Here is a 576716-nt window from a genome sequence, read left to right as displayed (position 1 = left end):
AACTCAACATGAAATAATCTCTCAGTTGTCAAAACCACATTTCTGTGGACTTTTTAAGCCACCCAAGTCTTTAATCCATGAACTTTTTTTGCCTCAGAACCCTGGAAAAACTGAACCGGTGACACAGTTTAGATCAAGCTAAAAAGAATATGAGCTTATTTTCTGCTAAAATGGAACAATTTTCCCTTGATTTTCTCAGCACTTCTGTAGAAACATTAATTCTCTAGTCTTCTAAAATTTGCTCATTCCTTCATTTAACATTTGCTGAGTAGTGAGTGTCCACTATGGGCCAGTTATTGGGCATACAAAGAAAGTGGTCAACACATCTCTGTTTTTTAAACAATTCAAAATTTTCAACTTTACTTTTCAATACAGTAACCACTAACCATGTGTCACTATTTAAATTAAATTAACTAAAATTAAAAACTTACTTCTTCAGTCACACAAAACCTATTTTAAATCTTCAATAACCACATGTAGCTAGTGGCTATTATATTGGACATTGCAGATGTAAAAAATTTCCATCATCACACAAAGTTCTAACGAACAGTGCAGATATAAAACATTAACATCATCACAGAAGGTTTTACTAGGTAGTACAAGAACTAGATAATAAAACTGACATGTTTCTAAACAATAATATAGTGATGGCAGTCTTAAGTTAGGAGCACATAGTGTCAGTAATATATAACTTTGTTTGGGGAAATTAGAGGAATGCAAAGAAGGTTAAGTAGAAGATGGCCAAGAGGACAAAAGGTCATTCTAGAAAGAAATGTCAACATGTGTCAAGGCTCAGGTGCTTGACATGATGTATATTTTGGAACTAGGAGGAAGCTTAGTGTAGCTAGAATGGAGAATGGCTACAAGGAGACGGTAGGAGTTGAGGCTGTGAGCTTCATCAGGGGTCAGATCTTGGAGGGTTTTGAGTGCTGTAATAAAAGTTATCAACATGAATCTCAAGGAAAGCCAAAAAATATATTTTAAGCAGAGGTGTAGCTTGGTCATATACTTTCTAGAAATATAATTCAAAATCTGCTAAAGATAGATCAGTAAGCTGAGGCAAACTTCTGATTCAAATGTGTGGGAATGATACAAAAGAGAAGACCAAACAAAACCAAACCAAAATGCTAGATTTTAAAAGAATATATGCAATTTTGTGGACTAAAATAGAAAAATAAAAAGGAAAAAATGGAGAGCTTGGCTGAAGCCGTTGGTTTGTGGGGCTTCCTACTAAAAGTGCTCCAAGTCAGATGAAGACAAGACCTAGACTGACTACTTGAAGCCAGGGCCAGTAAAAAAACTCAAGCCATTTCCTTCATGCATGAGTAGGTTTGAAATACCCCTAATATCATGCAGAAAAGAAATAGCCAGAACTAATGGAGTAAGACCTTTGAATTTCTGCAGGAAAATAACTGTCAACCTAGAATTATAAGCCCAGTTATACTGTTATTTAAAAATCAAGTCAACCTGACTCAGCAGTTGGTCACTTGGCTCATGGGCAGAGGAAGAATGCCGCTAGCTGTGAGAATTAATGTGAAGTACAGGACACACTGATCGTCAACACTTTGGACACACCTGAAGCCCTGGGTTCTTCTTACAGCTATGCCAAAAAAAATTCAAGGAAAATAAAGATATTTTTAGATATTAAAATAAATCAATAGATTTTACCACCTGGAGGCCCTTATTAAAAAATTAATTAAGGGATGTACTTAAGCAAAAAGAAAAGTTGAACCCAGAGGGAAATCATGAAATACAAGAAAGAATGCTGTGCATGGAAATTTAAAAATAGGTTAGTAAGCTTAATTAACTATTAACTGCAAAAAGCAAATGGAAAGAAAGCTGTAAAACCTATTTTATTAACTATAAAAATGTAAATCCAATAATTTGTGTTAAAAATAAAATTAAGGACTTCCAGTTTGCAGTCCAGCATGTAAAGAGCTTGGAAGACAACATACCATCCTAACAAGTAAAAAGCTGAACAAACTGAAAACCTACAACTCTTCTTAGATTCATCAGAAAATTGAGGTCATGGGGCAAACCATTGACCCCAAAATTGGAGAAACAGACAGGCATACACAGAGAATCACAACTTATTGTTACAGAAAGCCACAAACATCAACTCCCACCAGAACCACTGCTGTAGTAGAAAAACTTAAACTATAATTTGGGGAATTATACCAAACATTTAAGGAAGAAATTATACCAAGACTCTATAATCTCTTCCAGAACATAGAAGCAAAGATAATGTCTCCTAACTCGTTCTATGAGGCCAGCGTTACCCTAATACCAAAAGCAGACAAAGATATCCCAAGAAAAGATAACTACAGATCAATATCTCTCATGAACATAGATGCAAAAATCCTCAACAAAGTATTATCAAATTGAATCCAGCAATGCATAAAAAGAATTATACACAACGATCAAATGGAACTTATTACAAGGTATGCAACATTGGGAATATGGTTCAACAATTGAAAATCAATTAATCCACCACATTGACAGGCTAAAGAAGAAAAATCCCATGATCATTTCAATAGATGCATAAAAAGCATTTGACAAAATCCAACACCAAATCATGATAGAAAAAAAATCTCAGCAAACTAAAAGTAGAGGGGAACTTCCTCAAATTGAAGAGGAAAATCTAAAAAATACTCCGTAGTTAACCTCACACTTAATATTGAGAAACTAGAAGCTTTCTCACTAAGGTCAAGTACAGGGCAGGAGCGTCCCGTCTCTCACCACTCCTTTTCAACATCGTGTTGGAAGTCCTAGCTAATGCAAAAGGCAAGGAAAGGCAATTAGAAGTATATAGATCAGGAAGTTATAGCAAGGTTGCAGGGTATAAGGTTAACATACAAAAATTAATTGCTTTCCCATATGCCAGCCATTGGAAATTAAAAACACAATCGCACTTAACATTAGTACTCAAAGAAATGAAATACTTAGATATAAATCTAATGAAATATGTGCAAGATCTATATGAGGAAAATTACAAATCTCTGATAAAAGAAGTCAAAGAAGAACTAAACAAATGGAAAGCTATTCCAGGTTCATGAATAGAAAGAATAGTGTAAAGATGTCAGTTCTTCCCAACTTAATCTATTGATACAACACAATTCCAATCAAAATCCCAGCAAATTATTTTATGGATATTGACAGACTGATCCTAAAGTTTCCATGGAGAGGCAAAATACCCAGAATAACCAGGAAAATATTAAAAGAGAAGAACAAAGTTGGAGGACTAACACTACCTGACTTCAAGACTTACTATAAAGTCACAGCAATCAAGACAGTGTGGTATTGGAGAAAGAACAAACATGGTCAACTGATCATTGACAAAGAAGCAAAGGTAATAAAATGGAGAAAAGATAGCCTTTCAACAAATGCTGGTGAAACAACTGGGCATCCACATGTTAAAAAAGAAATATAGAGACAGACTTTACATCTTTCACAAAAATTAACTCAAAATAAATCATAGATCTAAAAGTAAAATGCAAAACTATACAACTCCTAAAAGATAACATAGTAAAATTTCTAGATGACATTAGGTTTGGCAATGACTTTTTAGATACAATACTGAAAGCACAGTCCCTGAAAGAAATAATTGATAAGTTGGACTTTATTAAAATTAAAAATTTCTATGAAAGACCCTGTCAAGACATTGGAAAGACAAGGCACAAACTGGGAGGAAATATTTGCAAAAGACATATCTAGTAAGGAATTTGTATCCAAAACATAAAAAGGATTCTTAAATCTCAACAATAAGAAAACAAACATCCTGGAGCTGGCCCAGTGGCATAGTGGTTAAGTTCGTATGCTCCTTTCAGCAGCCCAGGGTTTGCGGGGTTTGGATCCCAGGCACAAACCTACACACTGCTCATGAAGCCATGCTGTGGCAGCATCCCACATACAAAATAGAGGAAGACTGGCAAGATGTTAGCTCAGGGACACTCTTCCTCATCAAAACAAAAAAAAAAGAAAACAAACATCCTGACTGATGAATGGGTCAAGACCTTAACAGACACCAAAGAAGATATACAGATTGCAAATAAACACATGAAAAGATGCTCCACCTCATATGTCATGAGGGAATTGCAAATTAAAATAATAATAAGACACCACTACACACCTATTAGAATGGCCAAAATCCAAAACACTGACAACATCAAATGCTGACAAGAATGTAGAATGATAGGAACTCTCATTCATTGCTGGTGTGAATGTAGGCACTAAACAAGACTGTCGTACTTAAGACAGTGTGATCTGGGCATGGTGATGGATAAAGAAAGCTCACGAAATACTATGGAAAACCCAGAAATAAACCCATGAGACTAAGGAAATGTGTATACGTAAAAGACAACATTAAACTAATAAGGAATGGATAGGCTATTTAATAAATGGTGCTAAGACAACTGATTGTCCATATGAAATAAATAAATAAAATTGGAAAATTAAACTATATACTAACATTAGTTCTAGTTGTTGTGAATTTACGGTAAGACAGAACTGCTTAATCAAACACAGAAGATCAGATCCAAGAATGAAAGATTAATAAAGTTAACCACATTAAAACGATAAACACCTGTTAAGCAGATGCTTTCATAAGCAAAGTTAAAAGGCAAACCACAGACTGAGAAAAAATACTTGTAATGCATGGATCTGGCAAAAGATGAGGATTCTCATAAATCCTATAAAGAAAAGAATTCCTACAAATCAATAATCTGATAAGAAAAACAGGAAAAGATATAAATAGCCTCTTCACAGAAGATAAACCCCTAATGTCCAATAAATATGTACAATGATTCTCAATTTAACCTCAATAGTAATCAAACAGATGCAAATATGATAACTGGCAAAAATTTTACAGCAAGACCATGCTGAGATATTGGTGAATGTGTGAAGAAATAAATTTGTACAACTATGTCAGAGAACAAATTTTCACTAAATTTGTTGCAAACACGCACGTCTATAGTCCAGCAATCATACTTCCAAGTGCGTATTCTTAAGAAACTCTTACACGTGTGCACAAGGAGATATGCACAACAATGTCCATTACGGGATTATCCATAATAGTGAATGTCTTCAAACAATTTAAATGTCCATCGTGGTGGATAAATATGTTATAGTATATACATAGAATGATATCGAAATGAATTCTAGATAAATATGTTGTAGTATATACATAGAATGATATCGAAGTGAATTCTATATGCCTGCTGTGCAGAGTAAATGTTAAGAGTAATAAAGAATAAGTAAATCTGTCTCTTAGCAGCTAAAACCGAGATAGCAAATAACAAGATATCAATAGTAAGTCAAAAAAACCCTCAAACTTGTTGATCACATCTGCACTCGTGGTATTTGAAATGTGCTCTTTCAAGGCGTCTGTCAACAGAACACAAAGAATAAAGTAAATGTGTGATCAGCACTTCTGGATCTCTGCTATAATTGTTCCAGCTTAAGGCAAGATCGCTAACTGAAAAGTTTAGTTCTTGCGTTGCCTTCTTTAAACCTTGACTTCGTCGTTTTTTAAAGTTCCAACTCATTACGTCCCTTATGACACCAAAAGTCCTCTTTCTTAATACAACTAAGCACAGACAATACATCTCTTGTTTACCACATTATTGCCCTATAAGACGCTGTTAACCCTATTGTTAATTCTAAAATTGAAATAGGGAAACGCAGTCACGAAGGACTATAAAAGACTGTTCCACTTATAGCCATTTCTTTGCCCGGGAGAAGACTTACATCACACAACTGACTTGCATTCATTCCTAAATTTAGACATAGATAACCTTTTATCCTTTGTGACTAAATGAAAATAGCTTGTTTCCTTTTTATGGGGAATAAATCATTTTAAAAACATACCAAAAAATTCAGGGCCGGCCCAGTGGCACGGTGGTTAAGTTTGCACATTCCTCTTCTCGGCGGCCCAGGGATGGCCACTTCGGATCCCAGGTGCGGACATGGCACGGCTTAGCAAAAAGCCATGCTGTGGTAGGCGTCCCACATATGAAGTAGAAGAAGACGGGCTCCGATGCTAGCTCAGGGCCAGTCTTCCTCAGCACAAAGAGGAGGGTTGGCAGTAGTTAGCTCAGGGCTAATCTTCCTCAAAAAGAAAAAACAGAAAACAAAAAACAAAGAAACAGTAACTAGAAATTTTTTTACAGGGCACTTCTTGGTTATTCCCTGTCTCTCTCTCTCTCTGTCTCTCTCTCTGTCTCTCTCTGTCTCTCTCTGTCTCTCTCATCTTAGAACTGCTGAGCTTCTGTTATGACTTTGTTAAATTAACATTTGTTAAGTGGAGCACGGGGTGCCAGATGTGAACCAGAGTTTTAACAACAGACCAACAAGAGAAACTGAAAAAGTAGAAGAGAGAAGTTTATTAGTCATAGGTCCTGGAGGAAGTAACTGAACACCACACAGGCAGGTCAAGGACCTGGGGCACAAGCCTCTATTAGGGTCTATGGGTGGAGTGCCTTGAGGTCCCCAGGCTAGGGCTAGATTGCTCGATTTAAGTCAAAAGACTGGGGTTTGGGTAAGCCTCATGGGAGTGTTATCTAAGGGGCCTATGAGGCATGCGTGTGCTGGGAAGCGGGGGACGCTGTTGATCACAAGGGCTGTTGGGGAGTCATCTCGGGAACTTACATTTTCTTGTGACTCTAGGGGCTATCTAGGGCATGCACTTGCATGAGGGACTAGTGTCAGTTTAAGGCCCCTGAGGGCCGCTTGACCAAACAAAGAGGACATCGAGACACCTTCAGATGTGAAGAAAATCTAGGCGTGACCCTTGCAGCACTGTGAGGACCTGAGGATAGATTTGCTTCTTCAGTCTGGAGAGATGGTTTTCCTCTTTTTTCCTTAAGAGTTCTGTGTTCATCCCACCTAATTGCTGAACTTCCAGCAGCACATTATCTGCCAGGGTAATTCAACAGATATAAGAGAAGACGTTATCAGTGCCCCTGGTCTCAGACCCAGAGTTCACCTCTCCATACATAGGCCATTGTGACCTGGCACTGGTCACTGAGAGTTTGTTTGTTTGTTTATTGAAGTATAATTGAGATACAACATTAGAGTTTTATCATTAATGCACAGAATGCCTTACAGTGTAAAGTGCTTGCCTACCAGTGTCCTTCCTCAGCTCTTCTGCCATCCTGGATCAACTGGGTCTTCAAGCCTGATCAATAAGAACAATGAGCCATATAACCGAGATGCAGAGAGGAAAGCGGGTTGTGATCCAAGATCAGGGCATGCCATAGCTTTGTATGCACTAAGAGGAGATGCTGGGTCATACAATAGACTGAGCAAGGTCATTTTCATAACTCTAGTCAGAAATAAGGCAGAACAGAGTAGGAGCCCGGTCCAATTCCTGGGAAACGGATCTGGTGGGAACTAAACAGAAAGTGGGTTCTCTGCTTAATGGTCTGGGTTTTAATGCAGTGGCCTTCCTGTCCTTCCAGTGCCTCTCAAATATTTAAGCACCAGTGAACCCAAGACCCAAGTAGAAAGTGACCAGATGGAGACTGATTTCTCTGAGGAATTATACTGCTCTTTCACATCGAAGTGCCTGTCGTGTTCTCCGTATTAGTTAGGGCAAAGTAACATTAGCTATCGTAGTGAATAACCCCAATCTCAGTGGCTTAACATGTGCAAAAACAAGAAAGTTTATTTCTTGTTCTTGACACAGTTCCATGTAGGTCCAGCCCTCTCCTTGAAAGAATGACTCGGGGAACCAGCCTTGTTCCATTGTGTCCCTTGGTAGTCTCGGGGTTCTTCTCTTCCAGTCACATAAAAAACAAGACTGAGCAGGAGTCGAGATCATGCAAGCTGTTTGTGAGGCCAGACCTTTGGGTAGCATACATCACTTTCGTTCACATTTTATTGTCCAGAACCCAGTCATATAGCCCCAACCTATTGGAGGCTGTGAAATGTGGCCTTTCTGTGTGTCCAAGAAGAGGAAGTAGGATTGGTGAGTATCTGGCAAGCCTCTGACACACTATCTTCTGATTAGACCAAGAAGGATTTTTCCACTCACTGGCACATGCAGTAAAAGCTGCTGGTAAATTGACCAGAAGCATTCTCATTGTTTCTAGTCAGCAAAAATATGGAGGCTGAGCTGGGTTAGGTGTAAGGCTAACTATATTTAGCTGTTGCTTGAAGGCTCAGCACACCCAGAATTCTGAGACCAGTCCTGATTCCATTCAAGTTAATTTTGGAAATCTAGGTCACTAAGTAAGTTATCAGCAAGAAGCGAAGTGTTCTCTTACTACAGCTGTGATCTTTGCCTCTTAAAATGGTGGATCCCGGGGACAGACGGCCTGGTTTGCTTTCTGGATTGCTACCTATGTAACTTTGGGCAAGTTACTTCATTTCCCTTCTCTATAAAATTGGAATAATATACATAACACCCTGGGAGTTCGGGAGAAATAAATTTGAAAATCCGTGAAAAGAATTTAACACAGTGCCTAGTTCCTGAGCCATTATTATTACCATTATCATCAATATTTACCAATGTAAATAACTGGGTCCTTGTCCTATTTCCCCAGAATCTGAATGACTGTCAATATTAATCTTTGGGTATGTCCAGGGAAATGCACTCTTTGGGAGGGCTTGGGGAAAGGGGACAGTGGTGGGGAGACAGTTCAGAGAGTGAGACAATGAGAGCAATTGTGAGTGAGCAGAGCTCCTGTATGACAGCTCTTGAAGCGCCTACAGCAAAAGCCAGCAAACAAGAGTGGGTCAAGAGAAGATGATCCAGCACCAACTCCAGGATTCAGTTAGCCTCCAGGATCCAAAGAATCACCACTGAGCCTGGAGGGCAGGAGGGTTCAGGATTGAACAGAGTCAAGAGAAACGCAATCTGTGGCCAAGTTGGATCAGATACCCAAAGAGGTACAGGAGCCATGAGCCTGTTGCAGCAGCGTGAGTGGGTAGAACAAAAAAAGCGAGAAAAGTGGCTAGTAGGAGGGACAACAATAACAGAAATAAAATATTGTATAGAATTAGAAACAATTTTGCTGAAGCTGCCCTTTATTCATATTTGACGTGCTGCCCTGTCCTTCTGAAAGCCTCTGCCTCAGCCTGTCGTTCCATCTCTCCATGAATGAGGTCCTGCCTTGTCTGATCGGTAATCGTGCTTCTCCGCCTCAGTCCCTGAAACTATTCCCTCTAAGGCTGCCGCGTCCCTGGTGTCGGTCAGCTCTCTGGACCTTGGCTTGTAGCGTTCTAGATCCAGCACCTGTGGTTCTAATCATCCACTGACTCACCTATCTGATGATGCACCAACATTTATTTTTAACATCTACTTTTTGATGCTGGAAAAGTCTAATAGTTTGCAGATCTTGGACTTTCTGGTCCTGGCTAGTCCTGCCCCTGCCTCTGCTCTTGTTCAGGAAGCCCTCTCTCTAAGGAAGACACGTCATATTAAATTAAAGTTACCTCAAGAACTCAATCAATCGATTGGAGGACATTTCCTTTATTGAAGCTTACTAGATTTTTTTTTAAATTTGAGTTAAGCTTTCTCTTAAATTCTCTGGCATCTCCAAAAATAAATATTGGCATTTCTTTATTAAACAAGGTTTCACACTGAGCATTTGTTTTCACAGTTTGAATCAGTAGGTTTCAGACTAGGTCGGGGTTCTCTGGGTAACCCTTCCCCATGTTCATTCCTTGTGTCCCAAGCAAAACCTGCTTCCCTCCTCAGGCGGCCTGGAGATATGCCACACGAAAGGAAATTCTGTGATCTGAAGCATTATCAGCAACTGTGCTTGGTTTTTAAAGGGCTCCTTATACACACTTTCAACATGACTCATAAAGAGAATAGAATCTTTTCTCCCTGTCTCTAGGTTAAATACAAGGTTTATTTGGGCTGGCCTGGTGGCACAGCAGTTAAGTTCACATGCTCTGCTTTGGTGGCCTGGGGTTCGCTGGTTCAGATCGCAGGCGCAGACCTACACACCACTTGGCAAGCCATGCTGTGGCAGGTGCCCCACATATAAAGTAGAGGAACGTGGGCACGGATGTTAGCTCAGGGCCAATCTTCCTCAGCAAAAAGAGGAGGATTGGCGGCAGATGTTAGCTCAGGGCTAATCTTCCTCAAAAAGAAATAATAATCAGGTTTATTTCCTTTGAGGGTGTGGAGACAAAGACGGAGACTGCTGAGCAAGTTCCTTCTTTGAGTAATGATTTCTTAATCAAGACTTCTAATCCTATTTCCTCTTTGAAATAGTTTATTAAATATTTTAATCTACCTAATTACAAACTAGACAAACTGCTTTGGTAAAAGGTAGCAATGTCTTCGCACACAAAGTATTTTGTGTCTTCCCTTCACATCACCACTCACAAGCTTCGAATCTCCCTTCTTGTTAGTGGTTTAACAACCTCTAACATTAAACTGCATTTTTAGGATAATAAATAGAGACGAGGCCAAAGATATATTCCCAGTTGAATTTAGATTACACTGAAATGTAAAATTTTCCATAAAGAACAGTAAAATGCAGAAGCAAGTTTGAGTTTTCAGATTTCTTTATTAATGAATATAATTGATAACCAAAGCAATGAATTTTCCTTGGCTCAGATTTTTTATGATATGATTTTACGTTGGAGCACAGTGCATTTGTTTATAAATTATAATTTTTAATTTAGGCATTGAAGATGTGGAATTCCTAGACTTAACAATGAATTAACATTTATTTTAGACTTGAGTAATTAGTATTCAATAAAATCAAAGAAAAAATATATTAATCTCAGACAGTAGGTCTCCAACGTACTCTCCTAATGGAGAAAAGCACCATGCGTTCATTTCCATTGCAATTAATATGTTTTCTTTTAAATAAACTAAATATAATTTTACTTATGCATACATATATTGGTGATAGAAATATAAGCTAGCATTACCTCGAAAGAAAGCAATTTGGCATTATCTATCAAAATTAAAAATTCTCACATCCTTTGAGCCTGCAACTTTACTTTTAGGAATTTTCCCTAAAGATACACTGTCTCATGGGTTAATCGGTGTGTGTACCAGGATGTTCTTGGCAGCAGAGCTTGTAACAGCAGAAGACCATACACAACTTTAATGCCTATCTATAGGAGACTGGCTAAATAAATTTTGTCAAATGCGTGCAATAGAATAAAATGTAGCTATAAAATCTAATCTGTTCATTCAGTAAACAAATTCAAATATTTACTGTGTGTCTACTATGTGCCAAACACTGTACGAGGCACTGTAGATGTGTGCAGTAAATGAAACAGTAAAAAATATTTACTCCCTTGTAGTTAACATTCTAGTTGGATGTCAGAAGCAATAAGCAAATAAATGATGGTGATTAGTTCTGTTTCTAAAAAGAAAGTAAGAGAGAGAGTGCAGGGTGTTGAACTGTATTTAAAATGAAGAGAGATCGTCAATACTCATATGAAATAACTTCTAATTTATGTCGTTAAGTGAAGAAAGGAATATACATAACAGTATATAAAACATATGCATACACACAACCAGCGAGTGTTTGCTTATATAAAACATCTCTGAAAGATACCAAGAAACTGGTAACATTAGTTAATGCTGCAGAGAAATATCGGGTGAACAGAGGCAGGAGGGAAACTTTCAGTTTACTTTTTCAATTTTGTAGCATTTAAATGCATTTATTTTAAAAATTAAATAAACAGTTGGTACAAAAAGTACGTTTGAATTTTCCTGTACTCCTAAAGCCCTAATATCAGAAGAGTCATTTTACACCTACGGGAAATATGAACAACTGCCAGTTTGGGTAAAGGATTTCTGATAGTAAATATTTGAATGATATAAAGAGAATCTCTCACACTTTTTCTGGAAGCCTGCTCTCCGGAATGCCTTTACCTGGCTAGACCCATGTTCCAACAGGAAAAAAATGAGATAAAAGAGGAATGATGAGGACGTTTTACATACTTCTTTTATCCCATGAACACTTTGCTTAACACTCAGAATGACGTGAGTCTGCACTGTCATTGGCACTTTGAAGATATATTCAATATTTTAATGGCTCCAGCCCAACTGCATGTCACATTTGAGAATTTGTGGGATTGGTGAGTAATGCGCAAGCGACTCTTTAAGAGCAGCAACAGGGCACGTGCCTCTCATGAACTAGAGCTCAGGGAACTGACTCCCCGGACACTCCCACAGTGCTCACAGGCTGGGAACGTAAGACCCCTCAGGTTCAAGAATGCTTTTCCTCTAAAATTAAACATATCTGCCTTTGGTTCCTTTTGTTTCTTTCTCTTTTCTCCTGAGAGCAATTTTCTCCCCTCCTCTGTCTCTGCCATTCTTAACTTTGCAACTTCCAAGGGGCTTGAATCTGTGGTAGATTCCTGGTGAGAATGAGAATAAGACTCAAAATTTTGCTTTGCTTCCCCAGTGAGATATCCGGTGCCCTTTTTGTAAGTCCTTTCGTACTCCACTGCTCTCCGCAATCCTTAGCAAGCTCTTGTGCTGCTGTTCCAGCAAGTACCCCTCAATGCTCTCAGATGTAGGGAAATAGAGCGCCCTGATATTGGTGTAAACTTTCCAGCTTATAAAGCTTCACATATGGCTATTCCTTTGGCTGTTTATGATTGTAAGCAAGGAGATAGAAATCCTAAGACAGAGCCAAAAATAAATGCTAGAGATGAAAAACTATAACAGAAATAAAGAATTCTTAGAAGCATTTATTCATACACTAGATACAACTGGAGACAGAATTTCTGAGTTAGAGGATATATCAACAGAATCCTTGAGAACCACAAAGCAAAGAGAATAAAGACTCAAAAAAACAGAACAGAATATCCAGTAACAGTGGGGCAGCTACAAAAGCTGCAAATCTTCATAATGAGAATACCAGAAGGTGAAGAAAGAGAAGGAGGAACAGAGGAGACATTTGAAACAATAATGACTGAGAATTTCCCCAAGTTAATGTCAGACACCAAACCACAGATCTGGGAAACTCAGAGAACACCAAGCAGAAAAGCCCCCAAAATTATACCTAAGCATATCATTTTCAAACTACAGAAAATCAAAGACGAAGAAAAAATCGTGAAAGAAGACAGAGGAAATAAACATTTTACTTAGAGAGGAACAAAGGTAAGAATTACATCCAACTTTTCCTCCGAAACCACGCAAGCAAGAAGAGAGTGGAGTGAAATATTAAAGTGCTGAGAAAAAAACACCAACCAGAATTCTGTACTCTGTGAACTTATCCTTCAAAAGTGACAGTGACAACCAGGATTTCTCAGACAACCAAAATTGAGGGAATTTGTTGTGAGTAGACCTGCCTTGCAAGAAATGTTAAGGGAAATTCTTTAGAGAGAAGGAAAATAATATAGGTCAGGAACTCAGATCTATATAAAGTAAGGAAGAGCATCAGTGAAGGAATAAATGAAAGTAAAATAAGAACTTTTATTTTTCTTACTCTTAATTGATCTAACAGATAACCATTTGTTCAAAATAATAGTACTAACAATGTACTTGATTATGTATGCTTATCTATATATCTTATGTGTCTATATATAGATATATGTTTAGATAAAAGTGAAACAAATGACAGCAATGATACAAGGGATGGGAGGGAGGAATTAGGATTATTTGGTTATTATTAGGTACTCACACTACCCGTTAAGTAGCATCGTGTTATTCGAAAGCGGCTTGGGTTAGCTGTAAAAGTATAGTGCAATCTCAAGGGCAACCACTAAAAAAAGTAAAAAAGAAAAGAACTAAAAGTGAAACGCTAGGGAAGGAGAGAAAATGGAATCATATAAAATGCTCAGTTAAAAAGGCCGTGCAAGGTGAGTAAACTGAGGGCCAGAGAAGGAGCGCCATGGAATTCATAGCCAGACACTCAGTCAAGACTAGCATCGACTGTCTCCTCGGGTTCAGAGGCTTTCAGACATCAATAACCCCAGCCTCGCCGTGCATCTACCAGCTCTATTGCATTCTTCAACATAAGGTCCCTGACTGTTTCTTTTGCTCTTGTACTTCTGTGAATTACCTAATTTCACAATTTTGGTCATTAATGCCTCTATGGATTAATATGTCCTCCAATATATTAAGAAGTCTATAATCAAAAACAACTACCACCATTTCCTGTGATTCTACTTAGAACAAAGTTGGCTTGATTTATGCTTCACCAGACATCAGCCATGATTCTGAGTCCAGGCTGGAGGGTGGGGAGGGAGCACCATCATTGTTTTATCTGGAAATTAGCATGGCATCCACATCTAATAAAACTTCACATGCATGTGAACAACTTTTACTGCAGTGATGTTTGAATATTGTCTTAGGTCGGCTTCCCAAGAAGAAGACAATGAGATAAAGATTTTTGTGCCAGTGATTCAGTACAGAAGGGCTCCAGGAGAAACCTGTGGAGGCATGAGGGATGTGGGGCAAGACAGAAGAGGACAAGCAAAGACACAACTTCAGGCAAAGCCTCAACCTCAGGCTCATCCTCTGGGGAGCTCTGGAATCTAGATTCTACTCCAGATCTTATCCCAACTTGAGGCAAGTTTGCTGAGCTTTCTGTGCCAGTCCGTCCTTGGTAAGAGCTATCGTGAGGACACGTGAACACCCATGGACCTGGCTGGCTAGGACTGCAGGAACCAGAGCACCAGTAGCTCAAGAGCCATCTTCCAAAAAGAGTCACAGGTGCCAGCCTCTAGGTGCTAAGCACACTGAAGCCAGGGGATGGGCACGCAGAAACAGTCAGAGGGAAGTGAGGGGAGCTGCTGGAGTACTGACAGCATCTCTTCACACGCTGTTACATTATCTATCCCAGATAGAAAAGATGAGGGTGCGATTAATCACTGGCATCTATTATCAAAAGCCAAGTCTTTCCCTGGGAAAACAAACAAATACTAATGATATTTGCTTTCCATTTAAGCCAAAGGCTCAATACCACTATATACATATATTTTTTTCTATAATGCTAACCTATTTTTTAGAATACCTCTGTATATAGATATAGAGAGATAGTCTAGAATTATACAAGCATTTTTAAAGGTGTTTGCATAAGTAAAACATTGCTCTTGTTCAGTCATATTATTTCATGCCCCCCCAAATTTTCCCTAAGGATTCATTTCTCTGTCTTTAAATCCAATCAACTCATTCACAGTCCTGATGATTTTACTAGAACATGTGGGAGCTTTTATTTTAAATACTTTCCAGTTTATAAAAAAATAAATGGGTAAGATGACCAGTTTTCTCCTCTATTGGGCAAGAAGTAGTCACGGCTTTTGTACGTTTGTCTACTCTTTGGCATGTTGTTAAAATGCTTTCCTCCAAAAAATTAAAGTAAAATGAAAAGTTTGAGCAGAATCCTACCAAATCTTTAGCCACTGGAAAATCAGTCAAAGAACTGGAGAGATCCTCACTTCTTAACTGTACTATCCTCGTAGCTTTGAAGTTTTCCTACGTTATAGCTCAGGATTATCAACAATGAGAAGAGAGTAAGTTTAAGGGGAACAGTTCACTCATGACACAGTTTAGTTATTCCTAATTTAAGGTTTCAGAACCTCAGGGTATATAAATAAATATCAAAAGCAAAAAGCCTTGTGAAAATCATACATTTACTTGAGGCATAGATACATGGATTAAATAAGAGAGTAAGTTTTTCTGAACTAAAGATCACATAAACCCAACATGACAATACTCATCATATGCTCATCAGAAGCTCTGTTGGCAGTTACATCTGCTTGACTAAAAGATCAAAATATGCAAATAAATAGTTGCTTAAGGAATTCAATTATTTTGTTGGACCAATTATCTCCAAACATAAACCGTATGAGTGAAAAACAACCGAGGGAATTCTTCCTTGGTGAAAAAGATTGAGAACACCTTCCCCTATCCTACCCATCTCTAGGGTGGGTCAAGTATCTGAGGCTGATTATTAATTTATCAATAATACTGGTCTCTAGATAAAGTTGTACATAAAACCTTCTGTAGACTTATTTTAGTGCTAGCCATTTAACATCTTAATGATCAGAGCACCCACATGCTGCTGCAAAGCTTGTGTGCTATATAATAGCACCAGGCTGCAGGGGGCATGGGGCTCAGTTCCCCCCACACCCGGAGCCCAGCTGTGCTCGCAGTGCTGCACCTACACTGAGGACAGCCTTTTCTTAATTAGCAAATGGCGCCACAGAGGCTCATGCCAGGCCTGTTCATCTTACTAAAGTAAACATATCTCACCAGATATGTTTCTCTTTGGATCTGAAAGGTTAGCCTTCAGCCTAGAAACACTCTCAACAACCTAGATCCAATTATGAACAAGTAGTTATGTAATTTACGGAATGCTCCAAACTTGGTTTCAAGCTGCTGAGGGAAAGTTGTGCAGCTTCACACACACACACACACACACACACACACACACACATACAGATATGTTTATATATAGATAAAGATATACTCGGCTAGAAAACTGATTCCTACGGGAAAGAATATATTCTTCTTGTATGGGTCAGGTAATTGATCTGAACAGCCACACTCCGTAAGAAGACATTTTGTCATATACAATGAGGAGATTCTCAGGGTCAGAGAAAGACAGCCTTTATAGGTTCTGTGATTTCCTTAAATACTCTCCTGGCAACACGAATAGGATCTAACATTTGGATTTTATGACCCAAACAAAACTATCCCTTTAGGTTCTAAAATTAACCTAACTCTTTCATCAGATATTTATGACTAGTGTTTTGTATTCATTAAATCCAGATGCCACAATGTATTTTTAACAAATAAATATAAATAACCTAACCCTAAAAATATCCAAGCTATCTTCTGTGTCCTCAGGGAGCTTATACAGCTTCTGCCATTATAAATTGCGGACAGGACAAAACTGTCAAGTATTTACCTTTCCATTTTCCATTTTCTAATTTCTTTCCATTGCTTCATTTACTAGATCTGTTCCAAAACTCAAAAATATCATACTTAGTAAAAAGGCCCCATTTTGTTATCCAAAACTTGACTTTTCTTCCTTGACAGAAAAAAGTGGTTTTATTTCATTGACTTTTTACTCTATCTCCTATTGGAAGATTCTTAAAGGTTTAACTCTTTCCTTTCTGACCGCTACCCAGACCCTTATCCAAATAACAGTCAGTTGTTCAGTCTCTCAATTTCTCTCTCTCCCCATACCCCTACAAACACACACGCACGCACGCACACTTGCACTCATGCACACACACAGGGGCTAGAGAAGACGTCTGCTACTCTGTTTACTCTTGCAAAGACAGGACTCAGGTAAATCGAAGGGTTCATTTTTAGGGGGAGACAGGTAGAGAATAGAATGATGCTATGAAGAAATAATCTGGAACTATATAGGAATTTTGAAAAAAGATTATAAGAAAATAAATAAAAAGTAATTAACATCACCTAGTATGTGCCTTGAACTGGGCTGTCTCCCATAGTAGCTAAAAAATAATATAGTCACGTACTTAGATATCCCATAGCTTGCTATCTACTAATTGATATAACGTAATAACACCTGAAACTATCAGAGGACATTTTAGCGCTAACTAAAAGTTGAAACAGAATTCATAGATTCAATGGTGTGCAGAGGTTAGGAAAGCTTTTATGAATGTGAAGTGGCTTGAACTGAGTCTTCAAAGGAGTAAGATTCAGGTGGGTAACAAAGTGGAGAAAGCCATTCCTGGCAAAGGGTATGGCACAAAGTCCAGGGCAGAGGAGGCGAAGAAAACATTTGGGCAGGGAGAGGGAGACGGAAGGAGGAGACTAAACCAGTAGAAACAAAGGGAACATTCCAGAATAGAAGGCTGCACGCTTCAGGCAGGTACCACACTCCATGCTTGCCTGCTTATCCATCTTACAGCTGAAATTAGAGTATCCTTATTTAAAACTACAGATTTACATTTTTTCCCAATTGTTCTTTGATTGAATGGCCCGCCTCCAGCCCGGTTTGCTATTGGCGATTGCTCAGAGATGGAGATGGAGAAAAAAATATCTAAATAATTCAGTCCTCATTTCAAAATAGGATTTTTCAAAATGCACAAGCTGTTTTAAAAATACGGACACGAAGCAATCATTATTCTACTTTATTCAATGGACAATGGCCATCCTGTGGCAGAAAAGGGGCGCATGTGTCTAGGCTACCAACTATGGAGGCCACAAACGCCACTCCTCCTCCAGAGAGTTAGAAGCCCCGGCCTGTGCTGAACTGTGTTCCATAGATCACGAGTCCAGTCATGAGACTCCTGTACAGTCAGCTGGAGGCCTCTCATCCCTGGGGGAAGCAGAGATAGGCTCAAAGGCCAACCTCGATGAGCCTATTAAAAGTGGAGCCCCATTCTTTGCCCTCTCAGACTGCAAATTCAATTTCTGTCTCCACCTCTCAGTAACAGTCCCTCTGCCCTTCAAAAAATGTGCAGCAAATAAGTCATCCCCACTATGCACAACTTTCTGGAGCTGATCCGGGGACAAGGTAACATTTGCTCTGTATTAGTCCTTGTGTTATTGACAACGATGTCTCCATCTTGTGTGAACTTGAATAAAACCAGGGCATCTGAAATATTGATGCTAATGATAACTGTGGAGGCACCTGGCATTTGCCCCCTGGTCTTCTGACATTTGTGTTTCCACTTTGATTGCTTTGGCTCACGCTCAGAGCTGGATTTTCTTCGTGGCACCCTGCTTGGCAGGAGGACCTTGTCTGATCCAGTAAGAGTGACACTGTGTTCTGGAGAAACCTTTGCAGGCTGTTGGATCAAAGGCAGCGATAAATGCAATTCTTCCCTCTGTTGGAGCCAGCGTTGCTCCCTGCTGAGACTTTCAGTAGGAGGGACCCCACACGGCTGGGGGCATGCTGCTCAGTGGTGATGTGCACCACCCATTGTCAAAGCTGAGACTGGACACGACATCATCCCAGTCCCAGAATACATGTGAAACCTGCAAAACTCGTCATCAGATCAGAATAAACAGCACCACCTTTGCTGTTTTTACAACTATTTAAATTTCAAGGATGTCTTTTATTTCTTTCCTCTAGAAGGGTGTGATTTTTTAAATGTGTTGGTTCTATAGAGGTTTTTAGGAATGGTTCCTGGATTAAAAGCAGAGTGGAATTAAAAAGGTAAAGAACTTGGTTTTGTGAACCAGACCAGAAGAAGAAACGACTTCACTAGTAAGCTCTATAACAGAAGGAACTAAAAGTAGTAATGATAGCAAAGAAGAAATAAAAGGAATATAGCAGAATTAGGACTTCATGAGTACTTACTGTTTGTTCTTATTGATGTGTTTTCAAGAAATGCAATGGTCAACAATAGAAGATTTGAAAAAACATTTCATTGAAATTTATTTGAATTGCAAGTGAAGAGAAGAAAGAGTTAACCAAAACTTGTCTCATGTCAGCATTTGTGCAGTTTAGTGGGACCCCTTTGCCACTAGAGGCTGCCTTCTCCCCGCTCTCTGCCCTGGTCTTCCTGGGGGGCCGACCTCTGGAGACTGCATCGGCAGGCTTCTTGCTTCTGGTTGGGTTCAGCCCTTGCAGGGCAGGGCATTAGAAGGCTGGAAGAGAGGAAGGGCAGGACATTTCCTCCCTGACTCCTCCCTGTTTTGAAGCTGTACCTCTGGCTCTGGTTGCCTTCTCCACACGCATCAACTATAGCCCTTACCTGATAGCCCCGCATCCAGAATCCCAGCACTTCTTGGGCTCTAGTAAGTATTTCTTCACCTCCTCCCTTTACACGTAGGGTTGGTAAAAGTCTTCTGTATTGCTCGTGCCTCAGCAACTCGTCATCATTTGTTTGCTCAAGATCTGAAAGTTGTCTTCCCAATGCAGTCTCTTTATTTGGGCCATTTATGGCAAATTCTGTCCCCTGACAGAAGCTTGACTGATACACCATGAGAGAGTGCTAGAGCTTGAAGGCATCCTGGGGAATGGACTCCAATATCTTCATTTTAAAAACAAGGGAACCAAGGATCTGAGAAGTAAAGTGACTGGCCCAAGTGCTCACAACCAGCAGCTAAGCAGGCTAAACTGACTACACTTCAGGTCTCTTGACATATCGTCTGGCTCTCAGTTCCTTCCACAGAACCACGTCAGTTCCAGCGTTGTTGGCTTGTAGAAGGGAGAGTAAACTTTAACTGAACTTTAACTAAACTTTAACTTTAAACCAAAGTAGTAAACTGAAGCAAATCAGATTGCAATGCAAACTTCATGTATAAATTAGTTTTGTATTTATTGATATGTACAAAGAGGACTTTGACCTGTGCATTAAATCAGATGGACAGCCACTCACTACACAGAGCAGAGGGCTTGTTCTCACTGTGGTGAATTCGTTGTGCTAATGTTACATTTCAGCATTCCAACTTTTCTACTCTGAGTATAACACTTTTCTAAATGACTCAAATACCTAAATTTTCACAAATTGTAATTTACTGATATATCCAGTAAGATTTTTTGAGATGCAGTGATATGGCATTTGAATCAAAATTGAAGGGAAAAGGAGGAAGCATTTTTCGTCAAATGGACCCTGGAGTGACTGGAGGGGATCTGAAGCCTGAGTTCCAGCCCCAGCCCCATCACGGACTCAACAGCTTCCTTCTCTGGCTGTCACTTTGTACATCTCTAAACAAAGGGAGCACTCAGATGACTTCTCACATTCTCTTCCACCTCCACTGCTCCATAAGTCTATGAAAGAGAAAACGAACAGTAACCCCTCCTCCAGATCTGTACTTAGTAAAAGGAAGAAAAGAAATTTCAAATAACTTTTGGCTTGCCTTTTATATTTTTATCTTTTTATTTTAAAAATACAAAAATATGCATAATTACTGTTTCCCCACTAATGCTGGAGTTCATGGGAAATAAAGCATTGAAAATGGAGTGCTCTTGTCTCTTAGCTGGGCTGGTAAGAATATGACTGTAGAGCAGTTTTTCTTATTGTTTTTAGGTCATCAATACTTTCCGGATCTTCTGGTGTTGTCTACATTTCAGGGGTTTCACAACTAAGACATCCATGGACTCAGGAAGAAATTCCCTTTTTTCAGCACACAAATTATTTGATACATTTTATAATTAAATTTCCATTTTCAACCTTTCCCCAATAGTCCTTTCTTATAATTGCTGAATATTTAACGTGGACTTTGTGTGAAAATAGGGGGTAATCCCAGTTCTGTTTCTGCCTACTTGGTGAGCTTGATCAAATTACTTGATTCCTTATGTCTCCATTTCCTCATCTTTAAAACAGAGTGAGCATTTTGTGTTTGTGAGATAGAAGGAGATAACATGAGGAGAACTGCTCTGAACGCAGTAACGGGTTTATAGAAAGCGGTCACTGTTCTCCTGGCACCTAGCACAGTGCCTGGCCAAGTAGGTGCTCAGAAAATGTCTGATCGATGGATAGAAGGCTTGAATGAGTAAACAATAACCATTTCCCTTCGAACCCTGCTGAGATTTAGATTGTTGTCATGGGAGTCTGTGTTTATCAATCTGGATCCTCCACTTGGAAGCTGTTCATTACCTTAGTTGCCTATGTAGTAAAGACCATTGTGTTAAAAGATGCTCATGGACGTGTGCTACTACAAGTCAGTTTTTTAAATACTGGAGTAGCCATAGTTCGAATTCTTTGGGCCAATAATTAATAATAAGTTAATGTGCTGTTATGAAGCACCTGGCAGAGACATACAATAACCTCTAAATAAAAGCAGTGTCCTTTCTTCATTCCTTTTTTTCTTTTCCCTAGAGAAGTTCACAGTTTAGAGTCAGCATAGTTTAATTAACACTGTGGTAAAAACGACTGTAAGATCTCAGTGTCTTAAAACAACTAAGGTTTATTTCTGACTCATGATGTGTGTCCATCATGGTTCTCTTAGGAGACCTGCTCCTTGTAATCTTTTATGGGCCCAGGTTGATAAAGCAGGTGTCGTCTCAAACATTTCTGGTTGCCGTACCAGAGGGATACAGTTCTGGAAGGTCTCACGTCAGCAACTAGACACACCAGCCCGGAAGGGACATATACCTCGTCTGCTCACAACTCATTGGCCGGGACTAGTCATGTGGCCCCACCCAATCACAAGCAGCCTAGGAAGTAGAATCCTACCATACCCCAGAATGCAGAGAACCGGAAACCCTTGTTCAGCCATACTAAGGACTAGCATAGTAGAGGCATAATTTGTGCTTGTTTGGGGCATCTCAACCTATAGTTAACTCACTCAGTCACTGAGAAATCTTGCTTCAAGCCAAGCAAAGTCTTCTTCACGTTTATTCTGAGGATAAAGAGAAGCAAGAGATGAGGGAGCGAGATGGTTAGGAAAAATGGGGAAAGGGAGGGAGAAGAGAGATGAGAAAGATATAAATAAGAAATGTCAGGAAGGAAAGCAGGAAGGTAGGAAAGAAGCCAGTCAAAGAAAATATAATTATTGCAGAACATTCATCATCAATGAAAGGGTACATTTAGCTATAGCATTGAGACTCTAACTTCTGTTAGAAATTTCCAGAATTACTAGAGTTCTTAGAAGGGATTTCCTGTTTCCTGTTTCACAATCAGAGAATAATTGCAGCAAAAATTGACATTTGAATGTTTAACCATTTCCAAATTGATGTCACTGACGTCCTCCTGCAGGATGGTTACTATTAGCCCCATTTTATAAACCCCGCCTCTGAAGCCCGAGAGGTCTAATGAGAAGCTGCTCCACTGGAGAGTGATTTAGCGGGGAGGCGGGCCATGGGGCAGAGGCGTGCAGGTGGAAGAAGGGGAAGGAAGGAGGGTGAATAGAAACACAGGGGAGAGGACACGGTCCCAAGAAACTGGCCCACGAATGAGGAAGCCCTGACTCCCAGGATGGGAGGGTACAGTGGCAGAGGGGTTTCCATTTGCGAGGCCTCTGGTCTTTTTCAGGAATGGCTTCTTGCACTTTGGATGATGCCCCAGATCGTTTCAAAGTCATAACAATAATCAGAGCAAGTGGTCAAAGATGGTGAAGTATGAATCAAATTTTCCCAGGACTTGTTCAGAATGCGGGGTACAGGAAAGCAAGCTGTGACAGAGCCACCTGTGCCAGCACCCTGCTAGGCGAGCCTCAAGAACCAGGTGTGGAAGAGGGACCTCAACCTGCGGCCTTGGTCGCTGCCAGGAGCAGCAGATGGCACCTGCCGGACATAGATGCCCAATAGCCTGGGGTGACTGCTCATAAAGGACAGCCCAGCAGCGTTCGTTATTTCTCCCTGGGTTCAGCTCCTCTGGGCAGGCCCAGGAGGCCCAGAAATCAGGAAAAAAATATTATATTAGGTTCAGCACTCTTTGCCCAATGCAAAGAAGATTCTTAATTCCATGATGTATGTTTTTCTAAATCTGTATTTTATTTTTGCGTCTCCACTTTTCCTAAAAAATTTCCTTATAATCCTCAAATATTTAAGTATTTGAAGTAAACTATTATTTTGAAGGTGAGATTTCCAACTTTTCCTGGACAAAATCTTTTCCTGGGAAGAAGTTTTTGGCAGCTAGTCCCTTGACAAACAGCCCAAGAGCCAATTGCTGCATGTAATTTTAAAAGTTGAAAAACTAATGATGATTTTATGGGTTCTTTACCCTTGTAGCAGTGTTGATGTGTTCTCCCCAAACTCGGGGAGTGGGTGGAGAGGCTGGAAAGAGAGTTCCTGGGAGGCTCCCAGAGGGAAAGTCTCTGCGAACATTTCCCCAAGAGCTGCATTACAATTCAGCCTGGGGCGGAGCCCCAGAATGCTGGCACAGCTCAGGGGAGGGGGGTTCTGCCCCATCCCTCCTCCCCGTCCCATCCCCACCCCTGCAGCTCCTGCTGAGGGCCCTGCCTCAGGTGGCTGTCAGAAAATCACACCTTTCCCACCCACCTAGGGTACCACCCACCTAGGGTAGAGCCAAGGCCTGCCAGATGCTGTGGGGTCCAGGAAAGCTTCTCTATCTAGGACTATGAAACACAAATTCTCTGAAAACTCCATTGTCAACATTTCATGGAGCAAATCAACTTGGGGGGTTAGGTCTTCAAAATTCTCTGCTCATTTCTCGGCACAGTATATCAGAAAAGGACAGATGGGTGGGCATTTAAAATGTCATTGTTGTATTCTGGCCAGTTTTCTCATAACCTTGAGATACTACAGAGCAGAAGAGAATGTTCTCTCAGCCGCGACACTGTGTGGTAAATGTCTATGGGCCTGTGACCTGAAGTAGAAACACCTATTTAAATTGTTGCTAGATAATTTTTTAGATGGTAAAATTCACTTGGAGGTTGCCACACAAAGTGTGATCCTGGAACCAGCAGCAAGGACAACACCTGCAGTGTGTTCAAAATTCGGAATCGGAAGCCCCAGCCCAGGTTTTCTGAACCACAACCTCTATTTTGACAACATCCCTAGGTGATTTCTATACACATAAACATTTGAGAAGCGATGCTCAGAGACACATTTCCACCCTTTGGAACGTAAGGGACAACTGAAAGAACAAAGGATTTGTGATCAAAACATGGGCTCAAGTGTTCAGTGAGGGTGGCAGGACAAATGTAGTCCCAGAGAAGTCCCAGGTGAGGGAAAGAAAGAAAGCACCACAGAGGCCACAGAAACGGGGGCTCAGCAGACTGCCCGGTCATGCGCAGAGCCGGTCCTCCCCGTGGTGAGAGCAAGTAAATGTTCTCAAAACTTGCTACTGTGGTACCAGCTTAAGTTACTTTAGTGTATTTGACACCATACAGCACTTCCTGTGTGCCAGGGACAGTTCCAAGCACTTGGCAAATGTTAACTCACGTAATCCTTACAACGGGCCTGTGAGGCAGGTCCAGGAATTACCCTCACTTTACAGAGAAAGGGCCTGAGACCCAGGACCTTCAGTAATTTGCCCGTGGCCACAGTCAGGATTCAGCAAAACCAGGATTCCAACTATGCAGTCGGGTTGAGTCTGCTCTTGAACAATAAGCTGAGTTACTTCTCAAATGGTGGAGAGAATGGAAACTCGAGGCCAGGCATTCTAAACTGACGTGTTTTGAAGTCCTTTGTGATATATTTAAAAATGTGTGCCACTTTTGCTTTTTATTTCATCAGACATCCATATTTGTTTTAACATAAAAGTTATTCTTTCAGTTGCCTTCTACTGGATAAAACTAACGTTTCTGTCACGTAGCATCACGTACAGTGTGGGGGACCTGAGGTGCCTGAGAAGCACAGACCAGTGCCAGCTCCCTGCAGCCGCGGGGCCGAGTCCTAGTCCCATAATGTGACGCCCTGAGGGGGTTCCCAGGCTGAAGGAAGGTGGGCAGACCACAGCTTTCAGTTGAAATCCCGGGGATTTAAGGGAGAATCCAGCTGAGAGCGACCGAAGCCGGGCAGACCTCGTTCCAACTCGGAGAAGCTCGTCAAAGAAATCCTTGCTTGACATTGTTTATATTGTTCATAAAATAAAGTATGAATTTATGCCTCCAGTATTCACGCAAATACAGCTTCATGCTTACAGTTTTCAAAGACAAAAGTTTTTATCAAATATTCAAATCTTTGATTTAATCCTCAAAGATAGGCAAAAACCAAATAATAACTATTATGAAAGATTTCAGAAGACCTCTTAATGGATAATTTATCTTCTTCAATAGAAAAGTGTACACAGATTTTCCATGTAGTTTCTTATAAATGCAGGCGTAACGGAACGGTCTTCTTTGCTGAAAGTGTCCTCTACTTGCAAGTACTGAGCATAGCTAAGTATATAAAAATTTCTTAGTCAGCATCAGAACCAAAAGTGAAGATTAGAAAGGTACTAAAGAAAGGGCAAGACTGCTGCTAAATTCATTTCTACAGGTTTGAATCCTTTGGCCTTACAAACGTTAGAGAAAAATCAAAGTCCCCCTGTGTGCGTAGTGTAGCCTGGATCAGGGAGCACGCGCTCGATGCGTAAGTAAGCTTGTAAAAAGTACAGGGACATCACCTTCTTCCACCTGGACAGCCTGGGGCAACTTTAGCCTGCTAATTGAGAGCGTGGAATCAGGCTCAGCCAACCTGGCTACATGACTGATTTTCCCACATACTAGTTGGGACTCTAGAGGGTCGTTTGAAGATTAAACAAGAAATGCTTATAAAACATTAAACATTGCCCTGTGGTAGGGGCTCAATAAGTATTCCTTATATGGCTGTGTAATTTCTCCTGGATTCATGAAATGGTACTCCCCATTTCCCAGCCACTCAAACAAAAGCCCTTAACAAAAGACTTATCGCTGCACAGTCTTTAGTTTCACTGAGCAACCACCTGGACAAGGAGAGTCTCAGTTAACCATTTGTGTCACATAACGTAGCTTTAGAACTTCTAGGTGAGAGCATAGTGAGGAACCACGGGCACTGGTGGAGAATACTTAATAATTGTCCCCTTTATTGAGCCAACAAATATTTACCGTGCACCCACCATGTTCACGCTAGCTCGCTACTGTCTGTAGAGGATACAAAGATTCATAGCTCCCGACTCCTAAGACCTAACATCCTTGGGAATATAAAACATGTAAAACAAATCTGTGATTCAGGGTTTACATGCCAATTGCTGGAGGTGTACGTCTGTGAACGTTCTAAAGAAGGTGAGATTCCATTCATGGAAGCCAACGGGAACAGCTTCAAAGGGAGGCAGAACAGAGCTGGGCTGGGCTTCCCAATAAGGGGATCCAAACCTCTCACCATGGCTCGCCAGCCCCGACTCAGCTTGGCTGCTCCCTCTGCTGTCACCTGGCATCACCCTCCCTGAGCTCACTCCCCATCTTTCCCTGCCTCCTCCCTACAAGTGTGTTCAGCCTCGGGGCCTCGATAGTTGCTGTCATCCCTCCTGGAATGTTTTGCCCCAAGTTCTTGATATTGATAAGACCTTTTAGTCAGATCTCAGGCCAAGCAACTGCTTGATTCAGTTCTCTCTCCTCGTCACCAGCTGGCTTTCTCTGCTTCCTCAGAGTTTCTACTCATCATGACAATGTCCGGCTTGTGGTTGGACCCGGTTTGATATGGCTCCAGTTTCGGCTTGTTGCGATCCTTGTTCCAGCCACAAATTCACCTAACAAGTCTTCTTGTCTCTTGGCTTAAATTCTCAAAACTGGCCTTCCTCTCTGGCCTTAGACTATGTACTTCCCTGGCCCGGTTGCTCAGAGTCATGAGGTGGGGGCTACAGTTGAATATATTATAAAAGAGCCTATAATGAGGGGAAGTGATAAATCTTATCCGATACTTTTGTCTAATGAAGTATTTTTCTGACTCCGTTACTAAACTGTTTTATTAATTCTATCAGTTTTAAAGTTTGCTCCTTTGGGTTTCTAAATATTCAAATGTATCATCTAAAAATAATAATAATTGCGTTCTCTTTGTGCCTTTCTTAATTAACCAACTGGAGACAAATAATGATACCGTGCTCCTGGTTTGTTGTGATGCTTAACTGAGTTCACAGGTGCCGAGCCCTGAGGACGGTGCTCAGCACAGAGCAAACGCCCGACAATTACTGGCCATGGCTGTTATTATTATCATTAATTTTCACATCATGATCTTTTGTAGGACTTTAAAATTTGGACTAAGACATGGGGGTTGGTAGAGAAAGGATACCAGGTAGAAGAAGTCATCAGAAACGTGAAAATATAAGACGTGATAAAATTTTTAAATGTCAAGTTATATGCAGGTGATCTTGTTAGACACGCTAAAAGAAATATTAAATTTAAAATCCAGCTTTACATGTTTCCCTGGAGCAATATTTCTCAGGAAAATGTCTGCATCTTCCCTGGGCTTCTTCTGACCATGATGATCAACACTCTGTAAGCGTCGATTGCTTGCCAGGCCTTAATCCACATGGTAGACGTCTTAGATGGGGTTCCCCCAGAAGCAGACCCTGAGATAAGGATATGAGTGTAAAGGGTTCAGGTGTATTTGATTGATTCCAGAAAGCATCAGCAGGGACGTGGTAAAGCAAGACGGGGAAGAAGGGAGGCCAAGAACAGGGGTTGTTGGTGCAGGTTCCTGCTCTGGGCAGCGGGCTCACTGCCACAGGAACCCTGGGAGGCAGTGTGGAATGTGTCTCAGAGCAACTTCAATCCAGGGGCGAGCCTGTTCCTCCCAGGAGGTGCCACCTCCTGGGCACTTCCAGCCTGTCTGGCATGTGGGCCAGGAGACTCTGGTCACCAGAGAAAGCCACAGACCAAGAGGCAACCATGCTAGTGGTTGGACATGCTCAGGTGGGCACGCACAAAAGTTAGGGCCAGGAAAATGATGGCTTCGGCTACAATAAGGATTCAAAGATGGTTCCTCTCTTCAAGACGCTCCTGGCTCTGCAGAGAAATTAAAAAGAGAAAGAATTCTATGAGGTACCTAATTGCATGTGACTTTTTTTCTGCAGAGTATTTAATAAATTACCTAGACACTTTTATAAGTTACAATTAAAAAGTGAACGATGGAGGCCGGCCCAGTGGCATAGTGGATAAGCTTGTGTGCTCTGCTTCAGTGGCCCAGGGTTCACCAGTTTGGATCCCAGGCACAGGCCTACATACCAATCATCAAGCCATGCTGTGGTGGCACCCCACATAAAACAGAGGAAGACTGGCATAGATGTTAGCTCAGGGCCAGTCTTCCTCAAGCAACAAGGGGGAAGATTGTCAACAGATGCTAGTTCAGGACCAATCTTCCTCACCAAAAAAAAAAAAAAAAAAAAGTGAACCATGAAAAATAGCTAATTGAACAGGTTACTGAGTCTGTGGGCCAGGATTATATAAAATTTAAGATGGAACTGATTTTATTTCAAATTCTTTACCATTGCAAATATTAGCTATCACTTATGCTTGTTTTGATGGTTAAGTTAAAAAAGATATGAAATACTTAAGATAGTGCTTAACACATGTAATCACTTAACATGTGTTGTAAAATCTAAACTTTCTATATATCCATAGTTAAAACAATAAAACAGGGAAAGTGAAATAATACTTACAAGCTATATAAGGTAAATTGTATCATTTTAAAAAAAATATTTGCTGACCCTTCCTAATAGGAGGGTTATACTTCAGGCTGACTACGTGGCTGTTTTGGTCAATGAAATGAGAGTGGAACTGACGTGAAGCCCTTTCAGAAAAAGGTTTAAGAGGTGACGTGGTCTGCCATTGCTCTTTTCTCTCTGCTGCAGGCTCGACGTATTCCAGACCAACGCTGCTCTTTCCTCCCAGGGCTCAGCAGGAAGACACAAGAGGGCCCCACGCCGACCCGTGATGGTCACGTAACAGCAGGAACTTGCCTGCTACTGAAAGCCTCTACAGCTGGGGCTCCATGTCACTGCAGCTGACTGATGGAACGGGAATGAAGACAACACAGCCGTGTTTACAGGCAAACATTCTAAACTCTCTGACTACGAAGGGAAGTTAGAGATCATCAAGTCAAACTAGAGGGTTGTGCCGTCCTGGAGAAGAAAAAAACCAAAAAGTAGTTATAGACATAAGGTTTAAATCAGTGGTTCTCAAAAGTGTCTTAATGTCCCATTTTAGAAAAATCACTTCTTTAATATGTTGAAATGAAATTCATATTCTATGACCCAATAACACACATAACTTTTTAAAATTCTAAATATATCTTAACTATTATAAAAAGGAGAAATACAAAAATCGTAACTTATAAGGTAACATATATTTCAATGTTTTTATAGTAAGATAACATGCATTTTGACATGTAAATGCACAGACATGACTATACTAGATGCACCTACATCCTACACAGAAGTGTAAGAAAACGATAGTGCAGAGACCCAGGAGGCTGCTGGAACACAGCAGTGAGAGGACACACCAGCCAGTATGACAGAGAGAAAGATAACCTGGACTGAGGTAGTGATAACAAGACAAGATAAATTACAGACTGTCCAAAGGAGAAAATGCAGAAGTATGATATTTTTCACAAATAAGCTGGGCCTTTCTTAAAACTCTTACAGAAAAATAATTCACCTTTTATAACATATAGTAAGAAAAAGTATCACGGAAAACATATCTCATTTTAAAATCTCAATACATATCAATGCATAAATTTCTTATATATAAAAAGACTTGATCATATAATGGGATACTACTTAGCAATAAGCAGGCACAGACTATTGACAGATGCAACAATTAGTTCAATCTCAAAGGCATCGTCCTGAGTAAAAGAAGCCAGTATCCAGAATTCGTCCAGGCAAGTCAATGCGCATGTGGAATTCTTAAAAAGACACAACTACACAGACCTTGACAGAGGACAGATGGCTCCTTATCAGAGGTTCAGAGTAGGGGAACAGTGGGGCTGCAGATGAGCCTAAGGGAGTTTTCATAGTAATGAAACTATTCTGCATCCTGATCGTGGTGGTGGCTATGTGGAATTCATGCATGTGCTAAAAACTCATACTGCTAACACCGAAAAAAAGGGATCAACTTTATTGCATGTTAATTAAAAAGAAAGACCATTGTATTAGTCATAGTTCTACAGAGAAACAGAACCAATAGGGTGTGTGTATATATACACACATATACATACAGAAAAAGGTTTCTTATAAGGATTGGCTCATGGTGTTATGGAGGCTGGCAAGTCCAAAGCTGCAGTGCAAGCCGGCAAGCAGGCACACATGAGAGTCAACGGCATAGGTGAAGTATGAAGACAGTCTGCTGAAGAAGTCCCTCTTGCTCAAGGAGGCTGGTCTTTTTGTTCCATTCAGGCCTTCAACTGATTAGGTGAGGCCCACCCACGTTACAGAGGGCAATTTGCTTTACCTAAAGTTCACCAATGTAAAAAAATTTTTTTTTTGAGGAAGATTAGCCCTGAGTTAACTGCTGCAAATCCTCCTCTTTTTGCTAAAGAAGACTGGTCTTGAGCTAACATCCATGCCCATCTTCCTCTACTTTATATATGGAATGCCTACCACAGTACGGCTTTTGCCAAGCGGTGCCATGTCCGCACCTGGGATCTGAACCAGCTAACCCTGAGCCGCAGAGAAGCAGAACGTGCAAACTTAACCTGCTGCGCCACCGGGCTGGCCCCCCAATGTTAATCTCATTCAAAATCACCCTCCAAGTTGACAAATAAAATTAACCATCATGCCCATGGAAGCCACATCTTTCAATAAGCAATGGGAATTGATGGTAGAACAAAAACAAGAAAAATAATCTGAGGTAGTGGTTAAGTCAAGAAGCATCCCAATCATTAATAAATAAATTATTTTGATGTAACTTCAGATTTCTTATCATTTAACTTCAACATTTAAAGAGTATGTGATGGAAAAGAAAAGAATTTTAAAAACAGACTTTATTAATGAAATTTAGTAATATTTTTGTATTTTGTCTGTCCATGCATTTAATAATACTAATTCTAAACCAGACTGTGAAGGAAATTTCAAACTTTCAAATCTTTTTCATTCCAGGTAGTCCTTGCTTTACACAGTACTGTGTTAACCGAAATGATGCATTTCAGAATTGCGCAAAGTGAGGACACGGCTCCGATATGCACAGGTTTCAATACACACGGGGCCGCGCGAAGCAAGGAGTGCCTGTGCGTAGCCGACTGTGCCAGCCACCGCTTCAAACTGAAACAGGCGGACAGGCTGGCAGCTCCAACACCACAAATAGCACTGTTGTCAGTGAAGTGCACTTCTAAAATTGTAAATTACTCTTGGTGAATTTCCAAACAAAACAGAGAACAATCTTTTCTTGGTTTTCATGGTGTTTGCATTCCTGGAAAATTTAGTATGTGTTAAAATTTACAAAAAATCCTTTATGCATATCCCTAGATTTCTGTCTGCTAGATGTCTGTAGTGAACCCCTCCCTTTGTGCTGTGATAAAATTCCCACAAACTTCCAAAGTTTTTCTAAAGAAGCTGGATATATGGAATCATCACCTACAGCCTTAAGAACTTACTGAAAAACTACCCACTAAAAGCTCTACTACAACTAAATTTCAGGAGACATTTTTTTTAATATGATGATTGGACAAAGTAAGCATGCTAAAGCTTAGGAAACTCTGACATTTACCCCTCAGGTTAACATTGCCCGTAAGATCGTGTTCAATGAGCAGTTCAGATGGGGAGACAGACCTCCTCGGTTCCTCGTGGATAGCAGGTGCTCAATAAACTTGATGCAACAGTAGGGCAGGTCAACTTGGTTTTGGTTAAAAAATATTATTGGGATTATTAGTTATATAATTCCTAAAGGTGTCTTTAGTAAGATGGGAAATAATTCACTCAAAAACAGTAAATTTTCCTTAGTTTCTTTGGTTACTATTAGTTTTCTCATTGTTGCTTTAGATCAAAAGCAGTAACCCCTGTAAACCCCATTCTCGAGGTAAGAGGAAAAGGAAAATCATCACGAGAGGCTGTCAGACGAACCGGCCCAGGAACTGGCAGAGGCTGAAAACCACGTCCTTGGAGTCACGTGGTGGGAGCCCACGTGATTCAGCTCAGGGCAATCGACATGCTGTCGGGGTGTTGTTTTGTTTCTTTTAATATTTTGCTTGTAACCTAAACTTCCATAATACATTGCCAAGACGGTATAGTTGTGACCCATGTGAATGTTCTGGTAACTCACTAAAATGACTATTTACTACTTCAGTCATGCTTCTGATAACATGATTCACTTTGGATCATTCAGTTAGTAAAGACATCGAATTGGGGTCTTGATTATAAGATACTGTCACTATTTCTGAAAAAAAAAATAAAGCAATGTGCTTCTCAATGATTGTTTATCACTTGATAATTAAAGAGCCTTTCAGCTATTCTCTATATTTCAAGAACTCCTATTTTTTTCTCAGGATCCAGCAGTTCTTTGTTTTAATTTATTCTTCTTAAATGCCTCCTGCTATTTAAGCAATAATTCCTTCTAAGTCAATTGTTAGCAGCAGTTAATGACCAGTTGGTTAATTAATAGCTCAAAGCAAGGCTAATTGTGTTCCCTGTTCTAGGAAACCACTAGATTGACGAGGGTGTTGTCATTCCCACACCCTGGAATCATCTGCTCCTCGCAGCCTTTCTGCCGCATGTTATTTCATTGTAACTGAAAAGGATGAGTCGAATGGGAAATAGGCGACAGCGCTGTAAGATCGATCATAATAACACGCATATCTTTAAATTACTTGCATGTCCAGATTAATCCTTATTTCCATAGGACGTGCCGGTAGGCACGGCATGAAATACAGCTGTACGGTGAGGAGTCTCATTTAACCAGAGCATTTCCTCTCTCCAGCCTCCAGGGCTCGGAGCCCGTGTGGCTGCAGCAGCCTCATGGCATTCTGCCTCATCTCTGACCAAACCTGCACTTAGGCGCTGCGCTCCCTGACGGCGAAAGGAGAGAGACTGTGCAGCACGTTTTCTGCCTGCTGAACCTACGGTTGGCTTAGCGACGGCAGAGATGCCTTTTGCACAGCTGATGGAGAGGATGCGTGCTTAATAACTAGTGCAAGAAACTAAACATCAAGAGTCCTCGGGTCTATTCCTACCAGCTTCTGCCTTGATCTCTGTGATCACAGGGAACTAATTTGGCAAGGTTGTCCTTCTTGTGCTAATAATTCTAACAATCAGCTAAAATTAAAGAGAAGATGAATATTCATCAAGGTCAGAAAAGAGTCTCGAGGTGCTGCAATGCCCTGGAGTTTTTCCTTTTCTGGAAATATATTTATGAACATGTTGCATGAAAATAAAAGTAAGACAGATATTTTGTGATTTACTAAAGTAATGCTTTCATTTTCCCATGCCCTCCTTTTAACCAGGAACTCCTTGACACGGTATTGGCAAGACAGCTTTGGTTATATCATCCAATCCTCTCTGTGTATTTACAAGACATTGAGATACCAAGGGTAAATAACACTGTGGACGGTTAGGGTATGAATATTAGTCAATGTTTTTCTTCTATATTTCAATGTGATGCCTATTGCTGGATGAAATGGGATATTCCCATGGAATCATAAATCTCAAACCCCAACTTCAAGAATTTGCTGCCAACATGGTCACTTGAGCTTTCATAGATGATAATGGAGGAGACGAGTTGATGGATCTAGAAGCAGGAAGGAAAAGTATAGGCTATTAATGGATAGGGAAGACTCTGAAGGGAAAAACACATAAGCACTAGACTGTCTCTAGTAAAAGAAAGGTATTGGCAAATGCACGGCCAGTAAAGGTCACGTTGTGCACTTAGTCCTGTGAGAACCACAAATAGTGCTTTCGGCTGAGTCACAAAGGAAATAAGAGCCGGAGCCCAGGTCCCTGATCTCCGACAGGATCTCAAGCTTGGTTTGCAGGCTGTTGCCCAGATTGTTATTAAAGGTTACTCACTGGAGCTCCATTCTCTCTCTGTTTTATTATTTTCATGATTTCTAAAATTTCATTGTTCACTGAAACTGCCTCAGATTGCCAGGAAATGCAAAAACATATCCATTAAGATAATAAATTTCCAACAAGCTCCCAGTCTACAGAGATGATTAACAACATAAAAGATCAAAATATCCACAGAAATGACTTTTTGGCTAAACTGTTCTCCGGAGCGCATGGTCTTCCATGAGACTACCTACAATGGTCTAAACTTTGAAATACGAGTTTCCTCAGAGATATAATAGATAAACTCTTTTCTCTGCATCAATTTAAACAGCCTTCTCAGATTAGGGAGAACATATTCAAATTTTGGTAGGGGATTATTTTCTTAACTTTATCGCTACTATTAATATTAATGAAAAAAATATCTTCTGCTTGCTGAGTTTCTAGTCTATTCTAGGTGCTGGACCTTATTTCATTTAATCCTGACAATAAATATGCCTGGTTAGTGTTATTATATACATTTTATTGTGCATACTGAAGACACGAAGGTGCAGGAATGTTAAGTAACTTGCCCAAGTTCAGCCAATTAGCAATTAGCAGAGCCAGGGTTCAAGCAACAGGTCTCCCCGGCTCCACCACTGCCATTTCCAATGCATAGCACTCATTTCAGAACCCACATCATCTCTGAATCACAGTGTGTGGCTTATGATCAGAACACAATCATCTTTTTCATCCTTCAAGTTTCATTTTTGTACCACATTTGCGTTATGTTTTCCTAAAATTTATTTCCAACCATAGAATTATCTAGAGGAAAAAAACAAGAATGTGAGGTCATTCTTGCCTTCTGAAGTCTCTTGATTAAAATTATATGGCTGACCCTGAAACAGAATTCCTCACCTCAAAGTTCATTTTCACGGCTGAATGGAAACCCATGGGCAAGCAAACCAAGTCTGTGTTCCCAGGACATAGACCCAAGGGCCGTGGGAGCGCTGGGGATGTTTTACTCTGGTCAATAGGCTTTTGGGAGAATCAGCCACGGGCAAGTGTGCTTTCTGGGGTCCTCCAAGGGTGCTCGGTCTGGTAGTTCAACTGAAGGCAGCCTGACCGGCTCAGGAATGAGCATAATGCAATAATGGGAGAGTCAAAAGCAACCTTTGTACTTCTAAATGATTTGCAATAATTATAGCTGTGGGTCTAGAATCAACAACATTACTTCCACATTTGTCAAAGCAAGAGGAAAAAAATCCCTGTGCAACCCCACTCACGTCAAATGCAGAATTTCTTTGTTAAATTGGCTTTTGTTTCAGGTCCACCGCCTAGACTTCTCTGCCTTAAGGCAGGCTGCTGTGTAAGCCTATCACAGCTATTACTTAGTGATGGATTGAAAAGCTAAGCATGATCGATCATCCTATGGGTCTGGGACAACCTTGCCGTAGATTACATAGCAATATTTCAGTCGACTGGGCTATGTTTGCTTTATGTAAGAAGCAATAAGCCATGCATAAGAAATTGATTTCTCACACACAACCGAATGAACATATTTGTCTTTTAAGCCACACTAATTATTCACATAGTTTGGCAAATATTCAAAATACTGCAGCAGTGGAAACTAATGCAGGAAAAATAATTTTCACACATTTTCATTTTCTGTGAAAATTGTTCTTCCAATTCCCTAAGTGTTTTCCTTACAGTTCATTAGAAAATGTTTAATCTCCACCAAACTGTCTTCAAAGCAGTATATTTTCTATTCCTTTATATTACATCACTGGTGAACAATAATCCGAGAAGGTGGGGTTGAAAAGTAAAGGCAGCAGCCTGGGGTCAGCATTTGGTTCTTCAAGCTTCGGCCTACGACCAGCTTCAGAAAAGGAAGTGAGGAGTGAGACCTCCATCTCAGGGATGCAGGCGCTGGTTTGAGTCTCAAGGACAGTTTAAAGGGTAGCCAGCACTAAGACGAGCCATCGAGTGGGAGAAATGCTGCTTGGTGAAGCCTGCCTCTGTCTGACTACCAGTGAGCGCCCCAGCGAGTGTGGGAAGAAAAGAGAGGAGGCAGACCTCAGGGAAAGTCATGTCCTAAACTCCACCAGAGGCATTCGGATCCAACCACCGCAGCAGCTGAGAAAGTCAGAGCTCCCTCTCCATCGTGATGTGTAAGCAGAGGAAGAATCTATTCACTTTATCCTGTCATTAAGTGAATAGCTGCTATAGACATCCAAATTATCCCTCAAAAAAAACCAAAACTGGCAAATATTCTCAGGGAAGTCTTCATGATTTACAGCAATATGAATTTCACCCTGACAAATTGTTTTTTCCAAGGCTTGCCTTTCCTAATGATTATTGTCCAAAGGTTATGCAGTGATAGCCAACAGAATACTCTCTACAGAATTAGAGAAAGGATAGCATTCAAGAGCTCCATTTAAGTTCAGATGCATCTAGGCTAAAGCGGCTTTGTGCTAGATTGATCTCCAGACTTTTTCAGTCGCTTTTGATTCATTAGAATGTGTGGAGAGAAAGGAGGTTACTTGTAATGACGGATGGTTAATCACACTTTTTTCTCTCTCATTTTGAGGATGACCCATGTGGACAACCTTGGCATAGGCCTATCTTTTGCAGACCCTGAGGCAAAAATATGAACAGAGCTCAAATTATTTAAAACGTACAAATCAAGCTTATTTTAAAAAAACACTTATTAAATAAAATATATTCTATCTTCTTATCTAGACAAACATCCTCTGAAACCACCTGGAACACCAGATTGAAATTTGGAGTTCTCGGATGTCTCAGAGTTGCACGCTGGGAAGGCAACAGGCTCAGGATCTGTGTCCTGGGCTGTGAAGCTGGTGGAAACATTTTCTAAATCTGCTCCAATTTTCCAACATTACTCCCAGAATGTGCAGATCAAAACTGAACAGAATATGCTCTGCTTCAGAAAGAAAGGCAATGTGTACATATTTTGGAAAGATATCTATCCGAAATAGTTTGAGGACATAAGAGAGAAGTTTGATTTGCCTGAAAAAGCACTTACCAGAGTCAGCTCCCAGCGGAAAGTCACCAGACAGATGCGAGCGAGCTGCTCTGGAGCAGGCGCGGGCAGACGGCGACAGGGAAAGGCACTTTCTTGGCTCTCACAGGTCCTACCACTGCCACATCCATGTATCGGTTACATTTTATGGCACTGTCGCGGCTTGGTATGGCTGACTGAAAGGCTTTTTTTCCTAAATAGCTTTTTATATGAAAAATTCACAACCCAATTTTTTTTTTTAGTTTATTTAAATATCTTTTATTATTTTTATCTTCTATTCCTTAACTCTTTCTCTCGGCACCTATCATTTACTGGGTGTTCTGCCAGGTGTAAGATCTACAGAGATGACAAAGACAGATCTCTGCCCAGTCAAGGGGCTTCAGGTGGCCTCTGGCCTACCTGGGGTGAAATGTTGATCTCTGATAACATGATTTGAGCACTTTGAAAGATACTTCAACATTTTCTCAAGGCAAACTAAAACAGGATTTTGCAGGGACCCCATAAAGTAAGGCACAGTGAGAAGAGTCTGGCTCCACACAGGGGAAAGCAGCCTTCCCAGGTGGGCTGGCAGCCCCTCCGGATGCCCCTCGCTGCTGTGACCGCTGCGGCCTGCCTCCCCTCCTAGAACTAATCTGTATTGAGTGCTTACTATAAGCAATTCTCATGTTTGAGTTCATTATCTCATTTATTTCCCATATAAAGGCTCCAAGATCCACACAGCATCAGAAGCCTCCGGCCCTCCTCATAGGAGAGCAGCATCTGAGGCCAGCAGCTTTGGAAAACTCTCACGGCTCCTTAAACATTACTTCCTGGCTAGAGAAGGGTCTAATTCTATGTTCTGTACAGTGTGTAACTCCATGTTGGTGCTCAATAAATTAAATACCAATAATAACTATGGTGGTAATCAGAATTCCTTTTGATATAAACTAGTTTGTCTCAACTTTGTTTTTACCCTGTGTTTCCTAGTAATTGCCTGGCATTTTCCCTGCTGTTCTTGTCTTTTTTAATTACATCCTACTGACATGACTCTTAAAGCATCTTAAAGCAGATGGAAGACAGGCTTAATTCTTTCTACACAAGAGGAGCAGCAGGCAGCAGGTGCCTGGCAGTCGAAATAATAAACTCAGAAGATACGGGCAGGGTCTTGCACTCTTTCCTCATAAATACAAAAGGGGAGGATGGGCGAGAGTGAGTGCATGGCAGGAAGGAGAGAGGAATTAGCTGGCACGAGTGCGCTGATGAGGGCAAGCGTCTTTGCTTACACTTTAGTTGTATTGGGGAGAGTTGGTGCATTACAGCAATTCACAACACAAGGCATTTGCTCAGGGTTGGAGAAGGAAGATGTGTGTATAAAGTTACTTATTGACAGTAATTAAGCATCTATGTCACATAAACCACAAGTTTGTGGCCCAGTGGAGAAATACAAAGTTGACTTCATCTCTATACTTAGTGTTCATGCTGCTGATTGAAAAATCAGGTGTTTTCAGAGACCTAAGGCTGTGGTTGTGGGGCCCCAGCACCCTGGGTTTCGGAGGTCCAGTTGACCCAGGATTACTGAGGTTTATGTTAACTGCTAAAGGATCACTGAGGTTGTCTTCATCTAGTTGGCAGTAGCAATAGCTTTCGGATAGGGAAGCTTATCATATGGATTGCTGAGATGACCAAGGAGCTGCCATAACTGTCCAGGGAAACACAAAATAAGAACATGTATCGACTGCCTGCTATGTGCCCCCTTGTTTATGATGCTTCCTGTAATCGCGATGCCAACTCTACAAGGAAACACTCCCATCTTCATTTTTCAGTTGAGGAAATCATGTAAGAGAGGATAAATAACATTCCTAATGTCTTAAGTAGCCAAGCCAGGATTGCTTCCTAGTTCGATCTGACTCCACATTCAGCATGTTTCCTGTGGACAAGTGCTGGTGACTGATTTGAGAAGAAAAGGAGACAAGAGTGAAACGCAAGTCCATCTTGTTCTGGCTCTCATAGGAGTAAGAGGCACAATGTGAGCCCTGAAGAGGCTCGGGCGGGCGGGATCTTGCTAAGAAGGGGGCAACTTGTATTTGATGACTGCAGATGGCGTCTTCTCCTTGGCCAACCGTGTTACAATTTCTGTAGACTATCATAAAGGGAGTGGGGCCAGCAGGAATGGACAGAGAAGTACAAAGCTATCAATATCGATGGAAAAAGTGACCTAAAGCACAGGACCAACTGTGGGTAGATGAGGACAGTCTCTGTAGGACAGCACTTCAATACAGTGTGACCAAGCCATTCTCGCTCATCTGGCCTGAGGAATATCTAGTCTTTTTCCTAATTGCTGGCCATTGACTAGGAGACAGCACCATCTTCCCTCACTGGGGCACTCACACTGATACTCCGTCTATTTTCCTTGTCTGAAACAGCTTTCTTTCACATTTTCCCTGTTTATGATTATCCTTCCAGCTGACCTGTGCCTGGTCTTCATTGTGCCAGCAAAATTAATCATCCTATTATCAAATTTTTTATTTACTCTCCATTATATGTGGACTGCTTATTAGATAATTTCATAAAGAGGTTGTTAAATCTATTTCTCCCACTAGATTGTGAGCAATTTGAGATGTCCAAATCATCTTTGCATCCCTAGCTTTGGGCGCACAGCCTACCTGGCACATAGTAGATACTCAGTATGTAAAAGAAAAAAAGAATAAAATTCTCATTGTAGTTAACTCTGGTTTAAGTAGGCAAGTCATGGAGGCCCATTCACCAACGACAGCTCTGTGCTGGTCTGGCTGGAATGAATACGTTTTTTTTCCTGGTTACTTTCTTGAGGATAGATGTTTATATTAAAAATAGTGTCATTTTGGGGCCAGCCCAGTGGCATAGTTGTTAAGTGCAGTTCACTCTTCTTCAGTGGCCTGGGTTCACGGGTACAGATCCCAGGCATGGACCTACACCACTCATCACGCCATGCTGTGGCTACATCCCACATAAAAAAAAGAGAGAGATGGGCACAGGTATTAGCTCAGGGCCACTCTTACTCAAGCAAAAAGAAAAAGATTGGCAATAGTTGTTAGCTCAGGACCAATCTTCCTTACCAAAAAAAAAACAAACAAAGTACTTTCATTTCCTCAAAAATCAAGCATTAGGCAAGATTCTTCAGGACCTTCCAAGTTATGGATAGAAGCCCTAGCAAATTTATGTAATCTTCCAAAGTCAGTATATAATGTTAACCCCTTTGGTACATTTTTTTCAAACCATATTTATTAAGTGTCTATGTTATATCTAAAGAACTCATCGATGAATATTGACAGTCCCTGCTTTCAGGAAGCCTACAGTGCAGTGGGGAAGACAGAAATTTTATAACCTGCAAAAATATTTATTAAATTACATGTGTAGAATATAATTGGAAAAGTTCTTTATGGAAAAGTACAGGTGGCATGTAAGCATGTAACAGGAGGAACTCATTTCTTTGGTGAAGGTAATCTGAACAAATAACATGAGCGAAAGAAAAGAACTAGTCCGTGAAAGAGGTCATGTTGACTTAAGCTAGGGTTGCGACAGCACATATGGACAGAGTGAACAAATTTGATGCATATTTCAAAATTTAAATCAGTAAGACTTTGTGGTTGGATGGGAAAGAGTTATGAAAAGAAAGAGATAGCAAGGGTGACCCGAGTGAATAATGATGGCATCCACTGAGATCAGCAATAATGATTAGGGATGGTGGATAGATGCGGAGCAGGTATGAATGAGAAATTCAATTTTGGAATGTTTACATAAAGAGAGTTTATATGAATCCTAAAAATGGAAATGAAACTATATAAATAAGAATTTTTTCAGCCTTCAAATAAACTTTTAAAGCAACACTGTCCCTTATTCTTGAGAAGACCACATAGACCGCGGTGAACTCCCACATCTACGACGATCTCGCCACATTTTCATAGCTTCCTATATTTTGAATCCTATTCTAAGTTAAAATTTAAAAAGAAAAAATATTTTCCACACTCCTTTACAGTTGGGTTCAAACGTGAACCTTAAATTCCATCAAGCGGATATACCTGCTGAAACTTTGATTTGAAAGTGGGCTGCTAAAAGCAAGAAGCTAAGCATCCATTTTTTGGGTGTGCTGGCATTGTTTTGAAGCTGGTGGTGGCAGCAGCGACCATATCAGGCCTGTTAGAAACAAGGTTCTATTGTTGTTCCCAAAAGCTTAAAGCCTGTTTCTCCAGATCTTACAGTCATTCTCTGAGCTGGGTAAAATTCCCTAGTGACTTGCATTCTGTTTAAAGTAGCAAGAGTTGGAATCTTCAACTCAAACAACTCAGTCTGATAGATGCACAGAGCGATAATATATTAATATATTGACATATGTATTGAATAACAATACATATTGTTATTAACAACTTATTGTTATTAACAATACGTATTGTGTTGTTATTCACTATGTATATTATACATATAATATATACTGTTGTGCAATATATAACAACATATATTATATGTTATATATTGAACAACACATCTACTTAAAGTGTGGACATATCAGAGATGCTTCTAAAAAGTAACCTAATAATTTTAAACTTAATGATTAAGTTCATAAAATGTAAAAGAATGCCACAAAAAAGAAAGTAAACTTCAAAAACTGCAGGAAATTAACATAAAAGCCAATTCTCAAGGTATATTTATAATCAGCCTCTAGAAGACAGAAAAGAAAAATAGAAAGGAAATCTTTGTATATAATTCTAAGTCAGCAGATGAAAAGTTATTACATAAGAGGAATACCCACCCTAGGCTTTCAAATTTTCAGTTTACATTGAATCCAGAAAATGCTGCCGTAGACAAGTCAGTGTAGAAAAATCTAAGAAACTTTCACGAAAGCAGAAAGTTGGCTGGAGCTACTCTTTTGCTATCTCAAGTCGAGATGCAGACTGCCTTAAGGAGAACGAATATTTATCTAATGCACTCTACATGCCGGGACCTGAGTTAGGCACTTGCCTCACAATGTCCTACAGATGAAGAGTATGAGGTTTAGGGAAAATTGACATTATGTAGCTGGTAAGGGGACAAGTCTGAGGTTCAAACAAATTGCCTGGCTCCAGAGCTGTGCTGTCTCCATTCTACCACATCATCTCTATCAAACGGGAAGCATCTAGTGGCAGCCTCTACCCCTGCCAGTCAACACGCTTCTAACCAGGTCTTTCCCTCCCAAGATTGCCCTCTTCCCCTGAAAACTGGATGTGCCAGAAAAGCCTAGTTCCGTGATTCATTTTTCCAGTTGTGGCTTGCCCCACATCCTTTATTTCTGCCAGAGTTGAGCCCTGTTTTCAATCTTTTGGATTGTTGTCAGAACTATTCTGCTCTCTACCTAACTATTCAAGTTCTCTACCTAACTTTCCAAGAGTGTCCTTTCTGTATTTCTGTGCTGTTTCCCACCTAGTCCATCCAATCCAGACCCCCCTAGGGACTGTCACTCTTTCTTAATCTATTTATATCTTGAGGGACAGGGAAGGAGTTCTTGATTTGACTCTGATTTTTTAAAATTTACCTCTAACAAATTCCTTTCACTTCAGCTCTGAATCAAGTGTTACCAGAATGCCAAACCAATAGGGCCAGTACTCGTCTTAACTACTCCAGAACCAGTTGTTTAAAAAAAATACATTGAAGGAAGGGATCCTGAAAGCAATTATATTATCATGAACAACAGCAAGTGACATTTCCATTATTTTACCCATTACAAAGCACTTGCACATTCCTTATCCATTTCAAGGTTGTAAGTACGTGAATTAACCCGTCATTACAAAAAATTAAAATAAGGATCCTAAATATTAAATGATTTACCCAATGTCGCAGAGTTAATTGATGGAGCTAGGTCTCAAATCTAAACCTTTTATTCCAAATTCCATCTTTCTGAGAAATAACAGCATTTATGACAAATAAGCCATCCAGTGAAATCCATTAAACCTTATTAGTAAAACTGATAATTTAACTTTAAGGAGTTTTTAAAATCAGGTATGAAGAGCAGAAAAAAATGCCACTGTAGGTAAAAAGTTATTAATTCTTCTCTGAAGTGCAAATCACCAATTTCAGTGTTTTTGAAGAGCTCTAAATGTTTCTTGACAATTTGGGGATTGATTTGTCTAAGTTGGCAATTACGTGTAACTGAGGCTGAGTTATTGACAGACATGGGGGCCTAGAGATATTTACACAAACATATGTAGGTCTAACAACATTCTATCTCACTGACATGCAACAATTTATTCCTTTCTTTCTTCAACATTATGGGCCACACTATCAAATTCATCCCTGAAGAAGCTTATAGTAGAAAATATAACTAATAGCATACGGCCGTAAACTAGAACTAAATAGGTGGTTATGAAAATAGCTGTTAGTAGTGTTCAGAGAAAGGAAGCGATTGCTGTGATGTGGAGCAGGGGTCAGCAAACTATCCCCAGAGGCCAAATGTGGTCCACCACCTGTTCTGTAAATAAAATTTCGTTGGCACACAGCCACACTCATCCATTTACACATTTTCTATGGATGCTTTTGTTAGAGTTGAATACTTGTAACAGAGACTTGTTTAGGCCCACAGAGGTTAAAATATTTATCATCTGGTCCTTTCCAGATTAAGTTTGCTGACTACTGGTCTATAGTCATTGCAGGAGCATTTACGGGAGTAGAAGAGCCAGGCCTAGGTCATTGGGAAGAATGTGGAGAACATTGAAAGGAGGCAATTCAGGCAGAGACTCTAGAAAGAGCAGAGGCATATCCACAGGATGCGCCTGGGAATGGTCACGTGATAGCAAAAAGTATGACTTGGCTCAAATAGAGGACTGATGCTGGGAACTGAGGGGATGTAAATATAGGAGGCTGACACAATTTGGGGTCTTTTATGCCAGGCTAATTAATTTGAATTTCTCCTGAAGGTCTTTAGTAGCAGTCTACTGAAGATGGAGCCCAAATAAATCCCAGTTCCCTCATAGCCCAGTTCTGAATAGAGTCAGATTCAAAGAGGAGCAGTTCAGAAGCAAAAAGCATAAAAAATAAAATGTAAAGGAATTCTATTTATTTGTATTTTTCTAAGAACACCAGAGGAGATCCCATTTGCAATGAAACCAACACTTCTAAAAATCCTCATTCCTTGCCTCTCCTGTTTTCTTATCTCCCCCTCCCTAGGCTTTTATCTTCTATTTCCTCACCCCAGCTCACACCACTCTTGACATTTTCCTCTCCCCACTCTCCTGCTTTCTTTCCTCCCTACTCCCTCTCTCCCATTGTCTTTGCTGCCCCCTTCTCCATCAATCCATCAGCTCTGCTTTGTGTACTCTTGAGGAGCCTGGAGAAGACTGGACTCTCCTTATAGCAGGCGCTTGTGACCTTTTTTGTGCCACTGAACTTGTTGGCAGTCTGATGAAGCCTATGGACCTTATCTCAGCACAATGTTTCTAAATGCCTAAAATAAAATACATTAGACTACCAAGGACACTCAATATTTTGAAATCGTGGACTAAATGTTTTCTTTAAATTATGTCCAAGTAATATGTGTCTTTTATCTACACATTAATAGCAAGATCTAGTGAAAAGATTAATAACTGCTATAATTACAAAGTAGTGATTAGTGTAAATGATAGTTTGAGATATCCATAACAACTAAAATATGATATATAAATACCTATGATTCCTATTACTAAAAAGCCTCAAGTAGTATTAATATTACCGTGGTTTGTTGCCCCTTAAATTCATAATTGAAAATGTTTAGTTTTAATTAGAAATTAGTGAAAAAATGATGGAGGTATTTGCCATCCTAGTTAGATGATCTCCTGAAACTTAGTTGCAAACTGATTCTTAAGAGGATGAAGGAGGAGGAATTAAACAACAAAGACCACAGGCATTTCAGTGGGTGGGGAAGGGGGGAAGGCTAGGACGTCTCCTGTGGGAATAATTGTTATGCCACTGGGATATTTGCGGAAGGAGGAAGAGTATAACCACAGGACTTTAGAAAGATTAACTTGATGGTAGCCAAAATCTTTCAGGAAAAACGCAAATGTAAATAAACCAGTCAGAAAGTTCTTGTAACCGTCAATGCATGCGGTAAACTACATTGATTATATTATATTCGGAAATAAAAGGAGAGATCTCACTTGAATTTAGAAAATTGTTCACTTATTTAGCTGCCACACTTAAATCAGGGGTAGATGAGAATTAAGCAAATGTTTTCAAAGAGTATTGAATATTTTGTTTCAGAAAATAGTTCATTCTCCAAACTGTAACACTCACAAACACACACATGCACACACTCAGAAGCATGCACAACTAGGGAAATTAGTAAAGTTGTTAGAAATATGATACACCGAAATTATTCAACAGAAAATTGATAGAAAATTTCCCCAAATACAGGCATTTTAAACAATGGTGTATCTGTATGGCACAGAATAAACGTTAGAGCTGGAGTTTAAATTCCCACTCTGCCACTTGTTAACTGTGTAATCTCAAGCAAATTACTCTAAGCATCTGTGTTTTGCATCTTTAAAATCAGAACAATACTAATGACATCCACTCCAGAGGGCTATGGAGAGAATAATTGCTCCGAATATGCAGAAGCACTAATCATAGTATTGGATACATCGATATATGTTGATTGTATTTCAAAATAAGAGTCTACTCGATCCACAAACTGAGATGCTATCATATAAAATCATCTCCAGATGAAAGATCTCCTTTGCTCCCTCTTTCTTCTCGGCTAAATCACACGTTTGTTGTCCTAGAAGGAAAACTGTGATTTGACTTCCCATAAAATGTCCTTGATCCTGAGGTAATACTGGGGCTATACCACTTTAGCGTTCAGGGTATTAGAAAGTTGATTATCTAAACAGAGTACTTTGAAAGAATTCTGATTACATTGTATACTCCCATCTTATTGCCTTGGTACAAAATAATTATACTCTTTTCAACGCAAAGTTTCCGTGCACCAACCCAGATTTCTGAAGCTGTGCAGTCTCTGGGCAGATAGAGCTGGATGTTTTGAAATGTGGTTTCTCCTTGTTCTCTTGATCACAAAAGCAATGGCTAAAATAAGGAATTCAAATCCCGGGTCATAGCTGGTAATTACATGGGTGGGGGAGGGTTGTTTAAACTCTACAAAATCCACTTGAAGATGTGCTGGGTTTTCTCGGAAAACAAAACAAAACAAACAGTAGCTTTCATACTTGCTGTCTCGGAAGGAAGGTGAGGCGTTCTTCTGCTGGAGTGGAAAGAAAGGACGCACACATCAGCCATTCGAGATTCTGTCCAGGGAAGACAGATTTTAACAAATTAATCCTTTTTAAAACTGTATCTGCATTTTGTCCCAAGAGAAAATGTTGGCTGTGCCCCCTTGATTGGCCTGAAACATTTTTTGAGTCAAGCTTGCATTTGGATTAGTTTTTCTGTTTCCTCAGTCTGGCTAACTGTCTTTTATACCTTCCACATTTTATAAAGTCATCATTAGCTTCCTGTCCGTCACTTCAAGTGAGCAAGACAGGACTATAGAATCGAAAATTTAAGCTAAGATGAAAGAAAAGTGTGATTTGTCTTGGTCCACTCCTGGACGTCAGCTTTCTCCCCCGGCCCTTCACTAAGTTTTCCTGAGAGGCCTCCAAGCCACAGCTGGTCATTTATGTGACCCCTTTCTCTCTAAAACCACGTCAAATCCTGTTCTCTGATCTTACATATTTCACGCCCCTCTGCTTACTGGAGTAGATTTTCTTTAAAGATCTCTCTTGACTAAGACCCATGCTCAAAGATTTATTACTTTCTGCATCTTCCTTTCCAGCTTGCATTTCGAGAGTATCCTCATGTTCTGTCTGTAGCCCACACACTGATAGAGAAGCATTTTTTTTTCTGCTCCCCAAAGTTTGCATAATTGCCAGATCTGTGTGGGAGCTGTGTCACCATGCTGCCACAGGAAGAAAGGGAAAGGCAGTTTTTATAATTCCGCTGCCACTTAGAAGCACAGCATTGTAAAAATGCAGAAACAGGACCTCAAAGAATGTGTAAGACAGAGGCCACCAATTCAAAGGCACTTTGAGTCCAGGTAGGTAAAATTATGATGTTGTGTGGCTAAATGTAAGACGATAGAGTAGTGTGACCTCTGATGAATTGACTTCGTCATTGGAACTAATTAAACAATTTGCTATGCAAACAAAACCCATAAATGAGCCAGATTCCACCTTTAGCATGTACCAGTTTATGATCCACAAGTGGTCAAACAGCTCTCCTACTGCTTTCATCTTCACAGAAGAATATATTGTCTCCGTCGCTTCTTAAATGACAAAGTAGAAAGAGTACATGATAGCTAGGAACACCTTTCCTGCTTTTCACACCAAATAGTCAATCTAAAGAAGGTTCTGCATTTCTTTCTAAAACACATCTCAGACATAATCATTTCAGTTTTAAAGACACAATTACAGTGAAGACCGTGATCCTCTTGTATTTTGGTCTACCACAAAACCCTTCTTACTGATATCTCTACCTTCATCAATCTATGCTGCACGCAACCGCAGAAACCATCTTCCTTAAAGATGTAATGGCAATATTGTTTCTCTGCGTAAAACCCTGCAGCAGCCTTCGATAGTTTCTTATGCTCATTCTAAACTCTTGATAATAAAACAGTTCTTGTTAATCCATCCGTCCATTTTCAATTAAGCTTCCTCATATTTTATTCCCATTTAAATCCATCTTTTATGTCAAACAAACTTGCTCATTACCTCCAACACTCAGTCCAGTTTCTGAATTTTGCGTTCATCTGCCTCTCTCCCTTCTCCCGGGATTGTCTTTGCCACTCCTTTTTCATCCAGCTATGCTCCCTTCCTCTTTCAAAACATCCCTCAAAACACAAGATCTCAAGGAAGAAATAGCAGACAAACCTCAAAGATTTTGGTCACATAATCATATAAGCATCATCTCAGCACCCTGGGACACATAGAGAGTTTTGTATTTCATAGTTAGTTGTGCACAGAATTACAGGGACCATACAACTACAGTATGGAAAGGTAGTTACACAGGCAGGAACTGGAGTCAGATTAGGTTCATACCTTTACTCCTTACTAGCATGTGGTTTTAGGCTAATTAACTCATCTGATCTTTTATTTTTGCCATTTGTAAAATACAAAAAGCATCATGAGATTCATTCACTCAACAAATGTTTACCAAGTATGTATTCCCTGAAAGGACCTGTTCTCCGTGCTAACGATACAACACTGAAAACAAGAGACAAAAACATTGAGCCTCCTGGAGCTTAGAGTCCAGTGGATGGTGGGAAGAATAAAGAATATTTAGCATAGAGTTTCTCTCCTGGTAAGCACTAAAGAAATGTAAGCTACTAATAATGTTTAAGCTAAAATTGGTAGTAACTTAAGGGAATTAGGAAATGTTTCATGGAGAAAATGTAATAGGGATTTAGGACAACCTCTGCAAGACTTTTGTTAGGAATTGAACTAGATGTTGCACTTTAAGAACTTAGACAAGTGCTTGTGTCATGATTAACACAGCGAATAGTAACTGTTGATATCGCTGCTGCTGTTGTCACAAATGAAAATGGTCAAAGCGCTCCTGTCCCTAGCGTGGTGTGAGAAAGTTTGATTTGCCCGGTCACTCATTTTGTTGTAGCAAATACCTTATGCTCCCTTAGAAAAGGAGATGTTCCACAGAAATCCTAGGTCACTGGTCTCCCCGCTGCAGCCATCTTTGTTGCTGCCCCCATCTTATAGCCACCTTTTAAATCTAATCATATAATGAGAAAATTCTAAATCCTTTCTTTAAAATGCCAGTGATTACGTATCTACGGCAGAATTCACCTTCCCTGAAACACATGGCAGAATCTCCAGAAACAGCGAAGGAGCAGGATGGAGGAAATTCGTTCCAGAGAGGCTGGAAACACTATTTATTGGCAATTCTGTCTAAATCTGATTTGTTTGAATCAAAAGAGAGTCTTGATATCAAGTAATTACTTCCTTTGAGATAAGGTAACTGAGAGAAATAGCCTCGGCTTTGAACTGCAGAGTAGAATGAAAAGTGAGCTGCTTTTCCATGAGTGGCCTACAGGCGGAGGTAGATAAGTGACGAGTGGTCCAGGAGAAGGAGGGGCACAGTCGGCCCCTGAGGCTTTTATGCCAAATGCCCCTGGGCACCACCAGGCCAGAGGGGAGCTCTGTGTCTCAGGAACTAAACTGCCTGAACACAATCTGAACAGAGATTAAACACTGTTTTCAAAACACCCTCTTCCAAATTGTTCTAAGAGGACCTCAGAGATCACCCAACTCTTTCCCTCTCTCACTCAATTCACTTGGTTTTCACTCACATCTTTAGAAAGAACCTAATAATATTCTCTCATTTACTTCCCACAAAAAGTCTCATTTTAGCGATGAAGAAAATGAAGTTCAGGAAAAAGATGTTTCTTAACTAGCAAGTTGGTAAAGTCATAATGCAAACGTTGGTGGGTTGAGTTCCAGAGTCAACGCTTTATTCTGTCTTTTTTTGCTGAAGAAGATTTGCCCTGAGCTAACTTCCTCTTTTTTTGCTTGAGGAAGATTAGCCCTGAGCTAACATCTGTGCCAATCCTCCTCCACTTTGTATTTGGGCTGCCACAACAGCATGGTTTGATGAGTGGTGTAGGTCCCTACCTGGGATCCAAACCTGAGCACCCCGGGCTGCCGAAGTGGAGCATGCAAACCTAACCACGATGCCACAGGGCTGGCCAGCCCCTGCTAACACTTTATTCTTGTTGCTTATTATGAACATGTTAACTACTGCGGTTTGAGGATTGGTTCACAAGTATGAGTATGGGGGACCTTGCTGAGCTTCCGAGGATCTGTGCTCCTTTGCTAGAGTTTAAGTGTGTCATAGGAGGATGTCTCAATGGTGTCCATATGGGGTAAGTCACACGGAGATAGAGCAAAGGCTCAGGATTCTAATGGCCTTGACCTCTGTTGAATGTCACCGGTCAAGGTACTGGTTGCTGACAAGGGGAAGAGTGGACCAGAGGGGAAGGTAATTTGCCCTGGACTCTTGGATGAGTTGAGGGTTGGTATTCTGTCAGTCTGAAGACATTTGAACAGTCTGCAGAAGACGATTCAGCTCACACACAACTCCTAGGTACTCCCTCTGTCCAGGTGGCCCATTCAAGTCCAGCAACACTCTATGCCATTGTTATTCTAAGCTTGCAGTTTGGTATCACCTGGGAGCTTAGTGGAAATGCAGAATCTCTCAGGATCCACCTCAGACTTACTGAATCAGAGTCTACATTTTAACCAGATCTCCAGGTGATCCTTACATTAGAGTTTGAGAAGTATTCCAGTATGTTATTTCTATACCAAGCTGGAGACAGAAGAAATCTTTGTCAGGCTGTCTATGGTCTTACCTGCCTGGGCCTCCCCATAATCGGTCATTCTAGCTGCCTCCCTAGGAATCTGCTTAAACAGACCCAGGGTTCCTCTCTGTGGGACCCATCAACCTCTCTATTCTCATCACCTGTCCTCCTGTCTCCTCTGCCCTGGCCTCAGGAATTTTTTTCTAGCTGGGTGGACCCTATCCTCTTTCTACTGTCTGTCCCCATCATTTTATCTATCTTCATTTAGGTCCACAAAGGGCTTAAGAGCTTTTGGAACAGAAGAGCCTAAGAAGCTAGGAATCTATTTCTGACTTCTACCTTGCCTCAACCCTGAGCTGAGACAATTAAATAGAACCAACTCTCTGCTGGAATTAGGAAAAAAGAACAGAGTAAGTGGAAGGGTGGTTGACATTGGTTAATTATCAAAAAATTATTCTACCACACTTACGTACGATACATTTGTTTGAAGTGTATTCTCAATAGTGTGTTTCCGTCCACGTCATTGCTGTTTGTAGATTCCCAGAAACTAAGGCCTGTTCCTGTTTTCTACCTTGACTCTACATAGATTTTAGAAATATTTCTGGATAATTACGGTTGATTTAAAACATCTCTGGCTTTGAAATTACTGAGCTAGAAAATGAGCCCATTTCCTTACAGTCTGAGCACATGGGAGGTCATGAACAGTGTGAGCACTGATATCCAACTCTGTCACTTACCAGCTGAGTGGCTCTGGATAAGTCTCTTAATACCTCTAACCTTCTTCTTCTTATGCATGAGTATAATAATATTATATCTACCTCAGAGAGTTTTTATAAGATGAAGTGATAAATTACATGTAGATGTTAACGCATTATCTGGGATATGGTATGCCTCATAAAGTTGAGCTTCCCTTATTATTTCAGAATTACCCTCCATAAAAAGTTAATATTTACCCATGGCAACTGTAAAGTTATGAGAGATTTGAATCTAGACTCCTAGCATTGAAAATTATTTTTTAAAAATTTTCATCAGAACCAATATTATGATAATACTAATAACATATTTATTGAGCATTAAGTATGTGCCAGATTCTCATACATTATCATGTGTAATCCTCACAACTCTTGTGAGACAGTTTCCATTTTCATCTTTCTTTTTTGGGGGTGAGGGGTGGCAGAAGATTAGCCCTGAGCTAACTACTGCCAATCCTCCTCTTTTTGCTGAGGAAGACTGGCCCTGCACAGAAAGGCTTTTGCCAAGCGGTGCCATGTCTGCACCTGGGATCCGAACCTGCGAACCCTGGGCCACCGAGAAGTGGAATGTGCGAACTTAACTGCTGCACCACCAGGCCGGCCCCCTATTTTCATCTTTCTCTTTGACCTAATCACCAAACCTATCTCCTCTTTCCCTGGGCTCATAGCTGGGGATTAGATGGGCAGCTGCCCTCACACCTAGGTGTTGCCATGTAACTGAGTGGAACGGAGTGTGGGGGGCAAAGATTATGCTGCTTCTAGGCTTGGCCTATTAAAACCCACCATATACCATCCCCCGTAGTCTTTCCTCTGCCATGGCAACCTTGAAAACTATATGCTGAAGATGGAGGATCTGCAAGACGGAGGAGGCCTGGGTTCTTCACTGCCTCTTAGAGGAAGTCACCAGCAGATCAAGAAGAACCATTTTGGATTCTATATAAGTGAGAAATAAAACTCACCACTGTGCTACATTTCTGGCATGTGTTTGTTACAGCAGCTAATCTGACCTTAACTAATTCACTTAAGAGACTAGTTCACTTAAGGACACACGGCTTATGATTACGACCAGGAATTCTAGATCAGTTGAACCCTGAAGCCCTGGCTCCCATCCATTGAACTATACGAGCATTAAGCTTTCTTTGAAAGCCAAGGAGTGGCTTGGTTTAGCCACCTATCAAATTATGCCAAAGAGGAAACACTAGAAGGGGGGAGTCTGAAATCTAGAAACACCTGAACTGGGTTGTTTTCGGAATCCAGTGCCTGAATCAGCCAATTCGTGAGCCCTGGGAATTTCCCACACCTGTCGTCAAATGTTCTCAGGCAATACCAATTTATTAGAAAAGCAATTTTGCCTCAAGAACTTGTCATTGATTTTCTGAAATCTGTTGTCAGTTGTACCTCTCCCTCTGTGGGATATTAAACTAGTGACTTACACATTTGGAGCCTCTGATGAGGTTAGTAACGGTCTTACAAACTCTCCATGGAGCTCTCTCACCTCTAATTGAGAACCAGACTTGGGATTGGCCAGAGCCCAGAGAATATTCTCAAAGTGTATGCTCACGGTGGCAACTGTTTGCCCAGAGGTCTCGCGGGGACTTCTCCCAACCACAGCCTTAAGGAATCGGGAAGGGCATAACTCCGCCTGGTGGAACAGAAGGTCTATAGTGACGCAGAAAAACAAGACCTATAATAACAACAATAAACGCTTGCATGAGACATACAGATAACAAAGTGTTTGCAAGTGTAGAGTCTCCGTGTCAATAGACATTGAGACGATCTCCATTTTATCAATGAGATTCCTAAAATCAGTGAAGTGGCTTGCCAAGAGCATAGTAAATAAGGTATAAACATTGGCCTTCTAATTCTAAATCCATCACAAAACTATTCCAGCTCTCTGTATCTAAATTCTCCAAGATCCTGGTAAGCTCGCCAAGATAAAAATCAATGGGGCTGACTCACACTCTTTCAGAGGCTGGAAGCTGACCTATCATGAGACAATGGGTCTGTGAATGCGAGTCTGTTCAGGCATCACGCCTGCCTACCCCCTTCCACTCAGGCCCTGACTGGTGGTCACCTCCGCTGGGCTTAGGGCCCCTCAGGCCTCCCAGGCACTGCTGCTTGGTCTTTACAATTCTGTGGCTTCTGTGGCAGTCGATACGGCTTGAATAATTAATTTTTCTAGCTCCAAAGTCAGGAAGCAGAATTCTCCCAGGGTCTGAGCTTTTCCCTTCTACTCAGGCCATAGCCTAGCAGAAGCCAAGTGAAAGATCCCTGGTAAGATGGTTTTCTGCTCAGCAACCCTCCCCAAGGCATATCCCAAGAATATTTACAACAGCAAAAGGGGGCATCGGTTTTACGTTCAAAACGCTCGTTATCACCAGTTCTGTCTCCTCAGTGCTGAGCTGTGAGTCTGTCTCCTCTCCTTACCAGAGTATATGGTTAAAAAAACACCCGAAGATGGGTTAAGAATACCTGAGCCAAATTCAGCACTGCTGTGAGAGGGCTGAGTGCCTGGAGACACCCACGGTAAAGAAAGCACCACCTTAGCTACCAGTCACGTCCTGATGGGTTAACTGCCCCAATGGAACATAAGTTCAGTGGAGGAAAAGGGTATGTTAATACATGAGACTTGACGTTTTCACGCAGATAATCAAACCCCAAATGGAGATTTAACATCTTATGAAAACTTGTGCAAAGATAACTTTTAAGGAGAAAAAGAGCTGCTCAGATTTGTAGATGAGAATATCTCATGAATAAAAGATAATCATAGCTCATGAGTTTTAAAAGAGAAAAAAAAGACTCTTTAGCACAGTTCTGTGTCCTTCCCGCTCAGCGTGGATTAGTGGAAAGAGTAAGTGCTCTAGTCAGGAAGGCCTGAATTTCAAATCCCTCTGACCTCCTCTAACTGGTTATGTGGTGATGACCAAGTTTATTAACTTCTCAGTCTTGGTTTCCATCTGTGTGACGTTGGCGATAAAGCCTATTTTTGAAAATCGAATGAGGTCACACACACGCGCGCACACACACACAAACACACGCGCAGTGCCTGGAGTAGTACCTAGTACACTGTAGGTGTTTAACGAATATTGGCCCCTCATCCCCACTTCACTGAAGGGGCAGAATCAAGAAATGAGTCAAAGAAAAAAATATAGAGACACCCGAAGGTAAGATAGAAAGGCATTATGAAATCTGGCCAAATGTAGGTCAAAATATTGAAGAGGAAAACAAATAAAGTTCCTGCTCCTCAAAGCTTCTTCAAATGAAAAATGAAAACATTGTGGAATTCATTGTATTTCTCACTGGTTGAATTCTACGGACCCACTGTATGTGACCTCAAGTTACGACTAAAGGCAAGAACAGGCGGCTATAAAACAGGTGATATTAATTACTTTGACCAAATACGTGTTGATGTTGCTTTGGAAAATCAGTAGATATATAATACCAATATTTAAATCATAAAAACTGAACATAGAAACATTCAAAATCAGTGTGGTGGCAGAAATAAATTCTTACTTCTACTGTTGTCACTTAGGAAAACCCACCTTGGTTGGCTATTTTTTTTTCCTGTGAGGAAGATTGGCCCTGAGCTAACGTGTACCAATCTCCCTCTGTTTTGTATGTGGGACGCCTGCCATAGCTTGGCTTGACCACTGGTGCTAGGGCCATGCTGGGGATCCCAACCTGTGAACCTCGGGCCACCGAAGCAGAGCGCACGAACTTAACCACTATGCCACCAGGCTGGCCCCTTGGTTGGCTATTTTGATCGTGCACCAGTGTGTGGCCAAGGCAGGGTCTGCAGGGGCTAATCAACACAGAGGAACCTCAGGTGCTCAGCACACTTAATCAGGAAGCTGGAGCTGCTTGGGCATTGCTGAAGGATAACGAGGGACAGGTGGTCAAACTACAAAGACGAGGAAGGGGGAGATACAAGGTAATGTCTGTGAAGATGGCCAGGGTCAGAGAAAAGTCTCTAGTGGTGATGTTGGCTGAGGGATTCTTAAGATCTGGGATGTCTAATAGCACATGTGAAATTGGGCGCTGGGGTACCAGGTAATCCTTCACTGCCTCCAGCCTTTAGAAAAAGTCTGTTCCAACAACTGCCTTCTGATAGTGGATGCTATGTAGTAATAATTAAAAGAGCACAGAGCTCCATTTTACAACTGGGTTTCCTTTGGATACAAAAAAAAAAGGCAATCCAAGCAGAAAGATGAAGAAATGCAGGAAGGAACAAGAACATCTCTAGAAGTAGACACTGGAAACTGGAGCAAGAGGTGACTAGAAGCAAAAAGAACCCCCTGAAAATTGGATTCTTGCTAACTGTGGGCCAGGAGCTGGTGTCGGGGTGCCCAAAACCACCCCTAGGTTCAATATTTTGCTAGAAGGGCTCACAGGACTCAGCATTATCCAAGTTCCCGGAGACCAGTCAAGTGCCAGCCTTATAAGCAGGTTTTCCTAAGGACAGCTGTCTCAGGCCTGCTATGCCAGCTCTTCCACTCAGAGCTCAAGAGGGTTTTTAAAATGTTTTCAGAGAAGCATGACCCTCAAATCCTGGAAGACTAGAGATGCCAAGTGTCTTATATTTGGGTTACACCTGCATTTTTATAGCACATTTTACTGTAATAGACACTTTCATAGGTATATCAGTTTATTTTATGTTTACAACAATGCATTGTCGTCTCATAGACGGTGTACCCGAGGTTCACGGAGTTTTAGTAACTTCATTATGGGCTCACATTCAGTGTGTTGTGGAACTCTGCTTCAAACTCACGTCTTCAGACACTCTCCTCTCTTTTTACATGATTTTAACAATCAAACAACCAACATTTAAACATATTTAAACACTCCCAATTTTACTGGACTCATTTAATGTTGTATCTTAGAAGAGATTTTTCAAAAAACCTACAAAACAAAAATGTTTTATTAGTAACTATTAATATTTTGTTAGGTACTATTAAAATATGCTGAAATAGCCTATGTTAAGTAGATTAAGCTACTTATTATTTGCCGTTTTTTTGTATCACTGTCAGGTAAATCAGTTTTCATTTTCCTGACTGGAGAACTCAACATCATCTTACGTACCAGTAAGACTTGTGGATTCTTTCTTCATAACACTTTTCACATATATTCTTTTTTCCCCATTTCTACCATATTGTTATTGTCTAGGTTTTTAATACCTCAAACCATGCCTTTTTCATAATCTCCCATTTGATCTCCATCATTCTGGTCCTTTTTCTAATCTATCTTCTAAAATTATGTCTGGTCAAGTACATCTTCCTGAAAGACTGCATACAATGCAATACCCCTGGCAAACAAAAGAAAACCATCACCAGATCCCTTCAATGACTTCTCATGCCTGGAGGATAAAGTTCCGACTTTTAAAATCCATTCACCCACCTAAAGCATTTGCCAAATGGGCAGGAAACTGCTGAAACTCTCTCCCAGGTCAGAGGCACCAGCAAGTGCCATTTTTTGCATTTCCCTGCCACCTTGACAGCGCAGATGGGAACATGGTCGAGGTGATTAGCGGACCTGTCAAGGCTGCCCCAGTGCATCCAGGGCCCCCGGTCCACATCACTGCAAAATATGCCCAAATGGATTTTCTTAACTTATCTCTTGGGGCATGGACTTTCTAATCGATCGAGATTTGCTCTCTGATCCCCAAATTTGTCTAGCACATCAAAACTTGTACATCTTTTGCTCATCATCACTAATCATCAGGGAAATGCAAATCAAAACTACACTAAGACATCACCTTACACCTGTTAGAATGGCAAAAATATCCAAAACAAAAAGTGACAAATGTTGGAGAGGTTGTAGAGAAAAAGGAAACATCATACACTGTTGGTGGGAATGCAAACTGGTGTAGCCACTATGGAAAACAGTATGGAGATTTCTCAAAAAGTTAAAAATAGAAATACCTTATGACCCAGCCATCCCACTACTGGGTATCTATCCTAAGAACTTGAAATCAGCAATTCCAAAAGTCCCATGCACCCCTATGTTCATTGCAGCATTATTTACAATAGCCAAGACGTGCAAGCAACCTAAGTGACCATCAACTGATGATTGGATAAAGAAGATATGGTATATATATACAATGGAATACTACTCAGCCATAAAAAAGGACAAAATTGTCCCATTCACAACAACATGGATGGACCTTGAGGGTATTTATGTTAAGTGAAATAAGCCAGATAGAGAAAGATGAACTCTGTATGACTCCACACATAGGTGGAAGTTAACATATAGACAAAGAGAACAGATTGGTGGTTACCAGGGGAAATGGGGGGGTGGGGGGAGAGCACAAAGAGTGAAGTGGTGTACCCACAACATGACTAACAATAACGTACAAGTGAAATTTCACAAGGTTGTAAACTATCATAATCTTAATTAAAAAAAAAACTTGTACATCTTTATCTGTTGCTTTTCATCTAGTTTGATCAAATGGGGATTAGGATGTTCTGCAGTGCTTGTTCCCAGAAGAGGTCCAGTGATAGGGCTATGAAACCCTTACTGACAATATAGGGAGTAAATGAGCTTTAAGGAAAAAGAGCATAAAGAGAAAAGGAATGAAATTTCCTGTACATGGACCGCTCAAATTGTGGTCTACTTGGGGAAGAAACGGAGACCAAGACCGAGCGCTAACCCGCAGAGTGAATACGACTTATCAGACAAAGAATATGCAGAGCCAAGATTGGGGGCTGTATTAGTTTGCTGGGGCTGCTCTAACAAAGTGCCACAGACTGAATGGCTTATCAACAAAAGTTCGTATTCTCACAGTTCTGGAAGCTAGAAGTGCAATATTGAAGTGTCAGCAAGGTTGGTTCCCTCGGGGCTGTGAGGGAAGAATCTGTTCCAGAACTCTCTCTTTGCTTTATAAATGGCTGTCTTCTCTCTACATCTCTTTACATTGCCTTCTCCCTATACACCTGTCTCTCTGTCCAAATTTTCCCTTTTTAAGGACACCAGTCATGTTAGATTAGAGCCCGCGCTAATGATGTCATTTGTACTTGATCACCTCTGTAAAGACCCTAGCTCCAAATTAGGTAACATTCTGTGGTACTCTGGGAAAATATGTTATAAATGAAAAGAGACAGACAGATAGATAGATAAAGAGTTGCATTACTTGCACTAAATAATTTCTATTATTCAGTCATTTTAACTTCTTGTCTCACATGCTAATTTATGATGTCAGCCATTGTTGCAAATGACAGTAATCTTAGATGTTTCCTGCTCCTGGAAATTTAACCAACAGCTGACTTCATCACCACTTTGTTTTCTGCCTTCAACTGAAGTAGCACAGGTTCTGAAGAGAAGACATGGAGGGGGAGACAGAGGGGCTCCTCCCAGCAGAAATTCTAGGGCCAGGATGAGTCATATTCTTGGCCCTTCTTGCAGCCACAAATAGCTGTGAAGTAAGAAAGGGATATGAGTATGTGTAGTGGAGGATTGTGGAGCACAGGAAATGGGTCAGATACGGTGTTCACCTTTGGTCAGCACGAATATTGCTTCTCACTGCCCTGAGTAAAGTAAATATCAATCTTGTTCTTGATTTTCCTTTCATGGGCACACAAAGTAGAAACAGGGAGGAGCTGAAAACATATTGAATCAGGTTATAGGACTGTAGCACAGAGTGGAAAAAAAGCAACACAGGATGAAATATTCAAAGACTGTGCCAAACCTCTAGAAATTCTATAGTTTTGAAAATAGTAATAATAAAATATATGCACACTGTGGTAACAGCTATGTGATAGCGTCTTGAAAACAAGACTCAGTAGGGGTAGGAGTGAGAGTGGTATGGGAATTTTACTGCTATATAAAAAATAAACACAAATTCAGAGGCTTAAAATAATGCCTATTTATTATATCTCATTTTCTGTAGGTCAGAAATTGGGTTACTATGTGGATAGTTGAAATCAAGGTGTCTGCTGGGCTGTGTTCACATCTGGAGAACAGGGTCCATTCTGAGCTCATGCAGGTTGTTGGTAGAATTCAGTTCCTTGTTGTTGTAGGACTGAAGCTCCTGTTTTCTTGCTGGTTGTTGGCCAGAATTGCTCTCACTTTCTAAGAGTTGCCCTCAGGTCCTAGCCTGTGTTTGTTTGCAGGACCAGACAATTTCACAGGTGAATTCTACCAAACATTTAAAGAAGAGTTAATACCTATCCTCAAATTATTCCAAAAAATTCAAGACAAAGGATTGCTTCCAAACTCATTTTATGAGGCCAGTATTACTCTGATACCAAAACCAGACAAGGACACTACAGATACACACACACAAAATTACAGGTCAATATTCCTGATGAACATACATGCAAAAATCCCCAACAAAATATTATCAAACCAAATTCAACAGTATGTTAAAAGGACCATACACCACGATCGATGGGGACTTATTCCAGGGATGCAAGGATAACACAACACTCACAAATGAATCTGCATGATACACCATATTAGCAAAACAAAGGATAAAAATTGTATGATTATCTCAATAGATGTTGAAAAAGCATTTAATAAAATTCAACACCAACTTATGATAAAAACTCTCAACAAAGTGGGAATAGAAGGAATGTACCTCAACATAGTAAAGGCCATATGTAATAAACCCACAGCTAGTATCATACTCAAGAGTGAAAAGCTAAAAGCATTTTCTCTAGGATCAGGAACAAGGCAGAGATCCCCACTTTCACCACTTTTAGTCAACATAGTTTTGGAAATCCTAGCCATAACAATTAGGCAAGAAAAAAGGAATAAAAGGCATCCAAATTAGAAAGAAAAAGGTAAAACTGTCACTATTTATAGATGACATGATACTATGCATAGAAAATTCTAAAGACTCCACCAAAAACTATTGGAACTAATAAATGAATTCAGTAAGGTTGCAGGATACAAAATTAATATACAGAAATCAGTTGTGTTTCTATACACTCAAACAACCTATCAGAAAGAGAAATTAAGAAAACAATCTCAATTGCAATTACTTCAAAACTAATAAAATACCTAGGAATAAATTTAACCAAGGAGATAAAAGATGTCTACTCTGGAAACTATGAAAAACTGATGAATGAAGTTGAAGATTACACAAATAAATGAAAAGATATACTGTTCTCATAGACTGGAAGAATTAATATTCTTCAAATGTCCATACAGTCCAAAACAATCTACAGATCCAATTCAATCTCTATTAAAATATCAATGGCATTTTTCACAGAACTGAAAGAAAGAACCCTAAAATTTTTATGGAAGACAAAAGATCCAGAATAGCCAAAGCAGTCTTGAGAAACAAGAACAACACTGGAGGTATCATGCTCCTTGATTTCAAAGTATGCTATAAAGCTATAGCAATCAAAACAGTGTGCTATTAGCACAGAAACAGATACAAAAAATCAATGGAATAGAATAGAGAACCCAGAAATAAACCCATGCTTCTATGGCTAATTAATCTATGACTAAGAAGGCAAGAATATACAATGAGGAAAAGACAGTCTCTTCAATAAGAGGTGTTGGGAAAACTAGCCAGCTACATGCAAAAGAATGAAATTAGACACATTTTGTGTCTTACAGACACAAAAGACATTTTGTCTGTCTTACATCAGACACAAAAATAAATTCAAAAGGATTAAAGACTTGAATGTAACATCTGAAAACATAAAACTCCTAGAGGAAACCATAGGCAGTCAGCTCTGTGATATTGGTCTTAGCAATATGTCTTGGGGCAACAAAAGCAAAAATAAACAAATGGGCCTACATCAAACTAAAAACCTTCTGCACAGTGAAGGAAACCATCCACAAAATGAAAACACAACCTACTGAATGGGAGAAAATATTTGTAAATCACACATCAGATAAGGGGTTAATATCCTAAATATATAATGAATTTATGCATATTAATATCGAAAAGGCAAACAATCTGATTAAAAAAATGGGCAGAGGACTTGAATAGACATTTTTCCAAAGAAGACCTACAGATGGTCAACAGACACATGAAAAGATGCTCAACACCACTAATCAGCAGGGAAATGCAAATAAAACCACAATGATATATCACCTCACACCTCTCAGAATGCTATTATCAAAATATAAAAAGTAACAAGTATCAGGGAGGACATGGAGAAAAGGGAACTCTCATATACTGTTGGCGGGAATGTAAATTGCCGCAGCCACTATGGAAAACAGTATGGAGGTTCCTCAAAAAATTAAAAATAGAACTACCATGTGATCCAGTAATTCTACTTCTGGGTATTTATTAAAAGAAAATGAAAACTCTAAGTCAAAGAGATATATGTACCCCTATGTTCATTGCAGCATTATTTACAATAGCCAAGATATGAAATCAACCTAAGTGTCCATCGATAGATGAATGGATAAAGAGAAGACATGGTATGTATAGACAATGGAATGTTACTCACCATAAAAAAGAATTAAATCTTGCCATTTGTGACAACACAGCTGAACCTCGAGAGTATTATACTAAGTGAAGTAAGTCAGACAGATAGACAAATACTATATGATTTCACTTATATGTGGAATCTAAAAAGCAAAACAAAACAGAACAGACTTATAGGTACAGGAAACAAACTGATGGTTAACCGAGGGGGAAAGGGTTGGGGAGGTCAGCAAAGTAGATGAAGAAGATTAAGAGGCACAAATTTCCAATTATAAAGTAAATAAGTCATGGAGATGTAATGTACAGCATAGGAAATATAGTCACTATTACTGTAATAACTTTGTATGGTGATAGATAGTAACTAGGTTTATTATGGTGATCATTTCATAATGTATATATATTGAATCACTATGATGGACACCTGAAATTGATGAGGTATTGTATATCAATTATATTTCAATAAAAAAAATCATATGCACAGAATTTAACCTTTTTTTGAGGGGAGAGATGTTCACTGTTTCCTTCAGAAAATAATGGAGAACGTCATTGTTCTTTATATCAAGAAAAGAACTTAATTATGCTTACTTTGTGTTAACTGAATAAGTCCTCCTCTGGGAAATTCTGCCAAGTGAATGTGTGCTCACATGCATATACACACTCACAGTCACACATTTATACAAGTTTTCCTAGAACTGTATTTTAAATGACTCCCTTCTTCAGTCCTCTTCAGGAGTACCTTGAGGCATAGTAAATGTTCAATTATAATCTAAACAGTAGCCATGAATCCATTCACCCCCCTTATTTCTAAAGAACCAAATTTAACAATAGCTAGACTGCCTTAAGGTAGAAGCCACAGGGTGGGCTTTACCATGAGAAGACAGTCTTGGCTGACCCTCTCAGATTGAAATCAATAACCTAACATCATTAAGGATTTGCTTAATCATGCAAGTCCTTGCTTAACATCATGTAAGTCCTTATTCATTTTTTCTCTATCACTTTCTTCCCTTGGATTCATTTGGTGCAAATAAAATGCAGAAGATGACAACTAAAGAAAGCAAGAAAATGCTACACAAATATCAAGGGGAATTGAGGATTTTGAAAAAAAGGCGTAGACTTTATACCTGGCAAACATTTACTCAGGGAAGCGTAAACATCAAGATTCTGGACATATTTTGAAAGGTGTCACTACTGGAAGCGTGACAAAGCAATGTAAACCCCAAAAGTCATAAAATAATCATTTGTTATTACATGACATCCCGAAGCGTCAGATCATTTGGATGTTAATTCCCCAGGCACAAAGTTCCAAGGTTTTTGCAAACTTTTTGACTCAACTCCATATCTCAATGTAGGCCAGGCCAGCACAGGGCTTACTGCACTCTAGAAATGAAATTCTTTTCACTTTAGAAGAAAAAATATGAAAAGAAACAGCCTTTGAAAAATGCTGATGAAATGTAACTTTTCCCCCAAAATAATTTTCTGGCATTTATGACAAAGATCCTCTGTTACTTACAACTTCCAGTGAATTTCATTCTTGGCTTAGTAACAACCTGAAAAACTGACAGGGCAGGGATATTAATAAACCTCTGAGCAGTGAGGGAGCCGTTTTTCAAGTAAGACTGAAGCAACAAATGTTTGGAGCCCCTCATACTTCAATGAAATCTAATTTTCTCTTATAGATTTCATTCAGTAGCAAGAAGGCACTCTTATTGCAAAGCATAAATTCCAACAGCGTCTCTAAAAGAGAAGAGAAAGACACTCGCAATGATGTTTAAGAGTTTTTTGTTACTTGCAAATGTCCTTTCATCTTGTCCTGCTCCAGTGAATTCTAACCAATGAGGCAAGACCTCAGACTTCAAATGATTAGTAGAGAATTATGTTACCAGTAGTTTTACATATTCCTCATGTCTGAATCCTCCAGGTTTTGTGGAAGCACACCACCAGGGATTTGCTGGCACACTGGGAAAATATTTTACAGCAAATGATTAGATGGTAGAGAAGGAGAATTTCAAAAGGGTGATATGGCAGGTAAGATTGGAAATATGGACATTTTCTGGTAGGGAGACATGAAAAGGTTCAATACAATTCATGGATTCAACAAGTACTTAATATGTACCTATCGTATGTCAGGCCTTCAGACAGCTCCCTGCCTAATCATGAGGTCACTCCAGTCTATTTGCAGAAATGGGAGTTGGAAAACCTGTAAAAGTTTTAAACTTTCTGTTAAATCTTTGAGATACTGGGGAGAAAATCAAACATGAAGAAAGTTGTTCACAGTCATTGAGTTATTTCAGCGGTCCGTTCTGAAACCTGCCACCATATGCCAGAAGTATGGTCAGGGGCTTTCAAATCTAAGAGAGCTCCCAAACACCTCTTTGATTCCCTTGCACATGGATGAGAGTTACTGTTGTTGATATAGTTTTATCAATTGACAGAAAGCCAACCACACTTTAAATATGGGAAGAACTTGGGAGAACATGAATCTCCCTAGTAAAATGAGATTCTCTGTTCAGAGGTTAGTGCACCCTGTTTTAGACCCCAGGTTTAAGGAAAGATTTGAAGAAAGGTCTTAGAAGCAAAGTCTTGGTCCGCTTTCTGAAGCCTCCACAGTTAATTACCCACAAGTATGTGCTACGTTCATTAAGGTTTTACTGCAGGTTTTAACATGGCTGAAAGTTAATAAAATCTGAATTTCCTTAAGCCCAAAGTGGGGTCTCAACTATTCTCTGTATTATTTCTAAAGCTCAGCTCACCCCGATTGAGGGGTGAACCTCAGTTCATTTATTTGGCTATTAGTCTACGTTAGACACAATTTAACCACTTTATATAACCTTAGTAAATTCCCACAATAACTCTAGGAGGCACAGATTATTCATGTCCCTGTTTTAAAACTATGTAAATTAAAGCCGTGGTCAGGCAGCTAGTTTGTGGTCAAGCTCGGATTTGAACCCAGCAATGACCTGTTGACAGCCGATTTTCCTGCACCTGACGCTAGAAAGCTTGCTGCTCTACTAGCAGTAGAGACTGTGGGACAAATCATCTCTATTAGAAAGGGAAATTATACAAAGACAGTGAAGGTAAGATCACCAGTGGCATCTTATCGTGGAAAGTAAAGGCCACTGAGTCACAGTGAGTCTAAAGAAACTTTTCCCAGAATTTGTGAATAATCACACATCAATAGTTCAATCAAAAATTGACCAAAATGCACCATCTTCCACTAGCAGTAATCCTGCCACACAGCACATGATGGTGTAACTGTCTCTTCACCCGGACCGTTGAGCATCAGCAACAGAGATGAATATCAAGGTGATGGTTTAGTCTGTAAGTCTCTTCAAAGCAACAATAACTATTATTTAATTTTGCAAAAAGATTTAGGTGTTCTTTGAGAGAATGGAGCACTTGTCATTCTGACTATTTTGTTTGTTGTCTTTTTTGTTTTGATTGTGGTCAAGAGAAATGTTGATAATGGCAGATAAAAATAGCAAAAGTCTGCGGTTTAATCAATAGAAAGATGTGCGGCTCTGTGTTTGATGTGGTTTTTCCTTTTTGGCATATGAGCATTTTTTAAGGGTAAACTAAACAACACTTTCCTCTCCCTACAACTCATTGCAATTCCTTCTCTTCACTTCTTCCTCTCCCCAGCACCACCAAACTGCTGGAGGGATGACTAGGCCACTAGATCTAAATATACTCAGCTCTAATCGTATTACATCAGAAATTGAGCTAGTAAAACTGAGCTGTAACATATTAAAAACATCCAGAGATTTGGCTCTCAAGGAAACCGTGTTTTCCGTCTTCTGAATCTCAAGGAGGCTGCAGGAAAGCAAAAGAAAACCTGCTGATGCAGAGACTAAAGTACAAGTAGAAATGATAACGCTTTTTCTCCCTGGGGAAGAGAACTTGTGAGTTTTCCTCCTACAGAACAGAATGGCGTGGGATTCGGGCTGCTCAGTCCCTCCTTTTCCTTAACTTCTTCAGGAACTTTGTATTCCTACTAAAGTGTGTGTTACATAAAACAGGGTCAATTGACCTGCCTATAATGGTTGCAGGAGTTTGTAACTTTGCTTTACTAATCAGTGTGTGCACTCAGCCGAGGATTAGCGGAAGCTGCTAGCTTTATTAGCATTGAAACTGACCTTCCTCTATCACTAGGAAACATAGCAAATTGATGCTCACGAAGATGCCTTGATCTTCCCTTCCACCTCCACCTCCACTCATTCACAACTCCCTCTACAGTTACCAGCCAACTGTGAAATGGGAACAGGTGCTCTGGAAGTTTCTTTCTATACACACACACAATTTTCTGCAATAGTATCCCACTCTGGAGATCAACAAGAGCTATCACACCATTGAACAGAGCCCCTTCAAGATGGGAGATGGTGGAAGATAGAATTGCTCTACAGTTTCTGAAAGAATCACTCTCTAAGACATGAGCTGTGCTCTAAGTCAAGGGTGGTTCCATGTTCTTTGTGCCATGACTCATTTTCCAAATGGAATGTCATTTGTGCTTGACCACAGTAAAGCCATGTATAGCATTATTCACCTTGCTGGAAAATCATTACATCTTCAAACTCTGGGTGCCAAGGAGGACTTCCTCTTGCTGAAAACTGCAGCAACATGGGTTCACCAAAACTGGCTCTGCGCAGAAAAATAGAGTCCACATAAGAATCTTGGAATGAGGAAAGAGATATATTAAGGTTGCTAAGACTTTGATGAGAGTTGAGTAGTTTTTCAGCCTTTGCATGATCTGACAGATGGCTAGAAACCCTTATGGGAGCTTCAGATGCAGAGATTTCATCAGCAAAGATCTAGTTCTGGCAACCATTTTCCAATCCCACACTCACTTACATGGACCTCTTGTGTTTTAATTGTAAATTATCAATTTTGATTTCTTGGATTGTTTTGCATTCTCATTTGTTACAACCAAATATTTGCATTTCAAATACTAAAATAATAATAATAATAATAACAACACAGAGGTTCTTAGCTCATTCTAAATGAAATTTCTAGGTTTTTATAATGCAAATTTCTTTTGTGGTCCAGCATGCTAATCAGGAATGTCAGTGTTTCAAAATGATTCCAATTTTTGTGTGTGTGGAGAGAAGTTTATCATATTCTATTCTCTCTGGACTTGCTCCTGGCTTTCTTTTCCCCAAGGTTGAATTACATTCAGCTAAAGTTGAGAAAATTTCAATACTGAGCCCATTTGTAAATTGGGAATTGCCTGCCAGTGAAACCCACATATAATCTCAAATCCTGACTTTAATCAGTAGTTTCAACTTTTTCACTAAGTAAACTTTTATGCCAGAATGCTCCTGAGAAAATCCTGAAGTGTCATTAGCATAACTGTGCAGCCCTAGGGATTCAGAGGAGGACCGATCTGGGCGCAAGTCCAGCTCTGCCACTAACTAGCTGTGTGACCTTGAGCCGGTGGCTTCATTTGTATGAACCTCAGGTAGCAGCCCTCTCATTTAACTTTTGTGAGGACTAAATAAGCCAAGGCATGAAGAATGCATTGTGTAATGCCAATATCGTGATGAGCACTCAATAAATCTTACCTAACGTTATCCTTCCCCCTAAGGATTCCCTAGAAATTGAATATACACCTCTTACAAAGGGATTAAGCTAGACTGGCACCAGACATCTCACCAGAAAGACTGAGGCTAATAGACAGTTAAAGCAATACTTTTGAAGTACTGAGACAATGAGATTTTTAACCTAAAAGTCTACATGCAGCCAAATTTTAAGCAAGCTGTGTCAATGTCTACAAGTCGAAAACCACTGGAACATACCTGTAGTTGAACAAGATCGGGTTTATTGATTTTTGCTGCAGGAAGGCAGGCCTCCCCCTGGGGAAGCATGAGTGTCTCCGTAGGAGGGTGGCATGACAGTGCTTGCTGTAGGATGTAGGCTTGTGTGGGATGATTTTGGAAAGAGTGCAAAGAAGTAAGGTTTGCTTTCATCTGAGTGCTGTAAGGAGGGAGGAATGAAGCAATGATTAGGAATCTTAATAATTTTCATCTAGAAGTCAGCAGATATGGGACAGGTAGGGTGAAGCTTCATTGGTACAGAAGCAACAGTCACTCATGTTAGCTAGGAGAGAGAATGCTGGGCATTTTTAGGGTTTGCTCTGTGTTCTTGCTGTTTTCCATAATCAGACACCATTACAGAGTCCTCCTGTTTTTTATTTGCTCCATCATGGTTGAAGACTTACCTTGTCCGATGTTGGTGTTCTTTGAAACTGTTTACATTAACAGGGAGCATCACTTTGAGTACCAGGCCTGCCAGCAGCTCACAGCACTTGTTCCTTCTCACTGAAGGGAAGAATCAGGACGTGTTCAGACATGCAAGGAGTCAGATACTATACCTTACATATACTCTTTCATAAGAAGTTACTTTAGGATTTGCTAAAGCAAAAACATTGGAATGAACCAAGAAAAAGGAAGATTAAGGGGCTGGCCCAGTGGCACAGCAGTTAAGTTTGCACATTCCACTCTGGCAGCGGGAGGTTCACCAGTTCAGATCCCAGGTGCAGACCTACACACTGTTTGTCAAGCCATGCAGGCGTCCCACATATAAAGTAGAGGAAGATGGGCATGCATGTTAGCTCAGGGCCAGTCTTCCTCAGCAAAAAGAGGAGGATTGGCAGCAGATATTAGCTCAGGGCTAATCTTCCTCAAAGAAAAACGAAAAAATTCTACCAATCCTACAAGCCCTTGTCCAAATGCTGTTTTCTCCATGAAAAATATTACAATCTCTACAAGAGGAAATTCTCTGTCTCTCTTTCTGTCTGTCTGTGTCTTTCTCTCTCATCATCATGACTGTCATCATCATTGTTATCATCACTGCGACCATCACCATCATCATAATTATCATTATTTTTGGAATATTTTAGTAGTTCCAGATTCATGCTGGCACCATAATTATTATGTCTGTATCCAACACCCTCTCCTACATTCTAGAATATATGCATCATCAATGTTAAGCTAGCAAATGATAATCTTTCTCCTTTCCTCTTCTCTCATTCAATTCTGCAAGTGATAAAATGAGATGGAAGGATAAAGGGAGTACGGATTAAGAAAAGCAGAGCATACCAAAGAGCCAAAGTCTACTTTCTTTTTTTCTCCTCATTTGTAAATTCATTCTCTCTCTCTATGAATACTCCTTTGTAGGAAGAAAATAGTAATCTCAAGGTGGCATTTCTTGAAGAGAAAATTAAGGTATAGTATGTAAGATTGCAAGAAAAAGGAAAGCCACCATTTTCCAGGTTTTTCTTGTTCCATAATTCATTATATTCTCCATTTTCTACAGGAAGTACTAGAACAAGGCAAAACTATTCATATTTTAAAAGACAGATTGAATTCTGTCTTCTGTTTCCAAGATGAAACGAGTAGAAGATCAGTCAACCAGCCAGCAGGCAAGGAGGGAGATTCCCCCCACCTCCTAGCATATGCCCCTTTCCCTGAAGTGGCTCCTGGTCGAATGGGACGATGGTCCTTCCGGGATCTATCAGAACACACGCACCTCACCACATACGTGTGTTAGTACAGTGGGATAGTCAAGTCAGTCAGTTCATTACAAATATTCCTCCACTGCCTACAATGCTTCTGGAAGATTGCAAGCCCCTGGGGATTCAGAGGAGAACCAAACAAGTGGCTGCTGCCCTCACGAAACTTTCACTCTTAATATTGCCAGCAGACTTCGCTCAAATAGTTAACCGGAAATGTACAAAGTGTTATCTGAGAAAAGCACTACCCACAGGTGTTGCAGTCAGTCTCTGCCGCCCATGTGTGAGTGACCGTGTGCAAAGACACCCCCCACCGAGCACATGTTTATTAAGCACTCACTGCTGATGCTGCATTAGAGCCCCTTACTGCAGCATGGGGCACATCCTAAGTGACAAGGAACATATGAATAGCCCCTTGTTAAGAAATTATGTGCAACTACTTTTAAATTCCACTTCTCAATTCACTCACATTAGAGTAGGAATATTATAAAAGGTACTCCACTTTACAGTGTTGGTGTACCATCCCCCAAAATTGGTGTACAAAGTCCTTAGTAGTGATGAGAATGTCTCCTCTTTTTTTCCCACTACCCACCCTATACAAGGTCTCTGTTGGCTCAATGCCCGGCTTATGACAGATGATAAAGCAGCAAGCATATGGGTTGAGAGTGAACGAGACTTGGCTATAAGCTGTGCTCCACCAGTGATTGGGCATGTACACATAAATTATCTGTGAAATGGAAATAACAATATTTGCTGCAAACAACTTCTAGGGGCCTGAGATAAGGGTGCATGTAAAAGGACCCGTGAAGACCACCGACAGGGAGGGTTGGGATATTTGAGCTGTTCTTGGAGGACAAACAAGATTCAATTTTTAGAGGCCATAGATGCCAAACCAGCCATGCACTGATAACTTCCAAAGGTATCAGTATGGGGGAAGGTATTTCTCCATTTGTCCTAAGCACATTCCAAGCACAGATGCAAAACAGTGACTAACTTTCTACTAGCAAAGTGGCTCACGGAGGAAGACTGGAGCCGTCTGCTATGGCACATGTTAAAATACCCAGATGGAGCTGACCTTCCTCCTTGGAGCGCAAGTCAAACACAAAGTCATTTCAAGAGTGGACCTACTATCCCTGTTTCATCAATAGTTAAATGGCAGACCCTGTTGCTGCCTTACATACTGTCTCATACCAAACCCTCAGCTTCGGTGTCCTTTATCATAGGGCGGTCTCTGAATTGCTGTGCAGGATTTTCTGAGGACTCATCTGCGAGAACATCGTGGGCTGCTGGATATGTGCATACATTTACACGAATAAGTACTGAGAGCTGGCTCAGGCAGAGGACTTATACAGTTTTTCTCAAAGGACATATTTGAGCATTAAAAACAACATATTCCGTTCTCCTGCTAGCAGAATAATGAAGCCGCAGTGTTGCCTTCCCAGCAGCTCTCACCTTTGAATCATGCAAAGCAGATACAATCCTCCATTTGCAGGCAGCAACAGCCTCCAGAAGCTGTGGGAACATGGCCAAGAGCCCTGAAAAACCTCCACAGCTAATTGGGAACCAACTCATTAGTGACACTTTTGAGAGTCAAGTTGTCATTGAAGAGAAACGAAGGAGAGCACGGTGGGTGCTGCAGCCTGGAACTAGGCCGTGGGAGGGAGGCTGATTCCCGCTCCTGCGGGAACATTGCTCTCTCAATTTCTCAAACGCTGCGCTCAACTGGCTTGCAAAAGCCCTGGATGTCGGGCGGCTGCAGGCAACACCTTAGCCCCCACACTCCTTGAGCGCTGCCCCCCACCACGTACATTCAGAGAGCTCTGTGGCCATTTCAAAGGTACCCTGATGGAGTTAACACAACTGAGATACACTCTCATGCCCTCCCAGCAGCCTCTTGAACACAAGTCTACATTTTTTGTGTAGCTCACTGAAAGTGTTTTATTTCACAATCGTTGGACAAGTCCAGTAGCAAATAGTTCCTAAGTTTTTGTGTAAATATTAAAAACTCACTAAAGAGAGAAATGAGTTGAAGAATTTTTAAAAATTTTTTAATTAACTTGTCAAAATACCAGTGAGAGCGTATTCAGGAAGCACCACAAGAAATGAATACAACTCGTGCTTTCAACTAAAATCCCTAATTTATGTTTTAAGAAGGTGATTGTCATGTCAGGCCAGCCCCAGTCAAGTAGAATGCCATGTCTGGAGTGCCGCCTCTGACAAAATGTTGCTCCGATAACAAACTGGGTTTCTCAGCTCCCTCTCCACTGGGAGGATGCTGCCTGATCTGGATAACGTTTCCTAACTTCTATACTAATATTCTAGCCCTCACCCAAAAGAAGAAAAATGAAGGAGAGGAATCTGTGCCATGGTGCGTTCTCAAGGAGAGCATGCGCGGTAGAAGAATTTATGCCACTCAGTGACATGCTCCCTGCTGGGCGAATCCATGGGATCTGGCTGCTGCCCTGGCAGAAAGAAGGAAGCCTAGACCCTCGAGTCAACCCCTGAGTCTACACTGCCTGGAGTCTACAGCCCCAGGGAGCTTTCCTGATAGTGTAGAAGTCTGTCTGAGCAGAGAGACAGGCAAGTGGAAGTGCAGCCAATGGGCACCCATTTGTGGCCTCACTCCACTCACCTCCTCACTCCTCCCTGCCAGCAGATTCACTCTTCTCTCTTCATAATAATGACGGAGCCTCTGCACATCCCCTTACTAACCCCACCTGAGACACAATGGGTCCCTAAACCTTAAGGTAACTCCATTTCCCTCTCTAGCTCCTATCCTTAATATCACACATACATACATGCATACCCACATCCACACACACACACACACATCTACACACACATATGCACACACACACACCCATGTAGTGGTACACAAAATTGGATTAATTGCCTACCCAATAGTTGCACATTTTCTCCTCCTTTCTTCTTTGCTAGGACAGTTTGCCTCCCACAAGAGAACCTAAAATATCAATTATCAGAATTCCCAGTTACCTTGACGGTAACTTCCCGCCTGGGAAGAGGTGGTGATATGATATAGTTTTAGGGTGGCCATTGACAGAGTCTTGTAGTGGCAATGTGACACAGTTGTGGCATGAAATGTGATAGAGTCCTGCAGTGGCAATTTGATGACGTGACACATTTCTGGGGTGTCTGTGACAAAGTTCTTGGGTGGCAAAGTGACACAGTTCTGTGAAGGCCATGAGGCACTGTTCTGGGTTGGCCATGTGACATAGTACTTGGGTGGCAGTGTGACACCATTCTGGAATGGCCACGGAAAAATTCCTGGGATGGCCGTGTAACACAAGTGTTGGCTATAGCTATGTGACACAGTTCTGGGGTGGCTATGTGACACAGGAGATGATCATGTGAAACAGCCTCAAGGATGTCTGCTAGGAAAGGTTCCTCTCTATATAAAGAGGGAGATGGAAAAAGACGTTTCTCACCACTGGGACTTCCCCTTTCTCTTCTCATCTTTGAACAGATTTACGTAAGCATACAACGCTTGGGGCTGCTGCAACAACCCTCATGCTGCAACCATGGAAGACATTTCCTCCACTAAGGATGGAAGACAAGTGAAAAGTTCCTGGAACTTTGATAGCATTTTGAGCAAGTGAAACAATGTTTGGCCTGCCTGCCAGTAGGTGTCTTCTTAAGTGACATAATAAACAAACTCCTGATATTTATATCACATGCACATGTGCACACACATGCACTGTTTATTTTTATTGCATATACCTATTTTATTGCATATACACAATTCTGCTAGCATAGGAAACTATAAGTATTTCCCTGTAGAAATCAAAATTATTTTTGTAAGCAATGATACAAGTTACTTTGATAAAAGTTCAGAACAAAAAATCCATTTGAGACTTCATACAGAATAGCATGAGTAGTTTCCTTTAGTTACATCGATATGAGGCAACCAAGCTCGCGGACCCAGAGTAAAGACACAGAACACTTTGACTGACCAAGTTTTGCGCTAAATACTTTGTGGTAAGTAGCTTTAGGGAGTGAGCGGCCAATTTGCAGGAGAAGCTCAAGGTCTTCTGGGAGATTAAAAGTCTCCCAATTCCTGCTCCCCAAAGTTCAAAATAAGGGAAATAACCAATTTGCGCTAAGGTGGCCATAGCCACCTGCAGTAAAATGACCTTGGTTAGGGAGATACTAGGCTCACCATCCGGGGTCAGTGTACATCTAGCTGGAAGTTCCATGGTTTTCATATCAACAACTGCGATCTAGGAAACAACAGCTGAACGTGAAATCTAGAAACCACAGTGTCTATGTGAGGGGACCACAATGAGCAGAGGCATGCCAGAACCAACCGACAAAAGATAGCGCATGTCAATCTGTGCAGGACGTGGAAGGAGTGGCAGCGGTGGGATTACTAGATGACAACTCCCAGTTTGATTTTTGTGCATGCAAGTAGGCCGAATCCCCTTCCGCAGCTCACTTCAACAGTATGGGCAAATAGACGGGTTCTTGGACAAATCGGGCCTGCGGAGGCCTGAAGGAGGAATTAGTGAAATTCCCACTGATAGAAGTTGTGAACGTCAAAGCATTAACTAAAAAGGAATGAATGAGGGAATGAAAGCGTCAGTACTCTCACGTTATTGAGGTAGTGTATATAAACATTTGAGTCCCACGTATACCTACTTCAATATCGAAGTCAAGAAGTAAATGACAACTTTTGATTGTCCCAAGATAAAAAGAATAATTAAGCACAGTTTTTATTTCCTGATAATAGTCTTTCTGGGTTTTGCCAAAATGTTTTATTCAGATAGGATTTCCTAACATGTTAAGAAATGTTTTTCAAGCAAGTTTTCTAAGGTCAAATAAGTGTGGAAAACAGTCTTTACACAAATTAAACCTGTAGTTTTGATGCGGATCTTCCGAAGCCTTTATAATATGCAGTGCAAATATCCAAGAGGTGATAGAGAAAATATCTCCTCTAAAAATTATGTAACCACTGACGCCTTCTTTGCAAAACATCTCCTGAGATGAGTTTTTTGCAGAACATAATTTGAGAAACACTGATTTATGGTTTTAAACCCAACCCACAGATAATAAATGTTTAATTTTTCCATGTATTTCCTTTAAATTAAAAGTATTCAAATTTACTATAATTATTTACAATTTGACCTTATGTTCAATTGCATCTTCACTCATCAGCACTCTCTTCCTGACTTCACCACCCTGAAGCTGCTAATGTTAATGCATAGCTTGGCCTACGGCAGTAGTTTTTTAAACAAGTTTTCCAGAGTGGTTCATGAATAGTACATTTTCTGGTTTCCCCACCCTCCCCCGAATATGTGGAAGCATTTTTTCTGTTGGCCATTTGTGTCACTTGATCTTGCCTATGTACTAAATTACTGGGTCCTGAAAGCACGCCCTCAAAAGACAAGGCACAACTTGGTATCATTAAGGAGAAGTCAGGAGCAGCCTGAAATTGCTCTTTTGGACCTGACTTTGTTTGGGGGAGAAACATGGGGCTAAACCTGGATACTCATAGGCTGTTTGTTTGTTTTGATTCATATTATTTAAAATGTTTGGAAGGATGTGTCTGGTGCGAATATACAAAATAATTTTTAATGAAATTTGCAAAACACTTTTATGACTATTTTACTATGCAATCTCAAATTGTTGGGGTATAAACATCAGAAGCATTCTTTTGATCCAATGCTTGGTACCTTCCGTGTTCAATAGTACCTCGTTTCCTACTGGGTACCCAGCTTCCTGCCTGGCATCTCAGTTTGACTTGATAAAATTTCATTTATTCTAGAAAGTCTCATTTCAGTTATTAAAAGACAAAACAAACATGTTCTTTTTAACTTGTAATCTATTAAATTCAAAGTTTACCCCTACTCACCCCATCTCCTTTCCTCAGGCTAGACTTGTGGCTCTAGGGTCTGAGGTGAAGAGGTTTGGAGTGAAGCAGTCGGAAAAACAGGAGGAGACAGATCTTTGTGTTGCTAACACTTGATGGTAACTCCTTTTGCTATGTGCTTCCTAAACTTGTTCATATCACACACTCACGCACATGTATGATTGTTTTATTTGCACAGAACACTGAGGAAAATGGGAGTGAGGTTGGGGCCTCTATATGACTTGGAGAAAAATATGAAAAGCAAAATACAAAATATTGAGATTATATTAAATATTGAATTTTCTTAACCCTTCCAATAAAAATTTGTCAGTGCTTTTAATCAGCCACTTGATCTTATTTCCAGGAAGAAAATTTTCCTTTAATCAGGTTTATTTTACAGCTTTTATTGAGGTATAATGGACGTAAAATAAACTACATGTATTTGATAAGTTCTGACGTGTGTACACAACTGTGAAGCCATCACCAAAGCAAGATAATAAACACAGTCATTCCCCAAAGGCTTCCTGGGGCACTCTGTAGTCCTTTCTTCCAGCCTCTCCCCCGCCATTGACAGGCAATTACTGATCCGTTTTCCGTCATTTTATACGCTTGCACTTTCTGGAATTTTACGTAAATGGGATCATACAGCGTATACTTTGGTCCAGTCTTTCACTCAGCTTAGTTGTTTTGAGACGCATCTGTGTTGTTGCATTTATCAATACTTGATTCTTTTCCATTGCTATGTAGCATTCCATTGTGTGGGTATACCACAGTTTATTTCAGCATTCACTTATTGATGGTCAATTGGGTCGTTTCCACTTTTTGGCTATTATGAATACAGCTGTTACAAACGTTCACGTACACATCTTCTTTAGAACACAGACTTTCATTTCTCTTGAGTACATAGCCAGCATCAGAATGGCTGGATCCTATTAGAAGGGTATGTTTACATTTTTAGAAACTGCCAAACTCTTTCCCAAAGTCATTGTTTCATTTTGCTTTACTACAAGGAGCGTTTGAAAGTTCCACTTGCTTCACAATCCTCACAAGACTTAGTGTGGTCTTTTCATTTTTAGCCGTTCTAATGGGTGTATGGTGACAGATATTTCATTGTGGTTTTAACTTGCATTTCCCTAACAACTAATGATGATGAGCGTCTCTTCATGTACTTATTTGACATCTGTATTTCCTCTGTGGCGAAGTGTCTGTTCAAATCTTTTGCCCGTTTTATTGTTTTCTAATCTTATTACTGAGTTGTAAGTTTTTAATATTTGAGATGCAAGTCTTTGTTAGCTACATATTTTGTAAATATTTTCCCTCAATCTGGGTCTTGCCTTTTCATTTTCTTCAGAGTTTCTTTTGAAGGGCAAAGTTTCTTAATTTTGATAAAGTCCAGTTTTCTAATTCTTTCTTTTTATACTTCTTGTTTTGTTGTTGTACTTAAGAAATCTTTGCCAAACCAAAGAGCACAAATATTTTCTCCTAGTAGTTTTATAGTTTTAGCTCTTACATTAAAGACTATGATCCATTTCAAGTTAATCTTTATATATCACATGAAGAAAAGAACAAACTTCATTTTTCCAAATGCCTATCCAATTGTTCCAACACTATTTGTAGAAAAAGATGATTTTTCTCCTCATAGCGGTTTGGTAAAAGTCAATTGATGACATATATGTGGGTCTAATTCTGGGCTCTCTGTTCTATTCCATTGATCTATTTTTCCTGTCTTGATGCTGACACTACACTATCTTGATTACTGTAGCTTTATAAGAAGTCTTGAAATATGGTAGTGTTAGAGCTCCAATTTGTTTCTACTTTGTTAAAGTTGTTTCAGCTATTCTTCATCCTTTTGCATTTTCATATAAATATTAGAATCAGTTTGTTAGGAAACAAGGCTACTGGGATTTTCATTAGTCTTACATTGAATCTATAGATAAAATGGGGAAAATTGTCATCTTAATATTAAGCATTCTGAAACATCAATAGATCTATCTTTCCAATTATTTAGGTTTTTAAATTTCTCTCAACAGTGTTTGTAGTTATAGTGTAGATATATGCCTTTTGTCAAACTTCTCCCTAAGATTTTCATATTTTTTATACTGCTGTAAACAGTACTAGTTTTTAAATTTATTGAGGACATATCAGTTTATAACGTGTAATTTCAGGTGTATATTATTATATATCAGTTTCTGTATAGATTACATTGTACTCACCACCAATAGTCTAGTTTTTATCGGTCACCATACCTATTTGCCCCTTTTCTCCTTTCGCCCCCAACTCCACCCCCTTCCACTCAGGTAACCACAAGCTGTTCTCTTTATCCATGTGTTTACCTTCCACATACAAGTGAAATCATGCAGTGTTTGTCATTCTCTGTCTGACTTATTTCGGTTAGGATAATACCCTCAAGGTCCATCCATGTTGTTGCAAATGGGATTATTTTGTCTTTTTTCATGGCTAAGTAGGATTCCATTGCATATATATGTATATATATATATACACACCACAACTTCTTTACCTACTCATTAGTCGAAAGGCCCTTGGCTTTCTTCCAAGTCTTGGCTATTGTGAATAAAGCCGCAATGAAGATAGGAGTGCATAAATCTCTTTGTATTATTGATTTCATGTTCTTTGGATAAATACCCAGTAGTGGAATAACTGGATCACATGATATTTCTATTTTTAATTTTTTGAGAAATCTCCATCCTGCACTCCATAGTGGCTGCACCAGTTTGCACTCCCACCAGCAGTGTATAAGGGTTCCTTTTCCTCCACGTCCTCTCCAACACTTGCTTCTTGTCTTGTTAATTACAGCCTTTCTGGCAGGTGTAAGGTGATATCTCATTGTAGTTTTGATTTGCATTTCGCTAATAATTAGTGATATTGAACATCTTTTCATGTGCCTGTTGGCCATCTGTATATTTTCCCTGGAAAAATGTCTGTTCATATCCTCTGCCCATTTTTTGACCAGGCTGTTTGTTTTTTTGTTGTTGAGTTGTATGACTTCTTCATAGATTTTGGAAATTAACCCCTTGTCAGATGTATGATTTGGAAATATTTTCTCCAAAGTGGTGGGTTGTCTTTTTGTTTTGTTCATGGTTTCCTTTCTCTTGCAAAAGATTTTTTGTCTGATGGAGTCCCATTTGTTTATTTTTCCTTTGTTTCCCTTGCCCGAGTGGACATGGTATTCAAAAAGATGTTGCTAAGGCCAATGTCAAAGAGTGTACTGCCCTCTCTTTGACATCGGTCTTAGCAGCATATTTTCAAGTACCATGTCTGACAGGGCCTGGGAAACAAAAGAAAAAACGAACAAATGGGACTATATCAAACTAAAAAGCTTCTGCACAGCAAAGGAAACCAGCAACAAAACAAAAAGACAACCTAACAATTGGGAGAAGATATTTGCAAACCATGTATCAGATAAGGGGTTAATTTCCAAAATATACAAAGAACTCATACATCTCAACAACAAAAAAGCCAACAACCCAATTAAAAAGTGGGCAAAAGATCTGAATAGAGATTTCTCCAAAGAAGATATATGGATGTCCAACAGGCACATGAAAAGATGCTCAACATCATTAGCTATCAGGGAAATGCAAATCAAAACTACAATGAGATATCACCTCACTCTGGTCAGAATGGCTATAATTAACAAGACAGGAAACAACAAGTGTTGGAGAGGATGTGGAGAGAAAGGAACTCTCGTACACTGCTGGTGGGAGTGCAAACTGGTGCAGCCACTATGGAAAGCAGTATGGAGTATCCTCAGAAAAATAAGAATAGGTCTACCATATGATCCAGCTATTCTACTGCTGGGTATTTATGCAAAGAGCTTGAAAACACAAATGCATAAAGATACCTGCACGCCTATGTTCATTGCAGCATTATTCACAATAGCCAAGACTTGGAAGCAACCTAGGTGCCCATCAAGGGACGAATGGATAAAGACGATGTAGTATATATACATAATAGAATACTACTGAGCCATAAGAAATTATGAAATCCAGCCATTCGTAACAACATAGATGGGCATTGAGGGTATTATGCTAAATAAAATAAGTCAGAGGGAAAAAGTCAAATACTGTATGATCTCACTCATAAGTAGAAGATAAAAACAATGACAAACAAACACATAGCAACAGAGATTGGATTGGTGTTACCATAGGGGAAGGGGGTAGCGGGAGGGAAAAATAGGTGATTAGGCTTATGTGTGTGGTGATGGACTATAATCGGTTTTTGGGTGGTGAACATAATGTAATCTACACAGAATTCGAAATACATTTCAATGTACATCTGAAAGCTATATAATGTTATAATCCAATGTTACTGCAATAAAAACATAAATAAATAGAATTAATTAATTAATTAATTATGTCCTGGGAATGTAATGTACAGCATAGTGACTACAGTTAATAATACTGTATTGCATATTTGAAAGTTGCTAAGAAAGTACATCTTAAAAGTTCTCATTACAAGAAAAAATTCTGTAACTATGTATGGTGATGGATGTCACCTAGACTTACTGTGATCATTTCACAATATATACAAATATTGAATCTTTATGTTGTACATCTGAAACTAAGGTCATATGCCAATTATCCTCAGTAAAAAAAAAGACATCTCTGATGATAATAAATTTGATTTTTTAAATATTGTAAAATAAGAAAAAATTTAAAAATTTGTTTAAAAAGAGTATACTGCCTATATTTTCTTCTAGAAGTTTTATGATTACAGGTCTTACATTCAAGTTTTTAATCCATTCTGAGTTAATTTTTATGTATGGTGTGAGATAGTGGTCTACTTTCATTCTTTTGCATGTGGCTGTCCCATTTTCCTAACACCATTTATTGAAGAGACTTTCTTTTCTCCACTGTATGTTCTTGCCTCCTTTCTTGAAGATTAGCTGACCATAGATGTGCAGTTTTATTTCTGGGCTTTCAATTCTGTTCCGTTGATCTCTGCATCTGCTTTTCTGCTACTACCATGCTGTTTTGACTACTACAGCTTTGTAGTATATTTTGAAGTCAAGGATTGTGATGCCTCCAGCTTTGTTCTTTTTTCTCAAGATTGCTATAGTTAGGGTCTTTTGTTGCTCCATATAAATTTTAGGATTCATTGTTCTATTTCTGTGAAGAATGTCATTGGGATTCTGATTGGGATTGCATTGAATTTATAGATTGCTTTAGGTAATTGGACATTTTAACTACGTTTATTCTTCCAATCCAAGAGCATGAGGTATCTTTCCATTTCTTTATATCTTGTTCAGTTTCTTTCAATATTGTTTTACAGTTTTGAGTATGTAGGTCTTTCACCTCCTTGGTTAAGTTTATTCCTAGATATTTTATTCTTTTTGTTGCAATTATAAACAGGATTGTATTCTTGCCTTCTCTTTCTGCTAGTTTGTTATTAGTGTCTAGAAATGCAACTGGTTTTTGTATGTTGATTTTGAACCCTGCAACTTTGCTGTAGTTGTTGATTATTTACAATAGTTTTCTGGTGGATTCTTTAGGGTTTTCCATATTAGAATCATATCACAAACAGTAGGAGTTTTACTTCTTTCCCTCCAATTGGATACATTTCATTTTTTTTTCTTGCCTAATTGCTCTGGCCAAAATCTCCAGTATTATGTTGAATAGGAGTGGTGGTAAGAGTGGGCACCCTTGTCTTGTTCTTCTTCTCAGAAGGATGACTTTCAATTTTTCACCATTAAGTATGATGTTGGCTGTGGGTTTGTCGTATATGACCTTTATTATGTTGAGGTACTTTCCTTCTATGTCCATTTTGTTGAGGGTTTTTATCATAAATGAAGGCTTTGTCTTGTCAAATGCTTCTCTTGAGATGTGATTTTTAATCCACATTTGGTTAATGTGGTATACCGCATTGATTGATTTGCAGATGCTGAATCATCCCTGCATCCCTGGAATAAATCCCACTTGATCATGGTGTATGATCCTTTTAATGTATTGCTGTATTATATCTGCCAATATTTAGTTGAGGATTTTTGCATCTATCTTTATCAATGATATTGGCCTGTAATTTTCATTCTTTGTGTTGGTCTTATCTGGTTTTTGTATCAGGGTAATTTTGACCTCATAGAATGAGTTAGGAAGTATTCTGTCTTCTTCAATTTTTTGCAATACTTTGAGAAGGATAGGTATTAAATCTTCTTTGAACACTTGGTAGAATCCTCCAGAGAAGCCATCTGGTCCTGGAATTTTATTTTTGGGGAGGTTTTTGGTTACTGTTTCAATCTCCTTACTAGTGATTGGTCTATTCAAATTCTCTATTTCTTCTTTATTTGGTTTTGAAAGGTTTATGATTCTAAGAATTATCCATTTCTTCTAGATTATCCAATTCATTGTCATATAGCTTTTCATAGTATTCTCTTATAATCTTTGTATTTCTGAGATGTCCATTGTAATTTCTCTTCTTTCATTTCTGATTTTATTTATTTGAGCCTTCTCTATTTTTCTCTTGGTGAGTCCAGCTAAAGTTTTGTCAATTTGTTTATCTTTTCAAAGAACCAACTCTTGGTTTCATTGATTTTTTATATTGATTTTTTTATTCTCTATTTCATATATTCTCTGTTTTATTATTTCCTCCCTCTACTGATTTTGGGCTTTGTTCCTCTTTTTCCAGTTCCTTTAGGTGCACTGTTAGATTGTTTATTTGGGATTTTTCTTGTTTATTTGGGTAGGCCAATATTGCTATAAACCTCCCTCTTAGAACCACTTTTGCTGTATCCCATAGATTTTAGCATGTTGTATTTTCATTTTCATTTGTCTCTAGGTATTTTCTGATTTCTCCTTTGATTTCTTCGTTGACCCAATCACTGTTCGGTTGCATTTTTTTTAATCTCCACAAATTCGTGGCTTTTCTGATTTTCTTCCTGTAGTTAATTTCTAGTTTCATACCATTGTGGTCAGAAAAGATGCTTGGTATTGTTTCAGTCTTCCTAAATTTATTGAGACTTGTTTTGTGGCCTAATATGTCATTCCTGAAGAATGTTCCATGTGCATTTGAAAAGAATGTGTATTCTGCAGTTTTGGGATGGAATGTTCTGTATACATCTACTAAGTCCATCTTGTTTAGTGTTTCACTTAAGGCCAATGTTTCCTCATTGATCTTTTGTTTAGATGATCTATCCATTGGTGTAAGTGCAGTGTTAGTCCCCTGCTATTATTGTATTACTGTCTGTTTCTCCTTTTATGTCTGTTAATAATTGCTTTATATATTTAGGTACTCCTATGTTGGGTGCATAGATATTTACGAGGGTTATATACTCTTGTTGGATTGTTCTCTTTATCATTATGTAGTGCCCTTCTTTGTTTCTTGTTACAGTTTTTGTTTTAAAGTCTATTTTGTCTGACATAAGTATTACTACCCCAGCTTTTCATTGCCATTTGCTTGGAGTATCTTTTTCCATTCCTTCACTTTCAGTCTGTGAGTGTCTTTAGGTCAAAGTGTGTCTCTTGTATGCAGCATATACATGGGTCTTGTTATTTTATCCAATCAGCCACCCTACGTCTTTCAATTCAAGCATTTAGTCCATTGACGTTTAAAGTAGCTATTGATAAGTATATATTTATTGCCATTTTGTTACTTTTTGGGGGGTGTTTTAGTAGTTCTTCTCAGTTCATTTCTTCTTCTCTTGTTCTCTTCCCTTGTGGTTTGATGGCTTCTTTTAGCATTATGTTTAGGTTTGTTTCTCTTAACTTTTTGTGAATTTATTATATGCTTATGGTTTGTGATTACCATGAGGTTCATATATAATAACCTACGTATATAGCAATCTATATTAAGTTGATAGTCTGTTTAGTCTGACCTCTTTCTAAAAGCTCCACTCTTTTACTCTCCTCCTCCCACATTTTATGTTTTTGGTATCATATCTAATCTCTTTGTGTGTGTGTGTCTATCCCTTACTCTCTTTATCATGGAAATAGGTAATTTTAGTACTTTTGTTTTTTGACCTTCATATTATCTTTGTAGGTGGTTGATGTGCTACCTTTACTGTATTTTTTACTTTACCAGTGATTTTATTGGCTTTTTTAAAAGTAATTTTCTTATTCCTAATTGTGGTCTTCTCTTTCCCACTTAAATAAGTTCCTTTAGCATTTCTAGTAAGACTGGTTTCTTGGTGATAAACTCCTTTAATTTTTGCTTGTTTGGGAAACTCTTTATCTTACCTTCCATTCTGAATGATAACCTTTCCGGGTACAGTATTCTTGGTTGTAGGTTTTTTCCTTTCAGCACTTTAAATATATCATGCCACTCCCTTCTAGCCTGTAAGGTTTTCTGCTGAGAAGTTGGATGATAGCCTTATGGGATTTCCTTTGTATGTAACTTGTCGCCCTTCTCTTGTGGCTTCTAGGATTCTCTCTTTATCTTTAATTCTTGACATTTTAATTATAATATGTTTTGGTGTGGGCCTCTGGGTTTATCTTGTTTGGGGCTCTCTGTACTTCCTATATCTGGATGTCTGTTTCCTTCTTTAGGTTAGGAAAGTTTTCAGTTATTATGTCTTCAAATAGATTCTCTGCCCCTTTGTCTCTCTCTTCTCCTGCTGGGACCTATAATACGAATGTTAGTGTGCTTGATGTTGTCCCGGAGGTCCCTTAGACTGTTCTTGCTCTTTGTAATTCTTTTTTTCCTTTATCTGTTCAGCCTGGGTGATGTCCTCTGATCTTTTCTCCAGCTTGCTAATCTGTTCTTCTGTATCATCTACTCTGCTATTGAGTCCCTCTTGTGAATTTTTTATCTCCAGTATTGTATTCTTCATTTCTGATTGGTTCTTTTTTATATTTTCCAATTCTTTGTTGCAGTTCTCACTGAGTTCATCCTATCTTCTCCCCAGGTCAGCGAGCATCCTTATGACTTTTGTTTGCACTCTTTGTCACGTAGATTGTTTACTTCTTTTTCTGCGGTTTTGTCCTGTTCCTTTAGCTGGAACATATTCCTTTGCATCCTCATTTTGCTTCTTTCTCTGTGCTTAGATCCATGTATTAGGTGGGTCTTCTGATCTTGGAGAGGTGGCGTTATGTAAGAGATGTTTTATGAGGCCCAGCAGTGTGCTTCTCTCCTGTCACCAGTTCCAAATGTTCCAGGAGTAACCCCTTTGTGGGCCACATATGTCCATCTGTTGTGGCAGGGTTGCCCTTGATGCAGGTGCCCAGGGATTCTAGGCTGTCCCCTTGACTGGCTTGATGTAATGCTCAGTTGCGTGTGGCTGCTATCCACACTTCAGTCACTTTATTGGGCATGGGGAGCCCCAGCACAGTTGGCTGCAAGGTCTAATAGCACATTCCTCTTGCAGCTTTTCTGTTAAGTGAGAAAGACCCCAGCATGGCTGGTTGCTAGGCTCAGGGCCTTACAATTGCTGTAGGCCTCAGACCTGCAAGCCTCTTGTCCGCTCTCTCAGTATTGCAGCTGAGTGGGGCTGGCCCCAGGCATGGGAGCACCCAATTGTTTCAGGCTTTGGAAGGTGGAGCTGACCTCATATGTGGCTGTTTGAGAAGCACAAGTCTTCTTCAGCTGACAAGTCCCACCACCAACAGGGCCACATACACCATCAACACAGTCCTGCCCCACACACACGTCCTGACCCCCTGAAGGGGACCTAGTTGGCCCACTGCAGAGCCCCACACACTCCACCAGTGCCCCACACACTCCACCCACTTCTTGCCCAGACCCTGTCCCACAGAGGTGGACCCACTCGCCTGGCTGCAGAGAATCCAGGCACCCAACATATGCAGGCCCACAAGTTGCTTGAGGGCTTGCTGTTGGGTGGGCCAGTCCCTAGGGCAGGCTGCCTGCCCTGACTGAGCTGGATTAAATCAGGGCTATAGTGGGTGGGACAGATCCTGGGCTAACAGGCCAGGGGAAGAACTCTAATGTCATCTGCCAGTGTCTATGTTAGCATGTCTCAACTAGATCACAATAATGACTGCCACCAACATCTCAGTCCCTGCAGAGGTCACACCTCTCACTGAGATGCACCTAGAGCCTATCAGGGGAGTCTGTCTTCACCAAAGGACTGTGCACCTTTCTTTCTGGTGATTTTAGATTGCTTTCCAAAACAGGTGAATTTGTGCATGGGCCCTTTAAGATCTTGCTTTTTTCTTATGTCTGATAGCTTTTGTAGGGGTGTTCCCCAAGGTTGTTAATAGCCAGTAAAGCCAGATTTTATGAGACTCATCTCAGTTGTGCTGAGTCTAAAGGATGCTTATAGCCCCAATGCTCCCATGCTCAGCTCCCCCAATCCTCCAGGGAAGGCTGCATACCTTAGGATTGCTCTTGGCCAGCCATGACGTGCCATGACTTGTGAAGGTAGCTTTTTTTCTCTCCAGAAAGGAGTTTCTGCCTCTTCCACCTCAGTCAGGACTGACCCTTGTTGCCGGGGTTCTTTTTATCCAGCTTTCAATTCTCTCTCAGGGGTAATTGTTCCCAGAGTAGTTGTAAATCAGTTGTGTCCATGGAAAGAGATGAGTTCAGAGTCCTCCTATGCTGCAGTCTTGACACCTATTCAATAAATTTCTGATCTGATCTTCATTATTTCCTTTTTTCTGCTTACTTTGGATTTAATTTGCTTTTGTTTTTCTTAAAGTGGAAGTTGAGATCATTTATTTAAAAATCTTTTTTCATTTCCAATTAAACATTTTAAGGCTATACATTTTCCTCTTAATATTGCTTTAGATTATCCTACAAATTTTTGTGTGTTATGGTTTCATACTCATTCAGTTCAAAACAATTAATTTTTATTTTGATTTCTTCTTAAACCTAGGAGATTTTTTAAATTGTGTTGTTTAATTTTCAATGTTTGGATATTTTCCAGATATCTTTCTGCTGTTGATTAATTCCAGTGTGATTAGAGAACATACTTTTTATCATTTGAATTATTTTAAATTTATCAAGATTTATTTAATGCATCATAATTTAATCTATCTTGATAAATTGTCCATGTGTATTTGGAAAGAACATATTCTAATGTTAGTGTTCTATAAATATCATTTAGATTAGTTATTTCATGGTTGCTGCTTAAGTCTTTTCTATCATTACTAATTTTCTGCCTCCTTGTTCTATCAATTATTGAGAAAAGACTGTTAAAATCCCTAATTAAAATTGTGGATTTGTCCATATTTTCTTGCAGTCCTATAAGTTTTTGCTTTCTTTGTTTTGGAGCTCTGTTATTAGATGCATAAATGTTTAGGACTGTTGTTTTATTTTGATGAATTAATCCCTTTTTCATTATGAAGTAAACACTTTACTCTTGAGAATATTCTTTACTCTGGACACTACTTTGTGTAATACTATTATAGCTACTACAACTTGCTCAATACTAGCATGGTATATCCTTTTCCATCCTTTGACTTTTCATCTATTTGTGGCTTTGTATTTTTAGAGTTACTTTCTGGTAAGTATCACATAGGTGAGTTTTCAATAGGTTGTATGCTTGAAATGGCTATGCATAGTCTTGACCTAACTTTTTAATGAGAAACTTTTCAAATTTCATCCACGATCTTTTGTTTTAAAAGTAGATAATAAAAGATTGGCATCATTATAATTGTTTTCAAAAGTTTAAGTACTATTTATAGTATTTAACAGTATTTATTTTATTGACAAATATAATATGCATTATTTAGAGAAGATACTTTGCACCTAGCTTGAATGCAACTGAAAGATGGATCAGCCTGAAATGGACAGAAAAATCCAATATATATACAGACAGAGATTCAAGCTGCCACCATTCATTTGAGTGTACCAAATCTTACTTGAATGTATGAAATATCAACGCTTCCAGACAATCCACAATTTTGTAGTTTATGACAGGTAAGGCCACTCTCTGCAACTGGCTGCTCAAGTAGATGTCCAGTTGACAGTACACCTCTTTGATCACACTCAGCACATAGTAGTTGAGCATTAATTGCCAGCCTCAAATCACTTATACTTGCTGGGCTAAGCTATCAGGCCCTGTTCCATTTGAGCCACCCTCCAAGAATCCCATGACTTGACCCATGTGCTACAACTATCTCAGCTGTTCTGTTGTTCCAATTGAGATTCAGCCACTCCCAGGTGGAAAATGCTCCCATACTCAGTTTCATAGTGATGAAGATTCAGTTCGTGTTTGACCTCTTCTGGTGGATCGCAACTCAATACCAAAGACATTCCTCCAGTTCTTGTTTTAGGACCCCCTTACCCCGAAGATGGTCTTCTCTGAAAATTATCAGAAATCTAAAGAATCTATGTTGTCTACCAGACTCACAGACTTACATATTAAAGAGTGGGAATGTAGGCTGCTCCCCTCCCCTGCATTAATTCCTCAACTTTGTCATTTCTTTTCTGTCCCTTTTTCAAGGTGCCTGCAACATTAGCCCAATTTAGTGACTTGGCCCTTGCAGATAAGTGTTAAAGCAGGGTACTCCCAAAGTTTTATTGAGTGGCTGTTGAATATGTAAAATGATCCCCTAATTAAGCCTTGTTGGTCAGTGGCTAGCACTCAAGATCTGGTTTTACTCTGGAATTAGCATCCCTTGTTCTTAGCTGAAGGATTCAATAGCCAATTTCCAGACAACAGGAAAGATGCTATTTGATACTTCATATCTTGTTATATCATCGTGCACTGATTTTCTTTCCTTTATCACATGAAATTCTGTGATTTTCTACTACCATAGGAAATAGAACCAGTGTTCTATTCTAATTATTTTTTTCTCTCATGAGGAATAACTAACTTCCCTAAGGTAAGGCTCTATCCTCTCTCATTTATTCATTCATTCATTCAAGTATATACTCAGCAAATATATACTAAGTAATACCAGGAACCATACTAAGCATAGAGAATATAGTGGCTAGAAAAATATACATGCTCTACTTTCTCACTTTAAAAAGCAGAAGAGAGACTGGCCCCATGGCCCAGTGATTAAGTTCGGATGCTCCACTTTGGCAGCCCAGGGTTTCATGGGTTTGGATCCTGGGCATGGACCTATCACCACTCATCAAGTCATGTTGAGGCAGCGTCCCACACAGCAGAACTAAAAGGACCTACAACTAGAATATACAATTATGTACTGAGGGGCTTTGGGGAGAAGAAGAAGAAGGGGGAAAAAAAGATTGGCAACAGATGTTAGCTCAAGGCCAATCTTAAAAAAAAATCGGAAGAAATTACCGATAATTAAAGATACAATTCTATTAAAATATGATATCTTAGGATGTATAGAGGGCACTAGGGAACAATAAGTCAAGAGGGCTCAAATTAGGCCTTCAAGTCAAAAAGAGTATTAGGTATTAGTCAGGCAAGGAGGTAAGGAAAGTGTTCTGGGCAGAGGAAGCAGAATGTTGAGAGGCCTGGAGGTAAAAGAAATTAAGTGTAACATATTTGAGGAATTACAGAAATTCATGTTGAGTCTACTAGTGAAGATAAGGGCAGGACAGTGGCCCGGTCACTGTGGGTCAACTCACGCAGGTTATGCACTATAAATACTTGAGACAATGGGAGGTCAGCAAAGCATGTGAGCATGGAAATGACACAGTGAGATTTTAGGGAAAGCACCTGGCTGCATTGTGGAGCTCAGGCTGGAAGGTAGAAAGCTTTGCATCAGCACATCTCTCAGGAGATGTTTGTAGTGACCCAGACTGGAGCAGATAAAGGGCTGGACTGGTGAAGTTAGTGGCAGTGAACATAAACAAAAATGCACGAACTTCAGACATGGTTAGCAGGCACTTTCAAAAGAGCGTAGATTGCTTCATTGTTGATGCCTAGGGTGGGATATTGGATGAGAATGGAGATGTCAAAGATAACTTGGTTTCTGGTTCTAGACAATTTTAGACCGGAAGTCTGTGTCCGCCTAAACTCCAATGTTGAAGCCTTAACAAGAAAAAAGATCATGTGAGCACACGGCAAGATGGCGGCCTGCTACAAGCTAAGAGAAGAGGCCACAGAACGAAAACGACCTTGCCAGTCTCTTAATTTTAGACTTCCAAATTCTTCCAGCACTGTGAGAAATAAATTTCTGTTGTTTAAGCCACTCAGCCTGTGGTATTTTTCATGGCAGCCCAAGTAGACGAATGCACCTCCATAAGACTGCTCTTGCTTTGGACGCCAGCCGCACTCTAGAAATCCCTTCTGACTGACTGGCTGTAAATTCAAGGGTTTCTACAGCCCCCTAAGGCTCAATAATTCACTTGAATGACGTATGGAGCTCAGGCAAGCACTACCTATGAGGGCAGTGTTGCTATAAAACAGGCACACAGGATGACACCTGGGAGGGAGCACAGAGCTTCCATACCCTCTCCTTGTGCAGTCAGAGCATGTCACCCTCCTGGCATCAGTGTCTACAGTTTTATCAGGACTTCATGATGTAGGCTTGATTGATTGAATCATTGGCTATCATCTCTAGTCCCCCTCCCCTCCTTGGAGGTCAGAAGGTCAGCTAATATCCTGTGGCTCAACACTCCAACCCTATAATCACATGATTGGTCTTTCTGGCATGGCTTACCAAGCCATCATGAGTCATCTCATTAACATAAGCTATCTAGGGGCCCACCACAAGTCACTCATTAGCATAAACTATCAGGACATACTATGAATAAAAAAGATCCCCTATCACTCAGGAAATTCCAAGGACTTAGTGAGTCCCTTCCAGGAACCAAGGACAAAAGCCAGACAAATATATACATATATATTTTTTTATCGAAGTATAAGTGACATACAATATCCTATTAGTTCCAGGTGTACATCACAGTGATCCAATATTAAAATGTATTATGAAATGATTACCACAATAAATCTACTTACCATCTGGCATCCTATAAGTTATTACAATTTTATTGACTGTATTCCCTATGCTGTATATTACTTCCCTATGTTGTATATTACATCCCTGTGACTTATTTATTTTATAACTAGAAGTTTTTACCTCTTAATCCTCTTCACTTATTATCCCCCCCAACCTCTCCCCACTCTGATAATCACCAGTTTGTTTCTTTTATCTATGAGTCTGTTTCTGTTTTGTCTTGTTTGTTTGTTTGTTTTGCTTTTTAGACTCCACATATAGATGAAATAATATGGTATTTGACTTTCTCTGTTTGACTTATTTAGCTTACCATAATAACTTCTAAGTCCATCCATGTCATCACAAATGGCAAGATTTCATTCTTTTTTACGACTAATATTCCATTGTATATATATATACCACATCTTCTTTATCCACGTATCTATCAATGACATTTAGTTTGTTCCCATATCTTGGCTATTGTAAATAATGCTGCAATGAAAATAGGATGCATATACCTCTTCAAATTAGTGTTTTCACTTTCTTTGCATAAATACCCAGAAGTAGAATAGCTGGATCATATGGTAGTTCTATTTTTAATTTTTTAAGGAACCTCCACAGTATTTTCCATAGTGGCTGCACCAATTTACATGCCCATCAACAGTGCACAAGGTTCCTTTTTCTCCATATCCTCCATGATGTTTGTTAATTTTTGTCATTTTGATAATAGCAATTCTGACAGGTGTGAGGTGATATATCATTGCCGTTTTGATTTGCATTTCCCTCATGATTAGTGATGTTGAGCATCTTTTCATGTGCCTGTTGGCCATTTGTAAGTCTTCTTTGGAAAAAAAAAGTCTGTTCAAGACCTCTGCCCATTTTTTAATTCGATTGTTTGGTTTTTTTTTATACTAATATGTGTAAATTGATTATATATTTTGGATATTAGCCCCTTATCAGATGTTTGGCTTACAAATATCTTCTCCAATTTAGTAGGTTGCCTTTTTGTTTTGTTGATGGTTTCCTTTGTCAACAGAAGCTTTCTAGTTTGATGTAATCCCATTTGTTCATTTTCGCTTTTGTTGGCCTCGCCTGAGGAGATTGTTCCAAAAAAATATTGCTGAGACTGATATCAAAGAGTTGACTATTTTCTTCTAGGAGTTTTATGTTTTCAAGTGTTATATTCCAGTCTTTAATGCATTTTGAATTTATTTTTGTATATGGTATAAAATTGTGGTCCAGTTTCATTCTTTTCCATGAGTAACTGTCCAGTTTTCCCAATATCATTTATTGAAGTGACTGTTTTTTCCTCATTGTATATTCTTACCTCCTTTGTCATAGATTAATTGACCATTGGCTTATTTCTGGTCTTTCTATTCTATTCCACTGATTTATGTGTCTGTTTTTGTGTCAGGCCCATACCCTATTGATTACTATAGCTTTGCAGTATAGTTTGAAATCGGGGAGCATGACACCTCCAGCTTTGGTCTTTCTCAAGTTTGCTTTGGCTATTCAGGGTCTTCTGTGGTACTACAAAATTGTAGAATTCTTCTAGTTCTGTGAAAAATGCTGTTGGGATTTTGATGGGGATTCAGTTGAATCTGTAGATTGCTTTGGATAGCATTGACATTTTAACAATATTAATTCTTCCAACCTATGAGCATGGTATATCTTTCCATTTATTTGTGTCATCTTCATCAACATCTTGTAGTTGTCAGAGTACACATCTTTCACCTCCTTGGTTGAATTTATTGGTAGGTATTTTATTCTTTTTGATGCAATTGGAAATGGGATTGTTTTCTTAACTTCTCTTTCCGATACCTCATTATTAGTGTATAGAAACACAATTGATTTCTGTATATTAATTTTGTATCCTGAAACTTTACTGAATTCATTTATTAGTTCTTATAGTTTTTGATGGAGTCTTTAGGTATATACAATATCTTTTCACTGGTAAATAGTGACAGTTTTAATTCTTCTTTCCAGTTTGAATGTCTTTTATTCTTTTCTTTCCTAATTGCTGTGTCTAGGACTTCACATACTATGCTGAATGCAAAAGGTAAGAGTGGGCATCCTTATCTTGTTCTTGATCTTAGAGGAGAAGCTTTCAGCTTTTCACTGTTGCATATGATATTAGCTGTGGGTTTGTCATATATGGCCTTTACTATGTTAAGGTATTTTCCTTCTATACTCACTTTGTTGAGAGTTTTAATAAATTGATGTTGAATTTTGTCAAATGCTTTTACTGCATCTCTTAAGATGATCATATGATTTTTACTTTTGTTTTGTTAATGTGGTGTATAACATTGACTCATTTGCAGAGGCTGAACCATCTTAGCATCCCTGGAATAAATCCCACTTGATCATGGTTTATGATCCTTTAAATGTATTGGTGAATTCAGTTTGTTAATATTTTGTTGAAGATTTTTGAAACTATGTTCATCAGGGATATTGACCTGTGATTTTCTATTTTTGTGTGATATCTTTGTCTGGTTTTGGTATCAGGCTAGTGCTTGCTGTGTAGATGAATTTGGAAGCATTACTTCTTCTTTAATTTTTTGGAATAATTTGAGAAGGATAGGTATTGACTCTTCTTTAAATGTTTGATAGAATTCACCTGTGAAGCCATCTAGCCCTGGACTGTTGGTTTTTGGGAGTTTTAAATTACTGATTCAATTTCATTACTTGTAATTGGTCGATTCAGATTTTTCTACTTCTTCATAATTCAGTCTTGGAAGGTGATGTGTTTCTAGAAAGTTATCCATTTCTTCTTGGTTTATCAATTTGTTGGCATATAATTCTTCACAGTAGTCTCTTATGATCCTTTTTATTTCTGTGGTGTCAGTTGTAACTTCTCTTTCAATTCTGATTTTATTTGTTTGGACCTTACCTCCTTTTGTTTGATGAGTCTGGATAAAGTTTTATCAATTTTGTTTATTTTTTCAAAGAAATAGCTTTTAGTTTCATTGATCTTTTCTATCAGTTTTTTTTAATAGTTTCTCTTTCATTTATTTCCACTCCTATTTTATTATTTTCTTCCTTCTACTAACTCTAGACTTTTTCATTCTTCTTTTTCTAGCTCCCTTAGGTGTAAAGTTAAATTTTTTCTTTGAGATTTTCTTCTTTCCTGAGGTAGGCCTGTATCACTTTGAATTTCTCTCAAAATTGCTTTTGCTGCATCCCATAGATTTTGGAAATTTGTGTTTCCATTTTCATTTGTCTCAAGGTATTTTTCTTTTAAACTAGCTTCTTTCATTTTTTCTTTTTAGTGAGTAAGATTGGCCCTGAGCTAACATCTGTTGCTAATCTCTTTTTTTTTCCTCCCCAAGGCCCTAGTACATAATTGTGTATCCTAGTTGTAAGTCATTCTAGTTCTTATATGTGGGATGCCACCATAGCATGGCTTGGTGAGCAGTGTGTAGGTCTGTACCCAGGATCTAACTCAGCAAACCCTGGGCCACTGAAGCAGAATGTGCAAATTTAATCACTTGGCCACAGGGCCAGCCTCCTCTCAAGGTATTTTTTAATTTCCTCTTTGAATTCTTCATTGACTCATTTGTTATTTAGTAGAATGTTGTTAAGTCTCTTAAGTGTTTGTGTTCTTTCTGGTTTTCTTCTTGTAATTGATTTCTAGTTTCATAACATTGTGGTCAGAGAAGAAGCTTGATATAATTTCAAACTTCTTGAATTTATGGAGATTTGTTTCTAGCCTAATATGTGATCTACCCTGGAGAATGTTCCATGTGCACTTGAACAGAATGTCTGTTCTGCAGTTTGGGGTTGGAATATTCTGTAAATATCTATTAAATCCATTTGGTCTAATATTTCATTTAAGGCAAATGTTTTCTTATTGGTTTTGTGTCTGATTTATCCACTGATGCAAGTGGGGTATGAAAACTTCCTACTATTATTGTGTTACTGTGAATTCCTCTCTTTATGTCTGTTAATATTTGCTTTATATGCTTATGTGCTCCTATGGGGGGTGTATAAATATTTATGCATGTTATATCCTGTTTTGGGATTGACCTCTTTATCAAAATGTAATTCCCTTCTTCGTCTTTTGTTATAGTCTTTGTTTTAAAGTCTGTTTCATCTGATATGAGTATTGCTACCCTACGTTTCATTTTTCCTGATTTGCATGTAATATCTTTTTTCATCCTTTCACTTTCAGTTTGCGAGTGTCTTTAGGTCCGAAGTGAGTCTCTTGTAGACAGGGTCTTGTTTGGTGTTTTTTCAAATCTATTCAGCCACCCTAAGTCTTTTGATTGGAGCATTTAGTCTATTTACATTTAAAGTAACTATTCGTAGATATACACTTATTGCCATTTTGTTAATTATTTTCTGGTTGTTTTTGCAGTTCTTCTCTGTCCCTTTCTTCTTCTCTTGGTCTCTTCCTTTGTGGTTGGGTGGTTTTATTCAGTGTTACATTTGAGGACATTTCTCTGTATTTTTTGTGCAGGTTTTTGATTTGTGATTACCATGAGGTTCATATATACTGACATATATATATATATAGCAATCTACTTTAAGGTGATAGCTGCTTAAGCTTAAGTCATTTAAGATTTTTGGTTTGTGCTTCCAATGAGGTTCATATATATCGACCTACCTGTATAGCAATCTATCTAAAGGTGATAGTCATTTAAGTTCAAATGCATTCTAAAACTCTACATTTTTACTACCTGCACATTTTATGTTTTTGATGTCATATTTTACATCTTTTTATTTTGTGTATCCCTTAACTACTTATTGTAGTTACAATTGACTTACTACTTTTGTCTTTTGACCTTTATACTAGCTTTAGCTTTTTATGTGGCTGATCTCTGGTCTTTACTAAATATTTGTCTTTACCAGTGAGATATTTTCCTTTGCGTATTTTCTTATTTCTAGTTATGGCCTTTTCCACCTAAGAAAGACCCTTTAACATTTCTTGTAAGGCTGATTTAGTGGCAATGAACTCCTTTAGTTTTTGCTTGTCTAGGGAGCTTTATCTCTCCTTCAATTCTGAATGATAACCATGCCAGGTAGAGTATTCTTCTTTATAAGTCTTTTCCCTTTCAGAACCTTAAATATGCCATGCCATTCCCTTCTGGCCTGCAAAGTTTCTGCTAAAAAGTCAGGTGATAGTCTTATGGCGATTACCTTGAATGTGACCTGTTGTTTTTCTGTTGCTACCTTTAAGATTTTCTCCTTAACTTTTGCTATTTTAATTATAATATGTGGATCTCTGAGTTCATCTTGTTTGGAACTCTCTGTGCTTCCTTAACCTAGATGTCTGTTTCCTTCCCCAGGTTAGGGAAGTTTTCAGGCATTATTTCTTCAAGTAAGTTTTCTGCCTCTTTCTCTCTTGGACCCCTTTAATGTGAAAGTTAGTACACTTGATATTGTCCCAGAGATCTCTTAAACTATTTCATATAAAAGTTTTTTCTTTTTGTTGTTCTGATTGGGTGATTTCCACTATACTGTCTTCCAGATTGCTAATCCTTCCTTCTGCATCATCTAATGTGCTATTGATTTCCTCTAGTGTATTTTTCATTTAATTATTGCATTCTTCAGCTCTGATTGATTCCTATATTTTTTAACTCTTTGTTGAAGTTCTGACTGTGTTCCTCCACTCTTTCTCCCAAGTTTGGTGAGCATCTTTATGACCATTTGAACTCTTTATCAGCTAAATTACTTTCTCCATTTCATTAGGGTTTTTTCCCCTGAGGTTTTATCTTGTTCTTTCATTTGGAACATATTCCTTTGTCTCCTCATTTTGTTTGACTTTTTTGTGTTTGTTTCTGTGAATTAGGTTAAACAGTTACCTCTCCTTGTCTCAAAGGATTGGTCTTATGTAGCAGAGTCGCCTGTGAAGACTGCATGTGCCATATGGCTTTAGCAGGCCAGTTGGAGCATAGTAGGCACAGGCTGGGGGGTCCCAGGGAATTCTGCACTGAGGCTGCCTTGGTAGGATGGCTGGAGTGGGCTCAGGTTGAGGTGAGGTCCTGGGGCATTCCAAGCTGAGGCCGCCTTGGCAGGAGGTCTGGGGCTTGGGCAGGCATGAGTTGGGGAATGCAGGATATGCTGCACTGGGGCCACCTTGTGGGAACAGCTGGAGTTGGTGTGGGCCTAGGGACCAGGGCATACCGGACCAGCCTTAGAAGGTTGGCTACAGCATTTAGACCATGCTTCCTCCTACACTAGCAAGGTGGAGGGGAGAACACAAAAAATAGTGCCCACTGGTGCCTTTGACCCCACAGAGAGTTCCACAGTTGCTCATCTGTTTGGCAGAGGTTCTATGGTTAGTAAATGGATTTCATTCCAATATAGTCTAGGTCCTGTACAGAGTTCATTGACCCCCTCACCTTTCAAGGACACTGGGCCTGGGTCCCACACAAAGGAATGTGTCTGGGCTCGAGGCCAAAGATGGCCACTTCGTCCTTGACTCTAAGGCACAAGTTACAAAAAATATGTCCTGCATCATGTTCCTTGTCTGAGCTGGCCGCCATGATGAGCACCTGACAGGACTTTAGAAACATCACATCCATGGGAACAAAAAAGATAAAAGCACCCCATCTGTGGGAACAAGAAGAAATAACTCAAAATATCCAAATGTCTAAAACCCTGAGTCAAAACCCAGAGAAACCTTAGGATAAAAGGGAGTCAGAGGCATAGAACAATTGGGAGTCTCAGGGAGGAAAGGACACTTTGCCTCAGACCTGGACCATCGGCACTCCCACCTGCCATACAAACTATTGGGACTTCCCCAGCTGATTGTGGTGTGGATGTTGTAAGTACCAATTTGTTGTTTCCCTTTATCCTTGCTCCTTGTTCTGTTTCCCTTTATCATTAAACTTTGATTGCTTAAACAACCAAGTAGCCTTGGTGGTACCTGTCATTCCTTGCCCTTTACAGCTGTGGGCAACAGGTGCCCTTTAAACCTCTGTTTCTTTTCTGTGCCTCACAGTGGGTGATCCTGTGTGTGGGTCCCTCAGTGATATCTCTCTCTGCTGCAGGTCACCACTCCAGGGGTGAGGTTCCCTTCAATACTGTGTCTCCATCTCTCCTACCTGTCTTTATGTGACCCCTCTATTGTTTGTTGTCCAGAAGCTGTTCAATAAGCTTTCAATTCTTCTTCGGGAGGAATTGCTCTATATGTAAGTATAGATTCTATGTGTGTGGGGGGAGGTGAGTTCAGGCTCTTCCTATACTGCCATCTTGGACCCTTCTTGACAAATTCTGTGACATAGCACCTCTTCATGTGGAAACAGTTGAATCTCCTTTGATCTAGCTCTAGAAGGAGACTTGTTGAGTACTAGTAATTTCTAATTTATAGTGAGCATCCATTTAGTGTAGTTTTCACACTAAGAATCTTTCTGTTCCCATTCTCTGATCCTCTGAAAAAAATAGAATACATTGAAAATATATCCTGTTCTCAAAAGACACTGCCAAGAGAATAAAACAAGCCACAGACTGGGAAAAAATATTTTCAAAAGGCATATCTGATAAAAGACTTGCATTCAAAATATACAAAGAACTCTTAAATCTTAACAATGATAAAACAAACAATTTGATTTAAAAATGGTCCAAAGACCTGAACAGATACCTCACTGAAGAAGATACACAGATGACAAATAAGAATATAAAAAGATGTTCCATATCATATGTCATCAGAGAAACGAAAATAAAACAATGAGATACCATTACACACCTAGTAGAATAGCCCAAATCCAAAACACTGACCTGACAACACCAAATGACGGTGAGGATGTAGAGCTATAGCAACTCTCATTTATTGCTGATGGGAGTGCAAAATAGTATAATCACTTTGCAAGGCAGTTTGTTACCTTCTTATAAAACTAAACACACTCTCACCATATGATCCAGCAATTGCGCTCCTTGATATTTATCCAAAAAAGCTGAAAACTTACATCCACACAAAAGCCTTCACACAGATGTTTATAGCAGCTTCATTCATAATTGCCAAAACTTGGAAGTAACCAAGATGTTCTTCAATAGATGAGTGGATAAATAAACTGTGGTACATCCAGACAATGGAATATTACTTAGCGCTAAAATAAAATGAGCTATCAAGCCATGAAAAGATATTGAAGAAGCTTAAATACATTTTACAAAGTGAAAGAAGCCAATCTGAAAAGGCTACATACTGTATGATTCCAACTATATGACATTATGGAAACAGTAAAAAAATAAATCACTGGGTTCCAGGGGTTAAGAGGGAGGGAGGAATGAACAGGTGAAGCACAGAGAATGTTTGGTGGAGTGAAAATACTGTGTATGATACTATAATGGTGAATATTTATCATTATACTTTTGTCCAAACCCATAGAATGTACAAAACCAAGAGTGAACGCCAATGTAAACTGCGGACTTGGGTGACAATGATGTGTGAATGTAGGTTCATCGATTGTAACAAATGTACGACTCTGTCGGGGGTGTTGACAATGGGAAAGGCTATGCACATGTGGAAACAAGTGGGAAATCTCTGTACCTTCCACTCAGTTTTTCTGTGAACCTAAAACTGCCTTTAAAAATAAATTCTACAGAAAAAAAAAATGTATCATCAGCATACGTTACTTTCTTCCAGAATTCTTTACAGTTTTTCTGAAATCTGCAAAGTCTAAATAAATGTAGAAACATGAAGGAGGAATAGTGCCTTGCAGGAGAAGACAGATATCCTTGTTTTCTGGGTAGACACAGACCCTGAGTGCCTGAATGGAAGATGAGGCATGGGAGAAGCACACATGTCATGTTATCTTCCTTCAATGAAGTGGAATATTTTATTTCATGATTTTTCTCCATCCTGATGAATTGGCTCTATTTTTAATAGAAATTTCCTCCAAGATTCTGGCAACAGGTTGTTAGTCAGTCTTAGTTCTCAGGGTTGGTATGAATTTTTCTGTTTTAGTAAAAGTTGGGGGACTCTGAATAAGAGGAGGGGAACTAAGCACCATTTCAAACTATAAATCCAACCATTTCCTTTTAAATCACTCCTTTAAAAAATTTCACACTTAAGGGCTGGCCCCGTGGCCGAGTGGTTAAGTTCGCGCGCTCCGCTGCAGGCGGCCCAGTATTTCGTTGGTTCGAATCCTGGGCGCGGACATGGCACTGCTCATCAGACCACGCTGAGGCAGCGTCCCACATGCCACAACTAGAAGAACCCACAACGAAGAATACACAACTATGTACCGGGGGGCTTTGGGGAGAAAAAGGAAAAAATAAAATCTTTAAAAAAAAAAAAAAAAATTTCACACTTAATCATATATCATTCCAGGCTTTTGTATCCTTTAATTATTAACAACTTTTGGCTTGTCTTTTACTAGAAAAATCCATATGGCAAAGTTGGCTGATATAGCTTCGTCACGTAGACACTCTCCACACATACAATTTGCTGTGGAACTCAGATAGACCAAATCTACACGCATGTGAGTTGCAGGCCTCCTCTCCACAAGACATCAAAGTTGTACTGAACAAGAGGCTGTTCCCTTATATTCTTTTCCTGTTTTTGTTTTGTTTTTAATTAGAAATCTCAATTCAATACTCTACCTATACATCAATATCTGAGTGCATGCGAAAAAGATAACCACATACCAACCCTACATCAATCTAACATTCTCCTTCCAGAATCTAATTCTCCCCTGAACTATCCTTGGAATTAGCTAACAACTGGTGTCATATTCTGTTCAGATTAACCCACTGAATGTCACCAATTTTGCATCCTAGGAGGATGAGTTTGCAGTTATGCATTAAGTATTTCATCAGGTTATGTAAAGCACAACCCATTGGGTTTAAAGGTGAACTGTCATCTCAAGCTATCACCATGAACTGTCTGTACTTTATTTTCAGGAGACCATCAGGGGAAAACATTATGCACAAAAATGATTTAAACAACATCTGCTCCAGTCACTGTTATAATCCTCTCAGAGACAAGTGAAAAAATAATCATTTTTGTCGTGTGAGAATACAGTGTTCTATTCTAAATGGATTAAGTACCCATGGTAGCAGAACACAGACGAAAGTCAGAATGGGAAAATATGAATAGAAGATGATTTAGCTTTGTGCCACACCGACTTATTTCACAAAAATAACAAATTAGTCCACATAGAAACTTTCTCTGACAAGTTGTGAGTAGGTGAACCAAGCATGAGTCTTTGAGTCAGTTCCCTGGGCTGCGAGACATTAAAGACCCTCTGCTTTCACTTTCTAAATCCAAAATAATGCTCATCCCAAGAATGTGAGCTCCATGAAGGTAGGTACGTGTCATTCCTAATCTCTGTTTTATACCTGATTTTTAGCACAGTAGCCAACACTTACTCGGCCCTTAATCAATAGTTATTAAATCATTCACTCATTCATTTAGCAAACATTGACTCCCTTCTAGGCACAAAGAGATACAGGTAAGCTACATACCATCAGGGCTATCACCAATTTAGTGAGAGAGAGCAGGGAAAAGAAGGAAACATAGACATAAGCAATTAGGATAACCTTCCATAATGCGATATGTACTGAGTACCACAGGAGCACTGAGAAAGGAACCACTCATTCTTCCTACAAGAGCTGTAACACATGCCCAAAGAAGCTGGTAAGAACTGAAGAATAACTGACATTGACCAGTTGGGGAAGAATGAGTCTATTACAGACTGAGGAAACACCACATTCAATGACCCTGAGTAATGAAGAGTTCATGCTCATGCACCACCTGATGTTCCTTGTGCAGCACAGTGTGTGGGCAAAGAATAAGAGGAGAATGTTTTGGTAAGGTAACCCTGGGCCAAATTGTGAAGGGCTTTGTGTCTCACACCAAGGAGTCTGGCTCTTATCCAGTAGGTCATTAGCAGCCATACGCTTTTAACAAGATCAGTATCGTGGTATTGAAAGATAATCTTTGCATTGAATGGTTTAGCTTAGAAAGTAGCTTAAAAAAAAAAGAGAAAATTCTGGCATTAAATCACTCAATAAGTGATGGGGATATATACTAAGGCAATACTAGAAATAGAAAATATATACAAATTTGAAAGATATTTAAAGGGAAGAGTAGTTAGGATTTGATGATTGAAAGATTATCTTTGATTATATGCCACACACTGTTCCAGGCCTTGGGGATAAAACAGAACAACATTGACAAAGTTCCCTGCTCTTGTGGAACTCATAAAAAAATGAAGTAGAGAGATGTGGTGGGTGCCATGGTGATGCTATCAGCTCCTCTTCAGGTCTTACCCATCCAAATCCAAGCTGCACAGAATATGACTGCTGATGCCCTACAGCTGTGGCCCTCACTGTGCATTGCCCTCACCCAAGGTTAAGGCCCCTCCCAAGGGGAGATCTATAACCTAAGACTATTTGGTAAAGGGATATAAGGGTCCAGCCCTTCCCCCTACTTCCCTCAGTTTGGAACAATGCCAAAGCTCCAGAGCTCCTGTAGGAGTAGCTAAAGCCTCCAATGCAGCCCCATTACAGATGAGTTTCCCTCTGCGCAATCCTGCCATCCTAATTCCCTCGTATGTGTATCTCTCAACCACCAGTAAACAATCTGCACCCAATCTTCCAAGTTAAAGTTATTTCCAGGGAACACAATTGAAGATAGTGCCAAGAGTTGTCTCAGGAAACCAACTTTAAAATAGAATTTGGGAAGTGTGTAACTAGCCAGAACCTGCCAATAAGAATCTCATTACTAGTGGCATGGACAGGAGTATGGATAGGCTCTGGCATGCTGTAACAGTGCAGTTATTAAAACAATCACCAGTGGTGATCGGGCATGAGACACAGAAGGAAGGGGGCACAGCAGCTGGTGAAATAGCTCTGGCACTTTAGAAGAATGAGAGAAATACTCATGTACAGACAATGGAATTAGATGGCTGTTGTTGAGCACCATTGACTCATTGGAGAGAGACAATGACAAGCTCAGGATGATTAATCATCAATCAAGACAAAATGTGAAAGCCATGGTGCCTTCTTGGTCGCATTTCAAGTTCCTGACTTCCTGAAGTTAGAAGTCAAACAGAACTGAAGTCCAAGTTCTAGACTCAACCAAAGTACAGCAGAGTTTCAGCGAAGGAAGGAATCTCGGTTCTGAAAGTTCTCTTATTCCAAGGCCAGAATCCTATTATGGAAAGAGTAAGACATTAAAATTTGGAATGAGAATATCTATGAGAATGCCGAAGAATCGTGAACAGCCACAATCCCCTGAAAGCATTCAGCCTGGAGTAGGGGCCCACTCACCCTTGTTGGAAGATAGTGGTCCTCTCTTGCTTGAAGATCATGCAAAGGCTTCAGATGATGCAGGTGACTTACAAAACAATGCTTCTTCCCCTCAGGAGCTAGCCTCCCTGCTGACAGTTAAACTAATAAGGGTCAAATCCTGGGCTCAGGCATGCTGTGCCTGCTAAGGAATGAAAAGAGCTGCAGGAATCTGCCTAATAAGAACTGCCAAGAGACCTTGGCCCTGAGGATGCGAGATACTGTACATGAACTGGACCCTGAGAGTGCTGGGCAAAAAAGAAAACTGAGGAAGGGAGAGTTTATCTGATGGGGCCATTCTATAATGTTACAGAATTTAACACCCTGGCAAGGAGCTCAAGTGGAGGTGTGAATGTGCTGCAAATATGACTCTTGGAAGCTTGAAAGTGATGGTTGCTATAAATGAAGCAGAAATGCCAGAATCGCTATGGGAGTTCAGGGAGCAAGGGGTTCAAAGGCTCAGAGCAATGGGCATGCTGGATTGGAAAGCCCACCAGGTACCTGTATTCTTTAGCAGGTCATGGGGGAACACTCCATCTACCAACTCCTATAAGACACGTGCTGGTGAGAGAAACAGCAGCGTCACTGAGAAGCTCACTGTGGCTGTTATGTATAGCCCAGGACTTACAGAAGATGCTGTTATAGGACTGAGTTACCTGATAGTGAGGAGCGTGATAGGACCAGGAACAACAGGTGGTGGCACTTAACAGTCAGAAGCAAGGTGAGTGCAATTATCACAACTAACAGCAAGGTCAGAGTGGCTGCCAGGAGCCCTGACACACACAGAACTGTTATGGTGGGATCCCAGAGGCAAGATGTATGGGCAGCCAACAAGGGACTGCTTAATTTACGCTACCAAAAAAATCCAGGTGGATGAGCATGAAACTGAAAGCAATTGCCTCATGAAGAGTCATGATCCTGTGGCCAGTTTTTAGATATGGCCAGGTATCAGATCCAGAACCCTGAATGAAAGAGAGGCTAGGTCCCTAGGATAAAGGAACCCCACAGTGACACTTCAACAAGCATTCACAATAATAATTCTCCTATTTTTACCACCAAAGGGACCCACCTCTATTTATTCAAAAGACCATGCACTAAGAAAAAAAGCATACCTGGACCTTCCATGGATTGCTGAACACAGGGTCTAAACTAACATTAATACCTAGAGATGCAAGATGCTGTCATGGCCCCCTTTTAGAGGAGACAAATAGAGACCTGAGGTAAATGGAGCCCGGCCAGTAGAAAATGATCTCATAGTGGCTCATAGTGGGTCCACAGGATCCATAGGTAATCCCTGACGGTCATATCCCTGGTCCCTGATGTGTAAGTGGAGTGCTTGGTTGTTAGCAGAACTATTACATTGGTTTGTGGGCCTGTGGAGTGAGAGCTATTATAATAGGGAAAACCAAGTCAAGGGCTCTGTACCCATCCCCCAGGCAAGAGTCAGTCAAAAGTTCTACTATGTACGTGGGGAAGGAGAGCTTAGTGGCACCCTCCAAACCGGAACTTCAGGAGTGCTGGTCGAAATGGAGGCACTTTCAAAGGAACCATGGGAGTAACAGCCGACCGATGTGGGTTCAAGAGAGAATGAGTATAGGCAACTTGTTTTAGGAGATTTGTGTAACAGCAAGCAGAAAAAATGACTTTAAATGTGGATTATAAAGGAAAGGAAAGAAAAAAATCAAAGTCTCTAACTTGGCGGATTAAGTATGTGTTAACACCATTAACCAAAATTAAAAATAGACATGGGAAGGGCCAGACAAGTGGCCAAGTGGTTAAGTTTGTGTGCTCTGCTTCGGCAGCCTGGGGTTCGAGGGTTCGGACCCCCAGGCGCAGATGTATGCACCACTCATCAAGCCATGCTGTGGTGGCATCCACATAGAAGAACTAGAATGACCCACAACTAGGATATACAACTATGCACTAGGGTTTTGGGGAAAAAAAGAAAAGGAGGATTGGCAACAGATGTTAGCTCAGGGCCAATCTTCCTCACCAAATAGTATACTTAAGAAAATAAAAGTATGGGGGCCAGCCCTGTGGCATAGTAGTTAAGTTCATGCTCTCTTCTTTGGTGGCCCAGGGTTCACAGATTCAGATCCCGGATGCAGACCTATACACCACTCATCACGCCATGCCATGGCAGTGTTCCACATACAAAATAGAGGAAAACCAGCATGAATGTTAGCTCAGGGACAATCTTCCTCAAGCAAACAGATGAAGATTGGCAACACATGCTAGCTCAAGGCCACTCTTCCTCACCAAAAAAAAAGAAAGAAAGAAAGAAAAAGTTATGGCATAATGACTTTGAAGATTTGGAAGAGGAAATTGATGGGTTTGCTTTGGAGACTATTAGGTTTGAATATAGAATTGCCTAATCTAGCCCAGAATCAGGAGCTATGGATCTCAGAACAGAGCCACCATCTGAAGGGCTAAGACAGGTGTAAGAGAGACTGGGGCTTTCCCATAGTAGCCAGAAGGGTGCAAGGGATTTGAGCACTGGGAAGAGTAATACTGGTATCTTGAGCAGAACATATTTGGTGGGAGAATTCCAAAAGGCTCAACATAAAGGAGAAAACATAGGGCAAATTGCATTCAGAAACAAGGTAAGAGTCTCAAGTCGATTTGGGAAGCAAAGCTCTGATTGTCGCTTATAGAGTGGTCCCCAGGAATGCCAACGGCTGGATCATGGGGAGGATGGAATTCTGGGAAGGGCAGAGACATGGGAAAATACAATCATTTCATGGTACACAAATAAACTATAATTATCTTCACCTCCTATCAGCTTTTCATTCTTCTATTCTTATTAATTTTGGTCTATTAAAAGTCCAGCCTAAACAGCCCTTGGGTTTTTCCAGCAGTCGGTAAACCTCTATCTTTGTCTTGGGTGCAGAGATGAGACTAGGGTACGGGCTAGGAGCAGAGAGCAGACACCTTGGAATCCAGAGACATAGCTGGAGTAGGGTCTGCCTCCCACCTGTCTTGTCTGAGGTGCAAAGGGAATTTAGAATCTGCTCAATCAATGGACATACGATGAGTTCCATATTGGACATGAGTTTGAATACCTGGCCAAATGCAGATGCAGGTTTCAAACTCAAGAGCTATGTGGTCAATAGAAATAAAAATTATTGGTGCTGCTTTGCCCCTTCCCACTTCCCTCCTTCTGTGCTTGCTCAGATTCTCACTCACGTTCAGGAGCTGGGTGATGAGCGAGCTCCAGGAAAGGGAACATAAGACCAAGAAGTCAGGTCAATCTACACCTTAATGAGCTCGGAGAGCAGGGTAGGAAAATCGGGCGGGCTGGACGCTGAAGAGATGTTAGGCGTTGGAGCTGAGAGTGGAAAATGGAGTTTCAGGGAGCAAGGGCTGTCTGCTGCAGGATCCCCAAAACTAAAAGACCAAGGCAACCTCTAACCTGCGTTGTGCCCAGAGAGCACTCTCAGCTTAGGCCTTTCCCTGAGAGGCTATTTCAAAGATGGAATAATTTTAGTTATCTTAGAGTTAATTGACTAATTTTTTTAATTCAATACCTTTGCTAAACAGGTCTACAAAGGGTCTTTATTTTAATGAATATATATTAGGTGTTTGCATAAGCATATCCTAGACAGTTTGCATGACCACCTTATGCTAGGTGTTATTTGTGTGAGTTTAATGTCAAGTTTATTCTCCTGTTACCACCAAAAAGTGCTCCTTTAATTGTGAGCTAATGGAGGGAGGACAAAACAAAGCAGAACTGGACATAACACACAAAGTTGGATTTGTGCCAGGTGAAGTATAAATGTGACTACAATAGCCTCAACAAATAGAAGTTTCGCAGTGGTTTGAAAAGAGAAAAGTGGGTGAGAAAATGAGTTATCATACCTTCTATAATAGACCAACGTCCAGTTTAAAGGGCTCATGTCTCAGCATCCTCACCACATTTCTCTTTCAAGCAAGGATATAGCAGTGTCATCAAAACAATATAATCTACTACATTAAATTAATAATGCTAATTTTAAATATATTATTTTAAAAGTTTGTTTATAAGTTAAAATTTTGTACTTTTTTAAGGTGTCAATTTGTGTCTGAGTATGTTTAAGATTTTCACTAAAATAATCTATGTTAATAGGGGAAAACAAAAAGAATTTTGCCTCTACAAGTGGTCCACTTTTACTAACTTTGACAAACACTCGGAATACAATGAGCCATTTGCCAGGCTGGATGAAAAGTGCTCTGAGACAGGAAGCACCACGGAGGGCAGCTGGTGAGAAGAGAGGAGATGCCAGAGCAGTTCCAGAGAGGGCTAGAGTGCTGGGGAATGTCTTGTCAGATCCACTGAAATTCTCCTCACAGCTAGCTTTGTGAACTTCCGATAATAATATCTCAGAGTTTTAACTCAATAATACCCATTTATGTTTATGACATTTTTCACCATATCACAAATTTACTTAGCTGCCTCAAATCATAATTTTGTGTTTTCTATGAGTGAATACTGCATTCGTCAAATGTGAGAAGCATCCTGGTCGCCCTGGTGACCATAGCCTAAAATAACGGAATCCCATTCTAAACAACGTGCTGACAAGTGACGTAATAAAGGCATTATAATGTTGTTATGGCAATGGGAACATTTCAGTTAAAACACACATGGATCCATACTTCTGAATCACACCTAAGGAACAAAGATTGTATTGATACGTAATCTTATTCTATCATTTCTCTTCATTTTTGAACACTTCTTGCCTCTCTTTAACACTTAATTAATTTGTCACTTACCCCATGTGAAATTTTGAGCAGTTACAGCATTTAAATCTTTAGTCTGGACAGAATTACAATGGATTTTGTCCCTTCCCTTCCTGACATTTCCTGTCACTGTGCTTCCTCTTATTCAAACTAAGCTCCAGTCAAATTGAAATTCTTCCATTTTCTGAACAATGAGATCTTTCTAATCTTAAAAATGCCTCTCAAATGACCACATGGAGTTCATCTCATCCAGCAGGTATTTCCCGCGCCTTATATAGGGTGCCAGATTCAGCAAATAAAAATACAAGGCGCCCTAGTAAATTTGAATTTCAGATAAATAATCAATTGTTTTTTACTAGAAGTATAGTCTCTATATTGCATAGGACATACTTATACTAAAAATGATTTGTTGTTTCTCTGAAATTCAAACTTGCCGGGTGTCCATTTTATCTGGCGACCCGGCGACTAAGAGGACTCAGTGCTGCAGCGTGGCGTCCAAACTGTGGCTCTAGCCAGTCAAATAGGAAAAACGGGGGAGAAAAGTCCTGGTCAAAGCGACTTCCGCTTCTTGAAACGCCTGACTGAGAATAACCAGAAAACTTGGAAAAAATATAAAACTCATTGGCTTAAAAACATTAGGAAACTAGCAAAGTATGAGAAATTTTCTGGAGCAAGATGTGGGAGAAAATGAACTCCAGAGAAGAGCACTAACATCTGGGCTACTTTTGCACTTGTGGCACGTGCCATTTCCGGAGAGAGAGCTGAGAAGCTGTGTAGTGCCTTTGACAACTTAAATGGTGAGGGAGGTAAAAGTTGAAGGCAAGGACCCACCAAGGTAGGGGACCTGGAAAACACCCCATATATTGGTTTGGGAAACCAAAGAGTCACATCTGAGGATTAAGGGTGAGCTGGGATGAATTAAACAACCTTCAAAAAGACTGCGACCTTACTATTTTTATTACCTTATCTGGGTGGCCCAGAAAAATCTCAGTTTCAGAAACTAGATTAAAATGGCCCAAGATTCCTTGCACCCTTGTAAACTGTGGATGTGAATAAAAATTCTCTCTAATAAAGGATGACATCACCTGTGGTAGAATATTAGTGCTTGTCACTCATATTCTCAGTTCTCGTCTAGATACAAGGAAAAGATTGCACATCCCACCCATCTGAATTTGGGAATAGCCATGCCACTTGTCTGGGCTGTGAAGTATTAAAAACCCAGTGAAAAATTCTACAGTATTTCTTTCTGGCCTTCTATATATGGCCAAGAAGGATAAAATAAAGGAAAGAGCCTCTCAGAGGGCATGGCCAAGGATGACAAAGAACGGCCGACTTGGGGAAGCCTTCCCAGGGAGCAGAATTGTCTGAGTCCTCAGAACATGGGGCTGTTGAAATGTATTCTCAGGATGATCAGTATTACCATGGCCCAGTGACATCTAGATCCCCCACTCTTTCTCTTTCAGAGTGAAAATGCTCGCTGTAATTACCCTGTCCCCGTTCCACCACTATGTGTTGGTATAAAGACTGTCTCACACCACACCCTAATGGAGAGACTACCATGCACACCAAAAGACCTTGGATTTTCAGCTCAATGATATTATTGGAGGGGACTTGAATTAGTCACTTTCGGGGAGAGGGTAGGTGTATTTGACATGCAGGAAAGACAGAGAGCCTAACATTTGGTGATGAGAAGAGCAGTCTGTGCTGCTTGTCACTCTTTCCAGTCATCCTCTCTTTCCAGGCCAGTGAAGACTGTGTTTTCCTGTCCCCGTGCTTTAGCCAATGAAAAGTTAGTAGAAGTGATATGTGCACTTGCAGGTGGAATTATTTATAATACAGTTCTCCAATTTTTCCCCTATCTTGGCAATTGTAGAAGCAGTTGGTAATATGAAGATACTGTAAGATTAAGCAAGCTGAAATGCTAAATTGCTAAGTCAAACACGTGAATAATAGTGACACCAGAGAGTTACCTAGTCCCCCACGCATGAGAACAGAACAGCTTCTTTTTGTTAAGCCTCTGAGATTTTGATGTTGTTACCACAGCCTAACAAAGATTGTCTGACCGAGGAGCCAGCCCCATGGCCGAGTGGTAAAGTTCACACACTGCACTTCTGCAACCCATGGTTCACCAGTTCGGATCCTGGACGCGGACCCACACACCACTCATGAGGCCACGTTGAGGCAGCATCCCACATAGCAGAACTAGAATGACCTACGACTAGGGTTCACAACTATGTACTGGGGCTTTGGGAGAGAAAAGGAAAAAGAGGAAGCTTGGCAACAGATGTTAGCTCAGGGCCAACCTTCCTCAACAAAAAGCATACTTAAAAAAACAAAAACCCAAAAAGATTATCTGACTGACAATTTCACCTAGACCCTAAACTATTTCTCAATTCCCTTGCAAAGTAATATTTTTATAGCATCTATTTTTGTTCTAGTTATAATGATAGTATTTGTCCACTGAAGAGAATTGGAGAAATCCAGATAGGATAAAAGGGAAAATCCAGATTTCCCACAGCCATCACTATGAAGTATTTTATCAACATGTTGACTTCTTTTATTTTCTGTAGCCTAGAGTGGGACAGGTGAGTGTTTACAGATGAATGGAAAGTTATAGACGAAAGACTTCCAGTGGTCAATGAAGCATTATTACTAATTAATGGCCACAGATACAAAATACAACAAATTATAATAATTAACCATTCCTCCACAGATTTAAAGTATTTGTGAAGCTCAAGAACTACCCTTCAGCCTGCGTGTTTTTCTTTGAAGAGTGTCTGGTCAAAGTTTACTTTCCACTTTCCAGTAAAGCACTTGGCTTCAAGTGAGTTCTTCTTTACATTCATGACTTATTAATATTTTCTCTCTCCAAGGGTATTTTCCACATTAAATAATCAATCTTGACAATGTAGTAGAGTAGACCGAATGTGTGGTGAGTTGGCAGGAGCAAATTCGCTTGGTTTTGAGTCTTCCTAACCCTGTAGTAACAGCATCAGGAGCAGATTAGGAGTTTAGAACGCGATTGCACTAGTCAATTCTTCTAGAGCCTCTTCTCTGACGTGCTATTAGAAATTAATCTTTGAGGGTTAAATATTTTGCCCATGACTTAGTACAATGCCTTTAAGTTATATATTCTAAATGTATATCTTTTGCTGCTAAACCTATATCAGGGGGCTTTACTTAACCTGAAGATGCACTTAGCAAACCAGGGGACGCTTACTGAGTAACTGTTCTGTGTCTAACACTATGCAGTAAGAACACGGGGACAAAGGGTGAGTTGCTATGTGGTGCTGGAGTTGTTCTTAAAGAAAGATGACTCCTCTGGCCACATGTTCTTTCAGCCACATCTTACAAGCTGCTGCTTGTATACAGCTTTTCCAGAGAAGAATGAACAATTTATGCATCCCAATTTTCTTTCAGCCAGACTGACAGCTCATATGCCATGCACAGACTGAGAAATATAGATGTGTATGAATGTTCCAAGGATATTCTTGAAAACTGCCCTGGAATGTATGTTCTGACCTGTCCTTAATCTCACCACAGCCCCATTTGACCCTAAACTCTTGGCTCCATGGGCTCTTTCTGACCCCACCTCTGGCAATTTAGACTTGGTGTCTGTAATTGGTCTCACCGGGGTTAGCTTCTCACCTCTGCCTAAGAGATTTTGGTCTAAATTCTGATTCTCTCCTTGGTGTGTTGCCTCAGAGAGTATTGCCCATCCCAATCCTAGCCTCTGATGACTTGGCAGATGCCCAGCCAGACTCACCCTGGGACTGAAATGACACACTATGCCCCCTTTCAGAAGTCATGATTACTGCACAATATTCACTTCTCCTTCTGCTCTTCTTTGTGCCCCATACAGGCATACAAAAGCCACACATGGCTTAGGAAAATACAGTGAAAATAGTGTGTAATAGCTTTAATGAGAAGCTACTTGGAAAAGTAAACTTTGGAGTTTATTTCGCTATTGAAAACACAGAGCTCATAAGCAGCGGCTGAGATGACAGCATTCCTGCCACACGTTGCCTTGCATTTGTTTCGTGGTGCTGAGCCTGGTCTCACTTCTTCCAAACGAAGAAAATCACCAGGCCTCCCCGCACTTGGTGCCAATTTAACTGAGCACATTCAGTTCCATTATTACATAAAGAAACGTGAGCCTACTGTTTTCGACAGGGAGCTAGCCTTATTTGGAGGCTACATGAGCACGTTTTGCAGCCACCTGTCTTAAGAGCCAGCAATTATTAACCTGCCTTTTTCTATCAAAATGCTTAGAGTGAGATGGCAATTATGAACAGAAGAGTTAAATAACACATTTCTCAGAGCTGTTAATAATCACATGCAATGTCACCAAATATATAGAATGGACATTCAAAAATCGTTTCTCGTCCTTCTTTGCATAAATAGGTTTTAGGTTCAAGAGCTTCCACCATCTTTCCTATAAGAGAATTCCACCTATCCTGACTTTCACCAGAGCCTGTAAAGCTGGTGGAGATGGTCCTTTATGTTCACTTAAAAATGAGGACACAGAGGCACAAGAGTATTCAATATCTTATCACCATCAGAAAGAAATAGGCCAAGGGCCGGCCTGGTGGCGCAGCAGTTAAGTTCGCATGTTCTGCTTCTCAGTGGCCTGGGGTTCCCCGGTTCGGATCCCAGGTGCGACATGACACCGCTTGGCAAGCCATGCTGTGGTAGGCATCCCACATATAAAGTAGAGGAAGATGGGCCTGGATGTTAGCTCAGGGCCAGTCTTCCTCAGCAAAAAGGGGAGGATTGGCAGCAGTTAGCTCAGGGCTAATCTTCCTCATTAAAAAACAAAAACAAAAAAAAGAGGCCAAAAAAGAGAAGAAACAGACCAGCCCATTGTGAACTGCAGTGGCTTGGTATTGGCAGAATCTAGGTTTGACACCTGGTTTTGATCTGAACATGTTGTGGGACTTTGGGCACCTATCTCAAACTCACTATACTACAGTTTTATCATTAAAATAGGATTTAAAAAACTATATCACAAGATTGTTGAAAAATATTGAATAAAACCATGTGGTTAACACTTAGTAAGTTATGAATAAATGGTAAGTGTTTCTATTGAACTCTATTTTACCAAGCCTGCTTCAAGTCAATCCTAGAAACATCCGTCAGTAGACCTGAGTACTGAAGCGGAAAGAGGGTCCTTCCATCATGAAGGAAGTGAGCAATTACAGCACTGGAGTTATAACACCGTTCAGGCTGGGTTTAAGGATTAGAATTTGGGAGTGAAGGCTGGATGAATTGTGAAGGATATATATGTGTGTGTGTGTGTGTGTGTATACAATGATGAGCAGTAGAGAAAAATCCCTGAAAAATGATTTTCTGGCTGTCAATGGAACCAAAAATATTTCCCTGCAAGAATGGCTCTTTCTACAAATGCTGCCATTGACTCAAAATCATCTGGCTCCGTGGAATTTAAAGATGATTCTATATTCACATGGGTTATCTACTTTGTGCTAAGTGTTCACATCCACAAACTCACTTAATTTCACCATGACTCTGTGAGGTATTGCTTCTTTCATACAGATGAGGAAAGAGAGGCTGTAGCGACAGAGGCAAGGAAACCCTGGGTCTGTCCTGCTAGAAAATTCAAGTTCTCACCATGCTGCCACGTTTCCTCCCCAAGAACCAGGAGCTCGCCACCAACACCACCAACAAAAAAAATATATACATTCTATTTAAGAAGGAAATAAGATATTAAGAAAGTGAATGTGTTTGTTCGCGGTCTCATTGTCCCCCCGACACACACACACACACACAAAATCGGATATCATAAGATACCAGAGTATTTACTCAGAACAGGTTATCTGAGCAAGAGGAAAGAGAGAAGGAAAATTAGCTTGTAATCTATGAGAAAACAAGAAACTGTGGGGCTAAGCTTGCAGACTCTTTTATTGCCATATCTTTGTTGTCATCTTAGGATGATGAAGAGGGTCACTAATGTGTTTCCTATCTAGATGCTTCTAACTGCTATGGAGTTAGGTTTCTGGAATATTTTTCTCCTAACACATTTTCTAATAGCATCATTTATCACCCAATTATGGACTATGTGAACTATTCATAACATGTATTCATGTTTTCTTTCACAGAACAAGTTCAAGGATTTAGATTCTCTCTGAGGAAAAAAAAAAAAAGAAAAAGAGAGAGAGAGAGTGATGGATTATGCAGGTTTCTGCGTCTCTCTCTGAAATTCTTTGAGCTATGTAGAAAGAAATGTAATCGATCACATAAGAAGCATCTATTGAGCAGCTACTGTTTTCAAGTGACTTTACTAAACAGTAAACAGAAGGGGAGAAGATAAGTTCCTGGCCTTTAATAAGTAAATAATCTTTATTATAAGTGCCAATGCAAAGGAATCATCTAACTACAAAGGCACGGAGGAAGCATGGCGCCTTTTCATCCACCAGTGTTCCTGATCCTCTGCCAGCCGGTCCTTCCTTCCCCAAGCCTAGGAACACCATTTACCGTAAAACGCGACAGAGCGTCTCCATAGGACAGTACAGACCCTCTGAGAAACCTCCTCCTTTCCTGATGTTTGCCCCACATACCGAGGCCCAATTTTCAGAAAACGTTCATGCCTTCTGTACAATTTCATCCAACTTTTTGTGAGCACTTACTCTTTACCAGGTATTTCTCTAGGAAATTTCACATCCATTATCATATTTACTTTTATAGTAGCTTATGTTAATACAGTCACCTCCATTTTTACAAATGAGGAAGTCAGAAATGTGAAGCAAATTGCCCACGAGCATGCCACCAGTGCCTGGCAAAACTGAGATGTAGACTGAGGGTTTTTAGAAAATCTGGGTTCAGCGCTCTTTTCACTGCACTACTTGGTACTTAAGGATAAGTGCCCACAGGCGGGGTCTCCCTGGAAGCAGATTCCAAGATGGAGATTTATGCACAGGAAGGTTACTGGGGAGTGAGCTCAGGACCAACGCGACCAGTAGAAGGGAAGGAAGCTGAGGAGAGTTGGGCGGTGATGCAGTCACAAGATGCAGACAATAAGACCTTGAACTTGCATGTTGATGAGGTGTTGGATGTGCACTCTCTCAGAAAGAGGGTTTAAACCTGGGTAAAGTGGCTCTCTGCGGTGAGGCAGTTCCCAGAGAGGGCTAACAAACAGCTGGAGCTGTCAGTCACATTCCCGGCAGCGGGGGGGGGGGGGGGGGGGGGACACCCTTCAGTCTCCAACAGGGGCTGTGAGTGGCACAGAACAGCATTCACACCTTAGAGCTTTGTGGGTCACACTCCCAAACTAGTTTTTGGGGGTCTTTCAACTATTTTAATCCAACCATTCGCCACTGCAATAGATTAACTTTACAGGAAAATATTTTATTTGCATGTTTTTCCAGAAAACACAACGCCCAACTAAATAAACAAGAATAAAATGAAAATGAGAAAACGTGGTCCATCTTCAGTCAGAGCCACAGAGTGCCTGAGGCTCCTCTTCAGGTGATTCCATATTCGAAACCCTTTCACTCTCCTCAGTGACAGAAACACTGAAGAAAGGAGTTGCATCCGGTTACCAAAGATTCCCTCTAGATTTCACTCCACACACAAGATTCCCACTAATTTTCAGAGTTCCCTCCTCCAACAAATTTTACAATACAAACACAAAATAATACGATAAAAAGACATCCAAACTTACAATCTATATAATAGATTGAGCTAACATAGGAGTTTTTTACTCAAATTATAAAAAATGCTAGATAAATTATAATAAAACATTTTAAATACAGTCATGTTCAAAGTTGAGTAAACTTCCCAATGCCAGAAATAAACAACTCAAAACCAGAACAACAAGTCAGCCTTCCTTTTCCCCTTTTCTCCACGTGGGTGTCAGAACTAGATCTCACCTAAAAGGGCTGAATGTCGCGCTTTGTGGACACAGGAATCATAGCCACAGATCCAATGTCAAATGCTGTTCCCGAGCTCTTTACATAAAATCATGAATCAGGAAGGGCCGACCCATCCTTGAAAAAGACATTACAAACCCTACCACTGCAACAGAGAAGGGCATGGAGGCCACTCCTACAGACAGAGGGTGAGACACAAGAGCCAAGAGATCCGGAACCCCGTCCTTTAACATGCAGAGCTAGGAAATTCCAATTTGAGAAATTAAGGCAAAACTAATTCAGTACTGGCAAAACTCTTAGAGCTCAGGCAGAGGCGACCAAAGAACCATCCCACAGAGATGCCTTCACGTGAGGCACGAGGACTTCCATGGGAACAAGTTCTTCAAAAAATGAGTTCACAGTCAAACCGACAAAAAAGAAGTGAAGGAACAAACTGCCACAAAGCATAGTCACAAAGGCAATGCAATGGGGAATTCATACTACAGAAACAACAAATAACAGGAAAATGCGAAAGAGATCTTAAAATAAGTATGTTTACAGCGGTCAAACAGATAATAGTAACAGAAATCGAAGGCAAGAATAAGATAGTACGGAAATGAACAGACAGGCTTTATTTAAGCGGAACTAAAAGGAAATTCAGAAATGAAAGTATGGAAATCAAAATTAAGAAAAATAAATTTAGGTTAAACGGCTTACTAGTTGCAGCAGAATTAGTGAATTGGAAGCCAGATTTGTAGAAATCATTCTGAATGCAGCACAGAATGATAAAGAGATAGAAAATATTAAAGAGAAGTTAATAGATAAGGAGAAGAGAAAGAGAACATACATCTGACTGACATTCGAGAGGAGGTAGTAAAGAATCTGGGGGATAAGCAATACCCAAGAAGAGAAACTCTTTAGATTGGAAGATTGAAGCACTCATTAAGTCCCAAACAGAATTCAAAAGAAAAAAAAACAAAATCCATATTAGAGATTCACTGTAGTGAAACTGTAAAACCAGCGAAGAGCGGCGTGGATAATGACGTGCAGGGGAAACGGCCTTGCGAGCATGGACGCTGGGGTGAGAAGGCTCTGCCGCAGGAAGAGAAAATGAATTCATCAGGTCACAATGAGTACGTCAGACAAAGTTGTCTCCTCTTTTTACAAGAAGCAAACCCTCTTTTGAAAGCATGCTTAATTAGAGTTAGGGAATGCAATGATACTAGATTAGGAATTTTTGGTCTCTATCCATATGTATTCACCACACCATCCTACTCTGTATATTACCCTCCTAATGGAAGAGGATGCCCTGGGACTGCCTTGGGTTCTTTGACCCCTGTGTTTATCACATGGAAGCTAAAGAAGCCACCCTACTGGCTTTCTCACTTTTTACTTGAAGGCTCTCTTCCTTTTTTACAGAAATCACGGAGTATCACCCAAGTGAAACTGTAATTCTGTGACAAGCCGTTGAAGCACATGAGGTGTATCTTTGTATGCAGATTCTTGCATCTCATGAAATATTTGTATATGTCCATCATTTTTAAATTGCATTGACCTTCTGATATACAAACTTCAATCAGCGAGGAGCGGAATATTGTATTTGATGAAATTCCTAAAGATCTCAACCTTTCAGCAAACATAAAACAGGAGATTGCCTCGCCTCTCAATCCATTTCATTATTATTTTACTCTTATTAGACCCTTATCAAAGCAGTGTTAATATTCCTTTTGGGGAAGTAGTTTGACATTTTAAAGAACTACTGCTTTTTAATTATTGGTGTGCAAATAAAGATTCATTTAATTAAATGACTTTTTCCCAGTACAGATAATACATAAACAGCTCAGCAATTCTCTCAACTTTTCCTAAATTCTCTAAATATGCAAAGTTTCAACTCAATTATCTCAGAAGTAAATGAATGAAGCTGAGTGAAAAGCAGGTAGCTTCTAGAAATCTTTATAATCCATTGTCTACTACAGATGAACAAGTTGCCCTTCATTATCTCAACATTTTTCTTGCTTGTCAGTGTGCAATATTTCTCCATACTTTAACATTGAAGGTGCCTTCATTCATTGCAAAGCCCAGAAATCCTGCATTTTTACTCTGGTCTTAGTTGCACAAAGATTGCTCTGTAAGGATAGTCTCAAAAGTGATGGATACACAACCAATGTGGTACACAAAATGACGCTTGGCGTACAAAAAGCAAACACGAGGACCTTTGTTTCTGTTTAGCTTTCTTTCTGAAAGACTGTGTAGTGCATCCAGCAGAAGTGGCAGAGGCCCCTCACTCGGGCAGAGGACAGCACGCAGAGGGTCGGTGCCTCAGTGTCCAGGAGGACCGCCAGCTCCCTCGGGCCAGCAGCGAGGGCTCAGACAGGTGCGTTTACAGATCATATCTGGTTTAAACTAAACTAACCCTCACACAATAGATGAGTGCTTTAAAAAGATTCTCGAAAAGAAACAGTTGATTAAAGGAAATGCTAATATTACAAACTTCCCTAACATGCAATACATCTTTACAGTTTTTTCAGCAATATTTAAAAATCATGCGATACTCAATTGAGTAATTTATAAATATTCACTAATCATAATGATAAATCTTTAAATACATCTTTTGGGGTTTCTTGCTTATTATCAAAACACAAAAATCTTCATACCTTTGAGGAACATCTTTCTGCTGTGGCAAAAATGACCAAACAATATAAATAAATCAACACGATAAATCAACATTTATTCCCCTGTTAGCAAATACTCTTTGAAGATACACAGAAACATAATTAAAGGTTTAAAGAAACAGGTACTAGAACCAATTAAGTATTGTGGGAAGTTTGCTATTCAGTCAGATCAAACCACTGATGTTTCCACTATGCTGACTTTATGGTATTTACTAGATTCTCTTTCAGTGACAAAATCCACGTAAAACTACAATTTGTAAGCCATTAAAGGACACAGATACTGTGGAAGAAGTTTTCTCAGCACTAAATGACTTATTTACCTAAGTAAATAATCACCTTATCACCATAATTTATGAGACAAAAAATACTATTTAAATTAACCCCTGTTATAGTAATCACTTTGGGATACTAAAAAGGTTCTAGGAGAAGGTTGCAGAAATAGCCAAACATCTGCAATGCAATCACTAAGTCACTCGTGGACAAGCCACTGCAACGAGGAAATGAAGCCAAAATGCGTGGAGCACTGCCGTCTCCGCCATCAGCTGACACTTGCCTTTTTTTTTCGATGAGACCTTTACATAAAATGCTATCTTTACAATAGATGTAATGAGATGGGGAATGACTATGAAAATTCTTTGTTCCACAGAGAGATTTACTTGTTTTCATGTGACAAAGCACACAGAGTTGCAGAACTTCAAGACAACTTCCATATTTTTTGCCTTTAAAAAGGAGAACAGTGTTCCAGGTTTCTTCCCTTCTGTGCTGCAGAGAGGCTGCTGAATGATAGCAGATAATTAAACAGATAATTAAACAAGCCTGTGTCACCTGTCCTGTATAGGTAAAGGTGGCATTTTTAGAATGAATGAGAAAGTAACCTTTTATGAAAGAAAATGGAGCTAAGGAGAGAACATTTGCAATGGAGAGTTGAAAGTATTCCCCTCATTTCTTTTGCAGGAAATGACGAGTGTCATGTTGAAAACCCCATCTACGCTCTTTAAAAATGTGTTAGAACTTTCCAAATGAAGTTTTAACAGGTTTTGAATCCGTTTGTTAAAAAAAATTTTAATGCAACACCTTTCCCAATTAACCTGCAAGAACCACCGATTTACATCTGGGAGATGGGATGCTAAAGAATTTTTTTAAAACAACAACATTTTGCAAAAACAAAACAAAGTAAAATTTTGAGTGGAAGCTACTGATTTGGTGGCCACACAGAATGTGCCTCACTTCCATTTTCATTTATGGTTTTTTGCTGCAGTAACATTTTTAGCTATGAAAGCCATTGGAATGTTTATGTTTATTTAAATAAATTTTAAATAAATGAAACCAAATAATCACTTTCATATATCACAATGGGTTAAACCAAGATTTTTCTTTAAAATAGTGAAGGATTTTCCTTCGCCTTTCTCTCAAAATATTGCTTTTGGCACCATTAATAAAATGTTATTTTTAAATTAATATTTATTCCATCTTTATATTTGAAATGCGTTTTGATATGCTTTATAGTATATAAACTAGTACTTGTACATAATATATAAATACACATATATTGTGGCTAAAGGCTTAAAAATTTTTACTGATGAAAGTCTGAAATCCAAAAGAGATCGGCGATAACTTCTTTCCACTGGAGGCCTCTGCTTCATGCTCCTTTTGGGATGTTCGTCTTCTCGACCAGCACGTGTCAATATCTGGAATTGCGGCTGCCTTTTTCCTGCCGGCAGAATGGAAATCTTACCTCACACAACAGGAAAACTCCTCTGCTCGTTTAAGAAATGTCAGTAGCTTGAGTCTGTTCCCTGGTCAAAAACAGGGTAGGGTCTATTTCCATTGAGCAAAGATGGCAACCTGGCAGCGCATCTTTGCGTTCACATCTACTAAATGGGTTTTAAGAAGAAGAGAAGTCTTATTGGAGTGCAGAAGGTACTGAGGGACAGAGGGCACCGGAATGCCTGGCCAGGAACCCTATGGTTCTGTGGCGGGCTGGGTGCGGTGGCATGAGCACGTGCCGTGGCACAGGAGATGCCAGTCCTCTTAGTAGTGACCTTGTGTTCAGTGCCTCCGGCAACCCATCTGTAAAATATGCATAATTATTCCCAAATCACAGGTTCGTCGTCAGGATTGCAGAGAGTGGCACGAAGGAAGTATTCACGGTTCTGAGGCCCTTTACACACTGACGTTTCGAAACTAAAAGCACCATCAAAATAAAGACTTATTAACAGAGTTATTTGCCTTTCTTGTTTTGAAGAAGGAGCACTCAGGAATGAAAATTAAGTACTTCAGTAAGCATGCATTTCCAGCATCCACGGATCTCTCTCTCTTTCTCATTCACCAATCTATGTACACACGCAACTTTTCTAAGGTACAACTAACAAGCAATAAATGGCACCTAGTTTAAGTGTACAATCTTATGACTTTTGAACTATGTATACACTCATGAAACCATCACCACAATGAAGTTAATGAGCATATCCATCACCTCCCAAAGTTTCCTCATGCCTATTCATAATACCTCCTTCCTGTCCTTCCCACTCCCTCCCATCACCAGACAATCATTGATTTGCTTTCTGTCACTATAGATTTTTTCGTATTTTTAGAATTATATGTAAATAGGATATACAATATGTACCCTTTTTTTCTGGCAGTTTTTATTCAGAGTAATTGTTTTGGAATTCATGCATGCTGTTGTTCATCCATTTTTATTGCTGAATAATATTCAGTGGCACAAATGTACCAAAATTTGTCTGTCTGTTCACCCGTTGATGCTCATTCAGATTCTTTCCAGATTTGGCTATTACAGTAAAGCTATTCTGAATAGCTTTAAGTCCTTGTGTGGATATGCGCTTTCATGTTGCTTGGGATGAAATGACAGTGTCAGATGGTAGGCATATGTTTTCCAAAGGGGTTGCGCCATTTTACATTTCCACAAGCAGTGGATGGATGATGAGAGCTGACATCCTTAGAAAGAAGTCTGTCTCTTTTAATTAGGAAGTGAGATAGATGAAGATTTTTCTTAAAATATCCCTTTTCAGATTGAGAAATTTCTCTTCTATTCTTAATTTGATGAGATTTTGAATTTTAGCAACTGTTTTTCCTACGTCTAATTGAGATAACTGTGTGGTGTGTGTGTGTGTATCTGCTATTATGGTTCATTACATTGATTTTCAAATATTAAATTAACCTTGCATTTCTGGGTAAACTTCACTGATTATAATGTATTATCCTTTTTCTATATTGTTGGATTTGATTTGCCAACATTTTGTTAAGAATTTTTGCATCTTTTGAAATATATTGTTCGTTACCTTTCTTGCAATGCATTTTTCTGGTTTTGATACCAAGATAATTCTGGCTCCATGGAATGAATTAGGAAATATTACTTCCTCTTCACTTTTCTAAAGGAAGGTTTGTATAACTGGTATTACTTCTTCCTTAAATGTTTGGTAGAATTCAACACTGAAGACATCTTGGTCTGAGATTTTCTTTATGTGAAGGTTTTTAACTTAAATTTTAAATTATTAAATAGACATAAGATATTTGTATCACATATTTATTTTTCAATAAACCTTGATAGTTTGTGTCTTTCAAGGAATTTATCTGTTTCATCTAGGTTGTAGAATATATTGACATAATGTTGTTCATTTGATTCCTTATTATCTGCCGAATATCTGTAAAACCTGTATGACATCACCTCTCTCATTTATGATATCGGTGACTTATGTATTCTTCTTTTTTCTTTTTGCCTGATTAGTTTAGCTAGAGGTTTATCAACTTTATGGATCCTCTCAAAGAGCCAGATTTTGGTTTCATTGATTTTCTCTGTTGTCTTTCTGTTTCATTTGTTTCTCCTCTGACTTTTATTATTTCCTTTCTTCTGCTTACTTTGGCTTCCATTTGCTCTTCTCTTACTACTTTCTTAAGATGGAAACCAAAGTTCGAGAACTTTTTTCTTTTTTAATATAGGCATTTTGTTCTAAAAATTTCCCGCTAAGTAGTGCTACATTGCAAATATATTGATACACTCTGTTTTAATTTTCACACCATTCAAAATGTGCCAATTACCATTTTGATTTTTTGTTAACCCATAGTTTATTTAGAATTGTTTTATTTTGTTGTCAGAGTTTGGGGGGTTTTCAAATGTGTTTCTATTATTTCTTTTAAAATAATTCCATTGTGGTCAAAGAAGATACTTTGTACGACTTGAATTCTTCTAACTTTATTGAGACTTGTTTTATGGCCCAAATATGATCTATTTTGGTAAATATTCCCTGTTCACTTGACAAAACTGTATATTCTGTCATTATTGAGTGGAGTGTTGTATAAATGTCAATCAGGTCAAGTAGGTTGACAACGTTGTTCAAGTCTCCTATATCCTTACTGATTTGATGTCTACTTACTCTGTCAATTATTGAGAGAGGACTATAGAAATATCTGATTATCATTGTGGATGTGTCTGTTATTTCTGTTTGCAATTCCACCAGATTTTGCTGAATGGATTTTAAAAGTCTTTTACTAGATTTATAAATACTTAAGATTGCCAGGTCTTCTTGATGAATTGACCCCTTTATCATTACGAAATGAGCTTCTTAATCACACTGGTCATGTCATTTTCTCTGAAATCTACTATGATAATAATGCTTGCCTGCTGGTGGTAAATTCTTTCAGCATTTATATATCTAAAATATCTTTATTTTGCCTTCATTTTTGAGATTTTCTCTGGGCACAGAATTCTAGGTTAATAGTTTTTTCTTTCATTACTTTAAAGATCTTGCTCTACTGTCTTCTGATTTGAATTGTTTCTAATGAGAAATCTCCTGTCACGCTTGTTTTCTTCTTCTGTATGTGATTTAATCCAACTCTCCACCCCTCTGGCTGCTTTTAAGATTTTGTCTTTATCTTAGGTTTGAGGAATTGATTATGATGTACCTTGGTGACTTTTATCCATATTTCTTGCTTTAGGATTTGGGGGGATACTTTTTGAGATTTTTTTTCTCTTTTAGCTTCATGTACTTATGTACCTGGGCTTATTGTTTTCATCAAATATGTTTCTGTCTGTGTTTCCCAGTGGCCAAACCCAACAGAAACCCCATGGCAAGGAGTCCATGGAGGCCAGCCTTCCAGGGCACAGAGTAGAGAAAATAAATTTAGACAGTGGATCTGAAGGAGCAAAGAGAAGAAATATTACGCCAAAGTTTTTTTTTTTTTTTTTCACATCAGCAGTTGAGAAGAATTTGTGGTCACAGAAATGTCAAGGAGATTGAAAATACCAATCAATCACTTGGAAACAGTCCAAACTAGTTTGCAAACCATCTTTACTTTGAATATTTTCATGAGCCCTTTACCTTAACTCTCCTTTTTAATTTTTTTTACCACAAAAGAAATGTCTATGTTAGTAACTTTTCATTAAGAAGATATTGCTAATGCAGTAAAGTAACAACAGGATCCAATACATGCTTGTATTCACTAGAGACCTGACATTTTTTCACATTCACCAGAAAGGACCTTTTAATTTATTAAAGACTGTCTTTCTGGATGGAATAAAAAAAATCGATTCTGAGTGTCATGATTGAGCACTCAGAGCAATTTACCTAAGTTTTGTCACTCAGATCTAAAAATGCCACTGTCCTATTTGCAGTCTCAGGCTGAGGAATATAATCTGCACAGATGACAGAGCAGACCTTTATGCTGTCTTATGGAACCCAGGGGACTCACTTCATATCTCACAAGCTAAGCGTTTTATTCAACCTTTGACTTGGTTTACTCTGATCAAAACAATTTGTAGCATCAAGAAGGTGGTAGGGTGGGACCACTCACTTTTCCTCCCTGTTTTCAGGAATGCTTAAAACTTCATGCTAATCCTTTACAGTTTCAGATTGCAGAGTAGTACACTCAGATTTTTCAAAATAAAATTGTTGCAGAAATACCATGCAAGCATCTCTTGTGTTAATTGCTTATCCCTTGAAGGCTTTTTAAATGGCTGTATCATGGTGAATTATGCTGGCAGTAGAAATATGGTTCATTTATAAAGTTCATATAAATGATGCATTGGGAAAAGGTTTTTTTGTTCTGGTTGATAAAAGTTAATCAAATGCAAGATGGCATAGAGCAATTCAGCATAAATCTTCCACAGAGCGCTGCTTACGCCTCCTATCTCCCAGGTGGGGAGACCATTTATCTGACTATTTTGAAACTGTCCTAATAAATCCTTGATTAAGAGAACCATATCCAGGTAGCCAACTAATGACTTGTTTTTCAGAACTCTTCTAGTAAATATATTATAAATGGCACCTCAACTCTTCAGTAGCCTGAAAGCAGAGACATTTAAAACTTAGGTGAGAACCACAAATGATTCAGAAGGGGAAAGGATTTGCCTCAGATGCAATTTTCTCTTGATACCAGAGAACCCTGCTGTTCAGGTTCTGTGACGCTATCAAACCACTGGGTTTCAGCTCCTTTAAGGCCTGGGTTGAATATCAGATTCATTAGTGGTAGTGTTTATAAGCTCAATGGCAAAAAATCTATTACTGTTCATTTCAGATACCGTCCGAAGTCTGAGACGAAGCATTGATTTCAAAAGGAACGTTCTCTTCCTCTATTTGTAACCCTCAAAAGGAAAATTACATTCTCTGAGTTGAGCAGGCTTAACTAAACGGGAGCAAATGGCTGCTGTTTGAGACAGTAATACCTACCTCTACAAACTAGTTTCTGCCTCAGACAAGAAGCCTTGGCCATGCTTTTCTGCCTAACCACATGATGCAAAATTATCCATGTTTTAAAAACTTCTCAGTGGGCATTTTGACATCGTGTGTGCCCTTTCACACACAACCATATGAATTGAACTATGCTCATGATGTTTAGAGAAAAATTAAGATTTCTACTTCTAAGCTTTTTATTTTTCAGGATTAGAAACTTATATGGCTACTGCTTATCACAATGCCTGGCAATCAGGACCCGTTTGTCCACTTTCCTCTTCCTCTCCTCCACTATTCAGATGCTCAGTCCAAATATTCCGAATGTGTTTATTACAGCACCTAGCACTTACTGAGAGCTTTCTGTGTGCTTAGGATTTCTCATCTGTGATTGTATGTAAGCCACACAACAAGTCTTCGGGCTCAGTACCACTCATCTATTGGTGAGTAAACCAAGATTTAGAGAGCTTAGGTCACGTAATTGAGGTCATAATATCTGTAAGTGACTGATCCAGAAACTGAACTGAGTTTTGTCTAAATTTGAAACCCCTGTTCTTTCCATTGCTTCTTTCTTATTAAACTGCTAAAGCTACTAGGTTTTAAGATTTTGGATTCCACATGTAACGAAGCGCAGCAATTAAAGAGCCTCAGCCAGGAGACTGGAATTTAGGGAGACCGATCAAACGTCTATTTTAAAAACATGAAAATTTCAGAAAGATTGTAAAATCCCCTCAGATCATCTGGTTTTTTCCCTTCAGTCTGATGAAATAGACTACATGAAATTACAAATCCTAATCTGTGGATTCAGACAAGATAGCCCCAGTATGTGACTCTTAAGATGTTCTTCCCCAGGGCACAGCCCCGCCCACCGTGGCAATTGTTTGTTTGTTTTTCAATGTGGAAGAGAGAAGTTAACAAAACATTAAATCTTCTTGGCACTTGTATTTCATTTTTTTTAAGCCATCCTTCTTTCTATGTGATTTACTCAATTTTAAAAATGTTGCTTACATTTTGAGGACTAACTACAAAGGAAAGGGGCTAAAGACACTAAAGGGTCATGATAATAAAAACAAATACCCTTATGCTTGCATTGCATGGTATGACTGCACAATAAGAAATCAAGTAACGTTCCTTGCTTGTCACATTTACAGTGGTTCTACGAATCTTTGAAAAGCAGGACAACACTTCCCCACTTTTCTCTCTCCCATTGCATTTAATTAAAATGTGATCTTTTCTAAATTGACTGAGTCACTTGGCTCTGCTGTGTGTATTTCAAGCTCCACTCATAAATTCTTTACCAGATTTCCATTTGGGGAAGATTAACCATTTTGCAATCTAATTTCCTTCCAGCAGAATGCCTCTGGTTCTTTGTCATTATTCAGGGGGAAAAACTGAGATCTCCAAGAGTTTAGCTCTCTCCACACAAATGAACTCTCAGGTTAAGCTTCTTGATTACATTCTCCTCCCTCCACCCCCACCGGGAGAGTTTACATATGGATGAGTTCTTCTCAGATGGATAAGGATTGCACACTCTCATTCCCCACGAGTTGGCCTTTGCCACCCATGGCTTATGCCAAATTTCATCAGACAAATTCAGCTCTCTAGGCCAGAGTTGCAGTCCAAGGGATTTTTCTCTTGGACAAGAATCTGGGCTAATGATTTCAAACTTCAATCTCATTGCTTTCAGGCGCCTTAACTATTTGTATTGGAAAACTTTAGTGATCGTGTAGGCCAATGTTCTCATTCTTCAAACAATGACACTGAAATCCAAATAGGTGAAATAAAAATGTCACAAATGACTTAATGGAAAAACCCGGACCACACCCCTTATAATGCATCACCAATGATTTTTCTATATAACAGTGCTGCCTCATACACAATTTTTCTCATTTTAAAAAATTTTTGATATTCACATTTAATCCACTGAGGTCTGCTAACTGAACAGATATTTTGATAGCTCATTAGCACTAAGACATATTTTTCCACCTTTTAGCACTTCCAAGAGACGGACGAGTCTTAGAAGCAATGGAATCTTACTGAGGCTGTTAGCCGGGTGTCAGTGATGATGTAAGTGTCACTGCAAATTCATGCACAATCCTGGTTGATATTCTGGTGGCATTAGTGGACAACTGCAACCCCTTGACATTTGGCTAAAAAAGCTCTTTAAGAACTTTTTTGAGGAATTAATGTAAGACTTGGCTGTTGAGTTTCATTGACTTTTTATGGTAAGATCAAGAAAGACCCATCATCATAACTTGAAAAATGGGTATCTATGGCTTGAAAGAAAATCCCCAAAACAATAGAGAAGCACTCTTGAAAGAAATGCTATGCCCCCATTGTTCTCAATAGCACAGAGAACCATGTTGTGGGAAAGCACAGGCTTCCACAACAGTCAAAAATGATTCAGAATAGTCAGAATCTGTGAAGTTTTAGGACTACCGTAACTAATACACTCAGCTTATGTATTCCATTTCACATGTACATAAGAGTGTTGTATAATCCAGAAACTTTTGAACAAGTCTAAAAGTTATTTTCAGGGGCCAGCCTGGTGGCATAGTGGTTAAGTTCACATGCTCCACTTTGGTAGCCCAGGGTTCGTGGGTTCGGATCCTGAGTGCAGACCTAGCACTCTCATCGGGCTGTGTTGTGGCGGCATCACACATATAAAATGGAGGAAGATTGGCATGGATGTTAGCTCAGGGCCAATCTTCCTCACCAAGAAAAGAAAAAAAACTATTTTCAATAAATTTAAAATAGAAATTCTAAATTAGAGTTCAATTTTCAGTGTTTTTTTTTCTTTTTGAGTGGTAAATAAAACAATGGTATACCTTACAATGAATGGCAACTTGAATTTAATAAAATAAGGTATGCATTTAGTTTTGTGTTGAGTACTTTATTGACTGAAGAAAAGATCTAAGTCATATTCTTAATCTTAAAAAAATCTCCTAATGAGGAAAGATAAATCCAACCTAAGAAACACTCAGAAAGCAAGACAGAATATAACCAAAAATTAAATTTTATGGTAAGAATTGTATACACGCTGTTCAGCAAATAGTACATTTTGAGGGCTGGTGTCCTCTTACAGGAAGCAAGTTGTCAGCAGGGCCATGAAACTTGGTTTGGATTTCAATGGGCTGAGGGTAGATTGGAGGAGAAAAATAAATTCTCCTCAGCAGGGGCCACCCGGTGGCATAGTAGTTAAATCTGCACGCTCTGCTTTGGTGGCCTGGGCTTGCCAGTTCAGATCATGGGCTTGGACCTACGCACCGCTTGTCAAGCCATGCCATGGCGGGCGTCCCACATATAAAATAGGGGAAGATGAGCACGGATGTTAGCTCAGGACCAGTCTTCCCCAGCAAAAAGAGGAGGATTGGTGGCGGATGTTAGCTCAGGGTTAATCTTCCTCAAAGAAAAAATTAAAAATTCTCCTCACCAGTCAGGTCAACAAAATTGCCCTGGGATAATGGATTGGATAGGCCTGCCGTATGCCATTGTGCAATTTATATGCTGCACAAAGGCCCCCGGCAGAGGGAGGGAGGGAGTGGGGGCCAAAATCCAATTCTCACTTGTTTATCAAGCCAAGCATCCTAGCAGGGAGATGCAATAGTTTGAGGAAAGATGTGCTTTTATATAATCGATCCATCCAGCAAAGGCACATTTTTGCAGTTCCCACAAAGGTGCAAGATATGCTGGTGGAGGCCAAAGATGACAGATATTACAGCCAATCACCTTTCCATTCATCAGGGAAAAGGGGCGAGTGTTACAGAGTGGGTAGAATCTGATCAAAGTTTTGACAGCAGAAAAATGCATGGCATATTTATAGGACCGTGAGAAGGTTTTCCGGGGGAGTCAAGGGGCCTGAGATTGGAGAGTAGAATGGGGTTAGAGTATGAAGAGTCCTGAAAAGCAACCCTCTGAGGGAACAAGACTGAAGTTTTAAGTCAGGGGCTCTGAGTCATTCCCAGAAATAATTATTTGAACTGCAAATGAAGCCCAGAAATTAGAATTCGTCTGATGAAATCTGGCACACCCATGGTAGCACAGGCCGGACCCAGGGGAGAAAAGAGAAGGCAGTTCTCATGCAATTCAGCCAGCTCTAGAGACAGAAGAGAGCATTTTAGGCTTTGAGTATGGGAATGATATCATGAAACAAACCATGCTTACACCGGCCAGCCCCAGGGGCCTGGTGGTGAGGTTCAGCGCGCTCTGCTTCAGCAGTCCAGGTTTGGTTCCTGGGCGTGGACCTACGCTGCTCTGTTAGTGGCCATCCTGTGATTTGCTGGCAGCCCACATACTAAAAAATACAGGAATGTTTGCCTGGATGTTAGCTCAGGGCAAATCTTCCACAGCGAAAAAAGAAACCAATACTTACAAGAAAAGCCCATCAGAGCATGGAGTGGAGGGTGGTGAAGGAAAGGGAAAGCTGGAGTCTGGAGAGCAACAGGGCTGTATTTCTGAGTGTCTGCTCAGGGCGCAGGCAGCAGTAATCGAGGATGAAGGAGAGGGATTCGTCAACGATGATTCCCATCCTTTCCATTCTGGGGGACTAAAAAGTCATAGCATCACTGATGAGAAACTGAAGGACACAAGACAGGCTGCTGAGAAAGGAAGAAAGACTAAGTATTTACTAAAATAGAAAAGCCTCATATAAATAAGTCTTTCAAAGGTCTATGAAAAAGAAATCCCTCAATCTCTAGATGAGGCTATTTCTAAAAACAAAAAGAAGAATTATTCCTTATAAGGGAAACCATCAAGCTCAGGATGGGTGAAGAAAATGTTGATGGTTAACCTAAACAGATTAACTATTCCATAAATGTTAAAGAAGTGAGAAATAAAAATGTGAACCACGGGTTTTCTCTGTGTGTTCTATATTATGCCACAGCCGTGACTGTAGGATCTGCTTTTCTCTCAATGGGACAGACTGCAATCTCCTCTGAGGTTGAGGAGGGACCTAGTATTCTCCTAAAGCAATGGCAAGGTGCACTTCACCTCAAGGACGTGAGTGGGATCAAGCCCGCTGCAGGAGACCTGAAGCAGGATCCATCCTGTGAAGCAGGGCAGACGGAGGGGCCTGGGAGGGACCTGAGGAAAGGAGATTCTGCTGCAGGTACCAGGAGAAAGCCCAGCCCAACTAGCACAGCACAGTCGATAGAAGGGAAGACAACGCACAGGTAGTACCCGGAAGTCTAGTGTGGCATCAGCAAATTCAGGAGGAAGGAAAATGCCGCAAGCAGGCAGGAAGCCAAAGAAGCCTGTCAGCAGACAGAAGGGGCGCCGATTCCTCCAGCTAAAGGATGCACTACCCAGAGGAGGCACAGCAAAATTAAAGCAAGACCCAGATTACAGGTGCCAGGTAGGCTAAGGAGACTCAGGCATGCAGAAGGAAAAAAGGATCCAGCTTCAAGAACGGAAACAGAAGCACCAAGCTTCTGGAAGAAGGCAGCTGTAACAACTGGAGTATAAGGCACTGGAACTGAATGTAGAAGAGAAAGATTGCACAGCCTTCAGGGAAGCTTCTGTGATGGAAGCTGCTCCCTGATAGGATGAAGCTGTTTCATCTCTCTGCTCTTCTGCGTCCTCACCTATAACATGGTAACAGGCTTTCTTCCCTCACGCTGGTTCCAGGATCTTTTGTTAAGTGAAAAGGAAAATCATAAAATTGTATTTATGATCCCATCTACATTAAAAGTCTGCATTCCAGTTTCTGTGTGCAGATAAGCACACGCACATGCAGTCTCACACACAGGACGTGGAAGGAAACACGTTCCACTGTAGTCAATGGGAACCCTGGGGCGAGAATGGGAGGGGCACTTTCAGTTTTATTATAAACAATCCTGTTTCTGTAAATATTTTACAACATGCAAGCATTAATATATTACTTTTCGAAGAAAACAAATTTTTAAATCTCTAATTCAGAGGGTTATCATGAGGTTTTAACAAAATAATACTTGTTTCTGAAGTGTGTGACACAGGGACAGTCACACAGTTAGACCTAGACAAATGCCAGTGCTGTTGTCATTGTCACTTTTCTTGTTAGAGGGGAAAGGCAAACACCCGCAAAATTCATAACCACACAGCAAAAGGAAAACGAAAGCAAAAGCACAGATCGGAACATAAACAAGCTACGTTTAAACACAGTGCTGAGAACATGAAGTGACTGACGCATGTTGAGCAGTATGGAGGCCGCCTGGGAAGGTTCCGCGGAGATGAAACAGATTGAACTGAAAGCCGAGGGTGGGAAGAGATGTGGTTGCCAGTGAGGCATGGCATGAAGATTATAAAAGTGGGTTGAAATTGCTAAAGATCTAATGATGCCAACATATCTAAGGCCACTTTTAGTTTCAGACCCATCAGAGCCTTTCTTTTCTGAGAGGAAAAGATCCAGCAGGCAGCAAGAAAGGTATATATGGGACTTCCAGGGGAAAGGCACACCCTGGATGTGTTCCTAGAGACTGCCATCCTTTCCCAGGTGGCCCGGGAAGAACCAGCATTGTGGGAGGTGAGCCAACAGGAAGTGAGTCCTTCACTTGCTGCAGTGCCTTATACGACATACCCCAGTCACTGGGGCTTGATTCGTGTAGAGTTCAAAATAATTCATCCAGCTACTCCTCACTTCTATCCTCCTCATGGGTAGCAACCTTGGGCCATGCTGCCCCTAGCCACTGGCTCATCGCAGAACTCCATGCATGCACTATGTGGCCTCAATGCCAGTTCCCTCTGCTTCCCAGAGTGGCTCTTCTGGGCAGGCCTAATGTGGTACCACATGTTTGTGTCCAGCCAAAATTCACATGTTGAAACCCTAACCCCCAATGGGATGGTAATAGGAGATGTGGCTTTTGGGAGATAGTTGGTCATGTATTAGAGTTCTCCAGAGAAAAAGAATATGTTTGTATATATATATGAAGAGAGAGGGAGGGAGAGAGAAAGAGACAGAGAGATATTGATTTATTGTAGAAATTGGCTCACACAATTGTAGAGGCCAAGAAGTCTCACAATCTACTGTCTGGTGACCACAGGAGCTGGTGGTATAATTCAGTCTGAGTCTGAAGCCCGGAGATCCAGGAGTGCCAATGTCTGAGGACAGAAGATGGATGTCCCAGCTCAGGCAGAGAGTGAATTTGCCCTTTCTCTGCCTTTCTGTTCTACTCAGGCCCTCAACGGATTGGATAATGCCCACTCACATGGGTGAAGCCATCTTCTTTACTCAGCCTACCCATTCACATGCTAATCTTTTCCAGAAACATCCTCACAGACATCCCCAGAAATAATGTTTGCCAGCTATCTAGGCATCCCTTAACCCAATCAAGCTGACACATAAAATTAACCATCACAGGTCCCGAGGGTGGAGCCCTCACAACAGAATTAGTGCCCTCATAAGAAGAGACACCAGAGAGTTTACTTCCTCTCTCTTTCTCTGCCAGGTGAGGACACAGCAAGAGAGCCATTGACAAATCACAAAGCTGTCCTCACTAGACACCAGATTTGCCTGCAACTTGATCTGGGAATTCCAGCCTCCAGAACTGTGAGAAATGAGTGTTTGTTGTTGAAGCCACCAAGTCTATGATAGTTTGTCACAGTAGCCCCAGCAGACTAAGACGTGGTGAGTATGGGTTTCCGCTCCTGACTATCCACGGAGGTCTTCAGGTTCTGGTCTTCATCGTTCTCAGGGTCATACACGGGCTTTTGGGGCCTACCACCTATGCCTCCAGCAGAGTCACTAACAAAGTGGCAGCCAAGGCTCTCTGGTTCTCCAAAGCCAGCTCCAGTGTGTTGTTCCCTTTACTGATCGTGAGTGTGTCCTGTGAGCAGCGAGCTTGTACAGCTTCTTATTCACACTCTCTTCCATGGAGCGCAGTCTGAACCATGGCTCCTCTTCCCCAGACTATCTGAACTTCGTAACTTCCCACCTCCCAGTTTCCAGGTCACTGGCAGCTTTTCCTGTGTCGGCATATTGAGGTCCTCATGCTGCCTGCATCGCAGGGATGCCCATTCAGCCAAGAGATCCGCGTGGGTGTCTGTCTCCCACTGCCTGGTGCTGGGTGGATTCCTCAATACACTGAGCTCCTCTTGGCCAACAGCAGCCTAGAGTTTGGGAACCCATCCCAGCAGACTGACCAGTGCTCTTTGAATCCACAGACTGGCTTTTTCTACTTCACCATACCGACTCCCTTCAAGCCCTTGTTGATGGCTTGGAAGAAGACGAGAAGAAAGGTGGCAAAATGCCTGTGGGACCGGGGACTATGCGGTCCCAGTCTCATATTACGCAGGCCAAAACTCTCAGCACAACCTTGTGAGGCAGGAAAACGTGAATATCAGAACACTCCACCAAAGCTGGTCAGAGACTGCTACAGAATAATAACACAGGAGAGAGCGTGTATGCACCAAGCCCTGATTTCCGGAGAAACTTGCAGTGTGAAGTTGAATCCCCACAAGCAGGGCTTTGGTGCGAAGGAAAGGTGCTTTAGGCTTTGCTAACACTGTCCAGCTCTGTGATATTCCATCCTAGCTAGCAGAAGTTAGTTCAGAACTTGGCTAGTCAGCTTTCACAAGCCTAATGCTGAGGAACAAACCATGGGCCTTAGAGTAGTTTGCTCAGGTTGCCATAAGACGCTACCACAGGCTGAAGGCTTAAACAACAGAAATGTACTTTCTCAGAATTCTGGAGGCTGGAAGTTCAAGATCAGGGAGCCAGCCAAGTAGGTTTCATTCTAAGGCCTCTTCTCTTGGCTTGTAGGCAGCCATCATTTTGCTACACACTCCTGTAGGCTTTCCTTGGTATAAGCACACAGAGAAAAGGAGAGAGCAGGGTCTCTGGTGTCACTGCTGAAAATGCCAACCCTGTTGGATCAGGGCCCCACCTTTATGGCATCATTTAACTCTGATCACTTCCTTAAAGCCCATGTCTCCAAATACAGCCACACTGCGGGTTAGGGCTTCAGCATGGGAATTTGGGAGGATACAAACATCCAGCCCGTAACAGGCTCCTCAATAGAAGGAGCTCTCTCAGGAACTTGTAAGCAATACTTGAGAATACGTGGAGGAAATTTAGAACTATGATTTGATTATTAGCATAATATGCAATATTTGCTTTAACCAACAGAATACCAGGGAGAAGAGGCAGACCATCCAGGTAGGTCCACCTTCCCTAAGAAAAGGAATCAGGGAAACAGAAGAAAACATAAAAAATGGGACTACATTAAACTAAAAAGCTTCTCCAAGGCAAAAGAAGCCATTAACAAAACGAAAAGACAACCTACCCACTGGGAGACGATATATGCAAATCCAATAAGGGGTTAATATCCAAAATATATAAAGAACTCATACAACTCAACAACAACAAGAAAACAAACCAATTAAAAACTTGGAAGAGGATCTGAACAGACACTTTCCAAAGATATACAGATGGCCAACAGACACACAAAAAGACATTCAACATCACTAATTATTAGGGAAATGCAAATCAAAACTTCAATGAGCTATCACCTCATGCCCACCAGAACGGCTATTATTAAAAAGGCAGGAAATAACAAATGTTGGAGAGGACATGGAGAAAAGGGAACCCTCGTACACTGCTGGTGGGAGTGCAAAGTAGTCCAGCCACTGTGGAAAACAGTATGGAGACTCCTCAAAAAATTAAAAATAGAACTACCGTATGATCTAGTTATTCTACTTCCAGTATTTATCCAAAGAACATGAAAATACTAATTCAAAAAGATATTTGCACCCCTATGTTCGTTGCAGCATTCTTCACAATAGCCAAGACTTGGAAAAAACCTAGGTCCCACCAAGGGACGAATGAATGAAGAAGTGGTATACATGAACAATGGAATACTACTCAGCCATACAAAGGATGAAATCTGCCCACAACATGCATGGACCTTGAGGGTGTCATGCTGAGCAAAATAAGTCAGTCAGAGAAAGTCAAGGACCGTTTGATTTCACTCACAAGTAGAGGACAAAAACAACAACACACACACACGGCAGCAGAGGTTAGATTGGCGGTTACCAGAGGGGACAGGGAGAGGGAGGAGGGTGATGCACATGTGGACAGGGATGGATGGTAATTAGTGTCTGGGTGGTGAACATGCTGTAGTCTACACAGGAATCAAAACACAATGACGTACACCTGAAATTTATATAATGTTACAGAGCAATGTTACTGCAATAAAAATTTTTAAAAAGCAGCACTGCTCTGGAGCAGGAATTGACGAGCTATGGTAGGTCAGATGCAACCAGCTGCCTGTTTTTGTATACAAAAATTTATTGGAACATAAAAAAATTGTAAAAGTAAATAAATCACATAGAAAGTGAAAACTTTAACTGTACTGTTAAAGATGAATAAAACTAAACTGAGTATATTGATTTTAACACTAGTCACCTTTATAATGAATGTGCCTTTGGTCAATTTAGAATTTAGAAGATCCGGAATGTGAACAAAGTGGAAGGCGAGGGAGGATTTAGATTGCTTACTTTATTTTAAATATGTGTTCAGAGAGTTTGCAGTCTCTCTCCCCTCCCCTCTCTCGGCTCTCTCTCTCTGTTAACCTGTCCACACCAAACAGAGGCAATCAATCTCCTGCACCGACTTCTTTTCTTGGGGGTGGAGTGAGGGTTGAAATTTAGTGATCGTTCAACACTAAAGATGAGGGAGAAAATCTTATTTTTGTTAATGTTTCAATAATATTTTTATTTTTTCAGCTTTATGGAGGTATATTTGACAAATAAAATCGTAAGATATTTAAAGTATACCTCACAGTGATTTGATTTGCATATCCATTGTGAAAGCGTTCCCCACATCTAGTTAATTAACACATCCATCACCTCACATATTTATCCTTTGTGTGTGTGTGAGAACATTTAAGTTCTACTCTCTTAGCAAATTTCAATTACACAGTGCAGTGTTATCAACCATAGCCACCATATTTTACATCGGATCCTCAGACTTTGTTCATCTTCTAGCTGAGTTTGTACCAGCTTCCCCCTATTTCCCTCAGTCCCCAGCCCTGGCAACCACTTTTGTAATCTCTGTTTCTATGAGTTTGACTTTTATTATTATTTTTTTAGATTCCGCATATGAGTGATACCATGCGGTATTTGTCGTTCTGTGTCTGGCTTACCTCACTTAGAATAATGCCCTCAAGGTCCATCCATGCTGTTGCAAGTGGCAGAATGTCTTTCTCTCTCATGACTGGACAATATTCCACGGGACATATATACCACATCTTCTTTATCCATTCATCTCTTGACAGACACTTAGGTTGTTTCTAGGAGAAAATCTTTATATCTGATTTTGTGTTTTGAAATTTCCTACCTCACCATCCAAGGACAAAAGAAAATAAAAATGCAAACTTTATTAGTCAGTGGAATGCACTTCTCATTATAATTTTTTTTAATTTTACACATTTTTTCATACAAAACAGTCTATAGGAATCAAACTGCTGTTCAAATATTTCATATGTCTTACACAATTATAGAATCATAATATTTAAACAGAAGAATATTTGAAAACTGCTAGATTCCTACTGAAATTTTGATGTGTTATTTTTGTATTGACTCATTATTTTATATTGAGAAAGCTAAAACCTGTGGAGATTGATAACTAACCCAAAGCCATAGATTTCTAGGCAGTAATAAATGATATTAAAATCTTATACACAAAGATGTTGCATGTTAAGAGTTCCCTACTGTAAACATATTCCATATTAATTATTTCTTCTTAGACAATTCTTAATTGAGATGTAATTCACATACCACACAATTCACCCTTTTAAAGTGTACATTTCAGTGGACTTTCATATATTCACAAAGTTATGCAGCCATCACCACTATTTAATTCCAGGACACTTTCATCACCCCCAAAAGAAATCCTGTATCCATTAGGAATCACATGCCATTCTCCTCTGGCAACCACTATCTACTTTCTGTCCCTGTAGATTTGCCCACTGTGGACATTTCATATAAGCAAAATCTTATAATACATGGGCTTTGTGTCTGGTTTCTTTCACCTAGCATGTTGTTTTCAAATTTTATCCATGTTGTAGCATAGACCAGTACTTTTTTCCTTTTTATGTCTGAATAATATTCCATTGTATAGATGATATGTACCACTTTTGTTTACCCATTCTTCAATTGATGTACATTTGGTTGTTTGTTTACACTTTCTAGCTGTTATAAAGAATCCTGCTATGAGCATCACGTGTAAGTTTTTGTGTGAATATATGCTCAATTTTCATGGGTATATACCTGGGAAATTGCTCAGTCATATGAAAACTCTTTGTGTAACTTTTTGACAAGCTGCCAAACTGCTTTCCAAAGTGGCTGCACCATTTTGCATTCCCATCAGCAATGTGTGAGAGGGTCCCCATTTCTCCACATCCTCTCCGACACTGGCTGTTATCCGACTTTTTGATTCTAGCCATTCTAGTGGATGTGAAGTAGTATCTCATTGTGGTTTTGATTCGTATTTCTCTAATGACTAATGATGTTGGTCATCTTTTCATATGCTTTTTGGATACTCGTATATCTTCTTTGGAAAAAATGCCCATTCAAATCCTTTGCCTAGTTTTTAAATTAGGTTATTTGTATTTTTGTTGTTGAGTTGTGACGGTTCTCCATATATTCTGCATACTGGTTCCTTATTAGATATTTATGTTTGCAAATATTTTCTCCCATTCTGTGGGCTGTTTTTCACTTTGTTGATGGTCCTTTGAAATACAAAAAGTTTTAATTTTGATGAAATCGAATTGATCTTATTTTGGTTGCATGTGATTTTTGTGTCAAATCTAAGAAATTGCCTAAGTCAAAGTCACAAAGATTTACAGCCAGGTTTTCTTCTAAGAGCTTTATAATTTTAGCTGTTATATTTAGGTCTTTGACTCATTTTGAGTTAATTTTTTAATACGTCGTGAATTAGGGGTCCAACTTCATTCTTTTGCATGTGGATACCCAGTTACCCACATTTCCTGAAAAGATTGAATTGTCTTGGTACTTGTTAATTACATTACACTGCGTATTGGACCTCAGCCGAATCGCCTACTGCTGGGGCAGTTTCCTCTTCTGCGTCTGTGGTCCCTTTATTCTCTGGCCTCAGCATTTGAGTCCAACCACAGATAGCAATCATTCTGGCAATTGCTAAGGATGCTTTAAAAGCCACTTTAAAGCATTGGATTTCTCTTTTATTCTTTGCCTTATTTCTCTGCCCTGCTCAGTATTTGTTGGTGAAAGGTAGCTGTCAGGAGACTGGAACAAGGAAACTGCAGAGTGCCTGCACTGAGCTATGGTCGCCTTTCTTCCCCTCTTCCATTTGCCTCTAATCCTGCACAGACCACCCTTTAAAGAATGAGGTTGTCACGTCTCTGGACAGGTCATCCTGCACTCTAACACCCAGAAAAGAGGTCAGCAGGAGAAGGCCCAAAGATCCACTGAAGCCACACAATTGTCCTTTCCCAAAAGCAATTAAAACAGAAAAAAAAAAATTGTGTTTTAACTTTCCCATTTTGGTGCAAAGACAAATTTTTCTAAATGAAATTACTTGAAAAATGTTAATGACCCAAGAGTATAAATTAGTGTAATCATTTTGGATACTAACATTATAAATTAGAGCTAATCATATGGCTATTCCATGACTCAATAATAATTAGCTCATGTGATCACCAAAAAAATGCACACAAATGTTGATAGCAGCTTTAGTCATAACAGTGCAAACTGGAAACAACCCACATGTCCAAAAACAAGAAAACAGCAAATAAACTGTGTGTGCTCATAAAATGGAATACTACACAGCAATAAAGAACAGGTTACAACCACAGACATGCAACTACACAGTCTCCCAGACATTATGGTGACAAAGAAATCAGACAAAAAAGAATGCACATTGTCTGACAGTATTTATATGAAATTCAAGAGCATACAGAACTAATCCAAGATGTCAGAAATCAGAGTAGCGATTACTTTGTTGGGGTGGTCCTGACTGGAAAATGAGGAAACTTCTGTGGTGTGGGAATATTCCATGTCTTGAGCTGGGTGCGATTATACAGGTGTACACATAGGAAAAGTAAATCCATCTGTGCATTTACGATGAGTGCCCTTTCTCTACTTTACTCATACGTGTGATAAACTTCAATAAAAATAATTTTAACAAGGTGAGGAAAGGGTCCCAGGAAAATGGAGAACTTTTCAAACTTTTTTCAACATGAAACAAAGAGCTACACTTCATCCACCCATAACACAAAGACAGAACGAAGACTAACGCTGGGGCACAGTCACATGGTTGGGCAGAAAAAAGAGGTGTTAAGACACCAGATATCAATCCGTTTCTCTACCGCTAATTTGAGTCCATTGATCCTACGACTTCAACCAAGAAATAAAAAGATAAACAAGGATAGTCTTCTACAGAGGCAACTGAGTTCTTAGATGAAATTATGGGATGTTTCAAAAAGACAGATGCTAAAATTTCTAGAGTTCATTTCTTTTGTTCTCCCACAAACTCACTTCATATCCAAAGAATCAATCAATATTCAACTTCAGCCACACTAAAGTAAGCCATATGTTAGTTCAATTAGACTAGAATGGCTTTTACATAATCCCTAGACAGGGATGTTGTCAAAATCTTTGCTCAGTACAATTCCTAGGACACTGATGACATTCAGTTAATAGTGTATATTATAATTAATATCATAATAACAATAATACATGAGGAAAATACATACTTCCTGCAGTTTGCAAAAATATTGGACTACAGCTAGCACAGAATTTTAATTCAGAATCAACAAAGGAAACATAGATCAGAGGGCAGCAAGAGCAACCGGACCAATGAATTTGCAAACTCATCCTAAACTGCAGGAAAAACAATACTTATTAAGCAAACTCTCCTAGGGAGACAGTTAAATTAAGCAAGATAATTCACGTTCTTAAAGCATTTACTTGACCATGATGAAGGTTAATGTCTTAGCACCTAGCCCCAAGCCTTCTTCTGAAGGTGAAAGGTATTGGAAGTACGGGCATGTGTGTGAGCATGTGTGAGTGTGTGCATCTATGTATGTACATCTTTGTGTACTATATATTTGAAAATGTTTGAAAGTGTTGATGGATAAGGTGAGAAAGGGAGAAACAGTAATAAAATCCTTTTGTGACTGAAAAAGTTTATTTATCTAATTAATGAAATGAGTTACACCTTTAGCACTTGAGTCCCCCATGAGGAACTGATTGTATAAGGAGGATTAATAAACCTTCCCTAAAGGTGTAAAGTTGCTGATTTTTTTTCCTTTGGAGAGCAGCCAGCATCTGCTCTCCAATCCTCAAATCAGGAGAACACATCTAACTTTGCCAGAAAAAAAAAAATTCTGTCCTACATTTACAGAAACACCTCTCAAGAAAGCCCCAGGGCACAGAGGACTTCCCCCCAAATCCAGGTTTCATCTGAAAGGCTCCTTTTACAATCTCTAACCAGTGATATTCCAGATGTGGTCCCCAAAGAGCACCATCAGCATCCCCTGAGCACTCGTGAGAAATGCAAATGCTCCTGCCCCACCTCAGACGTACCCAATCAGAAACTCCGGGCAGGGCCAGGTAATCTGTGTTCCAACGAGCCCCCTAGATAAGGCTGACACATGCTCAGGTTCAAGTTGTTTCTCCTCAGTTCCACATCTTGTTCCACCCCCTCCAAAAGGACTGACCCAGATCTCATGTAGCTGCTTCAAGTTTCTCTTTCTGCTCCATTATTTTTGTAGTTAACTATCCTTCATGGTGGAGTCATATTTTTCACTTGCCACTTTACACAACATTATTCAAACAGAATATGCTCTCCCCACTAGACATCACTAAAATACCAGGAAAGCATTGTCTACCCCAAACTCTTGCCAGTATCTATTAAATTGTATTAGGGCCCCCACAAAGCACAAGAGAACTCTGCGACCCAATCCTAAGCATCATGGTCCAGAGCATCCCACCACAGCAACACCTCACCCCCAAAACACAGTTATCCTACATAGTATGTGAATTTACATGTAAGATTTCTGTGGCCATTTTACTGATTTCCAGATAATAAAATGTGAAGGAAGTAATTAAAGTGCACCATTTCCGGGTCAAGACTTTGAAGAAGCAGGTGTTCCTTTTTCCTATCCACTCACCTGATGCAAACAACATGGGGCTGGAGCTGTGGTTCTCAAACTTCACCTTGCCTTAGGATCACCTGGAGGCCTTTAAAAACTGCTAATTGCTGGACTCCACCCCTAGAGTTTCCAATTAAGTAGGACGAGGGTGGAGTCTGATTTGTATTTCTAATAAGGTTCTAGGTGGTGCTGATGCCACTGGTCCCGGGACAACCCTTGGAGAACCACTGGCCTACACGATTGGCCTAGAGGATGGCAGAGCCAGAAGAAGGACTTTGCTTCCCTGAGTGACTGTGTAGAGAAGTGCTAGCTGATCAAGAACATCAGCCTCATTCTGTACATGAGCAAGAAATAAACACCTGTTGGTTTTGAGCCAATGTGCAAGGGCCTATTTTTTACCATATTTTATTCTATTCCTAACTAATAAAATTACCTAGAGAAATAGATTTCAATATCTTTGAGATCGTATATAAAAATTTATTTATAATATTCAATCATATGAAACAATAAAGACACTCAGCAGAAACAAAAAAAGACAAAAATGAAATTTTAAACATCTTAAGTGAGAAATAACTGATTTCTAATTTTTATCTTTTGTTTGTTACACATCTTTTAAATTATTTGATGGAGGTCACATTGGCTTATAACATTGTGTAATTTCATACGGACATTATTATATATAGGTTTTTGTGTAGCCTGCATCATGCTCACCACCAATAGTCTTCTAGTTTTTATCTGTCACCATACATGTGTTCCCCTTTACCCATTTTGCCCTCCCCCAACCACCTTCCACTCTAGTAACCACTAACCTGTTCTGCTTATCAGTGTGTTTGTTTGTGTTCTACATATGAGTGAAATCATACAGTGTTTATCTCTGTCTGGTTAATTTTTCTTAGCATAATACCCTCAAAGTTCATCCATGTTGTCACAAATGGCATGATTTCACCTTTTTTATGACTAAGTAGTATTCCATGCTGTATATATACATATATATAAAATCTCAATCTCACATCTTCTTTATCCATTCATCCATTGATGGACACTTGGGCTGCTTCCATGTCCTTACTGTTGTGAATAAAGCTGAAATGAACATAGGGACACATAAATCTCTTTAAATTGTTAATCTCATGTTCTTTGGATAAATACTTAGTAGTGGGATAGCTCAATTGCATGGTGTTTCTATTTTCAATTTTTTGAGAAATCTCCATACTGTTTTCCATAGTGGCTATACCAGTTTGCATTTCCATCAGCAGTGTACAAAGGTTCTGTTTTCTCCATATCTCTCCAGCATTTGATATTTTTGTTTTGTTAATTATAGCCATTCTGACAGGTATAAGGTGATATCTCATTGTGGTTTTGATTTGCATTTCCCTAATAATTCATGATGTTGAACATCTTTTCACGTGCCTGTTGGCACTCTGTATATCTTCTTTGGAAAAATGCCGCTTCACATCCTCTGCCCATTTTTTTATCAGAATAAATAGTCTTCTCAAGCACACATAGAATATTCTCAATGGTAGACCATATGTTGGGAAACAAGGACAGACTTGATAAATTTAAGAAGATTGAAATCATATCAAGCATCTTTTCTGACCACAGTGATATGAAACTAGGAATTGACTACAAGGAAAAAGCTGGGAAAATCACAAATATGTGGAGACTAAACAACATACTACTGGACAACCATTAGATCAAGGAAGAAATCAAGGGAGAAATAAAAATACCTGGAGACAAATGAAAATGAAAACACAACATACCAACTCTTATGGGATGCAGCAAAAGTGGTACTAAGAGGAAAATTTATAGTAATACAGACCTACCTCAACAAATAAGAAAAATCTCAAATAAGTAATTTTAAATTACACCTAACAGAACTAGAAAAAGAAGAACAAACAAAGCCAAAAGTCAGCAGCAGGAAGGAAATAATAAAAATTAGAGCAGAAGTAAATGAAATAAAGTCTAGAAAAACAACAGAAAGGATCAATGAAACTAAGAGCTGATTATTTGGGAAGATAAATAAAATTGACACACCCTTAGCTAGACTCACTAAGAAGAAAATAGACAGCGCTCAAATAAAATTAGAAATGAAAGACGAGAAATTCCAACAGATACCACAAAAATACAAAGGATTATAAGCTAATACTATGAAAAACTATATGGCAACAAATTGGATAACCTAGAAGAAAGGGACAAATTAGACTCATACAACCTCCCAATACTGAATCAAGAAGAAATAAAGACTCTGAATAGACCAATCACAAGTAAAGAGATTGAAACAGTAATCAAAAACCTCCCAAAAAACAAAAGTCCAGGACCATTTGGCTTTTCTGGAGAATTCCACCAAACATTCAAAGAAGATTTAATACCTATCCTTCTCAAACTATTCTGAAAAATTGAAGAAGACAGGATACTTCCTAACTCATTCTATGAGGCCAACATTATACTGATACCAAAACCAGACAAGGACAACACAAAAAAGGAAAACTACAGGGCAATATCACTGATGAGCATAGATGCAAAAATCCTCAACAAAATATTAGCAAATCAAATAGAGTAATACATGAAAAGGATCATATACCAAGATCAAGTAGGATTTATGCAAGGATGGTTCAATATCTGCAAATCAATCAATGTGATACACCACACAACCAAAATGAGGAATAAAAGTCACATGATCATCTCAGTAGATGTAGAGAAAGCATATGACAATATCCGACATCCATTTATGACAAAAACTGTCAATAAAATGGGTATAGAACGAAAGTACCTCAGCATAATAAAGGCCATATATGACAAACCCACAGCCAATATCATACTTAGTGGTAAAAAACTGAAAGCCATTCCTCTGAGAACAGGAACAAGACAAAGGTGCCCATTCTCTTATTCATCATAGTACTGGAAGTTTGGGCCAGAGCAATTAGGCAAGAAAAAGAAATAAAAGATATCCCAATTGGAAAGGAAAAAGTAAAACTCGCACTGTTTCTGGACAACGTGATTCTAATATAGAAAACCCTAAAGAATCCACCAGAAAACTATTAGAAATAATCAACAACTACAGCAAAGTTACAGGATACAAAATCAACATACAAAAATTAGTTGCATTTCCATACACTAATAACAAACAGAAAGGTAAGACAAGAATACACTCCCATTTATGATAGCAACAAAAAGAATGAAATATCTAGGAATAAATTTAACAAAGGTGGTGAAAGACCTATACAGTGAAAACTATAAGACATCATTGAAAGAAATTGAAGAAGACATAGAGAAATGGAAAGATATTCCATGCTCTTGGATTGGAAGAATAAACATAGTTAAAATGACCGTATTACCTAAAGCAATCTACAGATTCAACGAAATCCCAATCAGAATCCCAAAGAATTCTTCTTGGAAATAGAACAAAGAATCCTAAAATTTATATGGAACAACAAAAGACCCCAAATACCCAAAGCACTTCTGAGACAAAAGAACAAAGCTGGAGGCATCACACTCCCTGACTCCAAAATAGACTACAAAGCTATCGTAACCAAAACAGCATGGTACAAACACACAGATCAACGGAACAGAATTGAGAGCCCAGAGATAAAACCATATAACTATGAACGGCTATTCTTCAACAGAAGAACTAAGAACACACAATTCAGAAAGGAAAGTCTCTTCCTTAAATGGTGCTGGGAAAACTGGGCAGCCACATGCAACAGAATGAAAGTAGACCATTGTCTCACACCACACAGAAAAATCAACTCAAAATGGATTAAAGACTTGAATGTAAGACCTGAAACCATGAAACTCCTAGAAGAAACATAGGCAGTACACTCTTTGACATTGGTCTTAGCAGTATCTTTTTGAATACCATGTCTACTCAGGCAAGGAGAACAAAGAAAATAAACAAATGGGACTACATCAGACTAAAAAGCTTCTGCAAGTCAAAGGAAACCATAAACAAAACTAAAACCCACCAAGTGGGAGAAAATATTTGCAAATAATATATCTGAGAAGGAGTTAATTTCCAAAATATGTGTTACAGACTTTTTCAGTGTTTTTCTCCCCAAGCGTTTCAACAAGATACTTAAGAACTAATTTTCCTTAGTACATTAAGACATTTTGTACTGTCTGGTTTTCCATCAGTCAATACCTTTTTATGAGACCACCAGGACAATATTGGGTCTGATTTATCTGAACTTTCCTCATGCCTACCACAGTGCCTGGCACAAGGTCGAAATTCAAAAACTACTCTTGTGAGATCAATAAAAAAATAAAGTAAGAAAAACAGACAAATGAATGATGTTTTTAAAACTTAGTTTTGTTGGCTACCAGGTCTTAGGTTTCCTTAAGTTCCACAGATGCATTCATTAAACGTTTCTTAAACATATTCCAGGCACTGTTCAGATGCTAGGTAAAAAACAGTGGACAGAGAGTCAAGGTCCCTGCTCTCAAAGAGTTTAACTTCTGTGAAAAAGACATAAACATGTAAACATTTTTTAAATGGAAGACAATCAAATAAAAACAAAGCAAGTAATGGTGAGTGTTAGATTCACTTGGAAAATTAAAATAGGATGCTATTCTCTAAGATGCTTGACATAGACAAAAGTACTGGGCAAACTTTATTTGGCACAGTAAAGGGAAAAATCTCTGTTGTACCAGTAGGTAATACTTACTAATAGATTCCTGTACCAATAGCTTTCACTTCACACATGGTTAGTTTGACAAAGCACGTAGGATGTAGCAGAAACGCTGACTTGACTGTCAGCCTTCAGTACAAGTTCTCCCTTCCGTGAACTCCCAGAGTTGGAGGAAGATGGTTTCAAGCCCAGTTAACATTGTCAGAGGTTTGTTAAATCTCAGAAGGCTACACTGTGAAAATATTGTCCCTATTTTGTGATCTGGTGTACCTTCCGTTTCCCCAGCATCAGTTTATTTTATAAATACCTTGACTGGAACGATGCTTGATTAAGAAAATCATATGGGCTATAAGCCCCAGTTTTGGGATCAAATAGACCTATTTGAAGCCACTCAATTAACTACATAGCAATGGGTAAGTCTACACTGTCTAATATTTCTTTACTCATTGAATGAGATAATAGTAGTGACTATTTCATATGATTTGGGGGAAGATTACATGAGACAACTGCATGTAAAACATTTATACGGCAAATAATCACTAAAGTTGTGCGAGTCCAATGAGAACAAAGCGTGTATTCGGTAGGAGGAGAAAATAAGGCAGTCACAGCAAAAGAGCATCAGAATTTAAGACCATAGTGGTAAAACCATTCTGGATTTCAGAGTTTTACGATGAGGCTATTGTGATGAGTTGTTGAAATTAACTTAGACGGAATAGAGGAGTATAGAAGTCAAGAAACTGAGAGTCAGGGTGTTGGATGTTAAAGAGAACAAGGATGATGCCAGAGGGTAGGAGTCAAGTGCTAAAGTTATTAAGAAAGTGGAAATGCAAATCAGTAGATGACTCTCAAAGAAGTGTTCTTCAATTAGATTCCTCTATTATATGCCGTTATAGCACCTAGTATTTTTCCTTTGTGACTCTCATCTAAATTATAATTAATTTATCTGTTTGTTAATCTCCATTTTTTGAGGTAATAAGCTTCGTGAATTTTAGGACCAAGCATATCTTGTTCCCAAGCGATTATATTCACTTGTAAAATACGAAGCCCAGCAGAAAGTTTAATTAATCTTGGATGGATTGATAGATAAACAAGTAAGAGATGTTAATACAAATAAATGGCATCAAGATCAACAGAGGAGAGTTTTATAAAACAAAATTACACCTAAGAATCCAGGTTTTCTTAGTGATGGTTTACTTATTTCCTGTCTCTCTATTTAATCTCCACTTCCTCTTTCCCAGATTAATAAAGCACATCTTTAGAAACTTATTTGATAACTAGTAACTAGAGTAATTATCCTTATAGCCCCACCAAGGATACTCCTAAAATCTCTCAGCATCATTTATCGCCTTGGCAATATATGTAACAATTTAGAATGTGCATGCCTTTGAACCAACAATTCTATTTCTAGAAATTTATCCTACAGATATACTCATTCAAATATGTATGATATGCATACAAAGATTTTTCTTTGCAAAATTATTTATAATACGTAAAACAGGGGGCCGGCTCCGTGGCCGAGTGGTTAAGTTCGCGCGCTCTGCTGCGGCGGCCCAGGGTTCGGATCCTGGGCGCGGACATGGCACCGCTCATCAGGCCATGTTGAGGCGACGTCCTGCATCCCACAACTAGATGGACCTGCAGCTAAGATATGCAACTATGTACCGGGGGGGGGGGGGGGCGGGTTTGGGGAGATAAAGCAGATAAAAAAAAAAAAAGAAAAACAGGAATGATACTAAATGTCCAAAAATAGGAGACTTGTTAAATAAATAAATACATTCATGCAATTGAATTTTACGCACCATTAAAATTGTCCTGACTTGTAAATATGTCCATGATGTGCTGTTAAATAAAAAATATGTATAAAATATGGAATAATCCTTATAGGATGACCCCAACTTTGAAGTATATAAATGTGTTGGGTGTGCCAACAGTTCTGGATGACACTTATGAGGCACTCCAGGTTCCTCCAGTTCTCCAGACCCTGTCCTCTTTCTCTCCATGACACCCAGATACTCAAACATCAGGGTTTTAGTGAGAGTGACAGGGATGACCAGGGTTTCATGGAAGAGGAGAAGGAGAGTACCAGAGAAGGTACTCTCTGAGAGGGAAGGGATCTCTGTGATATCCCAAGTGTGGTCTGTGCGAATGGATAGGTGACAAGAAGAAAAAGTAAAGCAATGCTTTGCCCCACACTCTGGACTCCCGAGGTAAGTGTGTCACTACTGGTCCAGGTGCTCCCGGCATAGTGAAGGGGTAGAATGTGTACATTTACATATATAATTGCATATGCCAAAAAAATCTTAAAAGATACAAACCAAGCTGTTAGCAGCATTTGTTTTTGTGGAGTGGATAGTTTCGCTTCGGTGAGGGAGGGGGAAGCATCGGTGGGATGCAGATCATGAGGGAATGATAAGAGGGAACGTCGTAAACTTCCGCACTGTTTGCATGGTTTATGGCAACCATGTTCCATAAAAATGAAAAGGGCATTATTAAAAGAGCTCAATCGAACCTCAGCTTGCTTGTGTGTTAATTAGGTCTGAGCAGGAGAAAGAGGCCCTGTTATCAGTTTGACTTGCCTGAGGATGGTCCATCTGCCATTAGAGATGCCCCAAAAGTTGGAGTGAAATGGTACAGAAATCTGAAATTTCTGAAACTAGAAAGCAATTGTTCAATCTTCTTGGAAATGACTATTTGGCTGCTCAAACAAATGAGATAAATATATCATGAGATTTATGATCACTTCCACCAAGAGAAAAAGAAAATCACATACACGACACCTGCCACATCCAGCACTCTACAGATTAGCCCTGTTCACTGACAGAGCGCAAAAATTTGGACTTTCCATTACTATCTAATTTAAATAGCTGGAGTTCTTTCAAAATAAGAAATTCTGTGATTATGATTTTCAAAGACTCCCAGCTATGTAGTGAACAAATTGCTCCTTTTACATAAATTGACTCACAAGGCTTTAGACATTAAAGTCACAAAGATTACCACTTTAGCTATAAAACTGTATATTCCTATTTCCACACTAGAACACAAGTGATTAGAAGGCCAGATGGAGTCTTTTTTTTTTCAATTTCCTATAGCACCAAGTAGAGCACATTACCAAAAGCAGACACTTGCTTCAACCAGGTAAGACTAAGTTCGTCACGCAGAAGTAACAGCCAACCGCTCTTCCTTGGGCTCTCCGGCCATAACTTTTTAGTTTGTCCACTGACGAAGAGTAATGTTTCAATTCTTCTGTTCATACGGCACCTGCTTTTTGGAAGCCTAATTTATTAGGACACCCACTACACTGTGGAAAGAGGAAAAGAGTTAAAAACTCAACTAACAGATTTTGCTCTTATAAATCACTTTATAGGAAGGTTGGCTGGAGATTACGTGTTTAGTTCGTGGCCCCCGAGATTGCTGCCCATTAGACTGTGGTTAACCAAGCCTCGGCTATTGTCAGGAACTTCTAGCCCTCTGCAGTCTCCTTTCATGCTTCACCTGGAAATGACCCTGATGTTGATCCAACCAATAAGCTGGCGCCTAACCACAAAGTCACGGAAAATGGGTCTCATTTGCTCTCATGAATATTGAAAGAGCTCTTATCAGATTGGAGTTTTAAAAAATATTTTTTAAAAAGACTGGAATTTATTATGCATTCCTGTTCACTTCAATATGTATTTGTGTTCCATTTTTTCTATAAAACAGCTTCCCCATACTTCAGCCACAGAGCATGACTCTAAAACGAAAAACTCGTGACTGGGTGTGGGAGAGAAAAGACTAAAATTAGAGAGACCAACAAGTTCTAATATTAGGGATTTATTTTGAAAATGCCACTTCTATTGAGAACTAACAAGGAAATTATCTAAAAATGAGTTTACTTCTTTAGCATTTGAACTTTCTTCCTATCCTAATGGGAGAAATAGATGGGCTTTCTGCATTATTTTTGAAGATATGTAGTCAGATTCAGAAAAAAAACTTCATCCACTTAATCATGTAGAGAAGAAAAATTAATATTTGGTCTAAAGAGAGAAGAGACTGACCAGGACAGAGATAGGGCAAAAAGAAAGAAACCTTGACAGAGACCCTTGATGGGTCTGTCTCTGGCTTCTAAGATCCTCCCCATTTTTTAACTAAATTGTTAACACAAAAAATTAGGTATGGCATACCGCATTTAGTAAGGGTACTGTGTCACCATGGTAACGGTTCTGCTTAAACATAGCTCTGCATGCACATACAGTCTAAATTAGCTACAGAAGACATATCACATAAATATTCCTGGAGTCTATATAAAATCTGCCTATCTGTTATATTTTCCTGAAATAGGGTATCCGACTTTATCTTTGTAAATACTTTTTCTTTAAAATTTTCCTTTCTAGGTAGAAAGTCTCTGATCACTCAGCTGTTATGATCCTGGAAGCCATATCATGGATAAAATTTCAGGTGATAATGCACACGAGAAAAGAGAAATTTATCCGAGCTGGCTTCTGTCAGTAAGTTCTTAGTACGGGGAATGTGAATTGTATAACCCACCACTTTAGCTTCCTACCTTTCAAATGCTATTTCTCTTGGCTCTTCCTTGTGGAGCATTTCGGATCACTTTTCTTGAAAGATTATCCCCAAATAGCATTCTCACCCCCACTGACTCCTCCTTATGATAAAATTGCTAAGAAAACAAATTGAAAGCTAATTGAAAGAACTCTTAAAAAGAAAAGAAATTACCACAACATGGTATGCAAGCAAAGAAGCATCCATAGCATTCCTCTGACAATTTGTACTTGAACATCTACCAAAAAGAAAAGAAAAGTAATTTGTGGATTGGACTCCAGTACTTGACACTGTAAAAAGTATGGGATTCTTTGTGCTTTTCAAGCCTCTCTTTCTTTCTTTCTTTTTTCTTTCATTGTCTGAGAAGAGAATTAAATATGACACAATTTGGGAGAAATTATATCATTGGCTGGTTTACAGTTTTCAGGGCCACATTGATTTTTGTACTAAAATGGCATAATGTCTGTGGTGTTAGTGAATATTTGTCTGAAAAGAGAGAAAATTAATCATGGTATTTCCCCTGCTGAACACCAGTGAAATTATCCTTCTGCTTTTGGCTACAAGATGTATTCACAAAGTTGGTCCAGTGTCTGTAGCTGTGTCCTCAATTTTCTAAGGAAAATAGCTACCATTTAACTGAGCCCTAATTACATACCAGTCATTTGGTGGGAAATTTAACACGCCCTGTCATTTAATTCTCACAAAACCTTGTGAGGTAGGTGTCATTATCTCCACTGCAGATAAGGAAACCACTGCTTAGAGGGGTTAAGTTATTTTGCCTGTCTTACACAGCTTCTAATTTGGCAAAACTGAGATACACATGCAGATTCCAGAGCACATTTGCTCAGAAGATACTGAGCCCATTTCTAACGGTGCTACTACTAAGCGTAGCAGATAAGGGCTCATCTGCCCTTGATTACTTTGGATCAGCTGTGATATATCATTAGCACTCATCCCTCTGTCGGAGGGTCATTACTAGAATCTGCGTGGAGGACCACTGAGAGGCAGAAGTAGTGTGAACCCAACACCAGACCTGCAAGTAGTCATCACTGGCTTGTACGAGTTGGGGTCTCCATCTCTACAAGGAAGTGAGTATGTAACACTTTCTTTTTTTCTTTTATTATATTTATTTTTATTATTGCAGTAACACTGGATTATAACATTATATAACTTTCAGGTGTACATCATAATATATTTCGAATTCTGTGTAGATTACATCATGTTCACCACCCAAAAACTAATCGTAGTCCATCACCACACATGTGAGCCTAATCGCCCCTTTTGCCCTCCTCCCTCCCCCATTCCCCCCTGGCAACACCAATCCAATCTCTGTTGCTATGTGTTTGTTTGTTGTTGTTTTTATCTTCTACTTATTAGTGAGATCATATGGTATTTGACTTTCTCCCTCTCACATATTTCCCTTAGCATAATACCCTCAAGGACTATCCATGTTGTCACAAATGACCAGATTTCATCATTTCTTATGACTGAGTAGTAATCCATTATGTATATACACCACGTCTTCTTTATCCATTCGTCCCTTGATGGGCACCTATGTTGCTTTCAAGTCTTGGCTATTGTGAATAATGCTGCAATGAACATAGGGGTGCAAGTATCTTTATGCATTTGTGTTTTCAAGTTCTTTGCATAAATACCCAGCAGTGGAATAGCTGGATCATATGGTAGACCTATTCTTACTTTTCTGAGGATACTTCATACTGCTTTCCATAGTGGCTGCACCAGTTTGCACTCCCACCAGCAGTGTATGAGAGTTCCCTTCTCTCTACATCCTCCCTGACACTTGTTGTTTCCTGTCTTGTTAATTATAGCCATTCTGACTGGAGTGAGGTGATATCTCATTCTAGTTTTGATTTGCATTCCACTGATAGCTGCTGATGTTAACATCTTTTCACATGCCTGTTGGCCATCCGTATATCTTCTTTGGAGAAATCTCTATTCAGATCTTTTGCTCATTTTTCAATTGGGTTGTTGGTTTTCTTGTTGTTGAGATGTATGAGTTCTTTGTATATTTTGAAAACTAACCAATTATCTGATATATGGTTTGCAAATATCTTCTCCCAATTGTTAGGTGGTCTTTTTGTTTTGTTGCTGGTTTCCTTTGCTGTGTAGAAGATTTTAGTTTGATGTAGTCCCATTTGTTCATTTTTTCTTTTGTTTCCCAGGCCCTGTCAGACGTGGTACTTGAAAATATGCTGCTAGACCGATGTCAAAGAGCGTACTGCCTATGTTTTCTTCTAGAAGTTTCATGGTTTTGGGTCTTACATTCAAGTCTTTAATCCATTTTGAGTGATTTTTGTTGGCTAACGGTGGTAAGGTAATGGTCTACTTTCATTCTTTTGCGTGTGGCTGTCCAGTTTTCCCAGTACCATTTATTGAAGAGACTCTCCTTTCCCCATCATGTGCTCTTGGCTCCCTTGTCGAACATTAGCTGTCCATAAATGTGTGGGTTTATTTCTGGGTTCTCTATTCTGCTCCATTGATCTGTGTGTCTGTTTTTGTGCCAGTGCCATGCTGTTTTGGTTACTATGGCTTTGTAGTATATTTTGAAACCAGGTAGTGTGATACCTCCAGCTTTGTTCTTCTTTCTCAGGAATCCTTTGTCTACTCAGGGTCTTCTGTTGTTCCACATAAATTTTAGGATTCTTTTTTTCTATTTCTGTGAAAAATGTTGTTGGAACTTTGATGGGAATTGTGTTGAATCCATAGACTGCTTTAGGAAGTATGGACATTTTAACTATGTTAATTCTTCCAATCCAAGAGCATGGAATATCTTTCCATTTCTTTGTGTCTTCTTCAATTTCTTTCAACAATGTTTTATAGTTTTCAGTGTACAGAACTTTGACATTTTTGGTTAAGTTTATTCCCAGGTATTTTATGCTTTTTGTTGCAACTGTAAATGAGATTGTATTCTTAATTTCTCTTTCTGCTACTTCATTGTTAGTGTATAGAAATGCAACCCATCTTTCTATGTTGATTTTGTATCCTGCGACTTAACTGTATTCATTTATTATTTCTAAAAGCTTTTTAGTGGATTCCTTGGGGTTTTCTAGATATAAAATCATGTCGTCTGCACAGAGTGATAGTGTCACTTCTTCTTTTCCAATATGGATCCCTTTTATTTCTTTTTCTTGTCTGATTGCTCTGGCTAGGACTTCCAATACTATGTTAAATAAGAGTGGCGACAGTGGGCATCCTTGTCTGGTTCCTGTTCTTAGAGGGATAGCTTTCAGTTTTTCTCCATTGAGAATGGTAGTTGCTGTGGTTTGGTCATATATGGCCTTTATTATGTGGAGGTATTTTCCTTGTATACTCATTTTATTTAGAGTTTTTATCATAAATAGATGCCGTATCTTGTCAGATGCTTTCTATGCATCTATTGAGATGATCATGTGATTTTTATTCATTTTGTTAGTGTGGTTTATTACGTTGATGGATTTGCAGATGTTGCACTATCCCTGCATCCCTGGAATGAAACCCACTTGATCATGATGTATGGTCTCTGTAATGTATTGTTATATTCGATTTTCTAGTATGTTGTTGAGGATTTTTGTATCGATGTTCATCAGTGATATTGGCCTGTAATTTTCTTTTTCTGTGTTGTCCTTGTCTGGTTTTGGTATCAGGATAACGTTGGCCTTGTAGAATGAGTTAGGAGGCTTCTCCCAGTCTTCAATTTTTTGGAAGAGTTTGAGAAGGATAGGTATTAAGTCTTCTTTGAGTGTTTGGTAGAATTCACCAGGGAAGCCATCTGGTCCTGGACTTTTATTTTTTGGGAGGTTTTTGATTGCTGTTTTGATCTCCTTACTGGTGATTGGTCTATTCAAATTCTCTACTACTTCTTGGTCCAGTTTTGGAAGGTGGTATGTTTCTAAGAATGTATCCATTTCTTCTAGATTATCCAATTTGTTGGCGTATAGCTTTTCATAGTATTCTTTTATTATGTTTTGTATTTCTGAGGTATCCATTGTAATCTCTCCTCTTTCATTTTTGATTTTATTTATTTGAACCTTCTCTCTTTTTTACTTGGTGAGTCGAGGTAAGGGTTTGTCAATTTTGTTTATCTTTTCAAAGAACCAGATCTTGGTTTCAGTAATTTTTTCTATTCTTTTTTTAGTCTCTATTTCGTCTATTTCTGCTTTGATTTTTTATTATTTCCTTCCTTGTGCTGATTTTGAGCTTTGTCTCTTCATCTGTTTCCAGTACCTTTAGATGCACTGTTAGATTACTTATTTGGGATTTTTCTTGTTTGTTGAGGTAGGCCTGAATTGCTATAAACTTCCCTGTTAGAACTGCTTTTGCTGTATCCCATAGATTTTGGCACATCGTGTTTTCATTTTCATTTGCCTCCAGGAATTTTTTGATTTCTCCTTTGATTTCTTCATTGACCCAATCGTTGTTCTGTAGCATTTTGATTAGTCTCCACATTTTGGTGGCTTTTCTGGTTTTCTTCCTATAGTTGATTTCTAGTTTCGTACCATTGTGGTCAGAAAAGATGCATGGTGTTATTTCAATTTTCTAAAATTTATTGAGACTTGTTTTGTGGCCTAATATGTGATCAAGCCTAGAGAATGTTCCATGTGCATTTGAAAAGAATGTGTACTCTGTGGTTTTTGGATGGAATGTTCTATATATATCTACTAAGTCCATCTGGTCAAATGTGTCATCTAAGGCCTATGTTTCCTTATTGATCTTCTGTTTGCATGATCTATCCATTGGTGTAAGATGAGTATTAAAGTCCCCTAGTAATATTGTGTTACTGTCTATTTCTCCTTTTATATTTGTTAATAATTGTTTTATATGTTTAGGTGCTCCTATGTTGGGTGCATAGATATTTACAAGTGTTACATCTTCTTGTTGGATTGTTCCCTTTATCATTATGTAGTGGCCTTCTTTGTCTCTTGTTACAGATTTTGTTTTAAAGTTTATTTTGTCTGATATCAGTATTGCTACCCCTGCTTTCTTTTCTTTGCCATTTGCATGGAATATCTTTTTCCACCCTTTCTCGTTCAGTTTGTGAGTGTCTTTAGGTCTGAAGTGTGTCTCTTGTAAGCAGCATATAGATGGGTCTTGTTTTTTTGTCCAATTGGCCACCCTATGCCTTTTGATTGGAGCATTTAGTCCATAGCTATTTAAAGTAGCTATTGATAAATATGTATTCATTGCCGTTTTGTTACTTTTTTTTTCTGTGTCTTTTAGTAGTTCTTCTCTGTTCCTTTCTTTTTCTCTTGCTCTCTTCCCTTGTGGTTTGATGGCTTTCTTTAGTAATATGTTTGATTTCTTTTGTCTTACTTATTTGCTTACTTATTATAGGTTTCCAATTTGTGCTTATCATGAAGATCCTATATAATAATCTATGTACATAACAATCTATATTGAGTTGATAGATTCTTTAGCTTGACCTCTTTCTAAAAGCTCTTTTGTCACTCCCCTCCTCCCACATTTTATGTTTTTGAAATCATAGCTAATCTCTTGTTTGGTGTGTGTCTATGCATTACCCTCTTATCATTGAAATAGGTAATTTTAGTACTTTTGTCTTTTAACCTTCATATTATCTTCACAGCTGGTTGATCTGCTACCTTTACTATATTTTTACCTTTACCAGTGATTTTATTGCCTGGTTTTTGCAGGGTTTTTGATAATTTTCTTTAAGTCAAAAGTATTTTTTTTATTGAGTTGTTGATAGGTTACAATCTTGTGAAATTTCAGTTGTACATTAATGTTTGTCAGTCATGTTATAGGTGCACCACTTCACCCTTTGTGCCCACCCCCCACCCCACCTTTCCCCTGGTATCCACTAAACTGTTCTTAGTCCATAATTTTAAATTCCTCATATGACTGGAGTCATACACAGTTTATCCTTCTCTCGCTGGCTTATTTCACTTAACATAATTCTCTCAAGGTCCATCCATGTTATTGCAAATGGAATGATTTTGTTCTGTTTTGCAGCTGAGTAGTATTCCATTGTATATATGTACCACATCTTCTTTATCCATTCGGCTGTTGCTGGACACGTAGGTTGCTTCCACGTCTTGGCTATTGTAAACAGTGCTGCAATAAACATTGGGGTGCATAGGACTTTTGGGATTGCTGACTTCAAGCTCTTTGGATAAATACCCAGTAGTGGGATGGCTGGATCGTAAGGTAGTTCTATTTTTAATTTTTTGAGGAATCTCCATACTGTTTTCCATAGTGGCTGCACCAGTTTGCATTCCCACCAGCAGTGTATGAGGGTTCCTTTTTCTCCGCAACCTCTCCAACATTTGTTGCTATTAGTTTTAGATATTTTTGTCATTCTAACGGGTGTAAGGTGATATCTTAGTGTAATTTTGATTTGCATTTCCCTGATGATCAGTGATGATGAGCATCTTTTCATGTGCCTATTGGCCATCAGTATATCTTCTTTGGAGAAATGTCTGTTCATGTCTCCAGCCCATTTTTTGATTGGGTTGTTTGATGTTTTGTTGTTGAGTTGCGAGAGTTCTTTATATATTATGGATATTAAGCCTTTGTCAGATATATGACTTGCAAATATTTTTTCCCAGTTAGTGGGTTGTTTTTTTGTTTCAATCCTGTTTTCATTTGCCTTGAAGAAGCTCTTTAATCTGATGAAGTCCCATTTGTTTATTCTTTCTATTGTTTCCCTTCTCTGAGAAGGCATGGTGTCCGAAAAGATCCTTTTAATACTGATGTCAAAGAGTGTACTGCCTACGTTTTCTTCCAGAAGCCTTATGGTTTCAGGTCTCACCTTTAGGTCTTTGATCCATTTTGAGTTTATTTTGGTGAATGGTGAAAAAGAATGGTAAATTTTCATTCTTTTACATGTGGCTTTCCAGTTTTCCCAGCACCATTTGTTGAAAAGACTTTCTTTTCTCCATTGTATGCCCTCAGCTCCTTTGTCAAAGATAAGCTGTCCATAGATGTGTGGTTTTATTTCTGGGCTTTCAATTCTGTTCCATTGATCTGTGCACCTGTTTTTGTACCAGTACCATGCTGTTTTGATTACTGTAGCTTTGTAGTATGTTTTGAAGTCAGGGATTGTGATGCCTCCCGTTTTGTTCTTTTGTCTCAGGATTGCTTTAGAAATTCGGGGTCTTTTGTTGCCCCATATGAATTTTAGGGTTCCTTGTTCTAATTCTGTAAAGAATGTCATTGGGATTCTGATTGGGATTGCATTGAATCTGTAGATTGCTTTAGGTAGAATGGACATTTTAACTATGTTTATTCTTCTAATCCATGTACATGGAATGTCTTTCCATCTCCTTATGTCGTCATCCAATTCTCTCAGAAAGGCCTTGTAATTTTCATTATATAGGTCCTTCACTTCCTTAGTTAAATTTACCCCAAGGTATTTTATTCTTTTTGTTGCGATTGTGAATGGTATTGTATTCTTGAGTTCTTTTTCTGTTGGTTCATTACTGGAGTATAGAAATGCTACTGATTTATGCAAATTGATTTTATACCCTGCAACTTTGCTGTAGTTGTTGATTACTTCTAACAGTTTTCCAATGGATTCTTTGGGGTTTTCTATATATAAGATCATGTCGTCTGCAAACAGCAAGAGTTTCACTTCTTCCCTCCCTATTTGGATTCCTTTTATTCCTTTTTCTTGCCTGATTGCTCTGGCCAGGACCTCCAGTACTATGTTAAATAAGAGTGGTGATAGAGGGCATCCTTGTCTCGTTCCCATTTTCAGGGGGATGGCATTCAGTTTTTGCCCATTGAGTATGATGTTGGCTATGGGTTTGTCGTATATGGCCTTTATTATGTTGAGGTAGTTTCCTTCTATGCCCATTTTGTTCAGAGTTTTTATCATAAATGGCTGTTGGATCTTGTCAAATGCCTTCTCTGCATCTATTGAGATGATCGTGAGGTTTTTATTCCTCAGTTTGTTGATGTGGTGTATCACGTTGATTGATTTGCGGATGTTGAACCATCCCTGTGTCCCTGGTATGATCCCCACCTGATCATGATGTATGATTCTTTTGATGAATTGCTGGATTCTGGTTGCCAAAATTTTGTTTAGAATTTTTGCATCTATGTTCATCAGTGATATTGGCCTGTAGTTCTCTTTTTTCGTGGTGTCCTTGTCAGGTTTTGGTATCAGCGTGATGTTGGCCTCATAGAATGTGTTAGGAAGTGTTCCATCTTCCCTAATTTTTTGGAATAGCTTGAAAAGGATAGGTATTAAATCCTCTCTGAAAGTTTGGTAGAATTCCCCAGGAAAGCCATCTGGTCCTGGGGTTTTATTCTTTGGGATGTTTTTGATTGCTGTTTCAATCTCTTTCCTTGTGATTGGTCTGTTCAAATTGTCTGCCTCTTCTTGAGTGAGCTTTGGGAGATTGTAGGAGTCCAAGAATTTATCCATTTCCTCTAGGTTATCCATTCTGTTGGCATATAGTTTTTTGTAGTATTCTCTTATAATCTGTTGTATTTCTACAGAGTCTGTTGTTACTTCTCCTTGCTCATTTCTGATTTTGTTTATTTGAGCTTTCTCCCTTCTTTTCTTTGTAAGTCTGGCTAGTGGTTTGTCAATTTTATTTATCTTCTCAAAAAAGCAGCTCTTTGTCTCATTGATCCTTTCTACTGCCTTTTTCGTTTCAATAGCATTTATTTCTGCTCTGATTTTTATTATTTCTCTCCTTCTGCTGACTTTGGGCTTCATTTGTTCTTTTTTCTCTAGTTCAGTTAGGTGTGCTTTAAGGTTGCTTATTTGGGATTTTTCTTGTTTGTTAAGATGTGCCTGTATTGCGATGAATTTTCCTCTTAATACAGCTTTTTCTGTATCCCATATGAGTTGGTATGGCATGCTATCATTTTCATTTGTTTCCAGGTATTTTTTATTTCTTCTTTAATTTCTTCAATCATCCATTGCTTGTTCAGTAGTGTGTTGTTTAGTCTCCACATCTTTGTGCCTTTCTCAGCTTTTTCTTGTAATTAATTTCTAGCCTTATAGCACTATGATCTGAGAAGATGCTTGTTATTATTTCAATTTTTTTAAATTTGTAGAGGCTTGCCTTGTTTCCCAACATATGGTCTATCCTGGAGAAGGTTCCATGTGCACTTGAGAAGAATGTGTATTCAGCTCTTTCAGGGTGAAGTGATCTATATATGTCTATTAAGTCCGATTGTTTTAGTTTTTCATTTAGCTCCACTATTTCCTTGTTGATTTTCTGTCTGGATGATCTGTCCATTGATGTGAGTGGGGTGTTGAGGTCCCCTACTATTATTGTGTTGTTTTCAACATCTTCCTGTAGGTCTGTTAATAGTTTCTTGATAATTTTTTTATCCCTATTTGTGGTCATCACTTTCCCACTGAAATAAGTCCCTTCCCATTTCTGGTGGTACTGGTTTCTTGGTGTAGTTTTTCGTAGAACTCCTTTAATTTTTGCTTGTTTGGGAAGCTCTTTATGTCTCCTTCCTTTCTGAATGACAAGCTTGATGGATAGAGTGTTCTTGGCTGTAGGTTTTTCCTTTTAGCACTTTACATATTTCATGCCATTCTCTTCTCGCCTAAGGCTTTTGGCTGAGAAGTCTGCTGATAGCCTTATGGGCTTTCCTTTGTATGTCACTTGCTGCCTTTCTCTTGCCGCTTTTAGGATTCTCTTCAATCTTTAATTTTGGACATTTTAATTGTAATGTGTCTTGGTGTGGGCCTCTTTGGGCTGATCTTGTTTGGAGCTCTCTGTGCTTCCTGTTCTTGGATGTCTTTTTCCTCCCTTAAGTTAGGAAAATTTTCACCTATTATTTCTTCAAATAAATTTTTTGCCCCTTTGTCTCTCTCTCTTCTCCTTCTGGGACACTTACAATAGGAATGTTAGTGTGCTTGATATTGTCCCAGAGTTCCCTTAGACTGTTCTCATTCTAATTCTTTTTTCTTTTTTCTGTCCGACTTGCATGATTTCCTCTAGTTTTTCATCTAGCTTGCTGATCTGTTCTCCTGTATCCCCTTCTCTGCTATGGAGTCCCTCTGGTGAATTTTTCATTTCCAGTATTGTATTCTTCATTTCTGATTGGTTCTTTTTTATATTTTCCAGTTCTTTGTTGATGAGCTCACTGTGTTCATCCAGTCTTCTCCCCACATCTGTGTGCATCCTTATGAGTTTTTGTTTGAACTCTTTGTTGGGTGGGTTGCTTAGTTTTGTTTCATTTAGTCCTTTTTCTGTGGTTTTGTCCAGACCCCTTTGTGGGGTCCTTGTATCCTTCTGCTGTGGCAGGGTTGCTCTTAATGCAGGTATCCAGGGAGTCTAGTCTTTTCTTCCCTGGCCAGCTGTTTGTAAATCCAGTTTGGGGAGCCTCAGCACCATTGGCTACAAGGTCTAAGAGCACACTGCTGTTGCAGTTTTCCTGTTAATTGGGTTGGTGCCCAGTATAGCTTGTTGCTGGGCTCAGGGGCTTACAGTTGCTAGAGACCTCAAGCCCACAAGGCTGTTGCCAGTTCTCTCAGGAGTGTAGCTGGCCCTAGGGTCCCGAGCACTCAGTTGTTTCAGGTTTTGGAAGGTGGGGCTGATCCTTTTTATGGCTACTTGTGAAGCACACGTCTTCTGCCACTGATAAGCCTCACCTCCCCCACACAACCACACACCCATCAAAACAGTCCTAGTCCGTACACACTACCCAACCCCTGGAGCTTACCCCAATGCCTCACTGCCGAGGCCCCCATCTCTCCACCCTTCTCCCCCACAGTTCACCTGGTCCTCACACAAGCCCTGCCCCACAAAGGCGGACACACTCTCCTGCCTGTAGAACATCAAGGCACACAGTCAATGCAGGCTGACAAGTAGCCTGAGGGCTTGCTGTTGGGTGGGACCAGTCCCTAGGGTGGGCTGCCTGCCCTGGCTGAACTGGATTAAATCTGTGCTCAAGTGGGTGTGGCAGACCCCTGGGCTAACAGGCCAAGGGGAGAACCTCAATGGTGTCTGCCATGGTCTGTGTCAGCATGCCTGGACTAGGTTGCACAATGGCCACCCCCATTGTCTAGTGTCCAGAGAGGTCTCCCCTCTCACTGAGATGCTCTCAGACTCTACCAGGTGAGTCTATTTTCACCAAAGAACTGTCAGCCTTCTCTCTGGTGATTTTATGTTGCTGAAATGAAAAGTTTGTGTGTGGGCCGTTTAAGGCCTGGGTCTTTTCGGCTTTCATCCGATAGCTTTTCTGGGGGTATCCCCAGTGCAGTTAATAACTGGGGAAGCCAGATAGTTAGACCATCGTCTCAACTGCATTGAGTCTGAAGGATTCTCATAGCAGTATTGGGCCCCCACTCCGAACCTCACTCCTCCAGGGAGGGCTGTGTACCTTAGGGTGGATCCTGCCTGGCTGACTTGGAAACTCTGCTGCTCCTGAAGGTGGCTTTTATCCTCTCCAAAAGGAATTTCTGCCTCTTCCACCTTAGTCAGGACTGTCCCTTGTTATGGGGGTTCTTTTTATCTAGTTTTCAGTTTTCTATCCAAGGTAATTTTTCCAAAAATAGTTGTAACCTGGTTGTGTTCATGGGAGGAGATGAGTTCAGAGTCTGCCTATGCTGCCATCTTGATGAGATGATCTATAACTCTTGACAATATCCTTTATTTATGACTTTATGAAAACATTTTTCCTTACCTATGGAACTCATCTACATCTGTTACTATACACTTAATTGTATATATGATTATTTCACCATTGCCCTCACTAGTTTTTTGCTCAACATCATAGTATCCTCCTTGTCTAGCTCATAACCAGCATATTCAAGAACTAAAAATATTTGACAAATAATAAATAATCCCATTGACCATTGTAACAGTCTCTCTCTCTCTCTTTTTTTTTTTTTTTTTTTTTTTGCAGTGGAAAATTAGCCTTGAGTTAACATCTGCTATACTGTGTATGTGGGATGCCATCACAGCATGGCTGAGAAGCGGTGTAGGTCTGCACTTGGGATCTGAACTCGTGAACCCAGGCAGCTGAAGTGGAGCATGCAGAACTGAACCATTAGGCCATGGGGCCAGCCTCAACAGTCTCTCATTTTGTTTATTGGTTTTCCATCCCACCAATAGGTCATTTTTCAATAATTAACTGCCTACAATTTCTCTTCCTTCAGATTCCCTTACACACTGTTTCCAAATAAACCTTTCTAACATATATCTCAAATCACATTCCATCAGTGGCTTCCATTGCTTTGAAAAGAAAATTAAAACCTCCCAACTTCAAGCCCCCCTTCCCTTCATTTTCAGCCTTTCCTTCTCTGTATGGATAGTTTAAGATCAAGTGTAAATTTTATTAGTAAAGAATTTGTTTCATTATACTGGTGACTAACACTTACTTAAAACAAACAAAACTTGGGTTCTGTGGTGTGATATGGTTTGTATAATCTTGAGAGAGACTCAGGATTTGCCTTGTTTATATCGTGTCATTTCTTAAAGCACATCATTGCTGTTGAGATGGACAGCGTACATAGCACTTGCATAGAGCGAGACCATTAGGCATGTGTCCTTGCTTTGCTAGAATGTGATTCTTTTTGGGAACCTCTCTCCTCTTTCAGTGTTTACCTCCCTTGTAGCCATGACTGAGGAGAAAATTCTTTACTTACTCTATGACTTGAACATATTTTCCTTTATTCTGTGGTTTATGTTTTGTTTTTCTATGTTTTAAACCTAGTAGCTCTCACTTGGTGTGACTTGATATTGCACAGAGTCTGACAATAGGGTCATACCAAGAAATGCAAAGCAAGCTGTGTTGTTTGCTGATGGGGTCAGAGTGAGACAATGTCTCTCCCACAGTGTCATCTGATGATTAAAACTTTGAAAACAGTCTGCACTATTTAAAGGTCGTCACTTTTCTTATTTGAAATAAAACAAACGTTATTTAGAAATTTTAATGCACTATATAAATTTAGAGTGTGATCATCATAGTCCTTCATATTTTTGTAAAACTTTACAATGTACAAAACATTAACATGCAAAAGTTATTTTTAGATGTCTCTTAAAGTATGACAGGCTGTATTTTAATGTTTTACAAGTAAAAACCCTGAAGCTCAGCCAGGCTGTAAGTGGCGGAGTGGAACACTGGCCCAGGTGTTCTGTCCTGAGAATTCATACTGCACCACAACTGTTCTCAACACAGTATAACCCTGTAAGTTCTTTTAATTCTGACTCCTTTGTCACTCTGCAGGTCGCTGTTAGGAGCATAGGGGGAATAAAAATGTAGAAATACAGGATTTTTCAAATATATGTACCTAATTTTCCATGTTATCTCCCTTTGATTTTTGAAGTGGTGAAACAGTTCTGCTCAAAAGCTAGGGTTGTTGATCTGGCATAGGGTCCACTCAAAAGATACTTATTTACCCAGAGGATTCACAGAAAGTATGAGTTAACCTGAACTGCTCCTAGCCCACATGGCAACTTTCTTCTCCTTCTGGGTCAATGCAGACTTGGACTGAGTACATGACTTGGTGAGTGAGGTCTGGAATGCAACTGAGCCCCGACTCACCCTCTCTCCCAATGCCATTGTGCAGGGTACCCCCAACTCGACTAGAAATACTGGTTCTGCCTTTAGGCAACATTAAAGGAGAGAAAGGCGTGCTTAGAATCAAGCTGGGTCGTTCCCTTAATATTTAATATTAACTTAATATTCTCTTCATCATACACAGCATTGCAGAAGTGCTGGAACTATCTTATCCATGGAGTCATATGAAGTGGAAATTACCCAGGCCCATTTCTAGGAATCTTCATAGATGTTAAAGAAATCGCTTGGAAGTTACCTGGCTAATATAATTGTACTGCAGTTTTCTGGATGCCTAAGGGAGTCACAGATAACCAACTGATTATCCTGAGCCTCACCCAACTGATTATGGAAATTATGCCGAGGGATCCCAGCGTGGCTCTACACAAAGCTAACACCTGTCTGGCTATGTCTGAACAACTCACAAGAAGCCTGTTTGCACAAGGGCAGAAGAGCTTCTCAGGAAAATTCATCCTGGGGAAACAATGACCCAGGCTGGAGCTTGGGTCCTTCTTTAATCAGAAAGAAGTTGTCACTTGGATGGCAGTGGTGATCCGAGTTTGATTTGCTGGCTGTCAGTTGAATCTATCCTGGGAAGCTCCTGGAAAAAGATCTGATTCCTTGGCAGAAATAGAGTGGTAAATAAAATCAAAAGAGTATTCTACTAAGAACTTTGTAAATTTGGGGTGATGGTTAAAGCAGCTTAAAGATGGGACACTTTTAATATAATATGACATGGAGGGGGAAAGGCATTAAGTCTTACACATGCTTTAATATCCTATCATAACATTTCTCCAAGCTAAGATTGTATGCGGCTGGAAGAGGAGGTCTCTGTGCTTCTTTGCACGACTGTGAGCAAGCACATGCACAGTGAAGTGCTTCCTAGCCCTGCGGGATGAAGAGGTAAGGTATCAAGGAGGGCAGCAGTGCTTCTCTGCTTAGTGAGCATCCCGGCCAATTAGTCTGAGGAAGAGATGAAGCTGCCTTAGCTAGTTACAAACGCTGCTCTCTCATTCCAGGAATCTTAAGCTAATTTCCAGTCTCATGTGGTTAATTTATGCTTCTAGTACAAGCATATTAAATACAAGGCATGTGTGCCCTTCTCTCCAAACATGCAGCCGTGGGAAACGTGGCTGATCCATCATGAAACTGTTTCCAGAGCCTGGACGTGCACTGAGTAATCTCCTTAACACAGTGCTCCAGGAAGTGACTAGAAACTAATTTGCACCCCGGTTCTAATATATTTTGGAACAAAAATATGGTAAGCTCCTGCCATCCAGGAACATAAGATCCTTTATTGGAAAGGAAAGTTGAGTCCCAGGTCACGCGTTATTTACACAGGTGACATGTTTAAGGCAGTTGCTCTCTACAAATAGGGAATCCTTGCAGGAGGAAGAGTCCTTCCCGAGCCCAAGACCCCATCTAAGTACAGCTGAAAGTTGAAAGGCACTAGCCTGCCCGTTCAGATTACATTTTGAAGCACTCAAGACACTGAAAGCTTCTTTTAGCCTGTAGTTGCTAAAGAGATATGTTTTGTAATAACACAAGTCAACACACTTTTGGTTTTCAAAAACACACTGAATAAAAGGGATTCAGTATACTAAAGACTGTGTCAAATATAGCAGAGATACAAATAAGGGGCTTCCCTGCCGCAGCCTCATTAGATCCTTCTTAGAGGAGGTTCCAACCCCAAGCCCAACAAATGTGTGTCTTGGAATGCAGCCAGCTGGAAGGAAGTGAGTGCCTGTTCACTGAGGGGCATAGAAACCACTCTCCCTAGGTGAATGGTTTTAAAGTAGTGAGATGATTTTAACACTTTCTTTAGTCTGGAGCATAGTTTCTATTAGTTCATTCAAAAAACGCCATAGCCAATGGCTGTTCAGGACAGATACTGGACTCATCTGTCTATTAGTTATTGAAAAAAAAGGTAAAAAATTCTGTTATTAGCAGCAGAACCATCCTTGGATGGCATTACAAGTGGGCAAAAGAGCAGGAAGGTGGAAGGTAGGTGGCACTAGCAGGTGGGGTGCTTCGCTGGCTGGGCAGTTCCCAGCCGGGTGGGACAGTCTGGCGGGTGTGGAATTAGAGCTACAGGGACGAGTGGCACATTGATCAAAGGGGTGAGGGAGAGAAGTTCCAAAACAGATGCGTATTTTTGAAGACTATTAAGGCCTTATCACATTTTTGATACTCAGGTAAGTGAGTTCCCTGGCGGCTAGAGCCCTCCTGATTTAGGTGTGCAGTCTGCAGCAAACAGAGACGACTTTCAGACTGACACTCCAAAGTTTTGTCATTGTTAACTCAAAATCGCACTCATCTAAGTCTTGTCCTTTTAATATTCTCCCTTGTGACAACATGGATGATCTCTGATGGCAGAGATAATGATATAGGCAGCTTTATGGGAGAGAGATTGAGCAACATAGAGTGTTGACGTGCAAACACTGAAATCAGGTACCCCGCACTTACCAGTGGAGTGACACTATACTGATGACAAACCTTGCTAAGCTTCAGTTTCCTCGTCGGTAAAAGGAGGCCAATAAGAAGAATAAAAATGACCTTATGATATTTCTGTGAGGATGAAGCACACATTTTATATGTATCTTCAATAGGGCTGCCAGAGAAAATACAGACCATCCAGTTAAATCTGAATTTCAGATAAACAATAACTTATTTTTCTTGTATAAGTATATCACATACAATATTTAGGACATACTTACATGAAACATTTATTTGTTGCTTATCTATCATTTTTATCTGCTAAATCTGAAAACTCTAGTCTTAGAGGATGAGTGGGCACAAGAGCTGAGCTCCCGGCAGTGTCGCTTCACACGACTTTGGTGCGCCACAGCTGCAGGCAGTGCCCCAGGCCGGCGGTGGCCATAGTGAGTTGTCTCTATGGGGCCTTCAAGATTTTAGTAGCCTTGGCAGCAAATATGCAGAGAGGAATCTAAAAGTAGAGTGAAAGAGCGGAAAAATGGTGGAATCTGCCTGGTAGCAAAAAATGCTCTGTTTATGACACATCGATTAGACACGCACTGGAGGCTCACAAGATTGAGAGACTGGAAAGAGAATGGAGATGCCACAACTAGCTTGGGAGTCCCAAATAAGAGAAAATATTGTTTATAGATTAAAAAAAAAATCCCCAGGTAATGAGGCCACCTAGGGAAACACAGGGACGCAGGAAACAGTTTTCCTCTGTGTGGCTTTGTGGACAAACCCTAACTCTGTAACAAGCATGGCAAAATCAGAATGCTGGGTGAGTATTTCTAACAGAAATGCAAAGCAACCCTGAGCTTCCAATGAAATTTAAAGTGGTTAACTCATTGTTCCCCTCTGAGGAAGAGGTAAGATTTAATAATTAGTCTACAGGCTGCCGTTTTCCCTGGTTCTGTCCTTGTGGAAGGCAGTCAGCAACAGGACTCCATCCTGGGTAATGTTTGAATTTAATTACATTCAGGGACTACACAGAACACATCAATTCATTAACCTTGTTTGCTTCAAGATACTAAATTAATGCACTTATTCAAACAAGGTGGTTTCATATACTCATCCTAGGCCACTCACTTGCATAAGAAAAACATCATCTTTAGCAAGTAATTATAGCTCAAAAGGCTACAATAGGAAATGAGGCTTTAGAGAAGTAATAAAGATGCCATTAGCAATCTGTCCTGGGAGAACCTGGGGGCTCAGCTGGCACATTTTGAGCAGGGTGACCAACTGTGGCCCTCAGTCGACATGGCCCACATTGGCAGCCCACACTCTCAGTATGGCCCACGTGTGTTAGAGTTTCAAAACTGTAATTTCTACCTCTGAGAGATGAACGATCAGCCTGATAGACTTCTAACAAGGGGGGGCCGGGGGACGAAGGAATTGTTTTCCAACAATCTCAAGAGAAAAAATTGCATCCACACAAAGTACTATTTTTCTATATTATTTTGCCTGTTTCTCTAGAAAAACCTCAAAGTGCACAACATCTCTGATTCCAGTCACTTTAGGGGAGCTTTTCCAAGTCATGACCCCTTCTCATCCTTTCTTCTGTAAGAGCCCATCTTGTAAGCGGCTTCCTTGACCCAGCTATATTTCTAGAGCGTCTAAATCTTAGTGCCAGACATGTGGACTCCTGGTGAGTCTAAATCGGCTGACTCCAGACCTCTGGATTTTCTTGAGAAAATTGGCCTAGATCATGTTTTTCTGTGTAGCTTAATTTAAAATTGACTTTTGTCTCAAGACTAAGGTTATTCCAGGAGATCACAACAGCACTAAGAAGGCTACACCCTGTGAAAACAAAGCCTAATGGTTGAATGAATGCTAAAGACGGCAGGGGACACCTGTTAGGATACACACAACATGTTCCACCTAGATTGTTCCTTTTCCAACTTCTCCCTGAACTTTCCTCTGCTTTTTCTTCCTTCAAACTGATAACTTCCCCAGTCCATCGCACCAGTCACTGAGGCTCTGCAAACAGCCAGTTCTGTACTAAGTAAAATCTTTGCAGTGAAAGAAGGGGACAGTATTTTTCTCCACTCTCCCCAATCAGTGACGGCTAAAACATGTGCACAAAGCTGGGGCTCAGTACTTGTGTCCCCTTCTCCTAACACCTACATGGCCCAGGGCAGCGAGGAGCCATACTTGACATCCATGCGGTCACTCTAACCACATCTCCATTCCTACACTCGTGATATTTTTCCCTGCTGAGAAGCTTCAGAATTCTTCTTCCCACAGCACTCAAGACGTCCACGACCTAGTAGAATTTCCCTGCTAGATGAAATCGCCTCTAAAACCAGAATAATATCCATACTGTGGGAAAATCACACAAGCCACCTCACTCCAATGCTGCATCCTTCTTTTCAAGTCCGATCGCACTGTGAACAATAATAAAAAAGTCTGGCACGAGCCACACATTGTCTCTAATCCTCACAATAGTCCCTCAGGCATTTACAGAGAAAAATGTGAGGCCCACAAAGACTGAAGAACGTGGTCAATGGCAGACAGCTAGGAATTGGCCATGCTGGATTCACACTCAGGAATGTCTGGGTCCGAAGCTGCTGCTTTCTCTTCTAAACCACTCTGGTGCCCCAAATTATGGAAATTGTTTTCTTAGGAACACTTTGCACATTAATTTGCAAAAGAGAGATTATTTTGTCTTTTTCCTGCCCATATAAAGAGCCAGAGGGCTAGTTCAAGTATCTTTTCAATCCCTGGCTGAATTAAGGCTTCCTGCCTTGAGTTAATAGTACACAAAGTTACTCTCCTTAATTTTGTTTCCTTAGCCCTCAGCCCTTGCCCCTTTCTTGATGGCGCGCTCAGCCAACTCTGCCTTTGAATCTGCTTCTAATAAAGGAAGCCGATATTGCAGTTTCTGTCTTAAAGAGAAAGCAAAGTCAGGCTTTCTATCATTGGTTTGTCTCAGGGCATGTAATGGCAAGACGTTTTGGTAGAACCAAGATGCAGATCTTAGGCTACTGCGTCGATAGACATGTCCTCTGACATCCGCTCCTCGTAGCAGGTTTCCGAAGCTGGGTTGTGATATTGCAGAAGACCATGGGAATAAATATTTGTACTATCGAAAGGAGCATGCTCCAAAAATTTCCTCATGGTCCAAGACAGAAATATAAGAGATTGTCTCTAAGTCTCAATTTTTTCATTTATAAAGCAGTTTTCAAACTTTTTAAAACTATTGGTCTCTTTTATAAAATAAAACCTAAGGCAGAAACTCCAAAATATAAAGCTGCTAAAAATAGAAACATAGTGTTTGGAAAACAGAGTTGGCCTGTGCAACCAGAAGCCTCACCAGGAGTCTCCCCTGCACCCCTGAGTTGCCCTTGTGGCACCTGCATAAGGAGTTCTCCAAGACATTGTGTGACAGCCACTAGATGAGATTTCCTTGAAGGTCGTCTCCAGCTCTGGCATTCGAGGACCTATGGATTCCCTCCCTCCCACATGTAGGTCTTGTCAGCGGCACAGAAGGCTGTTCTGACCTCCTCCTCAAGACAGACAGACTGGAGCTCTGTATCCCTCTCAGCTCACTCTTGCAATGCTGCTACCATTTTGGAATGGCCCATGACAGCGTCTCTCCAGCTCCCATGCCACTGAACAGTGTGAGCTCAGGGCGTGGGGCTTATCCACCACCTCCATTTCCCCAGGCACTGCTATCACTGACTGAGAAACTTCTGCTGAACCACTATTTTCCTTCTTTTCATTGCATATGGAAGCTGGGATATTGCACATCCTTAAATAGTTTTCAAGAAATTTTTCAGCACAACTGAGTCTTGATGGTTTGGGGAAAGAAGAAAGTGTCACAGCGATCTCATCAAGACGGCAGCGTAGGCAGACTCTGAACTCATCTCTGCCCACGGACACAACCAGGTTACAACTATTTTTGGAAAAATTACCCTGGATAGAAAACTGAAAACTGGATTTAAAAGCCCCCGCAATAAGGGACAGTGCTGACTGAGGCAGGAGAGGCAGAAATTCCTTCTAGAGAGAAAAAAAAGCCACCTTCAGGAGCAGCAGAGCTTCTCAGCCAGCCAAGCAGGAGCCACTCTAAGATACACAGCCCTCCCAGGAGGAGTGAGGTCCAGAGTGGGAGCCCAATTCTGCTATAAACATCCTTCAGACTCAGCACAACTGAGACGAGCATTCTTACTATTGGGCTTTGCTGGCTATTAACTGCACTGGGGATACCCCCAGAAAAGCTATCGGATGAAAGCCAAAAAGACCCAGGCATTAAAGGCCCCATGCACAAACTCACTGATCTCAGCAACCTAAAATCATCAGAGAGAAGGCTGACAGTCATTTGGTGAAAAGAGACTCATGTGGTAGGCTCTGGGTGCATCACAGTGAGAGGAGACACCACTCTGGAGATTGAGACACTGCGGGTGGCCATTGTTGTGATCTAGTCCAGGCGTGCTAACACAGACCCCAGCATAACCCATTGAGATTCTTCTGCTGGCATTAGCCCAGGGGTCTGCCACACCCTCTTGAGCACAGATATAATCCAGTTCAGCCAGGGCAGGCAACACGCCCTAGGGACTGGCCCAACACAACAGCAAGCCCTCAGGCTACTTGTCAGCCTGCACTCACTGGGTGCCTTGATGCTCTACAGGCAGGTGAGTGTGCCTGCCTTTGTGGGGCAGGGCTTGTGTGGGGACCAGGTGAACTGTGGGGGGCACTGATGAGGAGGCGAGGGCCTGTGCAGTGGGGCATCAGGGGCTCCAGGGGGATGGGAAGTGTCCACAGACCAGGACTGTGTTGATGGTGTGTGTGGGCCTGTGGGGGGGGGGGAGGTGAGGCTTATCGGTGATAGAAGACCTGTGCTTCACAAATAGCCATACAAAGGATCAGCCCCACCTCCCAAGGCCTGAAACAATGGAATGCTCCTGTGCCTAGGGCCAGCCCAACTCAGCTACACTCCTAAGACAATTGACAACAGCCTTGTAGGTGTGAAGCCTATCACTATAAGACCCTGAGCATAGCAACCAGCTACAGTGGGAACCTACCCAATTAACAGGAAAACTGCAACACGAGTGTGCTCCTAGACCTTGTAGCCAATGGTGCTGAGGCTCCCCAAACTGGATTTACAAACAGCTGGCCAGGGAAGGAAAGACTAGACTCCCTGGATACCTGCATTAAGAGCAACCCTGCCACAGCAGAGGAATACAAGGACCCCACAAAAGGGTCTGGATAAAACCACAGAAAAAGGACTAAATGAGGCAAAACTAAGCAACCCACCCAACAAAGAGTTCAAACAAAAACTCATAAGGATGCACACAGATATGGGGAGAAGACTGGATGAACACAGTGAGCTCATCAACAAAGAACTGGAAAATATAAAAAAGAACCAATCAGAAATGAAGAATACAATACTGGAAATGAAAAATTCACCAAAGGGACTCAATAGCAGAGTAGGGGATACAGAAGAACAGATAAATGAGCTAGATGAAAAACTAAAGGAAATCACACAAGTTGAACAGAAAAAAGAATTAGACAGAATGAGAACAGTCTAAGGGAACTCTGGGACAATATCAAGTACACTAACATTCCTATTGTAGGTGTCCCAGAAGGAGAAGAGAGAGAGACAAAGGTGGCAAAAAAATTATTTGAAGAAATAATAGGTGGAAATTTTCCTAACTTAAAGGAGGAAACAGATATCCAAGTACAGGAAGCACAGAGAGCTCCAAACAAGATCAGCCCAAAGAGGCCCACACCAAGACACATTACAATTAAAATGTCCAAAATTAAAGATTGAAGAGAATCCTAAAAGCGGCAAGAGAAAGGCAGCAAGTGACATACAAAGGAAAGCCCATAAGGCTATCAGCAGACTTCTCAGCCAAAAGCCTTAGGCGAGAAGAGAATGGCATGAAATATGTAAAGTGCTAAAAGGAAAAACCTACAGCCAACAATACTCTATCCATCAAGCTTGTCATTCAGAATGGAGGAGACATAAAGAGCTTCCCAGACAAGCAAAAATTAAAGGAGTTCTACCAAGAACTCCACCAAGAAACCAGTACCACCAGAAATGGGAAGGGACTTATTTCAGTGGGAAAGTGATGACCACAAATAGGGATAAAAAAATTATCAAACCCCCCCCCCCAAAGAAAGCCAGGCAATAAAAGCACTGGTAAAGGTAAAAGTATAGTACAGGTAGCAGATCAACCAGCTGTGAAGATAATATGAAGGTTAAAAGACAAAAGTACTAAAATTATCTATTTCAATGCTAAGAGGGTAATGGATAGACACACACCAAACAAGAGATTAGCTATGATTTCAAAAACATAAAATGTGGGAAGAGGGGAGTGAAAAAGTAGAGCTTTTAGGAAGAGGTCAAGCTAAAGAGTCTATCAATTTGATATAGACTGTTATGTACATAGATTATTATATAGGATCCTCATGATAATCACAAATCAGAAACATATAATAAGTAAACAAATAAGTAAGACAAAAGAAATCAAACATAATACTAAAGAAAGCTATCAAACCACTAGGGAAGAGACCAAGAGAAAAAGAAAGGAACAGAGAAGAACTACTAAAAGACCCAGAAAAAAAAAAGCAACAAAACGGCAATAAATACATATTTATCAATAGCTACTTTAAATGTCAATGGACTAAATGCTCCAATCAAAAGGCATAGGGGGGCCAATTGGATGAAAAAACAAGACCCATATATATGCTACTTACAAAAGACACACTTTAGACCTAAAGACACTCACAAACTGAAAGTGAAAGGGTGGAAAAAGATGTTCCATGCAAATGGCAAAGAAAAGAAAGCAGGGATAGCAAGACTGGTATCAGACAAAATAGACTGTAAAACAAAAACTGTAACAAGAGACAAAGAAGGCCACTACATAATGATAAAGGGAACAATCCAACAAGAATATATAACACTTGTAAATATCTATGCACCCAACATAGGAGCACCTAAATATATAAAGCAATTATTAACAAATATAAAAGGAGAAATAGACAGTAACACAATATTACTAGGGGACTTTAATACTCATCTTACCCCAATGGATAGATCATGCAAACAGAAGATCAATAAGGAAACACTGGCCTTAGATGACACATTTGACCAGATGGACTTAGTAGATATATATAGAACATTCCATCCAAAAACCACAGAGTACACATTCTTTTCAAATGCACATGGAACATTCTCTAGGCTTGATCACATATTAGGCCACAAAACAAGTCTCAATAAATTTTAGAAAATTGAAATAACACCATGCATCTTTTCTGACCACAATGGTACGAAACTAGAAATCAACTATAGGAAGAAAACCAGAAAAGCCACCAAAATGTGGAGACTAATCAAAATGCTACAGAACAACGATTGGGTCAATGAAGAAATCAAAGGAGAAATCAAAAAATTCCTGGAGGCAAATGAAAATGAAAACACGATGTGCCAAAATCTATGGGATACAGCAAAAGCAGTTCTAACAGGGAAGTTTATAGCAATTCAGGCCTACCTCAACAAACAAGAAAAGTCCCAAATAAGTAATCTAACAGTGCATCTAAAGGTACTGGTAACAGAAGAAGAGACAAAGCTCAAAATCAGCACAAGGAAGGAAATAATAAAAATCAAAGCAGAAATAGATGAAATAGAGACTAAAAAAAGAATAGAAAAAATTAATGAAACCAAGATCTGGTTCTTTGAAAAGATAAACAAAATTGACAAACCCTTACCTCGACTCACCAAGTAAAAAAGAGAGAAGGCTCATATAAATAATATCAGAAATGAAAGAGGAGAACTTGCAATGGACACCTCAGAAATACAACAGATAGCAAGAGAATACTATGAAAAGCTATACGCCAACAAATTGGATAATCCTGGAGAAATGGATACATTCTTAGAAACATGCAACCTTCCAAAACTGGACCAAGAAGAAGTAGAGAATTTGAGTAGACTGATCACCAGTAAGGAGATTGAAACAGCAATCAAAAACCTCCCAAAAAATAAAAGTCCAGGACCAGATGGGTTTCCTGGTGGATTCTACCAAACATTCAAAGAAGACTTAATACCTATCCTTCTCAAACTCTTCCGAAAAATTGAAGATTTGGAGAAGCTTCCTAACTCATTCTACAAGGTCAACATTATCCTGATACCAAAACCAGATGAGGACAACAGAAAAAAAGAAAATTACAGGCCAATAACACCGATGAACATCGATGCAAAAATCCTCAACAAAATATTAGCAAATCGAATACAACAATACATTAAAAAGATCATACATCATGATCAAGTGGGTTTCATTCCAGGGATGCAGGGATGGTTCAACATCTGCAAATCCATCAACGTAATAAACCACACTAACAAAATGAAGAATAAAAATCACTTGATCATCTCAATAGATGCATAGAAAGCATCTGACAAGATACGGCATCTATTTATGATAAAAACTCTAAATAAAATGAGTATACAAGGAAAATACCTCCATATAGTAAAGGCCATATATGACCAAACCACAGCAACTACCATTCTCAATGGAGAAAAACTGAAAGCTATCCCTCTAAGAACAGGAACCAGACAAGGATGCCCACTGTTGCCATTCTTATTTAATATAGTATTGGAAGTCCTAGCCGGAGCAATCAGGCAAGAAAAAGAAATAAAAGGGATCCATATTGGAAAAGAAGAAGTGAAACTGTCACTCTTTGCAGACGACATGATTTTATATACAGAAAACCCTAAGGAATCCACTAAAAAGCTTTTAGAAATAATAAATGAATACCGTCAAGTCACAGGATACAATATCAACCTACAAAAATCGGTTGCATTTCTATACACTAACAACGAAGTAGCAGAAAGAGAAATTAAGAATACAATCTCATTTACAGTTGCAACAAAAAGAATAAAATACCTGGGAATAAACTTAACCAAAAAGGTCAAAGTTCTGTACACCGAAAACTATAAAACATTGTTGAAAGAAATCGAAGACGACACAAAGAAATGGAAAGATATTCCGTGCTCTTGGATTGGAAGAATTAACATCGTTCAAATGTCCACACTTCCTAAAGCAATCTATGAATTCAACACAATTCCTATCAAAGTTCCAACAACATTTTTCACAGAAATAGAACAAAAATCCTAAAATTTATGCGGAACAACAAAAGACCCCGAATAGCCAAAGGATTCCTGAGAAAAAAGAACAAAGCTGGAGGTATCACACTCCCTGATTTCAAAATATACTACAAAGCCGTAGTAACCAAAACAGCATGGCACTGGCACAAAAACAGACACATAGATCGATGGAACAGAATAGAGAGCCCAGAAATAAACCGACACATTTACAGACAGCTAATATTTGACAAGGGAGCCAAAAGCATATGATGGAGAAAGGAGAGTCTCTTCAATAAATGGTGTTGGGAAAACTGGACAGCCACATGCAATGAAAGTAGACCATTATCTTACACCAGGCACAAAAATCAACTCAAAACGGATTAAAGACTTGAATGTAAGACCCAAAACCATGAAACTTCTAGAAGAAAACATAGGCAGTACACTCTTTGACATCAGTCTTAGCAGCATATTTTCAAGTACCATGTCTGACCGGGCAAGGGAAACAAAAGAAAAAACAAACAAATGGGACTACATCAAACTAAAAAGCTTCTGCACAGCAAAGGAAACCATGAACAAAACAAAGAGACAACTTAACAATTAGGAGAAGATATTTGCAAACCATATATCAGATAAGGGGTTAATATCCAAAATATACAAAGAACTCATACATCTCAACAACAAGAAAACCAACAACCCAATTGAAAAATGGGCAAAAGATCTGAATAGAGATTTCTCCAAAGAAGATATACGGATGGCTAACAGGCATAGGAAAAGATGTTAACATCATCAGCTATCAGGGAAATGTAAATCAAAACTACAATGAGATAGCACCTCACTCCAGTCAGAATGGCTATAGCTAACAAGACAGGAAACAACAAGTGTTGGAGAGGATGTGGAGAGAAGGGAACCCTCGTACACTGCTTGTGGGAGTGCAAACTGGTGCAGCCACAATGGAAAGCAGTATGGAGTATCTTTAGAAAAGTAAGAATAGATCAACCATATGATCCAGCTATTCCCCTGCTGGGTATTTATGCAAAGAACTTGAAAACACAAACGTGTAAAGGCACATGCACCCCTATGTTCATTGCAGCATTATTCACAATAGCCAAAACTTGGAAGCAACCTAGGTACCCATCAAGGGACGAATGGATAAAGAAGATGTGGTATATATATATAATGGAATACTACTCAGTCATAGGAAATGATGAAATACGGCCATTTGTGACAACATGGATGGTCCTTGAGGGTATTATGCTAAGTGAAATAAGTCAGAGGGAGAAAGTCAAATACCATACGATCTCACTCATAAGTAGAAGATAAAAACAATGACAAACAAACACATAGCAACAGAGATTGGATTGGTGGTTACCATAGGGGAATCGGGGAGAGGGGAGGGCAAAAGGGGTGATTAGGCTCACCTGTGTGGTGATGGACTATGATTAGTTTTTGGGTGGTGAACATGATGTAATCTATACAGAATTCGAAATCTATTACAATGTGCATCTGAAAGCTACATAATGTTATAATCCAATGTTAATGCAATAAAAAAAAGAGTTATAGATCAGGCAAGTTATTCCTGAAGTGGCATCCAAGCTAAAATAAAAATAGTCGAAGGAACTAATTTCGATAAAATGGCAGGGAATGAGCACAGGAAGAGATTGAAATAAATATTCCAAGTAGAGCAAACATCATGTTTAAAGGTTCTGGGGCAAGAGCAAGTGACTGAAATAAGAAAGTATGACTGGATTTAGAGGGCTAGAGAGAGAACAGAGGACAAACAAATAGACAACCCACATAAAGTAAGTCAGGTGGTGGTGAGGTATTTGGAAGGATAATAAAGAATGAGAGGGACAGAGAGAGATCAGGCAATAAGGTGACATTTGGGGCAGAGACCTAGATGGAGGCACAAGGATAGCTGTGGACAGAGCTTTCCAAGCAGAGGAATTAGCCAGCCACCTGACGTGAAAGTCGGCTTGGTGTGTTTGAGGAAAAGAAAAGATACCACTCTAGCTGCTGTGGAGTGAGTAAGGTAGAGAACAATGAAAATGAGGCCAGAGAAATAGTCGGGGGCCCAGACCACTACTCTGTGAAACTGAAAGGTACTGAGAGATTTTTTGCAGAAGAATTTCATATCTGGCTTGTATTTTGAAGCGTCCTCTGGCCGTTGTGTAAGGAACATACTGTGGGGGCAGCAGTGGATGCAGTCACTGGCTTAGGTGAAAGGAGAGGTCACGGATCACTCTTAAGCATCTGACTCAGGCACCAGGGAGCAAGGGCACCATTCCTAACGTGGGCAATCCTGGAAGAGGACTGAGTTTTCTAGACAGACGGCAGAGGAATCACTGAAGGAAAGGAGAGTACGAAATATATCTTGGATGTTTGGGTTTGAGGTGCTTTGTAACGTCCAAATAGAGATGTAACTGTCACCATTGGAGTCACCAATGAGCAGCGGACAACTGAAATTGTGGGTGTAGACTAGATTGCCTAAGGGGTAAGAATCCACTGACAGGCAGAGGGCCTAAGACCCAGTCTTGAACAACACCCACATTTAATGGTGGAATAGAGGAGAATAATAGCCATGGTAACAACAGGAATGATGCATCAACTAGGAGGAAAAGGAGAAACCACAAGAGGTGCAGCAGCATCTATTGGGTGCTTATTATATTTTAGACACAAATTTTCATGCCTCACATGTATTAATTAATCTTCACAACTATCCTATCAGGGTTCCTTCACTATCCTCATTCAATAATTTCAGTAATCTGGTGCAGATATAAATTTCTGCTGTCAGCTCTGTACCAATTTCCCTCAGTCATCTGCAGAGTCAAGTTGTTCTTTGTTTCAGGAAGTGGTTTCATTATTCATATCTGTAGACATTTTTGTTGCTGATCTTCCACATCTGCTGAGCTCTTTTCCTCTGTCTCTTCTGTCCCTGGCTGTCATCCACATCTATTTCTCTTTCTGTAGTTGTGGCTGTATTCCTGTGGGTGTTTCTCCTTCCTTTTGAGTGATCTGCTCCAGCCCACCCACCGTCTCCCACTTGCCTTTATTCTAATTGTTTAAATATGGCTTTCATCTCTGTCATGATTGTTTTTCCTCTTCCATTTCCTTCTAGAAATTCCTCCTCCTTGACACACTCTTGACCTTCGTGCCATCTCACACTGTCGCTTATGTTTTCTCCTGGCGTCATCATTACTTCTCAGGGTTCTTCTCTAGCTCCTTCTCTTCTCCTTGAGCTCTAAACCTGAGCCCATTCAGTGCTCAGTCTTCTGGCTTCTTATTTTCTCTCCGTTACTCTTTCCTTCAGTTCTGTAGACTTAGAGAGCATCTGTACTCCTGTGACTTCCAAACTTAAACTTCTCGCCCAGCCCTCTCCACAGAGAATTCTGTTCAGCCCTCTAACAAATCCATTTCCATGTCCGCTGGCCCCTCAACTCTAGGAAGTTTAAAACATAGCTTGAGACTTTCTCTCTGAAATCGGCTTTTCTTTCTTTCTTATTTCTACATATGGTGTCACTCTCTGCCCAGCTGCTCACACCGAAAACTTCATATTTATTGTCGGTGCTCATCCCCAAGTCCGGCCACAGTTTGGAAGGCTTTGACTTGTCTCTCACGAGCATGAGAAAAATCGCTCTGCATGTGTGGTCTCCGCTGCTGCACGTCTCATTTCCTAACCACAGTTTGTCCTTTGAAAGGTAATGCCAGTTTGCTTGGATGAATAATAAATTGCATGGGGAAGGCAAAAATCTCTTAATTAGTGAGTGAAAATATCTTTAACCCTAGGAAGTTTGAGAATTAAGTTTAGAAATGAAGAAGTAAATTAAATCCATAATATTAATACTTTCTCCTTATCCTAAGGAATAATCCTTATACATTTTTATTTCAGAGATTTGTAATGTTTAAGAGAATTTGGCATATTAGAGTTGTGAATACAATTTAAAATGTCTAATTACTAATTTATACTTGTGATTTCAAGTTGAAAATGTAAAAATATTTTGTCGCCTACTTAAGACACACTGTATATATGTCTACATTATTAGAATTGTAATAAAGAACTTCTTAAGCACTTTGTAAGTCATTTTTGTTAGTCATTTAATTGAGATAGTTAAAAGAATTAAATATCCTAAATGCATACATGAAATTTAAATATTAAAGCCAGTTAGAAGCAGCTGTTTCAATTTCTCAGACAGAATAGAAAATTAGATTTTAGTATAAGAAACTAGTATTTTCAACCCTGTTAACTTAAAGGAGGGAGCCAGATGGCACAAAGTCTCCCTTAGGCAACACTGATCTGCGCCCACCATGAAGCAATTTTTCAACAAATATCTATCGACTGAAAGAATGAGACCAGAGCTATGCTAAACTTATAGTCCACTGGAGATCGAGGCACACAACGTGACAATTTATTTAAAGGAGTTAGGAACAAGGCTTTTGGGGAATAAGTATGGAGGATCTGACGTATTTTGTTCACCTTAACACCAACCATATACTCAATTACTTCCTGCTATTGCTGGAGCCAAAACATCCACCAGACCCTACTCACCTTCCCATGTAGTTGCTAGACTTCCCTCCTCTCAGGAGGCAAAGGGATCAGAATTTTACAGCAGTCGTATGCCTCATCTAAGAAAGCTGCTCATCCACTGGAGACCTCACTCCATGGGCCAACACTGAGATCTCATTTCTGTAGCTGCACCATCGAGAGAATCTGTGACCTGCATAATAAATGCTGGACTCCAGAAACCTTTTCAAAAAGGTTCATTTCCATTTTAACAGCCAATTCAGATTACCATATTGTTGACTTGACCAACTGCCAGAAAAATTTAACTTTTAAGTTTGGTGTAATTTCAGACTACACCATGCTACTGTTGTTAAAAATCTTGCAGAAACAACCTTTGACTTCTCTCCACGTTGATTTAAAAATAACCGTGGCTATGCCTAAGATTGTAGACCTAAAGCTGAAATGTTCTTTAGTCAAAGGCTCGTCTTATGTCACTTTACAAGAATCTCCTCAAAACCCAACGATTGCATCCACGTCGCTAGTACCAATTTTGTACGTTGGAAGCATTTATAGGGTAAAAATACCAAAATCTTCTCTAAGCCAGAACAGACTATCTTCCTTCAGTAATCTGTGTTTCTATGTGTAAACTTTGTAGATGCATCTGTTTTGAGTTTCGTAAATACATCAAAAAAGTATTTTATTACCGGAAAATTTATGCATTCTATATTCTGACAGCTTGAAAATGGCCAAATTTATTCTCGTGAATAAATGCTCTTGGGATAAAGTCAAAATAACAACTCTAAAGCAATATTTAGAGAGATTTTGCCAGCGTCACGAAAAAGAAGATTCATAAAAACAGACACATGTACATAACACATACATCCCAATATCTGCCAGTTATGCTAAGACAGGGGGTATGTTACAGATAATTTCAAGTGATTTGGCCATTCAAAATTTCTTTATTTTTGGCTAGAAATATGTTTCCATGTGAACATTTATATTTGAATATGGGTGTGTTAATATTCTTGCATTCAGTTCAAAGCAAATAGGGGAATCAAGAGGGTACGAGGTGGACATAGAAGGAAGGATATTGTGCAGCACTTGTGTGACTCCTAGAAGATTTTTGCCATCAAAATGGCATGAGCATTGAGACTGCCTCCCACCTCAGCTGCTGGGAGGCTGGGAGAAATGGATCTCTGTGACAGTACTGTCCCTTACCTCCTTCTATAGGAAAATTTGTGTCTGGGTGGAACCCCGTCATCCACACTCTCTTTCTCCACCCTAGCCCAGACAACTAGAGCAGAAAAAGAATTCCAATCAAGATTCAAGACCAGGGACAGGCAGACGGCAGGTATGGGGGATGGGGTTCTTGGAAGGGGCAGTACAATGGTTGGACAGTTCTTGACGTAAAGCTACTGTGTACTTCAGGGACAAGAGATCCCTGACAATTTCCAAACCCAAACCCAGGATCCCAGCCATTAACTAGTTTTCACTGCTTCTTTACAAGGCTTGGCGCTCTCTCTTCGCTCCAGCCCATGACCACATATACTATATACTCCTACCCACAGCATGGGGTCAACACTGCCCATCCCAACTCCTGTCTCTATGGATATGCCCCACCAGCGTCAGTTGATATACTTTGGGAAGAGCATCTGGAGAAGCTGGAAAGCTGTTTAGTTTCTTGATTTTGTTTTTTTACAGGGTAACCTAATTCAAGCTAAAAATTAGCTTCCTTAGAGCTATTAAGATTTTGTGTCTTTAATTTAAAAAACAGTCCTGAAAAGGGGAAGTAGTTTCAAAGATTTTCTCTGTGTAACAAGTACACAGAAAATCTTGAAATGTCAATGAAGGGGAAACAAAAGGTACAGGCAACAGCAGTAGAGACATTTATCACCAAGCACCTGGGCAGACCAGTAAGGGCAATACATATGGAGTTGGCCACAACATAGATCGTCTCTTTGAGAATACGAAAGAGAACATTCTCCTGATGGCCATGTCCTTTCTGGATTATAAGCCTGTTATGTGGACGAGAACATCTCTCCTTATGCTGCCTCCTCTACTGGGAAGATTTTGCGTACTCTGGGCTCCTGGCCCTCTCTAGCCATCCTATCTTTCACTAACCCTTCACTAATCTCTTTCTGAAATGTATACTCATTTTCTGTGCTGTCTACTTCTGAAAAATTTACTTTTCCTCTTTCTTTCTCATCAGGGAGCCAAACATCAATCCACCCTGGCTGCAAAATCTGAGGCAGAGGTGGGTCTCTATCAAGAAAAAACAGCTAGAATTGTCCCATAAAATGGGAAACGAGGAAGAATTGACAGTCTCAAAATATAAATTCCTTTAACAATCCCAGAAGGTCTGTAACAAATTCCCACAAAGATTTGCATTTGTTACTGTTTTTTATTTTTCTCAAGAATCTATTTTTAATAACAATGAATTAAATTTTAGTATTGCTTTAAATTTAATTCCTAGCATAGTAATTGTATTTTGTGTACTATCTTTCATTATAAAAGTGTAATTTTTCAGTCATATTATGAATTAGATAAGTTTGTGAAAGCTGATTTGGTCAAGCAACAGTTGTTTATAATAACATACATGAAAAAAGACTATTTAAAATAATGTCAAAAAGACTTTTCAAACAGTCTTTTTTAAATTCAGTTGCACTTGACTAGATATTTGCAGAACATACAACCATCTATATGTCAAAGTTTCTCCATATAATTGAGTTTGGTAAGTTTTCCCTTTTATTATGTCAGCTGTGGGATCAACAAAAAAATGCTGTGAACTCGGCAATTACCTTCACAGAAAGTCACGCTGAGAGCGTGGGGTGGTCCACTCAAGCTAACACACGTAGCCCAGCTTTCTGGGACGCACAGAGATCGAAGAGGATGCAAAACAGCCAACTGCCTGATTTCAGCACCTGAAAACAAGCCACCGCGAGCTTCATTAGCAGCGAAAGCAATCGTTTTCATTTGCCTGGATTTGAAAACTTCTCACAGCATCTTCTGGTAAAATGCAATTTGACCTACAGACTCTACAAGGAAAATCCACAATCGTTTATCTCTGACAGGAATTTTTATGTTCGTAAAAGTATGTGCCAGAAGTTCTGCCAACAATTTTTTATTGACTGAGCAGAACGTGCTTCCCTCAGTCCCGAGGGATCCAGCATCCGTGGGCAGCCCAGGGCTGGCGAGCCTTGCCTGCTCAGAGTTCAGGAGCGGCCTGGAGTAGACGTGGTGCTCTTTAATTTTTAAACATTTGCAGAATATGGTTTTCATGGCTCGCCAGTCAGAAATTTAAGATAAATTATGTATTTGGATATTTGACATGGTTTTCTTATGGCCTTTTAGGTAACTGATGTTTCTCAAGTTAATTATGTCCCAATGATTTCATCTTTGATTAATCTTGGTTTTGTGAAGAATAATTTAGGTTTAATTTCCAGAGAAATGATTCCAAAATTATTTTCTCCACCTATAAACCTCTGGTTTCAAACCTCTCTTCCAAATTTGAGTTTATTCTTTAGAAGTTCTGTTTACATATTTTTAAAAAAATACATCATTAGAATGAAGCAAATTTTTTCTCAATAGTTAATATGAGTCACCAACTGAACAAATTTTAACTGAGAACCTGAGATAAAGGAATTAACTGGTTGCCGAGCCATCTGACTTGCTAATATTGAAAACCTCATTTATTAAGCTAATATTGATTGAGTTCCTCTTATGTTCTAGCTACTGTGCAGGTCATGGGTTTATAAAGAAATGATCTGAAAACCCTGCTCTTGAAAAGCTCACATTCATGCCAGGAAGACAGAAATAAACAAATAATCACAAAAAGATAAGGACCCCAATAGAGGTACTGTGTAAAGTATTATGCAAACAGAGAAGGGAGGGTCTAATTTTAATGTGAGGCAAAGATGGCTCAGGACCTCTTCCTAGAAGGGACAGCGCTTGTGCTGACTCATGAATGGTAATTAGAGATTTTCCAGAGAGAAAAGTGGAGAAAGGTACTCTAGACAGAAGTCACAATATATGTGAGTGCATGAAAAAATGAGAAAGAAAGGCAAGTATTTTGATGAAGCAGAGTGTAGAGTGTATATTGGGGAACAATAAGACGTGAAGATAGGTGGCTCTGAAGTCTGGACCTGCTAAGGGATGCTATCCTTGGAAAATTGTCATTTGATTCACATGGCTTCAGAGTAAACACTGAGAATTGATTGACAGTGTGTTTTGTGTCCATTACTTGCAACTGATGAGTGGGCAGGCCCAAGCTGTGAGTAGGTCTACACATGATATTGAGAACGACTAAGGAGAGGTTTCACCCTGACTGAGTCTTCACTCGCTGAAAGTATCAGCATTAGCTGTACATTTCCACAGGGCACCTCTGCAGACCTGAGAGCCTGAACCAACCTCTGAGAGCCTACTGGCTTATCTCCTCCTTTGTGCAATCCTCCCATTCAGTTTTTTATTTTTTGTCCTTCAACAAAATTTTATAACTTGTAATTTTGTACTAGCATCTATCTACTGCAATGTGCCTCCTATAGAACTTGGATTTTTATTTTATAGGTGATATAAATCCCAAGATAGGTTTAAGTAGGGGAGTTATGGCTGAGCTGGAAGTGATGTTTAAGGTAAATGCAAAGAGATTGAGGCAGAGATATTTATAGCCGGCCCTTAGTAATAATTCAGGTAGCAGAAGATTAGGGCCTGCACTAAAGGGTGTGGCACTCCACGTGGAAAGGAAGAGGCAGGTTTCAGAGATATGTAGAATTTCAGACCTTGGTAACTGGATGGATGTAAGCGAGGAGAGAGAAAATGATGAGCTCGCAGTGAGCTCGCGGGACTTTACTTTCAATTTTCAAGATTAGCGAGCATCAAACCAAATTCACACCAAAAAAAAAGAAGCAAAGCTACATGAAAAGAATCATTTGAAAGCATGAGAGAGCTTCCAAGAAGCCAGGACGTGAAGTGATCAAGGTCCCAAAGAAGAAGAAAACACATTGGAGTATGTCAAGTATTGTCATTAGTTTCCCTTAGATGCGTTTGCCACTCATAAGTGAACTGAAGCCAAGTGCCACAGAGGCCAAACAGAAAGAGGTGGAGAAGCCAGACAGAGTGATTGGCACTCTCATAAATACTGGAGAGACATAGAGTTCAAGGCCTACCAGAAGGAAGCAGAAGGAGTAAACATCATAAACTTCCTATTGGGACTCCTGAGAGATGATTCCACAGAAGTAAAGGTGAAGTGGAAATAGATCAAACCTCATAGAATGAAACCCATACTTGATCAGCTTAATCCTAGGCTGGATTACATTATATGCCTCTTATCAAACTACTTGTCAAAAGCAAAATTATACTATATGAGGGAAAAATATCATTCGGAATCTTTCCAATTATTTATACACAACATCCATAAAACATTACGATGCATCTCAGAACACAGGACCAATTGACTGAAAACCAAAAGGAAACAGATAACTAAAACAGATTCATAAGCCATAGGGATATTCGCTTTGTCAAACATAACCTTCAAAATAACTGCAATTGATATGTTAGAGCTTTTCAGCAAAAAACTGAGCATATAAAAATCAAATAAAAATTTAAGAACTGGAAAACAAAATGACTGAAATAAAAATTTCAATAGATGGTTTTACTAGCATATTAAATAAAACTGAAGAGAAGATCAGTAAATTGGAAGTTACATCAATAAAAAATTTGCAACGAAACAGAGAAAAATTGATAACAAATACAGGTATGAGTCATATAGGACATGGTGAAAAGATCTAACATTTGTGTAACTGGGATCTCAGAATGAGAGGAATGAGAGAACAGGGCAGGAGTAACACTTGAAGAATTAATCCAGTCTCGCGTTAAGATGATTAAGTATGAATTACACAGACTGACTAATTATATGGAATAGACTAAGCATTCAAATTAGAAGTCAAAAGTTGTCAGACTGGATAAAAAAATAAAATCAAAGTATACATCTTTCATAAAAGAAATGTTTATGTTTTAGGTCACAGAAGTACTGAAAGCTAAAGGATGAAAAAAGATACCATGAAGACAGAACAAAAAGTAAATGGTTGTCGCTGTACTAATATCAGAAGTACCCTTTATGGCAAAAATCTATAGTAAAGGTAGAGAAGGATATTTCTTAATGACAAAAGGTTCAATTCACCAGGAAGATAAAGCAATTCTAAATTAAAATATATAAAGCAAATTTAAAACTAAAAGGAGAAAACTATCAAAACTAAAAGAAGACAGCGGTTGGGTTTGCATACTCCTCTTCACCCACCTGGGGTTCACCAGTTCGGATCCTGGGCACGGACATGTGCACTGCTCATCAAGCCATGCTGTGGAAGGTGTCCCACATATAAAATGGAGGAAGATGGGCACAGATGTTAGCGCAGGGCTAATCTTCCTTGGGCAGAAAAAAAAAGAAGAAATGTACAAATCCATAACTCCATGGAAATTTTTCACACACATATCTTACTAACTGAGAGTGTCATCAGACAAAAAGGACTGGCATTTTTTTATATTTTTGCAAACCTCTTTAAAGCTTGGAGAAAGAGGAAACAGCTAGATTCTCACATCCACTTCTGCATTCAATGTGATCACACATCAGGTGTCTCTGGAAAACTTCCCTGTGCACTCAGTAAAGAATGAGAGGGAAAGGAACCATCTGAACGAACTTGAGGAACCCCAGGGCTCCTCGGACCACCTTGAAACTGCTCTTTTAGATATTTGATGTTTTATGCTATTATAAATAGTATTATTTGCTAACATTTCATTTTCTAATTGTTTTCTGCTTGTATATGGAAATACAATTGATTTGTGCATATTGACTTTGCATTCTGTGACCTTGCTAACTTTACTTAATAATTTTAATACTTTATTCATACATAATTTTGGGTTTTCTACATATACAGTAGGATCCATATGAAAAATGAGTTTTATTTCCTTCTTTCAAAATCTATTCACCTTTTATTTACTTTTCTTCTTCCTTTTTTGCAAGGTTGAGACCTCCAGCTCAACAATCTGAGGTTATGGAAATGTTCTCTTTCTTTATCTGGTGACACACACAGTTATCCTCATTTTGTGGTAACTCACCAAGCAGTAAACTTCGTGCAGAGTCTCTGATTAAATTTTTTCTACTGGCCAAAGAAAATTCAGTGTCGTGAAAAAATTCAGCATAACATTTCCATGGTTCCATGGTTTTCATACTCCACTCAATTTTCCTTTAAGATTTTCCTAGCCAATCTACCTCTTGAGGTGCATGTTAAATGGTTAAAATTTGGATAATAAAATCATCATAGCTTCCAGAGAAAGCATTAGGCATGCTCATGAATTATTTAGTTTCATAATTTAGCTTACTTTGCCTGTACATGTGTGCCAGAAAAAACACCCCTTTAAGTTGATGCCAACTAGATTTCTTTTTTTAATTCCCACTTGAGAGTGCTGACTACTTCAGCAGAATTTAGATCGATTTACTTTGCCAAGTAATGCCAGTGGCCCTGCTGCTGACCGTCCTCTAATCTGCTCCGGGCAAGGTTAAGGTTAGAGGAGAGTGGAGGTGACTGACAGGTGTCCTGCGGCAGTGTCCTGGGGCCCATCCATTCTCTTTGCCCGATGCCCAGAACTGCTTCCACTGTCTCCGGAGGCGCACCTGGACCCGCCCCATGAAAATGGAGATGAGCAGGCCACGACCTAATTGAAAAACTTGTGGTGATGTCATCAGAATAGTAAGAATCCATTCAAAAAGGAGGTGTTCTGGAGATTGGCAGATCTGCTGCTTATTGTTATCTGGGAAAGGAAAAACGTTCAGACATATTCCTTCAAAATTTATCCTCGATGCTATGAAGTCTGTTCTGTTTGTGTGGCCCGAATTACCAGAAATAATATAAATAAATAGATAGATAGATAGATCTTTATATATATATATTTTCCCCAAACATTCCTCTAAGCAGTAAAGCTCCTTAGCGAGATCTTTGTTGTACAGGAAAATTTAGAAGTGAGTTCCTGGGCCTCTGAACACCTGGGGGCTGGAGGGAGGGCCCAAGCCGCTCGGCCTACCTTTCCTGGGAGTTTCTCTTTTCATGCTACTCTTTTCTCCATGTTCTTTGTCTCAATTTCTCAGAGAAATTAAAATGAAAGAAGTCTTAACTTCCTTTCTGGGGAGAACAGTATTTGTGGTTTTTTAAAGTGTATTTCTTAGGTAACACACCTAGTTTTTCCCTTCTGTATAAAGTCCATCTTAAAGAAAACTCCTAGGTCTGGTAAAGGTAAATAAGGCAGCTCTTTATCTGTCCTTCATCCACAGTCAGCACCGACAACTCCAGAACAAACCCTGCCAGGAGTGACAAAAGTAAAGAGGAGACATGGAATTCTGGAAAATGGAATCTCCTTTCTCCTTTCCACACTCTTATCAGGAAACCTTACCCCTCCTTACAGCAGCTGACTACAACCAGGTGCTGACGGCGTGAGGGACGCAAGGCAGCGCCTGATGAAGCCACCACACTGGAGCCCCAGGCTGCTCTCCTCGCTGATGACAACGCTCAAATCCTCTTTCCCAATTGTAAGGTGCCATTAAAATCTGGAACATCTAGCCCCCTCTCTACAGGTCTACCTGACACCTGGGATTAAGGTCAGGCACGTCGTGGGTCCTCTTTGTGTAAAGGTAAAATAACGTTTTGAACTGAAATAGTGGATTTAAGGCAGTGAGGCGGAACACAGCTCCGTCCAAACCTCCAGTGACATATTTACAGAACCAGGTCTGGCTGGAAACAAGGTGAGAGAAACAGTAACTCTAATTGCAGCTAGCAGAACGAACACGCTGATTTGCTGAACCCTGGCCAAGCTCTTGCCATTAAAAATACCACAGCATTGCTGCCAGAAGGGTGTTGGGACAAACTGCCAGAGGTAACCGTTACATAAGCCAGAGCTCACTCTGCCAATTAGCCAGAAACCATCGCTGCATCTCTTCTGGCCACAATGATTCTGATAGGGCACTTGCAGACTCTTTAGCTCTATAAGAACTGTACCAGAAGAAGTCACTTCCTCTGTGGAACAAGAGAAATCACTGCTAGGCCAAGGTAGTTGGTGGGGCTGTCTCCTCGGGACTGGTGAATCTGCCCCACGGGTTGGTGGTAGTTTCAGCAAGAAAGTAAGAGAATCTCAGAGAACTCAGGCAAACGATCTTCGTAAAATTGCTGCAGCTTTTTTAGAGGAGCAAGGGTAGTAAAAGCAAAGAAATGTGCCTTGGCTTGTAAACATAAAGGAAGGAAATAAAACTGCATCGAATTGCCTTATTTTCTTTGTTAAAAGATGCTCACCACTCTGATTAGCTTGAGCTCAGCAGCAGTTCCCTGAAGCTGTTCTCCACAAGCAAGATGACGGGAAGCACAGAGGGCAGCTATGCAGGTAAATCGGACGAAGCCTTCCCCTTATCTCAAAGCCCTGGAGAATGTGGGTGTCTGGATGGAATTACAGGTGATAACTCCCAGGCTCGTCTCCTTTCCAGGCTCCATGAGGCCGCCCTAGTTAGGGAGCCCTGCCACCACCTTTGTGCTATACTGTCCTCATTCCTTCCTGACTCTCAGCCATAGGCTCCCTCCACAAGGTCTCTCTATCTCCCCTTTTCCGGGATCACCCCCTTCTCCACCTCACTCACACACATCCACTCACAATGTCCCGTCCACAATCCATTCAACCGCCACCTATCTAAGTTCTCATTCTAATGTGTATACAAATTTGGTCTTGCCATTCTCCTGTACAAAATCCTTGAGGACTGCTTTGTTGCCTTTGGCATTAAGTCTGAGTTTGACTCAGTGAACCCCACCTACGTTACAAGCCTCATCTCTACAAATCGCTCACAAGATGTGGTCCAGATAGAGGATAGCTTATAACAGTAGTTCACAAGAGGAGCGGCACATGTGTTGAAGTCCTAACCCCCAGTATGATGATATAGGACACGGGGTCTTTGGGAGGTGATTAGGTCATGAAGACAGAGCTCTCATGGATGGGATTAGTGCCCTTATAACAGAGACCCCAGAGAGCTCTCCAGCTCTCTTTCCACCATGTGAGGACACAACGAGAAGTCGGCAATCTACAACCAGGAAAAGGGCTCAACCCAACCATGCTGGTACTCTGACCTCAGACTTCCAGCCTCCAGAATTGTGAGAAATAGCTTTCTGTTGTTTATAAGCCACCCTGTTTGGGATTTTGTTATAGCAGCTCAAAAGGACTAAGACAGCCAACTCTTATGCTTTTGCACATGATTTTCCCAGACTGGAAGTGCTCTATTTTACATCTTTGTTGTTTTTTCCTGCTGTTTTTGTAGGATAAATGCAAAGTATCTTCTCCTGCGACCCTTCAGTAACCTCTCCTAGTTTTCTCATGGTGACCCCTGCCCGCCTGCCTCCTGACCCTTGAGTGCTCTCTTCTCGTCTTAGACTGGGTGAGAAAATCCTTCCAGGCAGGAACTGTGTGTCACTCATCTTTGTAGCAGCAGCGCCTGTTGAGGAGGGAGAGCAGACGCACACCAATACCAAGTGTGGACTTAATTCTCCAAGCTTTTCTTCCAACTTCTGGAAAGCAAACTGTCTTCTGCTTGCAAAACCTCACAGGCTTCCTAATTTTAGGAGGTTACAAAGTGAGTGGAGAAGAAAGACATCTGGAAGATACGGGCGTCACAGCCCTTCAAGACTTCGGTGACACTGAGTGTTGCTACTCTGCTGTTTGCAACTGGGTCAGAGTCTCTTGATAGCTTCCATTTCTAGAGACTTAAAAACAGAATTCTCAAACATCCAATCAAGAACGTGAAGGCTCATCAACAGTTTGATTTCCTGGCCCTCATTCAAGTGGATTTCGCTTTTCAGTGCATTTTGGCAAGGCATTCTCCACAACGTATGAGGCGGGAAGGACACTTTAGATCAGTGCAAACGGGGTGTTGGTTTCCATTAAAAGGAAACTCAGAACTCTTCCAAAAAAAATAAAAGGCTCCTGGACATGATGCAAGAAGGACATTGTGAGAAGTGAGCCAGATTTAGCAATAAGCGTACAAACATGAAAGCAATTCTTTGCTGGAAAGACATTTAAAAGTCCTGAGGTCTGCAGGCCAGGGCCTGCCACTGGAATTGGCAAAGGAGGAAGAAAGAACTGATTTTCATTTTGGCTTTTGCCACAAGTACGACTGCTTGGTGATTCTTGCCCAAATTCTCTAAATGAGATGCTTGGTGTGTGTTCCAAACTCCCTGCCTTCTGACGCTAGTAGGGAAGACACAGCACACTCTTTTTCCTTTCTCTCCAACGGAAAGAGTTTTAGAAAATAAGCTGCTTTGAACAAGATGTTGAAAATAAAGCTTATTTTCCAACACAGGTGGTGACCTGATCAGTCCTGCTGAGGAAAACCACCGGACCTCTAGCAGCAGCCGAGCACGAGGGACAACGTAGGAAGTAAAGAGCAAGTAAAGTGGAAAGAAAGAGCATTTTTTCTTCCATTTTTGTTTGTCCTTTTTTGAATTCTCCTAAGAATTCTCCTGAGAGAGTATTTACACTTTTTTTTATGATATTGAGCTTTTTATGTTAAGGAGGCCCTATTTTCAGGAGCAAACATAGCCAGACACAGGAGCTGTCTTGTGAAGAACGTATATTCTAGTGCAGACCTAGCGTCTGGTGATCGCTTCTTTCTTGGGGCAGGTAGAGAAGGACTTGAGCGACATGAGTGAGTGCGTGCTAAACCGTTGCACAGATTCGACATCCTGCAAAACTCCTAATCATCAGGTTCATCCCTTGTCTTTACTTCTCCTTTGGACACAATGACATGGGACTGAGCCACATAAAACTCCCATTTCTAAAGGTCAAAACCTGTCAGATATCAGCATTACATGTAGTTCACTCTAATATTACACTGATTTCAAAGTAGCAGAGACATGGGGTGTCTGAGATAAATGAGGCCCCTTTGAATTTCACTTTTAAATTTCAGCCCCTTCTTGGCATTGTAAAATATAGACAGTGAGTGAGTGTTGGTGGAGCACTCTGATGTGCTCATGCTGTGTGGAATGACCTGCACAGGAAGTCTCATTTAATGCTTACAATTCTATTGGGTAGGTCTTATGAGTACTCCAACTTACGGATAAGAGAGCTGAGACGTATACAACTTAAGTAAAGTGTCCCAGGGCACGTAACTTGTAAGTGGCAGAGAGCTGGGACTCAAAACTGAGTTCTAACTGCTTCTGACCTCCTTCCAGATGCTGCTTCAAACCCCACGCAGGAGCCACTTGGGCTATTTCCAAGGGCCTATTTATAAGCTGTACTAAAACATGACGGCAAATGTAAGGACATGAAATAAAATTGTCGTCATTCTTCTCAGGATGAGCGCTGCGTGTTGGTTGGGAGAAATTCTTTGATAGGCTGCATGGTTTGGGAGGCGTGGTGGTGAACGGTGACAGCCCCCAAGAGATGTTGTGCTCACGTGGCAGCAGTCACTGGGTCGCTCGCTCAGTGCAACCATACCAGGACAGGAGAGGCTTGCCACCACGGCTGCTGGTTCATAGGTTTTGAAGTGAATGAGGTATCACTGGGTTATCATCCTCCATTCTCAAGTTTCCACAAGTTTCTCCAAACGGATCCCTCAATTCCATGACTCACCAAAGGCTTTTGAATGGATCGGAAACCTTGGGGTACGACAAACGGGTGTGTCAATCCCTTGCTCCTTCTTGCTCTGTGTGGATACACCTTGCTACTTCGTGTTCTTTTTATACTACAGGCTCTCCAAGCAGCCATCCCGTCAAATAGATACTTTATACAAATCCTTCAACGGAAAAAGCAAAGGCACATTTTGGAAGGTGCACATTTAGTGATCAAATAACTGAAAGCACGTTGTGGCAAAAGATCCAGAAGCATTAGAAGCATCCCCAAATATTTCTCAGCCAGTTTTATTTTTCCACTGCTTATATGCTGCTAAGTTTGCTTCTCAGCTGCGTGAGGACTTAAGCAAATTTCCAACTCAGAAGCTACCATTGCTGCACCGAGCACAAACGCCCAGACTTTGAATAGGAAGTTGCATGCGTGAAGACAGGCTTGTCTCCAAAATCGCCCATTGTGGACAATCTTCGGAACCTGTTACCTTAATTAGCTAACTGGGTTCCTGGGCTTCATTGGCAGAGCCAGCTCAACTAATTTGACTTCGTCACATTTTTCCTTGTTGGTATACAGTTTGGGTCACAGTAACTTACGAAGATGACTGAGATATGCAAAGACACTTCATCAGAGGAAAAATAATGCTATGATATTTAAACACCATTTCCTGTGACCTGTAACTTGAAGTACCCAATATGTTGTATATGGTAAGCTGCAACTCCTGCATCTCGTTTGATTCCTACAACCATATATTTAACAAATATAATAACCATACCCAAGCACCAATGAATCAGAACAGCCTTGGTAAAAACTGGTCTCTCCTCACCTCTCCGTACCACCTAAATATGAGCCCTGATAGTTAAGGTTGACTCAACGATGAGTCAGAAAGGCCGAAACCCTGAAGCAGGAGGACTTTAGAATTTTCTTTGCATCCATTATTGACTCCTAGGAATTTGATAGATAACTTCAAAACAAATGGATTGACTGCCCAGATGTCTGTACACAGCTCTTCCTTCTGTTCTTTCCTTTGTTCAAATTGCGGATTTGCAAAGAAATCACTGCATAGGCTTGTGTGCATAGATTCATGCACACTTTATAGCTTGATTTAAGAGACTTACAATGGTAACTATTTCCATACTTTGTTTTCACTTTCTGCATTGATTTTAGAGATTAATGCTCATGATTCCTTTGCAGAAATGAGCTTACGGGTCTTCAAAGAATTAAAAAGCATTCAGACTGAACCACGGTGCTAAGCCATAAAAAAGTTTTTTTCATAATTAGTCTTTGTTTAGAACGTGGTGTTCTATCTTCAGCTATTTATGTGACAGCCATTTAGACTATTTATTCCTCTTGACCATGGTGAGAAAAATAGCTTTTTTAATAGAAACCCCTACCCAGACCAACTCCCCCTCATTCTGTGATGGCCTTTACTGGTAGACAGCAGGGAAGGCTCTGTGACTTCTCAGCCTGTCTTCAGAAAGGAAACTGGGGTGTGCCACCTTTTATCTGTCACCTAATTGTGGATCTAAATGTGGTCAAAGGATCTCTGGGGACAGGATAAGCCAACAGCTTCCTCGTTTTCTTTCTCTTCCTCATTCCTGGCCCAATTCACGTAGGTGGAAATGATCCCCTTCAACTTCAATGAAAAAGCAGCACAGTGATGGGCACTGGTCCTCAAACTTCTCCATCAAGTGCTCTCAGCAGAGGACAATGAACTCGTACCCTGGAGGTCCAGGAGTGTCACAAGCTACATGATGTATAAGTTCCAAGAAGATATACAATGTTTTTCCTGTGGAATCATGTGTCCTCTGGCATACCAGTTTGAGAATCCCAGATGCAGATGAAAGAGCATTGAACCTGGATTCTAATCCTGCCTCTGTCAGTAATATACTCTTTAATCTTGATTATTTTGTTTAACATGTATGTTCCCCCTTTTTCAATGAAGGAAAATATTTTCAATACATTCCAACTCTAAAACTCTATAAAGTCTTTATTTTTGTATTATAATTTTATGCATATTATCTTTAGAATAAATTAGGTCATATTAAAAATTCTTGAAAACATTTGATTCTCCTAGAAAAGAGAATGGAGTAGTCACAAAAAAGAAACAAAGGGAAGATTTCTTAGAGAGCAGCACCAAGAGTTTATTGAAGTCAGGGAGACTGACCTGAGACTCAGAAATCAACACCAGTGATTGGCGAACTTGAGCTTCAAGATTTCTACTATTCTCTGCCTCTTGCATTTAAAGGTGGTCAATAATCAAGAAAAAAATATTTAGCAAAATTGTGTATGTATTTATTCTTTCACCTAGCAAAGCCACTTCAAGGAATCTATTCCCAAGATATGTTGGCAAAAACACAGGCATAGCATGCATGCAGTAGCAAAAGACTAGAAACAATCTAAAAGTTCATCACCAAGGTGCTGATTGAATAAATGATGGTTTGTCCATATGATGGAGTATTATAAAGCTGTAAAGAACGAATGAGAAGTATCTTTATATAGTGCAATGAATTGATCTCCACAATATATGAAGTAAAAGAAAAATGGAGAAAAATGAGTATGGTAAGAAAGGGATGAATATAAATGTGTATACATATTAATTTTTTTAATGAAAAGATAAATTTTAAAAAGTTTTATTAAAAATATCATCTGTAGGGAGATGGAGGAAGTAGAGTGAAGGAACAGGTACAGACATATACTTCTTTGAATGTACTTTGCTTTGTAAATTTGACTTTGGAATTTTTGAATAATTGCAAAATTAAATTTTGAAAAAGCAATACCTAAAAGTCAAAAGCAACATTGGAAAAAACAAACATAAGCATTTATCAAATTGGTAGCATAATTGCATGGAAGAAATCATTTCAATCAATTTTACAAGAGTAAATTGATTGTATGTTCCTAACAGGATATGTCATAAAACAAAAAGAATTATAGGAAACAAAATAATAAATCTTAAAATATTTTCAATAGCCACATTGTTGGAGATAGTATTTGGTATTGTTCTAAGATTGTTGCACATGAATTGTGGGATAAATCAAATGACTAATTATGTTGGTTCATTGGAAACTGGGATATTCTGTGTGGGAGAAAAGAGAAACAGATGAAAGATAAAGTTAAGTAAAAACATTATAGTCCTGAATTAAATGGAAATTATCTGTAGAAACTCCTAAATAAGTTATCATTTGAAAAGAAATACATTTCCTAGTCATATTTACTGAATAAGTGTAGAAACAAGAGCTTATTCCACAGCAATGTGCACCCATATTGACCAAATTCTCTAAATCCCACTAAAGGGAAAAAGGGCTGCTTGGAGAAAAGGCCTAGTCCAGGCCTGGGCCAGGAAATGTACAAGACAAGCCTGGAATATCCTGTTTTACAAAGCAGCAAGGAAGGACTAAAGGCTTCAGCGGTCGTACCAACAGGTCTCAGGGGCAGTGGTGGGCCGGAGCAGGACATATAGGCTCATCAGAGCTGACTGTTGAACATCCAGAAATTTCTGACCCTGTTGTTGATATATCGTTAGCTTGAAATCAGCCATGTCAGGAGAATTTACACCAAAGAAACTAACAAATGCTCCATATGACATTTCTTTTTTTCTCGAAAGCCTTTTGGCCAGCACAGCACTATAAGGAGTTGGCTTGAGGAGGCTACTGTGGACAAAGAGAGGACATTTTGAGCATTGTTAAGAATAATAACCCTAATGGAGTGAAATGCATCAAACATAATTAAATCTACGTGTTCACAATGGTACTGCATTCCCCCTACACACATTGGTTACCTTCAAAGCTCATGAGGTAATCAAACTTCTCTTCTGAAAATTGATAAAGAAGGGGAAAGGACCAGGTGCTTATTTTGTCTTTTCTATGCAAAATATACAGGATAAACACAGAGTTGATAAGGAAAGCTGCTTTTTATAAATCTATGCCAGATAACAAATGATAAAAGAATGACAAACTGTCACCATTTCCGATCCCTAATGAATGAATGAGTCTTGGCAATGAACAATAATAGCTGCTAACATGACCGAATGGGAGAGAGTCAGCCGTTTGCTTACCCAGCAAACACCACCCGTGCAGTAGGCTGGCCCCTCTCAGTGCACCCCCAACTCCAAAAGAAGCCTTTGTAGCTAGCTACCACTTTACAGGAATCACAAGGGAAAAAAATATGCTAACGAAAATGATGCAATCATCAAAATTTAGACTGTTGGAAACTCTACAGGACAAATTATACAATTTCTTAAAAAAAGTAAATTGCAAAGAAATATAAAGAGATGAGATAACAGGGAGAGAGAAAGCGAGAACATCTATAGACTAAAAGAGACTTAAGAAACAGTCAATGACAATGTAGGAGCTGTATTTCAATCGTGACCCAAACAAACTGAAGAAAAAGATTAAACAACTATAAGACAATCCGGAAAATTTGAACAATGACTGACATTTAATGTTATTGAAGAATTATTAATTTTTAAAGTAGAGCAAAGGCACCGTGGCCATGTTTTTAAAATGAGCACACATTTTAGGGATCCATGCTGAAATATTCATGGATGAAGTGAGATGATATCTGGAGTTTGTTTCAAAACAATGAGTGAGCGTGGGTGAAAGCCGGGAAAGATTAGAGCTCTGCCGCTCCCAGTGTAATCCACTGGCCAGCAGGATCCATGTCACTTAGGAGCTCATTAGAAATGGAATATCTCAGCCCCAAGTATAAACTACAAAAAACTGCATTTTAACATTCAAGTTGATTCTTATGTTCACTGAATTTTGAGAGGCTCTGGTTTAATAAAACACAAAGTTGGCCATTGTTTAAGCTGGGTGAGAGTTACACTGGAACATCATCCTCTCTACATGTATATGTATCTGAAATGTTCTATCATCAAACGTTCTCTAAAAAAGAAAGCCGGATTAGAGAGAAGAGTGGCTAGAGTGTGAATAACCCAAAAGGAGGCCTTTGCCTTCTCTCTTTCCATCACTTTCCCTAACTTAACCCCTGGGTCTGGTACTTTACCAACAGCATGTTCCCTGACCCTGGGGTGTCCTCACAGGGGGACTCGGAACCTCTTGAACCCTAGGGCCATTTCTGTTGTGTTCCCAGTCCTAAAGCCCGAGACTGCAAGTCGCCTTCATAGACGGAACGATTTCTCTGCTCCTGGAGCCCTAACAACTTCTCTGTGAAAGGCCCTGGGGACTTTCCAGAGGAGCGGAGCAGACGGTGACGCCTCCCGCCGGGACTGACTGGCAAAACTCATGAGGAAATCACGTCTCCCAGCCGGCTCCGTGCCACGGCCCAGCTGCACTTGCTACGAAGGTCATTACTATCTTTTTGGTGATTTTCAAAAATATTTTAGCAGCGCGATGAAAAGAACAAAGAGGAGGTAAAGAGGATCTCTGTACATGTAGATGGAGCGCTGTATTTTCTGCTGCCCAACATGGAATAGGAGTGAGGAGAAAGAAGAAAGCCAGGGTCATCTTGTTTGTGCTTTCTCTCTTCTGTTCAGCAAGGTTCTTTCAGTCCACAAATGCATTTTCACAATGATTCAAAAACCATCTACTCTACTTGCTGTCTTTATACATTGTTCCATCTCATTGTCAGTCTTCTCTCCTTTTGTCCAACTGATACAAATAATTGCCAAGTAATTCAGAATCCAAGGTCTTTTGGTAATCACCTTGCCCAGAAATTGAATAACCAAAGCTGATTAGCTAGACAAATTCCATCCTGCATTTGAAAACAGCAATAACATCCTTTTAAATATTTGAAAAAAGTAAATTTTACTAGTAAATCAAATAAACGCAAAGGAAAATAATGAGGTGTCCCCATCACCTCTCAGACTGGCAAGTGCTGTTCTCCAGGGCTGAGGAGAAGCCAGCACTGTCCTAGTGCTCATAGGAGTGTGATGGTGGGGCCTGCCGAGACAAAAGTATAGCATTATGTATCAGTAGGTTCTGTTTTTTTTTTTTTTTAAAAAAAGGCTTTATTGAAGTATAACCAACAAACAATAAACTGCCCTTATTTAAAGTAAACAATTTGATAAATTTTAACACGTTTATACCAGTGAAACCATCACCATTATAAAAATAACGAACATATTCATCACCCTCCAAAATTTCCTCATGCGCTTTAGTAATCTCACTCTCATGACCATCCTTGACACTCCCTCATGTCCACAAACATCACCTAGACTATGATTGAAATGAAATTATACAGAATGTATTCTTTTGTCTGGCCTCTTTCACTCAGCATAATGACTTGGAGATTTATCCATGGTGTAGCATGTACCAATGGTTTATTCTGTTTTAATGATAACTAGCTGCTGTGGAGTAAATATTTGTGTGTCCCCCAATTCGTATGTTGAAGTCCTAACATGATGGAATTGGGAGGAGGGGTATTTGAGACGTAATTGGTTCACAAAGGTGGAGCCCGCATGATGGAGTTAACGTCCTTGTAAGAGGAGGGGGAGAGCTAGCTAGCCCTCTCTCTCTCTGCCATGTGAGGATACAGGAAGATTGCCATCTGTAAGCCAGGAAGAAGACTTTCGCCAAGAACGCAACTATGCTGGCACGCTGGCAGCCTCCAGAACTGTGAAAAATAAGTGTTTGTTTTTAATCCAGCCAGTCAGTGGCATCCTGTTAGAGCAGCTTGATCTGAGACACTAGCATTCCGTTGTGTGGACACGCACAGTTTGTTTATCTATTTAGCTGTAGATAGAAATTTGAGTGGTTTCAGGTGTTTGGCTATTACAAATGCCGCTCTAGGAAGATGCATGTACAAGTCTTTGTGCGCACATGTGATTTTTCTTCTTTTGGGTAAATGTCTAGGAGTAGAATGGCTAAACCGTATGGTAGGAATGACTTTTTAAGAAGTTGCCACAGTTTTCCAAAGTAATCGTACAATTTACATTCCCACCAATCGTGTATGAGAGTTCTCATTCCTCAACATCATGGCCATAACTTGGTATTATCAGTCTTTTCACTTTTCTTCATTCTAGTGGGTGTGTAGTGGTATCCCGTGGTTTTAGTTTGCCTTTCTCTAATGACTAATGATGTTGAGCATCTTTCCTTCCATGTGTATATTTGCCATCTTTATATCTTCTCTGGTAAAATGACAATTAAAATCTTTTGCCCTCTTTTTCTAAAGTTTGGTTTTCTTTTCTTATTATTGAGTTCTGAGAGTTCTGTATATATTCTTGATACAAGTCCTTCCATAGTTGTATGATTTACAAATATTTTCTTTCAGTCTGCAGCATATCTTTTTATATCTAATAGTGTCTTACAAAGAGTAGAAGTTTTTAGTTTTGATCAAGTTCAATTTGTTCCTTTATGTAACATGCTTTTGGCATGGTATCTAAGAAAGAGACACCTAACACAGATTACAAAAGACTTCCCCTATGTTTGTGCCTAGAAGTTTTAGAGTTTTAGATTTACATCTAAGTCTACAGTTCACTTTGAATGTGTGTGTGTGTGTGTGTGTGTGTTTAGTGCAAGGTATGGCTCAAGTTCATTTATTTATATGTGGATATCCATTGTCCTAGGATCATTTGTTGAAAAGACTATCTTTTACCACTGAACTGCCATTGCTCCTTTGAGAAAATCAGTTGTCCATATATCCATATACGTGTGGGTTTATTTGCCTACTCTATTCTGTTCCATTGATCTGTTTGTCTTTACACCAGTCCCACATTGTCTTGATTACCATAGCCTTAGATTAAGTCTTGAAATCAGGCAACGTTAGTCTTCCACTTTGTTCTTCTTTTTCAAAGTTATTTTTGCTTTCTAAGTGCTTTGCATTTCCATTTGATTTTAATGTGAATCAATTTTTTTTCTTTTGAGATTAGCCCTGAGCTAACATCTGCTGCCAATCCTCCTCTTTTTGCTGAGGAAGACTGGCCCTGAGCTAACATTCATGCCCATCTTCCTCTACTTTATACGTGGGATGCCTACCACAGCATGGCTTACCAAGCAGCACCATGTCTGCACCCAGGATCCCAACCGGCGAACCCCGGGCCGCTGAATGGAAGGTGTGCACTTAACCGTGGCCCCACTGGGCTGGCCTGTGAATCAATTTTTTTAATATCTATAGAAAAGTCTGCTTGCATTTTGATTGGGATTGCATTGAATTTATAGAGCAATTTGGGGATAATTGACATCTTATCAATATTGAGTCTTCCACCCACGAACATGGTATATCTATTAATTTATGTAAGTCTTCTTTAATTTATCTCAACAGTGTTTTCTAATTTCCAATATACAATACTTTCACAAGTTTTGTAGTATTTATCCCTAAGTATTTCATATTTTTATGTTATTATAAATAGCACTATTTTAACTTTCAATATTTGATCATTTGTGGCTAGCATATAGAATTGTAATTGACATTTATGTATTGATCTTGTACCCTGAAATATTCCTAAACCTACTTATTACATCCAGGAGCTTTCTGATAAATTCCATTGCATTTTCTACAAAAACAATCATGTCATCCGCAAATAAAAACAGTTCCACTTCATTTCCAACCTAGATAACTTTGATATCTTCTTGCCCTATTCCACTGTCTAGAACTCTCAGTGCGACATTGAACAGAAGTGTTGAGGGTGGATATCTTGCTTTTCGTTCTGATCTTGGTTAGAAAATTTTCAATCTTTCACCATTAATCATGATGTCAGCTATAGGTATTGAGCATATGATCTTCATTAGGTTCCTTTCTATTTCCAAGTTGTTACATTTTTTAAAAATTAGTACTAGGTGTTAAATTTGCCAAATACTTTTCCTGTAGAAATTAATATAATCTCACATTTCTTCCACAGCCCATTAATCTTGGTAGTTTACATTAATGGATTTTCCAATATTGTACCAGCTTTGTATGCCTGGAAAAACTGCCTGGTTTTGGTGTATAATTCTTTTTATATTTTCTTGGACTCAAACTGCCAGATTTTGATTAGAATTTGTGCATCTATGTTCATAAGGGATATTGATCTGTAGTTTTTTATAATGTCTTTGTCTGGTTTGGGCATCGGGGTAATCTCAAAGAATCAGCTTTTAATTTCATTTTTTTTTTTCTGTTTTCTCTTTTACCTCACTCTCTGTTTGATTATATCCCTTATTCTACTTACTTTGAGTTTATTTGCTCTTCTGTTTTTGATTTCTTAAGGTGGAAGCTGAGGTCATTCATTTGAGAGCTTTTTTTCTTTTCTGATATAGATGTTTCATACCCTATATTTCTCGCTGAGTACCACAAATTTTGATATGTTGGGCTTTTGTTTTCATTCAGTTAGAAATACGTTCTAATCCCCCTTTTGCTTTCTTTGACCCATGGGTTATTTAGAAGTATGTTATTTAGTTTCTAAACATTTGGTGGCTTTCCAGAGATCTTTTTAAAATTGATTTCTAATTTGATTCCACTGTGACCAGAAATTATATTCTGTATAATTTGAATCCTTTTCATTTCATTGACTTTTGTTTTATGTACCGGAATACGATCTTAGTAAATGTTCCATATGCACTTGAAAATAACGTGTATTCTGCTGTTAAGCGTAATGTTCCATAAATGTCAATTAGGTCAAGTTGGTTGATAGTGCTGTTCAACTTTTCTATATCCTTACTGATTTTCTGTCTTAGTTGTTCCATCAGTATTGAAATCTTTGACTCTTGTTGTCAATTTGTTTTATTCACCTTGCAGTTTTTTCTGGTTTTGCTTCATCTATTTTTAAGCTTTGTTATCAGGTGTATAAACATTTAAGATTGTTATGGCCTTTGAAGAATTGACTCCTTTGTTATCATGAAATGATCTCCTCCCTGGAAATATTCTTTCTTCTGAAATATACTTCATCTGATATTAATACAGTCACTCCAGGTTTCATTTGGTGAGTGTTAGCATGGAATGTTTATTTCTAGTCTTTTACTTTTAATTCATTTGTGTCTTTATACTTGGAGTGCTACTTATACACAGCTTATAATTGGGTCTTGCTTTTTAAAATCTAATCTCTGACTTCTAGAGTATTTAGACAATTCAAATTTATGGTGATTAAATTATTAGGCTTTAATCTATCATCTTATTATGCATTTTCTATTTTTCCAATCCATTTTTGTTCTTCTTTTCCTCTTTTTTTGCCTCATTTTTAATTGAAATTTTTTATAATTTCATTTGATCTCATTTGTTGTATTATTAGCTACAACTCTTTGTTTTGTTATTTTAGTGGTTGCTTTAGGATTTACAGTATGCATCTTTACCTTATCATAGTCTGTCTTCAAGTGACATTAAAACATGCCATATATAGTATAAGCATCTTACCATATATATATATATTTTTTGTGTGTGTGTGTGAGGAAGATTGTCTCTGAGCTAACATCTGTGCCAATCTTCCTCTATTTTATGTGGGATGCTGCCACAGTGTGGCTTGATCAGTGGTTCTAGGTCCATGCCCAGGATCCGACCCTGTGAACCCTGGGCTGCTGAAGCAGAGTGTGTGAACTTAACCACTACGCCACTGGGCCGACTCCTAACCATCTATTTTCAGATCTTTCCTCCTGAGCTTGGTGCTATTTTTATCTTACATTTTACGTATATTTTAAATTCTCACTACTGTTTTTATTTAAATAGTCCATGATCTTATAAAGATATTTAAATAATTAGAAAAAACTTGTGCATTTGCTCGTGGAGTTACTACTGTGAGGCAATTCTTAATAGATTTCCGTATTTCTGAACATCTTTAGAGCAAAGGCATTGAATGCTTTTGTGCCAGACTATCTTTTCAATGATGTTTATGTAATGAACAGCCTTCAATGAGGCTAAAATAGTGTCTCCCTCTAGGACAGAGGGCATGAGTTTCTACTGTCTTTTATACTAAAGATAATGTCTTCCTCCTGGGCAAAATGTGGACAGATTTGCTTGCAGCCCATTATAAAAAATTGTATTTTACTAAATTCAGGGTTTCTGAGCTGTGACACATGAAACCATGTGCATCACACGTCTAGGCCAACCTGCTTCACCACACGTGACTGGAGTGGCATTGAGAACTCGTACAAACATGCAGTTTGTGCTGTTTGCTGGGCTATGAGTTATAAAGTTCTTTGTCTCTGATCCAGGCATCTTGTATCTTCTGCAGCACGCATGAAACTGTGGAAGGGAAGAAGGCTAACTTATTAACTAGCAAATAGAGTAAAAGCTCAGACCATTCACAGTTCTTGATAATTGCTATTTCTGGGGCTCTTTGTTCCTTTATGTAGATTCATATTTTCATCTGGTGTCATTTTCCTTCTGCCTGAAGGACTTCCTTTAATATTTCTTGGAGTGAGGGACTGCATGTCATGAATTCTTTCAGCTTTTGTATGTTTGGAAACGTTTTTATTCTGCCTTCCTTTCTGAAAGATATATTTGCTGAGTATAGGATTCTAGAGAGGCAGTGTTCTTTTTAAAAATTTCAGTATTTTAAAAACATTCTTCCACTATCATCCTGCTTGTATTGTTTCCTAGGAGACATTGGTTAATACCTTTTTTCTCTGTATAATGTGATTTTTTTTTCTCCTCTGGGTGCTTTTAAGATTTTCTCTCATTGCTTATGAGAATTTGATTATGATATGTCTTGATGTAGTTTTATTTATGATTTTTGAATTTGGGATTAAGCTTCTTGCATATATATGTTTATAATTTCCATCAAATTTGGATTTTTAACCATTATTCTTCATCTATTTTCACTGTCCTCCAATCCTCTCTCCTTTATTTGTGGACTATAACTGCATGTGTGCTGAGGCTCTTGACTTATCCCATAGTTCATAGATTCTCTTCGTCAAATTATTTCATTTTGGGTGGTTTCTATTATTATGACTTCAGTGTGGTGAATCTTTTCTTCTGCAATATGTAATCTGCCATTAATCCCATTACGTATATTTTTTTATCTCACACACTGCAGTTTCCATTTATAGAACTTTGATTTGAGTCTTTTTTTCCTCTTCTATGTCTCGACAACTTTTGGACATCTGAAATCAGAACCAGGATTAGGATGAGGCATGAGACATGTCTGGGCACAGATTTGAAGAAGACACTTGCTCTCAGGGTTGTGTGTATTCTAAACTCACTCTGTTGGGGATATAGTTATAATTACTATTTTAATGTCCTTCTCTGCTAATTCTAATACCTACGTCAGTTCTGTCTTTTTCAATTGATTCATTGCTTGATTTCCACTTTGTGAGTCATGAAAAATCTAGAAGGTTATATGGCAAAAACTACTTTCCTCTTTTGGATACTGATATTTCTTAATTGAATTTTTTATCTCATTTGTTTACACTTTCTATCTTATTTCATCAATAGTGTTTTTCTTACGTAGTTATATATAGTGCCATGTTTGCTAACATTTAATTTTAAAAAAAAATCTTAAACTTACAGAGAAGTTATAAAAAATATATAATAGACTCCCAATAGCCTTCACCTTAATTTACAAATTCTTAACCTTTTCCGCAGAAAGTAAGCTGTAAACATTATTGTGAGCTATTTTAATCATACTGGCACTTATACAGAATATGATATTAAATATTTGTGAACTTGATCCCAGAAGCATGGACTACGGCCCTCATCTACACTACTTCCTTACAAACACTGGCTGCTAGCCAAAAAAGCATCCAGGGTGAAGGGTGGAATGATGCAAGTAAATCCATCACTATCATTCAGAGAAAAACAGCGTTACACTGTGCTGGTGGTGCGTTAGAGCACACCGTTCAGATACGAACGAGAGTCTGTCTCTTCCAGATGACAACAGTCCTGGCTGTTCCTTTGGTGACCCTCTCTGACCAGTCTGTTTGCTTCCATTGTAGTTTCATGCCTATGCGTTTCCTTTAGCATAGTGTCAATTCCTCTTCAAACAACATAAGGCCATGGGACCGTGCAGTTAAGGCAGGGAGAAGAGAAAGCTACAAGCACCAAAATATTCAATTTTGATGTCCCTAGGGTATTTCCTAAGTTGGAAACAGCTAACGAAGAGAAATTATTTGGGGGCTGGATCTCATCCACAGACCAGTTTTCTAAGATCTGTTGAGGAGATTTACGTTCTTTTGAGTTTTTCTCTCTTGGAGACTTTTCTTCAGCATCAGGAAAGGCAGTCTTAGAATGCCATTTGTGGTTGGTGCCTGGGGCCTCTGTCGCATCTCCTCAACCCTGCACTTCTGTTTCAATGCAGCTGCCGTGGACAGTTCTCTTTGCTCATAGGCTCACCTTATTGTGGGTCCCCAAGCAAACAGATGTCTTTCTGCATTCTGCCCTGTGTCCTTCTTAGACACGGCAGGAACTTGTGTGGCCCGCATGCAAACACAGAGCAAGAATCTGGAGAGTTTGTGCCCCCAGGGAGCAGCCCTCAAACAACGAGAGTGGGTGGAGAAACACTCCCATCTCTCATCTTTCAAGGGGGCGGTTCTTGGACACACTGTGCACTTTTCAACACGGATCCCTGTGGCCTCCACCACCCAGACTTCAGCCTCACCGTCTCTGTTCCCTAACTCTTGCTTCCTGGGATAAACTATCAGTGTCCTAAGCTTGCTCTCAAGCTCTGCTTTTGGGAAACTCAAACTAAACACCATTCACTCCTTGATATATTTAATGCCTGGTTTGCTGAAGGCAACTGGATTTAACTCTGCTTGTTTTACCAAATACCCAAAGAGCAAGGACAAGGCCTATTTTATTCACCATCTTATCCCCCGGTCCAGTATAATCATTTGAGAAAGGAAATCCCTGGTTAAAAAATAAATTAGCTAAAATGAGGCAAAAGAAAATTTACTTCTTAGTCATAATTTAAAAAAATAACATGCACCCCTCTTGGAATTGCATAAATACCACTCAAGAATCTTTTATTTGCTTTGTTTAGTTTTATAACGAGTAACCATAAGGCTAAAAAATCCAATAGCTGGGAGAAATTTGTCAAATTATAGTGCAGAATCCATTAAAACCTAACAGTTCCCTTATATTCAGGATCCTTGAAGAAATTTCGTGAGATCACGTTCCCATACGTCTGCATAGAAATAGAATGGAGGTACAGTGGCCTAGGTGACGTCCTCGCATTCTGGGATTCCTTATCAGCTTGTCCTGTCAGCATACCAACACTTACATGCATCACACCTTTCACATCACTCACTAGGTGGTCTGCCTTCCCTGCTAAACTACATGCACTCGGAGGACGAGAACCCTGTTTATCTCTTTCACTCCACAGCCAACAGTTCTTAACTCGAATTCTGCAGCTTCGTGGATCCCAAGAGTTATTCACTAAATGAATAAAAGCATCATTTTCTCTTGCTTTGACATTTTTTTTGCTCTGCTCCCAATTAAGGACAGGATAAAATAGAAGAGAGGAAGATGGAAGAAGAGAAAAGAGAGAGGAAGAGAGAGGATGAAAGGGAAAGGGAGGGTAGACAAAAGGATGGGAGCGGAGAGGAACGGAGGAGAGAGGCGGGGCCTGGAGGGCAGGGAGAGGAGAGAAGGGGAGAAGAAGGGAGTGAGGGGAAGACAAGGGGAGAGGCATCTCTCATTAGGCAGCCTCTGCAATCGCTGTTGAACATGAAAGTAGAATATAAAGATTTTTCTCAGCTAAAGAAATTGTTCTCCAAAATGAACAAAGTAACGCAAACTCTCTGAGTTTTGAATTTATCTATTTTTGTGCCTTCTTTTTGATCAGATTGCATATTTCCTCCCACATTCTTTCCTTCCATATTTCTTCCCAGCCTGCTGTTAGTCTTGTCTGCACTTCTCTCTCATTTTATTCTTTCTTATAATGCTTCACAGGTAGGGCACAAGACCACCAGCACTGACTTCTTTCAAAGAGGGTTCTCGTCATCTAGAAAAATGCCTTGCATTTATTGCAGGATGGGTCTCGTCATTCACTCCAGGCTGTATCTAAGCTCAGATTTCTAAAGGACAAATTACAAACTGTTTTTAGTAGGTCATACATCTCCATGTGGTAAGAGGGGTTACACGTGACTCATTCATTCACTCCACCAGCACGTACTAAGCACCTCTCTCCGGGAACAGCCAGAGCATTCTTTAAATAGCTTGGAAGTTAATGTGCATATTAAACTCTTGCAACCACCTCAATTTTGTATGACATCAGGTCAATTAAAGTAAAATTTGATTTTGAAGCACAGAAGTTTGATATGAGACCTCTCACATAGTGGTTCAATTAAAAATCGCTTTTTAAATACACTGGACCAGTTGGAGAAGGGTGCATTGAGGGAACACTATCAAGAAACCATGAGAAGGCAACAAGAAGACCTAGGATATAGGTGAAAGGTATGGGTGAGAGAAGGGGTGGCAGGCTTTGGTAGTGATGGCCAAAGGCCATATTTGGATAGGATGAAACCGCAAGGCCATTGATAAATGTTGACAAGGAAGCAAGATACATGTTCCAAACTAATTGTTTGGAAACCATGATTCGTTCTTCCAAGGTTCAGATTAAACAACATTTATCTAAGAGAAGGAGCTGTGGCTTCTGAGTGTAGATTTTTGCTAGAAATTTGCTTGGATTTCTCCACTCTTTCAAGTCAACTTCCAAGAAAGTATCCTACTTCGCTGCCGGAACCTGCTGGCTTCATCTCTCCCTCAGAGCAGTGAGATGAGAAGGCAGTCTCAGCCCTGGTCTCCTACTGTCATGATTGCTCTGAGCATCTTTCAGATCACCAAACTTTTCTCCGGGTAACCAAACTTTTCTCAGAATCAGAATGGGGCTGAGTTATACTTGGTCATGTGAGCAATTCTGCCTTCTAATTTATTTGTGTTTGTAATTGTACCAAAAATTGCTGTAGCCAAAAATGTTGCGCTATGCTTCATAACAAAAATGTGGGTATGAACATATAAATATTATAAAGAAGCAAAAAAAATGGAATGACAGGAGACCACAATATTACGTCCGCAAACAGGTTACATATAGAAGTACACGTCTACAGTGTACATGATCTGTAAAGACTGGATGTGGCAGAGTCGTGGGAGAGAAGGGCTGGAAGCAGCCAGAGGAAGCTGACCTCAACAGAGAACCTAGAGCAAAATAAAAATGCTAGATTTGGGAAGAAGCGTCTCAGAGCAAGAACAATTAACTCAGTGTTTTCAGGTGACTTCCGAAGAGCAGTGGGAGAGTAGTCATTTTTTTTCTACTCCTTCTTTCAAGAACCAACAAACTTGAGGAAATTGTTTTAATCACTGTGGTTGTAAACAAGGCAGAAATGAGAAATTAGACCTAAGTACTAAATTAAACACAGCAGCATTCCATCATTTTTCTCAGCTACTCTATCTATTGACCTAAGTGGCTTAATTTACACACAATATCTACTCCTCGTGAAAAGCCTTGGTAATAGGAGGTCAAAAACATTTGTTATGAAATTAATTAACCATCTTCTCCATTCCCCCAAACATCAGCTCTGCCTTAGAGACAGTCTGGGAGCCTTTAAAGCAGTAATGTTTCTTACAAGAGAAAAAGAATTTTGGAAAAGAAATTAAAACTGAGGGGGGAAAGAGTTTCAGCACAGATGGCCTGGTTTGTGATGGGAAAAGAGGTCAGGTGCAATATAGCATTCCATTTCATTTCTAAAATGAAAAATGCCTACATATTGGCAGGAAAAGTCTGGTCTTCTGATTCAGCCAAGGAGGTCAGGTCAGAACTTTATCTTTTAAAGAAACAGATCATGTAATTGGTTGCTGGAAAGTAATTGAAAGTTGGCACAATTGGAGAACCGTTTCCGCTGAAGACTCATTCCTCTTAAATTGAGCAAATGTCAGAACCAGCTAATGTTTGTCTTCTAATTCTCAAAGACTTTATTGTGTGGATTTCCTGTGGACTTGTGTACACGAGCTTTCCTAGACTTGTGTAAATGGTTCATACCAGGCTGCCTCTGACCACTGATCCCTTAAATGGAAGCAACATTTCAGAAACTATTAGTGGACTCGAAATAGAAGGAATGGGTTAGAGCAGGGAATTGTGACTCTCTCAGACCCAGTGTGCTCTTTCTATAACAAGCATTCTTTGTGTATTAGTATTTGATTTTTGTTAATTTTTTAAAAACAGGAACAAAAAATATAACACAAATAAGGACCTTAACCTCTTCAAGCCTCACTTTTTTCTTATGTAAGAAAATTATGTCTGTCTATAGGTGATTCAATGTGTCTATCACACTATTTTTTTAAAGAATTTTGCATCAATACCATTTTGAGCTTTCTAGAAAAATATCACTAATTATGACATTACCAATGTCTTCGGGGGAATAAGGAGATGTTTTGTTATTTTTGGCTTTCCATCTTTTTTTCAAATATCTAATTAAAATATACGCAGCACTTGAAAAATTTAAGTACTGCTAAAAGGCTTTCAACATAGGCAACATTGTCACACGAAGTATCTTCCGGACCTCAACTCCTCCTCCTTAGAGATAGCTATTTTCAACTCTTAGCTGTTTATTCTGGTATATATCTCCATATTTATAAATAATGTGCTTGTATTCTTCTTTTAGTTTTATTGAGGTATAATCAATAAATACAACTGTAATATATTTAAAGCGTACATCGTGATTAGTTGATATATACTTACATTGTGAAAGGATTCCTCCCCATCTAGTTAATTAACACATCCATCACCTCACATATTTATTTTATATTTTTAATTCTTTTTGGTAAGAATATTTAAGTTCTACTCTCAGCAAATTTCACTTGTACAATACAGTGTTATCAGCTATAGTCACCATGTTATACACCAGATCCTCAGACCTTTTTCATCTTAAAAGCTTACTCTTCTTATTTATCAAAAAAATTTGTAACTGTGTGGTGATGGATGTTAACTAAGCTTATTGTGGTAATCATTTTGCAATATACATGTGGCAAATCATTATGTTGTATACCTAAAACTAATATAATGTTATATGTCAATTATACCTTCATAAAAAGATGAATAAAGTTTTATTAATTTTTTAATATTTTAATTTACATACAGTAAAATTAGCTTTTGTTTTGATGTACAATTCTGAGTTTTAATACCGTGTATAGATTCACATAAGGACCACCATATTCAGATCAAAGAAAGTTCCATCACACCAAAAAACTCCCTCAGCCTGACCCAACCTTTGCCCCCACCCTGACCCCTGAGAACCATTGTTCTGCCTGTAACCTGTCAAATGATCTTTGCCTTTTCCAGAATGTCATAAGAATGGAGTTGAATGGCATGTAATCTTTTGAGATGGCTTCTGTTGGGGGTGAATTCTCTATTATGTTTCTACATGCCTTGTGACAGCATTTGTTCCAGACCATATATATATATTTTTAAAGATTTTATTTTTTCCTTTTTCTCCCCAAAGCCCCCCAGTACATAGTTGTATATTCTTCGTTGTGGGTCCTTCCAGTTGTGGCATGTGGGACGCTGCCTCAGCGTGGTTTGATGAGCAGTGCCATGTGCGCGCCCAGGATTCGAACCAACGAAACACTGGGCCACCAGCAGCAGAGCGCGGGAACTTAACCAGTCGGCCACGGGGCAAGCCCCGCGGACTATCTTTTTGAGGCTCTCTGCTGTGATAGTTTCAAGGCTGTTTGCTATGATGGAGGTAGCAGCCCCGTAGAGGCGGAGGGCAGCCTGATTCCCTGAGCAGGACCGTGAGGACTCGTTCTCCTGTAAGGAGCAGGTCGGGCAGGGTCGCTTAGACTCCCTTGTAAGACTGGGCTTTTCTGAGGTGGAGTTTCCCAGCTGTGACAAAATCCACTGTATTTGTTTACCTGATCTGCCTTGTGCCCACAGGTGGGGAGCTAAGGGAACAGATTCCAATATGAAGCTCATGCTGGCTGCTGTGCTGTGAATAATAAAGTCCTCTGTCTCTGACCCAGGAGTCGCCCGTCTTCCGTCCCCGTCTATGAAACTGTGGCGGGCTAAACTGTTCGTTTGCGAGCAGAGTGAGAGCTCAGATCCTTCACATTCTTGCTGCTTCCTCCAGTTAGCACGCTGCATTTGGGTTCATTAGGTCATTATGTGTAATCAGCAGTGTATGAGTTTCCTAGGGCTGCTGCAACAAAGTAGCACAAACTGGGTGGCTTGAAACAATGGGAGTTTATCCTCTCCTAGCTGTCCAGGTTTGCAGTCTGAAATCCAGGTGGGGGCAGGGCCACGCTCCGTCTGAACCTGGTAGGGGAATCCTTCCTCGCTTCTTCTCAGCATCTGGGGGTTTGCCAGCAATCTTGAGTGTTCCTTGGCTTGCACCAGCTGCCTCACTTCAATCTCTGCCTTTGTCATCATCTGGCCTTCTCCCCGTGTGTCTGTCTTCACATGCTGTTTTCTCACATGGGCACGAGTCATATTGGATTAGCCGGTCCGCCCTATCCAATATGACCGCATCTCAATTAATTACATCTGCAATGACCCTATTTCCAAATGGGGTCACGTTCTTAGGTACTGGGGGTGAGGACTTCAACATATCTTTTTTTAGGGGGACACAATTCAACCCATAACAAATATTTGTTTCTTTTTATTGCTAATCAGCAGTCCATCGGATTGGATGTTTGATAGTTTGTTTATCCATTTGCCTATTGAAGGACATCTGGGTTTCCAGTTTTCGGTAATTACAAGTGATGCTGCTATAAACATTTGTGTACAGATTTTGTGCGAACAGAGGTGTTCATTTCTCTAAGATAAATACCCAGGAATGGGATTGACGTGTCATATGGTGGTTTTATCTAAAACAGTTAACTTTATAAGGAACTATTTTCTAGAGTGGCTGTATCATTCTGGACTTCCACCAGCAATGTATCAGAGTTCTGGTTGCTCTGCATCCTCACAAGCACTTGATACTGCCATTTAAAAAAATTTTGCTGTGTGTGCCATATAGTGCCCCTTGAGACTTTCATTTATATTGCCCAGTGACAAATGATGTTGAGCACCTTTTCTTGTGTTTATTTGCAACCTGTATGTCTTATCTATTCAAATCTTTTGCTCATTTTTAATTGGTTGGTTTGTTGTTGTGTTTGGAAATATTTATATTTATTCTGTACACAAGTCATTTGATAGAGATGTGATTTGAACACATTTTCTCCCAGACTATTATTTGTCCTTTCAGTTTCTTAACAATGCCTTTTGTAAATCAAAAACATTGCAATTTTGATAAAGTCCAATTTATCATTTTTTTCTTATATAGCTTGTGCTTTTGGTGTCATACATGTGAATTCTTTGCCTAACCCAAGGTCATAAAAATATTCTCCTATGTTTTCATCTAAAGATTTTATACTTTGTGTTTAAATTTGAATCTATGTTCCATTGTGAGTTAACCTTTGATAAGGTGTGAGGTTGAATTAACTTTCCTTGCCAACGGATCTCCAATTGTTCCAGCATCATTTGCTGAAAAAGTTATCCTGCCTTCGTTAACTTGTCTTTGCACATTTCCCAGCTGGCCATTTGTGTGGGTCTATTTCTGGACTCTATTCTGTTTACATAAAAATTAATATTTTTATCCTTTCATCAATACTATACTATTTTGATTGCTGTAGATCTAGAGTAAATTTTAAAATTGGGTAGTGTGAGCTCTCCAACTTTGACTTTCCCAAAACTGTTTTGGCTATTCTAGTTTTCTCCTTCAAATATAGATTTTAGAATCAACATGTCTATATCTACAAGAAAATCCTGCTATGGTTTTGATTGGGATTGCACTACATCTGTATTCCTTTGAGAAGAATGGACATCTTAAGTATATTGAGTCTTCCAATTTATGAACTCAGCGTCTTTCCATTTATTTAGGTATTCTTTGATTTACTTCATTAGCATCCTGTAATTTTATAATTTTTGCTTTCAATTGCCATTCATATCTTAAAGAGCTTACAAGACCAAAAAAGTCTATTTTTTAACCCAGATATTTACTGATAACTCCCCAAAATCTACCTGGTAATTGTTCTTGCTGTTTCTACCAATCTTAAACTATTATGTCATAAACTTTGTCCAATCTTATCAAGATCCTGCATGGAAAGATCCACTTTAGCCAGAAAATGAAAAAGAAACCCTTGTAAATATTATGCTTTTGCCTTGCCTCTTCTAGTTTTACTATGAACTCTGCCAGGTGGTGGTTACAGGACTACGGTAAGGAATAAATTCAGATTTGCTTTACTTACAGGTTATTTGGTGATATCTTCTGGTAGTGTTACAGTGTTCTGTAAGGAAGTACCAGGAGCTGTGACAGTCCTTTGAGATCATGAGGACAGAAGCCAACAGAAGAAGAATATGAGAAAAAGCAAAGAGCGAGCCTAGGTCCTTGATGATAATGTTGAGCCATCAAATGTATCCTGGGACCAGATAGTCCCAGATGTCCTTGTTGGTGACTGCAGATGTCTGCATGGGGTGAAAACTGTTAATCAGATTTGGTTACTTGCAGCTGAAAGACCTCCTGATACAAACAACCGATTGGCTCCACACGTGTCTATTGTTCTTTTGTGCCCCACTCCTCTGATGCTTGAACTACAGTGGTCTACATATCACTATGTTTCCGGATCTTCTCTTTTGCTCTTACTTTTTCTGCCAGGCTGGAGGGACGGTGGGAGGGGTGACGTGAGAGAAGGACTCTTTTCAATATGAAAGCATTTAATTCTCTTCAAGACACATGAGGCTTTGTCATGCTTCTGCACAGAGGAATATCTAGACACTTTACCAGCCTCATCTCCTTTACCGGATGAAGTCGTAAACTCAAAAAGGCCACTGCCTCCTCCCCATAACCCATCTAGTAGCAAATATTAAGGTTTACAGAAATACTTAATTGCCATATTTTCTTCTAAATTCATTAAGGTCTGGAACAAGCAACTGTAAACGAAAATTAAATTCACTACGCAGAATTCTGTGTAGCAGCAATGGTAAGCTGGAAAATATCTGTCCATGCTAGATAATCTGTTGAATTGGAAATATAGGACTGAATTTTAAATTTGCTACAGAAACAAACTAGGGCATGGTTTTTCAAACTTGTTTGATCATAAGAATTTTGGTGGATGCTCATTAAAACGTGGGTTCCATTCCAGACCTTCAGGCCCTGGAGAAACTTAGGAGAAAAAATGGGAAACACTGCACTGCGTGAGGGTTCCAGTGGTTCGTCAGCAAGCATTTGCCGCTTGGACTCTGGGGTAACCCATATCAGGAGGCCACGCTGAAAAGCATTTTTGTTCTTTCCCTACCTGCCCTTCTTCCAAGAAACATTGTGCCACACACTGTTATATGCTGAGAAAACAAAGGTAAGCAATAATTCTCACTGAAGTCCCAAAGAGGATAAACAATTAAACACGGTATATTAAGTGCTAAAATAGAGGTAGTACAGGATACTATGCACTCAGAGGGGAGGAAACACCTTGTTCGAGTATTTAAGGCAAATTTGACATCTGCAACGGAGAGGTTATTCCGCATAGAAGTAGGAATAAAGACCCAGGGGTTTAAGGAAACCTGGTGTTTTCTGAGGATTGTTAAATGTCTGGCATGGCTGAAGCTCAGGGTCAAGTTGGAGAAAGCAGGGTAGATGAGACTGGAGAGTCAGATTATGAACGGCCTTACAGGCTATGGTGAAGAAGCTGGACTTAGTCCTTAGGCAACGGGGAGCTATTGGGAAGGAACCTGGATGTCCCCAGCTCTTCGTATAAAATGATTTTATACTACAACTTGACAAGAATGCCATCAGACCCGAGTTTGACTTTGTTCTGAGCTAATATTCTATGTGGTCAGTTTCGAGCTGTGTTAATCGAGTGGAGACTGTTGTCAGCTGGGATCTTAGCCAGACGTGCAGTGCAGAGCACAGGGCTGCTGTGGTGGATGCAGACAGCTCAGCCCACGACAGCATTCCTGTAAACTCAGATTCTCGGGAACTATTTGCAAATCAAAGTTCTACACTCTCAGAAGACTGAATAATTGACGGATAACTTCAACAGTATCTTTGGAGAGAGCCCCTCCTACTGCGTCTAGTACAGCTCCTGCCACCCAGCACTGCTCAGGAGATGCTTGTGACACTGAGTCGAGTCTGCCTGGTTTCACCGCTTCCAGAGAAGCGGGGGCAACCACTTTCTCCTGCAGTTTACTCTCTGGTTAAATAGCCTCAGTCACTAGCAACTTCTACTTTATGATAAGCAGGCGTCTTTCTGATTTAAGCAAGGTCTTTGGGATTAGCCAACACAATATTATACTATCATGTCTCCTCCTGTTCACCTTGTAGGTTTCTTCAGTCTTTCCTTAAAACAGACCCTCTCTTCTGCTGGGTCTCCATTCTCCTACATGCATTCCAATTTGTCCATGTTACCTCTTAAAAAAATGTCATTACCAGAAACAGGTATGACATTTCTTTTACTACTCCTTGCCTCCTGCTACTCTGGATGCAATTCTTAAAAGATGAACTTATCATGAAAGGGCCTCGTCAGGAGCTTTTCTGGTTAACATTATCTTAAAATACACACGAAAGGAACATCCATAAAACAGAGAGTAAAAATGGCCTTAAAAAGCAGCTAGTGTTAAGCCAGACACGGACTCACTGTTTGACGGAATGCTGACATTTAACATCATAATGAAAACTGATATGCTGTCAAGATTCCCAGACATCTTTTTTTGTGGAAAACATAAGAACCTAGAACAGTGAGAGGAACAGAGCAGAGGCTCAATTTTTGTGGAATGAATAAAGTAGAAGGCCACATACCATGAGCAAAAGGAATTATCTTTAGTTTGGGGATCTCAAATTTGTCCCACTCAAAGGGCTTCTAGTCTTGATGAAATGTAGGCACTTAGGCAGGGTAAGCTGACAAGTCTCTGTTCCTTAATGGAGTGTGACAGGAGGGGAGACAGGAAGTAGTCAAAGAAAAGCATGAGACCTGTAAGTAAGGCCATTGCCATTGTCCCTCACATGACGCTGACTTCATATAGGGGCTCTGGTTTCTCGGCAGAAAGATGGATGTACACTAAGATATATTATTCTACATGGATGTGGTGGGGGTGGGAAGGAAAGAAATGTTTCAGGACAAGATCACCCTGGGGCTTCAGCATCAACAGGACACTTTCTGGGCCGATGTCACAAGTTGCTTCCCCTCTGACAATCTACTCTAGGGCTTGCCACTGTGGATGAACCCAGATGTTCCTCCCCCCTCCACTTTGTTCCCCTCATCACACAAGTTTAGTCTCTGAAGATTCTTCTTTCCTCAAAAAATATTTTAAACAAATGTAAGTAGAAGATGTTTTAGATGAGAACAATTGCTGACGTACGGTCAGTCAAATCTAGCTATTAATCCTTGAACAGCTGGATGAAAATTCAGCCCTGAGTTTGAATCCCATGAGAGGTAAGTCACCTTGGGAGTGGGTGGAGGAGAGCAAAGGACACTGTTTCTATGTGTGTGTGTCTGCACGCACGTGTGCCTGTGCGTGTGTGCATACAGCCAAAGGTTCACTGGCATAAGCAACTCAAGAATTCAACAGTTTCTCCCAAAGGGAAGGAGATAGATTCAGTAACTCATGATCTGGCATGCTATCCCATTTGGAGAAATAATTTCAATTCTACATTGATTTCTTTGATAGACTGACTTATTATGCAAAAATATACAGTATTACTTTTCTAACTACTGATCAGAAAGACCAAGCAATACTCACACCCACTGCTTATTTTAATGTCAAATGTTTATTTCTATGCCATAGTTGCCTCAGCACAATTTGCAAAAGAAAGGAATCCAAAAAAAAGAAATTTTTTTTGTCAGGATATTTTCTCTGCAGTTATAAGAAAGAAAATAAATACACCTTAGTACCAGAATTACCATTTCTTTCCCATCATTCCAATACGTTGCACCTAAATATTTTCCTTGGATGTCATTGTTTTTAGGATGGAAAAATATCCACAGGAAAAAAAATGCTTGTATTGATTAAATTTGGGATAGGCTTTGTCAGAGAATATATCTAGAACATCTTTGTTTTGGTACACTATATCACTAATTGTCATACCCTTATTATTTAATATAACAGGCATACTTTATTACATAAACAAAGTGCACTAGAAATGAACAATGTTAGGAACAGACTGAAATGGGGTGTATCTTACACCTTCGGTGACTGGGTATTAGCTGAAGCGCAGGGATACAAATTCCCTATTGGTACAAATGCAACTCTCTCCGGGAGGAAAATGCAGGCAGTAGCTTAGAGTTTTTGCGTTAGCAGATAGGGCATCGCATGTAACTGAAACAACCTGATAACCAATCGGTGGGTTTTCAAGAAAAAGGAATGCTCTGGTTTCTGAACTGGCTCCCACATTCAAGGGAGCTGGAAGAGGGCATTTGCTCTTTAAATAGATTTCTCTTGTGTGATTTGAGACACAAATCCACCGAGATTCTTACAGCAGAAGTAGGCACCACACCTTGGATCACAGGCCCTCAGAGAAGCCTGTGACAGCGAGCCTGATGCGCGGCGGTGGGCCCAGCACCTCGAAGACGCCAGGGCGGTGGTGCCCATAAATCCCTTCAGCAGACTCAGTGAAAGGATGAGAGCTCTGTAAGTTCATGCACATTTATTGAGTAGTAATATAAAATGCTTTTTCTCTGTCATTGTTACAAGTGCATGCTTTGATTGCCAACATTTCAGAAGTCAAATTACAAAGGCAAGGCTTTAGGCTGTAGTGAATTACCTGGGCACTTATACAGTTGTTAAAAAATATGAAGGGACTTCCGCTGTTGTTTTCAGAATGAACCAGTTGTAACCCGTAACTGAGATACAAAGGGAAAAAAGTGAAAGAAAAGTACATGTTTTGTGGCACATGACAGAACAGAACAAAATAACTAAACTGTTATGACATTAACAGTTACCATGCATTTAGAGTTCCACATGTAACTACAAACTTATTTAAATTTCACAAGGTCTGCTAACATGCTAACCATCTATATGTGCACTGACAAGCTTATGTTAAAAACTTTTAAGAATACTCTCCCCTTCAGATTTTTTCAAAGCTTTTTTGATTACAAAATTTCAAAGGCATTAAGCATTTTAGAGAATATAAAGTACGCCAGTATACATACATTTCCTGTATATGTCAGACCACTAAGCGCGTTACAGTCCCATAGAGGCCGATACAGCCATTTTTTTTCCTTAAAAAACATGCATAGGCAGATTTTTTTTTTTTACAGAATATAGATGCTTTATCACTGTACTTAATATGGTGTTTTGTTCACTATACTTAAAAATGCACCACTCATAAATATTTAATTCAGCAAGCCACAACCAAGACTTGATTTATCAACAAAAACCTCTAAATATAAACAGCAAAAAAAGATAGATGTAATTAATTCCAGTTTTTTTTTTTAAACTTAAAGAAAAGAAAAGATACTCACTGCCAAATTAATAAGAGAATGTTATATGGAAAGAAGGGCATTCAAGCACACTAAAGTAACCTGAGGTAAGCATAATCTGTACAAAATTAAACTGTCCTTTTTGGCATTTTAACAAATTTGCAACATTCTTTTTTTTTCTTTTTCTGTTTTTTTTTTTAAGACTGCCTAATTCATTTTATAGCCATTGTCTGACAAGAGTAGCAAAACATTATCAATAAATAGTCCTTATGTAGTTTGTACATCGTTTTGTTAAAAATGTTTGCTGTCATCCATTTTTAGTGCTGCGACTGTAAACGTACAATAGAGTAAGAAATTAGACAAAGTTTTCGTGTCCAGTAACATAATAAAAGACCTTTCATTAACCTATCTAGAAGTCCCCAATGCAGTAGGAAAACATGTTCATTCCCCTAACATTGCAGTATATACTAGCATTAGCTTTCTTTTTAAAATTTTTTTCCTATAAGCATTTTTAAAAGGCATACCCCAAAGAGGTGTTTAATCACCACTCCCACCAAAATATAGTTTATTCTCTCTCTCCCTCTTTTTTAATGATAGTGTAAACTGAATCCGATTCCTGGCCCCAGAGCAAACAAGCTACCGTCAGAGGCAAGAACATCCAACTGCTGATATGCAGCAATCCCCAGCACGCCCTGCAGCTCAAAAAAAAAAAATGAAGAGGATGTGGTCACTGGATATTGCTGCTATTGCTGCCATTGCTGTCCGTGCCGTTAGTCTCTGAGGTGAGCGCCTTGTTGATGGAGTTAAGGTTGGCATCCGAGGGCATGGCGTCTCTGCGAGGTGGCATCCTCTCGTTAATTCGGTCCAAACCCTTGGCCTCCTCGAAGCTAGTGATCTTATGTTGTGGTGAAAATCCTTTGATAGCTAAACAGAAAATCATTAAAAAAGAAAACTCGGGTTAGCCAGAGGAAGACGAAGGGCACAGCTGTGGCATCAGGTGAGGTTAGAGACTTCGCAGTGAGAAAGGGAGTCCTTTAGTAGAGAACAAAGTGACGGGACCTGAACACAACACAACAGACTCCTTACCATACCCGAAGATAACCAAAAGGTTCAAAAACAGCCAATGTCTCTTGCCAACCAAAATGTCCTCTTCAAGCTAGTAAGATATAAACATTTCTCCTGTCTTCATGAAAGTTTAGATCAACGAAATGCGAAGTGGATATGTAAGCAGGAAAATTACTATCAGGGACAGGTCTCCAGACCCAGTATCAACTGGCACATCATCAGCATGATTACTGCATCGAACGCCCTCACTTAGACTGGAACGTACCCCGCTTTCTCTACTCCACTGTGCCAGTAACAGCAAATCCAGTGGCGTCACTGAGGCAGGTAGACTTAAAGACCCAGCCAAGAGCTTAGAGCAGAAGCTGAAAGGAGCTACAAAAGGAGTTCATTTGGGCCATTTCCATGGCACCTCAGAAACCCAGAAAAACTGTCTTGGCAAACAACTCAATGGTGATGAAAAAAATTATAAACTCCTGCTCCTCCACTCAACTTTAGAAGCATGTGGAGTGGGTGACAAGGTAAGAGAAACTCGGAAAAATGAAGACCAGATCACTAAGGAGAAAAAGTCTGTCTGCTCTTCAGCAGCGAACAGGTCAAACTGATGTTCGCCTGGTAGCCAGTGCTGCCTACACCAAAGAAAAACTCTTTCTCCACAGGTCAATGCAGATGTAAGTGATGGGTCAAGAATAACAAGGGGACAACACCTTCCTCAACTTTGAGTAAAAATGAATAGGACTGGTTCGGGCCGTATTCGATGAGAATATGGAATTCTCAAAGAGGGAGCATTGATATTTGAGTTTTTTTGGTAATCCTTAGTGTTTTCCAGAGATAGATAAGGCAGTTGTGCAAGAAACCTAGTAACTTCTTCAATGAGGACCAACCAGTGAGCTGAAAGTCAAGTACATGAATGGGAAATCAATGACACCAGTTTGCTTTACTCCCTGTGGATTGCAAGCGAGATATTGAAGCACCAATCATCAGCGCTGATTTGGGCTGCATCTCCATGGCTGATTAAGGACAATTTCATGGTACCTTTATCCTCCTCACCTTATTTGGGAAAAAAAGGAAAGCAGTTTTGAGCTGAAACTTTGCCAGCCACTCCTACACAATGTGCAGTGCCTTTCATTAGTATGGATGAGATTCTTAAAAGATATACACAGTTGCTTCCAAACACATTAAACGAAGAGAAGTAGTTTGTTCCACCTCTGCATTTTAAAGGTGAGCATCACGGTGATTAGTCAACTGTGAGAGGAAGAAGATGGGGAAAGACCAAGGCCCAAAGCAAAGCTTCTTAATTCTTCTCTAATTTAGTAATACATTGCAAAATAATAGAGCTGTCGAATGAGCACCCACCCTGAAAACTAAATTATTTTGAGGGGCAAAATAATGGCACGAAGTGGTACCATATTCTTTTTCTACACTACTGTGAATATCATTTCATCATAATTAATGAACATAAAAAGTTTGTCATCACAATAATTGATGAAGCAATTTTATCAATTTAAATGGTAAAAGTGGAATCTCTAGGTTGTAAAAGCCAATAGGGTGGGAGCATGGAAATTCAAAATCTAGCTAGAACAATGGATGTCTGGAATGGGGCTCCATTTCTAATCATTTTTGTCTATACTGGTATAGAAGAATGTGCTCTGCTGTAGTTGCTGGTCAGACAATGGGTATTAGCAATTTACATTGGTGGTATACTTAACACAACACAGAGTCACAGAAACCACAGAAAACAGCCAAACTATCAACAAGAATGCACACTGCAGATTAGAATTTGCCAAGAGGAATAGAGAATTCCCACATAAATAGCAGTTTACTCACTGCTATTTAGGAAGCAGTTGTATTTTCTCTTACAGTTCTATCATTCCCTACTATATCCAAATCACGACAAAGTAGAGAGTCTAAAGTGGCACTTTTTACATCATATCAAAGGACCGTAGGCACACAATTTTGGGAAAAATAAAGTTATCTTGCAAGAACAAAATACAACTGAAGAATTTTGTTTTAAAGGGGAACTTCAAATTATTCTTTTTAAAATTTCCAGAGGGTATGGTATGTATAATGCTAAAAACTATTTGGATAAGCAATTCTCTTATAACTATACATTTAAAAAGCACTCAATTCAAAAGTACTTGCTAAAGGGTCCACTCTCTCATCCTGGAGCAGTGCTAGGCCAGGGTGGGTGACAACACTTCTCAGCTTCCCCTGCAGCGCCCAGCACAGAGCCTGGCGCAAAGCAGGCCTTCAGCAAACGTTAATCAATTGAGTGATGCCTCGGCATCCACTCGGCATGTCACTGGCCACTTCCATGGCCACATCGCGGTGCTAACTGTCCTACAGATGCCAGTGGGTTCAAATTTGATAAGACTCGCAGAACTGTTTATCTCATCCACAGCTGTCTCCTGTTGGAATATTTTTTAGAGACATAAATTAATGTCGAACTACAACAAAGCACTATTCAAATGAACTTTTTTTTTCTTGCTAGAAACTTCTGAAGACTAGAATTAATACAGCTATTTTTATTCTCTCCTTTTCAGTGCTGACAGAAAGTGATTTGAGGGAGGGACATGGTTCAGCTCAAAGAATATTGTTTTATGTGTTATTTGTCAAAACAGCTGCCATAACCCCCACCCCACATCATTCAAGATATAGAATCCTTTTGTTTTCTGTGATTATACTAGGTTCACTGTATACAAAGTCAAACATAGCTTTAAGGGAAAAAAACAAACAAACAAACCATAAAAGGACATTTTCCCCTTTAAAGCAAGAACATTTCGGTTAATACTGAGCCACAACTGTTAGCCCAACACCCACACACTCTGTACAAGCTACAGCAAAAAAAAAAAAAAAAAAAAAAAATACACCCAGCAGAGCCCTTGTCTGTTGCAGGTACAACAGAAAGGGGACTGGCCAAATTACCTTCATCAGCCTCAATAGCCTCAACAGTAGCTGAAGAGAAGAAAGGGGGTGCAAAATGAATGAGAAAAATGAGCAGAGGATTTTAACTCTAAGAACAAATCAGTGACGATCAGGGAGCTAGGAGATTAATGTTCCTGTAAGTGCTGGATTCTGGCACAGACAACAAAACAGAAATGCTAAAAAGAAAGAAAAGACACAACGAAAATGATAAGTTTATTTTATGTATGAGCTGGATGCACCTGAATGAACTGCTTTGGTTTTTGCTCCCTAAATAGGTGATAAAATGATTAACCCTTTAGGAAAGGCTTTAGGAACGTTTTGTGTTTTACTTGGATTGAATTGATAAGGGACTAGGTCCATCTAAAACGTGCATCTGACTCCCACAAAGTACGATAAAACCACTACTCTGCTTGCTGCTCTATAGTTTTAAAATGCCAGACAAAATGGCAGAACTTGTCAGTGGGATAATTCACACTAACGATTTCCTAATGCCATGGAAAAGCAAGGGGGTGCAGATTTAGAGAAGGAATAAAATCAGTGTGTCAGCTGATACTGCACGTGACTCTTTAAAGACAAACTCCATGTTAGAGAGGAGAGGGAGAGAGGAAAAAGGCAAGGAAGGGAGAGAGATGATTGGGACTTCTTTTGCGAGGCAACCCTATTTAGAATTAGTTTTCCTTACTGCAATACCATTTTTGGAAACAAAATTCTTGAAATGTTACAATCAAGTGGGAACATGCCAGTAGCAGCAATAATTCTATCAGCAGTTTAAAGAAAAAAAAGTCTGAATACTGAAATCTCAGCAGATTTCAGGGGCAAAACCTAAAAATCCCATTGCTTTATCAGCAATTTTAAAAATAAGGCTAGGGTCTATATTTTCACTATACAGGTGTATGAGTCTTTCTATATTATGGCTGGTGGATATTTCCCTAATTAAGTGCTAAAATGAGAAACTTCTCTGTAATGCCAAAATCTTTAATATTAAAATTCTACTCCTTGGCTTTAATTTGCGTATTTCTTATAATTTAAGGTTTTAAAACTAGAGCAACTGCCATATGTGCACTATAATTCACTTACAGTGCATTCTAGATTCCTATGATAAAAATATAGAACGGTTATCACCACTGAGAAGAGCTAAACAGTAAGTAGTTTCCCCTTTTTCACAAATTGAAGGGTATCAGACAAGGAATTTTGAAAATGTTTTAATGTATACGGTTTAAAATATACACTAAGTTTTCCAATTCTCAGGACTAATGAGATTCCAATCGTATTTTGTTATGTGTGCATGTTTGTGTGAGTTCAACACAGAATAACAGAAACCAATGAACTTAAAGGAACAGAAAAGGAAACTGAATAACCTAAGTTAAAACACGGGTGAAATCCTGAAAACCAAATAAAGAACTGTAAGAACTGAAATAACAAGTTTAAAAGTAAAGAACAAACCTGGACCCACACCAGCACCGACACAAGTAGAAACACGTGCTACCCGTCACCGAGCGCGTCCCAGGCTGCAGGCGCCTGGGGCTGCCAGACCCGCGCGGCTGCAGTCAGCGGGGGCCCTTTGTGCGCACGCGCACTCCACTTACGTCAGGGTTTTGAGAGCGTATTTACTTTGGTGGGAAAAATTTCGTTTTTTTTTTTAAAGTTACTAAATTAATTTTTAGCTATAAATTAAAGGGGGAATTTACCTCAATACTATATATTTTCCTACCGTCATTTAGAAATTTTTGTCTTATTGTGGAAATTCAAAGACTGATTTTGGAGTAAATTCTCACGAAAATAAAGAAAATTATAGTGATGCTGCTAGGATGTGACCACTCAGCAGTACCATATTCATGAAGTCGGACATTACTTTCTATAGAGAGAGAGGTGTGTCTAAATAGTGTAACCATAATAATAGTGGAATCTTTTAAATTGAGAAACAGAAAAAAGAAAACACAAAAAAATCCAGGAAAATAAACGAGAGGCTGAGATTGTTTTGAAATATTATAGCATATTTTTGTTTTCATTTTTTTCTGTCAAGGTCTAATCTAAAAGCAAAATTTCCAAAATGTATTGTTAAAATTGGACTCTAATGATAATATTAGTTGGAATAAATAACAAAACAAAAGTAACAAAAGTAAATGAGTCTAGAGTCCTGTGCTGTCCAGTATGGTAGCCACTAGCTACATGTGGCTATTTAAATCAAATTAATGAAAATTAGATAAAATAAAACATTCAGTTTCTCAGGTGAACTCTATTTCAAGTCCTCGACAGCCAGAGGTTGCCAGTGGCTTCTGTGAGGATATAGAAATTTCCATCATTAGAAGAAGTTCTACGGGACAGCACGTAGCCAGAAAGCTACAAATTTTAATACAAAACCTTGATCTCAAAGGAAATATTTTCATTCTTTCTAAAAAATAAAATATGGTTCTTCTCAAGTCTCATGTTTTAGATGCATAAATCAGAGAAAAGATGCATATGACTCAATTTCTATTCAAGTGGATAATGAAATCACCCTTTTTATATTCTCCACTAAATTCTAGGCTTAGGGATGTATATTTACGTGTGTGACTTTATTTCACCAATCAAGTAGAAGACTAGTACATTTAGTAAACATGTAATTAAAAAGTTGTTTTTAGCACCTGATTGGCTCAAAGCCGTCAAACCTGTTGTGCACGTCGGTTGGCACCTAAGCGAGCTGTCCTATGGGAGGCCTGCACCTGCGGGTCCACAGACACGAGGGGACAGGCCACAGTCCCAGGGGAGGGGCTGCCACGGCGGCTCTGGGCTGCGGCCCTCCCTGCTCCGAGGGGGCTCTGGGCTGCGGCCCTCCCTGCTCCGAGGGGGCTCTGGGCTGCGGCCCTCCCTGCTCCGAGGGGGCTCTGGGCTGCGGCCCTCCCTGCTCCGAGGGGGCTCTGGGTGATGGCCCTCCCTGCTCCGAGGGGGCTCTGGGTGACGGCCCTCCCTGCTCCGAGGGGGCTCTGGGTGACGGCCCTCCCTGCTCCGAGGGGGCTCTGAGTGACGGCCCTCCCTGCTCCGAGGGGGCTGAGGGGGCTGTGGGTGACGGCCCTCCCTGCTCCGAGGGGGCTCTGGGCTGCGGCCCTCCCTGCTCCAAGGGGGCTGAGGGGGCTGTGGGCGACGGCCCTCCCTGCTCCGAGGGGGCTGTGGGCGACGGCCCTCCCTGCTCCGAGGGGGCTGTGGGCGACGGCCCTCCCTGCTCCGAGGGCGCTGTGGGTGACTGCCCTCCCTGCTCCGAGGGGGCAGAGGGGGTTGTGGGCTGCGGCCCTCCCTGCTCCGAGGGATCTCTGGGCTGTGGCCCTCCCTGCTCCAAGGGGGCTGAGGGGGCTGTGGGCGACGGCCCTCCCTGCTCCGAGGGGGCTCTGGGCTGCGGCCCTCCCTGCTCCGAGGGGGCTGAGGGGGCTGTGGGTGGCGGCCCTCCCTGCTCCGAGGGGGCTTAGCGGGCTGTGGGTGGCGGCCCTCCCCGCCCGCGGGGTTGGGCAGCAGTGGCCCGCGCTTACCGCTCTGCAGCGTCTGCTTGCCTCCGGAGAGCACGCCGCTGGGCAGCATGCCGGTGGGCGTGAGGCCCTTCAGCGTCAGCACGCTCTCGCTCTCCTCCCTGCGAAGGCAAAGCAGTGGCCGTTAGCGGGCATTCTCTCGAAGGAAAGAAGAGAGGAGCACGAGGCAGTGCACACGACACCTCACGCTGGCCTCTGTCTTGGCTCCCGGAATTTTGTTCCCACTTAAAACATACTACATTTTATTGAGTAGCAGTTTGCATAAATGACAGGACTTCTACGATAAAGTTTCAGCTCCCCAGCTGCGGGGCTCGGCCCCTTCTGGGCACTGAGGGCGCAGCGTCTGCGCGGCCCCCGCGGCCCGTGCCCGCGGCCCAAGGAGCACGGGGAGCGCGGGTGTGAGTCCTCCAGCCGAGCCTCAGCACCAGCGAGGGGGCCCGTCTGACTGCGGGGAGAGCCGCGGCCGATTACAAACCCGGGCGGCCTGCAGGACCTGGCAGTGACTTTGGGCATGGTTAAGAATTTCCGACAATTCATGGCAAACACGCAAAACAATGGCAACTAGCCAATAAAGCAAAGGGTAAGATTTCCCAGCTTTTCGTTTTCAGCTTCTTTCCCCACTGATTTGCTAATATAAAAATTATTGTATTACTCATTGTGACAATCGTTTCACAATCAGTTTTATGTACCTCATTATTTCAATTATATTCATTAATCACAGCACCACATTAGTCATAATGATGAACTAACCATGAAATAGGAATAACTTATCTTTCCACAGAGCAGACACTGTAGTCCTACATAACTAGAAAACAACATTTACAATACATTTTTATACATAGCTCATGTTTATAATATGTACAAGTGCCTACTCCATATTTTCATGAAGTTCTAACATGACCCAGGCAGAATCCTAACCCCAGGCCTGCTACTTCCACAGCCCTTCTCCCCGCCATCTTCTAGCGAAGCTCTGAGCAGCACCCTCTGACGCTTTGTCCCCTCTCATCCCACACCTACCTACCGGCAAATCTACCCTCAAAATATGTCCAGTATCTTACCACTTCCCGAAATACTACACCTCAACTCCTAAAACAACATTACTGAAATATAATTAACATACAATTCAGCCACTTAAAGTATATGATTCAACGGTTTTTAGCAATATTGACAAGAGTTGTGAAATCATCAGCACAATCTGTTTTAGAACATATTCATTACACGAAAAGAAATCCTGCGACCATGAGAGGTCACTCGGTTTTGGGGGTTCCACTGCCCACTACATTGCCCCCTGGCTAGAGACGCTCCACGGGAGCAGGGGTTCTGCCGGCTTTGCTCACTGCATCCACAGCAGCCAGGCCAGAACAGCATCTGGTTCAGAGTCGACATCCAAAAAACATTTGCTAAACAAATGAGCCAAAGGAAAACAGAACGGAGAACGGGAGTGTTAATCCACATTTTAGACTTCTGTATCCTCTACTGCAGAGTTTTACTCAAAAATATTAGGTTGGAGATGGCCAATTAAGCACTGTTCACTTCCGTGCGGGTATTTCAACCTTTTCAGGCTTTTGCTGTCAAACCCGTAGAGATCACATAAAGAAGAGATGTCTTAAATGCCAATATATAGATCTGAAAAAACTGGGAGTATCTCCAAAGAAATGAATATATCTTTCCTTTGCATTCATATTCACTATGAGGCTTTAACCTCAAGAACGACTATAATTCCCTGTACAGGATCCTGGTATCACATCCCCTATTAACCACGAGATTGCTTACATGGAACAATGAAAACCAATGATGCTCACATAAGATCAATTAAATTATTAGTTTTTTACCTACAAAAATTTTCTAGCAACCTGGAGTTTTTTTTTTTGTTAATCTTCAAAATTTTAATTTTCTACCAACTGTAGAAAGATCTTTTTGGGGAAATCACAGCTTTGGGGTCAGACTCACCTGGGCTAAAATCCTAGTCATATGACTGAGGTTGGGATGTTGTTTAACTTTTCTGGCCTTTAGTTTCCTCGTCTATAAAATCACATTCATAATTAGAAAGTTTCTGTGAGGATTAAATGATGTACTGTAGGAAAAAGGCCTTACCCAGAAAATGGCCACTTTCTCTCCTTCCTTCCTTGCCCCCTTTTCCCTTGTCACTCAGCTATTTTCCTCATCTCCATATATTCTGATTGCCACTCCTGCCTCACACAGAAGCCAGGCTCTCAAAAGCTCTGACAGCTTCTCCATCCCTGACTTCCAGCCACGCTGCTGAGTTCTCGCTCAATGGTCCCCTCTGCCCTATTGCCCACTGATGATCTTGCCCCACTTCTGGAAAGACTCCTTGCCCCCGTCTGTAACGCTTTCTTCCCTGGTTCTCCTTCACCTTCCTGGTGTATCCTCAGCCCCTTGGCTGATCTCTTCCTGTCTGCGGATCGGTGCTTTTTCTGGCACAGCGGCCCCCAGCTGTGTGTGGCCTAACCCCTGAAACATGACTTGGGATGCGCGCTACGTCTAAGACACACATCAGATTTCAAAGACTCAGTACAAACATTCGAATGTAAAATGCCTCTTTAATAAATTTTATACCAACTCTATGTTGAAGTGATAAAATTCTGAATAGATGTGTTAATAGAATATATTGTTAAAATTAATTCCACCTATTTCTTTCCACTTCTTTTACTGTGGCTTCTAGAAAATTTAAAACTATAGATGCAGGTCACATTACATTTCTCTTGGAAAGCACTATTCTAGAGGATCTTGTCTTTTTCTCCTCCCTCCACTCTCCCTAGCAAGAACATCCACTTATGCGGCTTCAGCTTTGTGTTCACTTCCGTGTCTGATGTCTAACCCTCACCTCTCTCTGAAGCTCCAGGGCAGAATTTCAAAAGTGCGTCTACATGAATATTCCACCAGCATCCCAGAGGAAAATGCGCCAAATTCAACTTATCATAGTCCTCCCAATAAATACCTGCTAGATATTTAAATGGAGCAATCCTTCCTCTCTCTTAGATAACAGCACTATTATCTTATCAATTGCATAGGCTAGTACCTCTGTGGAATATTCTTAAAAAATTTCTTCCCCTCATCACCCCTTGCATAGGTTGGGGTTCTTTTAGCAACCATCAGAACCTACTCTGGCTAATTTTAACAGTAAAGAAATGTATTAAAGGATATTAGAGAGCTCGCAGATCCAGAGAGCCAGACCTGAATGCTCTGTAGCCAGCAAGAGCACCAGTGCCTGTCCACACTGTGGGATGGGCTGTGCGAAATGCTGTGACTGCGATGGAGAGCCGACAGCTAAGCTCATGCCAACTCTGTGGAGTTAGCCCCGACCACAAAAGCAGCTCTTCTACTGCTGGCCCCTGGGATTCCACACCTGGCCGGAGTCGCCTTCCCCACTTGCAGCTTCCCCATGATGCTCAGTTTGAAACAGAAGTCTTCCATGCATTCATTTGATCCGTGGATGCTAGGCAACATACCTGCACCTCTCCCGCAAGGGCTGAGGAAAAGACAGTTTTCTGGCTCCTTTATAATGTCACAAATTACCAAAATGTAAGGAATGTGTTAGACAGATATACCTGACAAATTTGGGCCACCATCCACATTCATTCGTTATATTTTAAAACTTCTAAGCTTCACAAGTTCCTTATATTTGTTTCTTCCTTTGTATCTTTCCTCCTATAGCCTAGTTTTGCTTGCATTATTTCAAGTTTCCTAAATGCTCTTCCTAACACCAGTAAATCATGCTTTCCAGTCTTCATGCTGCCATTAACATATGACATAGAAACATGCGTTAGAGCGTGCCTCTTATCCCCGGAAAATCATTCTGTGACTCCCATTGCCTACACACAAAAAATTAAACAGCATTCAAGGCTTTCAAGGATCTGGACTTAAATACATTTTCAGCCTTTCTTACTAGATTCCTCACTCTCCTTCACATCTTACTGCTTGCCTCTTTCAAATACTTAAGACTCCTTGACCACCTGAGTTCGCTCTCAAGTAAACTCTCCTTGGTGCTGCTCACTAGCTGAGTTTGGACACATTGCTTAGCCTTTCTCAGTTTCAGTTTCCTCACCGCAAAATGAGGCCAAACTGACCTTGCAAGTTTGCTGTGTGGATTACTGCCAAATGCGTTCACATGGCACCTGGAATTTAACAAGCATCGCAGAAAATGTTGCTCTTAGGACCATGTGACTGTGTTCTTGACGATTTCTCAGCTTTCAGGAATGCCTTCACCACAATTCTCCGCCTAACAGAATCCAGTCTCTCCTTCACAGCACTGCTCATGTCAACCTCTTCATGAACACTCCTGTCAGGAAATATAAGGGCTCTTTCCCGTCTTCTTCCAGAGCCAAGCATCTCTTCAGGTATTTAGCACACATTCCACTGCCTTGTAATGAGTTTATTGTCTAAATGTCTGTGATTCCAATTTGGTGTCCAGATTGCCTAACTTGGTATGTGGCACACATTTAATGGTTAATCATTACTTACTAAACTCAACTGACTTTTCTCTGGATCTGACCCCCTGTATTCTGCAGATTTACTACAGACGCTTTATTATAGGAGAGCAATAAAATATACCTCATTTTTACTTCCCATCAATATGTGCAATCTTAGTCAAGTCATTGACCATTGCTGGGTTCAAATGGACTATTTCTCAGCTGGGAATAATTACATCTTATGCACCAACAGGCAGGGGCCTAGAGGGGTCTTCCAACTGAATACTCACCGATGATTCTATAGCACTGCTCTTACTCCTTCACATGGTCTGAAGACTAACATAGATGGAAACAATTTCTTTTTTAATTAAGAAAAGCTCTTCCTTTTTCCCTAAATGTACTTTCACATGGAAATTCTGGAGCTATTTTTACTTCTCCTTGTAGAAACTTTAGGAAGAAAAAGAAGTAAGAGTGTTTATGGGTAAATCGGAGGTACGATAAGTAAGCCAATGTCTGTGCAGCGGGACAAGCTGAGCTTATCAACTTCACATAGTCCTTTGCCACTCTTCTAGCCACAGGCCTTCTTGCTGGTCCTACAGCGGTTGACCTTGTTTCTCAGATCTTGGCACTTGCTTTGCCTTAGATGCTTACTCTGTATCTCCCCAAAGGTCATCCACACACTCGCTCAAATGCCAGTAACTCAGAAAGTCCTTTGCCGATCATACATTAGAATAAGTGGCTCTTATCATGATGGTTTTGGATATAGAACCTTTTTCCTATGGTAGCTTATAAGTAGTGAAAATATTTAAATCTTGATTTCCAATATACTGTCACGAAACACTTTCATTTAATCAAATTATTATTTTTCTGTGGCTCTTTGGTGATGAACTAATTCAACTTTATTGTTGGGATTACACAGTCTCTTAGGTAACTAACTGATTATCAGGATTTTAAAACTTGATGATTTGTTATTCTAAATTTGTTGATTGCAGTCAAGTGAATTAAAAAAATGAAAAAGCTCTATTTTTAACTGTATTTTACTATTTCTTACATATGTGCTAATGCTCACAGAGATTGGTAATCTAAATGGACTTTCCCAGGTAAACATAAATACATAAAAAATAAAATAAGTGCCTCCCCTCCCACTTGCTATCTCCTACATCGCTTTACTTTTTTTTTCTTCATGGTAACATAATCAATGCTTTAAGTTTTACTATCTTTATTATTGAACGAATGAATGAATGAGCCCAGAAGGTCCCGTTAGGATGTAAACACCAGAGCAAAGGCTGCTTCGCTCGTTGGGCTGTAGGGAGCGACAGTGCTCCAGGGTCAGCTTTCACGTGGCTTCTTGAGATTTGGCCGGCTACCGCAGAGCTCTCGCCGACTTGGATTTGGTGCCTTTGACAAAGGGTGGTAATGCTTTTCATCCCTCTCATGGCTCCCTGCTTTCAGCATCATCATTTAGCTACTCTTTAGTGACTCTACCGGGAATAGGATACAAATAGAAAGAGGAGAAATAAAAAAAGCCAAGGTAGCTACTTTAACAGAAAGAGTTGAGGTAAAAATTTGGCAAACACTAGGTTATGAAATTATGCAATATGTAGATGGACTATTTCCCAAGGTATTCCTAATTTATCCTTGTTAATGCGTGATTATGAATTGACTATATACTCCTCACATATAAACATGCTGTATTTTAAAATAACTTTTCTGAAGAGAGATATAGTTACTTTGTATTACCTAGGAAAAGATAATTGAATTTAAGTTAAAAAAGTATAGTTAATTCTCTTCAAGAAATGACTTATTTTCTAAATCTAGACTTAATAATAACATGATTCATGGTCTATTTAAAAAATAACTACTACATGGGAATTGAAATATTAAGTAATTATTATTATTATTATTTTTTAATGATCTCAATGGCGGGACAAAGAGCGGGTTGTATGTGGCAAGGTCCCTTTCTCTCAGGGCACGGCAGGGGTCCATCAGGCGGGTCACCTTACTAGCGCTGACCAGGTACCTCCAGATCGGCTGGTTCAGGACTCTGTTCCTGGGAGAGGCTAGAACTGTAATTAAGTCAGGTACCGAGTCTTGGTTTGGTGACGTGGGGCTTAGCATGTGTGACTCCATTTTGGGCCTGCTGTCTCTTTTTTTACAGTCCTGAGTGAAATTTTCAAACATTTGAATTCATTTTCCGCTTGCTGGACTTCTGTTTGTTTTCCTCCACTCTCTGAGGTCAGGGGTTAAGTCTTTTTTTTTTTTTTTTTAAAGATTTTGGTTTTTTTTCCTTTTTCTCCCCAACCCCCGGTACATAGTTGTATATTCATTGTGGGTCCTTCTAGTTGTGGCATGTGGGACGCTGCCTCAGCGTGGTTTGATGAGCAGTGCCATGTCCGCGCCCAGGATTCGAACCAACGAAGCACTGGGCCGCCTGCAGCGGAGCACGCGAACTTAACCACTCGGCCACGGGGCCAGCCCCTTAAGTAATTATTTTTTTTCCTTTCAATGATTTTTTAGAATGATATAGATTCACATAAACAAGCTGTACAGTTGGTGTTCATTTCCTAGAAATCTAGTGAAATGTACCTGATAAATTCAACTTTCGCCACAAAGCCAAAATGAGAAATCAAAGAGTTAAACAGCCTTCCCCCTTCACAACATGTTCCACCTATTTGGGAATACATGTTTTAAAGTCTGGCAGCAAACAGAGGGATAGAATGCGAAGCAGTCCACTTAGAGGCTTTCTCTGCAGAAATAATTTAGTATATTCCAATTTGACCAAAATAGTGAGGAACTGATAATTCCATTTAAAAGAAAAAAGTAATAAAGGAAAAGCAAATATTTTCTAGTACAATATTTAAATTACCAGATTAAAGTATTAAAATGTTTATTAAGTGACACATAATCAAATTCAAAACAGAAATAGAGGAAAAATGATCCCACCTGAGAACTGAGAACACTCTGGCCATTTTGCCTATTGCTCGGATTTTGTTCCTTATCACCTCCTTCCGGGCGGCAGCTGTTGCTCCTATATTTTAAAACAGAGAGTTGAGCAGTCAGTGACTTTTCATCTAACAATTATTTTACAAATTTACACATATAATAGACCAGTTATTTTTTCCCCTCCTCTAAAAGGATTTATGTGTAAATCAAGTTTAAAAACCTAATGCTTCTGGCCATTAACACTTGGATGTGATTCTTGAGAGGTCCCCAAAGTGCCAGAGTGGGTTCTGAGATTTCCAGGGGGCAGTGGTAAAGAGCTAACTGAACCATCACTGAGCAGACAGGTGAGTTCCAGCCCGTCTCCTAACGGAGCTCCCTTCCCATCTGATTCTGCACAGAGAGTGCGCATGGCAGGCAGCGGGACGGGAGCCACCAGGGCCTTCTCCTCATCTCCCGTCTCCACGCTGGGTAGACGGGTGCAGGAAACCAGTTTGTCAAAAGTGCTCCTTGCAAGTGATCAGCCAGGGAGTCTCAGCTCCCTATGTTCCCTGCATCATCATTTAGATTATTTAATGGCCATAAAACATTTCTTTCAGTCCTTGATACTTTTTCATCTTCTGATTGGCTCATAAATTCTAGAGGAAAAAGCAGAAAACTACTGAATTGGATTTAGTGAGAGACAGTGGCACATGGTTTACATTCTAGTACTTATGTAATAAAGTTACACATAGATCTGTCTGGATACATTTTACCACTTATTACATTTTCCAAATGGAAAAAAAATCAATCTACATAGGTTTTGTTACTATAGATGAAGTTTCTTTCTTTCTTTTTTTTTAATGAGGAAGATTCCCCCTGAGCTAACATCCGTTGCTAATACTCCTCCTTTTTTTTTTGCTTGAGCAAGATTAGGCCTGAGCTAACATCTGAGCCAATCTTCCTCTACTTTGTACATGGGATGCCACCACAGCACGGCTGATGAGTGGTGTAGGTCTGCACCTGGGATCCAAACCCACAACCCAGGACCACTGAAATGGAGCATGCGGAACGTAACCACTCAGCCACAGGGCTGGCTCTTGAAGTTTGTTTTTTATAATATTTTAAAAATAACACTACATGATCTTTTTTTTTTAAAGATTTTTTAATTTTTCCTTTTTATCTCCAAATTCCCCCAGTACATAGTTGTATATTTTAGTTGTGGGTCCTTCTAGTCGTGGCACGTGGGGCGCCACCTCAGCATGGCTTAATGAGTGGTGCCATGTCCATGCCCAGGATTCAAACTGGTGAAACCCTGGGTCACCAAAGCAGAGCGTGAGCACTTAACCACTCGGCCACAGGGCCGGCCCCAATACTACATGATCTTTAATGGATCCATTCTGTTTCTTTCTTAAATTCCCAAGGTATGTTTGGAGAAGAGCAAAACACAGAAAAACACCTCTCTTGTTAAGACTTTTAGAACCCAAGGTAAAAGGAACGAGATGTCCTTTCTATACATCACACGGGGCTTTGTAGGAAGTGTGACCACAAGCAGATTGTCTTTCTAATTCTACTGCCGCTAACAGAAATACTACAAAGATTCTGTTCAGATGCTATCAGAAATGCTCTAATTCCAGTCAACAGTGTAAGCCACATAATTTGCTCCGAGACTGCACTCTCTAGATGATAAGTGGTGTAAATGTTGGTCTTTTAATTTGTGATAAGAACAAGCTTTCTGACCTTTTTGGAAGGAAAGATTTCTGCTGTTTCCTTTACAGGGAATGTTTCCCTTTTAAGAATGTGACTTGGAATCTTTTTCATTGTTCCATAGGGTCAAACAGTTAATCACCACCCTAACATTCCTCTAAGGAAGAAAATTCATACCAACACTCACATGATTTTGAAGTGTTGGAGAAGGCCTCCGCTTTTTGCTACATCCTAAAAAAGTGAAAATACAATGGGCTCCTTTCTTCTCCTGGTGGGGTTAATCTGTCAGAGGGGATCCTAATGCACACCCATGGATGCACCCATGGGTGTCCCCAGAAAGTGCCCCAGGGAGCTGGCTTCCCCCATCTCCCCTCTGACTTGACAGCCTCAAACGGCTCATATTCGTGTCCACTTCCTTCCCTGTGTGGCAATCACACCATGGCAGGTATCTCCCAACACACCTGAAAGGCAGGACTTACTAGTGCCAGCCATTCTGCCCAAAAACAGTGGAGTCAGTTTAAATGCATATGGCAGAAAGTCGTTCTCCAATCCAGTCTTTCTGATAATCAAGTGGAATTGGCTCCTTCAATTATACTCTATTGGCCAGAACATTGGAGGGGAAAACGGAGTGTGTGTAGACCCTGCGTCAAACTTTATTCTGACCTTCTAACAATATTTATTATCTATGATTTGTGATTAAAATTTTTTTACACAATAAATTCTGTCCTAGAGACCATCTAAAAGACTGAAGTTTCTGTGCTTGGATTTTCAATGATTTATGATCAAGAAACTAATAAAGGACATTTGTTAAGGAAAAATAAGCTGGTCACTTAAGGTGGTTTTCCTATATATTTTTTTTTTCAGTTATTCAGTTAAATGCTGCTTTTGGTCTAACTATGGAGTCCGCTATTTCTACTCTCAGTTTAATATTCCCCAGTCTGATGGACCCAATCACTCAGAGGTCACCTTGTCGTAAGTGTGGGAAAAGACACTAACCCTCTCCCAGATTATAAAATCAATCTGATAGACACAAAGAGTGGAAAGTATGGGAGAGCTCCAAAAATGGTGACTACGTTTAGAAGCACAACAAGAAAAGCAGCAAGAAGGAGTAGTTAAATGTCTAGAAATAAAATTGTATATATTTAAGAGAAATGAGAAGGGGAAAACGTAAAATCAAATAAGTGAAAAATATCTAAGAAGGATAATCTCCCAGCAAGTTCTCAATAAAAGACTTGTAAAAACCATAACCAGAGCAAAGAGAAGCAGGAAACTACACTGGAAAGGGAGGGAAAGCAATGATGTAGAGTCGTTCTTCTCAGCTCAGTGTGAGCTGATGCTCACAAAAACACCCAAACAAATGCTGAATTTTCGGTGTAAAACGAACACTCTGACAGCCAAAGCCAATTTACCATTCCTTCTTTTTCAGATCTAATGCCTCCCTGGAGAGTTGCTGCTGGCGCCATTGAGTCGATTTCGACCCCCAGCACCCCTGTGGATGCCCAGTGGAGCCCCGCCCACTCTGTCTGTGCCATCCCTCTCCCCATGGAGAGCGTAACAGCCATCGGCTTGCCATAGTCAGAGTCGTGCTCCCAACACAGGGACGCACAGCACATCACAGCATTTCTCTAAGTGAAGAATGTGGTCCCTTTTCAAATTCCTCAATAACCCCGGTAAGTAAGAGGTTTGACTACTCCTTTCATAAAACTGGGATATATTTACTCAAAAAGTCAAATAAGCTGATCATAAACAGTTATCAGAGAGATTAAAAACTGATGTCTCTTAAAGTTTTACCCTGGGGATTACCTTCAATATTTTCCAAAAAATCAAAATAAAAAATTAATACCACACATTTATAACCTCACAAAAATTTAAAATATCCAAATAAAATATCTGATTTAAAATGTAATTGAACTTAAAGGAGCTGAACAATAACAGGATAGAATTAAGTTTGGATACAAAGGTCCCTGCTTATTTAGCATTTCTATTCTTGGTTTTCGGTATTTTACAGAAATCATTAAAACTCTTTAAAAAACTTATGTTCCATGACAAGTCCACAGTTCGTATTCAACAGACAGATCAAGGAAAAGGCATGTTTTTCAGAACTTTACCAGCTGCCACATGCATATACAACGTCATAGTCAACATCCTGGAATGCGCTCTGTTGAAGCTGTGGAAATGACCACGGCGGCTCAAATGGAAATTCACTATGTTGGATAAGGAAGGCATGTGAAATACCTTTTACATTAAAAACGTCATAACTACTTTTCACTGAAAACAATGTAATCACTCATTTTAACCTGAAAGTCCCAACTTCTGAAAAGCAACATTTCATATATTTGAAAAAATAATTTTAAGTAAAATTTCACTTTGTGTTTCCATCAAATAATTATTACTGTTTTCTTGGACTTCTCTCTCTCTTCATCCCTTAAGTTCTAATCTTTTACGCCTGTGGTATTAGGCTACCATGTCGAGAATCTAGGCAACCCTGCACGCTCAATCTTCCTCAGAGTGGAGGAGGCTGACGTACAGACCGAGGGGACCTTAAAGGATGTGCTCTCCCCGTGTCCTTCCTGACCTTAACTCAGCACCTTGCTGCTTCTCACAAGTCATAGCTGTCTGTGCCGAGCGGCCTGGTGGGTGAGGGCTGCACCCACAGGGGCATGCGGCCTCTGACGGGAAGAGGAAATGCAGCGGCGTCCTGAGACGCGGGCCACGCGGGGTGTCCGCACGCACTGCAGATGCTGGTTCTGTCACCTGCGTACAGTCCCACCCTGTAAGCTTCTACGATAAATTCCTCAGTTTCCACTGAATTCAGGGCGTGGAGACAGTGCTCTAGAGAACAGAATTTATTGCCCCTATCATTTTCTTTAAGTGTTCTTGTGAATTCTATCCTACATAGCCTGCCCTGTGCTAAGTGCTAGCAACAGAGATAGAATACAGCAAGGTCCCTGCTTCAGGAGAGCACGGAAAGACGACAGAGGGCTGTGACGGGCGTTCCAGTGGAAGCTGCAGCGGTGTGCACAGCGGGCTGCTGACAGCTTCTCAGAGTGCACGAGGGCATCTCTTCTCAACGCACGTTCAGTAACTTCAGGCTGCGAGCCTGAAATCAGCTGCAGGTGAGAGAATTGATGCCATGGAAGTCTGCGAACGCTACAAACCAGGGCCATCCTCCCCCAGGTGAACGGGTTGTTAAAATATAGCAGCCCATCACTGGAAGTAGATGCTAACTGCCTGGGGGCATGAAGAAAACGTTTACCAAAACAGTGATACTTGAAAGATTAAAGTATAAGCGAGTCAAAGAGTAGGGAGAATGGATATTCTCTGCAGTAGGAAGAGAATTTTCAAACATGTGGAGGCAGCAACATTCATGTTTCCTTGACACAATGGGTGAGAAGTCTGGTGTGTATGGACTTTGGATACATCGGGTGAGAGGAGAAGCAGGAGGTGCCTGGGGCTAAGCTGTAAAAGCTTTAGAGCAGCAGTACGCCCAAACACGAAGTCCAGACGTTAGCATACTGTAACAGCGGTAAACAGAATCCACTTGTCACTTGCTCCCCGAAAAAAGGAAGAAAAAATTGTATTGATGGATGGGCGGAGAGAGAGATATGTGACAAAGCGAATATAGCCAAATGTTAATTGTAGAAAGTAAGTGAGGGTATCAACTACACAATTCTTTCAACATTCCTGTATGTTTGAAGCGTATTGTGATGAAATGTCAAAAAATACTTGGAAGAGGCTGGGTTTTCAGGGAAAAAGAGAGAGCAGCTTTGAGAAGAGAGGTCTCCCTTTCTTTGTGGCACGTGAGGGATGCAGAGCTCGCCAAAGGAGGCACTGAAGGAGAAGTCTCCATTTGGGGACACTCGGCCTCCCCTCCCTCCCTCTCCAGCCAGCTCCAGGAGAAACCCGACTGGTAAGATTTTGTTTTATAAGCCAAATCCAACAGAATTGAATTGCTTTCAGTATCTTTTTGCAAGTGTAAGAAATGAAGATGATCAGGTACATAAAAACTTTACACACAAATATCTTAGAAAATAGGAATATTTTCATATTATTAGAGTGAAAAAGGAGCTTTTAAAAAATTGAGTTGTTTACTCTTTAATGAAAATAGTAGCAGAAATTTTCTACTTTACTATACTGGTCTCAAATGTTTTGCTATTATTTAGGCTTCTTTCTTTAAAGAACTTTTAACTAATACAAGTATATCATAGCAAATTTTTAAAATGAAATATACTATATAAAAAGGTGTGCACATACACTAACATACACATACATCTTTTTCAAAGGAAAGATGTATTTTAAGAACTATATTTTGCTGGGAGGCTTTAAATCTCTTTAACCTTTTAATTCAAATTCTAAGAAAATAATACAGAAAATTCACCACTTTTCCAAACATGTTAAAAGTTAAAGTTAATCTCTGCAGGAAACCTATTCTACTTGAAAGTAAAATTTTATCATGGTTTATTATTATTGACTCCAGATTTTATTTTTCATCAGAGTATAATTACTGAATTTAAATAAAGGCTATTGATGGAACAAAGCATAAGGCGTTGAGATAAGAAATATCTTTTGTTGTGTTATACCGAAGACAAAAATGTGTTTGGTTTCCATCCAAACTCAACAGTTTTGAAATACAAGATAGAGTGCAAAAACATATGTTTTCAGATGCCTCTAAAAGCCTTGCATAATTGGTCTCCATAGCCTTTTACAGATGATGATCAATTTATAAGGATACAGACTGTCTTATTTGGGAGAAGAAATGCCCCAAATTGGCCCCCATAAGGCTGCAAGGCCATACCACGTGCTATAATCCCTAAATCTTATCTTTCTTGTCTTTTCTCTCCCTGACCTAGTTTAACAAAAACAAATGTTGGGCTTCTATATCCCAACAAAGTGATGCTCTCCAGAAATTACTCAGACATCTGCCCAGGTATGCTCTTGGCTATGTGTATAACAAGTGCTTCACTGCACTTCCCTCCACCAGGCGCTGGTCCTTGGATTTAGGGACAGCACCATAAGCACTGAGTAACTGTGTTCACTCTGATGGACTAGTTTTAAAACTGCAGCCTTTAACTTTTTCTTTTTTTTTTTTGAGGAAGATTAGCCCTGAGCTAACATCCGCTGACAATCCTTCTGTTTTTACTGAGGAAGAGTGGCCCTGAGCTAACATCTGTTGCCAATCCTCCTCTTTTGGCTGAGGAAGATTGGCCCTGGGCTAACATCTGTGCCCATCTTCCTCTATTCTATATGTGGGTCACTGCCACAGCATAGCTTGATAAGCAGTGCATAGGTCCACACCCAGGATCCAAACCAGTGAACCCTGGGCTGCAGAAGTGGAGTGTGTGAACTTAACTGCTACACCACCAGGCCGGCCCCTAAATTTTTTACTCATTCATCTACAAAAGAATATCCTCCAAATACTACTACTCCCACCTCCAAGTTTAAATAGTTGTAAAGAATATAATATTGTATAAAATTGTAAACATTGCTATTTTAAAATTAAATGACTACATTACTTTTATTAGCCAATGGCATATAAAGTACCACAGCAATTTCATCCCACCATCATCCATTGAGAGAAAAAAAAAAATCTACGAACAAGATATTCATTGATATTTAGAAACCTTATGTTAGTCCTTTTTCTCTTAGAAATTGTATTTCCATTTCAATTTCCCTGATTTTACTCTAGTGAATTATATATGTATACTTAAAAGTATTTTTATCACATTATACTTTGCTATCAAAAATATGTTTAGAAATTTAAATTAAATGTACTTTAAAAATTTTCTGAGACAATAAGGCCATAAGTATTCAAAAATTCCTTTGTAATCAAGATCACAATTAATAGTAGTACATAATTGAGCTAGATAACATAAACGTATGATAAATGTTTACAAATATTTAAAAAGCATAGAAATAAAATTTTATTGGCATGCATTCCTTAATGATAGGGATGGGAAGAAGGTTACACTGCCTTGATTAAGGAGATTTCCTAGACACTAAGTTTGTCCGACATCTCCCTGTTTAGTATTCCAGTGCCAAACATCTCAAGGCAATGTTCATAGTGATTACACCCGGGGAGAACTTTGTCTTTCTGTTAAGATGGGAGAAGGGCAGTTGAGAAAGAGAAGGTGGTAAAGAAAAAGCTGCAAGGAGGCCTGCAGCCTCCACAGGCTGATCACTTTCAGGGAAGAGGACATATGGAAGCTGAGGATGTGAAAATGCATTCCCTCAAAACTCCTCTTGAAACGTCTTTGCATAACCCCAGGAGTGCAAATATTCTGGCCCAAAGGCTGCTGCTCTACCAAGAACTGAATTCCTTAGTTTCTAGAGTTGATAGCTGTTGGAAGATCTCCCTGACTAGCCATAACTTGGGAATCCTGTGTCATGCATTTAGGGTCAGTGCTGGTTAAATCTAGTCCAAAGAGATTGCTAGGAGCTGCTGATAACAAGATAGCAGTATGTATGCTTACGGAGGTTACGATACCAGGCAGAGGAAAAACCTTCTGGATAGCAAATTTTATGAATCGCTGTAAAAATTCACCTTTTTGAGGATTATAACCTAAAATGTTTGGAATACCTTTCTAATTTTGATTCTAGCTCTACCATATTACAATCGATGACAAAATTGGGACATAATGGCTACACACTTCAAATCATTCCAAACCACATATTCTGAATTTCTTCCATATGTGTTTTAGCTCAACTAAAATCTCAGCAAGTAACAGAATCTACCATAGTGTGATATTTGGCATAAGGCTATTCTGTCTTCTATCCCATTTTGAAAGCAACAGAAGATCCTTTAAAATATATTTTTTAAATAAAAATTCTCTCCTGTGTAATGGATTTTAAGAAATGCCAGTATAGCCTAGACTGTTTTTTCCTCACTTCCCTCGTCATAAAACATAACTGAATTCTTTGGACAGGAAGTCTTAGAAACGCACAGACTACTCCCAAATGTCAAATAACTGTCATTATTTGGTTATCTTCCTATGTAGTCAAACGTTACTTTCATTTACAAGTTCTAATTTGATTCCATGGACTTTTGTTCTCTGAGACACTGTGTTCCATCTGTTCAATGACTCCTCAGTAGAGTCACAGAAATTGGCTATAAACATAATTCCAACTTGTGTAAAAATGAAAGTCTTTAACACAGATTAGGAAGCTTCTATTGATTTTTCAAGAAACTATCACATATTTGGCCTAGGCCTTACAAAGGACATCTCAGTTTATTTATATTTACCAAAGAAGAAACTAATAGCACATGATATCCTACTTGGATTACTTCTTTATCCTGACAGAAACACATCAATTTTATAAACTGACAAGTGAAAATAAAAGTAAAATGAAATAAAATAACAAATGTCAAGTAAATAAAGTAGATTTATTGTCTAAATGAGAAACAATCATAATGCTCAGATTTTTAATCTATCAAGGATTATTCTGGATATAGATGAGGATACAGCAGTTAAAAAAGGTATTTATTAAGGACCTAATTGTACATACCTGCTAAATGATGGAAGAATGCATTCAGACTAGAACTTAATTCTGGACTCTTATAGATTTATAAATTTATCAAATACTAGACTGATATTTAAATGTCATCTCTGAAATTATACAAATTGAAGGGAAGAAATCGACAAATATGATAAAATATTATGTTTGATTGTCCCACGTGTTACACTCTAGATAGAAAGTTAGCTGAGTACCATGTGACAGAACAATAAAAAGCAGACTGAAAGAAGTAATGCAGCCCCTTCATGTGACAGAAGAGGAGGGCTGGGGCACCGGCATGCACTGAGATCATCTGAAACAAAGTCACTCAAAGGTGTCCTGATGCTATTCAAGACCTAGGCAGAGTGTTCTGTCAGCACAGGGGGGATGCAGTGAGGTTTTGCCCAGGAAGGAGACAGGCAAACGAGCATCAGGTTCTGGCCAATGATCGGTGCACAGGCATGCCCAGGCATCTGACAGAGGCAGGAAGCTGCCCATGTCACGAGACTTCAACATCACCTAAATATATACAATCCTATCAGGGGAAAGGGATACGCCAATCCAAAATGTACTGGTCGGCCACTGAGGCAGAGTAAAGAAGAGAAGCTGAGGCAAACATCTGAAACATCTAGGGAAGAACTGTCCCGAGGCCAAGGACCTTCAAGTGTTCTGGCTCTACTGCAAGGCTTCAGATCACAAAAACCTGGCTCATCCCCTCTTTTAAGACATATGAAGAAGCTGGCATCTGAGAGGCAGAACAGAACACTGATGAGGAATGTGTGCTCTGGAGTCAACGACCGAGGTTTGAGTCCAGCTCCTCCACTGACTAGATATGCTATCTTGGGCACATCACTGAGCTTCTTTAAGTCTCGCCTTCCTAACTATAAAGTGAGGAATGTTCTAAGTGCCTTATTTGCACTATTTCACAGAATCCACTTGACAACCACATGAGGAGGTACTGTCAGTCTCCACTGTCCTTTGTTTGCCTAAGTCAACAGCTGGAAAGTGGTGACCCAGAGCCAGGGTTCGTTCCAGTAGCAGGCTAACTCGTCTTCGTGGGCAGGCGGAAGAATTAAATAAGGAATGTGTTCATTCATTCTCAGCATTCAACAAATGCACGTGCCAGGCACTGTGCTCCCTGCTAAAGCATGTAGCACAGACCTCTGGTACCTGATAAGCACATACTCAAAAATGTTTGCTATTACTATTAAGAAGGAGGAAATGTTTGTGCAGAAGTGAACATTCCAGTTCCCCTATCAGTTACATTTCTCACTGTAAACTAGAAGATTGATTGTGTGGTCTTCATTAACATCAAACTGCTAAGTTGGGACCTCAGCTGTGTTTTGCGACAACCAGGCTAAAGGCTGGACCCCAGATGATGGTAAATTCACCAGGGGAGAATGCTAGCAGCCAGGATGCTGCTGGCTTTGCTTTGAGAAAAGAATGGACCACTCGAAAAAGAGGCTGACCAAAGAGAATCAAGACTTCTATTTCTAGAGTTCTGAGAAACACTGGGAGAAAAGTTTTATAGCTTCTTACAAGCTACAAGTAAAGATGAATGAGTAAAACAGATTTTTAGCAAAGTGAAAATAAACCTCTTTATAGAAAACACTTTAAAATTTAAATTTTCTGAGCCTTTATTAAACTTTTTCATAGCCTTTGAACCTGCCATCAGAGATCAAACCATTAATCTAAAGAGAATGTTTTCCAAACTCTGGACTCACAACAACTCTGTCTGCAGTTGTTGACTGATTATTGTCACGTAAGGACAATCTTCAGGCTGAGAACTTGGACCCAGAAAATGCTTTAGCATAAAGAGAATCGTGAAAGCTCTGCCAAAAATTCCAGACAAATATGTCTTATTGTCTTATGGCATCAATTTGCCACAAGCTGACATTACTCACCATAATTCCCTCTGTGAAGAAGGCTTTGTTCATGCTAATTACCTCAACCTGTTTGTGAGAAGTGAAGGTTTTCTAAAATATAGAGACATGCATATACACAAAATCTTTGTCTTCATTGAGGAAAGAGAGTTCTCTACTTTAACGCTTTTCAAAGAAAGAATACATTAAGGTTTATAGAATACACGCTTATTTCCCTTCTTATTATGCAACATGGATTTCCTTCTAAAACAAATTTTATAATACATTTAATTGAAGTGTATGCTTAGATATAATAGCTAATGCTTAGCCAACGTCATCATTATTTAAAGGAAGGCTCTGATGCTAAAAAAGCAATGATTTTAAAAACTGTGTAAAAATATTATATATGTGTATAATACATGTATCTATGGAAATATAGTATAAAATCTGGAGTATTTTCTAGAGCCTTATTTTACTGTGAGTATAATATTACGGCCATTAGAAGATGGTATCCAACTAATTAGCTATAATAGGGATATGGCTGTTTTTTTAACATTTAATTTTTTCTGCAAAGTCTGCACTTTCATGCAGTGTGAAAATTACACCAGGTAATAAAGAAACACATTTGTGCAAAATCATGGTAGTATAATAAGAAGAGAAAGCAGTACTTTTGACGCCTCTATTACTGTATCATTTTAATGAGTTACTTAAAAGGATTTTAATTATTGTAATCAAATATGATGAGCAAGACTTGATGATACTGATTAAAATATGATGGCGAACCAGGCACCTTGTGTAATCGTTGGGGCCCCAAAACGTCAGCAGCCATAAATAGGATGGGAATTTATACCCCACTACCTAGAGATGCCCCTGCATGTTTTAGACATGTTTTAATTTTAATGATATACTGGATATAACGATTTGTTTCCTTTTTATGGCATAACCACAGTGAAAAAAAGCAGTTACCTGTACTATAAAGTGCACAAAGCACAGAGGATACATTTATCGTGACAAAAATGACTTAGCTTCAAATTACACACTATTACAGGTAATTGAAAAAAGTATAAACCAAGAAGATATTAACAAAAGTCTCAAAAGAAATTACAAAGCTTTTTACAAATCACTGAATAATCTTTCTTTTTTATATCTTCCTTTTCACTTCCCCAATTACATCATGAAAACTCAGTTATTAGAAAAAGATAAGAGAACTTAAAACTGGTACACTGATATTCATCTTTGCATATAACTTCCTGAAAAATTACATGGATTTCTCATATGGCCATACTTTCTAAAGCAGCAGAATACATAAAGTGTTTTTCGTTTCCTTATTAGGAGTAGAAGAGGACAAGAAAGATGTCCTCTTTGTTTCCTCCTTCAGTTATCAAATATTTTCTCTCAATTCATGCTCCCTCCCCAGCCCTCTGAATCCTCTGTAAGACCAGCAGGTGCAAGATTAGGCTCTTGTGAGAGACGCTCAGCCTGATGAAGGCAAACACCATGTGTGTGTTTGCTGTTGAACACACAGAAAAGGTATTTCATGAATAAATATTTTTACATAGAAAGAAAAATATATGAAATAAAATAGAAATATAATATTAAACTTGAGGTACTCTGAATTTTATTTTCTTTTTTGGCCTTTTTTTAATGATGTCAATTTTCTTTTTATGCTATTATAAAAATAAAATTTTGCTGTTCGCCTCTTTTCAATAATTTGATATCCGACAACCAGAGTTATGGCCCTAATATTTCATTTTCTGGCCAGACTTACATCTCACAGTAATTTTTCTGCACTGGGTGCAAATATTTTTCAACAGCTGCTGCCTGAACCGCTGCACAGCCCTGGTTCTGGCGCGCTCCCTGCTCGCGCCTTCTTTCTCTGCTACTTGGTTGTCTCTCTTCCTCAGCTTCATGGAGAAGGGTCAACTTTAAGGATCAGTCCTCAATTTTCTTATATTTCCTTCCACATCAGCAATTTCAGAGGCGTGTTTCACTCTTAATAGGTTCAATTGTGACTTTTAACTCCAAGCCTCTGTCACCAGCCCAGATTTAGTTCCCAATTTCCAGGACCCATTCCCAAATCTGCCTGGACACCTCCAGAGTCACGTGTATCACTTTTACTCAAACTCTTGTCTGTAACTGAAATTGCCTTTCTCCTGAAACTGAGTTTCCCCATAAATGTTATCATCTTCCCACGCACTGAGGTAAGAACCACCCAAATCAACCTTTGTTTCCTTTGCCCCTTCTCCAGGCCCCACTGATTCTGCAGTTTAAGTATCTGGACAGCCCTTTGGAGCAGCTCCCTTTTTACTTTATTCTTCACACTATCATTGTTCAGACCTAGTTACCTCAATTTTGAGACACTTTATTAAGCTCCTAAATTATACCTGTACTCATGTTTTACTCAGTTTCCTGGCACTTTTCCAACCTTGGAAAAAGTTATTTGCTTTTTCTCAAATATTGCTTCTATTATGTGATTCCTCTGCTTACCAACTACAGGTTATACCTGAGTGCTGACAGAACAAGAATCAGACTGTCACTGTGCTCCTCAGAGCTCTGTTTTGTATGTCTACACATTTCTTTCTATTTCTTATATTGAAATGTAATATTTTCACTCTATACTGTCAATTATTACAGGACATACAAGTTTTTTTCAGGTTGGGTACCTGAAATATAGGATGCTAAAATGAGTTGCTCAGAAACGACAATAATTACAGAACCAGGAAGAGGTCGAAATTAATGGCTCTTAGTACACATGCTGCCAGATGGATAAAGCAGAGGGGCGGGGTTTAAGATGAAATTTATCTTGAACATTCATCATAACAATAAATACAGTTTTGATAGAAAAAAATATGACCAAACCTTTATAGAGGTATTCCTCAAGGACCGATGAGATGCCAGGCTAGTCCCACTAATTCCCAACTTTGCACTTTTAAAAGTTGGGAATGACTTTTAAAAGCTAGACAGAAAGAAGTAGGGAGATACTCTGGAACCTGTGATATTAGATATCAAGAATTATCTAATAATTCAAAGCAGATGACGGCAGATAATTTTCCTGTATACAATTTAGATGGTTTTGTAGAGGCATGCAAGAAACTGCTCTGATCCCATATTCAGTGACTAGCCTGTGGTTAACATTAGAATAAGGCAAAAATGTGGATAAAGGATAAGAGTTCTACCATGTGGTTTGCTCTTTAGATGAAAGCAGAGACATAAATTCCAATTTAATATTACGTCTTTCCAGTGCAGCCTGAAACTGTATTTGGCTTGAAATGTAGTTTTATTATTTTTTCTTTCCCTTCTTATTCTACAGGATTTCGGTTTCACCTCCACAATTCTTTCTTTTTTAGCCAGACTTATCACATATTATAGTCTCAAACAAAATTTGTGTGTGTGTGTGTGTGTGTTTGTGTGTTTATATGTGATCTCAGAGTCTAAGATTTTAGGACCTAAAAGAAAGTTCCAAATAAATAAATATTTCTAAGACATGAAATTGCCGTTAGGTTTCTAATGCTTACCGCTATTGCAGACTTCCTTATTATGATAATTAACAATAAGGAAACCTTTGTGGTGCAGATTGCTTGATTTCTGTCAGCTTTTTCCCCTACTTTGGGATCACTTAGTAATCCTTGGTCTGAAATGAGTCTTCTTCATTAAGGAGAATTAACTATCAAATGAGGTACATCTACTTGGATTTCCTCCTTCTCTAAAATGTTCTGGTAAATAACAACCCCAAATTGAAACCAGACTATCATTTTGTCATCCAAAATCAGAAGAGGAAACAGGAAACAAAGACCCCAATACATAAGAATTAGATCCTCAAAAGACATTCATCGGCATCAGACTGCTTTAAAACTTTTACAAGGTAACAGAAGTTTTGTATTTTATTTTCAACATAAAAGAACCACAAACCAATTCAGAATAGCAACCTTCCTCTAGCTAGGCTATCAGATTCCTTGATTTGTAAGGCACAAGCTAAGGAGGAGAGATTCATGACGTGCTGTGCAGCCAGCAGAAGCCCAGGGGAGCCAGAGGACTTCTGTCTCTCAGATACTCCTACATTTTTAACACAATGAAACACTTACAATGTCTTGGAGTAAACTAAGGTTAAAGAAATTGAATTAAACTGTTTTATTTGCATTTATTTGACTTTTATGGCCCCTATTTCTTTATTTTATAGTATATTTAATAGAACAAACTAAAGTATATTATGTTTAGTTATTAGTGTTGTCTTGTAAAAAAAAAAAAAAGCATCATGCTGTTTCAAAGAAAAAGATTTCCAGCACTGTAATCACTGGTTGTGGAAAGTTCAACAGGCTGACAAGCAGCCGGGCGTTAGTGTGAATCCAGGCTCTGTGGCTTCCCCAGCTGCGAGGCTGCACGTTCTAACCTCACCTCAGCAAGTCTCAGTCGCTTCCTGTGTCAAACAGGGATGATCACAGCACCTGGATCAACAGGCTGTTCTGACGTCAGAGATGATGTAAGGCATCTGGTAAATTTATATATATATACACACACTTAAAATGAATGACAGTTAATAATTAGAAATTCTTGTTGGTTGAAAGGTAAAATTAGTGAAGAGTTAATACATATAAATGACTGAGAATGATGCCTAACACCCAAGTGTTAGCTGCTGTCATCATCATCACCATTAAATGGTAAAGGGGAGCTGACAGAACCCGAAGGAAAAGAAGCAAAATTAATCCCATACCTCTCCTTCTTCAAGGAAATGAGAAGAATCCCTATTTGCTAGAGACTTTATACACACTAAGAAGTCAGCCTGATATGACGAAAAGATAGTCATGGATTATAAAGGCCCTATTACTCTCTCTGACTTTTCAGTTGACACTGGATTTGGAACAAAATATTGAGAGGGGCTTGATAAATGACTCATGAAGAGATGCCCTCCCCCCTTGGAATAACCAGCAGTTTGAGGAAGAGCTTTGATTAAGTCCTCTGACGTCTTCTCTTCCTGCTTTCTTTCACCCCTGTGGCCCACCAGCCCAGGAGCCTGGCAGGCAGAGCAGAGGGCCTGCCCCCAGAGCACGTGCCTGCAGGAGGGGAGGGTGGGAGGACCGGGAACTTCATCTGAAGGTTGAAATAATTTTACCAAAAAACGAAGAAACTATGTTCTCAATAAACTCTAGTCCCAAAGAGAGTCAAAGAATTCTGGGAAGTTTTACAAGTTGCTCTTTGAGCACCTTTGAAGAAATCCACAGTTTTTGTGTCGTGTTAAATAAAGCACTAAAGAACACTTCTGATTGTTTACTCTGAAATGTATAATATCCTAAGTTAAACATACTTTTAATTAATACTTTTATTTCTGACATTTTCTTTTTTTTCCTTAGAGGTCATATTTATGAGATTTGAGCTAAAACCATTTAAGCATCATAGAGTGAGATTTCAGAGGTCTGCTTAGAAAGAAAAATTCTTCCAAATGCTTTGAAAAGGACATGCACTCCTATAGTTGGAATTAACAGGCTTAAAAGCAACTGCTGATGGGCAGAGCACATGAATTGGAACTAATTATTTTAAAGCAGAGTAAATCACAAAATACATCCTTTCATGTAAGTGACTGAGAGGATGGGTACAGAAAACTCACTCTACGTGAGTCAGTCTTGGTAACGTTCAGCCGTGCAGGAGCACCGTCTGTTGAAGTGTGCAGGCATTTCTGGCTACAGCAGCTGGCACATAGTAGGCACTCAGTATGTGTTTGCTGAGCAAACGGATAAATGTATCATTACAAACCTCCGCAGGTCTGCTTATGCTATACAACATGCTACATTTTTATTATCTGGTCTAAATTATAATTATTGGCTCATGAACTTGACTATGATAGAGATTTGTTAACATAGGAGTATCGCTTTATTAATGCTAATTAACTTTCTTTTGAGGAATAAAAGGATCATAGTGAAAGACAGCTATTGAAAATGTTTGTTGACTTTTAAGATGTAGATTCCATCAGATTAGTATTCTTCCTTTAGAAAAAAAGTCTCTGCCAAGGGAAATACTCTCTCTTAAATGATATCACTATCCTCAGAAAAGAATCTGGATAAAGCACAAAATATCCACTGATCTCCTGATATTTCAAAATAGATCAATATATTTACTTAAGTAAATCCTTACAACTATTCTTGAGCTAACTGTAACCTAGTAAAAGTTTATATATATATAGACATATACACACATATATATTTTTTTTTCTTTCTTCCCTAGATTGAACATCCCCTTGCTGTGTGATATATGACTAAAGAATAGTATATGGAGACAAGTAACGAAGACAACAGAAGTTGTGGAAAGGAGAAAAACGAGATGGTGGCAGTAACTGTACACTTTAAATTTACCCTAAGCACATAGACTCCATTTACATGAGTGTATAGATGCCTTTATTTTACTTTTGCCCGCAGCATTGGGTATTTTGCATTTATAAATGTGACCTGTATTAAACCCAAGTAAGCACTAAATCATGCTGTTCAGATACTAACTTTCAGAAAGGGCCACATTCTCTTTTCCTTTTACTGAAGCGCAATTTTTAAAGGTAAAAATCTTATCATTTTAAATTTGCCACAATATCTAGTTTCCCCTGCCACCTTCCCCGTTTATTTTATCATTTGTCTTCTTCTCTTGATACTATCTGTTCACACAGCAGTCTCTCCAGCCAGACTGCAGCTTCATCAAGTCGCAGGTGTACTGCAGCTGAGAATCCTGAGCGCCCCCCGAGGACTCATTATTTAGGAGAGTGACGGTTTAGGGGAGTGAAGGTTGCTCATGCACTTTCCTCCTCTAACTCTATTTTTGTTAGTTTCCATTCATTTTGGGGTGCTTTTTTTAAGACCCAGAGTAATTTTTTTCTCTCCATCTTTACCCTCATGGATCTTTGTCTCTTATAGATAATGTGTCTTCTTCGAGGATAACGAATACCAAATAGTATCTTAAAAAACAACAATCACAGCATATTCACTACTTCTCATTACAGGTATGAAGAAATATTAGGATTGATAGAAATACCAACATATCAATGTGTAAATATCTTCTGTTATCACAGACATCAAAATTTGAATAACCGACAGGAATAACCTCACTAAAGGGCACTTTTAAAAGTTACTCAGTAAATGGTAACATCTGCTAGAAAAGAAAGGATGACGTTTTTTTTTAACAAGGAGAAAAAAAGTTACTTAGCAATGTGAGCTATCGAAAGATGGTTATTAACATTGTTCACTATTTCAACGATGTTTTCAGGGTAATGGAAAAATTCTCTCACGGTTTTTCTTTCTTATATTTCTTCAAAGTAAATAGAAAATATAATAATATCTTTCATCCTCAATAGGATGTTATGATTTAAACATAATGCAAATCTTAGAATTTATTCTTAGGGTTACCTAGGAGATGCCAAGTAATTACCTGGCAAATAGCAATCAGCGCAAAGACTAAGCCTCTTACCATCAAATCCGTCCTCTTCTGACCCTAGTTCATCATCTGAGCAGATGTTGAGGACATTTACCAGCATCTCAGTCACTGAAAAGAAAAAGGAAAGAAAGAAAAAAAAGTCCAGATTTTCTGTTATAACCTTAATTATCACTCTGGCATTGTGAATGAGCAAGCTCAGCAAATACATTTCTTACCTATATTGTATAGAGAATCTCCTGCAAAGTAGTTTCTATTAAATCCAGACTATAAAAAAGATAACAGGCTTTGTGATTCTATGCACACTTCATGTTTATAGAATTATTAGCTCATGCCTGTGAAATCTAATGGTAACAGTTACTAGTTGTAGGTCAACAGATAATGGACAAATCAAATATGTGAATGAAGTATAAATCTATGAAGGAGAAAATGGTCACTTTAGAATTTTAATTTATTTGCACACTGATGCTGCTAGATCTAGCCCAGATTGCCCATTTCTGTTCACAGGGACTAAGTGAACGCTGGGTCTCTTTTTTATTTTTTCAACCCCTGGAGAACCTAGCACAGTGACAGGCATGTGGTTTTGTGCTTAATAAAAACTGCTGATTGATGAACTAATATATTTGTAGTAGTTTTGAGAATACTGATTTAAAAAATGAATGTGTTGATAGATATATCATTAAATTGTAAATAAAGCACAGGTACGTTTACAAGAAATTCATTTGAGCAAAGAGATTACAATAGGACTACATAAATGTGTTGTAAGGAGAAAATTCGTACTGCATCACTTTTACACTAAGGGGCATGCTATTCACATCTGACATCTATCACGAATGTGCAAAGAAGCTTGTCCACTATTTCTTCAAGAGCTATTTTTTAAAATCAATGTTTTTCTAGAATGGAAGGTATAGGATAAAGAGTAAAACCACAGCAGAGCCAATGTTCATCTAGAGCTTCAGTTTAATTACAACAGTGATTTATGCATATATGCAAATACATTAATATGTTCTTTTAGAATAGATGTTCAAATCTGAGTAATGACTGCGAACAACCCAACTGAAGGGTGTTCAGAGTGGCCAGGAGTTGTCAGCATTTGCACTGCTTCTGTTTCCAAAGAAGAAACAGGTGACATGAACACATGCCACGACCCGCCAGGAGCAAGACAGCACAAACACTTATCAGACTGCCAAAATGTGCTTTTGACTTGTTTTAGAATCCAAAGGGAAGATTTCTTCATCGAAATTCATAACTTCCTGGTTTAATCATGTGGGGGCATTTAAAGGAAAAAAAAAGAAATATTGTAGGAAAATAAATATTACATATATTAATATGTTACATACATTTATTAATATAAATAAAAATATTTCAGAAAAATGTGTACCTTTTCTCTAACCACCCCCTCAGGACATCATTTCCTGAAAGACGCGCAAACTCTCATCTGTGTAACAGTGTCCGTTCACTTCCCAAGCGACATGAGAGGTGACGCGTGAGGAATGGCCCAGTCTGTCACAGTAGGCCTCCTAACTAAAAGCTCAAGCTCAGTGGGTGAAGGCCTTTCCTTGAAAGTTTGGCTGAGGTTTAGGTCAAAATATAAAAACAAAACAAAGAAAGAAAGAAGGAAGGAAAGAAACGCCCAATTCTTCTGGAAAACTGGGGCAAGTTAATAGGCATCTTTAAAATGTAAATTTGTCTCACCTTGTAATACACTAATTGCCACTATATTTGTCATGAACTGTTCTTTGCTGGACACATTGTCTTTCAAAATGCTGTAGCCATTAATCACTATCATACAATGATCATTTTTAACATCAGAGAGGTGATTTCAGAAAGCATGGCCATCTTAACCTTTGAATTTGGCAGTCAGTTTGTAAAATAAAACAGCACTTTTGAATTATAATACAAAGGGGTAAGAAAAAAGGTAGCCATTACAGCTTGAAGCCAGTTAAAACTTTATATCTGTTATTTTTAAAAGAGTTCTATTACTCTAACGAGATTATATAAATTCTTCTAATATACCTCATTTCTTTGGTTCCCTCTTAACTCACTCTTTGCATTTTGTTAATACAACAGACAGTGACACACTTTCAAATCCCTTCTCTCCTGGTGCAGCCTGTGAGTTTCACTGGTAAGGCCAAGCGCTTCTCCTTCCGAGTGTTTCATGGGGAAAACGGCCGCATCTCCTCTCCCTCCCGCCTGAATCATTTTATTAGGAACTTCTCAGGACTCCACCACACACCTTTCTCCCCAACAAATGGCAGGGACCAAGTGAAAACATCCATGAAGTTTGGAAGCCAGTATGGGTGAGGAGAACAGTTGAACTGCCGGATATTCATGACGTTGTTCTCATACTTCAAGACTGCAGCTGAAAACGACAAAAAGAAGGATGTTAGATTCACAAGCACGCATTTCTGCTTCTACACATGGCTTCAGTTGATCAAGAATATTCAACTCTCTGACTTAAGTTCCAAAACATCAAGGCAAATAGCTTAATCAGTCATGAATGTTTATACTACTTATGGCCTTAAACTTCATTTGGTGGAATATGTAACTGCACAACATATGACTACTAAACGTGAATGGCATTATAATTTGGCAAATATTTATACAAAATAGTTAATTAAATGTCTGTCAGAAATTAGATCAAGCTCCTCTTGCAGCCAACAACATTCTAGTCTTAATATATGATGATACTAATAAAAGTGACATAACTAAGTTAGTCTGAAATAATTTAATAATCTCCTCAAATATTTGAATAGAATTTCTATTTCTTTTAAAAAGCACTTTTTTCCAGTAGACTTGATAATAGTTGTAGAAAACAGTTTAAAATTAGATTGTGTTCTTGACTTAATAAAGTAACATGTTTGAGTTGAATCTGCATAAAATAATATACTGGTATCTGACTATGCACTTGTCTCTTGAAAAGGATGCACCATCCAGGACTTAGAAGAATGAATCTGCCGGCTTCACTCTGCTTTGTATGGTGTCTGTGGGTTAGACACACACGCACATGGAACGCTATGGTTCCAGAGATCCTAAGAGTCTCACTTCCACCCGGATTCAGAAATTCATTCTTTAGCAATCCTGGGACAGGGTGAGCAGGTCTCCGTGCGCACTTTCAATGAGGGAAAAGCCATCTGTTTTAACGGGGTCACCTGTTCCACGGATACACAATTTTAAGTTGTGGGAAATTCTCAGGTTGAGCTTAAACCTTCTTTACCACTCACTGATTCTAGTTCTGCCTTCTTGGAGAATACAGAACAGTATACTGCTGTTTGTGAATGACAGTCTTTTAAATATTAAGAACAATACTGTCCTATCATACTTCCTGAGCTTCGGCAAGATTTCACTTTTACTATCCTGTCATAGCATCACTAGCATTACAGTAGTGGAGATTATCAAACAGATCCTAGATGATGTCAAATGAGTCTTCCTTGTTTTTGTTTAGGGGTTTAAAATATAGAATAAATTAATCATTTCATTACTTTTTGATTTTTAGACTGACTTTTAGATAAGGATATACTGTACCATATGGTTACAGATAACAGAACAAAGCCCTTAAAAATCTATGTTTTGAAAAGTTACTGAAAGTTTACTGGGTTTGAGGTTTTACATTAATGTCTGAATTAACATCTTACTTAACTTCCTACTTAACGATGTCTTTAACAAAGCATTGCTTTCAGAACTCTCTATTTGCTCTTCCACCTGGAACATTTTCTCAGAAATCTCTGAATATTCAAATTCTTCCTATCCTTTGGTGGCCAGCCCAAACACTATCCCCAGTGAAATCTCTTCTGATTTCTTCTGGTGGATATAATCTCTCCTTCCTCTAAATTCCAAAGCCCTTGACTTACATCTCCATATGGATTGCATGTATTATTCACTTTTGCGCATAGCTGTTCTATGTTTACCTGTATGTCCCTAACTTCTCTCCATGTCTTTAAGGACAAGTACTACACAACAGGCTTTATATCCCTTTGTGCTTCACGGGTATAGATGCTCAGAAGCTAATGATACATCTTGATATTTCCCCTACAATCTTTTTAAGAAAATTCTTCCTCATCCCTTCAACCCCTCCGCATAGGGAGACTTCCAGAGCCTATTCCCTTTCTTGCTTATCTGTCTTCTGGATGCACGCCACACTGGCAATGTCACTGCTCACGTGCGGCCCAGAACGAGTACATTCTTCTTGGTGGTTCTGGTCAGTGCAGAGTATGGGGAGGACACCACATACATCGTATTGCAACCTGAGAGTGTGCTGACGTTTTCAACAGCCTGCAGTTAACTAAAATCATCCTTGAGAACAATCTTTGCTTTGAATCATATTTCTGGCTAACCACTCAGTTCCAGGGAAAGGAATCACAGCCACTTTGGAGACAAGAAATGGAGACAGAGCAGTCAACATTGATAAGAAGGGATTATTCTCTTCTTCCATGGAATTCTGAATCCCACACAGAGTTCTGTAAACTCATTCTTCTTTACATTATCCTATCATTTATGCTATATGTCATTTGGCCTAAGGGTACATTTGTGCCTGAACGTATTAAATACCTGCAAGTATTAAAAACATGTCAAATGAAAAACACATGGCAAATTACCATGCCAATACTTCTGATCTGCCAGATGGGAAAGGTACAGTATTTCTCACCTTTGCTAAGTGCTACCTGAGTACTGGCTCCACGTAAAAGGTCTTTACTATTTTTGAATAATGCATATTCATAGCAGAAATGGATCCTCATATCTTCAAAAGAATCTTTTAAGGTTTTAAGTTGTCTCTTTGAAGAGTAATTTCTCCTCTAAGTTTCCTCCACTTGTTATTAGCATTAGGTTAGTGCAGCAGGAGGAAGGAAAATAAGTGTTCTAACTAACAGTGCCCTGGAGGAAAGGGAGAGGCTTTATCTAAGACGTTATTTCATCCTTACTGCAAATCCGAGAAGAGGGGTGATGGCCCGTATGTTACAGACTAAGGAACTGAGGTTGAGAACTGAAGCGACTTGCTCAAGATCGTGCAACCAGTAACTGGAAGATCTCACTCATATTTGAACTCAGCTGTTACTGACACCAAATCCATGCTTCCCTTCCGTCTCTCATAAATTATAAACGTACACATGCTAGTCCTAGCTGTTAGGCTAAGTTAACTTTGAATATGGTATTCACAACTAAAGAGCTTTAAGCTTTTTCCAGAATACATGTTTGAGAAACATGAAATAGGATGCAAATTTGCAAGTCGGGTAAGACTTGTCCAATAGATACAACAGAAATTCTGTTTTGTGGCTGGTGAGATAAAGCATTTATTCATTCAACGCTGGCTCAACACAATTTATCTGACTGCCTACTGAGAAAGCACATACTGTTTTTCATATTCTATTTTTGTTTCTTAACAGCAGAAATAATACATTTTAACAGTAGCTACATCTACGAAGCACCTGCTATGCACCAGGCACTATGTTTGGTCCTTTACAAGCATAATCACAAATCTTCACAATATCCCTACCAAAGAGGTTCTTATCATTTGCATTTTGAAAATAAGCAAACAGGGAGAGGTTAACTTATTTGCCCAAGGTCAAATATGAGAAGCAGCAAATCTCAGTTTTGGCATGAATCTAAAGTCCCTGATTTTTCTAGTATTCCAGAATATTCTCAGTCTAACTGTTTAAATTGTTCAATGTCTACCAAGTTTTGGACACAGATTCTCCTTCCACATTTATTCTTTCTAAAAAGAACCACTGGTCTGGAAGGCGAGGAGTCCAGACCCCTAGATGGATTCTGTGGTTAATTACTCAGGAAACCGCAGGTCACGTGCATCTCTAAGTCTCAATCGCCTCACCTAACTATCTGGGTTCATCTAGATAATTTAGAAGACCTCTTCCAGATCTGAAGGATGTCAACAAACGCCTCATCATTAATGCAATGACTGGTTAATATTCTCAGTAATTCTAAAGGCTATTAACAGAATTTTTTCTTATTTTTCTATAGATTAAAAGGAGGAGTAACAAAGGAGTAACTTCAAAACGCAAATATACCAATATGTATTCTTTTTTCTTCAGTAACATAAAATATTCAGGAAAAAATACTTCTTGAGTAACCTTACATTAATAAATTACTCATGAATTTTTATGTTTTTGTATAATAAATATACCACAAAAATACAAGAAAAAAATTAAGTCAAAACAGTACCAAATATCTACAGTCATGACATTCACAGTTAACGTTTCATCTTCCACCTCCCACATCCTCCGCCCCTGTGGCTGCCTCTGACTGTCACTGGGATTACAAAACTCAACTGGAACCCTAAGAGTGTGCTCTTCTCTGAAGTACTGGAAAGAAGTTTATCTCCCGTGCAGTATAAATAATACAAATGGTTGTACTTCAAGAATCACTCGAGACCACCTCCTGAGACCTTGTCTGAGAAACTGAGAGAGGGAAAAAGAACAAAGTCTACCATCAAGAAACTCCTCTATTCTGCCGGCAATTACACATGACTGCACACCATATAACAATGACATCAGAGGCTTGGAGAAGGATTATGACACATATACGGGCCTTAGATGATTAATCATAGTTTAGAGCAGACCAGACAGCACAGAAACAAATGCTCTTCTGTTGCACATGCAGTTGTGATGAATAGCTGGAAGAAAATTTGGTATAATAGAAAGAATACTAATCCCCATGAATCTAGAGGCTGACTGACTGCCAGTTCTTTCTCTGATGTCAAAATTATGGTCTTATGCAATTACTCAGTCCAGTCATTTTTATTGTACCTGTAGAATCCTATATAAGCATGTAAGAATGCTTATGTAAAAGGTATAAAATGAGTAATCAAAGGATCTTCCTACTTGGGAATGGGGAAGAGGCCCTGGACCTCCAGTATTTCTAATTAGGGACAACTAAGTCCCCTGAATACAGCGAAACTCAAGAAACAGAATCTAGATCTTAATCCATGCCTCTGCCTACCAAACCCTGCACTAAATTGCTAAGCCACATCCAAATCTGTAAATTAAAGAGGCCTCTCCTACTTTGAAATTTTGATGAGACCACAACAACCAATATTTCATAAGAACTTGATAACATTTTTCAACATCTTTTTTACAACTGCCATCACCAGGGAAGCTGATCACAGGACAAAAAGTGACAAAAATAGAAAGATTAAAAGACAGCTTTTAATTTAAGAGAGGTTATCAAAATATTGCTAGCAAGATTCGTTGACTAGCTCCACCAACCATGGGCTCAATACATTCCAAGTAGATTCCAAAAGGAATGCAGAGCTCGTTTACTGAAAAGGACATTACAGTAGTAACTGTCAGATCCCAACATACCTCAGGCGTCCTCAACACTAGTAAGGCTGTTTTAAGAGAGGCCAAAAGAACAGAAAGGACACATTTTACTCCCTTTCTCACCCTTCTACTAACAGTTTTTCATCTCCTTAACTCTAATTGACCATCCATTCCCATCTTCAAAAGAAGGGACAGAAAAGAAACGAAGATGAGAGGGAAACAAATGGGGGCACTCCAGAATCATTATAATCCATCCAGGAAAAAAGTGCCTAATAGATCCAGGATGTTTTTTCCTTTCAATTCTTCCACCTGCAGACACCCTAGCAGAAAAACTAGCATCAGTGTGTTCTTTTGGCAAAGTTCTACCATCAGAGGAGGAGGCATGTTGGCTTAACAGATAAAATTTTTGAGGGAGGATCTATGTACGTATAATGTCCTTTGGCAGTATGTTAAGATTATGTTGGTACGCTGCCAGAAAGGGTTTTTTTTTCTGATTCTGGGAGAAATGCTATACAATTTTTAAAATTTGCATTTTCCCATAAAGATTACTTATTTGGGGTACAATTTTCATTTAATATTTTGGGAAGATATACATGCATATTCCTATATATGCATACTTTTTGTAGTACATATTATATCATCTATCAACACAATCTCTACTGTTCCTCCCGATTGGAAATCTGATTCTAACTCTCATCTCCTTTTTTTGTTTGCTCAATATCCTGGACTTGCCAGATGGGTTCTGTTTTAAAAAAGATTCCCTTTTTATTATTATTAGTTACCTAGGTGAAGGGAAAGTTACCAATTCATGAGGGTTACTGAATTTGGTGAGCAGGGACTACACTTGTAACTCACTTTCACTCCATAATGCAGAAGGTCAGGCCCAAAGTAAGTGTTCAAGGCATTATGAAGACTGATTTCAAGTTTCAATTTTTAGGTAATTTTGTCGTAATCTTCACTACGAGTTTCTTGAAAAATTTAATGTTTAAACTGTTTGATTCAGTACTTAACATAGGGTCTTCCACAGGCAAATTCTCAGTAACTTCTATGTAATGACCTAATTTCAACTATCCTGAAAAATTTTATTATTAATGAATACAAGCAGTATCTATACATAATTTCCTTGAAGCTATGAGCTCATGCTTTTGTATTTATCAAGATACACACACATGTTACTAGATATAATCCGTTATGCCCACATCTAGCCCCTGGCCCGCTCCCCTTACCTTGTCCATGCACCCTTCATGGCACCTGTAACTTTTTTTAATTTTGCTACAAGTCCCCTACATAAAATTTGGATGATGTTATCTTCCTTATGTGAAGGAAGGAGACTGTACCAGATATAATCATGAAATAATATGAGACAATCTTATGAATATGTGTGTGTGTTACGTGTTTCCCTTCTCAATATTCTGTCAGAAAATTCTGAATGAGGTCATTATTCAAATAGAGACATTTTGGTAGAGTGAGTGGAAGGAAGATGATGGAAGGGATGGAGGAGGCATAGATCTCGTATATTCTTTTATAGAGCTTTGTACCGTACCTGGCACATGATTAATAGTGAATAGTACTACATGAAGAAAACATCTAAGGAAAGGAAATACAGAAAGGAAGGACAAGATGGAGAAAGAGAAGAAAGAAAGAAAGAAGGCAGGCAGGCAGGCAAAGAAAAAGTAAAGAAAATTTTCAAAACCATAAAACATTTAACTTGTCAAGACACTGACAATGTAACTAACCACATACGAACAGAAGTCTGAAGCGAGCATGAAGGAATTTAGGAAAAAGGTAACGTGTCACTTCTAAGGCTCAACTCTGTTTTAAAATCGTAAAAGAGTCTCTAAGATAGATAAGAGTGGAAATAATATTGGCTCTGTGACATAGTCACTGTGTGAACTTAGGCAAACATTTCTCCTTCTTTGAGCTTTACCTTCCAAACTTGTAAGATAAGAAAATACCTGTTTTGTCACTGTCAAAGTATGAAGATCAAGTAAAATATGTGATCAATGTACATGATAATATATAAAATAAAATATTTGGCACCTGAAAAATGCAAAGTATCCTGGCTCAGTTTCAAACTCCTCAAGGAGGGGAAGCCTGTCAATTTTTAATATTTTGCCATTTTATAATTCCCATCTAATGTGTCACATCTAAATACTAGGATCCAGAGAATTTGGGCCAGAAACCAATCCCTGGAATTAGCTCAAGTCCAGTGAAACACTATGAATCATTTCTATCATTACAATTTCACATAGAAAATTTGAATTTCTTCCATTAAATATTTTTTGCTAAGTCAACATGAAAGAATTAGTTTTAAATTTCTTACCAGTCTTAGCTTGTATATTCCTTTTAAGTTCTAATCCACATCATTATAATGCTAAAATAAGGCTTAAGCAACCCTAGACTAAGTGAGATAGAGAGATTCAGGTGAAGTTTTAACCTGCCAGAGGAAACAGCATGGACATAGGAAACACTGTGCCCATGACATGCTCTCACTCAGAGCAGCTGACACTCACCAGTTCCGAATGCATAACAAGGGTGACTATACCCTGGTGGGAGGTACCTTGAAAACTGTTGGTATCTGTGTGCAATCACAGAACACCCTTTTCATCTTCAAGCTTGTAGTGGTATGAAGTGAGGTTGCTATCTCCAATATATCCTTGGCACTGAGTTAATATTAAGCTTGTACACTTGATAGCTACATTATTTTCTGTGGAAGTAATGTCACTGCAGACTTTGTGACATTGTCAGGGGAAAGTTAGGATCTAGAATTTCTAGATAATGAATAGCAAGTGATAACGCACTGATTCATGTCTTTACCATTATATATATTGTCCCTGCTTTCCCCATGTTAAATGCTTTTACAGAGAATTAGATTTCTAGAGAAGTAGGTTTCAGTCCAGTGTAAGAACCTTCTAACCATCTGTCAGAAGGCGGAATGCAACACCTCAAGATATATCCCCCAGCTGATCCTGTCCAACTGGCAGCAGAAAAGCACTGACATGAATCTTGGAGGATTCAACATTGCCCGGGGATCCTGTCTTCAACCCCATTTGAGGTCCTGTACAGCTTGAGATCCAAAATCCTGCAATTCTATGGGCAAAGCTTTGTGAAAAGCAAGGATTATTTTACCCACTGTATTGTCACTTTGTTAAAGTTCCTCACTAACTTAAGTGCCAAAATTTACAATTATGCAGTGGTGATGGTTAAGAAACCAAGAAGGTCGTTTGTTTAGAGCAAAGACACACAGATCATGTGTAGATTAGTTTAATTAAGATATATAGTGAGAGTAATTCTCATATAAAAAATCTTGAGAGATTTTTCTCTTTTCTATTTTATCCTCTATCTCATTAATTAAATGTTCAAACGTAAACAACTTGACCACTGGACTGAAACTAATCTATTAATAAAGTGGCCTCCAGCAATGACACTCTCACGGTGGCGCTGAATAAACAAAAGCAAAAGTATCAGCACTTCAGGAGACACTTTTCAAAGGAGAAATTAATTATTTATTTTAGAATAATATACAAAATACTCTGACTTTATTCTTTTAGTAACGTATACATCTGAATGTATAACGCTCATGTAATTTTAATGTGATAACAGCTGACTCTTCATTTCAAAACCTTAGTCAGTCGCCTAAACCTAATGGAGCCCTGAGTTGAATAGCGATGAGCGCAAACCTGGCCCTGAGAGCTTTCACAGCACAAAGCTGACACAGAAAAGCACAGACAGAGGTGAGCCTGTGGGCTCTGGAGTCTGTGCTGAGTTTCAGCCTCAGTGCTAGTCCCTGACCAGCTCGTCTGAACCTTGAGGAACGTATGTGAACCCTCCGTGCCCCAGCTTTTCATCTACAAAACCAAGATGTTAATGTAACTCAGAGTTGTTGCAAGGTTAAATGCATTTATACACGGAAACGCAGAGCAGTGTCTGCCAGTGGCAAGTGCTCAATATATGTTCGTTGTTATTATTGTAATACACTACTTGCAGAAATAGAGCCAATAGCATTTGTACAGCATGCTATCCCAACTGAAGGGAAATATTCACATTTACTAAATATATTATCACCAACCGAGAAAATATACCAAGCTATATCCCAAAGTGACAATGATACTGACAATGGTACCGAAATTATAATCACAGACTACGGCCACATGTTGCAGAGTCCTGTATGTAACAGGCAGCAAGAGGGGACATTCTGCTGGAAGCTCTCTGAAGTTAATCTCATCCATCCATCTCAGAGCAGCAACTCCCCTGAGAACCAAGCATGACCTCCCAGCCTCCACTTCTCCTCAGCCTTCAACCTCGACACATGTTTCCGTGCTACCATCTCATATCGAAAATAAAAGCACTTCACACTAGGAGTTTTGTTCATGCTTTCTGCTTTCTGCCTTCCTAAGTTCTTATATTCCATACATTTCTCAGTAACAGTCCTAGGATTAATAATCATTATGAAGAAATTATCTTCCTAGTGTGTGTAATTCTAGCAATACTCATCAGGATAAAGAATGTTTATCAAATAAATGAAGGGGAATGAATTTTTTTTGGTGTGGGGGTATCTTACTTATTGATTTGCTTAAGTAACAAAAAAAATACTTGGCCTACAATTTGTTAGCAAATATCAAATGACAAAATGATACCATGAGTATATCCTTACATTTTCTATACTGAAATAAGTGATCTGGGCAAATAGCTGCTCAAGATCAATTAAGAGGATCTTTAGATGTGAGATGATGGCAGGAAAAAGTAAGGGCTGGGAAAATTTGCCACTGGACAAAATCTCTGGATGAATTTTATCTGGCCTGTAAAGCAGCCAGGGACCATATACAAGCCTGTGGTTGTAAAGATACCAAATGCTTTAAAAATGCTGACGTCAATGCTAAAGGTTATGCTCCCGCCTACTCAGGCCTCAGATGCCACAGAAATGGCCCCTTGCTACAAAATGGGTGCCATGTTGGAGGGAAGGAAGCTTCTGACCCGCTGTAGAGAAACAGACAGATGCTACTCAGGGTTGCCTGGGCACCGACTCTACTCCCTTCCAGAGACCACCCATCTCCCTCTCCCACCCGGGATGAGGATGCGATCTAGTTCGTTCTGCATTTGGCTCCTGAACCAGGCAGGTACCAGGTATCTCTAAGTTTGTGAAAATTATTCTGAATGGTGAAATAAGTCCTGGGGTGAGAGAACTGCGGTGCAGCACGGGAAGAGATTCTTGCGCTGGAAACATCACACTGTTGATGGTGTCACTCAGGGCTCAGTGCTCTTGCTAGAAGTCAGGGACCAAGGCAAGCTGGCTTCAGATACATTGCATTCGCTCCTATATGTTCACTTCATGACTGTCAATAAGATTCTTACCTTGGAGTTCATTATATTAGCAATTCAGTCCTCCCTTACAATGTTATGCCAAGCCATAAATTATCTTTTTATTTATGAATGCTATCTTCCGGAAGTCCGTGACTACTTGTTTTTTCCCTTGGTGAGGAAGACTGGCCATGAGCTAACATCTGTGCCAATCTTCCTCTATTTTGTATGTGGGACACTGCCACGGCCTGGCTGGATAACCAGTGTGTAGGTCTGCCCCTGGGATCCGAACCTGTGGACCCTGGGCTGCTGAAGCGGAGCGTGTGAATTTAACCACTATGGCACTGGGCTGGCCCCCATGACTACTTTTTGATGGAAAATATTTGAGGATGTTGAAAACATCAAGTTCCGGTTTAAGACTGAAATGCTTTTTATAAGAAATTCTCCCAAGTTGCCTAGTTTAAAAGTCCAAAACATCATAATACATTTTTTTCCTTTCTAAAAGGGTATCTCAGAACTTTAGTAAATGATGCTTTGCTTGTCCATCCTCAAAACCTGATTCTCCGCCCCATTTTTTGTTAATCTACTTTAATATTGAATTGATTTTTTTGCTGGTTGTCATTTTAATCTCTTGTCTTGGTTGCCAAACTAGTTTGGCTGCCATTTAGATTGTCCTCTCAAATCCAAAATATATTTTATTTAATAAATTTTATTTAATTACTTAATTCTACTGTCAGTAGCTTTTCCTGAAACTGAGTTATAGACCCCTGGTACGTATATTTATATTTCTCTACATCTATGTCATACATTCTTCCACCCACCACCCACGTGACAGCTTACCTAAACTACAGAGGAGTGGCACCACATGGAAACCCGCTGTAACCTAGCTCAGGTTTCTGAAGCACAGGTGTATCACCAGAGAGATAAAGGATCTACCTGTTCACACCAAGGTTTACAACACATTTTCTCAAGATTCATCATAGTTTTTGGCCAAACTGAATTGTTTAAAACAGAGATCACATCTGCCATTGTATTTCTCAATACTGAGAGATTTTATTCCAAGACTGCTTAAATGCCACTTTCTCAGTTAAGCTTTTTTTGTCCCCACAGACTACTTTCCATTCTCATTCCATACCATTCTTTTCTTTGTAGTATTTTCCAAGTATATTTAAATAATTATTAGCGGAATAATTTATTTACTGTCTGTCACACTATCAGATGATAACCCCACTAGGGCAAAGATCACATCATTTTGTTTATTCTATGTCCCCAATACCAGCATGGCGCTTGCTACATACTAAGTCCTCAATGAAGGTTTGGAGCATTGGTGAGTGGATGAGGTTGAAGACAGTGTTTTAATTTTTGAGGAAGATTAGCCCTGAGGTAATATCTGCCACCAATCTTCTTTTTGCTGAGGAAGACTGGCCCTGAGCTAACATCTGCCGCCAATCTTCTTTTTGCTGAGGAAGACTGGCCCTGAGCTAATATCTGCCGCCAATCCTCCTCTTTTTGCTGAGGAAGACTGGCCCTGAGCTAACATCTGTGCTGAAATTCTCAGTTTTATATGTGGGATGCAGCCACAGCCTGGCTTGATAAGCAGTGCGTAGGTCCATGCCTAGGATCCGAACCAGTGAACCCTGGGCCACTGAAGCAGAGTGCACAAACTTAACCACTACACCACTGGGCAGGCCCTGGAGACACTTTTATAGGTTGCAAATTTAAAACAAAAAGAAGAAGAAGGTTATGTTTTATCGCTGCATTTTTCTTCTGTTTGGTGAATTTGGGTAATCATGAAATGACTTTTCCTTTAGGGCTACAGATTTATAGAAGAAAAACAACTCAAATATGCAAAGTGCTCAGCAAATGTTTAACTCCCATTTGGAAAGGGTGTTGGCACTGGTTACGGCAGGGTTTTAAAGTGAGAGAAAGCTCTGTGTTCGATACTGACAGGGTACTTTGGGCACTGTTTTGCTATTAACTCCCAGAGAGAAAATGCTGCCATCAATGCATGCAGTGACTGCCTACCAAGTTTATAAGGCAGGCAACTTGGCTTCACAATGTGTATCAAAAAGCCCCTGCTTCAAACTAATTATAATCTGGGAAGTTACAGGAATGCTAACTATAGGAAAAGCTAACCAGAAAAAAGAAGTAAATGATAAGCATAACGGCAAATGATTGGTATTGCAGGCATTCCGAGAAGGACTACCAACAGAAGCCTTCACGGAACAGACGGGGGAGGGTCCAGTCCATTTGGATGGGCAGAGAAAAGGGAGACAAGTATTCCAGGTGGAAAGAAGTGTGTGGGCAATCATGTGCAGAAAGGGAAAGCCAAAAGGTGTTCGTGGCAAGGAGCAGAACAGTTTGGCTAAAGTGAAGGGCTCCACCAGAAAGAGGTGGAGAGACAGGTCTTAATGGTAGATCAACCCAGGAAGCGACATCAAAAGGAAGGAGCTGGGGAGTAGGGGCGTTCTCCTGCAGCTTCTGTGAAGCCCCGCACTGACACGTGGCGTAATCAGAGCAACATCAAATATTCAATGATGATAATATCTTAATACTGCATAGCATTTTGTTTCAAAGCAATTTCATCTACTATTCACAAAAGAAAACTTTTTTCTCATCTTACAGAGATGTCACCTCATGTCAGTGAATTTAGATGAGTTAGTTGTTTAATGGTAGAGCTGTGATTCAAATCTGCATCTTTTCTCCGGCAGCTGGCAGGAGTCAGCAGGAGTTGTCAGAGTGAGGGAAGAGAAGCAAAGGGATGGGTGAGTTGTTCGCCTATGCCCATGCAGACGAGAAAGGATAAGAATCGAAGGAATTAATGTGGGCCACACCAAGGGATGGGACACTGACAGTCCTCACCACTTTCTGGAAGCTGCTTCAGGTTGCAGGCAAGGATGAACTCCTAACCAGAGCTCTTGGACATTTAGCCGATCCCACAACTATCACCTGTTTTAAGATGGTGGAATAAAACAATTTTTCTCCTCCTTTCATTTGCTAGAGAGCTATTATGCTGCTTTAATTCTCAGGAGATTTAAAAATCAAACCATACTGTAACTGTTAGCTTATAATTCCAGAGGCCTCTATGATCATCTGTTTCTAAGAATCAAAAGGTTAGCTCACAGATTCTTCACTGCAGTCTTTCTACTGATTGTGTTTTGAAGGTCCTTGCAACCCAGTTTTACTGCACTGCCTTCTGAAATTCTAGTTAACATTTATTTTATTCAAATACAGTAACCCTCACTTCAGCAGTGAATAACTGACTCCCACCCCCACATAGTGTACACAGTGTTAGCACAATAGCTTTAAAGTGCTGCAGAGAATTACACAAAAGTCTTTTGAAATTATGCTCAAGCCGAAGAATATATCTTTCTTCTTCCTATCAGTTTATCTTTTTCTCTCGGGAGAAGTTTTTCTTTTATGAAAAGCTTCCCAAAATGAAACACTTCTATCCCCTTCCTGAGAGATTATGATCTACTCTAAAGGCAAGAGAAGCCAGTGAAAGCACTGAAAATTCAAAGACAGCATGCACTGACGTCTACTGTGCTGTTTACGATTGTACCTTGTTAAATCAGAACCATAGACAAAGAAGCAATGCACGAGAAAGAGCTATTGGTCTCAACGAGTCTGTTTTTACAGAGTGAAATCTCAGTTTTCTTCTTTTTTTTTTTACTGTGTAGACTTTTTAATACTTATTCAAAAACTTGCAAGTATAGTACAGGCTACTTAGTAATCAGTCTCTGTCAAGAAAATTACTTGTTGGGCACTCCCTTCAATTAAGTGTAATAGAAAAGAAAATTTTAATGCCATAAAAGGATAAAAACATAAGTTCATATTTTACATACTTTTGGTAAATGAGAGGATCACAATGGACATGCAAGATGCCCTGCTGAGTCCTTGTGTCTCTTACAGGTGCCCCAGAGGAACTTACTCACGGATCCAAGACGGAGAGCCCTCAGCCAATCAAAGGGAATTAGCTCTTTTTGGTTTTATACAAAAAGCTTCAAGATTCACTTTTTTTGGGGGAAAAAGTGTTTGTTGCTTAAAAATAAAAAAAAATCAAAACCACTGGCCTTGATTTTATTCTTCCCTCTTTCTAATGAAACGTTAACCATCCTTTAATGTCCAGATCATATTTACCTTAAACAAGGCTGGAGAATGACCATTCTAGAAAATCACCCCTTGTTGAATGAATACAGTGTTTGCCTCTCTTAGTTTTACTTATTGACTTTGTGTCTTATATTTTTATTAAATCACCCAAAAGTCTCACTTTGTCAACCGGCTTCTCAGCACTTGGCACACTGAGAACATGTTTTATTTTACTCTGCATGCTTCTTGCCACAGAGTACTAAAGGCAGCACCTCTTTTCTAGGAATGAGGCAACTAGAAAAGTGGGGACAACTGTCCCTTGCCCCCTGCCATCCAGTGACCAATACCGACTAGGGTTAATGACTTTTTCACATTTTATCACTGACTCTGCAACACTGCACATCATTTCCAAATAAAGAGATGACCCTGACGGAAGAAGGCAAGCTGGCCCTCCCTCCTGCTCTCTTCCTTGGGGTCAGTAATCACGCCCTCTCCCAGTGCAGTCACTGTCAACCCTGTGTACACCAGAAGCTCCCGGAAGAACAGTTAAAAGGAATAGTGCCTGGGTCCCACCTCAGACGAGCTGACACTGCAGCTCTGAAGACAGTCACGAAATTTGACTCAAACAACAAACACAAAAGAAAGTTGAAAAAGAATGGGTAAAAATGCTTAATTAAAACCAGACCAAAATAAAACAGCTTAAGAATTATTGTACCTACTATACAAGACTGCCCGAGGGATTGGAAACCACTCACCTTTGTTATTGTATACATCTAAGTAATTTGGTGCTGAAAAAATTGTAATGAGAGAAGGGAAGCCTGTTGTTTGGCTTTTCCTGTACATGCGATACCTAAAAAGAACACACACAAGTTAAAACAAGGCTAGCATGATATCATGGATGATATCAAATTATAGATTTAGAAATAGAAATTTAAATGAGTTAAGCTTTATCATTCGAAGAGGATCCAATTACATAACACTAAAATTTTTTTCTCTCTGAAGTCTGTCATACACAGACATTCATTCATTTGCAGGGCTCCAACACTCCAACATATGTACAGTTTCCCAATAGAAGTCTCCAACGGTTAGGAGTGCTAGGGTGGGCTTCAGTGAAATCGCATCTCAGTTCCACATGTTCCACAGCGAGGACACAGGCTACTTTTTGTACAAAGATACCCTGTACCCACCTTGTTTTTCAAAAGTTTACCAATATTTTTGACATTAAAAAGACTGAATTAGCAGAATAATACATAACCCTTTCCCTGATTATTCAATACACCCACGATGTTATCTCAGTTATATGCATCCACAAGTAGCTCTGCCTAGACTGAGTGATGTACTTTTCAAAGAATGTCTGGTTAAATGTACGGGTTTTATGAATTGAAATTGCTTCTATTTTAGAATTTTATTTATTACCATTCTCTGCTGATGTCTGCAGGTCAAAGATTATTGTCTCGGCAGGGTAATATTTAATCAATCAGTAATGAAATAGAACATCTGTAGGATCTTTGGAAAGAAACCAATAATCTAGTTACTTTTCTCCTACTAAGACAAAAATAAGACTCTAGTCCTCAAATAATCAAAAAATACGGGAGACTTTGGGCTCTTTTCCATCAGGGGGAAAACGAATCTCATGACTTTTGTGTAATAGATTTCAGGAGTATCAGTTTAGAAACATTCTTATAAAATGCAAAACAGAATGGCATCATTTCTTGGGGATTCTCTGTCAGCTACTTCTGGCAAACTAACCATTCTAATTTAGCTGAGTTCTAAATGTGCGCAAATAGTACCTTTAGATGGATAAATAGACATTTTAAAATTTATAATTTTACAAATATTTTGATACCACTTTTCTCAGAAGAAAATATCCCTTCGAAAATCTTTCGAAATGTTCTAGAAGTATTTATTCTGCTTATGGGACTGAGCTTTCTTGGGGGGAAAACAATCAGAACGTGAAAGACATTAATACTCTTAATCCGAGTGCCTTGATTTTACAAACCTGGCTATGCCTACTTTACAACAAGTAGAAAGAGAGAAATCGGATGATGTATATAATCTCAATCTTCCCCAATGAATCAATCAACGACTCATTTTAAATAAAAATATTTGTTGATTTTAATTGATGCACTTAACATACTTTCAAATAAGCAGACGGTTTCAGGTCTGTAGTGGATTTAAGATAAAGCTGCCTAAAATGTTCAGCTGGGACAGTCAGTAAAAAAAACATGGTGAGACCACTGCCCTGAAAAGTGCAAACATTATTTGAGGACCTGGGTGGTGGGTAGATCAAGAGGTTACTTCAAACATCAGCGAGGGCAGCAGTGAGCACACACCGCTGGGTCACTTCAGACCTGTGGATCGCTTGCTTGAAAAAATCTAATTCTGAAAGGCACTTGGGGGGTGCCTTGATTCAGGGGCCCGCCTCAGAAGGCAGGCATCCACGTTCCCAATTTCAGCACCCAGGCTAGAAAAGTGAGTGCGCCTCCTTTTCGGAGAATCCAAAATATAAGGAACTGAGTTTAAACATTTGGAGGCAAACAGCGCCTTTCAGGGCAGCCTGCTGGGCAAGGCAGTGGACTTCCAATCTTAAAATTACTTCCATCTATTTCTCCCGAATGCAGACTCAATGCTCCATTAAAGAGGATATCGGATGTTTCTCAGTTTTCTAAACCCTTAAATTGGTCTATATTTTAAAAATTTACCAGATATTAAAAAATCATGTTATGCATTTGTTAGTTAGAACAGAGGATTTTCCCCATCATTTTACTGTCTGTTTTTGTCCTTTCAAACTTTACAGGGATTAGCAATAATATTCTTTAAACAAGAGCACAACCTGCTATAGCTGTTAAATATTGATGTGTAATGCTCATTCACGTTGCCAACCAAGACTGAAAAGTAGCTGGTAATTACCCACTTATGGACACTGGGAAGAGCAAGAATGGAAAGAAATAAGAGAAGCTGCCCTTACGGTGTGTCAGGAAGCCAGCTGAACATCTACCTGTTCAAGCTGAAAATGGAAGAACTTACGGGGATTTTCCAGCACATCTGCAGCCACTCATTCCCCGGGACCCTGCCAGATCTGTGTTGTCAGGAGACAACTTCAAGATCTATTCCTTCTGGGAGAGAGCCTGGCAAAAGGGAACCTTGACAGCTGGAGCAGAGTGAAGGGGTTGTAACAACGGGGCCATGTGTGGTTGTCAGAAACCCACAAAACTGCTCACCCGGCATCCTGGGCTTCATGCGCTCGGAGAATAGACAACAAGTTATTGTGCTGTAAGAATTCACAAACAGCCGGGTAACTGCCGGAGACAAAAAGAAAAGAGAGGCACCTGTTAGGAAATCATCAAGAGTAGCACATTTATCTCTAACTTCCAGCCCTATGTGATTTGATCAAGCATAATCAAACATACATCATTCACAAAACAAGCCTCTTGGCTCTAAGGGCAGGTTTGTCTCTGTGGCAGAAAAAGCACCTACAGCTATACTTTCTACATAAGCAGAAAGGAACGGAGGTGTGTGAACTGGAAAAAGAACCCAGGCGACTGCACCGCAACACTGGAAGAGGGTTCACTCTGAGAAAATCAGTATCACCAGGTCTACATTTAAGCATAAAGTGAACAGACGCATAAATAGAACATGAGAATGGAATTTAAAACATAAACCTCAATTTTCTCAAATACAGCACTATTTGTGTGGGAGAAAGCAGGACTTCTGGGAAATCAAGTTATCAACTTACTTATGGATACATTAACGGATTATGTCATGCAAAATCTGAACAGAATTCTGGAATTCACAAGGTTTTAAAACGCGTACTTGAAATAAGATCAACAGAACTTTATCTTAAGGCTTGTCGTTTATCTTAATAAAAATATCAAATACACAATCAAGATGATTTTGTCTGTTAAGAAAGAGTCAAAGCCAAAGATAAGAATTTCATTAAAAATGAAATTCAATTTCAAACTAAACTTGAAAAACCCTTTGCAATCTCTTTGTCTCTGCTCTAAGAATTTGTAATGAGATAAATGTGTGTCATAAAAATGAATAAATTTTAAGTAGTTCAAATCAAGGGACAGCAAACCAATGCTCGTTATCATGTGAACACACTACAGATGTCTGCCAGCACCTAAATTACACACACCATAGGAAACAATCCAGCAATTACAAAAACGGCACTTTGGGGAAATAATAGTATATGTCACTCAAATAATTTATTATAAAAGAGAAGATGAAAATAGTTTCTATGCTGTAGATTTTGGAAGAATTTCTTGATCAACAGAACAAACATCATTAAGATGGCATACAGGTGATTGTAAAAAGGACTCAGTTTCAGTTCTTTGGCAAAAATAGGATCTGAAACCAAAAATAGTCTTTGTGCATGTGTGTACATTTGTGTGCTTGTGTGTACATTTGTGTGCATGTGTGTGAGTGTTCTGAAACATCCTAGCAGTTTGCTGGGCAGAGAGAAAGAGGAGACATACCTGAGGCCTCCACTTACAGGTGTCCAAGGTCTGCCCAGTAAGTAAACCAGCTAACTGATGAACATTAGTGTATCTTACAAACCAGAGAAGATGCCCAGAGTGCCCACATGGTAATGCAGCCATATGCTCCCTAGATCAAGAGCTGACCAACATGTGTCTTCAAAGGCTTCTGCTCTATTTTAGGAGAAGATGAGTATATGACCTTTGCAGATCACTGTGTGTCAGCAAAAGAAGTCTTAACTTCAGAGACACTGGCTGGTCTTTAAAAAATGGCACCTTTATTTGATACATATTTAGCTATAAGGAGTGACATGGAGTAGGGGTGCACTCAATAAATGCTCCTTCCCTATCTCTTTAGGCCATTTACTTATATTTCTCAGTCCTTGCAATGCCTCTTTACAAAAGACAGTTTACTGTCTTCTTGTGCCTCTGTAAGATGGAGGCTGTTTGTCTATGGTTGTCATGGTTTTGCCTTTGGGCAAATGGCTTGGCTGCTCTTTTTCATTTCTTCCTTCCTTTTGGAAGAACTTACACTAGTCTTACGAAGGCATAATTTTAATATATTGTCTTCACACTAAGTTTGAAACCCTTATATGTTTAAGCTAAGTTTTCCCCCATGGACATACACATCTGATTTTTAATGGGAATCTGAAGAAAATAAAATTAAACTGGCAGCAATCTGCTAGGTTTACAGCATTAAGTGAGGCACACTTGTATTATTACTTGGAGGAAACTCATTTTGAAGAAAATCTTTAGAAATTTAAAAGTATGCATAACCAAATATTCAAACTTTCTAAGAACTGCAAACATTTTTCTAAAGAAATTTAGAAAATGCTTGAATATCATCTAGATTTCCGTTACTGGTGAACGACTTACCAAGGATACATTAAAATCTCCAATAATGTTAGGAAAAAACCCTCTACAACATTTTTAAACTTTTTAATGGAAATGATGGTAAACCACAGTGTTTAAGCTGAAAAGCATTAAAAAAGATCTATGTAGGGGCCGGCCCGGTGGTGCAGCGGTTAAGTCCGCACGTTCCGCTTTGGCAGCCTGGGGTTCGCCAGTTCGGATCCCGGGTGAGGACATGGCACTGCTTGGCATGCCATGCTGTGGTAGGCATCCCACATATAAAGTAGAGGAAGATGGGCATGGGTGTTAGCTCAGGGCCAGTCTTCCTCAGCAAAAAGAGGAGGATTGGCAGCAGATGTTTGCTCAGGGCTGATGTTCCTCAAAAAAAAAAAAAAAAAAGATGTAGAATGGTAGGAAAAGCAGAGTTCACGACAAACTTAACACTATAGAGAGAGCTGGAAAATCACTTATTTACCAACAGTTTATCAAAGACTAGTTGGCGACGGTGCCATGTGTTAGAAGATTGTGTGGGACACAGGGCGGGGTGGGAGGAAGAGGGCAAGGCGTGGTTTCCGTCCTGAGGGTATTTATAATCTAGGTAGGAAGGTAAAACATTTAAAAAAAATAATTTTAAAAACCTTACACTAAAGATAAAATAGTAAATTTTTATAGACATTATAAAGCCAGAAAGAAAGCACATGGGTCTGAGGAAATCTTTTTGAAAAACATCTGTCTTGTGTTAGATCTTTTTTTTTTTTTTCCTGTTTTCAATAATCAGGTGAAGCTTCTGTGCCCACCGAGGAGAAAGAGCCCTTTTCCTTCAGGCGGGGGAGCCCAAGCCTGGGCGGCGGCTCCTGAGCAAATCTCAGCCCCACTCACACACTCCGGGGCACCCTCATTGGGCACAGTCTCTCCAGGGTGAGGCAACCCTGAAAGGGTTGTTTAACCCAGTGTCTTGAACACGGAACAAGACTTGCTCCCAGGACTGGGGAGGCGGCGCTGCTCCAAGCTTTGTGACGTTCAACTCCCTGCAAGCACTGCCGTCTCAAGAAGTTCTCTTCTTCTCTGAAAGTGTGTCTTTCTATTGCAACAGGATTATTCCCTAAGCGCAAGAGATGCATCTCCTCTGAGTAGAAAGAGAGGTGGAAGTTTCCAGGGAATAATGGGACTCCTTAGATCTGGATTCTTATTCCAATTGCCTGGGCAAACTTTGGCAAACTGTTTAACCTCATTTGTAAAAATGCAGACAGTGTTATTTATTTCATGGACTTGAGATCAAGATGAAATGAGTTAGCAATACATGTCAACTTCCTAGGCTCAGCGCCCAGCCCACAGCAGAGGACAGTTAACAACTCTCCATTTTCTCCCACCACCACGGTGTGCAAGAACGAAGGCAGCCCGGCCTGGTGAGTCAGAAGCCCCAGACCCCATAGTAGCTGTGAAGTTCATTAGCTGTGACTTGTGTTAGACCTTAAAGCCAATGACACACAGGGGTTATCAGATAGGAAAGGAGTTAGGACAAGAAGCACACTGATCATGAACTAAAGGAAAGAGGGTAGTAAAGACAAAAATGTGCGAAATGGTAGAAGATTGGCTTGGCACTACAGAAAATAGCTATTATTAGACTCATTCTGTTTATTTTCTTATTTTTGTTTCTTGCTACACTAAACTGTATTTGAGACCTTGAATTACATCTCCTAGATTCCGGGCTCTTCAACCATGATATAGCCCGTGAGCATTATTAAAATGCTTCGTTATGCTTTTATGCCTTCACATATACTTTCCCTGAGTATTCTTCCTTCTAGAAAGGTCTACTCTTTGCCGAGCCTAAGCTAAACCATCAGTTGTGAACCTTCCCCTTCAAACCTAGCTCACCCTGGGTGTAGAAAACTGCAGTATCCACCATGTTCCCATGTGTATCTACCATATCACTCGTCATGCTGTACTGTAAATTAGGTTGATACATCTGGTCTCCAGCAATAGAGAATGCCGTAAGGCATGGACACTGTTTTATTTGTCTTCACATCCTGAATGCGACCTGTCAGCTTAGTGGAGCTCACACTCAATTGCTCGAGGAGCGTCGACACGGGCAGTTAAGCAGGTGAGAGATGGAAAGGGTTTCTGTCCCTCATCAGCTCCAGCAAGGCAGAGGCAGGCAGGCTGCAGGCCTGTGCCAGGGGCCCAGGAGGAAGCCTCTGCCCACCTCCTTGGTGTCCTTACCCTCTCCAAGCCCAGTGACAGGGAGTACTCTGCCCAAATGTCCAGCTCCTCCTCTGCTCCTTGGGGCCTGGCAATGGGTACTTAGCTCTGGGGTGTCTGGTGTTGCTCAGATGCCGTCAGGCCTATCTTTTCCTAGGACTTGCTGTGTTTTCTCTTTGCCCCAGGGTTCTCCAACTAATTTCATTTTACCCACTAGGGATCAGGCCTGGAAGGGCTCCAACTCTTCCTGCCAGCACCTCCCCAGAGCTGAAGTTCTCACCTGCACCTGGCTGCCCGCCACCTCAGGAGCACTGAGCTATTTTTATTAAAGGCAAACTTTTTATTGAAGTCTAACGTCTATACAGAAAACTGCACAAACCAGAATATTACAAATCAATGACCTTTCACAAAGTGAACATCCTTGTAACCAGCTCTCACACCAGGACAGAGCACATTACCTGAAGCCCAGCAAGTCTCCGTGTCTCCTCCCAGCCACCCATCACCTCCTACCAAGGGCACCCACGATCCTGGCTTTAACACGACACGTCAGCTTTCTCTAACGCTGAACTCTTATTTCAACGGAATCATCCAGGATGCACTTTTTAGTATCTGGCTGCTTCTGCTCATCATTACATTTGTGACATTCATCCATGTTGTTATGTGCAGTTTTGGTTAACAAATTCTCATTTGCTGTATTTAGTTGTATAAATATACCACAATTTATTATTCATTCTACTAAATGGACATCTGGGTTGTTTCCATTTCTGGGCTAATATGAATACTGTGGTGTGAACAAGCTTCTATATGTCTTTTGGTACGTTATGTACACATTTCTGGAGTACATTAAGAATAAGAGTAGAATAGCTTAGCGAGATGCATGCTCAGCTTTGGCGTATACTGAAACAGCTGACTGTAATTTGGGATTAGAGGTAAGGCGAGACCATTCAGGTGGTCGTCCTTCTAGAATTCCCAGTGTTATCTCCCCTCATATTTTCATGAACACCAGGTTCCCTGCCTGCAACAGCCTTTCCCGATGACTCTAGTCGGATATGCTCTACTCCCCCTCTAAAATTCAGGCCTAGTAACACTTCCACCACGAGTAGTCCCTCAACCCCAGTCCATCCCTGTTTGGGTTAGGGCCCCCAATTCTGTGCGCGTGTGTGGACCTCCACATTTATCACAGCACTACTCACCTGGCATTTTATTTGTGAGTCTCTGCTCATCGGTTTCTGCCACTAGACTGTCATTCCCTCGAAGGCAGGGACTCCGAGCATCTATAAGGCCTCGCAAAGGCATATAACGTAGGTGCTCAGCTAACATTTGTTAAATAATTGAATGAGTGGATGAATCCTCAAAAGGATGCCCATGAATGAAACAGTGTGAACAGTGGGGAAGGGGCGGGAAGGGTGTTGTGAAATCAGCTGTGATTTCAACAGGATAAAGATGAAGGTCTTGAACTCAGGGTGGGAGGGAGCGGGGCAGGATGGTCTAAGGCTGGTGACATTATAAAGAAAGGGTTGCTAAGATGCCATGACTGACGGGTGGTGACTTCAATGCCAGAAGAAAAAGCAAAGCTGTCTGCTGGTCTGCATGACTGAGAAAGAAGTGCTAAGGGACACAGAAAAGCCAGGAGGGATGCCCAGTAGGGGTTATGCAGGGGGCGAAGTAACACGGCTCTTCAGGCACCATGAGCTCAGGTTAAGGCGACAATGGAACATCTGAGATCAAAAATTCCAGCAGAAGGGGCCGGCCCAGTGGCACAGCGGTTAAGTGCACACGTTCCGCTTCAGTGGCCTGGGGTTCACCAGTTTGGATCCCGGGTGCAGACATGGCACCACTTGACAAGCCATGCTGTGGTAGGTGTCCCACATATAAAGTAGAGGAAGATGGACACGGATGTTAGCTCAGGGTTAGCCTTCCTCAAAAAAAAAAAAAAAATTCCAGCAGACAACTAGAAATAGAGAATTTGAGCTCAGGAAAGAGAGAGAAATGAGGAGACTAGACAGAGATCTGGTGACGAACCACAGAGTTTCCAGTCTCCAGTGAAGCCAAGGGAAGGGACGAGGCTCCTGGGACAATCACGTAGAGAAAACATCAGAAGCAAAGAAAGCTGTGGCAGGAGAGGCGGGGAGCTGTGGGCGAGCTGAGGAGAGTTGGGGGATGGGACGGGGCAGAGGGCTGTGAGGTGGCGCGGCAAGGGGAGCCAGCGCCAAAGGAGCGCCCAGCCCAGCTCCCAGGCATGGCCGGGATGGGCTCGACTCCCGACTCCCAGTGCAGCGGAGCTCCAGGAGGTCCGGCCCAGCGCATCCTCTCGAAGCACTTTAAACTGGAACGCAGGCCGCCATGACTCATCAGAGGCAGACAGACACACTGACAACCCAGTCCCGAATCCTGCCCACAGCTTTGTTTGGTCTACATGGAAATGCAAGTTTTACCTCCAATTTGTTGTGATCCTCACTAATCTTTACAATCTAACACTTGGCCTGCTTCAAGTACCTCAATTACCCACCTAGAGGTTTCACGCATTTGAGCATGCAAACTCTGGTGTAGGGTTGTAAAGATAATAGAGGGGTTTTTTGTTTTGTTTTGTTTTTTTGGTGAGGAAGAGTGGCCCTGAGGTAACATCTGTTGCCAACATTCCTCTTTTCTGTTTCTCCTCAAAGCCCCAGTATATAGTTGTATATCCTATTTGTACATCAATCTAGTTCTTCTATGTGGGACGCATGCTTCAGCGTGGCCTGATGAGCAGTGCATAGGTCCGTGCCCAGGATCTGAACTGGTGACCCCTGGGCTGCTGACGTGGAGCATGCGAACCAGACCAGTCAGCCACGGGGACGGTCCCTGGAGTTCTTAGGGACTCCTTCCTCTCTGTCACATTGCCTAGCTTCCGTAATTCATGAACAGCAGTGATAAATTCTTACTGATGCATAACTTCGCTGTATTTAAATCATGGCCCAGATAATGTTACTCCGTGGATAGGGTGGCACAGCAAATTAAATATGCAAACTCTATATAAACATGTAAAATAAAACAGGGGGTTGTGGATCAAATAACTGTCAATAACTCAAACAGGTAACTGTCACCAAGTCTCTACCAATTTTATCGTTCCTTGCAGCCTTCTGGATCAGCTTTATAGGCCACAACCACAGAGGATCCTTGACACTTTCAGGATGGCACCAAAACAAAAGGAGCAAAAGCCCTAGCAGAACAAGAGGCATTGTTCTCTTCTCAGATAAAACAATCTAGATGGCTTTGAATTAGCCAGAGTCTGTGGGTTGTGGATTGAGATATTCAGCATTTGTCATGGACAAAGATCATTATCTATTAAGAGCCCCTAATGAGAGGAGTTAAATAATCATGTTGTTGAGCACAAAAGTGTGAAAACATGCATAATCCCCTAATTATCTAGCTGATGGATTTTATCTCTGATGTAAACACAACTGTGTCTATAGTCACAAAACACAAATACCATAACTCTATGTACGTTCCCTATAGGTCTTTATTTAGAATATCATTTATTTCAATAGCTGATGCAGAAAACTAATAGAAGAATGTGACAGTATGAATTAAAGAAAGATCAATGCAATATGGCTTGATATCAGAATCAAGGTTGGGATTTTGTTTGCCTTTGTACTATTGAAGCACAACTCAGTGTTATCAATAGGTAATTTAAACACTCATGGTAGAATAAGGGATTTAACACCAGATTCGAAAAATTGAGCACTTGGCTTTGATACATTTTAAGAATACTTAGCTTTTCATTAAAAGTTTGAATATCTTTAATAAAAGATTACTCCGAAATTAATTAATTTCTGAAAAGAAACCTTAGGCTTTTTAGAAACATATGCTTCTTCCTTTCAGCCAAAATAGATTCATTAGTCTTGGTGCCCAAATATCCAAAACATAGAAACAAAGTGTAAACTTTGTGCTAAATAAGCTTGAAACAAACCTCTTTATTAATATTTATAACAAAAACTATTCTTTGAATGATGCTTTACAGTATACAAGACTTTCCACTCACAAACTTCAATTTCTCAAACACATCAACACATGAATAAAGGAAATCTTTTTTCCCCATAAGGAAAACTTAACTTATGGCACAAAGTGTTGGCCCGCTGAAGAACCTGATGGACGTCATGCAGAGGGCGCCGGCTGCCCCTCCATTCAGAAGACAGTGGCTGCGCCCACACCAGCCCCACCAGCCGGCCGCCAGCGCGGGAACTGAGCGTACACTTCAGGGAACATCAGGTTTGGTTTTTACGTTAAAAAAACCCCCCTCTATATAGTCCAGAATTTACAATCCTCAACTTCTCCATCACGTCTTTCTTCCTTTCACTCCACCTGCTTTCACATAAATTGTGTGTGTGATGAGAAGAGAAATTAGAGAAACTGAGGGTAGTCAAACGCAAGAGGCTACAGTTAAGGTGAGGTGTCAGGTACATTGTGGGGACAGGCAAAAACCCTACTGTGTTGTTGATTTCTTTCTGAAGTGCTCTAAAATGATCTGGAATGAGCAAATTCCCATACACTGGCAAATATAAAAATTACCATGAAAATGTTTTCAATGAGTCTTGTCAAAGTGCTAAAAATAAATTTACGGTGGTATCTATATACTGGGTTGCTGCTAATTTTAATTTATCCAGGAAGTCTGATAAACTTAAGAAAATTTAAGAATAACTTGAATATAACTTAACCAATTTAAAATTGTTCTTCTTATTTAAGTTATGAAAACTGGTAAAAAGACTTTTAAGTGATTACATAGTCGAATGAAAAATCGAGGCTGGCACTGGATTTTTTTTTCTATAGCTCTTTTTTCTTTTTGAGGAAGATCAGCCCTGAGCTAACATCCTGCTGCCAATCCTCCTCTTCTTGCTGAGGAAGACTGGCCCTGAGCTAACATCCGCGCCCATCTTCCTCTACTTTATACGTGGGACACCTACCACAGCATGGCGTGCCAAGTGGTGCCATGTCTGCACACAGGATCTGAACCGGAGAACTCCAGGCCACCGAGAAGCAGAACGTGCGCAGTTAACCGCTGCACCACCGGCCGGCCCCCTTTCTGCAGCTCTTAAAACCCAACACATTTCCACTAAATCCTGCTGTCTTCCCCAGCTGCCTCGATGCCCTGATACCACAGACCTCTTTTCTGCCTGTTCCATCCTTCAGATTTTATATCCACATTTGTATAGATGTATTTCTTATCTATTCATATTTTCATTTTATAGTTAAGTGCTAAGAACCCATGTGAACCAGGGTTTCAAAGTGAAACTTTCATTTATACTTGTTTCCTAGAGAAGTTATACAAACATCATAAATACATCAAACACACGGAGTGACAAATTACAACACTGATGAAGCACCTGTGCTCCCGACGGCGAGGGGCGCTGTCTGCACCCCGCCTCCTTCCCGTGCTCACCTGTAGAAGTACGAACACCCTCTGACTGTGTTGTGAGTGAAATGTTCCTGAGTCTTCTCATTGCCAAAATCCTCCAGGGGGTCTGACCACAGGATATCACACATAGGTCCATAAGCAGGTGGTTCTTTGAATCGGTCTAACTAAGAAAAATAGAACACAGAGAGCGAAATACTAATCTTTGGAAACTTGGAATTCAGAAAATAGAAGAAAGCAGCACTTGGCAGTAGCCAACCCCCTCTCTCCAGCACGGTGCTGCTTGAGCTGCCCTCTGCCTCTCTTCCCCTGCTCTCCCTCCCCCGCCTGTCTTCCCCATTCCTCCACTCTGTCTCCCTCTCTAATTCTCCTTCCTTCTTCCTCCTGACGAGCTCATTTATGATCTGCCTTCCCTTCATCTCACCCTTTACCTCTCTCTTGCTTCTTTAATTCTTACTCTTCACTCCTTTTTTCCTTTCTCCTAATTCGCTTTTCTCTTTCTCTCCTTCTTATTTTATCCGTCCAAGTGTTTTGGTCATTGCCCTTTGATGTGGCTCTATCTGTGTTTCATTTCCTGAGGAGGACCTTTTATTTTCTTTTATCTTTGGGTAAATTTCTCTTACTGCTCCCATTAAACTGTGACTTAGAACTCTGGATGGGGAGCAACTTATGGCAACACCACTAGCTATATGACATTTTGAATATTCACTTGTGAGGGGCTATCTAGATTTCTAATTAAAGTACAAGCCTATGTAGCTATCTTACTGGGTACAAACCAAAAGTAACGGTAAGCAGTAAAATAAACCCAAACTTAGCTGGTCATTCTTCAGCTCACAGTTCTATGCTTTACAGTTTTACCTGAAGCCCTCATATGAAATCCATTTTCCAGCTATAAATGTTTAGCAAAGTCATATTTCAATTTTAAAAGATGCATTAAGAAGGTATGAGCAATGTAACAACTGGAAATGGCATTTCACCAACAATTTTACCAGTCACTTTCCTTAGTTTATCCTGATTTTACTGTAATTAAAGGATCTTTGGTGAAGTTAGCAGATAATATAGAGTCTCTTGAAAAAAGGCATAAAATAGGCATGAAAATCCATTAAGAGTGGATACTCTTCCCATTCAACAGTTTAGTATTTTAAAAACCTCATAGGGGCAGATATATAAGGATATATATGGATATATAAGGCTGACAGCTGATCAAATTCTCTTTTTTTCCTGAGACATAAAAGGTGATGTAAATAATGGTTTTGCTACATACCATTTTTTACTAATATCTAAAAAGAATGAAGCAATATTTCATGTTTTCAACACCCAATGAAAAACTTCAATAAGACAAGACCCTCTATACTTCAACCATTAGGTTATCTATAAAATATTCATTGCAATCTTGGACTTGCTTAAGAGATTTAAATAATTTATGCTTTTGGAACAATTCATTCAAGAAAAATAATGCTTGTTCATAAAAATACAGATTTCTTTCTGAGAAACAAAAGCTTATTATTAAGGGTAGAACTGCAGAGGAGGAAAGATTTTCTGATTAATGTGAATTACCAGCTAAAGGTTTGCTAAGGCAACTAGAATACAGAATTTATTCCGGAAAAGTTAAAAAGTGCATTCTAAAGTTAATACCATCTATATAAGAATAAACAACTACAAAATTAATTAAATAGAGTAAGTGTGGTGGAAACACTAATAGACATATGGCAAAATGCAAACCTAAAAATCATTTTATGACTAAGTCTAGAGCTTAACGACATTTATGAAAATTGAACATAATATTTGAAACATGCCAGAAAGTAAGTCTTGGGGATAGCAGATGATATTTTAAAAATCTACTTAATTTATGATAAAAATTTTAGTTATTGATTTCAAGGGTCCCTCAGGTAGTAGGAAAAAATCGGTTCCATTCATGCAGGAAGCGAACTGCTCTGGACTTCAGCTCCACCGCTGCAAGGCAGCGTTACGCCTCTACCGCATTTAAACTGGGAGAAGCTGCCAGTGCTCCGCGTGCTGCAGGACACCAGAAGCAGACGTGCAACGGTGTCTTACAAAAACGACACAAACAGAGCAGAAAACGAAGTTTTATTTAATGTGCTTTTTGTTTGACTTTAAAAATAAAAATCATGCATTTCCTTTCTAATAGGAAAGTAAACACAATATTACTTTTACCCTTGAAGACTTGAACCTTAATGAGTATTAAGGTAGAATTTGATGGTTTCACTTCCCTAAATATAGTTTTTCTTTAAAAACCAATGAACTTTTAAAAGAACACTGAGTATAACCAAAGAAATAAAAAACCTGTCTCTTCCACTACATAAAGCTATCTCATACTATTGCAGTTTCTCAGGAAAAAGATACTCCACATTCAAACTAACAGTTTTTTGCTGGCTAAAATAACAGTACTAGCCGAAGTTAAATTAAGTGGGAAAAACTTCTTAAAAAAATCAACTTTTTTTCACCTAGCTCAGTACAATGAAGAGAATATCATCATGGCCTTTGTTAGATTGTTAAAGTTTTAAGATGTAAAAATAGTAAATTTTAAAAAATAACATGGACACATTTTAAAAGTCAAGTTGTGATACTTTCCCAAGAGCAAAGCAACATTTTCTAACTATAATAAGTATGAATACGCAATGGACTGTTTGAAACGAGCCAAAGGGGAACGAAAAGGCATACATGTTTTAGTGATCAGATATTTTACATTTCCAAAGACATATGTCACATGCTAAGATGAATCCTGAAGTTTTAGAGATGAAAACTCTTCCGAGTATAAACATATCTTTCTTTCTAGATAAAAAAGAAATTAATGACCACTTTAAATCATTTTTATTCAAAAGGATAAAGTTAGTGACAAAGGCAGGGAAATTAATGTCTTCTATTTATTACTAAAGCGCACAGAACGATCAGACTTGGAAAGTAACAGAACTTACTTTTCTGATGTCATCCAAAGTGTTAATCTCTGGAGACAAACCACCGTGGACGCACAGGAACTGCTGGTTCATGAGTGCGGCCAGGGGCAGGCAGTCGAAGGCGTCCATGCAGGCGTCGTAGACGCGTTCCGAGTACTTTATCTTACCTTTTAAAACAGGATCAAAAACAAATATTTCCTCTCATGATTTGATGGCTACCATCATTTTAGTGAAATAGGTTATTTTCTTCTCAATGTTCTCTTTCTAGAATCATATTATTATAACTATACACTGCGAAGTTCCAAATATGATTAAATAAGACTTGAAGAGTTAGATATTAACCTTTACATTGACTGTTTTTTATTTTTGTTGTCCATCCAAATTTTACGGTTTTTAGGAACTTTCTATATAGCAGAGGAGAGAACTTTTGTACACATCCTTGCTATTTTTCTGCAGATGTGTCTCAAAAAACACACACAAACAACGAGGAGACCAACAGGAAGGTGGCCTCCACGCTGGCTGGTTTTCCTGAATGATCACATAGAAAAACAGAGAGCGAGAAATTTTCTAAGATTGTTTCTTATGACTGCACGTTGCCTTTCCCTCATTGACTTGTATCTAATATTTTGAGAGAAGCTTCTACGCTCCACTGAATATAGGACTCAATGAAAGAGAGAAATTTAAGTTTCACTGGACAATGGGAGAAACTGAGAGAGGAGGAAAATGACATTTATATGAAGTACTCCTCATTCCTGGTCTAAAGGAAGAAGTCATCTTTAATTTTGGAAAATCCACGAGAGGCTGATTACTCTACTGGGTCTAAAACGAGAGTCACAAGGTTGAGCTTGCCCTCCGTTTGTTTTTCTTGAGTGATTTGACATTAAAGGGTAGGATTATTTTCCCAAACAGTAGTATTCTGACTCTGTTTAAAAGGTAGTTTAACAACTTGTTTCTTAGGATAAATTATATTAGCTCAAATTTTGAGATCACTTTATAGAGGATGTATAATTTAAAAAGAAATTCTGAATTCTCTTAATTGTCCATGCGTAGAAAGAAACATGGAACAACATAAAATAGTGCTGTGTTTTGTTTTTGACTTTTAAGAAGTGGATCATACTGTAAAGTGCTCTTGGAATTGATTAAACGACTGTTTAGCACATAGGACGTTAAGGGAAGAAGCATGAGGTATACTTACATTCTTGTTTAAATGTGAAATACTCTGTTAGATGTCTACATTCATGATTTCCACGAAGTAAAAACAGTGTTTTGGGGTAAAGAATTTTCAAGGCCCACAAATACAGCACACACTGAGAAAAAAAAATAAGAACAATATAAAAATAAATATTTTTGCATTATACTTAAGCACCCCTTGCTCACATAAAAGGAAGACATGAACCAAACCCGCTTCTGTGTCCCAAAATCCCCAAAGGGGTAGGCCTTTTCAAAAGGAGGACATTGAAAGGCAAACAGAAAACACCACTTTGGTATGAGGCCGGGGTTCATCTACACCTAAGACAAACCCTCGCACCGAGGACCCACACACCACAAGAAAACAGTGGGCTGCACAGAGGCCACTGAAAGAAGCCTGAATGAAAATACACTAAAATAAAAACATACTGAAATGAAAGTATGAGAAGAAATGTGATTGGCAATTAATAAAGACACTTCTCTTGAAAAAGCTAATTATTTTTTTAAAATCAGGTAAGAAAAATGGAAGAACTGGAAAGGAAAGGCAAGACAGAAGTTGGAAGTGAACACTGACAGGCTCAGGCTGACTCGGACTGTGTCCATCTCCCGTGACGTCCTCTCCTTCACCAGCTGCCTTCTCCCTGTTACCTCATCTTTTCTTTCAGTGCCTTTAGCATACAAGGCCTTCAGCTCTTTTGTTTTATATATTAGTATAATTAAACTGAAGGCCAGGGAATCTCACTACACGTATGCTAATATTAGGGGAAACATGTCGTATACCTTAAAAATCTGAAATTGGGCATTGAAGTTTAAGTAAACATGAGGGCCAACTATGAATTCACCAGGTTTGGAATAAACCTGCATGGACAGAGTCCTCCTGGAGTGTGCATTAAGATAACTGGGATACTCAAGTATTAACGTCAATGTCACTAACCTCGACAGGCATTCATTAAGAAACCACAGGGAACAGAAAACCACTCTGAAAACAAGTATGCTTTTTTATCTCACTAAGTTTATGTTCTAAAAGGGAAGTGAAGAAGATACAGAACTACAAAAATACTGAAACAAGTCTGATTTTGGTTACTAAAATCTGAAACTAAAAAACACACAATATTTACATTTTAAGAAAGAGCTTTCCAACATATAGTAAATATGCCGGATCATGTCCAAAGGGAAAAGCTCCTAGCAATTCATTTGTTGTGCCACTTGTGAAGCATAATCGTCTCCATCAGCTTATATGGTAATTTATTAAATGAGTGGAAACAGTTATGTTTGAATACACAGCCCAAGTTTAGAAGAAAATACTAATTGTCAGAACAAGTATGTATTATTGTGTTTTTCAAGGAAGATATTGTCTCCAACTATGTAATTATGATTGAAGTAAATAAAAATAATGGGTTGATATCAAATTATATATATATGTTACTTAATTTTCTAACTATCATTTTCTGATTATAGTTATTAACTAAAGTTCATGTGACAAATAATATTAATTTTTCTGAAAAGTTGACCAAATGCCCTATACAAGCGATCCTTGAAGCATCATGATCTGCTGATACGCATAAAAGTTCCCTGTTAGCTCAGTGGCTGGGATGGCGGCTCAGTGAGTCTCTGATTGCCGTGTATCCAGTTTTATAGTTTTACAGGTACACTTACATGTTTTCATAAAAGGAGTCTGTTAAACTTGTCTCGCATTTCAGAGAAGATATTTAGAAACCATTATTAATGTCAATGAGAGGACTATTCTCAATTTAAAATTATAAGGTTGTACCTGAACATGTAATACACACACACTCCAAATTGGTTAACTTTGGATGTCTAACGTGGACTAGGAATGGATACGTAGAGTCTTTTAAAAATTATGTTTACCTGTTGAAATTGCTCTAATGTATTCTATTTATATACTGGGGAAGAATATATGTTTTGGCTATACTGTAGCTAGTTTTTAAAAAGGTTTTCTTTTTCTTCTCTTTTCACTAAAGTATAACTTATATACAGTGAAGAGCACATATCATAAATGTACAGGTCAATGAACTTTTCTAAGTGGATACTCCCATGAAACTACGACCCAAATCCAGCTACATTTCCGCTCAGCAGCCTCCCTGTGCCCCTTCCCAATCAATATCCTTTTGGAAACATAACCACAATTCCGAACACTTTAGATTAGTTTTACCTGTAACAACTTATCTTAAGGCAAAGCTATTTTCTCTCCACCGAAAACCTAAAATGCAATTTTTTAACCCCACTTAAATACTACTAGAGGGATCACATTCTAGGACCCATATGTCTTTTCTGCCATCTATTGATCCACTTTTGACACTAGCACAAGGCTTTTTCACCTTTAGTCTTAATTACTATGGGTCTTTCATAACTGAAACCTCAAAGAGTGATATAGAAACAGTCTGTGATATTCTTATCATCCTTATTTACCTTGTATACGATTTAATACACAGCTAATGTCCCTTACTATTTAGTGGATGAAAAACATCTAGTATATAGCAGGAGTTTAGGAAACATTAGCTCCTCTCCTGTAAATGAGAAGGAAGGAAGGAACACAGAAAGGAGGGAGAGGGGGAGGAGAGGAAGGAAGGAAAGAAAAAAGGAAGAAAGGAGCAAAGGAAGGAAGGAGGAAAGGAGGGAGGGAAAGAAAGAAAGAAAAGGGGGGAGAGAGAGAAGGAAAGAAAGACAGAAAGAAGGAGAGAAGGAAAGAAAGAAAGAAAAACATAACTCATTTTCCAAATTCTTGGCTCAAAATACTCCAAAAATAAAGAGTCCTGTTTTCACATTTTATTTCCTTTTCCCCTGTGGCAAGAATAAAATATCTTCCCAAACACTGAATAAAACCACAAATGTAGCCAATGTGGAAGGAGTGGCATGGTAAATGAAAGGGCAAGGGTGGACTGGAGAGTGGAGCCCTGCCAGCTGTCACCCTCGACATCTGGTGGGAGAGAGCCGCCAAGCACAACACTGCCTTGCTGGCATCTATTTTGCCATCTAAAGTTCTAACATTCTGGAGAGCTGAAGATCTTAAACAAAATCATAACCCGATATTATTCTTAAAAAAGAAAGTCTCTTGTAAAAAAATGGTCATAATAAGGAATGAAATACAAATTAGTTAAATGGTTATTTTCATCTATGTCGTATCAGAAGGTTAATTTGAATAAGATTTTCACTGAATTAATTGGTTACGGTGGAAACAGAGAGGCAAGGTACACTGGGCTTTTTACATGGTGAGACGTAAATTAGTTGCACTAATCATTTTCAACCGGACCTCGACTGTCCTTCCATCACTCTAAATAATTAAACAAATATTTACAATTTAAAATTAACTTGGATTACTCAATATGAGAGATTGAGCATCCTCTCCCTCTTTATTAAATAATTTTCATCATAGACACAGTTTTCTCCTATTTAATTTATCTATTTTCCGCAATGAAGCAGCACTACGGATATCATTTTCTTCATTAGTTTAACTCGTTTGTTGATAATAGTAGTACGATGATTTACTTTGTAATTTTTGCCTTTTAATGATGAGTATCCTTGAAAATTTGCATAGGGGAGTAAAAGAAGGAGGTAAAAGAGGAAGCGAGGAAGTAAAAAAGAAAACATACAACTTCAGATGTATATCGATCAGCTCTCTAAAATAACTCTCCGTGCTGTGACACGTCCCAATCAAAGGTGCTGTCTGAACCATGGGATGGATGATAAAGTGAAGGATGTGCACTGGTTGGGAAAAGATCAAAACTCCTGAAATGTCAAGTGCAGCTCCTCATTCGCCTGGTCTGACAAGCACGCAGAGAAGCAGCAGTGCCTGACAAAGACGACGGGCTGCACGGAGACAGGCAGGCGATTTCTTCCTTGCGTCTGCAGCATCACTCTGTCACCTAACATCGCTCGATGCACCGTTTGCTTTTTCGTCTCAGGCAGAAGCAGGGAACATTGCCTGACTTGCTGTGGCTCGCTGCAGTCTGAGTTCATAGCGAATAAACACAACTCCTCATGCTTCAACGCGTCTGAGGCCTGGGCTGAGATCTGCGTGGAGGTACAGCAGGAGGGCCTGCTGGCTGCTAAGCTTAAGGCAATGCAGGGCGGCGTGGCTGGAAAGGGAGTGTGAAGAGTGGAAAAGGAGACAGCTGTGCAAGCCTGTCTGCAGTTCTGAGATTTTCCCTGTGTTCTTAGAGAAACACACTCACACATGGACCTACAGATACACAGAGGCTTGATCAAAGAGATGAGGTAGCATAAGGCAATCATCAGACTGAGGATGCTATTCGGTGCGAGACAAATTACTACCCAAAACAGAATGACCTCTTTCATCACTCCTCAAAAGCTTGCTTGTTTTATTTGCGCTAACTTTGTGGGGAATGATTTCTAATCTTGCCTGAAATGGAAGATGTGGGGGAGAGGCGGGGAGGGAGAGCATAAAACGCGTTCTATCCGCTTCCCAGAGCTCATGGCCTAGTGCCTGTAAATACCACCCAGCGGAGACTGTAGGAAATCCGAACCCACTTTTCAAAGCTGATTTGGTAAAATTAAACTTAAGTGCCCCTCTTTGCCCAGAAGATAGCCAAAGGGCCCTGAATCATTGAGATGAAGCAAGAGCATCTGAAGCCTGTTAGGATAGTACATGCTGGAAAACTGAGCTCTTATGTTAGGGTTTCCCTTAAACCAACAGAACCATATTCAAAAAGAATATTTTATATTTAATGCTGTGACCTTCAGAGTACACAGGTGCAGGAGAGGGCAGTGTGCGAGTGAGTGCCCATGCACGAGGGGATGTAAGAGTGTGTATCAGTTTCTGCATTACTGACTTGTGCACTTTTTGTGGTCCGTTTAGTGAAAGTACGGTAGGGCATGGGGTGCAGCAGAAAGAGGGCAGACTGAATCTCAGCAGCGCCACTTCCTACATGTGTGACTCGCTCTGAGCCAAGCTCTCCACAGGCACGGAAGCAAGACATTTACGTGTTCTTTGCAGAGCTGTGAGGAATAAATGAGACCATTCATACCAGGCAAACAATATCAGTTTCCTTAATCCATAACAGAAAGCCCTGAAGTATTCTCGGTAAGCGTATTTCATACAAATGTTTGTTCTACTTTAAATATGATATCACTGAGCCATCGCAAAGCCCCTCAAAGCTCACAGTTTATTCAAAGTGGCTAACTTTTACATATGAGACCACTGCATTTCTGTCATTTCTATATGCATGTGGAGAGTCCCTGGGGCTGCATCCTCAGACTCTCGGAGTTTAATGAAAGAGCTGTTTTCAAGATGAGGACTCTGATAGGTGCATCTCGGAACTTTTAATGTCCTCTGACACCTACATTTGATATGTCACAACATTTGGTTTCATTCTTTGATCCTTTGCTTGAATTACAAAAGGTGCATATTACACAAAATGTCTCAACTTTCATGGTTCAAATACATAGATTAATTGTGAACTAAAAAAAATCTGCTGAGGAACAAGTGAGTGATTACTGCATCTCACCTCTTCAATTTGAAAAGACTGATTCTAAAAAGTTCTAATTAGGGAGAGTTTAGGAAATTTCAAATGGTTTGAGGACAGATATTCAGAAGTCTGAACTATCTGAGTAAAAAAGTCACAGGTAAATAAAGACTGATAAGACTAAGAAATATTATCCAAAGATGGACCTGGTGAGATAAAGAAGTCCAGTTGTGCCAATTGTCACTCAAGCAACTCATGAGTTAGTGCTTTATCTTTATTACTAAATTAATAAGAAAGTGTTATTGTCTTTGATTAGATTTAAAAAGATGACAAATTAAGTTGTTAAAAATGACAAATATTATGACACTACATAAAAAATTTCCAACATAGCACTCCATCATTCGGCTGATAAAAATAGTCACTCCCAACAGACAGTCTTGGGCTCTGCTTGCTTGGAAGGTCAGCTTCAAGGAAAGTAGAATACCGATTCCATTCATCCTCAGAAACTTTCACAGGAGCACTATGCGTGTTACGTGAATATGCTGAATTTAGTAGTTACTAAAATAATTTTAAAAGATATTTACTTAGACTCCACACAACCCCAATTTAAGGGAAGTAGCAGAAACGTTTTACCTCCCATTGCTGTTTTCTGCCTCCTGCAGTCTTTCTCAAATCTGGCTACACACTGAAATCACATATGGCCAGATCAACAAATTCTGCCCCATGGGATGCTAGTTGAAGTCATTGTGTCACTTCTGGGAAACATCCTTAAATGAGAGGACATGCCCTTCTCTTTCTCGGTCTCCTTCTAGCTGAATGTAGTGTAGGGACATGATGGCTGAAGCTGGTGCAGCCATCTTGGGTCATGAGGTTGACTTTGGAAGGAGGCTATGCACATCAGGGCAGTGAGGCAGAAAGAGCGTAGGCCCTGGCTCCAGCCGGGTCGCACCACCCTGGTCTGCCCAGCTGTGGGCTTTCACTGGAGAGGGACACAAACTTCTATCTTGTTCAGCCACCATCATGGGTGGGTTTGTGTCTTCTCTGACTCTCAGCACATCCTAGCCCTAGTGTGATACAAAGGTCTTACAAAATGTGCACTTGCTCACCCTTCCCTGCGAAGCTGGTCGGGTCAGCCCGTGCAAGAGGCTTGCTGATCTTTCCCTCTGTACGTCTCTCGCTTCAATTTCTCTCCTAGCTAAATCTTACTCTTGTTTGATTCAGTCTCCCCCAACCATGTGCGCTCAAAACTTTGTTTGAAAAGTGTTCTCCCACTTTTCCATATTCCAGTTGCAAGTATTTTCTGTACTTCCTTTATCACAAGATTTTAATAATCAATTCAAATATTTGAACCCTGAATGACCACCTATTCTAGGCTTCTGACAGTATACAGCTTTTTCTAGTTATATTTCCTACACAGATTTAGGTTTCTGGAGAGCAAGGATGTAGACTTCTTCAAATCCTCCACAGTCCCAATCACAGTGCATAGACGTTTTACGTGCTCGGTAATACTTTCTTCCAAATGGAAGAAATACTAAAAATTTACTTTCTCCTTTTGGATTTATATACCAACATCACCCCCTCTCCCTCATCATCATGAATAATTAAGAAATGTGTGATCCTTAAATGCAAAAAGGATTAATATATTGTTGGAAATATTATGTATATAGAGTCAACAACGGGAGGTGAAGAGAATAACCAAAAGTTAGCGTTGGTACGGTAGTTTTAAAAACAAAAGCTATTTAAGAATGACATGTTTTCAACATTAAGTATTCCTATAGTAAATAAAATATTATGATGAAAATTTAAAAACCTAGAATCTCTTTTATATGACTGTTATGAATATGTGATATTGGTGTGAGACTTCTGTAAATTTGATTTCTCTCTTTAATTAAGAATAATTGGGGGCTGGCCCGGTGGTGCAGTGGTTAAGTTCGCACGTTCTGCTTTTCGGCGGCCCAGGGTTCAGCAGTTCGGATCCTGGGTGTGGACATGGCACCACTTGGTACGCAATGCTGTGGTAGGCGTCCCACGTATAAAATAGAGGAAGATGGGCACAAATGTTAGCTCAGGGCCAGGCTTCCTCAGCAAAAAGAGGAGGACTGGCAGTAGTTAGCTCAGGGCTAATTGTCCTCAAAAAATAAAAAAAAATAAAGAAAACTTCCTTAAAAAAAAAAAAGAATAATTGTTTTTCTTTTCTAATGCTTTTTTCCCAGGAGCACATATAATGTCAGCTATTACAGCATGAGCTCTGATTCTTTAAAACTTATTCTTATTTGAAAGCATTGCTTTTCATAAATATACAATGAACCCTTTCTATGTATGAGACACCATGTTAAGTGCCAGGAAGAACAAACACGTGAACAAAACAAGGTCCTTGCCTTCACTCTGAATGTAATGTGTACTAACCTGAGGCAGACGCAGCTGGGAGGCTGAGGGAGAACCTCTATTCAAAGGTTATCTACTTTGTTTGAATTAATGAGTTTGACAAATTACCCTAGTTAGATGACAGGTATCAAAAAAAGACAAAACAGAGCATCTGTAAGGGTGCTCACACATACTCACACACACAAATGCAGACAGATACGCATGCACTTGACTGTCAGTTTACAAAGATAACTTACTGTCTCATAATTATAAGGTATAACCATGCAAACGCATTCCTGCTTATTTAATCACCTTTGCTTAGTTTTCTCAACAGGAAACAGAATTATCTAATGTAAAATATGATGTAATTTTTGCAAAGTCGCAAATACATAAAAGGTACAAAAGGCAAAATCTTCCTATGAGCCACTTCCTTGGCATCTCTACGCAGTAAAAAGCATATGGGAACCAACTGAAAACAGGATAAGTAATGTCCCAAGAATTAAGTGTATTAAAGTTCACTGTCACAGACTAGGGATTTCCTTAAGGCAATAACATTGACCACTTTTATTTTACTAAGATATTGTTGATCCATTATTGAGCAGCTAAGAAGAAACGATGCGGACTTACTTCGATACTGAAGTACCCTCTGTCAACATAGTCCCCTAAGAAGAGGTAGCGAGTGTTGGCAGGAGATCCCCCCACTTCAAAGAGCTTCATCAAGTCAAAGAATTGTCCATGGATGTCGCCACAAACTGAAAGAAACCAAGAAAAGTCATTTTATGGTTATACCATGTTAAGACTCAGAACTCATAATAAAATCATAAAACTTTAGAGCCATAAGGAATTTTAGAGTCATCTTAGCCAAAACATTCTTTTGCAAAACAGGGAAGTGAAACAGAGATTCCAAAGTTAATTAGTGGCAGAGCTGGCTCTAGCATTCAGGTCTACTAATTCACAGATTAACCAGAAAAATAAAGATAATAATAACAATAATGTCTCCTATTGTTGAGCATTTAACCATTCTCCACGAGACACTGTGTGAGGAAATTCATACACATTTTCTAATTTAAAAGCAACAGTGCTGTGGAACAGATGTTTCCTTCTGCAGATAAGAGATGAAGCAAAGAGAAGGGCAGGAATTTGGCATAATCTATATACAACTGAGGTCTGAATGTACAATTACTACATGTTATTGTTCCTAAAGAAAAAGACATGTATATATGTATCATAAAAACTGTATTTCAAGCCAGCTCTGACAGCCTAGTGGTTAAAGTTTGGCGCATTCCGCTTCAGTGGCCTGGGTTTGGTTCCCAGGTACAGAATCATACCGCTAGTCTGTCAGCAGCCACACTATGGTGGCAGCTCACAGAGAAGAACTAGAAGGACTTACAACTAGAATATACACCTATGTACTGGTGCTTTGGGGAGGGAAAAAAAAAGGAAGATCGGCAACAGATATTAGCTCAGGGCGAGTCTTTCCAAGCAAATACCAAAAAGCAACTTTATTTCATTGAGTCTAAAATGCCATCAATTATAAAACACGTCATTATTTTATGTACCACTAACAAAGAAAAAATCTTCAATTAAATTTAAATTATAAAAAAGCATTTTTATAAGATGTACTCTAATCTCAGATGTTACAATGAAAAAAATGTGAAATAAAAAAAAATCCTGCACAACATAATACAAAAAAAAATCACTGGGAATTGATGTTTTTTAACTTTCTCACCTTCTCTTATAAACCAAATTTCTTGAAAGAGCTATGTACTCTGTTTTTAAAAACCACAGTACTTATTCTTAATTTATTAAGAATTCTTAATTTATAAGTACTTTATTTAGTATTTATTACAATTTACTACTGTCAACACCCTAAAAACATAAATACCATCTACATTATCCAGATGAGGAAATAATGCAGCTAGGAGAGGTTATGTGGCTAGGCAAGGTGACTGTTAAAATGGATGATCCAAGATTTAAATTCAGATTTGCCTAAGTCAAAGCTTTTGCGGTCAACCACCATGTTATAATATCTTTGAAATTTTATGTTTTATATACATATATATTTTAAATATTTTAAAATAATTTTACACTTGAATGATGAACCTGCCGTTTCTTGAACACTAAGCAGTTCACAGAATGACCGTGTCAGTGAAGCGGAAATCAGGAGGCTGAAGCATGTTATCTCACGTTCGATGCTGCGATCACAAGCAAGTTACAGAAATGTTTTAAACTGCATTCCTTTATCTGATGAAATTCAACAGATACAAGAATGAGTCGAAGGAGCTCATTGATAAGACAACTGTGAAACAATGGACGAATAAAAATGGCATAGAAATTTCCATTTTTCCAGGAAGAGCTGATAGGGACTCACAGCACGAAAGGCCTGAAACAGGCACGCGTAGACTCTGTTTTAGAACGTCTGCACTAGAAAATCTGAGTCTAGCAGAACAGACGCACATTACAGGGAGCTGTAATTGCTAATGCTTCCCTCTCGGGGGTTCCAATCACATAGCTTCTTATCTGTCATGAGAACAGAGACACTGTAGAAATATCTGAAACATATTCTTCCATTTTTGAAATAATATCACATTAGAAGGCTATTTATAAATAATTTTTTATTATTCTTAGAGTTGAGTATTTTGCAAATGGATTCTTATCCTGAACTACAGTGAGGAATTTGGTTTGTGAGAGACATATCGTGTACTTTCTTGTAATAACATGCCATATTTAACCAAAGGGAGGGAAAGAAAGAGCATCGAGTGTGCCAGTCAAATGCTGTGGGCTCAGATCCAGAACCCACTTTAGAGGGACACGCACGATACATGTAGAGCTACGAAAACTGACGCAAATCATAAAGCAATTTTTAAAGCTTAAATGAGCTAATAACAACAATTATCCATTTAAAAGGCTGAATTATCAGATTTTGTACTACCAAAGTTTTTAAAAGGCAAGGATAAAGCTTATTAGTTAACAAGTAATAAGATCATTCATCTTTCACTGATTTATCCTTTGAAATTATTGTTGGTATGGATTACTTATCACAAGCACCAGGTGGTGTCAAGTTGTAGGATTTTTTATACCTATCATCTGTATGTTTCAAACAAGAAATTACAAACAGAGAAGATGTGGCTGGAGACCATGCCTTTACACGACGTCCACTGACTCAGAAGTGAAAGAAGGAGCTTCAAGGACAGAAAGTATGAAGCAGGGTGTTTGTTACAACTGATTTGATGCAGCCCTGTCAACTGTGAGTGCCTGTGACTATGACACTTTCTACAGCCTAGGTCATACCACTGGCCTTCTTTCTATCATGGGTCCTCTCAGAGGGATGAGGGTCAGATACGGCGCAAGCCTCAGGTAAAACGTGAAGCCAAGTGCTGGGGTAGGATGTAGGCTTCAAACACTACTTGGGAATTTTATATTATAGTGACAAGTGTAATAATCATATTTTAAGCTATTATTAAAAGGTCCCCAAGTCAAAATGGTTGTAGCAAAGCCATTAGAGGCAGTATGGTGTAGCATGCAATGGCCTGGGCTCTGGAGCCAGACATTCAGGCTCCAGTCCCTGCTGCACTACTTACTATCTGAGTGACTTTGAGTAAGTTACTCAACTTCTCTGAGCCTCAATGTATTCATCAATAAATGGTGTGATTTTGGTACCTTACCTTATTGGGCTATTGTGAGAATTAAATGTGTTAACAGCATAACAGACGTAGAAGAGTTCCTAGAACCTAATATGAACTCAAGAAATGTTATATCGAAGTGGCATTTCAAAGCAGTTCTATCTGAAATATCAAGGTCCCACAGAGAACGGGATTCTGGCGCTTGGGGCAGGGGGAACAAGACGAGTGAGGCATTCTGGAGCATCTTCTTCACCCCTCCCTCCCACCCTCCCCTGTCTTCTCTTTCCTTTTTGATCCCTCCTTTTCAATTTCTGGCCATGGCTGAAAATTCAAGGAAAATTATTTTTTATTTCTTCATGTCAACGATATAAATACCAAGACATTAATTCCAGTTGTGGATTGCGGATTAGGAATTAACTGATTTTGCAACTGACATACAACTGTAGCATAGTCTACGAGCCAGAACTACAAAATTTTTTAAATAAATGGGCTCCAGCTAATGCAAGCATTAAGGATATCTTTTCTTGTGTTGGAGTACAGAAGTACATTATCATGAATGCAATTTTATAAAAACTGAAAAATAAGCTCTTCTTTCTAGCCCGTAATAACTTTGTGATAAGAGATAGTCTCAGTGATTTACCAGATCAGTACAATTATTGGATGTTGGCTTGATAACGTAAAATAGCAGAAAGCAACTGCTGTAAACTTGGCATGGAAAACAAAATACCCTGAAATCCCGCTACTCGTGTGATGGCCACCGTATCACTGACTCGACTTTAGAACGGCCATCTAATACAAACCATGCTTCCACAGTAAGGATCACTTCTGATAACGTTCAGCAAAGGAAAACAACTTGCACACACAATTAGAAAAAACCCTCAAAGCCCAAAGAAAGAAAGCAGTAACTCAAATAAAACATAGCTGACAAACGGAGATATTTTATTAGGAGATTTAAGGAGATCAGTTAAAATAAAGCCATTTTCGTTAGTCACCCTCCCATCCCCCTCTTGTTCACTAGATGCCAGTCTTCTCTGTCTCAAGCCCAGTTTCTCTCTTCCCTGGATTTTCGCAGGCTGACTCCTTTTCATCCATTAGGTCTCAGCTACATGTCCCATGTGCAAGGTCTTTCATGACCACACTATAGAAACGAGCCACCTCTCTCCAAAATCATTCTTCATCCCATTACCTTGTTTTACTTTCCAAACTGTACTTATTGGATCAGGAATTCTCTAGTTGATTCATTTGCATGTTTTTCCTCCTTGATTCCTCCCACTGGAATACAACTCCGTGAGAGTGAGTAACTTGCCAGTCTTCTGCACTGCATCCCCAGTATCGAGGACAGTGCCTACCACCCAGTAGGGACACAAGGAACATGTGCTGCCCTAGCATTCTTCCCCTGGGGCTGTGCTGTGCTTAATTTGGAAGTCCACTAACTAAGACATCAGAGATTTTGAGGTGCGCTTGTGACCGAGAGAGACGGAGGACAGGTCTGTGGAGTTTGCTTTGGTCTGAAGCTCAAGGTCCTCAACTTGTCTGAGATGGTGCCTGTTTTCAAAACGGTGTGCAAGATTAGGGTAGAATGCGGGGCCTCCACGCATCTTATGGTGGTTTCCTTATGGAGTTCTATATCAAAAACTCTTGGGGAGGTTTTGAAACGATAGATCCCTGGGCCCTGAATCCACCCTGTGCTGCATGCTGTGTAGCTCCCCGAACAGGGATACACCCTTGAAAGGCCACTTCTTTCAATGCCAATTCCCGGTGGGTGTGCACTTAGGATTTCCTATTATGTGAAAGGCTAACACTGAAGTGACTCTCTGATGGAGTCTAGGAGAGGGATGAACCTAAGAAAAGTGATCACAAAGAGCAAATTTCTTTGGGCATCTGTGGCCTGAAGAATGTGGCTATTGCTCTGGCCTTGTGCATTCCACCTTTAAGATAAAGGATTTATCCCAAAGTTCTGATATCTGGAAACATTTACTATTTTGATATCAAACTCAGGACGAAAGTGGTCACCAAACTGAGGTACCTGAGAGGATGGAGGTGGAGGCCATGGCATCACAGAGAAATGGCCTTCCTTCTACTTCTTTGCGTTGCCAGGGTCCCCATGCTACATCCTCTTGGGTACCTAAGACATTGATGTCCACAAAGAACAACAGTACAGGGAATGCCAGCTAATGAGGTGAACCATCTGCTTGATTGCTCACAGCCTCCAATTCCCCACGAGGCTAGGTCTTTTCATCTTCAATGTCACTTGGTTTTAACAGTACTTCTAGAACAACCAGGCTTTGACCAGTTCTATTGTCCTTTCAAGGCAAGCTCATTCTTCACCAACAGACCTCTGCTTCCTGCATTCCGACACTTCCCATTATTAGTTTCTCATTCCCAATGGAACACTGCTGGTGGGCAGGGTACCTAGCCCTGATAGAACCACAGTGCTGAAAAAGCACAAAATATAGAAACACAATACAGACAATAAAAGCACACCTAGTCTCTAGGAAAACAGCCATTTATCTGGCTGAACATTCTAAAAAATACACATATTATGTCTTCAATAGATTATTAACAGAACCGTACATATTTCCATCAGAAATGTATCGAGTTACGGCACTTAATGATATTAACACATCAAAGATAATGAATTTAAACAACAGGGGTTTTTTTCTGGTCCACTGCTACCCCTATCCATTAGCAATCTAATGTGCCACAACACGATGGCTATCTTCCCTGTGAGAAGTAGTGTCCACTTGTTTTTACACCAAGGAAGTAAGAACTACCAGGGACACTGAGCAGCTGAATTTATTTGCTGAGATGCTGGCAATGTTGTCTTTGTCTTGTTGGTTTTTTCCCTAAATGAGGTGACAAAGTGCTTTTGAACGTGGCTATTCCAGCATCCTCAGGACAGCCCAACGGTGCACAAGGGACCAACACCCTGTGATGCTCACGCATTTCACTACCTTTCTCTCTTCTACCAGCAGGAGACATACAAATTACACCTGAGTAATCAACCGCTAAGTAATACCTAAGCAAACAATTACTTTTGAGTAATTGCCTTTCAAAACTGCTTCCCTCCCCGATGGCTCTTCGCCCACTTTAAATAAAACTTTATTGGAAGTGATTCTCCCCCAAGAGTGGTGCCAACAACTTCTCATCTAAGTCTTCTGAAGAGGAGTACAGAATTTTGAAGTAGCAAACAGAAAATAACATCCAGAAAGGATTTGTCTATATTTTCTAGAGAAGGGAATAGCCTTTATTTTTAATATCATCGCTGGAGAGCTACTTATTAAGCTTTGAAATCACAGGCTTAGGGGTTCAGGTGTATATTAGGATAGAAACAAATATAAATGTGTGTGTGTGTGCATGTGCACCTGTGTGTGTATGTGTGTAAAGCCACTCACCACAAAGCAAGAATTATTTGGAGCTTTGTGGCCAGTGTAGCAATTTGGGAGTCACTAAACGAGTTCAAGACGTTGCTCCTGCAGATCACAGCTGCTAAGTAGTGCTACAGAGAAGCAGCGACAAACAGCTGAGGCAAGAACAATGGGCTCTTTGTAGGTAGCTGAATAGGCTCTTCCGGTCTACAAACTGGACAATGAACCAGTCACAGCGCAAGTCTAAGGCTCCCTAAAGCCAGCACGTGCTACGAAGGTAATGGCCAGCACATGGAGGACAAAGAGACTCTGCAGAAAATACTCTCAGGCAGGGTAAGGAGGACAAGTTCAAAAGATAATCGCGATCAGGACCAACCTTTGCCTCCATCTCCTGACTAGAGAGAAAGGCTGGTAACTCTCCACTGAGAAGGGACAGGTGTTTGAAACAACCACCATGCATATATTACATGTATAATTAGGTATGCATGTCTAAATTAACGTAGCGAACCTGAAAATAAGTGTATCCATATTATAACTGTCATTTTTTTCATAGACTTCCATTGTTTCTTACTTCACACTGGCAATTAAATCCCTACATTAGAAAATGTAAATAGCAGACAGTACTGAACCTGGGAGGACATGGTCCCAGTATGACTGCTACACAACTGATAGCTTGACAAGAACTCTGATAAAGCTGCTAGCCTGAGTAGAAGAGACAATAACAAATGTAATAGAAAATAGAGACTTTCACGTATAACTACTGAAAATACCTTTGAGTTAATGCTCAGACTTACACAACTGCTCCTGTTTCCTTGCCTGTATAAAAGGTAATCCATCAAAGAACATCATTGGGTCAACTTCTTACTCACACTAGGCAAAAATTTTATTATGTCACAGAATTCCAGGTTAAAGGAAGCTCATACAAACTAGGATGCCCAGGGACAGAGGAGTACGTTGTGAAAAACATACAAACAAAAACTGTCAAACATTAAGTTGAAAAGTAGATTTTTAATGGACCAACATTTCAAAATTGCATCACTATTATGATTTAGAAGTCAAGTGCTTTTAATTCTTGACTCCTTATTTTCTATAAAGATCTTTTAGTTCCTCCAAAATACTGGCTTTGATCATCTTGGAAGACTTGCATGAAGTAGAATAACTTCTTCTGCAACTTTTTCCAGTTCATACCAAACTAACAGATTGTAATTTTTCTTTTAGAAAAGACATTACTGAATCGCCGGGCAATTTTCACTGAGTTCCACTCTACTTTCAGCTGCATTTACTTCAACCCAACAGCATTTTTTCTGTTATAGCCACATTTTCTCAAGAAAATACAATTTCTAACATTAAGGAACTAACTTTATGTCTATTCCAGGATGAAGGGACTAACCTATTGAATTTATTGGTTTGTTTTTGAATCCTCTATCTGCTATGACCTTTTCTCTTCCAAAATCTGCAATTTTGCAGAGGAAGATCTTGCATTTAGAAGTTTTGTTAGAGGTTAAACACAGTGGGTACCATAATTACATATCTGTTTCCCCTTGTTGATGATAATCCAGGCTTATGTAACCTTCAGTGCATGATAAGTTCAAGGACAATCCAGCCAGCCCTAATATATGTAGTTCCTTAGCAGAATGTGTAAACTTCTGAAGTCAGGCAATTACTGAGATAAAAGTGAGTTTTATTACAGCATTCACTTATATCTAGAAATCTTCAACTGTAAAATAAACTAACCAAGAAAAAATAACAGGGGGCCAATTCACTTCAAAATAATTAATGTTTTCCCCATGATGAATATTATTTCTCCAATGTTAAACACATATTAGGGTCTTTATTAAACACAAAATATGAATTATTAACCAGAGCACTCTGGTTTGATAGCATAAAACAATAATGAAAACTCTCCAAGTCAATTTAAAATTTGCTAAACACTGAAATTTCAAGAATTTTAAAAGGAAAAATAAAGCTATGAAATTAAATACAAAACAATAATAGCACCAGTACAGATTAATAGCAATAATTTCAGACATTTTCTTTATATTTATGATGCTGTTTTATAAAGATAAATAAGCTATCTGTTAGTCAGCATTAATGAGAAGTGTAATAGGACAACTCAAAAAACAAGAGCAGAAAATATTGTAGATGAAAATAGCTAATAACAACCACAACAATTCAGTACTCAATACTTAATGAATCCCCTATATCTTGGTTTATAACTATAATCAGATACAAAGAAACTAGAATAGTCTGCATTTTTAAACTATTTTATAGAAGGACCAAGCATACACAACACCATAGTATGTCCACAGTATATTCCAATCAAGAGAAAAATATTGAAACTTATGTTTATTTTTTTTACCCTAAAGATGAGTGTTCTCATTGAGATTATTTTTTTCCTTCATAGGTTGAATGCTTTACAAGGTTTTCTTTACTAGAAAAACTTAATTTATTGAATAAGAATGCATTGGCTCCATCTGTAACCACTGTTTTTCCATTCCAGCACCAATCTAGATTTTAACAAAACGTCTACCTATTGAGGATTCATAATAATATTGTGGAATTTATCTAAGTCATGGTCGTGGATGTGACACAAATCCTAACAGTAAGTAAGCATGTATAATACTTACAGAGCTATTCAATTAAATTTGGTCATCACTCTGTTCATGTGTTCAAGTCTGCTCAGTCCTGGAAACTACTGATTATTTGATACGTGGATTCATTTACATTATGTAGTTCCCTAAACTTGCTTTTCATCACCAGTCAATCAAGAGTATTGAATGAACTCTATGAGTTGATGTAATTTCAGCCAAATGTAAATAAATTTGATAACTTAGGTACTTATATACATTTATGAATAAATGAATAATTATTCTCTTCACTTTTTGAAATACTCATCTCAGGTTTCAGATCTCCATTAACCCCCTCCAGGACCCTGAAAGATGAGCTCTCATTACTGTAACCAGATAGCCACACCAGGGGGTTACAGATCTATGCCTTAGCCTTCCCATCTTGGGCCTTCCAAACCTCTATTTCCTGAAGGTTTTTTCCCCTCACTGTTTGGTAGCTGTGGCCACGGTATTATTTCAGTTCTGGCTTTTTGCTTTTTCCGTTTTCCTGGATGTGTTATTTCTTCCTTGGGGAGAGGCAGCATAGTGTAATGGTTAAGAATGCACACTGTGAAGCTAGATTGCGTGGTTTCATAATTACAGTTTGTTAGTTTTCAGTTTGTATGAGTATTCCTCCTGATTGACCTTAGTCAGTAAGCTGTGGCTTCTTCGGTAATCATTTTCTTGTTCACTCTCTCTGAGTCAGCTTTACTATCTACAGGATGCATGTACTCTTCCAATTTGCTTTTCCTAATCTCTTCCTTTACACAGTCACACACAGTTCTTTCTTACTATGTTTCTTTAGACTTTGACCATCTTACTCTGCAAATTGCCACATGTGTAATTAGACAAGATACTTAATCTTTGTAGGAGAACTCAGATGCCCCATCTATAAGGGGCTTCCTAACAGATCTTTAAAAAAAATTTCTTTTGAGGAAGATTAGCCCTGAGCTAACATCCTCCACCAATCCTCCTGTTTTTGCTGAAGAAGATTGTCGCTGAGCTAACATCTGTGTCCATCTTACTCTATTTTGTATGTGGGAAGCCTGCCACAGCATGGTTTGATGAGCGGTGCATAGGTCCACACCCAGCATCCAAACTGGCAAACCCTGGGCTGCCGAAGCAGAGTGAGCGAACTTAACCTCTACGCCACCGGGCCGGCCCCTAAATATTTTTTTTAATTAAATGAAATAATATATGGGAGAAAAAGGTCAGGATGCTGTGGCACATGAATGTACTAACAAAACATGAAATGGTAGACGTGGCATCTATCCCAGAGGTTGTCTACCTAAGACACATCTTGATTGTTTTGCCAGATTGAGAGAGATGATCTAAATACCCATAATCAATGTAGCCATAAATAAAACACATAAAAAGTTTGTTCTATTTTTTTTCCACTTTTTATCCAAACGTATGGTAAAGCTGTTAAAGCTGAAATCAAATAGATTAGGTCTCATGCTCCACAATTTCCATTTTCTAAGAGTGGAAATATCTCCAAATGGCTTTAGAAATACTACCAATCATGCAGCCGGTAGCAGCACCATGATGAGTTTCCAGTTAGTCTCATTCTCTCTGGAGCAAAGCTCATTTACAAGACCACTCTGTTCCACGGCTGTGTAATGGCAGTAAGGTTTCAAAAGCTGAAAGTGATACAGTAAATAGAAGAAATGTAAGGTATTTCACCAAATGGATTTAAAAAAAATTTTTTTTCTTAGATTTCTGGAAAACTCAGTAAAGAAAAATCTAAGTAGGAAAAAAGTGAGTCACTTCTTATTCCTGTCATGATACACCTCAAATTTTGACAATTTAAAAGATTATTTTGTTTTTAATATTTTAAAAACTCAAGGAAAGCAAGTTAATGAGATTTAATTCTGAAGTCTATATATTCATCAGTAATTTGGCAATTATAGGCAGTAGGGATATTAGCAAAAGGGTTTTTATCTTTTATTGACTTTCAGGTAGTCAGCTCTATTTATGCCTACTAATAAGTGAAGAAAGCTAAAAAGTGCAGTGCCTGAAAAACACTATGAAAAGACTTATCAGAAAGCAGGATTAAATGGATCATATGCTACCATCTCCTCAGTTAAAATGTATAAGCTTACTTGCCACCTGAGGAAGACTGGGAAATGGAACTTTCAATTCTTAATTGAGTAGTTATAAAAACACATGACTAACTCAGACATGTTAGAACACATTCATTTAAAAATTAGTTAAGAAAAAGTATTTTCTGGAAAATAATTCTGACAAAGCAATAAGCCTACTTCTTAATTCTGCCTAGCTTTCCCTAATCTATCTTTCAATAAGTAGGTATTCCAGAATTATTTATTCAGTTAAATACCCGAAGAAAAAAAAAAGAAAACATTACAACATGAAACAATTACTAAACGTACTATATTAAAAGGATGCATAAATAACATCGAAGATTGATTATTTTTTTTCTTGTGTTGGATTATACTGGGAGAATGACAAAATGGAAGGCGCGAACTTTGGTCTCAAGAACTTTAGAGCATACTTGAGAAGACATACATATATAAAATGGGATGACATATTGGCTTCTGGACATCAGAGTATTTCCCTTTCCATCCTGAAACTTCTGAGCGCCAGCGAACGGTCAAGACATAGGAGTTTGGACTTACTTCTCCCATTAACATCTTATATGGGTAAATCATCTCATTGCCTGTTTACCATTTGTCAAAGTTCTTAACAGAGCAGGAACATATACAGTTCTTCCAAAAATAAATTATAAATTTCGAACTATAAATATTTCACATTCACTTTTAGTAATGATGTTTTTATTTTGAAATTGCAAATTACATTGAGAGAAAGTATGAGATTGTTTTGTTTATCCAAACGGAATGTCAATTTAAAAATCTGAAAACTTGTATTGGGTTACATCAAATTTCTATGTTAGAACTAATATTCACTCAATTGAAGACTCCTCTTATGGGGTTGATATATATAGTGATACAAACCATCAATTTTGATATCTCCATGCATACAAAGAGGGGTTGCAGTTACCTATATTAATTTAAATCATAGCATCCATAAAGTCCTTGTAGATTTTGTATATTTACACATGTGCTTGTCTCCTATATGAGCATGAAGTATGCCTTATGCTTCTTGTTTCTTCAGCATTTGACAAATATCTAATTAAATTATGCAAAATCCATGTTTACCTAACATGTTACATATGGCATATAAACTGAGTGATCATGGCAAATTAATGCAGGTGTTTGGAAAACAGAAAGTAGCTGCTGATAACTCATCCTAACTTGTGATTCATTAGTAATCATAATTTCAAATTTAGTTTAATTTTCATCAATTAAAAATGATGAATGTTTCTTATATATTTGTATTGCTATTTAGACCAATCAGGATTGTCAATCAACTCCTTCCTTTCCCTTGACAAAATATAAAAAATTGAAAAACATGTTCATAATGTGTTTGGTTAGTTATTAAACTGATTTTTATTAGTGACAAATGTGCTTTATAAAATCACAGAATTTCAAGTATATTTCCTTATAAACCTACTTCTTTAGATTTTCAGAACTCTTTCCATCTTCTATAATCCTTGTTTAATGTATTTTAAGCAAAATTTTTAAAAATATTCTTAATACATATAAGGCTGTCTCTTCAAATACGATATCTCTTTGTTACTAGTTACATCACAAATTGAACCACATTTTACAAAAGAACACTTGATTTCTCCTAGGGTGATTTGATACTTTATACAGAAAGCTCACATGTGAGAGTAGACAAATTGTCTGTAATCCTAAACAATAGCTAACTTCACAGATCACAGTATTGTATTCAGTCTTGATTAGCAGGTAGTGTTTAAGTACCTCCTATGTGATAAACGTTAGGGAGAATTAAAAAATAGTCATTATTCTTTCAAATTGGTGGGAAGACAATCTTATATAAATATGAAATAATTTAAAATAATATATAATTTTGTAGTAAAGGAATATAAATACAATTAGTCCCTTTAAAAAACACAAAGTATACTTGGGATATAAGACCGACACACATGAATAAGGACCAGATAGGGCTTCCAGCTGCTTAACTGCTACTTGACTTGACCTTTCATCAATAAGGAGACACTGACCTTTGACTGTGGACTTCGCTCTGCTGCCCCTGGACACGTAAAGTGTGGATAGCTAAAAACATCTCAGACGGGTCTAGTGTAGAGGCTCCCCAACATTCCATGTCTCAGAAGTTGAGAAAGCAGTAAAACCAGACTCTACTCTCTGTGCCCTACAGATGTTTCCTGGGAAGTGGTGAGAAGCCAGAAACACCGGGCTTGAAATGTTTGCTGTGGCAGGCATGGCAAGTAAGGTCCTTTCCTTCTGTTTCGTGACTAAGTCATTTTCCTCTCAGCAGTGCTAGGTCATCCCCACTGTGTGTGACCTTTCCCTGCCTAACAGCACGACCAAGCACAGAGCAGGGCGGCTGCGGTCGCACGTGAGCGTCAGGCATGTTCTGCAGAGCTAGAAGGTAAACGAGACTGGAGGGGTCACTACTACCATAAGCTCTACTTTATCCTGTTTTACTCCATGGAGCTCCACATAAGAGTCTGTCTGCGTGTGTGTGTGTAGGGGGGTGTTGGAGTGGGAGTGCTGCTGCCACAACTTGTTTATGGGTACCACTGATACAGACGGAAGTCTGAACAGGAAATCACAAGTGATGGAAACGCAGGCTGGCTGACATTATCTAAGAAGACTTAACCAAAGGAAAGTGACTTGCAGTCTTGATAAAATTAATAAACTAAGAATAAGAGGAAGGGTCTTTAGGTAGGAAGGTGCAAATTAACTAGAATAAGTGGATTGAAAAAAAAAAGGATTGATTAGAAGGTGTATGTGAAACAGCAGGAGATAAATTAGAGTAGGGAGGTGACATCAGATCATGGACTTGGGTTTCAGTACGAGATGTTCTGAGGAGAAGGAGAACAATCCCAGGAATGCAAGCAGCTAACTCTGGCAGCTCCATGGGGAATGCAATGGAGTGGAGAAGTTCAGAGCAAGGCTGTCGATGCGAGGCTCGCTGCAATAATGCAGTCACCAGACAAGGAGGTCTGGCGTTAGGATGGGGCAGTGCGAAAAGACAGAAGGGGCCACGTGGTACATTCTTATACTTCTATATGACCACTGTAAATTAAATAGTAACTGAAGTCCTTCATTTTTGCCCTGATTCACTAAATATGAAATGCCTGCAACATTCCCACAAATCCATTGTGTTAAACCCTAAGAAGGAAACAGAACAAGTGAGACCTCATCAATGCTCTCAGGAAGTAAGCCTCTAACGAGCGACACTGAACTAAAACAGTAGTAATACTAGAGTACAAGCTATGAAGGCAGAGATTTTTCCCTTCTTCGTTCACTGTTATATTCCTAGTGCCTAGCATAGTGCCTGGCACAAAGGGGTCCTCAATAAATAGTTGCTGAAGGAAGGAATGAACAGCGCAGCTGGCACGATGGTCTTGGTGTGGTTCCTGGAGGTGTGGTACTTGAGCTGAAACCTGAAGAATGAAGATCAGTTAGTACAGAAAGGTGGGACAGGAACAGGGAACAGTGCTCACAGCAGAAGAAACAACCTGTGGTAAATTTTAGAAGGCAAAAGATCTGCAAACATGGAGTCTAGGTAACGAATGAAGAGAAATGGAGTTGAAAAGATTAACGAGGGCCAGAGAATAAGGGTTTTGTCATCCAAGGTAGGAAGTGTGAACTTCATCCAAAAAGGAGGCATTGCAAGGATGTGCGCAAGAGAAAGATATGCTATCCCGTGTCTGGTAAGTCACTCTACGTCTCCCAGCCTCAAGTTCCTAATGTGTAGAATAAGGACAATAGCAGCTCCAGGCACAGTGGTCGTGAAGATCAAATCTGACAATGCTGTAGTAACTGGCACAGGTTAGTCACTCAGCTAAGTTTCCCATCTCTGGGACAGCACAGCTCTCTTCTGCTCCACTCGATTGGAGCTGTCCCTCTAAGGAATGATTACAACAATATTTCGAAGTTAAAATATCACTAGCATCAGTCTGGATAAAGAGTTTTGTATATCTTATATTAACATTTTCCCTTCTTTCATTTAATGCTAGGTAATGGGGGGGGCTGATGGTCCCAATTTTACACCTGCAGATGCAAAGTACAAGCAAGGGGACACTGCTTTCTCACTCAACCTCTTTTCACACAACACGACTGAATCAGAAAAAAATAACTGCAGAAGTATTTAAAATAGAAATTACATATGAATAAATTATATGGAAATTACTTTGGAGTTCAGCAGCACATTTTTATTACCATAGTTTGAAATTTCCATCATTTATAAAGCCTCAACTGATATTCATTATTAAAGTACCTAAACATTCACAGATTTCTGAATTACTAATTGATGCACACAATGTTTTCCACTGTTTGTAAATATAATGTATTTAAAATGAAGCAAAGAATTTCAATGTGTCTTAAAACACAGAGTTAGAACTGATCAAAGCCTCAAGGACAGCAATGAAGTCTAAATGCTTGTTTGCATATGGGTGGGAATGTATAAGCTACCATAGAACCTGATGCCACAGGAAGGACATATTCAACAGACCTTTGAAAATCCTGTAATTTACAAATCTTACTAAGCATATTATTTCCCCAGAAAATGCAGTATACCGCCTGGCTTCAGGCATGAGTGGATCTGGGCTTAGACGAAGCCTCCCTAATCCCTCTTCTATCAGCTTCTCTCTGCACGTGGGTCTGATTCCCTCCCACTGCGGTTAGACAAACCCCGAGTGTCCTCAAGTCACATCCCGCCAGGACACAGACTTGAGAGGTGGATCCACCAACTCCAGCCACACTGAGCCATGGAATAACGGTGACTGGTCCCCTGCAGGCACCCTCAGGAACCTCATTCCGGAATCAATCCTTGTGTCCAGGGAACAGTGTGCACTGACTGGCTGCTCCTGGGTCATGTGCCCTCTCCCACTTGTTAGTGGGAAGGGGGCAAAGTCTATTGTCAAAAGGAATGGGGATGGGAAGAATATTCCAGACAACACAAACAGGGGTTTGTGCATTTAAGAAAAAAAAGGTTGAAATTCTTGTGCTTCTATTTACCCTAAAGATCATTTCAGTAATGCTTCCAGTGCCTTGCTAGTTTTAAGGTTTCATTTGAGCAATGTTGGCAGACCTGGAAAACTCACTGAAACAGTTTACTGTTCACTTTATCTAGTATCTGCACAGAACTTATGATGGATTCATTCATATCAGAGACCCAAATCCCTGAAGAAGACGCCATTCCACTCCTTAGTTTACCTAAAGCCTTTCTTTCTGGCAGTAAGTCATCACGTCATCACTTCTCCCGTTAAGGAATTGGCTGCCTTTTCATGGACATCTTTTTTCGCAGAAAATAAACACATACTACACATACACACGCATATATACAGGGAAACATATGCACACAATACTTAAAATGGAAAAAAGCGAACATGAAATGCAGGCGCTGAGGGGTCTGCTAGCCCAGTGCGTGACCTTAATTAATACATGTAAGGAACCACTGGGAAAGATCAAGTCTCAGAATGAAAAAGTTGTGAATGCCAAGACTTTACTCTTCTCCTACTGTATCCCATGATGCCTAAAATATGGTGAAAACATTTTAAGTACCATGACTCATGTCTCTGAAGACGGCAGCCTATTTCATACAAAGATCAAGTGTTAGAAAGGCATGGAAAGCTGGAAACGAAACGACGACATAAAAACCCACTTAGGGGATGATCTAACCTTCGTTGATTCAAATTCCTGTAAGGATTAGAAAATTCTACATTAAGCACACTTTCCATATTTCTTTTTCCACAGTTGTCATTAATATGATATTTACAAAAGACTTTTTGACTAAGATACAAAAGAGATGAGTTCCTTAATATTTCAGTCATATTGCTTCTTACTTGCAGTCAGAATCCTCTATTGGGAAAATCAAAACTGGTTACTCTGGAAATACTGATGGTACAGACACGCTGATGATCATAATAGACCTATGTTTCTGATGCACCTTTCATCGACAGTGTCCTTAAACCCTTATAAACCCAACACACCCCTGCAGTCACGTCCTCAAGAGCAGATGATGCCTGAGGCTACACGGAGCAAATTCTCAGTTAAGTGTTTCAACCAGAAAATGAACGCATTCCCATCCCTGGGAGACTTCAAATGCATGTTACACAAGCAAAATCTAACTATGTGCGTTGGAAATTGGCCAGGCAATCAAAATCTACAATGCTGCTTTTACGAAGTCTGTTAAAACTATATTAACATCTCAAAGTTGTCAACAAGTTAATTATTCCATGTTTGAGGAAAGGCACTTCCAAAAGTGAACAGGATTCTCATGCCAACTTTGAGCTTACAGTTTCTATCTTGGTAACCTCTTCAGTATGCAGGTACTCGAGATGTGGGTCCAAATTTGCCCCTATAGGGGACTGAAATCTTGTCTCCCTTTATCTTAGCCCAGGGATTTGGTTTGGGCTGTATTACTTATTCACAGAAACCCCTCGTGCCTATTCACTGGTTAAATCGCAAAGCACCACCTGTTCTTAGATCTCCCACGTCCCCACTGATGCCTCTGGGACATCCAGATCCTCTGCTTTGAAGTTCCTTGTTACTAGAAATTAGGAGTTGAACTGTGTCCACCAAAAGATATGTTGAAGTCTTAACCCCTGGCACCTATGAATGTAACTTTATTTGGAAATAGGGTCTTTGCAGATGTAATCAGGTTAACATGAGGTCACATTAGGTCATACTCCATCAGAGTGGGCCCTGATCCAATGAGACTGGTGTCCTGAGGAGAAGAGGAAATGTGCACAGAGAGAGAGGCCACGTAAAGACGGGGGCAGAGACTGAAGTCATGCTGCCACAAGCCAAGGAAGGCCTGGGGCTACCAGAAGCAGGAAGAGGAAGGGAGCAATTCCCCCTAGAGGATTCAAGGGAGCACCGCCCTGCCCACACCCTGCTCTCAGACTTCTGGCCTCCAGAACTGTGAGACAATAAATTTCTGTTGTTTTAAGCAATTCAGTTAGTGGAACTTTGTTATGGCAGCCCCAGGAAACGGATACACTAGATTTATTGTTCAGTTATTTGAGTTCTACGCACACACACACACATACACAACACTCTGAGTTCTTAAAATATGTCAAGCAGTGTTTGTAAGCATTTTAAATGCTTAAGTTCAATTAATCCTCAAATAACCATGAGCGGTGGGACTATTATTTGTCATCCTTTTCCAGATAGGGAATTGAAAAGGGTTAAGTAACTCGCCCAGGCTAACAAGCGGCAGAGGTGAAAGTCAAGTGCAAGCCCCTCTGCTGCCCACGATGCCTGTTCAAGTCAGGCACCACCATGTCTCTGCCCGTAGACAGGGCTTCCCGCCTCCACAAGCGCCTGCGTCCTTATGGTGAACCATTCTCCACGTGCAGATGTCCAGGCCACAAACTTTCCCAGTCTGCCTATGTGCCCTGAGAGATGACATCAAAATCCTTCTTAAACATCAGGATGAGGGGAGCATGGCTTGATACACATCACCTGGATAGGGTCTTGGAAGTTTCTGATGACCAGAGACTCAATACATCAAGACTGTGCTGAAATTCCTAATGCAATAGTTGATTCTGAACTCTGCAGTTTTAAACACACATCAACAAGATACGATACCCTTGGGGGATATGATCAACATAATTTTTGGCCTTGAAAATACATTTTATAAGAAAAACAGGGACTACTTGGTCCAGAAAAAAATAGATGGCAACATGATAAGTATTCTCAAGTATCTGAGAGGCTTTTCTGGATGAGACATCAGGCTTATTTTCTGTTTGTTTATTGTTTTGGGGGGGGCAGGGGTGCAGAATAAAGGCAAATGAGTGAAAGTTAAAAGGAGGCCTATTTGTCCAATATTTTTAAAAAAGATTCATTTCTAACAAGAAAACCATTCAGAACAGAATGGCTGGAGTTGTGGTATCATGAGCTCACCCAGACTAGAAATATTTAAGTCAAGTGAGAAGCACCAAGTCGCTATTATTATTTCACCATATCCCTGTGTCCTCCTTTCTTTTGCTTCTTTTTGATTAATGGTTCTCATCACTTGGGGCAACTTACTGTGGGTAAACAGCTTGAACTCTGGTTCAAACAGCAGCCACCACTAATCAGCTATTACTTTCCTAACCACTATTAGTTTTCCAAAATGTTGAGCTAGTCACTTCAATGTTTTCATTTGTAAAACTGAATAATAATATCTCACCTTGCAGGGCTGCCTGAGGATTCAAAAGCATATTGCATTGTGATTGTCTCTATCACAATGAATGATCTTAAGACATCATTGACTATATGATACTCAAGCATTGTCTGTATTACTAAATTAAACAATGAAATGTTTTCTTATTGCTTAAAATCTTTATTTTATAATTTATAAGAGAAATATTGATTAATATATTTCTAAATGTTCTTTCCATTGAGTTTGACTCATCAGAATCCTTTTTTTATATCAGATTCATTGTTGTTTTTTGACCAAATTTCATTATCTGCATGATTAAAAGTATTCATAACGCAGTGTTTTTTAAAGGAGTGCTCCAGCATTATAATCAGGGTTTTGTTGCTGGATTTTCTTGTTTGGTGCATGAGAGGCAATCCTCTGCTTGTAGGTTGATAAGAAAATATAATGGGCTTCATCAGATTATGGTAATCTTTATTTCTCAGGTCCTGTAAAGCACACAGTTTTTGCTTCTCATGAAAATAGAAAATTACAGACAGTCCTCCAATAGTGAATGTTTTCTTCTCTAATATTGAATGTGTATGTATCTCACTGTCCTGTTTTTGTGCCTTTCTACAATCAACATTTCGTTTCAATGCCAAATAGTATTTGTTTCCTTTTTCCTTTTTTTTTCTGCTGAGGCAAATCTCTTTTCCTGAGCTAACATCACTGTCACAGCATGGCCACTGACAAGTGGTGTAGGTCCACGCCTGGGAACCAAATTTGGGCACCCTGAACTTAACCACTAGGCCACGGGGCTGGCCCCCAAATAGTATTTTTGAAGACATTTTAAACAGCAGTTAAACTCAACACATGGGGTTCCAAGAACGTACACCACTCAAGGAGATAACAATATGACCAAACTTGTGCATGCGTAGGCAACGACAACTACATCATGACTATTGTTTGACCAGTGATTGTGAGACCCAGGCAAATTTCAGAGAAGAGTATTTTAGAATATGCAAAGTGCATTTTAGAACTGGTGAAATACAGTATTGTTTGATTACTGTATTACAGTTTTCCTCAACTGTAAGGAAGCGTTTGTCTTAATATGCACCCCTGTAGTCACAGAAAGAGGACTCAATCAATATGTGCTTAATGGAGGGAGGCTAGCAGGCATATTAGAGGGGGTTTTCTGGTATTGTCTAGAGTAGGAGACTGCTAAATTACTTTCCGAACCTATGATTCTTTCTTCCCAAAGCAATTTAAAAGGCAAGATGGGGGGAGCGATGGGGGGGGTCTGACAGATCAAGCCTTGAAATGCACTGAAAGACTCATTAAATAAGGAAGCACAAAGCTGGTTGTCTCTGGGGCTGAGGACCTTTGCGCTCCCAGGCATCGTGCTGGCTGGTGTGAGAATACATAAATATGCTTGCAAGTCTGCCTTTGGGACTCGTGCCATTTCCACAGTTCCCTATGCGCCATCTCAACGCCACCTCCCTTCCCCACCCAACCAAACCAAAGGCTAGGTCTTCTCAGGGCAGGGGTAGGCTGAGCCCTCTGGAGGAGCTGAGTCACCACTGTCCCTGGCTTCGGTGCCTGTCTGTGTGCTATTTTCTCCTTTGGGGGCTCATCACCCCACGCCAGTTTTAATTAGCCCATGCAGTGCTGCCCCTTCTCCCGACTTCTGATCTAAATGTGTCATGAGAACGAGCACAAGTGACTACTCTCCATGGACTGAGGGGAGCATGTAAGAATTTGGGAAGCTCATTATAACCCACAGCTGTCAGTCCTCAAAGAAAACACATAACCACTGACAGAACGAAACAAATAAAAACCTCAAACCAGCAAGGACTCTGTCTTCATTATCCTGTGCTACATCAGACAGGTCATTAATAAACGAGTAATTGTACTTCCACTTCTGTAAACTTAGATCTTACTAATTTTCTTAGACACTGCTTTTCCCATGTCATGTCTCTGGGCAGAAACAATCAATGGCTGGCTTTTGACTAACTGACAAAACCCCAATTTCCTGTCATGGCACTGCCACACTCTTTCCTCTCAGTCCTGTCTCATCTCTCCAGCCTCGTTTCCAGTCAATCCCTTTGAGAAGAAGTTGGTGTTCTGGTTAAGTGTGTGAGGTTGAGGGTTTATTAGTCTTGATTCGCATCTTGGCTTGACGGCCATTAAATGCATAATTTTTGGACAAGAACTAAACCCCAATGGACTTCAGAGTTCTCACCTCTGAAACGGGGATAAGATATCTACTCATAGGCTTATTGTGCAGTACGATATTTAATCACCATGCATTCCATCTGACATATAGTAAGTGTCTGTAAATGGCAGCTATTACTGTAACTCTCACTTGTCTGAAATCTCATTTGGCTTGCTCTTTCCACTACTCATTCCACACTTGTAATAAATACATATGTATTGATATATAGTTATGTATAAGGTTACATATGTAACTTTAAACATCATTATAGAGTTACATATATATATGGTTACATATATAACTTTATATGGCTAGTAATTTCATATAATATGATATGAAACTGAAATGAGATTATATATGAATAATATGAAATGCTATGAAAGTCTGACATATGAAAAACATTTTCTGTGTTTTTTTAAGAAAGCTTTCACAGTAAGCAATCTAAGTATTTTACAAAACTCGAAAGTCAGTCTTGAACTTGGATGATCTGTTCAAGGTGGTCTGGCGGGTTAGAGATGGGGTCTGGCCAGGACTCTTCCAATCCCTCGGACAGCAGTGTTAACACATCCCCAATTTGATTAGGTGACTAGAGAACAAAGACAGCTTTTGTGTGTTCTCCATAGCATGCACGATTATGCCTTGCATTTGCCCATTGTGGGAGCTCAATAACACTTTGCTTGCTCCCCACAAAGAATATGGCAAATGTACACCCAGAGCTTTAGGTACAAACCAAGAGAGAGTGAGCCTGAAGAGAGTCCTGATGTTTGTATAAAGCAGAATGGATTGTCTACCCAAAGCAGATTTTTCACTTTTTGTTTGTTTGTTCTCGTCCTATAACAACTGAAGAAATAAAAAAAAGCGCTTTGAGAAGCTTCATTCTGTTTTTTACTGGCTTTGAGTTTTCATCTGTTTCAACAACTCCTACTACTTGAAAAGATATGCTAATGTACATAGGACAATACCATTAATTCTCTAAAGTATTTAACATTTCATTTTCTCTTGTGGTATTTTTAAGCCTTTCGACAAGATGACATTACTACATAATTCTAGGTTTTTGTCACAAATTATGTCTTTTGCACTGCTTTTCCATGAATTTTGCGTAGTACTTTCATGTGTTTTACTAACATAGTTTGCTGACTAGAAGTGAATGATTAGAGTAAGAATTCCCCATTCCAAGGTATTTATTTATTTACATAGTAAATTTTAAAAAGGTAATTGATAATTATGCAAACCTCATTGTGTCTCAATTTGCTAAAGGAGATTACTTATTAAAATGCTTGTCTTCAGTAAAGTGCAACACATGCTGTATTTCTCTTTGCAGTTTCCTTTTCGAATTAACTTTGATTTTAGCGTATATTACACCATGTTGAGTTCTGGGTGCAGAATTCAGCACTAAGGACTTAATACTTTTCTCATTTGCAAAATACTACCCTTTCAAGACGTAGACCTCAGCAGACAAACACATGCCCCATGCACACACCCCATCACGTCAGTGAGAGGTGCGGGCTGGTGGCCTGGAGCCGTTCTCCTCAGTGACACTTACAACAGCAGCCCTGCACTATTGGGCACGAGGACACCTTCCTTTCCCTCTTCTTCCCTTTTCCAGCACTATCTTCTCTGGATAAGAGGCACTGACTATGTGATTCAAAATAACGTGAAAAAATTGTGCTCTCACATGTGCCTTTATTTGGGAAGAAAAAAACTCAAGTTACCCTTTCCTTTTAAACTCACTTTCAGTAAAAGTCAAATGTGTCTGTGACCTGTGTGTAAACACTGTATTATGGACAAAGAGAAGCGATGCCAGCCATTATCATGCAGGTAGTTTGCAGCTCCCAAAGTATTCCAGGACAGGAACACAGCTCTGGAGCTACGGGCCCACCTCTCTCTCTACCCAGAGACACACCCTTCTTTAAAACATGCGATTAGCTTTAACACAAACAATATTACCTGTTTCTAGCATTCTACTCACATGAAGTAAATAAAAGTGGGTTGACAAGGATTTGAACTTAAACCATCTACAAGACACCATTCCCTAGTAGAACATCTCCATGGGATATTCAAAGACTTGGAGCAGTTGCTCATGATTCAGAGAAGAGGCTACCACAAAATGGAGACAGAAATAATACAATCTTGTCATAAGACCAAAATTTTACTCCTCTGTTCAAAACCCTGTGGCATCCTATTTGAATTCAGTAAAAGCCAAGGTCCTGCATGTTCTGGTCCCCCAGCTCCTCGTCTATCCTTAGCTTCCCTTTCTCCTGGGCACTAATGTTGCTCCGGCCACACTGCCCTTGCTTTCCTCAGGACACCAGGCCAACTCCTACCTCAGGGCCCCTGCACTTGCTACTCCTCTGCCAGGAGGATTTTTTTCCTAGACTTGTGCTCCTCTCTCTTTATTCAGTACCCTGCTGATGCTTTATCTTCTCTGAGAGACCTTTCCTGATATTCCATCTCACGTTCCCTATGGGATATGTTATTTTTCACATTTCTGGAGGCTAGGAAGTCTACGATCAAGGCACTGGCAGACCTAGTGTCTGGTGAGGGCACATTTCCTGGCTCCTTTGGACAAATCAAATGGGCTCCTCCCATCTTCTCCCTGTGCCCTCACAAGGCAGGAGGGGCAAGAGAGGTCTCTGATGCTCTGTCATAAGGGCACTAATCCCATTCAGGAGGCCTCCACCCTCATGACCTAATCACTTCCCACAGGCCCCACTTCCAAATACCTTCACACTGGGGATCAGATTTCAACATACGAATTTGGGGGAGACACAAACACTCAGTCAGTCTGCAGTTTTCCACTTGTTTTTCTAGCTCTAACTTCTCAGTCTTCTCCGTGGCCCCTCTTCCTTCGATTGTTCCTTAAATGTAGGCATTATCCCCAGCTTTGTGACTACCCTTCTACCTTTCCCTTAGTAATCCCACCCATTTTCATGATTTTACCACTGCCTATATAATGATAACTCCAGAGCAGCACCTCTAATCCAAACCTCTCAGCTGAACTCTAGAGAAACATAAACACAGCAGCACAGGGTAACAGCATGGATGTCACACAGATGCCACATTCCACCTGTTTAAAATTAATCCTTGTCTTCTCACAGAAAGTTGTCCCTATAGACACATCCTATCTCGGATGGTGGCATCAGTCTCATAAACCAGAAAGCTGAAAATCCTCCTAGATTTCTCTTTCTACCAATCCCTTCCTTCTTCAGATACCAAGTCTTAAATATTTAATCGAATTCCATCCTCTCTACCACCTCTGCTGCTGCTGCCTCTGCCTTGATTCGGACCCTTGTCTGGACCAGTATGATGACATTTCAGTTGGTCTTTCTGCCTTCAGCCTTTCTCCCTCCAATGCTACTTTCCAAGTGGTGTCCAAATGATTAAAACATAACAGCAACACACACTACATATGAGCACGTCTTTTCCTTAGTAAACACCCTTTGGACTGTCTGTACATAATGAAGTTTGAACTATTTATTCCTAGTGTATGAGACTTCTCCCTCCAAACTCTTCAATCTTTCTCCTGGCACTAAGGGTTTTCTAAACATACCAAGCTAAGACATCACTCTGCTCCTGGGACCACATTACTCCTTTGTCTAGAATGCCCTCTCCACTTACCCCTACGTGCCTCGAAGGCTCCTATTTGTCTTTCAAAACCTAGATCAGAAGTTACTGCCTCTTGACCTGTACCCATAGAGCTACTCACTTTGTGTCCTCTCTCCTTTGCAAATAGTTCTTGTTTTACACTTGCCATGTGTTTTATAACAGGTTTATTTCACTATCTGTCTCCTCTAGCAGACTATTATATCCGCCCTTAGTGGGCAGAGAGCATACGTTCATCAACACTGTGCCTACAGATGCTACAAATGTAAATGATCAATAAATATTTCTGAACTAAATAGAAAAATGAATATTCTATTTAGTCCACTTTAATTGACTTCTAGCTAGACATTCCCTGAGGTTGACTATTCATGTTCAAGGAAACCCCTTTCGTGGTATTTCCTATCCCATCTCTCTCTGAAAAACAGGAATTCTGTGCTGTGAGCAGTGTTTTCTAAAATTATTTATCACAAACCAAGGTTAGAAATAATATTTTACATCATAAACCATTATAAACATACACATATACAAATAAACAAAAATTTTATGAATACTTCCCCTTATTTTATATGATAAACTCTGATATTTTCTTTCTTACTTTACTCTTTTGCATTAAATTAAAAAAATACTGGATTGAAAACAATAAATTGCTTTTATGCCGCATGGATTGTGACACACACATTTTGAGAAACACTGCTGTATATATAGTGTTTTAGGAAAAACTTACCTTAAGGAATTTAAACTTCTGAATTAGGTAAGCATTTCTCTTACTTAACATTTCACTATAAATGTTACTGGAAAACATTTATCCTTTGTCCAAACTGTAGGAACATCCATGTAAATAAGTGGAAAAAATTATAGAATATTTTAAAAGACATAACATGTTCCTTCTTTGAAGTTCACACATTGCTGCAAACTATAAAAACATGTGAAGGACCTGGCATTAATGAATATATCTCCAAGCACTCGGTTTCCAAGCTATGAACTTACATTGATAAAAAATATCATGTTAAATGCTAATCATCTCCCTTTGAACTATGCTTCACATTTTATTTAGTTTAATAAGCCCTTTAATTCACAGACATTTTCAAAATAAACTTCAGTCTAGTCCAGATCTATGAGGAATCTAAATCTAGGAGAGTTCAAATTTCTGAAGTTTTCCTTCATTCACACTTAAAGCTGGACTATTCTCGCCTACATGTTGTATTTTCTGTGTCTTAGTTTCTGCTACTGTACCAAGTTGCTAAGGACACAAAATCCACCTCCTCCGATTTAGCCCCAGGCCATCGCTGAGCATGGGGACTGGGAGGAGCTCCGCCGAGGGGCTGCCACTCACGAAGTGTCTCTGCAGGGCAGGCGTACGCTGGGCCATTTCGGTCACTCACAATTCTCATGACAACACTGAAAGTCAGTCCTACCCTCTGTTTATAAAGGATGAACTAAGTACTGTGATTCAGAACATACAGTTAGGAAGCACAGAAATCAGTACTAAAACCAGAGAAAGTACCACATTTTATTATGCATTTACTAACTGTCAGGCATTGTGTTTCACATCTAGTATCTCACTTAATTGCACATCCCTCTGAGACAGTACTACTTTTATGCCCATTTTCCAGATTAGGAGACTAAAGGAGAGAAAGGCTAAACGACTGGTGCAGGGCACACAGCTACTCAGTGGAGAACTAAGGCTTGAACTCAGATTTCTCCGAAAGTCTAGGCTATTCCCATCGGACTCTTTGCTGTTAAGTAAATATATAGTCACAAACGGATAAGGTGCTGGATTTAGAGTTCAGAGTTTTTCTTTTGAGGCTGAAAATTTCCCCTTTCTTCTCTTCTTCTTTAAAGCATGCAATTAAATTCTAGTTAATTTCCTTGACACTCTGTAAAAAAGTGTATTATTAAATAATTTAAAATGAAGCTGAAGAATACGAATATTTCTCAAAGATTCCATGAATGAGAGTTTCTGCCTTGCTGTCGTGTATGATCAAAGAATTCAGAAGGATGCCTTTTATCTGAGAGTATCAAAGGCCACGAACTATAAAAAGACACCAAGTTCCTATTACACTGAGGAGAAAAAGCTGAGTCCATTGAAATATAATACAAGAATGTTGGCATACAGGTAATTCACAGATATTATTACCTTTGCTACTTGAAATTGGACCAATCTGTATTTTTTCCAACAGCTCTTCTTTTAAAAGTGTAATACACTCGATTCATTTGTTAGAATTGCTACTTTTTTCCCATGGTGCTCTTCCACACTTCATCCACACCCTACAAATACACACACACACACAGAAATTTACACATTCAAATCACACATCCATATATTATGCTCCTTTTCCTCTGTGGCTAATAACAACCTGCACCATAAAATAGCTAGTATCTATCATTTTTAAAACTAGAAAATTAAAATTAACTTAATTATCTTTCCAAGTTGTCACAGTTCTTTAGTCACCGTGAGGGCAGATGGACATTTCCAAAATCTAGTCAATTAAGTAACTTGATGTTTTCTACTAAGGTCCATGTTTCTGCATGAAATAGACACAATCAGGTAATTTCACTGGTTTGGGGTATATTGCAGGCAATAATAATCCCTTCTTAAAAAGTTTATTTCAACTCTCTTATCCAAAACATAAATGAAAGAACAATCTTTTTTCCCTAGGATACACCAAAAGCAGAATTATTATTGAAATACACTAAGAGTTAAATCTCATCATGATATCAAAAAATCAGTTCTTACATAATTTTTAAAACACAGCTGGGAAAAAATGTTCCCTTTGAGCTAGATACGAAATAAAATTAAGGGCCAGAAAAGGTGAATATGATTTATGAATTATCTGACTCCTTAAATTAAACGCACAGTTTTCATAACTATATCAACGTAAGTATTCCCATTTACAATTTGTCTTAGTCTGCTTGAGTTGCAATAAGAAAATACCATGGACTGGGGGGCTTAAACAACAGGTTTAGTTTTCACCCTTCTGGAGGTTGGAGTCCAAGATGAAGCTGCTGGCTAATTCAGTACCTCTCCTCTCCTCCTCTTAAGAAGCCACTAATCCTACCACGAGGGCCCCACTTTGTGACCTCATCTAACCCTGATTCTTCCCAGAGGCCCCACCTCCAAATACTATCACACCGGGCATTAGGGCTCCAACATATGAATTTCGGGGGGTGACATTTATTTATTCCATAACATAATTTGTGACATTTTATAGTTACTCAATATGATTTTTTTCATGTAGAATTATTTCTAAAGATTTAACTCAGTTACCCTCATTATGCTATTTATAAATTTATTAAATGTCTGGATTGTGATAGCTAATTTATGTTTCTAAACACAGGAATTTCAGATGTCACAGAAAGAAACATTACCAAAATTTATTTTTTATACTTAGAAATAGTGGATTTCTTAGAGACATTAACTCTTGATAGCCTATTCAAATGCAGAATCAGTAATTTAGTTTTGTTGACGGAATCAAATTCGCACAGACATTTTAAAGGTAACACAAAGGCAGCTGGACTGCCACTGTTAGGAGTTTGATGGTGCTTCCTATGATCCCAGGGTCCCAGGGAGCCGGGAGCTGGGGCACCTGTCTTCCACCTGAGTGGGGAAGCGCACCATCAGCCCCATGAAGGGAGAGGAGAACAAGGCTGTATGTGTAAGGGTGGCAGGTTTCCAGGAAGGGGTCACTATGACTGTGCCAACTTGTATATTTAATTGCTAAAAGGGGTAAAGCCAGAGACTCTCTCGGGATATCCTGTTACCAAACTCCAAATTAGAAAAAATATTTTTAAGCATAATATATTCAGACAGCCTATCATAGCAACTGTTCTGATGTTCTTTACTAATATAGCATGTTACTGAACAAAGACAAATTTTAAAAATGTGTCTCTTGTCAAGGTTTCCTATCATATTTTAAAAAAGTGATGAAAAAGTTGATTTTCAGAAATTAGCAACCTGGAAAATGTTGCTATTGAAAATGCTGTAATTTACTATCTTTGAACCATGAGCACATATAAAATAAATTGTTAAATTCTAAAAAAAGTTATTAAAGGCAAAAAAAATAGATACGATCAGGAATAACGGTGACATTTTTGAGCACTTAGTATATGTAAGGCACTGCCTTTCCTTACACACACTGCATCACACCCTTACACCAGCAACTAGACAGAGCCACGTGCCATGCGGGCTGAGCCACGTGCCTCTGGCTTCACACACTTTCTTACATTAACCACTTGCCTTAGAAAACACTGCTTTTCAAAACATCACCAATGTACCTAGGTTATAGGACAACTAGGCATGCATTAATCAGAAAATAAGGAAAGAAACTGGTTTCATTCTCTTGCTTGTATAACTAAAAGATTAGCATTTGAAATCGTGTGTTAATTCAACGCCAGGGAAAAGAGAAAGTCAAACATTAACCAAAATGAAAGATTTTCGCTAGAAGTTATAAGTTCCGTATCAGAAGCAAAACAATAGGAATGTTTGCTTGTTTTGCCTTTACTTGTGTTTTTCACACCAAGTATTAGGCATTAACAATCTCAACAATTGTGTCTTTCTCTGCACCTCAACTGACATGCTCTTCTCCAACCAACAGTTAAGAATTGAGCAGAGCAAATTCAGTCCTAATCTTTTCGTTCCTCAAACATTTCTCGCACACTGACAAACCATCAGGCACAGCTGCCGGGTTACCATTTAGACCTTTTGTGGCTGAAGATGGTGGATCAGCAGACTCCTGAGATCTCAGCTCTCTCACGAGATCCTTACCTACCAGTGGCCAGGTTATTGTTTGCGAAGGGCAAAACCCTGCAGATGGTCTTCATGTAGATTACCTCGCTTAAATTTCACAAGAACCCTATTACCCACATACAACTCTTACTCCACAAAGAGGTAAGTAAAGTAAGGCTGGGAGAGACAGCATAAGGGTCCCAAAGTCACAGGGCTGCTCCTGGTGGAGCCAGGACTTGATATCAGGCCATGTGACTCCAGAGGCTGTGTTCTTGACCTTTAGCCCATCTACCCACATCCATTATTTTGGATAGAGTGTTAGTGCACATACTTTCACTTAACTCCACTATACAAAGACTGGAACAGAAGGAATAAGATGATCAGAACTTCACAGGAGGTAAAAAGATTCAGAACAGGCCCATAGTTATTAAAAATCCAAAGCTCAAAATATTACTGACCTTTTCTAGAGCAGCCTATTCTAGAGGTTAATGAGTCCTTCCTCAGGTCTGACTACCTGGAGATAGGTCCAAATTCTGTGCTCCTACCCTGATAATGCCTGAGCTTTCCCTGTGCTTTGAAATTTGGGGAGTTCCAGGCAGCACTGTGTAGTGTGAAGAGAGCTCAACACAGTGACAGAAGTTTAAGACTGGTTTTGCTCTTTACTAACGTAGTACCTCTAACTTCCATGTGTCTCATTCACTAAATGAAGTGAACTCCTACCTTGCTTGCTTCATATATTAAATTGCTTTGAGAATACAGCACTTTATGTGACTATTATTATCACTATTAGAATATAATGCTAGACCCATAGAGTAGTTGAGATCTGTCATTTTTTCTATTACTAGAATCAATGTATTTTTTACTGAAGTTAAAATATTGCTAAGTACAGCATCATATATGATATACAGTATACAATAATAAAGCAGTAAAGAAGCAGAACACAGAAAGTCTAAGCAGTGATCACAAACTGTGAGTAAATACAGTCAAACAAAGAAAATAAATCAATTTAATTTCACCAAAGCTCTGGAAAAAATTTAAAAGAGTTTGCTTAAAGATAAAAACACAAAAACATAAAGGAAACATACGTGTAAAATCTCTTCAGTGGCAAAAGTTTCAGAAGGTAAGTGAATTTAAAGGAATTTCAGAATTTACTCTCTGCTGGAAGTCAACTTGAGTTCTCCTCTTACACCTGCCCCTCATCAATCTGTTAAGATGTCCTGGTGATCCTTTCTCTACCACACCACTCACCCTTTTCCTTCCTTTCCACGTCCACTGCCATTGCCTGACCTTCAGTAATCATCAGGATTAATCCAACAGCTCTTAAGCGGTCTCTTAACTCCAGCTTTCCCTTCTTTTCATGTATCTACTTAATGCCAGTTACAGGCTCTTAGTTAGTATCAGCCCTGACATTGGTTCCCCTACCATGAACCCAGCATATGTGGGTTAAAACTAAAAGCACACATTCCCAGGTCCCTGGTTCATAGGCTACACTCATACATAAATGTTTGTTTCTTTAATCTGGGTCTCCCTGAGCGATAGAGCCAAGCAGAAGTTACAAATTGTTGAAGTCCAGATGACCTCACGCTGGGCTCCCACTAAAGTTGTGGCTAATCCCAGGACCTTGAAGTTCTTTTACAGAGAAACTAACGTCCAGAGAATATCAAGGAACTGAAGCTCCCCAGGCCCAACTCCTCGGCTTCCTGTCATCAGAGTCTACCTTCCACCACGGAGATGAACAGCCAAGGACACACATCTGAGAAATCCTTTGTCTCCTCCACTGGAAGCAGCCCCAGACACAGGCCGACGGGAAAATGCTGGCAAGAAGTCCATGGTCCCCCTCCCCTACTGAAAACCCCAAATAAAAACCCCTACCCATTTCTTAATAGGGAACAAGCAATCTCTGGGGCACTGGTCCTTGCTTTGGTCCCTCTGCCTGGCAAAGTAAAGCCTTTACTTATTCACCCAATACTCTGTTCTCGTTATTGGGATTGGCATCGGGGTCAGAGACTGAACTTTTGGTAACACTACCAGGATTGTCATGATAAAGCAAGGACTTGACTCCAGCCCTGCATCAGTCAGGACAGTATAACCTGTGGTGCAGTAAGAAACCTCTCTCAAATCCCTGTGTGTAGCTCACAATAACAGAGGTTTAGACACCTTACTCAAACTATACATCCATCTCTGGTAGCAGGACATTCTACTCATGGGGTAACCACCATCTCAAACATACCAAAGAAGAGAGAGAGGGCTCAAAAAAGTCTTTTATAGGTCACTAAATGCTTCTTCAATTCTAGTACCAACATCATTCTCAGAAGAAGCTACACGACCACAACAAACCAGAAAGAGGAGGGGAAGTGGGGTGCAAAAAAGTGCAATTCTAGTAAGTGCCTGGAAGGGAAGAAGTATTCGGTCATCATTATCAATGAGTATTATGTAGAGTCTCTTCTTTTCAGTTAAAAAAAAAATCCTTAGTGGTACCTCCCTATTACCTACCAAATAAAGCCCAGTTCATTTAAGGTTCTCCCAATCCAGACCTAAGCAGACGTGCCAGTACCACGTCCAAGACCCAGCTCCAAATAGTCTGTCGAGTCCCAGCGTGTGGTCCCATTCCCCGAAAACAAAGGATACGCTGACCTGCTCCAGCGGCTCTCTTCTACCTGGAACGTTCTGTCTCCCATGATCTGTCTGTGGAAATGGTGTGCTCTATGGAGCATTCTCTGATTCTACAAATTCATACTGATCACTTCCTCCTTGGCGTTTTCATATTATTTTCTTTTCCTTTTAATTTTTGGAATCTTTCATGGCACACAACATCTTCTTTGGGGAAACATTATTTAGGTTCCCCAGAATCCCCGTCCTTAGGGGGAGTTACCACGTCTCTTTCATTTGTGTATCTTCCAGGCCTAGCCTACTGTGCTATAATGAAAGTTGACTGTCTATGTACTAAATATATGTAGTCGAAGTATACAGTATACAGTGTGTGTATATATATATATAAAGCATATGTAGTCAACACAAGTTTGCTTAAAAAAGGGTTCTACAATTAAAGTTTAAAATGACTATAACTAACTACAATGCCACAAAATTAAATTCATTAAGATTTTAGAATAAGGTGATTTTATTTTTAGCATCAGACAAACATTGCTTTTAATTAGCAGCTCTCCACAGAGTGCTACTTCACCCCGTAGAGACCTACTGCCCTGCTGGCCCATGTACCATGACCATGGACCTTTGGGAAGGATTTGAATATAAAGGTTGAAATATACTGTTCTGACCAAATCTTCATCTATTTAATTTATCTTGATGAGGCTCAACAGATTTATTTCTACATAAATGTTTATTCTCATTTTTCTACACCACGGAAGAAGAAATACAGATTATTCTCAAACTTTAGCTAAGCCAAAATTTCATATTTTTCTACATATATTCAAATATTCTAGTGTTCAGGAAATACAACGTACAAAACCTCATTATTTCAGCCAAACGAGAAGAATGGAGTATATTTGAACTGTTAAAAATTCAAATCTTAAAAATATTTTCCAAATATTTTTAGAAAGTAGAAGCAGTATTTTATATTTCCTTTCAAATATCCACCCATAACTTAAACCTAGTATTAAAGTTTTTTTAATTAATTAATTCATTTATTCATTGTTCCATTCAACAAGCAATGACTGGGCAGATTAACGATTAAAATAGATATAAAAAATGCAATTAAATACTTGGAAAACACATATACTACTTTAATCTAGGAGGAGATATATCAGTAGAGGTCATTACAGGGCCTTATAAGGAATAGATAAGAATAATTGAGAATTATTGGCGCAATTGTTTAAAAGTAAAATAACATGTCTATAACGCTGTTGAGTGCTTGAAAAAGATTTTTCTTTCCATGAGGTATCTTTAAAAAGTTGTTAATTCAGACTAACTCATCAGTTCTAACGTAGTAGGTGCTTAATGAAGATATTTCACTTAATAAATCACAAAATGTTATAATACTATTATACTCTTATAAATACTATTTATAATTTAAAGTAAGAAAGAAGTCAATTGTGAATCCAGATTATGCAATGGAAAATAAAATGCATAAATGTAACTTGAGTTAATTTCTACTACAAACAGTTTTCCTCATCATGTAGTAAGCAAGTAAGCACTTGCATAATTTTTTCTCCTTATCAATCAATCGGCAAATATTTCAGATAACCGACCACGGGGCAGGTACAGTATTACACACTGGGGAAAGAGACAAAAAGAGATGGATACAGTCTTTTCCTTGCAAGAAATAAACATAAAGTCTAGAAAGGGAACACAGATAATCCAGCCCTGAATGCCTGATTAAAAGTAAACTTAGGTACACTAGCCTTAACAAAAGGAAGAGTGTGAAGGCAGAAGATTGGCTGCTTCTGTGGATAAGGAAAAATTGCCTACAGGCGTGACATTTCAGGTGAGACCCAAAGGGTGACTAAGACTCATCTGGGTTAAAGGGGAGCTTAACAAACTCCAGAAGATATAAAGTAAGACTAGGGCATGCAGAGGAAGGGGAAAGGCTCAGAGGGGGCTGGAGAAGAAAGCAGACCTCTGGGCATTCAGAGCTGTAAGGAGTTTGAACTCTCTCCAAAGAGTGAAGAGAGCTATTGAAGGGTTTGCGCAGGAACAAAACTGACTGCCGTGTATGTAAGAACCCTCTGTGCATGAGTCTGAGTGAGGCAGGCATTATGTGAACAAAAGAATTCAGGCTTCTTCTCAATATGGAACCTAAACAAAGCACAATACTACACCAAATAAACGAGTATCTTCTGTTAAGTCCACCCATTAGCAAGAAGTAAAATACTGTTTCTTTCTTTTTTAAATAACATTCATTTCAACAGCACACATACAGCCAAAGATTTCTGAAGATATCATTTATTAGTCGCAAAAGAGAACTGTACGTTGGGCACATGGAATACAAAATTCTAGTCATCACCCCACATTTGTTTGTTTAGCTGCTAAAAGATCTCTGAACAAAGAGTCAGGTCAAGAGAGAGAGAATCAAAACATCAACGGAGAGAGATCTTGTCAGAGCTTAATTAGGGCTTCCAATTAGGAAACCAAATCAAGGATCCTATTAGCACTCAACTAGGCATTCTCCTTGATGGGAAGAACCAAATAGCACCCACATCTAATCCAGCTAACAAAAGGGAACTTTCTACCTGTAAGACGACCTCCTCCTTTGGGCTTTAGTCAACAATGACAAGCAAATCATCCTCTCAAACCACAAAAAGAGACCCCCTGTGCGCTCAGGCACACCTCCGACAGTGTCTCCCAGCTTCCAGCAAAGCCGATGCTTTAACACTAGGACAGTCTGAACAAGGCATGGCCTTGTCTGTTGCGCTTTGATAGAAATTATTAAATAAAGCCCATGGCCACTTTTAACAGAAAAACAATATTTCAAGTCACAAAGAGGAAATTTTCTACCTAACAGTGGAGCTAACTTAATTTTATGAAGTACCATATTTACTTGTATAGTTCATCTGCATGATGAATGTTGCTGGCCTGTCTCCCAGTTTTGAAGAAGCTATAGTTCTTTCCTCCTCTCCAAATTATTTCACGGTCAGAGTGCTGTAAGAACTGTAAATGGTCCTACTATTTAATAAGAAAAAGTTAACATTGTTGAAATAGTGTTTGCTATTCTGTACAAACTGCAGAGACTTTACCGATGAGTAAACAAAAGAAAGTTCTCAAACCCAAAGTAACATAGCCAGTAACATAATTCTGACTAGGAAACTTAGAAAATGGATCAAAACTTAAATTAATCCCAACAATCAAGCAGCGAGTGGCTTATAATGCACAGGAATTTGGAAATGGTTCTTTTCCCCAGCTGGTGGAATGGCTGGGACAAATGCTTTAAAGCTACGCTATGGGGCAATAAAAATATTTTTTACACATCTAAAAATTATATGGCTTAGAGGTAACATTTAAACTCTACCATCTCATCACAGAGCTCTGCAGAGGGACTGGGTTTTAGAAATCGCTAGTTAGGGCCTATGATTCCATCTCTGACAGGGTTTTTTCACCTCAAGAAGAGATTCTCCAACTGCTCGAGTGCTTGCATTTTATGAATTTTAAATATGCATTACATTTGTTCCACTCGGCACCGAGTTTAGCAAATGTAAATCTGTTTCATAAAGTATTCATTCTCAGAAGAAATATTTTAAGATTTAATTTGACTTGCTATGTTAAAACACACGCAAACAAAAGAAATCTCCCTAACCTCAAGGCAGAAAATGAAATCTCGTTCTTTTCCTCTAAATGTCCACTACCTGGCACAGTGCTTGTCACCAGGTATGTGCTCAATAAATGGCTGAGGAATCAACCTAAGAATAACAGAGCGGACAAACGTATGAAGGAAGGAGCAGATGCACACGTTTAAGCACCCTCATTGGCCCTTTTTCTCTTAAAGAGCTCAGGCAGGCATTTCTTTCTGCATCTTAGGCCTCAGATAGGCTTCGAGCAAGAGGAAGGTCCTTCCAGCTCTTGCTGCCTCACGTCTTCTTTCTCAAGGGAGAGGCAGGCATGCCCCGTTCAGGGAGGCAGCCCCGCTGGAGGGGGACAGCCTTTGTACTCCCAGCTTTCCCCAGCCAGGAGGGAGAGTTCCTTTCTCCTGGGAACAGATCCACTTGGCCCCAGGCTTCTAAGAGAAGGGATAATTACATGACTAATATAAGGAATTGTTAAGCTTAAATGACTCCTTTGTTCTAAGTTCCCACTTTGGGAAGCACATAACTACTTCAGTGCACTAAAGGCCTCATTATTTCTTAAGGGTACATTAGATGAATTTATATTTTAACTGGAAATGGATTTCATCCTCAAAGCAGGAAACATCTTTTAACTCAAAATTAAACACGGTGAAGTAAATGGTGAAAGAATAAATATCAAATTCATCAGAAAATAGCTATACTACTACTACTACTACTACTACTACACTAATAGCAGTAGCTAATACTTACTGAACTCTCACCATGAGCTGGGCTCTAACCCTCCCAACCACCCTGTGACGGACGGGGGTACCATTATTAAACCCACTTGGTGATGGAAACTATGCCCAAGATCGAACAGCTGGGAGTCGGAGTGAGGTTTCACACCAGACAGGCTGATTCTAGTATCTGCTCCATGATCCAACCATGGCTTTTCATATGAAAACATGAAGCCTGCTATACTAAAGCAAGAAGGACTACCAAAGATAAGCAATTATGGAATGGTTTCAATTACGGAATTATTGACTGGTTCTTTTCAGTGTGTGGTCAATCCCTCAATCCTAAGTCAATTAACTTTCCATATCAATAAACATTAATAACTGAAGTAATGACATTCGTTTATGTCATGGAATTCTCCCACATTTCAACTACTGTGGCCTTTACAACCACCCTGGTCCCTGGCCAAGCCCGGAGGGCCTAACACAGACACAGGAGAGATGAAAGAAAGAGAATCAGATTTGAAACCTATTCTAAAGAAAACTCAGAAAAAGGCAGAGATAGGAAAATATATACTACAGGGACAAAGACCAAATCCATTTGGCTAGATTTGAAAGGTTTACAAAGGAGAACAGAAGATAGTGGGTATGGCCAAATTGTGGGAAGTCTGAAACCAGCTTCACTAAGGCCTCTGAATTGATTTCTAAAACTAATGGTGAGTCACTGCATCTTTTTTAAATAGCAGATGAGGAACACAAAGCGGTATTTTTGCAAAATTAATCTAGCAGATTTTATAAAATGAATTAGAAGAGAAAGAGACAAGCTACAGGCAAAACAGGCAGGAAATACCACAGCCCCTTAGCAATCACAGATTTAATGTCCAGAGTTTCTGCTTTTCCCAGGCGATCTCCCATGTTCCCGTCTCTCACTTTTCCAGGGCAGAGACTGAGGAGGCCAACCATGAAAGGCAAGTTGTTAGCTTAGCACCAGGCTTCTCTTTCCCAGGGAGACTGTGTTTTCTTCCCCTAAACCAGGGTCCTGGACTCAGTCTACCTCACTGAGTGATGGACTCCTCATGCAAAGTGCCTCCCAGTAAAGGACAATGACAGGCGTGGAGATGAACAGTGAGTCAGTGATGAGACCAGTGCTCCAACCGTGAGGGCTCCACACAGTTCATCCCTGGGACGTCAAGGCCCTGTGGACTTATCACATTCCAGGTGTACTGTGTCAGGAAGAAGGCAAGAGGAAGAGTCAAGGAGAGGAGGGAGATGAGAAGACAGGAGAAAGAAATGGGAGGACGCAGTGGCTGACCAGAGCAGGGGCATGAGGGAAAAGAGGAAATCAAGACAGGCCGCAAGTTTCAAGCGTCAGAGTAAAGGAGCATGTTAGTCCTTGAGCACAAATCAGAACTCCCCAGGGGAACCTAGCGCCTAGAAAAACCAGACAGGCGTCTGCGCACTGGATAAAGACTTTACACGCTGATGGAAGTGAGCTCGTGTGGAAGAAGAGAGGGACTTGGCCAATTGGAGGTTCTTCGAAATGCATCCTGGAGGATGGGGAGTTTATTCAACACTCTTTTCTTCTGCTCTTTTAATGTTGCAGATTTGGGGCCGTCTAATTTCTTGATTTTTCAAATCAAAATTTTATACTAGTTCTGCCTCATTTCAGAACACACTTTATAAATCCCAAACAGTTCCCTGACAGGCACAAGAACTCCCAGTCTTGATGGGCAGTTTCTAGATAGTTTATTTTCAATCCGTATCTAAGAGCTACAACTGCTTGAACTTTTGTGCATTTAAATATGTCATACTGACAAACATAAACTGAGAGAGAGAGGCCATTGGTGAAATAACTTCACTATGTTAATTTCTTGTCTTTGTTTTGCAAGAAAAGCTTCAGGGTGACAAACATTCCATGAAATAACTAAACCTAGATATATCCCAAGAAGGTAAAAAAAGAAGAAAAAACTCCCGCCAGAAACCTGGTTAATTGCTGAGAATTCCAACTCAGAGAACTGTCGACAATGGTGAAGAGTCAGGACCTCTGTGCACCCTGGTGGGTTCTGGTGGAGCTCCAGCCTCCTGGGTGTTCCCGTGGGAAGAGCCATAGTACCAAGGGAGAGGTCAGCGAGCAGGGAGGGTGTGAGGGGGATGCTTATTTCAGAGGGATCACAAATGGGAGCCAGGTGAGAAGAGGAGAGCTGGTGCAGTGTGGGACAAGGATGTTTTCAAAAGCAGTCCTTAAGAGGAGAGGGATTGTTTCATTTTTAAAAAATTTTTGGAGGTTCAAATGAAAACCGTGCATTAAGTGAGCTCTCCTTTCAGTTTCAATACTCAGGACTTTGGGCCTATGTACAATATCACAATTAAATAAGATGTCTGAGAAAAAGTGAGAGTCGTTAGCACCAGGGGTCACGTGACGGATCGAAATTCTCTGGGGCTTGGTGACCTCACCTGCAGCCTCCACTGCGAGTTCCCATGGCAAGTGCTCAGTAAATGACGTTGGAACAAACCAGTCAACTGTAATACTCAAGAACCAAATACCCAAACCTGCATGTGCTATGAGTAAATTGCAGTTTACTAAACATAGTAAAAGCTTGCTTATTCAAATTGTGATACAATGGAGAATGCAAATTAGTTAAAGCATTTTAATGAGCTAAAAGTTAACTCACATCTCAGTAATATCTGCTAAGTCCTTTAGCTAATATCATCCATTTTATTTAATCTTCACACTACCCATTTTATGAACAGAGAAACTAAGGCTCAAAGTGGTTAAGACATTTAAACCATGACAGAAATAGCTGATTTGGCTTACTCTGGGGTTTGGCTCATTTAATCCTCACAATTCCCTGAGGAACGTACTATTATTATCTCCTTTATGCAGACGAGGAAACTGAGGCTCACAGAGTTTTAGGTAACTGGCCCAATTCTTCAGGCCAGCCAGGCACGCGGTCAGCCAAAATGGAACCAACCCCTGCAGTCCAGCCCAGGGAGAGCTTGTAATGAGGGGGCAGCTGAAACCAGAAACAGGTATCCTGACTCCAAGCCAGTGTGCTTCCCACTCCTGCCGATCTAAGGAGGAACCGGGCAGTGTCCTCACACTACACTCTCCCACCCAGGATAAGAAGCCTGCAGCCCTGATTTCAGAAGCATTTACACCCTCTCAGGGGACGAGACCAGGGATTTGACAGTAAGCCAGCCCTTCAGCTCAGGAGACAGGTTTAGTCTTATGCGAGATGTTTTACCACAAGTTTTTTTTTTTTCAATTCAGTGACTAGGACTGGCCTTCTTTCTAATGTCAATAGAAAGACAGCTTTGTTTATTAATGGTCACTAATGCTCTAAATGGACAGCTGTATTTTCATTAAGTAAAAGAGAAAACCTCACAATGCCTCTAGTCTTAAAATTATTCCTATACTGTATGCTGTATTATTACTTAAAAAACTGACACAAGAGAAGGTAATCTTATTACAGGACTGCATAATTCCACAAATAAATCCTTCAAAAATATACATTTATGGATGTAAGGCTAATTCTAAAATAGGTATCAACCAGGACTGCCTTTTCTGCATTGCTCCAGATACCTGAAATACACACATCAAGACCATCTGTACACAGAAATGGGGCCACGGCTAGGGGCGGTGTTATTCTTGGAGCTACAAAAAGTGGAACTATCTATAAAATGTGCTGTCTCGTTCTTATCGAAAATAGCCTAATAGAAAAAAATACTCATGTATGCATCGTTATAATAATCAAGATAGGGTATGGCAACAACTACCTTTGGAAAGTAGAAAAGGAAAAGGTAAAAGAGAAAGGAGAACAGAAAAGGATGGTTGGTGCAGGCCCGCTCCCCTCTCTTTCTGAACTGCTACCTGCCATGGAATTTAACAGTGTGGTAAGCATAAGTCCACACAGCAACTGCAATCATGAAGCAGCTAACAAAATTCTGAAATACCTGTATCCATTTCTCCATAAACCACCCATTGGCATGGACCATTAACCGTAAATACTCCTACTCCTTACAAACAAGGCTTGGCTCACTTTAGGCAATAACTTATTCCTTTTCCCAAGTTCTTTGTTCTTTAAAGGTTTTTGTCCAGCTTTATTGAAGCATAATTGCCAAAATAAAATTATATTATTTAAGATGTACAACATGATGCTACCCCAAGTTTTTCATCTCAAGAAGCAGTGGAATGGCCAACCTAATTTCTTTAGTCTCTTCAAACTTTAATATTCATCAACCTGGTCAAAAAATAATATCCCCAAGTTTATGTATAAATAAAATACGTGGGAGTCAATCACATTAAATGCAAAAAGAAAGCTCACTGAAGGATGACCGTGGTGAATTTTTTAGCAAAACATGTCTTACAAGAGGCTTCAGGATCCCCCCTTGTCGGTTTCCGTGACGGCCGGTTTCATCCGGCTGCATGCAGCCCGCCCGGCAGCAGACACCGAGCCAGGACTGTGCTGCCGACAGACGTGGAGCGCTTCTCAGCTTCAAATTCCACTAACAACGAAGTAGCAGAAAGAGAAATTAAGAATTCAATCCCATTTACAATTGCAACAAAAAGAATAAAATACCTAGGAATAAACTTAACGAAAGAGGTGAAAGATCTGTACACCGAAAACTATAAAACATTGTTGAAAGAAATTGAAGAAGACACAAAGAAATGGAAAGATATTCTGTGCTCTTGGATTGGAAGAATTAACATTGTCAAAATGTCCATACTTCCTAAAGCAATCTATAGATTCAAGGCAATGCCTATCAAAGTTCCAACATTTTTTACAGAAATAGAACAAAGAATCCTAAAATTTATATGGAACAACAAAAGACCCCGAATAGCCAAAGGATTCCTGAGAAAAAAGAACAAAGCTGGAGGTATTACACTCCCGGATTTCAAATTATACTACAAAGCCATAGCAACCAAAACAGCATGGTACTGGCACAAAAACAGACACACAGATCAATGGAACAAAACTGAGAGCCCAGAAGTAAACCCACACATTTATGGACAGCTAATATTCGACAAGGGAGCCAAGAGCATACGATGGAGAAAGGAGAGTCTCTTCAACAAATGCTGTTGGGAAAACCGGACAGCCACATGCAAAAGAATGAAAGTAGACCATTCCCTTACACCATGCACAAAAATCAACTCAAAATGGATTAAAGACTTGGATGTAAGACCCCAAACCATGAAACTTCTGGAAGAAAACATAGGCAGTACACTCATTGACATCGGTCTGAGCAGCATATTTTCAAGTCCCATGTCTGACCAGGCAAGGGAAACAAAAGAAAAAATGAACAAATGGGACTACATCAAACTAAAAAGTTTCTGCACAGCAAAGGAAACCATCAACAAAACGAAAATACAACCTAACAATTGGGAGAAGATATTTGCAAACCACATATCAGAGAAGGGGTTAATAGCCAAAATATACAAAGAACTCATACAGCTCAACAAGAAAAAAACCAACAATCCAATTAGAAAATGGGCAAAAGATCTGAACAGAGATTTCTCCAAAGAAGAAATACAGATGGCCAACAGGCACATGAAAAGATGCTCAACATCATTAGCTATCAGGGAAATGCAAATCAAAACTGCAATGAGGTATCACCTCACTCTGGTCAGAATGGCTATAATTAACAAGACAGGAAACAACAAATGTTGGAGAGGGTGTGGAGAGAAGGGAAGCCCTGTCCACTGCTGGTGGCAGTGCAAACTGGTGCAGCCACTATGGAAAGCAGTTTGGAGTATCCTCAGAAAATTAAGGATCGATCTACCATATGATCCAGCTATCCCACTGCTGGGTATTTATCCAAAGAACTTAAAAACACAAAGGCATAAAGATACTTGCACCCCTATGTTCACTGCAGCATTATACACAATAGCCAAGACTTGGAAGCAACCTAGGTGCCCATCAAGGGACGAATGGATAAAGAAGATGTGGTATTTATACACGATGGACTACTACTCAGCCATAAGAAATGACGAAATCCAGCCATTTGTGACAACATGGATGGACCTAGAGGGTATTATGCTGAGTGAAATAAGTCAGAGGGAGAAAGTCAAATACCATATGATCTCACTCATAAGTAGAAGATAAAAACGACAAAAAAAAAAAAAAAAACACATAGCATTGGAGATTGGACTGGTGGTTACCATTGGGGAAGGGGGCAGGGGGGAGGGCAAAAGGGGTGATTAGGGTCACATGTGAGGGGATGCATTATAATTAATGTTAGGGTGGTGAACATGATGTAACGTATCCAGAATTCGAAATATGAAGTACATCCGAAAAAATTAAAAATTAAAAGAAAAAACTTCCACAGACTTTCCCGCTTTCTGAACATCCAGAGTGTACCTGTTCTTTACAAATAGCTTTAAAATCAGAGAAATGAGCGTGTTCTTAGACTATGTGTAAGAGGGAAAGTATCCAAATAGATAATAAGGGACAGGTTTTCAGAACATAGAGAAAATGGGCTAGGAAATTTACAAATGCCAACATCAAGAGTAAATCTGGATCCTTGCTGAAGTTTGAAATAACAACTCTGATTCCAAAGGTTTCTTTTTCTCCCTTATAAAAAGAACTACTAATATTTTTCTTGATTATTTGAACAAGCTCCCCCACCTGACCTCACCATCACAGTGAATGCAGCCCCCCACGAGTGCTATTACATGGCATATACATTACCCATTTCTCAGGCTATAATTTTGGTATCTAATGAAACTAAACAAATCGTCTGGTGTTGCTATGGGAACATTTCTCAGATGGGCAGGGGCTGGCAGGCAGCAATCTGCTGCCGAATGGGAAGGATCCATCAGCTGTGGAAGACTGGCAGCCCCAAGAATCACTTAAATACAGAGATTAAGAAAAAAATGCTCAATTGACAATTTGGTTACATAATCCTAACATAGCTTTTAACACATAAAGGTGAAAGCTGTGTAGATCCTGCAATACTTGCTAAAGCATTCTGAACAAATTCAACCACAGTTGCAAATTTCTGAAGAATCCAGGAAAAGGAACAGATGGAGGTGGTAGGAGAGAACTCATTTGCTCCCAGAGAAGGGGGAAGTCTGTGTCTTCACCAGCACATCATAACAGGGGTTGCTCTGAACAAGGCACGCTGACATGTTTTTCACAGGCAGAAGTCTGTAAATGACTCAGCTATCCATGCATCCTGTAGGAAAATTCTATCTTTACAGTTCACATTTCTTTAAAAAAAAAAAATGTGAATTCTATCATTCCTAGTCTCCCTCCCTCTCCCCAGCCACTCCCTGCACTGGTGAAAGGCCTAGACTGGGTTATGGAAGCAGAGCTCGAGGCCATGGGAAACATTCTGTGCCTCATTCTCTCCCCTCCTCCGGCTGGTCTCTGGGTAGGTGTACTATAGGGTTGATGCAGGGTGGAAATAGGTGAGGTGAACCCACACTGCTCTCAAGTCTGCTGCAGGGAGGCAGAATGCAATTCTCCACGCGGCTCTGCCCAGCTCTTCAGGTTTAGGGCCAAAGGCTCTGCTCCCACCTACCGATCACAGAGAATCAATTTCTCTGAAGACCTCAGGTGAAAGCTGGCAGACGACAGAATTTCAGTATTTGTGATTCAACATCCAGGCCATCATTCTCTCTACCTAGAAATGTCCACTGAAACTTAAAAACTTATGTTTGGGGAGAAAATATTGATGAAAATGTCATTCTTTTTATATGTAGCATAGTACATAATTTAACCCAAACTCAGGATTAATAAATATTCAAGTTTCCATTTTTACCAAAACAAATAAATTAAATAGAAGCAAGACACAATGTAGCAGGCTCTCAAATGTATCAATACACCCTAAGGAAATGTAAAATGTAAGTAGCAAGAAGTCCAATAAGAGGAGGACTAAACATTGGCTGATGGCAAAAAAATGTCCAGGTACTATAAAACTGAATCTTCTCCATGAAGATAACAGATGCCATTCTTTGGAAATTGTTTTTAGGAGCTGTGCCATCCTATGCACTTGTCTAGCAAGGAAAATCTCTTAGTATTAAATTAGATATTTCCCAAGGCATTTGTATTTGCTACATCTGCTTACATAGATACAATGATACATCTGCGAAATCCACCACCTTAGCCTGATAAAGCAATAGTCAACCCCAGGAACTAATTCTCAATGATTCTATCATCTCCTTTACACTTATTTGCTGGATGATCAATAATATGCATTAAATGAAACAATGATAAATCTATCTCATAGACTTTAATAACGACAGCAAATAGGAAACTGAGACACTTAACTTTTCTACAAGGGCAACTAATTACAATAAGGAACCACAGATAAGCGGCTAAGCAATTACATCTAGACATGAGAGTCGACAACCAGGCTCCCTGCTCACTGAAGATCAAACTGAGTGTCTGGTATGGTAATCATGTGTAGGCAACCCAGTTACACTGAACATTCTACCTAAATCCTAATAAAACTGCTAGGTGAAATTCATCACTCATACTTTCTACACGGATTTAGCAGAGCGCCTAGAGAAGGAGCTCAACAGGCAGTGAACACACAAACAAAGAGTGGGCCCGCCCAGAGCTACTACAAAAACCAATGCAGAGGGCACTGTTCACTAGCTTGCCGCCTTGTGACGTGTGTGGTGCATACCTGCCCAACCACACGTGGCAGCCCCGGGGAGCATCAGCCAGCCTCTGACTTCTATACCCACATTGAAAAGCAATCACAGTGATGGCGCACCTGTGCTTGATTTCCACTGAGAGCAGTATGAAATGAAAACAGGCCTACAAAGATCCATGATGCAGGAAGAGACGCTCACCACATACCTACGTATGGGTTTGAGGATGTTTACCTTGCTACCTGTGACTGTAACATGTTTTCAGCATTCGATTATAAACAGCTAGAAGGCAGGGACCCGTCATGCCGATGCCATACCCCAGAAGCAGTAAACACCTTTTCAATGCTGACTCTCGTAAGTGATGACTTTGCAGCCTTAAAGCAATCCATAACAAGTGCCCTTAAGAAATGCTGATTCAGAACCCACATAAAAGCCCTGTTTTCAAGACCTGCTGGTGATTTTTCTCCTCTTAACTTTGGGGAGTCAGTGTTGATTCTGAAGAGAAAAGACTGTTCATTTTACCGTGAGTGCCATGCAGCATATTTTGAATAGAGGCAGTAAATTATCAGGCAGGCCTAAGTCATTGGCTTACTTCCCCTATTTCTATAATTTTCCGTGGAAAATTCAGTACTGATTTTCTAGCATCTTCTAACCTGCATCATCCCCATCACAGCCCAATTAAGAACTGTAACACGGGATACAACAGTGACTTTAAATTACCTGCAGACAATAACTTAAGATTTCTGGATTAGCAATTGAAATCACAAAAGAATAGTGGCCTTAAATCACATAAAACCTCAGCTATCTAAAGCCTAAAGATATTATTTTTCTCATAATTATATAAAGCTACCTAGACAAGTGGAAAAAATATCCTCTTGCTTCTTACTGAAACTCACCCACTGAGATCAAAAGCCAGAACAGACTGTGAAGAACCTAGCTGTGCGGCTCTAGCACCCTGACCCAAGGCCCGCAGTCCTGACAGCTCTCAGGCCACCGTTAACCAGGCAACTGGAAAACAAAGGCAATGAACAGTTTATATGCTAGTTCAAGAAATTAAACACTATTCGGCTAATTGGAAAGGAGCTAAGAGCTGGGAAGGAGCACCGTGGGGTAAGGTGAGAGGTGGTATATTTGTATTTGCCAAGAATGTCCCCTGCCCCATCTAGCATCTCTTCTCTGTCTCTGCACCCTTCTCAGTTAAATCCAGGATTTTACTCAGAAAAATAATAGAATAATCAATATTTGTTTCATCTACCCTCACCAGAAAATTTCCACACAGGCAATTATAGCCTTACCCCTTCCAAAATATCTTAAGGTTTTCAAAATTCACTCAATTCATTTCAACTCTTATTTCCCAAGCATCTACTATATACCAATACAGCAGTGACATGGACAAAAATCCCCATCCTCCAGGAGCTCACATTCCAGACTAAACAAACTTATTTGGGCAATTAATAAATCATTTCGGTATTTTGAAAAAGTATTAAAAATTAAATCTCATTTGGAAAAACAACTAGAGTCTACAGGAATTCTTAAACATTTTGCTTAGTGATGACACTTTTCCAAGTGGCTATCAATACTCACTCAAAAGCAGGCACACAGAACAAAGTCCTTAGGTGGCTGTCAGTTTGATGTTCATGCTTTGCCATGCGTGTAAACTCCTTTCTGTGTCATTTCAAGACCACCAGGTTTCCCCTTGGGGTGTGAATCAGGGTCACCTGTGAAGCCTTGGAAATTTAGAGCTCCCTCCAGACTTACTGAATAAGAATCTCCCACAGAGGGGCCTGGACATGTGTATTCTTTAAAGCCTTATATTTGGTTCTGACGCACACTCCAGTTTAAGAACAACCCTTTTAACAAACTCTTAAAAGAAGGTGAACAACATAGGTGGTGCACTATACTTAAAAGAGAGTTTCCTTAGGGTACGTTTCCTGATGTTCCTTCATTCAGCCCGATGTTCAATTTCATGTTGTAAAACAACCATTATTATCCCTATTCTGCAGGAAACCTAACACGGGGAGGCTGAGTGACTTGCATAAGGTCCCCGTGCTCAGTCAGAGCAGGGCTGGGCTCTGAACCCCGGCACGACGAGGCTCAGGTCCCTGTGCTCAGTCGCCACTTTGTACAGGAATTCATTCCAAGTATTCATTCATTTACTAATTCATTTGGCAAACAGGTGCAGCTTTAAGAGAGATGGATGTGTATCTGTTTTCTTCTGTAATACTTATCACAAGTATAAACAATTGTGTGATACCCATCTCTGCTAGAAGGTAAGGATCATACGAAAATAAACAAGTTTCTCATTTACTATGGTACCCCCATATTTAGCACAGCGTCTAATGCCTGGAAGCATTCAATAAATATTTGTTGAGCAACCAACTGATGGAATGAAGGAACAACAGTTTGTAGAATGCAGGTGTGTTTTCTACTGGAGGAGTCACACCCATAAACAGAGTTACCCCAGAGTGTTAATGCTCTATCAGACAGTCACAGAGAGCAGTGGGAGACAGGAAGAGAGAAACTAAACCCACCACATCCAAAGTACCGCTTGATTCTCACAATAAACCCAAGAGAGAGGCATAGACGTATTATCGACTGCATTTTGTAGGCAAAAACACTCAACAGGAGTGTGCCTAGCAATTCACGCTATATTCCCCAAACCTGGACTGTGCAATCAGAGACCTGTGCTCAAATCCCATTTGTGCCACTACTATCTGTGGCTTTAGGTGAGCTGCCTAGCATCTTTGACCTTCAGCTACCTCATTTATAAAGGGAGGTATGTGCTCATCTTGCCTTTTCTTCACCGATACAGTCCAACACTTAGTACAGCACCTAGCACATAGTTAGCACTAAATTTATTACTGAATTGCTGTGCTGTTGAGGCCTTAAATAGGAAAACGAGCAGAAAAGTGCCTAGCATTGCGACCAAGACATACTGTTAGTCACAGTACACTTGTGACTGAATGTTCCTAACACGTTATTCCCACTTCCCTTGCCTTTAAAATCTTGAAAGAGACTCTCTGTCCCCCTTTCCTACTTCATATTCCCTCTAAGCCATGTGGCCCCTTCTACAGGAGTTTTAGGAGGTTTACACCTAATTCCATGAAATCAGGAACAAACAGGGCTTTTGTCTGGTTGGTTGTTATTATTGGGGGGGGGGGGGCGGGGGGGATGTGAAAATGTCCTGTAGGCCCAGCTACATTGCTATGAGTAATACGTGGAAGTGCAGTGGGCAGGGTGTTTATTCAGCCTGTGGTAGGAAGGAGAAGGCAGTGCCCGGATGTACAAGACTTTGCAAACCTGGTGCACCAAGGAAAAAAATCCAAATTTTAGTGGGCTTATTTTTGCAAGAGTAAAATGAAACACTAGATGATTTCCATAGTTACATCCAGCTTTAGTAATCTACATTTTTATTAACAGCTAAAAAATAGCATTGTTCTATTTATACCACACACTTATTCTTACGCATCAGGAAAGGCAGTGATGTCAGGATTTATGTAAAGATACAGCTATAGATACCAAGATGATAACCCTCTGTGAGTTTAAGTTTTAAATAACAGTTTGACGAAGAGGTTTTTTATCCAATTGAATTTATAGTAATTCAGCTTAATTTTTCAATCAAAATAATTCCTGATTTAATAATTAGTGAACTGAATATAATAATATTACCAATGACTACATCAATGCTAATAACAAATAACATTCATTGCTGTGCCAGCATTACAAAAATCCATTGAGGTATATGCCACTAGCATCCTGCCTACTTAACAGATAAGAAAATCCTATTCATAAGATAAGGTGCAAAGACTAAGTTGCTTAAGTGACAAAACAAGCAGACCCGGAATTTGAACCCGGATCAATCTAACCACAAAGTCCCAGCTTTTATAATCTTCCAAATAATTATAGTTAACTGTAACATTAATGTCATAGGGCAAGAGGAAGGAAGGATGGAAGTCATGCTTACATAGGAGTTCAGGCGGCTGATTTCTACGCCCAGTTCAGCTGTTACCTAGCTGAGTCCTTGTAATGAAGCAGACCTCTCTGAGCCTCAGTTTCCCCAGAGGTGGGGAGTTTAGCCGAGCTGATACTCCTCAGTTCCGTTCTGTGCGGTCTCTGGCCGCGGAGAAGGCAGCCATCATCTGTCGGTTCCCTAGGGCCTCTCTCTTCTAGATTTGGAGTTTTGCATAATATTTCATTAAAGAAAGACTTGTGTTGTTAACAAACAGTTTGGAAATCACTGAATTCGATGAGCTCTAAGTTTTCAAACTCTTCATATTCTACAGTTTTATTAAATACTACGTGTTTATGAATAAGATTGGCTTTTTCTGTATTACTTCTTTAATACTAGCTCTTTTAAAACATGAACCTAAAAGATTTCTTTTCAAAGAAGCAAAACAACCAAACTATTTGGTGGATTAATTTTTCCAACAAGATATCACAAAATTCACTGAAGTTGGGGAATAAGTCACCAAAGAGTACAGTCTTTAGGTGCCTTTTATTTTTAAAAAAAGAACGTAGTAAGTCCTTTCATATTTACATATTCTTGTGGTCTGGCTTAAATCTTTTCTAAAACATTTTCTTGAATTAACACTTACATATACGTTCTATGTATAACATTCCCTCCCAACACTGTGAAAGCCGTAAGTGCTGTGAGGATGACTTTTAGGACCAGAGGAACATGAGGTACACAGGCTCAACCCTAAGCAGGAGATTATGCATAATTTGAAGTATGTAAGGGAAGCCTGAGAGCTCCAGTTGATGTGTCCTTCCTGACCTACGATAACACGAAAGGACATGCAGTCAGAGTCTGTGGAAAAGGAGACCCCCCCGCCAGCCAGAAAGAACAGGGAGGTGGGCAAGGGAGCAACGCCTGCAGAAATGACAATAGCCAGCAATCACACAGCACTTACTCTGTGCCAGACAGAGCCTTATGAGCTTTGCAGATACTAATTCACTTAACCCCCACAGCAATTCTGTGAGCTGGACCCTGAAGCACAGGGAGTGTAAGTCAACTTGAACAGTCACAGAGCCGGCAAGTGACAGGCCTGGGAACTGACTGGGCACCATATAGCTGTGAAGGGGTGTGCTTTATGAAATGGGGGTGAAGGGGAGAGCCAGAGGATTAGGGTCAGATTTAAAGGCCTGACAAATCTTGGGAGACATGAAAAAGATCTAAGAACTCTAAAATGATGGAAGAAAAGGAGATGAGAATGCCCTGGAAGCAAAGATCAAAAGAAAGGAAATAAAGAATTCCTAGAAGAAGCAACTGGAATGATACTCTTTGTTTTTGAAGCTATAGAAATCAGCAGGGGCTTACCGAAAAGTCTTACTTCTGAGAAACGAAAGGGAGTGTTCAAGGTGATAGCTTAAATTAGGACTTAGGAGCAGACCCATGGCAGACTCCTGGGAAACAGTAACAGTCAATTTAAGTGAGTAAAACCAAAGAAAAGTGATGACGGAGTAATTCTTGCACCTTGCGGTCTGGCTCATTTTATCAATGAGAAAATTAAGGTATAACGAGTCGAAGTGACTTGCTCCGAGGTTATTCCAGCTGATTCGTGACAAGTCCACTATTTTTTCACTGTACTACTTGAGTGGTTTTTATACTGAATGTTTCTTCCAGATTTAGTACGTTTTTATGATTCTCTGTGAGTGTCTCCTAAAGGAGTATCCAAGGAGACCAAAGAGAGCTAGAGCCGTTTGTAATACAAACACACTGTTTTGTAATTCCGCAGCTGCACACAATATTAAAAGATGATATACCTGAATCTGCTCTAAAGGCTGGAGGAGAAAGAAGGAACCGGGAAGTAATGGTCTTTGGTGTACTTTCAGTCGAGAGGGCTGGCCAGGAAGAAGGCTCAGCAAAGAGCGGGGCAGAATATTGTTTGCTCTTTAGGCATAAAAATAACAAATAAGCTTGATTCCTCCACACAGAGGAGTAAGTTTGGGAAACTAAAAACATTCTATTTTATTCCATTTTCCACAGGAAACAGAGAACGGAGATCTGTGGTAGGCTCCCATTAGTATTACGTGTTCTCCACAAAACCCAACTTTCTCAAGTCTAAAGACATTTAAAGGTAATTATGTGGGAAGATGAGAAAAACTTTCCCAGCAGTTAAACAGGGATAATCATGGGATGGACAAACATCATGCCTTGCAGGTCGCCACCTCTGCCCTGCTGCCAGCTACGGCGTGAGAAGCAGAAGCAAGCTCCAGGCCAAGGACAGAGGCAGGAGGACAAGAAGGCCCTACTCTAGTTAACGGGCAGCGAGGAAACGAGAGTTCATATGGGATCTGCAGGGCACGTAAGAGTAGAAAAACTCAACTCTATTGCTAAAGAATAACTTTAAAAATGTACTTTATGTTTATAAATATACATTAAATTCCAACAAAGGCAATAGAAATTAAATTGCAAAAGTAACAGTGGCATGCTGCAGAAGTGAAATCACCGATGTTCTCCATTGTCGTTCAGAAGGAAATAGAAGCCAGAACAAAGAAGGGCAGTGTGATGTGACGGAGGAGACCAGAACTCTGGGCCTAACTCAGTGCTAAGCAGCTGCGAGTGACGCTGCCAGACCACGCCGAGCCCCTGCTCCTCAGTTTCCTGATCTGTGAGGATGGTGGCTGGATGGTCGCTAAGTCTCTTCCAAAATAAAATTAGATGACTATTCATAGCAGGAAAATAATCACAGGAAAAAGTCAAATATTCTGTAAAAGTCAAGAATTTAACAATAGGGACTGATTAATAACAAGGATTGATATGATCGGTTATCAGATATATGAGCAAATCATTAACCCTTAGAGGAATAATGAAAGTGTTCATTAAATTATTACTATTACTAAACATACAACTACTATGAACCCCTCACACACAAAAAAAGTAAGAGAGGCCAACATCCAATAAAATATCAGTAGCTATGGGATTAAAAGAAAACTCTCCTCACACACTTCTGATACCACATGTATGGGACGCTGACCAATTTCCCAACCCTCCACACATCAACTGGGTGTCCTGTAATTTAACTCAATTGTGATACTAACTACTCAAAGCTAGTGGAGTGCTCCAGATGCCAGTTCCAAATAACGGGTTCCTAGGGTACCCACCTTTTGTCAGACTTGGTTACAAAGCCGGGCGTTCCCACAACCTGCCATTCCCACTCCAAGTTCAACCATTTGCTGAAATGGCGCACAAAACTCAGGGAAACATTTACGTATGTTCGCTGGCTTATTATAATGGATATTATAAAGGATACAGACAAACAGCCAGATGAAGAAGTACATATGGCGGGGTCTGCAAGGCTCCTGAGCACAGGAGCTTCTGTTCCCGCGGAGTCGGGTGTGCTGCCCTAGTAGCATGCGGATGTGTTCACCAATCCAGAAGCCCTCCGAACACCGCAGTTTAGGAATTTCTGTGGAGGCTTCATCACATAAGCATGATAATTATCAACTCAATCTCAGGTCCCTCTCCCCTCCCTAGAGGATGGGGACAAGGCTGAAACTTCCAAGCTTCTAATCATGGCTTGGTCCTTCTGGTGACCAGCCCCCAGCCTGAAGGTATCCAGGAGCCCACCAAGAGTCACCTCATTAGAACAAAAGATGCTCCTATCACTCAGAAAATTCCAAAGGATTTAGGAGTGCTGTTTAAGACACTCCTATCCCCTCATCGTTCAGGAAGTTATAAGGGTTTTAGGAGCTCTGTGCAAGGAACCATGGGCAGAGACCAAAAATATATTTCTTATTCTGTCATAGTGATATATCAGAATATTTTACTTAAAACTCACAAATCCATTCCCTTTTCCCTATGCTTTTTTCTATAGCCACAATAAAATTACTCAAACAAAAAAGAAGACTCACTTACTATTTATATTAGAGAAGTGTAAAGAGCATATACTTAAAAGAAGACAAAATATTTTGGTGAAATAGTCTTTCTCCATTTTAAAGAATAAAGAAACCTGTGTGGGGATGGGTGGGGAAGCTTCAGCTACAACAATATAGATTACATTGCTAATGACAGAAGTCATCTGGATACTGAAGAACTCACAAAAATAAAACGAGTGGTTCTGAAACATTCAGGAAACCATGACACAATGGGAAGTGAAATCACACAGTAACATAAGTTAGGGTTATCTGTGACTTTGACACAGAGATGTTTTTAAAGGGTGGCAGGAGGAAACCCTGATAAGGTTAATGAAGTATCTAATCAAGATATTCACTTTGAAGTCATGAAATATGTACTCTGAGTAAGAAATATATTCATAGAATCAGAACTGAACAGGGCTTTGGGACCACCTAGAATAATCTGCTCAGGAATTGCAGGAAGAAATTGTCATCAGGACTGGCACCACCTCTCCGGTTCCTGACTCACCGTCCTACACCCTTTCTCAGTGCTTCTAGACAATAGTTTTCAACAATATTATTCTTTTCATCTTCCTTTTCATGTCAGGCGCAGAAAAAGGTACTCTTCTGGTATAATAATGACAAGTAGATTCTAAACAAGACAACTATACTACTCGGAACCAAAACAAATGTCAAGTAACTCATATGAGTCACATGGAAAGTAGAATTCAGATGATAAAGCACACCAAACAAGAAAAGAGTTTATGTACATTCTCTGACTTGAATTCTTGACCTTAAATTATTTTAATGATTTCTGATTTGCACCAAAACAGCAAATACGAATTAAGTGCTGAATAAATCACCAAATGTCTGAAGTTTCTTACCAAAAACGCTTGTTAAGTTTAGCAGACAAAATAACAACCCCTACAACCACAACCATCACTGTCCAGTGTAGGCCACTACAAAAGGAGAAATACAAGTTTTCTCTTCTTACTAAATATAAACATAGTTATCCAACTATGAACAGAGGGCTTGTGGCTATGAGTGTATATGCATCAAAGTTAATGGCAATAAATGCTCGTTTTTCTTCACTAAGTTCCTACTGCACGTCAGTACTGGGTGAAGCACTTTTCAAACATTGTCCTACCACAATGTAAGGTAGAAATTATTTCAACCATTTGAACATGAGTGAATGGAAAGGGATGTTAGGTAACCTGTCATCAGCAGGAATAACACTTACGTGTTTGATTCTAGAACCAATGATCCTTTCACTGGGCGACGACACTCCCATTACATACAGAATGCAGATGTTACTTGAAAAAATCCAGAACACAAGACAGAACACATAGACAAATGTTCGAATTTTATTATTTGCCAGTAGTATAGTGAACACTTAATATCTCCAGCATTAGGCCTTACTTAAACAGAAAATCAAAATCTGCTCAAAAAGAAACCTGTCTTCAAATTTAAAAAATTTAAAATCATGATCATTACTGATCCTTAGAATAATTTATTCTGACAAATACAGTCACACTGTCTCCTATTGACCTCTGCCGGACAGACTCTGGGTACTGCGCTCCCTTTCCTGAGTGGACATCTGACATTTCCAATTTCTTTGATTAATCAAGAATGCTTATTTTGCTATCACCCTTCTTCTCTTTCCCTCCACCATTCTAAATCAGACAATTACTCATTGTGAGTCAACCCCCAAACCTATTCCAGTCTATCCTCACAAGGGTCATGACTGTTTCCATCGAAATTTTACCACTAGCCTCTTTCTTGAAATGAGCATTTGTCATTATACTTATTTGGCTATCACTAAATTCAACATAAAATCCCTAAGCCACTCTGTGAATCCCAGGCATCCCTCATATCAATGGACATGTCCCCATTAGCCCTCCTGGCCTAATTCCTCAGACTCAACCCAACCACACATAAACCACCTCTGACAAATCCTTTCCCCACCCTCAAAATTTGCATTCTTTGGTCACCTTCAGCCAACAGATAATTATTCCTATGACCTCTGGCTAGCTCCTGATGATTCTTACTTTGTCTGTGGAACCCAAGCCTATTGGCTGTTACTAGCCGGAATCTTGCTAGCTCGCCAATCTTACTAATGCCCTCATCACACTCAATCCTCTACAATTTCCTTCCTTTCTTGAACTCTCTCTAAAATAAACACCCACTCTCTCCAGTTCACCTCATTCTCACTGCAGAAATGAAAAAGGTGTCAGGACTTCATAGCTTCCCTTGTAGAGAGGTGATTTAGAAAAAACAGCTACAGAGTTGAGCCTAAATTCCACTCATGACCTCACTACTTTCTGGGAAAAGTTTGCCAACTTTTGGATACCATCCCAAAGCATCTATCCACTGGCTGAAGAAGTCTGACTCAACAACAGATTCATCTATTCACTGCTGAAGCAACTCGCCTTGTCCCTGGACAACATCTCCACTGGCCTCGAATATGTGACTTGCCAATTACAAAAAGCCCAGTGTACTGTCCTCCACAACCACATCTCCCTGGACATGGAGGGAAGTGACGGCAGCACCTGTGTGCCAGTAATTTAACTGATGTCTTTGTCGCAACCAGAACGGGTTGAGAGGCAAATGCAGAAATTCCTTTCATTACTGCCATAGCCCTGATACCACTGAGGAAAGATAATGGGTTCTGGGACTTCTTCTGGAGAATCCCTAAAGGCCCATGAAGGTGGACATATAGACTAATGAGGCCCCGAATCTCTGTCTTCCTATTTACAGGTATCCCTCTCCCTAAATGTCTCTAGGTTGCACAGTGCAGCACATGGCACCTGTCACCAGGTCCCAACAGATCGTTCAGCTGATCCTTAATGAACAAAAGGTGACCAGAAAAAAAATGGACTTCTATCGTTCAGAGAGAAAAGGAATGCTTCTCCTTTCCTTGAACAAGAGGAGGGCGTCACAAAGACTCTCTCCTTGGCCTAACTTTATATAGGCTCCTCTGAGCCCTCTTTGCATCCAGGCCTCACCCTTTGGGCCATGTCTTCAGCCTGCCCAGTCCAGTTACGGTAAGAATCACCCCATCCTTAGTATCTGATCATCCTGGCCTGCTTTCAGCAAGAATCCCCCATCTCTGATATCTTCTCTTAGTAATTTTCCGTCCACTGACCCCTTGCCCTGCTCTTTGGCTACAAATTCCAACTTGTCTTTTTGTGTTTTTATCACTTTAACTGGTGCCGGCCTCTGGTTCTCTTTGACACATGGTATGTGTGGTCATAAGGAATATTAATAAGCGTTATAAACTGAGATAATACATATATCACTCCATTGGACAAATATTAATGAATATTCACCAAGAGGAAAACACTATGCTACATGTGAGGATAAAATAGTGGGCACAGCAGGTCTGCCTTCATGAAACTGATAGTCTAATGAGGAAGAGAGACTTTAGTGCAGCGATCGCACAAATAACATAATACTATTACTATGATAAATATTTTGAAGAAAAGGTACACGGTGCTATATTGGGGTAGTCAGGGAAGGCTTTCCCAAAGAACTAATGAAGTGACATTTAAGCTGAAATCTGACTATTCAAGACTATTGGATGTGTGTTTGGGGGTTCAGCATATTCTAGAAAGAAGGAACAGCATGTACCAAGCCTCCTATTGAACAGGAAGGTGGCAGGGGCAGGCCAGTAGCATAGCAGTTAAGTTTGCACACTCTGCTTCAGCAGCCGGGGGTTTACTGGTTGGGATCCCGGGTGTGGACCTAGCACTGCTTATCAAGCTATGCTGTGGCAGGCGTCCCAGATATAAAGTAGAGGAAGATGGGCACGGATGTTAGCTCAGGGCCAGTGTTCTTCAGACACACACACACACACACACACAAAAGCAAGCACTAACTTTGAAAAAAAAAGAAAAGAAAAGGAAAGTGGTACATTCAAGGAACTGAAAGAATGCCAGTGTAGACGGGTCATAGAAAATAAAGAAATAAGGGAAATTGGTATTGGATAAGACTGAAACATATACAGAGAATGGAACATGCAAGACTTTCTAAACCATCTTAGGATTTGTAACTTGCTGCTAAGAGCAAGCAAACGCGGCTTTATGTATATGCTCAGACAGTGCCCGCATCAGGTGAATGCCCAGCAAAGGAAGCTTTAAAAATATTTGAATCAGCTTAATTGATGTCAATGCATGTTATTTGTCTTATGGATAAGACAAATTTCCATTTATCAGTGATTTTTTGGCCCTACAGTGGCCAGTGGGAGGAAAAAAAAAAAACCACTGGAAATCCCTGTTGCATTTTTCTGACTGAAATAGCAGAGAGCAATCTACAGTTGCACATTACTTGGGAAATGTAAAATCGAGATAATGTACACTTCGCTGATGGTTCCTTGAACTGTTCTTTAAAAAGTCAGCTATCCAATTTGAAATGAAAGTCTATCTGCGTCAGAATGATTCTCAGCCGTCAAATATGAAGAATTATTACTTAATGTGGGAAGCCTGAGGGAGGCCCACCCTCCCATATTTGGTTAATTACTTCTAATTTTAAAAGACATCTTAATAGCTCATGTTTCAGGTTATTTTTTCATTTTCTTCTTTCTAATTGATGCACTGACAGCAGAAAAATGTTCACGAAAACAAAATTTACTTTTCTTTAATTAAAATTAAACCTCGTTTGCAATTTAGAAAGGAAGAGCAGTGGAGAGCTGTGGACATGAGGACCTGTCTGCTTCCTCCTTCATCCCACAGCCCTCTCAGTATTTACTTGCATCCATAAAAAGGGAAATGCCACGTCTGCTACATCATCCAAATTAACACGGTTAAAAGCTCTCTACGCTTCTCCACCAAACAATGGAGCAGAACTGAGACCTGGAATATTAGCTACATAACAACAACAGCCACAACAAAAACGGCTGCAGCAATGACGACAGACCGGCTACGACGTCTTGGGCACTCACTCTAAGGGCCGTGAGCACATTTCACTTCATCTGAGTGGCAGGCAAAGGCTAACACCATCTCTTCAACGACAAGGCAGCTGAGCTTTACAGAGATGAAAAAGCTTGCCCAGTGGTAAACAGCTAGAGAACCGCAGATCCAGAATGCTAATCTAGAGATCTGTTATTTTTGCGTGATACCACACTGCAAAGGGTGGAAATAAAGTCACAGTCATTATTTAGGAGGGGCAGCTCAGGCGACTTACACAGCAGGGACATAGTCACACTGCCTTTCTCGCCTCTTCTCACTCCATTCTTTTTCTTTTTTTCTTCTCAGACAAACTGGCTGGATCAGAAGTTTGAGTATAATCTGAGAATGCTAAACAGACAACAGGGGAAAAGAATCTATAAATTGGCTCACTGACACCACGCCCTTAAGCGAACCAGCCACAAATAATTCTGAAAGGGTTTAAAAAAAAAAATCTAATGTATTTTTAACACTTCCTCAATTCAGATTCTCAAGTGGAATGGATATTTAAATCAATAATGCAGACAATTAACTTCCTAATTTTCGCCGGGCTTTGATATATATTTAATAAGTATTACCTGCTTATCTCTTGAAGAAGGCAAAGACAGCAGTAGTGAGGATTAAGCAAAGGTCCACCTTTGAAGGAGCTGGCCTTTAATGTTTAAAACATGAGGAAGAGAATCTCAAATGAATAATTTGTTTCATGTTTATGATTATCTGATAATCTCCTATTCATCACATGATATGCAAATAGCCAATCAAATTTTACCATTTAAAAACTAAATGGAAAACATATGCAGTTAGGGTTTTAAAGTGGATGCTGAATATCTATAAATTTCTGTGAACTAAATTGAGTTCTTAAAATTGGAGCCTGATTTTCAAAGTCAATGTTTTTTCAAGAAAGAATCAGATTATGTTAATAAAGACCAAAGCTAACATGCATATTACTTTAAGAAAACAGAAAGTAAGGTACAAAGGATCCTTTGTTTGAAATGGAAACAAATGTCTTTGCAAGTAAATTCAAAAACATTCTCCTTCATAAGCAATAAAGGATATAAGACTGCTGGCAGACAGAAGTACAACAGGACGTATCAAATGCATACCAGCAGATGGCACCTGAAATCAGACAGCACATTCACAGACCAGGAGAGACTTCATAATACTGCGCTTCTGAAATGGAATCAAATTCACGAATTCCAAATAGATTTTTTAATATTAAAATGTCTGACACCAATCATAAAATCCAAAAAGCTCAACAATACTGTCTTGAATATAAGAAAAAAGTATGAATCTAAAATAAAAGGCACTGTGAATAAAATGTCAATTTTTATTAAAAAGAAATCATTACAAATGGAGCCATAAAGAAAAAAAAAGTTCAGTTAATAATTTTATGTTTCTTCCACTTTTACCTACAATTTTCCTTCCCACTGATGCCAATTTTACTCTTTCACAGGACTTTGTCTATTGTAAACATAAAGAAAGACAGTGCAGAGGAGAGAGTATTTAAGAAAAAAGTTAAGAAAAGCTTATAGAAAGAATAAAATAGGTCAAGTTTCCTTTTACCTACCCATAGGAAACTCATGAAGTTGAAGTTCAAACTTTAAAACTTTGAAGTGTCCAAACTTTAAATATCTTAAGGAAAACAATGAAACAATGCTGCTATGTCTAAAACTGGCTGTTACATGGACCACAAGGTCAAATATGAACAGAAATTAATTACAGACAAGCATATTATACACCAAACTGGAGTCAAAAAGTAACCATATGAAAGCGGAAATTGAAATCTTGTTCAGCATATCAAAATATAATGTTGTTTCATAAAAATGAAACAGGGCAGAGGAAATGCCTCAGGGCAGAGGACCTGAATAGAGATTTTTCCAAATAAGACACACAGATGGCCAACAGACACATGAAAAGAGGCTCAACACCACTAATCATCAGGGAAATGCAAATCAAAACCACCTAACACCTATTGGAATGGTTATCATCAAAAGAACAAGAGATAACAAGTGTTGTCATTGTTGAGGATGTGTGAAAAAGGGAACCCTCATACACTGTTGGTTGGAAAGTAAACTGGGGCAGCTGCTATGGAAAACAGTATGGAGCTTTCTCAAAAAGTTAAAAATATAACTTTCATATGATCCAGCAATTCCACTTCTGGGTAGTTACCAAAGAAAACAAAAACAGTAATTAAAAAAGACGTATGCACTTCTATCTTCACTGTACCATTATTTTCAATAGCCAAGATATGGAAGCAACCTAAATGTCCATCGACAGATGAATGGATAAAGATGTGGCATATACACACACAATGGAATATTATTCAGTCATAAGAAAGAATGAAATCTTGCCATTTGCGACAATATAAATGGACCTAGAGGATATTATGCTAAGTGAAATAAGTCAGACAAAGACAAATACCATACGATTTCACTTATATGTGGAATCTAAAAAACAAATGAACAAACACAACAAAACAGAAACAGATTCATAGATACAGAGAACAAACTGGTAGTTGCCAGATGGGAGGGAGGCAGGGGGATGGGTGAAATAGGTGAAAGAGATTAAGAAGTACAAACTTCCAGTCGTGAAATAAATAAGTCATGGGGTATAACATACAGCAAGGGGACTACAGTCAATAATACTGTAATAACTTTGTGTGGTGACAGATGGTAACTAGACTTGTTGTGGTGAGCATTTTGCGACATATAAATGTCGAGTCGCCATGCTGTACACCTGAAACTAACATCATATTGTATCTCAACTTCAACAACAACAAAAATTTCTGAGAAAGACTTGACTATTCCCTGGATGTGGGGTTTGTTGGTTTATTCGACCATCATAAAACCAGTAAAATCCTATTTTTACAAAATATATTTAACTAGAAATGTTATTTTCATCTGATGAAAGCAACTTAAAGGAGGCTTTCTTGGATATGGATTTATGTATATCTACAGTATCCTGCACATACCTTTTAGGGTTTAACGTGAGGAAAAGAACATTGGACCTTTCTGAGAGATTTTCTTTGCCCTCCCCAGCACTGACGTAGGTTCTAACCGTTCCGTGGACTTTCGCGTTACTTCCTGAGGCAGGGCTCCCTCAGTGACGTGCTGGGGAGAGCTGGACAGAACAGCAGGAGAGGGGCAAGCCTTCTGACGCCCGAGAAAAGCAAAGCCAGGACTGAACTGCCTAAAGGCTTCTCTCACGGAATCTATTTTAATATTAGCAAGACGTGTGCATAAGGTCTTTAATGTTTTAAATAACATGTTTTATATACCAGGATACTCATTTCAAATAGTGATAAAGCAGCTGCCTTGAAATTTAATATTATTTTACCTTACTAACCCACTGATTAAATTACAAATTCTTCTATAAGAAACTACTACTGACAAATACACATATTTTATTGATCCAGGATCTCACATGTCCAAAATCCTCCACTTCAGATGGAAATCAACAAAAAGCTATTCAGGAGAAAAGAAGAGAATAGAAAGAGAACTGCTTTTTAAATGATTGCACTGACACACAGCAACACACACATAAATAAATACGTATTCTGCACTAGGGGTCCCTATATATTTCCGTTACATTCTTACTATAATTTACTAGGTTTAAATCAGCAGTGCATTGAAACTATTTTGAAACAGAGGAACATCCACAAAACCATGATATAAAATCCATGTCCCCAGATGTTAACATTTAAGAGTACAATAGCATGAAACAATAAAAACTCATCAGTACAATATCATTAAATGCCACACTATATGATTACTACCAGATTTAATGATTTCATGGACCTGTAAAATTTTACTCCCAAATAAAATGGGAACAGACATAGTTGAAACACCCAGGTTTTAATACCAGTCCTGGCACGTCTAGTGGGGTAACCTTAGATACCATACTCAATTTCCCCGAGCTTCAGTTTCCTCATTTGTACAATGGACCTGATAACAGAACTTCCTTCACAGGACTGTGTGAAAGCCAAGAGTTAAAAAATAGTGTTTATAACTTTAACAAAACAAAAACTTAAACGTTAGGCTTACAATAACAACTCATTAATTTGTCCCCCAAAAAGCTATAAAAACAATTACCATCTACTATTATCATGGTTTCATAAACTGAAAGAAAGAATCCTCACTAAACAGAAAAGATAATTTCCCTCTGGACCAGTGCAAACTTCACCATAAGACCAGTGCCAGTCTGTGGCCAGTATTTGGGAACATGCGTTAAAGCCTATGGACATTACTGGATCTCAAGAGAAGGAAATCAATGGAGTCTGAATTATTAGGGACACTTCAGTGAGGAAATGGAGCATAAGAGGATATGAGAAACATGGATAGAATCTGGGTAGACGAAGGGAAGTACACCTACATCTTTCCTTTGAGGTACCTCAGAGGAACGTTCTTTCTTCAGCTGGAAGCATTTCAGCATTATTTGAAACATTACTTCTCTTAAAGCCACAGCAGCATTGGTTATAATATATTTCAACCTTCTCTAAAACCATCAAAATATTATTGTTGCAAGTGATAACTTTCAGATTTTAAGATTAATAGTTTGGGGGGATTTTTATCTTCCTATGGAAACTACAGGCACTGCTTTACCAATGGTGCTTAAACACTTATTTGTAAAAAGTACCGACTCATGGCAAACTGAAAAGGACAGGGTACACTGTGTCTTAAAGCAAAATACTGTTCATGCAATTATGATGTAATTGTAACAATTGTCAAACGTTTCCTTTGGATGGTGGCTTACGCTTATTGACGTTAAAAGATTAGTACTGACTTGTATGTTACACACAAGTGCTGAATTACTATGGCTCAACTATTCTTAATATAATACTGTATTCATTTCCACACAATTCACTTAAAGATGCTTTTGATTCTGGTCTTTCTTTTTTCCTTTATAAACTGTCCCAGCAGTAGCTTTCTATAGTCAACTTGCAAAGAGCTTGTAAAGAAAAGCACTAACGGGGCTGGCCTGGCGGTGCAGTGCTTAAGTTCACGTGCTCTGCTTTGGTGGCCTGGGGTTCACGGGTTTGGATCCCAGAAGTGGACCTACACACTGCTCGTCAAGCCATGCTGTGGTGGCATCCCACATACAAAATAAGAAGACTGGCATGGACGTTAGCTCAGTGACAATCTTCCTCAAGCAAAAAGAGGAAGACTGGCAACAGAGGTTAGCTCAGGACCAATCTTTGTCACCAAAGAAAAAACAAAAGCACTAAGAAGGTTTTTCCCTGGAACAAACTATATAGATAAATTCTGTGCCCCAAGGACGCTAAGCACTATTGTTTTGTCTTTCTCCCTTGTATTATAGCAACATATTTTTATTTAAAATATAAATTATAATAAACAGTCAAAATAATTTGTTCCTTCTATTTCTTGAGAACCTTTAACAGCATTCTTGGTATGTCTTCTTCAGTAATAAGCAAGCACAAATTCTAGTCAAATGAACTGAAAATGTCTCATTTTTTAACCTTCATACAGAGGGAGCAGTGTGTACAGTACCAGTGTAACAGCTAAGCCTGAGTTATGTAGATGGATGTCCGTCAAAGTGTTCAGCTTACTAGCTGTGAGGCCTCAGAGCAGTTACTTCAACCGGTGGTTCCTGCAGTGTGGTCCCCATCGAGGGTGTCCTCACCTCTGGGGAACTGCCAGACGCTCAAATTCACAGGCCCAACTCCAGACCTACTCGATCAGAACCCTGGAGGTGGGACTCAGCAATCTGTACTTCGTGAAGCCTTCCAGCTGATTCTGATCCAGGCGCAAGTTTGAGAAACTCAGAGTGAAACTCTGAGACTCCCTTTTCTCCTTGATAAAATGGGTTTCCTAAGACCATCCTTGCAAAACCAGAGACGCAAACAATTCAGGGAAAAGGACTTGGGCTCTCATGCAGTGACCTTGTATCAGCACTATCTATTTTTTTTAATCAAGGGCCCAAATTAAGGAGAATAAGAACACCAAAACGATGTGCGGCTGCCACAGGCTGGGACTGAATGTGCTGACTGCCAGCAGCAGGCCGGGTACCAAAACAGGCCTCTGGCTGTGGGGCAGGCCCTAAAGATTTGGACACTGAAATCACAAGTGGGCAAAATGCCCCAGAAGTAATATGTTATTCCCTTATCAACTAAGGCCACGTTGCTTTGATAGTGACAAATGATAGTATGAGGAGAACAAACACTGGTCTTTAGCTTTCAAAAGACACTGGATTCTCATCCCCACTTAACTCTCCCCAGAGGAAAGGCATGGGGAATTCTCCTAATTGACGTCAGCTGCTGTAAGGGAAGGAATGCCATGACCTTAAACTTGGCCACGGGTCCACTCTCACATCCAGGAACAAAGCCAGAGGGTTCTCCTGGCAACTGCCTGACTTGCTAAATGGCAGGAGCAGCCACTGAGGGAATCCTTTGCTGCCCCAGGGACAAATCCCCCACTGCAGGAAACAGACAAACCGGAGAGATTAGCAGTCTGCCCAGCTGATGCTGGCCTATCCCCTCGGCCCGGAGAGCAGAAAGTGAGTTCTAAATCACTCTGTTCAAAGGCCTAAGCTCCTGGTTTGCTTTTGCTTTACAAATGAGGGAAATGTTCTCTGCTAGTCAAAGGGAAAACAGGAAAATATGAGAACTTCAAGGAAAAATGTAGTAAATTGGATCTGTGCACAAAGTATCCTAGCGTATTCCAGAGGTCTTCACTAGACGTTAAGTACAAACCAATCAAGAGTTTTAAGATCAACGGTAACTATTATTTTTAAAACGTCATGTAATCAAAATCGAATCCAATCGTCTTACCCTGCTGAAGTCCTCATCATGGCTCCCTGGACAAGCAGGACGGATTCCTAACCATCTCCTCTCCACTCCACTCATCTCGCCCAGGAGGCTATTCTAGCCACAAACCCCTGCTCAAAGACCCTCTGGGCTCCCCAGTACCTACAGAACAGTGTCTGAATGTTTAAGCACTGCTATGAGAGGCCAGTATCTGACTCTGACCATCCAACCCCAGGCTCACCCCCGCCCCCAAACCCCTTCCCACAGCAAACCTCCAAGAACACACCTCACCACTTTACCAGGAAAGCCAGTGCCTTTAATACGCTGCTGTCTCTGCCAGAATATCCTTCCCTAGACTTTTCACACAAAAAAATTTTACTTATCACACACGATCCAGTTCAAATATGAGGTAATCTGTCAAGACCTTCTTGGCTTTCCTGCATTCCTTTTTCTGAGTTCCCACACTAGTTCATGGACACCTCCATTACAGCTCTGAACAAATTATTCAGTAATTATCTGTTTATGTATCTCACTCCCCAGTTAGACCTGGAGTAGTCCAGTCAAAGACAATGTCTCACGTGTTTCATCATCCACAGCTGCTAACCTTCTAATAGTTCTCAGTCCACATTCGGGACAGGTAGAACCCCAGCTTTGTAACAGTTTCTTTAACTCAAAGATGGAATAGAATAATCAATGGGCACTCTCTGGAGAACCTTAGCCATTTAGAAGACAAGAAAGCGTTTTGGTTTTAAATTAGTTATATCCAGTTGGACACTTCTTCATTTGCTTGAATAAATCTAGGTCATGTCCTCAATTTAATCAATAATTTGATGCACATATCTTCTGGCAAAGACCAGTGTTCTTGTTATATTCCAAGGCCCTGGAGAGCAGACGCCAGGTCTTACTCACCTGCATATAACCCCTACCACCCACGCCAGGTAAATGTTCAACAAATGATTGTTAAATTGAATTCCCAAAACGAGCTGTGTCTTATTTGGGGCTGCTGTAACAAAATAGCGTAGATGGAGTGGCTTAAACAACAAACATTTATTCCTCACAGTGCTGGAGGCTCGGAAGGCCCAGATCAAGGGGCCAGCACACTCAGCGTCTGCTGAGGGCCTCTTCCTGGTTTGGAGACAGCCGTCTTTTTGCTGTGCTCTCACATGGCGGAGAGAGAGGACTCTCATCTCTTCCTCTTCTTCTGAGAGCACAATCCCATCGTGGGGGCCCCACCCTCAGGAACTCACCTAAACCTACTACCTCCCAAAGGCCCCACCTCCAAATACGATCATGGTGGGGATAAGGACTTCAACATAGGAACATTGGGGCACACAAGGATTCAGTCCATAGCAAGCTGCCACACTGGTATTTGGCCACACGTTTTAATGTTCCATCTGTATATGTGCAAGGAAACAAAGGTAAATTCAACCTGATTTTCAGAAAAGAATCAAAAAGGGAAAATACCTTCTTTGACAAAATGCCTCTAACACAGAAACACACTCTCCAAATTAAATATCTGAAACAGCTATCATTCTAATCAGGTGCCTTAGTTTAGAGAAAAGAGCAGAACGTGCCCCATACCTCCCTTGCTTTGACTGAGGACCCATAACTAATCCTCATCGCACTCCCAGGGAGATGGTTCCTGGCTTATCTAAATCCACCACCAGGAGGGCCTGTACCATTGCACATGTTGCTGTGTCCCCTTCTCCAGAGGGACGCACGCAGGGAGCAGGGACCTGTCCATTGCTCACGAGGCTGTGTCCCCTTCTCCAGAGGGACGCATGCAGGGAGCGGGGACCAGGCAGCTTCCTGGTCCTTCTGTCTGCTTCAAAATAAAATGTACAGTACTTTAAGGGAAAAAAATCCTAAATGAACACAAATCTTTCACTACTTTATAAAGACTTGCTGTGGGGGAGAGGAGTGGAGCAGCTTTGTACATTTAAACATTAAAGAAATGCTGAAAGAACGAATCAATGTCCAGATTTCAAATAACCAGAATACTAATTTCTCGGTTTTTCTTAAAATGGAGGCAAACCACGGCATGGATGTAAGCATAACTTCTCTCTAAACATTTGACAGTGAAACATTTTTCTTAATGAAGAGGAGAGGAGTGGAGGAGAAGCTGGCGAGTGGGTTTGTGTAACATTAGAAAATATTAGCCATTGGAGAGTTTACATATCTAGTACACTTCAAGGTGAATTCCACATAAGGATTTACTGGCCAGCTTCTACTGGGACCCAGTCACCTTGTCGGTTTTAGGAATCCATCATCTGCAGCAGAAAGACTATTTCTGATGCGCGTGGAACCACCTTGTGGCCTGGCTTTGGGCTCCATGAAAAGTCCTGCTCCCTTCCTCTTCTTTTCCTCAGGTTTTCACTTGCAATTGTTTCATCTTCCTTCTTCGCCCCCTCCCATGCTCCCTCCTTCTTCTTCCTCTTCTTTCCTCTCCTCTGAACTGTTTCTTAAGTTTTCCATCTTTCTTCAGTGTGGAATTCTGAACTACATAAAGAATACCCTACTCTGAATATTTTTCAGTGTAAACTATGCCTTTTACTGCACAGCCTAGTATCAGTAACGCAAACAACAAATTTAAAAATATATATTATCCTGCTGGTTCAGCTGTCCAGACAAAATAAAATCTCAGATCACAATCACATTATCATAAAATTTCACCAATAAATTTTAAGAAATTTTGAAATACAAAGAGATTGCAATTTTCTCTGATCAACGCACTCTGCTTTTATTCTGCAGTCTTCCAAGTTTCAGCTTTTGCTCAGAAACTCATAGGCTGAATATGAAACTATGAATTTACCTATCTGGTGAATTATATGCAAAAGGGGTGTTTTTTCTCCTTTTATCCAAATGTCAATTTTTTTCCATTCCTCTGCCACTATTATTCCACGTCCTTACATTCCCAGGACAGGGGGTAGGAGACCCTGCAATGGAAGCTCCTGGAGGCTCCTTAGGACCCTGCCTTCATCATGAGATATAAATCTCCTCTAGAGAAAGGTTTCTGCTAGTGCTACACATTCGGTGATGTCTGCATAGCTGCTTCGGTCACTATCTAAAAATCTTTAGTTTTTTTCTCCCCCAGGGAAAGTTACACATAATTGAGTCCTGATTTCCAAAGTCTCTTTTTATCTATATCCCAAAATTTGCCAAAATGTCAGCTGGGATCTTACTAGAAAGAACAGTTATGACCTGTACTGAATATGAGGGCAATTACTCTGGACTCCAGAAAGGTTCTGGGTCAGAACGCCACAATCTGACTCCTCTAGAAACCCCCAACGTGTCCTTTCAGGACAGAGCCTAGTTGAACAGAGCTGACTGCATCCCAGAAAACACATTGCCCTACATACCTATTTCACATGTTTCTTTTAAGTTATAATTATCACTTCCATTAACATCAGCTGGCCTCATTAGTGAATTTAACATGAATTCTTCATTGGAAGTCACATGATATCAAGTGGAATGAGAAAAAATAAACATAATAAAACACCAAGCCATGCTTTCTTACTAAAAACAAATAAGTTTAATGAGAAAGATTTCATTTACAGCTAATATTTTACCATTAATTTATATAGTGGAATTTATAGTCTCGTTTTTTGGTGAGGAAGATTGGCCCTGAGCTAACATCTGTTGCCAATCTTCCTCTTTTTGTTTGAGGAAGATTGTAGCTGAAGTACATCTGTGCCAATCATCCTCTATTTTGTAAGCTGGATGCCACCACAGCATGGCTTTATGAGCCGTGTGTAGGTCCATGCCAAGGATCTGAACCTGTGAACCCTGGGCTGTCAAGGCAGAGCGCACGAACTTAACCACTATGCTACTGGGCTGGCCACTGTAGTCAATTTTTTAGAGTAGTTTTTTTGGCTGGGGGATGCCAAACTACTATTTAGACACTAAAAAATTTCAGTATTTTGGTATCTAAGAAAGTAAAGCACGTTCACATTTGTTTTGTCCGATTTTCACAGTGTCTATGAGTTGGAGACACCAATGCATAATTCCCTTCTAACACACGGAAAATGGGGTTCATAGTGACAGACACACAGAGAAGTCTGCGGCTTAACTCATTCACCACTGGCCAAAACTGAGTTAACACAACTGGAGCAATTTCTCCTGCTGCCTGGCCCCAAGCACATTCGGAGTTACAAACACAAGAAGAGCACTGCCAAACAAAAACAAAGTGTAAATAACATCGATTTCTTCACAAGAGGAGTCACTAGGGCCATTTTGGCTAAGGAAGGCCTAGTCTGATACTCAAGAGAGCTTATCTTTCTCTTAACAGCAACACTCAAATACACATTTGAAGGCCAATAATATAAGTAATGAAGATTTGGAAGAAAGAAGCAACCAGTAATATATGAAATATGTCTAAATGTCCCATTTGTTTTGAAAAGGACAATATTCTGTGTCTAAATTTTTTCCTTTTGCCAGAATGCTAATAATTAAACAGAAAATTAAATGTGTTTTAGCTTCTCTGAAAACGAAAACTAGCAAGTTTAGCAAACTCCACAAAGGGTAGATTAAAAATCTCTAATATTTGACACTCTACACCACATAAAATTTTTTGACAAGATTTAATTTTTATGGCTTAAGAGAAGTTACACTTATACAAAACATTTACCTGCCTGTAAGAAGTAAGAGAACAAAAATACTCAAAAAGTAAAGACACGGGGCCAGCCCTGTGGTGTAGTGGTTAAGTTTGGCACGCTCTGCTTCAGCAGCCTGGGTTCACGGGTTTGGATCCTGGGCATGGACCTACACCACTTGTCAGCCATGCTGTGGCGGCACCCCACATACAAAGTGGAGGAGGATTGGCACAGGTGTTAGCTCAGGGCTAATCTTCCTCAAGCAAAAAAAGAGGAGGACTGGCAACGGACGTTAGCTCAGGGCTAATCTTCCTTAACAACAACAAAAAAGTAAAGAGCAAAGACACATTTTTAGACACAAAATACTCTGGAAGAAGAGAAATTTGCACTTCTTCCTAAAATTCAGTGGTTCTCAAACGTTAATGTGCATCAGAATCACCTAGAGGACTTGATAAAACAGATTGCTGGGCCTCACCCCAGAGAATCTGATTCAGCAGGTCTGGGGTGAGGCCTGAGGATTTACATTTTAACAAGTTTCCAAGTGATGATGACAATGATGATGCCAGTCTGGGGATGACACTTTGAGAACCAATGCTTTAACTTAGCCACTTACTCAAACACTGTGGAAGTCTTAGGACACTTTGTCTACTCTCTCCCAATGAATATCTTGTGTTCCTTGCACCAGTTAGTGTTTCTACTGACAAACAACATCACTCCTTAATTAAAGTATTACTTCGTGATATCCTCATCATCTCTGAGTTGCACCAATTTTTTGAGCATCACAATCTTATAGATATTTAATACATATATAAAAATAGTTACATATGTGTAATGTCTTTAGTTCTTAATGTATAAATTGACAGTAAAGGAGTGAGGTGAATAAGGTATCTGAATTCAATGTGAGGTGAGAAACAACAAAGAGGAGCGGAAGTGGGCAATCTCTATCCTTCGGACTCACCTGTGACGGGTGCATCAATGTCCAGCAAATTTTTCTCCTGTCGAAGGATTGAAGCCCCTTCTGTTATTATTCTTAATGCAACACTCTCTTCCAGTCTGCCTTCCTTCATGAGATGTGCCTTTAAGACATCCACTCGAGGTTTCCCATCATTATCAAACACTTCTTTTGCTGTAAGCCGGTGACTTGGAGGAAATGGGACAGCTGAAAGAGAAAAAGCCAAATTATTACATTAGCCAACTCAACAACAAAAGATTAATTAATACCCACCAAATATCTATTCCTACCACTAACCACCTTTTGGAGTATTTAAAAAGTTCCCACATTAAAATATGATCAAGGGCTATCAAGAATTAAAGACTGCCTTCTTCCTTTGATTCTAGATGTAATGTGATTGCTGAAAGGAGACTCATAGTTCTTATTCATCCAGTACCTATCTCTTGAATCTAGAAGATCCCGATTGAGTTAATAAAGAAAAAGGAGGGAGATAAGTTTCTGTTAGGTAATAATCAATTCAGCAAAAAGAAAACAATTCTGCACATTCAACCATAACTGACTCAGGAGACTATGTTTCTTCACTAGAAAGCGGGCTCGTTCTGGGATGAGCGGGGCAGGAAATGGTCTGCCAGACCAGGTCTGTCCCTTCAGCTGGAGTCATGTCTCTGAGTAAAGTGACTGACTCACTGTTTAAGGAGAGGGTAGGAATCTTAGAGCAAAAGGCAAAAACGCACTGAATCCTGAACAGGACATCAGGATTTGTGCATGCACGTACTGAAGGCACATCTTGAACAGTGAGCGGGCAGTATGACGCCAGCAAGGAGACCCAGGTATTTAAGAATACGATACAATGACAAACTCCATTTATTGCTCAGACTTAGAACCAGCCATACTCCCTTCCAGCCCATGCCTCCTTCACCGTAAGGAGCTCTCTTGTAACTACTATCATTCTTCACATCTGTGAATACATTCATTCATTCACTCAGCCAGGGAATAGTCACCAAATTCCTACAATGTGCCAGAACATCCAAAGGGCCATCGTCAGAGATGGTAATCATGAAGGTTACATTTCTGATAAATAGCCAAAAAGCCCCTTCAGTGAGGGAAATTCATTAATTCTCTATTTCACCTGAGGGGTCATTTCCTGGACAACTCAGATCTATTAGAAACATCTGAAAGGAGCATCAACACAGGTTCATGTAACTTTCATCTGCCAGGTGCACTCTGCCATATGCATGAGAACATCTCCATATGCTGGTTCCTCTCTTAAAAATAACACCTGATGTTAAGTAATAAACCTAGCCCTCTTACTTCCTAGAAGTGTCTCTCAAAGAAGCAAAATTTATGGTAGACCTATGCCAAGAGATTTGCAACCTAATAGCACAGATTTGTCACCCAAGAGAAATTGTAACTACTTAGGGAAAAAGAAAAATCAGGAAGTGAACCCGTACTGATGGACGCAAGCTTGACTGTACTAACAATCCAAGCATATCTAGTTAACTCTGCTGCCAAAGGAGGTGGCAGAGGCAGATGCAGCGGATGAGGGTGAGGCTCGCGTGCTGAGATGAACCCGGGTGCAAACCTGGCTCTGCACACTCACCAGCTGGACCACCCTGGGCAAGTTAAATAACCTCCTCTGGTTTCAGGTACATCACCTGCAACGGAGGAATTAGATCTATCTGAGGAGCGTCACAATAACTAAAGTAAATAGCAATAGTAGTAGCTAACATTTATAGCATGTTTATTTTATGCCAGGCATTGCTTGGGTGATAAAGTCAAACACGACAGAGCAGCTGTAAGATGAGTAAGGCGTATGCACATGTGTTTATATATACACATATTCAGTCCTCATAACATTACCATGGGGGAGAAACTTGAGGCTCAAAAATATTACAAGCCTTGCCCAAGATAATCACCTAGTGATTTATATGCAGACCGAATGAGCAAAAACCCCCGCAGTCTGGTGCCAGACACCTGTGTTAATGACCACACTACACTGCTTCCAGAAAGGACTTCAGACATGGCCTAATAATTAAAAAGTGATGAACAAATCATTTTTTAGAATTGAAATTCTAATGAATACAGAGAGGTGTTTCTTATAAATACCACTTTTATTTTCAAAAATTATCTTGGGCAGCTTGTGGTAGAATAAATATTATAACACAAAAGCATGATGTAAAATAAAAGACAAAATGTGTAATGCCAAAGCATACTATGAAATAAGAAAAGGAAAATTTAAGAATTAAACAAAGAGAAGAAAAAAGAGGAAATGAGCTCATTATACTTCAGGTGTTGGGTGACTATTTTGTTTGTTTTGTTTCTCTGCCCTCCCCCGTTTCTTGTGCCTGACTAACATACATGCTTGTTAAGAAATCATGGAAACACTTCGATGGCCACAGCTCTTTACCTAGGTCTTTATGTATGGTTTGAAATTACAAAATATCCTACCTGGCAACTCCTCAAAATTCCCCAGATATAGGATGGGGGATGGAATGCGGGAAATGTCAAAAGGACACTAGGGGTAAGGCCAAGAGCTGACTGTATTAGAATGAGGTCTTAAGGTGTGAGTGAGACAACGCTGAAGCTGTAAGTGACTGCAAAACTGCCGGGCAAGAGTCCCGAGAGCCACGAGGGACGGTGGCTGACATAGGGTCAGGCAGATCAAAGCAGTGGGTCTCTGCCACCCGCCACAGCTGGCCATATTAAACTGAAGACAGACCAAAGGTTACAGCCGAAAGAGCCAAAGTGCTGACAAAGGGGAAAGGCAAAAGGAGAGCCCCGGGGAGGGCATCACCTTCACGGCTCGACTTTCTCCAAGTCCCCAGACCCCTGTAAGCCCAGAGCACTGCAAGAACAGATGCCCCACTCTTCGCTGCAGCTCTTCCACCTGCCAGTAACTGCTCACCCTCAGGAACGGCTCAGGCACAGCTACCCGCTCAGAAACACTGGAGCTCGTTCCAAATAAACAGAGGCCAGAAAACAGAGGAAAACTGCCAGTCAGAGGGCTCTATTTCCAACTGGAGGATGGGGACACTGATGCAACGGGGCCCTTTACCGGCTGAACAGATGGCAAGGCCTGCAGGGAACCAAGATGGGCAGCAACAATGCCAAAGACGGAACACAGAGATGATGTCGCCAGAGGGATGTTTTCTGGGACAAAAATATGAGTGGGCTAATATTTGTCTATTTGTGCACCTTTTGGCTTCATAAAGAAAATACCAGCCTTACAAAGGTCACATTTATTTACTTTCTCTATTCATCTGGAGTCTTATACACAGACCTATGTCAAATATTGAGCGAAATCTACTTGGATTAAAGAATTCAACATGCTCAGAAAACATTCTTTTCATTAACTTGTTGTAAAAGTGGCTGTGCTTGATATGATAAAGTTGGATTTCCCTCCCTCCTTTGCCTGATTACAGGTTGCTTTCATGAGCATGAGCAGGCCAGGACTGGAGGAATTAAGTGTGTGCATGCTAGGAAAAATTCAGAAATGATTGTTGATATTTGGGCTGACTCTTTCCAAAACAATTTTCTTATAATTGCCTATTAAGTACAGAATATGGTGTTATAACAGACTTCTTAGAAGAACCCTAAAACTAGATAGAAACCCTCTCAGCTTTCCCCACTTCACAATTCCCACTCAATGTCACTTTTTTTCCTCAAATGCAACAGCAAAGTAGCTAAAATTTGGGACACATAAGTCCTTGGCTGACTCCTAACAAAAACCAACACAGAAGGCTTTAAAGGCAAACGACATAGTGGATTAGGATCGCGTCCCCACGTCCCAGACTGTGGAAACCTGGCAGAGACTGATTTCCAATGAACGAGATATGATATTGTTTCTTTTCTATTTGTTGTTGCCACCAGAGTTCACCTATCTGATATGGAGAAACATTACTAGTCTGGGAACCAAAATCATGTGCATCTAATATTGGCATCTATATAACAACTACTGTAGTTCTCAATTACACATTCACTAGTAGAGAAACACATTCCATGTCAGCAAAGTCTTGCAGCCAGAGGAATCCCAGCCCTCGGGGCTGGCTGACTACAGGGAGCACACCTCAGACAGAGTCAGGGGTGTCCTCCTGACATTCAGGCTAGGTCAGTTTGAGACAACCGCTTTGTGTCTCGGCTGCCCTAAGTGATCTGTCACCACTCTGGGGTGGATCTAGGCATCTGAGATTTCTGTTCCTCAAATCTGAGACATTTGGGTCACTACTGAAGGGCTATCACCATTTGACAGGAAACATCCAAGGGTCCTTGTCCTGGTGACACCTTCAGTGGAAGGAAGGACAGGAGTTCTGCTGCCTGACCTCCTCCTGGAGTCCCCTTATGAATGCTGACAGGAGAGAATCACAGACTTAAGAAAACACTTAGCCTAGTGATTTTTTTCAAACCTTTGTTTTGCTTTAAAAAACGCTTTTTTTTTTAATTTTTGTCCTCAAACAAAATGACAACTGGAAAGTCAAGTATATCCAAAGAAAAAAGAGCCCAAGCAGCTTGCCTGCCTCTCCGCTCCCTGGTGCTGGCCGCTAAGGCATGCTCACAGAGGCCTGGGGCTCTGTGCAGCAAAATTAAGAAAGTCCCAATTTAGACTGACTCCTGACCCCTCATGCTAAACCAAGGACACTGAAATCCAGAGAGAGGACCAGTGAGTTGTTCAAAGTCAAAGGCTTAGTCAGTGGCAAAACCAATAGCAACAGTCAGGTCTCCTGGTTTCTGCTCCCGCACTTTGCCCTCTGGATCTGCTCTGTCCAATACGGAATGGACAGCCACATGTGGCAGCTGAACACTTGAGAAGTGGCTAGACTAAAGCAAGTCTACAACATGCCCTAGATTTAGAACGGCTGACACAAGAAAAAAAAAGTATAAAATATCTCATTAATATTTTTATACTGATTACAGGTTGAAATAAGATTTAGGATGTATTGGGCTAAATAACATTTATTATTAAAATTATTTTGACCTATTCCTCTTTACTTTTTTAATACACCTACTAGAACATTTAAGATCATATAAATGGGGGCCAGCCTGGTGATGGAGTGATTAAGTTTGCGTTGCTCTACTTCGGGGGCCCAGGGTTCGCAGATTTGGATTCCAGGCATGGACCTACACGTCATTCATCAAGCCATGTTGTCGTGGTGTCCCACATACAAAACAGAGGAAGATGGGCAACAGATGTTAGCTCAGGGCCAATCTTCTTCACCAAAAAATATTTGCATAAATGGCTTATATTAGATTATTCCTGGACAGTGATACATCCTTCTCAACAAGTAAATGAGAACAGAGGGCATGGAAATCATACTGTTTAATCTTTCTTCTCTTCCAAATTTGGTTCCTACAAAATTTCCAAGTATCTCAAAACCAGCTGTACACTGGAATCGTTTTCAAAAATGAACGATGCTCAGGCCCAACCTGCAGAGATTCTGATTTCACTGGTCTAGGGTAGGGCCAGGGAAGTGGCATGTTCTTAAAGAAATTCAGGGTAGACTAAAGTGCAGTCCAGATTGAGACTCACTGATCTGCAGTGTAAGGAAAGGCACACCAAACACCAGGCAGTTCACTTTTCCGCAAACATGCTCCACAAGATCAATCAACCACAGTAGACGCAAGTCTTTGCAAGTCCTGACACGTCTGTTCCCTCCCTCTCTGTCATCAGAACGTGTATACAGGAACAGCTCTTGTCCTGTATTTCATGTGGCTACTGTCTGCACAAAGGCTGTCTAAGATGCTTCTGTCAGCACATGTCAAGAGAAGAGCTTATGGAGATCACATGTCAGACACAACTTAAGACACACTCTGGCCTGACCTCCCCAGACGGGCACCCCTCCATTCCCTCCCGGACATCTGGCTGTGCCACCAACTACTGTTCTAATCAAACCATAACAGCCAATCAATCAGTATCAGGCACCTATTAACCACTGACTGTGCACTGTGTTCTATGCCAGGCAGTGAGAAGGGCCGGGGAGACACGAGCAACTGAAAACCAACACCAGCAGATGGAGACTCTGAAGAGATTACTATGAGGTACAATGATTAGTTTTTGCTTTAGATGCAAAAGTGCTAAACTACGAAACTAAAGAACAAAATTTGAAGAACGTGAGAGATAATATAAGCAGCAAGAAAAAAAAGTGTCTTTATCTACCTTAAGGTTACGCCTGGGTTCCTAGAAACTCTTAGATGCGGTGGCACATTTCTTTTATCTACAGTATATAAAAAATAGCTAAGCTTTTAGATGACGCCAGAAGATGAGCTTCTGTTTTTAAGGTAAGTAACAAAAAATAAGGTATGTAAGATACAATATGTTAGCTAAAATATACACAAGTAGCTCCACATCCGTTATTAAAGTATGTGAAATCTGATCCGACTTCTGAATAAAGAGTGAAGGGATACATAAAAGGACGGTGACTTTTCACTCAGTTTTACTTGGGTTCTAACACTGAACAACTAGGTTTGACTCACAGTCTTCTGGGTTTAAAAACATTCTATCAATGTGGGGATACAGGTTTACCCATATACATAATGTCTATATGCAAAGACACACAAAACACGTTGTGTGGGAGAGAGCGCTTAGAAATTAGCCTCAGCTAGCCTCTGAGAAAAACTCTATTTATTCAGGTCCGACGTCTGCTATTCCTATGGACATTCATCTCTTGTTTGGCTTTCATCATAGATATGAATGTCAAATTAAAACATGCTTGCCCATCTCAAGTGTGGCTGAATATTAATCTTGTAAACAGAAACATCCGGTCCCAGCTAAGAAAATTCTTCACAGTAGGTCTATAAATAAAACTCCAATTTATTAATTTACTGGTGTTTTTTTCCTGCTGGTGTGATGACCTCATGCAACACCTCCTTACCCACCCCCCACCCCCGAATAAAGCCACACAGATCCTGAGCCTTAAAATGCATTCAGTTACTACACACAGTATGTGTACCGATTATTTCACTAGCAAACTGAAATGCCGCATGTGGTTTTCCTGAATGCTTACACGTAATATAGCACAAGTGTATTTTATGGAACCTCCCAAAAGTGTTAATAAAAGGGCACTAAGGTACTTGAAGCATTTATCAAAATAAGCAGGTTTTCTCCTCTGGCTTGCAGGATATACATTATACACAGTACTTTTTGAACCTAAATCTGAAATGTGCTACAAGCAATTCTTTAATAAAGATCAGACACTAACTAACTAAAAGAATTACTGTTTCAACTACAAGGGATTAATAATTAATTAGTGAAAATAAGTACCTTGACAGTATAATCAGAGCTTCATTTATCTGAATTTCAAAATAATTTTCATTTAAATATGTTTATTGATATGTAGTTACACCTATCATATCCATGGACAGTTTTTCTTATTCTCTGGCCACTATGCATTCTCAAGTCCAGGACTCATGGACATAGGAATGGTGACAGTTCACAACCCCTCCGCGGGTAGTCTTGAGTAGTTCTATCACAAAAGTCCTTTGAAGTTTTGATATTTTGGTTAGTTCATTTATTTAGTAGAAAAATTGCAAATGACTTACATAATGAATTATGTAATAATGATTCAACATGAAAGATGATTTGGCAAAAATTTTATTTTTAGTTTAAAAATATTTCAGCATTCCTGAAAAGCTTAAATAAAATCCAATTTTTTTGTTGTTAAAATAAAGCTATATGCACGAGTCCAGCAATTAACATGGGGCCACGCCAATAACAGATAATTTTATACAGTACATGATAAAAGCAAACTTATATTTACTGGCTTTGATACATGATATTGAACGTTCAGATTAAACTAAGAATTTTAATAAATACTAACTGTTTTAATTTAAATGTTTAAGATAAATACTTAAAAACTTTTAAATATATCATTGAAGATGTGCTGTTTCATAAGGATCTATTCTATAGTGTCTTTTTAATTAAAAACATATAGTCAGCCACATTCAGTTACACCGGGAGGAAGCCCCACTACACTGGACCTCAGCACCTGATGGAGCAACTGCAGCAAAACTTTCAGCAAATGGTACCCAGAGTAATCTCTAGAATAACAAACTTACAGTAATGCATAAAATTCTACTCACTGGGATGAATTTAAGCAGAAGGCTATTTATTTTTTTTGCCTTGAACATTTTCCTTTTCTCTGGAGAAATATGTCACAGGGGGAGATTAAAATCAAGAGACAAACAAGATACTTTAGAACAAGTTGAATTTACTTCCCAAGTGAGCAGGTCCCTTTGAACATGATAATTATCCCTCAGAAATGAAGAGTACCCAGGGATTCTAAAACTTTATTTAACCCAAGACACACTCTACCATTCAGAAATCCTCAATTCGATGGCTTAAGACCTCAAATATCAGTAAGGATTTTACCTCCATTGGAGGTGAACTATTCGATTAGAAAGTCTTTAATAAACATAAACCTTAGAAATCTCTGTATGAAAAATAGCAAACCTGTAAAATATAATATGTACCTTCTTAGTCTTCAATCCTAAACTTGTAAGTTGACAAGACAAAAATCAATCTACACCCACACACAACTCCTGCCTTTCAAGTTCATCATTCAGCTCTAAATGCCCACACATTTTCTATGCCCACGTGCTTGCCCATGGTCCCCATCTCCGTGATTAAAACACCTACAGACATCAGAATAATTTGCTTTAATTGAATAGACTTTCTCTTCTTTGAAAGATCTTCATGAAACAGCAAATCTATGTCCCAAATGACACTGAATAATGTAAATCCTGGGTGGCAATTTAAGGATGTTACCACTTTTGCATATAAGGAGTGATTGTTTAAAAAAATAATAAATTTGGCATACAGCCTTAGATCTACGGACCACAGTGAAGCAAGATCGAAATATTTTGCCTAAGAGTCACCCCTCCAGAGAGCCAAGGGCAGGAGCTAAATTCCCAGGCTTGCAGTGAACTCCCCCTTGCCCTGGCTCTGTGCTCCCTGCTCCCCATGGGCTGAATAGTGAAACATCAGGTCCTGTGGGCCTCCCCACGTTCAGTAGCGCTTACGCTGTTTGCTTCACTCTGACGACCAGACATGCTCTCATCCACTCTCTCTGGTCCGCCATTTCTAAGAGCCCCCCAGTCACAGGAGTAACACAGAAGCACACAGGAAGTCCCAGTTCTCAGCACCTGAGATGTGCACTCCCCAAACCACAATCTTCACACATCTATTCAAATATTACAACCCTTTAGTGAATACCACCTACAATTGTAACCTCTTAAACTCCATTTTCATTTGTTACCTTTATCTTTAAAATGTACTTGTCAATTTTGATTTTAAGTCAAACATATATTTCTTAATCTATCAAGTGGAAAATGGCTAATTTCATAATAAAGGTGCAGCAGACTGCACTCCCTTCATCAATGAAGAGCCACTCTTAAGAGAGATCTTCCACTCTTACATGGCATCTTTTGTGCATAAAAGAAATTCTCAAATAACCAAGGAAGCAGATTGCTGGGATTATAATGCCAACTGCAAATTTACAGGTAACAGCAAATCTTACTCTTTAAATGAGTCAAGCAATCATCACTACTCAGAAACATCAGAAAAATTAAGTAGAAAGATTAATAATCAAGTTCCATTGAGAGTACAGTCCAATGCCCTGGTGTTTGATAGATATTCCACCAATGTTTTCAAATGAATGAACTTTTTTTTCCTTCTTGCTCACCTAGCATTTGAGTAAAATTTCTGTGCTACTAGAAGTAGTTTAAGAGGAGAGAATAGGCCTTGTTCAGAACTAAAAGTATGTAAACATAAAGAGAATAGTCAATAGCCAAAATAACTCAGAAACTGAAACCTTCATTTAGTAAATGTCCCTTATAAAGTACTCATCACAGGAAAGAGGCCACAGATGCCAGGTGGAGGGGTGGGAGCTGGGTGAGACAGACAGGTGGGAGGTAGATGAACCACCCAAGATGGAACAGACAGGCGTGGTCAGAGTGAGCAACAGAGAAAACTGAAGAGGGAAGGGGGGAAATTACCCTAAGAAGGTTCAAGTACTAAATGTTTTTAATCCCATATGTGAATATAGGATCATAGATCAAATTTGTTGTTATCTGTGATAGAAAACTGACCCAATAACAATAAAAATAATATCATATTGTTACAATAGAGCTTTGGTACTTTTAAGCTCATAAAGTGCTATCCCATGGAATTTCAGAGAGCAGTTCAAATAATTCCTTTAAAAAGAACATTTTTCTAGTTTGTAAGAATGCTATTAATATAAATTTATTGAAGTATGCTTCAGTAAAAAAGACGTTTTTTTAATTGTACAACTTGAGGTAACTGAGACGACTTAGACTAACCCTTTCTCAGCATCCCTAAGTGTCAGAAGTAGTTCAGAAGGAGAAAGCCCTCCTCTCCCCTCTTTGTAGTCCCTGCTTGACAAACTAGCACTCCCAGGCGGAGCCAATCCAAATCTCACTAGTAGACACAAATAAAGAATTTATTGTGAAATGCAGTTGTCAAGAGCTGAAAACTAGGTTATCTAACTCATTCTAAACACATATAGAATGACAAACAGAACAATTCCCATGATACGTGACTTTGGTTTTGATTCCCCGAAACATCTAAAAAGCCTCACTTCCATAAATTTTTCACTGTCCAAGTTACAGACAGTCATCTAAGCATGATGGTGAGTCATTGAGGAGGCATGTGAGTGCCTTTCTTAAAGTTACATGTGCAGAGTTCACAACTGGCAGACTTAAAATACAGTATTTTTTATTGTTGTTGCTGTTGTTAGCGCTGTTGAGTTGATTCCAACTCCAGTGACCCCGTGGACAGCAGAGCGGTCCCTGCTCGGTCTTTCTGCATCATCCTCTCACCTGCTGGTGCTCTATCAGAAGATGCTCTGCTGCTATTCACCGGGTTTTCATGGCCAACTTTTTCAGAAGTGGGTGGCCGGGTCCTTCTTCCTAGTCTTAGTCTGGAAGCTTTGCTGAAACCTGTCTACCATGGGTCTCCCTGCTGGCATTTTAAATCCTGGTGGCAGAGCTTTCAGCATCATAGCAACATGCAGTCGCCATGAGATGACAACCCACAGGTAGGCGGTGTCGTTTCCTGACTGGGAAACGACCCCGGGCCACGGCAGTGAGAGCACTGAATCTTAACTACTACATTACCCCCCCAGGGTTGGCTTCAATTATTTTATTACCACATCATTTAAAGTCACTCCTTGCCTTAAATTCCCACTCAAGAAACAATCATGATCAAATGTAGAACTAACAGGTTAATACAAATGTAAGACATAGGATATGTCCAGTAAAAGTAATCACATGCACACAAATCAAATGGTGTAATAATGTATATTAATTTAACAATGGACTTGTGTGTGTGTTTTCTAAGTCCCCTCATACGTGGTAATTCTCCACTTATTCAGAGCTCTGGTTCCCATCATCCTCCCCAACCACAGTGCAATCACACTCCCAGAGGCAATCGGAAATTCAGCAGGGTTGAGAACACTCACCACAAAATCTATGCCCCATACTGCACAGGAAAGGAATGGAGCCATTCTCAGTATACGAGAGAGAAAGAGAAAACGAGGGTGGCCTCCATGTGTACAGCTCGATATTTCACAACCACCTAGGGGATATCAGGGCATATCCATGGTGTTCATGATGGTATATATCCCACATTTCATAAATATCGGATTCCAGATTGTCAGACAATACACTCTATTACAAAGAGGGAAAGGCGTAATACAATTTTGATACACTTTCATTAAATAGAATTTTAAATGATTTAATGTTTAAAAAAGACATGTCTCAGTTATACGATAATTTCACTTGCAGTGAAATGTCTCCTTCCCTGATCACAGCACATAAACGAAGGTTTATATATATTGTCAATTCTTTTTTTGGAACAAAATTCAAGTTATGAAAAGGTCCTCATTCCCCAAAGAGTGCATTCAATCATTCACAACGAAACGCAAAAGTGTCTTTGATTTGCTAATACTCTATGTATCAGGTGTGTTTTTAAAACAATATGTAGAGTACACACATTCATTAGGTACTGGAGAAAGAAAAATGTCATAAAGCTATCCATTACACAAATGTAAACAAACTAAAAGCCACTTTCCTTTATAAGCCTAAAATCTGAGAAAATATAGAAACCTTTCAAGTTGTTTTTCTGATAATATTCTTCTTCAAAACTAACTCATCAATAACATGATTTTTGAGGATATTTTCATTTACACAAAGAAATAATTTATACTTTTACAATGGAGACTTTAACAGTCCAAAGTGCAGTAAAAGTTCAGGGAAAATTAAAAGAAAAGAAGAGAGAAAACAATTGGTTTTCATCACTTGAAGAAGATAAATTTGAGTTCATCCCACCAAATTGCCAAGTTAGATTGTATTAAAAAAAAAAAATGCTAAATAGCATGTGAATTTTACTAGAGCAATTTCCCATAGGTATTGGCAATGCTTACTCCCCACGTAGCCAAGGGGGACCCAATTATTACTCTCATACCAAATGATAAACAAACCAAGCGATAATCAGTCACCCAACCTCTTGGAAGTCCCTAATCTCCAAAGTGTAATTACTCTAAGGGTTTCCAAGCTCAAGAAACAAAAACTGTGCCCTAGAAGCAAAGACAGAATTTTGGATCTCATTCTCCACAAGAGGCCATTTCAGTGCATTTTCGAAATAAGATTGATCTCTTTTTTTTTTTTAATGCAAATTTTTTCCCATCCCAGATACAGCCATTCACATAACAAGTTGTTCATGAAATGAACGCAGAACGATGCAGCTCACTGTAGAGAACAGCTACTGGCCACCAGGCCCATCACCACTTTTGTACTCACATAATAAAGGAAGCAAATTCTAGGTAATTTCACTGCAATCATTTATTTATATATACTCATACAGTGGGGACACAAAGTTGATTAAGTCATCAAGAACTCTCCAAAATTATATTTTGTAAAAGTTAGTAACCAAAGGACAGTTATCTGAAGAAAGTGAAATGTTAAAAAATATGATTACGGAAAGAAAAAGAACACAAAACAAACACAAAAGAAAGAAAACTGTGGACTTTTATGAAAATATACAATTATGACAAAGGAGGAAAACCAAGCTGTGTAAAGCATCAAATAAATTAAAGAGTTTGTGAAACTCTGTGGCAATACTGTATGTTGCACAAATTTGGGATTCTCCCAAGGGTCCTTGACCCAAAAAGGCTACGATCCCCTTTATCAAGGCTTGTTCGCCACTCCTATGGCTAACCATTCTCGTCTACCGTCAGTTACCCTCTTCTCTAGATTACTAAGATAATGGTCAAACTATTTCTTCAAGTCCCCAGTTATCTCCCCTTAAGCCACCTTATCCCAAACCCTGTGGTCTGGTCACGCCCAATCACTTGCTACTCTAGGTATCCCATACCTGTCTTCAAGCCTTTCAGAGACAGTGAGGGCAAGGGGCCAAAAACACCAACTCAGAAGCCCACTTCATCAACTGTATGATCTTGGGCAAGTTATTTAACTTCTCCATGTACAGTTTCTGGGTCTGTAAACTGAGGATTAAACAAACTATTTGTAAAGTGCTTGGAACGTTACGGCACAGTAAATACTTCGTAAGTATTCGTTACGATTAACAAATTCCTTGCTCGCCCCCTTTAAGCACACAAGCTCCTAATCATCACTATTCAAACATCACAACTTCTGAAAAGACCGGGAGCCTTCCTACTTAAGCCTCCACGTCCTTGAGGACCACAAACTTAATAAAATGTCCTCTGATTGCCAAAACACAAAGGTCTTTTTTTTACTTTGTGTTTGTTTTGTGTTTATCTCTTTGCCCTTAAAACACAAAGCACTTGCTGCCTGTATTAATTTTCAAATGTTTGTACTTATAAGATACCCCATAAATGATTAGAAAAGTTCTCGGCTAAATTCAATAAATGTGTACAAATCTGAAATTTTCTTAAGTATCATTTAATTTCACCTCCTAATTTTCTAGTTGAAGGAACTGAGGCTCAAAGAGAATAAGAGTAGTAGTGATAATAATAAGTAAAATAATAATAAAACAATCACGAACACACAGCACTTCCTACATCCCAGATACCATTCTAAACGCTCTGTATGTGTTAACTCATTGAATCTTCATAACAATTCTGTGATGTGGACACTACTATTCTATTTTTCACATGCAAGAATTCAGGCACAAAGAAATTAAATGACTTCATGGAGTTCACATAGTGAATAAGCAGGGGACACCAGGGCTCACCCCAGGCCCTCCGGTTCTAGAGTTGTACTTTTAATCCTTGCTACAGCGTCCCTGTAGGTAAGAAGTGACTCACCCAATACTCCAGAGGGAATTACTGGCAAAGCCTGAAGGACACACCTAGTTCTCTGGACTCCCTGAAGAGTGCTCTTTCCTTCTGAGTTCGCTACTCCCTATGCAGAGTGATGGACAGAGCAAGCATTCAGAAACATTTATCCAATGATTCACTGATAGACGATTCACGTCTCATCACATAATTCTCTAAATGCAGTAATATTTAGCCCAAATGCACAGTTGCCTCCTTGAACAACTTATTCGGCTTTTCTGTCTTCTTATTTAACTGCTCCCAGCTTGAAAGAGACAAAAATATTACAAAGAACAATTGGTTCAGTATTTAGCTTGTAAAAGGTACAAGGTCTTTGTTGCAATTTGGTTTCTGATGGGTTGGTCCAAAGGGAAGAGAAGCCTCCGAAGTATTTCCACGTATGAGCGCTGAGCTTGGGTTCTATCCAAAGCCCAAAAGTTTTCCATCAATGACTATTGGCCGCCTCTCAGACTAGCCTGTGATTCTGTGTAAAGGGTGCCTCCCCAACCTTTACTCCTTAAAAAGCCTGGTTAGTCTACCTGCTTTTGATAATTTTCAGCAATATGGAGCAGAATCTGAGCTCTAAATACCACAAAGTATAACAGTTATGAGTTCTGAAGTACCTAATCACCTATCTTCACATTCTAGGTTTAACAGCTACGTTTCCTTAAGAGATCTGTGAGAAACCAGTTTCCTCCACCTGTAAAATGGAGATATTTGCCTCAAGAGGCTGTTGAAAAAATTAAATGAGACCATACCTGCAAAAGTGCTTAGTGCAATATTTGGTGAGAAGTACAAACTCAAATTTGTTAAGTATATAGATTTTTTTACTATTCTTTATTATTGCATTCAGTGAATTCCCACAGGATTCATTTTGTTCCATATGCCAGCATTTTGTTGTATCACCTGAAAACTCTCATTTACACTTGGCTTATTTATGCCTCAAAAACCCTGAGTTTGTACCATACATGCAGTCTAACAGGAAGGATCTTATCTTGCCAGCTGACATTAAGCGTGACCCCAAGATGGTCATCTAATCAAGAACCGCTTTCATCATCAAGGGCAAACATGAAATTCTTACTAAGAGGATAATGTGACCCTCATCGAAAGTTCAGAGGAGCAATTCACAGAGAAGCCCAGAGACGACAAGGCCTTCCAAGAACATCAGATGTGACGAAGACAGCAGCATTTTCCAACACTAGTTCTCGGCTAACAGATGTTTTATAATAAAGCATTTCTGGGGGAGAAAAAAAGCTCTGCAATGTCTATGTTAAACATGGTTAAATGGGCTTATTTCTGGCAAACTTTCTTAGAGATTTGAACATGGTATTGTGTCTTGTGACTCATCTAGGAGAGAGATTAATTATGCCTCAACTCCCAATTATTTTCCTATAAAACTCAGTCATCCTGACACATTACATTTTGTAAAAGCCTACTGTAAACAAATAACCAGTTCAACTATTTTGACAAAGCGAGTCAGTTCATACAAACACGAATATTCAACACTAGAGGATAAAGTCAAATTGGCCAGAAATCTTAATCAAAATCACAAACACGTTAGTTTAAGCTGAAGATATACTATATTTGTCTAACAATTTCCAAAAAAAAAAAAATAGTGGAAGCCTACTTATTTCTGATTTCTGTTTACTCATATATGCATCATATTGAACAGCATACTACCACGCAGTCAAAGTTAACATCTTTTAGTCTGTAATGCACATAGTGTCTACTTTCATGGTACATGACTACAGCCATATAATATGGGTTTAAGTCAAATATGATTTGAAAATACTAAATGCTATTAGGTAATTCAAATCAATAATGGATAAAGAAATTCCCAATATTTTATCTCAATTCAAAACCACTCTAGCCGTCTTAATTTGATTGCTCTACTAGGCAGAGAGAAACGTCATCATTTGGAATAAAGAACTATGTTATGTAAGATTTTCAACTGCAAAAAATTAAAATTATCAAACATTAAAACAAAATCTGTACATGCTTTATATTTTTGAAACATTTTCATATATGTCATGGATCACTTAACAACGGGGATAACATTCTGAGAAATGCCTCGTTAGGTGATTTCATCATTGTGTGAATATCATAGAGTGCACTTACACAAACCTAGATGGGATAGCCTACTACACACCTAAGCTATATGGTGCTGATCTTCAGGGACCACCGTTGCATGTGCAGTCCATCAGTGACCAAGACATCATCCTTCTGTTGCACATGACTAGATATGACTTCATTCAATTTTCATAATAACCCTATGTGATAGGTGTTGAAATGTTTATCATTTTATAAGAAAGGAAAATAAGAAAAATGAGTTTCTACTCCATGCTAAAAATAACACAGCTAGTGTGTGGGACCAAGACATAATCCTAGAGTCTTGACTTCAAATCCCATGCCTTCTCCATTTAAGCTCAGGACATTAATCTGAACATGTGTACAAATTGTAGGTTGTCAAAGGTAGTTGCTATTTCTCTTTAAAAAGCTAATTAAGGAAGAAGGAAACCAAAGAATTCCAACCAAAGGAAGGAAAACCTTTGGCTTTTGACATGGACAGGATTGCCACAGTCACAGGCATCTCCCCTGTCTTCCTTCTACTTTCAAACCCAGTGTTTGCCATGCTACATCTGTGATCTGGGGGCCAGACCACCTTTAACATACCAGTTGGATACAACAAAGACTATAAATCATTTATGTGTTTACTCAAATTAATTACAATGGATTTTTGCTCTCAAATAAAAGATTTGTTCCTTCTTATTTCAGGTGCTTATGTTAAAGAAGTGTGAGTAGCACAGCTGTGCTTGTCCCAGGGCTCTGGACCCCCACTACCCAGGCTCAGGTCATCTTCTGCTACCTCGGGTCTGGGTCTTCGGTGATTTATTTAATCTCACTGCCTGAGTGGCTTCATCTGTAAAATGCAGACAATAGTACCTATCACTCGGGCTATCCTGAACATTCTATAAAAACGTAGAGCAATGTCTGACACGTACGTACTAAGGGTTCAATAAACGCTTACCATTAACATTATGAGACTTGTCAAAATGAGAGCAAATGCAGAAAAACACAGTAACTCCCTGAGTTGTGATTTACCAAGAAAGAAACAGGAATCATTACAAGGCTTCAATCAGAGATGACTCCCACACCACAAGACAGGCTGGCTTTCAGCACTGATAAATGTCTCCGTGGAGGAAGTTCTATTTCTACCTGTTAGATGAACAAGATCTAAAACCCGAGAAGGCCACTCCTCCAATCGCAGGATACTCTGTAATAGCTCCCCAGATGAGCTGATGTGCTACGGGGAGTCATTCACGTAAGCGTATGGATATAACTAGCCAGTAAGATCACCTGGGAGAGCTCACTGAAACAACCAGTGATCAAAAGCACAGGACCCAACTGTGCGATGACAGTCTCACCTTGATAAACTCTGACTGCACAGAAATCTAAAGTCACTGGCACGCTGATTAGGCACATGCCTGTAACTAGCCAGAGAAATTTCCTTCCAATCAGTTCCTTTATTTTCACTCAAATTTATATAATTCCTTAGCTAAAATGCAAGAGAAAAATGTTACAGGAACACAATTTATTCACCCTAGTAGCAATAATCAAGAGTTTTTATCCATACAGTGTAACAGTATAACTACGTGCTTCTTTGTGAAGGAAATTCTCATGTCCTTTCATTAGATTTAATCCTGTATAGAGCCACAAAATTGAGTTTGCGTTGAAGAAGGTCATTTTACTCAATATAATCTTTACATTTCTAATGTTTACAATAATAATATTTACAACTAATAATGTACAAATATAATATTACATTTACTAAATCTAATATATGCCTCTAAGCGAAGAAAGAAAAAATTGTCTTGAAAATTTAAAAAATAAATGTAAATTACTATGAAAGTAAAGAAAAAAACTATTCGGCTATTCAAGACATATTAATCAAAATATAAGAGAATACAGATAGACTCCTCTTTATAAGGAATCCTTGTATGTAACTGAGCAAGGTTATTACCAAAACACCTAAATACATAATGCTTTCATTAACACACATTGTATTGATTTCCTCTAATCCTTCAATTCGTTTTTTTTTTAAAGATTGCCACCTGAGCTAACAACTGTTGCCAATCTTGTTTTTTTCCTGCTTTTTCTCCCCAACTCCCCCCAGTACAGAGTTGTATATTTTAGTTGTGGGTTCTTCTAGTTGTGGCATGTGGGACGCCGCCTCAGCGTGGCCTGATGAGTGGTGCCATGACTGAGTCCAGGATCGGAACCAGCGACACCCTGGGCCGCTGCAGCGGAGCGTACGAACTTAACCACTTGGCCACGGGGCCGGCCCCTAAATCCCTCATTTCTAATATTAGAAAAGGAATCAAAAGTTTTCTCTATTTATTTTCCCTTGAACCTAAGTACCTATTAACCATCCAGTCACCTATTAAGCTAAATATACTTTCTCCCCAGTTTGTTGCAATGCAAGCATTTCCTTTCCTTTGGTGAAGACAGATAAACAACAGTGAAGCGAAAGAAAGTTCAGTTGTATTTTTCAGAAACAAGGACTTGTTTGCCATTCTAATCCTAATGTCCCTTTAAACTAGATAAAACTAACCTCTAGTTATTTTCATTTAAGCATTTTTAAAATTCCCCATTTAATAAAGCTACTGCAATTTGCTCCAGAACAAACCCCATTTGCTGATATACTGAATTTATTCTAAAACACTGCCGATCTACTTAAAATGTGCGATTTACTTCACTGTATAGTATAAGAAATGTTTGTCATTTAGCAAACATAACAGATTTAGAAACATAACATGATCAGTTGAAGATTTAAGTTGTGTCACCAAAGGTCAAAAAAGCAGCACTAAGTAGCGCAGAAATATAAGACATATTCAGCAGATGACAGACTGCATCATCACCAAATTTAGAGGATCTTTTATTTAACAAGCATCTGGCTTAATTAAAAGAAAAAAGTCCCTAGGTCAGGAACTTTTGTGCCAACAATGGCTATCTAATAGAAGAATCTAAGAATGAAGGTGCTTTTTGAGGTGAATTTTTTGGCTGACCTACATATGAAGGAAAGTAAAGACATTTCACTATCATTAAATTGCACAGCATTATAATGATTTCTGATTTGGAAACATTTAGCCATTGTACCATGTAAGGGAAAATAGTAAGATGGTCCCCAAATGAACTTCAATTACATACAGTATTTTCCTCTCATCTGCAGAATGAATGGCACTGTCCCAAATTAAGGAACTAGTGGTGATAACAAATTAGTAGAATTACACCGTCTTGAATCCTGAATTTTCTTTACTCTTCTCAGTCATGGTGCCATGAATTATATTTCACCAGCTGATCACTAGATCAGGGGCCCTGTGTCCAAAAACCTGTGAGTCCTTCAAAACTACTTTCTAGAACTGCTCACTTGCTATAAAATGTCCTGGTGATCATAACAGCCTACTTAGCATCACATAAAATCGCCACATACATCTACGGCAAATTATATCAGAAAACATTTTGAAAGAGAAGCAACTGGAAAATCCCTTTCCCAAAGTGTTTTCCAAATATTAATAATATACCTTCAAAGGTCAGGGAAAATAAAAATGTTTCAAAATTATGTAAGGATGCTATTTTGGAGCACAAATCCATTAAATGGTACTAGCTCTCAAAAACACTTCTAAACTTTGTTGAAGAAATGAGCTGCACTAATGGGTAAACTGAGGCTAGACATTCTACACAGATTTCATTTATCCCGTGGTCTGGTGTCAAGAGTTTTGAATACTTGGATTTGAGACCTGATTTTACCATAACCATATAAAATGGGTGTTTATTGTCCCCATTTGACAGACTAAGAAAAAGAGGTTAAATACACTGTCCAAGTTCACCTAATATGAAGTGGCAGAGTGTGGATACACACCGGCACATCTGGTTTCAATTCTGTACACTAGATCATGCTAAAGGACCTACTTTATTAAATAAAATCAGTATTCCAAATAACTTTCAGAAATATACTCAATTTTTAGGCTATCAAATCGAATTTTGTGTACACTCTAAGTGAGTGACACAGTGTGGTCTAACGATTAGTGGTCCTTGAAGCAGCAGACGGAGACCGGCAGGGCTCTGCCACTCAACGGCCGCATGACCTCACTTTTCAGTTGCTCAGTTTCCTTCTCTGTAAAATAAGGGAATACCAGTAGGCTCCAGATCCCTTTCCATTTCGAAAATGCAAGCCTCATGGGGGTTCCAAGTATTCAACTCTGATATATAGTCATTTCATCTCTTTACAAATCCCAGGGGCATTGCCCAGGCTACGGTTTTGGAATGAACATTGTTAAAAACAGAAATCAGCATAACGCGAGCAAGTATGCTCTGTTGCACAGTGTGGGTATTCCACAAGTGTCTACATGAGTCAGAAACTGACGGCTGAAATCCTATCCCCACTGAACGAGTAGAACACTGTGCCTTTTCTACTTCCTGCATGGGGTGGGCACAGGCCAGCTAAAGATCCCGAGTGATGCTAAAGAGATCTGCATCTTAATAAAGGATTTGTTTGTCCAGGTGGGCCCAGAAAAGAAATACAACATTTCTATCAGTCCTCTTCACCTTCTGGAGCTTGAGGACAAAGCACCTGTAGTGAAGAAGAGCCCAGCAAGGAGCAAGTCCTTAATAAATGCTGAGGGGAGGAAAAGGGGAGAAAAGAGAGGGAGAAAATGACAAAGAAAGAGTGTTATGGGGAAGGGGAAAGGAAAAGAAAAGGGAGGAGGAGGAAGAGAAAGAATTATTAAGTGGAGCTATGAAGAATATACAGTACTTGCTCAGGGTTTGCAGGTTCAGATCCGGGGCGTGGACCTACAAACCGCTCATCAAGCCATGCTGTGGAGACACCCCACAAACAAAATAGAGGAAGACTGGCATGGATGTTAGCTCAGGGACAATCTTCCTCAAGCAAAAAAAGAGGACGATTGGCAACAGAAGTTAGTTCAGAGTGACTCTTACTCACCAAAAAAAAATAAAGAATATACAGTACTCAAGTTTTCCTTCTCAAAGTTAATGGAAGAGAAACTAATGCCCTCCACCAAAGAATAAGATTTACCCTCAGCAAATCTTGAGTTGAATCAAAGGTGTTTGATCGTTACTAACAAACATTATTTAGATAATAGCAACTACTCTAAGAAAAATCCCTTAAAAACTGCATTATTTTATTGAATAACTCTTTAATTTTTTTGGAGTTAAAATGTGGAAAAACTAAAGCAAACTCTCCTGCCTTCATTGCTGAATGTTTTTTCCCTTCACTTCTAAAAAAATCTGTTTTCCACCCAAGTTTTCCCATAGCTCCTAACTGTATAAGGTCAACTTTTGTTTTCACAAACACTAGGAAGGGTGAATAATAATTACCCGCAGTTTAGATTCCTTTCTAGAAACAATTCATTTAGAGACAACAAAGGAAAAATCACGGGTAACAGTGGAAAATACAGTTCTTCCATCATCCAGATGAGATAGGACACAAATAATAAGACCATTTCAGCAGTGGGATAAACTGTAGAACAAATCGCCCTATGGATGAAGCAGAGAACTGACGGTGGAAATGGATGCGAAGGAGAAAAAACAGCTTCTGAGGGCTGAAATAGGCAGAAACACACATTTTTTAAAATGTATACATATTTTTTAAATGTATACTTCTTTTAAAAAGTCTCAAATCAGACACAAGCAATCAGCAACCAATGAAGAATGTTTTCTTCCACTACTTGTCCTCCATAGTTTTTACTAGACATCCATATGCTCCTTCATATCACAAACACACACATGGTCCTTTTGAGAACATCTGCTGAAGATCTCAGTTTATCTGGTCATTTTAAAACCTTTTGTTAAGTGCCTATTATGTATCAGACACTGAGCTAGGTGTTACAGAATCAATGTTAAAATCTCTACTTTGCTGAAAGCATAAGAATGGGGAATAATGGAAGGGTGGGATTGGGGTGCTCAGATTCACTGCCAAAGGGGATCAGGCTAGAATTTTATCATCTTGTGCTCAAAATTTCCCTGCATACTTCATCAATGCATCTGGAAAGTATAATATTTAAAGAATAACTTGAAAATCCATTAATAATGTGGGCTCACAGAATAAGGAGGAGAAAATAAATTAGGAAAAAGGTCACACTAAGAAATATTTCAAATACACCTGATTTAATGACAAATATCCACATACACAGCAGGCACAATCTAGCTCTTAACAGAAAGGTACAGAAATGCCTAAAATCAAAATAAGATATTTAAAGAAAATCTAAAGGTAAAATTGGTGTTTAAAAATTCGTAGAATATTAATCATACGATTTCCATAAAAAGACTATTGTCTCAATGATGGTCATTAGATATATATATGATATTTCCAACATATACTTCCTTAAAGACTTCATCAATATTTTATACCCAGATTCTTCTACTTAGAGAGGAGACCACGCAACAATGAACAATATAGGCAGAAATTTTAATAAATCTTTTCTCTCCTTGAAAAGCATTCTACAGTATTATGGACACTGCAGATAAGTAAAAAATACAATTAAAAGTAAAGCTCTAGTAATATTATTTTTGAGAGACAGCTTCTGAAGCAAATCTTAAGAATAATATTAAAAACCAGCATGGAGGCAAAGACAGAAGAGAATTAATCTCATCTTAAAAATAATTAGATCGTGATAAAAATCTCGTCATTGAGTTAAACACATATTCTCTCTTTCATTTAGCTTTCAGTAGACCAGCCTATAAGGAAATGTCATTTACAAGTTATTCAAAAGGGAAATTAAATCATAATATTTTGAACCACCCAGTATGAACAATAAAACTTTTATTCCCAGGAGCTCTGTTTTCTTTAAATTAAAGCAGTCTTAAAAAGTAGTCCACACCTAGAAGGAAATGAATATTCAACACATCCATATGCCCCTTCATATCACAAACACACAGATGGTCCTTTTGAGAACTGCTGAAGATCTCAGTTTATCTGGTCATTTTAAAACCATTTTAAAGACTTTTACAGACTTCAGTACTGTCATCTTGGGAGAGGCCAGTCAACAAACTGCATTCCGTATAACAATGCAGACTGATTTTCCAAATGTATTATTTAAGTTGCAAAACGAAATGAGAGAATTCAAACTCAAAATCAGAAGATTTCCAAATTTCCTTCATTAACGAGATACACAAATGCATAACTTTATAGCATTAAGAATGGAACTAACTTTACATGAAATGTAGCCAAATGAATGTTATTAAACATCCATAATGATCATTTTCCATGAAGTTAAATACTTATAATCATGAGGTTTGATTAACATGCTCTGGTTTCTTGCATGCCATGTTATCATTATAATCAGAAAACTGGAAGAAATTTTCTCCAATTAAATATAAAACAGATGATCACACTTAGGAAGAAAGCATTTCACTGCCACTTACAGAGTTAAGATTATAAATATATATGAATACTTTCATCATAAAGGGAGTCAGATTAGTTAGTATCTTAATTTTTAAAACAAAGTTTCAAGTCTTCTGAGACAAGTTTGAAGAATACATTCTTAATACTATGTGTACCAAAGGCTTTGTTTTTCACAATTTCTTGACAGCATGTTTTGGGGTTTTTTTTCTTTTTGTTTTGTTTCTTATATTTGCTAAAATAATAGTCCAATGAGAAAGAGAAAATTAACCTTTTTCACCAGAAACATTCATACTCCTATTTTAATCCCCCTTTTTTATAATCAAACTAAAATATAATCTCTTAAATAGACAGTCTTAATACTAAATTACATTTAATAGAATTACTGATGCTTTCTCAGCTGGAGATTAATAGGTTTTAATAAAAAGATCCAGCTTTTCTGATACTCAAAGAAAAATATATTTGTCTGGGTACAACTTGCACTATGCAAACAGCTTTTCTTTCCCCCCGGTGTAATTATTCTTCCTTCCTGCTACACGCAAATGAAACAACTTGGTTATTTTCCTCTCTAGTTTCCCAGTTTGCATGAGGATAGTATCTATTATCTAATGGCTCTCTTGTACATTCTCTCCATAACTCACATACACATGTACACACCCCAAGGGTCAACTCTCCATCCATATTAAATTAGAGCATGTCCATCAGTCACTTCAGTAAGTTTGATAAACTTACAGTTTTAACTTAAGGTCTGCATTAGAAAATGTTGGCTAATCCCAAAGACCCCCTTTGCCTTAAATTCCTCTGGCGGTTTTATTGAGACAGACTGTCCTGTTTGAATTAAACCATGAGAAAGTCCAAGTATTCTATTTCAAATCATTCCACACCCATTGTGTACTAGAAATTTTGGGTGAACAGGGAATTTTATTATAAAAAATGCTACCAAATAGAATTCAACAACTCTAAGCTAAAATCATTCATAAGATAAGAGAAAGTCTTCCAAATTCCTCCTTGTTTTATAGATTCAAGGTATCACATGTATTTTCCACTAGTTGCTAAGCGGTAGAAAGCACTAATTCCAACTGTGCATTGTATAAAGTGTTGTGACAGAAAGGCTAAGGACCATAAAAAAAAAGTCACACTATAATGCCTCTTATAAGGGACTCATGTGGAATTACATAAAGTACACAGCTGCCTCTCTAGTTGCCATGTTTAATAGAACTAACTAAACCTGTTCATATTACCATGCAATGTAAAAGATTTCTAATTTTGTCAGATCTGATATATTCTAAGTCACATTACTTAAGAGTTTGTTTCAAAGAGAAATCACATTTTGAGAATTAAAAAGCATTCTATCAGCATCCCTTCACAGATGCAAAAAATAAAACCCAAACAAACCAAAAAACCCCACAACAATCTCAAGTTGGAATTCTAAGTCTTATGCTCACTTTGCTAAAAAACAGGAATGTCTAAGAAATTACTTCAAGCAGGCTACTTTTTGAAAAACCACATACAAAATCAAGTGCAACATCAGCATCAGGCCCATGGAACAGCGAGGCAAACTCAGGTTCCGGGTGTCACGCTTTATGGATGACTGCAGACTGGACACACGTGTAGCATGTAAAAATGTTCATAACTCCAAATGTACTTACTGTACAAAAACAGCATGTAACAGCATCAGCTGGTAACTTTTTAAACTGCTTCAAGGAACAAAACACACCTCCCTCTGAAAGCAAATCTCCGTCTTAGTTACTACCCCGTAGCCAAGATTAAATTAAAGTTCACACAGGCCCTCTCTTCTAGGTGGTGCTCTTAACATTACCAAAACGCCGTTTAGAATAGGACACCCAACCAAGAGGACAGAGCCAACTAATCTTTCACTTGTTTTCGTTTTCTTTAGAGATCTCCCCTCCTGAATTTTTCTCACTGCTTTTCACAGATATAAAATAACCTGTATTTAAATTTAGGAGCCCAGATTACACGTGAATTCTGAAAATACTTTAAATCATCATAAACACTTATCAGACTTCATAGGCCACTTGAAAAACCACCGTTCGGTTAGCGTGTATTACTTTAGGAGTCACCTGAACTAACAGTGCTACCCTCGTGGCCAGCACGTTGTTACACAAACCCAGAACTTCTCCTCGGTACCCACGACTAGGAGGACCCAGCATTACCGGGCTCACCCGCTGGGTGCCGTGCTGGTGCTTCAACATGCATTATCTGATTCGACCCTCAGGGCAACCTGATCATGTAAAGCTGAAAAACACATAGTAGGTCAGACAAATCTGCTTTCTAAACAACAGGAAAGCAGATACTTGAAATCCATCTTCTACATCCAACATAACAGAGATCAAGTTTTAGAGCATTTTCTAGATAACACTGGGCAAAAAAATAAACATCCTTGTACTATTTTCCATAAAAATGAAGATCAGTTGAGAGAATAATATTGTAAAGGAAATTACTGAAATCTCTATATTTTAAAATATACAAAATGATTAACACTTTTTATTTTTATCAATTCAATATGCTTTTCAGACAATGCTCTCTTGCAATGATGCATATGACTTCCTGTCTGCTTGGTTCAATGACATGTGCTATTAAGGACGAACTGTTGAGAATTACAAAATCTTTACCGTTTGAAATCTTCACCGTTAAAATCTGTATTTACTTATTCTGACACATCGTATTCAAAGGTAAATCTATTCCTTCCTATAACCACTGCCAGCACCACCACCACCACAAAAACTAGATCTGGAACAAGCCACACCGAAAACCCATCCCAGGGCTTATTCAGGAACTTTTGTTCATTTGTTCTCCCTCCTTGTTTTTCCCTTTGTTTCTCTTAGTGTAGGAGAGAGAGCCATTTACTTTCAATAAATATATATGGGAAGCACAATATAATATAAATGGCCAGAACTCATTTCCACACTGAATCAGAGCCCCAGCTTGTAAAACTTTCCACCCTCAGCCCCACCCCACACACACATTAAAAGTAACTCAATAACAATGGTACACCATAATCGCTCTTTTTAGTTGTTTTTCCAGTCCTTAAAAATAATATCACACAAAAGGGTAACTTCATTTTTCCTTCATTTCTGCAGGTTTGAGTACATGTGCACTGGAGAAGGGACATACCTTATACTCTTTATCCTACCCAACATCACATATGGAAATCTGATTATTTTTCCCAACTGTTATTTTATCCCAAGGTCAGGACTATCTACTGGCAGGTATCCAGGAACAGATGATTCATTGCGCTGATGAAAATGTGGTTCATAAAAATATCATTTATATCAACGATGGGCCAATTGCAGGGGGACAGAATGAGGATCTACTCTTAATCAAATAATAAAAATATGAATGAACATTATTAAAAAGGAATATGCTTAAGCCTATTTAAATATAGTCATTCTTGCTCCAGTCTCTCTGATGAGAGCTATGTCCTACATTGAAACAGATATCAAACTGGATTAGCTGCAAAGATACAGCTAAAATTTAATTATCTATGCCATTCATGCAGGTCTTTGGTGCACATAATCCAAAACGTATTTGGTGTGAAAGACAGACATTTGGGTATTTCTGACAGCCTATTACTGCAAATTATTTTCAATAAAATAATGAAGTCATTCTGAAAGGTCTACTCCGTCTGTTTGCTCAGGCTCCCAAACTCCTCTCACTGTTCACATCGGCTCCTCATTCCCTCCATGCGAGGGATGAACCAAGTCGTCTCCTAGACTAATGGAAAGATTGGCTTCAATTTGACCTTGGCTCTCTCTTTATAATTAGCTGATTCATTCCCTAGGGGAAAGAGGTTATTAACTTACTGGTTCAGAACTTCCTCAGGAAAGAAATGTAACTGTCTCACTTAAAAGGGCTTTCCTTTTTGCTGCAAATCTAACGCAATCTCAGATTTAAATAGAAATGCTAACTTATAAAATTCTTTCAAACATCTTAGCTCCGTAGCTCCACACAAGAGCCCATGACTTAGTTTAGGCCAGAGAGCCTTAAGGCACAGACAGAATAAATGATATTGGCAAAATCATAACACCACTCATTAGATAAAACAAAACTAGAATTCAAGTTTCCTGACTCTCAGTTTAGCTCTCTTCCACTGACTCCACAACACCACGTCCATGAGAATGTTATAGCAATATCTACGTTGCAGTGATGTTGCCAGTTGAGACAAGTATTAACAAAGCAAATCTGGACACACATCTAAAAGTATCCATTCCAGAAAATCCCCTTTAAAATGAAACCTTTATTTTTCTCCTTGATCTCCTTCCACAAACCAAAACTCTAGTGCTTTTTAAAAATACATAAATATCAATTTTAATATATAATCATTTAACGTTAACAGCAACACATCAGAAACTACATATAACTTTGAATCTAAAATAGTACCTCATTCAATAGATAAAAATGTTAAGTAAAAGAAATGAATATTAAGCATTTTCTAAAATAAGAAGTGTGTATTTTCCTGAATTGCCTAGAAAGTGGACAGTCTTCAATCTCTTTAAACACAAATCTATAAACTATTCCCACAGAGGAAAAGAACTTTTTAAAGAGAAAACAAAATATTGAACTAAAGAACACTACACCAAACTAAAATTCTGAAAATATCAAAAACTGAAATGACTTAGAATGATATAAAAGTTATTACGCACAAATATTACCGACTTACAAGCTGGGTGACCACATAATTCATCATCTAAATCAAGACACAGTGGGGAACGAAAGGGGTGCTATTAATAATTACACTGGGACAAGAGGCAGAAATGGGGATTGTCCTGGGAAATAAACAGGACATGTGGTCACTCTAATTTTATGTCTTCACCAGCTGGATTTTTTCAAGGATTCCCAAGCATCTTAATTTTTTTCTAAGGTCAGAATTATTGTTTTCCTTCCTTCCCTCCTATCCCTACTTCTGTTTTACAATCCAGGAAAAAGTCAAGCCACTTAACTCTTTCTTCTCTGCATGTCCTATTTTGTCTATTAACCGGGGCAAAAAATGTTTCTTAGTCTGAAAAATATCCTTTAAAAGAGATTACTTCTACAGTTTCAGCTTTATGACCTCTGCGTTTCCATTTCAAAATGTCATGGCCAGGGCACTGAGGAGAAATCAGCAGTCTGGTTTCTGCCTGCAATGGCACACGGCTTTGCATCTGAAGTCCCCTGAAACCGGACTTTGGGCAATCTGCTACAGCTGATTTGAGGTATGTATATACAAGCGTAAAGTCTTCTGAAATCCAGTGTTTGGAATAAACAAGGAAATGTGAAGGGGAGAGGCTGAAGAACTAGTCAATACTACAAACAAGAGGTTTCACTGCACAAAGTACCGTCAGGGTTTCTGAAGACTTTTTCGTAACTCCTTACGCTTAAAGCCTCCCAGTGTTTTCTCATCTTCTGAAAAAAAGCCAAAGCCCTCACACAGCGTTATAGGATGTCCCCCATTCCCCACCCCTCCTCTGCTCCTGCTCTCCCACTTCATTCACTAGCACCAACCAAACCAACTCTGCAAGAGGCCCCGAAAAACCAGACACGCGGCTGCCCCAGGGGTTTAGAATGGGCCCTGGTTGGAACACTTCCCCCATGCAGCACTTGGTTACTTTCTCACCTTCTGCAGGTCTTCCTCCCAATGCCACCTCCCACAGACCTTGCCTGGCCATCCTAGACTACACTGAACACCCCTAGCACTCCCCATCAACCTGTCTTGATTTATTTTTCTGCATAAAATCACTATATATCATATATTTTACTTATTTTTTTCTGTCATGTTCCCACTAGAATGCAAACTTCATGAAGATAAGATGTTTCTGTTGAATGTGCTCACTACTGTGTCTCCAGTGCCCAGAAAGACGAAGGCTAGATAAAGGCTCAATAAAAATTTGTTGAATAAATAAACAAACTAATAATACAAGAAACGTAACACAATTTGTATAAACCGACAAAACTGGCTGGCAATCTGGCACATTTATTACAAATCCTTCTACAAGCCTTGGTTGCCAAAAGATGATTTAAAATTTACAAGTAAAATGTTGGTCATTTTGTAAACACCTCCTTGGGTGTCTCTGAAATACAGAATTCTTTGGATTTCAAAGAATTTATTGGTTCTAGAACGTTTCATCAGTAACAGGCACAGCAAATTAGCATTTTATTATGTGTTTAAGTATATTTCTAAAAGCAATACTAAACACATTTTTGACAGGTAAGAGGCATTTAAAACAGAAAAAATAAAGATTCCTTTATATGTCTAATATATAAAAATATTCAAAGGAAATTATATATAAAATACTAATAGGAAGACAAAGACCTTCCTTTTTGGTCTCTACAACATCTGCGGTAGATATAGATTTAATAGTGATCACTTTGTGTCAAACTACATTAAAATGCAAATATCAACATCAGAAACACTGGCAATCAAGAATTAAGTTTTTGGGGCTGGCTCCGTGGCTGAGTGGTTCAGTTTTCGTGCTCTGCTTCGGCGGCACAGGGTTTCTTTCGCCAGTTCGGATCCTGGGCCCAGACATGGCATCGCTCATCACACCATGTTGAGGTGGCATCCCACACAGCACAGCCAGAAGGACCTACAACTTACAAGTGCAACTATGTACTTGGGGGCTTTGAGGAGAAGGAGGAACAAAAAAAAAGATTGGCAACAGATATTAGCTCAGGGCCAATCTTTAAGAAAAAAGAAAAAAAAGATTCCAGTTTTTTCCATCAAGATTTGTGTATGAGTGTGAGGAATAAGGGAAAATGGTGCTGAGTGTCACAAATTTGTATTTGCTTTGAACAGAAAATACTTATGGAAAATAAACTGTGCTATATAATATAGTCATAATATTGATGTTGAAATGCCTGAAATTTTGAAATTCAAACATTAAAGTAACATTACTCTTCTTTCTATATAAAGAAAACCTTATTGATATAGAACCTGAGCTTAGAAGGATTTTAATATAGGTGGTGAACAGATTTGTGCTGAGACAGCTCTGCCAAGACCTGAGTTGTAAAATTTCTGAGAATCCAGGCTCCTTGCAATCACTCACACACACACACACACACACACTCTCTCCTCCTTTTCTCTATCCTAGCTGTTATCACATCCAGTACCTAGGCAAAATTTCCCAAAAGAAGTGACAAAATTATAAACCTAGGACCTCCTGCCATCCCCAGGGAGCAGCTGGGAAACAATCCTGTGCTCCGACTTGCCCAGGCCTCCTTGTGATAGTGCGCATTCACACTATAATGACGGAAGTCAGTGGCAGTGGATTGTTATGTGGGGAAGAGTTTTGCTCAATGAAGGCGTCTCTATAAGGACCCTTTCAACAACTGTCAGAAGCAAAGCAAGTTCTAACGCATGAACACAGCAGTTGAGAACATCACTGAGTTAACGTTCCAAGCCACACAGCTGCATTTCTTGCACTAGGGTTATTAGGAAGTAATTATAAGTTAGAACATCTTTCTTAAGCATCAATTTTACTCAAAGATTTAACAGGAAAAGATTTCCTTTTTCTGTATTAAAACAACAACATATATTTGGAGGAGAGTGAAATGCTTACATGATTTTTTCATATAAAGCCCAAGATTTCAAAATATGTTCCCACTTACAAGGGCCTCTCAGAGCTGTATCACTCGTGCAACCCAGAAGAACGTGGTCATTCACAGCACCCATCCCCGCAGGCGTGCTGTCTTCTGACAGAGGTGTTTGAGATATACTGATCTCATGAAACATTATCACTTCAAGTAGAGAAAAGTAAGGAGAGATACAACCACAAGCCTGTCCATGGTTCAACAGCGTTATTTTTGTATGTGATAGATGGCAGTAGCATTGAAAAGACAAATGTTTACAGTTCCTTTATAATTAAACCGACTCTACTATATACAAGCATTCCAAAGATAAATAAATGTGGACCTACTGCTAAGTTCAGTGGTGACAATACAGATCTCTAGGGTAATGGTATATAGGTTTGTACATTCACATATCCACTCACAGACCACATTTACCTATAATATATATATTATACACACACATAAGTTATGTAATTTAAGAGAGACAATACACTTGTGCAGGAAAAGAAACACATCATACTAAAATTCCTCTTAGGGAAACAAATGTTCATCAATTTCTTAAGAGGTTCGTTGGGTTATGTACAACTTAAAATTTAACTAAATCTTTCTTTCCTTTATGTCTGACCCCTGCTCATAATCTGTAAACTCTCCCCTCTTGTTTCATATGCAAGATTGTGTGGTCTTATGATATACAATGGTACAATTATTCATTAACTGTCTTTCTCTCACTTTACAGTGCAATTGTTGAAAAGGCAAGGAATACTTTCGGTAATTGCTGACTATTTAGCATAGTACCCAGCACAAAGAAGGTCACTCAATAACTGTTTGTTGGATTAACTGAGTGAATAATGAAAGAATAAAGAAACACTCAATTGTAACTTCTCTTCCTCCTGTTTCCATCCTATAGGGCTTCCAGGATAGTGAATGGAATTCCTCTCTTCACCCAACAGGCATTTTCAAGAGGATTCTCTCTTCAATGATTCAAGCTGTACTTGACTAAATAAAGTTAAGTTTTACAGCACATAAAATTTAATACGATAAATAATTTTAAATAAATGTAACCTCCTTTTCCTGAATACAGAACAAATACCTAAAATACTTGTGTTTCAGTGGAGCCAGAACACACAGTTTCTTGTCCATGATATGAATTCTCTAGTCATCTAAACAAGGAATTCTCTTTGAAATCACTATGAGGCTGCTCTTTCAGAGCACACCCCAGAGACTCAGCCGCAGAACCATAAAAATCTCAAAATCTAAGTGAAAATTGTTGAAATGCTGATATGTGGAAAGTCTTAAGAGAATTAAATCACAATTCAAAACTATGAACAGACAGCATCCACAGTGACTGTAGAAATCCTTACAAAATAATGAAATTTAATTTAAATAAAAACTTAGACGTGGAAACTTAAAAAACAAACACAATATAAAACAGCCTTGATTAAAGACACTATGCAATAGGGAATCTTACATTTTATCTTTTCAAATTGTTTTAATTTAGGACTCTTTCATTTGGTTCATGAGAAATCAAAACAAAATTTCTCCAAGTATATCTAAAAACAAATCTTCACGCCAAACTGCTATTTTTCAAAAGATGCTTTTGTGAATTAGAAGTACCTGCTGAAATTCACAAAGAGCCAACTATCACAGATTTAAAGTTTGGAGCAAGGATAGGGCCCAGCAACCCTGATAGAGGTGAAATTTATCCCTGGTAAAATATTTTTACTTTATTAATTGCCAGCGAACAATGGCAATGGCAAACAGACTTCTGTAAAAGAGAGCTATGTGATTAGAAAGATCTGGAAATGGATATAAACTCTACAGAAATAACCCCTCCCGGAAAGTCCAGTCTGTGCTGTCCCATTAGATGCTGGTTTTGCTTTTCCAATTAACACAGTAGAAGGGACTCGGGGGGGGGTAAGTGACTTCTGATTGGACACACAGCAGGGAAACCGCCCCTCCACTTACCAGCACTGAAACAACAAGCCCGCTTCTACAGTAATATTCTATTGGCTTGCAAACGACTGAAGTATAAAATAGAACAATAGACTGACTCTAACAAATAACTCTCTCCCCCCAAATATGTGCACAGAGTGGTACAAAACACAGGACTTTTTTTAGGGACCAACCAAAAAATAATTCAAGACAAACTAAGAAATAAAAAAAGAGAAGCAACACCTTCAAATATTAAAAATATAATAAAATTTTCAGACAAGACTTTTATTCAGTATTTTATGTACATTATTGACATGGGCACAAAAACAATACATTTGGGAGACGGTGCCTGGAGGCTGTGGCTGAAACTGCAAAGGTTCAGACCCAGGGAGAAGAGAGCTTGAGTTTCTAGGCCAGTTCTCTCTAGGAAGCCAGCTGTCTATTCAGGGGTCTTGCTGTTGCAGATTCCTCTGCAGAGAAAGACTGTTCAGGATTCATTTACAAGCATATGAGAAGAGATAAGCCTCCTAGCAAAACCATATGAATCGGTGATGGCCTCTTCTCTCTAAATGGCACTTTCCAAGTACCATATTTGTTTCCTATTTTGATCTATTCATTCTTCACAAAAGTAAACCTTGACTCAAGTAAACAACTAGGGAGTTTGGCAGCACGCTAGCAGGTGGAGAAAGTGAATCTAAAGGCAGCACTAACACAAATTGAGCCCTTAGGAGCTGGGCGCAAGCTAGTCAGTCTCCACTAGAATCCCTAGGCCAAATGTTGAGCTAATTGCTCCCTGGAGTATTACAGATTATTCCCAGGGACGTCCACAAGGCAGCGGGTAAAAAGGGCAGCAGGAAAAGGGAGAGGGAGAAAAGGAGGGAATTAAAGGGTAGGTAGACAGTCCTTTCGGAGTTAGTAGTTGTTTTTTCAGGCAAAGAGGACAAGAAAAGAAACTGAGAAGATGACAAATTGGGAAAGGATAGAAGAAAAAGCCCAAAGAACAGACGTTCAAGGATATTCAAATGTGGGGGGGAAAGCGTATATGTGAAACCATTTATCACTGGTCTCGAGTATATATATTCTTTCTTCATTAAAAAAATTTTCAGCTACAAAACTCATTTAAAAAGAAAAATCCAACTCCCATGAAAACAAATTGACCTGAGTTATGAGATCCTAATCAAAGAAACTTCACAAATCTTAAACATTAAGTTCTAACAACCTCTAGAAACCTTCTATCATAAGTCAAAAAACAAATTTACTATAGCAGTCAGATTTTTCTTCTCCAGAAATTTATCCCCACTTGCAGGTCCCACTTTTTTCATTATTATTAAAATAAAATTTAAAATGAGATTTCTTTTTTTTTTTTTTGCCCATCAGACCGGCAACAAATAAATAGCATCCAGTGCTGCTAAGGGTGTAAGGAAATAGCTAATTCTGCACACAGCATTTAATGCAAAATTTTAAATATGCTCAGCCAGTGGCCTAGCAATATCAATCCTAGAAATTAAGTGGAGGTCCTACTTTTACCAACATTGCCTCTACCTGAATTACAGTTTTCACTGACTTTAAAATATATCATCATTTTACGTCTAAGAAAGAAAAAAGAATACAATTTATTACTTCCATCAATTATAAGATGCACCCCAATTTGAGAGACATGTGGGGGGAAAAAACGTTCATTTTAGAATGGATGGCACCTCCCAACTGGCTGGCTGCTTCCCGCCTCCTCTCCTAACCCCTGCCCCATCCTCCTACGTGTAATAGCACTGTCCAGCTCAAAGGCCCCTGCGTCCCTCTGCCCACATCCAGAAAAGCTAAATCAGACATTAACAGCACGCAAAGCTTGCCACAGTGGAACCCAGCAGCTCTCCAGCCTCACCTTCCACCACTCCCACAACATAACTCTACCCTGAAGTCACGATGAGGATCTCGACTTTCCATAAGCACTGCATGCACTTTTATGCACTATATAAACTATTCCTTTCTATGAACTGTCTCCCTTCCCACCTTGCTCAGCTAGGAAAGTCCTACTCACACTTCATAATCTGTCTGAAGCATTTTCAAAACATAAAGTCATTCCAGGGTACACATGGGGATGGACAATTTTATGAGAATCAATTTCCAGATCTTTAATTCCAAAATCTCCTCCATCTTAAAACTATCTCCTTAAGAACACTCCGGTTCTTCTTTCCCCCCCACACACCTTTTCTTTCACAAATGTTCTTCTCCACTTTACAAAGCTTACAATGACGCATTGCCCAGGGCTAAAAACCTCCAGAGCACCCAGCAACTGGAGACCACTTGGAGCTCTAGTCTGGACGACCAGTCCCATAAGACTAGAAGGCAGAATCTCAGTTCATCCAGCCATCAACTCATGGCCAGACTCCACGCCTTTCTCCACCTGTAGGTTGGACTGTTTATCTGTCAGTCCGTCTAACTCAGAATTAGAAATCGAAATGAGATGCTTGGGGAAGGAGGCACAGTTCATTTAAACTGAAAAATGGAGTCATACTTTTTCTTACCAGAAGTTAAGTGTGATTTGGCTTATTGGTTTGACACATAAAGATTAGTTTTAGTATTAGATGATGTGGTGAACATTTCCCAATTTGAACTAAATCTGGTGTTTGAGACTGACCAAAAAGAAATAAAGATATTTAAAGCACATATATAACCTGCCATAAGCAAGAAATTATATCCTTTACAGGATAATATTCATCATATTTTGCCATAAATATTTGTTATACATCTATTTCGTTCCATTGGACCATGACTTAATTAAAAATCTAAACTGTGTTAGTCATCTCTTTATTCTCTTAAATATCTCATTTATTCTAGTGTTCAACAAATTTTTGATGGATTATTGGATCAATCAGAGCTAAAATTAAATCTCCTTGTTAAAAATTCCTACAAGAACATAGTAGTAATTACACTGTTGAATAAATAAAAGCAGCCCTCCCAACCAGGAGTACTCATTCCCTCCTCTGAACAGCCTTTTCACGCTACCTGTAACTCACTCAGCATTCCATGCTAAAAACATTACTTCAGTATATTCATATTTTCTGCAAGATGAAAAGCTCCCCAAGGTTAGGAGCCATATCAGACTGGCTTCTGTCATCACCTCAGCACGTAAGGTAAACCTTACTCAACATTTTCCAGTAAACTACTAATTTCAGACAAACATATCAGCCTTTGCTCTATGGAACACTGATACCTAATTTAATCTTACTGCCACGTGCTTTGGCTCAGTGTAGAGAGGGTAATTCCTAAAAAGAAAAAAGTGCTGTCAGTCTATGAACATGATGCCACTGACTCGCCACGAGCAGGGCAGGCATGCTGAGTTATTTTTTCCAGTAGTATGATGAATTGTGCTCACTGAGCCACTTGGTTCCTCCAGGGACCAATGGCACACATTTTCATATAGCCTGCCAGGATTTCAAATATAATTTTTGGCCACTGAGTAGGACTGGCATTTTCTTTTTCTTAAAAAAAAATTGTAGCTATTTCAAAGTGACAATATTAAGAGTAAAATAAAATAACCAAGTGCACATGCAGTAGCCATAAATGCTTGATCTCTCGTTGGGAGCCTGTAAGACCTTCGGATCAGCTCTAATTGCTTCATACATGAGTCAGTTTTGGGTCTCAATATCTTATGACTGACCACATGTAGATCAAATATTTATAAGGTGAATTTTACATGCTTTCCTTTCAATTGCTTACTGGTCATACCAGAGATCTGCTTCATAGAAAAAGGAACATCCCACTGCCTTCCAACTTCTCTATAAAACCTTCTTCCTAACATTCTTGAGTTTTAAATTATTTCATGACCTCAAATAAAAAATGCTAGTATTTGTTATTCATTTATTCTGAAAATGCCAATTTTAAAAACTGACGTAATTCCGTTTTTAACAGCATACATTCTGGTATTCCAACAGAAAAGAAATTCTCAGTAATAAATGAAGAATACATACACATCTACAGCTTATTAAAATACTGTTTAAGTAACTAAACCTACCAATGAAATAAAATCAGGCTGTTCTCTTCATATTCATTTAAATGACTTTAATACACTAAATTGATATCCCACTTTCACGCAACGTCACCAGCACAGAACACCACAATACAATTTTTCAGTTCATTACTGCCTCTCTCTCTCATTTTCTTGTTTCTTATTTATTTATTTGTCATTTTCACACATTAGACTTCCCTCTCCCAACATAAATTATCTAAATGTGAACTATAAAAATTTTGCTTTGTTTTTTTTTTAAAATCTGTGCCTACTTTCAAAGGAGAGGCCACCTTCCAAATAAACTTGAAGAAGACACTACATTTAAAGTATAAATGAATCTGTAAAAATTTATGTTAGAAAGAATTTTAAAATATACAGACATAAAGAATGGCTATCTAGAAACATGAACGGAACAGTGTGCAGGTAGAAAGATTTTCAACTTTGTATCTGGGTAGCCAACCACCCTGGTTTGCCCGGAACCAAGGAGGAAGTTCGCTCGAGTCAGGTCTTCCAGGGCTAAAACCAGAGAAGTCTTGGGTGCACTGGCACCAGCTGGTCTCTGACACACAAGCCGAAACAGATCTTCAGTTTCTCTTTATACAGCAGTGAACTAAAAGCAAATCATAAACATTTTAAAGAGATGCTTTTAGCAATTTGACTTTTTTCCTTCTCCCCAAAGCCCCCCAGTACATAGTTGTATATTTTAGTTGTGGGTCCTTCTAGTTGTGGCATGTGTGATGCTGCCTCAGTATGGCCTGATGAGTGGTGCCATGTCCGTGCCTAGGATCCAAACTGGCAAAACCCCGGGCCGCCGAAGCGGAGCTGGTGAACTTAACCACTTGGCCACAGGGCTGGCCCCAGCCATTTGATTGTTTATAACAGTTCACAATAACGCTTGTTTTGTTTGTACAGTTTAAGGAAAATGTAAATAAACCCTACAAGGCTTTTGAATATCTACTCTGTAAATTAGGGAATTTAGCCTACAATATTTACTTTTTACTTTCTGTTATATCAAATTAATTGGCCTTTATGTGTGAGTTTAAAAGTCAAGAAAAATAAATAAAATGAACTAAACTATTAAGTATTTAACTTAAATGAAAACTCTGTGAAGCCTAATCTAGGAATTTTCCTTTTTTATTAAATGCTTTAGATTATGTAAAGATTTAGATTATGTAAAGTACCCATTAACGAATTCTTATTTTTTGTATCACAAAGTGGTACTAAAATGCTTGGTAAATGATTAAAAGTAATAGAAAGCCTGTCCATTTTACATGAGTTAAGGCAGTGAGAAATTGACATGTTCAAAGTGAAAAATGTACAGAGAGAAATACTAGAGTGGCATGATCACCTGTTACTAGTCATAAATTTTTGCCTGAAAAACAAATTCTCCTCTGGCTTGTTTTCTAGTCACAAACTCACAGAGTTTGAATATTATTCTGAAATTATTAAAGAAGCAAAGAAATGTAAAGCCTTCAAAAGAGTTACTCAGGAATCATTCCGGCAAACAGGCTTTCTGATAGCAAACTTTTCAATCACTCGTATATTACCAGTGAATTAAATATAGGGATAGTGGGCTTTTTAATATATAAACTATTAAAGCATGAAAGATATTGCCTGAGATATTACTTCAAAATAATAAAACTTTTTTTAAAAAAATGATATACCTGAATTTTAACTGCCTAAATTATACATAATTTATACAATTTAAGAAACTAAACCCTTTTTACAACAAGCTAAGTCTAATTCACTTGTGTGGAGCTGAATTGCCTTAGAAGAAAATTTAAATGAAAATGGCTTTTAAAGGCATCTCATTTAGGGCTCAAAGAACCTTACTGAGGTTGATCATTCTCAATCAGCTTCAATCTGTCACTTCAGAGTTTTGAAAGGGTTACCAGATTCCTAAGTACGTAAACAATATCAGAATGTGCCACACACATAACAAGGATACTGATGTGTGCTCTTGCGTCAGGGCCAGCACTACATGAAGGTAAACTCCTGTGCAATGGTAAATGACTGCCAGCTGAAACATTCTCCCCTCACCAGACTACAAGCTTCAGGAGGGCAGGGGTTGCTCGAGTTTCTCTGCCACTTCCCTAAAGCCTACAGAAGTGCCTAGGCACACAGAAGGTGCTCAGGAAATATGCTGAATTAATATATACCATATTACGGCCACTGAGATCTTGCCTTTTAGAATAATCGTAAATGGCAAACACTTTAGAACTTGAACAACTAGTTGAAGGAATCATTTTCTTGGGTAGTAATTTCTCATATATCTAATACTTACCCCAAAACAACACAGTATAATAATTTTACAGCCATCTTGTCTAAAATTGTTTTACCTCATCTTTAGACAGACGCTTTCTCCACTGACATTACAGAAGGTAATACATAAATCCTTAACTAAAACAAATATTAACTCTTTTAACAGTAACTCACCCTTTGCATTGTGCAGGGCCCACATGACTTTCCAATAAAATCAACAATTTTTTCTGTATTTCCATTTAAATTTATGTTCTCCCTTCAAAGGATCTAAAAAAGGAGAGCGAGTGAAAAGTCAAATTCACTGTGGCTTGACTAGCAAGACCATTGCAGTACCACAGCTGATGGTTCATTCACATGACACACAACCTCACTCTGCCAGGCACTGGGCCAGCTCTGAAAAAACAAAGGGAGTAAGAGAGACATCAGCCCTTATCCTCACGGAGTTAGTGGTATTGTGGAGGACCCAGACAACAGTAACCAAAGGAACAAATAAAATAATCACAAATTATGGCAAATGCTATGAGGAAAATGGGGACAAAGAGGTCAAAGCAGAAACCTATTTTCACTAGTAGGGTCTGGACAGGCTCCACTGAGGAAGTGACATTTCACTCAAGATTGGAAGGACAAGAAAAATTTAGTCTGTGAAAAGCAGAAGGAAGCACATTTGAGGCACAGAACACAGCAAGTACAAAAGCCTGAGTGGGAAAGAGCTGAGCACTGGGAGAACTGAAAGCAACCTTGTTGACCTGAGCCAAGCTGAACTGTGCAGCAGCTGCAGCAGAGGTGTGAGCCAATCCTGTGGTGAGCTCTGGGGCTTGGATGGCCCTTCAGGGTTGTCCCAAATGGAGGAGGCAAGGGGACTGGGCCTTTGCAGTCTGCATTGACCAGGGAAGTGGTACAGCCCTGAGTGGTGCAGTCATGAGCAGTCAGCAGCCTGCCCTCCTGGAAACGGGCAGGGGAGGGCCTTGACTGTGAAGGGGAGCCCTGGCCGGGGCTCTGGGCAGGGCACCACGGCGTCTACTACAGCTGCCCACTAAGAACCCGACTTTGATCCAGGCCCTGGGGACACCATGCTGAACAAAAGCAGACAACGCTCTGTTCTTTCAAGAAGCCGATGTCTGATAGGGAAGAGACATTATTCAAAAACTACACAAACGAAAACAAACTTGTGATTGTTACAGATGCTAACACATGGTATTAGGAAAGCCTAGATTAAGAATATATATTGATGGTGGTCAATGTAATACATATTTTGACCTAAAATGTTTTGAATGTCTTACACAATTATTGCTTTACTGGCACTTTGATGACTCATAATTATCTTCAGGATGAAAACTCTAATGTAACCATCCTCCTGTTTGCCAGGACTCTTTAGTATAACTGAAACATACACACCTATCGCCTTCACTTAAATTAACGTCCTCTATCTACAAACACGGTTAATCAAAGAAAGTTTAACGAAGGTCAGAAAACAGATTGTGAGCAGTTACTGAATCTCATAAGCAAACTTCAAACAAAAGTTTATTTCTGCCAATAACAACAAGAGGTGGCATACATAACTTAGATTGTTCTGTCCTCCTTTGTACCTTATATGCAAATTAAATATCTCACTCTTGTCAGAAGAAAATAATTTTCTTAAAAAGTCATGGTCTCACTGAATTTTACTTTCCAACAAGATTGAAGCATCTTGTTTAATCTTACTCCTTGAAGCACTGAAGCATTTTTGTCGTCACTGTTATTACTCCCTTTCTCTTTCTCAGCAATGTCAAAATCTCAATAGTCTAATTTTTAAAGCAAACAAACCAACAAGCAAATAAATGAATTTGAAACTCTGTCTCTACAAACGGAGGAAAACAGTTGTACCCAGCTCCAGGAGAGGATGCGTCCTCTCAACTACCCTTGACATCACAAGTGGAAGCAAGCAGCAGCAAGCAAAAACAAGTACACAGTAAACACGAGGGTGATGGTTAAACACCAAGTCACAAGTGGGTAGGAAAAACGCTAAAAAGGATGGCCATTTTAATGATTCATCTCTGCTTTCTCAACTCTTCTCCAATCACACTATAAGAACAAAATATGAAGGCATACTAAGGCTGCCATGGGCCTTGTACACAGAATACACACTCAGTCCAAGAAGCTGGGAGCCCAACGCTGGCTAAAACGGACTCCTCAAAGTCATTACTTCTTTAGGTAATCAGTTACAGCAGGGACTCCACACACATGTCAAGCCAGGCCGAAATGCCATTCTCTAGACTTATAACAACAGTTGAAATGTAGCTCCACTGTGGTGGTGGTCGTGGGCTCCAACTGGACACTGACATCAGCTGGATCTTAAGCAAAAGGAATCTTCTAGAAGAGTTTGATTAGGAAGGTGCAGGGTAAAAGGAGGCCACAGCAACTGCATTTTGGGTAGCTGCTGGAACCCAGGAACGACAGGTTTGCACATCACTTCACTCTACAGTTCCACACATACTTGTGTTCAGAAAGACAGCAGAGGAAAGCATTTCCAGAGTGAGAGCAGAAGCAGAATGAGAGCAACAGTGAAGACGGTGAATGCTCTGAAAATCTTTTGGCCCTTTAAGGTGTATGTACACAGTAGAGCTCGCCTCTCTCCAGAGAACATCACTGCACACAACCAAGGGGGACCACAAGCTTCAGCAGCAGCTACTGGCTCTTACCAAACCACACGAAATTAATGCGATGTGGCTCTTCACAATGAACACATTTATAAGTGAATGACGAGTGCCTCATACGCTTTATTGCACTAGGTGAACCACTAGAATAATCAATTCAACCAGGTCTACTGGAGAGGCCCATTACATGTCTGATGGGCAGCTTTACTTTCTTCCCCTCCTTATTCAGATTTCTTTCTGTGAAGGGAAAATAACCACGTTGGTGTTTGAATTTAAATCTGGAATGCTGGGAAGCCAGCTACGCAAACAAAAAAAAAATGAAAAGGAAACTAGGATTTGGATAAGTCAAAGACACAAACAGATAAAAAGAAACATCAGGAGTATTAAAATGCTTTATGAATAAATCAGATATTTTCAATTTATTAAAAACTGCAAAATTCGGTAATATTTAGAAAATCTTTCTAAAAGTTAAAAAAAAAACTCAAAAACTTAAGGGTTTTAAGGGAATTATTTAAGGGAACTTAAGGGAATTACTGGGCCCCAACCTTAGAAGAATACAAACCAATATGGACACCTGCAGGAGGTCTGAGCGATCCACAGATAAATTTGCAGAGGCCACAGTAAGCTCCGCGGGGTGTAAGCAAGGCTCTTGCAGTGAGGCGATGGTGGTGGGATGGAGCGAAAAGAGAACAGCTCAGGCTTTACTTCCTGTAACGGGGCAAATCTTTGCACCCCTATGTAAAAGTTCTTCATCTATAAACTGGCAGTATCATTTTCTTAGCTACCTCACAGTTTGGATGGGAAAGCCACATAAGGTAAGACGTGGAAGGGCCCTGTAATGCTAGAGCACAACACACATAAAGGGCGGCACTGCCATTGCGGCCAGAATCAGCGCCACTGTCCCAACACAAAGCTGCTGCTCAACAAACATTTGTTGAACGAAAGAATGAACATTTTAAAATAATTGTTAAAACCTAAGACCAAATGACCAAATGAATCCAATATGTAACATTATATTAACAGACATATTCTGTAATGTTCTAGTTTTCTATAATAATTGCCAATGCTGATCCAGTGCTTACTATTTGACAGGCCCTTTTGGAAAGACTTTAGAAATATTAACCTGACAACTCCATGAGGTAGAATCGACTAAGAGAATCTATCTATTAATCTTTGTCTATAGATGAAGAAAATTACCCAACCCAAAATACAGTAGTAAATAATTTATCAAAATCTCAGAGTTTTTAAAGCGAAGATTCAATTCAAACCTAAAAAATCTAGCTCTAGCAACGATGCTTTTAATCTAAAACGAATGCATTAACACAAACACTCAGTGGCAAACTGGTAAGTGCACCTTGCGAATGTTACAGCAAATGACCAAAGCAGCATCTGCAGATAAAGTCGGTTCAGGATCATCGTTATCTGTGCTACGCAGTCATAATCTTTTCATATTCTGGAGCCAACTCGACAGCATCATATCAATTATATGGCCTCCTGCTTCACTTCTCTCTGCCTTCAAAATACTCCTTCCCCAAGCCCCACATATACTCATAACTGCGTATCTTAAGGAGCTTTGTATAGATGTGAAAATGCTTAAACAGGCGGAATTCTTAAAGAAGCATACTAGAAACACCTAGATTACATAAACGTTTACAGTCATTAGTTCACTAACAATTTACTACTGACTGCAATAAGTATTATATTAGATACCGAATGAGGATAGACTAGCAATTAAAGACAGAATCTCAATCAATTATCTTTAAAATCTAAGACACAAAACATACTTACGTGAGATAGCCTGGAAACAGTTTTTAAAAACCACTTATCTCCACTTGAAAACTGGTATGTGACTAGTTGAATAAAAAAGTTCTAAAGAGAAACAGGAAGGGTCAAATTCTGGGGAGACAAGTGCCAGAGAATAGAAATGAAGTTTAGGGCCAGCCCCAGTGGCCTAGTGGTTAAGTTCAGCGTGCTCTGCTTCAGCAGCCCAGGTTCAGTTCTCAGGTGCTGATCTACACCAATCTGTTAGCAACCATGCTGTGCTGGCGGCCCATATACTAACAGAGGAAGCTTGGCTCAGATGTTAGCTCAGGGCAAATCTTCCACAGCAGAAAAAAAAAGGTAAGAAAGAAAGAAATGAAATGAAATGAAATTTAATTATTCCATGTGCTTGAGATGCTTCAGTGAGAAAAACATAAATTTAATAAAAAATATAAAACTGGATTCTCTACCCATTTCTCACATCACGGATTCACACAACTTCCAGGCTATCTGTATGTGTCATTATCAGAATTAAACTTACTTAATTATCTGTATTCCGTCACCCACTAACATGGCACCAGCTCGTACAGTGGATCATTACAGGGTTAAAGTGAGCAGAAAGGCTGATGGTGACCATGGCAGTGACTCTAAATAAAGAGTGGTTCAAAAATGAGGAAAACATTTCAAACAAAACCATGTTCTCTTATCTCCTAGCCCTCACAACTACAAACTAGAAGAATCTTCTTCTGTTTTTTCCTTCTGGTCATCTTCCTAAAACTGCCCAACTCTCACCCTATCAATCTGTTTCAGGCAGCTACTTGACTCCCTGACACCACACATATGCACATACACACCAATGTGCACACACATTTCACAGACCAGATATGCTCTATTCACACACCTAAGGATATGGGCAATATCACCCGTTCTCAACCACCTATATAAGCTCTAGGCTGAGGAATAGCACACTGAGCTACAGGATGGAACTATGAAAATCAGTATATGCTTAACCATCCTCGGCCAGGAATCAGACATCCTGAATCAAACCCCAGATCTTTCCTTGTGTCTGTGTGGTCTTGGGTAGTTATTTAATCTTTCCGACCCTCACTTTTCTCATTTACTGAATCTTGGATGAAGAAATAGCTAATATACTTTCCAGTTCAAAACTCTTAATTCCTGAAAACATAACAGTGAATTCAAAAGGAGACAGAATAGTTTTGATCTATAGAAGGTTTTAGTATCACATTTTTCTATAGGATCACAACTGTTCTATGTCATGATGGTTGGCTCCTACTCTCTTACTGAGTAACATGTTGGCTTCCCTATGCCAAAGGCAAGATAACAACATTTTCCAATACTGCTAACATTTGAAACCTTAGAGGAATACATCGGTCACTCTGCTTTTAAATTATCTGATTTTTAGTTACAATGTGCTGTTTTAAAACATGCTTCCTATACAGAAGTTTCTTTCTTAAATGCCTTCTGTAGAAAAGTCATCCCAGGACCAACCTCCGATAATATGAATATCTTTATTCTCCACGAGACAATGTCTACTCTCCATGACACAAAAGTAAGTTAGAGGCTACACACTTCTACAGGATCTCCTACTTTTGTACTTAATCATTTTTGTAATGTTAATGAGAGAAGAGTGAAACAGGGAGGCTGCATAATTAACCTCTCCAATGTGTGAGTTGAACAACCCAGAAACAGCATACAAAGAAGTCAGCATACGCAGTATTCTGCTGAGAGCACCTAACACACAGCACGCTCACTTCAGTAAGTCATGGAGTGAGAGGAAGTGAGAGATCATTTCCTCACCACAGCGCTAATGAGGACTGACTAGGAGCACAATTGAAGAGTATGCTGCCCTCAGGCAGACAAGAGAGAGGCCACCAGCCCACAGACACAGGGACACACGAAGACTACCCAGGAAAACAAAACTGAATAGCTCCCGTTATTTGATGGGACACACACCTCCTATATTTTAAAAGGGTTTAAAATACTTTAGTAGCAGTTCCTTGAAGATGTACCAGACATGATCCAGTTTAGTTAAGCATGGAATGAGCTAACATAGAATTCCAAGTCCAACTAGAGGAAAGTCAGAGCTCTCTATTCTGCACCACAGCACCTGCCTGTAAAAGGTCAGATGCCAAACACGTGGCTCTGTAACAAACAACTTTAAAGGAAACTATTTAAAATCATTGCCAAGCTATGTCATAATTTTACACACGTCACTGACAAAAAAGAAAAGGTTGAAAAATTGACTCTACTTATGAAATTGGACTATTGTAACTGTCAGCCTGCACGTATTTCAAAGAAATCTCCTGAGATTTAATGAGATTGGTGAGTAGTTTCTCCTCTACCTGTTGGAGTGGATTTTTGAAAAATGGTTTCCCATAAAGTCTTTCACAAAGATAAAAAGAGATGCACTCCGATTACACAAGAGAGAAGACTCCCAGACTGCATGGGGCCACCTCCGCCCTGAGCGCACCTGCCCCGTCTCACCAGCCAACCGCACTGCTCACCTCGTGGTGGACTCACCTCTCCTGCCACTTAGCACCAGCTCCTCTTCACCACTAGCTCAGTCTTACCAGTGCTGCCACCAGGCCTGCAATCTTGATAGATCACCTTGGACTGGTTTCTGATTTTCACCTTTTTATCACTAATAGTGACAAGAACTGCATTCAATCACTATATACCATACACTTTCACCGTCATTTTATTTAATTCAATTCATTACCATATCCTGTAGGCTGTTTGTTTGCTTGAAAAAGTCTTAAATTTACCTCTTACCCTCCAAAGTCACTGCTACACCCCAGACAGGCTGTCTTCAACCCTCTCATGCAGTGTCTCAAGAGCATCCACCCTTTACTCCTCTATTCACCTAGTTGATCTGCAGAAAACTGAGCTTCCTAAAACACGATTCAACACGTCCTCTAAAGTCTATAGTGGCTGCATCTACTTTCTATTACAATATTTCCCAGTGTATTTGTCACAAGAAAAATAAAAAAGCACCCACAGCCGACTAGGTTTGAGATATTCTGCTTGCTCTAGCATCCTCCAGGAATCTCACCATGTACAATAACCTATTAAAATCTCTTTGGTCTTGAGTTGCAAAAATTAGTTTACTTTAACTTATTCCATACTTGTTTAATCAAGGTGCCCTTCTTTCCCCCAGAACATGCATTAATAGAGCAATCTGGGAAATGCTATTATCATGTATCAATTCCAAACACCTCCCTGGCTTTCAATTCCCTCCTCTGTCCTTGTGAACCAATGGCACCCATTTCCCATCACCTTCTTTTGCCTCTGATGTAGCAGCCCACTTTCTCTAAGTGCGTTATACTCATCTCTTTCCCAACCCAGCTGCTCACGTTCTCTCTCTATCTCTGCCTCCTCTTTTCTATGCACTTAAATCCCGCTTAGTCTTCAAAGCCTGGTACAATTCATGTCTCATCCATGAACTCTTCCCCAAACCCTTCATCCTACGTCTGGCCTCTTTCCCAATTAGAGCATAACCTCCTGAGAGGAAATAGTATGTTTTATGTGTCAGGTTTTCTTTATTTGTAGCAAATGTGCATGTAGCGGGGGCTGAATGAGTTTGTACTGATGCCATTATTATTGACTATCTGACACAAAGAAATGCCCAATGAGAGTGAAGTATCAACCACAATCCACTCACTAGAATACTTGTATGTTTTTAAGAGAGGAAGAAGCCAGCGAGATGCTCCTTTTTATTTTGATCCTCTTCAGCCAGTGAAGTCATAAGAAGTATGGCAATTCAAAGTGATGTGAAAAGAAAGCTTTAGGCTACTTGTGCAAAGGAGAATAAAAAGCACGCCCAAGACCACTGGAAGGATTTTCAAAGAGAAGCAGCAAGACATCTGTTTTGACCCTCAGTCAAAGGACAATCAAATCTAAACTAGTGAGTAGTAAATTACAAGTTATTTAGAGTTAAAACATTTCTTTTAGTGTTAGTTTCTTTATAGAAACAAAATAAACATCTCTATATATTGCTGAGTATAAAACAACAGCCAGTTGAATCAGTGTAGACACAGGAATTGTGTGTGTATGTGTGGACATACACATACAAATAAATATATATATATATACATATAGCCATTTTGAGGTTTCCTACTCTATGTATAGAGTTCAAGGGCTTTGTCACTAGGGATTCATAAATACATTTAGTTAAACTGTGGTGCTAAAGAGGAAAAAGTGAAAAGGGTAACTCCTCCTAAGACAACTGGTTTAACCGTGGATTTGCAGCCTTCTCCTGTAACCCTCACCTGAGTCTTCCAGGGCCCCCATAAAATAACAGAATGAGAAAAATTCACCACTCTTACCAGAAAAACAAAACATACATAATAAGCACAACGTGCTTCCTTTAGAGCAAAAATCAGTTTGCACTCAAATGTGAACCACACATAAACTCATTAGCTAGAAGGGAGTACTCCCTATCATAAGGCCAATTTGTGGAAAACTGGATATTAAGTATCTTTTTAAAGCCTAGATGCAAGGAGATGTGGTAATCTCCTCCTTAGATGCTGGAAGAGATGTATGGTTTTAATAGATGTCTGACTCCTTGCCACCAATGAAGCTCTTTCCACACTAGCCCTTTCCATGTCACATCACAGTATTCTGCCTTTTCTAGTAAGCACAGTATGAGCATCATCTCTGCAATTATCACGAGCAAAGAATTCAAAAGGTTTAAGTAAGCCAGCATAATATGTTTTCCCCATATTTAATATTTTCTACTCAGTTTGTGATTTATCTTATATTAGGATATAGTCAGGAAACCAGAAACCATAGTAGATATTTCAACAAAAGAAATTTATATAAGAAATTGAGTGCAGCTGTTGGACAGCTGAAAGAGCAAAACAGCAACACTGCAGTAACAAAGAAATAAAACAGGAGTAATAAACCAATCAATATTTATAGAGTGCTACTATCTATCTGCCACTTGACTGGGCAGTGCCCAAAGAAGGACAAGAAACCCTTCCTTGCCTTATAGAAGCTTACAATAAAATGAGAGTGAAAAAAATAAATAACATATATATATATATATACACACACACACACAGAGACACACACATAAAAAGTTGAATAATATAAGCAATGTCGCAAAAAATTATGTAATTAAGTGCTCCTGAATGGTAGTGGAAAGGAGCTTTGAAAGAGCAAATATTAGGAATCAGAAAACTAAATTTCTTATCTAGCCACTATCTGTTTGCTATTGGCAAGTCCATGAACCTCTTTTGGCCCTCCCAAAGATGTAAAACTGAAGATTTTGACTAGATGACCAATAACATCCTATGATACTTTACCATTCAGACTACAGGGGAAGACACAGGAAGGTACTACAATGTGAAGGGAACTTGAATTTAGAGCCAGACAGACGTAAGTGTCGATTCAGTTTCCACATTAGAATTCCTTCCTTGTATTATTCTAGTTAGAATTAGAGATGATGCATTTAAGGCATGCAAAGCAAAACATAATTAGTACTACAGAAATGGTAGTTAGTGAATTAAAAGGAAACCACTGTTCTTCAGAGAAAGGCTGCTATATCACAAAATCTAAGAAGAATTCTCATCACTCAAACATTTAAATGTATATATTTATCCTTGCTCTTAGCAAATAGTAAACATCCTATCAAATTCCACTGAACATCCAACTACTCTGAGAAAAGCTTTTGTCATCAGCACTTACACTGACTGACTGACATCTAAGATCAACTCAGTCAATGCTGATTTAACACAGATGTGTGGTAGACAACCTTTGCTATTTCTAGGATTATCTGTCCTTTTTCCAAAGGAACTAATGATGCAGATCTGGATGCCCAATGGCTACAGACTGACAAAACTGTCAAACTTCTAATTAGTGAAATTCCCCCATTTTCTTCTGTCGGTCCCTCATTAGTAGCTACTCTTTGTAATTAAAACCTGAATTGAAATATTCTGAAGACATCTGTCAGAGATTCTTAAGTATTGAGTAACACTTAGGACAAAAATTTAAAAATAAATTATTGCTTTTTTGAGTTTTAATACATTTTAGATGAATGCAGGCATTACTACAAAGTTAGATGATTTCAATATCTTCTTTTATAGACATTTTATCTATCTTTGACGTAACTTTAATACTGTTAGCAAAAATAAGACAAATATATTTATTCCTGCTTTTTTTTTTTCTCCCCAAATCCCCCCAGTACATAGTTGTGTATTTTAGTTGTGGGTCCTTCTAGTTGTGGCATGTGGTATGCCGCCTCAGCATGGCCTAATGAGCAGTGCCATGTCTGTGCCCAGGATCCGAACCCTGGGCCACCAAAGCAGAGCACGCGAACTTAACCACTCGGCTATGGGGCCGCCCCAAGACAAATAAATTTAGCTTTACATTTTTATTTTATGTTATATAATATAAAATATTATTAAAATAATGCCTTTGCTATCATTTAGGAGAAATCAGTGTTCCTTTTTTTTTTTTTTTTTTACTGCATTCACTCCTCATTGAAATACCAAAGTTAAATAGAAAAAAAGAGCCAGCACAGAAGTTAAGGATCTATTATCTTGTGAGAGGGCAATATGTTAACATTCCAAGTTCTTGATATACTCACTTCAGTTATCAGACCCAACTGAGTTTTAAGAACACGATAGAGAACTTGTAGCAGATATTAGCTTTTAATTTCATTTTATACAGACAGACTTCTAAATATTTAGTTATCTGCTTTATTTTTAGTGTAGGACAAAAGTGACATTATGTTATTAACTTCCTGTTTAGTTGTATGGTGCATTAGCAAACACAGCTTTAATATGACAAAGCTAAATCATCACAGTGGAAATAAGTTTAATATTTTTATATTATATCACATTTTGAAGAGTGTCCCCTCAATATGTTTATAACATAATACAAAACATAAACAAATTTCCTACTTAATTTTTCATCAGTTGAATAACAAATCACCGTTTCTCTAATTTTCTCGGTGCTAAAGTGCAAGTGAATAGCCTTTTACCACTTGAGTCTGGGCAACTGTGGACGGGGACTCTGAAATGCTGCAGAGGGTATCGAGGTAACAGCTACTGAATACATTATTTCACATGTAACCTCTGCAATGTTTTATAGTCACAATTTTAAACACAAAGAAAAAATGTGAGAATTTGAGAGGCGATGAGAATTCTGATATGAAGAGTCTAAATCCTCTCGTTATAGATTAAGAAATTGTCCTCTAAATAAATCATGCCCCTTGGCCAAGGTGACACAGTTAGTGTGCTGTGGTGAAAAGGCCTGGAATTAAGAGTCAGACAGACCTGGATACGAAGCCAGGCTCCAACCCTAACTGTGTATGTCACACACATTACCGTATCATGGCCTCAATTTCTTCGTCTGTATAAAGGGCCTATTAATGAGCATTTCATCTGTTGCTGTGACAATTAAACTGAATAGAGTATTATGATGGTACACAAAGGATGGGAAGCACACAGGAAGTCCTATCCTTGTCAGAGAAACAGCTGCCACAGTCCAGGTTTCTTGTCCCTTTGTGTACAACTCACCAAGATGATATTCTGTTTAACTTGCTAGTGGCTTAAAATTTAAAATACATATAGTTTTGAAACTCATCCTAATTATGTGAATCATGAATTCAAAACTGTACCCTCTGAGGGGCCTGCCCCACGGCCAAGTGGTTAAAATTCCACGCACTCTGCTTCAGTGGCCTGTGGTTCACAGGTTCAGATCCTGGGTGTAGACCTACTCCACTTATCAGCCATGCTGTGGAGGCATCCCATGTGCAAAGTGGAGTGGGACTGGCACAGATGTTAGCTCAGGCCTAATCTTCCTCAAGCAAAAAAAGAGGAAGATTGGTAACGGATGTGAGGTCAGGGTGAATCTTCCTCACACACACACACAAAAAACCCTGTATCCTCTGCCACCTACATATTAAGTTAGCATAATTCACTAATCTGAAATGACTTTAACAAAGCTTTTTCATTCTATTCATTAGCCTCTGCTTTTTTTTCTGTAAGTGAGGTTAATTTTTTTTCCCAACTGCAACATTTTTAATAGGGTTACTGAGTAAGTGTAATTCTCTCTGTAAATACAATGGACTGCTAACCTCTGTATTAAGAGGAAATAAAATTTTTAACAGTCAGGTAAAATGTCTCAGTTGTGATTACCAAGTGTCCTTTTCCCTGAACAATTAAGTTAATACAATGATTAAAAAGAAAAAAAAAGGTTGTTCCTTCTTTCAAATAAGGTATCTTTATAGCCTATAAGAATGCTTTCAATTTTATGAGAAACTGTACTTCCACTTAATCCAAAGAAAATTTTCATATTACTTATCTTTAACTTCTGTACTACACATTAATATTAACTTATGAGAAAGAACTAGCAGCGATTTTTTTAGTTCTCAAAGTATCATAAAATTACATCTATATGCAGACAAATGTGGAACAGTGAGAAGAAAATGACAGGAAATCCTTCAGAGTTTCACTTCTCAGAGAAAAAGAAATGCATAACAATATATACACATACATATATATTTTTTTCTCTATGTTCTCCCAAAGATAGATAGATAAATTTCTTTCATTACATATGGTACCTATAAAGGAAGGCCTTAGACATTTTTACTTATGTTTTGCTAACCACAAAATTCAATCACAGAGATTTTTCTACTGTGTGAAAATGTGAGTGACACAGTATTCCCAGCTGCTGAAAGTAAATGGAAAGATCTACATAAGTTACACAGGACAGAAATTAAGTTGGCTCCAACAATGGCTATTGCTTTGGAATATAGAACACTTGACATTTCACTCTCCAGAACCACAGACCATTTGTTAAATGGCCTATAATTGCCAACCATGGGGATTTTCTAATGCTCTTCCTGAATAAGAGAAAACAAAAACGTTGTAGAGATTAAAAGCAACGTGCAAGTCCCAGATGAACTAAGGGTGTACACTAACAATTGCCAATTCAATAAAAGTACATTCTAACCCCCTTCCTTCTTCTTTTCCCAAGAAGTTCAAAGATAAAGTGGACATAGATTTTAGCCAGCTGGAAGAAACTTTTGCCATTCTCAAAAGCAGAGCAGGATCTTAATCTCTCCTATGAGCCAGCCTGCACGCAGATACCAAGGGTAGTGTCTGTGGAGGCGATGAGAGTCACAGGACAGTGACTCTCAATACTCCACCTCCTTGGCCAAAGGAGTAAACAGTGTGCCTGCAGAAACCGAGAACCAGATTCTCCTGCAAGAAAGGAACATACCCATAGTGCCTAACCATAGTCCTCATTTCTCATTCCTGAAACCATGTTTTTAACACAAAATGGGTTCCGAGGAGTAAATATGATCATCCCCAGTTCTGAGATAAGGAGACTGCCTACACGTCCAATTTTGAAGAGTCAGCTTACACGTCCAAATCAGACAATCAGCGACGTGCAGCCGCCTCCAACCCCAAACTCCAGACGTCTGACTGCAAACGTCACGTCCTTAGCCAGTCTCCCTATTACCAGGCCACGGCCAGTTTAACCTGTTCTTGTTTTTCTACCTTGCTCTCAAAAGAATTAAAGTAAACACAATCTTTTTCTTGGTTTGTCTGTCGTATGACTGAATATAGACTTTGGTACGGTTATAAATACAGTAAAGTATTACTAAAGGAATACAAACATCCACTCAACTAAAACATAATTATTCCTTACCTTTATCTTTTGATTTACATGTAATTTTTTTTCCTCAGTTGTCAATAACTATCCAATGAAAACTAAGACACACCACTACGGAACTGATGAAAGAAAGAGTCTGGGGAAAATCTCTCTATTCACATGGGTAACAAACACCATGGTAATGGTTTTTAGCTGTGTGCATCTATACAAAAAATGCTGCAGAGAATTTCAGAGTTCCAAGACCCTCTGAAGACCATATATTGGCTCCATATAGGTCCAAGTATAACCCTGTTTGATGGATACCTGAAATCTCAAAGCAAGTTATTGTTATTATTAACTTATTCTTTATACATGTGCACCCTGGCTCAGAGGCTCAACTCCTTCTGTCACTTTTTCCCTCCTTTGAAGCACTTCTTAACGATCTCTCTCTCTCATTTGTCAGACAGTTGCTCTGACATTAGCCTCTCTCTACCGTCAAGCCCACACTTAACGTCTGGGTGAAGTGACACAGTGGATGGGGAGGCTGTTACTGTGGCGGCTCCAGGGGTTTGCCTCTTGCTAAGGCATCTGATGGAGGGGGACCCCCTGCAGGCCTGGGAAACCAGCCCTGACTGAGCTGGTAGGGACTAAGAGTGCCTCCACCCCCTCCCCACCATCGCCGCCTCAGGATGACCTGGGTTTGTTCATGACCAATTCGGAGAGAAATTTGTTTAGAAACCTCTATTGTTGTATTACATATTATATGTAAGAATGAAGCATTGTTTAACAACGTCCATCTTTCCTCTCATTTCAGCTTACATTAAGCCTGAAAAAAACATGCTTGCTACCAGTTAGGGCAAAGACACTTTGTAATCTGTCAAGCACTTGGTCAAACTCAATCAAGTGTCAAATATTCTAAGAGTCCTGGTCTCATATAAAGTTTCCATCAAAAACAATAAAGTTTCATATAGAAAGATAAAAGACAAAAACCACATACTGAGACTGCTCATCAGGAAAAGTTTTCTTGCGGGGCCGGCCCGGTGGCGCAGTGGTTGTGCGCACATTGTGCTTCAGTGGCCTGAGGTTGCCTGGTTCGGAGCCCAGCTGCGGACATGGCATGGCTTGGCACGCCATGCTGTGGTAGGCATCCCACATATAAAGTAGAGGAAGATGGGCATGCATGCTAGCTCAGGGCCAGTCTTCCTCAGCAAAAAGAGGAGGATTGGTGGCGGATGTTAGCTCAGGGCTAATCTTCCTCAAAAAAAAAAAAAGTTTTCTGCTTATGTTTATTTAATGAAGTTACTCATGCTGGAATATGATTATCCCAAATGGCACAGCTTCTCTAACCAACACCACTAAACATAAGATTCCTGCTACACTATCTGTTAGCCTACAGTATTACATGTGAGACGCAGATGGTGACTGCTAACGTGGCACCATTCCACCATGTGCTCTTTGTACACCTAGTCAGGCTCAGAGCATCACTTAAAGACTAAAGAAAGACAACGACATTGTTGAAGCCAAGAATAGCCATCTTCCTTGAGCTCTCCTAAAATGTGAAATACATATACCCAAGCATCTTCAAGGGTAACAACTTATCTATGACATAGAAATCTGTTTTAATTTCATTTTATTAAATAAAACCTGAATAAAAACATTCATTTCTATAGTGCCCCAGACATATTTTCTGGACAAGAAAAAAAGGTATTTCTAAAAACCTACACTAAAAAAAAGATACAGAAAACAGATTATATATACCAGGGGAAGACACTTAAGGAAAACAACAAAGCATAAGAACTATTCATACTGAATTTGTTTCGTTTGCTACTAGAATGCATCAAGCGCATTAATGAAGAAAAGTCTCGGTAGCGAGCTGGCTTCGCATCCAGTTGCAGTACAAAGTGCGGAATTTTGCGCCATCACATAACCTCTATCTTGTAAATATTTTTACAGTAATTGAACTAAAAAATCCAAAATTGAAATCAGTAATACTTACTAGACCTCATATATTTAAGACCAATTAAAGGTTACCCTGTATTTAAAAATGATCTATTTCCATCTGAATGCAGTAAATATTCAGGACAACATGTACAAGGAAATGATACTGATGACCTCTTTTCATAAAGCGATTACGTTATATAAAGGTATTATAATACATACAATTAGCCTTGTAAATTAACTAGCTAACAGGCTAGATTGCTGGTAAGTCAACCTTTCTACAGCGCTGCCGGGCGCCGGGCGTGGTTCTAGTGCTTTGCATCTATTAGTTCTTCAGGCCTCACAACACCCTATCCAGAGTGGGCTATGTAATTTGCAGGGCCCAGTGCAAAATGGAAATGCAGGGTCCCTTGTTAAAATTGCATGATAAAAGCTTTTTCCTCTTTTCTATGGGGTCTCTCTCAACTGCTCATAAGATATCCGCAGGGCGAAGGCAGTCTTCACAGGCGCCCAGACCCTCTCCTGTCCCTGACACTCATCACATGCACCCTAGCTGCTCCAACTCCCGTCCCCCGCTCCCCCAAACCCAGGCCCCACTGTAGGCAAAGACAGGAAGAGGAGGCAAGAGAAAAGGCAGCCCAGAACCCCTCCAGAGAAGTGGAGAGGCAGAAGCAGGCAGGACTACATGGGAGCCAAGGCTCCAAGCCCCCAGTGCACGCTTCAGTGTCCCATCTGACTTCATTACAAGACATAAACCCACAGTTAAAGTCATGAGCAACGTCAAGATGGTGACTACAGAGCATTAAACACCAAGCAGGGGACCACATTCTTAGCGCCAGGCCATGTGCAATGTCACTGGCTGCATGCCCATGAAGCTGCTCCTGACCTGAACGAGAAACACTATTATCATCTCCATTTTACAGATGTGGAAACTGAAGCACAGAGGAGATAATTAATTTCCGCCAGAGTCACCCAGCATATAAGTGGCAGAGCCAGGATTCAAACGAAATACTGACTCTAGGATCTATGTTCTTCATACTACACTAAAAGGAAATTTAAAGAAGTACATTTCCAGTTCCTATAATCTAGCTGATTTACTATTTCTAAATGACTATTTCTAGTCTATCCATGTCTAGAAGGCACATATACAATTATTAGTTATAAAACCATATACAAAAATACCAGAAAAAACTCTGTACCTTATTCATTTATTCAAATAAGACCCAGATATAAAAAGGTGACTATTTGCTAATTTTAATTTCCAGCAAGGAAGGGAGAGGGCTATATTGTATGCATTAGCAGTATAACCCATGCCTTATAAAGTGATGCTAGCATTTCAAAGATCTGCTAAATCATATTTCATGTCATACTTAGATGAATACCTGAGTCCTAAAACAGGATTCTAAGTACAACTTTAAGGTTTTCAGAAACACGAGAATAACTGCCAGTACTTGAACCTCAAGCAATCATAGGACATCTCCCTGGCACTTTCTCATCTCTTTTGTGTACACATTTCCTCCTTCCTGGCATTATCTCCTACGACCCCAAACACCTGTGGTCATCATCCTATCTAATTATAAAAAGAGCTGTCTCTTAAATTTCCCCATCACTTTTTCCAATAAAAAATTCCAATGTCCTGGGGCTGGCCTGGTGGCACAGTGGTTAAGCACGCACGTTCCGCTTCAGTGGCCCGGGGTTCGCCAGTTCAGATCCCAGGTGCAGACATGGCACCGCTTGACAGGCCATGCTGTGGCAGGCATCCCACATATAAAGGAGAGGAAAATGGGCATGGATGTTAGCTCAGGGCCAGTCTTCCTCAGCAAAAAGAGGAGGATTGGCGGCGGATATTAGCTCAGGGCTAATCTTGCTCAAAAAAAAAAAAAAAATTCCAATGTCCCAATCTGTTCATCTGTTCAATTAATATTTATTGAACAAAAACCTGATTTGCTCTGTAGACTTTAAACTGCATGTTTGCAGATTGTCTGATTAAGTTAACACATTACTTGATGGATTATGATAATGGTATGATTTCAATAAGAGCTCCAGCACTTCCTCAGTCCCTGAGCCCACACTCACACTATTCTGGGCTTTCCAATGATCGGATCAGTCTTCTATCATATCAGCATGTCCATGTGAACGGAAGAGGGAAAAAGACAGCTCCTCTGTCTCAGGAGTCACCTTAGAAAAAGAGCAATCAATTCCAGTCTTCTTGGTGGGATATGGCAAAGAACATATCCTAGAAAATTTTAAAGTACAGGCAGTCACTTTATCTCTGTAGTCACTCGGCCCCTCCCACCTCCAATTTGTAACCATTAGACTTAATTTCTACAGTAACAAGGCATTCTAGAATTGTATCATACCCATGGCAGATAAGATCAAAAATCATTCTTTAAAGGTACGTATCCAAACAGACCTACTCAGTATGACTCAACCTCTTCCAGCCCCCAGGAGAGCTTGCTCTTCCAGTTACAATTTTGCAAACTATCCTCCAGGTTTACAGATCTGCCTGAAGCACTGACACCGCGAGGCCAGGGGCTGGGTCTCTCTTGTCTCTGCATGCAGCAAGAGAGCCTAGCACGTATTAACTCCTTCACGAATAAGGAGAGAAAGAATTATCAGATATAAATGCTAAGTTCACTATTGCAATTTGTATACTGGGTCTATACTTGTGATCAGCAAATAAACTGGGGGAAAATAATTTTAATCTCTATTAAAAAAAACTGTCTTGCATTTTAAATCTTTAAAAAGCAAGACTCAGTGCTTTGATGATTGTACTATAACTTCAAACTCCTAAATGTTAATTATTATAAGAGTTAGTGCTGATAGTTCTTGGTAAAGTCTCTACAAATAAAGATTGAATAATATAATTTGTATTTGAAAGGAAAGGTACACCCTCACCACTAGAAAACAGGAACAGTGTTCACCGGACACTCACACAAAAATGATCAGACAGAACCCTGTCCAAATGGACTTTGAACATGAACTTCACTTCATAAATTTAATGTGATAAATCAATACGCATTGACTGTTTCCTCGTTAGGCTAAATGTTAAATACTCAGTCTTGCCCTTTGCAAGTTTTGCTCCTATTGCCACTATGATCGTCTATAAATTTTGTCACTCAGTCACTCAAACATTTAATGACCTCAGCTTGTTTCTCTCTCTAAACTATACCTTGAAGACAAACCCTGTGTCCCACTACTCTTTGTAATTTCCATCATGCAAAACATAGAGCCTCATATTTAACAGAAAATGAGCAACATGGGCATGAACAAACTCTTCCACTCCACAATTCCATAAAAATGAAAAACGCGAGTCCCAGGATCAAAACATAAAGTTCTATGGAAAAATGTTTCTTTCATTTTTTGAGGAGCCAGAAACCTTCAACTTTTACAAATCTGAAATCACTGAAATGGAAAAGGCTATCGCTGGGACTTGGGATCTTGTCTCTCCCGGCCCCTCAAGCGCCCTGCCCTCACCCACCGCACAGCCATGTCCAGAGCACTACCCTGTAAGGTGTCTCCCACGGCAAACCTAAGACACCCCCCTTTTCACGTCTGGTCAAACATCCATTTCTTCAACAGAGTCCATGGCACTTCCAGAAAATAAGAACTAACTCACACCATACTGCAATATTTAATAACCAATAACTCCAGCTATTTGTGTTTATTAACGCTTGTAAAACATGAGGCAGAACATCTTGCTCTGTAAAAAATAAAAATAAAAAAAGGTGGAGGAAGGATGTCAACAATTTAAAGATATGGCACTTTGGGGAAGGAAAATCATCATTTACATGTAATTTCCAACCTGACACCGCTACAGTTCCTTCCATCTCTTCTCGCCAACTCAGTAAATAGTCCTGATTCCTATTTCATCAGAAAGCAGAGGTTCTCTATCGTCACTGTTATTTTTAAAGAGGCAAAAATACAAGGTCTCCATATTATATCAGCTGTTTTTAAGTGAAAATTATATTTCTTATTTTTTAGTTATTACCTTTTTCAGTGTGACAAAACAGGTCACCTGGCACTTACGAAATACAAAGCCTGCCCTAGAAAAGCAACGATGGGGACAGAAAGCAAGTCCAGACACAGACCCTCTTCTCCAGGATCTTATCACACTTATCATTTTTATAATTATCAATTTCATTTTTAAATCAATAAAACAACAACTCTGACAACTTCCTATCAACTAAAAGTGACAATTCTGCAATGAGAAAAGCAGTCTATTATTTAAATGTTAACCCTATGAAGGTAAAAAGCAAAATTTTAAAAATTTAAACTGAAGGTTGATTCATTTCCTCTCTTCTTTTACAATTTACACCTCTGTGTGGTGCCACCTGTACTGAAATGCTCTGTTCAAAGTGTCCTGACACATTAGAAGCACGTCTTGTTACTGTAATCACTGCTGGTATTGTGTTAATATTACTTTTTTATAAGGAAATCATAAAATAATCCTCAAATCTACCTTCTCGTTTAACTTTCTCTTCCCCTGCCCATTTTTTAAAAATGAATCCTTTTAAACATTTTCCTCTCTCTTTTGTCTACACTATGGTCATTGAATGGTTAAAGTAATTGGTGAATTACCAATACTAGAGTCTAACAAGGTATATTCTTTTCTGACCTGGGGACTGCTACTGATTTTCTACTCACCACTGTTGCTATATCAAGACTTTTGTTGAAAATATGTATTACAAATTGTAACAAAGAATACGTATGGCTCCTTTTTTTTTTTTTAAAGATTGGCACCTGAGCTAATGGCTGTTGCCAATCTTCTTTTTTTGTTTTTCCTGCTTTTCCTCCAAATCTCCCCAGTACATACATTATTTTAGTTATATTTAGTATATTTTAGCTGTGAGTCCTTCTAGCTATGCCACATGGGACGCCGCCTCAGCATGGCCTGATAAGCAGCACCATGTCCGCACCCAGGATCCGAACCAGCGAAACCCTGGGCCGCCGAAGCGGACTGCAGGGACTTAACCACTGGCCACGGGGCCCACCCCCACATGCGGCTTCTTAATAGAGATTTGATACTAGCCCAATATGGATACTGTATTATTTTGGTATCAAACCAGAGTCAGAATCGATAGAGTCAACTTTTTCTAAATCATATAATGTCAGAAGAATTTCACACCAAGCAGGAAAAAGGATGTTATCTTTCAGATTATAATACTAAAGTCAGCAATGCACAATCTCAGCTATTGTTCATTCTGGCAAATCACCACTGGCTAGCTGATTTACAACAGGCTGCTAATTATACAATAGCACTTAAACATGGCTAGAAAATTGAAATGTCCACCTGCTAGAAGTGTAACTAAATGTGCTGTAAAAGTGGAGCGCTTGTGATCACTGGCCAACTCCAAAGGCAAAGATTTGGCCAGCAAGGCTGCCCATTCGCTACTGTTAGTATTCACTGATATCAAATAAACCATAGCCACAACAGAAATTTCCATTTAAATGACTGGTAGGAACTCTGATGAAGTTAAACTGAGATAACGATGACTGCAGAATTTTAATGATGGAAGGAGTCAACAGACCTGTTATCAAACAGCTGTGTGTGTTGAGAACGTACACCAGCAGGATTGTCTGGTCCCATGAGGAGCATGGTAATCGTAGGGTTGTGCCCTAGGGTAGCAGATTAAGTCATAGAAAGGACAAGAGACAGTGAGGGCAAACAAAAACTGGCATTTATCGTGTGCCTCCTACGAAAGAAAGCACTGATACCAGATAAAGAACCAGATACTTTCCAGTATATTGATTTGTTTAGTGCTCTCGTTAATGTTGTAAAGCAAATTTTGCCATTGCCATGTTTTTCACACTTAAAGAAAGAGAAGCTGTGAAAGATTAATTTCGCAGGGTCACTCAAGTGGGGAAGGGGTGAGAATGGAATCTACATACTTCTGACTACAGACCCATGCTAGCCCTGCTGTGTGCCCTTCCACAGGTCGCTCAACCTTTCTGAGATTCAGCTTCCACATTTGTGCAATGAGCACTAAAGATACTTCTACGTTATTATTTACTTCTGATTCTTTTATTTTTGTTGTCTTTCTTATTCTTTCATAAATGCACAGTGGAGAACTGCTTAATAGAGATAAGCATATTAATGTTCCAAAGGGAAAAATCATTAAATAAACGGGTTGGTTAGTTGCCTTCACCCCAGGTTAGAGAGTTAGAAACATACAGAATGTTACATAACTCCTGACAGACAATACTAACGGCTGTGTAAAAAGATTCATAATTAGCCATAAACATACCTTTAATTTATTTGTTTATTTTTGGTCTGAGAACTTTACTGATTATGCATTATTTGTATTTAGAATGTATCCCGGAACATTTACAACCTTTTTCTCTATTTTCTAACTAGAAAATTCAGCATGTATTATCATTGTTTCCCACAAGTGACCAGAAATAATTCTTCTCAAAACTATGTAAACAAATCAATGTTCAAAACAAATTTATTAATATTATGTCCTCCTTGCCCAGAAGCAAGAAAGAATACCAAACGGCCTGCAGGCCATCGGTATTCAATAAATATTTACCGTAAAAACAAAGGAAAATCTAAATGAACACATAATTCTTTAAAAAGAAGGCATGATCCCAGTAGTAGAGAAGCATTCAAAACAATACACCATCAACTGGAAAAACAAGATCCCAGCTTCAAACAAGAACAGTAAATCGGACGTACAAACACTAAATTCTCATAAACTGATTGGTGGAAAAAACACTGCAGACCATAGTAGCTAATGAAACCTCCACAGTCAAGTTGCCCAAATTTTCTGAAGAACCGCGAACCACCAGCGAGCAAAGGAAAGAGCAGGGCCCAGGGGGGCGGGGGCCCTGCCCACGGGGACCAGCCAGGTGCCCTCCAATCTCTCATTGTTTCAGATACTAACTTCCCACGTGGAAGCAGTAGACACCATCTAAATCCCTCTGCTTTGACGGGAAAAGTGTGATTCTGACACAAAATCATTCATCTCCCTCTCCCCGGGGAAGTGTTGCTTCCTCTGCACTTCCCCTTTTTCTTCTCTACCTACTACTGAGCTAAGGCAGCTCTCCACCGCCTCTGTTTCCAGGCCTCCTCCTCCACCCTTGCCCCCAGAATCAGGGCGAGCTCTCCTTTGATAAAACTCAGACAGGAGAAAACTTGGCTCTTCTCTCAAGCTTGGCAATGAAGTCTTCAGTTTCCTTTCTTGAAAGAAATTAAACCTCTGGGAAATTAAGTCTCTCTGAGAAGAAAGCAGACAAGCATACCATTGATTCTAGAAACCCAACACACCACTCCAAATGAGGATTTTCACCCAGGTCTTCATAGTGCTGATGGGAGCACCTAGTACGTGCCCAGAGTCGGAAGATCCGGTTTCTGTTTTTGAGACTTCAGCTGATCCATCTGGAGAGCAGATTATACCTTTTAATCTCTGCTCTGGGTTTCCCCATCTACCAAAAAAGGGAACCAGAGGTTTTCTTCAGTTTATATTTAAATATTTTTATTACTCTGAGCACTTCCTTCTCTTTACTCTGAGGAAAACAACACTACAAGTACTGTCCTCCTCTTCTGCCACCACTCTCCACCACCCTACATGCCAACTCTTTCCTCTCACGTGTCCTTGAGATAAATTCAACTTTGAAACTAGTCAGAACTTGGGTCATGAACCCACGCTGTCATGAATCTTACTGCTGAGCATTTTTGTTTCCATTTCATGGTTTCCTTCTTACTCTCCCAGTTGACCCGTAGGCAATCATTCGTTCAGCAAACCTCTACAATGAGCCTGGATGCATCCTGACCAGGATCACCAGGGAGATCAAAAAATCCCAGCAACTTCGATCCCTCTTCACTCCCATAGACCAGTCCCCACACTGCGGACCACGTCCTCACAGCTACAGGCTTTGTTATACTAGGTAAGAATTTTCTTTCATGAGAGCTCAAAATGAGGTATGTGAGTACTAGCTTAATAACTGTACTCATTTGAGTGTATTTGGCATGATATAAAAGTAAGCTGGTTAGGATTATAAAGCACATTATTATAACACCAGAGTTATTTCACAGTGCTATACTGAAAGCATTATATTCATAACAACTTATAAACTCTGAAAGGTGTTTTAGACTCCTTGGATAAAAACAACTACCCTATCCTAACAGACGCTGACATTTTACCAGGGCAGTAGATCTAGCCTGGCAAAGTGAAATAAGCACGTGAATCTCCTGGCACGTGCTCCCCTCTCTGAGACTGTGCACTCTGTGCATGCTACCACCCCACCAGCCTCGCATGCCCGAGCTCTGTGACTTGATGCACACAACACGTCTCCAGAGTGTGTGCTAATAAAAAGCTAAGAGCAATCAAGGCACAGAACATAAGAAATTTCCTGACCAATTTTAATACTAATTACTCTTTCCTTTCAAGGCAGAAACGGCTGTTTTCAGCCTTAGCCAGTTTTAGCTAGATGACCAGTTTAGAAAGCATTATTGTAAAAATGTGTTTGGTGCCAGTTTCTCGTAATGACTCACCCTCAGCTGCACAGGCTTCTGAAGCCAGGGCAAATCTTACCGACAAGAAAAGTGCCAAACTGCTCTTCTGATAAAGACCTTGGCATCATGGGATCTCATACTGTCTCTAATTTAAAATTTCACTTAGAGAATTTTGAATGACAAAGAAATTGTGGTGTGTGTGTCGGTGTGTGTGTTGTATTAGAAATGTAGTAACTTAAAACTTCCTTAGCAAGCTGGCTTCCTTTCTGGTTTTACAGAGCACTTTCTAATCCAAAAAAGAGAATTCAAAGTCTAATACAAAATTCAACTGACCTAATAAACTCTTTCCTCAAAACAGCATCTCTGGCTTCCCAGGAAATCTTTTACTTTCCTACTACTATTCTGGTCCATAGAGGACTAGCAGAAGATCCTTCTAGAATGAAAGGTATGTCATCTAAATAAACTTTTAGCCAAGAACTTTCAAATAGACTTTCACCAGTAGAGGCAAATTCTGTTTCAACCATCAGAGGTGACCTCAATGAGCCCAATTATTAACTAAAGAATGAATGCCAGCAACACACCATGGCTTCCCCTCTCTCTAACTGCAAGTGCCCGCTCTCTGCCTCTTCCTCGGGAGCAACCACTTCCGTTCATCTAAAGAAATTACTCCATAAGCAGTCCTCTGGTGATCCTACAGTCACTCCTTAATTATTATCATCAGGTAAATTATCCTCATAAAAGACGTTAATTTCTGTTTCTAATTAGCACTGTCACCTACTTTCTGATTAGTCCTATCTAGAATAAGCTAGAAGGGAAGGCCCATTAAGTAAACCACTTAATTACTTTCACTGTCCCAGGAATACTGAGATCTTAAAAGAAGAAAATTTTTACAAGGTTGGAGGCATCATTTTCGCAGAGAGAGCACCAGCCAAGAGCAAAAGAACAAAGGATTTTTAGCACACACAGGCAAGATAGCAATGACGTTATCACCAACTTTTACTGATTATTTACTATACAGCAGTCTCTAGCTTAACACTTTATACATATTGTTTTACTTAATTTTCATAAAACTATATGAAGTAGGTACTATTAATATCTCCAACTTAGAGACAAGGAAGTTGAGGTCTGGCAACCTAAGTTACTTACCCAAGATCAAAACAGGTCAAAGTAGCAGACTCAAGGCTCTCTTACAGTGTGTCGAGGGCAACTCCTCCAAGACCAAAAAAAAAAGTCTCATGTGATCAATGTTCAGTCACAGTGAAAGAAAATTGTGAAAACTCCATAAAAGGAGGCAACAATGCACATATGCAGCGTCGAGCGCTGCAGAAAGAAATTCTTAAATTTGAAGCCATATTATGACTTTCTTTACTCTTGAGTATTTGTAGCAAGATATTCTGTCTATCTTAATGTAACATTATACCTCCACAACTTTTATAACTGTTCTAGACTTCTTAAAGGCATGTCCCAAAAAACGGCCTTTCTTCCAAAGAATTTGCAAACATCACATAGTAATTGCTTTTAGTACATCAGTCTGAAAAAAAGCATGCACTATCCTTTATAAATTCCTGATGTAGTACAATTCTTCTCACTTAAAAAAAATCCAAATTTCATTTTCTGCAAGCCTATCAATGATCCCACTGCAATGCATTAGCCAGAGATTTATACGTTAGTTTAGAAATACATAATTAACTATGGGCTCTGCAAATTCCAAAATTAATTATACAATCACCATGAGTTTTCTCATATATTCTTCTAAAGATCTCATTTTAAAAATAATTAGGGACCGGCCGAGTGGCACAGCGGTTAAGTGTGCACGTTCTGCTTCAGCGGCCTGGGGTTCGCTGGTTCGGATCCCGGGTGGGGACATGCACCGCTTGGCAAGCCATGCTGTGGCAGGCATCCCACATATAAAGTAGAGGAAGATGGGCACGGATGTTAGCTCAGGGCCAGCCTTCCTCAGCAAAGAGAGGAGGACTGGCAGCAGTTAGCTCAGGGCTAATCTTTCACGAAAAAAATAAATAAATAAAAAATAAAAGTAATTAAACTTGTCACATGTGTTGTTAACCTTCCCAAAAACCCATTAAAAGACAGAATCAAGCATTAATATTTACTCTCCCTAGAATTACTCAAACCAATCTACTCTAACTTCTTATATCTTTCTATTGAATTAAAGTATGAAATATGCAAGGAAGTTATTAACCTTGTTATATAATAACAAAAAATTATTTCAAAGATTTTTCTAAGAATTATTCATTGAGTTAAATATTGACCATGATCTAAAGCAGAATAAAAAGACTGACTTTTTAACAAAAGTTTTTATATTAAATTTTCTTTTTCCTTTAGTAGGAAATGAGGCATCCTCCAATCCCTTCCCCATTTCAGTAATAATTACCCTGCAAATGGGCAATCAAAGGCAATATTATCTATATTTTGTAGAAATACTTCAAGTCAAGTCAATAACAAGAGTACACACATACACCCACAGCCTTCACCCTCACCCAGATTATAAAAATATTTCTAGATTGGTGCAGTCTTAATTCATAACACTAAGACACATTCAAATTAAAATTCCTCCAAATCAAGGGTATGTATGAAATTACATCAAGTGTTGAAGTCATTAATTTTTATTTAATTTTTCCTTCAATTTTTCTAAGATTTTATTTTTTAGAACAATTTTAGTTTCACAGCAAAACTGAGAAGGTCCAGAGCTTTCCCACATACCCCAGGCCCCCACACACACACAGTCTCCCACACTGTCAATGTCACTCACTGCCTGGTATATTTACCTGGATTTGTTTCTTTTTTTTTTTTTTTTTTTAAAGATTTTATTTTTTCCTTTTTCTCCCCAAAGCCCCCCGGTACATAGTTGTGTATTCTTCGTTGTGGGTTCTTCTAGTTGTGGCATGTGGGACGCTGCCTCAGTGTGGTCTGATGAGCAGTGCCATGTCCGCGCCCAGGATTCGAACTAACGAAACATGGGCCGCCTGCAGCGGAGTGCGCGAACTTAACCACTCGGCCACGGGGCCAGCCCTGGATTTGTTTCTTATGTTGGGAAATAGTGTTTAGCTGCAAGTGGATGCTTATTCTTTAAACTAATAACAAAAGTAGCAGTTTATATTTTAAGAGCTAGAAGGAAGCTTAGTGATTACTAATTTGAGCTTCTCATTTTACAGAAAAGAAAACGAGGCAAAGGCAGGTAAACTCTGTGCTGAAAGTCACCAGGTCAGGTGGCCCCCAACATCTGGGACTATCAGGCAAGTCTCCTGACTGTCACAGCTTTAATTTCCTGGGACTACAGCATACTGCTTTCAACTATACATAATGCTTTCTAAGAATAATTAGAAAAATGCAAATCAGGCTGATGTTAGCTAGAACTATCCACCTGACCACCTCACTCCCTTAGTTAGTGGGCCAGCTACTTTGCTTAGAAGAAAATCTGCATTAAGCTCTAGGCCCCCAGTTGGCCCAGCGGTCCTGGGATGCTCTCAGCCGGTGGGGCTCAGAGGAGCCTGAAGGGATTAGGGATGCTGGGGAGCAAGCAGCTGGAGAGAAACCAGGCTGAGAAGGCACCTCCATCATCTACAGCACACATGAAGTTAACACACTTATGACGCACAATGTGCACCCCCAGGTGTGTTGTGCGTGTGTCCTCGGGAATATACATTTAAGCTGGAGACTTATGCCACACATTCCTAGGGATATTTTCATTTTCATCATCTTATCAAGAAAAAACTTGGGACACATAGATATCACTAAGCAGTAGTCATTGCGCAGGATGTGGGAATATGTAATCTTCCTTCCATGTCAGAAAATCTTAGACTTGCACAAGACATAACTAGTCCAGTGGCCCTTAACCCTAGTTGAACATTCAAATTATCTGAAGAGCTTACACAAAACACTAAAGCCAGGATCCACCCAGATCAATTACATCTGAATTTCTAAGACTTGGGCCGAGGCATCAGTGTCATTATTGCCCCAGTTACTCCAAAATACACATTACATCTCATTCAATGGTTCAATCAACAAACAAATGTTTCTGACTGCTTCCTTCAGAGAGGGCAATATGAAAGGCATCAAAGATATTTTTAAAATAAAAATAATAAGACAGATAAGATGTGTTTCTTACCTTCAAGGAGGGGAGCTTTCTAAAATCCTGGGTTCTTATTTTCCACTGTCAACTTTACACTTCTACTTTGATGTCATCTTGAGGATTTTTTGTTTTTGCCATGACTAATGGCAAAATACCAACCCTTCCAAATGCACACAAAGGTCAGAGCCCTCTGCTCACCACTAGAAGCATTTCTCCAGACTAACACTGATCCATTAATTAAATTGTCAGCTCCTTTGTTCAAACAAGAAAAAATCCATTTAACTACATTATCATCTGACATTGGCTTCACTGTATATTGTGCCCATTAAGGTACCATTCAAGGGTTTTATAAAAGTGGAAGAGAAATCTAGATAAGCTCTACAAACCATCTTCTTCTGACCACTCTTCTCACTTTACCAAATTATTAGATGAGGGCAGTGAGCTGACAGAAGACGGTGAAGACACGCTTTAATCGGGATGACACGACAGCCACTGTGAAGAGCCTCCATCCAAGGCTGTCTTCCCACGAGATTATCTGAATGTCTGGACTCTCAGACTCATGAGCAATTTTGCCCTAAGAGACTTTGAAACAGGCAGGAAAAAAATCAATATACCTTCACATAAAGTATTTACTTTACAGCAAATAAATCAAATATAGTATAAATTTCTTTTCACATCATTTCTCCATATAATGAGTTCCTGTAACGGAGGTACTGTTTCTGTCTGGTTTTTTTTGTTTTTAATGACCCAGCACTTGCTTGGTAAGTGAGAAGTTACTCTAGTTCACAATTACATTGGAATTTTTGGAGTTTTCAATTTCAAGAGGAATTGAGTTTTTTAATCTTTTAAAACAAAAACTGAAATGACTTCTGAAGCTATGAAGATAAAAAAAGAATTTCCTTTTGAATTTTCTTTAGGAACTACTTTTTGGAAACCAGCAAGCAATTACTATTTAGGATTTGGAAAAACGCAAAATGCATGGAAAATTCAGTGTATTGTGTGACCGTTGTCATTCGGTCTCAGAGTTAATCTAGATTCTCAATGCCCTGTTGCACAGGCCGGCAGACCAGTGACCCTCAGCGTCTCACAATGGTTTGTCAAATTCAAATAATCATTAAACAAATGTCTTACTGAATCATCCAACAAAGGGCCGCAGACTCCAATAGATATACAGCCAGGGAGGCAGAGTAACTGAAGGTGTATAAGGAGGGAGGAGGGGACGGAGGAGGCAAGGTGAGGTTCCGGTAGGACATGCCCTGATTAAAGGAGGCAGCTAAGAAAACTCAGATTTTATGTGAAAACAACTGAATCCTGCATGTTGGAAACTAAGGCAAACTATTTAGATCTCTTTGAAGGCCAAATAATTCTCTCTCAGCTGAGAGGTAGCCTTCACCTCTGATCTCGATGATAAAAAGAAAGACAACTCAGGAGAGGAACAAAAAATTTACATTCCTACTGTTTTCCGCAAGCATTCTGCTGAACCTTCTTTTCTTGTGTCTCCAATTTGTCCACCATAACGTATCAGAGTCTGCTTCCTTCACGGGATTCAAAACATTTCATCGAGAGCTTTTCTAACTAATTTGGCCTGAACCCCTAAGAATGTTCTAACAAATACAGATACAGGCAAAAAGAAGACTGAAGTGTTTTTTTAACGAATGGTGATTGAGGGACTGGATAACTGAACATGAATCACGGAAACACACATAAATATAAAGAGTAAGTTTTTGCTCACTCACGCTCTGTCTCTGTTTTTGTCAACATTTGGGGAGAGGAGCTTAATGAAAGGTAAGGAGTGGTTAAATTCCAAAGTAAAATGATAAGCCAAATAAAAATCACCCAAGATTAACAACAGATATACAAACACTGCCTCAGACCAAACGCGACCCATTTAACCTGATTCTAAAAGCAGGGAACTGAACTAGCTGACAAACTTGCTTGGTCATCTGCTCATAGGACAGAGAAGGACTTAAACATTAACATAGGTGAAGAAAGCAACAAAAGTGACATAGATAAATGTGTCTACAGTAACACAGTTTGCATGTTCTACCTGGAAAAAAAACACCACTGTATTTTTGCAAAAGTCTTTGTGACAGCACACTAAAGGGAAGGAGGACCTGACGGCGACTTCTGCCTGGGATAGATCACCTCTATACGTGCAACGAGAAAGGAGAATACTTTTATACTTCTACTATCAAAAGTCTACTTTCTTACCAAAGTGCCTTAGATAGAATAACAACTGATAATTGCATACTGTTTTTAAAGCTTCTTACCTCCTCTCATGTACCCTACTTTTAACAAAACTCTGTACTTTCTTTCATCAGCCCCCATACTCTCATTCCTTTCCTTGAACTCTGTCAAAATATGTAAAGCCACTCATAACTAAAAGGAAGAAAATAAAAATAATGGTCACATACCTTCCTATATTTTTATTATCTATAGATAGCATCAAAAGTATAAAAAATTAGAATTATAAAGTTAATACACTTTTTCAATGAAGTTATTAAATTCAGATTTGGCCCTGGCTATGTGATGGTTACTAAGAAATTATAAAAATTAGTTTCACTAATATAATTGATTGACTATCTATTGTGTCTCATTTAAAATCATGGTGTTATTAACTCAGTCTACACCAGCCACAGGTTAAGGACAAAATTAAAAACCTATAACTAAGAATTACCTAATAAAATCTCAAGGAAAAGTCATAGTTGCAACTAACAAGAAGACAATGGCTAAGACCGACAGGCTCAGAGATGACAGGATGAGATCCAGAGCACAGTCCACTGAAGTCTCCCAAGTGAACCTGAGTTCAACTAGGGAAAAAATTTTAAATCAGGGGTTATTTGTATCAAACACAAACACGGTCCACAGAAGAAAGGTAGGAGGACAGGCCTTCGGAAAGGAGAGCAGACATAAACGCTCAGTAACTGCTCATTACTCCTGTTTTCCTCCCCCTCTATGGAATCTGACCAGCTAACTCTTGTCTTCCAACAAGCTCGAGGAGCACAAGGTGCCCCGCACCGGAGTGCCACCCTGGTTGTCCTTTCAGACCACACACAGGGCTGCGGTGCAGGTCAGACAGAAGCCGCACGGCCTGCCCCTGCCCTGGGCTTCGTGGGTTACCCAGGAAGGAAGGAGCGTGTACATGGACGTGCAGACTCCCACATCCTCAGACTGAGGGCGGGGCTTGGAGAAACATAGCTCAGTTGCCTGGCTGTTAGAAAAAGAAGTATTAGTAGGTAATTCATGCGCTGCACAGAATATACATTAGATATAGGATGGGTTAATGGTTCATTTAAAAGTTGAATAAAATTCTACTTCAATTAAATCAAAAGTCTTTCATATGTCAGCGTAATATATAATATGTATGAATTATCCATAAATGTGAATAAAGATTTTCTTCCAACCAATATTTATTCAGGGTCTAGGTACTGTGTTAATACTTGGGATTACAATGCTCCTGTACTCCAAGTGTCTATAACCGAGAAAGACAATCAAGTAATCAAATAATGATAGTACAGAAACTGTGCTATGATGTCTGCTTCCGGTTTAATGATGGAAGTGCCTGAAGCCCACACTACTCTGAGCATGGAGGAGAAAAGTAGGAGGGGATTTAAGGACAGGTTTCTTTCTTTTCTTTTCTTTCTTTTGTTTTTTTTCGTGAGGAAGATTGTCCCTGAGCTAACATCTGCACCAATCTTCCTCTATTCAGTATGTGGGGCCCTGCCACAGAGTGGCTTCATGAGGAGTGTGTAGGTCCACGCCCAGGATCCGAATCAGCAAACCCGGAAACCCAGGACACCAAAGCAGAGAATGTGAAGTTATCCACTACACCACCAGGCCAGCCCCTCAGGGAAAATTTCTCAAGCAGGTGACACCTAATCTGGCAAAGAAGTGGGGGGGAAGTGTGTTCCAGGCAGACGTAAGACCATGTGTCAAGACTCTGAAGCAACAGTGGGCCTGGTGGAGAAGCAAGCAGGGACCCAGCACAGGGGGAGCACGGACTTTGTCCTCTAAATAAGGGAAACCACCAAAAGATTTTAAGCAAAGGAATATCATGCAAGACTACTTCCAAATGGCACACTTCAGCCACTGAACTGTCTGAAAATTGCCTTCACATGAAATACTGGCCCAACAGATGTATCCACACAACATCTAAAATCAGATTCCAAGTAATCTTTTAAAATCATACCCTCATCTCTTATTAAATAATTGACTAATAAATACTTTCTGAAAGTAGAAGTATGCTGTGAAGAAAAAAAAAAAGAAGAATTTTGAGAACCCAGGTGGGAGTGGGCAGTCAAGACGAACAAAGGCCCCAACACAGGGACAGGGAAGGCACAGGGCAGCTCCCAGCTCCGGGGCCAGCGGCTGAGGCTCCTCCCACATGCGGGAAGATTCAGTCTCCAAGAGAGTCAGCACCATGAGTGGGAAAGTGGAGAGGCAGATTAAATGCTTTTAATTTCACTTAGAAGCTAATGGAGAACAACAAAAGTACGGTAAACTGAAGATAAGTTGAACGAGAAATCCGACTACGTCTGCAGACAGTGTGCAGGGAAAACCAGAATTGTATAAGGAAACGTTTAAGGTTTTTTAAACATTTTTGGTTTAAATAATTTCCCCTTTTTCAAGGACACACTAAATGGCCTGGATTAAAATCAATATCGAGAAGAAAAAAATGTATAAATTCTCGTTAGTCTGTTTTCAACTAAGGCAAATGGGAAAGAGATATTACTGATTTTCTGCAAAAATATCTGCACACAGTTACACATCAGTGGAAGAAATCTGAGAAAAGACAGCAAAACTCGCACATTTTAGTGATTACATTCTTCAGGTGGTACACACTGATCAGTGGGCCTTCAGCAATGCAAGGAGAACTCTGATCTCTCGGCTCTCGATCTGACCCCACTGTGCTACGGGACCCCAAGGCTGGAACCAAGTCAAACACATTAAAGCTATGTTCATCTGGAACAGCAGCCTAGCCAGGTCAGCACCACTACAAAGACCTGCAAGTTAGACAGTCGACCACACAGACAACATTGCAATCACGTCATTCGTCATGAACTAAAGACAGTAACCTTTCAACTTCATCTCACCCACATCTAGACAAACCTAAAGAAGATTCAAATCCCGTAATATCCCAACAGCATATCCCTTGTATTAATGAGCTGAGACACATGAGGATTAGCATATTAGTCACACATGTAAGGAACATACCTATAAACCAAATGTCCAAGACTTGAGGGTATTCAAGATGTCTTCCTTAAGCAGCTACGGGAAAAACGCCAAGGACATTATCATGCTGTGGCTCCTATGTCATACGCATGAACCCCATCTTGGCATTTGATTCTTTTAACTGAGTTGGCTCATGGGACTTCCTGCTCTTTATTAGCTGCCCAAAGTTCATAAACATTATCCATTCAGCCCGGGAGAAAACTGCTATAAAAATTAAAGAAGGGTAATCACCAAATTCATTCATTATGTCTACCACTACCAAATTAGTCAGCATTTTTCATCTTGTTACTTTTTAGCAATGCTGGATGCCGCCTTCCAAACCTTTGCTGAGAAGACCGAGCCCTGCTGCCGTGAGACAGCACAGCGCCATCCCCACCACCACATCCCTCTGCTTCCTCCAGGCCCTCTCCCTTCACCCCGTTCTCTGAGCTTAAGCATCCCTCCTCTTTGCCAAGGCGAACCTTCCACCCACTGTCGTGACAGTGCCTCTTTGTCTACTCCAGTCCATTGTTTCATCAACTATGCAGACCAGTTCTCTTACATCTTCAGATTCTCCCTGTGGACTGGCTGTTTTCTGTCTTCCTGCAAAAACTCTCAAGTCTCCTCTATGCTAAAAAAAGAAAAATCCTTTTCCCTGCTCCTGCTCCCTCTCGACACAATCTCTTTGTGACTGCTTCCCGTCCCCTGAGAGTGTCTTGAAAATGAAGACGGCCCCAGCCTGCTCCAATCCTCACTTCCCACTCACCCACTCAGCCCCCGGTTTACTTTGCTTAAATCCTTCCCCCAACTCCTCACATCTCCGTTTTTCCACACACCCACTACTCTATCTGCCGGCAAGTCAGCAACGTTGGGTCATCCAAGACCTGTCCAGTGCTGTCACTTTATGCATGTAGTTACTAAGTTCTCATACACGTAGGTGATATTTCCACTACTTGTCTCAAATATCTCTCTCAGTGCCAGTATGTTGCTTCGGGTGCTTTTTACTTCCACCTAAAATATGGTGATCCCCTCAAACTGGTCCATCCACCTTTATCAATGCATTGCCTACAAGAGGCTATAAAAAAATCTTTCCAGACACAAATTTGACCACTCCTCACTTAATTTAGACCATAACTTACCCTATACCCTCTGGAAGAACCCACCAGCAACCGCACCACAAGCCTGCCCTCCATCTTTGCTAGCCCCACATTCACAAGTGAATCAAGTGCAGTCTTCTCGGTCTGTTACTCAAGGCTTTGCACAGTATGGCCCCAAACTATCTTTTTATATCTGCTTCTCTCTAATTTATATCCTAGGATTCAAATAAACAATGCTGAATTGTTATCCCCAACCACAAAGGCAAGGACAAGATGCTATTCACTTTTGCCTTCTCCTCTCATACACATAAGTGCTGTTATACAAACAGTGTTCAATAATCATCATTCAACAGACCACCTTTAGAATTAATAACCTAATGCAAAGAAGAAAAAGAATATAAGCTCTGTACAAGCAGGAAGTTTTGTATATACACATATTTTTTTAACTGTTATATCCCCATAAGCCAGAAAACCTCCTGGTTTAACACACACTCACTAAGTTGGGGTGCTGAAGCGCAGGCGTGCTGTGCGACCCACTTTGTTCTACAGCTGTGACACACACGAAGTTACTGCTGCCATAATTAAGCACTGAAACATGACCAGCAAGGGGGAGACAACACACAAGTATTTGTAAGATAAGAGTCCAAATATGGCAGTCCTCCAGAGATGTGCTATCAGTAGAAAGACGGCCTTTACTTAGCCAGCCTCTAAAGGTGGCCATAGTTTCTCCTGGTACGTGGAACATCTCATGAAGTTTCATTTTTCTCATGGTAATCTCCACGGCATAGAGTTGGCGGCTGAGGATTTCATTAAATGTTAGGAGTTCCTACAAAGAGACTTAAAGGCACATGACACGTGAGACAGTAATGAAAATACAGTTCCCGTGCTTCAGAGTACGCTAAGCTGCAATCAAGTTCTTTGAGGAATACTACATAAATACAGCAATTTTCAAGAGGCCAAATGAAAAAGAAGGTGCTGAATTTATTGCATTTTTATTATCTAACATCTGTAACTTTTAAGGAAGCATCTATGAGATCCAAGAAGAACACAGGCCGTTCATACACGTGCACATGCACCTACACAACCAAACACAGATTTTACAAGTAAAAGCTTTCTAAATTGTTGTAAACGTGTATCTCAACCCATTGCTCTGTCACAAGGCAACGACTGACAAAGGTGAATTCCAGGAAAGTCTAGCCCCAGCACCAGGTAAGGATATTCAAACAAGGCTCCCTCCAAACTCTGTGGTGCAAAGGCAAGGCTCGCTGCGCAGAGTGTGCATGTCACACACACATACGCCCAGAGACACAAGACAACTGTTCACCATTACTCGAGACGGACTATGCTGTAAGAGATGAGGTGCCGAAAGCTGTTTGCAAGTGGACTTTCTTGGTCTATTTAAATGCTCATATTAAGGTATATCTCCCAGAAATGGCATATCTGCATACTGGCAAAAAGGACCCGTCCAACTTCTTTGATAGTCTATTTGTTTAACTTGAATAGTTTTTATTTCTTAATTTATAGGCTGGCTGGTCCAGTCCCTGATTCCTTACCTAAGTTTTAACGATTGGATAAGATCCATTTTCAGTCAGCAGTGTCATTATCATTTGCATTCAAATAAAACATGGCTTAAAAGTGATTTTTGTAAGTTTATACTCTAAAATAGATTAAATTTAGTGTGATTCTATGAACTTTTGAGAATAGTTCCATAAACTACGTGTGAAAATCATTCTAATAATTTTTTGCTAGACCCATGTATTACATGGACTGCCAACTGGCTTCCAAAACAGGCAAGACCTGTGGTTCTATCAAATTAACTATTAAAACTTACTCATTTTACCTATATCAAGTCACACTTGCATCTAAAATAAATTACTTTGTGACTAAACTTATAAAATATAATATGCATTATATTATAAAAGTCAAACAAAGAAAAGAGAAATTTCTGGCCTGAAGGGTACGCAGATACGTGAGATTTTGTCAGGATTAGGGCCACTGGCAAATCCACCTGCCGCTTCCTATCTCTGTGCTCCTCCAGGGCCCTCAGAGAATTACCGTTACACAGACACTGCTCTCCGATTATCGGTGCTCCCTATCCACCTTTTCAAGTCACCCAGATTTCACTTTGTAGAACTTCATATGGTTTGTAAATCTCAGTAATTAAAAAGCGGCACTTAGTCAACAATAAACTCGCGACAAATTCTAACAATTCATGCATTTAGCTAGACTGTTACAAATATATAATTAAATCCATTCAACAATTATTTCTTTCACTCAACAAATAAGAATTTACTGGTGCCAAGCATGACTGGTAAGTGTTAGTTATCTATTTTCCCACATACACAGCGCCAATCAGAAGTGGAAGTTGATACTTTATGTGTAAACACGGTATTCCCCTTTCACCTTCTAAGTGGAGAAAGCAACCGTGAATGTGAGAAGCAGCAAGCGTCAGGAACTGTTTCCTCACGGGTAAGTCAGTGGGGCAAAAGCGAAACACAAAGAAAAATGCTGCAAATAAAAAGGAAGACTTCTGCCCCGTGGCTTACTCGCCATCCTGTGTGCTGCTCTGCAGCTCGGGCCGCCCTGCCCGGCCGGGTCAGGCAGCCCCTGCCTTCCTGTGGCTGCGTGAGTCAGCACCGCCAGACACGGACAGCTTCCTGCTGTTTACTGAGAGGGAAAGTCGTCTCCCCGTGGAACGACAAAATATAGCTGAAGACAAACAAGGGCCAAGATGGCCCAAAAGCGTGGTGGGAAAAATCAAACACACTCACGCAACACAAATAACAAAAATGCTATTGCTAAACTAATGTCTACGTTGCTCACTGATACATTTACCTTTTTAAAACAAAAATTTTAAATATACTGCTATTATCTTAGTTGTTCCTAATAATAAATTAATGATGTAATGACTATTAATTCACTTAATAATTGGGAATAATGTCATTTTCTTTACTAGTAATCAGGCCTAACTTGCTTCAAAAAGACTTCCCTGACTCCCTACTCCCCACACCTGCAAGTTAGGTTGGGTATCTTGACACTTGCCTGGGGATGCCTCACTCACCGTCCTTCGTTGATAATATGATAACAGTGAAACTCTGTTTTTAGATTTCTCTTCTCCACTACACGGCCTCTAGTTCTCTCACGCCGGTTATAGCACTTAATAACACTACACACCATTTAGTGAACGCCCTCAATATAGTTGGTCTGCCACGTTCATTATCTCATTTAATACCAGAACTACCTTAGGAAGTACTGCACTTTACATTTGAAGACATTTACCTAGAATTATAAGTAATTATAAGAATTATAACTAAGTAGCAGTCAAGATTTAAACCCAGTTCTGTTAAGCACCAAAGCCTGGGTAGCTTCAGAGATGGACTGCCTCACCCTGCAATATGAGAACTACAGGATAACATATACGACAGTAAGGTAACCATATTAGGATTCGTTTATCTATTAAATACAACCTAATTCAAGAAAAACGTTTTCCCCATCGTGGACCATTAGCTTTCTTCTCTTTAGTACTGACACTTCTCTCACACTTCAAGAGAAAGGAAACCAATGCAGAACAAAGATGACAGAGCAGCCTGGTCCCATTCCCCACCCCTACTCATTTCTCTGGCCTCCAACCCCTGCACGCTGTCCGCCTCCAACGACTAAATGAGCTGGCATTTGTAAAGTACTTGAAACAGCACCTGGTAGAGTAAGGACTGGGTAAGTGTTTGTTAAACATTCTCCGTGGGTAGAATGTTTCAAATCGCTTACCAGCAAACTGTGTTGACAGCACCACATGTATTTTATTTACAGAGAAACACCTTGTAACCAAAAGACTTTCAAACATTCCCTTAGGGCAAGAGCTGGTGGAAAGGGTGCACAATGAGCAAACAGTTCCCAGAAGGAATGAAAAGCTAACAGCTAGAGTGAGAAGGGAGCAGAAGAGAAACTAAAATGGCTTCAGATCATCTCCAAAATAGCATCTTCCAGGCTGATTTTAGATCTTTAAGGTAGCATCAGACCTTAAGGTCAGCCTTCGTTCAAAGGTGGATTTTATACATCTTGACTATGATCCTTCCATTGATGACTTAATTAATAGATTTAAGCATAGTATGTATTAGGTGATAATTTTGAAAATACGAACTATGTGTTACTTTCTAAATTAAGATTACTTTCTGTAACTTCCTAACGCCTGCATAAGAGTTTCTATTACTCTTAATTTAAAGAATTAATGAACATATTTTTCACTCTAGGTTCTATTTTTAATAGAGAAAAATAATAATTAAAATTATTTGCTTATTCTATTAAGACAGCTCACATTTATGAAACTGAATCCCAAGCGTAAGTAGTTTTACTTCCCTCTTTTCAAAACTAAGCTTCAATATATATCAATCCTCTAGAGTCAGAATGAAGGAAGGAAATGAATGGATGACATCTTCCAGAAATGGCTAAGGATGCTACCACCTCCACGGGAATGACAAAACCTTTGTAAACACTGCAGGCTACAAGGAAAAAAAGATGAGGTAGGAAAACATCCTGGACCAAGAAGCAATAGAAAGTTGGCTATTATAATTTTTTTTTTTTTTTTTTTTTTTTTTTGGTGAGGAAGATTGGCCTTGAGCTAACATCTGTGACAATCTTCCTCTATTTTGTATGTGGGATGCTGCCACAGCATGGCTTGATGAGCACTGCTCCTGGGATACAAACCTGCAAATCCCAGGCCACCAAAGTGGAGCACATGAACTGAACCACTATGCCACCAGGCCAGCCCCATAACCTAAATTTTTTTTACTTTATTTGAGTAAATAAGATACCTGAAAAAGCTTTATATAAACAAACTGCAGAATAACTCTCTAAATGGTACAAAGTAGATAACAGGAGAACAGTAGAGATGAGAAAATGGATTTAAGTTTCAGTCTGTTCTACAGTCTTTACTCAATTAATATTGAAGAGTGTCCAAGCTATTATTTTGCTACAACTTCCAAAATCATCAATTATTTTACTTCAACTAACCAGATCAAAGATCTATTGGTAATTTAGGGCATAATTTATTCTGCATGAATACTAAACCAACATTACTTTCTGATTTCCTGATTTCTTCTTTGGAAATGAGATTCTTCCAGAGTTCACAAATATGCCTTCTTTCTTCTTTCTTGTAAACTCTTCTTCTCTGTACTATATTAAGGCATGAAAGTCATGGATTATATAAAAAGAACAGTTGATGCATTTTCCACATTAGTAAAACCTTTGGGAGTTTTTCTGCCTTTAAAGATAGCCCTCCTTCCCACAAATCCAGTCTACACAATTCATTTAATGTTTCACTTCACTAACACTTTAATCAAACTAAAGTGAAGTTTCATTCAGATTATCACAAATCTAACAGGTGATTTATCATATTCCAAGCCGTTTTGAGCAATAAGACAATTTATATCAGATAAGATGTGTGAACAATAGCATTTAAAGCCTTTAAAAATCAATCATTAATATCTAATTTGTATTTCTTAATCACAAGATGTTCAAAAATAAAACTGAATGGCTTATAATGATTGGGTTCCAAAGGGTAATGACTTCACATGGCCTGCAGGGCGTTCACCTGACCCTATTTCCTCATTAACCTCACTATTTCCTCATAAGCCTCTCACTTAACAACATATTCCAGCTGCAAAGAACACCTTTCTGTTCTTCAAACTCCCCGCAGCCTTGACTCTAAGCATCTGCACAGGCTATTCCTTTACCTGTACGCCCTCCTCTCCTAGCACCTCCTCGTTTGGCTCACTGCCTCAGGTCCGTTCAGGTGTCACTTCTCGTAGGACACCTTCCCTGACTCCCCAGGGCCGCAGGGAAGCATCCTCCCTCTGCTCCTACAGCACCTTCTCCTTCTCTGTGATAGCCCACTGAAAGTTACAGCAGGGGCCGGCCCCGTGGCCGAGTGGGTAAGTTCACGGGCTCTGCATTGGCGACCCAGGGTTTCGCTGGTTCGGATCCTGGGTGGGGACATGGCACCGCTCATCAGGCCATGCTGAGGCGGTGTCCCACACAGCACAGCCAGAAGGACCTACAAGTAGGATATACAACTATGTACTGGGGGCTTTGTGGAGAATAAGGGAAAAAACACGAGAGAGAAGATTGGCAACAGATGTTAGTTCAGGGCCAATCTTTTTTTTAAAAAAGAAAGAAAGAAAGTTATATCTACTTTCATGTCAAATCCTGCAGAAACATGCGCAAGATGTTACAACCCTGCGCTACCCACATTCCCATAGACCCCTGCAAAGACGTAAGGCTGGGAAGAATACATTTCTACCAAAGAGAAATCATTACAAACCTATTTCTACAATTATTTCCAAATACAAGAGGCTTACTCGAAAAAGACAGGAAAACACCTTCAACATATCTGCCCTTAATATTACTGAAGATAAAACTAAAAAGCCAAGGTTATTCCAAAATCTACCCAGAACTTAACAAAAGAAGCTATAAATCTTCTTTAGACCAAAGACTCAAAATTATAAAATATTATGCAAATGACAGGCCACCTATCTATTTCTTTTAATGGCCTTTCAACCTTCTTTGCTGGAAGCTTGTTATGTAAAGAGGTCACATTTACATCTTATCAAGGTTTTATAGTAAGGTTATGGAAACCTGACCACATTAAAGAACAGAGGAAACAAGAAATGCCTCCAGAGAAGGCCCCCCTCTGAAACCAAGAGCCTGTAACCCCTAGAACACAACCAAATGCATGAACAGTAATTTCAGTCCTGAGGGTGTCTCTAACACACAATCTGGAAGCACAGGTATCAATCTTTATTTAAAGGAATCTACACTAATTATTTTTTCTGAAGATTAACCTTTTTAAATAGTTTCAGTCTTTAATTCAAATTTCAGTTCCTCTTATGCCGGCTCAATCTTTTTCACTGAATTTTTTTCACAATTAGACTTTTTCCTTTTTCTTTACTCTTTGTCTTCACATGTATGAAGCACTTTATTGTTTATATGGTTCTTTGACATACATTATCTCCTGGTCCATTTCTTCATTCATCTCATCTTGCATTCATGTACCATGTATTCATTAGACATCCACTATGTACTTGGAAATGAGCTTGCCCCTTTTTTCCACATATTAACAGACTATTTTTTAGAGCAACTTTGATTTATAGGGAGACTGAGCAGAAAGTACTGAGTCTCCATGCGTCTCCTGCCTCCCTCGCAGCCTCCCTGTTATCAACACCTTGCGTTACTGTGACATATTCGTTATAATTGAGGCAATATGGTTCCACAACTACTAACTCAAGTCCATAGCTAAGATTACAGTTCACGTTTTGTGTTGTATAGTTCCGTGGGTTTTGACAACTGCATAATGTCATGTATCCACCACTAAATAGCATACAGAACAGTTTCAATGCCCTAAAACTTCTCTCTGCTTCCCCTATTCTTCCTTCCTACTCTCCCATGCTCCCCTTTAACCCTTGGGAATCATGAGGTTTTCACTGGTTGATGGCACACACAGCACACACAGCACGGAACCTTTTCAGACTGGCTTCTTTCCCCCAGAAGAAGCTGTTCTTTCGCCTAGCAATATGCATTTTAGTTTCAGGTTTGCAGAAGGCAGTCCTTGTTTTTGCATGTTGCACTTTTATCGTCAAATCGCCTGGTCATAAGCACCTCCTCCCTCTACTCATCCACTTCCCTATTCCCCACCAGCCTCTGAACAGCCACCCCTGCTGACACCGAGCCCCTCCTGGCACTGGCTACCAAAACTTCCAGAGCTCTGACTACGAGAATTCGGCAGCCACTGTGCCTCATACACACTACATTCTATGCAAGGCTCTTTGAAAATATGACCGGTTTGTTTGATGAAAACCAAGTGGTTTCCCAATAAAGCATTTTTTCAAGCTAAAAAATGTAATTAAAACGTCTTCTATCAGACTTAAGAACATAACACTCTTCTTCAATAAAAGAAGCTGAAGCCAATCACCTTCTCACTGAGAAAAGTTTGTTCAAGGTTCTAAAGCCAAAATACGAATTATTATAGGGAATCCAAGACAAATGTAAGGATGAGCACCTAGAATTCAAGTCAATTTAAAAAAGAATAAACCTTGGCCACAAAACACACAATTTAATTTCATTTTACAGATGGCAAGGCCAAAACATATGTGATCCAGGAGCAGCAGAGGGGTGAGTACAAACAAGGTGGGAAATGAGTCTGGGGTACTTAACTAAAGGCCCAAAGGAGGACAGTGAGAGAGCAGAATGAAGAGCAACAAAAATGCCTGATGAGCTGCCAGAGGGGTGGGAGCAAGGAAAGCCAGGAAGCAGATGGCCAGCAGCATCAGACACCTGCCCAGGCTGCACTGGATGGACAGCCAACACCACTTAGAATTGCCTTTAGTAAGGGGTGCATTCCTGGGACTTGCATGTGATAAACGCTAAACGGGCAGTGCTGTATGTAACTCACTGTTTTGTGTCAGAACTAGGCTGGCCCCCAAAAAGATAACTTGCAGAGTCACTCACCCACTTCAACTGCGCTCAGTCAGAAACCTGATTAAAACCAGCTGAGCCAATGACATCACCACAGGCTTTTCACTATAAAAAGGGCAAGCTCTGTGAGGTCAGGAAGCAGAACTAAGCCCAGTGGACAGAAGCCAAGCTGGAAGAAAGAAGAGCCAAGTAAAGTTCAGAGGAGGAGAGACTCAGTCCAAGAAGACGCTGGGATGAGCCATTTGCTCAGAGACAGCTGCAGAGGAAAAAGACACACAACGGAAATTTCCTTTTAAGAGCAAGGTGCTGCTGTCTCTCCCAAAGACGTTAGTTACCTAAAACAAAGCCTCGAAGGAGAAATTGATGGCAGCTCTTTCCAACTGTCAGTTCCCGCAAGGGAAGTGAACCATATCGTCATCCTGGTAACAGTGTGCATGCAGTCTTTCATATGTTCATTGACTTACGTTAATTGAGCACCCGCTATGGATCAGGCACTACTACAGGAACGAAATACAACAGTGAGTAAAATGGACAAAAGTAGATGCCCTCAAAGAGCACATATGCTTGGAATGAAAGACAGTTAATAACAGACAAATATACAGCATGTCAAATAAGCATTACGGAAAAAGTGAACAAGAGAAAGCAGGTTGAGCGTGGTGCTATTTGAGCAAAGTCTTAAGGAAGTGGGGAGACAAGAACATGGCTGTCTGGGAGAAGAACATGGCGGGCAGAGGTAACAGCACATGCAAAGGCCTGAGCTGGAACGTGCTCTGTGTCGGAGCAAGATCAAGAAGGCCAGTGTTGCTGGTCAGAAAGAACAAAAGGAAGCAGGAGTCAATCCTCACATGCAAGTAGAGTGTCAAGCAGGTATCTGGATAAAGTATGAAACTAGATGCTCTGGGGGAAGATGCAAACAGTAGACAAAAATTAGGAACCATAATGGAAACATGGTATGAGGGTGGATCCCATCACTCCACAAGTGCATATACATAGAAAGGAGAAGGGGACATCCCAAGGGTTAGAGGTTGGACAAACAAAGAACCAGCACAAGAATACGGAGTGAGAACAGTCCGCGAGCTGGCAGCATGCTCTGTGTTGTCCTAGGACTCAAGCACAGAAAGTGCTCCCTGGAGACAGTAGGATCGACTGGGCAGACACTGCTGCTGTATGACGTTCGGCGGGCCTACCCTGGACCTGACACCAGGGAGGTCAGCAGACACCTGACAAGATGAGGTTCTGAAGCAGATGGGGAGGAAAAGCATTTGAGAAGGATCAAGAGAAAAGAAGAACTGAAGACAGTGAATGTATACAACTCCGAGAAGTTTTGCTCTAGCTAGATAAGAACACGCGCTCAAGAGATTTATTTTAAGACAAAAATTATAGCATGTCTTTCTGTTAATGGGAATGATCCAACAAGGAGGGGAAACGATGCAGAAGAGAGAGGGACTCGCTGGGGCAATGTCCTCGCATAGGTAAAAAGGGTGGCATCTAGTGAAGAAGGCAAGCCCTTCTCTGGTCTCAGTGGAACTGAATGTGAGCTGGTTACAGGGTAATTTGGTTTGTTTTGATCTTTTTTAAATGAAATTATGTTGGCTATGAGTAGGAAAGGGTCAAAAAAAAACATGCCACAACTTTCTGAAACTCTTAAATTATTTAGGCTATTCACAGATGGGTTTTAAACTAATCAAATGTAATAACGAGACTGTGATAAAACATACAGCACCCAACTTACATGGGAAAACAAACTACTGTTTGTTTTTAAATTTCCTTTCCTTTTCCCTTCCATAACTTCATTTTAATTTTAGATAGGAAAATAATCTTCTGCCAGTTAGGGAAAACGCATGACTTTACATAACAAAGGCAGACTTGCCGGTTACCAAGGGCGTCTTTTCTTATCCTAGCTTCCCAAGTGACAAACGACAAATCAGGAGAAGGGAAACAGGAAAAGACTTTCATCAACACACACTCCATTAGATCTTAGCCTATGAGCACACCTTCATGGGGCTTCCATATCTACAAAGACGGACATTCAACTTGGATAGCCCTCCACGCCACGTCTCTTCCTGGGAAGAGCTAGTCCGGGCAAGAAGATTTGATTATCTTCTCATCTATGACACGGTTAAAAGCGACTTGCTGTTATTCTAGGTGAGCAGAGATAACCCCACCACCAAAAATGCTTAAATCTGGCTAAACTGCTAAGACCTGTCTTGAGGGGGGGTGTTTCTGACAGTCTGTGCCCTGATAACCACTTCACACCCATCTGGTGGTAGCAGAGCCAGAGCTGGGTGGCGACAGAAAAACAGCATTTTTCTATCCTATCTGTGAAAACCAGAAGATGGCGAAGATGAGGATGGGAGAAATGTGATGGATTGACTTCATGGGAATGCAGCTGAAGACTTAAATCCACGAGGTATATCTCTAGAGCTCTTCCCAGATGATTGCTTCAAGTTGGTCTAAACACACGGAGGATTCCTGCATTCCCCAAGCCCTATTCTAAATGGGAGGGTGTGCAGCACATTCTGTGATCCAACTGACCTCTGGGCTTCCAGATCTGCCCTCCCACGTAGGGCTAGAGAGTGACTCACACTTGCCATGGCTTCTCCTCCACTAAACCCCATTTCTCCTCTGACCAACAGCCTGTTGATCTTGCACCCCAAATAACTCCACTGTCGATACACATCCGTGGAGTGCTATGAGGACAACTCAACAGAAGGGATCCAAGTGCTCAGCACCTTACAAGCCTCCCTTCTTGGGCCTGCCGGGTGCAGGCAGCCAAGTGAGGCTCCCGCCCGCCCTACAGAACCAGGGCCGATCCAGAGAGGACAGCCTGTCCCAGCCGAGTCCTCAACACATTTACCACCAGCTTTTAAACAGTGACTCAAGCTGTAACACATAAACTCAGCCGTCATCTGAAGTGGGCGCCTTGCCCTTCTAACTATTCTTGACTTACCTAGGTCAAATTATTTGGTTCAAATGTGTTAAGTAAGAAGAGATGATTTTATAAATTCACATGACACAAATATCACAATTTCAATCAAAACTCTTTCTTCATGCCTTACAAAACTAAAAAACAAAAAACTTGAAAATCAAAAGCTGCACTACTCAGGTTTCTCATAAATTTCTAGCATTACTATTTTACAAAAAAGTAATAATTTTCAGGAAAGACCTGAACTTCAAAAGGTGGTTTTCAAACACCTGGTTTTAACGTTTAACTGGTCAACAGCATAGGGTTCAGATGAAAGCGAGCACCTGCCCCTAATGAGGCAGCTCATTTTGCGACTTGAGGGGCCACGACATCTAAGCCTTGGTTTCTTCCTCCATAAAAAGTGAGCATTGGCTACCGTACCCATATTATTGCCTGTAGCTAGAATGTTCTGATTTCCTTCCACACAATGTTATGAATTATTAGTATTCCAGGTTAGTAAGTTTTATCAACATATAGTGGAACCATTTTAATCTGTAATAACAAGAGGTAAATAGGGGCAATACAAGCGAATTAACAAAATTATAGAGTGTTTTAAATTTAGAAAATCAATGCTTACAGAGAGAAGAAGATTGAAGTAATACGGCAGACAATTCTGAAGACTGCTGCCTGGCTCACCCTCCCCCGTCCCCTGAGAACTGTCATCAGCACTCCATACATACGCTGTAATTCTGCAACCCAACCTATAATTGATTGATTCAGGGGTAGACCACAGACCCAGGCCAACACAATCAGATTGTCTCTCCCTGGAAGTTGTCATTTTGATCTGACAGACATAGGCTGGGAGTCCTAATATCCAAGCCATAGTAACGCCAACTATGCAGAGTCCACCACTCCTGCTTCTGCAGATCCCACAGCAGTCTGGAGTCCCCAGGGCCACACTGGCTCCTTTCTACCTTTCTCAAGATTGATGGCAGTTATTCCCAGGATTCCTTTAAGTACCAAAACTTCTACATTTAAATTAATTGAAACAAAACAAAATTAAAAATCCAGTTCCTTAATTGAACTTGCCACATTTCAAGTGCTCAATAATCACGTATGGCTATTGGAATACCACACAAGCCAGCCCAGATTCACAGAACATTTTCATCATCAAAGAAAGTTCTATTGAACTGATCTGCCCCAGACCCAGCTAATAACCTTCCATTTTTCTGAAGCACCTAGGATCAGGGATTGTTTTCTTTTGTGTGTGTGTTTTGTTTTTGTTTGTTTTCTACATGCAGCCATAAGAATCTTAACGGGAGGCATCACAGTAACTTTCTGGAGATCCTATAAAGGGTTTCTGGGTACTCTCAAGGGTACTAAGTCTTGGAGTTAATGTCAATTCAAAACTTAAAGTTTACTGACATCACTCCTGGACTCCTCCTGGGTCACAGAATCATGGCATTTCAGAACTTGGAAAAAACCTCAGAAATACCTAATTAAATTTCCTGGTTTTTATACATGAAGAAATTAAGACCCAGAAAGCTTGTAACTTGCTTTTGTTTCTGAACAGTACTTACATTTGGTTTAATAGGTTATTTAAGACAAGATAAATAAGATACCAACAAAATGTAATATACAACACAACTAGGCAAATCCCACGATTACACAAGAAACCAGGCATGCCGCTTAAATATTTATTTACTCACCAAGCTGTTACTACACCAACTCCTTCCTACTCCCCACCCCCATCTCTTTCTTTTCCACTTATTGTGTAAGGTAGATTCACCATGGTTACTATTGTTTTCAACAACATAGTTCCCCATATCTAAAAGGCACAGAAGACATTCTGTACTTTCAAATCAGGGAGCAAATACATTTTTATTGTACTTTTTACTTTTCACTAGAACCTTTATGTTCAAATCTGCCACATGCTTAGTCATCTGTACAGATTGAAATCTGGATAGCTGGAGATGTTTTTATTCAGTTGCTTTCAAACAAACAGTAACCAAACATCATGTAAAATACGTGGACTAAAATGTCCTACTTATGCATCAATAGATTTAAACTTGCTAAAGCAAGTTCTCTTGGCATCTTCATAAAGCAACATGTTCTTTCTATCCTTCAAAACACAAATCCAAATGCTGACAGTACACAAGCATTCTGACGCTCTACCATACTCGCTGTCTCACGCCTGACGGCAGTGAAATCAGTAATCATCCACCCAGCAGAGAGAATTTACAGGTTGCTTTCAGGTAAATATAGAATTCAATATTCATGTAATATTAATTTTGACATGAAGGCTCATTTTTAAACAATTCTCATTCTGTACTTGCTTTCCTGAAGTCAAGTGCTGCCAAGGGTTGGAGGAGTTGATGACCTCCCAGCCGTCCTTCCCATTAACGATAATGTTCTCCCCGCATGCAGATCTACATCTAACATGACTAGTCCGTAAAGAAATGGGGTCAAATGGTTACAACCCCCGCACATATCAAATCACTGCAGACCCCTACTTTTGTACAGCTTTTCCTTCTTAAATGTAGACAAGCAAAGATTTCCCCTACTTATATCACATCACATAACTTGTAAAAAAATAATACACATTTTGAAGAATTAACCAAGACTACTTCCGTTTCCCTTCCCTTTCAAACACCAGAGTGTGTGTGCGTATGTGCATATACAAATATATATATATATATATACATGTTCCACAACCTCTTCTAACACATAGGGATGTTGGCCATTCCTATCTCGGGGAAACACCTCTCCCAAGATCGTCAAGCATGACCCATAAAGTCAACAAGGGGCAGTCGTGAACTTAGTGGCTGTTCTTTGAATCCTGCCATTAATCAGTGGTAGCATGAATCACAGAAAAGCAGTCCGGGGACCACAGACCAAAGACCTGCAGTCTTTCAACAAAGGCTTTGGCAGATAACTTACACAACAAAAACAAAAAAGCAAAACAGCATAAATTCCAATAACTAAATCGCATGGCTAAGGCACACGCTTTTTAGAGAAAATGTGCTAAAGCCAGTACATATATCTGAAAGCAAATGAACACAAATGCCAACCACAGTCCTGGCATGGCTTCCACACAGACACCCAACTCCTCTGAAATACCCGCACACACCATGGAGGGGATCACAAATGAGTTAGGTCATAAAGTCTGTACCTGGAAATATTTACTATACTAGTAAGTTACCAAGAAGGTAGAAAAATCGTGGTGTCTTATGAACGGAAGCTATCGAGCTGATTATTTCAATAGAAGTTTAACTTTATTAACCACTGATTAAAAAACAAAAACTTCCTTACATAGCTGAAGGGGCTCCATAACCAAATTCATGGCACCTTCATTCTGAAATGGAACTCTAATTACTACTACACACTACTCTAGGTGGCAGAATTTTGCCAAAGGTTCATTTTAACCATTACTCCAATACTGATTAGTTACACTAAAGCTGTAAAAAATTAAGTAGAAGAGATTCAGCCTTGGCAGCCCCAGTCAGTGATGGCAGGCCCTCGAGGGAGAATCTGGAGGCCTACATATGGAACCTGGTCCTTTAACAAGGTTTGAGTAAGTGGGTCAGCTGTCACGTGTGACAGAGTTCAGCCTCTTGAAGGAGAGTGCATTAGCTGCAGCAGGCCAGGATCAGTTTTCGACAGCTGGGACTTGAATGTTTAGGCTTTTAAAAGTCGTCGATAATTTCTTTTCTAGTGTAAAACATATATATTTTTTTATCAGATTTTAAGTTGTACACAGGGGGGAAAAGTATGTGTGTGTAATATTAAAATATCTTTTAAAATAAGGGGGAAAATGTACTTTAAGGCTATATTTACTAAACATTTAATTTTTAAAGATCAAATAAAAAGGTCATTCTCAAGTCTAGCAACTGCGGGGTGAAAAAAACAGCTACTAGCAGAAATACCTTAGGTAATTTATCTTGTTTTAGCGAAGTTTAAAATTTTTGGAACAGCCATCAGCTTCACATCTCTGACTACTTTCAACATATTTAAATATACGGACTTAAGCGTTAGAAACACAACTGAAAAGTCACACTCTTTTTCTACGCTCCTTTTAACGTGTACACTTAGTACTGCACCAACAGAGGAAAGAAAGATAAGTCTTCAGGAAGAGTCGATGTTGAGCTTTTCTTCTTGACAGAGATCTTGTTTTGAAAGTATTCAGCATGGAAACATGAGTTCCTGATCAAAACAGTGGGAAGGCCCTTTAACTTTGTTAGATACACAGTCCAGCTCTCAGCTGAAGTGAGAAGCTCAGATGACCTGGGCTGCCTCCTCATCAAATGCCCAGTCTTCTGCTGAAAGCACCCTCATCATTCTACATGCAGGGCAACAAAGGTGCTCACCGTGTCAATTAGCACACGCACACAATTATTTTTTTGCCTTAACTGATGTGGGAAAAGTGCCTAAATGGATTTTCAGTAAATCTGTCCAAGGACAAACTGTAAAGGTATTTTGCTAATCAACGGTTGGTAATAAGTTCTACACAATCTCAAAAAATGCTGATGGTTTGAAACCACAGTTTCCAACAGCCCTCTTCCTGCTGCCTCGTTTCCCTCCTTGCCCCGGACTGCTGAAATCAGACAGGCTGAGGAGACGGTCACCTTCAAGAAAGCCCTTTGCCCTGCCAGGCAACCCAAGTGGAATCTAATATAAAAATAGGAGTCTAAGGAATCCAGGGAGAGCAGAGCACGTTGTGAGCCAGAGCGCAGCCGGCCAGCCAGGCGGAAGAGGTGATGGAAGCTGAAGGCTCCCTCTGGAGGAGCTGGAGAAGGGCCCTCTCCCACCACGGCGGTCGGTTCAACTCTCCACGACAACGGCCGCTGTCACACTGAAAACCAGGGAGCAGATTATTGGGTGCTGCAGAGTCACAGGTAAAGGACATTAATCTTCTACTTTTTTACATGTCTTAGTTTATATATAAAAGCCATTTATTTTACTGAGGTAAAATAATTGGTACCCCCGCCAAAAAGATTGCAAGGCTATCAATACAGAATACTAAATGTGAAATTAATACCACTTAACGTCAACACAGGATACCAACTACGACATCAATCACTCTCATGTCATGTCAATTTTCAGGCACCCTGAGGTCAAACAAATTCATAGATGACAATAATTTTTAAAAAAAGAAGAAGAAGAGAAGAAGGAGATGATATCAAAAGAGTGCTACCAAAAGCGGAAACAAAGTTAAGGAGTTTACAGGAGTCAAAAGCACGCTAGTTACAATGGCATGATGATGTCTATGAGGCAGTAAAAATATTATTTGTATATTTTAAAAAATAAAGGAAGCAGCTGTGTAAACATTTTAGCTTTTTTTCCCCCAAAAAAATGTTTATACACTTTCCTGAGGATAGAAATAATCCAAGCTGAGGCAATGTTTTATCCCATTAGAACACGCACACACAGTATCACATACAGTAGAATGTCTTGTATCCCAAAGTAGAATGTCTTCTTTCCCTTTTTGATTTGAGGCATTTCCTCCCAACTTGGCTACCAGAAGGAAATCCTGAAAGTGAGGGTCATCAACAAACATCTGTCATTCTGCAACGTGCATGATAAAAGGAAAAAAAGCTCTTACTTTTTTCTAGAAAAAGAAAAATGACATGGGAATGCTATCTTTTGTAAACCATTATAAATTTCATGCCAATTTGATTAAAAAGATACATCTACATTGAAATACACTTAAAAGTAAAATTACAACAAAAATACCTCCAATCTAGAGCATGCATTTTTATTTGGCATATTTCCTTCATCTTGATATCAGTATTGTGGTTGCATAGCTGTAATCATGGTTCCCTTACAATTTTCTATTCTGCATTTTCACTTAACATTTTATTATAAACATTTCTATATGCTCCACATATTTACAGTTATAATTTCATCAAGAATTCCAATTTTTTTCTCCCATTGTAGCTAAACCTTCAATGAGCAACCTCATGCAACACAGCTCCTTTTCTCAGTTGAATTATTTCTTCCTAATGAGTCAAAGGTTGTAAATAATTTCTTAGTAACTATAATGCCTCATTGCTTTACAGAATATTCCTACCCATTTACAATATCCAGAGTGGTGAAGTAGAACAAAATATCCAGAAATTATTTCAGTATTGAGACAACCCTGGGGTCAATTTTTAAAATGCTTTTTTTTTCCACTTTTTAGAATTAATTAAATAATGCATGCTTTTAGATAAACTTCAAACATGTATCTGCCAGAGTCAAAGTAAAGTTAATACTGTCCCAACTCCTAAAACCCATTCTCTGATGTGAGCACTGTTAACAATTTGGTGTGTAACTTTTCACACTTTTGTATATATAAGCGTATACATAGTATATGTAAAATTTCTAAACTTTTCTTACATTTTACAACACTAAATGTCTCCCTACCTTCAAATATGAGCTCATAACATGACTTCTATAATATGACTGTCTCTTTCAAATATCACTTGATTCCAGTTATACACTCAGTTTAGCAACATCATTAAGCACTGTGCCAATTCTTGGTTAACTGCCACTCATGAATAACCTAAAACAGAAGACAATCCTCAAATTACTTTAAACACTGGTGTGTGTGTGTGTCAGAATTACCTTGCTAATTATGTTTAAGACCACTACTAAAGTGGGCTTGCATGCCCTAAGATCATGTTGCTGGGGTGGTACAAAGAAGCATTTAGGAAGCAAGCTGACCTGACATCAGAAATGTGTCACCCACACGTGGCTAACCAAGACTGTATAATACCAACATTGTACCCAGCAAGACAAAAGTGACCTACAGTTTTAAAAGAGATGAGTGACATACAGTTAAAAGTCAAAAAAAGTTCATGGGGTTGCCAGGAAGAAGCTAGCAAAAATCTTGGAAATAGTGGTTTCTCTAAAGGGTCTAACTGTGCTCCTAATTTGATCAAGCCATAACACACCCTCTGTAAGGAACATTGTTTTTATCATCTCTGTAGCAGTCTGACTCTTTCTGGTACAGTCCTAGGAGCTTCCTTTGGCAAGCCCTGCCTCTCCTGTCATCAGCCATACAATCAAGGTGGAATTGCCACCCAAATTAAACCACCCCTTTTGCATTTGCTGTCCCATGGCTCTGTTTTATTTTTAAGAATACTTATCAGTCTCTGGTATTTTCTTATTTACTTACTCACTTACCACATCTTCCCTTCAAGAATGTAACCTTGAGAAAGTAAGGGAATTGTCTCTTCATTCTTCATTCACGTCAACGAATTATTTATTGAGCACTTCAACAAGCTGGACAAAGGGCACAGAGTAGTGACCAAAACAGGCAAAAATGCATGCCCCAGTGAAGCCCACATTCCAACAAGGAGAGAGAGACAATCCACTACAAGAGTAAAATACACGGAGGGTTAGGAGGTCACGTCTGCTGTGGAGAAAGAGAAAACAAGGAAGGGAGGTAGAGAGTGCCCGGGTGCGAGTGAAGGGGCACAGCTGCACTGCAAACACCATCTCCAGCACCTACAAAAGAACATGCGGGCAGTTGATAAAGCCTGGCTCGAGGGATGGGGCCAGACCGGCAACAGCCAAACAGCACATCCCCACTCCCTGGATTCAGTGAGTGGTTCTGAGATGTGCACATAACAAGATCAGAGTCACTCAGATGCAAAAGACCTTGGGGCAGGCAAGCTCCACAGTCATCTGGAGTTGCGAACAAGGGTTAGGGCTACTGTAGCCATCCTGCAATCATGAGAAGAAAGCCGCCACAGTAGGAAGGCGGAGCCCAAGACAGCAAACAACCAGCACTGGTCACATCATTTGACTGTCTAGTTCCAACCCTATCTGAAGATCGGCACCTTGACTGAGCTATTCAGTTACGTAGGGCAGTAAGAGCATCTAAATCAACTAGGTCAGCTCTTCCATGTGAGGTAAAACAACTTTCTGCTTCACTTTCACCAACAGGTGCTTTCCTGGGGCCATTTCCTCATTTGGAAAAGTCAGTTACTGCTGTAGTGGCATTTAATGCACTCCGAGCTGGATTTCCTATTCCTTGCAATCTAATGAGCCAGTGCCCACACGCATTCCAGTTTATCACATAAACCTAACACAAACTGTCTTCCCCAGCACACGTCATGCTCATCACTATGACCCTGTTTAGGTTTGGAATACTTCCTCTACCTTCTTCTCCCAGCCTCAACTCCCTACCAATCCATATCCTACTTCTCCATCTCTTTCACAAAGCTTCACCTGGTAATCAATTCATTATTCATTCAGTCATTAAATCCAACATATGTTTAGCTGGCACCGACAGACAGTGAGCATAAGGAGACTAACAAGGCACAGTCCTTGTTCTCAAGCATATTTCCAAAAGGAAGGGAAATACTCGAATAAGAGCTGCAGAAGCAGATGCAGGCTAACAGCTGCTTGAACAGAGTGACATGTAGGAGCCAATGGGAGTGTGAAGGGAGGGGTGATCAGCTATGTTTCTCAGACGCCCCACAACTTCCCTCACCCCCTCTAGACCCACTGACAGTATGGACTTACTGTCCTGTATACAAACGGCCCCCACCATGGGAGTCATCTCGTCTTTAAACGTTCTTCTAAGGTCTGGAGGGCAGGAACTATGTCCAATCCTTCTTTTATATCTTCCCAACTTTCTAGAATATAATACAGAATAAGCCTCCAATAAATGTTTATTAAATTCAAATATGGGTATTTTGTACTCAAACTTTTGAAAAAGACCATAGATGCTATTTCTAGCCCTAGTTATGTTTCATTGCTTTTTGACAGACTACTAATTTTCTCTTATCTGTCCTGACAGCTGAAAGCGTACCAGAACTGCTCATCCCGAACTCCACCAGGATAGGCGCCTCTTCCCAGGGCATCGCCACGTGGCTTCCAAATCAGCCTCTTCTTTGTGGGTCGAAATAACTTCCTGCTTTGCCTTCACTAACAGGAGTTCTCTTAGGAGCCAAGGACATAATTACTTTACAGCGTTTCACTTTTGAGCACCATATGCAGAAGCCACTACACTGTGGCAATGAATTAGAGAATTTCTACTGCCACAATACTTCTTAATCAGGCTGTTCTCAATTTGGAAAAGAATTTTACAAGAGTGATGAACTAAGTGGAATTAAGTATAGCTTTTAGTCCTCACAACAGAGCAAACAACCAAAAAACAAAGGGAGGGAGAGCGAGCGACACAATATGTTCCTAAACAAAATTACACGAATTCTTAAGAGCTGATGTGATTCAAATGGAAAAAATATATATATATTTTTCTCATATGGTGAATAGTGAATCTAGTTTGGATTGAAGTGTTTTTCCATATAGTAATCTCATCTATCAGATCATAAAACTTAAATATTTTTAAAATGTTTTTCCAGATCTATGTGGTCATTCACAGGCTATCACTTGTAAGTTTCACAGGACAGGATGCTAGCCATACCGCCCAAATCTCCTCCACTCTTTCAAAATGTTATAGGACTAAGGTCCTGGTACTATACCAGTGACCCCCATCCCTAGTTATGATAATAAAAAGTGTCTCCAGATATTGCCTCCCCCACCGCCGCCACACTGGGAACCACTAGGGCAATAACATCACAATAATTTAACTAATTATCTAGGGTCTCAGAATACAAAGCATCTGTCATACACAAGGTAAGACCACGGCACCAACAGGCAATTACTTAAGGGAAAGAGCTACTTATCGGAAAGAATATTCACTCATTTGTTAGTGGCTTAAAAGCCTTTATGAATAATCAATTAGTTTTATCAAAATAGGCATCTATTTTCTAATTTGTACATAAAGCATACACAGGTGGAAAACCTCAAACAGGTGCTCTAAGACTATTAAGGAATTCTAAATAACTCTTCCTGAACAGTTCTGGAAATTTCCTTTTGGAAAACTGGACACCCTCATTCAAAATCTCCTTGTAGATCTCATGATTTAAGACCACATCTACACAGAATAAAACAAAATGGAAGTTTGGCAATTCTTTTGATATGATTACTTTGCTTCAAACTTTTTTCTTGGGGTCTAAATTATACCTTTTTGCTGTCAACACTAACAAATTTAACCAGATAATTAGCAAATCTACAAATGACTTTTTGCCTTGTAGGCATTATCTAATGTAATGATTTAAAGATGTTTCCATCTCTTTCCATGAGTCCTCTTAACTGGTTCTGAATCCTAAAGGAAAGTGTGAAAAGAAAATCACTCAAATTCTGCAGGTCTAACACTAGAGAGTAGCATCTTCCTCTTTGATGGACCAGACCCAGCATCTTATGAACTTCAGACAAACTTCTTTGCAATTGTATGGCCTCAAGAATGGTTCCTTCTCATAGAGTCTTCCTTTCTAACAGATTTGAAAACAGGCAAAGATGTTTTTTCAATTTCTTCTTAACAAATGTAATATGTCTTTCAAACAAAATGTGTCAAGAGGAGAGAGATATTGACCATTTAACCTCAAAAAAACAAAATTATGCATTTTAAAGATGTTTTTACATGGTAACATGAGAATAATTTCCAAATTTTAAGAATTACCAACCTTGCTAAAGTGGGTAATTTGCTCAAATAAAATTCAATTGATTTCAATTAAAGTAACATTTAAATCATCTTAAATTCTATTTGTGTCTCATTCACAGTGGAAAATAGGAGATAAACATTATCTATAGGCTAGTATGTTTGTTTCTACAATTAAATATAGGCATTACATATATGCAAATTTTTAGGTTTAGTATTCACCTAGAATCTAACACAGTCTGCTTTTCTCCCAGTGCCTACTTTTGTTCATTTTACTGCTCCTTAACAGCTTGTATGAGAAAGCTAAAGAGGAATAAAAGGAAGATGAATGAACTATTTCATTAAACTCCAGGTTTTGATAAACCAGTTCATCTTCTTTTTTTGCTTTAAGTTAAACCCTTCCAAAATAATTAGGAGGTAATCAGGATAATATGTACGTTCTCTCTTTAAAGATGAAATTCCACATGTCCCTATTATTCCTATAGATTCTGGTGACTATGTCATTTTATTCATGGTTTTAGTCACAGTCTTATTTTCCTGAGGGTTTCAACTTGATTGCTCTGTTTGTTTCCCAGTAACTTTTTTTTAAATAAGGGAGAGCATTTCTGAAGTTTATTTATTATTGCAGACATATGCAGAAATTTACATTTATGCATAGGTGAGTACCACTGGTAAAGTAAACAATCATCTATCTAAAAGTCAGGAGACAAAACTACTGCTCAAGTTGGTCACTGACTCGTAGTGAGACACTGCTAAGTCACTGAACTTGTCCTTAACGGGCCTTCTGCAACACAAGCCTGCAATCAAGCCATGGTAAAAATGTTCTGAAGTTATATAAGAATATATGATATAACAATATATTTAAAATGCTGAGAGCTTCTTTAGAAAAATTTTAATATTTGCACAATTGGATACAATATCATTCTAGGAATTTATAAAGTTCATATCAAGATATCACTGGTTCAGAGGGAAATCAAATAATACATAATGACAAAACAGGAAATATTTATACACTGCTGTCTTCCTCATTTCCTCTTACTGTCAGTGAGGTTTGCTTGGCTTCTGTCAATGACACTAGCGAGTGACAAGTTCCCTGAGCCTCCCTAATTTTCTCTAATCTAATTCTTTTAGAGTTGCAATGGGATACATTCCAGATAATAAATACTATCTATTTTAGCACAGTGACTAACACATAGTAAGTTCAAGAGTAACTATAAGCTTCCATTTCAAAATGAAGGGCCCAAGGCATGGAGCAAAGCACACCATCATCACACTCATTTACCATGTCCTAAGTGATTACTGTATGGACATCAGGAACTGGCTTTGTAATACAGGTCACTGCTTAACTTAGCCAGGATAACATCAGCAGATCTATGCAGGCTGACGGAAGCTGACCCAAGGTCTTTTAAGAACCATACAGTCTGACTATGCAGGGGGCATACTGGCCGATTGCCTCGGTTGCCAGGAAGGAGAACTCACTGGGTGAGCAGCCCTGGGAAAGGGCCGGCCAGGCCAGCCTCCACACACAGCACCAGCTGTTAGCAGGAAACTCTGAACGTAATCTACCATGAGAGAAGCTGTTACAGGCTTTTGCCCCTGTTGTTCTGTGCAGGAACACTGGTCTGGGCAATGAGGATAACCTAAATCTCAGACACTGAAGATGTGCTACATACTATGTTAGTCATTCTTAAGTAAAATCATGAAGGTAGTTTTGTTTGATTGGTTTTTCATGCCTTATCATAATGTTTTGATTATAGCTCCCTTTGTTTGAATAGTTCAGCTGTTTTTACTTTTATCTCCACCATTTCAGGAGAGAGAGCACACTGCGGATGCAAAGTACCAGGAACCAGACAGCCAGCTCTTAAAGGAACTGGCTCTGCTCAGACTACTTGTGTGCCAGGGGAAATGCCTGCTGGGCTTTCTCGGCAGGGACAGGCCAGTGCCAACGAATGATTCCAGAGGTTCCTCTCAGCTCCAAAAACCTAGGTTCTAGTATTTCCCCCCAGGTCTAAGAACCCGCACAAGCCCATAGGTCTCACAGCTCCTTCTACGCCAGCATCACAGAAAGGTGCTCCCCGAGACAGGTTCAAGAGTCCCTAAGGTGCAACCCAGTCATTCAGCACCATGAACCCTCGTGGACTGGACCGAGGCAGAGAAACCTTCATTCAAGGTCATCTGACAACTGGCTGTCAGTAACTACACTGAGCAGCAGTTTGGTTTTTTTTTTAATAAATTTTACGTATCATAATTCTATAGTTTTGTCCTCCGACTCTGAAATGCTGGAGGACAGGGACTTCTTTTTTGTATCTTAATACCCAACTGTAACAGCCATGTAGTAAGCATGGATAAGTGATACAGAGTAAATGATTTATAATTTCTATTACGAAACGTCTAACTTGTTTTCATCAGGTCATAAGCATTAGTAGACAAAGATATATTTATACTACTGTCTCCCTTGATCATCAAGCACTGGCATCCTGCACATTCTTACAGCTACTTTACAGGCATTCTTGCAACACACTGTCATAGAATACCTGTATGTGCCTAGCCCCACGCTGGGTGCTAGGATTGCAAAGTCGATTAAGACAATGGTCTCTGCCCTCCAGGCACGTTGTCTACTAAGGAGGAGGAAAAATGTAAAGTAAAAAGGCAAATAACAGACTAACACGCTGACTGCTATTTCAGGGAGAAAAATAATTTGGGCCATAAGGACAAATAGGATAAAATATTACCAACATTATTTAACAGAGACAAACTAAGATTAGTGCACATACATATTAAACATTTCAAGCTGTCAAGTCAAACTACCCATATAAATACTTTGTATCCAAAAGATGTGAATCACAGTAACATTGTAAAATATGTTTAGCCAGAAACATAGATTTGGATCAAAGATTGGCAAAGTCTCACATCTCAGCTTAGGTTTTCCTGACACATAAAGGACAAAGATCAGATCAAAAACATAAACTGTGATGACAATCTACCAGGGAAAAAGCATCAGTGTTACCACAGTGACAAAACAATTTTTTGTAATTACTTTTTAATTTTTTAAATCACTTTATGCCACATAAGATATTATTTCATGTAGAAGTCTTAAATGTTATTCCAGAATGTACCATATATCCACCTCCCCAAAGGTAACGTAATTCTGAGTCATCTCTGTACCAAGAATAACATTGTTTCTATCACTATTCACCGAAACTTGAGTGTAAAAGAAGAGAAAAAGTAAGGGGAAAAACGCATTAAACTGTTTCCTAAGACTGAGATACTTTTAGTTTGAGACATAGGATTTTACTTTAAAACATTTCAAAGGTCCTAGACAGAGGTCACCATCATTCATCACAAAGAGAATCACCTCAAATGCCAACATGGTAAACATATCTATACACACTCTCATCTATAAACTTACATATACACATACATACATTTATATAGAAAATGTCTCAAATATATATATAAGAACAAACTCTGATGACATATAAAGCAAGCATTCATGCCTTGAAATGTCCAAAACGTACTGAGACTACAAAGCTCAATTCATTGAATATCAAAAACAACATGACACTCACTGCCTGTTACATAGTAGGGCCTCCCTACTCAAGTGCTTCCAATGAAATTAGTGTATGGGTCACCCAATGCTCTGGATCATTCCTCACACAACTAATGCAATAACCATGCTCACTTCTGGAAAAAGTAATCCTGCTCAGGTTTTTAAAGGATGGTTTACATATTTAAAAAATTATCTTGTACTTTTACATATACCTAATGATTTGGTGCTTACTTCAAATAACTTTCTATTTTTTAAAAAAAAAATACATATATTTTTTAATTTTTTTTTTTGCTGAGTAAGATTTGCCCTGAGCTAACATCCATGCCAATATTCCTGTGTTTTTTAGTATGTGGGGCACCAGCACAGCATGGCCACTAACAGAGCAGTATAGGTCCATGACCAGGAACCAAACCCGGGCTGCTGAAGCAGAGTGCGCTGAACTTAACCACTAGGCCACCACAGCTGGCCTCTATATACATATATATATATATTTTAATTATATATAAACTCAAAGGAAATCACTAGATAATGGTCCAACTAAAATAAAACATGCAAATAAATATTACTTATATATGTTTTCTGCAACAATTGGTCCATTTAATACAGTTTATAGAACATCCTAAAGAAATTTCAGTTTGAAAGAAAAAAAGTAAAAATGAAAGCAAAGCTACCCAGGTTCTAAAAAAGCTACTGCTTTTCTTTTCCATAGTAACCACACTGGCTGAGATTACCTAGACTTTCGAAGAATGTTCATTCCATGTATGACAAGAAGGACATACTAAGTAAAAGGTATAAATGCTATAGAAAGAACCCTATATTGAGAGGAAAGAGATGAATTTACTAATTCATTTACACCAGAAATACTTCCTAGCATCTTGTCAAATGAAGTCCCAGCTGTCGTCAACCAGCTGTGTAACAATGAACAAGGAATTCACCTCAGTTTGATCTTCTTTAAAATGAATTGCAGCCTCATCTTCAAGGTTCCTTCTGGCTCTAACACTATGAGAAGATCAAGCTGCAATGATATATTATTATAAGCAGCTTAGTATTACATAATCCCATAAGCAAAGACAAACTTTTCTAAGTTAGCATACCACCACAGAGTAATAAATAACTCTTCATCTGTAACGACTGTTTGTTATAGCATCTACTAAGAAGAAGATAATTAACAGAATGTGCCATCTCTAAGTCTGTCATTACCATATATTTTTATGGAGAGTTTCAAATAATCTAAAAAAACTAACCAGTTAATTCTCAAGATTATCATTCACATCTGACAGAAGGAGAAACTGAGTCTCAGGAACTAAGTTTATCCTGGCCCTATGTCAGCAAGACAGAGCCCACCATGACAAGCCGAAAGCTGCTGGGCACTCAGCCACTGCCTTTTAGGAGTCCCACAGTAAGAGCCTCCTGAATCACTGAGGCAGAGTTATAACCTAAATGCAGGAAGCAAGCTCAAAGTTTAGGGCCAAATGTCTGTCTCACTTGAAAATTAGGAGTGGCTATTAAATTTAGTTTGACTGTTCTCCAAAGCTATACCTGACTTCAAAATTCATCCCTTCGTTAAGAAACCCTGGAAGGATGTTTCATAATCAAGAAGGGCTTCAATCTCCCTGGGACTGCGTCAAAAAGAGAAGAAAGCACAATGGCAGAACCTACAGTTCTGTATATTCCCCTCTAAATTCAGTAATAATTTGTTCATAAAATGTGTACTTCTGACTTTTGTCAAAATACCATGTTTCCTTAAAGTGAAATGGTCAAAATTTCCATTTAAAAATTTTATTGATACTTTTAAAATACAAATATAATAGATACTCCTATTTCTTTCACCTCCACCTCTCAAACAATCTCACATTAACCCACCCCAAGGGAAATATCCCTACTTTCTCTATGTGCACCCCAAAATATACAAATGTATGCATTTTATAGGATGATTGTTTTTAATTAACAAAAATGATATAAAATACAGGATCATATGTTTATATGTACATAAATATCTTCAATTTCCTTTGTGCACTTAAAGAATATCATGTACATTTTTCTAAGGGTATAGCTATCTACCAACTATTTTTAATACAGCATCATGATATTCCATAGTTTGAATGTACCATAACTGATTCAAACAGTTTTCACTGACTTGTTTTTTTTAAAGATTTTTTTATTTTTCCTTTTTCTCCCAAAGCCCCGGGAAACACAGTTGTGTATTTTTAGTTGTGGGTCCTTCTAGTTGTGGCATGTGGGACACCGCCTCAGCATGGCTTGATGAGCAGTGCCATGTCCGTGCCCAGGATTCAAAACAGCGAAACCCTAGGCCACTGAAGTGGAGTGCGTGAACTCAACCACTCGGCCACGGGGCCGGCCACTTTCACTGACTTTTTGTAATTGATAAAAATACGTTTTGAACAATTAACTTACATTAACATATGGGTTATTAACAGATACCCTTGTATTCCATCCTTATGTACTGGTACTTTCTATAGGATGGATTTCTAGGATAGGATCATTGAGACAAAGAGTAAGCACATCTTAGGTGTTAAAAATGCACATTCTTATCAACATATATATATAAAATGTCAATTACCTCATATCCTTACCAGCATTAAAAATTATAAGTCCTTTTAAGTTTACCAATCTGATGGGATAAATGACAGCTTATTGTTTCTGTTTGCCTTATCCGGACAGCTCATGAGTTTGCACATATTGATAAATCTTCACTGGCCATGTCTGCATTTTGCCTAATTTTCATATCCTTTCCAAATTGTTTTGTTTTTCTTTTTATCCATATGAAGCCCTTTAGATAACAATTAATTTTTTGCCTACCAAATATTTTTCTGGCTTTGTTTGTGGTGTCTTTTGCAAATGAGAATGTTTTATTTTTCATGTAACCAAATCTGTTGATCTTTGCTTTATGAATCAAACTTTCTTAGCAAGCTTACAAACTCCACCTTCATCAGGTTGTTTTACTAATATTCTCCTATATTTTCTCCTAATATTTTTTATTTAATCATTGGTTTTTAGTTTTATTTATGCTGTTAATATATTGGGAATTTATTTTTATGTAAGATATTGAATAAGGCTAAAAGCTATGCTATATATTTTTTTGAATAATCCACGCTTTGTCTATTTAATTGAAATGTCATTTTATCCTATGTACAAGAACCTGTTTCTGGATTTTGCCTAATGATGCCCCTTTCTGTGCCAATACTGCCCTGTAGTTTGTAAGTTTCAATTCTTGCTATAAGGACAACATTCTCCTGTAGTTTCATTTTTACTTTCATTTCTACAGATAAAAAAGTTTTCATTTATGGTTTTTAAAATTTATGCGATAAAAATCTAAACATAGTAACTGGTACAGAGCCATCAACTTTGCTCCTCTAGATAAGGAAGCCATTGATCAACCTTCTAAATTCTTTATTTTACAATTTTAAACAATAGTATATTCAAAAATGAATTAAAATGTATATATTTACATATCTAATAGGCTTTAAGATAAAAACTTACAACTTCTACAGGTTCTAAACTCTAAACCCTATTATTTAACTTACCAATACAAGTAATTAAAGAATATGAAAGGAAAAATTATCTTTGACCTTACACTTTTTAAATAGGAAAACAAATTTAAAATTTAAAAATCTCTAACAAACGTTACTTACTTTTATATGCTGCAATTTATATGAGACTTTCTAACTTTAAACAGGCCCAGCAGTCTGGCACAATTTAAGGGAAAACATTGAGGCCATTGAAAATTAACTGAAATGTCAACCCACTTTAGAAGAAAGCTATTGGTAAGACAAGGGTGAAGTGACAGGCACTTGTGAAAAGCACAATAACTAAACAATGGGACCCATTCAAAGATGCTGGAGAGACAGTCAGGCTTTGCAGAGCTAGAACAACAAAGAGCAGAACCAGTTCCCACTTGGGCAAGAGTTTGTTTATTTACTTTGCTTATCTGAAATCAGACCAAATGATGCCAGTGGTGTGGAATGGCTGAAAATGTTTCTCAGCATGCAGGCAAGAAAAACTGCCTGATTTTCAAGTAGTTTAGCTGCTTCGTACTAATTGCTTTGCTCCTGTGAACCCTAAAGCTCATGTTTAAAAATTGAACTATTTGAGACCACAAAAGGTGTTATTCTTCCATCCTGTCATCCTCTACCATTTTTAGTCACATTTTTAAGAAGTGATTGAAAGAAACAAAGAATACTTCTCCACTACAAAGTACTACAGCCTGCACCCATGAATTATGGTTTATGGAAATGATTTTACAGAATTAGTGTGTTTCACACCTCAGGAAAAGGCGTGAAACAAACTTAAATGGCTACTTTTAACCACAAATGAAGTCTTCTAGAAAAACAACAAATATTTAAAATGTGAATTATAACAACCTATTTCCATGATTTAATTTGGGACCAGGCTAATTGATGAGAAAGCCTAGAATAAACTGCTCTTAGAGACCAAGTATGGAGAGAAATGATAACAATTATCCTTCGTTCATATAAACGGTGAAAGCACGCTATATTCTTTGAATAGGATGAAATGAGATTAGCAATATCAAAACTTTCTATTCAAGTGCAGTTTCAGAATGAAATAATTTGCTGCAATCTTCCTACTTCAAAAGCAGAAAACAGCAGGTTATCAAAGGTTTTCAGAGGAGTTTAGAAAAAAAAATCAATGATGATAAAGTTTTTAACTTCTATACATATCTTCTTCTAGCATCTGTAACAGTATAAAAAGTATTTTTAAGAACATATACTTAATTATCAATAAAATATATCCAGCCTAAAAACCAAATAGTTTTCTAAGTGTTTTTCATGGTTCACAAAAATGATCATATATTCAGTAAATCTTAAATGATGGAAATACATCCATCTCCAGGACCTGAGAACTTCATTACAACTAAAATAGTTAATTTCAAAGCTTTACACATGCCTTGAGAGCAGAGGATGTACTGGAAAAGTATATTTCATAGATTCTTTTTCCCAGTGAGACACCCTCAGGAGGAAAAAGTTTTAACTCTGCCTCCCAAAACAGAGACTGTGCTTTGTCTTTGCAAGCACGAGGCAGTCTACCACAAACACAAGAGGTGACGCTACAAATCCTTTAGGGCAGGACAATTAGCTCTCGGTCATGTCCTTGGAACACCTATTGTTTGGTTAGCTTACTCTGGAAGAGGTTTCTAAATCGGCTGGCTGTCATTAATCTAATTGCATATTGGGGCAGCTAATTAGAGAGGACACTTTCCTGTTGCAAAAATACTGCCTCAAGTGAGGCTTGAATTAGAAGCCAACTTTCACCGTGTCCGCACCCCCCACCCCCACCCCGCTCGCTCCAGAGTCAGCTCTCTGTCTGGAACACCAACCACTCCACTGCTGGAACTCGGCCTGCCTCCTCCACCTGACCACGGAGGTTCCCTGTCCGGAAAGCCACAAATTACAGGGCTAAATTTCAGCCAGCAGAAGAAGGCATTTGGAGGTAAAGCCAAAATGAGGGTGAAAGAAAAATTTCCACTAAGCAACCAACAGTAATTGATGTATGAGCAACATAAAAAGCAAGTGAATATGAGCTATACACCCACTACCATCCTCTCTTCTCAGAAGAATTAAAGGACAGACGACACAAAAAGGCTCGTATTCTAACCTGAAAGGAGAAACACTCAGCAGGAGCAAATCAGAAAGTAAACCAGCTGAGCTGCAGATCTCATTCTGACCAAGCCTCTGAAGTTGGGGGGTCAAGCAGCACGGAATTACCGACTAAGGGAGCAAACCCAGCCCCTGAGCTCACGCAGACTGCTTGTTTTGTGAAGGCGCACTCTCATTTCTTTTCTTTTCGTCTTGTTTAGTCATTGTCATCCCCTGTAGCTTTAGATGTGACAAGTGTGAGAGCTACGGCTCAGATAAGCACGACAGATGCAGAGTGCGCGTGAGGTCTCAGGCTGGGGCAGCGGAGGGCAGGCAGGGGGCTCTGTCCTCCGGGCGTGAGCACGTGTCAGCGTCTCAGCAACCCGCCACCTCTTCTCGCCTCCTCTCAAGCACTGCTGCGGGGGCCGGCACTGGAGGCATCGCAGCTCTCCCAAAATGCCAAATGACTTTCCCAGCAAAGCACACAACTCAGACCATGGTGCACACTCAAACAATCTAAAATGGAATTAAAAGACATCACTGCTCTAATTTCATTTTAAATCAAAGAAAACCAGATTTTGTTGGCATACCATATTTTTACAAATGACCCCACATTATGCGGAAAACAAGCAAGTCTGAGGGCACAGAGTCTGCCCTGTAAACTTTTGCCCCAGTCAATGCTGTGATTACAGCCTCGCTTTTCCTGATCCGCGGGAACTTGCAAACAGAGTATGTTGAAATGAGGATGAATAATTGCCATATTTCCAGTGTTGTTAGGCTTTTACTTCTGCGAAACAATTCTGAGAATGTAGTTTGGCAGCACAAACCTAGGAAACCAGATAGGTGACCGTGCTTAGCTGACGTATCAGCTGAAAACGAACCTTCTTAGTGGAACTCAAACGTCTGCAGAGAAAGAAGTGAACTCATAAAACCATTTGCTCCTAACAAATGACTTCCCTCCCTTGATTATAAATGTAGTTCTAACAGGTCCAGTGTTAAAAAGGTTGAAACGTGGTCAGCTACATGCCAGTGTTGGGTTGGAATTGTGTCTACATTTCTAAAGCTCCCAGAGCTGCCTGCAGCCAACACTCGCCACGCAGCGCCTGGTATGCGAGGCCTGCCTTCGTAGCTGAGACTGGCTCAGGGTTCTCCACAGACCAAAGGAACCCATGAAGTTAGACCCGAAGCACTCACTGCTTCTTTAAAGATACACTTCTCTTCTCTAAAAATCTTATACTCCAATTTTATGATGTTTGTTTTCATCAAAGGACACACACTGCCACTTCACAATAAGAATCCCTCCTACACAACTACTGAACCTATTATCCAAAACTAATTCATGCTGAGGAAAGCACAGGTAACTAAGTGATAAAGGGAGAATTCTGTAATCACATCTCACCCATTTTTTAGCCTTTTCATCTATTGGGTGTGTCCCAAACAACTCAACAATACATCTTGCAATGACTCATGTCTACATGTCACAGGGACTCCTATTTGTGCCCTTAAAGATTCATACTCCGAAAGTCTGGCCTGGAATGTGAAATTAAAAGTAACTTATCAAGATTTTGATGCATTTCTCACATTCAAAGTTCTTCATGCCATGCAAGTGGAATTTTTAAAAATTATTTTCTTCCAAAATGACTATACCTGAGCCAAAGTAATCCTTAATTTTAAAATGGGAAGGGAGAAACTGCTCCACAGAAGCCTAATATTTTGTTACCATCATCATCCAAGATATAAAGTGTACTAAGTTACAGTTTTATTATCGTGATACCTGGCACATAGAATGTTCACAAAATCCCCTTGAATGTAATATTTCAGAATTATTTTTACTAAAAAGCATATTAGTCAAAAATTTCTTTAGTATTCACAAAACACTTCATTATTCAATCAAAGCTTACTTTCTGAGATGTGAAATTTCATGCGCACACACACGAGATTAGAACGCTCATATCAGCAAGAGGATGTTATTTCCCAGAAAAAGAACGCCAAAGCCATACCAAGAGCTCCCGCAGCCCCAGCCCCCTCCTCTGCCACGCTCTCTCTGCACTTCGAGAGCGAGGCCACTGTCATCTACGACTTACAGAACTAAGGGAACAGACAGGAGGAAAAGAGACCCCACATCAGGTGTAATCCTGGTGCTTCCCAAGGCTTCCAGGTGCAAGAGGCTTCTTTCCTGAGGATACTGTCAACCGACACAGCTTTCCACTTGACAATAACCCATAAATAACAGAACACAGGAAACATAATCCTTCTGAAGTGGAGGCAGCCAGGCTCGGAAGTAGTTATGTTGTGATGTAGGTTTCATATAAACATATGAAACCCGAAAGGCAAATGTGTGTGGGCTGGGGAGAGGGGGTCCCTCACAGTCCCATGAACTTTGTCTTGTTCTAGGGCTCAGGGAAAGTTTGCTTAAATATGATTAACTGGAACACTAATTACAAAGACAGAAAGGTGGCCCTGCCTGAAAATAAAATAAAGAAGCTAAAAGAAAAAACGTTTATCTGCCATGCAGGGCCCTGGGAAAATTCCAATGTACATTTTTTTTTAAAAGAAATCCAGGGGCCAGCCTGGTGGTGTAGTGGTTAAGTTCGCGTGCTCCACTTCAGCAACCCGGGGTTCACCGGCTCAGATCCTGGGCGCGCACCTAGCACCACTCATCAGCCATGCTGTGGTGACACCCCACGTAAAAGAAAGGAAGACTGGCACAGATGTTAGCTCAGGGACGATCTTTCTCACACACACACAAAACAGAAATCCAGATGTACCTGCATGAAAGGAACAGACTTTACCCTGTTGATTGATTCTCTTTGGAGTCTACACAAGGATGGGTAACAGTCAGAATCAACCCAAAGAGATCCTCTTCTCTAACATGTAATACAATTGAGTGTTTTTACAGAATATTCTTACATTGATCCTGTAAGAAAAAATACTTTAAAAAATGCTACATTTTACTCTATTTTTAAAAAGAAGGTATGTATTTATCAATTTATACTAATGATTTAACAGACTCAAACACTTTTAATTCGATATTCCCTGTCCTATATAAAAAGATCAATATATAAATAAAGATTTGCTTAGCTAAGTATAATTATGAAAACTCAAGCAACTATCAAGTCACCTAACATCTACTCAAGTTTAACCAAAGCATGCCAGTTGTACTTTCTTCAACTATAAAATTACTGATAATTATATTTGTATAAGTAAAAAGAAAAGCTTTCCATGATTAACTTTGTGTTTCTACATACTAGTTTGTTTGTCATTGCCAAGGTTTTTTAGATCTCTCACAACTAATACAATGCTACAAAATAAAAATAAGGCTTAAATCAAACACCATAAATTTTTAGTAGCCAATAATAATGATTATCAAGCTCTATTCTAATTTGATCAACTTGGCTCACAGGAATTATTAATGTAATCACATAACCACTCAAACTTTTTCAAAAAGAGTGATAGTTGTCCTGAGAGAACAATATTGAAAGTAAACTATAAAAACTCCATTTTAAAAGAAATAAGGAATTTATGTTTGATTTTGCAAATTAACAGCATTTACTTTAATCAAAAAGAAACAAAATTACTTGAGAATAACACATAAAATCCATGACAAAATTCAGTATGGTAAAAGTAGGCATAAACATTTTTTTGATTGAAAGATCTTGTTCAATTTAAATAAAAATTATAGATTTATGAGGCCGGCCTGGTTGCATAGTGGTTAAAGTCATGCGCTCCGCTTAAGCGGCCGGGGGTTTGTGGGTTCAGATCCCAGGCGCAGACCTACACACTTCTCACCAAGCCACGCTGTGGCAGTGTCCCACAAGCAAAGTAGAGCAAGACTGGCAGATGCTGGCTCAAGGCCAATCTTCCTTACCAAAAAAATAAATAAATAAACTGAAACATAAGACAGGTTATTGGAGAGAGCATTCTAATACACTTTCAAGAGTTTATTTCTTCTTCCCTTCTCTTCTTCCTATCTAACCAAATCCTTCACCTTACAAACCTCTCAAATTCTTGCATTTTCTTGAAGTTCCATCATTTTTTATTACAAAAGATTCCACAAGTGGGAACGCATTTTATTCTATTAGAAAAATCTCTCTTTTAGTTTTTAATACTAAGAAATTCTGCGTTCTCAGAGGATCCAATATACGGAATTAACCTCTGGGACATACCAGAGGGGTTCTGACTTAAAACAAAGGAAGAGTCATCTTCTTGTCCAGGATGTATCACATTTTAGAAGGGTCATTTGTTAAAGGTTCAAATTAATGTTCCTATTTGTATAGCTGACATCTGCAAACACAGCACACACGGAGATTTTATACAATTTTCTCCTAATTTCAGTTTCCATTCTGTTCTGATGGCAGCCCACACTTTCCGAGCGAGCCTCCTCAGCAGTGTGGGAGACCAGCACCCCATGTTGGTGGAAGCTTACATCAGACTGCACAGCTTTCCACTCAGGAATCCCATTAAACAGACTTTAAAAATTCCTAGAAGAAGGCATGACTTATTATAAGCAAATGGCTATGCTGGCTTTTTTAGTAACAGAATTTTAAGTGAAAATAAATATATAAGATAAACCCTGTTTGGATTTTTTTAAACTCTATTAAACTTAATTTTAAATGGCTGTGAATATGAGGGTTGGAATAATTAAACGTCAACCAGAGCTGACTAATGAACATGGAAAATGGGGGCACTCATCCCAAAAGCTCTCCTATTCTAAGGAGCGCTTCCTCGAGGGGCAAACGGCAGGAGCACGCGGCCACTGCTGTCCAACAGGAAACACCCGGCAGAGGCTGTCAAGCAACTGTGAGAGAAAACAGAATGCATTTGCAGTTTGTAAGTGCATTTAATGCCCAGTGATTTCATCACCGACCCTGCATTTGAGACTGGGACACAATCCAGAAACTGAAGGGAATCAGATATTTGCAAAAATGTTTGCACTACACTAGCCAACACTTGTACTGACAACATTACTGTAGATATTTCAACACATGTTGATTTTAAAGAATAAGTTTTGGAGTTAGGCTTCTAATTTATCACATTTTAATTAAGAAGATATTAACAACCAAGTTACTAAAAGATTTAATTTTCAAAATGCTAACTCTTTAAGTTGCCTGTTACTCTGCTGTGAAAACTACATGGCATTATAATACCCCTCGCCATTTATCATCTTAAATACTTTACTGAAAAATGTCTAACAATATATTTTTAAGAGAATAAAAGTAATCCCTAGGAGATGCTTTCTACAGCTTTCATTTCAACCTCAAGAGGAGACTGGAAGCAAAACACCAACACTGCTCCAGTCCGAAGTTCCCTCGAGTTATCTGAAGGGCACCCTCCTTTGCTGTGAGACTCCCTGCTACCTTCTTCTTCGATAAAAACTGCTCTGCAGCACAACAGGATTCGTATTTCTTCAAAACATCATTAGAAACAACTAGCTCTTGACTTGACTGAACTTTCATTTAAGCATTACAGTCCTACTCAGTGAGAGAAATCCTAACTTAACTTACATCCCTGAATGGCTGTTGCCTGTAAATAAAGCCCTGAAACTAGCCTAAAACATAAACATTAGGTCTTCACAGCCCAGTTTCCCTCGCACTGCGCTGACCTCTGCACCCACTGTTCTGTCTGCAGCCTAGGGCTGCTCTTTGCTGGAAGCCCTCTTCTCTGACATAAGTTTTCTTCACTTTTTTTCCTGCCAATAACCTTACTACATTCCATTTTCTGACTTCTTCATTTCCTCTATGCCATTAGAGGAAAACGCCATTTGACATGATCTCAAATCCCTTCGGACAAGGGAAAAATGGGAAGTAATAAATGTAAATTCTGAGCCCACTATGTGCTACACTTTGGAACAAATATTTACATTTTGTTCAATAATAACCTTTGGCAAACACTGCAACTCTAGTTTGACAGAAGAGGAAACTGAGACTCAATGTGGTTAAGCAGCTTACCCAAGAAGATATAATCAGAATCTGAAATCCAGTTCATGCTTTTCCCCCATAAGTACTTTGATGCCTCTGGTTATTCACTGACATTTACATGTGGGAATCAGAGTCTGTCATTCAGGATGTAGAAATATGCCCATGAGAATAAAGTATCCAAGAAAGATCCTATTCACTGGCCTTTTTGTACTGGAAGGAAATTATATTTGCTAGAATTAGATTCAGCTGCATATGACAAACTCAAAATAACAATGGTTTAAATAAGATAGAAGTTCAATTCTCTCTCATAGAAAATAAGTCAAGGTGGGTAATTCAGACTTTTATGGCAATTCCACAAAGTCATCAAGGACCCAGACTCCTTTTAGATGACTATTCCATATTCTCTATAGTGTGACTCTTATCCTTAGGGTCCAAAATGGCTGTCAGAGTTCCAGCCATCATATCTGTGTTCCAGGAAGCAGGATGAAGGAATCAGGAAAAGAAATGTGTTGCCCTTCCTTTTTACAGCCCCGTCGCAAAGTAACACTCACTATTTAAACTTCTTCCCACTAGATACAACTTAGTCACATGCACTCACCTGGCTACAAAGGAGTCCAGGAAAGGTAGGTTTTCTGCCTGGGCAGCAAAGTGCTGAGCTAAAACCCAAAGTTTTATTATTACTAAAATGGAAGGGAAGAATGGATATCTGGAGGCAACTAAATAAACCTGCCACAGAAATGTGCATATATTCTCCAATTTATTCATTATGTTATCAAATTTTTCAAGCAAATCAGAGATAATTGAGACTGACAGACCAAGTGCTACTTCCTAGGTAGACTCTATTACCCCCTGGATTCATTTCACTCTAAGCAATCAAATGGATAAATGCAGTTTACATGTTTGGAAGTTATTTTCAATATTTACATTACAAAGAATCACTGGGTCTACCAGATAAAACCAAGTGGGATTTATTTTATAAATGGTAATCTTTTTCCAGGGTTGGAACACAGGACATTGGATTAGATGAGAAATTCTACCAGTGGGAGTGCCGGTGAGATTAAATGGTCATTTATCTCCCAAAACTCTTCTAATATCCAGAGATCATGAAAGAATAACAGAAAACATAGGAGAAAATGCAAATATTGATAAGGAATCAAACCTCACAGGTGTATCAATGACTATCGTAACCTAGGCCAAGTCTTTACGTAGATTTACAACCACCCTCCAACATGTTCCAGATACATCAGCGGTTAGAACACCACCAGGAGTCTGTGCGTCTATAAGGCAAATGTGAGCGGGCTTGCTCCGTCCCTGCTGCCACATACAGGTCAGTCTTTTCTCCTAGAAGCCAGGCTTCCATGATGAGGCACTTGAAAAAAATACAAACATAACTTCAAAAGCACTAAGCAAAAACCAGTCGATTTTTACAAACGTTTTTGAGAAGATAAACGAGGGAGTCATTTCACACATAACAAAGCAATGTCCTTGAAATTCTCCTTATTTGCCCCCATTCTGCACCCCGCATGGCATGCTCCCTACCTCCTCTCCCATCTCCTCTCTCTCACCCCTTCCCAGCTTCCCAGAATCGTCTCCATAGTCCATCTGACTGCACTCAGCCAGACGGAGCCGTCCACGCAGTCCTTGGCAAAGGAAAACCAGCTCTCGTGCCACCCCTGAAGTCTGGGCTCCTCGCCTCAGCACACACACGCACACAACCACACACACCTGCAACCCTTTGATCTCTCCAGTGGGAAAGTGATGTAATTTCTACTAACTCAATCCATAATCGAGATAGTAAAACTTTTCCTTCCATTTCATGTATCTGTGAAAAGTTATCAGACAAATGAATTTTCCTACCTCTCCATAATCTTAAATGCTAGACAAAACATTCTCTGCCTCTTCAAACGCTCTTTATATGGGTCTATTTTATGTGTTTTAGTATATTCTGTCACTCTTTAGATTTAGATAGATTTCCATGGATCATGATTAAAATGTGAGGCTCGAAACTAAACATAATGTGCTATCAAAATACATATGATACAATGGGATTACTTGTCATATCAAGTAACAGTTGGATACTGACAATACTATTTGTCCACTGTTTTCGAAATCACAGAACACGGTTTAATAAACTGGATTTTTGCGGACCTCGGTCCATCTGCCGACAGTTTCGACAGTCTTAGTCTTCTGAGAGGCACACTGCACCCCAGCTGACGGGGGGCTGCAGAGCTACACACAGCCTCTGGGTTGAGATGCCAATGTCACCACCTACAAACTGTGTGACCTTGGGCAAGTTACTCCCTCGGGGACCCAGTTTCTTCATCTGTAAAATGGAAACAGTAACAGTTCCCATCTCCTGGAGTGGTTCTGAATATTCAACTGCTACATGAAGAATAGGCTGGAAGAATACTCGACACACACAACCACTTCACAAGTGTTTCTATTATTACTTCTCAGTTTCTAAAAAACTGTTTAGTGTAGCAAAAAACAGATCAAAGCAATTTTGGAATATAAATTGCCCACGAAAAATAACAGTATACGTGCATGCTTTGGAGTAAATCCTGGATTTGCATTTTTAAGAAATGGATTCAGAAAAACTTAAACCACTAAATGGTATGAAAAAAGTTCAACTCCTGAAATAACCTAGTGACATTTGCATCTAAGGCCTAGCGTCAGAAAACCCCAGCACTAATTAAATTACTCCTTTGAAATAACTTTACAGCACACTTCAGAAAAAGAACTTTAGGTTTTAAATCTTTTTAAAAAAGCAAAAATGATTTTCCCATGAAAGAAAATACAGAGAAATATGCACTCTTCTTCAAATAATGAAATGTTTTTGAAAGACATCATGGAAGTGGTGAGCAAATTCGCTTTACTAACGATGTGCTTAGATTTAGGTTAGATCAACAGATAAGAAGCAGGCATCAGGCTTACCCAGCAATCTTAAACCATTAATCTAGGAGCCTTAGTAAAATTATTAGGCTTATTAAAATCATATTTTTTGGATTGTTCATATACATAGCACTGCAACAATTGCTGTTTGTACATCCAGCACATAGTACTAACATAAAGATACACAGTAGACACCAAGAACAGAAATAAGATACATGTGTCTCATTGACCGAGTCATTAAAGTTTTCATTTGCAGCTAAAGAGGGAAGAGGTTAACATTTGCCAAGTTTCTCAGAGTTGGGGTCTAAAACCTCACGCTTGAGTCTAACCTAATAGCATTCTCTGACTGTTTTCAACGTGAACATAAAATCCACTATAAATTCAAGAGGATTCTGATAGTGCCAAGTTCTGTCTCTACATTAGTACTCGCATGTCACTTTACGCAGAAGGACATGGAATCCAAGAAATCCACAGTGACAGTTTGGAGAGCCTCACTTTTTCCAAACCCGCTTTATTCCTAAATTGTTCTACACAGGCTTCCACAGTTATCAAGGTAGACTAGGTCCATTTCTGCCAGACAAGCAACCTCTCGACTAAAAAGTTAAAAAGTTTTAAATTGGCAGCAAATGAGAACATAATGAAGAGAGAAAAATTACTTTAAAAGCAGGCACACATTGAGAGAATTTCTTATGAGCTACTGAGCTTTTCAAAGCAAAGAACACTCTCTCAGAGTTATACCAGATTGAAAAAAGCTGCCTGTCTTACAAAAGGAACAGCAGAGACAGGTACCTCACCTTCCTTCAGTAACGCAGCCCCCAAAAAGAGGAGGAACAAACTACATCATCACTTTTAAAAGCTAGTGATATGTGATAAAGAAGATGTAGTGTGTGTGTATACATACAAACACACACAACGGAATACTACTCAACCATAAAAAAAGATGAAATCTTGCCATTTGCAACAACACACATGGACCCTGAGGACATTACGCTCAGTGAAACAAGTCAGATGGAGAAAGCGTACTTCACTCACATGTAGAAGACTTAAAAACAACAACAGACACACACACAGATGCAGAGAATAGACTGGTGGTTAGCAGAGAGGAAGAGGGGAGAGAGGACAGAAGGGGTAAAGGGGCACATGTGGACAGGGACAGACGGCAACTAGACTTTGGATAGCGAACATGAAGTAGTCTACACACAAGTCGAAATAGAATGACGTACACCTGAAACTCATATGTTATAAACCAATGTTACCTCAAAAATTAAAAACTATGAAACAATAAAAATTAAAAAGTCAAAAAAAATTTTAAAGCTAGTGATATGCTATTTAAAATGTGACAAAGCTTCTATTCTGACTACTGGTTTGCAGCTGTTTGGCATGCCTCCAAGGAAAGGCTACAAATCAGTAAGGGACCACAGTCAAGGCCCACTCACAGCCACGAGCACACGCTGAGTGTCCACCAATCCCACAAATCTCCAGACCGCTACAAGCTGTATGCACTAACCTCACTCAGGAGTACACAAAATCATTAAATCTAAGAACAAGAGCAGGACACAGTATTCTACCTTATGGAAACTACTAAGAATTTACTCCCACAACATTTGTAGTATATTTTTTTAAAAATCCAGAAGTAACCTATCCCAAATTGTGATCAAAAGACTTTACATTTGAGATTAGGTATTAGCATTAAGGGAGGCATTCCCTATAAGCTACCCAAAAACAGCTTCCCTGAAATGTCATCAATTAAAACTAAATTGTTCACTTACATATTATATTGATATTAAAAGAGTACAGGTACTAGGGGCCAGCCCGGTGGGGCAGCGGTTAAGTGCGCACGTTCTGCCTCGGCAGCCTGAGGTTCACAGGTTTGGATCCTGGGTGCTGACATGGCACCACTTGGCAAGACATGCTGTGGTAGGCGTCCCACATATAAAGTGGAGGAAGATGGGCATGGATGTTAACTCAGGACCAGTCTTCCTCAGCAAAAACAGGAGGATTGGCAGCGAATGTTAGCTCAGGGCTAATCTTCCTCAAAAAATGAAAAGAGTACAGGTACTAAATGAAGATATTTTAAAAAGACATGAGCACAGCCATAGAATAGTTTCAACGGCATATTAAAAAAAAAAAAGAGAGATACTATTTCCATGTGCTCCCTACAGTGGAGACGGCTCAGATTTCAGGCAATGGGTCACGGTTCTTAGAAACAAATGTATTTGTGGTAGAAAAAGGACAATGCTTCAGGCTACAAGAGCTTGACCAAAACATGACAAAATCAAAGCTATACCTTCATTCTAATCTTTAGCTCAACGAGCAACACTCTACTTTGCAGCTAGGCCATCATTACTTTGTACACAGGCCAGCCTGTTGGACCTGGACACAACCACTGATACGAGAGCGGGCCTATAATCCAGCTGGAATCTTGAGAAGGGCAGGTGGATTCTGATGGATCCTGGGTCAGGCCTATTCTGAGATCTCTAGTGAAAAGACCATGTAAGTCTGGATTTGCTCCAACAAGAAAAAGCCGTGAACTAAGAGCACACCATCACAGAGGCCTGAAGAGAACCTGAACGTGTGTTTACAGCAAACCCATGCCTGGGATTTCCAGGTACTAGACAAGCTATTTGTGATGGATTTCTGTTATCTCTCCAAAGCCTCTTATCCAACACAGCAGACATGATCCCGTTCTGTGTCCACCAGTGTGACCTGTGGGATCCAAGGCTGTGATTCTCTTTCCTCACCTGGACGTTACAGCTGACAACGCTTCTCAACAGCCTCCAGGACAGCAGGCCTACAGAGATAAACCTGTCCATACATGGTTATTCTTTATGCATTTTTAACTCCGAAATAAACAGTAGAAACACAGGTCCTCTGGGACAAGTGACTGACAGAGTTACACTTTTTATTCAGAAACTACAAACATTTATTTGAAAAAATAAATACGAGAGCATTTCAGAGTAAAGGAGTGCTGGGTGTTACCATGGAATGCATTATTACATCACTAACAAGGAAAAGCAATCCTTACCCTAAAGGCTTAAAAATATGAGCAGGGACCAAAAAGTCCATCAGTGGGAGTGAATGTCATTCCATCTTCAGTGTTGAAGAGTACAGCTTCTTTTTCAATTTTCTTTCTCTAAATTTTCTTCCCAAAAAAGGTAACTATACAAGGACCAAGGAGCAGGATTCATTTGTTGTTGTCTTCTGGCATGAAATAAGGGAACCCTTCCAAGGATACCAAGTACCAGTGAACAACCCCCAAGATGGGAATAACAAGATGAAAACTAAGGCCAGCAGCCTGGGACGAAGGCAGCACAAAGCTTTACTGGTAAGAGAGCAAGAAAACGCAAGTGTACGCAGGAAACAAGAGGAAAGCAAAGAGTCAAACAGCAAAGAAAGGTGTTTTTAGCAGCAACACTGTGAAAAAAGGGGAAAAACAGACCAACCAGAAACGGGAGCTGTTGCAAGAGAGGATGTCTTAACGGTAACGACCATGTATAGTCATTTCCCTGCAGAAGGGGGCCCTTTCCGCCAGCCCTGGGGAGGAATAAAACTCCCGGCTTCATTTGTCCTTTAATGCTTCTGACTCAGAACCCTTGTCAAAAGAGCCCTTTCGAATATATTTTGACTTTCAGGTTAAATGTTAAATAAGCAGTAGTCCCTCTCTTCACATAGTGATTTTTTCTATGCCAACAAAAACATGCCTAATCTTGCCCATAAAAAGATATCACAGTCTATTCCAAAATGCATGCAATCACTGTGATAAAGAAGTAATATATTTTGTTGATATCACAACTTTGAAGAGATACAGAAATGGACATAAAAATCTTTTACTGTAGAAAAATATTCCATGTAGCTATTACATTACTTTTCCTACACTTGACATATATGTACACATGTGCATAAAATGTATTCATGAGAAAAGTATCAAAAATAAGTAAAAACAGAATGTGCATTTCTCATGAGAGCATTAAAACCTTCCCATTTCAGCCACAATTTCACCATCTGTGAAATAAAAAAGTCTAGCCAGGCACTGAACTATAACGGCATCTTCAGGTCCCATGAAGCACCCGTTTGAGGATTCCAATACTCAGTGACCCCAGCCTACGGTGTCTGCCTCCTCATCTGTCAGCCACATTTCCTCTATGTCTAAAGCCATGCCTCAAATGGAACCAACCTATCAAACACTACTAATCTAATGAATAGCTTTGAAATTACTCAAACATGCTACCACAGGGCTTTTGAGAAAGCAATAATTTTAAAGACTAACATTTTAATTTCTTCAGTGCCTCTTATTCAAGGAACATAAAGTACTTCAACAAACTAAGGTTATTATGTCCTGTGGCAGTGTCACTCACCCCCATGTCAGTCAAGGCTGGACGGATGAAGCCATCTACCCAAAGTGATGAGGAATAAATGGAGTCAGAATATATGTCTGAACATCTTGTGTCCCTGCCCTGACCAGGGACCCAAATTTCCCTGAACAAAAATCCTGTTTTAACCTAAAGTCTCTCTCAAATGTTGAAAGCATTACATGGAGAGTGTGTGCTTTCATACAGAAGCCATCTTTTCTCTCTGAGGTAGGGAATATTTAAGAACAGTAACACTACCAGCAAACACCTACCCAGCACTTACTATGTGCCAGGTGTTTTTCTTTTTTTCCCCAGTAACTTTATTGAGGTCATAATGGTTTATAACATTGTGTCATTCCAGGTGTATGTTATTATTTATCTGTTTTGGTATAGACTGCTCACCACCAGTAGTCTAATTTTTGTCCATCACCATACATATGTGCCCCTTTACCCCTTTTGCCCACCCCCCAACCCCCTTCCCCCTCTGGTAACCACTAATCTGTTCTCTTTATCCATGTGTTTACCTTCCACATATGAGGGAAATCATGCAGTGTTTGTCTTTCTCTGTCTGATTTATTTCACTTAACATCATACCCTCAAGGTCCATCCATGTTATTGCAAATAGGACGATTTTGTCTTTTTTATGGCTGAGTAGTATTCCTTTCCAGATGCATTCCACATCTTCTTTATCCAGTCATCTGTGGAAGGGCACTTGGGTTGCTTCCATGTCTTGTCTATTGTGAATAATAGTGCAATGAACACAGGGGTGCATAAACCTTCTGGATCACTGATTTCAAGTTCTTTGGATAAATACCCAGCAGTGGAATAGCTGGATTATACATAGATCTATTCTTAACTTTCTGAGGAAATCTCCATACTGCTTTCCATAGTGGCTGCACCAGTTTGCACTCCCACCAGCAGGCTATGAGGGTTCCCTTGTCTCCACATCCTCTCCAACAATCGTTGATTTTTGTCTTGGTACAGGCATTCTTCTAAGTGCTTTACATATGGATTAATTCATTGAATTGCCACAACCCTACAGGTAGGTGCTATTATTACCCCATTTTACAGACTTAAAGAAAAACACACACACAACTGAGGCACCTAATTAACTTGTCCCTGGTCACACAGCAAATAAGCAGCAAAGCCAGGATTCGATGCAGGCAGTTGGGCTGCAGAGCCCATGCTCTAAAGCACTCCACCACATGCAACTCAGAGTCAGGGACACATGACTACTCCATTTCTCTCCACTGTTCAGGTGCCTTCTTCTACTTTGTCCATGTGGATGCACGAGGCACTCAGTAACTGCAGCTGAATGAACAGTATATGCCTGGAATTGAAGTCACTGACTTAAAGAAAAACAAACGTCCATGTACTTACAGGAAAAAAATCTAAGAACAAAGTTAAAATACTTAGACTCCTATTCAGTGCAATCTCATGAATGTATTTAATGACTCCTAATCCAGTTTTTATCCATTTGCTATTCCATATCTCCCTGCCACCCTCTGTATAATTCTTCTTCACTTGAAGGAAAAAACAGAACAAAAATCGGCAATGAGTGTTGGCAGCATTTTCATTCCCTAGTACCAAGGAAGGATAAGAAAAATGAGGAAGCCCAGTCCTGCATATAAGGGAATTACTGTCTACAGAGTTATCAGTGAATTACCGTCACCAAAAAGATTAAGTGCAAACCCAGAATTTCTTTCATCTTCCATTCTCACTATGTTGACAGCATCATTTTCAATATATGATTTACAAGATGAAATGTTTTGTTCAGAGGTAAGTAGCTGAAACAGAATGGAAATTATTAAACCAGTGCATTTTAAAGCCTAGTTGAACTTAAGAATCACCTGGGAGACTTCAAAAAAACCCCAACTGATACTGGGGCCTCCCCCAGAGTCTAACATCATTGGTCAGGGCCAGGTACTGGGAGCTTTACAAGTGTTCCAGGTGACTGGAATGTGCAGCCATGCTGGGGAGGCATTTTTAAATGCTATCCAGGGCTTCTCAAACCTTAACATGCACACAGATCTCCTGAGGATCTTATTTAAAATGCAGATTCTGATTCAAAAGATCTGGATCATGGCCTGAGATTCTGCATTTCTAACATGCTCCCAGGCAATGCCGACACTGCTGGTCTATGGCCTACACTTCTGAGCAGCAACCTCCTATCCCTCCGTCGACATATCATTGTAACTAATATGAAGGGGAGGAGGAGGGGAAAAGATATTCCAACTTAGGGCAATGGAGAATATTCCACTTTTATGTAAATAGATACTTATTTTTAAAAAGAAACGAACCCACAAGAAATGACTCTAGAACGCAGGGTTATTGTGAACTAAATGAACTGAGAAGAGGGGCTGTTCCTAGCCCAGAATCAGTACTCAAGAAGTATTAGATATTTCATTACTATTTTATTAATAAATGAGTAGTAAATTATGACTACCATATCAAGAAAACTGAATGCGGATACCATATTTGTTTTCTAGAAAAATATGACTTCTATTTGTTTACAGTCTTCATATTATGTCATTCTCTCCTATATTTAGACCATTTGGTACAGAGATAAAACGTTCACCCCAGAGTCAAAATTTGCACATTTGATAACATGATGTCTGGGATCTGCTTTAAAATACTTCAGCAAAGAAAAAAGGAACAGATAAAGCAACTGTAGTGAAATCTGGACGTCTCGATGATTAACCGGTGGGACACTCAACTTCTATGGATATCTGAAATCTTTCAACATAATTTTTAAATGTTCTGTTTTTGAATCTCAGCTTCACCACTGATTAGCTCTGTGATCAGAAACAAATGATTTAACTTCTCTGATCCACAGACCACTCTTCAATAAAACAGGTTTTCATATCAGCCACCTCACAAAGATAACCATGGGAGTTAAAGGAAATAGCATTAAAAAAATAAGTGACACCAAGCAAGTCACATCATAAATTTAATTTTAATCCAAAAGGGTTCAATTTAAAGAGAAGCAAAAAGAATGGGAAAGTGTTTCTAAAACAGAAACAAGTGGGTCTGTGAAGACTGAAGATGGTGTGCCCTCATCCTGCTATTTCAGCCCTTTGTATTACCTTTCTTAACATTCTAGACCAGATTCCCTCAGAAACAGCAACAAGTAATGTGTACTGAATTTTCCAGAATGCTATGGCCTGAGGTAAATGCATAAAAAGGTTTCTTGCATGACAACACAAATCGAGTAAGGGTGACCTACAGCCAAACACACTTGCAGCTGCTACACTATCACCCTGACTATAGGTACCACGGCTTTTCCTCCAAATCACTCCCCTCATTAATGAACATCTCCCAACAGCAGCCGGGGATAGCAGCTCAGAAGGAAAGTAATGTCTTGAATACATGCCAAATAATCAAAAGCAAAATATCACTTCTGGTGCTCTCTCTTCACAGGACAGGAGTTCAAATAAGGACTGATGGTACCTTTATCATCAGTAACGTAACAACAACATAATTACATAATCATCTAAAAATTTACGTTATTGAAGACAATTCTATCATTCCAGAAGTCAAATCATTCACAAAGCCTCATAGTTGGAAACCTTGCACAGAAGGAAAGTTCACAATTACATAGTATACCGTTTAGCATAGTGAAAGGGAAAAATTATTAAAAATAGTGGATGTACGGAAAACTATGCATATTTCCATTTTTTAAGACTATGAAGCAACAGTGGCACACTGCGTCTCAGGACGTCCATTCCAAGGGAGGTCTAATCAAACGCTGCGACTGAATGGGACTCCAAGGGCACAGGCCTCTTCCGTCCTAAGGCCAGGAACACACCACACGTCAGCCTCCCTCTGAGTTCCAGAAAGAGCAACCACAGCGAAGTGAGCGCAGAAGTCGTATTCCTGGGGAAATTCTCAAAAGCAGCACCCTCCCTGCTCATCTTCCACTTTACAATCTCACTCTTAGGACACGAGTTCAGACCACGTTTTAAAATCAGTATCCGAGCCTGTTTCCTACGTCTTTCTCACACGGTCCAGAGAGGGAACGAATGGGATGCTTCGTCACTGGTTCTCGTACTTAGATATTCCTATTTGAATACAGACTTAGCTGATAGTCTTCCTATCCTAATGATAAATTATGTGTGCAATAGTAAACACAAGGCATAATCATATCTGAGTATCAATTTCCTTAAAAGGTAAAGCTTATTTCAGGCAAGGTCTGGCCCAAGAATTAAAACACACACACACGGCCGGAAAGTTGTCAGGTCTGTTTTGTTTTTGCAGACCATGAAATACCTTATATTTCAATAAATATATATATATATTAACAAAACAAGAACTGTCAAGAAACCACCCTGGTTGTACTCCTATTTAAGAACTAAAGTTATTCAAATTTTTTCTTCTTTGTGTCTATGAACACCTTTAAACCACCACCAAAAAAAAGTCATATTTGAAGTCCAAGGTTCAAAAAAATGTTACAAGGGGAGAAAAGGAGAGGAAAAGAAAATATGAACCTAAGCGGATTCTAGCAAAGAAATTTTCCCACACACAGAGCTATTAACCATGAGGCAAAGGAAAGCCGGAGCCCCAGCCGGAAACGGGAGCTCCCTGAACGTGCAGACTCAGGGGCTCCCCAGGTGCTAAACCCTCGGCCTGGCCGGAGCCACCGGCCGGCAACCACTGCAGCCCCGGGGCTGCTCCCAGGCGCTCAGACCAGCTTCAGGTGGGCCAGAAGTGCAGTCAGCAGTCATGTGAACAAGGAAATAAACTTCTCTAATCATCTGCCCCAGACAAGCATTAAAATTCTGAATCATCACTCTTTTCTTTTAAATAATTACAACATCAGTCTAAGTGCAACTGGGCTAGTCCTACACATTCGTCACAGTACGGAATAGTTATAAGTGGTAAATGAAAAATTCTGATCTCAAAACAATTCGCATTTGCATCTAAAATGGTGCGATGAAACCACATAACTCCCTCCTCAAAATGTTTCATGTGACGTCTCCTTGAAGTGGCTTTCACTTCAGCTATGTGTGGCTTCCTTTATTTGCTTTAGTGAGAAAAGTATGAAAATGAACATAAAAAAGCAAAGTCTCTCAAACAAAGGCCAACAGCATACACAGGAGCCAGTACTAGATTTTTTTTTCATAGTTTTAACCTAGAGGAAAAACTAAAGGTCCAATAAAAATACCTTGTCTGTGTAACCCACAGTTAGCACTTCTTTTCATGTTTTAGGTTAGTCTGTCTTGTACCACTATGAGGCGGCCAGTAACGCCAAGTAGAGCCTCGTTTACAGTCCACTCTCATTATTTGTGAGCCTCAGCTACATATTTCCAAAAAGGAAGCAGAAATGCTTGCCCCACAAAAGTGTGAGATTTTTCTCCCACAGAAAAGGCCAATGATGTTCCAGTAAAACGTCCAGAAGCAACAATATTTTATATAAAAACAAACCCCCAAACCAGTCTACTTTCTATCAAGTCATTGATACTACTTAATGAATTTGGCCTCACGTGCACTTCAACATACGCGGTGGGAAACGCCCAACACCTGGAGTCGAAACCGTTGGGAGTCCAGATCCCTGTGGCACGGCTTACTCGCACTGCGACCCCGGAACCACTGAGCCCCGCCAGCCTCCGGGCCGCGAGAAGGACCAAATCAGCCGAGGCACGTGCAGGGCACATACATTAATGTCACTGACACTTTTAGAATAGAAAGCTCAAAAAAAATATAAAGGCCCTTTATTATTTTTTTACTTTGAGCAAGATCCTATGGAGAAGTAAAGCAAGTGACAAGTTAGCCGAGTATTCTCTTTAACTGTAATCGTGTGAAACAATGTATTACAAAACATACGCCAATAACAAAAACACCAGCTCTCTAATCATTATCCCTGGAAAATTCCTTTCTTGCACTTCCTGAAATGAAAAAAAAGATTAAAATAAATCTCAGGTTAGGCAAATGCATTGAGGATTTTTAAAAGATGTATCATTCCAAAGTAGAGCCATAGAAAAAGACACCAATTAGGCGAGGAAAAGATCAAAGACGACAGCTACTCAAGCACCTCCCTTTTTTCCTGCAGAAGCCACAGCTTCTGATAAACACAGGTGGGATTTTTTCCCATGTTACATATGCAAACCTAAAAAAAAGGTGTGTGAACTCACTCATCCAAACTGACTGGCTCCAAAAATTCATTTGGTTGCCAGGCTTACATAAAGGCCTGTGCAAATCTACCCAGGACATAAATTGGGGCAAATAACTAAAAGGAAGAGGTAAAAGAATCCAGAGATTTAAATAAAACAACTAAGGGGCTGGCCCCGTGGCCGAGTGGTTAAGTTCGCGCGCTCCGCTGCAGGCGGCCCAGTGTTTCGTTAGTTCGAATCCTGGGCGTGGACATGGCACTGCTCATCGGACCACGCTGAGGCAGCGTCCCACATGCCACAACTAGAGGAACCCACAACGAAGAATACACAACTATGTACCGGGGGGCTTTGGGGAGAAAAAGGAAAAAATAAAATCTTTAAATAAAACAACTAAAAAAACTAGGACCAGAGGACAAAGTAAGCAAGATTAAATCTAATTAAGGTGCTAAGCATTTTATAAAATAATTACAAAATCCAGAGTGAAGGAGACCTGGCTTACAGGGTTACAGGAAGATGCCCAGGGAGGGGGAGGAGCAGTCACGGGCGAGTCACGGGCACTGGAACTTGGGCTACGTGAAGACAAAGTATAATACTGAAGGGGAAATAACGGAAGTACTAATAGCATTATGTTTTTGTGACGAACAGGTATATCTTTTCCAGTTGATTTGTTTGCTGGGGGGGGGAAGGAAAACACAAGATTAATTACGTGCCAGGCATCATGCTGAGCACTGACAAGATGAACAGATAAGGCCTTGCCCTCAATGATTTCACACTTAGAATATTTACTGCAATTATTTGTCATACATTGTAGCATGTACAAAGTATAAGAAGCAGTGCAGACAGCTGTGCCTGAGGGGATCAGTGTTACCCAGAAGAGGGACACAATAATGAGCCAGAGTGTTCCATGCAGAGATAAATACAGAGCCTGAAAGGTATCGTTGGGATTTTTAAGTAGTTCAGTTTACTTCAGTCAACTTTACATAGACCAAACCCAGGAAGCACTGAGAATGCACATATGAATAAAAAATGTTCTCCCTGCTCCCAAGACCCTGTATTGGAATACATTGGAGAGACTTAAAACAAAGTCAGTACAATGTGACATATGCTATACACACTTTTGAAATTCATGCAATAAGGGGCAAATTCCATAATATATAAAGAGTTCCTAGAAATTAGTAAGAAAAAGATCAATCACCAGACACAGGATTAGCATAATCAGATGTTCATTTTAAAATGATCACTCTGCTGACAATGTGGGAAAATTAATGGATGAGAGAGGACACGTTTGAAAGCAAAAAGGCTAATGTTGGGGCTACTTCAGCACTCCGTGAGGAATCTAAAAGACCTGAGCTGAATGACAGGTTTAATTAACTGGATGGATGGAGGTAACATCACCCAGCAGGAAACACTGAGCAACAAGTACCCCACTTTATTTTCACCACAGCCATCCACAGCAAATCCTATAAATAGGGTTGAGAGAAAGCTCCAGAGAAAAGACTAGGTTGCAAATACACATGTTGTTAGTCATCTGCCTATAATCAGTAGTCAATCCTCTGAGAGTAAGGAGATGAAATTGCCTGGAAGAACTTGTAAAGGGATAAAGCAACATCAGGATTTAGGATTCAGTCAAAAGGAGCTGGAAAACAAGTCAGAGGCAAGAGGAAATCCATGAAAGCCAATAAGGACATTTCAAGAAGAGACAGCTCATCATGTCAAATATCACAGAAGCCAGCAACTGGACAGTCATTGCTGACCTTTGCCAAAATGTCTCAGAGAGGTGGCAGAGGTCCCCAGACTACAATGGATTTGACAGTGGGTAGAAAGTAAGGAAGTGTGAATTTTAATGCAGGTTACTGCTAGATGCAGAAAGCTTCGCTTTCAAAGGAGCTGTCCAACAATAAAAAGAACAATAACTAACATGTATGGAGGGCTCTTTTCCAGCAGGCACAGGGCAAGCATTTCACATACAATTCCCCTTATGTTACAACCACCTTGCAAAATTAGTGTTATCGTTTCCACTTTTCAGTAAGAAAAATTGGATTCAGTGTAGTTACCTGACTTCCCCATGGACACACAGCTGGCACACAAGGAAAGCAGGATTTAAATGCAGGTTTGTCAAACTGTAAACCAATATTCTTTTCACACTCTGATGCTGCCTACCCATCACTGGAAAAATTTGGAGGGGTCAGGGGAGGCTTACTAACCATTTAACAGGAAGGTCTTTTTTTTTGGAAGACAGTTTAGTTGATTTCTAAGGCTTTTTCCAGCTTCAACAGCCCAGGATCCTGCTTCATACACCTTGCGGGCAGATGAGCTACAACAGCTAGAGAATTCCAGGTGTCACTGGTATCATCACTCCTTTTGCAGCACCCTTTATGCCATCTTCATTTAAAAATAAGCCCATGTCCTAACGATCTGCCTATATATACTACACACAGAGAAGATTAATAGTGGTTCCGTTTGCTTTTGCCAAGAAAATCAAAGTACAGTCTATGAAGACAGTTAATTATTCCCTTTTCTGTACTCCATAGCATGTTGCATCTTCTGCCATTAAAATAATTACAACTTATATTGTGATCTGCTTCTCCACCCACCCCCCCACCCCCCACATTGGACAGTAACCTTCAGAGATTGCCTACTTTATATTAAGCCTCGAGAACACAGCACAGAGCCAGGCAAAAGAGGGCACTAAAACTTTGATGCATACATGGACAGGATGGAAGGATGGATGGTTTGGTAAGTAAAGGAAAGAATATTTTTTCAACAACCATTCTAAACTCAATAATGGATTAGTTAATCTGTTTACCGACTGGGAAATCACAATTACATCACACTTCAGAGCAGCAGTATGGAAAACTGAGTGATACTTACAAGAAGCATGGGATACGGTTTAAAAAGAGACGTGAAAGTTCACTCTCAAAAAGGCTCCTGAAATACAGGATTTTTCCTGGATTCAGTATCACCCAAAGGTAAAAAAATTTAGTCAATTCCCTAAATTATTTTTGAAAGATCAGTTACTTTTGAAACTTACATTAAAGGTCATCTTATCGTAAATAAATAACTAATCATGGAATTTCAGACATGACATACTTTGAAATCTCCCCAGAGGTGCCACGCTGTACGTCTCAAGATCTACTGAACCCAAAGATCTGGCTGGCAAAGGCAAACTCCCTAGTCACAGGCCTGTTTTTCTTTCAAGACGCACATGACATGACATTCACTCGCACAAAACACTAGCACGAGTGAATCCAGATTCTAACAAACTATCCCCAAAAACGTTCACAGAAATAAAGCAAACACTGCCACAGATTACAAGAATGCATAATTTTCACTGTGATGAAAAGGTCTATGGGTATGATCGAGAAGACTGCATGATCGAGAAGACTGCAAGCTATGCCAAACACCCGCCATGAAAGCTCAGCTTCACCCCTTCCTCACCTGCACGAGAAAACACATCAGAACGCAAGCAAAAGCAACATTTTAGTGTGGAACTTGAATCCACCCTACTTTATATACAGATATTTTTAAATAAGTCATTTGCAAACTTCTGAAGGTTGCTATCAGTGGCTGTTAATACTTCACAGCTGAGTGTAACACAGAAATGTGTTGTGACACCATAGTTGGAAGTCACTGGCCTCTTTTAGGCCTCAGTGAAACTTAAACTAGTTATCAAATTACAATGGAACTCACTGGGTTAGCCACATTCAATGGCCTTAAGAGTTGTTTATCATCAACCTCCAAAGACTAGGAGCCAGGTAAGAGCAGGCAGAGGAGGCAGGTTGGGCTCTGGTCAAGTGGGGTGCCTTCTGAGTTGCCTTTGTGATGGGATTTGAAAAGTAAACAAGGGACTTGGCTGGTCCTCAATGACCCCACTGCCATCATCATGGTGTCATGCTATTATGCTGTCTTTATTACTTGCTTGTATTACCAATAAAAGCAAGCAAAATGAAAGCAACACCTCTAGAAAGTCAATTAAACTTCATCTGCCATCCAGGTTTTCTGAAAAGCTCCTACTGATAGAGTCAATTAGGTATTTGACGCCTTAGAGCTGTAGGGGGACTGGGAGAAGACACAATCGGAGGGGATTTCAATAGGAAGGGCATGAGGAGTAAGCACCAACACAGCGCAGTCCTCATCCAGCCAAGTGACACCATGGGAGGGATTCTGGACGGGGCAAGCCAGTGGGAGGGATTCTGGACGGGGCAAGCCAGTGGGAGGGATTCTGGACCGGGCAAGCCAGTGAAGGACCTGCGCTCCAGCAAGTTTAAAGGTTAGCGTGAAGACACAGAAGGACAAGGCAGAATACGGACACCACCAAGCCCAAGGTGCTGGAGGCTCCATGGTTTCACAGGGATGAACCTTTGCTCACTTCTCCATCTTCAAGAGACCCTGACAACCCAACACGGTTTTCAAGGAAGGATACTAGGATGCAGAAGGACCCAGACACCATGCCACGTGGGGAATAGCTAGAAGACTTACATGAAAGCTCTTTTTAATATCTAATAAGCTCTCTTGTGGAAGACAGATAAGGCTCATTTTACAGACCTCTATAGGGCAATACTAGGAACAATGGATGTGAACATTGAGGTCAAACCTAAGGAAACATTCTGGCAAGCAGAAATGGTGAGGATAGAGCAGGAGGTCTTAGGAAGCAAGGAGCTCCTCCTCACGCGATGTGTTCACACAGCGGTGGGATCATCATCCACCAGGGAGAATGGACAGGGCGCTCCACGCTGGGGATGGCCTGAGCTAGATGTCTGATGCACCCTCAATTCTGAGAGTCCGATTTGTTTGTTTTGCTCAGCCTCAGACACGAGCAAGGGTAACAGATGAAAGGTTCCCCATGCCTCCCAGCCCCTCTCCCCAGGACAGCATCAGAGCACTGGCTCTGGCCACATGGGAAGTCAGATTTCCAAAGTTTCTTCCAACTTCAAAATTACCTAATTTTAGATTTAGATCACATTTAATAACCCAAATAAATGAGAATCACTTATTCTCTCCGTTCAAAATATCCCCGTAATCCATGCCCATGTTAAATGCCCTTGAATGGTTAAAAAAAAAAAAGTCAGCTAAATCCCTGATGCGTTCAAATAGCATTTTCTCTTACTCAGCTGATAGTTGCGAACATCTGAGCGGGACCCACCGTAGATAGAGACTCTTTAATATTTGAAATCTACAGTTAAATCACCACTCAACCTTTTCTTATTCAGACTGAATAATCTCTCAGATCCTGTCATGATTTTATGTCCTTTAATCACTCAGGAGAGGACCTTTCTTTTTTTAACAAACTCCAAATTTTCCACATCCATTTCCAGAAATGCACATGGAATGAGACAGAGCACTCAGGTAGAACTCTGACCAGAGGTGGGGGCAACAGAGAGGTTCCCTCCTGGCTGCTGAAGGCTAAGTGGTAGGAGTCGACAACGATGAGCTCTTCTGTGGGAAACTACAGTTTCCCCAGTCTTACACTCCTTGAAAGGAAAGTACCTCTGCACTAGTGGGACAGATGAAATCCTGGCCCATTAACCAGAGCTTGGAGAGCCCTGGTCAGCTTGCTGTAATGGGGAGCCACATGACCAAGTCTGGGCGAGGGCAGGTGCAACGGTCCTCTCTAAGAAGCGGGAGGAGAGCAGGTGCCTCACTGCACTGCCCCCTGGTGCAGTGGATCCCAGAGCCGAGTTTTCCTAAAAACATTCACCACACAGACATGCCATCAAGAGAGCGGACTCACAAGCAGCCTGTACTCATGCGATAAGCCTGAAGATTTTTTTTTCAGTATCACACAGACATTTCTGATTGGGGCCTGTGGCCTGTTTTACATCTCTGCTCTGATTCCTAAATGTATTCATTTGCATTTGTGCATTTCTCTAAGCAAGCAATATAACTGTGAAGTCAAATCTGGGCCTCCCAGATGCTTGTCACAACGTTGTATCCCAGCCTGGCATCATCACCAGCCCTCCTGAGGAAGAAACCACTGCCTACCTGTATGCCCTGTAACTGACAAAGAGCCACTGAGAACCAAGCACCTCGGGGTAAGGGAGCCACTCCTCCAGTTACGCTTCCACAGGCTGGCTTTCTGGGCAAAAAGCATATGATCCCAGTTAATGAAACAGAGTATTTCAAAAACTCATGTGAAAAACCTTCTATAGGACTGGCACCTAAAGATCCAGAAACTCATCAGATGTTTGCAAGCTGCCCATGATATAAGATCCACCAAACTTCCTAAGAGAAAAAGAACTCTATAATTTAGAAATATAAATTCCTCTTATCTTTTATCTCTAATTTCATGCTTTCAACAACCATGCATCAAATGCCTATTCCTTAGCAGACACTGTGCTAGGACTAAAGATAAAAGGTAAATGGAGACAGCCCCCTCTCCTGGGCTCTCCACTTCCGGGGAGGAGGGGCAGACAGGTAAAGAAATCATCACAGAAGATGCTCTGTTCCAGACGTCCTCTGTGGGAACCAAGAGGCTGAGTCCCTTTACTCCAGGTGAGGGTTTCAGGAGATGTGGGTCCCAGGGGAGGCGACAATTGAAATGAAGCTTAAATGAGGAGAATTAAATGATAAGAACTCTTATCATGCCAATAATCAGACCCACACAGAGAGGTATGTGCATACTTTATTAGCACTGAATATGCAAAACAGACCAACAAGGCCAGGCTTAATAATAAAAAAATTTTTAATTCCTTTGTAAAAAGCAAAAAGCGCAACAACACAAACTTAAAGTCCCAACTCAGGTTCTGTCATTTTAAGAGAACACATAGTGCTTTTAATTTAATTTGATAAAATGGCATAGCCTACAAGATGTTTAAAAACAATGTCAGTGGATGGCTTAAAGCCCACTTAGCGAATACAAGGAGTCAGCAGAGTTGCTGCCACTTCTTTTTTAACTTGTCACAGCCCAGATGTCCACCCACAGGAGGGCATCCAATGACGTTGTGGGGCCCAGAGGAGGGCAGGAGGTTATGTCGGAGAAGGCTGCATTTCTGGATTACAAAAGCATTACAGAAAATGATAAATTGAGATGTAAACAAAGGAAGAGGGTTTGGTTTGGTTTTCATGAAATTTGCCAGGCCATTTTCTCTTCAAGTCCAAGTCTGGACAATAATTAAAATATATAAATCACCCCATAAATCAAACACTGAATGATTAACATATCTTTTTTCACTTGTCAAAAACTGACCAGCCTAAGGAGAAATGCAACAAAAACAAAGAAAGCTTTCAAGTTCAAGCTAATATGCTAAGTTGAAAAGGACTGACAAAAAGCCAGTCCAAATGACCAAACGACAAAACTGCCCTCAATCTAATTGTGTCACCTTATTAATGCCTGCTTCTCATACTCAACTCCCTGATACGGCTGAAGAAGAAAGCGTTTCAATTCACCAGTCAGTCACCACACAGAACCATTTACAAAGAATCGGAACTTAACATAATGTACTCAAAATAAACATGTAACTTGTTTCCATTTATTGTTTGAGGCACATGAGAACTTTGCAATGCCTCAATCATTCATAAGAATTTATTCAGTGCATAATAATCAAGGCATTAAGTTAGGCACCATTAGCTCAATGACCAAATTATTCAAACTAAAACTTTGAAGACACATGTTAACAAATAATTTTATGTAACTTCCAAGTATATGCAGCCACCTGGGAGACACAGTTTACACACTGACACACTAGAATTTCTAAAACATTCTAATTCTACAGAGAGACAACTGAACATTTTAAATCAGTAGTAGCTCCTCTCAAAAAAAAAAAAAAAAAAAAAACTGGGGCTATATAGAGACTCTTTAAGTCTTAGAATCTCGGAGCTGACGGGAATGTTTTCTCAGTTTAGCTCCGTATGAATAAAACTCTTTAAACATCAACCATCATTATTCTGGTCTCATAACTGTAGAAAGTACCTGAAGTTGACAAACATTTTAAGGCGGTCCATCACAATGTGGAGCAGCTGCTAACATAAATCTCTGACGTCGACTTGCCTGCTCGCCTCCTTTGCAGACATGCACAGAATCTCCAGTTGCAAGCAGCAGAAGTTCACAGAAAGTCAGACAGACCATCTTTTTAAAGGAGACTTGTAATATCCCTTGCTGTGAGGCAAAAGCATGGATTATGGGAATAAAAAAAGAAAAACAAAGTTCTATTCCTCTTTAGGATGGTCTCCAAAAGGATCCATCTAATTCCAAAAATGCAGGATTTGAATAAACGATTCCTGCTTCCTCAGTCAGGGTTTGCATTTTGTTAACATCCAAGGCTTCACCTACCTGAGTGCACATTTATGTGAAACAGAGTTGAGATCGCAGCAATAGTCTAGGCCCACAAGCTGATAGTCCCTCTGATTAAGCCATTATTCAGAACACCTAACCCCAGAGAAACAGGAAATTTTTTATTTCACTTCTTACATGAAATAAAATTGATGGTTTATCAATGAACACAGCTTGATGAATTCATGAGATGGAAATAGTGCTAAATAAAATGGGTTGAAAATGCTGAAAATGTTCAGACTACTGAAGCCTTAGTTTACAGATTGAAATTCTGTTTCAGTGGCTATATCATTCCCACCTGATGATTGTCCTTAAAAAAGAAGTGGAACACTGAAGCAGCAGTGGCTGCCATTTTCACTTGAGCTGCCTCTAGAAATTAATGGAACCCTCAAACCAGAGCAACAGTATGAGTCCAAAGAGACTTACCATAACACCCTTCAAAATAAAAGTAAATAAAGCTCCTCAGCAGGAGACTGTCTTATTTCTATTTCTGTGCATGTATTTACCTGAATAGAAAACAGCATTTAACAGTTTTCTGTTAGGAACCTCATGCCAAGATCAAACCAGATTGTAACATTTATCATGAGACTTTATATTTCTGCTAAATACAGAGACATAAAAGCTTCTCCTAATAAAGCTATTTTATATAGCTAGTAATTCAGTAAAGCAAAATTCAAAACAAAATGTGATTATCTTAAATATAGGAAAAGAAGTGACAGTTTCAAACAGATTTTCAAGAGAGAAGAGCACCTTTGCTAAAGGAAAGAATTTGCTGACACTTACCGGCCGTTCTATCTATTCTCTCTCCATTTCTTCAACCATAAAGTAAGCGTCACCATAAACTACTGTTGTCAACCCAAGATATTTATGGATTTCAATATTAATGGTTCTGACTACTCTTGAGTGACCCTGAGAATACACTAACACGTTGTCATTTGTAATTCCATGTCAGCACTGACTGAATTGTCATGCCCAAGCAAGAAGACCAAGTATGACCACTCGGGCTCTCAAATCCCATTTAATGATCCTCTGGTTCTCAAGTAGTGAGTGCAACGATTACCCTTTTATGTATGGGGAAAGTAGCCAGTGACACTGTAATAGGTAACAGTGGAATTAAGAAAGGTGGAATTCAAAATATCACTCTGTCTCTCTTGAATATCGAGAATGCTACACCAAAAAGTTGCTGAAAAAACTGACAAAATTTTTTTTTAGTATTTATCAAAGTTTCATATCATGAATCATCATCATTCTTTATAATTCTGGAGGTGTGCAATAGTTTCACAAAACTTTCAAAATGGTAATTTAACTGGATTTGCTAAAAGGAGAGGATGTCTAGAAAAATGTTGTTTACCAATGAGGTCACTCTAAATGGATTCTTTATTTGGTTTCATAATTAGTTTCAACTTTACACATAGCTGACACAAAAAATATAAGGAAAAGCACAAGAGACCAATTATGAAAGTTACAAATGTACAGTTTATCAAAGTCATATTTCATATCTCTAAAATTACAATAAAGACAGGTCATAAAGAAACATATTTTAAAAAGGCATATTTTTAAACTAATATAAACAAATCTTGGAGTAAACTTTTAACTAGATTCTAAGGTGTTACTTTTTTCACATTTTAACCAGACGTCTTACAACGAATTACTCGTTTAAAGTAGAGGTTCTTCCCCACAGTTCCTCAAAAACTACTATTTTGTAAATGTTAATTCTTCTAATTAATGGCATTTTGGAATCACTGGAATTTCTCTGAATCCCAGTCTCAATTGTTGCTTTAAGCCTTAAGTTTACAGAACGTTCTGAAAACAATGCTCTTGTGTTATATCTTACAGTAGAAATCCTGAAAGGAAATATTAATGAACAGATCAATCTAATTTGTAAGTAACAGCATTAATTTGCATGTCGTTCACGAAGTCCTGAAAAGAATTTGTTCTCTTAAGCACACTATATATGCTCAAATGGTGCTGTTTATAGTACTAAAACTTAGATTAGCAGAGCCCTTTCTCCACATCCAGTGCTGATGTAAACTTCAGCACCAAGCACTGATGTTTAATCACAGTAGGTTTCAATTAATGACACTGAATTAATGAGGTTTTATTATACTCAAATGGAAAACCAGATACATGGAATAACTCGACCAACAGTAACAAACGTCAGTAAAATAAATTCACAATGAGCTCTTCTTGACACACCACAAAGAAATGGCATTATTTAATACTCCATTTCAAGATCCAAACACAACACTTCACTGATGTAGCATATTTTTGTTTTCTTTTTAAGTAGTATTGCCAATTTCACTCAACTAGAAACCCTGCTGGCTTAAATCCTTGTTTACTTAATATTTTACTTAGCTACCATCTTCTTGCTTATACGATCTTAGATATGTTTTCAGAACTTCCCTACACGCACTGTGTCTACAGAATAGTATATAAGCTGACAATACAGAGAAAGACAACTCCTTTTTTGCATTCGCTGCATCCAAAAGCAATATGACACACAGCACTGGAGTTCCCTACCTAGAGTTTTTGAGAAATTCCCCAAAACTCCTCCCAGGAGTTTATCCCTCAAAACCACCTGCCGTGGCATCTGGAATTTCTACCATTAAAATCAGCTTGGATTAAGGCAGAAGGCCCCTTACAAAACACCTGGAGACGCGAACAAAAGGAAAGGCAAGAGACATAACACAACAAGGCACTCATCACACAGTTCAATCTCCTCCACGTATTTCACGGTCACAGCACAGCTCCACAGCCAGGAGGCAATTTTAGGGCCAGACCAGACGAGGGGTTCAAGGCAGACACAGGCAAGAAGAAAGGAAGAGAGGCCAAAGTTTGGAACGAGGCCTGCGGAGCACCACTGCAGGGAAAAACCCGACTATGTCGAGGGGGAACAGTTATTCCTCCATTTATCACACTCCGTCTTTTGCCTTACAGTTATGCAATGTCGCTTTAAAAGAAAATGTGAAACAGTAAATGGATCAAATTATTCTGATTTCCAACAAATGGCATTACCAAGACATTTTCTCTGAATTTTTACACTTTCCATTGTTTTTATCCAAGAACAGTCAAAAAGAAACAGCACCAATTTTGCTAAATGAAGTAACTTTTTCCTGAGGTAAATGAATGCTTTTCATCCTCAATGCTGCCATTCCCTTTCATTTTTAAGGTTTAGAAAACTGATTAGGGACTCTGAACACACTCCAGAAGATGCTGCAAACCTGAAAAATTGCAGAATGAGTTGAAACAAACTCAATCCACCTTTCTAAAGTTGCATTCTGGAAGTACAAACCAAGAAAGCCAACACATCATCATACTACTGCAAACAAAACCACAAGCACAGCTTTATTTGTAAAAAGCAATTTGTTAAACAACAAAAGCCAGGTCACACTAATGAAGATGACTCTGAACAAACGCCATGGCATGCCATGGTGATGATGATCCAAAATATTTCTCACTTCTGTACGTAAGCAAATACTACTATCTGTACACTGTGAAAAGAGAGAAAGCTTAAAAAGCTCATAAGTTTCGCCAAAGATACCCTTTACTGCATTAAAGAATAAGTCAATTTCAGACCGCTGACAAGAAGTTCTAACAAAATTTAGCGTAAAGTCATGTTTTTGTGAACTATGTATTATCTAATTCTCGTAAAAATGAAAAATCATTTGGTATTCTCTTTTCCATTCAGTATATCTGTACTTCCTACTCATATTCAAAGGGAAGTGCTATTTCATAGAAGACTGATAATCAAAATTATCTCAAATAATCGTAAAACTCATATGTGTGACAAAATGTTTAATCCAGTATTTTAAAAAGCCAACAACATAAAGTCTATAAGAAAGCATAGGAGAAATAGGAAGAGTGTGTCCATCTTAGAATCAGGATTCAGCAACAAAACTTTTTTCTATAAACAAAATTTCACATTTAAAATTTCACATCAAGATCCGTATCAAAACAAATACATACTTAATTTTTCCTATTTTGAGTATATTACCCACACTTGCAAATCAGTTCTGCAAAAATATGCAAACCAGATTTGTGGAATTATGGGTGGATAGGTACCCTTATAATGAAAAGCCATTTATAATAATATTTATAATATTGCATTGGAAGAAAGCAAGATGAAATGGCCATGGAATGGTTGAATGGGCTCTTTCACATTAACTAGTAAAGACACCTAGCCAGAACGTACGAACAATTATTTTTACATTCTTCGCTTGATGACAATTTTACATTTACATTAAGAATCCACACTTGTGATTTAAAATAAGGAACATGACCTTATGTGCACAAGACTGTTTTTTATTTAACTGCAGACACGTTTACTGCTATCATTTGAATTGTAAGCTTTACATTAATTGTTTTGAAAACAGGTGGTCGTAACATACAGACTGGAGTTACACCTAAACAGCACACACTAGAGAGAGACTTGTTGGTCTCTATTTCAGCAGAGTCTTAATTTTTGAAAACGTCAACAAAAAGCCCTTAATACAAAACATAGTTCTGCTGAATGAATGTGAACTGACTGTTGACATGAGGATCCACGCCTGCAGAAAGAATAACTGTGCATCCGTAGTCCTATTTCAAGTCATATTTGCAGAGGTATTTCCTATTTTCTTAGGTGTATGAATACTGCACTGAACCAGGAATGGTTCTAATATAACCAACACAAAAGAAGATATTTATTCTGTTTCTTAAAAATGAGAACACAATTTCTCCCATCACCACGAACGAACACACGTATTACTTTAAAAACTGAGCAAACCTGAATGGAGCGATGAATAGTTCCAAAGCCCCAGAAGAACTTATGCATCCTAGTCTTTAGGCTGCTGGGTTACTTCACTAAGTGCTCATGGTGCAAATGACTTTATTGCCTTGCGCTCTAGTTGCATGCTCTGGCCACATTAGATCCTATCTCTGTTCTACATACAACACACACACTCTCTCTCTCTCTCTTTCCAATTTCAGAGGCCAGCTCCGCGCCTAGCCCAAGCCCGTCCCTGCTTTGCTCTGGAGTCCTGACCCAGGAATGAGGAATACTACTTAATCCTGGATGATCTGCTCTGCTGTCTCGTCCTTCCAGGATTCGTAGCACGGTTCCTCCCCCACTCCACACAGAAAACAACGAGGACGGCGGACGCCCACCGCGCGACACTGCCTGTTCCGTTGCTCACCCCACGCATCCCGGCTTCTCTTCACCAGAAACCCCAGAGCCATCCCCGCCAGGGGTCTGCGATCCCCGGGCAGGGGAGGAGGGCCAGCCTCAGGAATCCACCAGCCCGTGGACAAGGGGGTCCCGGAGCAGGGAGGGGGCGCGCGGGCGAGGTCACCCCGGGAGGTGTGCTCCACGCGGACCTGGCAAGCGCCTGACGGGCCGGCGGGGGCACCGGGGGCGCCGGGGCGCGCGGCCAGGGCCCGCGGGGGAATCCCAGGCGGGGGCGGTGCCCCGGTCGCCCCCTCCCCCGCCCCGCTCCCCCGCGCTCCCCCGCGCTCTCGCGAGCGCTGTGCAGGCCCTTCCAGGGCGCGGGCGAGGGGGAGGGGGCGCGGAGGGGGCCCTGCCCGAGCGAGGCGGCCGGCGGAGAGCCACGGCCACATAAAAATGCCACATTAATTTTTTAAAAGCCATAAATCACCCCTCCCTCTGCAAAAAAAACCATAAACCCGATCCCATGCAAGCCTGCAGCAGCCACCCACTTCCTATTTCTGTCACAGCAGCTACACCCTGCCAGCAACCACCCCCGGGCGCCCCCTCCCGCCGCCGCCACCCCCGCCGCCGCCTCCCCGCGGCTCAGCCATTTGCCAAGCGACGCCCCCGTCCGCAAAAATGCCCCCCGCGGGCCGGGTGGGTGGCGTGGGGGCAGGGCGCGCGTGGGAGGGGCTCCAGGGTTGCACAATATCCTAGAAGGTCGGCGGCCGGAGCAGAAGCCGGGGCGGGGGAAGGGCGCGAGCCGCCGGGAGCTGCGGCACGGCCCCCGGGCGCCGCGGCGCGCAGCTTACCTTTCACCACCCTGTCGGTCGTCGACAACTTGGGGTCAATTGCCTTGGGCTCGGACATCTCCAGCCGCCGGAGCACAGCGACGCGCTGCTCGTCCGTCCGACTGCACACCCCGACCGGACCGGCGGGCCAGACCCTCCGCGCCGCCGCGCTGCACGCCGCTCGCCGGGAGCTCCGCGCCGAGCGGCTGGAAAGTTGCTGCCTTCTCCGCGCGCGCCGCCGCCGCCAGCCCCGCCGACTCCGCTCCGGGCTGCGCGCGTGTGGTGGTTATTTATTTATTTTCCGAGCACGCCTCTCGCTTCTTCTTTTATTCTTGGGGGAAGGGGGATGGGGAGGAGGAGCGCAACCGAGCACCCACCCTGGCGCGGAGACCGGGCACCGCGGAATGGAGCCCCACGCGCGCACACTGCCGGGATTAAAGCCGATCACATGGGGCGGGCCGGGGGCGAGCGAGGAGAGGCAGGGCCGCGATGTCAGTGCCACCAGCCGCGCCTCGGCGTCCCCGGCGGCGGAAAGGCGGCCGCCGCTGCCGCCGCCGCCGCTGCTTCCCCACACCGAGCGCCGCCGTCCGCAGCCGCCGGAGACGTCCCGCTCCGCGCTCGCCACGCTCCCCTCCGCCGCCCGCGCGCCTTCACTCACAGGCACAGCCGCGGAGCTCGGCAGACAGTCCCGGCACAACCTCCCCGCCGCCGCCGCCACCGCGCCCGCCTCCGCCGCCGCCTCCGCCCCTTCCTCCTGCCGGCCCCCGCCTCCCGCGCCCCGGCCGCCGCCTCCTCCCCGCGGAGCCCACCCGCTCCCGCCCCGACGTCGGAGCTGCGGGCGCTCGTTGGCTGGCGCGCGCGTCACTCACGGCCTCCCCGCTCGCCCCGCCCCCTGCCGCGCCGTCCCCGCCCCGCGATCTGTTTTCTCCGCGGCCAGTCGGGCGGGCTTGCTCCTCCCCCGCCCGGTCCCCGCTCAGGTGTCAGTGTGGCTGCAAGGCTGGGATTAGGGAAGGAGAATGGGCGGGGGGTCGCGCTGGGAGGAGAGGGGCTCCACCCCAACCCACTGGGCTTCCGCCCCTGCCCCGCGCACACACCCCGGCCGCGCTGGCAGCCGTGCCAGGCCAGCCCGGCTCAGCCGCAGTGTGAGTAGCCCGGTGCCAAGGGTGTCCCGGGTGTGTGCGTGGCCCGCGAGAGGGCACGAAGGGAGGAGGCGGGGAGAAGGGAAGGGGTGGGGCGAGCGGCCGAGGGAGGGCGGGGGAAGGAAGAGCGCGAGGGGCTCGGGCCGCCGCACCGCGGCTGTCGCTGCCGCAGCTGTCCTGGGGGCATCGCCAAATCGGCGACGAATAAACAGCTTACCTTGGGGAGACGGGCTCTGCCTGTGATGAGTGTACGGTGGTTTTTGCTGTTGGGGCTTTTTTGTGGGCGGTGTGGTGGTTATTAATGTTTCCCACCCATGCACCCACACCTTCCGAGGAGGGGGCCGCCCTCGAGCGCCGAGGGCCGGGGACGTGGCGGGTGTGCGGGGCGCTAGGGGACGTGGAAGCAGGCTCTCCAAGGAGGATGGGGACAGGCATCCAAGCCACCCCGGGCAGCTCTGAGTCACCCGGGGCAGCCCTGCCGGTCTCCAGGGAGAAATGAGAGGGCGGGAGAAACGCCGGAGAGGGGCGCCTTTTCCCTGTTCACACGCGCTCACGCAGCCACTGGTCGGGACTGGTGACACCACATCTCCCTTCCCCACTGCTTCCAATCACCCGACACCCACTTGGTGCTCCCGATGCCTGCAGGGCCTCGAAGCCCACGGTGGATCGGCACTCGCGTTGGAAGGAGACCAAAGGAAAGAATGCGGGATGCGGGAGGCCACAGAGTGACAGTAGCCCAGATCTCCTCTCTGACCTGCCTGCCGCGCCACGGAATGAGGAGCAGGTCTCCCCCTCTGCCAGAAGGTCACCTCCGCACAGACCCTCGCAGACTAACCGCAACGCCAAGGACGAGCCAGGAGGTTGGAGCCTCTTTGGGAATAATGGAGAGAGCTGAATAAATTTCTCACCCTTCATCCTTCCTGTTTTATTTCCAAATTCCTTCAGTATCAGGTTTTTCCTGTTTTCTGGATTGGACCATGAGCCCAGTAAAAGGCCTAATGAAAGACTTAGGGAGCTAGGAGATGGAGCCAGAAGTGTTTTGGGGACAGGGATTAGATTAAAATTAACACTTGGAAATAAGGTTTAGGAATTAACTGATGGCGCTGGAGTGTGGCTTGAACAGTGTGGCCTGCAAAGAATAGGAGTTCACACTGGAAGGCAGGTGAGCCTCTGTGGAGGGCTCCTAGCAAAAGGAGACCATGCGGGGTGTGTGCCTCTGGCTCCAAGATTTTGCTGCCCAGCTTGCAACCCCAGGATAGTGTGTGGTAATTAGGCAGACAGTACGTTTAATAAATATGGATTGTGCTCCTTTTATATGCCAGACACTATGGTAGATAATTTGTCCGGGAGCCGGGGGTCGTATTTTTAAATGGTCCTTGCCCTGAATAAAGCCTAGAGTCCAGTAGAACTGTCGTAAAATTTGAGCTCAAGAAGAGCTTGTTGAAAACAGCCTCCTGAGCACAGCAGGGCTAGTTGCTAAGGCAGATTTGGGAAGTTGGTCCCTGGCCAGATGGCACAGAGGGAGGCAAGGATGCCAAGACCTGTGGGTGAAGAAGAGAGCCTGCTTGAGGCAAGAGAGGAAACCCTGTTCAGGGATGCTCACTTCCAAGGCCACAATGTTCTCTCCCACATGTCGCAAACAGAGATGCAGTTCCCACCGTTATTTGGACTCACTTTTCAGGTTTAGGAAAAACATCTTTGAACCAAGATCAGAAGGCTTAAAATGTCAGCACCATAGAAAAGTTTTATGATACAGATAGGAAATAAAGGCACACCTTTGAGGCACACCCTTCAGTCCGCTACAAGTCTAGGGCACCTCCTAGCTGAGGTATGTGTGGGAAAAAAGTCATGAATCATAATCACTTTACAAGTCATCTAATTATCACCAGGTACCTGTTAGGCATGCGTGTGGTTCCATACAATTGCAGCACAGGCACATCTTAAACAAAATTCAACCCTGGGACTAACCAAGTCCACATACCTGGCGTACTGCAATAGCCAAATCATCTTTCTTATTGAGATTTTTTCAGATGTCCTGCTATCTGCTACTGCCGTTTTTTTTTATCCTGTTAGACTGCCCACGTAGTCCTTGATTATATTACCACTTCCATAAGATTACCTTACACCTGGAATTTACATTTTCAAGAAGTTACTGCAATTCCTGAATGCTGACATTAACAATATCCTCTGCTTCTGAAGAACACGAAAAGAGAAAAGACAAAAAAATCTTGGCAAGAAACAACTTGCTGTACTAAAAAAATGTATTTCTCCTTTCTTAGTATACTTCTCTCTGGGAAGCATCTGCCCAGGAAGGAATTCCGTTGCCTGGCCTGCCCCTGCTTGCATCTAAGTAGGTCCTTGTGACTAGTTCTGGTCAATGGGCTTAAGTGTTTCATCACATTCGAGCCAAGGCAGTTAAGCATCAAATGTACGTTCACCAGCCCATGGGCGCCTAGCCTTTAGCTGAATGCAGAGGTTTCTAGGACCCAGGGAAAGGCATAACCCCAAATGGAAAGAGCTGAGTGTCTGAATTACCACATAGATGAATGCTGCCTACCTACTAGGAAAATCTGCATTAGACTTTACACAAAGAAGAAATCAACTTTTATTGTGTTGCTGCATTGAAATTTGGGGATATGTTTGCTAGGGTAGTTAGTATTACCAAATTAATACACAGAAGTTATTTATTATATTCGTTCAAAAAGTAAAATCCAGAATTACTGTATATCTGTTATATAACAGAACTTCCAGAAGATTAAAAATATTTCTTTTAATACATGAGCATCAAATTTTGGTCTTTTGGTAAATGAATTATTCATTTACCAGTTGTGTTTTGAACACCTGTGCAAGGTACTGTGCTAAATGGTGCATAATGTATAGAGTAAAGGATTCAGAGATCTAGTCCCTTCATTCAAGGATCTCAAAGTCTTGTCTTACAAGAATTGTACATATATTATCTTTGCAAACATTTAGGTTTAAGGTGCTACTTCTTCTCGCTATTGGAGAAAGCAAACTAATTTTACTATTCATTTCACCAAAACTAATTAGGAAAATAAATATGTGGAAAGAAAGAGAAAATATTGAGGATTTGGAATTATCTATGCATTCAGACGTTCCAAGTCACAGCTCACCTCCATTGGTGCAAATCATAGTACATGAACGATATTTTAGCTTGCTATTGGTGCTCTGCTATATCCAGAGGCTTTTTTTTTAAGAAAAAAAATGAAGATATTGTATTTTATATCCTGTTTTGAGAAGAACCTCTTTTAAAATTTTGGCCTTCCTTTGGTTCCTGGATGAATTGACTATCATTTTGACATTAAGAGTTGAATAAGAGCGTCTGGGTTTGGCTCTCCGGAGGCATGCATTCCAAGGCAGCTTTTTGTTGTTTATCTTTTTGGATTGCTCTTGAAATGTTATTGAGTCTTGTTTTTTTCAGGAGGCAATTTTACTCATTTAGAAAAGTTATTTCTCAAAGAACATGAAAAATTGTTATACCAAATGTATTCAGAAATAAATTTAATTTTTTTCCATCAGGGACCAAACTATACCTCATGTAATTGTATACTCTGTCTAATATGGAGAGGATATGTTTTACAAAAAATTTGGCAAGACTATGTGTGATCATTATTCATTTCAACTTAATAAACATATATTTGTATTGTTTTATTTGTATTTGTATCTTCATCTCATATCACAGTTCTGGTCACAGAGTAGGTGCTCAACAGATTTTGCTGAGTGCATTTTAAAATTTAAATTTAAAATTTAAAAATGTATTGGCATCCATTACTAGGCCAAGTACCACAGTCCCTGCTCTCAGGGACATTTCAATATTACTAACATGCATATTAATAATAACATATACTTATACATATATATACACACGCAGGAGAGAAATCTTAGCCCTTTCTCCTATATTCTAATTTTATTATTAATTTTAAAATTGTGAATAGATTAATGGTGCCAAGTCATAAATGTTTACATTTAACATAGCTATCTATGTGCTATTGAACATCCAAGAAATATTCATGCTGTAAAATTTTATGTATTTTGGCTTCTCTGAACTCAGAATTTCAGAATATCTGATCTGAAATGAGCTGAAATTTACATTTGAAGTCCTTTGAGTCAACTTCAACAACAATAGCAAAAGGCTTAGTAATCAAACTAAAAGGACTACCAAATTGTAGCAGACCTGGCCAAGCAATTTAGGAGAAAGTTTGTCAAGTCCTTTAAAAGCACATTTGCGTATACAGAATCAATACAGTAATTAGAAATGAGTTTCTCTCATCAAAGCTAGCAGAAATTTAACTTTACTGGAAGTAAGTTTTGCCCATTATTGATTGAAAATCCATGAGTTCGCAAGTATTTGTTCTTCAATTAGAAAAGAATCTTTCACTCAGACTAGCCATCTTTCCATTTACTTATAACTAGTGAGGTTTTGTTTTGCTAGTATTCATGGTTATTGGAAAGCGTGTATTCAACAGACATTTATTGAACACCTACACATATACATATACTGGGAATATAGCATGAAAAAAACAAAGTCTCTCCCCTCATAAACCTTACATTCTAGAGAGGAGAGACAGATGTTAAAAAGGAACGATCAAAAGCAATTGCTCACATACACATGATGTGTCAGGTGGACTGAGTGATAAGCATAAAAATAAAGTTCAGTGGTAAGGGCACTGGAAGGAGCGAGGGGCAAAGGGAGGCTACTCGTTGTCGTACACAGATGGGTTAGGGGAGACCTCTCTGAGAAGGTGATATTTCAACAGAGATTTGAATGAAGTGAGGGCAATATCTATGCAGCTATCTAGAAACAGAGAGTTTCAGGTTAAAGGAACAGCATGTGCAAAGGCCCTGAAGTAAGAGTCTGTTTGACATTTCTAATTGTCAAAGGAGACCAGTATAGCTGGAGTACAGTGAACTAGAAAGAGTGGTACAAGATGAGGTCAGAGAGATGAAGTAAGGTCAGATCATACAGGGCCCTGTAGACCATAGAAAAGATTCTGAATGTTGTTCTGCTGAAATGAGAGGTATTTTATTAGGAAAGTGATATGATATGATTTAAGCTTAAAGAAAATGGTCACTCTGTAAGAACTGACTCTGGCTGTAGTGGTGGGAAGGGAACAGGGGTAGAAATGGGAAGACCACATAAGAGACTAGTGTCATAATCCAGGCTAGAGGTAAAGTGGTTTGGATTACAGCGTTTAGAAAGAAGTGGTGAGAAGTATCTGATTCCAAATATATTTTAAAAGTAGAACTAACAGATTTGCCCATGGTTTGGATAGAAACTGTGGGAAAATAAAAAAGAGAAACCAAAAACTCCAAGGTTTTAGGTCTGAGCAATGGAAGATGGAGTTACCACTTCCTAAGAAAAGGAACTTTGGAAATGGAGAGCATATCCTGTGGAGAAGACCTAAAACTAGTTTTAGACATGTTAACTTTGAGATGGATATCATGCATAAAGTGGAGATGGCATGTACATAGTTGGATATGTGAGTCCGGACTCGAGAGGAGAGAGCCAGCCTGGTGATGTGTAATGCTGGGAGTCATGGCATCTTAGTAGTAGTACTTGACTTCAGTTAGAGGGTAGGGAGAAGAGCAGGGACCAGCAAAGCTGACTGAAAGGGGCAGCTTCTGGGGGAGAAAGGTGTGTCTCTGAGGTTGTGTCAACAATGCTGGTGGGTTGAGTAAAACGACAACTGAGAATCGGCTATTGGTTTTGATGAAAGATCACTGGTGATCTTAACAAAGCAGTCTTTATACCTACCTAAGATAGCACCTCATCGTTTTCTGCCCATTTATACTGACTTAGCTCCTTGTTCGTGTGTGTAATTATTGACGTTACACGTGTGGGTGTGCTATGGGTGTGACGTGTTTATCTGTCTTCTCGCAACTGGATGTTATGATCCTTACAAGCAGGGACTTTGTCTTGTTTCCATTTGAATTTTCAGTGCCTATAGTATGCCTAGCACAGCTAGGTGCTTAATAAATGTTTGTCTAAAGAAGGAGTATTTGCCTACAATGCTAGCCACCTTAGTTTTTCTGATTTTCTCAATAGCTGAAATAAACATTTCAAGGGGGTGGGAAGTCAGGGAATTAGGTGACGGTGGTCAAGAAATACAAACTTCCAGTTAGAAGATACATGAGCTCTGGGGATCTAAAGTACAGCATGGTAACTGGGCTTAATAACACTGTATTGTATATTTGAAAGGTACTAAGACAGTAAATCTTAAAAGTCCTAATGTGAGCTGATGGATGTTAATTAATCTTATTGTGATAAACATTCTGCGATATATACAAATATCAAATCTCGCTGTACACCTTCAACTTATGCAATATGCCAATTATATCTCAATACAACTGGGTAGGAGGGAAGAAAGAAACAATTCAAAGCATTTTAGGAAAAAATTAAAATTCATGCTTAAATTTTTTTAAGTTACGAAATCCGCTTTCATAGAGTAAAGGGAGTTGACGCAGGCCTTCAGGATGGGAAGCGGAATGGGAGTTCAGGAGCGCAGGTTGAGCATGAGGTGTGTCTCTCACCTCCCTCACGGAGTAAATCCAGGGGCGGGCAGGGATGACTCATAGCTCCTTGCTCTCCAAACACACAAAGAGTTCTATTGTTTGCGACATCTAAGTTACTCCCTGGTGGTAAGTTAGGCCAGACATTAGCAATTTTTAGGGAAGAAGTGGGCAGGGATTGAGTTATGGTTGTTTAGAAGCAGTCCCTCAAAAGAATTTCCTTCTTTTTTTCAGGGTGTCCCTGACGCCCAGCCCAAAGAAATCAAGACAGTCATGGAAATTGTGCTAGATGTGCTTTAGAGTGCCTGTCCTGCCCACAGCCCTGTTTTAGATAAAATGCCCAGCCGCAGCACCTGCTGAGTGATCATCAGCTCACAGATTCAACTGCTGCCATCACAGAGGATTGGCCCAGGAGGGCGACCATCTAACTAGAGGACACCTAAGGCCTGCTGACCTTTAACCTCCCTGACCTAATTTGCGAAAGTTAACTAGGCTAATCTGGTACCCTCTGGGAAGAACTTGCCTTAAAAATTCAGAGGAAAGTTGGTGGTATTGTTTGACTGAAAGGTCTTGCAGTCTGGGACTGAGATGGACACTAGCAAAGGATTCACGTGCAAGGTGAGTAAGCAGATGAAGCCATTCAAGCCAGAGGGACCACAGGTCAGATTTAGCAGGGGTGAAACAAGAAGAGAGAAGACAGAGAGAGATTCCATATTTTTAAAGATAGGCCCTGAGCTAACATCTGTTACCAATCTTCATGGTTTTTTTCCTTCTTCTTCTCCCTAAGGCCCCCCAGTACATCGTTGTATATTCTAGTTGTAGGTCCTTCTAGTTATGGCATGTGGGATGTCGCCTCAGCGTGGCCTGATGACCAGTGCTAGGTCCGCACCCAGGATCCAAACCAGTGAAACCCTGGGCCGCCGAAGGGGAGCGCGCAAACTTAACCACTCGGCCACAGGGCCAGCCTGAAAGAGATTCCTAAATCTGTTTTCCTTTTTGTCCTTCCTAAGACATGGTTGTTTGACTTTTTCCTGGATTTATGGGACCCCTCAATATCCTTACAATACACCCTGTTTTGTAGAGCTGGTTTAAGAGTTACATTCCTTACAACCCGAAGACTGCTCACTAAATCACACAGAACACAAAAAGAGCAGCTAAGATGGTTCCTCCGTGCCCTAGGTAGGTTTTCGAAAGTTGACACTTTCTGGTCCTTATAGAAATCCTTTTCTTCATCCAAAAAATAACAACAATACACTCCCATCCTTGCCCGTTCCAGTTTTTCTGTAGCACACCCAATGCCAAACATTAAAAAAGGAGCAAAACAGTGTGAGTGGAGACAGAGAGACTAGGGAGTCTTGGTAAATTTTGGAGCTATTTAATTGTTTCCAAGTCACCATCAGGCAGGTAGGTTATAGGCTATGCTGCAGGAAAAGTAGAGACATCTCAGGAGCTGAACAAAGTTTGAAGTCCTGTGCAGGTCTCGGCCACCCTGCGGGGCAGCGGTTCCCCGTGTGCTGACCCAGCGTTCCAGCCTCCTTCAATCAGACGAGCAGACAGCACCCACTTCAGCGCGTGCTCTCACCATCACCAGCTGGGAAGGGGAGCCCTCGAGAGCCAAGCTCCAGCAATGAAGCACTGCTGCCTGGAAGTCATCCTCATGAAAGACCACACTCACATCGCATTGGCCGGACTCCTCAGTTGGCCACACCTCATTTCAAGAGGGACAGATCCTCCCACATGTCCAAAATTAGAGAGAGACCAAATATTTATGAAGGACAGTAATGCCAATTAGATTTCTAAGTAACCCATCTAACCCTGTGGGACTTCCATGCGACTGTTCGACACCCAGTGACTAGGGCATGTGTCTTATTTCTGTCTTACCTGCAGAGATCCTCCTGCATGACTGTGGCTCCTGATCTCCTTGTCTTGAACCTCTCCTTCCATCCCTCTCGCACAGCCTCCACTGGACCGAAGCCAATACGCTCCACTTGGGCCACTTTGGATGTTACGATGACTTCCCTGGGTCTTGCGGTCCTTCACCCGATTCCTCGCATTGCTACTGCTGCTTGGAGTCTTGCTGGCTCTCTCTTAGGCCAAGCCTTGGCCCCCTCACTCTCAGCACTCTGGTGCCTCTGGAGATGGGCAGTGTGGGGCAATGGTTGATGCTTATTAATATTACGCAAACCGGACTGGAAAAAAACGCCCTTTTAATGTGTCTTAGCTAAGCTAGAAGCACTGTTCTTTTCTAATTTGCAAAGATGTGAGCAGATTACCTGGAAAAACGAATATACCTATGTGTAGATACAATGCATATATAGTTTATTTTTGTGAGTCTCTGCCTAGCTAGGAAGTTAATGTGACAAGCTTCACAATATGCAAACTTATTATACTGCAGAAATACCAAGCAGTTCTGTGAAAGCCATGTTTTGGTACTATTTTGACACAGCAAAACACACTTTTCCTCTTCTTACTTTGTCAGGCCTATAGTGTGATGGGTAGTCTTTTGTGTCAACCTTACTAGGCTATAATACCCAGTTATTTAACCAAACACTAGTCTAGTTGTTGCTGTGAAGGTATTCTGTAGATGTGGTTAAGATCTACAACCAATTGACTTTAAGTAAGGAGATTCCCCTCAATAATGTAGATGGGCCGCATCCAATCAGTTGAAGGCCTGAAGAGTAAAGACTGAGGTTTTCTGGAGAAAGAGGAATTCTACTTCAAAAGTGCAGCATCAGCTCTTGCCCGAGTTGCCAGCCAGCCAGGAGTCTGTCCTACAGATTTCAGACTCAACAGCCTACAATTTTGTGAGCCACTTCCTTAGACAAATCTCTTTACACACATGTACCGACACATAAAGATATATAGATAGATGTATATTTATATATTTTTCTCCTACTGGTACTGTTTCAAACCCTAACTGATATCTATAATGTATATTTTTCTTCTAATTCAAGGTCAGCAGTTATTCTGAGTATCATGAATGAATGTCTCTCTATGCATCCGTGTCTCTCTGTCTTTCTCTCACATGTGTGTGCACGCACATACACACACAACACATCACATAGGAACACCTCATGTATTCATTAGAAGATAAAGTTTCTGACTTCATTCTCTAGGGTAGAAATTCACTTTGCTCTTCTCACTAATGGCCTGAATGAAGAATTTCTGTTCTCCCAAATACACCAACTTCCCAGGTAATTCTAATGGATACTCAATTATCTAAAGTTGGGGTCCTCAGATGTAGACCCTGAAATGAAGATTCATATAAAAGTGATTTATTAAAGAGTATTCCAAGGGAAAACCAAAGGAAGGTGGGGCAAGTGACGAGGAAGGGAAGGAAGCTGAGCAAGGGTGAGAGGTCAAGCAAAGAGCCAGGGGTGGTGACTTTGGCTGAATCCTGCAGGGGACATCTGCAGACCTGTACGCCACACCTCTAGGGAGCTGAGTGTCTTCAGCCAGCAGTCACTGGTAGAGACGTATGTTCCTGGGCACTTCCGGCTCTCTCCCCACTCAGGCAAAGGCCATGGGAGTCTGAGGCCAGCACTTGGACAGAGATGCGGGTGGAAACACACTGGGAGCTGCCATGCATGGAAATGGAAAAGGTCTGGAAAGGATATGGTGCGCACCGCCAGTCAGGATTGAACACCACTGGGAGAGAGGGACGGTGCAAGGGAAACAACCAAATCACCTCACCAAAGGGAGGCAGTTTCAAAAAATAGGCATACCTCTTCTCATGTCACTTCACATCGTTTCCTTCTCCCGCCTCCACAAAGGACTCAGCAGCCTAGGAGTAAGCATGATGTGATTCCACGGGCGGACAGCCTCTCTCCTGCCCCATTTCCAATCCCCAGATTATGTCCCTTCTGTTGTATGAAATTCTCAAGTCTTAGAATATAGCATTTAGTCCTTTTATGAAGAGACTAATGCAAAAATATTCCTAAGACAAGAAATACATCGACTCAGCTCAGAACTGAGATCTGTCCTGGGTGTTTGTGGCCAGGTCCTCTGCCTGGCCTTGGAAGGCACTGGGTGTGTGCTAGCTGTTTGTCTTTCAAGCCTGACTCATCCCCAGGGTTCCACATGAATCAAGGGGCCAAAGTTCCATGGATCAAGATTGGGAACATGATGTCATCTTCCCCCATCAGATTCCTTTCTGTGGAGAACTGGATTCAGTCTTTCTCTGGAAGACAGGTCAAATTTATACTAAGGCATTTTGAGCAGCCGTGTTAGTCTACCCTATAGATCAAGAAAGCAGAGAAAGAGTTTCCACAGAAAGAGAGAGAGAAATACGAATCAGACATGCAGAGATGAAAGAAGAGAGACAGCTAATATTCCATTTCCCCATTTCACTATGTTCCTGAGGCTCAGCTGCACGATGGCCCTTGGGGTCCCTAAGACCACAATATAATCTTATCGTTTATTCCAATTTTGCGCTGGAGTTCGGTTGAAGTTCAGTTGCATGCAACCAAACAGAAATAAATAACAAGGGGAAACTAAGAGTAACAGATTTCCTCAGCTGTGGGCTCTGCCTGCGGGGGATCCTGGGTAGAAGTTTCCTAACTAGAGACCAGTAGAGACCCATCACCTCCAGGCCTCTGGCTGGACGTGGGGCGCCCCAGAGGCTGAGGTGGTGAAACGCTTAGCCGTGGAGGTGTGAGGAGGCTTTCCGGATGTTAGTGGTTAGAAACCCTTTTCAGAGGACTGTTTCCAGATCTTCAAAGTCACGCTCTTCCTTAAGACTGGTCTGTCAGAGAATCTCCTGCGACCTGCCACTCCTCATTTCCCACATCTCTCTTCGCAGACACTCTCGCCTTCCCCTCACTCATCTGAAATCAGTAGGGTGCATTAACCCAAGGTGTGAGAACGTCTAGGGGGCAAACAAAGAAACTCTCTGGGAAGTGACACTCAGGGAGCACCACAGGACGGTGAAGCCAGACAGGCAGCAGTGAAGACACTGGAGAGGACGGGACCTTTCTCACCAGGTGGAAGCGGCTCCTGCGACGTTGTCCACCTCCCGAAAACCACGTACTACTTATGCATCTTAGAGTTCAGAAGTGAGATGACAGTTGGATGCATATTTACAGGTTTATTGTGGTTGAAAAACAAAGTCAGGTATTTTTTTTCCTCACCTAATTTAGAGTATTGGTTTCACCATTAACAACTGGCTTTGCCAACTAAGTTCTTTGGCAGATATCTTTTCTCTAAATTAAATAAGTTAAATTTGCCACTCCTGGGGCTGGCCCCATGGCCCAGTGGTTAAGTTCGATGTGCTCTGCTTTGGTGGCCTAGGTTTGGATCCCAGGCGTGGACCTACACCATTCCTCAGTGGCCAGGCTGTAACCGTGGCCCACATACCAAATAGAGGAAGATTGGCGTAAATGTTAACTCAGGGTGAATCTTCCTCAAGCAAAAAGAGAAAGATTGGCAAGATATGTTAGCTCAGGGCCAATCTTCCTCAACTAAAAAAAAAAAAATTTGCCAGTCTAATGTTTTGATGAAAAATATTTAACACACAAATACAATATATAATTTGCTAGAACTTATAATCGTGTTTAATATAAAACTTCAGTTAACAACTGAGAAATAAAATTTTCCAAAATTATTTTAGGAGGTACTCAAGCAAAAGCATTAAATACCTCTAGATTAGCAAAATATGTTCACCCGGACTAAACCACTATGTCCAAGGCAAGCTGGCCAAACCTGGTTTTTCCTTTTCATACTCTTTAACACCTCATGACCTTAAGACCACAACACTGTGATTGACGAGGAGACTGAGCCTATATAAAAGCAATCACTAATTTCTTGTTTTGACATGTGAGAGAGAAGAGAGAATACAAGTGTACTAGGTACTTAAAAAGTGGTAGTTTGATATTCAAGGGAAAAGGAATAAAAATCATGAACTTTACTTGTTTTATAATTCTGCATCGTATTAATATCAAACTTTTATAGTATTCTACAGGTAATAAAATGTCTCCTATATATTTATTTCATTTTATTCTTATACTGTTTGAGGGGATGTTTTTGTCTTAGGTTATCTAAAAGCAAAGCCTGAGATGGAGATTCTTTTCAAATAATTTGTTGAAAAAGCACCCTCAGGAGAAGCAGGAGTGAGGAAAGCAGAACAGGACAGGAAATAAAAACTCAGCTGGAAAGAGGTCTCAGCTGGTCATTAGCTTCAGTCTAATCCCACTGAAAGCCCTGAGCGCCAACCGCACTGCAGAGCTGGCCCGCTGGATGCAAGGGGCTGTCCCACTGTGCCCATCAAGCATGGCCAAGACCTCCCGGGACAGACAAGGATTCCTCTTTGACCGACACTCTGGGGCAACTCTCTGGAGAAGAGGCCCTTGTCAGTCAACACTCAGCCGACGGGGCAAGGGAGCTCCGGATGGCAAGTGGGTGCTGGGAGGGGCTCCAACAACATCTCCAGTTTTCTGCTTTAGAAATGAGGAAGCCAAGGCTCAGAATGGTTAAGTAGCTTGCTCTGGGTTTCTACAGGCCATAGGTGATGGGCTTATGGCATAAGTTCAGGTCTTGTGACAGTAAAGCCAGCTGGGGAGGTTCAAGTCTTTCCCATGCCACTCCATTTCCTGTCCAGTGTACGGTCTACGGAGCTGAACCACCTGACGTGAACTTGGACTCTGACACTTACTGGCTATGTCCTTGGGCAGATATCTTTTGGATATATGACCTTAGGCAGGTTATTTAACATTTGTGAGTCTCAACTTCTTAATCTGAAAAATGTGAACAATAATACCTCCCATGGTATTCTGATAATTAAAAAAAACATGTAAAGCACCGATCGTTGTGACTGACTTAGTGTATATGCTCCAAAATATCCATTTCCTGTACTTTTCTCTTTTACCTGTGAATGTACACATTAAAGCAGTGTAGAGAATATATTGGACAACACATAAATACTAACACATGTCACTAAGAGGGAACGTTATCAAACTGATTAGATTTTCTAGAAAGTCCTTCTAGTCCAAGTTACCAACACAAAAGCTTTAAAATTGACTTCTACAATTTGGTGACCACCTTCTTCCCTTGTTTGAATCTGTATAATTAAAAAAATAATGCTATTAAATTATAACATAACATACAGAAGGTGAAAAAGTCATAAGTGTATAGTTTAATGAGCTATTGCAAAGTACACACACTTGCGTAACCACGACAGACACAAGAAACGTATCATTACCAGCAGCCCAGAATCACCTCCTCTCCATCTCGGATCCCCTCCCAATTGTTTATCCTTTCCTTCCCCCTAAAGTAACCACTCTCAGGGCTTATAATACCATGGATAAATTTTTGCCAATGGAATCAAACACTATTAGACTGATATCTCTGCCTTCTTTTGCTCAGCTTATCTGTTTTTTGTGTGTAATTCTGTTTTTTTTATTTTCATCGTGGAATGGCATTACTATGTATGTATATTTATTTAAATATTTTACTGTTGGTGAACATTGCGGTTGTTTCCAGTTTGGGACTATTACCAATTATACTGCGGCGAATATTACTGAACTTTTCATTTGGTGCATATGTGTTGTTTTTTGGGGGTATAAAAGGTAGGCGTTAAGTTGCAGAATTATAAAGTATGTCTGTGATCGACCCGAGTCAGTACTGGCGAGCAGCTTCCCACAGTGGCTGTAAAGATGGACGCTCCACGCCCCAGCAACTTAGAGCAACTCTTCTTGCTCCATATCCCCGCCAACACTGGGTTTTCTGTGTTGTTCTGTTTTTACCATTCTGGTGGTGTACCACTGCATACCTGCCAAAACTGTTTTTACCTTCCATTTCCCTGATGTCTAAAGATATTGAGCACCTTTTCATATGTCTTTTGGCTATTTTGATTTTGTGTGTGTGTGAATGACTTTTGAAGTTTATTGTCATATTTCTATTGGATTGTCTTTTTCCTACTGATCTTTGGAACTTCTCTCCATATTTTGGATACCAGTCCTCTGTTGGTTGTCTTGCCCCCTATTCTGGAACTTGCTTTTCCTCTCTTAATGGTGTCTTTTGATACAGAGAAATTAGTAATTTAAGGTAGTCCAATTTGTCAATCTTTTCCCTTATGGTCAGCACATTTTATGTTTTCAGAATTTTTTCTTTCTTCTTCGTCTTCTTTTTTGGTGAGGAAGATTGGCCCTGAGCTATCCTCTGTTGCCAATCTTCCTCTTTTTGCTTGAAGAAGATTGTTGCTGAGCAAATATCTGTGCCAATCATCTTCCATTTTTTTGGATGTGGGATGCTGCCACAGCATAGTTTGATGAGCAGTGTGTAGGTCTGAACCCGAAAATCCCAGGCTGCCAAAGAGGAGCACATAAACCTAACCACTATGCCACCAGGCTGACCCCAAGAAATCTTGATTACCCCACATTTATGAAGATATTTTCTATGTTATCTTCTAGATGCTTTATTCTTTTACATTTCACATTTTGTTATCTAATCCATCTGGAATTGATTTTTATTTATTGTGTGAAGTACTGGTAAAGCTTTATTTTTTCCATATGGATATCTAATTAACATAACTCTACTTATTGGAAAGACTGTCCCTATGCCACTGTTGTGCTGTGCCACATTAGACACACATCAAGTATTCCTATCTAGTCAGGTCTACTTCTGAACACTGTACTCTGACCCGTGAGTCTGTTCGTCTGTCCTTGCGCCAATACTGTACTTTCTTTACTACAGTAGCTATTGAAGAGGGCAGGTCGCCCCAATTTGTTCTTCTTTCAAAGTTTCCTTGGGTATTTGCATTTCAAGATATATTTCTACAATAAATTCGCTGGGACTTTAATTAGGATTGCATTTGATTTTTAGATTAATTTCAGGAAATCTTTATAGCATTGAGTCTTTCAACCCGTGAACATGGTATATTTCTCCATTTATTCAGGTCCTTAATTTCCATCAATATTTTGAAGGAAGAGGCATTGTACATATTTCCTTAGATTTTTTAAAACTAGATTTTTGAAATTTTGGTAACCGTGTCTACTTTGGAGGAAGAATTAACCAACGTGGGATATGCCTCTGATATTCCTAAAGCCCAAAGTCAGGCTCGTGTGATTGCACACAGGTGTGAAGCAATAAGGCTACTGTGAATGTGCTCATTTCCTGGGATTTAGGATTTTAATTTTCTATAGCAATAACTTCGATGAATTACAAGTCGGTATTAATTCAGTATTATGAAAGTTTCCCAGAGAAATGGTTATATGAAGAACATTTCACATATTCAATATATTTTAGGTAAGAATTTATTCATGCAATAAATTGTGTCTGCAACTTAGTATAAGGAAAATATTCATTTTTGTAATGAATGATATACTACCTATATTAGTCAGGGTCACTTCAGGAAATAGGTAGAAAACTTAATTTGAGTATCTTGAAGAAAGTTTAATCAGGAAACTCTTTACAATGGTGTAGGTAGGATGTGTGCTCTACCATGAAGCTAGTAACAGCAAAGCATTATCACCACTCCTCCTCCTGAAATGACAAGAAGAGGGAGCAATTACCAAACCCTGAGAGAGTGGGCTCCCTGAAGCTCCTGGGTCCTTCAGAGCAGACAGAAACCCCACAGGAGTGGAGTTTTTGCTTATTATTCTCCTTCCAGTGATCCCATTGACCCAACCCAATCAAAAGCCAAAGATCAAGAGAATATTTGATGCAGTTCATACATTCCAGCTTCCAGGAAATTCAGCCCAAAGCAGAGAAGGATATAGAATGGCTCCAGAGGGCCCAACAGAAGACATCCAACATATTACTTTACTAAATCAAGAAAAACTTTAAAATCCTATTTTTCTTGACTTCTAGGAAGCTAAACTATTAAGCAGTCAATTTCCTCTCTAATAGTACATCTAGAGCTCTTGTGTACATCTCACCTTCTGCCGGGAAGTGCATGCTGGTGGTGTACCACTGAGGGTGCCTTCACCCATCTGTGCCCATCACCCTGGATTGTTGGCTAATAGTAATTCATCCTTGCCCCTTCTCCAGAGAATCGCTCTTGGCCAGTAGGCAGCTTCTCGCTTAGGGGGCTGACTCCCGCTCTTCCTTCCCTCCAGAAGTCGACCTTTGATAGACTGACACGACTGGCCAGTGCACCATAATGTGGGACTAACTCTGCGGTGCAATTTGTGCTTAGAAGTTTCCCCAAGGAATCAGACTGAACCTAGCCATCTTGCTCACTCCTTTGTTTTCCGTTCAATTACCTTTCAAAGCCTGAGGTCCTTGTCTGTCCCCTTTTCTGTATCGCAGTCCCTTCACAACAGGTCCCCAAGGGGAGCAGCACCGCGGCTGCTCAGCCCTCCCCCTCGCCACCTAGAACTCCAGGAAGCAAAGACTCTCAGTTTCTTAACAGTAAGGTATAGATCCTCTAAATCCTTTCGAGTAAATGCCTCTTTTCTTTCATTTAAATCAATTCCTAAATAAGACATTACTTGAGTAGAGAAAAATATATAAAATGTAACCACATTTATTGAATAATGTAAAAGTCACAAACAGAAAAAACATTATCCAATTAAAAAGATAGAACTCAGTTGTAACCATACCGTCAGAAATATCTAACAAATATGGTTAATTTTATATGTATAGGGAGAAAAACTTTAAATGAAGGGAGAAGAGAATTTAGGCTTGGAAGATGCTGTGGCTTGTGGACGAGGTGAGGATGACCGACTACGGCCATGATCAGGAGGCGTGGAACACACATGGCAAGATCAAGTTTCTTTTTCAACCGTTAAGAAATAAATTATGAGAGTCAAAAAATTGAGATAATAAAAGAAGCACCCATGCAGCCCACATTAAGCCTAAGAAATAAATTGTTATAAAAACAATGGAAGCGTCCTGTGAGCTCTCCCAGACCGCATTCCCCTGAATTTGGTATCACTCTTCTGAGCGTTTTCTATTTCTACTACATATGTATGAATTCCATAAAAATGTAGTGTTATTTTACATATTTTATTTTTTATTTTTGAGGAAGTTTAGCCCTGAGCTAACTGCTGCCAATCCTCCTCTTCTTGCTGAGGAAGACTGGCCCTGAGCTAACATCCATGCCCATCTTCCTCTACTTTATATGTGGGACGCCTATCACAGCATGCCTTTTGCCAAGCAGTGCCATGTCCGTACCCAGGATCCGAACCAGCGAACCCCTGGCTGCCGAGAAGTGGAAGGTGCACACTTAACCGCTGGGCCACCCGGCCGGCCCCTAATTTTACATATTTTAAAAATTATAGAAATGCTATTATACTCTATATTCTTTAGCAGCTTGATTTTCAATATTGTTTTTATTTATTCATGTTCATATATTTAGTTTTAATTCTTCCATTTTAACAACTATATAGTTTCTTTGGTTGTTGTATGAATAAATAGATGTTTATCTAGAGTACCATTAACAGACATTTAATTTTCTTTTGCTTTTTTTTTTGGTGAGGAAGTTTGGCCCTGAGCTAACATCTGTGCCAATCTTCCTCTATTTTGTACATGGAACACCGCCACAGCATGGCTTGATGAGCAGTGTACAGGTTGCCCACCTTTTTTTGCTATGAAAATGAATGCAACTATGAGCATTTAGCAAGCCTCTCTCTGTGTACATATGCGAAGAGTGTATATCTAGCAGTAGAATCACTGGGCTGAAAGGTACACATGTCTTGGGGGCTGGCCCCATGGCTGAGTAGTTAAATTCACCCACTCCGTTTCAGTGGTCCAGGTTTTTGCCGCTTCAGATCCTGGGCCCAGACATGGCACCGCTCAACAGGCCATGCCAAGTAGGTGTCCGAGATAGCACAACCAGGAGGCCCTACAACTAGAATATACAACTATATACTGGGGGGACTTTGGGGAGAAGAAGAAAAATAAATTAAAAAAAAAAAGATTGGCAACAGATGTGAGCTCAGGTGGCAGTCTAAAAAAAACAGGTATGCAAATTATCAACTTTATTTGATATTCCAAATTGCTTGTTGATCTGGCTGAACTAATCTACACTCTACCAGGCGTATGTGATCTTCATTAACACTTTAAAATTTACCCAATCAGATGCATTTGAAAGAGTATCTCATTCTGTTTCCAAATTGCATCTTTCTGAGTAAATGTGAAGTTTAGCATCTTTTAGTATGCTTACTGGCCATTTGGTTTCCTTTTGGGTAAACTGTTTGTCATATCTCTGGTGGTTTTGTACTGTATCAACTTGGTTAGGCTAGACCTATGCTTCCCAGAATCCCCTTCCCTGTATGGTTCTAATTAGAGGCGGCTAAAGAGACATTTGCATGAGATATGGAGGGTAGAAGTGAAGCGGCTGCCATTTTGCTTTGAAGATTATCATGATTCGATATGGTGAGAAACAGATGCAGAAATGTCCATGGTTTCCACCTTGTCCTTTCTTTTCTCCACTGTGTTAAGCTCTTCTTCATGATGGTTGACCCTGATGACCAGTCATGATGCAAAGCTTCCCACCAGATCCAGAAGCAACAGACTTCCATAGGCCTCTCTATCAACACTCCTTTGTGTTCCCACCCCAGAGGCTGGAAGCACCTGGCTTCAGGAGCACTAGTTAACGACTTGTCTCTGATTCTCCAATTTCTCTCTTTGGAATTTTGGTTCCTCAGTTTTTCCTACAATTGTATAAGTTCTTGTTACTATAAATTTCTTAGACCAAACAAAACAGAAAACTTTTAAAACTTGAAGCAATTGTGGAGCTCATAAGGTCGTGAGAACTTAATAGGCTGAGATCTAGTGAGAAGAGGGACTGAAATGAGTCCAACATCTGACATAGCTTTTTCCTCAAAGAGTTTGCCAAATCATAAGCACCTATCCAGATTCCAAGAAGATGAATGCAATAGGAGCAGAGTGAAGGGTAAACCAGGTGGAAAGTGACCAAAAGGCCAAGAAACCATGCAAAACTTTTGGCAGTTTCATAGAACTGGGATGGAGAGAGAGGGAGGTAAGGAGAAAAATGTTAGAGTCTGACGCTCTCCAAGGAGAAGCAGCCCCTGGCTTCAATTAGATGACTGAAGAGGTACTCTTCATGTGTGATTGCTAACCAGTAAGAGAACAGAATTTGCAAAACTGAAGCCCATCTTCAAATCCATTTAAACCTAGACTGTATAAAGGTAATCTGCCCCATATTCCTTAATTGATAGCAGTAGAAGTAAATCTTTTATAGAAAAAGGTAGCATCATTCTACTCCTTAAATTATTCCTAAAATTTTTATCCTGCTTTCAATAAAATTACCATATTCATTGTACTGTGCTATTTTACATAGGGGACTTGAGCATTTGTAGATTTTGTTATCCACAGGGGTCCCCTGAACCAACCCTCTAGGAGTACTGAGGGACGACTGTATACATTCGATAAAAATACTGTATAAGAATAAAATGTATACCTATAAAACATTCAAATGAACAGAAACTATAGAAAAAACAAACAGTGAAAACAAACCCATAGCAAATGCATATATTGGCGTTTCAGACAGGGGCTTTAAAATGTGTGATTGAGATATTTAAGAAAGTTGAAGAATTTTACCAGAAAATTAAAATTCATAAAAAGAAGTATAAAGGAAATTTTGTAAGTGAAATATACAATAATTATATTTTAGAACTTAGAGGAGTTAAAAGCTGATTAGTACAGATGAAAGGAGGATTAGTGAACTGAAGCAGCAAGAGAAAAAATGTGGAAAAACACAGAAAAGAGACATATGGATACTTGGTGAAAAGTAATAACATATGTGTAATTGATGGTGCAAAAGGAGAAGAGAGAAAATTGGGAGAGAATCAATATTTGAAGAGACAATAGCTGAAAAATTAGCAAAATTGATGAAAAATCTATAGCTATTTAAGAAGCACGACAGACACAAAGCTGGATAAATACAAAGTATTCTATCACATGTAGAAACATCATAGTAATCTTCTCAAAACTCAAGGGAAAACACTCTTAAAATCAGCCAATTTTTCTTTTCTTTTTTTGCGATTTGAGCCATTTTATTGCTCTGCTCCCAGAGGCCACCTTCTGTTGCATTAGGGTCATGGACCAGGAGCTGAGCAGGCAGCAGCAGTGACAACTGGCTTAGTTGGTTGAGGGCTTGACCCACTTGACACTGAGGATGAGGTGGTCACAGCCACAGCTGGACATGTCAGCAAGGGCACTTGAGGTGTCCTCATAGCTGTGAAATCTGATGACGGCAAAGCCCTTGGACTGGCCAGTGGTCTTGTCCTTTGCCAGGTAGATGCATAAGATGGAGCCAAAGGACTGGAAGAGCTCCTGCAGGTCAGTATCATGAGTGTCCTCTGACAGGGTGGAAACGAAGATGATGGCATTGTCATCAACTGTGTGATTGGGCTGTGTGGACTTCCCACAGTGGCTGGCCCTGACCCGCAGGCTCATGGCACATACTTCCCTGTCTTGTTTTGGGCTGTATACATAGGGTCCAACTGTTTGGGCAACTTTGCCTTCTTGCCAGTGGACAGTCCCACCTTCTCGGCCAGCTCCTTTTGCACGGGCCACAGTGTATCCTTGTGTGGGGCAACGAGTCCTCCAGTTGTTGCCTTGCAGATGCGGCAGAACTCAACCTTCTGGCCCTTGAGCTTGTTCATCGGGTCCTCCTGGCAGTTCAAATCCTCTTTGATGAACAGTCACGGGCACATCACCACTGACTGTGCTGGTGGCCACATTGGTCAAACTTTGAGTTCCCAAACTTCTTCCAGTTCTTCCTCCTTGAAATGGCCTTTGAGCTCTTCTAGATCTCAATTCTGAAGCTGTGGACAATGCATAACTATGTGTGGTGATGGATGTTAATTAGACTTACTGTGATGATCATTTTGCAATATATACATATATTGATCATTATGTTGTACACCTGAACCTAATATAATGTTGTTATACATCAATTATATCTCAATCAAAAAAATCATCCAATTAACAAAACAGAAGATAATTTAAAATGTAATTTAAGAAGTTGAGTCTACAATTTACACAGAAATGCAAAGGGCTGAAAATCACCAAGACATTCTTGAAGGGAAGAACAAAGCAGGAGGATTTATTTTCATGGATATCGAGACTTGTAAAGCCATAGTAATTTAGACAGTGAGGTATTGGTTCAAGAAAAGTCAAATAATCAACTTGAACAGATGAAGGAGCCCATAAATGACCTTTACATCTGTGAACACAATGTATGACAAAAGTGTCGCTAAAGAGACATGAAGAAAAGATGTCTTTTTAATAAATAGTAATGGATCAACTGAGTATGAATATGGGGATAAAAAGAACTTTGACACCTACCTCACACTGGATACAAAAGTTAATTCCACATAGTCTACAGATATTAATGTGAAAGCAACACCAGTAAACTTCTAGGAAAACATAGGAAAATCTCTTGAGGACTTCGAGTGTAGAGAAATATCTTTTAAAACAGGACACAAAAAATATTGACAAGTAGCACTACATTAAAATGCTGTTCGTCAAAAGATTCTATTGAGAGAGTAACACAAAGAGTGGAGACGGTATTTGCTACGATTATGACTAGTAAGAAAAATATACATAAACCAATAGAAAAATGGGTGAGAGATGTCAACTGGCATTTTACAAATTTAGAGTAACCAAATGGCCCATGCACATATGACAAAGGTCTCCACCACGCTAATCACCAGGGAAATTCAAATTGTAAATATGAGATTCCTCTATGGGTAGCAGAATGGTTTAAAATGATAAAGTCTCATAAAGCCTTGTAATGGAGAGGATGTGAAGTGAGAGGCTCTGTCACACACGGTTGAGAAAGGGGAGAAAGGGCTGGTAGAAGGACTCTGGAAAAACATTTAGCATTATCTACAAAACTTGAATGTACATATTCTTGAAGAGCAGCAGTTTCACATCTGGGTTAATACTCAGTAGAATGCATTAAAAGACCTTTTAAAAAATGTTCTTGACAGCCTCATTTTGTTTTAGTCAATGGAAACAACTCAAATGTCTGCTAGGCATAGAATGGGTGAAATCTGATATATTCATACAGCAAAATAACTTTAAAAAGAAAATATTTGTGGGCAATCTTTCGGCTACCACCTGAAATCCAGCCCCAGGCTGGAGCTGGGCTGTGAATCGCCCTGCTTGCACTGGGGCGCGACTTTGCTCAAGGGGCCGCGGGGCAGCTCTGCTTCCACTAGGCTGTAGAGGCTGGGAAGAGCCATGCTTCCACCTTGACAAGAGAAAAGGCAGGTAAACTACAGAGTCATGACTCCCCTCACACCCACCGTAGAGCTGAGATTGAGGGCAGCCCAGTAGCCGGAAATCTGAGGAACGCCAGGTCCTTCAGGGAGAGACAGCGGGGAGCAGCGAAAGGGCTGCTCTCTGTAGTTCTGGCTGCTGCACGGGGAGTAGTGGGAGTTCCCTCCCTCAGGCAAAAACCTGATCACTGCTGAGCTGGCCCGGGCAGGTTCCTTCTTTCAAAACTTGAGGTCGCTACAAATTTTTCTCTTTTTCATCTCTCTTCAAAAGATAGGTTTTTAAAAATATTTTTTTTCACAGAATCTATCATTGTTATAAGAAAAAGGGTCAGTCCAATACAAGCAACTCTAGCACTATTAGACACTTGCAGTTAAATTTTTATCTTGATCTTATATCAAACAACGCTGCTAAACTTTCTCGTTATTTCAGTAATTTTTTGGCATGCTTTGTGAAAAAATGTATAATGCATAATATCTGAGAAGTAGAACAGTTGTAGTTTCTCCTTTTTAGTCTGTATGTCTTAGTTTTTAACCTTTTTATACTATATTGGCTAGAACTTTTGGAAAAAGATGTAAAAATAATAACTGAAAGCACGTGTCCTTGTCCCTGACTTTAAAAAAAATTCTAAGTTTTCATTATTCAATATTATGTATGGAGCAAAATTTGGTAGATATTTTTATTAAGTTATGGAAATTTCCTTCTATTCCTAGTTTGCTAAGAGTTTGCTTATTTGTTGTGTATCACATTTAAGAGTATTGAATTTCATTAATGTTTCATTTCACAACTTCCCGAGAAGTTTTGTTTCCCCTCAACTTTAATACAATGTCTTTTTATTCTAGAAAGTCTTTCTTTACAGAAGTCTTTGAAGACCTAAAGTGAAGTATTCAGCAGGAAGGATAAAAAGACGAGTGTGACAGGCAACTTTTCACACAAGTCAGTTCCCCCAGAACTGATCTTCAAAATGCAGACTTCCCTCTCTTCAGTGTTTTGGAGGCGTGCTGGACCCGGGCAGCGTGCCTTTAGGCAGAAAAGGGCTGCGTTCCTCCAAGGGCGCTTGCTTCTTTCTTGACCTGCTGCAACCTCTGTAAACTAACTGACTAATTCTGTCAGAAGACACAGGAAGGTAAATTCCCAGATTCCTTCAAGTCTCTTAATGGCCTGGGCTTTCCACTGCACTTCAACAATATTCTCAGATTCATCTACACTGCTTGATTTTTTTTTTCATTATAAATTTTATTTTTGAAACAAATAAGTTTTATAGTTTATTTTTGCAGCCTTCAATTCCCACTCCTCGTGTTTATTATAAAGTTTAATAGAAAGGCTTTTTGTTGTTGTTTTTTTAAACCAAAAGTTGACTAGCTAATTCTTTTAGCAAATATTGTTTGCTCACCTACTATGAAAAGCACAGTTTAGTTGTGATAATGTAGTGCTAAATCAGTCAAACTATCCCTAGCATTGCTGGTTTTTTTTTTTTCTTTTTTTTTGCTGAGGAAGATTTTCCCTGAGCTAACATCCATGCCAATCTTCCTCTATTTTTAAGTATGTGGGGCACCAGCACAGCGTTGCTGCTAACAGAGCAGTGTAGGTATGAGCTGGGAACTGAACCTGGGCCACTGAAGTGGAGTGCACCAAACTTAACCACCTGGCCACTAGGGCTGGCCCAACTCAGTGCTCAGTGGTGCCTTTTTTTTTCCTTTTGGCCCCCTTTACCCATTTCTCCACTATCCCCCATCCCTGGGAACCTCCAACCTGTTCTCTGTATCTAGGAGTTTATGTATTTTTTTTAGATTTCACATATAAGACAGATCATATGATATTTGTTGTTCTCTGTTGGACTTATTTCACTTAGCATAATGTCTTCAGGGTCCATCCAGGTTGTCGCAAATGGCAAGATTTCATTCTTTTTGATGGCTGAATAATATTCCATTGTGGTGTGATTTAAAAAAATGGACAATTTTTTTATCCATTCATCCATTGTTGGGCACTTAGGTTGTTAGCATACCTTGGCTATTGTAAATAACAAGGCAATGGACTTCAGGGTGCATGTATCTTTTTGAGTTGATGTTTTCATTTTCTTTGGATAAATACCCAGAAATAGAATTGTGGATCATATGGTAGTTCTATTTTTAGTTTTTTGGGGAACCTCTATACTGTTTTTCATAGTGGCTGCACCACTTTCCATTCCCACTAACAGTGCACAAAGGTTCTCTTTTCTCCACATCCTTGCCAACACTGGTTATTTCTTGTCTTTTTGATAATAGCCATCCTAACAGGTGTGAGGTGATACCTCATTGTGCTTTTGATTTGCATTTCCCTGATGGTTAGTGATGTTGAGCACCTTTTCATGTACCTTTGAGCCATCTGTATGTCTTCTTTGGAAAAATGTCTATTCAGATCTTCTGCCCACTTTTTAATGGGATTTTTTTTTTTTTGCTATTGAGTTGCATGAGTTCTTTATAAATCTTGAATAATTAATCCCTTATCAGATATACAATTTGCTAATATTTTCTCCTATTCAGTGGGTTTTGTTTCATTTTGTTGATGGTTTCTTTAGCAGTGCAGAAGCATTTTAACATGATATAGTACCACTTATGTATCTCTGCTTTTTGTGTCAGATTCAAAAAATCATCACTAAGACCTACGTCAAGGAGCTTACTGCCTATGTTCCCTTCTAGGAGATTTGTGGTTACAGGTCTTATATTCAGGTCTTTAACCCATTTTGAGTCAATTTTTCTGTATGGTGTAAGACAGTGGTTGTTTCATTCTTTTGCATGTGGCTGTCCTGTTTTCCCAACACCATTTATTGAAGAGACTATCCTTTCCTGATGGTATATTCTTGGCTCCTTTGTCATAAATTAATTGACTGTATATGCATGAATCTATTTCCAGGTTCTCTATTCTGTTCCATTGTTCTGTGTTTCTGTGCCATGTCCGTGCCCAGGATCCAAAGTGGTGAAATCCTGCTCCGCCAAAATGGAGCACACAAACCTAAGCACTTGGCCATTGGGCCAGCCCTTCTGTGTTTCTGTTTTTATACCAATAACATACTGCTTTAATTACCATAGCTTTGTAATATAGTTTGAATTCAAGGAGTGTGATGCCTCCAGCTTCGTTTTTCTTTTACAAGATTGCTTTGACACAATCAGTGTTTTTTGTGGTTCCATACAAATTTTAGGATTATTTCTTCTATTTCTTTGAAAAATGTCATTGGAATTTTGGGAGGGATTGCATTGACTCACCAAGAAAAAAAGAGAGAAAGCTCAGATAAATAAAATCAGAAATGAAAGAGGAGAAATTAAAATGAGCATATCAGAAATACAAAAGATTATAAGAGAATACTATGAAAAGCTATACACAAACAAACTGGATAATCTAGAAGAAATGGATAAATTCTTAGAATTATACAACCTTTCAAAACTGGATCAAGAAGAAACAGAGAATTTGAATAGATCAATCACAAGTAAGGAGATCGAAACCACAATAAAAAACCTCCCCCAAAATGAAAGTCCAGGACCAGATGGCTTCCCTGGTGGATTCTACCAAACATTCAAAGAAGACTTAACGTCCATCCTTCTCAAACTCTTCCAAAGAATTGAAGAGGAGAGGAAGCTTCCTAACTCATTCTACAAGGCCAACATTAGCCTGATACCAAAACCAGACAAGGACAACACAGAAAAAGCAAATGACAGGCCCATGTCACTGATGAACATTGATGTAAAAATCCTCAACAAAATACTAGCAAATCAAATACAACAATGCATTAAAAAGATCATACATCGTGACCAAATGGGATTTATTCCACGGATGCAGGGATGGTTCAGCCTCTGCAAATAGATCAATGTGATACACCCCATTAAGGAAATGAAGAATAAAAATCACATGATCATCTCAATGGATGCAGAGAAAGCATTTGACAAGATACAGCATCTAATTATGACAAAAACTCTGAACAAAATGGGTATAGAAGGAAAGTACCTCAACATAGTAAAGGCCATATATGACAAACCCACAGCTAATATCATTCTCAATGGAGAAAAACTGAAATCAGTTCCTCTAAGACAAGGATGCCCACTTTCACCACTCTTATTTAACATAGTATTGGAAGTCTTAGCCAGTGCCATCAGGCAAGTAAAAGAAATAAAAGGGATCCAAATTGGAAAGGAAGAAGTCAAACTGTCACTATTTGCAGATGACATGATTTTATATACAGAAAACTCTAAAGAATCCACCAAAAAACTTTTAGAAATAATAAATGAATACAGCAAAGTTGCAGGATGCAAAATCAACATACAAAAATCAGTTGCATTTATATACAATAACAACGAAGTAGCAGAAAGAGAAATTAATAGTACAATCCCATCTACAATTGCAACAAAAAAATAAAATGCCCTGGAATAAATTTAACCAAAGAGATAAAATATCTGTACACTGAAAACTACAAAACATTGTTGAAAGAAATTGAAGAAGACACAAAGAAATGGAAAGATATTCTGTGCTCTTGGATTGGAAGAATTAACACAGTTAAAATGTCCATACTTACTAAAGAAATATACAGATTTAATGCAATCTCTATCGAAGTTCCAACAACATTTTTTACAAAAATAGAATAAAGAATCCTAAAATTTATTTGGAACAACAAAAGACCCCAAATAGTCAAAGGAATCTTGCGAAAAAAGAACAAAGCTGGAGTTATCACACTCCCTGATTTCAAAATATACTACAAAGCTCTAGTAACCAAAATACTGTGGTATGGGCACAAAAACAGACACACAGATCAATGGACAGGATCGAGAGCCCAGAAATAAACCCACACGTCTATGGACAGCTAATTTTCAACAAGGGAGCCAAGAAAATACAATGGACAAAGGAAAATTTCTTAATAAATTGTGGTGGGAAAACTGGAAAGCCACATGCAAAAGAATACAATAGACCATTATCTTACATCAAGCACCAAAATTAACTCAAAATGGATTAAAGATTTGACTGTAAGACCTGAAACCATGAAACTTCTAGTAGAAAACATAGGTAGTTCACTCCATGACATTGGTCTTAGCAGCATATTTTCAAGTACCATGTCTGGCCAGGCAAGGGGAATAATAGAAAAAATAAACAAATAGGACTACACCAAACTAAAAAGCTTCTGTACAGCAAAGGAAACCATCAACAAATGAAAAGACAACTTAACAATTGGGAGAAGATATTTGCAAATCATATATCTGATGAAGAGTTAATATCCAAAGTATATAAAGAACTCATGCATCTCAACAAGAAAACAACTAGCAATGCAATTTAAAAAATGAGCAAAAGATCTAAACAGACATTTCACCAAAGAAGATATACAGATGGCCAACAGGCACATGAAAAAATGTTCAAGATCATTAACTATCAGGGAAATACAAATCAAAACTACAGTGAGATATCACCTCACTCCCATCAGAATGGCTTTAATTAACAAGACAGGAAACAACAAGTGTTGGAGAGGGTGTGGAGAGAAGGGAAAGCTTGTTCACTGCTGGTGGCAGTGCAAACTGGTGCAGCCGCTATGGAAAACAGTAGGGAGATTCCTCAAAAAATTAAGAATAGATCCACCATACAATCTAGCTATTCCACTGCTGGATATTTATCCAAAGAATGTGAAAACACAAATGCATAAAGATACATGCACCCCTATGTTCATTGCAGTGTTATTCACAACAGCCAAGAAGTAGTAGCAACCTAGGTGTCCATCAAGGGAGGAATGGATAAGGAAGATGTGGTGTTTGTATACAATGGAATACTACTCAGCCATAAAAGAGGATGAACTCTGGCCATTTGTGACAACAGGGATGGAACTTGAGGGTATTATGCTAAGCAAAATAAGTCAGAGGGAGAAAGTCAAATACTGTATCATCTCACTCATATATAGAAGATAAAAACAACAACAAACAAACCTACAGAGACAAAGATTGGATTGATGGTTGCCAGATGGGAAGAGGGAAGAGAGGAGGGTGAAAGGGGTGATTAGGCACATGTGTGTGGATTGTAATTAGTCTTTGGGTGGTGAACATGATGTAATCTACACAGAAATTGAAATATAATGATGTACACCTGAAATGTTTATAATATTATAAACCAATGTTATTGCAAAAAAAGTCTTACTAGAGAATTGGACTAAGCAAAAAAAAATTATTCCTAGGTATTTTATTTTTTTTGATGCAATTATAAATGAGATTGTTTTCTTTATTTCTTTTTCTGATAGTTTGTTACTGGTGCATAGAAATGCAATATATTTTTGTGTATTGAGTTTATATCCTGCAACTTTGCTGAATTCATTGATTAGTTCTAACAGTTTTTTGATGAAGTCTTTAGAGTTTTCTATATATCATATCATGTAATCTGCAAATGGTGACAGTTTTAATTCATTCTTTCCAATTTGGATGATTTTCCCCCTTTTTCTTGCCTAATTTCTCTGGCTAGGACTTCCAACACTATGTTGAATAATAGTGGCAAGAGTGATTATCCTTGTCCTGTTTCTGGTCTTGGAGGAAATGCTTTCAGCTTTTCATTAGTGAATATGATGTTAGCTGTGGGCTTGTCATATATGGCCTTTATTATTTTGAGGTAATTTCTCTCTATACTCACTTTATTGAGAGTTTTTATCACAAATGATGTTGAATTCTTTCAAAGGCTTTTTCTGCATCTATTGAGATGTTCATGTGACTTTCATCCTTTATTTTGTTAATGTAGTGTATCACATTGACTAAGTTGTGGATGTTGAACCTTGCTTGCATTGCTGATATAAATCTCACTTGATCATTGTGCATGATCCTTTTAATGTATTGTTGAATTTGGTAATAAGAGACAAAGATAGGTGTTACATAATGACAAGGGGTCAATCCAACAAGAGGAGATAACATTTGTAAATATTTATGCACCCAACTTAGGAGCACCTAATATATAAAGCAAGTATTATCAGACCTACAGGGAGAAATAGACAGCACTATAATAACAGTAGGAGATTTTAATACCCCACTTGCTTTAACAGATAGATCACTTGAACAGAAAATCAATAAGGAAACATCAGCCTTAAATGACACATTAGACTAGATGGACTTAACAGGCATATTCAGAACAGTCCATCCAAAAGCAACAGAACACACATTCCTCTCAAGTGTAATATTTTATAGGATAGATCATATATTAGGCCACAGAATGTCTTAATAAATTTAAGAGGATTGATAACACATCTTTTCCAACCACAATGGTACGAAACTGGAAATCAATTACACAAAGAAAACTGGAAAATTCACAAATATGTGGAGATTAAGCAACATGTTACTGAACAACCAATGGGTCAAAGAAGAAATCAAAAGAGAAATTGAAAAATACCTTCAGACAAACAAAAATGGAAATATAACATACCTAAACTTACGGGATTCAACAAAAGCACTTTCTATGAGGGAAGTTCACAGCAATAAATGCCCACCTCAAGCAACAAAAAAAAATCTCAAATGAACAACCTAACTTTACACCTCAAGGAACTAGAAAAAGAAGAACAAAGCCCAAATTTAGTAGAATGAAGGAAATAAAAACTAGAGTAGAAATAAATGAAATAGAGACTAAAAAGACAATAGGGAAGATCAATGAAACTAAGAGCTGGTTCTTTTCAAAGATAAACAAAATTGACAAAACTTTAGCTAGATTCACCAAGAAAAAAAGAGAGAGGACTCAAATAAATAAAATCAGAAATGAAAGAGGAGATCTTACAACTGATACCACAGAAATATAAAGACTCATAAGAGACTTCTAGAGAAGTTTTGAATACAGAAGAGGCGAGAATCCTGGAAGAATTAGAGCAGTGGTTTTTCCAAGTGTGGTCCACAAGTCAGCAGCAGCAGCAGCAGCTGGGAACTTGTTAGAAATAAATATTTGGTCCCCCTACCCCAGCCCTATTGAATCATACACTCTATAAGTGGGATCCAGAAACCAGTGTTTTAATCTCCAAGTGATTGTAATGTCCACTAGAGTTTGAAAACCACTGCATTAGAGACAGGTCCATTTATCGAAGGGCAGGCAATGTTTTGGAGTAGTGCTTCTCAAACACTGCTTCTCAAATGTGACATGGATAGGAATTGTAGGTTTCGGGTGGGACTGAAGAGTCTCCATTTCTAAGAAGCCCTGGGTAATGCTGTTGCTGCTGCTGCTGTTTTGTAGACCACGTTTTATTTCAAGGCCACTGATAAAAGTCTAGGGAGAAACCATATAAGGAGGTGCCAAGAAAAACAGGCTAAACAGATGATTTTGACAAGTTTAGCCCCAAACTGAGGGAGACGGACGAGACTTGGCTTTATTGGGAATCTTGATAGTTGACACAAGGTAAGGCCTTACCCTGAGTCCATTTTAAGAAAGGTGTTCTGACATGAAAGGTTAGTAAGTAAAGAAAAGAGTGTAAAGCTTTAAACTTATGCCAGGTTAGGTTGTATGGTTTCAGACTGCATGATATACTATATGTCAATTCTGTATAGTAATTTTTGGAAGAAATAGATGTACACTTGAACTTTCCAGAAGCTATACTAAGAAGACACAGTGGGGCAAAGTGTACCTATAAAGGACAGGAAGGAAGCAGGCCTAAGTCATGCTGATGGAGCCCAGCTTAGAAAGCCTACAGTTAGGAGACTGCTGTGTGACCTTGGGCACATTACCTAGTATCTCTGTTCCTCTGTTTTATCATATCTAAAATGTGAATAAAAATGAAATCTATCTTACAGAATTCTTGTGAAGCTTAAATGAATGGAGTTTTGCAAGGCACCCAAAAGAATGCCTAGCACGTAACAAAACTCAATAAACAATATCTTCTTCATCGTCTGTATCTTTGTCTTCACTTTTTAATTTTCATCATTATTATTACATCTGCCACATTCATCTTTCCAACTGAAGAAGTAATAAGGCTGAAGAAATTATAAACTTATCAGGACAATAAAAAGTTCGGTGGTAGAGAACAAATTAAGGTGATTGAGAAAGAGTTCTTTGACAAAGGGGAACATTAACCACAGTAACAAATCCTTATGACAAATATTTTCATTTTCACATAATGAAACTGAAAATCCCCTTATTTTATGACTAGCTCCGAAAGGAAAAATACTTAATATGAAGCTATTGTTATTAGAGTTACCTTCAGAAATGTCAAGGTAGCAATATTTTCATGATACGTAAGAGAAATAGGTCCCAGCATTGGTTCGCTTTCCTTTGGCTTTTCTGAGGTCACTCTTGGGGCAGACTTCATGTCCCGTCAATCCTTTGAAGTGGTGAGCTGCCAGAGAAAACGAACAGTTCCTCTGGGGACCATATCTCTGTTTTTTTTTTCTTTTTCTTTTCATTGTTTCAAGCAAAGTCATGAATATATTAGTCTGCTGAGGGAAAGAATTGGTAAAACGCTTTCTGCAACCATCTCTCAGAATATGAGACTGTTTTGGGATAAGAGTCAGAGGAAGAGAGTTTTTTCCTAAAATTTTGTACTGATCATTCAATATATTCCCATGATTATTTATTTAGTATTGGAGTAAATGGATTCCATTTCTGAGAATATAGATTTATTGCCACAAAATAAAACTTAGGATTTCTTTTTGGTTTTTATTTATTGATCTTAAATTATGTGCTCTATTTAGAAAACACTTACTATCTAAAAATGACAAGCTAATTTAAAATACCTTAATGCGCGTGCCTGTGGCTCTACTGTCGCTTTCTCTTCCCCTTTCTCTCCCTCTTTCTCTGTCACACACACATGCAATATTATTGATTATTCTCGGCAGTAATTTTGATCTGCATAAATTTTCAGGTGTTTTCAACACACTACACATACCAATTCTCAGTAAAATAAAATAAAATTTAAAAATCCCTGAAAAAATATAAATCAATTAGGATTTTTCAGGCTTTACTAACTTCTCCAAAAAACATGCCTTTAAAAATGATTTTCAGTATTTAATGTTTTAAAGAATTGTAACTATTTGATTCATAATTAGGAAGAATTTCCATATGGCCCTCAATGATTGCAGTGCAGGGTAATAACGCAAACAAATCTGTTTTCCCCAAGCAGAACTGTTGTCTTACCCAGTGGTTCAAACAGCCAGTGATATTTAACTTGTATGCTTCAGGTAGCAATAAAACAAATAAATGGCCCTCTCAAAAGTTACACCCTGCATTGTATAAATATTCCTCTTTAGCACCTTGTAACCTGCCTAGCCACAAAGTATTAGGGCCTGCCTAGCCACAAAGTAAGTCCTCTCCATATTGAGGTCGAGGCGACTTCATTGATTTTCCTCACATCACAGTGAAATAGTCTGTGTCAACAAATTAAGTGACAGTATTTAATTAAGATTTCCAAAGCGTCTTATTATCAATTACTATGTAACATAGCCAACAGTAGCGAATGTAATGGATCTTCCTAAATGAATTAATTAGCTTGTACTTCAAAAGTTATTCGGGAGTGGAGTAGTGACCAAAGAATCTGCTCTGGTGGGTCAGCATTTATCCAGCCGACGTACAAAGCACCCAGAAGTTTGGCAGAGGCATTTTGAGAGACTCCTAGCCACCTGGCTGCGTGAAGGAGGCTGGGTCCCCCGTCTGTCAGTCACACAGCAGTGTCAGCAGAAGTCAGCCGGCAAAGCTCCAAGCCCGGAAACGCCGGCATTGTTCTTTCCAAAGGGAGGCTGATGAGAGGGCAGGTGTTCGGGAGAGTCTCCACGTGGATGACAACAGTGCAATCTGAGGCCAAAAAAAAAAAAAAAAGAAAGAGGGGTAATATCCTGCCTGTAGTGTTGCAACCCACTTTTTTTTTTTAACTGCAGTTTACTCATGGAAATAAACATACAAACCTCCCATTCTGAAAGAAGAACAAAGTGAAGCCCTTTACCATCTCTTCCTTTGGTAATTAATAAATAAATCAGCTATAAATAAAATGGTTTAAACTTCTCAGAATATAGGTGGAAAAACAAAAAGAATGTCTTGCCCCTAGAACTGACTTTTGAATTATACATATTTTGTTTAGACTTGATATAGATGGCTTTTGATCTACAAATAAATAAGGTGCTACTTAGAGTAATAATACTATTCCAGAATATTGAGAACACATGCTATTTTATATGCCTACAATAAGATCAAATGACCTATGCCTTTAAGAAATCATTGAAAATGGGAGAATGAAAGTGTGTGGTTCTTAAGTCAGCAGGCCCAGGTTGGTCACTAGTCTTCAAGCTTAATATCCACCTGCAGGCTTAGGCTCAGTAGTGCCCCAGACTCCACTTGACAATGAGGGCTGTTACTCCTCCGCTTGGTAACCTGCTTGTGTCACGCTCCAGACCTGACAGCGGGGCTTCTGATTGTCCCTGAGCACCCTATCTGCTTGACACTTCTCGCCTCCTAGCTGGGCAGGACTGACATCACCAGGGATTGTAGGAGGCCTCTGGACTGTCACCAGCTTCAGGGTTGGATTCATATTTTTGCTTCATTTTTTTCTTCTAAAATGTCCCTCACTTTCCAGCTGCCTCGGGAATGCATTTAAAAAATTTTCAAAATATTTTGCCCATAATTTTTAGAAGTTTTGTGATGGATGAAACTGTTAGCTTTTTTGTTAACATGTTAGCTTGCTTGTAAGGAGATTGTAAAATCTGAGAGTCTTCACAGTTCATATGTATATTTTATATGATTATTTGTTTTCACCTCATCTTTTTAGATTACCTGACCAACTATTGCTCCTAATCTATCAGGTCAGAGTGTTGTTCTATATTCACTATGGTAGTGTGAGGCCCTTCCTTCCTTCTTTCCTCCCTCCCTCCCTCCCTTCCTTCCTTCCCTCCTTCCTTTTTAAATCTTTCGTTTTCTCATGGGAGTGAGAAGGCATTCAGGATGCTTCAAGCACTTCAGTAATACTCCGCTCCACTCACCCCCATTTCACAACACACCTTTAGGCTAGGAGAGAGCTCATTTAGTTGTTTATTAGTTCCTGTTTGACAGCTTCTAGCCACTTTTCCATTCCTGAACCCTAACTTCAAATATTTCTCCAAAATCAGTTATTAAAACAGACATTGTTAATGCCCACCACTCGTGGCAATTTATTTTTTAAATTTGTTTGGGAAGATTTTTATCCTTCCAGAGGTGGAGACTCTTTTTTAAAGGAACTTCTGTAAAGAGCTCTTTTTTAGTTTTTTTTTTTTTAAAGATTGTCACCTGAGCTGACATCTGTTGCCAATCTTCCTTTCCCTTTGTTCTTTCTTCTTCTTCTCCCCAAAGCCCCCCTCCCCCCCCCGGCCCCCCCCCCCCCCCCCCCCCCCCCCCCCGCCCCCAGAACATAGTTGCAAGTCCTTCTGGTTGTGCTAGGTGGAGACTTTAATTGCAATCGTGTAATTATTAGGTTGTTGAAGATGAGACATTGTGGAGAAAACAAGAAGAATGAGTAAAATATACATTTTGAAATTGAAAAGCCCAATTGTATTAGAGGACTTAGATTATATCTTTGAAAACTCTGTGAGAATGGACACAAGTAGGGAGCACTTTTATGTACTAACCTGTGTATCTTCAGCTCTTGTGTCAATCACATTTCGACTGTGCTTTGCCATTTTGCGACTTTTTATACCCAAATCACCTTTGAAAGACTTCCTGGAAAATGACTTATTTTGAGAGGACATTTGGCTTAAAAAAAAGATATCTTTTGAGAAATACACATTAAATACACATTACATTAAAATCTAGTCTTCTGGGGCCATAATCTTTATTTTCTCTCATTTCCCTCACCTCCAATACTTTTTTCTGTCTACTGTTGTATTTTATCAAGATTCTCTTAATCCGTCTTCTCAAGTAACCACATTCCTTCTTTCTCTGGGAAGTTTCACACTGTTTCCAGAAAACTTTATTTTTCCTTGCCTACTCTATAAATTTCTAAGAGACAACCACGTGCTCAGGAAGTGGAGGGAGGTTTCCCGCTGTGACTGTGAGGGTGCCCACGGAGAGCCAGGGAGCACGAGTGCTGACGAGCGGATCCAGTCTAACTTATGAAAGTAAGAAGGGGTGGAGAGAAGACAAGCTCAGCCTTAAATTATGCAAAAAAGGGTGGAAATATGGAAAATCTTTTTTTAATTGATAACCTTTATTTTTTAGAGCAGCTTTAAGTTCACAGAATATGGAGCAGAAAGTACAGCGAGTCCCCATTTACCTCCTGTACAGCACACATACACAATCTCCCCCACTATCAACATCCCCTACAGGGCGGCGTATTTGTTATGTCTGTGAACCTACGCTGACACACATCATCACCCAAAGTCCATAGTTTACATTAGGGTTCAGTCTTGGTGTTGTACATTCTATGGGTTTGGACAAATGTATAATGTTATGCATCCGTCATTAGAGTATCATGCAGAATGGTTTCCCCACCTTAAAAATCCTCTGTCTTCTTTCTGTCAACTCTTCTTCTCCCAACCCCTGTCAACCACTGATCCTTTTAATGTTTTCATAGTTTTGCCTTTTCCAGAATGTCACAAAGCTGGAATCATACAGCCTTTTCAGATTGGCTTCTTTCACTTAGTAATATGCATTAAGTTTCCTTGATGTCTTTTCATGGCTAGATAGCTCTTTTTTTTTAGCACGAAATAATATCCTATTGTTTAAATATACCACAGTTTATCTATTTAGCTACTAAAGGACATCTTGGTTACTGCTAAGTTTGGCAATTATGAATAAAGCTGCTATGAACATCTGTGTGCAGGTTTGGTGTGGGCATTAGTTTTCAACTCATTTGGGTAAATACCAAGGAATGTGATTGCTGGCTCATATGGTAAAAGAATATTTAGTTTTGTAAGAAACTGCCAAACTGTCTTCCAAAATGACTGTACATTTTCCCTCCCACCAAGAATGAATGAGAGTCCCTGTTGTCCACATCCTCGCCAGCATTTGGTGTTGTCAGAGTTTTGGATTTGGCCATTGTAATAGGTACGTAGTGGTATCTCATTGTTGTTTTAATTTACAAACCCCTAGTAATGTATCATGTGGAACATCTTTTCATATGCTTATTTGCTATCTGTATGTCTTTGGTGAGGTGTCTCTTCAGATTTTTGCCCATGTTATTTGTTTTCTTCTTGGTGAATTTTAAGAGTTCTTTGCATATTTTAGATAACAGTACTTTATTAGATTTCTCTTTGCAGTTATTTTCTCCCAATCTGTGGCTTGTCTGCTCATTCTCTTGACATTGTCTTTCACAGAGTAGCAGTTTTTAATTTGATGAGTCCAGCTTATCTGTTATTTCTTTCCTGGGTCGTGCCTTCAGTGTTGTATCTAAAAAGTCATCACCAAACTCAAGGTCTTCAAGATTATTCCCTATGTTATCTTCTAGGAGTTTTATAATTTTGACTTTACATTTAGGTCTATGATGCATTTTGGGTTAGTTTTTGTGAAGTGCATAAGATCTGTTTCTAGATTTATTTATTTTTTGCATGTGGATGTAGAGTTATTCCAGCATAATCTGTTGAAAAGATGATCTTTTCTCTATTTTGCTGCCCTGGATCCTTTGTCAAAGATCAGTTGACTATATTTATGAGGGTCTATTCCTGGGCTCTCCATTCTGTTCTATTAATCTATTTGTCTATTCTTTCACTTATATCACACTGTCTTCATTATAGTATCTTTAAAATAAGACTTGAATTTGGGTAGTGTCAGTCCTCAGACTTTGTTCTTCTACTTCAATATTGAGTTGGCTATTCTGGATCTTTTGCCTCTACATTAAATTTTGGAATCAGTTTGCCAACATCCATGAAATAACTTGCTTGGATTTCAGTTGGGATTGTATTGAATCTATGTATCAAGTTGGGAAGAGCTGAAATCTTGACCATATTGTGTCTTTCTGTCCATGAACATGGGATATCTCTCCATTTATTTAGTTCTTCTTTGACATCTTTCATCAGAATTTTGTAGGTTTTGTCATATAGATTTTGTACATATTTTATTAGTTTTATACCTAAGTATTTCATTCTTTTGGGTGCTAATATAAACGGCAATCTGCTTTTTATTTCAAATTCTGCTGTTCATTGCTGATATATAAGAAATTAATTTACTTTTATGTATTACCATCCTGCAACCTTGCTATAATTGTTTATTAGATCCAGACTTTTTTTGTTGATTTTTAAAGATTTTTTACATAATTTGGTCATGTCATCTGCAAACAAAGAGTTTTATTTCTTCCTTCCCAATCTGTATAACTTTAATTTCCTTTTTTTTTTCTTTTGGTCCTTTTTCAATGGCTAGTACTACCAGTATAATATTGACAAGCATTGGTAAAAGGAGACATCATCTTTGTCTTATTCCTGATCTTAGTGGGAAAGCTCCAGTTTCTCACCATTAAGAGTGATGCTGTCGATTTTTGGAGATAGAGTTATTTATGAAGTTTAGAAAGTTCCCCTCTATTTGTAGTTTGCTGAGTTTTTTTAATCACAAATGGATGTTGGATTTTGTCAAATGCTTTTCTTCATCTGTTGATATGATCATGTGACTCTTCTTCATTAGCCTATTGAGGGACGGATGATATTAATTGATGTTTGAATGTTGAAACAGCCTTGTGTACCTGGGATAAATTCCACTTGGTTATGGTGTATAGATTTTTATATACATTGTTAGACTGTTTGCTGATATTTTGTTGAGAATTTTTGCATCTGTATCCATGAGATACATTGGTCTGGATTTTTTTTTTCTTGTAATGCCTTTGTGTGGTTTTGGAATTAAGGTAATCCTGGCTTCATGGAAAGAGTTAGGAAGTATCCGTGCTGCTTCTATCTTCTGGAGGAGATGTTGTTATAGAAGTGGTATAATTTCTTCCATTAATGTCTGGTAGAATTCACCAGTGAACCCATCTGGGCCTGATGCTTTATGTTTTGGAAGGTAAGTAATTATTGATTTAATTTCTTTAACAGATCTAGACCTATTCAGATTGTCTATTTCTTCTTGAGTGAGTTTTGGCAGATTGCGTCTTTCAAGGATTGATCCATTTCTTCTAGTTTATGAAATTTGCGGGCATAGATGTCTTTATCTTTAAAGAAGATTCTTGTTGACAACCTGAAATTGTCTTATTTTTTTGAATCCACCCTATGATCTCTGTCTTTTGATTGGTTTATTTAGACCATTTACCTTTAAAGTGATTATTGATATAATTGGACTAATATCTACTATATTTGTTATGGTTTTCTATTTGTTGCCCTTGTTCTTTGTTCCAATTTTTGTCTTTCATGCTTTTTGTGCCTTTTATGATTTTTTTTTTTGGGGTGAGGAAGATTGGCCCTGAGCTAACATCCATGCCAATCTTCTTCTATTTTGTGTGTGGGACACTGCCACAGCATGGCTTGATGAGTGGTGTGTAGGTCCATGCCCGGGATCTGAATCTGCAAACCCTGGGCCACCAAAGTGGAGCATGCGAACTAACTATGCCACTGGGCCAGCCCCTTTGGTCGTTTTAATTGAGCATTTTTTGATTCCATTTTCCCTCCTTTTTTAGTGTATCAATTATAACTCTTTTTTTTTTTTACATTTTATTTTTTACTCTAGTCCACTTTCAAATGACACTATACCTCTTCACAGGCAGTGCAAGGAACTTATAGCACCAGAATCTTCCTAATTCTTCCCTGCTATCCCTTGTGTCTTTGCTGTCACTCATGTCACTTATATATAATCATACATATGTATATACACACACATAAGTATACATAATCAAATACGCTGTTGCCATTCCTTTGAACAAACTGTTGTTTGTGACCAATTGAGAATAAGAAAACTAAGAGTTCTTATTTTACCTTCTCTTATTGATTCTCTGTTGAATGTAGATCCAAGATTCTTTCTTTATGTAGATTGAAATTTCTGGCCTGTGTTGTTTTTCTTCTCTCTGAAGAACCATTTTTTACATTTGTTGCAAGGTAGGTCTACCGGTAACAAATTCTCACAATTTTGTTAGTTTTGGAAAGTCTTTATTTCTCCTTCACTTCTGCAGGATAATTTCACAGGGTACAGAATTCTAGGTTAGTGGGGTTTTTTTTTTTTCTCTCATTACTATAAGTATTTTACTGTACTCTCTTCTTGCTTGTGTGGTTTCTGAGGAGAATTCAGATGTAATTCTTATCTTTGCTCTTCTATAATAAGGGTTTTTATTTCTATACTTTGTTTCAAGATTATTTCCTTATCTTGATTTTCCAAAGTTTAAGTACAGTATACCTAGATGTAGTGTTTTTTGGCCTTTATCCTGCTTGGTGTTCTCTGAGCTTCCTGGTGGATCTGTGGTTTGGTTCTTTTCTTCTTTTTCTTGAGGAAGATTTTCCCTGAGCTAACATCTGCTGCCCATCCTCCTCTTTTTGCTGAGGAAGCCTGGCCCTGAGCTAACATTCATGCCCATCTTCCTCTACTTTGTATGTGGGATGCCTACCACAGCATGGCTTGCCAAGCTGTGCCATGTCCGCACCCGGGATCTGAACCGGCAAACCCCAGGCTGCCAAAGTGGAACCTGAGAACGTAACCTCTGTGCTGCCCGGAGGGCCCCTCCTCACTGGTTTTGATTAGGCTCCCGGATAGAGTCTTTCTTCACAAAACATGTGGCATAAGGAATGAACAATAGTTGTCTAAGCTTGTATTTCACTATAATTAATACTCGTTTTAGCCAGGCAAATGTTGACGTCATGTTATCAGGAAAAATCTGGATCTAACAGTGAAGCTGATATTATGAGGGTATCTTATATGTTGTTTTGGGCTTCTCAGGTGCTGTTCCTTGGGGAAACTACTCCTCCATCAGTTCATGTAGTCCCGATAATGCCCTCATCCACCTATAGCCTCCCCTCCCCAGGCCACAGGATGAGCACAGAGCACATAACCCTGGCATGTCCAATCTTAGTGTCTTATGCACATCTTTTTCACCACATTTTCCTGAGACCCTCTCTTTTCCATCCATTGTATAGGTTCTTCAAGGTGTTCAAGATCTTTGAGAAAAAAAGTTGGCTCTCTAGGCAAGCAATACAAGCAAACTATTGAATTCAGCATGATTTGAGGGGTACCACAAACACTTCTCAGTGAACACGTATGCATCTCCCTTTCAATCATGCCTTTATTTCTTTTCAGGTGAGTTGTGCCTTTTGGTGACGATGTTACCTGGAAGGATACTGCTAAAATAATATCCCAGAGAAGTGATTTGTTTTCACTCATCAACCTGCCATACAGACAATCCAGATTCCATGACTTTGATTGACCACTTTTGGAGATATGTATCACCACTTCATTTCTGTCTCAAGGTGACAGAAAGTCATAAGACTTTAAAGTTTCCTTTAACATGCATATGTGTACACTATTGAAAAAACCATACCATGTCAAATAACTACAAGAAAACTGGTGATTTCTAAAATATAGGAGCTTTTGAGCTAAGAGGTCTATCAGAGAGCGAGATGTGAGCCTTTTTTGTTTCTTTGATGACACGTAGAGGCCTTAGTGAGTTAAGCACATTTTGAGGATCTCCCACGAGTCAGCTGCTAGTGAGCAGTGTAACAAAGGAATCCACATGCGTGGACGCCAGTCCTGAGCACCGAGTGCATCCAAGTGCATCATTTCAGTTCTTCTTTCAAAGAAACTTCTGGGGAAAGTATTGTGATACTGTTCTTTATGGATTAGCAGGCTGAGGTTTCATGATCTTAAATAAATTGATTAATCCTATTCCTTTCACCAATGCCTCCCAAATTCCAATCTGTGAACAGGCGCAGGGCTGGCTACGTGATAATCATCCTGGTGAAACTGTTTAAATGTAATCCAGGCCCTGACTCCTGAGGTTCCAGCGTGACGGGTCTGCTTGGGTCCAGGGGCTCTTCTTTCGTGCCGAAGGGCTTCTGTTATGCAGCCAGGTTTGGAGTGTCTGTTCCAGACCCCACGCTCAGGGAGCCGACTAGATTTCATCTCTCACACTTACTGAAGTAGACGGGAAAAGGCTGCGCAAAGTCCTGTGTTGAGAGAGTCCTGAGGCTGAGGGGAACGTATTCTGGGATCCATTGGTGACGGCTGTGATGGACCCAGAGGGAGGAAGTAGAACCCCACTGCCAAACATTGGCCAACTGTGACCTAGATTGTGACAGTTGGTAGGTGGGTGAGGAGAAAAAAAGGGAGCTTAGAGAATATCAGTTACATTTTGATTCAAAATTGCCTGAGAATATACTAAGTATTTTATACAGCTATATCACCCTCTTAGCTACATCAGAAATGTAAATGTAGCTCTTGGAAAAATACTAGTGATGACCACAGTGTGGAGAGCCAAATAAAGGAGAGAAGCCAAAATACTCTTGCAAATCTCCACGATGCTGGATTTCTCTGCTGTCCCCGTCCTGCAGGAATGCTGTGCCAGGAATACTGGGGACTCTGTAAGAGCAGCTGCCATGTGCCAGTGTTCTGTCTGTTGCAATCTTATTTCTCATGGAAGAAAAAAATGTAGCTTTATGTATTTTAGCAATTGATCAAATATTTCTTATTATTTCAAAACTTTCAAGGAGAAAGCAAATGTATTTTGTAGCTTTAAATTGTGTGTGCTTATTTTTCATATTTTGTTATTAAATTTTAATGTTAAATGTGTACATTCTATTTGGAAAAACAGTTTAGAAGGTGGGCCTATAAAAAAAATTTACCTAAGTAGATAGAATGGCTGTCATTATTTAGATTATATTCGTAGAAAAAGGTGCATAACGCTGCGCCATCCAACAGAAAAAGCTTTCCTTTTAGGGTCTAGCTTTCCATGACAATGTATCCTTCTTTAAGAGAGAACTCCATCCTTGGGATTCATTTAGTCCTGGAGAACTGTGCACACAGCTCTTTGCTGTAACATCAGCAACAAGGGGGCCTGCAATCCTCATTCTTTCCACGACCATCAGCAAGTAACCTGTAGCATATTGAATAGACTCTTAGGAGTCTCACCCAATTCTTACTCTGCCTTCCACTCTTGTGGACACTGTTACTTCCTTTTGTCCACTTAGAGTTGAAAGGAAATGCTGCATAAGTTTGCTTCCCTCAATCAGATTCAGGGTTGAGCTTTGAACTGCTGAATTACCTCCCTGCCCTTAGAAGAGCTGTGAATAAGACATATAGCAACTGAAAGAGAAAAATGTTGCAATTGATTAGTGATATCCATCATCACATCAGAATTGGGAAGCTGCCACACATCGTTCATACATTTATCATCTTTGATTCGCATCAGTAATGGTGGCTAGGTGAGTGGGGAAAAATGAAAATATATCAGGCATGATGTCACTTTATCAGCATGAAGGTAGGAAAAGGAAAGAACTGGACAAGAGGGATGGCATGAAGTGTCTAGATATAATTTCTGCAAAATTCAAACAGACTTCACAAATTTCTATAGTGCCAGAACTATTAGAAATAAAAACTGTCTCAGACACAACTGCTAATGCATTTAAAAAATATAATTGATTTTGAGTTGCACATGCATTATTTGTTTCTGTTAGTAACAATGCTCCTTATTTTCAAATTCATAAGATGTGAGTTCTTAGAAAAATCAAGTGGGAAAAGTGCTTTAGTCCGTTGCCGTTCGTCCGCCGTGACTTGGAAACTCATCGTTACCCTGGTTCGCAGTCTGAAGGTCTGGCATCTCTCCAGTTTTATCATTATAACAACTGAGTCTCAATGTTTTAAAGATAATTACTTTTATCGTAGGAGCTGACTGAAAAAGTGCTGAATAATTGTCACTCTTTCCGGGATTAGATTTCACCGTGATATTTTCCTACTAGCACTGCATTGAGGCGCGTTTGACGGGAAGGAGCCACAGTCATATTAAAGAATTGTTGACAACTACTTATGAGACAAACTTTTACATTTGTAAACAAAACTTGACTTTATCAAAGCAAATGTCAAGAGGTTATGTTACCCTCCGTGATACATCATGATGCAGTTCTGATATATTCTGAGAGTGAGGTGGGTGAGAAAAGTTTAATACAGTAGACTGAGAAAAGCCTAGTGTTTTGCAGACCAAATGACAAGGAACTAGACAAGGCCAGACAATAAAATATGTTCTCTGTGCAAAGATGCAGTGGGATTTTAAAATATGAGTTCCCATTTGCCTCAAACTCCAGGAAACACAGTCAATTCTCAAAAATTGCTGAAGGCAATGAGAACTTTTTTTTTTTTTTGGTCTCTTTGAGAACAATATCTTTGAGGCAATGAGCAAAACAAGGAAGCCCTGTAAACAAGTGATTGGAAACCTAAGCTGAAACCAAGACACGTTGAAATTAGAGCCACCATTGCTTTACCATGGCTTGATTTCTGGCTTTCTCATTAGCTGTCATGCATGTGTTTCCTGTTGTGCTTGCTAAAAACATATCTTATATCACGTCACATTTCTCACAAATACCAACCAAGAGCTATATTTCCAGCTTGCAAATGAGCTTTTAAATGCGATCATACATCACATTTTGATAGCAAAAGGAATGGTTATTTAATAAATGGTACTGGGTAATTAATTGACTAGTTGGGCTTCACTTCACATTGCATAAAACAAGAAAGAAAGAGAGAGAGAGAGAGAGGAAGAAAGGAGGGAGACAAGGAGGGAGAGAGAGGGATAGAGGGAGGGAGGGAGCGGGAGGGCAGAAGGAATGAAGGAAGACACATTCCAGAATGGTTAGGGAAGCAAATGTTAAGCATAAAACCACAAGAAAAAGAAAAATTGGGGAAAATATTTAGATTATTTTAGGACTCCTATTTCCTAAGTAATAAAATAAATCTCAGAGAAAAAAGTAACATGGCTACATAAAAATTGAAGAAACAAAACCATTCTGTCAAAAACAGCAAATTAAAAAGCAGCAAACAATAAAGTGAGAACAAATCTATGGCAAATATGACAAACTAGAGATTCATATCCTGAAAATAGAAACAGTTCCTAGAAACACATAAGAAAAATCTTAAGATCCCAACAGTTTGAAGAAAAATCTTAAGATCCCAACAGTTTGAAGAAAACAGCCATGGAGTTTTGTTCATAGTATTTTCAAATAGATATTGAAGATACGAATTTTTTTTGAGGAAGATCAGCCCTGAGCTAACTGCTGCCAATCTTCCTCTTTTCGCTGAGAAAAGCTGGCCCTGAGCTCACATCCGTGCCCATCTTCCTCTACTTTATATGTGGGACGCCTACCACAGCATGGCTTTTGCCATGTCCGCACCCGGGATCCGAACCAGCGAACCTCGGGCGCTGCAGCGGAACGTGCGCACTTAACTGCTGCACCACCGGGCCGGCCCCCTGTTATGAAATATTTTACTTCACGGTAATCAAAGAAATGTAAATTGAAATAAGATGTTATTTTGATTAAATACTGAGAAAACATAGAGATACTAAGTAACAAAAGGGATTTGGTAGAATAAGAGCATCCGTACACAGTAGAACCTGGTACGGGTTTCGGGATCAGTTTGCCCATACATATTGAAAGTATTTTAAAAGCTTGTAACTTTTTGAGTTGGTTAATTCCATTATAGTAACCTATCTTATGGAAATTGTCATGTACACAAATTGACACTCTGGTGTTATTTATAACAAAAAAGCTAAATATCCAATTTTAAGGGAATGTTTATATAATCTAACCAACTCCTCTGTGGTCCCCAAAACAGCAAGATCAGCATCACCGGGCAATTTGTTAGAAATGCACATTCTTGCCTCTACCTGACAGCTATCGGATCAGAAAGTTGCGGGGGAGGGGAAGCCAGCATTCCCAGAGACTTCAAGATAGTTTTGACGCCATACTAAAGCTTGAGAGTCTTGATGTAACGGAATATTACGCAGACATTCAAACTGTTTTCAAAGAACACTTAACATGGAAAAATTCTTACAACCTATATTAAGTGAATAAAAGGAGGATATAAATTGTTCATATTTAATATGATCGTGGGAATCATGTACAATAGAATTTCCATTTTGTAAATACACATGAGCATATATTGTATATTTATAAAATCAAAATCATTCAAGTATATTGTATGTTCACATATACATACATACATACATACATACTAGCAGCAAAAAATGCTATTCTTAATATATCATGAGGGGTGACTTTGAATTACTTCTTCTTTGTACCTTTATGCATTTTTCCAAATTTTCTTCTATAATGACATTATTTTTGATTAGCAATAAAAGATCTTGGCTACAAACATTTTCACATTGTATACATGATGTTCAAAGCCCCAAGTTTTCTATAACCCTGAATCCTTATTAAGCTTTCATGATGACATTGGTTTATTGCAAAGAAAGACCCCTTCTTCAGTAGTAGATGGTATTTCATCATTCAAGAAAACAGTAAGATGTGGGACTTGGGTTCACCTAGCCACAGGCAGGATGTGGCTGCCAGAGCAGAGCCGTACATCTTTGAGCAGCCAGCCACATCCTCCTCCCACTAGTTCTTTTTTTAGCTGATGGCAACTCCTAGCATTCTGACGTTAACCTAAGTTCATGTCTTTGTATTGCTATCATGCCCCCTTCTTTCATTAGCACTACTCACAAAAATCTTAGTACACAGCACAGGGTATAGAAATTAAGGAAATATTAGGTATTAGAAATTTCAAATAACCAAGCTCATTTAGCCAAAATGTTCCAGAAGGGAGGGAACCAAGAAAAAGTGATAATCAACCAACTTGTCTTCCTATGTTAAAAATTAACTGTCCTTTTTATCTCAAAAAACCATCAGAATTTCTTCTCTCGTTGATTTTAATCAACAACTGTCTGAGCACACAGAAGGTTCAACCTGTTCTGCTAGTACGTGGACAATGCGGTGAATCCAATATTGATTACCATGTTATTGAAAGCCCTTCAGTGTTGGAAACTTTAAATGTCATAGAAAATAAGTATTGTAGCATGTGTCTCTTCACTTGTCTAAATCACTGGAACAAGATAACTTCTTTTTTGCTTCCTGCTCATGTTAACATAGATTTTAAGAAGATTAAGGGACAGCCCCAACTGCTCCAGACTGACAGCTGCCCTCACTTAGGGTATTTAGGGACTAAGAAGAGGCCTGATTCAGCCTGTGTGCTATGATCTGCTTCCGCCTCCAGAGTTTATGTTGGGGAAATTCTATGGGCAGAAACGCAGTTCCGCTGCTTAAGGAGGTGCAGAAATTGCTAGGATTTGAAGGGATCAGTGTGTAAACGAATGGTGACATATTAAAAGAAATATCTCAAATTCTCATAGAAAGTAGAAATGAAAGAATATAATTTTATATAGTGATCTTGAAAGTTAAATACGCTTACTGAGTCTACTTAGTGGCCTACTTAAGTCTTAGATTTCCTAATATCTGTTATTCATAACGTGTGGTATACGAGTAGGATCAGAGACTAATTTTGAAAACCTAAAATTTCTCAGACGATGGTTGATATTTTGTGGTGTGTAGATGCTGTCACCTGAATGTTATGGTCATGCCCTCGGGTTTTATTACCGAGGTCACGTTTGTGACTTCCTACAAAAGCACTTTGTGTCTCTGAGATATACTTATAAATATTTGACTAAGTTTGGAAATAGAAAGTTTTCAAAAGAAATCTATGTGATGTATGGAAACTGAATGTGACATGTAAATGCTGAAGATAAAGTAATTTTATGGAAAATAGAACAAAGGTCAATACAGCAAGGATCTGGATGGAAAGCCCAGTCAAAAGTGAGAAACTTAAAACACCTGTGTTTTGTCAACAGTGGCTTGGCAGCTAGAATAGGAAGGACAGAGGAAATTAAACCCATGCTGGCTTCCAGAAGTCAGCTACGAAAAACGAACCTCTAGAGCCAGATGGTTTTATGGCTTTAGTAAACAATAGATTTGCATAATGCCTTCTCAATAATTCTGCCAGGAAGAGTGTTGAGTTAGAAAACAATGTACAATTGTGCCTTTTTTGAAAACCAGCTTTCTAAATGGCCGACAGGTAATTAGGGAGAAACTGAAAGGTTGGGAAGAACAGAGTATATAAAGGGCTATTCTCAGACAATCTTGACTACAAGGTAATTGTAAACAGCAACATGTGTGAAAGGATTAGGTCTCCCCTGGGGGTCACCACGCAGGAACTAGGGCCTCTCACGCAGGAACGAGGGCTTCTCTGATTCCAGGCACCACCTCCTTAAGGTCTCCTTGTTTGTTCTGATTTGTAGCTTCCTTTGACTTTTGTTTCTAAAGCTTGGATGACTGCCATTTGGTTTCTCTTCAAGAAGAATCAACAAACCATTTAATGTTGAATTCCTTTCTAGTACACACATGCATCGCTACTTCCTATTGATCTCAGGATGTGGGATTCCCGTGCATCTTTTGAACAAAATCCTCTGTTTCAGCAAGCGGATGGGAACCCTCATCTACTTCATTCGTTCAACTGATTTAGTTGACAACAATTATTCCCACAAGTGACTTTTCTACATGCAAATATAGATTTCTACCTTTTTTTTTTTTGGTGAGGTAGATTGGTTCTGACCTAGCATCCGTTGCCAATCCTCATCTTTTTGCTTGAGGAAGATTGTCACTGAACTAACATCTGTGCCAATCTTCCTCTATTTTGTATGTGGGATGCTGCCACAGCATAGCTTGATGAGTGGTGTGTAGGTCCATGTCCGGGATCTCAAACTGTAAACCCTGGGCCGCCAAAGTGGAGCATGCACACTTCACCACTGTGCCACCGGCCAGACCCCAGATTTCTGTCTTTTAACACCTGAATCAGAAGATGGGCCGGTGGAATAACACATGACTAAAATCCACCTTTCCTACCCCCAAAACTTGGCAACAATCCCCTCCTCACTTTTAAGTCAAATGCCAAAATATTGGTCTTAAAAGATAGGGCTTACAAATTCAAAAGCCTGCCACGCTCAGGTAGGCAACATAACTAAATACAGCTGGTGTTGAAGGGAGTCAAGTCTAACAACAGGGCATGTTGGGGACTCTGGTGAAGTGGCAAGCCTGGTCTAAAACAAAGTCAACAGTTTGCCAACTCCAGCCGAAGCACAACGTGCGAACCTAACCGATTATTGTCAGACTTCTGTGAGCACTTCTATTAGCAGTATTTATCTTACAGAGTAGCAGGCTGTGAACCCTACCTTAGTCCCTAAGGCAGAGCTGCCCAACTGAAATACAATGCGAGTTACATGTGGGATTTAAAATTACCCATTAGGAGCCAGCCAGTGGCATAGCAGTTAAGTTCACACGCTTCGCTCTGGTGGCCCAGGGATCACAGGTTTGGGTCCCAGGCGTGGACCAAACACCACTCATCAAGCCACATTGTGGTGGCATCCCACATAAAACAAAGGAAGAGTGGGGCTGGCCCGATGGCCGAGTGGTTAAGTTTGTGCGCTCCACTTTGGTGGCCCAGAGTTTTGCCGGTTCGAATCCTGAGTGGGGACACGGCACTGCTCATCAGGTCATGTTGAGGCAGTGTCCCACATGCCACAACTTGAAGGACCCACAACTAAAAATACACAACTATGTAGAAGAGGGTTTTGAGGAGACGAAAACTAAAATCCTAAAAAACAAAACAAAACAAAACAAAAACAGAGGAAAATTGGCACAGATGTTAGCTCAGCAACCATCTTCAAACAAAAAGAGGAAGATTGGGGCCAGCCCCGTGGCTGAGTGGTTAGGTTTGCATGCTCTGCTTCGGCAGCCCAGGGTTTTGTCGGTTTGGATCCTGGGGGCAGATACGGTACCGCTAGTCAGGCCATGCTGAGGTGGCGTCCCGCATGCCACAATTAGAAGGACCCACAACTAAAAATACACAAGTATGTACCAGGGGGCTTTGGGAGAAAAAGGAAAAATAAAATAAAAAAAAGAGGAAGATTGGTGGTAGCTGTTAGCTCAGGGCCAATCTTCCTCACGCACACAAATCATCCATTAGCTCCATTAAAAACTAAAATGAAACAGGCAAAATTAATTTTTGTAATATATTCTATTTAAACCAGCTACCCAAAATATTGTCCTTTTAACATGTAATCATTACAAAAATTATTATCGAGCTATTTTGCACTCTTTTCTTTGTGCTGCGTCTGAAATTCAGTGTTTCATACATACAGTACATTCCACTTTCACCGGCCAGGTTGCAAATGCTAATAGCCAGACGGCATCAGTGGCTCCCTGTGGGACAGCGCAGCGCTCAGGCTTCGAGCGCCTGCTCGTAGACACGCACCGATAGGGAGCAAGTGCTTGGTTGGGCGAGGTGCTGTGGTCTTCAGGCACCAGGGCTCCATGTTCCTGCCTGGCACCCCTCTGCTGCCACTGCGGCCACATCTAGTTGCAGCTACCAGAGTAGGTTCAGGAGGCAGGCAGGAGGCGCTGTGTGTATGAGAGATGTTTTCCCAAGGAAATAAATGTAAGGAATTTTGGATATTGCTTGAATTATGCGAAATACAATCTTAGAAGTGTCTTGAGAAGTCATTTAATGTATATGACCTTCCATAGCATTGTGACAAATTATAATTCATCCTCTACTTGTGCACATCTAGTAGGAGCCTACTACCTAGTGAATTAACCTTTATGATTACTGGGTTATTTTAATTTATAAAGTATTTGTCTCAGGTGAAAAGAAGATTTGACTGATTCTAGAACAAAATCCAAGTTGAAAAAACAATGAAAAAATAATTAACAAATACTAATTCAAAAATAAAGCAATCGATCACAACAAAACAAGAAACAGCAAGAACTTTCTAATCCTGCATTGTTCAAAGATTGAATAGATTTCCCTGAGTTGCTTAGATCCGGAGATGTCCAAGCAAGAATTGGACAAAGAATTGGTGAGCATATTGTAGCACACCCATTGCATGAGTGGATAATTTTTTCTGCCCTGAGATTTGAGGTAGATATAATAATAACATGTATATAATATACACATAGGTACATTTATAGTTTCAAAATTCAGATAAATATTGTCACATCGTATGCGTTATTTTTTTATTTTTTATTATATTTCTTTTTTTTTTCTTTTGAGGAAGACTACCCTGAGCTAACATCTGCCAATCGTCCTCTTTTTGGCTCTGAGCTGACATCCGTGCCCATCTTCCTCCAGTTTATATGTGGGACGCCTGCTACAGCATAGCTTGCCAAGCGGTGCCATGTCCACACCCAGGATTCAACCAGCGAACCCCAGGCCGCTGAACGTGCGCACTTAACCGCTGTACCACCGGGCCGGCCCAGGTATGTGTTATTTTAAAGTTTGAAATGTCATCATGTGATTTTAGTCTGCATCTTTCTATCGCCAGTGAAATTGAGCATATTCTCATGTTTTTGGCAATTTAGATTTTCCCTTTTGTGAATTGCGGGTTCATATTCTTTCCCCAATTTCCTATGAGGTGTTCATCTTTTCTTTTTGAGTTTTATATATTTCAGATACAAGTAATTGTGGGTTATATGTGTTCTACATATGTTCTCTCACTTTCATCTTATAGTTTTACTCTTTTTAGATGTCTTTTGAGAAACAAAGTTCTTAATTTAGTCTAAATTATCAACCTTTTTCTTGAATGGTTATTGGTTTTTGTACTCATTTAGAAGTCCTTTCCTACTCTAAACTCATGAAGATATATCCTATCTTAATACTTTATTTATTTATTTATTCTTTGGTATGTAAGACTTGCATCCACTTGGAACTGATAATCGTGTATGGGGAAAGTAGGAATCCACTTGTGCTTTCCCAGTTGGATACCAAATTGTCACAATTCTGTTTACCATTCTTTCTCTATCGGATTGTCTAGCCAGCAGGCACTAGTGTACACATCCTGGGCTCTCTTTCCTGGTCTTTTGGTCTACTTGTTGGTCCTCACTCTAATACAGAACTGTTTTCATTTCTGTGGATTGATGTCTTGACGTCTAGTAAGGCAACTTCTCCCAGATGTGTCCTCTTCATGGAATCTTGGTCATTCCTGCCCTTATCGCTCTCGTATTTATTTGAGAGTCTGCTTGTTAAGTTCTGGAGTGGGAGAGAAGGGCTGCAGGCTGGGGACTGCAATATGGGTGCATTGAATCTATAGACCAATTTGAAAGGATTTAACAACTTTATATTAAGTCTAACAATCCATGTTTATGGTATGTCTTCAGTTATTTAGGTTCTTCTAATATTCCTTAATAAAGTTTCTCCATTAAGGCTTTGTACTTCTCTTACCAGATTTGTTCTTAAATACCGCATGTGGATTTTTGTAAAATTAATAGACTTTAATTTTTAGATTCACAGTAAAACTGAGCAGAAGGTACAGAAATTTCACAAATATCTCCTGCCCCTACACATGCATAGCTGTCCCCATTATTAACACCCTTCAATAGAGCAGTATGTTTGCTATAATTGATGAACCTACATTGACACATCCTTATCACCCTAAGTCCACGGTTTACATTAGAGCTCCCTATTGATATTGTACATTCTATTTACTGCATATGTTTTAATACAATGGTAAATGTTTTCTTCTGAGCTTTCGTTTTCTAATTGTTTGTGGCTGGTATAGAAATGCAAATTCATACATCTTAATATTTTTGTCTTACCAACTTGCTAAACTATTAGTAATCCTACTAATTTATCTACAGATTATTTTGGAGATTTAAAAAATATATGTAACCATATTATCTGAAAAAACGACAGTTTTGTTTTTCTTTCTACTTCTTAAGCCTCTATTTCTTTTGTTTGCGTGACTGTGATGGTCATATAGAGGCCAGTGTTACTTGCCTGTGACACAGAAGTCGTGACAGAGTCATGCTGATTTTGTTCCTAATCTCAAGGGAAAGCTTTTCATGTTTCACTGTTAACTATGTTGATTGCTATAGATTTTTGTAAATATCCTTTTTGGATTAAGAAAATCCTCATTTCAGGTCCAGCCTGGCGTAGTGGTTGAGTTCATGTGCTCTGCTCCAGCGGGCTGGGGATTGCAGGTTTGGATCCCAGGCATGGACCTAGTACCACTCATCAAGCCACATGGTGGTGGCATCCCATGTAAAATAGAGGAAGATTAGCCCAGATGTTAGCTTAGTGACAATCTTCCTCACCAAAAAAAAAAAAAAAAAGAAAGAAAGAAAAAGAAAATCCTCATTTATTGTTAGCTTGCTAGAATTTTATCATAAAACAATGTTAAGTTTTATCTTTTTTGTCATTTAATGATAAGATCATTTGATTTTCCGGTTTCCCTGTTTATATGGTGGATCACAGTAATTGATTTTCAAATATTAACTTCTGATTCCTGGGATATCTGAAATTTAGTTATGATGTATTGTCCTTTTCTGTGTTTCTGAATCCGATTTGCTAATATTTTGCTTAGAAAATTTTTCATTCACATTCATGAGTTGTCCTGTCATTTTCCCTTTTCTTCCTGCCATTTCTGAAATTTGAGATCGAAGTTATGCACATCAAGATAGGAAGTAAGGCTAACACTGGGAGAGTGTTAACTCTTTTTTTGTCTTTCAGATGAGTTTATGTAAAATTGAATACTTTTTTTTTAAAATTTTTCGTTTATTTTGAAATAATTTCAGTCTTCCAGAAAAACTGAAAGAATGAACAAAGAAATCTTGTATATGCTTCACAGGGTTTCAGTCTCACTGGTTGTTAACACATTGTCACAGTAGCTCTATCATTCTCTATTTTTTCTGAACTATTTGAGAATATGTCACAGATATCATGCCCCTTCACTCCTAAAAATTTCCTCACGTATTTCATAAGAAGAGCCTTTTGTTATATCACTATAGTACAATTAGCAAAATTAGGAAAATTAACATTGATAAAGTACTCTTGTCTAACATATAGCACATAATCAAGTTTAGCCAATTATTCCAGGAATGGCCTCTATAATATTTTTTCTCTCTGATTCAGGATCCAGTCTAGAGTGATGAATTGTATAGTTTCTACGTTCCTTTAGTCTTGGTAATCTGGGACAATTTCTCAGATTTTCTTGGTATTTTGCAACATTCGTGTTTTTGTAGGGTAGTGGTCAAGTATTTTGTAGAACCCCCTATAATTAAAACAGGGATTATTTCTCCCTTGAACAGCTGTGGAATTCATCGATGAAGACCTGCGTCTGATTTGCTGATTTCTCTGTGGGATGATTTTTAATGACTAACTCAATTTCTTTAAGTATCATAAGACTATGAAAGATATTTCTCTCTTTTAGCCATTTTGTTTAAATTTCTAGGAAATCATCCATTTTAATTATATTTATTGCTGTAAAGTTGTTCATAATATAATTTCCTGATCTTTTTAATGTCTATAGAATATGGAGGTATGTCCTCCTTTAAATTTGCAATAATGATCATTTGTGCTTCTTTTTTTTCTTAATCAACATTGCCAATATTTTGCTATAATTTTTAGTCTATTCAGAAACTCAACTTTTAAATTTGATAATTCCCTACATTTTTTATTTGTTTTCTATTTAATTAGTTATTCCTTTTCATATTTTCCCTTCTTCCCTTGTTGTTTGGATTCTTTAAATCTTCTTATTAAAAATTTCTCTACCTCCTTAGTTTGTTGCCTTTCTCCTTTTCAATACATGTAATTAAAGAATAACTAACTTTTCCTTAAGCCATTATTTGTTTGCAATGGAAAGGTCTTGGTATAAAGTATATTTATTAGTGTCTTGTTCAAAGTATTTTCTAATTTCTATTATGATTTCTTCCTTGGCCCATGGTTTAATAGCAAATGACAATTTTCTAGTTATGTTTATGTTATTGATTTCTACCTGAACTCGTTATGTTGAGAGAACATAATTTGTATGTTTTCAATCATTTGAAACTTGCTGAGACAAGTTTTGGCTCCCAACTTAGTCAATGTTTGAAAAATTTCTCCATAGTCTTGAAAAAAGTGTGCACTCCACAGGAACGCAATGTTTTACACGCAGCCCTCAGGCCAGGCTTGTTTACTTACGGATAAAATATTTTATATTCCTATAACATTAGGTAAATTTTCAAAATCATGTAGCTAAATATTTTATGTTCCTATTGATATTTTGCCTGCTTATTTTGTCAATTAGAGACGTATTTAAAAATGTCTATTTCTTTTCCAATTTTGCCAATTTTTGCTTTACGTATTTGAAGTTACGTTATTAGGTGAATTCAAATTGAAATTTATTATCTCTCTAGAAAATTAAGCTCTTTATCATTATAAAGTGACTTTCTTTATACATAGTAATGCTTTTTGCCTTCAATTCCATCTGTATTGCTATCTTCCTTTTTGAAGGTATTGCATAGTATTAATATTTTAATACTTTTACTTTCCTTATTCCTTATATTTTTAACTGAAACACTTTAAAATAGCAGGGTTGAATTTTAAAAAATCTAGTTTAGCAATGTTTGTGTGTTACTACATCTTTAGATCATTAATATTTAATATAATTACCAATAAATTTGCATTTCAACCTATCATTTGGTTTCGTGCTTTTGATTTTTTCTATCTGTTTTCTTCTTTTTCTCTCCCTCTTACCATTCCTAGATTGCTTAGGAATTATCTAGCCATCATTTTTTTTTCTCCCTGAACCACTTTGGATATTATACACGCTATTTCTTTTTCTTTTAGTAGATATCCTAAAAATCACAGCATACATACCCAAGTGATCACAGTCTAAACTTAATCAATGCCTTTACTTTTCTTCTGAAAATATAAGGATCTTGGAACACTTCAACATCATTTACTTCATGTTAATTTTATGTTATTAATTCTATCCTTTTTCAAAACCATGTAATACATTATTGTTATTTTATATAGGCAAATTTTATTTCTGCTTAGCTTCATATTCAACAATTTCTTTATTCTTGCTTTCCTTTTGAATTTCAGACTTTCCATACAGGAGTACTTTCCTTTTGATTGAAGTACATCCTGAAGAATTTCCTTCAGGGAGAATTTTATTTCATCATCATCATCATCATCATCCTTGAAAGATGTCTTTTCTGGGTATAGAATTCCAGGTTGACAGTTATTTTATCCCCTTAAAGAAATCTGCCCAGAGTTGATCCATTTGTTGTATGGGAAGGGAGGCCATATTGTACAGGATCTTATCCGCTTTTTAATAGATACTTCCAGGTTATTCAATTGAGAGATTATAACAATTTACTCCCATTAGCAATGGTTTTGCCCTGACATGTACTGCAGTATGAGACTCTTTTGGCTTTTCTTTTTCATCCCACCACCCTGTCTTCCTAAAGGAAGTGTTATCTTCATCAGCTCAAATTTTTTCTTTCTTTTTTGCTTTGTTTTTATTATAATTACACAAATAGGCCAACTCCCAAATGTTAGTGGCTTAACACCATGAAGTTTCCATTTGAATATGGAAAGAATGAAAGATACACAGTGGTCACTTGTCCACAGCACTTCTTAGATCCCACTAGGCATACATGGTAAAGTTTTCTTTTTATCTTATTCAAAGATCGTTGTAGAATTAAGTAATGGCCCTCCTGCATATTTAGGCTCAGCCTTTTGGAACTTGGGGCCACCAACATTGCTGCAACAGAGGAAGAGAGAAATGGAAGAAGCACTCACTTTGGTAGATATTTGATAGGTACTTACTTTTCTCATCTGATACAGAACAGTTTTGTGCTGTCCGTTCCACACAGAAAATACTCAACCCTTCTCCATGGGAGCCAACCTCAAAATCTCCTCTTGTTGCTGCATCCAACACAAAGTGCAAGGTCACTAGATGATGTGAGTTAGTCGTAGCCTCAGGTCCAGATTATCTCCTCTGTGTCTGGAGATCTAAAAAAAAGAAAAGAGAATTAATCTCCTTCCATATCCTCATACTGTCTACAAGGACAGGACACTGAAAAGAAAGATTTTTTGTAGTCAGCTCTACCAGCTCTTGAGTTCTGACGTATCCCCTGGGGGGTGTGAGGATAGAGTCTGTGTTTGTTATTATAAGGATGACTGTCTTTTTCCACAGTGTAAGAATACTGTTTATTGGAAATATTCTAAACACCTGCAGTTATTTTCTATTCTGTTCCCCCAAATAATGTGTTAGTAAATATAATCTACTTTTGGCTAATAGAATAGAGTGATATAGAGCCACAATCCTTTAATTACAATTCTAAAATCCAAAATTTCAAGAACAAAACAAACCCCTAAGTTCTTTGATGTCTAGTGATAAAACTTACCTTGGACAGAAATGAGGATATTTATAGTCCTTTCTTATCCCGCTACATGTGAATATTCACATATTCACTGCAGATGTATTAATGTCTTGATTATGGGCTGCTGCTTCAGATCCCCAGTGGAAATGTCTTGTCATCCATGCTACGTGCCCAGGATTATACTTCTAAAATTGAAAAACTTTTGAAACGCAAAACACATGTTCCTCCAAGAATTTAAGATAAGGGACTATGGATCTGTATTTAGATTTTTTTTGGTTAGTTTTTTGACTTGCTAAGTATTTGACATTGGGACAAAGTATTTACATGCTAAACAGTGCCTTTAAAGTTTCAATGCTGATTTAATCTTTCAATCCACAAACTTTAGATACTCGTCATTTTTATAAAGTCAAGTCATTGTTAAGAGCTATGACCACCATGTTACACAGTGTTCTCTCTTTGAATAAGAGATATTTGTTTCTGGTGTTTAAATAGGAAAAGCTGTTACTCCTGAAGATGTAGCCTGGTGCACACTTGGTCCCAAGTATATGGCATACAATTTTTCCTAATGGTCTCATTTTCTTATTTCTGACTCCATGTTGTAGTTCTTTGCTTTTCCATTCTATTTTCTCCTTTGAATTTACTTCATTTTAATTTTGTGCATTTTCCCATTTCCTTACCTCAATTATAGAAACAATAGGAGCACAGATAAATAAAATAAATAGACAGATGAAAATTACCTGAAATGTTAAGAGTAATGTTAAGTGGGGATAAATTCCTGCAGAAAGGAACCCTGGTATGTCCGTGCATGTGTGTGTGCTTTAACAACTTCCTAATATATTATTCTGTCATTACCCACATTTTATGAATAGTTCTTTTATTATCATCCTTAAATTATCATACTTTTTTGTGTCATCTGTTTTCTGCGAGGACCCTGATTAATACAGTAATTGGTACCAGAAGTGGTCCCAGAAAACAGACTGTCAAAATGGTACCTGAGATCGGGTTGCCCACAAAATGAAGAAATGCAGAGATAACTTTCTAGCAAGTGGAAATGAGTCACAGATAAATCTATGACATGCAGTAGTGTCACAAATACTCACACTAGCACCAGTGGTAGTGCCTGAGCAAGGCAAGGAATTAGGAGCGTGCTTCTGAAATTTTAACGCATATACAAACCACGGCAGTTTTTGTTAAAATGCTGTTACTGATACAATAGCTCTATCCTGGTGTCTAAGAGTCTGCATTTCTTTTTCCTTTTTTTTTTTTTTGTAGTTTGGTTTTTTTTTTAAAGATTTTAGTTTTCCTTTTTCTCCCCAAAGCCTCCCAGTACATAGTTGTATACTTTTAGTTGTGGGTCCTTCTAATTGTGGCACAGAGGCTGCATTTCTAACAAGCTCCCAGGTGATGTTGGTCTATTTAATATGACACCACACATTAAGTAGCAAGAATTAGGAGATCAAGTGGCTGTGTCACTCAGCATCTATGGCAACAACAATAATGACAAAGATTAGAGTCAGTTTGCTCCTTCTTATGTCCCTAGAGACATAAGTAGGGTAAATGGAGATAGTGAGAACCATGACTATACATTTGAGAAGAAATATGGAGACCATCCGGCCTGTGGGCAAGTCTGGAGTTATCTGCCATCTGTTGCAGGTGCAGGGCAGACACGGCTCAGGGCCGCACCCAAGGTCTCCATGACAAAAAGGATTAGAGAAGTGTAGCAACAATTAAATGCTAAATTTTTAAATCTAAATCTAAATTTTAAAATTTAAATCTAAAGTAAAGGCAGTGGTAAAGAAGGAGGAGGCCTCGGAGATGGGGGATTCTCAGCAGACATGGTTAAGGCTGAGAGCTTTGAAACTTTCAACTCCTCTGGTACGTCCTGTTGGCTAAGAGAGGCCATCTCTGCCATCCAAGGGTCCCGGCGCTCCTCAATATGAAAACGTATTCACCCACTCTCTCTGTGACAGCTTTCTCATGAGGTGATGCCAGTTCTCTTCCTGGCTCACCTTCATCTACTCTCATTGTCTCCAGGACAAGAATAAGAGTTAGATTCCAACATAGCCTAGACTGGGAGGTGTAAGATCTTCTTTAGGAAGAGATAAACTACACGGCAAAAATTAAAAGACATCATTACTCTTTATCAGAAAGAACCCGCACAACATGTGTGGGAATATTAAACCAAGGGGGTGAAAACATGAGGCTTGACTGGGCCAAATTCACCGGCAGGAGTGCACTCATCCTGGATCCGGCATTTATTGCATTTTTCAAATTACCTGGGTAATAAGGTAGTGTTATCAAAAACTAACTTTCTTTCTTTCTTATGATGACAAAAATTTACCATCTTAACCATTTTTAAGCGTATGGTTCAGTAGTGTTAAGTATGTATATGTTGTGAAACAGATCTCTGGAACTTTTTCATCTTGCAAAGCTGAAACTCTTTACCCATTAACAGCAACTCCTCTTCTCCTCTTCTGCCCAATCCCTGGTAAACACAATTCTACTTTCTGTTTCTATGAATTTGACTACTTTAGATACCTCATATGAGTGGAATTATACAGTTCAAAAACTTTTTTGGCATGGCCTCTTTAGAGGAAATAGTCCACACCTCAGAAGTTGGTAAACGTTGGAGTGGGTCTGTGTGTGCAGCACCCGCCTCCCTCAGCCGTGACTCTGGGAGGGCCAGGAGGACTCTCCTTCAGAGAAAGCAGTAAGAAAACACATCAGTGGGAGGACACCAGCAATCTGGAGGAGTTTTGTGGTGGCTGGCTTCCATAAGCCAAGGCCGGAGTTGGATTTACGCCATCTTGATTCCAAGGGGAATAATTCAGAGAGGGTTAAATGTTATATGTCAATGCTTCATCTTCACAGACTGTGTGGGCCCCTTTACCGCAGCAAGCTGTAGAGATGGAGTTTAACCAGAGAGTTTTGACTCACAGAAATCTGTGGCCTAGGCTAATTGATCACTGTGTATGTGGAAGAATATATACTCGGCATTCTATAAAAACAAAATGTTGATAAACTAATAAGACTCTGTAAAAGAACTTCTGGGACTGCTGGGCTGAAATCTAACTCATTGTAGGTGTAGGAGGATCACATTCTGTCATCTAATATCCTGTTTCCAGCACTATGCTCTTTCACAATTCCAGACAGCCTGGACTGAGAGGGAGGCCAGACTTTTGAGGCAAGGATTCTGCCGATGTGGCTACAGATGCATACTGTGAATCTCCCTCCAAGCTTTCCCAGAGGGACCCAGCCACGAACCTAAGTGACTGAGTGCTAAAAGGAGAGACCTGGAATTTCTAGTATTAAGTAGATACTGGCTTTAAATTTTGGTTGATAATTGAAGACCCAAGATGTAACCATGAACTACTGGACATGGTAGGGGCTTATGCAGGTCAAGTGACGGATAGAATTTTGGCTTTATTCCATCTCACAGTACGTCCAGGCAGACTACAGATCTGTCCTATTATTATTTTCCCATACCCAGAATGAATGGTGGAAATATCTGTCAGAATCGCAACAGTAGTTCCCCAACCCATGGAGTAATGGCTAATAGAGCAAGAAGGACCAAGTGGAAGCCTCTGCAACTGTCCCCAACTACCCTCTCCAAAACTGCATCCCTGTGGAAACAAGGGAGATTAGTCCCATTTTCAAAGACTTGAGAGATACACAAGTAGTGCTTCCTACCATATCTACATTTAATTCAACCATCTGACCATTAACTGAAAATGTAACTCAAAATCTGATGGTCCGTGCAAAGCCAGATTAGATCATCGCGTATAGAATCGCGTAACCATTGTCACAGCTGAAATTCCAAATGTGGGGTCTTTACTGGAGCAAATTAACACAGTCCCTGGAACTTGATATGCAGCTATTGACCTGGCAAATGCTCTCTTGTCAATTCTTATCAATTAACAAAATCAGAAGCAGTTTGCATTTATATGGCAGAAACAATGGTATAATTTGTCTGACTTGATCCAGGACGGCAGCGTTTCGTTATAAAATGGAAGAGTTTAACTAGACCTTAAGCAGGTCCAGAATGTAACAGCAAACTACACAAACATGGGTTCAGACTCCTGCTGTATCTGTTCCTTCACTGTCTTCTCGTCAACTCACTCCTGTAGCTTCATAAGAAGTTCCCTGTTACCAGTTAATGGAGGAGAAAAGATAATGAGTCTGGTTTATCGACGGATCTGCGTGGTAGACCACTGTCAGGTGGAAGTGGATAACTTCTGTATTATAACTCCTTTGGGGAGCGGCCCTGACAGAGTGTGGAGACGTAAAATCATTCAAGAAAATAGAGTCTATGCAGGTACATCTAGCTGTCCACATTTTATGGAAGGAAGGATGGCTTGAGGTATGTATCTACATTGACTTATGGGCATTGGCTAATTTTGGCTAATTGTTTAGTAACCTGGAACAAAGAATGTTGGAAAATTGGTGACCAGGAAGTGTGGGGGAAATATATATGGTTACACAGCTTGTAATGGGAAAAGTAAGAAAATATCTTTGTATCCTATGTAAATGCTCCTCAGAATTATCCACAGTGGAAGAGGTTCTTAATCAGGATCACAGAATGACTTGGCCTCTTGCCAGTCACTTTCACCCCCACCCCCAGATCTCCCAGTACTTGCACAATGGGCCCGCAAACCAAATGACCGTGATGGTAGGGATGGAGGCTATATGTGGGCTCAATCACATGGCCTTTTCACAAATTTGATGTGACTACTGCCATTGTTAAGTGCCCAAACTGACAGCAACAGAGGCCAATGCTGTGTCCCCAGTATGGACCGTTTCTGGGGTATGACAGCTGGCTAGTGACCATTGATTACATTAGGCTCTTCCCATGGAGGGGCAACACTTTTTCCTCGTGGAATTAGACTCATTTTTCAGGTTTACGTTGTCTTCTCTGCCTGCAGACTTCTCCCAGCACCTTGATTTGTGGACTGGCAGAATGTTTCTATCCTAAACAAAAATGTCTGTGACCAAGGCACACATATTGCAACAATGGGCTTATGCCCATGGAACTCACTGGTCTTCCCATGTGCCACATCATCAAAAGCAATTGGCTTAATAGAATGGTAGAATGGCTAACTGCAGGCTTATTTATGGCTCCTGCTATTGATAAAATCTTGCAAATTTATGGCACATGCCTTAAACGAGCAGGCCATATATCACGCAGTCTTCCCTACAGCCAGAAACAAGAGTTTGACGTCAAAGTAGCTCTTCTCACGATGACATCTAACAGCCAAGATACTTTACTTCCTGTCCTCAAGATCTCAAGCATCTTAGACATGGAGGAACTAGTATATGAGGAAATTATGACTTTGTAGAATCAGAAGCCTCTGGCCATTTAAAGGGCCTTATGCCACTGCACTAATAGTCAGCCAGGGTATAGGCTGTGCAGGAATTCGATCCCAATTTTTGGGAGAAATTACTTTTTTTCCTCTGTCTTCTTTCAGGATTTTTCTTTATCTTTGATTTTCTATAATTTGAAAATGCCTAGGTGTCGGGATTTTTTTGTCCTTTATCCTGTTTGATGTTCTCTGATCTTTCTGGATCTGTAGTTTGGTGTCTAACATTAATTTGGGAAATTCTCCATTATTATTGTATCAAATAATTCTTCTGTTCCTTTCTTTCTTCCTTCTCCTTCTGGTATTCCCATTACATGTAGGTTACACCTTTTGTAGTTGTCCCACAGTCCTTGAATATTCTGTTCTCTTTTTCCATCTTTGTTCTTTTCATTTTTCAGGGTTTTTTTTTTGGAGGAAGATTAGCCCTGAGCTAACATCTGCAGCCAATCCTCCTCTTTTTGCTGAGGAAGACTGACCCTGAGCTAACATCCACGTCCATCTTCCTCTACTTTTTATATGTGGGACACCTGCCACAGCATGGCTTGACAAGAAGTGATAGGTCCGCACCAGGGGTCCAAATGGGTGAACCCTGGGCCGCCAAAGCGGAACGTGTGAACTTAACTTCTGTACAACTGGGCCAGCCCCTCGTTTGTCAGTTTTTGAAGATCTTATTGATACATCCTCTGGCTCAGACTCTTTCCTCAGCCATGTCCAGTCTACTAATAAGCCCATCAAAGGCATTCCTTATTTCTGTTATTTCTTATTTTATTTTTTTAAAGATTGTTTTATTTTTCCTTTTTCTCCCCAAAGCCCTCCAGTGCATAGTTGTATATTTTAGTTGTGGGTCCTTCTAGTTGTGGCGTGTGGGATGCCACCTCAGCATGGCCTGATGAGTGGTGCCATGTCCACGCCCAGGATTTGAACTGGGCCTAGGCTGCTGAAGCGGAGTGCACGAACTTAACCACTTGGCCACGGGGGTCCCCCTGGGATGCTGTTGTGCCCCCGAGGGAGGGAGACCCCCTTGCAGGGGAACCCGCCATGGGGGTGGGCGCTGGGATGGGGGAGATGTTATTTTTTATTTACTTTTTTATCTCTAGCATTTCTTTTCTTTTTTTTTTTTGACAACTGTTGCCAATCTTTTTTTTTCCCTGCTTTATCTCCCCCAACCCCTCCCCCCTGCCCCCGCCCCCCCCCCCCCAGTACATAGCTGTATATCTTAGTTGCAGGTCCTTATAGTTGTGGTATGTGGATCACGGCCTCAACGTGGCCTGATGAGCAGTGCCATGTCTGCGCCCAGGATCTGAACTGGCGAAACCCTGGGCTGCCACAGTTGAGTGTGCGAACTTAACCACTCAGCCACGGGGCTGGCCCCTCTAGCATTTCTTTTTGATTGCTTCCTTAGGAGTTCTGTCTCTCTGCTTACATTGTCCTTCAGTTTTTGCATGCTGTCTACTTTATCCATTAGAGCCTTCAGCATTTTAGTCACAGTTATTTTAAATTCTCAGTCTGATAATTCCAACATCCCTGCTATATCTGTTTCTGATGCTTGCTCTGTCTCTTCAGATTGTGTTTTTTGCCTTTTAGTATGCCTTGTAATTTTTTTTTTTACAACTGGACATGATGTACTGGATAAGAAGAACTGCTCTGAGTAGGCCTTTAGTATTGCGGTGGTGAGGTGTCAGGGAGGGGAAGCATTCTATAGTGCTATGATTATAGCCTCTGGGCTGTGGCCCTCACAGGTGTTTCTCAGTTTTTTTTTCTTTCCCCTTAGGTGGAACAGGATGGCTAGAGTAAGCTGCACTTGGGTATTCCCCTTTTTCCACACAGGGGGCTAGAGTCGGCTAGACTTGGGTATTTCCCTTCCCCAGGTCTGTTAGGCTCTGGTTACTAGTTCCCCTGAGGACGGGCCTTGTGAAGAAGAGCAGAGCGCTCTGGGGTTTTGAAACACCCAATGATTCCTTCTCCCCCAGCCCTCCCAGAAGCCCAAGGGGATTTTTCTCTGGTATTTACTGTGGGAATCTGGTTGAGCTCCTGGAGGTCAGTCTCACAATATTGTGGGGACCCCTATTCCCGGGCTCCCCTGGAGTTTTTAGCGCTCATCTTGTGCACACTGAGCCTCCAGCAGTTGATCAGTTGCTGCTCAGGTGTCCGCCCCTGGTTGTCGTGATGGTCTCTGCTCACAGGTCTTGGCTCCCGTGACCTGCAGCTCCCTTCAGTGGCTGGTTTGCTCTGTGTCCTCCTCTCTCTCACACATCCAAGAGGAGCTGTTGATGCTTCAGTCTGTTGAGCTTTGTACTTGTTAGGAAGGAGCGGTGACTTCCAATTTCCTTACGTGCAGAACTGGAAACTGGAAGCCCCTCTCCAATCGCTCTCAATGTTGTGTATTCTTTTTTGTCTCGTTTATCTGATTAATGTGCAGTCCATCACTGAGTCTTATGTAGTATTAGCTCTACATTAATTCCCATTTTCTCTTTCTCTCTGTTGGTTTTGTTTTCTTTTCTATGCTTTTCCTGAATTTACCAGCCTACGTTCTGGGGACATTTGTGCATTTTGTGTTTGATTTGCAGAGTTTATCATATATATTAATTTAAGCTTTGTTATTATATATTTGAATTTTATGTGTTGCAGCTTATTTTTTTGTTGATGAGTCTTAAATTCTGAAAGAAGTGTATTAAAATATATTCACTAATGGTTTTGCCAGCTTTTCTTTGTAATCTAGAAGCATTCCTTATTCCTTTTCCTGGGCACAGAGCCTTAGGATTGTTAATGCCTTATTGGTTATATCATTATTAAAATATGCACTTTTTCCAATTCAATGCTTTTTTGCTTTAAACTCTACCTAATGAAATAGTAATCTAGCTATTTCTATTTCTTCCTGTTGGCATTTGTTTGAAATATTCTTGACCATACCTATATTTTTAGTCTTTCTTGGCACTCTGCTTTAGGAATGCTTCTAATTACTGGTAAATAGCTGGATTTTCTTCATTTGAAGCAAACTGAAAGTCCTCATATTTTGAAAGAAAAACTCAAACTATTAAATTTAATTATGTTGACTGATCCAAATGGTTTTCTTTTTCCCATCTAATTTTACATATACAGCTATGAAAATTTATTGTTTGCATCTCCCCTACTTCCCTTATTTTTTTCTATTTTTTATTGTTTTATTAAATGTCACTAGGTTTTTAGGAAGAGGTTAGAATCCACATGCCTCTGTTCACCATCAATACCTGGAAAGATTTAATAGCAATTAAAAAAGACATGAACACTATGATCTAATTCTTTAACATATATCTTTATGTGCCCATAGAAAAATTATCGGCATTTATAAATTAGGGACCATTTCTTTTAACAGAGGTTTCTGTGTGTTGGCATTTAGAGTGATTTTTACTTTTTAAAAACACAATTCTTTTTCAGGTTTGTAATAATGTTTTACAACCATCAGGTAAGACAAAAGCTACATTTTCTCTTTTTCAAAGATCTGGGATTACTCCTATTTAAGAGATATGTTTTGCTTTGTCCCAATGATTCAGACCATCTTCTCAACACATCCCTTGAGCCTGTCACTTACTGTCACACATTTCCTGAGTTCCTTCTCAACTGGCTCTCTTCTTCTACTCTTGGTGGTACTATTCTTCAGGTATATGCTATGTTAGACATCTGTGGGTTAAAATAGGAAGCCGCTATCTTGAAACAGTCTTGAGGGTATATATATCCTATATATCTGTATCTATATATGTTCTATGTATCTGATCTAAAATGATTTTAGGACATAATTAGTCCCTAAGTGGGGGACTTCCTGTACGGTAAATTTAGTTGACAGTATTTGAGGGTTTGTTTTCCAGGTTAAATATTGTTGGTTTGACCTTGAAATCAAAGAAGACAATTATGTTCTGCTAAGGTAGTTAAAGTCATGGATTTCTAGGATATTTAATTTAATCTTGTTTTAAACATAAAAGTTATTGTTATTATTTGCAAACAACATTCATTCAGATGTTAAAGAAGTTTGCCAATATTTTGGCTCACCATTTTTCTTTTTCCTGAGGAGGATTAGCCCTGAGCTAACATCTGCCAATCCTCCTCTTTTTTCTGAGGAAGACTGGCCCTGAGCTCACATCCATGCCCATCTTCCTCTACTTTGTATGTGGGATGCCTACCACGGCATGGCTTGCCAAACAGTGCCACGTGCTCACCTGGGATCCAGGCTGGCCACCCCCGGGCCACCGAAGCAGAACGCGTGCACTTAACACCGCGCCACTAACCGGCCCCTGGTTCACCATTTTTAATCATGGTTCTTGTTCTAAGCAGGAAAATTCCCTTTTCTAAAACTACAGCGAGAATTTGCCTGATGAGCAAACTGCCCTGCCCCTGCCCCTGCCCGCTGTGTCTGCGGAGGCGAGAGCAGCCCTCTCTGGCCTTCTGTACCGGGAAGACCGTCTCGCAACAGCAGAAAACGGCTCTTGCTGCAACGACTGCCCCCGAATTACTGCTGCTCTGTCACCGCTCATGCCAGAGAACGGGGCAGTTGCACAAATAGACGGATTCCTTCCTTGGCTAAGGACTAATTCCTTCACTTTCAAATCAAAACCTCAGACAGGCATGTCTGAACAGTGGAGTCAAATATATGTAACTGAGTCCAAGCTTCAAGAAAGTCTGGGAATTTGAGGTCTGACTCCATTTGGGAGGAGTTTCAACTCAGTCTTTCTGCTCTAAGTGACTTCATAAATTCTAGTTTGAAATACACTAATTCTGTACTTAATTTTTGTGCCTGCATGTTTTTTCTTTCCCAGATTGTCAAAGGCTAGTTTTCAGCTTTTCCATTCATTAAAGAAAATAGGCTCCTATTTTTATTTCGAAGATATTACTTCCTCATTATCTCTGAGTATTCTAAATATACTCATTTCAAAAATCCTTTTCAGGTCATTTCATTATTTCATTTCTATTGGTGTGAATTCTTCTGTTTGAGGTGTCTTCTGACAGCTGCTCGGGTGCTGCATGTCCTTGTGTATGTTGTCATTTTGGGGGTGTGAAGCTCTGTTGTAAACTTGCCGCTGGGCACTGCTGATCTGTCTAGAGCGTCTCAGTCAGTTGACTTCTATCGTGCTTTGATGATCTGTGATCCTAAGGGTTCATCATCCACTCCATCCACCAGAGAGAAGGTTGTCTTTGCATTCTAAGCTGGTGCAAGCTGCCTTTCAGCGGCAGATGTTTATTCAGAAAATGTTACATGCTTTTAAAAAATAATCTCTTCACCCTGCAGAATGGAAGTCAGAGAGGTCCTGTATCCTTCATTTCCCGTTTACACTCATTTGTGTTAATGTTAAAAGTGATTTCATTAATAAGGGTATTTATTTCCTGAATGTACCTGTATTTTGTGGGTCCTGTCTTTGCAGCCTCTGACTTTCCATACTCAGCCTCTCCTTGCAATGACTGGACAAGTTCAGCTTGGTTATTGTTGAATGGCTGCCATAGGATTGCACATATGAGATGCCTGCCCACTATATAATAATTAGCAAAAGTCATCAGCACCTGAAATCCAGATGCTAAAGCTCAGTGTTGTGCCCTGTTGAAGGCAGTTTTTGCAACATCCTGGTCAATGTGGTTGGCAATATACAGAGCTTGGTTAGATCCCGTCTGCTGGGCTGTCAGCAGCCCCTCAGGGCCTCTCTGAACTGGCAGCACCCTAAGCCCAGTGCACTCAATCAGCATCTTCCAGCCTTGCACTGCTTGCTATCCCTTGCTTGAAGAAGATACCCTTTCCTTTGCCTTACTGCAGGAAATCTTTCACTTCTATAAGACGTGAGCTAGACAAGATTTTTTCACGAAGACCCAATCCAAGTCCTCGGCAGGACTTCTAGCTCCGCCCCGGAGCCTGTAAGATGACAGGAAGACAGAAATGTTAGCCTCACTGCTCGAGTGCCTTGCCAAGGGCCTGCTCATAGTGAATGACTGATTTTGTGTGTATAGAGTTTTTGCTTAACACAAAGTCTAGGAAGTGAGAATGCCAGAATGGATAAATTCTCCACGAATTTTGTCTAAGCTGGAATGTTTGTTCAGTGGCAAGTGGGATGAGCATCATTACAACACTGTTATAAGAACAGAATATTCTTTTAGAGGCTATTTAGATTTTGGTAACTGAATCTACTGGCATTTGTAGGATACTGACATTTTCTCATAAAAATGGAATGATTTTGCAAGTACTGCAAATTGTGTTTAGAAATAACAATAATTTAAATTGAGATGGAAAGTAAATTGAATCAGATCAGAATAAAATTAATTCAACGAATCAATTTCTTCTGAAATTGGCATCTGAAAAGTGAAATGTCAGCTAATTTATGCTAAGCTAAAGTTCTCCGCAGAAAGGACATTGCCAATATTGCCATATCATTGGGCAATTGTCGTTAGTGATGACTTACAGTTCTACTTGTTCCATTGCTCTGAGCACAGACTCCTCATCTGAGTTGTCAGTGCTATGCATTGGGATAATGCAGTGCCGTCTTTGACACCTTTGCTTTTTCCGTACAGTGAGTAGTGAAGAAATTTAATTTTTTGGCTCATATTTACACTCTACTACAAGTGTGGAATCATTAGGCATGAAAAGACGGGATTGTGTAAAAGAATGTAGCGATGTTTTGATTTTTCAAATTTCTATTCTTACCTCTTTACCTCTAGTTCGTAGGCAAAAGATAAAAACCAAAAAAACCTTTTAATCCCCGTCGTAAGCATGTTACTCTTGACAACAGAGAGTAATACATTTGCTTTTCCAATAGAGCTGGTAACTGATCTATGCAGATTAAGGACTAAATAAAATAGATTTGTAAATGGTATCTTAAAAAAGGAAAAACTCATTTTATATAAATGCATAAAGAAGGTAAAATTTATCTACTTATTTGGCAATTTGTGAAGAAATCTATTCTCATTTTTACCATTCATTTAGGGAAAAGTAGAGAGTGTTTGCTTTGGTTGGCTATAGTTGTTTTTTGATCCTTCTTTATTCTTATTCTGTGCCTGCTGGGAAAGGAGAATGTTCATCCACTTTTTTCCCCTATTTCCATCCCTAATTACTGGCTCCTCTTTCTGTCCCAGCTAGGTTGAAGGGCGGGGTGGGCACAGAGAAGGGGGATTCATAGTTGAATGGGAGCAGGGAAGTTCTTATTTTGACGATGTTGTTTTAAATTTTTTTTTATAGATTGGCACCTGAGCTAACAACTGTTGCCAATCTTCTTCATTTTTTTCCTGCTTTTTCTCTCCGAATCCCCCGAGTACACAGTTGTATATTTCAGTTGTGGGTTTTGACTATGTTGACAAAAGACAGCTCTATGCTCTGTGATCCTGGCAGATGTTTGCAGCTGATTCTTTCTTTTGAGGATCGTTTTTATGGGTTATGTGGAAATCCTCCTCCATTTCTGGACCCCTCCTACCTGAAACACCTTCAAATGCTACTATTTCATCTGGTTGCTTATTTCCTCTGCTGCTCCAAAGCATTTTATCCAAAAAACTTCCTTACAAATTCTCCACATACCCTGACTCATTCACCATCCCAATGTGCTTGACGAGTCCAAGAATCATGTTAATTTTTTAAATTTAACTGCTCTATAAACTTAGCATTTTGTCTAACACTTCCTTTGTCTAAAAACATTTATCCTGCTTGGTGCCCCAGCTTAGTCATATGCTCCCCATCAGGACAGTACGTTTGAAACCTGTATCGAGGAATGGCTCTTTTTACAATTAGCACAGCTTTGCGCCAATGAAGGCCCCATAGTTTTACTGAAGATTATAAGGTGTCTTTTCTGTTGTACCTTGGGGCCTGCCAGGATCATAAAAACGTGCCACGTCTTGTTTCCTACAGAGCGATTTGGTTCGTCCCTGAGGTGGGAGGCGGAGGGTGCACAGTGAAAAGGGGTTTAGGAGTTGCCGTTTAATCTTATTGCACAAAAATATTTTATTTTCAACTGCTGAGGAAAAATATTGCCAAATTTTTCAATTTGATAATAAAGATTCTCTATAATTAAAAAAATTTCCAATTAAAAATATATTTCCTATAAAGTTACACATAATTCACTTATTATTTGGCTATTTTCTTAGAACTTATTCCTTAGGTCATTTTCCCCCCCTCATATTTCTTTCAAGTTGCCTGAATAAGTGTTTTCCTAAAAGATCTTCCCTCATTCCGACTTTTGGTCTACACTGCATTTTGCCACATGAGAACAGCAGACATTAATGAAAATGCAGGCCAACTATAGCTTTTAAAACTCCCTTTTGTTTTAAAAAATGCTAAAATGACTTTTCATTGTAAGACTTGAATGTTAAACATAATATGTAAAACTAAAATTCTCATTGGGCTGGTTTATGTTCAGTTTTCTCCTACTTCCCCAACTGAATGTTGATTTAAATTTCCGTGGAATCACTTATCCTTTTCTTTTTGTTTCAGGGTTATTTTATATTTGTTCACTTGCTATTTTCAATTTAAGACATAAAAAAGACTGCATCAATCTTTGAAGTAGAATCAAGAGTGTTGTCTGCATAAGGGTAGTTTCTACCAATTCTTTAGGCAGAGGCCCTGGTGGTCAACTTTCCTGTTTGTAGCAATAATGGATTTGGCTATGGAAAAAAAAGAAATTTTATTGGCCTTATACTATGTGAAATTTTCCCACTGAATATTTTAACCTTCTTTTTACTGAAATATATTGTGGGGACTTCCTTCTTCTTCCCTTCCTTCCTTTTTCTCCTTCTTTCTCCTTTCCTTTTCTCTCCTTCTCCTTCTCTGTTCTGTTCCATTCTATTACTTAGGTTTAAATTCAGTTTCAACACTTGGTAACAATGCCTCGGTTGCCTTATCTATAAACTTACGTAATAATATCACAGCTAGACATAAGTATAAAAGGAAGCCATGCACTTGAAGGGCTCATGTGGCACAATGTCTCACTTTATATAGTTTGACAAAGTTATGTAGAAAATTAGGAATACCATCAAAAACACTGGGTATGGTCAATCTCAATTTAGTTTTATTTTTGTAACCCTCTTGTCTGGTGTCCCTGACTGTCCATGGAGCCCAGGTAGAGCACGAACTTTCCACTAGGTTCCTCCTTGCTTTTCTTACTTCCCATCCTAGATGTTTTCCAACGTTATTGACGGGAACCCTGACTAACCTGTCCAGACTCTGTGAGCACTGCTTATTGGCTACTCTCATCTAGGATCTACTTCAAATTGGACAAACCTCCTGGAATCATAATTGCATTATCAGTTTGATGAGATGGGTGAAGACCATTTGATGACTCTAGTCCCAATTTTCTTACACTAGGTGACAACTCTGGCTTAGATCTGATCTTAATTTACATGTCACCTGTGTTATTTAAAAAAAGAGTTAAAAAATCACTAGTGTTTGAATTATAAGGAAGATCAAAGAGCATAAACTAAAAAACACTAATTATCTGCAATCCAGATTTAACAAATGACAAGATTTGGCCACACGTGCTTCAAATTCTTAGAAAGACTATTAAAGGTACAGATGAAATTTCTTCCCTCCCATGCTATCCTCTTCTTCCTTACCTAGAAGAAACTTCTTCTAAAGTTGGTATGTATCTCTTCTTTCTATGCTTCATAATTTACCATACTCTCCTACCATCCTGTGCTTTCAAAATTTGTGTATGTGATATCATATTGTATGTATCTCTCTGAAGTACATGTTGTCATTTATTAGTCAGATTTATGCTTAAGGATAAATTTAGATCTAGATTATTCATTTTAAATTATTAACACAGTAGTATCTTCTTTTCCTCTGTGTGTGTGTGTGTTGAACATTTGAGTTCCTCCTAGCTTTTGTTTATTACAAATCATAGCGGGAGGAACGTCTTCACATGTGCAGGTTTTCTTGGCATATATGCAAGAGTATATATATACTGAAGTAGACTTGCTGTGTGTAGGACGTGTATACCTTCAGACTCCCCTCTGCATGACTTCAGACTGAGATTTCTCCCTGCTACCTGGACTGCCATGCTTGGCTGCCATTCAAACAGAAAGAGAAGTCACTTGGGAAAGGGGTACCTGGCTATCTCACCGGGCCAATAGCGTAGCGTGAGCTCACTCCTCATCACCACCTTCACAGCACATTCACCCCTCAAGTGCCCACAGAACTAGACATTATTCACATCCTCTATGATTAATTTACCTTGTAAGGATTTATAAGCCTGACTGGTCAATAATTCTACTAGATTAAAAATACTGTGACCCAGTAGGATCTGAGAAGATAAAAACATAATCTCTCATTTCCTTTGAGATTAGAAACCAACGAATAGCAGGTTGTTGTCTAAATAACGAATTTTGCTAAAGTCATGAAATCAAGCCCTAAAAATAGACAAAACTGCACTTTATTTGGATTTTGTTATCTAGTTTAAAATCTAGTTGGGGATTAATATTTATTGCATGTAATAAAGCTGCATCATAGCTAATAGCTCACCCATTTGGATCTAAATGTTAATTGTTTATTAACAGATAAATCTTTCTCAAAATAAAAGAGTATTTGAATTTTATGCAAAAACAAAGAAGGAATCCCACTCCAATGACGTGCGGGATGTGAGTTTCTGGTAGCAGTTGAATGGGCATGATTAAAAAGCACTGATCTAGGATTACAAAGCTAATGAATCACATGTTCAAAAATAATCTTTACAAATATTAAAAATATTTGTAGAATAAATAAGTAAATAACATAAGCATCTTTGAGACAGAAGTCCAATTTATCTTTGGCTCCTTTGTGGCCTCAAGCACAATACCTTGTTCATGGGAAATGCTAACTAAATCTTGCCGAGTGATGAATTAATGAGCGAACGCGTCGTCCTTAAGTGATGGTCAGAGATGCACAGAGATGTTTGCTATCTCACTAGGAATAAAATGAGACAATGGAACATTAAAATTAGAAAGTAATCCTAGTGTCACAACGTACTTTATCTTTAAAGACTTTTTTTGGTAGTAGATATTTTTGTTGATTCAAAATTAGAGGGGATATCTATTTTGTAATATTTAAAATCCATTTCCCAAAGTAGCATTTGTTCATTCAAATTAAAACTTTTAGCAAAATGCCTCCTTGACATTTATAGCAACATTTAAAAAACATGTTCTGGGGACTTGATAATTCTCCTTTAAGCTTTGTTAAGCTGAAGCCTA

The 576716-nt window shown here is 39.6% G+C and overlaps 2 protein-coding genes, 2 long non-coding RNA genes and 1 pseudogene across 20 annotated transcripts; 2 read left to right on the top strand and 3 right to left on the bottom strand.

Annotated features, from left to right (window-relative positions):
• Window positions 1-25016: 25016 nt before the first annotated feature.
• On the bottom strand, window positions 25017-37346 carry LOC102147539 (uncharacterized). Its single transcript, XR_290041.3, has 3 exons — window positions 37226-37346; window positions 28888-29349; window positions 25017-28234 (listed from the first exon to the last, which is right to left on the bottom strand). It is a non-coding gene; the product is annotated as an uncharacterized lncRNA (long non-coding RNA).
• A 178667-nt stretch (window positions 37347-216013) lies between these two features.
• Window positions 216014-503967, bottom strand: PPP3CA (protein phosphatase 3 catalytic subunit alpha). 17 transcript variants are annotated; one of them, XM_070263363.1, is made up of 14 exons: window positions 503649-503930; window positions 363446-363646; window positions 293092-293216; window positions 284664-284775; window positions 283490-283635; window positions 280581-280720; window positions 270857-270934; window positions 268391-268485; window positions 253214-253339; window positions 251014-251088; window positions 232541-232625; window positions 225171-225268; window positions 221671-221700; window positions 216014-218607 (listed from the first exon to the last, which is right to left on the bottom strand). In XM_070263363.1, the coding sequence occupies exons 2-14, from the start codon at window positions 363552-363554 to the stop codon at window positions 218411-218413; spliced, it is 1416 nt and encodes a 471-aa protein (XP_070119464.1). In that variant the 5' UTR covers window positions 363555-363646; window positions 503649-503930; the 3' UTR covers window positions 216014-218410. The 17 variants fall into 17 exon arrangements, with proteins under 17 accessions (XP_070119464.1, XP_023493418.1, XP_070119466.1 ...); XM_023637650.1 differs by lacking the exon at window positions 503649-503930 and adding an exon at window positions 501491-501926; XM_070263365.1 differs by lacking the exon at window positions 503649-503930 and adding an exon at window positions 501360-501746.
• LOC102147439 (uncharacterized) lies at window positions 225291-251595 on the top strand. The gene is made up of 3 exons (XR_290040.4): window positions 225291-225747; window positions 235650-235893; window positions 249790-251595. It is a non-coding gene; the product is annotated as an uncharacterized lncRNA (long non-coding RNA).
• Window positions 501986-504345, top strand: LOC111772993 (serine/arginine repetitive matrix protein 1-like). Its single transcript, XM_070264119.1, has 2 exons — window positions 501986-503434; window positions 504077-504345. Exon 1 carries the CDS (start codon window positions 501986-501988, stop codon window positions 503297-503299), a length of 1314 nt encoding a protein of 437 aa, XP_070120220.1. The 3' UTR covers window positions 503300-503434; window positions 504077-504345.
• A 19203-nt stretch (window positions 504346-523548) lies between these two features.
• On the bottom strand, window positions 523549-538743 carry LOC100067565 (eukaryotic translation initiation factor 3 subunit G pseudogene; annotated as a pseudogene).
• Between the last annotated feature and the right edge of the window lie 37973 nt (window positions 538744-576716).

This window comes from Equus caballus, chromosome 3, assembly GCF_041296265.1.
Source record: "Equus caballus isolate H_3958 breed thoroughbred chromosome 3, TB-T2T, whole genome shotgun sequence".
In the NCBI taxonomy this organism is placed as follows: Eukaryota; Metazoa; Chordata; class Mammalia; order Perissodactyla; family Equidae; genus Equus; species Equus caballus.
Note: the sequence above shows the minus strand (reverse complement) of the source record. Positions and strands in the feature narration are given on the sequence as shown.

Coding starts and splice junctions, on each gene's coding strand:
- LOC111772993 (XM_070264119.1), top strand. CDS start 501,986: ATGCAAGCCTGCAGCAGCCACCCACTTCCTATTTCTGTCACAGCAGCT.
- PPP3CA (XM_023637650.1), bottom strand. CDS start 501,911: ATGTGGCCGTGGCTCTCCGCCGGCCGCCTCGCTCGGGCAGGGCCCCCT. Junction 363,647..501,490: donor GAGAAGCCGGGATGCGTGGG/GTGAGCAACGGA, acceptor TTTCTCTTTCAG/CTGTCCCATTTCCTCCAAGT. Junction 218,608..221,670: donor GGCTATTGAGGCTGATGAAG/GTAATTTGGCCA, acceptor TTTTCTGTTTAG/CTATCAAAGGATTTTCACCA.